Here is a 575,007-nt window from a genome sequence, read left to right as displayed (position 1 = left end):
TCAACAAAAGAAACATGACCCAACTTACCACCAACTCCATACAATCAAAGACTTTATTCTGGTTCTGTAATATTTTCTGGTAGTCAGGCTTTGTATTAAGGACTTCACTCTGGGAAGACCCAAGATATGCTGTAGGTTCCACTTCAACTTCAGTATTTTTGGTTTCAGTTGATCCTCTAAACACAAAACAAAAGAGCTTTCAAATAATTTTATAATCATTTTCTGGGGAAAACAGTAAAGATTACCTAGGGAAAAAACCTCCTAGAAGGCTTTATTAACCTGAATCAATATTCTTCCACCCCACTGAAAGTACAGGCTCTCTAACTAACAGGAGATTCTGAGATCATTATCCAATATTAATATTTTTATACCCCTGGACTCCAGGAAATGCTAGAAGGTTAGCTGACTCCACCTAACAGTAAGGTCCATTTACAAAAAGGACTACACTTGGGATAAAGCCAAAGCCTGCTATCCTGAAGTCAACGTCTATAATCTTTTACCAAAGAGATGCTGGCCCACTTCAATTATCTAAAATAACTGAATATAGGGAATTCCCTCGAGGTCCAGTGGTTAGGACTCCGTGCTTTCATGGCCGAGGGTGTGGGTTTGATCCCTGGTTGGGGAACTAAGATCTCGCAAGCTGCACGGCGTGTGGCCAAAAAACCCCAACAACAACCACAAACTGAATATAATGGACAGTTCATGAAAACTGATGATGACTCTTTAGTAACAGCTACTACAATTTACTGAGTGCTTACTGGGTGCCATACACAGCTAAGCACTTTCCATTTAAACTTATTTAACCCTCATAATAACCCAACGAGGTATGAACTAATATTATCCCCATTTTCAAATGAGGCACTTCAGATTGCCTAAGGTCACAGAAGTAAGGAGTAGTTAGGATTTGAATAGAGACAGTCTGCTTCCAGAAGCATTCCTCTTAACTATTAAGCTATGCCCCATCAAAAGTTTTTATTCTGAAACTGCCATCTTATACATTATCTATCTTCATAAATAGAACATTTAAAGGGTGAAGAAAATAACTAATAACCATCAATGCTTAGACTGGGGGAGTTTTTCAAACTGTGTTCCTCAAAGCACCTCTCTACTAAGAGGCCACTTTTGCAATTACTATTTTGGCTAATGTTTTATAGTTACATTTCTAGCTAAGATTCTGTTTGGGAAAAAAAGCTTAAAATCACTGGTTTGGATGGTAAAATGGAATCAAAATCTAGCACTTACCCATTTTCTTATGCCTTCAAGACCCAGACAAAGATCCTCTCTCTCCTACACATCATCTTCCATTACCCATTTCATGTCTGTATCTCCGTGAAGGCCCTGGCCAGGGTTCTCTCCCATACCTGCAGCTCAAAGGCCATGTGCTCACTGAAGTCCCTTGATACTGTTCTTGGCCCAGCCCCAGGTTGCCAGGTACAGGGCAGAAATGTGCCTGTCTCCCCCAGGATGTGGAATGGCAGCCAAGGACACAGAACAGAGGCAATTCTGTTCTTTGACTGAAAATAGTGACAACTCTTCCTTCCCTTCCCCCTCACTCTCCATTTACAAAGTGCTAATATACACGTTACAGGGATTTGATGAGTTGACTGGCCTCTAAGAATGGATTCATCGTTCAATTTGTGCTAACAGAACTGAAATCAATTCAAATCAAATTCCACAAGGTAAAAGCTTCCTATTTCCTGTCACAGATCTAACCTGGGTATGATCTCTTCAGCCTCCTCCTGGTAGTGCAGCAAGAGCTGATCCCAACTCTGACGTTCTAAAGAAAACCTATAGGAACAGAAAAAAATTCAGTTAATTTTTTATCATCTCACTCTGAATCACTCAGGGCAACAATAAGTGTATTAGGTGTCTACTCTGGTTCTAAGATATGAATAAAAAGGTCATAAAAGGATGAGAAAGCATGACCAATTCAGAGGCTATTAATTTAATCAAATCAAACATGAGTTCTTAATATCAAATCCACATCTTTAGTCTCTAGACTCCATTCTATGAAACTGGCCATCAGTACAGCCCATAAAATCCCAGTGTGCAGCTGTCTAACTTCCAGTGTGGATATACTAGTATTGACACACTGAACAGGATGTTTACTATTCCTTTTTCCCAGGTTTAGTTATTTTTCCCAGATGAATTTAGATTTTCCAACAAAGGTTCACTCATTTTCACTTACTTGGTTATATATTCCTTCATCTCAGCCACTGATGTTTCCAGAGACAAATCTGGTGCTCTTCTAGAATACAGACAGGATGATGAGATTAACACAAACCTTCCAAGAGCACTTGCTATGGACACCTTACATAATTTTAATGGCAATAAAACATGTTCAGAATTTATCTTTTTTTTTTTTTTAAACGTTTCTGAAGATTTAAATTTATTTATTTATTAAAAAAGTTTTCTTTAATTTATTTTTTTTGGCTGCGTTGGGTCTTCCTTGCTGTATGTAGGCTTTCTCTAGTAGCACTGAGCAGGGGCTTCGTTGTGGTGTGCGGGCTTCTCATTGCGGTGGCTTCTCTTGCTGCACAGCACGGGCTCTCGGCACACGGGCTCAGTAGTTGTGGCTCGCGGGCTCTAGAGCAGAGGCTCAGTAGTTGTGGTGCATGGGCTTAGCTGCTCTGTGCCCATGTGGGATCTTCCTGGACCAGGGCTCGAACCTGTGTCCCCTGCATTGGCAGGCGGATTCTTAACCACTGCGCCACTAGAGAAGTCCCAGAATTTATCTTTCAACAAATATTTATTCTTGGGCTCTATTTCACTTTTGCACCAGGTAACAGCTTTCTCAGTGGTCTCTTCATCATTTATTTCTCTCACCAATTCTAATTCACACACAGCCAGATTAACCTTTCTTAAAATGTTCCTTTAATTTTTTTCCTTGCTTAAAAATTCTGTGACCCTCTACTGCATTCAGAAGAAAAGCCATAACTCCTTAACCTGGCACTTAAGGTTCTGGCTCTGTCCAGCTCATTAACTTTGATTCCAAGTACCCTTTATCTATTGTCTCATATAATGCCATTCAGCATCAAACATCTGAGGGTTTCAATCTCCAAAGTTTTGTTCACGCCGTTTTTTAGCCTCTTCCCTTCCCACTAATCAAAACCTTAACATCTTTTAAGAACCAACAATACTTTTCCATATAACCATCTTGTATTCCCACTTAAACTGAAGCTACTGGTTGGATATATTTTACTTAAACCAATGCCTCGGCTCTGTAGGGCGATTAATCCTAAAGGAAAAGCAGGAGGCATTGAAAATGCCAAAATTTTGCAGATGTACTTGGTACTCTACCTGGCAAAAGCAAATCAGTGTGTCACTGTTCGTGTTTTTCTACCAAGGCCTGTGAAAAACAGCCTCTATCACCTCTGGCTGAGATGCAGCAGCCTGTGGCTTAAATATACTGCATTAAGTTATGGGAACATAAACCTTATTGCTGTTTCATTACCCTGCAGAGGCCAAATATGAGCAAAAGAATAGCATCCTATATTAATCTTCCAAAGATTGGTTATGGGTAACCCAAGTGATTGTATTATAGTTTAATTAATGGAATAAGAAGGGAATAAATAGCTTCAGTGCTGCCTGATAAATGTAATTCTCTCATGGTAAGATATGTACAGTGAAGAACAATAAAGGAGCACTGATGGAAAAAATATATATATATACTGTATTAAAAGAGAAGCTAAAAAAAAAAAAAAAAAGAGAAGCTACGTTGAACTAAAATATTTTTCATTTCCTGAATAGTAATGTTAATTCTAAGGCTCCACAGAAAGGTAGACCTTTGTGAAGTCAAAAGTGTAAGCCCAAGTTACATGATTTGTTACAGGCAGTGGGTAGAGGGTTGGGTGCTGCCCCTGAAGAGGAACGACCAGTTTGGGGGTGCGACTGCAAAATTTCTCCTAATATTCTTGCTTGCCAACAGCTAAAGAACATAAATTTATCTCCAACTTGCATGGCTAGCGAAGACCCGAAGAGCACTTTTCCTCTCAACTTTCCATGGCTGGTTCCTTCTCACCATCCAGGTCTTATAGGTCTCAGTGCAAAGGTCAAATCACCAGAGGACTTCTCTGAACACTCTAGCTAAAGTTGCCCACCCCTCAAGTCACTCTCATATTTACTGACTTCTTAGATTATCACTATCTGAAATCATTATTTTCTATGTATTTGTTTGACCGTCTCTCCTATTACAATGTATAAGAAGAGAGATCTTGTTTGATTATTTACCACTATTTATCTCCAACTTCTAGAAGAGCCTGGTACATAGGGGATGCTGGATAAACGTTTGTTGAGTGCATGTCTAACAACTGTCTAATTAAAATAAAAAGTTTTATTTCTCCAAAGAAGACATACAGATGGCCATCAGGCACATGAAAAGATGCTCAACATCGCTAATTATTAGAGAAATGCAAATCAAAACTACAATGAGGTATCACCTCATACCATCAGAATGGCCATCATTAAAAAGTCTACAGGGAGTTCCCTGGTCTCCTAGTGGTTAGGATTTCACTGCTGTGGCCTGGGTTCAATCCCTGGTTGGGGAACTGAGATCTCACAAGCCGCGTGGTGAGAAAAAAAAAGTCTACAAATAATAAATGCTGGAGAGGGTGTGGAAGAAGGGGAACCCTCCTAACACTGTTGGTGGGAATGTAAGTTGGTGCAGCTACTATGGAGAACAGTATGGAGGTTCCTTAGAAAACTAAAAATAGAATTACCATATGATCCAGCAACCCCACTCCTGGGCATATATCCAGAAAAGATGAAAACTCTAATTCAAAAAGATACATGCATCCCAATGTTCATAGCAGCACTATACAATAGCCAAGACATGGAACCAACCTAAGTGTCCATCGACAGATGAATAAACATGTGGCGTATGTGTATACAAACACACACACACACACACACACACACACAATGGAGTATTTACTCAGCCATAAAAAATAATGAAATAATGCTATTTGCAGCAACATGGATGGACCTAGAGATTATCATACTAAGTAAGTCAGACAAAGAAAGACAAATTCCATATGATATCACTTATATACGGAATCTAAAATACAACACAAATGACTTATTTACAAAACAGAAACAGACTCACAGACATAGAAAACAAACTTATGGGGGACTCCCCTGGTGGTCCATTGGTAAAGAATCCGCCTTACAATGCAGGGGACGCGGGTTTGATCCCTGTTAGGGAGCTAAGATTCCACATGCCGCAGAGCAATTAAGCCCACGCACCATAACTACTGAGCCTGTGCGCCCCGGAGCCTGTGCACGACAACTAGAGAAGAGAAAACCTGCACAGCTAGAGAGAAACCCGCGTGCCTCAATGAAAGATCCCGCGTGCCTCAATGAAGATCCTGCGTGCTGCAACTAAGACCCAACACAGCCAAAAATAAAAAAAAATAATAATAAATAATAAATGTAAAAATCTTTAAAAAAAAAAAAGAAAAAAGAAAACAAACTTATGGTTACCAAAGGGGAAAGGGGGTGGGGAGAGATAAATTAGGAGTTTGGGATTAGCAGATACAAACTAGTGTATATAAAATAGATAAACAACAAGGTCCTACTGTATAGCACAGGGAACTATATTCAATATCCTGTAATAAACCATAATGGAAAAGAATATATGTATATGTAACTGTATCACCTTGCTGTACATCAGAAACTAATACAACATTGTAAATCAACTATACTTTAATTAAAAATTTTTTTAGGGACTTCCCTGGTGGTCCAGTGGCTAAGACTCTGCAACCTCAATGAAGGGGGCCCGGGTTCGATCCTTGGCCAGGGAACTAGATCCCACATGCCGCAACGAAGATCCACACACGGCAACAAAGATCCCGCGTGCCGCAACTAAGACCCAGTGCGGCCAAATAAATAAATATTAAAAAAACAATTTTTTTAATAAATAAATAAAAAGTCCTAATTCAATTATAATTTTGGACAGAAGGGGAATTGCTCTTACCCTTCTGAATCTTCAAAACATTTTTGTAGAGTTCCATCACTTTCCAGTCTGTCTGCAAAATGTTTCAATTCTTCAGAAAGAGAAGATGCTAGACAGAATAGATAAAATTATATGTTATAAAATAAAGAGAATATAAATTTTCACCGTGAGCTGCTGACAAAGATATAACATACTTAATGTGGTCCCAGCTCTAGGGTCCCCTGTTACATTCGCACCCATTTAAAAAAGTGGTATAAATATGCAGGAAGATTTTATCTTTTTTCTTTGGATAGGTATAGATAAAATGAAAGACAACTCCTCTTTATAACATTTATAATAGTGTTTTTTACACTTGACTGGTGAAAAAGCGGTTAAAAAGATGTATCTGCACGGACATTTCATTCTTTTCAAGAGATTTGATCTGCTAGCACTGGGTGGAAGAACATATTACAGAAGTCAGGCAATGGGCAAGAGTGTAATGAGAAATGTTGGAGGCAAATAAAGAATTATGGGCATAAGATAAAAACAGGTCTCTGCTTAAATATGGAAGAGTTCACAATTAAATTCAGGTGAGGAATGCAGAGGGGAAAAGATATGTTAAACAGCTATCAAAATAACCTGGGCATATCTACTCTAATTATGGTGATAGTGCAGTTCTGAGATAAATAGCTTTAACTGACTATTTAAGTTAAGTCCGAGTTCATGTATTTTCTAGGTCTTTTAAGTGGGTAACACTGAGTATTTCTGACCTGGATGATTGTGTAATGACACTGTAAGGAGAATAGCTACTTTCTGGAAAGCTGAAAACTGATTCCTGGGAAAGAATATTTGTAACTTACATCACAGACAAACAGCTAATTTCCTTAATATATAAAGAGTTCCTACAAAATCAATATAAAAGAGCCAATATCCCAATTTTTATAAATGAACAAAGGATATGGACAGACAATACACAGAAAATAAAGCACAAATGGCTCTCCTCTAAAAATATGAAAAAATTATTATCCTCTTCAAAAGAAAAAGAAACACAGATTAGAAGTACAAAAAAATATCTTTTATCACCAATAGTAAAAAATCTAAACTTTTAGTTACAGTATAATTACACTAGTTAATTTCCAATCTAGAAATTTATCTTACTTTTACTTGAACATGTGCCAACAGGCTTGTATAAAAAGGTATTCATTATCCATTCATTGCAACAGTAGAAGACTGAAAACAACTCTAAAAGTCCATCAGTAAAAAACTGGTTAAATCAAATATGGTACATTTATAAAATGGTGTATCATGTAGCTACTAAAATGTCAAGACAGCTCTGTAAGTGTGATATAGAACTATCTGCAAGATAAATTAAGTTAAAAAAAAACACAAGGTAAAGAACAGTGTAGACTGGTTTACTCATTTGATTTCAATGGAGAAATGTTTAGAAATGCAATAAATCTCTCTGCAAGGATACACAAGAAGCTGGTGACTGCGGTTTCCTCTGGGAGGAAAGAACTGTAATTGGGGTCACAGTGGAAGAAAGGCTCACTTTTTTCACTTTTGGACCTTCTGAACTTCATAAACATATATTCTTATTTTTTTAATGCGACTCCCCAAAAAAGGAGGGGAGCTGGTTTTGTGAGGCAGCAGTTCCTGTAAATGGGGATCCTGAGAATGGGGCTTCAATTGACCTTCATAGAAGGTACAGACCAAGGTCAAAGCTCACTTGTCTAGTCTTAGTAACTTACCTTTGGCTCTAAAACTTTCAAGACTGAAGCCCTCAGTGCCCCTTAGGAAAGGTTCAAGTTTCTGAACAGAGAACTAAATAAAGAAAAGCATTTTCAGTACAACAACCAAGATTTCCCAGGCCAGTCCCGAGTTCATGTAATTTTATGATGTTTAATAAATGTGAGCAAACATGATTTAATTCTACACCTAAGATTTTTCATATAAACAAAACAAAATGAGAAAATCAAAAGGTAAGGGAAAAACTCTTTGTTGCCTAGACTATATGATTTGATTTTTGATTCAGGAAAAAAAAATGGTCATTTAATTCACACAAATTACTTGCTTATCTAAACTGATGTGATCACCAGTCAGCCATATAATACCAACTTAGAATGCAGTCAGACCTCAAATGACCGCTTAAACTTAGATTTGACCTCCACTCACTGTAAATTCCCATCGTTTGCTGCCAGTGAGCAAAATATACTAGATCGGGGAAATCTGACTGTTCAGTGCTCAGCGACAGCAGCACCGATGGGACTGGTAGAGCCTAGTCCAGAGACAGATCAGCTCCCGGGATTAAAGCTGGCTTTTAAATTAATCCCACTAGAGAGAAATATCTTTTACCCTTTACCGATAAATCACACAGTATTGATCTCTCTTTGGGGATGTCATAGTAACAGTTTAAAAAAAAAAAAAAAAGAAAAAAGAAAAAGAAAGCATTTCCCAATCCTGAGACTCTCACCTGGAAACTGGAAAGCAGGAGACAGCCCAGCCGTTTCCTTTCTGCTATGTTGACACTGATGGATCTGCAGAGCTCTAACATAAAATATCACCATATTGAAGGAGATGGATACTTACACAGTTAGCAAAGTAAAAAAAACTGAAAAATTCCCTCCCCCTTGATGCAGTCCAACTTAAGAAAACCCAAGCAGCCTTCTCTAATTAAAGGGAGAATTCATATATAGTCACATCTAATTTGTTCAAGATCACCAAAGAATGACATTTACCCATCTGTGCATCCTAACTTTGAAAAGTTATAAGAACCTTTTGTGTACTACATTAAAATCTTGTCTTGCTAAACAACGTAGATTAAAAAAAAAAATTTAACTCCTTTTATGTTTTATATTCACCATTTGAAGAAAGGAGGTGGGAATATTTCAGTATTTCTATGACAGGCACTGCAGTGTGCTTTAAATACACTGTCTTGGGACTTCCCTGGCAGTCCAGTGGTTAAAGACTCCGTGCTCCCAGTGAAGGGGGCGCGGGTTTGATCCCTGGTCGGGGAAGTAAGATCCCACATGCTGTGTGGTGCAGCCATGAATGAATGAATGAATGAATGAATGAATAAATACATACATACATACATACGCTGTCTTAAGAATCTTCTTATAAACTATGAGCTCCATTTTACGGATGGGGAAATTGAAGCTCAGAGGGGATATAACTTGTTTGAAGCCAGAGACTGGTGGAGCCAGAATTCAACCCCAAGTCCATCACCAAACCTGTTTTCCCACTAATACCATGCTGCCTCTCTATAATGACCTAATGATACATTAACAGTAATTTGTTGAACATTTGCTATCTAAAAGGCATTTTATTAAACGCTATACACACCTCATTAAAACTTGAGGCAAGTATCTTATCTGGGTGAATCTTTTTTTATTTTTTTCCCCACACCGCCCGGCATGTGGGATCTTCCAAGACCAGGGATCGAACCACTGCCCGCTGCAGTGGAAGCACGGAGTCTTAACCACTGGACCGCCAGGGAAGCCCCAAGTATCTTATCAACTCCATTTGACAAAGGTTAGGTAATAGGTAACTTGCCCAAGGTCACACAGTGAGTCAGCCAGAACTGAACGGGCATTTTACATAATTATGCCACTGAATCCTCAAACAACTAGAAGACATAGATACTGTTTTTTCAATTATGTTCATTTAAAAACATCAACCATTATACAGCAAAGGAAATTTGCTTTGAGAATTGGGAGAGATACATGTCTTTTTGCCCTCCAGCTTCAGCTGGCTGTGTTTTTAAAGTTCTTTTGTGCCTTCTCTTGATTACTTCTTCTTGCTTTTAGTCATGAAAAACAGGATACCTTCTGCCTATAACCAAAGAAACTTGGCAAGTGGCTGGTAGTGACCAGGAGATAACAAATCTTATTATGCATCAGTAATTTTCTATTGCACAGAATTTTAGGCCCACGTGCTCTGGAACAGAGATGCAGGTTAGGGCAATCTTAGGAAACTGAAGTTTCTTGGCACGTCCATGGAGTAAAGTGCATGAGCCTAATTGTGGTAGCAATTTTCTGATATGCTACATGGCTGTTTTTACCCAGAATTCCTTCTAAACATCAGACCATCTGGAAGTGAGGTGATATCTTTAAAATAATCACTACAGCTTAACACTTGAGCTATTTATTTACCGTGTGCCAAGTACTGTGCTATATATCAACTCATTTAATTCTCACACAACCCCGTAAAATAGGTATTATTTCATCCCATTTACTGATGAGGACCGTAAGGCAAAGGAGGTTAAGGGACCTGCTCAAGATCACACAGCTAGTAAGGTCTTCCTGAAATGTGTTACTTTCCATATTAAATCTTGTACATCAATGCTTACTGAGATGCTATTATTATAAATTCACACAAAATCACATTCAAATACAGCATGTCTAAAAAACTAGGTTTTTACCCTAGATATTTTTATGTGTCCTTCCCTCTGCGACATTTTCAGTTATAAAGCCTAAAATCAGGTAGCGACCCATCCACCTTCTGTTCTGCTTAAGGATATGAGGCCGAAAGCCACAGGAAGAAATCTTTACTTCTAGCAAAGGCGAATGTTGAACATTCACTTAGCAGAGGTGAGTGTTGAACAACCATAAATCAGATTTTCTGTTCATGGTATAGATTACAGTGGGTAGCTAATAACATGATATAAATAGCAATGATACTGAATACTTACTAGGTGTTTGACATCAGTACTTATAATAGGATACTCCTACAGATGAGGAAACTGAAGCTCAGAGAGATTTGCTCAGTCACATAGCTAGTAAGCAGCAAAGTCAAGTCTATCTGTCTGTCATACCTCACTGCCTCTTATCTGAGCTGGAACTCCATTGTTTTATGTACATGGCACCCCACCTGTGATGCCCTGATGAAAGGGAGGCAGTGACTTCCGCCGGTTCGTTTCTTTCATACTTGCTCGCCGCCAGGACTGCCTCCTGTCTTGATGACGGGCACACTGTTCTTGGGGGGACAAATGAAGGGACCTGGAATGAAGTCCTTCCTGGTGGCTGAGATCACAACTTTCCCCTTTTTTAGGGCTAGAGCCAAGGTGAATCTGTTCCTTTGAAACGCCTTCAGTCATCTCCAGGGAGGTGGACGAATTACCACACGCTTCCGCAGGGTTGGGATCTGATTCCAATTGACGATCATGAGTCTTAGATGCCACTGGTTCCTCTTCTAGCACTTGTTATAAAAAAGTCAAAATACAGAATCAAACCCATCACAACTAAGTATCTGTGCAAAAAAGTGGAAAAAGGAAATGTATGCCCCAGATCATGGAAACACTGAGGAAGCATCTCTGCAAATACGTGAATAAGTGCCTTCAGATCCACCAGGAGCCAGGAAAGTATTTAGGTAAAGCTCAAGAACCTGAACCCAAGAGGTACTGAATTTCACTACAGTACTCACCTTCTACAGTCTCTGATCTAGAAGTCATCCTGGGTGGAGAACCCTGAAAACAGGAAAATGAGGTGATCTGTTCTCCACATTTCAGTCCCAGTCTTGCTGGGGCTTTACTACCCCAGAATCGGCCTTGTGCTTTCTAGTCTCTTTGAACTGCCCCACTTTGCCCCATGAAATTCTACCTGCCTGACAAGGCCCAGTCCAACCCCACCTCACCCACCTCCTCCAGAGAACATCTGCACAGCTCACCACCTCCTGTTCTCAATTTCTACAGAATTCATCACTAGAAATACTCACCTTAACATGTACCCCATCTTATTTCCCAATTATTTTGTGTTTAACAAGTGCCTAAGTGCATAATTCAGTTGATGGCATTATGATCTACATGGTCTTCAAAACATGAAAAAAATCACATTATCCTTGATTAATTCTACAGATCCAAAGGCCTGTCCATTCTACTTCCAACAGTCTCTAAAACTCTTCCCTGTTTCCAGTTATCGATTTAGATCAGATCTCGTAATTTCTACCACTCTCCCCCACCTCCCCCAAGAATCTAACAGTCTCTCCACTGGATTTTCCTACATGCAGCATTGCTCCTCTCCAATCCATTCTTATTTATTTTACTTTTGGCCGCGCCGTTTGTGGGATCTTAGTTCCCCCACCAGGGACTGAACCCTGGCCCTCACAATGACAGCGCGGAGTCCTAACCATCGGACCGCTGGGGAATTCCCTCCAATCCATTCTTTAGACAGCAGCAGAGATTCCTCCAGTGTACTCAACACCTTCCAGAAGCTAGTCCTAACTAGTACCCATTCCTGCTTTCTCCTGCCACTCCCATTCCACGCACCACTTTTGACTCTTTGCACACATTGCCTGTAAAGCTTATTCATCCTTCCCAATCGAGCTCAAGTGTGAAGCTTTCACACCACTTCTCTTTGGCAGAGTTGGCTGCTCCACCCCTAGGTCTCCCTAGCACTGGCTGTAAAGTCTGTTTACATGTCTGCCTCCCCGGCCAGACTGTATTTCTAGAGCCTGTTACAGACAACTAACGGATTGGAAAAGGGCAGGGACATGACTGAGGCATCTCTACGTCGTCCATGCTTCCCCCGCCCCCATCCCCAACAGAAATCGGTACGTTGCGGGGTGCTTAGTAAAGAGAAATGAATATATGCGAAAGGACAACATGGCAAAGATAACAGAACAACGAGGGGGAGATCGAGGATCTACATCGCCTCAGTTACGACTGTATCACTCAGATGAAAGCCTGGATAATAGCAGCAATCACTGTCGCCCGTTAAGCGCTTATTACATTCCAGGACCTGGGTGTGTATGCAAACAATTTACTTGCATCACTATCCCGTTAATCCTTTCCACAGCTCTGTAAGTACCATCATCAATTCCACGTTGCAGATAGGAGAACTGAGGTTGAGAGGGGCAAAAGCCTGGCCCAAACTTGTTGTGCGGCCAGCCTGGAGCAGAGGCTAAATTCCAACCCCGGCCTGCGACCCACCCCCAGCCTTCAACGACTGTTCTGGAGTTTAGACCGTTGGCTCGGCAAACAGGCCCCGACCGAGAGGCGCCTCCCGGCCTCGGGTCTCCTCTTACCCGGAGGTGGCTGCAGAGCCCCCCTAGTCCCCGCTGTCGGGGGTGACGACGGGTTGGGTCTGGGCTGGGCCGAGGTGTCCGACCCCAAAGAGGATGGTGCGCGGGTGAGCGGGGCCGCGTCCAGGGAGACGTCTGCGACTTCCTGACCTCAGAGCGACGCCCGTCCAGCCCAAAGCCTCCGTCCCCGAAAAACAAGGTCGCAGGCCACTCTCCGCGGCCCCGGGTGACCCCCGCACGCCCTGCGCCAAAGCGGAGGCTCCTTCCTGGTCTGGGCCCGCTGGGCGATCCACCACCCGCGCCAGCCCCGCCTCCGGTAAAACTCCCGCCAGACGAGGGCGCATGCGCGGCCGGCGGCCGGCGGCCTCCAGGGCTCGCGCACGCGCACGCGCAGAACGCCGGCTTCCCTCAAGGTGCATGCGCAAACTGGTGTTCAAGACTTGTTGACCCGCCCGCTTTGTCCAAGTTCTTCCCACCCTAGACTTTGCCGTGTTACACCTCTTCAGCTACGCCACGCCCAGGGAGTCACTAACTGGGTCCCGTCACACCAGCGTATCCTTTGCGCCCAGTATGCTTAGAGCCTTTCTAAGATGGGGAACAGAGGTCCAGAGAGGTGCTTGCCAAAGGAATACAGTGCATTAGCGGGTGGGCAGTGATGCCTGCTCCGTCGCTAGGCCATGGTCACCCCTCCTTTTATCTTCTTAACGCTGAAAATGTGGACCATGACTCTCACACTTTTTCCAGTCCTGCTCTAGTACATGTTCTCCCCTTGTGGTCCCTTCTATACTTGGCGAAGTTCAAGAACTCTCCTTTGTAACCTCACTGCAGTCCAGCCCCTCCCCAAACTGCTTGCCTCTCCTCTCATCATCCCCCGTTGCTTCTACTCCTTTGCTCAAGCCATTCCCTCTGCTTGGGAAGCCCTTCAAGCCTTTTGTTTTTGGCAAAATTCTCCGATTTTAAGCCTCAGCTGAGGATTCATCTCTCTCAGAGCCTTCTCTGAGGCGCCAGGCTGAAAAGCAGATCCCCCTTCTGTGCTCCCAGGAGCCCAGCCTGTGCCTGGTCCACTATCCCTTGCTGGCTTGGGTGCTCCCAGATAGCAGACTGCTGCTTCAGCACCCAGCATGATGCCATCAGAATGTCCCCTTGCATGTGCAGTCCTTTGGGATCTGAAACCTCCAAGTGTTGAATTACAAGCAGTCCACAGAAACTGAAAGAAGGGTTGGTGAGCAGCAGCTGGAACGTGACTGTGGTCATCCTTCTATAGCAGCTGTGGTCCTTGGAAAAGTTTTCTGGTGGTAGGCAGAAATCTGCCTTCCTGAAATTTCCACCATGTGGTTCCAGCATGTTGGCTCCCAACAGACATCTGAAAGCAGAGATTTGCTCTTTATTCCCTGAATATCACTTTCTAGAGCCCAGTTCCTTCTCTGCTCACCCAGCTCCTTCAACTACTACTCGCTTGTCAATATCCCAAGAACAAAACACAGCCAGAACTGGCCGTCCTGGGGCACAGTGGGTATACTGCTTAATGGTATCCAGACCCAGTACATCCTCTATGTCCTTTACCTGCTTTCAGTTCTTATGTGGCTCCCTACTGTCCACAGGATGTGGACACTCCTTCCCTCATAAGGCCCTGCGTGATCTGACCCAGCCTCTTTCATCGCGCCAGTGACTTCTTTCAGTTCCCCAGTTCTGCTCTTCTTTCTACTAGGCTTTCACACATGCCGTTCCCTCCACCTGGAACATGTCCTTTCCGTCTCCTGCCTACAGCACGCCATCATCTCCTTCATCTGGTCGTCTCAACCTTAGGTATCAGTTCAGATGTCCCTCTGCAGCCTTTGCTGATTCTTCCTAGCTCCCTGAGCACCCTGGGCTCCCCCTGGCCATTGACATTTGCTTTCCTGTTTTTCAGGCCCATATATTGTTATCCTCAATGCCTAGCACAGGCCTGGCTATTGTTAGGCCCTCAAAAAAGAGATCTGTGTAATTTTCATGTGGTTGCTGGATTCCAAGATGGCCCCTAATGTTCCCCACTTCCTGGTCTTCATACCCTTTTATAATCCTCTCCCACAAGGAACAGGGCTAATCTGTATAACCAATAAGATACTGCAGAAATGACAGTGTATGATTTTCAAGGTTTAGTCATAAAAGACATTGTAACTTCTACCCTCCTTTCCCGTATATCACTTGCTCTGGGGGAAGCCAGCTGCCATGTTGTGAGGATGCTCAAGCAGCCCTATGGAGAGGGCCACCTGGGGAGGAACTGAGGCCTCTTGCCAACACTGACTTGCCAGGCATATGAGTGAGCCACCTTGTGGATCCTCCAGCCCCAATCACGCCTTCACATGATTGCAGCCTGACTGACACTTGACTGCACCCTCAGGAGACCCTGAGTCAGAACTACTCAGCTCCTGAATTCCTGACCCACAGCATCTGTGATATAATAAATGTTTGGGGATAATTAATTCTACTGTAATAGATAATTAATCCATGTCCTTTTCTATGATAAATTTTTGAAAGTCTTTTGTAGAAAGTTTCAATTCCTTTTTTTTTTGGCCACTCTGTGAGGTTTGCAGGATCCTAGTTCCCTGACCAGGGATTCAAACCTGTGCCCCCTGCAGTGGAAGCGTGGACTCCTAACCACTGGACCTCCAGGGAATTCCCTCAATTCCATTTTTGATGACTCTGCATTTGTTTCTCAGTGGCCATACCACCCTTCATGGGAGACTCTGAGGTGTCAGCAGTCAGTAGCCAGGAACTCCTGGTGGCTCCTCCCAAGTGACCCCAAACCAGCCAGCTGGCTGTGGCATTCCCAGGGCTCCTTCCTTCCCAGGCAACTGGGTGTGGGGTACAGTCAAGTTTCAAATCTGCTGAGCACCCCACCCACCCAAAATGAGAAATCAGAGAAGAGGCCAAGTCCATGGAAACTGTTCATATGACATACTTTATTTCCAATCTACAACCATTAAAAACGCTTTGTAAGTTTACACTGTACAGTTATTCTCATGTCTGAAATAAGACACGGGGGCAAGGAGAGCTGGCGGATTGGACCATGGTTGTCCTAGCACCCAATCCATCCTGGGAAAGAGCCTTTTGAAGACAGGAGTGGGGAGGAGAAACAGCGGACAGGAGAGGTGGACAGTTTGGCCCAAGGATGCCCTTAGTCCCTTCCCTCCCAAAGGCCTTTCCCTGGGGAACCCTGAGGGCCCACAGCTGCAGGGTCCACACCAGGAAACCAGGATGGTCAGGAAGGGGGCTTCACAGTATTGGCGGGGTTTGGGGAGGGGGGCCAGGATGAGGAGGAGGGACAGCTTCTGGCTCTCTTCCCCAGCTGCTGGGGGTTGGAGCTGTTTTTTGGCACTGTCTACAAGGTCTCCCTAGAGGTGAGAGAAGGAGGAGGAGGAGCTCACTGGGGATTTAGGAGTCTTTCTTTGAGGAGTTGTTTCTTTCCATTTGAAGAGAGGCCATAAGCCTATGGTGAGGTTCCCAAGGGATAAACGGTCAGGGTCTTTTGTCTCCCGCCCCCACCCCCACCAGGACGCCCACCTGCTGCCTGGCTGGCACAACCCTACACAATCTTTTGTAAAACCCAGACAAGTAGGAGAAGTGGGTAGAACTGGAAACAAGCCAGGGGCAGGGAAAGGAAAAATGTATGCCTTCTCCCAGCCCCCCAGTTTCCAGGAAGAGGAGAACTTAGTTTTGTTTTGCTTTGGGTAGGGGCAGGGAGGGTTCGCAATCTCTCAGGAGTCCAGATGAGATTGGTGTTTCCTGTTCCTGGTCAGGGCCAGCCTCAGTCCCTCACCAGGCCACACTATTTGCTGGTCCAGATCCGCAGGTGGCAAACTCCTGTGTACATCAGAATCACCTGGAGGGCTTGTTAAACCCCAGCTTGCTGGCCATCCCCCGCCCCGCAAGGTTCTGTTCCATAGGTCTTGAGTGGGCCCAATACTTTGCATGTCTATCAAGTGCCCAGGTGATGCTTCTGCTTCTTTGAGAACCTCCAGGCATCTCATCCTCAGCAACCTGGTGCCCCAAGACAGTGCCAGGGAGCTGGGCAACAGCTGGTAAGGCCCTGCCTTAGAGGCACCAAAATATCTGGGAAGCTGCTGGGAACAGACTTGTGGTGAGCCCCCCTGTGCGGAGAAGTAAACTAAGGCACAGAGATCAGTGGCGGAGCTGAGAGGAGCCAGGATACCAGGGCCCAGTGGACAGAGGATGGTGATGCAGGACTCCAAAACGTGAGGGGTGCTCTGGGGCCCTAAGGATCATCCTCGTGCTTATCATAAAATCATACAACCAGCCAAACACAGAGAAGTTAAGACACCTCCTGGGCCAGGTCTCCAGACTCCTGGCTGAGGTTCCTTTTCATGGGAGCAGTTTGAGTGGTATCAGAATGGAGAGTGACAAGGTGGCCAGGCCCTGACGACTTCGGCCCTTCAAGGATACTTAGGGGAAACCAAAGCTCCTTTCCTTAGACCCTGGGGTCCAGGGGGCTAGTGAAGGGCAGGAAGGGAGTGGAGTAGGGCTGATGGGATACACAAGGTAGGGTCCAAGAAGAGTGCAGGAGGGGTGGGGAAGAGCCCTGGGCAGGGGACTCGGGCCCAGCATCATGTCACCAGTCCCCTTCCGTTCTTGGGTCTGTGGACTTTGCAAACACTGTTGGGAGGGGTAAGGGGTAGTGCCAGGGTGGGCTACAGGTTTTGCCAGGGTGGGCTACAGGTTCTGCCAGGGCAACCTGTTCCAGAGGCCGTGAGGTCCAGGGGAGAGTGGAGAGTATGGGGGATGTCAAATGGACAGACAGATGGACGGATGGCCAGGGAGAGAAGAACCCAAGCCAGGCTGTATCTACTTTCCAAACAAGGCCATGTGGGACTGGGCAGGATAGAGGAGGCCAAAATGGGGGATCCAAGCTCCCCCCCAATTCCCAGTGGAAAGTGTTGGGGTCTTGCCGGGAGGCCGTGGACAGAAGAAAATGGGGCTCAAGGGTGGGATGGGGGGATGTCTTTCTGGGCTTGGGGGTGTGGTCACTGGGGCCAAGCCCAGCCTGAGGCACTGGGGAAAGGTTCCCCCTTCGGTGTGAGGAAACACAAAATAAAACAGAACCCAGGGAATACAACCAGATCTGCAAGCAAACATCTGGAGTTGGGAGACCACAGACACGGGAGGATGGGTATGTGAGGCTGAGGGGACAGGGAGGGGTTTGCTGAGGTTACAGGGAAATCCACGGGAGACGAGTGGAGCTGGGGAAGCCGTTCTGGGAGGGCTGAGGGATGGGTGCTACCAGGAAGCCTGGGGCTCAGAAGAGGAAAACCTGGCCATGGGTCAGGGCCACTCAGTCTGCTGGTGGGAATCAGCTGGAGAAGAGGAGGCAGGAGGAGGGGAAGCTTTGGAGGAAGATGATAAAAGAGAGGATGGGTGGGCAGTGGGGAGCGAACAGACTGAGCCCAGAGAGAGGAAGGGGTTCAACCAAGACCACGGAATGGTAGGTGGGGGGTGTCTCACTCACCACTCAGGATGCAGAACCTGATGGGAGTCAGGAAGCCTGGGTTCTGGTCCTGATTCTGCCTTTAACCTGCTGTCTGACCTTGGGTGAGTCACTCTCTCCCTTCTCTGGGCCTGATTCCTCATCCAAAAAAGTGAGGGGGTTCGACACAAAAGGACAAACACTGTATGTATGATTCCACTTATATGAGGTGCCTAGACTAGGCAAATTCATAGAGACAGAAAGTAGAACAGAGGTTACAGGGGCTGGGGGGGAGGGATGGGGAGTTATTGTTTAGTGGGTATAGAGTTTCAGTTTGGGGTGATAAAAAGTTCTGGAAGTGGAGAGTGTATCAATACAACATTGTGAACGTATTTAAAGCCACTTAAAAATGGCTATGTCTTATGTATGTTTTGCCACAATTTTTTAAAAAGTGAGGGGGTAGGTCCAGTTTATTTTTCTTTCTGTTCACTAAGACTAGTGAGGGGTGTATCACCCCTAGGGCCAGGGCACCAGGAGGCTGGTGTGGGAACAATGAGTGTGATCAGACCACTTTCCATGGGTGTAGAACCTTATGCTTTCCCAGGCGTATTCACAGGCACAGTACTGTATTTGGTCCTCAGCACAGCCATGCAAGGACATTCTCCCACTTTATAGCTGGAGGGACTGAGGTACAGACTAGCCACATGCTCCGGGGCCAAGGTCGTTCAAGTTGGTGGCCGTTTATTATTATCTTAAAAATAGTGACCTGGAAACCATCTTTGCATCTTAGGTTCACACTGCAACCGGCTTAGTGGACTTTGAAGGAAGGACACATGCTCGAAATTAGCAGCAGAAGAGTTTGTCTCCTGGGGCAACTATGGTTACATCCCATGACTGGATGATGACATGCTTCCCTTTTTACCGTGATGTGCTTCCCTTTTTACTGTGGCTGCCAGGAAACTCAAGAGTAAAATTTAATTGCAGGATTATGGGAATCACGTCAGATAGATTTGGGGAATGATAATTCCTCTTGCTTTTTGACTTTCTTTGTTTTTTTGTTTTTTTGGCTGTGCCGCGAGGCATTCGGGATCTTAGTTCCCCAACCAGGGATCGAACCTGTAACCCCTGCAGTGGAAGCACAGAGTCTTAACCACTGGACCGCCAAGAAAGTTTCTTTCTTTTTTTTCTGTTGTCTTACTGATCCTTATGACTAAGATTGTAAATTGCCTCCAGTGCTTTTTGGAAATTCTCAGCATAATTAACCCAAATCAGAGCTGGCTTGAGGACCAGGTCCCCTAATTACCAGCTCAGTGCTCTTTTTAAGATATAACATCATGGTTATCTGGTTAAAAATAGATGGCCTAACGGTCAGGGCTGTGAACCTCAATGGTGTGACCACTGGTACTCAGGATCTCCCTGGGAATTTGTTAGATACGCGGATTCCTGGCCCAGAGGCTGAGGCGGGTCCCAGGAAGCTGCATTTTGGACATGCCCTAAGAGGATTCTGATGCAGGGGGTCACCACACCACCCTCTGGGACACACGGGTCCAGTGATTCAGAGTGGACTGGTTTTATGTCTGGGTTGGGCAGTGGCATATTCTTGGTGTCCTATACCCACACAAAGCCCCCAGTGGGGCAGTGGGTTGACACAGCAAGCAGGACAGAATTGGGTTGGGGGATCCAGTAGACCCAGGCTCTAGTCTAAACTTGATGACTTCCCAGTTAGGTGACTCAGGGATGAGACCTGCACTTCAGTTTCCTCATCTGTAAAATGGGAGCACTAACCCCTATCCTGCCAAGGTTGCCTCCCAGAGTTGGCCCTTAGAAGTCTGAAGGAGATGTGGCATGGGGAAGCAATTTCTAAATAGCAACGTGCTCTAGGAGGGGTGTACAGGGTGGGTGGGGGGTGATGCTGGTGGGGCTGGAAGGCTGGCAAAGCTGGGGTGGGGAGGACATTCTAGATGGGAGAGGAGAGGGAGGAAGGGCCTGGAAGTTGGATGGGCAAGAGGAGAACAGGCCGGGTGACAAAACCATGAAAGGTGCATGGGGGCAGGCAAGAGGGAGCCATGTGGCAATTAGGGTGTAAGAGGGTCAAGTCTTGGGCCCTCAACTTTGTCACCTGGGAGAGCAGCTGGTAGAAGGGCGTCCCTGGGGAGACCAAGGGGCGGGGCCATTTTGAGCAAGACCTCTTGGAGGAGTTTTTAAAATTGGTCAGCCTTTGGTGGGGAAAGAATTAGCAGGGGGCGGGGAAGGGCTGCCAGGGTGACAGGGACTTGGATACTGATGCTTTGTGCATGCAGGACACTGATGCGCCAAAGCGGTTCGACTTTCATTTCAAATACAGACGTCATTGCCCCCAGGAGGGTTTAATTTGGCTCTGGGAAGAGGTCAGACATAGGAAACACAAGATCGTCCAGTTTGGGGTCAACCATGCCAACTGGTCTCCCATTTCCCCTCAACCAACTGGTGCCAACACAATGGATCCAAGCCTAGGGGTCTGTAGGGAATTAGGACCCCAGGGTTCCTTGGGACTTTGGCTGCAGAGAATAGAGATGGGGAAAGGAAAAAGAAGGCTAGAGGAGGAGGAGGAAGAGAAGGAAGAAGAAGCTGCTAGGAGTAAAAAGGTAAGGGGTAGCAGGAAGGGGAAGAAAGGGGGAAAGGGCAGTGTTCCTTCCTGGGACCCAATGCTCCAGGGGAGTCCCCACAGAGGGCCAGGCAGTTTTCTGCTTTGGGAATGTTACCAAGACTTAAAAAGGCATTTGAAGAAACAAACTTAGAAATTACATTCCAAAAGAGTAGAGAGTTTTTACAAACCAACCCCCCACCCTAAAAAAGAAAACACAACCGTTACTAATTAAAATGCTAAAAATCAAACCAAACCAATATTTACACGTAACATTTTCAACCCCATCAAGCCCCACGTCCAGAGGCTTCTGTAGGAACAGTGATGAGTGAGCTTGCACAGTGGCATGCAGGAAGCAGAAACTGGGACTTTATTGAAAACCAAGATCTGGGGTCTCTGACACTGGCTGAGGGCTGGGTGGCCAGGCTCTAAGACAATGAGAATGCAAGGACAATCTTGGGTGAGAAGACGGTAAGGCTGAGCGGTCCGCAGGGTTCAGGTCTCACGAGGATTTCTCCCCAAGGCTAGAAGCACAGCCTCCCTGGCCCTCTGCAGCTCTGGGAAGTGCCAGAGGCCTCTGGTGGCTTGTGGCCTTGTGTGAATCCCCTCACTTGGAGATAACCTTGGAGGGGACCCCTGACCTCTTGGGTGGGAGCAGTGGCATCCTAGAGGGGATTGGCCCATGGCTCCATCAGCCTGCCTGCTCTGCCCACACAGGTCACTATAGCATGAGGAAGTGGCTGCTTGCACTAACGTAACCCCAAGTTCTGCTGATAGGGAATGGCGATGAAGGAATTTGGGTAACTGGTCCAGGTGCCCCAGAAAGGGCAAGACCGGGAGCTGGTGGGTGGGAGCGCAGAGGCATCTCCTGAGTCCTGGGGGCAAATTAGCCAAGCTGCTGGCTTTTGGTCTTCCTGATGGCAAATTCACAGATAAGCCACTTTATCCTGGTGTTTCCACTCTGAGCCCCTAGCCTGTAACAGGCAGATGTGTGGGCATGTGTGTAAACAAAACGGGTTCACTGGCACCAAGGGGGAGGCCATCTGAGTACACCTCCCCCATCACCACACTGCAATGAGCCAAGGTGCAATCCATCCGATGGCTCAGGCAGCTCACATGGGACATGGGGAAGGGTGGGCAGTGGAGTTGGGGCTGGGAGGCGAGCCAGGAGAGCCCATAAGGCTAAGGAGAGAGGCTGGTGAAAAAGCTGGCAGGCTGGTGTGAACTGATGCAGGCTGGCAGACACTCTCAGATCCATGTGCAAAGCTGCAATAAACAACATTCTCGAAGTTCAGTCCTGTTTTCCTGCGAGTTCTCACTTGGGGAACTTGGAGAGATCTCCATGCTCTTGATAAAGCCTTAGTAATCCGTGTTTGACTCATTGAAACAAAAAAGGTGTCAGAGGGAGGGAGGAAAATGAGAAAAAAAACGGAGAATGTTTAGGAAGTGGTCCAGCCCTCCACCCTGTCTGTGAGCATTTACAGACTCACGGCTGGGGGTTGGGCAAGTACCGGGTATTGAGTGTAAAGTGGTGCTCTGAGGCCAAAGGGTCAGCAGTTTTGGGGGAGCAGGCTGCAGGGCTCCAGCTTTGCTGGGGGGCCCTCCAAAGCTGACCTGGAGACCAGAGCTCGGCTGCTGAGTTGCCTCATCCACACAGGGGACCCTGCGCCTGTCCATCGTCTTAAAGCCTTGCATTGTCCCAGTGGCGAGAGTACATGTATCAACCTCCAATAAATTACCTTAGGGGCTTTGGGGTAAGTTAAATTATTAAAATAAAGTAAAACCACCTTAAATATTTATAGTAAGAAAAATTCAAATAAACAACCTAGGCAAGAAATGTGTTTCCAGGCCCCAGTCTATTGCCATGTCCTGGGGCACTGGCCTCTCAGAATGCTCCTCGGCCTGACCTGGCCATCTGGGAGTCTCTTACTGGGAACGTCTTTGCCCTCCACCAGCTGCAGGATGTAAACACAGTGGAGATGTGGTGCCCCTCCAGGGTGCCAGGGAAAGAGACCCCAGCGATCAAGGCAGTGGGCAATTAGGCATGTATTTATCTGTGCACCAGGTCTTGAGATGGACTTTACCTATTTCTGTCCTCAAGGAGTCTCCTGGGAAGGTTGGGGCCCCCCACGTCACCTTGGCAAGAAAGGCAGTTCCAGTGGCTCCCCTACCCTGAGCCCCTCGTCTTCTAGTCCTTGCTGCATCCAAGCTACGGGCAGGGAGATCCAGGGCTCCAGGATTCCAAGCAGATACTTGACCCTGGTTACTGCCCTATCATATCCCCTAGAGCCACAGCAATCCAGAGCAGCAGGGCTGGGAGGAGGAGGCGGTGGAGGGAAAAAATGGACGGGGTGATGCCCATTTCAGCTCCACCAAGAACCCCAAGTTGAGCCCTAGAGCAAAGCCTGTTCTTCTCATTGGTGTTTCCTCCCCATGAAGAGGGATGTGGTTGGCAGGGAACGTCTCTGTGAGCCCTTTTCCCTGAGGGGCATGGCCGGAAGTGTATCCTTTCCTTGGCTCCTCTGAGAAGTGGGTGTGGCTAGAACCAGGCAAGGCTCTCCCTTATGACCCAGGGATCAGCTCCCACGGGATCTCTCTGGAGATGCTTCTGAAGCCCAGTTTTGGTCTTTCTCCCACTCGCTGCCTTCCCCTGGGAAGTCAGAGATCGCCACCCAGCAGTCAGCAGGAGGCCCCGCTTTACCTGGATGGGAAAGCTCTTCTGCGGCGGTGGTGCAGCTGCTGGCCCTCCTGGGCGAGAGATGCAGGGGGCGCGGGCCCCTCACCTCGTCTCCTCTCCGCGGGTTCCCTTTGGCTGTCCAGGGACTGGGCTGGTTGAAGTGGGGAGCTTGGCTGCTCTGTCACTCGCTGGGGGGGGCTGCCCTCTCCTCCCCACCCCAGGCGCACTCTGAAGGGTGCAGCCTGCACTTGGAAGGAGAGTGGCGGACGGCAGAGCGGGATGGCCGGGCGAAGCAGGAGGCGAGAGACTGGGCGCTACAGTCACACACGGCATCCTGGGAGGAGGGAGGAAGAAGTCGGGAGGAGCCAGGAGGCACTGCCCACCCAGGGACTGGGTGGCCAGGCAAGGAATCTGGACTCAGCTGTGCCCAGGGACCAGTTCCCAGGGGCTGTAGCCCATCTCTGGACCAATTTTTAAAAATTATTTTCTCCCATTAGAGCAGTAATGAATGCTTATAAACAACCTTCCAGAAGGTAATAAATTCTGGAATATACAGAGAAGAAAGTAGACATTGTCCATGAAAGATAAATTCTCAAAACATTGCACACACACGCATTTACCCAAATGATTTCAGTCCCTACAGCTTATTTTGTAATTGCAAAACATGAACACTTTTTTGTCATGTATGTCCAGATCTCCTTCTTTTTAATGGCCATATGCTATTCCACTGAATGGAAATAGCTTGATTTATTTATCCAATGCATTTTTTATGTGGATATTAGGTAGTTTCTAATTTTTTTTTACTATTACCAACACACAGGGATAATGGTTAAAAGTGCTGCAGTACATTATTTACAATTGCCAAAACCTAAGTGTCCATCAACAGATGAATGGATAAAGAAGATGTGGTATATATCTACAATAGAATACTACTCAGCTATAAAAAAAGAATGAGATTTTGCCATTTGCAGTAACATGGATAGACTTGGAGGGCATTATGCTAAGTGAAATAAGTTAGATACAGAAAGACAAATACTGTATGATATCATTTGTATGTGGAATCTAAAAATTACAACAAACTTGTGAATATAACAAAAAAGAAGCAGACCCATGTATATAGAGAACAAACTAGTGGTTACCAGTGGGGAGAGGGAAGGGGGGAGGGGCAAAATAGAAGTAGGGGATTAAGAGGTACAAACTATCAGGTATAAAATAAGCTATTGTACAAGGATATATTTTACAGCACAGGGAACATAGCCAATACTTTATAGTAACCATAAATGGACTATATCCTTTAAAAATTATGAATCACTATATTACACACATAACTTATATAATATTGTACAGCAACTATACTTTGAAAAAAAAAGTGCTGCTGTAAAACTCAATTGCTTAGTTCAAATCCCAGCCCAACTGTCTACCAGCTGTGTGAACTTGGATAAGTTATTTAACCTCTTTGAGCCTTGATTTTTCCTGCTCTAAGATGAGGGACGTGATACCTTTGTCAAAGTAGTTGTGAGGGTCACATCAGGTATATGTGAAGCATTTGATAGTGCCTATTAAGTATTCAATAAATCTTAGCAATTTTTATTAATAATGCAATACATTTCTTTACACACGTATCTACCTCTGTGAATATTTCCATAGGCTACATTCCTAGGAGAACTACTGGGTCAACAGGTAATAAGCACATTTTACATACTGAAAAACATTTGGATCAACTATGAAACCAACATTCAAAATACGGTCAGCTTTGTACCTCTGTTTCTTGATGTAGGTGTGGTTATGTGGGTGTGATGATTAATTTCATGTGTCAGCTTGACTGGGCCACAGGTCCAGATATTTGGTCAAATATTATCCTGGGTGCCTCTGCAAGGATGCTTTTGGAAGACAGTAACATTTAAACCAGTAGATTGAGTAAAGCAGATGGCTCTCTCTAATGTGGGTGGGCCTCATCCAATCAGTCAATGTACTGAACAGACCACAAAGGCTGACTCCCCCTGAGTAAGAAAGAATTCTTCCTTCCTGATGACCTTTAGATCGGAACTACATCAGCTACATATGCTGTACTGGAGCTATACTGTTGGCTCTTCTGGTTCTCAGACTTTTGGACACAGACAGGAACTAAACCATTGGCTTTCCTGGGTCTTCAGCTTACAATATAATAAAACTCTCTCTCTCTCCCTCTATATATACATATATATATATATATATATATATATATATATATATATATATATATATACATATACACACACATACACATACACACGCATAACCACAAAGCCTATTGGTTTTGTTTCTCTGGAGAACTCTAATACATGGGTGTGTTCAGTTTGTGAGAAGTCAATAAGTCATATTCTTACAATATGCTCAGTATGTATATTAACCTCAAAAAGGGTTTTCTTAAGTTAAAAAAAGAGGAATGAATATTTAAAAGGTTTTTTTTTTTTTTAAATGCAGCCAGAGAGTATAGGGAAGTAAGGCACTCACCATACACTCCTGGGGGTTCTAGAAATTAAACAAAGTCTTTGGAAAGACAATTTAGCAACACTTATCAAATACCTTTAACAATTTACAGTCTTTTATTCTGGAATCCCATTTCTGCAACTCAAATGTAAGGAAATAATCTGCAATATGGAAAAATGCTTTTGTGTCAAGACGTTCACCACAGCATTACGTATAAATAGGGAAAAACTAGAAACCAGCTAAACATACAATACGTACAAATCACATGGGTCAATCCCAGCCCATGCCACCTCTCTGTGCCCCCACCTACAACCCTCCTTCACTCCGTGCACTGCAGACCATGATACCACCCCTGACCACAGCTGACTGGACCAAGGGGTTACACTGGACTCAAGTTACACTAGTCAGTTTCTTCCTGAAATGTGGAATGGGGACACAGGGATTTGAGTCAGTCTCCCTCAGGTGCTGGAACTGGAAGATGTTATAAAAGTAGAGTAGGCAGAGCCCACCTGGACCATATTCAAATACAACAGAGACAGAGGGAGGAAGAGGACATCAGAGAAAATGAAGCTCAAGAGAGAGGAGAGGGAGACAGAGCAGCCACTGGGGCCTTTGGGTCCCTGCCCTTGGGTTCCATGAGATCCTCTGCAATTTCCCTTTCTGCAAAGCTAACTTACATGCGTTGTTTTACTAACATGCACATAATCCCTAACTAAATCTGAAATTGGTATCAGGAGTGGAGTGAGCAGCAAAAGAGTCTCAGAGGAAATGGAAGCACTTAGGGATAGAGTCTTGGTGGGGTGAGGGCAGTGGTGTGCTGGTACATGTTTAATGACTAGTTTCCCAGGAGTAAGAGGAGAAGCCCTGATCTGCAGCATTTCCAATTTTCACGGAGTAAATCCTCCCATGCAGCACTTCTAATTTTCACGGAGTAAATCCTCCCCTGGTGGCCGATCTCAAGGTACTAAGGTGACATCACTAAACACAGAGATGTACACGATGGGCTCTCATGAACCAAAGGAGGTGGCTCCCGCACACCACTGGGCAGCAGGAGGGCAGTGAGCATGCCTCTTCCCTGGAGGGGATGCTGGCAATCTCTGGGGTGTGGTGGCAAAGCAGGTGGGTATACCACCATGCTCACCAGTCTCTTGTATTCAGACTGTGTGTCCATCAGGTCTGCTGTTCCAGGTCTGGGGCCTTCCAACCCCCATCCCAGAGCAGCACAAGGACCTTTTGAAATACATAAACCACATGCCTGAGTTTGAAAACCAAGAGTGGGACCTTATAAGCCAATCTCACCTCCCAGGAAAAAGGGCAGACCCCACCCACCTACCTCATTGGGAAGGACCGTGGCTCCATCTCCATCACGAGGGACCCCATCCTTCCCCATCTGGGGGAGCATGGAAAGCCTGGCCTCCTCGCTGCCGCCTGACTTGGCTGCCTTCTTGTTCAGGATCCTGGCCATGCCCTCCGGCTGGTGGTAGCTGGCGGGGGAGATGGGCTCCAGCTTCTTGGCGCCCTCCTCCCCGGGTACGGACGTGGGGCTTGGCGCCCGGCCACACACGTTGCGGAAGAACTCCTGCACGATGCCATACTTGGGAGGCTCGGGCTTGGCCCGGGCCTCGGACACGCCCAGTTTCCAGACGGACTCGGTGCTCCCCGAGTGCTCCACCACGCTGAATAGGCTGGACAGCCCATCGTTGATGTTCCTCAGCACGGGGCTGTCCCGCGTGGTGGTGGAGCGGGCCCAGGCCGAGCCGTTCTGCTTGCCCTGATGCAGGTTCCACAGGCTGCGGTCCTTGGCCCCGTCCAGCTTGGACACGGACCGCCTCTGGAGCTTGGGCGAGCCGTACTTGGGCGAGCAGCACGGCCGCTCGACGCGCGAGTGCACCTTGTCCAGGGAGGAGGAGATCTGCTTGCTGCGCACGGACACCAGCGAGGAGCTGCGGGGCGACCAGCTCTTGCCATGCAGGCTGCTGCGGGGCGGGTCGGTCTGCAGGCCCACGCTGACCGTGCGGGTGGTCTGCGTGCCCACGCTGGCCAGGCCCACCGTCTGGCTGGACGTGCTCTTCACCTTCCGCTCCAGCGAGCCCGAGCGCATGGCCTGGCGCACGCAGTTGGTGATCTCCTTCATGTCGTCGCTCATGTTGCCCGACATCTCAAAGTCGTGCAGGGCCGCTGGGAAGCCGGGCCCGGCCGCCGAGGGGCCGCCCCCGGAGCCCCCGTCCAGGCGCTGCCGGGAGAAGTTGCAGAGCCAGCGGCTGTAGGAGCTTTCCGCCAGCCCATCCGCCTCGGCCGACTCTTTGGGCTTGGCTGTGGTGAAGAGGAAGCCGGGCTCGATGATGATCTTGCCCTCCCTGTCATGGACCACGGGGACGCCCAGGCGCCGGGCCACCGGGGGGCTGTAGTAGACGCGGATGCCCGTCTTGTCGGGAGCCGTGTAGCTGCGCTGCATCTGCCTCCCCGCCGGCTCCTGGCAGCCCAGGGCACCCAGGCGGTTGCAGTCACGTGGCGAGAGCCCTGGCTGTTCCGGGGCAGCCTTCTCCGGGTCCACTGGCTGGGGGCCCACAAAGGCAAAGGCAGGGCTGTTGGGCAGCTTCTTGCCCCGGGCGGCTTCCCCTGCGAGGTAGGGGGAACAGTCCAGCAAACTTTCAAACTCTGACATGGAGGAAACCGATTTGGTCCTGGGAAGAGCAGGGGAGAAAGGGCAGAGTTAGTGGAAGATGCCTCACGCGGAGCAGGTACTCTGGTCTTCCTCCCTGGTCCGTGCACTTCACGGGCAGGGGGCGGTGGGGCAGTGGGGAGACGGACCATGACGGTCCTGCTCACCTCTTGCGGAAGACGCTGTAGGTGCCCTGCCCCTCGTCCCCTCCACACTCACACCTACACACTCAACACTGCATCTCTGAGCACCTGCCATTCTCCACCGGAGGGCTTTTTTCTGTCTGCAGGAGCACACTTGGCCTCCACCCACAGGAAGCTAGAAATTCACATAGTTTATGGCCCTAGACACAGCCCTCAACAAACAATAAGCGGGGTTTGGTGGCTTGGTACCAGCCTCCCTGCCCGCAGGTGGGAGAACTCATGTTCTGCTCTGGCTCCCAGAGGTGCTGTGGAGCTGAGCTCCAGTTGCCCACGTGTATCCTGGTTGATAACACCTCCTTCATGGTGCCTTCCCTTCCCTGTCTCACTTCCAGGCTTTTCCTGGAATCCCCTCCCAAATATACCATTTGCACTCAAATCCTTGCCTCAAGGTTTACTTTTGAGGGAACCCAATCTAGGACGCCATTAATCTCCAGCCCAGACGTGGCACGTGTGCTGCCTGATGACTGTAAGTGCCGGGCATACGTGACGACATTGCACACGTCAGACCATTCAGTCCTCCGACAACTCTAGGGGGCAGTTCCTGTTATCCCAGTAGGTAGAAATGGGAAGTACAGCCGAAGGGCACAGAGCTAGAAATGACAGTGTTGGAATTCAAATCCCACACTATGACTCCAGAGCCACCCTCCTATCCCGGGGCCCACCTGGCTTCACGCTACTCGCACGGCCCCTGGGAGGTTCTGTTACCCTGAATCTTTTCATAATGGTTTCCTAATGGTGCAGACATGGTCCTGATAGCCCTAGGGGTCTTCCTGGCTATAGCACAGGGCTGGGCCCAGAGGACGCTGCTCACTAGTCCCAGGAATAGATGTCCAGCTGGACTCTCCCAACTCCAGGGACAGGAAGAACCCCAAGAGGAGCTGAACAGTTGCTTTCCCAGCTAGGATATTCTGGGGCCCCAGTTTTCCACGCCCAGAATCAAAAAAAGCACAGGCTACAATTGCCATCACCCAAACTTTCCCAGCTCCTAAGTGGCTTGGGTTCCATAAAAACCATATCCCAGGGGACTTCCCTGGCGGTCCAGTGGTTAAGACTTCACCTTCCAATGCAGGGGGTGCGGGTTCAATCCCTGGTGGAGGAGCTAAGATCCCACATGCCTCCGGGCCAAAAAACCAAAACATAAAACAGAAGCACTATTGTAACAAAAAGCACTATTGTAACAAATTCAGTAAAGATCAAAAAAATGGTCCACATCAAAAAAAAAAATCTTTAGAAACCATATCCCAGTGTTCTCCCAATTCAGCTGAGGTGCAGTGGCAGAGGAAGAGAAGAGAGGCAAAGGGGCAGGGCAGCCTGCAGGGTGGGGCTGGGGGGGGGGGGCAGAGCAGGGGGAGGGGCTGCAGAGTGGAGCATGGGGAGGGGCTGCTAGCACCTCTTTAAGCCGGTTCCCCCAAGCTCAGCTTCAGAAACAGCCTCCTTGTTGTGGATCTTCTCACTGTGTGTCTGCCATGGAAGAGAGACAGGAAAGGGTCAGTCTGGCCACTAGCACACAGAGGGAAGGTAACAGGGGGCCACTGTGGGAGCTGGCCCCGAGCCCCACGCATGAGTCTCCTCTTGTAGAGCAGGAGTGACGTCAGCACTGATCTAGAATGCTCAGTGGTCAGTTTCTGGCTACAGTGCACCTACCCCCTCTCCACACACACATAGGTATGTGATCCAGGCATGGCCAATCAGTGGTCCGAGAGAGGACCCAAGGAAAGAGACTCTATTTAGAACTTATTCTGAATGTAGTGGCAGCAACAAAGCACCCAGTGGTCGCTGCTCAGCTGAAGGTGAAAGCAGTGACCTGAGGTCCTGCTTGGGGTTTGCCCCACCCTGGTTCAGAGACCTACACCAGTTTTCTGACCCTGCATCACCAGCCCTCTTGAGCCCCTAATGAAATCCTCTCCTGCTTCACTTCCCCAGAATTGGCTTTTATTGCTTCCTCAGGCTGTCATGAGCAAGGGCCCATATGTTCACTGTTTGGTTACTCGGTGTGTGTCTATACAGACAGTGCACCTGAGGCTTAGAAGCAAACTTCACTGATTGATCTCCACAACCAGGGCTGGGCTAAGGCAGAGAACGTGATTCTCATTTTACCAGTGAGGCAACTGGGGCCCAGAGAGGGAGAGTGACTTGCCCAGGATCACACAGCTCTTTGGAGGCTCTGCTTTTGAGAAAGGCACAACTGAAACACAGAGAAACACCTAGCCTTTGTCCCAGGCATGGAAAGATGGAGCTAACAGGGGGCTCTTTACAGGTCTCAAGGCTGGAACCATGAAGTAGAGACCTCAGGATTGAGGAGCCCAAGGGGGTGAGGGTGTGTGACCTGTGGGACAGGATTAGCATCCTCCTTGTCACATTCCCCACAAGTGAGAGACTTTCCAGTGTAGCCAGGAGCACAGCACATGGGCAGCCTGTCACCCCACTCACCTCTTTCCAGCTGTTGTCCTGCTTCTCCAGATCTGAGTGCTTCAGGACCCAAGGGTCAGCAGCCTTCTGCAGCTGGGCAAGAGTAAAGAAGATGGTCATGTGCAGGCAGAGATGGTGAGCAGGGCCCTGTTCTGTGCAGGGCCATTCCCCAGGCTCCACTCTGCAGCCCAGATGACCCAGATCATGGACTCAGAGCCACCTTCCCAGTGGGCAGCAGCTCTGAACCAACGGAGTGGGTTTGACAAATGATCATGAAACCAACCACTTACAGGCATCCTTATAAGTGTCATTATATCAAGCGCGGTAATAGTTGTTATTACCATGTTAATTCACGCTACAACGCCTGCAACAGCTACATCAGCTAAGCGGCAGCTGAATGACATCAAAGTGGTATCTCCACCTAGGTATGCTAAGCAGCAATTAAACTGAATGAGAGTGGCCTCTGCATTCTGTCATGAACAGCTCTCTATGAAACAGGCAAAGTGTAAATAATATGTACATTAGCATTCAATTAGTGATTTTTTAAAATCTCTGAATGTAAATTTAAACAGCAAGAAAGGGAGGGAGTGGGTTGGAGTATGCTTTTGTAATATTTGAGTCTTATATAAAGATGAAGTCCTGACTTATACAATTGAAATAAAAAATAAACAAAGGAAAAAGTCACAGTGGAGCATAGCAGCTTGATAAGCTAGGTGCACGTTAACTGTAGTGGGGCTGTAATGGTCAATGATTGTTTTTCCTATTTCCCCCTTTTGGTCAGAGGACTCTAATTTTCATGGGAAGCCTCTTGGTTCCGAGGTTTTGGCAGGTTCTAGGTGTGGGCACGTGACTCATACCTGGCAGATCAGAGCCTTGTGGAAAAGGAAAACTCTCTTTCCACTGAAACTGCTAAGCTGTGAGGCTATGAATACAACACTAACAGAGGCCATCTTTGAGAACGGCTTGCTTCAGAATAGAACACAGAGGAAAGCAAGCCTGTGAGACTGGCAGAGAGGGAGACCTGGTCCCTATTGCAGTCTCTGAGCAGACAGATCCATCTCTACCTGAAGGAGTCTTCCCCCTGGTCTGTGCCTATAGCAACTTCCCCCTTGTGGCTTAAGCCGTCTTGGGCTGGGACAGACCTCACCTGGCTCAGGCGATTCTGCAGCTCCTTTACCTGCTGCTCCGCCTGCTGCTTCTCCCCCTGAAGCCGCTCCACCAGCTGCAGCTTCTCCTGGCCCCAGTTGTGCTCGCTGATCCGTAGCTGCCGCGTCAGCTCCATGACCGCACTGTAGGACTCAGCCAGGAGCTGCTGCTGCTCCTCCCGCTCCCTCTGCAGGGCTGCCTTCCAGTCGGGCCCCATCCGATCCCCAGCCCCCTTCCCAGCCTTCAGCTCCATCTGCGGAAAGAAGAGCAACCTGGGTGGCTGGCACCAGGAGGCCCCTCCTCTCTGCCCTCCCTCGTCCCTCCCCAGGCATCAGCAGGGGGCAGGGGGGAGGGTGCTCTCCCCACAGGACCCCTCACCCAGGAACCTTCACTGATCTCCTCAGTTAGAACTAAACTTTTCTCAAAGGCAAGGCTTGTGTAGCACAGCTTCTACACACCAAGCTCCGTGCTAAGGGCTTTTCAGGCATTACCTGTGCCCTCAAGAAAACTCAGCAAGATAACCAACATTTTCGATATTTTACAGCGGAGGAAGAGGTTCACAGAGGTTATCTGTCCCTGGTCACATAGCTACAGAATGGCAGAGGTTCCTAGTTATTGCTTCTCAGGATATTTCATCAACACTTACCCATGTTTACCAGGGTTTACGGTTAGTGGGGGACATGCACAGTCACATAAAGAACGTGGGCAGGACGGCTTCCCTGGTGGCGCAGTGGTTGAGAATCTGCCTGCTGATGCAGGGGGCACCGGTTCAAGCCCTGGTCTGGGAAGATCACACATGCCGTGGAGCAGCTGGGCCCGTGAGCCACAACTACTGAGCCTGCGTGACTGGAGCCTGTGCTCCGCAACAAGAGAGGCCGCGATAGTGAGAGGCCCGCGCACCGCGATGAAGAGTGGCCCCCGCTTGCCACAACTAGAGAAAGCCCTCGCACAGAAACGAAGACCCAACACAGCCAAAAATAAATAAATAAATAAATAAAAATTTAAAATAATACAGACATACACTTAAAAAAAAAAAAAAAAAAAAAGAATGTGGTCAGGAATCACCTGAGCGTGATGGCTGTCTTGGCCCAAATCTTGGGGGGCAGGAGGGAAACATTCAATCTATAGAATCAATGTACCCCACACCCCCAAGCTGTGGTCAGATTCCCATGGCGGGAGGGACACCTGGAATGCTTGGGGTTGGGGGGGCAGTGGGAGCAGGGGACGCTGTGGAAGGTGCAGGTGGGGCGGGAGCTGTGAGATCAGCAAGGGAGGGTTGGAAAGAGAGAACGGTGGCACCAGGAAGCCAGAAGTCTGAGAATTGGGAAGAAGGTGGGATCACGGTCATGAGGAGCCAGGAGGGCAGAGGTTTGGGGAGTGAGGGTCAGGTCTGCCACTGACTAGCTGGGTGACCTTGGGAAAGAAACTTAACTCCTCTGTGCCTGTTCTGTCACTTGCCCAACAAAGATAATCAGTGTACCCACCTCTGAGGGGCCTGTGATGCCTGGGAAGGCAGACTGCAGCAGGGGCAGCAGGGAGGAAGCTGGGCCCTGCAGAGTTCTGGCGTGGGGTAGGGGTTGGGGTGGTGAGAGCATTCTCTCTGAGTGGGAGGAAGCCCATCCTCTCACTTCTCAGGCCAGAGTGGGGGGCAGCACCTTGCCTCCAGGCACATAGCAGAGACCAAATATCCAGGACTCCTGGTTAAGGCTCCTTTGATCATCTGGGTTGTAAGGAGGGGAGTCCCCCAGTTTGGGTGGAGGGAGCAAAACAGAGTCAGGTAGCAGGGGCTTAAGGGGATCCTTATGAGGACAGCAGGCAGCAGAAGTGTGGGTGTGAGGATGAAGGATGTCACCAGGTGCAGACAGGCATTTAAGTGTTCCGGCCTCACCTGTGAGCTCATGGTGCGGCGGAGGCGCCTGTGATGTCCCCACGGCTCCTTTGCCAGTCCCTCACCTGCCTTCCCTAGCCCAGGGACCTTCAGCTCCCACTGTTTCTGGTACCCTTGCTGTGTGACTCTAGGCAAGTCTCTTGCCCTCTCTGGGCCACAAGGTAAGTGAAGGGGTTCCTATGCTTCTAGGAGCATGGCTTGGGCATCCTCCTCCCCAGTCTGACAGCTGAGGCCTTGGCAGAGAGGGGAACAAGGAGGGGGATGTCTCTGACAGGTGGGAGACTCACCAGGGCAGTATGGCTCTTGAGCTCTGCCCGCTCTGTCTCCCAGGTGGCCTTGGCCTTGGCAAACTGTTGCTGAAGCTCAGTCAGACCACGGCGTTCATCCCGAAGCAGCCAGCATAGCTCCTTCAGCGTCACCTTCATGTCGGCGAGTGTCTTGATGTACTCATTGGGCTGCAGATGGGGGCAAGGCCTGGGTCAGGAGCTTTCGGAGCGGCAAGGAGGAGAGGCTGGGCTGGGAACTCATCCAGAGTCCAGCCTGGGACTCTACCAGGCCTCAGGCAAGTCCCACGACCTCTTTGGGTCATCTCCCCATAAAACAGGCATAACAAGCCCAGCCCTGACCACCTCTTAGACTGACACATGCCCCAGTCTCACAAAAACACAAAATTCTGTAGTTACAGCAATTATTCAACCTAAATCTGAGCTGGGCCCTGGCTTCTCTGAGGCTCTGCAGCATCTAGGCCTCCGTCTTTCTCCTTGCCCAAGATCTGCCTTCTCTGACCCACCATAGGCCAGATGGGGGAGTCTGAACCACGGAAGCTCCCTGACTGCCCGACTTGGGCCCAGTCTTCTCTTCTGGGCCCATGACCTGTTTCCCACCTGTAACCCAGCTTACTGTGGGTGCCCCTGGGAGCCTGACCCTACTGCTCTATACTACCCCGTGGCTTGATTTGATGGTTCCTGCTCCTAGGCCACAAGGCCCTTCTTCATACAACTCACTCTAGCCTGATGTCCTTACCCCCACTACGCACATCCCAAGCTGCAGCCAGACTCAGAATACCTTGCCACATCTCTGTATATACAGTTCTCTTGGTACAGAATGGCCATTTCCCTATTCTCTATTAGGCAAGCTCCTATTCATCCTTCGAAACCCACCACCTATGACCCCTTCTCTGTAATACCATCCTCTATACTCCAAACAGAATTAACTGCCCTCTCACCTGAGACCCCACAGTCCATCATCTGACCCTCTGTCACTGCCCTGGGGTGACTTACATACCCCATAGCACTGAGCATCTGGGGCCAGTGACCAAGCAATAACCTTCTGCCGCTCCAGTGCCTGGTGTAGGACGGGGGTCAGAAAGCAGCAAGATGTGATCACTAAACAGACAAAGGAACAAATGGACAGGACAGGACTGGACATGGGCTGAGAACGCACCGTGTTTTGGGTCCAGCTGTCCCCTGTGCAGGTCTTGTTATCAGAATGCTGGGCGTTTAATTCCTCTTCCTCCATTAGCAGGTACAGCTCCTTCATGCTATTTACCTGTTTTTTCAAAACCACACTCAATAGCGGGTAGGAGGGCATCATGCCTGGGGTCTGACCCTCAGGGGGAGGGGATACAGGCTAGTGGCCCAGATAGAAAGTGGGCTGCACAGCCAGGCAGGAATAAAGAATGGGGGTTTATGGACCCAAAGTACCCCAGCTGGGCACTGATTTCCCAGATTTTAACTTTGAGCCCTGGGCACCGTCCAGGTCAAGGAGCACAGCTGGAGAGTCAGACCCTTCTGCCCCCCACACCATCTCTTCTGCCCCAAGGACCATGAGGCATCCCTGAGAGCTACTCAGAAATAGCTATGTTATCAAGGTAGGCACTGTGGTTGGAATAAAGGGCCACAAGGCACCCTCATAATTATAGATAAGGGCAACCAGAGGCTTGGGTGGGCAGAAGGGACCCTTCCTGGGAGCGGAGGGGTTTGCTGCTGATGGATTCTGGGCAGGAGTCCAGAGCCAGCCCAGGAGACCAGGGTCTAGTTCATGATGGGAGTGAAGCAGAAGAAGTGGGTGCTCATTCACTATTCATTTCATTCATTCATTCATTCATTTGACAAATATTTATTGAACACCTATCACGCACCAGGTCCTGTGTTCAGAGCTGGGAATACATCAGTGAGCAAGACAGACAGAAGCCCCGGTCCCCTTGAGCTTCCATTCCAGTAGCAGGAAAACAAAAAAATATGTGAAATATTGACACATGAAACATCATTAAATATATGGAATGTTCCATAATAATAAGTGCTATGGAGAAAAAGAGAGCTGGGAAAGGAGCCAGGATGTGCTGCACTGGGTGGTCAAGGACGGCCTTAGAGAGAAGGTGGTATTTGGGCAAAATCCCGAAGGAGGTAAAAGAATAAGCCATGTGAATACGTGCAGGTTGAGAATTCCAGGTTAAGGTCACAGCAAATGCAAAGACCCTGAGATGGGAACACATCTATTTGAGGAAGAGAAAGCAAGCCAGGGAGGAAGTGAGAGGTACGGGGACCAAGGCTGGCTGAACAGGCTTTGCAGGGACTTCGGCTTCTACTCTGGGTGCCATGGGAGCCGGGGAGGATTGTGCTGAGGAGTGACACTGGCCTGACTTTCAGTTGTACGAGATCACTCTAGCTGCTGTGTTGAGATACTTTACAGGGTAGCAACAGAGCTCCATACTGCACAACACCAGGGGGCACCATCCACGCGGAGTACACGCGGCCTGGTACCTCCCTGCTTTGAATAGAAGATGCTCGGTGGAAGGGTGCCAGGGCAGAGGCAGGGAGACCAGTTAGGAGGCTACGGTGATTATCCAGGCGAGAAGTGGTGATGGCTCAGATGGGGGTGGTGAGGGGGTAGGCAGTGCAGCTGGGTCAGATTCTGTAGATTCTAGATAGATTCGCAATGTGCAAGAAAGGCCATGTAAGCCAAGTGCCTGGACAAGCTCCCCAAGGAGGCAGGTGAAGGTCAAGGAGAGACGCGGCCTGAGGGCTGAGCCCTCGGGACTGTGACGTTAAGGGGTCAGTTCAGGGAGAAAAGGAGGGTCCAGCCAAGGAGACTGAGAAGGAGCAACCAGTGAGGTGGAAGGAAAACCAAGAGAGTGTGGTGAAATCAAATGAAGAAGGGTTTCTGGGGTTCAGGGCAGGCACTGAGGCTGGAAATATGTGGGGTGGAGCAGGGCCTGTGTGAATAAATACCCAGTTCCCTCCCTGGTCACCAGTATCTAAACATACTGACTTTTGATTATCTGTATATGTGCACAGTTCTTTCCCTGAAATTCTTTGGGCTGGGTGTGCTTGGAATTCAGAATTAATCGGGATTTAGAAAGATAATATGATACCTACACTGTATATTGTAAAACAGCCCCATCTGGTGAGATACCCTATGCTTGTGGACACCAATATTTCCCCTTCAAACATGTGAGTACTAACAGGAAATGGGGTAAATAAAGGTTTTGCTGCCAAATGAATGTCAGGTCAATTTTTTCCAACTGAGTTAGACCCAACAAACCACAGTTCTCAGAGCTTCTGGATTTCAGAATTGAGGACAAGGAATCAAAGATCTTTATCTGCAGTAGAATAGGGATAATAATTGTTTCCACATCATAGGGCATGTGTAAAAGTGAAATGCAATTATCCAAACAGAGCATTTATCACAGTGCCAGGACACTATAAATACTCAATATACGAGGGTTATCATTCATATATATAGCTTTAATTCTACATGTGTGGACACACATATTCTTTAAAAGTATGAATGTACATCAAGTTTGTTATTTATATGGTTATCTGTATTTTATTATGTACTTGTTTATATGTATTTTATACACATGGGCTTTATATCATTATATCTATGTATATATGTATTTTTTACAGTGTGGGTGGTTATGTTTCTTATCACGTCTATCTCAGTAAGTATGTATATTTCTATTTATTATAGGCATGTATATTATTTTATTTTCTATGGTTACACCTTATTTTTTTCCTAAAGTAAGTTTCTGTTTCTCTCTGTTATCCCAGTACGTTGAAATGTCTAGAAAGATTTTCACCAAATATGGAGAGCTTGCCTGAGACAACCTGATTTAAAATCAGGCTACGTGGCCTGAAGGCAATTCATTTTTTTTTTGGGGGGGGGACATCTTCCCTAGCAGCCAAAAGTGGGCTTCAGCTATGGAAAACAGTATAGAAGTTTCCCCCAAAATTAAAAATAGATCTCCCATACGATCTAGCAATCCCACTTGTGGGTATATATCCAAAGGAAATGAAATCTGGATCTCTCTATGTTCATTGTGGCATTATTCACAGTAGCCAAAATATGGAAACAACCTAAGTGTGTGTCTATGAATGAACGGGTAAAGAAAATGTGATATATACATACAAGGAAATATTATTCAGTCTTAAAAAAGGAAATCCTGCCATTTGCGACAACATGGACATGGATGAACCTGGAAGACATTATGCTAAGCAAAATAAGCCAGAGACAGAAAGAGAAATACTACAAGATCTCACTTACATGTGGAATCTAATGAAGTCAAACTCATATAAGCAGAGAGGAGAACAGTGGTTGCCAGGGCAGGCGGAGGGGGGAATAAGGAGTGAATGGGTAACAGTTTCAGTTTTACAAGATGAAGAGTTCTGGAGATGGACAGTGGTGATGGTTACACAACAATGTGAATGTACTTAATGCCAGTGAACTGTAAACTTAAAAATGGTTAAAATGGTAAAATTTATGTTATGAACAATATAGTTTACTATAATATAAAAAAATAAATTTTAAAAAAGTTGTTAAAAAACAAACAAACTGGGCTTCATCCATAGGCTTGTGTGGGACTTCCAAACAGGAGGGACAGTCCTAAAGCAGACAGCGGCTTCAAATAGAGTCCCCAGGTGTCACAAAGCGTGAAGCTCGAGGGGCAGCCATGTGGGGCTCTCCAGGTGCTTCTCATAGGGGTGCCTCCAGGTCAGACATTCCTGGGAGAGGGCAGCAGGGAATGTGTTCATCTAAAGATGGTCAGCAACTCTCTCTAGAGGCCCTTGGGGAGGAGGCGGGCGGCCTATGAGCCCCACTGGGGGTCGGGGAGGAAACTCCTGCTACAGATTCAGGTCTAACCACCATCCCCTGTTCCTGGGACATTCAGGCTACTCTGGGGGACCCCTGACAGGGCTACATGGGGACTGCCACTGGTCCCCACTGGCTCTGGAATGAGTAGCTTGAACCAGAGAAGGGCCAAGCCTGGGCTAGGGCAGAGGTACCTGTACCTAAAAGGCCAAGGCCAAGGTGAGCAGTGCCAACTCAGGTGGGTGTGACTGAGGTATGACGTCCTTACATGCCCCCTTCTCCTAGCAATGTCAGTGTGCTGATCGTGACAGGAGGAAGGAGATTTGAGGACAAAGGGTCCTGCACAGGCTGAGGGACAAATGGGCCACGTGAGTCCTTCCCAAGCTTCACACATTCCCAAAGCTCCACTCGTCATGTTTCCTGCCACACCCAAATACTACCTGTACTATCAGTAATGCTTTTAAGTCAACCTACCCTTTCTAGTTAAATAAACATATCTAAAAAAGGAAGTTGATATTACTAAAAATGGAAAGCCAGTGTCCATTATCATTGTCAAAGGTAACATTAAAAATAAAATAGGTATATTCATAAGTGAAAAATAAGCAGCAATAAAGAATCAACTACTTTTATAGGTAAAATGTGGATGAATCTCAAAGAATCATATTAAGCAAAAGCCAGACACAAAAGACTACATGCACTTGTATGAAGTTCTAGAATAGGCAAGATTAATCCATGGTGTAAGAAGTCAGAATAGTGCTGACTGCTGGGGTGGGCATATCACCTGTGGCACCCGGGAGCCTTCTGGAGCACTGCAAATGTGCTCATTGTGATCTGGGTGATGCTATACTATGTATCTGCAGGGTGTATACTATAAAACTTCATCAGCCGTACACTTAAGATGTGTGCACCTTACTGTATATAAATTGTACCTTAAAAGAGTAAAAACCATTAATATATACTATATTTGCAAATAATGCAAAAACAACAAAACCAGATCATTAAACGCATCTATATCCTATTGCCAGCTCAAGACTCAGGTTTGTTAAAAAGGGAAACCAACAAATACCGGAGAGGTGTTAAAGACCTACTGGCCCCCAAGCAGACTTCTTCTTGGCAAGGCCGGGACCGAGTCTGTCGTCTTCACCATGGTCTCCCCGGCATCTGCCACAGCACCCAGTAAAGAGCTGGTTCTCAACAAACCGATGCTGAAGGAATGAATGAATGAATGCAAGGATGGAAGCTGCAAGCTGATGCCTCGTATCTGAGCCCCAGGGCTATGTCAACTCAGGCCTATGTCCCTCCTGTCCTCTCTCCTCTACCCCACCCCACCCCAGTCCCAGTCCCAGGGGAACCATACCTCAAGGAAGTCATCCCCCTCGCTGGGCAAAACCTTGCCCTGCCGCCAGCGCTTGAGGAACCACCTGAGCTTCATGAACAGCAGGAGGAAGTTGTGCTTGAACTGCTGGGACTCCTGAACCAACATGTTCTTCTCCTGGCTCCAGAATTTCTGCTCCAGCCTCCGCTGCAGGCTCAGACTCTGCAGCTCAAACTCCCGCCGCAGGAGTGCCCTCTGCTGGTCCTCCTTCAGCTGCAAGGGGGACAAGAGCGTGAGCTACCCCAGCTGTCTAGGGGACCCTAACTCACCCCATTCCAGGCCTCACACAAGGGCCGAGAGGAAATTTCAGGCAGTGCCTGGTGGTGACCCCTGACAGGGATTCCGCCACTAGCAGTTCATTGTGTTGAAATAAACAGTGCCTTCTGCTACTCCAGGGGAGAGAGACTCATAAAAACAGCAGCAATCGCAGTAACAATCAGTGAAAGAGCTGGGATCTGAATCCGGCTCTGTCTGATTATAAAAACCATGACATCATCTAATGAGCCCATACCGGGAACCAATGTTTCACATGAACTCTCACATTCTTTGAGGCACCTGGGAGGGTGAGCAATGATGGCAGGGAGGGGTGACCCACATGCAGAGCAAAGGGCATGCTCGGGGTGAGGAAGGCTGACAGCATTAATACCTTAGTAAGCAACGCGGTGTAATGGCTCAGAGGGAGCCAATAACCTGGATTAGAATCCCAGCCCCAGGGACTTCCCTGGTGGTCCAGTGGGTAAGACTCCATGCTCCCAATGCAGGGGGCCCCAGGCAGGTTCGATCCCTGGTCGGGGAACTAGACCCCGCATGCATGCCACAACTAAGAGTTTGCATGCCGCAACTAAAGATCCTGCATGCCGCAGTGAAGATCTTGCGTGTTGCAACTAAGACCTGGGAAGATCTTGCGTGTTGCAACTAAGACCTGGCACAGCCAAATAAATAAAATAAATAACAAAAAAATATTAAAAACAAACAAACAAAAAGAATCCCAGCCCCACCTTGCCCTGCAAGTGCAACCCTGGGCAAAGCACTTCAGCACTCTGGGCATCAGTTTCCCCACCTGTAAAATGGGGACACACTTCACAGGGGAAAACATGAGGATTAAAGGACATGATGTGTGGCAAGTGCCCTGACATACAGTAAGGGCTTAATAAATGCTTTCTACTAGCAGAGCTACCATCTTGATTACCAGCCAGGCCTACGGCCTTTCTAATACAGATTTTCAACTCTGACGGGGCAATATTTCATAGATGGGAAACTGAAGCCCAGAGAGGAGACAGAATGGGCTTGAGGTCACACAGACAGTCAACGACAAGCCCAGGATTCCAGCCCAGCACAGCTAATGCATAAGCACCAGTGCAGCATGGGGCGAGAAGACACAGGTTTCCCCTGACATTCCTGCCTCTGAAGACCCATGGGCCGCTAAGGTTTGGTTCAGGGAAGACAGGTTGCAGTAGGTGCAGGAGAGCCCTGGGCACCACCCACCTGCACCATTTTCTGGTTGAAGTTTTCAGCCTCCTCCTTCCGCAGCTGCCGCTCTTGGGAGAGCTGCTCTTGCAGGCCCCGGAGGCTGTCATGTGCTTCGGCCAGCACCAGCTGCAGCTCCTTGATCTGGGGTCGAGATGAGGGACACAGATAAGGAGGAGGGAGAGAGCAGGAGGAGGACAGAAGCTGCAGTCAAAGGATGAGAGTCGTAGGAGAGCAATTGCAGTAAGTCAGGCCCAAGCTGTCCTTCCCGTATAAATCGGGCATGGCAGCTGTCCCTACCTCGGTGGGTTGTCATGACGATGAAATGAAACAGTGCACATCAAATCTAGCTATTGTTATAATTTTAGCTTGATAATTTCTTGCAGAAATTTATTTGTAGAAAATAAATACTATGAAAACTCAGTTTAATTCACAAAGATGTTCCTCTCGTTTATAATTGCAGTAATTTACAAACAACTAAGATAAGTTAGGGATCAACCATATGAGTTTCATGGGTCTATACTTATGTTAAAATCCATTCAACTGTACACTTAAGGATAGTGCCCTTGGGAATTCTCTGGTGGTCCAGTGGTTAGGACTCCACACTTTCACTGCCGAGGGTGAGGGTTCGATCCCTGGGTCGGGGAACTAAGATCCTGCAAGCCACGTGGCATGACCAAAAATAAAATTAAATTAAAAAAAAAAAGGATAGTGCCCTTTATTGTATGTATATTATTATGTTATACTTCAATAAAAAGTTAAAAATTTATATACTCAATAGAAAAACATGAAGGACATGGACACACACAAACTAAATGTTCACAGTGGTTAATTATGTGATAATCTTGTGATCTTGACTTTCTTCTTTATATCCTTATGCAATGCTGCTTAGGGACTTTATTATAGTTATTTGTTGTTTATAATGACTAATAAAACCTTACAAAAAAGACAATAAAACTCTACCTTTGGTGAGGGAGGGGCGGGGGGATTGGGTTTATAAGGATTTGTAGCTAAACAAGCAAAAAAAAATCTATTTTGTTAGAAGTCAGGATGGTGACTAGATGGGGAGGAGAAGGGAAGCTTCCAGGGCCAGGTCATGCTCTGTTCATTGATTTGCTTGCTGATTACACAGTAGTGTTCAGTTTATGAAAATTATTTGAGCTGTACACTTACAATATGAGTGCTTTACTGCATGTATGTTATACTTCACTTAAGATTTCTAGGAACCTAGAAAAATGGTACAGATGAACCAGGTTGCAGGGCAGAAGTTGAGACACAGACGTAGAGAACAAACGTATGGACACCAAGGGGGAAAACTGCGGTGGGGTGGGGATGGTGGTGTGCTGAATTGGGCGATTGGGATTGACATGTATAAAGTGATGTGTATAAAATTGATGACTGATTAAAAAAAAAAAAAGATTTCTAAACGTATTTCTACTAATAAAGGGAAATTTTTATGCTGTCATGTTAAGCAAGAAAACAAAAAAGAGAAATGTCAGCTCCAACACCTACATAAAAGGTTTCCAGGTATGGCAAGATGTCCCTCTGTGAAAAAACCAAACACTCATTATCTGGCCAATAATGTAAAAATTTGGCAATGGAAGGCACTCTGGCTTGAGGTATATCCTGTATGCCTGTTTTTGTTTTTTTGTTTTTAATATCTATTTGGCTGCATCGGGTCTTAGTTGTGGCACAAGGAATCTTTTGTTGTGGTGCATGCGCTTCTCTCTAGTTGTGGCGCATGGGCTACAGAGAGCATGGGCTCAACAGTTGCGGCACATGGGCTCTCTAGTTGTGGCGTGCGGGCTTAGTTGTCCCGAGGCATGTGGGATCTTAGTTCCCCGACCAGGGATCGAACCCGCGTTCCCTCCATTGGAAGGCAGATTCTCAACCACTGGACCACCAGGGAAGTCCTGTGTATGCCTGTTTTTTATTAAAAATCCTTAAAGGGCTCAATACTACCTATCTCTGGTGTTCTCCTTAAACTCAGTGCCCAACACGGTGCCTGGCAAATTGTGACTTCTCAGTAAAGAGTGGCTGAATGAAACAATAATTGAGGGCAGGTAGGAAATTATTTTCTCTGCAGGTGAGCTGGCCTATCTCTTTTTCTCAAAAAATAAGAACTAAGTATCTCATGCTTCCTGCCCCCTTCTCTCCTCTTTTGCCATGGCTGCTAGGACACTCAGGCCACTTCAAGAGTTTGATCCATCAGCTTCGAGGGAGCGTCTCCCCCTTCACAGTTGCAGACTGGTCTCCCTGGGACCAAAAGTTGCCTTCCTAGGGATGCTGAGAAGAAAAGGACGCTCAGGTTGGGGCACACATGAGACTCCCCATGGTTCAGGAGTCTCAGGGAGGCCCCATCCAGTCCATAGGAGCCTTTTCCTGCTTCAGGTTCATTATGAAGTGCTGGGGAGAGGCTCAGTAGGCTTGGGAGGGGCTCAGAACCATCCGGAATTCCTCAAGGACCAGGGAATCCTAGAAATTCTACAGCCACCACCCACTCTAATCCTCCCATATTACAGGTGAGGAAGCTGCAGCCAGAGAGTGGGAACATGCCTGAGGCCACACAGCCTGGCAGATCTCCTGAGGCCCAGTGATGTGTCATCCTCCTCCTCCTCATCCTCACCCAACAGGGACCAGGCCTTAAGCTAAGGCTTTTCATGTATTTAATCCTTTCAACAACCCTATGACACTTTACCTTTATTTTAAAGGTGAGAAAACTGAGGATCAGAGAAGTAAAGTGACACTTGTACAATTTTACAACTAGTATACATAGATCCACAATCTGAACCCAGTCAGCCTGACTGTAGAGATTGCTGCCTTCCTGCTAAAGAAATTACTGTTTCCATTAAATGACATAAATTATTAAATTCCCTGTGGAATTCAGCAGTATAGGAGAACAAGATCAATTTCCTCGGATAAGTTTATAAACTTCCTTTCATCAGGCCCCGAGAATGGCCCAAACTTCCTTGTTTCCCTCTCAGCCCTTGCTGTCAGGAAGCTTGGAACCAAAGGAAATACTCAAAACCCATATCATCATCACCAGCTAAGATTCTCCACAGGTCACTCTGCTCTTGAGCGGCCTCAGCCATTCTCCTCCTACCCTCCCTCCTGCCCGCTCAGGCCTATGCCCACCTCAGAGGCATAGGAATCATTGTCTTCAGCTCGGTAAGGCCTGAAGCTCCGGCTGGGGTCGGGCTTGGAGTCCAAGTCGCCGCTGCGGAAGGCCTCTCGTATCCTGGGCTCCCATTCCGGCAGGTCCCTGAGGTCAGGTGGCTGCACCTAGAGGCACAGGCAGAAGAGACTAAAGGTAACCATGGGGAGGAGGACACGGGGGTGCTAGAAACTGCACCCACCCCAGGCCTCTGGCTCTGTAAGAGGCCTCTGACCGCACACCTGAGGGCAGGGGCCTAGGTGGATTTGCCTCCGTAGCCCAGCCCCAGCCCTGGTTGGCACACTGCGACTACCCCATGAATGTCTGTTGAAAGGCTGAATGACTAGTGGTGAGTGAAAACACTGATTCTGTGAATGCCTGTCTTGTGCACAAACCTTCTGAGCCAGCTTCAACTGTCCTCCCACACATGCGGCCCCAGCTCATTCCTACCCCAAGGAGAACCAAGAGGGAGACCCAACATAGGGCAGTCTGCTTGCTTAAGAAAAGCAAGACCGAGCCAGATGCACAAGGTACTGATTAAAGAAATTAGTTGTCAGAAAGAAAGAGCTAAACCTCTCTGTACAGACATGGGAAGACGCCCCTCCCCCATTGCTCTCAGGATGAAGATCAAACCTCCCGACACTGGGTCCAGCCGCACTCTTTCCCTTAGTCCTTGGACACATCCTGCTCCTTCTGGCCATGATGCCTTTGCACAGGCTGTTCCCTCTGCTTAGAACACCCTTCCCCTGGTAATCCATCCTTCTGATCTCAGCTCAGATCAGAGGTCCTCCCTGACCCAGGGTCTAGGTCAAGCTTCTCGTTCACAGAAGCCAGCACCTTTCCTAGCGAGCCCTCATCTCAGTTTGTGATTTCCCATTCAATGGCATGATATTTTGATTAACATCTCTTTCCCCACTAGATGATATAGGCTGGGGGGCAGGAATCATAACTGTTTATTTGCTTACCATGGCACCTCCAGCACTAAGAACAAAAAGCATATGAACAATAAATACAGCATCGTAAATAAATGAACAAATAGATACATTACACAAGAAAAACAAGTTGTGTGGTAGCAGGAGGTATAACATAAAACAATTTGAGGCAAAAACAAATATATGAGAGTACGTGGAGAGAAAGAGTTAGAACGGCATGCTGTGATGATGAAATGTTCTAGATCTGCACCACTTGACACATGCAGCTACCGAGCCCTTGAAATGTGGCTGAACTGAAGAAGTGAATTGTCAATTATATGTACCGTACTTTTTATTAATTTAATTTTAAGCAGCCCACATGTGCCTATATGACAGCAGTGCTCCAAAACCAGTGTTAATAGCAAAACCTTGAAGGAGTAAGAAGCAGGGAGGAGGAGGCTTCATCTTTTTACCAGAGGCACTTCTGAAACTCTTTGCATGTTTATGGATTACTCTTGCAGTGATGCTTTTTGGGGGGACAAGTGCTTTTGCTATTTTAATTTTTCTAAGTAGTAGTTTATAGATATCAAGGCTGGAAGTTCATTACCTTTAGAAAGCCAAGTTTCTGGCCTTTGCACAGGATCTGACCAACGCTTTTTTTTTTTTTTTTTTAAATAATACTGGTTTTAAAATACAGCATTGCAAAAGAAACATGAAGAGAAGAAAGGGCGACCTGGCAAAAAGATAGGGCTTTGGAATGAATCCCTTTATCAACAGTAAATGACTAAGGGAACTGTGGTATATTCACCCCATGGGATCATATTCAGTCATGAGAACACACACATTATTGCCACCTGAGACAACAAACATAATGGTGAGTGAAAAGTCAGGCACAGGTGAGTGTGTTCTGTGTGATTCAATTTATGCAAAGTTCAAAGACAGGCAAAACCGAATCGAGAGGAGGTACCTTTGGGAGTGGGGATAGTGGCTAAAAGGGGACCTGAGGAGGGGCTTCTGGGGCGCTGGTCCCGTTCTAGTTCTTGTCCTGGGTGACGCTTACACAGGTGTGCTCACTTTGGGAAAAGTCATTAAGCTGTGTACTTGTGCTTTGCGTGCCTCTCTGTATGTATGGTTCAGTAAAAAAGCCCATACCTACATATATAAAAAAAGTAACAGGGCCTGTGACTGGGACATCTTACCTGGAAGTCTGAGCCAAGGTCTTTGGCAAGAAGAATCTCCTTGGAGGGTCCCTGGGAGCCCAAGGCGGGCAGCGTCGAGAAGGGCTCGGGCTGCTCCTTGCTGGGGCCCCCGAGGACCGAGTCCGCCTTCCGCGTGAAGGCGTGGAGCTCCTGCTGGAGCAAGCTCAGCCGCACCAGGAGGGCGTGGATCAGCTTGGTGTCCCTGGGGCCCTCGCTGTTGTTGTCGGGGGCCTCGTGCAGCCGGAAGTCGGCACACTCGTTGTCCAGATACGGGCGGAGGCCGGCCGTGAAGCCGTTGGCATCGGCCACCAGGACGTCAATGGCCTTGCTGACCAGGACGGCCTGCTCCCTCAGCCCCGGCAGCGCCTCGGCCTCCCGGGCCCTGCAGAGCCGGGCGGTGTGGGGTCCGTGGGCCTCGCCTAGGGCCGCGGGCACACACTGGGCCGAGTCCCCAGCCTCGGCGTCCGTCTCCAGCATCGGCCGCGTGCTCTGGCAGGAGGCGAGGTCACAGCGCTGGAGGTTGGAGAGGAGCACCCGGTTCTCGTACTGCAGCTTCTTGACCTTGCCGCTGAGCTCGCCGATCTGCAGCTTGGCGGCTGCCAGCTCCTCCTGCGAGGGCTCGCTGAGCACGGAGCAGCTGTCCTCCGACAGCGTCACGTCCAGCTCGTGCTCCGAGCGGTACTTGGCCAGCTCGCTCAGCAGCAGCTTGTTCTGGTCCTCCAGCTCGGCTGAGGAGCGCCGGAGCAGCTCGGCCTCCTCCTCCACGAACTGCAGGTGTCGCCGCAGCTCCGCCAAGCTCTCCCCGCACTCGCCGCCGCCGCCCAGAGCGGAGAAAGCCAGGCGGGCCTCGGGGCCCCCGCAGCCGCCGCCGTGATCCTTCATGTCGTCCATCTCGGCCCGCAGGCCGCGGTTTTCCACCTCCAGCTCCACGATGCGGCGGCTCAGCAGGTTGGCTTCCTCCTCCACCAGCTTCAGATGAACCTTGAGCTCCGTCTCCCGCGAGTGGGGTGCATCCGCCAGCTCCTCGGCCGACAGGGCGCCATCCAGGTCCCCGTAGAGCGAGCGGTACTTGAGCAGCTCCTCCTTCATGCTGTCATTCTCCTTGGCCAGCTTGGTGAGCTTCTTGCACATGAGGGCTGACTCCTCCTTTGCAAAGTGCAGCTGGCACTTCAGGTCAGCACTGTCCTCCTGGGGCCCGAGGGGGAACAGGGACAGGCACGACCCAGCAAGGTTAGTGTTGGGAGGCTCAACCACAGCATTTCAGGGAGCACTAAGTGCTGGGAACACAGCCCTGACCTTCAAGGAGCTCTGGATCCAGAGGGGAAGCAGAGAGGGGGACATACATATTGCAGCACAGATGGGGCACTGCATGTAGCCTGGGGAGTCCAGGAGGGCTTCCTGGAGTAGGCAACATTCTGCCAGGGTCAGTGTTGCTGCTACTACTACTACCATTACTACTGCAGTTTTCTCATCTGTAAAATGGGGCAATAACATTCCCTCCCTCACAGACCATGAAAAAAATTAAATGAGACAATATATAAAAAGTGCCTGATACCCTGACCATCCAGGACCACTAGAAACGAACTATATTCTATGCCTGACCTGTGCTACATATAGCACTTTCTCTAGCAGAGCATGTGAGAACCATGGGCTCAGGGTGTAGTTTGGGGAAGTAAAGTACACAGCGAAGCTAAGAAAGTGAACAAGGGGAGGATGGAGTAGAAACTGGGGCAGGGTGGGCACCTCTGGGGACTCCCCGAGCCACACGGAGTTAGGCCTGGGGACTTCAGACTGAAAGCTACTGCTGGGGGCTGCACAGAGGCTGTGGAGGCTGACGGGAGGTACCTGCATGGAAGGTTTCTTGTCCGTCTTCCCAAGGGAGCGGGTTCCTCTTTTCTTCAAGGAATGCTGGAGCGAGATTAAAAAAAACTGAACTGAAAGCTCACAAGGGTGATGCACATCCAAAGAGCAGTCACAGTGCCTAGGGTTCCGCTGAGGGCCCCTGCCCTCCCTGGCCAGCGCAGCCCAGCCACGTCCAGCCTTGACCAGCATCAACTGCTGAGCCAGAGGAGTCTCAAGACCACCCAATGGGCTGCAAATGGGGAACAGGCCAGAAGCACTTGAGACGATTCTGAACCCACCTGCCCAGGGTTCCTCCCCTCTCTCCCACCCCGAAATTGTGATCCAGTTGGGTTGAGCCCAAGACCCAGAAATCTGGGTTTCTGTTCTTGTTTGTCTTTCATTCATTCACCAAAGACTTCCTGAGCACCTATCATGTGCCAGGCATAGTTAGGCATGGAGAATACAGCAGGGACCATGACAGATAGGGTACTTGAGGGGGATGCTGGAGTGTTATGCCTAGATCCCCCCTTTAGGACTGGGGCACACATTCCCCTGGCTAAGACCTCAAAGTTGAGTCCCTCTCCCAGCGATGGCCATTGGCTGAGGGCAACCACCTCATCCAAGGTCATATGCCTTTCCTGGGTGGGGGTGCTGGGGGGGGCGGGGAACCCACATCCAGTGACTGGTCCATGCCCCCTTCCCACTCCAGCTCCAGAGCTCCCCATGGGATCAGCTGAGGCCATTGGTGTGAATGCTCTGCAGCTCAGTTTCTCCCTCTGCCTCGATCCCTGATGGTGTTATTCCAAGGGGACGTTTCCAGAAGCCTCTTGTATGCACATCTCCATCTCAGGGGGAGTCCTGAGCTCATGGAACTGACATTCTAGTGAGGACTTTAATTCAGCATGGATACTAATAAACAAAATGAATATGGTAAAACAGATCATAACTGTACAAGAGGCTTAGAAATGATGAGGAACTGATCAGTTTTTACAATTTAAATGGTAGGTTTTCATGCAGATTAAAGCAAAATAAGCCTATAATAATCATCATGATTCAAAACTACAGAAGCAATAGGGGAAGAAATTGATACATTTGATTAGATAAGCAAATTCTACACGGGAAAAAAATACCCTAAGGAAAGTAAAAATAGAAATGATTAACTGGGAAAAAATACTTGCAATGTATTACACTGACAAAGGGTTAATATCTTAAATATGTAAAGAGATTCACAAAATAGAGGAAAAAGTCCAACAAACCTATAGAAAAATGGGCTAGAGATATGAAAACCAGTTCACATGCAAAAAAAGATAGATGGCTCCAACCATAGGAAGATGCTCAACCCTATTCATGGTAGAGAAATGTGAATTAAAACTATACTGAGATACAATTTCTCACCTATCAGATTGGCAAAAATCCAAACACCTGACAACACATTCTACTGATGAAACTAAGAAGAAACAGGATCACTCATATTTCACTGGCAAGAATGCAAAATGGCACAAGCCCAATGGAGGGGAATTTGAGGAATTGTTATAAAAATCATTTCTGAACTTTCTCCATGTTTAAAAAAGTCACTCAGTTAGATGCATGAGTCCATTGAACACTTCTTCCCATGAGAGGGGTGCTTCATGTTAGTGGCATATAAAATCACCCTTGGGTTACATTTGACTTTTCAAGTCAGGCAGGTAATTTTCGAGCATGCTCCCAGGTAGTCTGAATACATGGGCTCCCGGTCCCCCACCTCTCACACCCAATCCCTGAAGGTGAGAACCACTGATCTAATCCAAGCCCCCAGTTTACTGAAGGCTAGAGAGAGGTCCCACAGCAAAACCAGAGCTGACCTGGAACCAGTTCTTTTTTTCTTTTTAAGTCTTTACTGAATTTGTTACTATGTTGCTTCTGTTTTATGTTTTGGTTTTTTGGCCATGAGGCATGTGGGATCTTAGCTCCCGGACCAGGGATCGAACCGGCACCTCCTGCATTGGAAGGTGAAGTCTTAACCACTGGACCGCCAGGGAAGTCCCTGGGACCAGTTCTTGACAGAGTTCTTGTTCTAGCTCCAAAGACCTGGAAGGAGAAAATGTGCCTTCCTGGACAAGGGACAGAGTGGAGCCAGCACAGTGGTTCTCAATCTGGGTGCACATCAGAATTACCTAGGGAAACTTAAAAAGAAAAAAAAAGATGCCCAAGGTCCCAACCCCAGAGATTCTCACATCATTGGTCTGGGTAGGTCCCAGGCATCAGTATTTTTAAATAGCTTCCAAGGTGATTCTAATGTGCAGCTAAGCTTGGAACCACAGAGCCAGGGAGACAGGCTCTTAAGTTCATCTTAGAGCCCAATCAATTCCTAAAGAGACCTTTTGAAATGCAAATGAGGCAAGAAGGCAGAGGCTGATATTTCAGACGCTGGGCGCCAAGAGCAGGGAGCCAGTATTTGAGAAGGACTGATGGGGGATCTTTCCAAGGCAAGGAGGAAAGAGTAGCGAAGGCGAGGGTGAGGGCCACAAAACAAGTCCTTCCCCAAAGACCCCCTCCTACAAAAGGGGCCTGGGAAGGGGGTGCTCAGAGACCCCTCCTGGAGTGGTGAGGTGGGGGCCCGGGAGTCAGGTGGTCAGGCTTGCAGATCTGCGCCCGCCCATCACAAGCTGATGGGAGGGCCTGTGAACTCAGCTGGGACCCCCTCAACACGGAGTTGATGATCCTGGGTGAAACCCTTCCTCTCTCTGAAACTCCATTTCATCATCTATCAATACAAAACTGAGCCACGGATTAGGTGACCACTGTAGACTTTCTGGAGGAGGGAAGTGGGGTGACAGTAAGGGGAACCAGGGGTCTCCAGGGGCACTGAGAGGTCCCAGCTATCACACATAAAGGAGTGAGATAACACAAAGCCTAAAGCCATGAAAAAGGACAGAGGGAGAGTGAGATTCACTGACATGGTAAAATCTCTGAGACAGCTTGGTAAGGGAAAGAAGGAAACTGCAAAACAAAACCTGCAACCCAAATGTCCACCAACTGATGAATGGATGAACAAAACGTGGCATAGCCACACAAGGCAATATTAGCCACAGAAAAGAATGAAGCCTTGCTCAGTGCTACAACATGCTTGAAAACATCATGCTGAGTGAAAGAAGCCTGTCACAAAAAGCCACATAGCGTATGAATCCATTTACATGAAGTGTTGAGAATAGGCAAATCCACAAAGGCAGAAAGTAGATTAGTGGTTGCCAGGGAGGAAGAGGAAGAGGGAGTGGGGAGTGACTTGGGGTTTTCTTTCTAGGGTGATGAAAATGTTCTGGAATTAGAGTGGTGACGGCTGTACAACTCTGAATATTCTAAAAACCACTGAACTGTATCCTTTAAAAAGCAAACTATATGGTATGTGAATTATATCTCAATAAAGCTGTTATTAAAAACAAAACTAGAACGTTACCATTTTTATAAAAATAAGACGTGTGTGTGTGTGTGTGTGTGTGTGCATACACATGTGTACATGTGTATGGTGGGGAAATATGGTCTAAAGAATATGCACCAGGCTGATAATGATGAGAGTACAGGGAACTTGCACTTTGCACTTTTCTTCCCCCACATTTTTTCAGGAGGGAAGACATAGTCCTCCAGCGTTTTCTCTTTAAATTTTTAAAAATTATACAATATTTTAAAAAATAAATTAATATATAAAGACACATTCTCACTGTAAATCTGTACTGTTCTGACAAAGCAGAAGCCCCCCTGTTTACACCCCCATCCCTTCTCCTCCTGAGGGTGACCACAGCTGAGGGTCAGCTGGAGCTCCTTCTAGATCTCTGGCTCTGTGTTTAAAATACTGAAATAGATGGTGTTCTTTTAGACTCTCCTTCCTATGTTTACTCGACTCTGTGATCTTTGACTTTTATAATAAGCACCTTAAGCAGAAGAAAACCCCAAAACATCCAGCATTTAAAAAGACAGTCTGTGGTCACGCTGTACTATTCTGTATGTTACAGAAACGGTGCATGTAACATAATCCCATCTTAATGAAAAAAAAATACATAGAGGAATATACAGCATATAAGCATAGAGAAAGGCCTGAAAAGACACAAACCAAACCAAATCACAGGTTAGGCTGAGTCAGGCGTCGAATTGAGGGAAGTGGTTAGGGGAGCCTTTCTTCTTTTATCTTACGTATCGTTATTATTATTTCTTACATTTTGGAGAACACACTCACATACTTCAAACTTCAAAAAACCCAAAAAGGAATACAGTGAACCCTGTAACCAGCTCTCTTGCCTGAGGCAACCAATGCAACCAGAGTCTGACGTGTCCACCCTTAGAGGTATGCTAGGCATGCATTTATATGTTTTTTGTAATGAAATTTTTGCTTCACTGAGCTTATATTACTTTTTTAGTAAAAAAAAATGCATATATACATTTCAATATGTGTGTGTGCATACGTAGAAAAACGTATGGGAAGTATAACATATTGGGAAGTACTCCCACCCAAATAGTAATTTGGTAATTACTCGGAGGAATTCCCTCTGAATATTGGATTACAGGTGAAACTTCTTCTCCTTATGGCTTACTTGTAGTTCCTAGTCTTTCTCTACTACGCATACATTACCTGCTGGGTGGGAGGAGAAAGTTATAGTAAACTGTTTTAAAAATGTACTTCCCCAAGAAAAGTCATGAACACCATTCCAACATATTTTCAGAGGGTGAGTTCTGAGTGCCCACCAGAAAGGGAGGGCAGTGGGCAGAGAAGAGGGGCTGAAGCAGCAAACCTTTTCAGGACCAAAGTGGTTCCAGCCTTTTCTGGATGGAACTGCCCCTGTCCCTGCCCCCCACCTCATCTAAGCCATTTGGGCTCCCACACTGCTCTGCGGCTCTGGAGGGAAAACAAGGCAGGCTCACAGAGCATAAAGTCCTTCCTCCTCTCTGTAGGGCAGCAGCTGGCCAGGCGGCCTGGGGGACTGCGGTGCCCCTCCAGGGAGCCAAGGCCCGTCAGAGCCCCTCTGTCGAGCCCCCAGGGGCAGATGTTCTGGCCCTGGGCCTCAGGTGGGCGGGCTGGGGCAGGGCAGGACAGCACCCGGGCACCAACAAGAATGCCAGTCACAAGTGCCGGACCCCGAGGGCACAATCCTTGGCCTGGCACGCAGCAGGGGCTTCCCCACCCACCAGCAACTCACAAGGCCGCTTTTGAGCAGCCAGGGTGGTGTCTCTAAGCTTCCTTGGTCTAACGGCTCCTAGTAGGAGCAGGAGCTCTGCCCTCCCTTGCCCTTCTCCAGGAGATTAGAAGAGGGTACCTCCGCCCCTCCAGCCCACACGGAGAGGCTGCCTGAGCACAGCTCTGGAGAGGCCCCCTGTCTTCTAACACCTTCCACGCTTCCATGCTACCAGGAAACAAAGACCAACCTTCAAGGAATAAAATGAGCCTTCTGCCAAAACAGTTGGGTAGATTTTCATCCAACTTAGAGGGGATGTTTGAAAAGGTCTCACTGAAAACACAGACTGTGCTGTGTGTACCAAATTTACTCCAGGGGGGGAGCCTGGGGTAGGGGTGCATCTCAAAGACTGAGGCATTCTTCCTCCAAAGCGGCTGAAGCAGCTAGAGAGGCGGTGTGGCTCCGGGCTGGGGGAGGCCGTTTGGGTGGAGGAAACAGAGTGGTTTGACATGGACCCCAAATCAAAGTACAGGGGCAGACGCTGCCAGCAGCAGGCGTTGATTTGCTACCTAACTGCTCCTTCCATGGGCAACTGGCAGTTTGATATGGAGAGCTCCTTGCTAGAGGCAGCAGAAGGATATTTATTGAACTAAGGTAAATGCTTCTCCAGGCCCACAGCCATTGTAGAGGTTGCGAGGGTGGTGATACTGATAATCAGTATTTACCGAGCTCTTATTCTCCACTAAGCATTTTACCTGCTTGTCTTGATTAATTCTCACAAACACCTTTGAGATCTAGGGATTCACGTTCCCATTTTTTAAAAATTTATTATTTATTTATCTTGGCTGTGCCGGGTCTTAGTTGCGGCATGCGGGATCTTTAGTTGCAGCATGCAGACTCTTAGTGGCGGTATGCATGCGGGATCCAGTTCCCCGACCAGGGATCAAACCCGGGTCCCTTGCATTGGGAGCGTGGAGTCTTACCCACAGACCACCAGGGAAGTCCCCATATTCCCATTTTATAAATGAACAAACTGAACACTGGAGTAGTAACATGATTTGCCCAATGCTACAGTTATTTGCAAATAAGTGGCAAAGCCAGGATTCAAACTCAGGCCCGTGTGACTCCAAGTTCGAGTTTGCCCTGCAGCACACAGGCCGCGGCTAGGCTGCATCAGATGACGCCGCCAGCAGAACTGAGATTTGAACCCAGGTGAACTGATGCTATGGTGAGTGCCCTTCCTACCCCATGAGAGTGGGAATCAGGCCAAGAAGCCTGGGCCAGAGAAGGAAGTACTCGTTGGAGTGAGTGGCCTCTTCAGAGCTTCCGAAACACAGCCGGGTTCTAGGAAGGCCCCTGGATGGGGCAAGGAGGGCACGGGCATCGCCGTAAGAGTTAGTGTGGCTTTGGGAGATGGAGAGTCCTGGGTTAGGATCCCATCCTTGTCTTTCCCCTGTCCCATCTATATACAGCAAGTCCACGCTTTCACTGCCAAGGGCCTGGGTTCAATCCCTCGTCCCGCAAGCTGTGTGGCGCAGCCAGAAAAATAAATAAACAAAATAAAATAAAATGGGGACAAAATCACTATGTACCTTGGGAGGCTGCTGGCTACACAACGTGAAGACACACACGAAACGCTTAGTGCAGTGCCTGGTACGGAGCAAGCACTCAGACACAGCAGCTATGTTATAATAAATCCCATCAACACTGATATTGGCTTTCTGCCTAAAATGCAAAGACGGGGAATGATACTGGACTGGGGGTGGCGGTGGCTCGTGTTACGATTTTTGAGCTGCAGCCCAGCTGGCAACGGTGCCACTGCAGAACACAACTGGGGCAGGCCACCCTCCCTCCTCTCTAGCAAAGAGCCATCTCCATAGCAACCACATCAGCTCAGGCCAGGGGCTCCTGTCCCCAGCCGGGTGACAGCATCGCCACAGCAACCTGTCAGGATGGCAAAGGCAGATCTCCATGATGGGACTGGAACAGCTCTGGCAGAAGAATTGCTAAGGGACCCTCGTCTCCATAGAAACCATATCAGGAAGGAGAGGGAGGAGAGAGGGCAATCAGCAAATAAACACAGCGCCACACCTCCTTCAGCCGGTCCTAAGACACCGAGGGGCACATCAGGGAGGGCTAGGCCAGCCTCACTGACATCGCCTTCAAGAGGAAGTGAACCAGTGTTTCCTGAGCACCAACTGTGTGCCAGGCACCACAAAGGGCTCTTTACATGCTTGACTTTATTTAAAATTTCACTAATAATAACCACGCCCCCCCCCAAAACCCCTAAATACAGCAATCATAGGATAAAAAGCAAAAGCCATTGCCTACCATACTCCCACCATTTCTAATACCTCAGTTCAGTGCGTTTTCCTCCAGACTTTCCTCCAGGCTATTCATTTGCACATATAGACACATGCTTCAAAATCAGTTCGTCCTGTATGGCTTTCCAAAATAATTAGTGGGATTGCACAATATGTATGGTTCTATAGCTTTCTCTTCCTGCTTAAAAATGTACCTTAGAGATCTTTCCACATCAGTACATATGTATCTGCCTTTTTTCTTAAATCGTGGGAAAGTACACCTAATATAAAATTTACTATTTTAACCATTTTTTTCTTTTTTATGGCAGTAAAATATACATAAGATCTGCTATTTTTAGCCATTTTCAAGTGTACAATCCAGTGGCATCATCACCATTCACCTCCAGAACTTTGTCATCATCCCAAACTGAAATGCTGTACCTATTAAACAATATCTCCCTATACCCTCCTCCCTCCAGGCTCTGGTAACCTCTAACCTACTTTCTGTCTCTATGAATTTGACTACTCTCCGTATCTCATCTGAGTGGAATCATATAATACTCGTCGTGTTGTGTCTGGCTTATTTTACTGAGCACAGTGTCCTCGAGGTTCACCCACGTTGTAGCCTGTTTCAGAATCACATTCCCTCTTAAGATTATACATACATTGTAAGTATATACTACATTTTTGTTCATCGATGGACATTTGGGTTGCTTACACCTTCTGGCTACCGTGAATAATGCTGCTATGAACATGAGGGTACAAATATCTGTTCGTGTCCCTGCTTTCAATTTTGGTATATACACAGAAGTGGAATTGGCTTATTTGGTAATTCTGTTTAATTTTCTCAGGAACCGCTATACTACCTTATTCTTTTTAACTTCTTCACAGTGTTCTATGGTTACCCAATCTTATGAATGACCATGAACAACCTCATAAACTGGGTACTGTTATTATCCTGATGTCACAGATGAAGAAACTGAAACTTAGGGGAGGTGGCTTCAGGGTCTCAGCCCCATCTCAGCCAAGGAAAGGCTGGGTGAACTCAGGCAGGCTCTCCCTCTCGGACCTCTGTTCCCTCTCCTTTACAATGGGAACAGGCTGACATCCGAGGCACCTTCTGAAACTGTCTCTCCTTTTCACTATCAAGGGTGGCAGCAATGAGATGTGTGAAGATGGTCCCCTGTTATCGGCCAGGCCACGGAGGGCAGGAGGCTGCCTGGGGGAGGGGGCCTCCCACGCAGCCCTGGGCAGCCCTGAGTAGCAAACACCTCCCATCTCCACACCGAGAAGCCTTTGGCACGTCACACCAACACACCCAGCGGGGAGGGCAGCAGAAGGATTGTTATGGCCTCAGGGCCGTGGTGTCTGTTCTGGAATGCTGGCACGCCTGCCCTTGGGAAGGTGAGAACTGTGCCCCAGAACAACGTTCGATCCTAGCATGCCTCATGAGCAGCCAGACAGCTGAGGCCCAGCTGTGCCTCTGGGGGCAGAAGGCACCCGGGCCGCCTGGGACACAGACCCCTGGATTCTGGAGGATTCCAGCCCTTAGGCATCACCTGGGCTGATGGTTTCCAATCTGTACAGCCCACTGGGCCCTACGTGACCTGGAGGACATCGCTCCCTCCCTCAGGGCTGTGTTTTCATCCATAAAACTGGTACAATCACAACCTCATCGGGCCTTTCTGAAAATCATGGGGAGTGTCTAGCATGGTGCTTAACATGCTGTACACCTAACACACAGCAGAAGGGAGAATGGGATGCCAGGTGGCGGGACTCTCATGACCAAAGACAGAGAGGCTGGTGCCTGGGGTCACACTGAAGAAGCATCTGTGTCCTGGAAATGTGTTAAGACACCAGCCAGAGGCCCAGACCCGGCAGTGACTTTATACCGAGTGGCAGTGCCGGGCAGTCTCTAAAGCATGTCCACAAAATCTATACCACTTGGTCCTTCCAATGACTCGAAGTATTACTATCCCATTTTATAGATGAGGAAACTGAGGCACAGAGGGCTGGGTCCCTTGCTCAGCACTGTTGCATGTTTTCTCAGGCAATCCTCTCCCAGCTGTGGTCCTTTGATGGCTGACTGTCTCCTTCGTCAGCCTGTGGGCTCCTCGAGGACAGGAACCAGATGTCTCTCACGCACCCCTGTGTCCTTAGTAACCAGCACACAGTGAACACAGGAGGTGCTCAGGGAGCGTGTGCTGGAGCAGTGAATGAATAGACAGCTCTGCCAGGGAGGCATAACTGTGCAGAGACAGAGGTTCAGAGACACTGGCTGGATGGGGCTGGCACATGCCTGCCCGGCCCAGGCCTGGCCCTGCCGGGGTGGACGGGGCCCTCACCTCTCTCGGCCGCTCCAGCTCCGTCTGCAGCACCTGCTTGGCCAGCTCGGTCTCAATGAGCCGCTGCCGAAGCTCCTCATTCTCCTCCTCCAGTCTCGCCCGTTTCTTCTCCACCGCCTCGAGCTCTTTATGCAGCCGCACGGAGATGTCCTTAGAGACCTGAGCAAAGGTGGGTGATGAGCAGGGCATGAGCAGGCCATCCCACCTCTACCACAGAGCAACCCCAGGGTAGGCAGGTACTCTCATCACCCCCACTTAGAGAAGAGGAAACTGAGGCACAGAGAGGTCAAGTAACTCACCAAGGGTCGCACAGCCAGGAAGTGGTAGAACCAAAACCCAAACCCAGGCACCCTGTGTTTCCTATGTCCACATCATAGTTCAGCTCCCAGAAAGCTATAGAGGCAGTGCCTGTTCTTAGCAATGCCTTTACTTTTATCTGGGCTTTTTAATGCTTCCAAAAGCCTCTCCTGTCTACCCTCTTGCCCAGTCCTCACCAGAGCTTATGACAGGACCAGAAGCTCATTTTATTTATTTTTTTTAAATTTAATTTTATTTATTTTTTTTAATACAGCAGGTTCTTATTAGTTATCCACTTTATACAAATTAGTGTATATATGTCAGTCCCTATCTCCCAATTTATCCCACCACCACTACCCCCCAAGAAGCTCATTTTAAAGGGAGGGGAAACCCAGAGCAAGATGGGCATCCCCAGAGCCACTTGAACCCCATCTCTGCCAGTGACCAGCATACGTTCCTGGGCAAATTATTTCCCTACTCTGGGTCTCAGTCTCCTTAACTACAAAATGGGTGCAATAATAACAGCACCAACCTCATGGGCCGACAGGAGGACTGAATCAGCGATTGCACAAAGGCTTGGCTGAGCGCCTGCACAGTGCGCACTGGGTAAGTGGTGGTTGCTGCTGGGAGGCGCTGAGCCCAGAGGGGGCATGACTTGTGGAGGGTCACAATGTGACACAGACCCTGAGGCCTATTTCCAGTTGTCTGGGATACAGAACATACCCCCAGTGACAAAGGCTGGGCAGATGTCCAAGTCATCCCTACAGAAGGAGCTAATGGAGCTGCAAACTCCAATCCCGGTTCCAGGACTCTGCTGCAACAGCACCCCGTTTCCTTGAGGACCCCTCTGTCCTGTCCCCTGCTGGCTGGGGTGAAAGGTAGGAAAGGGGGTCTCTTCTCTGGGGATGAGGAAGGCCCTTCTGAGCTGGTAAATCACAACTAGCCTCCATCCCCAAGTGGACTAAGTACTAGCATTTGTTGAATACCTGCTATGTGCCAGATTCATTCCTCTTCACCCCAACTCTGCCCCCATTTTACTGGCAAGGAAACTGAGGCTCAGAGGGCAAATGACTTGCTCAGAGTCAAACAGAGCTAGTGTGGGCCAAGCTGGAGAGAGCTCAGGGGCTTTGGCTGAAGGGCCAGCCCACAAGGGGTATGAGGGCTTTGCCAGCAAGAGGTATGTGTGGGGCAGACAGCCCAGTGCCTCGTGCCTGCCAGTCTCGGAAATGGCCATGGCACCTCCTCCCTGCCGGAAGGGAAGAGGGCCCTCCCTGGCTCTGCCTTCTGCCTGGGCCCAGGCCCAACTCGGCACGGACCCCTTGGCAGTGTGCAAGGCAGGCCAGGAAAAACAACGGCCAGAAAGGAAATCGAGCCCTGCCTCCCCCTCCTCCCTCTGTTGCTCACTGCCTCTCTCAGCCCCCTGAAGATCTCCTAGGACAGCTGGAAGCTGGCCCACGAGGCTCCTCCCACAGTCTCTCTAGGCCACCAAACCCTCCTCATCCACAAAGTGGGGGGAGCAATCCCTCACTAGCAGAACGAGGACTTTGCAGGTGGGAAGACTAGATTCAAGCCTGATTCCAGCCCTCACTGGGTGTGTGACCCAGGACAGGTTACTTAACCATTTGAAGTCTCGGTTTGGTCATCAGTAAAAGGGGGTTCATATAGCCTAGTCACGAGGCCTGCTGTGAGGAATAAAAGACATAGTGCTTGGAATCCCACTACTGTGCATATACCCAGAGAAAACCATAATTCAAAAAGACACAGGCACCCCAATGTTCACTGCAGCACTATTTACAATAGCCAGGTCATGGAAGCAACCTAAACGCCCATTGACAGACGAATGGATAAAGAAGATGTGGTACATATATTACAATGGAATATTACTCAGCCATAAAAAGGAATGAAATTGGGTCATTTGTAGAGACGTGGATGGATTTAGAGACTGTCATACAGAGTGAAGTAAGTCAGAAAGAGAAAAACAAATATCGTATATTAATGCATATATGTGGAACCTAGAAAAATGGCACAGATGAACCTGTTTGCAGGGCAGAAATAGAGACACAGATGTAGAGAACAAACGTATGGACACCGAGGGGGGAAGGCGGCAGTGGGTGGGGTGGTGGTGGGATGAATTGGGAGATTGGGATTGACATGTATACACTAATATGTGTAAAATAGATAACTAATAAGAACCTGCTGTAAAAAAAATAAATAAAATAAAATTCAAAAATTAAAAAAAAAAAAGACATAGTGCTTGGGCTGGTGGCTGGAACATAGCAGGTGCTCAAAAGTATGATTTTTAATGCATTGTCAAGATTACTGCTTCACCTCTGTGCACTGACTTTATCCAGGTTGGCCCAATACCCCACAACCTCACTCTTGAGTTTAGTGTCCGGGTATTCAGCCCCAGGTCCCAAGTTTTAGGCTATTAGGTTACCCAGTGAGTACCTGTCCTGATCAATACTCCATTCATTCATTCATTTATTCATTCATTCATCTGCTTAGCCCCTGGGGGCAGGAGTGGTGGAGCACAGAGGTCCAGGCCCCAGGCCATGCCGGGGCTCCTTCATATCTCTGTGTCCCAGTAGCAGCGCAGGGTCTGGCACACACTAAGTGCCTAATAAATGCTTGTTGGATGAACAAACAAATCCAAGACCCCAGCAAGCAAAAAGGGAGGGAAATGAAGGAGTGAATGACTGAAACATGGGGAGCTGCACATGCCCTAGCTTGGCTGGGGATGCTCCCCCCAACTGCCCACACCCCCAAGTGTCCAGAGAGGGCTGTGTTCTTGACCGGGATGGGGGATCAGCTGTTGGTTGGACTGGGGGCTCCTCTCCCAACTATGCTCCCACCTGGGCCAGCTCCTCTCCACCTGGGGTTCACTCCATCCCCACCATGGCCTTGACCTGGGCAGGTGACCCACTCCCCACCAAGAAGTCATGATTCATGTGGATTCCTGGATCCTCTTGGGTTCATAAGTGACTCTATGGATTTCATCCCTTCCTTGAGTCCCCATTTGCCTTCTGCCCCATTCTCCATGGAACCCCCTTCTCTATCTGCTCTCTACCCCCAGGAGTGCTTTGTTAAGAAGGCCTAGCCCCAGGCAGCTTACAGAATTCCAGTGTGGACAAAAGAGCCCTTAATCTCAGATCCCCACAGAGCCCTGTGCCCCTGACGGAGGCCCACAGGAGCAAAGAGCATGCCTGCCTGGGGGGCAGGAGGTTGCGCCTCTCCGGTTGCCTGGGCCTCTCCGTTTCTCTCTCTGAGCCTCAGTGGTCCTGGGCCCCCTGGCTCTCACAGGTAATCAGGCAGAATCAGCTGTTGCTCCCTGAGCACCCACCGCATGCCTTTCATCCCCTGGCAACGTGCTTTGAATATCATCCCCACTCTGAGGCTCAGAGAGAGAAGGTCATTTGCCCAAGGCCACACAGCTAGGAGGCTACAGAACCAAGATCTGAAAGCAGGTGGGTCAACTCTGGAGTCTTGCTCTCAATCTGAGCCGCTGTTGGCCTGAAGCTTGAAGACACATTATATTAATATCAATAATAGGAGTATTAAAAATAAGCGCAACAGTGGGCTCACTGCGTCAGGGGCTCACGGGGCCCCACCTGCCAGTCTCATTTGATCCTCTCATGATCCTTCCAACTATCCCCAAGGTTGGGGGGCTGAGATACTACAGGAGGTGAAGCAGCTGCAGCTTCTGGAAACCAGGGCAAATCCCCAAAGCACAAACAAATGCTCTCAGCCATGAGGTCACTGTTACAGCGCTGGGGCCTGGCTCCTGCCAAATGCAACCAGCAGCCTCCAGCCCACAGACACCTCGCTCATCGGCCCCTCAGCTCCTGGGCCTAAGGCTTTAAGGGGTCTCTGTCACTCTGAATCCCCAGGGTGTGGGATAGGAACCCTCACTAAGGAGCACCCCCTGTCCAGGCAGCATCTGGGTTCTGTGTGGCTAAATCCTCCCAGGAATCCCGGGAGGGTGGGAATGTCACCCCCATTGTACAGATGAGGAAACTGAGGATCAAAGAGAGAAAGTAACCTGCTCAGGTAACCCAGGGATTAAACCCAAAGCCAGAACTTTTTCTCCAGCAACATCTGTTTCTAAGAATTGTTTTACTGGTGTGTCCTCGGGCCTCCCACAAGAGTCCCTTCAGGTGGGAATTTTCACCCCTGATTCCCGGGACCTGATGCCCTCCTACAGGATCCCAAGCCCTGAGGGTGGGGCCTGGGAATCTCCATGGTGAACAAACCTCCAGGCTATACTTATCTACCCAGGGAGGCAGAGATTCTGGCCTCCTTCTCCACCCTGGTCCAGCCATTTGTCCCACTAGTGCCTTTTAAGTTCTTCTCCTGAACAGTAACACCCCAGGCAACATTTGCTCACTTGCTGAGGGAGCACCCCGAGCCAGACTTTATGCTCAGCACGCTCTTTACTTGAGCTATTTCATTTCATCCTCACAAATGTCTCTATAGGTAGAGACTTGTTGCATCTCCATTTTCCACATGGGAAAACTGAGGCTCAGGGCTGTCAAGGAGCTTTCCCAAAGCCACACAGCAAGCAAGTGGTAGAGCAGGTCTCCGCCCCCTCCACCCCTGCCCTCCTCATGCTGAACAATGTTCCTGCTGAGCTTCTGTGGGTCCTGCCAGCTGTGAGAACCAGCAGAGAGTGAGAGAGCCTGGGGGTGGGGGTGAGGGAGAGGGAGGGCCAAGGCCTGAGGTTTCTTTCATGGCACCCTCACCAATAATCTACCTGCTTGCTTAAACCACTGGGGCTGCAAAAGCCCTGAAGATTCAGCTGCTCTAAGCCCTCCTTTTAACAGAAGGGGAAACTGAGACTCCAAGAGGTGGCCTCACGCCAGTCTACTCTTGCTGGCAGAGCAAGTCAGAGGGCCCCCGGGGATACCCGCCCAAGCAGCATCCAGTTCCCTCCACACTTGGGTCTCTCAAGCCCTCCCAGGCGATGCCAGGGAAGTCAGCATTCTGAAACCCTCCAAAAAATGCCCCAGAACATCCCCAGCACCTGGGACACAGAGAGGCGGCCAAAGCTGTCCAGCCCTGGCCCGTGAGGATGAGCTCAGCGCTCCAGCTGCAGGCGTAGGGAGAGGAGGGAGGGAAGGGGCCAAGCCACTTGCTGATTGGCTAGTTCAAATCCCAACAGAAGGGGCCGCTCCCCTCCGCCCAGACTCCAGAGGGCCTCCCCCCCTCCCCATTCTACACACACACACCAGCTGCTCTCAGCTCCTCCCACAGAGGCAAGCCAGCCAGTCTGCTCCCAGCTCCAGCCTTCCTCCACCCCTTCCTCATCTAAGGCTGTCTTTTCGGTGTCTTCGCCCCAAAGCCCCAGCTACCTGGACCCAAACTCAGATTCCTCTAAGCTTCCAGGGCTCTCCCTCACCCCACACCCTCTCAATCTGGTACCTGGAATTTGAATATTTGTATAACAATTTATCCCAAGAGCTGCCTTCTCAGGTACAGGTGCACTTTGGCCTTGGAGATATAACCTTTCTGAGCTGTTTCCTCACTTGCACAGCAGACCTACAATCCCACTGTGCCCACGGCACATGCAAGACAATGGGAGACGCAAAGGCCGGTGTGGGTCTGTTGCTCACTCTTCACCTCCCCTTACAGGGGCCCTCTTCCTTCAACATCCCTTCTTCCACCTCAGGCCTCACCTCAGAGGTCACCCCTGCAGGAAGACTCCACAGGCGCCCAGGCTGTGCCAGAGGCCCCTACCCCCAGCTCCTACATCCCTGGATAACACTGGGCTGAGTTCTGAGAGCAGGGTGCTGGGCCAGGTCCCCTGGAGTTCTCAGCCCCCAGACCAGGGCTCATACAGACAGGCAGGGCAGACTTCTCTTCTGGAAGCCCCATCTGCCAGCCTCCAGGCCATCCCTTTCCTGCTCTCTGAGGCCAAGAGCAGCAAGGTCAGGCAGCAAGTATGGGAGGCTGATGAGTCTGAGCCCTGCCAGCTACACGGAGGGTCACATGGCCTTGGACAGGTACTTCCTTTCTCTGAGACTCACTTTCCTTATCCGAAAAATGAGAATAATAATAATAATTATTAGCTAACCTTTTCGAGGGCCTACAGTGACCTCTTACCTACCTGATCTCATTTGATCCTCATAGAACCCTGTGAGGCAGGGGCTGCCGTTACACGTGTTTTACAGATGAGGAAACTGAAACTTAGGTGACTTGCTCAAAATCATAAAATTAGGGCATATTGAAGCCAAGATTTAAATCAGCCTTATTCAACTCCAGACCTTCACTACTCTCCATCAGCGCAAGGAAGAAACCTCCATGGAACTATGCACTGATAATTTGGAGCCCAGCACCAGGTGTGTGGCTCATACTCACACAGCAGCTGCTGTTCATAGGTATCATCTTATGATACCACTTTGGGACAACCGTGGTAGATGGCCTATCAGTTCCTAGGGATCCCCATTTTACAGATGAGGATGTTGAGGCCCAAACAGATGATGGAACTTGCCCAAGGACACATGAGGAGTGAGCTGACCTGGGCACTCAGGCTCATGGTCCTACCCCCCCAGCAAGGGCACCTGTGAGGGTTGGGAGGGCCCTGGGCTTACCTTGACGTCCTGCTCCAGGCCACGGATGAGCTCGCCGTCCACCTGGCCAGTCTGGGCAGCGCGGAGGCTGCGGCGCTCAGCCTTGCGCAGCCGGTACTGCAGGATGCGACAGGTCTTGCTGGCCTGGTCCAGCTGCTGCCGCAGCTCCTGCAGCTGATACACGTCCTCCTCCATATAGACGTCCCGCATCTCCAGCATCTCTGCCCGCAGCTCCTCAATCTCGTCCTGCACAGGGAAGGAGAGGTCAGGTCGCTGGGCCCTATGGCAGTGGCCAGGGTACTTGAGTGCAGGGCACACTCGATGCTGTCCTAGGCACACCTCGGGGGGTCTGGGTGTGGCAGACTGCGTAATGGCCCCCCAAGATGCCCACGTCCTAATTCCCAGAATCTGTGAATATGTTACCTTACATGGCAAAGGGATTTTGCAAATGTGATTAAGTTAAGGATCTTGAGATTGGGAAATTTTGCTGGATTATCTGGGTGGGCCCAGTGTAATTACAAGCATCCGTATAAGAGGGAGGCAAGGGGCTCAGAGTGGGAGAAGGCGATGTGGCAGAGGTTGGGGTGATGTATGTTGAAGATGGAGAAAGGGCCATGAACCAGGGAATACAGGCAGCCTCTAGAAGCAGGAAAGGGAATGGATTCTCCCCAGAGCCTTTACTGGGATGGAGCCCTGACAACACCTTGGCTTTCAGACTTCTGACCTCCAGAATTATAAGATAATAATCTGGGATTGTTTTAAGTCAAATTTGCAGTAACTTATAGCAGCAATAGGAAAGTAATACACTGGGGAAGCAGAAGAGGCTCATTCAACAAGCATTTATGAGCACCAACTGTGTACCAGGCTCTGTGCAGGCACAGGGGGTGGGGAAGGAGAGTGGTGACCAAGACAAACGTGGCCCTTTCTGTATTGTCTGCATGGAGCCCCATGTCTCATTGGCAAGACACACAGTAAACTGAAAGATAAAAAAACCCCTCAGATACTATTAAGAGCTGTGAAGACAAAAAACCAAAAAACCAGAACCAAAACACCTGGGTAATATGAAAGAGTAATGGGGGAAGGTGCTATGTTAGAGGACAAGGTCGGGGAGGCCGCCTCTAAAGGGACGTTTGAGCTGAGGCAAGAAGGAACAGCCATGCAGAGAGAGAGGCAGGGAGCAGTGTGTGCAAAGGCCCAGAGGCAGGGAAGAGCTCAGTGTGTCAAGATACAGCAAGGCAGCCAGGGTAGCTACAGGGGTAAGGTGAGGCTGGGGAAACTGACAGGGGTCAGCCATCCAGGGCCTTGAAGGGTTGAGTAAAGAATCTGAGTCTGGGTTTTAGGTGGAGGGGGTTGAGGGGGATGACCTCACTTCCTCAGGGCAGCTCCTGACCACCTCTGTCATCAACTCCCAGATGTCCTTCACTTCCCCTTTGTCATCATGGGTATATCAGCAATTCTTCATTTAAGAGTTTGTCTCCCAGAGAGACCGTGAGTGCCTGGGGGGCTTCCCCACGTCTACCTCACTCCCCACTGTATGCCCCACACCCAGCACAGGGCCCAGCATCCTGCAGGCTCCCAACAAATACTGAGTGCATGGAGGCATGTCTCGTTAGGTAAACAATCACAAAAAGACATACCAACGTGAAACAATCATTAGACACAAAGTGTAGGGGGATGAGCGGGGAGACCCAGGAGAAGAAATGGATGATTACTATGTCTAACAGCAGATGTGAAAGCTGAGTCACAAATGGAAATAATAATATCTGCCCTTAGTGTGATTGAACGGATTAAATAAGATTGTACACTAAAAAGAGAAACCGAGTCACAGGAGATGAATGACCTGCAGGGGAAGTTCAGGGGATGCACAAGGCATCCCACAGGAGTCACAGAAAGCACCTAGAAATGGTGCTGATGGGAAAGCGGGGTGGGTCCAAGAAGCAAACAAACAAACAAACCACTGTGCAGGCCCTGCAGAGGGACCACAATCTGGAGAGCTGGGTTCACCAGCCCTCTGAGCCTCCCTTTCCCCAAAGAAAATGGGTGGTTCCCTACGGGGGAATGGCCTGGGGTTCCCAGCACCCCTGAGACTGGATGGGTTGGTTTAATTCAGGGTTAGGAAGTGGCACCTTCAGGCTGGTTCTTAGTATGAAAGTTCATGGAGGTTTTTATATCCATCTGTACCCAGCTACTCCTGGGACTGTTTCTCAAATGGTTCTGAACACAGGAAAGGAAGACAGAGGGGATGACAGGGTATCTGCTTCTCTCAACCCCAACAGATACTGTCCCATTCCCACCTGGCGCCACAGCCTCGCTCCTGCTTGGGGGAGTGGGTTCAGCAGCACCCCACAAAGTGAATGATTCTGCCTGCATCAAGCTGCAGAGGAATGGTCACTTCATCAGGACCCCCACCTCTACCCCAGTATATACACAGACTCAACCTACCCCCCATGCCAAGCAGACAGAACTAAAAGTGGAGAAGGAGGAAGTGGGACAGTCAATGATCACACCAGTTAAAGAAATGAGGAAGTGAGGGGTCCACACTCATTTCAGCTGGCAAGATTAAGGAAGCATAAAGGAAACAGCACTCAGGAAGTGTGGGCCAGTTGGCTAAATCCAAGCTAAACCAGCCTCCAGATGGGCCTGTGTTCAAATCCTCACCATACTATTTACAGAACATGTTGACAGGGAGCACCCCGAAAGTGCAGGGTGAGCCAAAGGGAAGTGCAGGGGATGCACAAGCTAATGATGCTGGGCTACATTAAAAGATGTATGACATTTAAATCATGGGAGGTGACATCCCACAACACAGGACCACACCCAGGGCACTGGAGTCATTTTTGGGGACCACTTACTTTTCTAACTTTTAAACAACTGATTTTTTCGGGACTTCCTGGTGGTCCAGTGGTTAAGAAGCCGCCTTCCAATGCAGGGGATGGGGGTTCGATCCCTGGTTGGGGAACTAAGATCTCACATGCCACGGGGCAATTAAGACCACGTGCCACAATTAGAGAGCCCGCACACCGCAACTACTGAGGCCGCGAACTCTAGAGCTCGAGTGCCACAACTAGAGGGAAGCCCACGTGCCGCAACGAGGATCCCGCGTGCCGCAACTAAGACCCGATGCAGCCAAATAAATAAATATTTTTTTTAAAAAACTGATTTTTCTGTTTATAAAAGTAAATAATGGGACTTCCCTGGTGGTGCAGTGGTTAAGAATCCGCCTGCCAATGCAGGGGACACGGGTTCAAGCCCTGGTCCGGGAAGATCCCACATGCCACGGAACAACTATGCCCGTGTGCCACAGCTACTGAGCCTGCTCTCTAGAGCCTGCGAGCCACAACTACTGAAGCCTGCGCGCCTGGAGCCCGTGCTCCGCAACAAGAGAAGCCACTGCAATGTGAAGCCCGTGCACTGCAACGAAGAGCAGCCCCCGCTCGCTGCAATCAGAGAAAGCCTGCATGCAGCAACGAAGACCCGACGCAGCCAAAAATAAATAAATAAATTTTTTAAAATGTTAATCATAAAAAAAATTATTAAAAAAAGTAAATGACGATCATAAAGACAGTTTTGAAAACAGAAAACATAAACCACTCATCATTCCTCCACCTGGTCTTGAATCACAGTGGTTCTCAAAGTGTGGTCCCTGGACCAGCAGCATTAGCAACACTGCGGGGGGAACTTGTCAGAAATCCTCATGCCCTAACTGAGAACTACTGAATCAGAAACCCTGGAAATGGGGGCCCCGAGTGACTCTAATGCAGGGTGTTTCCTTCCAGTCTTTTTTTTTTTTTTTTTTTTAATGGTGAAGGGCAGGCCTTTTTTGGCTGCATTGGGTCTTCGTTGCTATGCACGGGCTTTCTCTAGTTGCGGCGAGCGGGGGCTACTCTTCGTTGCAGTGCACGGGCTTCACATTGCAGTGGCTTCTCCTGTTTCGGAGCACGGGCTCTAAGCACACAGGCTTCGGTAGTTGTGGCTCACAGGCTCTAGAGCTCAGTCTCAGTAGTTGTGGCGCACGGGCTTAGTTGTTCCACGGCGTGTGGGATCTTCCCGGACCAGGGCTCGAACCCGTGTCCCTTGCATTGGCAGGTGGATTCTTAACCACTGTGCCACCAGGGAAGTCCTTTCCTTCCAGTCTCTTTCCTTAAATGCACAAGAGTCACGTGTCTCAGCACACAAGTCCTCAGCCCAGAGCCTGGCACAGAGCAGGGTCTCAATAAGCATCTATTGAAGAAGTGAATGAATGAATGACCTTTCTCACATGAGCAGCTGTCTCTCCAGGCCTGCCCTTCACCACAGTCCATTTCTGAAAATGCAGGATGTTGCATTCATGCCAGCTCCATCTCTCCGTGGTGGCCAAGGGGGGCCCAGGCCCCCCGGGGGCTTGTCCCAGCTGCAGGCAGAATGTGGTCAGCCCCTCCTGGCACCATCCACGTGAGAGGGTGAGTCCACAAAGGCTGAATTGTGGCCCACACGGCTGGGTCTGCTGGGATGTGTGCGGCAGAAGCTGAGCTTTCGGGGTCTGAGGTGGGGGCTGGGAAAGGGGCTGCTAGGACATGGGGAGGGGGTCGAGGGTAGGACTCTGCTTCCCTCCAGAGGTTCTTGGACCTCACCGAGCCTCCCAGTCTCCCGGGACTTCATCCAGGGACTGTCTGATCCAACCGAGGGAGCTGGTAGGGAATCGCCGGCGGGTGGGGGGTGGGGAGCTCAGGCTTCCCTTCAAAGACAGCTCAGTGCGGCTTCCCTGGTGGCGCAATGGCTAAGAATCTGCCTGTCAATGCAGGGAACATGGGTTCGAGCCCTGGTCCGGGAAGATCCCACATGCCGCAGAGCAGCTAAGCCCCTGCGCCACAGCTACTAAGCCTGCGCTCTAGAGCCTGCGAGCCACAGCTACTGAGCCCGTGTGCCACAACTACTGAAGCCCGTGCGCCTAGAGCCTGTGCTCCACAACAAGAGAAGCCACCGCAATGAGAAGCCCACGCATGGCAACAGAGTAGCCCTCGCTCACCGCAACTAGAGAAAAGCCCATGCTCAGCAACAAAGACCAAACGCAGCCAAAAATTAAAAAAAAAATAAATTAATTAAAAAAAAAAGTTTCCTCCTTAAAAAAAAAAAAAAAAAAAAGACATTTCAGTGTCCACTGAGCCTCTCACCCCAGCCGCGGGGAAATGCGGAGAGAGGGGGCCAACACCACTGAACTAAGCCAGCCCAGTGGCTATACAACAAGGTTGTTGGAGACCCCCCAACGTCGGTGGGGAAACCCAGACTTCATCCCCCACTGCAGACAGGAAGAGGCCACACTGCCCAGCAGTGCCCACCTCAGAGCCCAGGGGCCCCCGATTCTCAAACCGCCCCCCCACCCACCCCAGGTCTCCTCCCCACTTCTGTCTTGCCTCTGCCCTCCATGTCCAGGTACACCACAACCAGGAAATAGCCACCACTTATCGGGAAGCTCACTAATTACCAGGCCCAGTCCAAGCACAGTACATGCACAATAGTTTGACCCTTACCAGCTCTGTGAAGTAGGTAGGGAAAATGTTCCCACTTTGCAGATGAGGAAACTGAGGCTCAGAAGTTTCCCAGAGCTGCTCAAGCAAAGGAGCGGTGGAGTTGGAATCCAAACAAGCCCTGTAACCCTGGGCCAGTGCATCTTAACTGTGTGTTCTACTCCCAGGGTTGCTTGGGCTATTCCCTCTGCTTGAGAGCCTTTGCCAGGCTAACTGCTAACTTTCTCATCCTTCCAGAGTATTCCCTCCTCCCCCAATCTGATTCAAACCCTACACTCTGAACTCCATTCTTCTTGTGCTAACAACTTTAGGTTGCATTTGCTCGTCTTCAAGTCTATCTTCCCAAGAGCTGGCGGGGAGGGCAGGTGCTGGGTCTGACTCGTGTCTGGTCCCCAGCACAGCCCTGGACAGGACATGGGACGGAGCAGGCACCCATCACTGTCTATGGGTGGGTAGATGAATGAATGAAAGGAGTATGGCTTCTGCCCTGCCCAGCCTCTCTCACAGCCCAGAGAGGGCAGGCCCTCCTGATCCCAGCCCCAGGTCAGCTACAAAGGGTCAGGGAGAGCCTAGGCTGCTCCAGGGCTGGCCTCGGACCCCCATGCCACCTCAGGAGAATGGGCAGGGTCTCTCGAACCTCAGCTCACCCACCCACTCCCTGCCCACAAGTACACCTCTGTCCATCCTCCCTCACATGCCCTAATGACCCATGAGGTCAGCCTGCAGGAATCAGCCTCTCAGGGGCAGACCCGCTCCCCGAAACGGATTGGCTCCCAGGAATCCTGAGGGAATTGGCCAGGAAGAGTCTTTTGGTCCACACTGGGCCGGAGGGCCAAACATGAGCTCACACTACCGCTAATAATAGCGTGGCATCGCATGGCAGCACGGGGCTTCACAGTTTACAAAGACATTCCATGTGAATCATCTCACGGGTCCTCACAGAAGCCCCACGGACAGGCAGGACAGGAATCACCACCTCTGTTCTAGAGGCAAAGAGCGGCCGAGGAGCACAGGGGAGGTGGGCTGTGTCCAGGGTCACACAGAGACACGTCCAAGCGGGACTCGGGCTGCAGACTTCAGGCTCTTTCATCTGCACCAGAACGCAGGGAGTCCATGAACTTGGATGGGAAGGGGAAAAAAAAAATCATGTCTTTACTTTCACTAATGCTAACTAAAAATTAACATTTCCTTCTATTCTGGACAAGCCACAGTTGTATCAGCAGTACTTACAGCTTTGGCACCAAAAGAAACCACAGATATTTTCATATCCCATAACAGTTGTTGCAGAAATGTCAAAATATTGTATACACTCATCAGTACTTTGAAATTACAGTAGTTAACAGACCTGTTTCCAGATCTTATGAGTTAATAAACACACATATTACTATATCATAATTTTAAAAATATACTTTGATAACTATATTTCAATATGCTTGCTTTCCTTTATATTTTGTTTTAAACATTTAAAAACATTATTCTGAGAATTACTCTCAGCACATGGCACAAAATAAGATGGAGTCTGTGTTCCCCCTGGAGCCGCCTCATCTGTGGGGTCTGGGTCGCCACCCCAGACTCTCGCTCTCCACCATCAGGGCATAAAGCTGGAGAAGCAGAGCTCCGCTTTCACGCCACATTTAAAATGTTCCAGGAGGGGGACTTCCCTGATGGCACAGTGGTTGGGAGTCCACCTGCCAATGCAAGGGACACGGGTTTGAGCCCTGGTCCGGGAAGATCCCACATGCCGCGGAGCAGCTGAGCCCGTGCGTCACAGCTGCTGAGCCGGTGCTGTAGAGCCCGCGAGCCACAACTAGAGAAAGCCCGTGCGCAGCAACGGGGACCCAACACAGCCAAAAATACATAAATAAAATAAATAAATAAATTTATTAAAAAAAAAAAAAAAAAAGTTCCAGGAGGGACTTCCCTGGTGGCGCAGTGGTTAAGAATCCGCCTGCCAATGCAGGGGACACGGGTTCGATCCCTGGTCTGGGAAGATCCCACATGCCACGGGGCAACTAAGCCCGTGCGCCACAACCACTGAGCCTGCGCTCTAGAGCCCGTGAGCCACAACTACTGAGCCCCAGAGCCACAACTACTGAAGCCCACACACCTGGAGCCCATGCTCCGCAACAAGAGAAGCCCCCGCAATGAGAAGCCCGCGCACCGCAACAAAGAGTAGCCCCCGCTCACCACAGCTAGAGGAAAGCCCGCATGTGGCAACAAAGACCTAACGCAGCCAAAATAAATAAATAAAAATAAAATTTAAATAAATTAATTAATAAATAAAATGTTCCAGGGAATTCCCTGGCGGTCCAGTGGTTAGGACTCGGTGCTTCCACTGCTGTGGACCCAGGTTCGATCCCAGGTCGGGGAACTAAGTTCCTGCAGGCCGTTCGGTGCGGCCAAAGCAAAATAAAATGTTCCAGGAAAGAATGCTTTCTGCAGAAAACCTACAGGAATGTAAGATGATTAATCTCTGCACAATGAGGACAGAAGCGGGGGTGAGATGTGGGGCTACTGGAACACTCGCAGTGACTCCAGATGCCTGGGTCTGATGGAACTGGTCTGGAAAAGTAGATGGTGAGAAGGTCTCCCGACCCATGGGGCTGGAGGTGAAAGTGACCAAACACGAAGCCCCTCTGCAGAAACACAGCAAGCAGCAATGGGTGGGTGAGCCTCAGCAACAGCTCCCAGCTGGCCCACAGGGGACAGGGAAGGAACCAGGGAGACAGGAGGCTCCTGAAGGCGCGAGGAGGCAGCCTCTTACCAGCCACCAAGGAAGAGACTGTTCCAGCGCAGAGGTCCCCTGGCCAACTCCCACCCAAGAGAATCAGCCCCCACAGGGCTAGGGTGGACCCTGGGAGGGGCCTGTTCACCCAGCGTCCCCAGGGAACTCTGATCTGGGCCCTGCACAACACATTCTAGAAACCCTGGGATACTAAGGTTGGGTCGGGAGCAGGGAGCCGGGGTCTCAGCCCACCCAGCTCTGACAGGGACTCTGCACTGCCTGGGCCTCCTTCCATTCTGCATCTGTCTCCCACCTCCTCACTGCTCCACCTCAAATGCCACCTCCACCAAGAAGCCTCCCTGGCTACCTCAGAGCACAGCCGTTTTGTATGAACAATTAGTGAGTAACTATGGTGGGCCAGATTCATCACCAAATCACTGGATTTAGTCCCCATGATGGTCAGTCTGCTCCCCACTAATCTGTTCTTCACTTAGTACATGGAGTGATTTTTTGTAAACTGCTACTCTCCTGTTTAAGACCCTCCAATGATCGCCAAAATCTGGAAACAACCTAAATGTCCCTCAACTGGTGAATGGCTAAACAGTGGTACATCCATATAATGGAATACTACTCAGCAATAAAAAGGAAGGAAATGCCAATACCCACAACCACGTGGTTGGAGCCCAAATGCATTATACTAAGTGAAGGAAGTCAGACTCCGTTGGCTACGTACTGTATTAAGCCATTTCCATGGCACTCTGGAACAGGCAAGACTATAGGGACAGAAAACAGATCAGTGGTTGCAAGGGGCTGGGGGAGGAAGGAGGAACTGACTACAAAGGGACACGGGGGAATTTTGGGGGTCGATGGTTCTGTCTTGATTGTGGTGGTGGTTAACAGAGCTGTGTGCATTTGTCAAAACTCATTTCATGGTATGTAAACCACCGGACCTGAAAGCAAAACAGAAGCCTGATCCCGCCTACCTGTCCATCTTCATCTCTCCCCATTCCTCCTCTTGTTGGCTACACTCTAGCCACTCGGGTCTTCTCCCAGCATCCAGAAGACATCTTGCCTGTCCTACCTCTAAGCCTCTGCCTGGATTCCCCTCCCCTGCATCTCCCACTACCGGCTCCCCGTCCTACTTGAAGCCTCCAATTAAATGTCACCTCCTCAGAGAAGCCTTCCAGACCCTTCTAAGCCCATTGTGTCCATCTCAACCCTGTGTTTCTTTCAAGGAGCGTATCACAGGTCCCAGCCCAACTGTGTCCCTGCCCAATTTCAAACCTTACCCAAATTTATCACCTCCTGCCCAGGTTCTAGGGACCCAACCCACCAATGGGCAACAGACCCAGGAAGAATGACTGCTGAGCTAAGGGACCCAGAACCTTCACTCTGCGGGAGCCTCTGCCTGGCCCGCCTTCTCCCACACCACCCTGCCCCCCACGGTCCCTCCCTCAGGCCAAAGCCCAGGCTGCCTGCCCATCTGCCACCCTGGCTCTGGCCCGGGCCACTCACCCTAGCCCGGAAGGGCTGACCTGCAGTTTGGGCCAGCAGTGGCCACAAGGGCGGCATGCCAGCCCCCCGAGAGGCCAGCGCAGCCATCTGCTGGCCCTTCTGCCTGTCCTCCAGGGTCTGTCAAGGCTCCAGATGAGATCTTCACACTTGGACCCCAAGGAGGGCAGAAGGCTCTGCAGAGCTCCACTTCCCTCCCAGCTCAAAAGCCAAGACTGTGGGAGTAGCAGCAGGCGGAGGGGAACCCAGAGACTCCATCCCTTCATAAGCAGGGACACTGAGCCTAGAGAGGGACTGGGGACAACCCCATAGTCCCCCAGACTGAACAGAGTCAAGCAGGGAGGGACTCTGGGCTCCCGCCTCCCAGCTTAGCCTCCTTGCCTGGAGGCTCGGCTCTAGTTTTAGGGGAGTCAGGGTCAAAGGTCCTGGAAGAGGAGGGGCAGGATCCCAGACAGGCACAGCCATGCTACACAATGCCCCCTCCCACTGGCATGGAGGCTGCCTGGTCCCAGTGACCCACAGGGTCATGAGGGAAGACAGGTCCTGAACTTACCTCTCAGACAGCAATAAACAGTAACAGGCACTGAGCTCGCTGAGCACTCCCCCCGTGCCAGGCACGTGCCAGGTAGCACATACTATCTCACTGTATCCCCAGCCACCCCACTGACTGGTGAGGAACTGAGGTCAGAAAGGTCAACTCAAAGTCACAGTTCAATGGCACAGCCAGGATTTGACTCCAATTTGAGCTCTAGTAAACTAGACTAGACAGTCTCTATAATGGGACAATAGTGAGAATCATAATAGCTAACATTTACAAGGATTTACCATGTGCCAGACACCGGGCTGAGCTCTGAATGAATGTCTGTTATCTCAATGACAGTCCCTTTGAGGAAAGTGCTATTACTTTATGCCCATTTTACAGATAAGCAAACAGAGGCTCAGGAAGATGAAGGCTCCAAAGGCAATCAGGAGTGAGCCTCCCAGATGTGGCACAGCTCTGCGCATGAGACCACAGACACTCTCTCTGGTGGGGAGCTGTGTGTGTGTGTGCGTGCATGGAGGGGGTGGGCAGGGAGGAGATGCCCAGAGACCACTGCCCACCAAGGCCAGGCCTGGCTTGTCACTGCCCCATTCCAGGCCTCACGCGCCAGAGCAGGGAGACCTCCACAGTCCCTGATGCCTCTGGGGGGCACTCACAGCGGGGACACCTGACAGTGTCCCTCCTGTCCTTTCTCTGTTGACAGGAAGGAAGGCAGCTTTTGGATCTGGATGTGTTTAAAACATCCCCCAAAGGGCTTCTGGGCTACAGCCAAATCTCTGAGCAAAGAGCATCACGAGACCCCAGTCCTTCTGTCTCTTGCCACTTGTAGGCTGTGTGACCTTTGGCAAGCCCTTTAACCTCTCTGAGCCTCAGTTTACTTACACTTGTGTGAAAGGAAGGGGTTAAGTCCCACCCTGGTAAGATCCCTGCCCTCATGCAGAGCACACAGGGGGAGGGGCTGGAGTGAAACCTGTAATTATCCCATTAATAATCTAATTACTGTAGAGGTAAATGCCCCAAAGGAGCCTATAGGAAGCCCCTACGTGTCTAACACAGGAGCCTGGCCTGGAGCTGAACACATGAAGGTGGAGGAGGAAACCAAGGGAGGCGGGAGGGAACTACAGTACAAAGGCCCCCGCAGTGGGAAGAATTCAGGGATAGAGGCTTGGGGTGCATGGAGCACTCAGAACTTGGGTGAAGCAGGGGTGAGGTGAGGCTGAGAAAGGCAGGACCACACAGGCCACCCAGGCACTTGGGCAGGGCCCAGGATGGGTGTGGAGGGGAGAGGCTGATGCAACTGACCCAGAAGATCCCATGTGGATCTGGGGCAAAACCAGGCGAAAGATGTTTAACTGGTCCAGCCTAGCCACAGGACCCAAAACAGTTTTTCTATTGGAGCCCGAGCTTCTCTTTGCGGTGCAGGCAATGGGAGATTATTCACCCCAGTCTTAGAATGTGGGACCCCAAAGGCAACCCTCCATCAGCAAAGGAGGATCAGCATCCCCATTTTACAGATGAAGAGACTGAGGCTTATAAAGGCAAAGCTCATAGAGGAAAAGGCAGAACCAGGATTCAAGCCCAGGTGGGCTCGGCTCTAGACCACAGTGCTCTTCACCACCTTGGACCCCAGAGAAGGGAAAGGCTGGCCTGCTGCTCCCACCTTCTCTGACTCCCTGCCATTCCTCAGGGAGGCCAGTGCCATCTGCTGACCTGTGGGTCTCCAGTGAATGCCAGGGCCAGCCTGGCCCAGAACACCCTAGAGTCTCTAGCTCTTTCCTCACCCCAGCTCCAAGTTCCTTCTGGCACCAGAAGGAAGAGAATGTGACTGCAGATGAGGTCACGCCTATGGGGCACCCGGGGCAATGACCTTAGTAATAAGCTTGGCTGCTGGTCAGGCCTCTGCTTAGAACTTAGCCAAGCCCCTCCCCTGCGGAACTCTCTCTGCCCCAGAGGCTACACAGGACATGGGGCTCCCTCCCTTCCGCTGTGCCCAGGACAGTGCTGGATGTGCCATATACTTGAATACTAATCCTCCCAAGTGCTCTGCAAGAAAGGGATTAAGTTCCCATTTTACAGATAGGAAGACTGAGGCTTGATGAGGGGGCCTTGCACATGGGGTTCATGTACAGGGAGGCGGTGACAAAGCAAGGTTTGGTCCCAGACCTGATCCCAAAGGTGGAATTTGTCCACCTCCCTCCCGAGAGGCCCTGGGGCCTTGTGTCCGGTGCTACAGACATGGAAAGGAGGCAGCTCCTAGCTCTGCTATAGGTCAACACGGCCCCCTCCCAGCAAGGTGTTCACAATGCCTCAGCTCAGTTCGGCATTCAGTGCCCTTCCCCAGCAGGCCCAACTCCCCTTCCCAGCCTCTCCCTCACCACTGCCCCCTCCCACAACTCCCTCCAGCTCTTCTGTTTTAAGCCTGCAGCCGGCCTGCAGCCCACCTGCAGACCCTGATCACTGCCTTTCATTCAACCATGCAACAAATATTTATTGAGTCCCTACGATGTGCCAGGCACGGTCCCAGCAGCTGGACACAGAGGCAGTCATTCAAGGCTAACTCCTCAACTCTAATGCCTCCTCCTCCAGGAAGTCTTCCAGGTCCCTCCTCTGAGTGCTCACATGTCCTCCAACCTTCTCTATCCTGGCCTCCTTTTCCCAGGCAGAATCAGGCACCCTTTAGGGATGGCAATGGCATGGTCCTCCACAGTCCCCAGCAAAGGGGGAGGAGGGAGGAGGCGGGAGATGAGGGCAAGCAGGAAATTCCGAGGAAATTAGAAGGGAGTTGCCCCTGGGCGCTGGCAGGCCTGACAATTGCTCCATTTCACTCAGCTCATTGGGCCCAGGCCCAAGTGCTGGGTGTCCGGGGCCTGAGGGCCTTTGGTGCATCTTCTCCACCTTGGTGACCTGCCAGCCCCTTATCTGCCTACATACCACTCAGCCCCAGCCAGGCTCCTAGGACCCCCAGATCCAGAAGACTGCAAAATCAAGCCCCTGCCACACTCCTCACTGTTCCCAGCAGCCTAGTGGAAGGAAGCCTCGTGGAGGAGCTGAAAACAGTAGTTTGTACACATGAGCTCCAGGGAGACACGGGCCAGGATTTCCTGTGTTTCTGTGTAGCTGAAATGTCACAGCCAGTTTGTGTGTGTGTGTGTGTCTGGGTAACCTGGTCTGTGGGTCTTTGGCTCCTGTTAGCAAATGCTACAGGTCTGACATCTGAGTGCTCTGTGCTCGTGTCCTGCTTCTATGTACATAGCTACATGTCTTGCTCACGTGTGTCTCTTGGGTGTGTGTCTATGAGCCCCGGGCGTGCAAGGACCTCTGCTGCTTGCTCTCTTTGTGGAAGAGGCAGCGTGGGTGGCTGGGTGATGAGCTGTGTCTGAGCCCACTTGGCAGGGGCGTATCTGTGGATCTCCACGGATGCGAGCACCTGTGTGTAATGACTCTGGGTGGGTTTGTGTGTGCGCCCGCATACACACGTGTGCTTCTGATATGTCTGATGGTGTCTCCAGGGTGTGTCCATCTCTGGGACATGGCCAAGTGTGTCTGGGGGTGTGTAAGTGTGTGTTTCTGAGCCAGCAGTCTCCTAGATGGTGTGAGTCTCTGTTGTGTCTGTTTGATAACTGCGGGTGTGATGAGACAGGAGGTGGTGTATCTTGCATGGGTTTGTGTACTTCTCTGAGCCGGTCTCCTCCCTAATAAGTCTGGAGGTGTGCTTCTGCAAACAGACAGCACAAGCATGTCCCTGGATGTGTATGTGAGACATGTGTGAGTGGTCGCGGATCTCTGAGCACACGCTGTGAATATGTGTACATGTGTTTGTGTGTGCAAGAAAGAGTGTGCCCAGGGACACAGGCCAAACCCCTCTGTAAGGAATGCTGGGAGCCCTGGTAGCTTCGTGGTCCCCCTAAGGCCTCAGCAGCAGCCGTCTCACCTTCTGCAGCTCATTCTCCATCTCGCTGGAGCTGCCCCCCTACCCCCATGACAGGCGACCAGCTGAGGATCCTTAAAGACCCAGTTCTCAGAGCAGCTTCTTTCAGGCCACCTCTCAGCTGCCACAGGGAGGGCTGGGACTCATGGCAGGGACTAGCCAGGAGCTTTGCTGACCATGGTGACCACTCCTCTCCCCCCCACAGTGACAGATATACTGGAGTCCTCCCCCTACAGCTCCCAGGAACTGAGAGCTTCACAACTTGTGGGTTACTGCCCCAGACACCTGGCACAGGGCCTGGTACCTAGGAGGCACTTGGAAAATATGTGTTGAATGAATGAATGAATGAATGAATGAATGTCTGGAGAAGCAGGTATGGGAATGGTGACAACGAGGACAGGCACTAACATTTACTGTGCACTAGATCTATATCATCACTCAGAAAAGGGTCCCCATGACCCTGGGGCAGGCATGCTTATCGCCCATTTTTCAGAAGGAAAAACAGACTCTGAAAGACTGAGAATCTCACCCAGAGTCACACAGCTTATAACTGGCAAAACCAGACAAGACCCCTGCTCTGGGAAACTTGGAGGCAAAAGCTGCCTCCTGCATGGGAGAGGGTGGAAGAGAGACTGGGGAAGGGAGCTCCTTGGGGTTGTCTAGTGAGGTTCCCAAGTATATCAGCTGTGCAATCTTGGGCACATTACATAACCTCTCGGTTTCCTCATCTGTCAAATGGGTCTGATATCAGAACCCTCCACACAGGATTGCTGTGAGGAGTAAAGGACTTACTTAGCCCAGAGCCTGGCACACTGGAAATGATCTAATAGTTGATAGCATTTGTGAGCAAGAACCACAGAAGGCCGGAGATCAGTGGTCTGGGGGTCTCCTGGCCAGCTCTAACATTCCAGCACTCTGGATTCCAACCCAACCATTATCTAACCCTTAAGTCTTGATCCAAACCCCCACCACTTCCTCCAAGACCTCAGATCCCTGGTCCCAATCACACTTTCTACTGGTGCAGGGTACATATTCATGTACACACACGCAGGCACATGTCCCCCACACACCGCCTGCAGGCTCCAGGTTCTCGGCCCCAGCAGATGTCATTCTCTACTTGGTCCCAACAAGTCTTAGCCTGGAGCCCTGCACACAACAGAATTCCTCTCAACAACCTATGTCCCAGACTAGACACGCTGTTAGCAACCACAAGCTTATGCTCCAGTCGGACTGTAGAAAGAACAGGACCCAGAGTTAGACCAACCAGGTTTGGAATCCTGGCTGTGTGACCAGGAGCCTCCATTTACCCAACTGTATAATGGGAACTGGAGGGGAATTAGATGCTTCCTCTGGGCCCTTCTGGCTGACATCTAGATTGGCTACACTTCAAACACTCACATGTAGAACCTCCAAGGAGGTGGGGAGACCTCGCTTCATGAAGCCCACACAGCATGGAATGTGATCACTCCTTCCTGTCCTCCTCGGAGCAGTTCCTGATTTATCAACATCCTAAAGCTAGGGGGATCCCCCCTCCTGGCTTCTCCCAGCTCCCTCAAGAATGAAGGCTTTGACATCCTATCTGCTCATTGGCTAACAATAATAACAATTCCCTAAAAGATGAGGGATTTCACTGCTTGCAAAATGTCTTATCTATTCACACCTCCCTGATTCCTGAAAACAATCCTATGAAGTTGCCCAGGCAGGTTCCATCATCTTCATTTTATAGATGGAAAAAAAAAAAAAAAAAAGAGCTCAGAGAGGCCAAGTGACTTGCTCATGGCCACACAGTAAATGGCAGAGTCAGGTCTCTAGACCAGGTCTTTGGGCTCCAACGCTCAGATTCTTCCATCCACACCAGGTGGGTTCCCAGCATGTCCTCAAAAGATGCATGGGCAACAGTTAGTGGTGATGGGGAGATGGAAGACTTCAGACCACCAGGGTTTTGAAGGTCAAACAGTCCATGTGTCTGCCCTGCAGCCAAAGCTGTCTCTTAGAATCCTGGAACCTTAAAAGTTAATAACCTGCAGACTTCCTTGGCTGAGGTCAGGCAACTCAACTACAGCCTCCACATAAATATCCTCCTCAAGTAATCACAACCACCACATTTTGTGTCGTTTACCAGCTGCTTTCCACAAACCCCATGTCTTTATCCAACATGCAAGGTTGAATAACTCTGAATAACTCAATGGACAGCAAGCTCACTCCCTTCTCTGTAGCAGCTCCTTCTATCGTCTCACTGAGAGAGAGCTGCCCCATTTCCACTTTTTCCACTCGGGCCCCAGAGTAAGCCTCATGCCACAGGAGATCTGCCGTCACCCGCAAGGTCTTCCCCGGTTGATGGTTCCCAGTGCCGCCCACCAGCTGGGAGGTGAGCTCAAGCAGGGCCCCACTGGACTCAGTGGGACTCAACCCAAGGCAGCACGAGGCCTGCTGGGAACACACTGGGGATCTGAAGTCCTTCTCCTGGTAACTCAGATCCTGCATCTTAGAAGCAAAGTGGCCCAGAGGGGCAGGAAACACGTCAAGAGTACAAGGTACTCTTACTCCAAGCCTGGCTGCCTGGACAACTGGCTCTGGGACCTGGAACAAGTCCCCTCCCCGCTGTGGCCACAGTTTACCCATCTGTAGAATGAACAAAACAACACCTCCTGTAATAGCCTCTGCATCTATGGCCCACATCCATGGCCTCTAGATTTTCATCTTGCCTCTGAGAGGCTGGCAGCTGGAGAGAAGTTCAGGGACTGACCCATGTATACACAGTGGTAACCGCACAATCTGGTCCTGCTCACCTCTCCATCCAATCTCCTTCCTCTCTCCAGCCTTGGCACTGATCCTCGAAATCCACGAGCTTTTTCCTACTTCCCTTGGCCTGGAATGGTCTTACTCCAGCTTCTTATTCAGCTGGCTCCATCTCATCCTTCAGCCCCTGGCCTCCCTTAGCACCCCTAGCCCCAGCTTCATGTGCTCTCGGCACACTGTGTCCCTCCCCACCCTTATCACGATCTGTACTGTGACGTAGTGTATGACTATTGTTTAATCTCAGTCTCCCCCACTAGATGAACAGCTCCATGAAAACAGACACTTCATCCTCTCCCATGGCTGTATCCTCAGATCTGCGCTAGTGTCTGGTACACAGTAGGCCTTAAATAAGTAGTTGGTGAATGAATGAATGAGGGGCTGGGACTGCTTCAGGTGAGGAGGAGGATCTATTCTGCCCCCATGGAGTCCACAAGAGAACATGATAAGTGCCCACGGAAATGTGTCACATACCACTTGAGAATAGCAGTGATGGAAATTACCCTCATCTGAGGCTCGCTACATGCCAGGCGCTCTAGTGGTGTTTGCACACATAACTCATTTAACCCTTAAGGCTGGAAGATGTGTGATGTCCCTTTATACAACGAGGAAACTGAGGTCCAGAGACATTAAGTAACTGGCCCAAGATCACACAGCCAGGAAGGCACAGACCCCAGATCTAACAGTGGCCTAAGGCCTGCACGTGAAGCCAGAAACACTGCATGAATGGGGGAAATTGAGGCTGCACCCTGACCCAGGCAGTGGGAGGTCCCCAGCCTGGCCCTGGCTCCTGTGAGACCTTAGGCTCAATCCCCAACCTTCTGGAACTATTTTCCATCTTAACAGTCATGGGTGGCTCACAGGGACTCCAGAGCTCTGCCTGTTGACTTCCTGGAATGAACAGGAGCCCACAGGGGTGGGTGTGTGAGACCCTAAAGCAAAGCTCTATGGCCCATCTTCCCTTGCCAGGGGGAGCAGTTGGGGCCAGGAGGCAGGAGTGAGGAGCTCAGGGTCCGAGTTTAAAGCAGCTCAGGCAAGGAGTGCTGGAAGCAGCTCAGAGCACCAACTGGGCAGGGCCAGGCCTCCTTCTGGCTTGTCTCCCTCCTCTTACCCACCCTCCACTTGTCTTCTCCTCACCACTGGCTTTTGAATACTATAGGAGCTGACTGAACCCCTGATTGTCAACAGCGAATGGGGTCTTTAGGAAGGCTTACCCTCCCAATTAACAGATGAGAAAACTAAGCCCTGGCCTGAGGAAAGGTTAGAGGCTAAAGGGGTAGATTATTCTGATTCAGACAGACCCTGTCCTTCTATTCTACAACAGTTACTAAACGTACACTGGAGAGCAGATGCTGGGGAAAATAGGGAGGGGGAGACACAGTTAAGTAAGACCTTACAAACTCTAATGAGAGAGAAACCCTTTTGGCCAGAAGAGCTACAGTGCAAAGCTAAGTGTTGCTGGGCAGACATAAACTAGCCGAGTGCCGTGAACTCGGTGGCTCTTGGCCAAGGGTGCTCTGAGTATTGTGCCAGGACATCAACTAATAAAAGTAGGTACATTTCAGCCTCTTCCAAACCATGCCCAGCCAGTGGCGGCAGAACCCATGAAGCTTCCCAGGCCAATATCGACACACAGGGCTGGGCTGTCCCTAAAGCTGCCTCGGTGCCAGGCAGCGGGCAGACAGAGCCTGGCCTGCACCCAGCAGGTGCTTATGTCCACCGAAAGCGTGAAGGCCAAGCCTGCTCTCCCGGGGAAGCTCTCAGGTCCCCAGCACCCCCAGCCAAAGGAAAGGCCCCTTTCAGATGTCAGTTTCCCTCCTCTCACTGGGAACATGGGAAGGAGATGGGCACTGCCGTGGGGCACCAATGCAGCTGCTGTGTGTACAGGGCCTGTCCCAAACTGGGCAGAAGATAATACCCTGGGATTTAGGAAGCTGCCTCTGAACCGGTTCTCCCACGACATCATCCTCCCAGGCTGTGGGACCGTTAGGGCGGAAGTCGGACTCTAGCCAAGGGGATGTTCCCAGATGTCAATGCTTTCAAACCGGACCCGCCCTGAAAGGCAGGCAGGGACAGGCCTGAGCCAGGAAAGCCCTGGCTAAAGACTCAGGATGGTGTTCTGGCCTCTCCTTGGCAGGGGATGGCCACAGGTCTCCCTGGCAGCACGGCACACCAGTGCCTGTCCCAGAAAGGAGAGCCGCCAAAGGCCTGGCCTCTGGCTTGGGGGTGGAGGCTCTGAGCAGCTGAATCAGAGGTCCAGCCCCTCACTAAGTACCCACCCCCATCCCAAGTACCGCATCTAGGCATCCTCCAAAGTACTTTTCTCAAGACCCCCTTCCCAAATCAGGGTCCTTTGGGCAGTCTCCTCTTCCAGGTTCCTTCCTCAGGAGAAGGTGTCCCAGATACAATGGGAAGCGGGATGTGACGGAGCCCCTGAGGGTTTAGGCCCCTTTCCCAGCTCGTGCGGTGGGACAGCGGGCCGGCTGGTGCCTCAGGCCGGTGGGGCTGACACTCGCGCCTCCCCGCGGCCTCCCTTTCCCGCACCAGCGCCCTCACCTTGAGATAGTCGTTTTCTGAGCGCAGCTCCTCCAGCTCTCGCACGAAGCCGCCGGGCCCGCAGTCCAGCATCTCCTCGGTGAGGTCGGAGAAGGCGAGCGAGGCACTGAGTGGCAGGCGGCTGCTCCCCACCGACGACGCGGCCACCGACGGCTCCTCGGGGGAGGCGGGGGGCCGCGGAGGCTGTTGTGCGGACGGCGCGGGCTGGGACGGCTGCCCGGTGCGGGCGCCCCCCGGGCCCCCGGCCGCTGACTCGGCGTCGCTGCTCAGCGCCAGCTCCAGGCCCAGCAGGCGCGCCTCCTCCGACGCGCAGTCCGACACCTCCGAGCTGCTGTCGGTGAGGCTGGGCGGCGGTGGCGGCGGTCGCGGCCCGGTCCCCGGACGCGGACGGCCCTTGGCGCGGACCCCGGTGCGGACACCGGCCACCCGGGTCCCTGAGCCCCGCGCCCCGGACGCCACCGCACGCCCCTTCTTGTCGGGCCGCGCCGAGGACGCGGCGCTGCAGGCGGCGGCTGCGCCCGGGCCTGGGCCGCGGCGGCCCTTGGCCAGCGACCAGCCGGCCACGTCCTTGGGCCGGGCCGGCGACGGCGCGCGGTGGCTCTTCTTCCTCTCCGGAGCGGGAGCGGGCGGGGGGCCGCAGCCCCGAGCCGGGGACTCCCCCGCCGGCACCTCCATCGCGGCCTCCCTCGGCCTCAGCGAGCGGCGCGCATGGCCCGGGCCCGCCCGGCCTCCGCGCCCCGTGGGAGGCTCCTGGCGCCCCTCCGGCCGCTGGGGCCGCGGCTCCTCTCGGCCCACCTCAGCCCCCCGGCTGCGCTCTGGCCCCGACCCCCGCCGCACGGTCTCTCCGCTGCCCTGGGCTCGGAGAGAGCGGCCCGATCGCCTCCAGGCGCCCCGGCTCCGGCTCCGGCTCCGCCCGGCGCCCGCCCCTTCGGCCTCGCCGCGCCCCCGGAGCCCGCCCGGGCCCCGGCTGCCTGCACGCCGATCGCTCTCTCGGGCTCCGAGTCCGGCTGCGGCCCGGGCCCCGGCTCCGCCCGGCGCGGCCCGCCCCCCGCGCAGCCCCGCCAGCTCCCCGCCCCGCCGCCTCGGCTCGGGGGCGCGCGGCTCCGCGAACAAAAGGCGGACGCGGCGGGAGCGGCAGGGAGGGACACAGGCAGCGAGCGAGGGAGGGATCTGCGAAGCAACAGCGACCCCCTCGAGGGTCAGGCGGGCCGGGGCTGCCGTGGCCCGGGCTCCCTTCCCCTCCGCTCCGCCGCCGCCCCCTCCCCTGCTGGCCTGGGGAACGCACCCGGCGGAGGCGACCCTGCTCCCCTCGTCCACGCAGGGGTCGCGCGAGCGGCGAGAGGGGGGACTCCTAGGTAGAGGCCGGGTGGACCTCAGATCGCGGGAGCCAGCATCCATATACACGCCGAGCACCTCGCCCCTCGAGGCTGTGCAGAGCGTGCGCGAACTCCGCCCCCCTGAACCTCGCAGAGCAAGACCGATTATCCCAATGTACAGATGGGTAAACTGAAGCCTAGGGAAGACAGGCGATCAGCCCACGGTTAGCGGCAGAGCCGGGATGGAAGCCAGACCTCGCGCCTCCAGGGCGTGCTCCGCATCTTCTGGCTTGGCTTCCCTCTCACAGTCGTGGGGAGCGTCGGGCCCTGGGTGCATGCCCGGCTCTGCACGCCGGGACCGGCTTGTGATCCCAGGCATACTCCCTCCTCCCCTGACCCCGGTCTCAGGTTCTGCAGGGCTAAAATGGAGGCGACCCGTTCTCAGGAGTCAGACCAGCGGATACTTTGGGAATAGGTTTTGGCTCCCGTGGGGGCTGGTCCGAGCTGGACACGGTTGCCCTGATCCCCACACGTCCCCCACAGGAACAACTCCGGATAACCCCGGAGCCCCGGCTCTGGTGGGTGTCGTTTCTTTCCTTCCAGAACTGTGCTTCTGTGTTGTTGATTTTCCCTTGTGTCTGTCACGTCTTCCCCGCCCCCGCTCCTCGCTGCTACTCCCTGTCGCCACCGAGCCGCTGCTGGGCAGAGCCACTTGAAGTCCTTTGGCTGCCCGGCGGGCAGGCGCTCACTCTCAGGGTAGCACCCCCTGGCGGGCGTGGGGGGCAAGGCTGGTGTTTACCGGTCTGCAGCCTCTTCTTCCTCCCTCTATTCCCCTTCCTTTCCTTTTCCTCCTCCTTCTCCCCCTTTCCTCCTTTCTTTTCCATTTCTCTCTTTCCCTCCTCTTCCTCCTCCCCCAAACCTGTTGCTTCACCTCCTCCTGCCCTTGACACACAGCTGGCCCAGGTCCACTCTGTTTCTGTGCCACCTGCCCCGCAGCGGTGAATACACTCCCGGGGTATGCCCTCTCCCGGTGAGGCACGGCTTCATCCCCATCTAGGTGTGTCTAGGTGTGTAAGTGCCCCCTCTATCCTCGGATCCTTCCTCTGGGTGCCCCCCACGGAGCCAGGTAAGGAGCAGGGCCACTCAGCAGGTTCTCTGCAAACACTTCTTCAGGGGCATTTCCACCCCCGTCCTGGCAAGGCACCTGCTCCCCTGCCCCCACTGACTGTCCACTCACCCAGTCCACAGGCACCAGGTGGGACCCTGAGGGACACAGTGGTGGACTTGTCAATGGTGAGTTCCTGACCTCATGGAGCACACGGTAAAGGGAGGAGATGAGCCACAAAAGACTCACCACAAACAGGATGGCATGGCATTTCACAGGGGCAAGGGCCAGGGTAAGCCCTCCTGCTTCCCGGGCCTCAGAAGACCCCACTTGGTTTAGTCTGATGTAACAGATGACAGGGTCCTTCTAGCTCTGATGTCCCCGTTTCTTGTAGACTGGTTCTGGCCTGGCACAGAGAGATGCTGTGTGGCTCTCGGAAATTGTTTACCCTCTCTGAACTTCAGTTTCTCCATCTATGCAGAACGTGGGCTTGGAGATGTTGGATGGTGGGAATCCCGGCAGGGGACATGCTACATAGAGCAGGCTGCTCAGCCACTCCTGACACACCCAGGGCCACACCAGCGGTGGCCTGGATCTCCCCATGTGGGCCTGGGCCCGAGTCCTGGCTCTGCCACAAACCCTGTCTGGGTCCCAACACTCATGGCTGAGCAGGGGGGCTGATGGCCATTCCTGCTTTGAAGGTCTTTGGATTTGGGGAGCCATGAATCTACATTGCGGCCCCAGAAGAGCCCGGGGAGCAGCAAGGCCCTGGTGGGGAGGGGCCCAGGGCTTGGGTCAAGGTGGGGCTCTGGACTCAGGTCACACCAGGGAAACAGCGAAAGGAGTAAGACTAGCCAGGGGCCCAGAATTGGCTCCATGCAGGTGGGGAGGCCACCTGGGGTTTCCTGAGCCCTGGGCACTCATGCCAGGCTCTGTGCTCAACACTTCAGCAGAGGATCTCAGAAAGGTTAGGAACTTCTTGTGGCTGATTATATTTTCCAAAGACAGGCTCAGCAATATATAGCTCATCCCAATTATTCTTTTTTACAGTGTGGCAGTGACACTCTTCCAGTTGAGTGACGTGGTCTATGTTCCCTCTCCTTGAACCTGAGCAGACTTTTGTAACTGCCTCAACCAATAGAGAATGGCAAAAGCAACAGTGGGAAGCTAGGTCATAAAAGGCAATATGGCTCTTACAGCTCAATTTCTCTCTGCCTCTGTTTCTCTGTGTCTCTCAGTCTCTGTCTCTCTGTCTCTCTCTCTCTCAATCCACTCTCCCTTGGGACGCAGCCACCATGTTGGGAGGAAACCCAGGCCTCATGCAGAGGCCACGTGAAGGTGCTCCAGCCAACAACTCCAGCTCCAGTCCCCGCTAAGCCCCGGACATGTGAGAGAAGGAACTTTCAGATGATTCAGCCCCCAGCCTTGGAGCTGCCCCAGCTGATGCCAAGTGGAGCAGAAATGAGCTGTCCCAAACTGCAAAATATTGTTATTCTAAGCCACTAACTTAGGGGGTAGTTTGTTACGCAGCAATGGATAACTGGAATGCTTGTTCAAGGTCATACAGCTTGGAAGCGGCAGGGCTGGGGTTGATTGGAACCCAGGGCCATCCAGCTTCAGAGCCTGTTGTGCTGCACTGTTGGGTGGTGTCCAGCTCAGGCACACAGTGTGTGCCATATAAAGCTCTACTCCAGAAGGCATGAAGTGTTAAGTGATTCTAAGAATTATATATCAGATTGTACGAAATGAAGATGCTGATCACCCAGCGGAAAAACAGTTTATGTTCTCCCATTCAAGTGGCTAAATTGACCAACATGATGGAAACTGAATGGAGAGTAGGAAGGCTCCAAAAAGGAGGTGATTTTTTTTTAAAAAAAAATTAAGGTTCTGTTCCTTATACAAACCACTGGCTGAAGGAGAATTAGAAGAATTAGTAGGGAAACCTGCTTTTGTTGTTGTTGTTGCTGTTTTTGGCCGCACCACGTGGCATGCGGGAAGGATCTTAGTTCCCTGACCAGGGTTCGAACCCATGCCCTCTACAGTGGAAGCATGGATTCTTAACCACTGGGCCACCAGGGAAGTCCCAGAACCTGCTTTAAATAGGGTAGTCAGGGAGGCCTCTCTTAGGAGGTGACATTTAAACTGAGTTATTCAGTTTAAATGAGCCAGAATAAGAGAATGCCAGGCAGAGAGAACAGCAAGGGCAAAGGCTGAAGGAGGAACAAGCTTGATAGATGTTCAAGGAAGTAAGAAGGTCAGAGTGACCGGCACTTGATGGGTAATAGAAGAAGGACAAGACAGAGCAGGACTGGACAGTGGGAGCCACAGCAGCCCTGGGCAGGGCTTTATTGTTTGTTTTTAAAATATATATATATATATTTATTTATTTTTGGCTGCATTGAGGCTTCGTTGCTATGCGGCTTTCTCTAGTTGCGGTGAGCGGGGGCTACTCTTCGTTGCAGCACGCGGGCTTCTCATTGCGGTGGCTTCTCCTCTTGCAGAGCACGGGCTCTAAGTCCGTGGGCTTCAGTAGTTGTGGCACGCGGGCTCAGTAGTTGTGGCTCATGGGCTCTAGAGTGCAGGCTCAGTAGTTGGGGCACACGGGCTTAGTTGCTCTGCGGCATGTGGGATCTTCCTGGACCAGGGCTCAAACCCATGTACCCTGCATTGGCAGGCAGATTCTTAACCACTGCACCACCGGGGAAGCCCGGGGCTTTATTGTTGATGCAGTGACAAGCCACTGGGGACTTGGGAGTAAGCAGGGGTGAGATGTAATCTAATTTGTGCTTTAAATAGATCACTCTAGCTGATGGCAAGAAGATGCTAGAAGATGGGTAAAGGGCCTATTGAACCAGCCTCTGAGAGGTAACAGTGGCTTGGATGAGGGTGGAGGCAGTGGAGAGGGAAGAAGAGGGGTAGTTTTGAGATCTGTTCTGGAGCTTTGAAGAGTTAGACACGCTTGGTTGGAGGTGAGGGATCAGAGAAATGAAGTCAAGTTCAACTCCCAGGTTACTGGCTTTCGTTACAGGATGAGTGACAGTGCCATTTAACAAGACAGGGAAAACAGCTTAAATGTGGTCGGGGGTAGAGAGACCAGGTTTAGAGGGGGAAATGGAGAGTTCTTTCTGGACCCGATCAGTTTGAGGTGTCTGTGCAGACATCCAAGTCATATAGGTAAGAGGCCTATGAGTGTGGAGCCCAGGGGAGCAGTTGGTCCGGAGTCATGAAGAGTCATCTGCATTTAGACAATATTTAAATCCATGAGACCAGATAGGGTCACATAGAGAGAGGGTCTACAGAGAGAAGAAAAACCAGGAAGTTAAGAATTCCTGGTTCTATAAAACTGGGTCATTTGTAGAGACATGGATGGACCTAGAGCCTGTCATACAGAGTGAAGTAAGTCAGAAAGAGAAAAACAAATATCGTATATTAACACATGTATGTGGGATCTAGAAAAATGGTACAGATGAACCGGTTTGCAAGGCAGAAGTAGAGACACAAATGTAGAGAACAAATGTATGGACACCAAGGGGGGAAAGCGGGCGGGGGTGGTGGTGGTGGGATGAATTGGGAGATTGGGATTGACATATATACACTAAGATGTATAAAATAGATAACTAATAAGAACCTGCTGTATAAAAAAATAAAATAAAATAAAATATTGAAAATAAATAAAATAAAATAAAGAATTCCTGGTTCTATCACAGATACAGAGAACAAACTAGTGGTTACCAGTGGGGAGAGGGAAGGAGGGAGGGGCAACATAGGGGTAGGGGAGTATGAGGTACAAACTATTCTGTATAAAATAAGCTACAAGGACATATTGTACAATACAGGGAATATAGCCAATATTTTATAATAACTATAAATGGAGTATAACCTTTAAAAATTGTGAATCACTATTCTGTACACCTGTAACTTATATAATGTTGTAATCAAGTATACTTCAATTTAAAAAATAAAAAATAAAATAAAATTTAAAAATTAAAAAAAAAAAAAGATTGATAGCTGTTACCTCCAGGAGTGGATGAGATTGGGAGAGGACAGATGAAGAGGGCCTTCAATAATTGCTCCCAAAACATCTATCATGAATTGTTTGAATCTTATTAAATAAAACTGTATCCATATATTATTTCTTTCATAAGGTAGAAAATTGAAGAAAAAAAAAAAAAAGGAGAATTCCTTTTTCTAGAAAGGTTCTAGAAAGTGGTTAAGAGAGGAGAAGCCAGCCACAAAAGACAGAGAGGGAGTGGCTGACGAGGGAGGAGGGAAATGAAGACAGCGTGTCGTCAGGGAGAAGCAGCATAGGAGCTGGAGGAAGATGAGAGCAGCGTCCCCTTCCTAGGGCGACACGGAAGCTGCTGCTGGGGACCTTGCAAGAGCAGGCGTGGTAGGGACAGATGCCAAAGGCCGGGGGTTGAAGAGTGAAGAAGAGGTAGAGGTGGAGTGTAGGGAGAAGAGGAGGGAGCAGTCGTGGAGGGGACGGCTGTGTCGAGAGGGGCAAGCGAGAGATGGATGAGGCCGAGAGAAGCCGGGGAGGAGAAGCGGAGAGCGACAGAGCCAGGGAGGCCCAGGGGACCGGCTTTCGAAAGCAGCAGGGGCCCTTCCTCCGTTGTCCTGGAGGGAAGGTGGAAGAGATGGGTGAGATGCAGGTGGGTCTGTCGGGAAGCTGAGGGAGTGACTGATGGCTTCTGTTTTCTCAGTGAAGAATAAAGTTGCCGGCTGAGTGAGGAACCAAAGGCGTGGAGCTTGTGTGAGGAGGGCAAAGACCGTCTGTCACAGCGAGCAGAGAAGAAATCAGACCTCCCAGGATGTGTGAAGGGGTATGTCATGCACCCATCCGAGGGTCAGAGTGAAGCCAGTCGACTCAGCAAACCACAGAGCTGAAACTGTGCCGCATATCCAGTTTTATATCCGGCTTTTTTCACTTTACAGAGTAGCAGAAGCATTTCCCCGTGCATTTATGAACTCTTGGCAAACATCACTTTTAATACTTAGAAATAATCCACAGAGGGGATATTCCATGGGTCGCTTAAACTTTTCCCCTTCTACTGGACGTTGAAATTGTTTCCTGGCTGTGACTGATGCAGTTCTCAAAGAGGCGGCCTGTGGTCTGGTGGAGAAAGGACAAGACAGGCTGCAAGGCAGAGCTGGGACATTCAACACTCTGGTGCCTAGAATCTCATCGTGGAAGCTTTTTAGGGGCCAATTACATGGCAACTGGCTTTCCTGCCAGGTCACATTCCTAGAGTTGAGGATAAAGAATGGGACAGCAAGGCACATCTCACTGGCCTCCCAAAGTGCCCAAAGGTTCAGGAATCGAGCGTGGAAGAAATAGATTTGGGAGAGGGGCCCTGAGAGCAGGGAAGGCCAGACGTGTGACCCCCGAGCTGTTGACAGCTCAAACACATATAGCAACAACCATGTTTGAGGTGGCAACAGGGCTCCTCACTTGAATGTTTTCCCCATAATACAAGTCCTTTTGGTATCCCACCTTCCCGGAGCGGGCATTGCTCCAGGAGACCTGGTCATGGGGAGAGGATCTGGGGACCCGAGTCTTTTCCACCAAGGCCAGCAGGAGGGGGTCTCTTTCAGGTCTGTGAAGATGGAGTGAGCCACCCGAGAGAGTGGGCTTACCCACCCAACACGCTGGGGGACCCTTGGTGGGCATATTTTTTCAGGAGTTTCTGCCCTGGGTGGAGGCCGCTTGTTCTGGGACTGGCTGAAGCCCCTTCCAAATTTGAGGTTCTGTGTTTCAACAAAAGCATTCACTGAAGTCCCCCTCTGAGCCAGGGATAGAGAAGTACCCCCACTGGCAGTGTGCCTACTGTATGCCAGACGCTGGGCTTCCTGGACATGATCTCACCCCATGGCACGACAGGCCAATGAGGAAAGAATCAGCACCCCATGTGAGAGTGGGAAACCAGCAGGGCTGCATCCCCTCACCTCCCAGCCCCGGGCCTCCCCTGCAGCACAGGGTGATTGGTGGGGACCCCACGGAAGGACCCTTTCCTGGACATTTGCACCCCTTAAGGAAGCGCTTTATGTGATGGGCTTCAGGCACCACGTGGCACCTAGTAGCTGTGGGTGAGAGGCTCCAGGTTAGAGCCAAGGAGCTGAGTAAACCCCACCTCTTTGGGCTGGTGGTGGCAGAGCTGGGGGCCTGAGGTGACAAGGTCTTGTTTGTGGGATTTGAGTTTCTGATGGACGACAATGACTGCCAGGCCTTTCCAGCTGGAACCGGAGCAGGCTCGGGGCCAAGGCCTGTCACCCTCTGGGCAGGTATAAGAGCTGGGAGGAGGGCTGGAGCCCGACTGGGGCAGAGGTGCTAGCTGCCCGCTGGGGGACCAGGGTGCAGAGCTAAAGCTGCTTTGTACAGACCGCCAGGTGGACAGGGTCAGTTCTGGAAGTGGCCCCTTCTCTGTGGGAACCAGGAGATGCACTAGGGAAGCCATCCGGCTGGACAGGCTGGAGGAGGTCACCTGAGGCTGAGACTCGGCAGGGTGAGTACGTTCTTCCACGGTTCCTGCCTTTCCCTTCTCCACTGAGCTACTCACCCCTGCAAGTGACTGAGTGACTCTCTGTCCCAGAGGTGCCCAGGTGGAGACTGAGTGGCCATTTGTCAGGGACTTGAGCCCTGAATCTCTCAAAGGGGCAATGTGGGGGGGGTGGGTAGCCATAGCGCTGTCATTTGTCCAGTGCTCACCAAACACCAGGAACCGTGAACAGGAGGATGGAGGCCTGGCTCAGCGTCCTAGTTCTTCAGGCATTATCTTCATTTACTCTTACAACAGCCCTATCAGGTAGATAGGTATTAGTATTTTACAGATAGGGAGACGGAAACACAAGGATGTTAAGTAACTTGCCCAAGGTCACACAGCAAGGAAGTGGCAAAAACCAGGAATTAAACTCCCTGACTCCAGAGTCTGTGCTCTTAATGACTGTGTTATTCTATCACGTGGCTGTGGTTAGTCCCTTCTACTTTCTGAGTGGCAGTTTCCTTATCTGCAATTTAAGGGTGTAAAACATGATGATCAGAAATATATTGTCCTGAGATTCCTGAAAGATATCTGGACATGGATCAGCCTTAAGCACTGGGAAGCCGTGTTGGAACATTTATCAAGAATGTGTGAATGGGGACTGCCCTGGTGGTCCAGTGGTTAGAACTCTGTGCTTCCAGTACAGGGGGTGCAGGTTTGATCCCTGGTCTGGGAACTAAGATCCCACATGCTGCGTGGTGGGGGGGTGGGGTGGGGGGAGAAGAATATGTGGATGCCCTTTGATCCATTATTCAACTTTTGAAATTTATCATAAAGGATATCATCAGATTTATGAACAAGGAGGTTCATTACGGTTTTGCTAATAATCACAGAAAATTAGAAGCAAACAAAATGTCAGACATTTGAGAAATGATGTACATCCTGTGATGAAATAATATGCAGCCATTAAAAATCCTGTGTTCAGGGCTTCCCTGGTGGCGCAGTGGTTGAGAGTCTGCCTGCTGATGCAGGGGACACGGGTTCGTGCCCTGGTCTGGGAAGATCCCACATGCCGCGGAGCAACTGGGCCCGTGGGCCACAATTACTGAGCCTGCGCGTCTGGAGCCTGTGCTCCACAACAAGAGAGGCCGTGATGGTGACAGGCCCGCGCACCGCGATGAAGAGTGGCCCCCGCTCGCCTCAACTAGAGAAAGCCCTCGCACAGAAACGAAGACCCAACACAGCCATAAATAAATTAAAAAAAAAAAAATCCTGTGTTCAAAGGGTACCGAATGTAACTGGAAATTTTTCATTTGTTAAGCTTGAAAAAGCACTTTATAAAACGATACACAGTATGATCTATTTATAAATGTGTGTATATACTTATATATGAAATAAATATAAAAGATGGGAAAAAATACCCTTAGGGGTTGAGAGTTTATCTCTGAGAGGTGGAATTATGAATATTTTTGTATTTTCTTTATTCTTTTCTAAGTTCCTCAAATTTTCTATAGTAAACATGTATTGCTTTTTTAATTAGAAAAGTAACTTTTTTTGTTTTCAACATCTGTTCTTTTGGTCTAGCTTGGCCCCTTTCAAGCTTTGAGAGGAAACTGAATTGCAGGCTGTCAGTCTTGTAGGGCCTCTGAAATAATCTGGTCTCAGAGAAACCAGAGGGGAAACAGTGTAATATGTTACATGTGGGGAAACATGTAACAGTGCTACATGTTACATGTGGGGAAACCCAGTTACATGTGGGGAAACCCAGGGGTGCAAGGGACTTATGCAAGGTCATACAGGGAACCAGAGGCCCCAGACCCCTAGTCTGGGGGCTCAGGCATCTGCCCAAAGGCTACAGTCCATGGGCCAGGCTGCCAGAAGGGCAAGGAGGTAGAAGGGAATCACAGCTAGAATTTACGGCTAACGTGTTAATTGCTAACTACAAGTGCAGCCTTGAATGCCCAGCGTAGCTGACCTCACAGACCCACCCAGTGACATACTGGCCTGGGAATGACAGGTGAATGACAGGTGAGAGGGAGCAAAGGGTAGGCGGGTAGGCGGGTGGGCGTGGAGCCGGCCGGGTGTGCCCCAGGTTTCTCCCTCTCATCTTTAGGCCTCAACAAGCGGTGCTGCCTCCCCCAGCAAGGCTGAGGGCTTGCTTACTGCCCTCTGCTGGGCTCGGACAGAAGAATGAAAGGTCTCCGCTGGCGCTACACTCGGCTGGTAAGGGGCCAGCTTGGGCTGGGGGTTGGTCAGGAAAGGCGGGGGAGAGGGGGTCTGGGCCAGGATTGGATACAGGCCGGTGTCCCCCTTCCAAGCCCCTCCCCAGCTGGCCCAGGGTTCAGAGCAAGGACTCAGGAACCTGGGGCCTTAGCGCCCAGCCCCATGTTCCCAAGACCCTCAAGGAGCACAGACCACTGTCTCCATCCCTTCCTCCCCGGAGTGGGTCCCAGATGGAGCTCTATCCAGAAGCCCGCACAGCTAGGACCCCCTCCCTAGGCCTGAACCTGGGGAACAGGAAAGCAGTGTCCTGTCCTTCTCTCCTTCTCGAGGAAGTCTGTCTTTTTTTTTTTTTTTCCTTTAATGGAGTACCCCCTGCTGTTTTTTAAAATTAATTCATTCATTAATTAATTTTTGGCTGCATTGGGTCTTCGTTGCTGCGTGCGGGCTTTCTCTAGTTGGCAGCAAGCAGGGGCTACTCTTCGTTGCGGTGCGCAGGCTTCTCATTGCGGTGGCTTCTCCTGTTGCGGAGTGCGGGCTCTAGGCACGCAGGCTCAGTAGTTGTGGCACGTGGGCTTCAGTAGTTGTGGCTCGTGGGCTCTAGAGCGCAGGCTCAGTAGTTGTGGCGCACGGGCTTAGTTACTCCGTGACATGTGGGATCTTCCTGGACCAGGGCTCGAACCCATGTCCCCTGCATTGGCAGGTGGATTCTTAACCACTGCGCCAGCAGGGAAGTCCTTGAGGAAGTCTCTCCTGATGAAAAGCCCCGAAGTCATTGTGTGCAGGCGTGCATACACACACACACACACACACACACACACACACACATACATACACACTCTGGTACAGAGTGGGAGCTCAATGGAGTGAATGAATGAATGAATGAATGAAGACACCACCATACATGCCCACTGACACACACATATATTTACACAATCCCAACTCACACTCACAAACACATTGACAGGTAACACACGAAGTTGCACTCAACACCTTCTCACACTGATTTGCCTACACAACTCTATTTTAAGCCAACACACCACACACATTCACACAGACAATGTGCATTTTATACGAATCTGCGAACCTGCACGCTGTCTCACCTATGACTACATGCGTTGTTTCACTGGCTGAAAGGGCCTTCTTTCTTCCTTTGTAAAATGGGGGTAGTAAGAAGCACATTCTGGGGAGTTCCCTGGCAGTCCAGTGGCTAGGACTTGGCGCTATCACTGCCGTGGCCCGGGTTCAATCCCTGGTCGGGGAACTGAGATCCCACAAGCCACAGAGTGCGCGGCCAAAAGGAAAAAAAAAAAAAAAAAAAAGCAGCACATTCTTCTTAGAATTCTTGGGAAAATTCAGAGAGATCACGCACAGCAAGCATTTCACACAGGCCTAGTCAACTGTGTGCTGTATATTGTATATGTCGGCCACTACTGTTGTTGTTATTATTATTATCGTTATTTCACGTACAAAGGCACAGCTGCGGCTCCCAGAGCTGGGCTGTCATCTGCCCTTCTCTCCTGCCCACAAGCTTAGAACGCAAGCTCTGGCATCCACTCTGGATCCAGAGAAACCAGGCGGACAAACCGCAGGGCCCACAGCCACATCTGATGGGCATGGCTGGCAGGGGCCAGGGAGGGAGCTGGCTGGAGGCGGGGGCAGGGTCTGGTCTGTCGCTGATGCTTGCTTCCTCTGGCTGGGCTGGTGGCTGCAGGGGCCTGGGCAGGGGGGATGAGGTGGCCGAGGCCCTCAGGCTCCGGGTGTGTGGAAGCTGGTGTCTCCTTGCCCCTCCACTCACCAGGCCTCTTTGTGTCTTCACAGCCCAGCCAGGTGGAGGACGCTCTGTCTGGGGAGGAGGGTGAGGAAGAGGAAGAGGAACGGGAGGAGGAGACAGCCCCAGCCCCAGCTCCTGCTCCTGAAGAGCCAGTGGCGCCCCAGCTGGCAGAAGCCAGCCAGGTTCTGGGAGCCTCGGAGATGAGGCAGGTTCGGGCACAGTCCATAGTGCAAAGATTTCAGCCCTGAGCCTAAGGGTCCCACGCTCCTGCCCCACCCCAGCCAGGCCCAAGGACACCCAGGGTCACTCCTGCTCTGTCCTCTGCTCACTGTGTCACCTTGGGCAAATCACTTCTCCTCTCTGGGCTTTTCTTCCTTTCTTGTAAAATGATCCAGTAATCCTAGCACCGCCTTCTTCCCTGGGCCAGGAGGTTAAGGATATAGTGAACTAATCTAGTCCTTGGGAATTGACACCAAAGCTGGGGTGGGGGTGGGAGGATGAGGTGGGGGGATTAGGAGGAGGGGTTCAGCATCTCATCTATTCTCTGGCTGCTAGGGGCCAAGGTGACCCCTCTGACCTGGGTTCAAATCCTGGCTCTGCCACTTACTCCCCATGTGGGCTTCAGGCAGGTTGCTTCACCTCCCTGGGCCTCAGCTTCCTCATCTATAAAATGGGAATACTAATCCCTCTCTCTGAGGGTCCCTGCTAATTGGCGTGAAAGTCCCCTGGAAACAGTAAAGTACTCTGTAACCTGCAAAGCACCATGCTTGGGTGAGTGGTGGCTGTTCAACCTCAGTCCTCCTGAGACCCAAAGGATACGGGGCGAGGAGGGTGGGAGGACCGGGAACCCTCACTCACCTCCAGTCCTGTCCCCAGCTCAGCCTCCACCTCCCCCCGAGAGTCGCTGGACACCCCTGGAGTCTGGCCTTTTGCACGTCAAGGGACGGCTTCAGTCTGCGGAGCCTGTACAGGCAGATGGAGGGCCACAGTGGGCCGGTGCTGCTGGTGCTGAGGGACCAGGATGGCCAGGTGAGCCGTGGGCTGGGAGTGTTAGTGGAAGCGATGCATGTCGTTGGGCCCCCGAGGGCCTCTCCATCCCCCAGCTCTGCCCCAGGCTCCCCAGGAGCCTCTCTAGGACGGGCCTATGTTATGAAGCCTGAAGGGTGGTGCTGCCAGTGGACCTCCAGCTCCCTTCCAGCTACAAACTGCAAACTCTTCTTTCCAGATGTTTGGGGCCTTCTCCTCCTCGGCTATTCGACTCAGCAGAGGCTTCTACGGTACTGGCGAGACGTTCCTCTTCTCCTTCTCTCCACAGCTGAAGGTGATGTTCTTAACCTTCCAGGAGGGGAGTGGGATCTACGGCAGGACAAAGAACCTGGGGTCCCAGTGGCCCCCAGCTCCATCCCCCGTGCTGGGTGCCTGGTGTCCTTCCATCTTTCCACAGAGGGAGTACAGCAGGGCAGTGGCAGGCAGAGCATCCCCCTTCATTTAAAAAGTGCTCAGTTCCTGGCAACCACTGACTGGCTTGAGAGGAGGTTTGTCGCTCAGCAGATACAGGCCGGAAAGACAAAACTGGTCCAAGTGCAGGTAGCCCTGTGGGTGTGGGGTTATATTTTCTTAGGCAGTGTCGGGTAAGGCCATCAGATAAGGGTGGGGATGGAGAGGAGGGTGTGAAGGTTGAGGGGAGAGGAGGTATGGCAGGAGTAGAAAGGGAAGCTGCTGGAGAAAACTGGAGAAACAGAAGGGCAGCTAGGCAGGGCTGACTGGAGGTCCGAGACTGTGAATGTAAAGGCCACTTACTTCGGTGTGTGCTTTTCTCTAGCAAAATTCAGCTCCTCAGGTTCAAGCATGGAGAGCGCGATGGGAGGGTTCAACCACGACTGGGGTTTTCCGAGCTGCTGTACTAGAGGGAGACAGGGAAAAGGGAGTTGAATGGAGTGGAAACACAAAATAGATGAAGCACTAGTTGCAGGTGCACTGGTTTGCCGTTAGAAACCCCTGTCCCATGCACAGAGCAAGACACCTACAGACACATGCAACAACATAGGCATCTGGTTGCATGACAAGGAGGTCACAAGCTTGGACTGACTGCCTTGCTGGAGGCAAAACACACCATATCTGCTGCGTTGCCTCCATCGCCAGCCTGGAAATCTTATCAGGGAAGAGGAGAGGGGACAGTTGTTTACAATAAACCCATGCTGGATACTAGTCCTCACCGCTGGCCTTCCAGGGTTCACGTACTAGAATCCCCAAGTTGTACAAGGTTCCTCCTACTGCTCCGACAGCTCCTTGGCAGAATCCTTTGCTGGTTCCTCCTCATCTCCCCAACCTTTTAACGTCATGGGGTCCTCAAGCTCAGGTTTTGGTTGTCATCTCTTCTCTGACTACCCTCTTTTCCTTCGAGGTCTCGTCCATTCTCACAGCTTTCCATGCCATCCAGGTGCTGATGGCTTCTCCTCCGGACTCCACACTCACATACATCCAACCACTACCCAGTGTCTCCAGTTGGATCTAAATGGCATTTCAAGCCTCACATGTTCAAAGCTGAGCTCCTGACTTTCTCCCAGAAAACCGGTTCCCCCTGCCATCTTCCCTGACAAAGTTAACGGCACCTCTATCTTTTCTGCCATCAAGACCAAAAATTTTGGAGCCCTTCTTAACGCCTCTTTCACACCCTACATCTGAGCTGTCAACGAATCCTGATGGCTCTTCCTCCTCTTTCTATCGCTATCCAGAATCCACCACTTTTCACCATGTCCTTTGCTGTCACCCTGGTTCAAGCCACCATCATTACTTGCCTGTGTTCCTGCTATAGCCTCCTAATGCTTCCACCTTCAGTCATCACAGTACCTGGAGTGAGCCTTTTAAAATATAAGTCAGGGCACGTCACTCCTGGGCTCCAAGCTGCCGATGGCTTCCTTTCTCCCTCAGAGAAAAGCCAAAGTCTTTACAGTAACCTACAAGTCCCTACGTCTCTTGGCCTCTCTCTGATGTCATTTCTTGCTACTTTCCCTCTCCTTCACTCTGCTGTAGCCACACAGACCTGTCGGTTTGTTCTTAAACAGGCAGGCCTGTTCCTACCTCAGGGCCTTTGCACACACTGCTCTACCTAGTGTGCCCTCCACAGGATCTCCATGTGGGTCGGTTCTCACTTCCTTCAGGACCCTGCTCAGATGTTACCCTCTCGGCAAGGCCCTCCCTGGCCACCTGCTTTAAATTTGTAACACTCCAGCCCCTAGAAATTCTTATTGCCCTTCTCTACTTCTTTCTCCTTAGCTTTTGTCGCTACCTAATATACCATTTATTTTACTTATTTACCCGCCTCCTGCCGCTAGAGTGGGAATTCCAAGAGGCAGGAATTTTTGTCTGTTATGTTTGCTGTTCTCTCCAGTGACTAAACAGTACCTGGTGCTAAGTGCCAAAAAAATTCTTCAAAGGAACTTACGATTTTTTTCAGGGGATCACTACAGTCTTCCCAGGATACTGTAATGGAATCTCATCCTTCCAAAAATTGGCTAATTTTTGCCTGTCTTTGGTCTTCTGGCACCTCTTGTGTTCTTCATGAATTCCCAGCCGTTCCTTGACCGCTCTTCCAAGAAGCACCGTGAACATGGCCTTAATTTTTTCTGCAGCAATGTTTATCTTCCTCCTTCAAGTCTGAAGGTCATGTTCCTTGAGGAAAGTAGAGGAGGAGCTGAATGGTTCTGTCTTCTCGTGGCCACTTGTTAGTATTATCTCACCTCTTCTGAGCCCAGGGCTTATCTTTTATTAGTCCATTTTCTTGCTTAACACCCTTTGGTTGCTCAGAGCATTTTTGGCAACTAATTACAGGCAATAATATGCTATACTTTTGCAGCCTTTAAAAAATCTTATTAGCTAAATTGACCCTTGAATAATTTGTTTATTCAACAAACATCTATACCATGTCTCAGGAATACTGCCGGAATCAAGGCAGCTTTCACAGAGCTTACCTGTTAGCTGGGCAGGCAGTGGCATATTGCCACATGAACAGGGCCTGGGAGGAAGGGCTACTTTCAATTTCTCTGGGATGACATTTGGGCTGAAAGATGAGAAGTGGGCCATTTGAGGATCTGGGGGAAGAGCATCCTGGGCAGAGGGATCAGCAAGCGTGAAGATCCTAGAGCAGCAATAGCTTCAGGTGTCCCAGGGACAGAAGGGCCAGGGTAGATGAAGTGCAGTCGTCAAGGGGGAAAAGAGGTCGGAGAGAAAATCGGGGGCACAGCAGGCTGGGCTTTCGGCTGTTGTAAGCGGTTGGATTTTATTTCCAGGGCCATTGGAGGGCTTTAGCAGAGGAGGGCTAATACCTGATTGGATTTTGAATACGTCACTGACCGCAGTGCGGACATGGGCTCTGGGCAGGAGACAGTGGAAGCAGAGACCCATTAGGAGGCTGTGATCCAGGGAGGAGTGACTGGCGGGGACGGATGGGACAGAAATGGTGGTAGTCAGGGTGCCTCTTTGGGGTGGGGCCCACAACACTTGCTGAGCAACTGGGTGTGAGGCAGCACTGGGGAGTGTGCAGGCTTGGTGTTGCCTCCAGCGAGGGGAGGAAACAGTTAGTAATGGTAGAATCAGGGCCCCGCTCCTGACCTGGACTTTCCGCCTCCTCTCTCCAGCTTTGGAAGCAGGAAGCCTCAGAGGGCTCTGGTCTATTCCTAGAACAGAAGGGCTTTGGGGCTGTGGGAATTCAGACTGGGGGGCAAGAGGAGGTGAACTCCAGGGAGACTGGAGAGAAACTGCAAGAGTTAGGAGCCCAAAGTAGTTCCTGAGCCTTCGTTGGGGCCTGGAGGTTCTGTTTCCTCCACAACACTGCCGCCCAGTGGTGTAGAGTCAAAGTGCAAGGGCAGGACTCGCCCAGTAACCGCAGGTTTCTCCTATCATCACAGGTCTTCAAGTGGACAGGAAACAACTCTTTCTTTGTGAAAGGAGACTTGGATTCACTGATGATGGGCTGTGGCAGGTGCGTGTCTCAGTCCTCCCTGAGTCTCGAGTGTCGGGGTGGTCTGTGCTCGGATCCCTTCTCCCGTCCGGAAATGCTGAGCTAGGCTGCCCCAGACAAGATGGGGAGGCTGCTGGTTAACCTTCAAGCCTCTCCCTTCAGCAGCTCCTGGGGCCTGCTCAGTCCCCTAGCCAACCCCCTAAACCCTGCTCTAAGTCAATATTGAGAGGAGAGGGTGGCGTGGACTCTCCCCCAAAGTGTTTCGTTGGTGACAGCTTAGGCTGAATTTGTGTGTAACTTTGGGAACACCATTCCATATGCTTGGATGAGGCTAGATTCAAGGGATGGGCAAGCCTCAAATTTACCTGTCAGCTCCATGATCGTAGGAACATAACTCACTGGAGGAAGGCAGGCATCTGCCTGGAACCCGGCATGCGTGCGTGCGTGCGTGCGTGTATACGCACGCACGCGCCTGTTGGGGGTGGGAGATGGAGTGCGTTAGGAAGACAAGGTTAGTCTCGCCTCTGGTATGGCTTGAAAATTCAGGCAGAATAACTCTTATCCTGAGGGTACAGATGAAAGCATGGCTTGCTTAGTACCAGGCAAGTTCTTTGCTCTCCCAACTGCCTGAAAAGCCTCCACTGAGAGGCAGATTGACACAGAACGCACCAGCCATGGCTGATTTGCAGTAAGCCACTTGCCAGCTCCAGCCTAGGTTTTCTGTCAAACGAGGGGATTAGAATGGATGCCCTCTGACGTGTTTTGGGCTCAGAGTCCACGCTTGCGAGAGTCCCTCCTTTGGTTAAGCATTGCCGTCTTTAACGTTCTGAATGTTCTAAAACTGGATTGTGGTGATGGTTGCACCACTGTATATATTTATCAAAATCATTGAACTTTAAAAAAAAAAAATGCTCCTGTGGGGAACAACATGCGAGCCCCTAACAATCAGGATAAACTGGTTTAAGGGGAGATGAGACAAAGGCGAAGTGGGGCTGCGGTCGGTCGCAGTATGGCCAAGCACCGCTGGTGCAGGTCCGAAAGGTGTCAGCACCCAGGAGGGAGCGATGCCAAGACTCTCCTCTCTCTTTAGTGGCCACTTTGGGCTGTGGTTGGATGGAGACTTGTATCACGGGGGGAGCCACCCCTGTGCAACCTTCAACAACGAGGTGCTGGCCCGGCAGGAGCAGTTCTGCATCAAGGAGCTAGAGGCCTGGGTCCTGAGCTGATGCCCCGGTGGGCAGCTTCCTGAGGCAACAGGGGCTTGGATCTGCCCCCGGATGCCGACGAGGCCTCCCTCACCCCGGGCAGTCCATTCTGTCCGAAGCACAGATGGCGAAGTGTCCCAGTGTGGACTGTGGCCGTGAGCCAGCCTCCCGTCGCCCGAGGACCAAGACAGGCATGGGCGCAGGCCATGTTCTCCTGGAGAGGGGACTCTGAAGGAGTGAAAGCACTTATACCTCACCCAAGCAGCACAAAGTCCCTCAGGAAAATGATCTTTTTAGAGAGTATACAGTTAATACATGTTTATTGTAGAAAGACCAGAAGATATAAAAGAATTAAAGTTGCTTAAAATTCAACCACCCCCCAAAACACTAACATTTCATGTATATCCTTCCAGATAATTTCCCAAGGAGATATATATATATATATATATATATATATATATATATATATCTTACAAAATGGGATTCTACTCTATATGTTTTGGACATTATTTTAACTTAAAGAATATTGTCAAACCACAGACACCAGTACTCAACCAGTGAAATTAATAAAGACTCCAGTAGCATCCTTCTTTTCCCAGAACATTGAGGGCTTTCTGTCTGCCACCAGTGTGCCACCGGGTGCTTGCAAATCTCTTATTTAATTCCACGAGGAAAATATGAAAGCAGCAAATGAACAATATGCATACTTGGGTAAAGAATTTGAAATTCTGTAGATGGGAACCTCAGGGAGGTTAGAAAGGAGGAAGGGTATGTTTTCTGGCAAAACAGGAGCTCAGAAAAACTAAAAAAAAAGAAATCCACATCCCTCCCCATGCTAGTGCCTGTCTCCTGCCAGAAGATTCTTTATCAGGCCATTACTTGCCATTATTGAATGAGGAAAACCAAGTAACATAGGCCCTGTTAATACCATCCCCTCTCGAAGACCCAACACAGTGCTGAGGTATAAAGAAACATCTGGGCGCATTCCTAGACCAAACACAGTTCTTTTGCACAAAAGGGTCAAAAGTGGGCACACAAGTGTGAGAGAAAGTCGTCAAGGAAGACACGGCCGGTTTCAAGACAGAGATACAGTCATGAGGTTTTATTGCAGCTGTTTCCTTCACCCAGAGGAAATAACCAGTCACTTGAACTTGCAGTTCTATTTACATTCTCAATGTGACAATGCTCAGTAACTCTAGAGGCCAAGCTGTTCAAGTCTCCGTTTTTACACAAACAGTGAAGATGTTTCTTAAGAAAAATTTAACCTTGTCAGTGGCACATGGTTCCCATAATTAAAACAGTTGCAAAGAGCATAAAGTGCAGCTGCCTGGTACGTAACAAAAGATGCAAACAAAATAGATCCAAGTTGCTTCTCAGAGAGCACAATGATACAACACTGAGACCACAAAATTGCAGAGTAAAACAATGACTTAAAGGTAGGAGGTGCAAAAATAAAACAATCTTGGCAGAGAAACATTACATTCTTGACCTTGGGTCCGCGCACATGAAGTCTGGGACGGATGCTTCTCCCTACTGAACATTTCAGAGGCACCTTGGTTAAAATGGACATGACCCAGTACCACGGACCACTTTCCTTGTGCTTCTATGAGCCCATGTGTGACCACATCCCCACCACACAGCATCGTGGTGGGAGAGGAGAAGGGTTCTAACTACTCTATGAATTAGGGTCAACTCTTGATTATCTACTGAGGGATGGGGGAGGGGTGATAGTGCACAATGGCAGACATTCCAAACACCTGTCACCCTAGTGTCTACAGCAGAGAGCCTGGTTACACAGTGGAAGGTGCAGCACTCCTAAGGCCCTGTGGATAATCCACTGGCCTGCGGTCTGAGTTCCTCCCCACTCCCTCTTGCTCTTGCCCAGGGCCAGGGCTGGCTCCCCAGGCCCAGCCTGCCAGGGAATGTCAGGCTTTTGTAAGGGAGTGTCGAAGCACAAGATATTAGGGGCTCATGACTACACTCCCCACTGCCCTGCCTGTGGCAGCCACCAGCTTTGGCTCTAACTCCAGACTTTGCTCTTGGTGAATTTCTGTAGCACTGGGGATGTGCGTATGGGGGGAGAGCCCTCAGTTCAGGAGCGCTGCTCAACCACAGTGGTGTAGAGACACAGAGGGGAACCTGGAGTTCACTGGGCAATTACTTCATCTCTGCATGGGCAGCTACCAGCAAAAATGAAGTCCCAGCTCTGAGGAGCCCTGAGGATGGATGGTTCCTGTCATGACCTCTGATCAGCACCCAAGCAAGATGCAGAGAGCAAGTGGGAGGGAAGCGGCCTTCTCCAGGCTGGGCAATGGTAGAACCCTCAGGGCTTGGGCAGTGAGCACTCAGGAGAGAAAGAAACCAACATGGGCTAGAGCCACAGCTGACCCAGAGAACAGCCTGGTTTGGGGGATCCCTCTGCCACTGGGGCTAGGGGTCTCCTATAAGGTAGTTTTATGCCCCATTTCGGAGGAGGCCAGAGCCCTCAGATCTTTTCAGCAAATCAATCAGGCCTCTCATCAAAATGCTGGAGCCCCTCCTGGCCCTCATCTACTGTTGATCCCACATGGCAGCTTACAGGGGGATAAAAGGGTGAGGGTAGGTGCCTTTCACTAATGTTCCAGTCACTCAAGGAGAGCTCTCTTCAAATTTGGGGTGTTGGGCACCTCCTCAGGGGCGCAGGATTTTACGTTTTGCTTTTAACTGCGGCTGTTCGTGACAATCCCAAATGCAAATTCCAGTGTGCACCTTTGTCTAATTTCCAAATTTTTTAAAAAACAATCATATGTCCTAAGAGTTCAGAGTACATAAAAGAGTGGTTATTCTAAGAAAACAGGCTGCTAAAGAAGAAAGACTTTGATTAATATTAAAAATAGGCAAGGCAGTGCTTTCCATAGCTCATGTAATAAGGTTTGCCTAATACCTGTTCCTCTAAATAAAAATGACTTAGCATGTGCGTACATTCAAAATATAAAATAAAAAGCACTAGTTGTCAATACATTTGTAGAACTCTGTAATCAAATTCCCTAAATTAATTGTGTTGGGGGGAGGAGGGAGAGGCTTTTTGTAAACAACTGATTGCAGACATTCACACTGAGTCATCTGAAAAAAGATTGACTCTGAATTTGGATGCTTCTCGGGTGTGAGCTGGACTCTGGGCTGAATCTGTGTTCTTCCACTCCAATTTTCGAGGTGTTATAAGTGGGGCTACAATATCACCATCCTGTGAAAAAGAGAGAAACGAGAAATACAGAAAAGCCAGTTTTCATGGTTTTGAGCGAAAGCCTCAGGTACACATATCTTTGTCCTGCAGACAGATTGCTTCTGGACAGATTTACTCTTGGGAAACCCCAGATTGTATATATGCTCAGTGCGTGGGCTGAATTAGAAACACCACGGTCCTAGGAAGGGAAGAGCCCTCAGAGCAAAAGCCACCAGACCTATTCTTTTCACATGGCTAGGTTTTACAGCCCTCTCCCTTCACACACTTCCACAGAACACACTCTGTCCTGGTTTTCCAGGAGAAAGAGGGGCCGCACTGGACCCTTGCTCCTCTCTTTCCTAGTCTCCCCTGTAATAAATGTCCCAGGTCTGTAAGACGGCAAAGGGGGGAAGGACAGTGTGCGCCTGCAGAACTTGAGCTTTGCTCCACAATTAAGGCTATAACTTTGGCCCCATCAGCATTGACTCCAGCCAAAACAAGCAATGGTGTCAAAGTGAAGTGACACTACGACTTGAAAACAAAGAGTGTAAGAAGCTAGGCCCTCTAACACCTGACTCTATCCTGAATTGTTCTTGAACTTGTGGATGGATTCTCGAGGTTATATGAGGGTACAGGATCTGTGAGAGCCTTTATTGCACTAGGAAGAGAATGCTTGTGATAGAATATCGTGGCCTTCATTTGCCTACTTGCTCTCAGATCCACTCTTCGCCTCCCTCTGCTGTGCTCTGTGTCACAGGAGCTGCTCTTGTGAACTACGTTTCCCAGCTCCCGTGTCTACTGGCCTCCAGTCAGGTTTGGCCGATGGGAGGCACTGGTGGGAGGCTGGAAGAGAGGGGGGCAGAGAAGCCAGGGTGTCTCTCCCCTAACCCCTCTGGCTGGGTACGGTGGCTGTGATTCTGCTGTGGTTCTAGCTTCTGCAGGCGGCCCAGCACCTGGACTCCCACCTCCTTCCCTAGAGGTGGCAGCAGCTCCCTCCTGTTGTCTCACTGTCCTGTTTGCCCATTTAGCTCTTCTAAAGCTTTCGGATCTCATGGCCCGTATCACATTTCTTCTGCTGACCTACGCTGGATCTGACTTGATAGAGCTATTATTAAAAGCAGCCACACTATTGCCATGACACTCATATTTGGAAGACCCGTACCTCAAGTCAACATTATTTGTTTTCAAACTCGTCTCTATTTCTACCAAACATCCTTATTTCTACCCATTCTAATTTCAACTCTAGTGAATTTTATGAACGCCGACTTGACTATGTCACTTTCCTGCTTACACACCCCAATGGCTCCCACTGCTCTGGTGCTCTTGGCTTACAGGACTATGCACAGTGCCCCGCCCCCGTCCCTAAATGCACCCTGTTCTCTCCCACCTTCCGGCCTCCCCCCCACCCCCCTTTACCCAGCTGACTCCTCATCCATTCTTCAGGTCTCAGCTTCCAAGTCCCTCTTTAAATAAGCCTTCCCCAACAAACCAGACTTAAACTCGTCTCCTTTTTGCTCCTCTAAGACTGTCCACACTGCCCCTGACCCCAAAGCACTTACCACACCATTGTGATTGTTATTTACTCATGTGTCTGTTATCCCCAAATAGAGCGAAACCCGTGGGAACTGTCTCAGGTACCGTTCCATCCCTGGCCCCTCACATAGGGCCTGGTGAAAACACTCATTCCCTGACTGAATGTATCTGGATTTAAGGTCACTATCACCACATGGCTGAACTTGAATAGCCTCTTGTTTCTCTGCTTCCAGTCTCTCCACGTTCCAATCCATCTGCTGCTAGAGTTTTCCTTCTTCATCAGGGGTTTAGTCTCCTTAGGAGCTACAGTACATAAGACAGACATACTTCCTTATTTCCACTGGTCTCACTCTAGCTGGAGACAAAACCCAGAAGTAAATAATAATTACAGCAGCATGGTAAGTCTTGAATACTCTCGACAATTCCCTGCCCACTGTACGTAACAATAAATCCTTCTTAGCTGATTACCCACGCTTCTCCACAATCCAGCCGACTCTTCCGTTTCCCCTGTCACCGCAACAATAAGACTTTTCTCCTCCAGTCAGACGGGTCTCCTCATGGCCCCCAAACACACCCAACTTGTTCCAGTTTCATTTTTGTGTAGCTCCCATTTCTCTCTGCTACTCATCCAAACACAATCCAGCCTTCTGGATGTAGTAGAATCCTCCCTCCTGCCTAAGACTTTTTTTTTTAACATCTTTATTGGAGTATAATTGCTTTACAATGGCGTTAGTTTCTGCTTTAGAACAAAGTGAATTAGCTATACATATATCCCCATATCTCCTCACTCTTGCGTCTCCCTCCCACCCTCCCTACCCCATCCCTCTAGGTGGTCACAAAGCACCGAGCTGATCTCCCTGTGCTATGCGGCTGCTTCCCACTAGCTATCTGTTTTACATTTGGTAGTATATATAAGTCCATGCCACTCTCTCACTTCATCCCAGCTTACCCTTCCCCCTCCCCGTGTCCTCAAGTCCATTCTCTACATCTGAATCTTTATTCCTGTCCTGCCTCTACGTTCTTCAGAACCATTTTTTTTTTTTAAGATTCCATATATATGTGTTAGCATACGGTATTTGTTTTTCTCTTTCTTACTTCACTCTGTATGACAGACTCTAGGTCCATCCACCTCACTACAAATAACTCAATTTCGTTTCCTTTTATGGCTGAGTAATATTGCATTGTATATATGTGCCACATCTTCTTTATCCATTCATCTGTCAGTGGACACTTAGGTTGCTTCCATGTCCTGGCTATTGTAAATAGTGCTGCAGTGAACATTGTGGTACATGACTCTTTTTGCATTATGGTTTTCTCAGGGTATATGCCCAGTAGTGGGATTGCTGGGTCGTATGGTAGTTCTATTTTTAGTTTTTTAGGAACCTCCATACTGTTCTCCATAGTGGCTGTATCAATTTACAGTCCCACCAACAGTGCAAGAGGGTTCCCTTTTCTCCACACCCTCTCCAGCATTTATTGTTTGTAGATTTTTTGATGATGGCCATTCTGATCAGCGTGAGGTGATACCTCATTGTAGTTTTGATTTGCATTTCTCTAATGATTAGTGATGTTGAGCATCCTTTCATGTGTTTGTTGGCAATCTGTATATCTTCTCTGGAGAAATGTCTATTTAGGTCTTCTGCCCATTTTTGGATTGGGTTGTTTTGGTTTTTTTGATATTGAGCTGCGTGAGCTGCTTGTATATTTTGGAATTCAGCACCACCAAACCAGCTCTACAACAAATAATAAAGGAACTTCTCTAAGGCTTTTCTGACAGCTCTCCCAAAGCTCTGAGTCCTAACAGACTCACCTGTGTCCCTCCCTCTGGCATCTGACAAAGAGCCGATGTACTGGGCTACTCTTTCACGTCTAACCTTTGGTTTTTGTTTCCTTCAGCACCCAACACATGGGGGTGGGGGTGGGAAGCAGCTAAGGTGTTGTGAGAGACAGCACTAGGCCAGGAAGTAGAACTCTGTTTCCCACCTGCCTGCCAATCATATTCATTCAGTCAACAAATATCAACTGGTCACATTCTCTGTGCCAGGCACCCACCATGTGCAGGTCAATAAGGGACAATTTCAACAACATTCTCTATGGGATTGGCAACTAGAGAATTTAAATAGGTTACAGGTTTGGGAATGCTGAGTTTGGAATAAGTTAGAAAACTTATTATCAGTTATATGTGGCCTTAAATAAGTTAAAACTCAGCTTTGGTAACCTTCTCTTCAAGATGAGGACACATACCTTATGACAAAACTTCCAGTTATAAAATACATGCAGATAAGTCCTGGGGATGTAATGCACGGCATGGTGACTATGGTTAATAATACTGCATGGTATAATGGTATATTTGAAAGTTGTTAAGAGAGTAGGTCGTAAAAAAAAAAAAAAAAAAAAAAGATGAGGACACAATATCTCACTCTCACCCGCCAGGGTCACTGGGAGGACTGGGTGAGACAACTGGTGAGAACATTGTCAAGTACTATTCACATGTTCACCATCTTAAACTTTTATTATTAGGACAATATTGATAAACAGAGCACCCACTCACAATTGCTGTAGGAAGAAACTGCTGGTGGACACAGGTTCAGGCATTTTAAAAGGAAAGCTGAATGTGGAAAAATGTTTTTTCCCCAAACGAAAACCAAATGACATTTATTTATTTATTTATTTATTTACTTTAAACTTTTTATTTCATATTGGAGTATAATTGATTAACAATGTTGTGTTAGTTTCAGGTGTACAGCAAAGTGATTCAGTTATACATACACATGTATCTATTCTTATTCAAAATCTTTTCCCATTTAAGTTATTACATAATATTCAGCAGAGTTCCCTGTGCCATACAAGGTCCTTGTTGGTTATCCATTTTAAATACAGCAGTGTGTACATGTCATTCCCAAACTCCCCAACTATTCCTCCCCACTACCGTTCCCCCCAGTAACCGTAAGTTCGTTCTCTAAGTCTGTGAGTCTGTTTCTGTTTTGTAAATAAGTTCATCAAATGACTATATTTAAATGAGAACTTTTCAGAGGGATGTAAGGATTGCTTGTGTTTTTTACTTAAAAATTTGTGCAACGTATGTGAATAATGTCACCCACCTGTGGCTTGGTGAAGTCATTGATTAAACACCAGTGAACAAAATGCTGTTGTGCAGCATGCAGACTCCTTTTATCCGTCTTCTTACAATAAACTCGAATCAGCTGCTCAGCAAATACCTCTGGCAAAAACTGTGAAACCTTTTCAAAGAAGGAAAGATTTCACTGTCACCTTGAATTCACACACTGAAGAGAAATCAGTTGTTCCTAAGCTCCATGCTTGACGTTATATTAAATGCACCATGTTGTTTTGCTATTTTATCCCAATGATAATCCAGAGAAAAGAATTCTAGGCAGCTGTCATATTGCAAAATGTCCCGCAATTTTATGTCCATTAATAGAAGATGAAAGGTTTGTATGATATAATTACATGAAGACTACAGACTCTCACACAGAAGAGATGCAAATACGCACATTTAACTTAGATGACTTCAACCATATGACACTCCCTTCCCACCAGACTTACAAGCTAGCCTCTAAACCAAAAAACAGAGCTTTCTTCTATGTTTAGCAAACAGGAAAAACGGGCTGTTAAGATGGTCTAGGCTACACAAAATCAGGTATACTTGAATTTTAAAGATATGCTTCTGCTTCTTTTTTTTTTAACGGTACACATTGACTTTAGGACTCAACCTGAAAGTAAAATGCAATTTACTGTAAAGATCCAAATGCCACTGTAGTATATTTGTTTTACCTAAGTAGTTACCTGATTTTTAGTAATCATGATTGCCTGGCTGGGCTCACTCTTACAATAGAAGCGAACATGATCAATAGGATTCTTGTCTTCCATCCCATAATCCATGTTGATAACCTTAATACAAGCAATAAATAAGCGATCATGTACATAATAGCAATGAGAGTTCAATTCAGGGTTGTGGGGCATCACAGGAAACGAAGAAGAGCTCTCTGGAGGTTGAGAAGTAGGAGCCCTGGTAGGGTGGCTCATAGCGGAATAAAAGTAGCTCTGGTGCATGACCCATAGGGAATTGGTCTTTGAAATCTGGGTGGGGTGGGAGGGGTATTTGTGCTTTCAACATAAGTAGGGTATAACATCAATACCTACTATGTGATAGACACGTGGCAGGCACTGTTGTGTAGAGATACAAGGACCCTTGATAAAATCCCAGCCCCCACAGACCACATGGCCTAGACTGAGGTAGAACAAATAATTTAAAAAGTAACTATCAGGAATTCCCTGGTGGTCCAGTGGTTAGGACTTGGTGCTCTCACTGCCAGGGGCCCCAATTCCATCCCTGGTCAGGGAACTAAGATCCTGCAAGCTGTACAGCCTGGCCAAAAAAAAGTAATTATCTAACCCCATTTGTTATGAGAGCTGCCAAGGAAAAGCAAATGGTACTGTGAAACTTTGTAACCTGGGAACCTAGTAGTCTGGGGCACCTAGGCAATGACTGGAAATGTTTTCCTAGGAAAGTAACTTTACTAATAAGTGAGCAGGAATTAACCAGGCCTAGGTAGGAAAGAAAAGAATTCCAGGCAGAAGAAATAGCTCTGAAGCAGAGAGGACTGAAACTTGTCTGCTGGTTTTAGTAACACTGAAGTCATTGGTGATCTTAGTGAGAGTAGTTTTAATACAGGCAGACCTCAGAGATATTGCAATACATGCAAAGTGCAATAAAATGACTTGCAATAGAATGAAATGTAGCTGTATAGTGATGGTGACAGAGAAAAGGTTCAGAAGTAGATGAGAAGGGACTTCCCTGGCGGTCCGGTGGTTAAGACTCTGCGCAGGGGGCACGGATTCGACCCCTGTTCGGGGAACGAAGATCCCGAAAGCCACGTGGCGTGGCCAAAACAAAGAAACAAACAAAAAACAAAGCAAAACAAAAAAGAAGTAGACGAGAAATGAGAGAGAGGACAACTTTTGGAAGTTTGGCTGTTAAGAGAGGCAAGAGGGGAGAATATGAAGCGGACCGTGGTACCCAGGAAAGGTAAGGGGACACAACTTTTCAATGAGTTTAACCCTGAAGAAGAGAAGATGGGTAAAGAGGAGTGCAGGGTTTGTTATTTTCTTAAGATGAAAGTCTGTTTAACTGCTGATGGGAAAGTCAAAGAGAGAGAGGAGAGAATGCATACTGTGTGGTTCTGCAGACGTTCTGAGACAAACTGCTCTCTGGCTGCACTGCCCAATGGGGTAACCACTGGCTATGTGTGGCTTTTTACATGTCAAGTCATTAACATTAAATATAAGAATAAAATTAGTTCTTCAACTGCAGCAGCCACATTTCAGTGCTCAATAGACATGTGTGGCTAGTCACTACTGAAATGGACAGCACAGATACAGACCATTTCCATCACCACAGGAAGTTCTATTGGACAGCCCTGGCCTGGAACACAATTAGAAGGGTTACCCTTAGCCTTCTGATAGGAAGAGACATTTCCTCACTGTACCAGAGCGAAGTCTGAACACAGCTGCACATGGAGGCAGGCTTGCTTATTTGACGGTGTAGGTGGAGAGAGTTCCTATCTAATAACCTATATTTTATCTCTGAAATAAGACCTGAAGTGGGGTTAGTCACTGAGAGTGAATACAGTTGGGGTTGGGAAGCAGGGCTGGAGATTTGGGAGGAGTGAAGATGGTTTGAGATAGTCACTATGGAGACTAGGAGAATTGCACTAAGCTTGCCAGAAAGTCCAGAGGGCCCACCTAGGGTTGGTGACCATGAACTGTCATTCAGCGTTTTGCGAGGGAGTTGAGGGTAACTGCAGAAAATGACTGAATTAATGGAAACACGATCTAAGTTAGATTGGGAGAGAAATGAAGATAGAAGATCACTAACAAGCTGGAAGAAAGTCAGGAGACAGTAAACTGGAGCTCCCGATGAGCTAGGAACAAGCAAGTAAGGAAGAAAGGGGTTTATGGACAGAGATGGGATGCTTCAGTTAGTGATTTTTAGAGGGAGGGCATTTTCAAATGTTGATAAGGTTCAGAGTGTAATCTGCCGAGCACGTTGGCTGAGGTGGAGGGGACAAGGTCACTGAGGATGAAGGTAAGGAGATCAGAGCTGGCGCCATGTGGACTATGAAGCCACTAAAGATGATGGCAGGAGCTGGAGTAGAGTGGAAGGCTCTACACCATGCCAAAATCTTCAACCAAGAGGACAGGAGATGGTTTAAGGATGTCAGTCTCAGAGGAACAGGGATCTTGCATGGGGTCTTGAAGTGGTACTAGGGAACAAGAGGACTGATGAACAGGAAGGTCTCCTGACCCTGAGGAATGTGCTTTTCCTGAAAGAGCTGCAGGGGAATCAGGCTCTCAGGGGACAGCCAGGCTGCAACAAAGGCAAAAAGATAGTCAGCGAAGAGGCTAAAGATAGAGGGGAGTTAGTTAATTATGGAGTGGAAATTCCAAAGGGCTCCACGGACCGGTCTGGGACAAGGGAAGAGACTGGAAGTGAAGTAAGGGAAGAAATAGAGTAATGTGGTGATGACGGTACAGAAAAGAACAGATGATAAGAGGGGCTTATCCTGTGAGTGGTGACTGAAGAAAACCGGTATATGAGCTTTGCTGTCTATGCTGCCAGTGGCCTGTGAGACAAAGGTGGACATCTGAGATTCAGCCATGGTCCAGAAGTGAGACCAGGGGTCTGCAGTACACGGCCAGCCCTCCCACTCTGCATGGTCTACTGGCTTTGATAGCTGCATCCCTTTATCTGTGAGGGAGCATTGCTCAGTCCTCCCCACGATCCCAGTGCTGGTGCTGTCACAGGTCTCTCTCCTGGGTGTTGTTTCATAAGGGAGGGACCTGATGCAGCATTGACATTTTACCCATCGTGGTAAGGCATGAACACTAATCAAATTTTCAACAATTTAAGTGCCACTACCTCTTCGGTATTTATTTCCTTGGCTTTAGAATAGTAATAAAAGGCAATCCCTATTTTCTTCATAATGCATAACTGTAAATTCCTCCTTAAAGCAGATTGATAAAACAGTTACTTTCCAGAAGGGCAATGTTATACAGAGATCCCATTCTTAAGCAAGGACTCAAGAGTAAAAAAGTAGCTACAGACCAACAACAATGAATCTTTCATTCTAAATAGTAAATTATGTTTTATAGCCCATTACATAATCATAAAAGTTACTGCATACAGTCCCCAAAGGGGCCATGTATGGTAAGATGCACCACGTAAATATATTACACTGTCAAGCTAAAACTAGATGCTAATTCATGATAAGACATTTAATTAGCAATTTTACTTGCTTTCTCAGAATACAGATGGGCTTTACCCATCTTAAAATGGAAAGAGTTTCAGATTATGAAACTCTTGTACCATACTCACTGTAAAAAAAAAAAAAAAATCACCTGCAATTCCACCACTCAGGTAGAAACAATGTTAACATTTTACTATTAATATATCCAAAATTTTTTCAATATGTTCATTGCACACACACATTTAAATGTAATGTATATACATTTAAAGAAACAAAAAGAAAATCATTCTGTATGTACTTTTTTCACTTATTATAAACACCTTTCGATGTTAAAAACAACTTTTAATGTTTGCATTATTCCACTGAATTTCCTATTGAGAGACATATATAGGGACTTCCCTGGTGGTCCATTGCTTAAGACTCCATGCTTTCAATGCAAGGGGCGCGGGTTCGATCCCTGGTTGGGGAACTAAGATCCCACATGCCGTGTGGCATGGCCAAAAAAAGACATACACATTTTTCCCCTAATTTCACACTATAATAAAGCTACAATAAATATATTTGTGCTTTTTTTGAAAAACTGATCACCTCCTTTGGACAAATCCCCAGAATGAAACTGCTGGGTCAGTTAAAATTGACCCTAGTTTGGTCTCTTGTATCAATTTACACTCCCATTTTCACATACCTTTATTATCACAAAATCTTATGAAAATGTTCTTATCTTATACGTCTGATAATCAAAAAACTCGTTGCATCAATTTGCCTATAGGTTAACAAGAAAGTTAAACTTCTTTCATGTCTACTGGCCATGTGTATGTCATCTTCTCCTATGCATGGCAGCCACTTGAAGTACCTCTGATCCTCTATCCATTGGGAGATGGGGAGGTGGGGGACTGACTAGGAGTAATGCCTGCACTGAGGGCAAGGGCAGACACGTGGGAGCCCAGGGATAACATTCTGGAGAGTGAAGCCTTTCAGAGCCTCAGGAAGTCAGGATGTGAGATCCCTTTATTCTGGTGGAACCTCATCTAATGAAACAGGAAACTGCAGCCTGATCTGCAGATCTGAGGCACTTCAACACACAGTCAAGCGAATAGAGAGAGGGTCCAAGGGCAGTTCACTCACTGTGTCCCTCGGCAAAGAATGGTTATGGAGAGATTGCCTTTTGCTCAAAGATGCGTCAGCAAGAGAACAGCAAATGAGAGGCTTACGGAAAAAATACACAGAGAACACTGTCCTGAGATTTCAGAGGAGTAGAACTCTGAAAAGAATTTCTTAGAGGAAACAGAAGAAAATGTGAGAAAGCCATTTGGCATTCTCATTAGGATACAAGAAGACACTACATCCTCTATGAAAATAGGAGTCAAAAAGTCTTAACTTTTTCCTTTGTGTGTATGTGTGCAATTAAAATATTGGTATGTATTACTTTTTTGATCAAGAAAACATTCAAAAATCACTATATACAACGTTCTATTCATGACATGACCACAATTACATAAAAATATTTACAATATTGACATAAAAATGTCAAAGAAGATTTTAAAACTGCTTAATGTTAGTTTTTTTCTGTGATATCACAGGTGATTCTCTTTCTTCCATCTTTCTGTATTTTCCAAATTTTCTATAATGAACATGTTCTACTGTTATAATGGGGGTGGTAGTGGTGCTTTATTTTAAATAAATTCTTTGCTTAGTATGTTATTGGACTAACTACTTACATCCACTATGAAATCTTCAGCCTTCAGTTCAGGTTCTAGCACCATGTCACTGGGTTTAGCACTGGCGACCCCTTTCGGAAGGCTTTCGTAGTTTTCCTAGAAAAGACAAGGCTCCTCATGTTAGAACTCCAGTCCTTCATTCTACAGTGTTTGTATCACGAAGAGGTTCCCTCTCTAAAAACGGCACTTTACCAAAAAAAGTGGGTAGAGATTTCCCTAACAAATATATGGCTTCTGCCTATGCCATCTTTTAATCAAATCACAATAGTGCAATTTTCATAACAAAATTTCACATTGAAAAAAATGTGGCATTAACGTATTGGTAAAACAAGAAGAAGTAAAGTGTGACCCAAGGAAGTATCATGAGGCAGGGTGTGGTTATCCGTGTGGCTTTTGTTATGGGCTTTCTGGCAAAGAGAAAACCCTTCAACAAGCAGGAGAGATAACTGATAACTGAACTAAAGAAGGCAGGCAAGCACCATCTGCGAGAACCTGATAATCTGTGAAAGAAGGAAGTAGTTAAAGCAGGTCCTTAGAGTGTCAAAGAAGCTCATGCAGATACCTCATTTTGAGGCCCCTTTTTTCTTACATTCATTTTCTTGCCTTTGGATCTAGACAAAATTTGAGGCCCCCCTCTCACTTCTGAAATGAGAGAGTAAAGGTTTTGGAGTAAATGAGACTTGGCTTTGAATCCTGGCTCACTAACTGTGCTTCCATAGGCAAATTATTTAATCTCTCCCAAGCCTCAGTTTCTTCATCTGCAGGGCAGGCCTCAGAAGACTGATGTGAAGATTAAATGAGAACGTGTAAAGGGCTTAGAATACAGTCATGGTATTGTGATGGGCTAATGCTTTCCTCTTGGGGGTCAGAGGACCTTTCAACTTACCCTTTTAATCTTTATTTGTCCAATAGGCTGAGTCTCACCCACAAACTTGTAGAGGTTACGGCATTCAATTTTCTTTAAAATCGCTCGTGCAGCATCCAATTTGGGATCAGCAGAGTATAAAATCTCCAGAAAAATGTTATCTGCCAATTTGATGAAATTTCAGTTACATTAAAATGAAAAAACAAGATTTTAAAAGACTCATACATTGCTGTATGACTCATACATCGTCTGAAATGATTTCAAGCAGTTTACAAACGTAGGTACACAATGATTATAACAATGTGAAAAAAAATTTCTAAGCCTGAAGTGAAAAAACCTTTGTAAAAGTGTTGCAGTCAATGTCTCAGATTTGCTTCAAGGTAATCTAATGAGTGGGAAAGGGGAGAGCTGAGACAAGACTGCACTGGAGTTGATGACTTGAGACTGGGTTTTAGGTACAAAGGTGTATTAATTTAGGTGTATTAATTTATTGTTATGTTGGTTTTTTAAAAATATTTATTTATTTATTTTTATTTATTTGGCTGTGCCAGGTCTTAGTTGCAGCATGCAGGATCTAGTTCCCTGACCAGGGATGGAACCCAGGCCCCTGGCACTGGGAGCTCGGAGTCTTAACCACTGGACCACCAGGGAAGTCCCTATATTATGTTTTTTTAAAGAGAATGATACTTAAGGATTACAAAATTATGTCTGAGATCTGCTTCAAAATGGCCCAGGGTCTGATGGGGTGAAGGGATGAAGCAAAGTTGTCATGCGTTGATAATTGCTGCAGCTAAGTGATGAGGCTAAGTGATGTAAATTTCCTTAATAAAAAGTTTTTAAGGGAATTCCCTGGCAGTCCAGTGGTTAGGACTCCGTGCTTTCACGGCCAGGGCCTGGGGTCGATCCCTGGTCGGGGAACTAAGATCCCGCAAGCCTCGTGGTACGGCCAAAAAAAAGAAAAAAAAAGTTTTTAAAAGTTTCATTCCCTGATGATAGAAGGTAGTTTATTTTCCTTCTTTCTTTTTCTTCCAACTTTTTATTTTGGAAATTTCAAAATAAAATACGCTTCACTGAAATTTATCCACTGTTAACATTTTCCCACATATGCAAACACTCTCTCCATGTGTGTGCACACATAAATTTTTGAGGAAACATTTGAAAATTACAGACATCAATACCTTTCACTCCTAAATACTTCAGCATGTACCTCCCAAGAACAAGAACGTCCCCCAACATAACCACAATCATGCCAAGAAACTTAATACTGATATAAAAATATCTGACACACAATCTATATTTGAATTTGCTTAATTGTTCCAATAATGCAATTTACGAATTTTTGTTGCTGTCTAGAGAAACCAATCAAGTATTATGGATGACATTAGTTGTTGTGTTTTATAGTCTCCTCCCATCTAGAACTAGGATAATTCCCCTGACTTCTTTCATTAAGTTGACATTTTAGAAAAGTTCAGGCAGTCATTATGTAAAATGTCCCAGACTTTGAACTTGTTCGACTGCTTCTTCACCATTAGATTCAAGGAAAACACTGTTGTCGAGAACACTGTATAAGTGTTACAACATCTAAGAACACTACATAAGAGCTTGGCTCAGTGCATCACATCACAAGTCACATAACGAGCTTTGTTATATTTACGGGTTATGTTAAGTTCCAACAGTCGGTTAAAGCAATAACCACCACCCCGCCCCGAATTTCTGTTATAAATGTATCTTTCCCTTTGTAATTAACAATCTGCAGGGTAATATTTTGAGAGAGACTGACTATCCCAATAAGTTGTCAACCAATGGTTTAGCATTCATTGATAATCCTTGATTGAAGCAATCACCACATTTTGCAAAGTGAGTTTTATTAAAATGCCTTTTCTTGGCAAAATAAAATATTAGTAGTCTATGTCATTCACGTCACCCACATGTATATGTACCAATCCATGGTTAACACATTCCTCACCCTCTCAGTGATGCTGTCTACAAACCCATCTCTCCATCTTTAGTTTTCATTATCTCTTTACACATTATGCGCACAGTTTGAAAAACAGAACAATTTTATTTTAACATAAACAAGACCAGGGGTGGGATGAACTGGGAGATTGGGATTGACGTATATACACTAATACGTATAAAACAGATAACTAATGAGAACCTGCTGTACAGCACAGGGAATTCCACTTCGTTGTACAGTAGAAACTAACAACATTGTAAAACAACTCTACCCCAATAAAAAACAACAGCAACGACAACAACAACAAAAACAAGACCACGCTTTTCTTATCCATGCTTTTACCTACCCTATTCCCAGGTGAATTAAAGAAATGCTTTTCCCCATGACAGAATCTCACTTCCTGAAGGCCTGTCTAATCCCTGAGGTTCATCTCAAAAGGCACCTGATTGTGAAACCTTCCCTAATTCTTCCAAACCAGAGATGTAATTCCTCTTTGAACCCCATGGAACTCAACTGATACTCTTCTTATGCCTTTCATCTTATTCTACCAGGTACAGGTTTTGGGGTGGACTTATATTTTCATTTCTGTTGGCTAAATGGGTAAAAGAAGGATTACTGGATCACAGGATACATATATGTTTAAAAGAAAATGCTCAACTTTTCCCAAGTGGCTGTACCACCTGCATTCCCACCAGCCATGTATGAGAGTTCTATTTGTTCTATGTACATATTTTCAGAAGAGTCATCTACAAAAGTAAACTGCTTGTCTATTAAATTTAATGACTAAAATATCACTAAAATAGTGTAAACAACATTCAACTTGGGAGTCAGAAGACTTGGTTTGAGTTCAGCTTTGCCATCTTTTAGGATAAGCTACTTTCCCTCATTTGGCCTGTTTCCTCATTTGAGGGGTTTTAAGCGGATGATCTCTAAGGTTCTTTTGAATTTAACATTCTAAGACCTCAATTTAATTAAGGGATTTGGGGGTAGGGTCTTGCAGGGGAAGGGAGGGAAGGGGTAAGGTCCACCGATTGCTTAGGAATATTGCGGGATAAAGACCAAGGTTTAGCATTGGTATTTACTAAATGTATTAGGATTTAGAAAATGGTTACCTAAGACAGTGGTCATAACATTTGCAATGCTTAAGATAGCTACATCCAGATAAGCTGAAACATCCATCAGAAATAGAAATTTAGGAAGCAGAGAGAACAGATAAAGAAACAGCATATTCATACGATACACTACTACTCAGCAATAAAAAGGAATGAACTACCAGTACATGCAATCTGGATAAATCTGAAATACATAATGCTGAGTGAAAGAAACCTTATACAGAAGAATACATACGGTATGATTCCATTGCTATAAAAGTCTAGCACAGGCAAATAGTGGTTGCTTCTCAGGGTGAGGGAGGGACCGGAATTGACTGGGACGGGGCATGAGGGAATTTTCTAAGGAGAAGATAAGGTTCTGTGTCCTGCATTTGTTTAGCAAATGTTACACTTAAAATTTTTGCATTTATACAAATTGCATGTAACTTTTACATCAAAAGAAAAAAATCTATAAACAATTAGTGAACTTTAGTTAATCTGTATGCTGAAGGAGTTAGGGTAAAGTATACTGATGTCTGAAATTTATTTTAAAATGTATCAAACTTTAGATAGATTAATAAATGGATAGAGGGATGGTAGGTAATAAATATGTGATACAGCAAGTCCAGTAAATGCTAGAATTTAGGTGGTGAGTATACAGGTTTTAACTGTAAAATTCTTTCAACACTGCTGTATATTTTCAACACTTACCCCCAAAATGTGAAAAAACATTCTAAAAAATTTGAAAATAAGAAGTGGAGATTTGCGACTGCCCTGGTGGCACAGTGGATAAGACTCCGAGCTCCCAGTGAAGGGGTCCCGGGTTCGATCCCTGGTCAGGGAACTAGATCCCACATGCATGCCGCAAATAAGGAGCCCGCCTGCCACAACTAAGACCTGGTGCAACCAAATAAATAAATAAATAACTAAAAGCAAATTGATTTAAAAAAAGAAGTGGAGATTTTTAAAATAAAGATAAGGTGAGTTGCTTTTGGAAATGCAGCAAAAGTAAGGAAGGCTCTCACATGGTCCTATTCCTTCAAGGTCATGTAGTTAAGGAGAATAAGGATTATATGACTGCTCAGAATCATATGCAAGAAAAGTACAATGATCCCTGTCTCAAATGATGAAAGCTGGAAAGGCTATATGCTTGTTCTCCAATACACTGGCAGATAAAGCACAAAAATGTAACTTAATTTCTTGTCTGCGATTTTTGACATTGTTATAACATCCAAGTATGTGATCAGTGAACTCATCTCACCGAATGGGGTAAAAACCAGTTTGGGTGTTGTAGAACTTTCATGGTGAGCAAGAGCTATGTATAGTCATGAGCACTTAAGACCTCATTAAAATGTATGATATTTTAATGGTTTGTCAGTTAACTCCAAAGTGTATAAAATGCAGAATTCATTTCTTTTCACCAAAAGATAATTTAAATGTAATATAATGTTACAGGATGAATGGTTGGGACTGGTCTGTGAGGAAAACTGAAGATGATTTTTTTAAAACACAGCATCATTTGCTTCATTATGAGCAAAAGTTAAAGATAAATATCCAGGGAGGTGCCTTCAAGATGGCGGAGGAATAAGATGTGGAGATCACCTTCCTCCCCACAAATACAACAAAACTACATCTACATGTGGAACAACTCCTACAGAACACCTACTGAACACTGGCAGAGGACTTCAGATTTCCCAAAAGGCAAGAAACTCCCCACATACCTGGCTGTGTGGCTGACAGGGTCTGGTGCTCTGGCTGGGTGTCAGGCCTGAGCCTCTGAGGTGGGAGAGCCAAGTTCAGGACAGTGGTCCAGCAGAGACCTCCTGGCCCCACGTAATATCAAATGGCAAAACCTCTCCCAGAGATCTCCATCTCAGCGGTAAGACCCAGCTCCACCCAACGACCAGCAAGCTACAGTGATGGATACCCTATGCCAAACAACTAGCAAGACAGGAACACAACCCCACCCATTAGCAGAGAGGCTGCCTAAAATCATAATAAGGTCACAGACACACCAAAACACACCATCGGATGTGGTCCTGCCCACCAGAAAGACAAGATCCAGCCTCATCCACTAGAACACTGGCACCAGTCCACTTCACCAGGAAGCCTACACAACCCACTGAACCAACCTTACTCACTGGGAGCAGACAGCAAAAACAACGGGAACTACGAACCTGCAGCCTGTGAAAAAGAGACCGCAAACACAGTAACTTAAGCAAAATGAGATGACAGAGAAATACACAGCAGATGAAGAAGCAAGGTAAAAACCCACCAGACCAAACAAATGAAGAGGAAATGCGCAGTCTACCTGAAAAAGAATTCAGAGTAATGATAGCACAGATGATCCAAAATCTTGGGAACAGAATGGAGAAAATACAAGAAACTTTTAACAAGGACCTAAAAGAACTAAAGAGCAAACAAACAATGATGAACAACACAATAAATGAAATTAAAAATTCTCTAGAAGGAATCAATAGCAGAATAACTGAGGCAGAAGAACGGATGAGTGACCTGGAAGATAAAATAGTTGAAATAACTACCACAGAGCAGAATAAAGAAAAAGGAATGAAAAGAATTAAGGACAATCTCAGAGACCTCTGGGACAACATTAAATGCACCAACATTCAAATTATAGGGGTCCCAGAAGAAGAAGAGAAAAAGAAAGGGACTGAGAAAATATTTGAAGAGATTATAGTTGAAAACTTCCCTAATATGGGTAAGCAAATAGTCAATCAAGTCCAGGAAGCACAGAGAGTCCCATACAGGATAAATCCAAGGAGAAACACTCCAAGACACATATTAATCAAACGATCAAAAATTAAATACAAAGAAAAATATTAAAAGCAGCAAGGGAAAAGCAACAAATAACATACAAGGGAATCCCCATAAGGTTAACAGCTGATCTTTCAGCAGAAACTCTGCAAGTCGGAAGGGAGGCAGGACATATTTAAAGTGATGAAAGGGAAAAACCTACAACCAAGATTACTCTACCCAGCAAGGTTCTCATTCAGATTCGATGGAGAAGTTAAAACCTTTACAGACAAGCAAGAGCTAAGAGAATTCAGCACCACCAAACCAGCTTTACAACAAATGCTAAAGGAACTTCCCTAAGCAGGAAACACAAGAGAAGGAAAAGACCTACAATAACAAACCCAAAACAATTAAGAAAATGGTCATAGGAACATACATATCAATAGCTACTTTAAATGTAAATGGATTAAATGCTCCAACCACAAGACACAGACTGGCTGAATGGATACAAAAACATAACCCATATATATGCTGTCTACAAGAGACCCACTTCAGACCTACAGACACATACAGACTGAAAGTGAGGGGATGGAAAAAGATATTCCGTGCAAATGGAAATCAAAAGAAAGCTGGAGTAGCAATTCTCCCATCAGATAAAATAGACTTTAAAATAAAGATTATCACAAGAGACAAAGAAGAACACTACATAATGATCAAGGGATCAATCCAAGAAGAAGATATAACAATTGTAAATATTTATGCACTCAACACAGGAGCACCTCAATACATAAGGCAAATGCTAACAGCCATAAAAGGGGAAATTGACAGCAACACAATAATAGTAGGGGACTTTAACACCCCACTTTCACCAATAGACAGATCATCCAAAATGAAAATAAATAAGGAAACACAAGCTTTAAATGATACATTAAAAAAGATGGACTTAATTGAAATTTATAGGACATCCCACTCCAAAACAACAGAATACACTTTCTTCTCAAGTGCTCATGGAACATTCTCCAGGATAGATCATATCTTGGGTCACAAATCAAGCCTTGCTAAATTTAAGAAAATTGAAATTGTCTCAAGTATCTTTTCCGACCACAACGCTATGAGACTAGATATCAATTACAGGAAAAAATCTGTAAAAAATACAAACACATGGAGGCTAAACAATATACTGCTAAATAACCAAGAGATCACTGAAGAAATCAAAGAGGTAATCAAAAAATACCTAGAAGCAAATGACAATGAAAACACGATGACCCAAAACCTATGGGATGCAGCAAAAGCAGTTCTAAGAGGAAAGTTTATAGCAATACAATCCTACCTCAAGAAACAAGAAACACCTCAAATAAACAACCTAACCTTACACCTAAAGTAAGTAGAGAAAGAAGAACAAACAAAACCCAAAGTTAGCAGAAGGAAAGAAATCATAAAGATCAGATCAGAAATAAAGGAAATAGAAATGAAGGAAACGATAGCAAAGATCAATAAAACTAAAAGCTGGTTCTTTCAGAAGATAAACAAAATTGATAAACCATTAGCCAGACTCATCAAGAAAAAAAGGGAGAAGACTCAAATCAATAGAATTAGAAATGAAAAAGGAGAAGTAACAACCGACACTGCAGAAATACAAAGGATCATGAGAGATTATTACAAGCAACTATATGCCAATAAAATGGACAACCTGGAAGAAATGGACAAACTCTTAGAAAAGCACAACCTTCTGAGACTGAACCAGGAAAAAACAGAAAATATAAACAGACCAATCACAAGCACTGAAATTGAAACTGTGATTAAAAATCTTCCAACAAACAAAAGCCCAGGACCAGATGGCTTCACAGGCAAATTCTATCAAACGTTTAGAGAAGAGCTAACACCCATACTTCTCAAACTCTTCCAAAATATAGCAAAGGGAGGAACACTCCCAAACTCATTCTACAAGGCCACTGTCACCCTGATACCAAAACCAGACAAAGATGTCACAAAAAAAGAAAACTACAGGCCAATATCACTGATGAACATAGATGAAAAAATTCTCAACAAAATACTAGCAAACAGAATCCAACAGCACATTAAAAGGATCATACACCATGATCAAGTGGGGTTTATCCCAGGAATGCAAGGATTCTTCAATATATGCAAATCAATCAATGTGATAAACCATATTAACAAATTGAAGGAGAAAAACCATATGATCATCTCAATAGATGCAGAAAAAGCTTTAGACAAAATTCAACACTTATGATAAAAACCCTCCAGAGAGTAGGCATAAAGGGAACTTACCTCAACATAATAAAGGTCATATATGACAAACCCACAGCCAACATCATTCTCAATGGTGAAAAACTGAAACCATTTTCACTAAGATCAGGAACAAGACAAGGTTGCCCACTCTCACCATTATTCAACATAGTTTTGGAAGTTTTAGCCACGGCAATCAGAGAAGAAAAAGAAATAAAAGGAATCCAAATTGGAAAAGAAGAACTAAAACTGTCACTCTTTGCAGATGACATGACATACATAGAGAATCCTAAAGATGCTACCAGAAAACTACTAGAGCTAATCAATGAATTTGGTAAAGTAGCAGGATACAAAATTAATGCACAGAAATCTCTTGCATTCCTATACACGAATGATGAAAAATCTGAAAGAGAAATTAAGGAAACGCTCCCATTTACCACTGCAACAAAAAGAATAAAATACCTAGGAATAAACCTACCTAAGGAGACAAAAGACCTGTATGCAGAAAACTATAAGACACTGATGAAAGAAATTAAAGATGATACAAACTGATGGAGAGATATATCATGTTCGTGAATTGGAAGAATCAATATTGTGAAAATGACTATACTACCCAAAGCAATCTACAGATTCAATGCAATCCCTATCAAACTACCAATGGCACTTTTCACAGAACTAGAACAAAAAATTTCACAATTCATATGGAAACACAAAAGACCCCGAATAGCCAAAGCACTCTTGAGAACAAAAAACGGAGCTGGAGGAATCAGGCTCCCTGACTTCAGACTATACTACAAAGCTACAGTAATGAAGACAGTATGGTACTGGCACAAAAACAGAAATATAGATCAGTGTAACAGGATAGAAAGCCCAGAGATAAACCCACGCACATATGGTCACCTTATCTTTGATAAAGGAGGCAAGAATATACAATGGAGAAAAGACAGCCTCTTCAATAAGTGGTGCTGGGAAAACTGGACAGCTACATGTAAAAGAATGAAATTAGAACACTCCCTAACACCATACACAAAAATAAACTCAAAATGGATTAAAGACCTAAATGTAAGGCCAGACACTATAAAACTCTTAGAGGAAAACATAGGCAGAACACTCCATGATATAAATGACAGCAAGATCCTTTCTGACCCACCTCCCAGAGTAATGGAAATAAAAACAAAAATAAACAAATGGGACCTAATGAAACTTAAAAGCTTTTGCATAGCAAAGGAAACTATAAACAAGACGAAAAGACAACCCTCAGAATGGGAGAAGATATTTGCAAACGAATCAATGGACAAAGGATTAATCTCCAAAATATATAAACAGCTCATGCAGCTGAATATTAAAAAAACAAACAACCCAATCCAAAAATGGGCAGAAGACCTAAATAGACATTTCTCCAAAGAAGACATACAGATTGTCAACAAACACATGAAATGACACTCAACATCACTAATCATTAGAGACATGTAAATCAAAACTACAATGAGGTATCACCTCACACCAGTCAGAATGGCCATCATCAAAAAATCTACAAACAATAAATGCTGGAGAGGGTGTGGAGAAAAGGGAACCCTCTTGCACTGTTGGTGGGAATGTAAATTGATACAGCCGCTATGGAGAACAGTATGGAGGTTCCTAAAAAACTGAAAATAGAACTACCATATGACCCAGCAATCCCACTGCTGGGCATATACCCTGAGAAAACCATAATTCAAAAAGAGTCATGTACCACAATGTTCACTGCAGCCCTATTTACCATAGCCAGGACACGGAAGCAAACTAAGTGTCCATTGACAGATGAATGGATAAAGAAGATATGGCACATATATACAATGGAATATTACTCAGCCGTCAAAGAAACAAAATTGAGTTATTTGTAGTAAGGTGGATGGACCGAGAGTCTGTCATACAGAGTGAAGTAAGTCAGAAAGAGAAAAACAAATACTGTATGCTAACACATATATATGGGATCTTAAAAAAAAAAAAAAAAAAAGGTTCTGAAGAACCTAGGGGCAGGACAGGAATAAAGACGCAGACATAGAGAATGGACTTGAGGACACAGGGAGGGGGAAGGGTAAGCTGGGACAAAGTGAGAGAGTGGCATGGACTTATATACACTACCAAATGTAAAATAGATAGCTAGTGGGAAGCAGCCACATAGCACAGGGAGATCAGCTCGGTGCTTTGTGACCACCTAGAGGGGTGGGATAGGGAGGGTGGGAGGGAGATGCAAGAGGGAGGAGATATGGGGACATATGTATATGTATAGCTGATTCACTTTGTTATACAGAAGAAACTAACACACCATTGTAAAGCAATTATACTCCAATAAAGATGTTCAAATAAATAAATAAATAAATAAATATCCACAGCTTGCTCACATTGTCTTATAATCTCTTCCTCCATTCCTATCCACACAACAATGGGAGACTAGTACACCTGCTATGATGTTATTAAAACAAAACACAGAAACAATTTAGATACATTATCCCCTATAAGTAACTTTGTCATCAATCCAACCCAGATTAATTAACAAGCAAAAAGCAAACTCACTTGTCACATTATAAACTGTAAGTACTGATGTACAGTGTTCTCAGTGTACACAGACATTTGATACCGGGAATCACCATTTCACTTCTAATCTTTGGTTTAGCTATGATTGGAAAATGACTAAAAATTTACAAGTGTAATGGGGACTCTCTATGTTATATGTATATGTTGTTTTTAGTTAAGCAGAGACAGTTTTAGGATTTGCAACTAAGAACTCTGACTGGTACACGCTTTTTGGTTTACCTCTTTTGCTTTACTGATCTTTATTTCTCAGTCTACACTCTCCCACATTAAAGAATCAGCTGCAACCCCTCACCTCTCTTCCTTCACACCCTAAGCCGCAGAGTTTGTTTCTGCTGACGTGAGGGGAAATGTTTCTCACATCCTGTGTTTTGCAACAAAGATCATGTTAAAAGGGCAAGTCAAAAAAAAAAAAAAAAAAGGCAAGTCAGCTTTTTGATACTGGTATGGTATTAGTCCAGCTGTATTATAAGTTAAATAATAATTAATATTGAGTACTTATGTGCCAAGTACTATTCTAGGTGCTATATGCCTCATTGAAGCATCACAACAAAACTATATGCTAGGTGTCATTACTCCCATTTTAGATGAGGAAACTAAGGTTCAGAGAGGTTAAATAACTTTATGAAGGTTACCCTGTTAGTACAAAGCAGAGATAAAACTCAAATCCAAGAGTATACAATCACTTTAGAAGCTAAATACATTGGAATGTTTGGAAAATAACTCATCTGCAATCCAGGGAAAGCTTATACTTTATCTGAGATGGACCACCTATGTTACCTTCTAGTCCTTACCTGTCAGCTTAGTGAAGGCTTCCATGTCATCAATTGCTGTAGAAATGTGATACTTTTTTCCTTCAGAACCTGTTATCTCTATGTAAGGGTCTGCTTTGAGGAAGGCATCTGTAATCCTAAAGATCATTTTATAAACATTTATGTTTATGAGAAAATTTGAATATTTGCTTTATGCCTTGCTTAAAGTTAAGGAAATCTTTCTACTCTAGGGAAATAAAATCTTGAGACACAATGTTCTAAAGACAACTGCTTCTCAGACTTACAGATATAGAGAACAAACTAGTGGTTATCAGTGGGGAGAGGGAAGTGGGGAGGGGCAATATAGGGGTAGGGGATTAAGAGGTATAAACTATTAGGTATAAAATAAGCTACAAGGATATATTGTACAATGAGGAATACAACTAATATTTTATAATAGCTATAAATGGAATACAACCTTTAAAAGTTGTGAATCACTATATTGTACACCTGCAACTTATAATTTTTTAAAAAGCCAGAAGAAAAACACAACTGCTTCTCAATCATGCTAAATAAATCCATGGTGATTTGTGAACTACTACATTTACTGTGTTCCAGGCATTATAACAGAGCTTTAAATACATCATCTTATTTAATCTTTCCAACTATAAGATAGGTGTAATCAGCCTCAATTTTACAGATGTAGAAATTAAGGAATTTTCATTTAATCAAGTTAGGAAGAAGCGGTACCAGGCTTTGTACCTACATCTCTCTGATTCTCCACATTAAAAACAAAGAAACCAACAAAATCTCTTACCAAAGTGACAACCATACAAATAGGAGAAAGAATTCTAACTAGTGTGCTCATGAGAAAAGATGAGGAAAAAAGTAGAAAAGAAGGTAAATTTTCTCAACACAAATGTTAAACATGAACATGAAAGGCTTAAAATAAATCAATTTAAAACTATTTTAGAGACATGGAATTAACTTGACTCACACCCAACTTTTGGTAATTCCTCATGGGGTCTTTGAGTCACACAGAGACCTGGCTGTACTTTTCTGCTTTGGTTCTGACTGGATCGGGGAGAAGTGGTGAAATTCCTGTAGGTTTTACTATTTGCTACTAATTTTGATAATTGACAGGGTAAGGAGAGACAGTAATCTTAATCTTTAAAATTCATTTTTATCATTAATTTCAGAATATCAATTATCCATGTCCCACCTCTCACCTCCATGACTAATATCTGGTACCTAAGCGACTACCTGTGCAGAGGTCTAAGCCATCCCAGTGTGGCCTCCTTCCTGCCTAGCCTAAACCCCATCTTCTGCTTGAATCTATCCTCTTTACCCACTTTCCTCCTCACCTCTAACGAAGTTCACTTTATGCTAGTTTTTGTTTTATTTGTTGAAGGGAACCATTTTAGGTTTGTTCACTTAAAATTCACTTGAATTTACCTAGAAATCTCAACTTGACCCAAGTATGATACTCTAGCAAAGCATCATGGAAAATTTTATAGGGAAATAACAATCGAATTTCTTACATTGTATCAATGATGTTGCCAACTTTGTGTTGATAAGCTCTGCGATGCAAGGAGTTGCGTGTGTGGAACATGTCATACAGGTTTCCAACCTCCTGCAGAAGAATGTGGAACAATGTAGGATCAGATTAGGTTCCCTTGTTAGCAGACAAGTATATAAGTCAAGGAAAAGGGATGGTGGCATAAAAGAAGACTAGGCACAGGGGCTACTTCATTAAAACCCCTGAGCCCACTAAGAAAGAGCAAGGCAGATTCATAAAACTACTAATGTGCAACTTTTGTTCTTAGTAAACCAAAATCTACTGAGTGTTTTAACTCAGTGACACATTCTGTTTTAGGCATCTTAAATATATTCTTTAAATTTCCCAATACCTCTAGAAATTAGGTATTATTATTCTTATAGTCTTCATTCTCAAAAGAAAGACCTTCTATAGTATAATACTGTAATATTCTTTAGTTACATGATTCTAACCTAGCAGGGGACCTAATGATTTTAGGATTTTAACTACCATGAAACACATAATATAGTGATTAAGGATAATACTCAAGCCAAACTTCCTGGATTGAAATTCCAGTTCTGCCATTAATTGTATGTCTTCTCTGTGCTTCAACTTGCTCATCTGTTAAATGGGATAATAACAGTATCTATTCCATAGGGTGGATGAGGATTGAGTTAATCCCTCTAAAGCACTTACAACAGTGCCTAGAACAACATTCAAAAAATGTCTATCGTAATTTTATTATTATTTAACAATGCAGTAGAAGTGAAAAGAGCCTTAAGATACTTCCAAATGCTAAGCATGAAGTAAAGAGATTGATAATTTACCAGGTAGTGATTTTTCCAAATTAGTTAAAGGTTATTTCTAGATTTCACACTAGGAACTATACCTTCCTCGTTGTTCTCTGACATAGCTTACCTTTTCTCTAGTACAAATGTGCTTCCTATCATCTACCTCACAGACACGGGCAAACTTAATAAAGCGCTTGTAATCAAAATTATTTTGAATTCCAAGATGATGGCAGTCCCTAGAAAGATTCCAAAGCAGAGAAATGAAATATTTCAACAAAGGAAACTGTACCTTAAATATCAACACTAAATTTATACAAGAATTTTATTTTGTTTATTTAAATAAAAATTGTATATATTTAAAGTATATAAGGATTTTAACCAACTTTTCTGAAGTGTTCAATGCATACCTGGCAAAATAATCCCATTTGTCCACATCAATGCCATTTCTTTTATTGGCCACTATCTCATAAAGGAAGCTTTTTTCTTTAGGACGTCCTTTATACAGCCACTGCAAGACAAGAAAACCCACTGAAAGTTTTAGGATAGGAGCCAAATCTATTTGTAAGCAAAGCAAAGCAACTGTATTACTCTGAAAAGTATAAACAGATATTTGAACGGGAAGGTTAGGTAAGTGAGAAGGTTCTACTCATTCCTTCTTCCATTTAATTCCTAAATTAGTAGAAAAGGGAAAAGAAATGCTAAAGTGTGATACCCTGTTAATACTAAACCTTGTGCCTTCGGAAGGATCCTAACTCTGTTACACTTCCCATAACCAACAAGTTTTCTTGTTTTCTTCGTTTAAAATTTTTTTAAAAATATAAGATCTAATTATGAACTAGTAAGAATGTTCCTTATATTCTAATGCTTAAATTCAGGCATGAAAATAGTATTGTCTTTCAAAGTAGCCACACATCTAGTCTAAATGATATGCACCATTCAACGAATTTTTGGAACTCTGTTTTTTGTTTGTTTGGGTTTTTTTTGGCGGCGCTGTGTGGCACTGTGTGGCCCGTGGGATCCTAGTTCCCCAACCAGGGACAGAACCCGGGCCCTCAGCAGTGAAAGCGTCACAGTCCTAACCACTGGACTGCCAGGGAATTCCCAGGAGCTCTGTTTTTTGGAAATAGGATATTTGCTATAAAATCCACCTCTTTATCTTATGCCTTACAAGTAGCTTTGTATATTTTAAGGAAAAAAACTTTAAAAACCACAAAGGGAAATTCTTTTTTCTAAGCAAAATAAAAAGAAAAAAGATCAAAAAGGAAACAAAACATATTTCCCTCTGAACTAATTCAACTTTTTTCTAGGTCTTCACATATCTAAATATTTCAAATATGCTAATTTTAATGAATAAACAAGACACATACTTTTACATTTTCCAAACTAAGTTACTTTAGGCTTCTATATAAAATACTGCATACATATTCATTTTAATTTGGGGGATAACTTCTGAAGAACTCAGTTAAGAGCTGGAAGAACTATATAAGTCTTTTATTTTTTGCATTAAACAGTAGAAATGTATCACATATTTTATCATTTAGTCTCTCTAAGATAGCCAAATGTCACCTCTTCAAATAGATCTGAAGGAATCAAGCAGAGAGACTAGATGAAAGGAACCAGTCAGTTCAAATTAAGTTGTACACAAACTTACCTTCGAAGAATCTTTGACAGGTGATTCAGGTGGTCCTGTAATTTGTTCCTTGATAAACCAAATATCTTCTTCAGGGATGAGACCATAGTGTTCCATGACATCTCTGAGTCCGTTAGAATTAACTAGGTGCTCAAACATCATAACTGAGCCCTGTTCATGCTGGGAAAAGTCAGCACAGTATGGTCTGTTGTAGACTCTAGTCCATCAGAGACCCCTGATTATTTAAATTACTCTTGGCTCCAAGTAATTCAGAGATAAGGTTCTAATGCATGTTAATTATCAAGTTTTCAACTACAATCTTACAGATATTTTAAAAAATCTGTCAAATTTGTCTATATTGGGACTCCCCTGGTGGTCCAGTGGTTAAGAATCCTCCTTCCAGTGCAGGGGATGCAGGTTCTATCTGCGGTCAGGGAACTAAGATCCCACATGCTGTGGGGCAACTAAGCCTGTGCGCTCTAGAGCCTGCGTGCCACAACTGGAGAGCCCGCGAGCTGCAATGAAGAGCCCGTGCACTGCAATGAAAGATCCCACATGCTGCAACGAAGACCCAATGCAGCCAAATAAATAAATAAATACCAGATGGGACTGGAAAAAAAAAACTGTCTGTATTTTACCAGTCTATAAACCTTTACAAACCAGGTTCATCATTATTACATAAATATATTTAATGAGATATAATCATTTATAATACATAAGTATTGTACAGTACAACTGAATATTACCAGATCATAAAGATAGAAATAGCTTTTTTTTTTTTTTCTGAGATGTACCACGTGCAGAATCTTAGTTCCCGGACCAGGGATTGAACCCAGGCCCCAGCAGTGAAAGAGCTGAGTCCTAACCACTGGACCGCCAGGGAATTCCCAATAGAATACCATTTTAATGAATATCACTATAAAATTTAGTTGTATTGTTTCCATCTACTGATAAAAAGGGGTAATTCCAAACTTGCCAGTAAAAACAAAAATGTCTCAGAGCCCTGAAGTCAAGATCTGGGCTGGAATCTCAAATTAGACTCATTTTACTCATCTGTCTCTGCTTGCTCATTTATAATCATTATAAAGATCAAATGGCTCCCTGGAGGGAGACATCTGCCCTATCACAGGTCTTAGCAAAAACAAACTCAAGAAACATGAAAACAAAACCCTGAATGGTCCTATATCTATTTTTTAATTGAATCAAGATACATATTAATTACATAGAGGAAAAACAGTAAGTTTATGAAATTTGGCAGCCATTGCCTTAATCAGGTGATTGAAGTTAATATTACCAGTAATGGCTTAAAAAGACCTTATGTGACTCTGATGGGATACGCTAAGGTCACAACGTGGCATTCTGCCAAAAACAGATAGTCTGACAGTATGAGGAAACCGAAAACCGAAACTCAAAGTGAGGGGCAATCCACAAAATAATCTACCTGTATACTTCAAAAAATGACAAGGTCATGAGAGATAAAGACGGAAGAATTGTTGCAGATCAAAAGAAACTAAAGAGGGGCTTCCCTGGTGGCGCAGTGGTTGAGAATCTGCCTACCAATGCAGGGGACACGGGTTTGAGCCCTGGTCTGGGAAGATCCCACATGTCGCGGAGCAACTAGGCCCATGAGCCACAACTACTGAGCCTGCGCTCCGCAACAAGAGAGGCCGCAATAGTGAGAGGCCCGCGCACCGCGATGAAGAGTGGCCCCCGCTTGCCACAACTAGAGAAGGCCCTTGCACAGAAACGAAGACCCAACACAGCCATAAATAAATAACTTAAAAAAAAAAAAAAAAAAGAAACTAAAGAGAAATGGCAACTAAGGGTAATGTATGATGAATCAGGACCAAAAATGGTTTTCTTTCCCCTTTTCTATATGGACAGTTGTTGAAATTTGATAGAAGGTCTGTAAATTAGATAATAGTACTGTATCAATAATAATTTCCTGATTTTAATAAATGTACTGAGGCTATGTAAGAGAATGTTCTTGATTTTAGGAAATACCCACTGAAGCTTTAGGAATAAAGGGGCATGCCTACAACATACTTTCAAATGGTTCAGAAAAAAACTTATACATACAGAAAAATTCAAGTTCCACAAAGATAGCACAGACAATAATAACTAAAATTATAAGCAACTTAGAAGTAAATATAATAAAAGATGTATAAAACCTTTATGGAGAAAATTACAACATTTATAATAGAAGAGCAAAAGGCCAAAGATACCTAATAAAAGAAACAGCTGTCCTACCAGCTATCAAGACTTATTATAAAGAAGTAACAATTATGAAAAGTGTGGAATGGAACAGAATCCAGAAAGATTCATCATTACGGAAAGTTAAAAAAATGTTGGGGTTGGTATCACAGACTCAGTGGGGACAGTGGTAGAGCGTTTGACTGCAGATCATTGGTGAAATTCAATAAACAATTATCCATATTAAAAAAGAAATCAGATTTCTACCACACATATGCAGAGAAATAAATTCCCATGAGGTAAGGACTTACACGTTAAAGGCAAAATATTTAAAGAAAAAGACTTGGGAATGGCTGAGTAGATCCTATTTAAATCGACCTTGTTGAAAACAACTATTAACTCTGGACAACTTCCTGAAGGTATTGGATTACGACCAAAAGCAGGCAGATGTTAGAGGGAAATAAACACTTGGAAGAGGAAGGCAATGGGCAGTATTCCAGTTCTTTTATGGCTTTTAGCCTGAGGGAGGCCCTAAGGCTGCAGAACTGGAGAGAAACTATCCATCTTATCAGGTTGAAGAACCAGAATACTTCATCAAAATTTAAAATTTTTGTTTCTCAAAAGCCACCTTCATTAAAGAAATGAATTGGTAAGTCAGAGACTGGGGTGGGGACGGGGACTATATTCACAATACATGTATCTGACTATATATATAATTACTCAAATGGATAACTAAAAGGCAATCATTCAAATTTTTTAATGGGTAAATGGAAAAACTCTTCACAAAAGATGATTTACCAATGACAAAGTACAGGAAATGGTACTCAACATACCACAGAGGATACCAAAAAAAAAAAAAAATCCTATAAGAAACCATTTCACACTCATTAGAAAGAATAATTTAAAAAACTAAATGTTGGTGAGGCTATGGAACAACAGGCACTCTCATACTGCTGGCAGAGTGTAAAATGGGAAATGTCTGGTAGTTGCTTTATAAAGTTAAGTATCCATCTACTTGATGACCCAGCAATTCTACTCCTAGGTAAGGAGAAATGAACCTAAGACAAATGAAAACATTTTCCATAAAAATCGTGTACAGTAACATGCATAGCATCCTTATTCGTAACAGCCAAAACACTGAAAACAACCCAAATTCTACAAAAGGAGAAAAAATAAACAAATCGTAACTTATTCTTACAATGGAATACTACCTCAGCAATGAGCAGGGACCGACAACTGATGCATGACACACCAACGAATCTCAAAATCATTACGTTGAGTGAATAAGAGCAAGATACAAAAGAGTACCTATTATAGGATTCTACTCTTATCAATTCTAAGACAGGCAAAACTAATCTGTTTATAAAAATCAGAAGGTGATGGTGGGAGGGAGATGTAGGAACTGACTGAAAAGGGTCACAAAGGAATTTTCCAGGAAGATGAAAACATTCTTTATCTCAACTTGGGTAGTGGCTACATGGATGTATACATTTGTCAAAACTCACTGAACTGTACACTTAAGATCTGTACAACATATTGTATATGAATTACCTTTAAAGAGAGAGAGAAAAAATAGTGGTTGACGTGTAAGAAGTGTTCAATATGTATTAATACCTTTTTCTACTCCAAATATATAGTGTGGCCAAAAATAGGAGTTGACCTAACTTTACTTCTCAAACATTGATTCCAAAAATACGGCTCAGTCACCTGCAAATCTGTAAGTATAAAATGAACTTAGCTGGTATTAGTTACTTCATGGTCATACAAAATGAGTCAAAGCCAGAGTCAGCCTTTTATTTTTTATTTTATACTAGTATGATAGAGTAGAAAGAGCATTAAATTAGCAGCTAGGAAACCTGGTTTTCTAGTGCTGGCTTTATCATTTAACAACTTTGTGATTTTTGGTGCATCAATACACCTCTATGAGTTTCAAGTTTCTTTATACTTACAAAAATGGAGATAATGATTTCCTCCTTAGAGATTACTGTGAGGATCAAATGAAAGCATTATATATAAACACTCTGAAAAACTGTAAAAGGAAGAATACTTTAACACAGCAGTCACTGCTTAGTCTTTATTTTATTGACTATTAAATATGTGAATACATACCGTCCATTTCACATCTGGGCGAGCAAGTGGAATAAATCTTCCATCGAACATATGAGAAAATGGCCCATGACCTTAAAAACAAAAGCAGCCTTAGAACAAGAAAAATGTTTGTAAATTGGTAAAAAGTAAATCTTTTTAGTTAAAACTTGAATATCAATAGAAATTAATAATCTATAAATACATCACAAAAAGGAACAAATCCTTCCTTCCTATTTTCCAAAACAAGAGAACAGGAAGCAGAACAATACAGGAAAGTAAGCTCTCCATTGAGGGGTCTCTGAGTCACCAGAGTTTACATAAATCTGATGAAAGGACAGTTTTGTGTAACTAAAGGAATGTTAATGACAAAAACTTTTGGCTTCTTCAGATTATATATTGTTAGTGTTAGAACAGTAGTTTTAAGAAAATCCACTAGGGTTAGGAAGAAAATATTAGAACTTTATTACTCTCAACCTTTAAAAACATCTATTTTTATGTAAATTTTATAATGTACGTAATTTACTTTATAATAAATATACACATATCAGGGTTTATCTTGGGTTTTTACTGATGATATGGGCAATCAAAAGTGGAGATCACTACTTTATCTTATTCATAAGTGATCTTAACATTCCACAACATCTAGTAATATGAAACTTTGCTGAGGCACAACTCTGGAATTATCAGAATTTCTGAAGGAGTTACAGTTGGCCCTCTGCATCCGCAGATTCAATCAACCTCGGACAAAAAAATATTCAGAAAAATAAATTCCAGAAAGTTCCAAAAAGCAAAACTTGAATTTGCCAAGCTTGCTGGCAACTATTTACATATAGTTTACATTGTATTGGTATTATAAGTAATCTAGAATTGATTTAAAGTACATGGGAGGATGTGTGTGGGTTATATGCAAATTTTATATAAGGGGCTTGAGCATTCAGGATTTTGGGGTTTTTTTTTTTTTGTACCCGCAGGGGGTCCTGGAACAAATCCCCTACCCTCTTCCCTGACAGATGGGAGAGGGAGCCTACCTGGACCAGCCCTGGGCCTTTTTGCATGTTGCAGTCTGTACACAAAGGCTTGTTACTACAGAGCTCAGACTCCTAGGAACTGGCAGAAGTTTCCCAATGATTCCCTCTCAAAATACCAAAAATCTGTTAAATTTGTGATCTAGGGCTGATACTGGTCCTACTGAAATCTCCAAGGGGACATGCTGAAGAGAGTGCCCTATGCCTTTAAGTATCTGGCTACTGAAACCTCCCTTTCCCTGCACTGAGGGCACACGCAAACTCTTAGGATCCTCCAACAGGTAGGAATAAATTACAAGGATAGGGGAAAAAACTCCTGTGATAAAAGAGAACAGTCCTTTTTCTCTTTCTTTGACCATGGAAAGGGATGATATTCTTCTACTTGGATTTAAGTGGCCCAAGACCTCACATGAGCCAGGGAAGAAAAGGAGTTCTCTAAATCTGTTGTTAATCTGTTAGAGCAGATTATGTATTCTAGGTGTGAGAAGAACAGATTTGACAAATTATCTAAAGGAAGATGGCAATTTTATTTCGACCAAGATAAAGGAAAAGTCAAATTCACATCATCCAACACACAGTAGTCAGAAAAAAATCACTATCAGAAAGTCCTTTCATATAACCTGCAACAAAGATGTTTAACATGGGAAATTCACTGAAAGACTACAAAAAAAAAATAGCAATGCTTTGGGCTTATGAACCATTCTAGAAAGAAGCAATGGCACATTTAATGTTAACTGAAGAATTAAAACACAACTTTCATATTCTCCTAGTTAGTTGGATTTTTTAATTTCAAAGAGAGGTACCATGTGGTTTTACATTAGAACTCTGGCTCTTTGAACTGCTTACCGAGATCATGACAAAGACCAGCGATCTGAACACAGAGCATATCTCGTTCACTTATCTGCAGCTCTGGTTGTTTTTCACTCAGTTCACGAACTAGACGTCCTGCTAGATACCCTACGCTGCAGAGCGGAAAAAACAAAACAAAAATGAAAGAGTTACTCTTCTGTTTGAAAGATGAGCGACTGTTAAGATTTGTATTTGTCCTTGATAAATCCTTAAGGAGGCTGTGAATTAGACTTTGGGTGAAGGAGCCTTCCCAGCAGTTTGAGTGTAAAAAGCCCTCTTTTTCCCTTTTTGTTTCAGAGTCTACCTGATTGAGCTAGCTAATTAGGCTCAGTCTCAGGTCATTGTAGGCTGTATTACATTTCTGATTTGTAGAGATTTGCAAGACAAAGACAGTTGCTTTTAATTCCCCAAAGAACTGCTCTGCTGCCTAAATGATTTTAAAAGATTGATTTGCCCAACTACATTTTCTTTAATTTGATTATTATTAGCTTCTGAATATTAGCCCCTAGTTTTACATTATATTGTGTGGGTTCAGGTAACCTTACTGGGTTTTTTGTTTTTTGTATATTTAAATTAATATTTTCTGAGGGGCAGATTTACATACCCTGTCTTATAATACCAGGCAGGGGAAGCATTCCTCAGTGAGACATAATGACTACACACAATATAGTGAGGCAAAAGAGATATAAACATCTTATATTAAGCCCACTTAAATATACCTACTTTTATAAACTGTCATCTCAATTCAATCAACTCTTACACCTTTAACTTTAGCCTCCATTAGGACCCCATCAACAAGCTGTGGTCTTACAAGGAGTCCTAGAAAGTTTCCTTTTTATTCTCTGGCTATTTTATCTATTTTTGTATAAAGGCTCTGGGGTCTCCAGGGAGGGGTTGAGCCAAGGGACACAGGCCTTTTAAAAAAATCTTTAACTTGATTAATTGGCCTGTTGCCCCAAACAATTGTTCAACTGTTGATCACGTATCTCAGTGTAATTTTCTTCCAGCCTTTTAAATATGTGTGTGTGTTTGTGTGTGTGTGCATGTGTGTGTGTATTAAACTGGGGTAAATAGAATGGACTTCCTTGGGGCCCTTAATGTTGGGGACCAATAAGATGTCCCCTTGGCCCATCCAACCTTACATAGTGTTGTATAAAAACCTTTGTTTTAATCTCATTACCATCCATTTTATTTATCCAATTTCTTAATAACCATCTAAAGATTTTTATCCTGCTGGGACAAGTCCCTTTAAAATTTCCACCTTCTTGGGAAGCAGTCTCTTAACTTTCCCCTCAGCTTTTTTTCCCTATTAACCAACCCAATTAACATTAATTAACCTAATGTTTTTATTAGCATCTGTAAGGCCCATTGAGGGTAACCCTAGAGACTACAAATAAGGCTTCCCAAACTGGTTTATTTTTGTCTTTTTTAAAGTAAGGGAGTTCTGAAATTGGGTCATTTGTAGAGACGGGGATGGATCTAGAGACTGTCATACAGAGTGAAGTAAGTCAGAAAGAGAAAAACAAATATCGTATGCTAACACATATATGTGGAACCTAGAAAAATGGTACAGATGAACCGGTTTGCAGGGCAGAAATTGAGACACAGATGTAGAGAACAAACTTACGGTCACCAAGGGGGGAAAGAGGCGGGGGTGGGGTGGGGGTGGTGGTGTGATGAATTGGGCATTTGGGGTTGACATGTATACACTGAAGTGTATAAAATTGATGACTAATAAGGACCTGCTGTATAAAAAAATAAATAAAATAAAATTCAAAAAAAAAAATTGGCTAAAGTCAGTGTCAAGATAAATTCAACACCTATGTTAAGTTCACAAAATCAAGAAGAGATAAAAAAACAAAAAACAAAATACTGAGTATAGTTCCCTGTGCTATACAGTAGGTCCTTGTTGGGTATCTATTTTATATATAGCATTGTTGAACTAGATAATATGGTTTCTATTCTTAATGGAATATGTGGTGAATTTACAACAAAAGGTAACATTTAAATTTATGCAATTAAATCCACAACTTATGACAAAAAAAAAAGTATCAAATCATGTTGTACACCTTAAACATACACAATGTTATGTGTCAATTATATAACGATAAAGCTGGGGGAAAATAAAATATTCAAATTTTTTAAAAGTTAAGAAAAAAAGCTAAAAATGCTAAAAAATGATAAATAAATAAACTAAGGGAGTTCTTAGGTTAGCCGTTTTATATATACTACCATCTAATTTGTTTTTTTATAGGTAAAAATAAAACAGCTGTTTGTAATGAGAGCTCTCTAAAAAATTTACCAATTTACCAAGTTTCTCCAATTTTAAGGATTCACTGTCTGGTCATTGATGAATAGTATCTTAATAGTGACTCAAACCAAGAAAATGCAAGAGGCGTCCCCACAAGAGAGTGCAAAGGATGCAGCCTTCATAAGATCTAGAAATTCCTCCCCCAAACAGCCCAAGAGAGTAAAGTCCTTCATTGTACAGGTGGTTGCAATGAAGGTTGAGATGACAAAGGCCCCTTATGGGCTGGGACCCCTTATGACAAATTTTCCTGAGAGTTGACACAGCCAGACAAAAAGATTGCTCAGAATTCCAGTCTATTGACTGGTTGCCAAATGTACACCATATGTGTACCTCCTGGGTAGCAGAGACCAAGCTCTCAGAACACAGGAGAAAAGAAAAAAAAGCCTAAGAAGATCAGGTAGAACATTTACATCTCTAAGACACAGGTAGAGAAATGCAAGTTCTCCCAGAAGGGCTTTTGTTTCTTTAAGTTCAGAATTTTGAAAAGATGTTTTATTAAGTTGGGTTTTTCTAGCTGCCTATGAAAAAACAATTAATTTTGGAATGTCAAAAGAACCGCAGTTTGGCCATTTTTAGGATGAGCTTTAATTCCCAATTAAGCAAGTACTTGCAAGTACAAATTCTGTATGTACATAATAAAAATTTCCCAGTGTCTGTCAATTGGGGCAACCCATCAGCGTTTTTTAACTGAGCAAAATCTTCCCAGTGTCTTTCAAGTGAGGATAACCCACTCTGTCATTCAACTGACCAAAATCTTCCTAATGTCTTTCAACTGAAGATAACCCAGGTACCACCTCTTTTTGAAACTAAGTTCAAGGAAAACCTACTCCTCCAGTGAGAAGTTTAATACCACCAAATAAAACTTAGGATCATAAGCGAATAACATGAGATCCAAGATCCAGGAGACACTCATCCAAATTCATCTGGACTCACTGAGGAGACAGACGGGCACAAGAGGCCTCTGCTAGTACCAAGGCTCCAGATCCTTGTAAAGTTCAGGCAAAGGAGAAAAGTTTGCTCTGGATCCCTTCGTGGTCACTGAAACTGTCAACTGAAGAAAAACACTACCTAAAAGTTGCAAGTTATGTTTTATTCAGAGATCTTACTGAGGACTCTAGCCCGGGAAACAGTCTCAGGCAGCACTGAGGCATTGTTCCAAAGAGGTAAGGGAGGAACCAGGGTATGTAGGAGTTTCTGGTGGAAAAAAAAAAAACAAAAAAAACATTTAGTCCAACATCAAAAGACTACTGCTAATGACAAAAACCAGTCACCTCAAGTTAATAATTTTTAGCATTTTCCTATGTATGGGAAGATGCAAGAGTCTGGGGTCATTGAAATTATTCCTTAGATATTCATCTGATCTATCTAGGGCCAGGATGCTGTTTTTCTCCACCCTGAATTCCCCTCTGGGTGCAGCATTGGGGGTCAGCTGCAGTGGCTTGATGGCTTGACCGCAGGCAATATTTGTTGTTTACTAGAATGACAGGTAACATTTTTTTTGTCCACATTTGTGATTAGCAGTAATCTTTTTACACTTGACCACATGTTTTTCCCAGCAAAAAAGTTCACATATATACTGGCTCCTCCCTTACCTCTCTGGAGCAGTTCCTCAGAGCTATCTGAGAACTCCCGGGCTATAGTACTCAGTAAGGTCCCCAAATAAAACTTAATTCCTAACTTTCACATCATGCATTTTTCTTTCAGTTAACACTCAAGAACTTCAATATGTTTTTCAAATGTTCTAATATACCTCGAGGGCAACGTAACAGAATAGTCTGTTTCAGAACTAGGCAGAAACACACAGATTCCCCAAAGCAGGACCTCTTGACTCAGAATCACTTATCATTAGGGAAATGCAAAATCAAATCACAGTGAGACACCACCTCACACCCATTAGGAGGAGTTTTTTTGGGTTTTTTTGGGCTGCTCCACACAGCATGCAGGATCTTAGTTCCCCAAACAGGGATTGAACCCGTTCTCCCTGCAGTGGAAGCGCAGAGTCTTAACCACTGGACCGCCAGGGAAGTCCCTAGGATGTCTATTATAAAACAAAACAAAAACTAAAAAGTTTTGACCAGAATGTGGAGAAATTAGAACCCTTGTACACTGTTGGTGGGAATGTAAAATGGTGCAGCCACTATAGAAAACAGTAGAGCAGTTCCTCAAAATATTAAAAATAGAATTACCATATGATCCAGAAATTCCACTTCTGGGTATATACCCAAAAGAAGTGAAAGCAGGGTCTCGAAGAGATATTTGCACATCCACGTTCATAGCAGTCACAATTGCCAAAGAGGTGGAAGCAACCCAAGAGTCCAAAGATGAATGAAGGGATAAACGAAATGTAACATATACATACAATGGAATATTATTCAGCCTTAAAAAGTAAGGATATTCTGACACATGCTCCAACATGAGTGACTCTTGGGGAAATTATGCTAAATGAAATAAGCCAATCACAAAAAAGACAAATACTCTATGAAATCACTTATATGAGGTACCTAGAACAGTCAAATTCATTAGAACAGAAAGTAGAATGGTGGTTACCAGGGACTGGGGAGAAGAGGAATGGGGAATTGTTATTCAATGGGTACAGTTTCAGTTTTGCAAGATGAAAAAGTTCCGGAGCTTGGTTGCACAATAATGTGGATATATTTAACACTATTGAACTGTAAACTTAAAAATGGTTAGGATGGTAAATTTTATATTCTGTGTATTTTACCACAATTTGTTTTAAAAGCATAACTTCTGGTGTTGTAATGTTTACAACATAGATTGTAGATAAGGTGCTCAACAAATGTTAAATACACTTTTAGCATTTCCACCTGAAAGTACTTCCTGAATGAATATCTTTCTTGCCCCCTAAACTCTGAGCTTCACAAGAATAGAAACAGTTGATATCTTGTTGGTTTGGTAGGCACTAATAAGTTTTCAATAAATATTTGTTGATGAATAAATAAACATTTGAGTAGATGCATGTGTTCTGGCTAATTAAAGATGCTTCTAAACAAACAAACAAAACCAAAGTAACACAGCAGTTTCCCCTTATTATTGGTTTCACTTTCCTCATTTCAGTTACCAGCAGTTAACCATGGTCTGAAAATATTAAATGGAAACTTCCAGAAATACACAATTCATAAGTTTTAAATTACACTCCATTCTGAGTAGCATGATGAAATATCACACTGTTCTGCTCCATCACGACTGGGTCGTGAATCATTCTTTTGTCCAGCGTGTCCCACACATTAATCACTTAGTAGCCGACACAATTATCAGATTGACTGCCGAGGTTTCACAGTGCTTGTGTTCAAGTGACCCTTATTTTACTTCATAATGGCCCCGAAGTGCAAGAGTAGTAAAGCTGGCAATTCAGATATGCCAAAGAGAAGTCGAGAAGTGCTTCCGGTAAGTGAGTGAAAAGGTCAAAATTCTCAACTCAATAAAGATAGAACAAAATTGTATGCTGAGGTTGCTAAGATCTATCATAAGAACAAATCTTCTACCTGTGAAATTGTGAAGAAGGAAAAAGAAATTTGTGCTAGTTTTGCTGTTGCATCTCAAACTGTCAAAGTTACAGCCACGGTGTGTGGTAAGTGCTTAGTTAAGATGGCAAAGGCAGTAAATTTGTACAATAAGATATTCTGAGACAGAGAGGGAGAAACCACATGCACATAACTTTTATTGCACTGTATTGTTATAATTGTTCCATTTTATTATTAGTTGTTGTTAATCTCTTATTGTGCTTAATTTATAAATTAAACTTTATCATAGGTATGTATTTTTAAGGAAAAAACATAGTATAAACAGGGTTTGGTAGTATCTGTGGTTTCAGGCATCCACTGGGGGTCTAGGAGCATATAACCCGTGGATAAGGGGGGGACCACTTACACTGTGAGTACTTCATGAAAATCTAGATAACTGTCCGATTCTTCTGGGCTTACGTCCACCTGGCTCTACATTTTATAATGAATAAGCAGCCCAGGGACTTCCCTTGTGGCGCAGTGGTTACCGCCTGCCAATGCAAGGGACATGGGTTCGAGCCCTGGTCTGGGAAGGTCCCACATGCCACGGAGCAATTAAGCCATGAGCCACAACTACTGCGCATGCGCTCTAGAACCCACAAGCCGCAACTACTGAGCCTGCGTGCCGCAACTACTGAAGCCTGCACGCCTAGAGCCTGTGCTCCGCAACAAGAGAAGCCACCGCACTGAGAAGCCCGTGCACTGCAACGAAGAGTAGCTCCCACTCGCAACTAGAGAAAGCCCATGTGCGGCAAAGAAGTCCAAACGCAGGCAAAAAAAAAAAAAAAAAAAAAAAGCAGAGCAAAGTCTCAACTATGTTGTATGTAACAGAGGTGCCATCTTCTCTACGCTTGTGAATGCTTTTCTGATTTACACGTTTCCTGATAGGTAAGAAAACAATGTGGTTTTTTTGTTTTTCGTTTTTTTAAATTTATTTTTGGCTGCATTAGGTCTTTGATGCTGCATGTGGGCTTCCTCTAGTCGCGGCGAGCGGGGGATAATCTTCGTTGTGGTGCACGGGCTTCTCATTGCGGTGGCTTCTCTTGTTGAGGAGCGCAGGCTTCAGTAGTTGTGGCACACGGGCTCAGTAGTTGTGGCGCACAGGCTTAGTTGCCCTGCGGCATGTGGGATCTTCCCGGGCCAGGGCTCAAACCCATGTCCCCTGCATTGGCAGGCGGATTCTTAACCACTGCGCCACCAGGGAAGCCCAATGATGTGGTTTTAAAGGGCAATTATGTATAAGACTAAATAGGGAATGTAGGAAAATTAAATAATCAAACTTACAGAGTTAGTTATATCAGTAACCAACCCTATTAACTTTTAAATAATATTTAAACACAAATATTTCATCTAAAAGGCCTGCCAGGCACTTTCATTATCTTTCCAGGAAGGATTTGAGGTGGCTTCTAAGAATACATAAAATAAGTAAAGTAGAGCAAGGTAAATCAAACCCTCAGCTTTCTCATCAATAAAATAAGGATATTATTGGGAATTCCCTGGCAGTCCAATGGTTAGGACTCCACGCTTCCACCGCACGGGGCACGTGTTCGATCCCTGGTTGGGGAACTAAGATCCCGCATGCCACGTGGCTCGGCCAAAGGAAAAAAAAAAATCAAATATTGATTGTCTCAGTCAAACAAGGCTCTTAAAAAAAATAAGGCTATTATTACCATTTTATAAAACTATTTGTTTTCTAAAAGATACGATGTGACCGAGAACGGACTTAATAACTATAAGTTCCCCACCCCAATACCCTTCTTACCCTAGACTATGCTCAAATCGATTGTGTGAAGCTCCTGGAAAAACATAGTAACCGCCTCCCAACTGCTTAATATATCGCAGGCGCTGAAATTGAGGTGTGTCGATGATTCGGATGAGAAGAGGGTGAAATTCAATGTGACCATGGATAGGATCATTAATCACCTAGAAAATTATAAATTAATGTGAATAACAATACATAACACCATCTAAAATTTTTGTCCAGTCATTCCTATCTACAGTGCAAAGTCAAAGCTATTCATTTTTAAGTAAGAATAATACTAAGGGAAATGACAAGTTATGAATATCTTTACCTTATTTAGGTATCACTACCAGACAGAGCAAGTATATTGGACCTGATGGATTCTAATAATGGATTAATGGATTCTAACAACAGAAGGGTAAAGATTTCAATCTTTCTTTTATGTATATGAGTTCATTAGCCTTTAGTAAGTTAGTCTGGTATTCAAGTTAAACATACTCATTTAACACACTCATTCAGATCACATACACTATTTTACCACAGGCACTGTGTCTAATTTTTTTGTAAATGTATCTACCCATCACTATAATCCTTAATAAAAAAAAACCCCTCCTACCATGTAGTAAACAATCATAGGCAGGAAGTACTATAAAATTCTACAGCACTTAATGTCTCTTAGAAGTACTTATTTATACTTAGTAAACATACATTTCACAATTATTCATTACTCTAAGCTTAAACAGGGGCTTTAAATATGGGTGAAGATTTAATGCTCCTCTATGTTTCTTTAAATAAAGATAACATCTTTCTTAATTGTCCATAACTGTCTTTTAAAAAGAATGTTTCAGAATAAAAAAAGGAACATGATAAATGATCTAATCCATGATTTTCAAACTGCTTCAAATGGTTCCATGAAGTTCCTAAAAAATGTATGGAATTCTGGGAGGTGAAGGGCCTTGTCTGCCTCATTTACTGCCATATTCTCAGAACCCATCAAACAGCACAGTGCCTGGCACAGAGTAGGAACTCAGACATGTTTTGAATGACTGTTGAAACATTATTGCAAAGTAATACATGTTAACAAGCTATTATAGTTACAGTGTACCAAGTATATCTTTAATAATACGCCAAGAATGATGTCAAAGTATCTCAGGAATAGAAGGATGTTGTAATTCAACCCTGTGAATGTCCTTATCAGAGAAGAAAAAGTTGCACAATTTTTAAATATATGAAAATCATATACTGGTCTATTCTTTCTCCCTTATACAAGATCAATGTAACCACGAAACGAATGAGAATCTATTTTTTAAATTAATTAATTAATTAATTAATTAATTTATTTATTTTTGGCTGTGTTGGGTTTTAGTTGCTGCACGTGGGCTTTCTCTAGTTGTGCCGAGTGTGGGCTACTCTTTGTTGCAGTGCACGGGCTTCTCATTGCGGTGGCTTCTCTTGCTGTGAAGCACGGGCTCTAGGCATGTGGGCTTCAGTAGTTGTGGCAAGCAGGCTCAGTAGTTGTGGCTCGTGGGCTCTAGAGCCCAGGCTCAGTAGTTGTGGTGCACGGGCTTAGCTGCTCGGCAGCATGTGGGATCTTCCCGGACCAGGGCTTGAACCCGTGTTCCCTGTATTGGCAGGCAGATTCTTAACCACTGTGCCACCAGGAAAGTCCCAAGAATCTATTTTATTTTGAAAAATTATCAAAGAAAAATCCTATAATCTACTTTTAATCCATTTAAAGATCTAAAAGTCTTCACTGTCAATTTTTCAGTGGTTAATAACTGTTTTTAAAAGAACTCAATGAAAATTATTTTTAACTTAATACCATAACACACACTCTCCTTTCATGTCAAAATGCATCATGAACAGTTTCTCATGTTTTTACAAATCTTAATAATTATCACTGTAATGGCTCTGTTTCATTGATGAACCAACATTTTTAAACCATTCCCCTAACATCGGGCTTTGTGATACTGGAAATTCTATTTAGTCAATTTCATATTCCCTTCGCAACCCTTAGTGTGTATATGTGATATTAACGTGTTTTGATCACTTTTTTAAATTAATTTTTATTGGGGTATAGTTGCTTTACAACATTGTGTTCATTTCTGCTGTATAGCAAAGTGAATCAGTTATACATATACATATATCCACTCTTTTTTAGATTCTATTCCCATATAAGTCATTACAGAGTACTGAGTAGAGCTCTGATCATTGTATATAATGTTATTTTTGTTCTTGCAGTATTTTTTTGAGGTATAGTTGACTTACAATATTATATTAGTTTCAGGTTACAACATAGTGATTCAAATTTTTTATAGAATATACTCCACTTACAGTTTTATAATATACTGGCTATATTCCCTGTGCCATACAGTATATCCTTGTAGCTTATTTTATACATAGTAGTTTGTACCTCTCAATCCCCTACTTCTATTTTGCCCCTCCCTCTTCCCTCTCCTAATTGCTAACCCCTAGTTTGTTCTCTATTATTCTTGAGTTTTTTTCTGTTTTGCTATATTCATTTGTTTCATTTTTTAGATTCCACACATAAGTGATAACACAGTATTTGTCTTTCTCTGACTTATTTCACTAGGAGTAATACCCTCCAAGTCCATCCATGTTGTTGCAAATAGCAGAATTTCACTCTTTCTTTATGGCTAAGTACTATTCTATAGCTTATATATAATATATCTTCTTTATCCATTCATCTGTTGATGGACACTTAGACTTCTTCAATATCTTGGCAATTGTAAATAATGCTGTTATGAATATTGCGATGCATGTATCTTTTCAAATAAGCATTTGTGTTTTCTTCAGATATATGCCTAGGAGTGGAACTGCTGGATCACATCGTAGTTCTATTTCCAGTTTTTCTGAGGAATCTCCATACTGTTTTACACAGTGGCTGTACCAATTTCCATTCCTACCAAGAGTGTACAAGGGTTCCCTTTTCTCTATACCCTCGCCAACATTTGTTATTTGTGGGCTTTTTGATGATAGCCATTATGACAGGTGTGAGATGATATCTCACTGTGGTTTTGATTTGCATTTCTCTGATAATTAGTGATGTTGAGCATCTTTTCATCTGCCAATTGGCCATACGTATGTCTTCTTTGGAAAAACTTCTATTCAGGTCTTCTGTCCATTTTCCTTCTACTAATTTTGGGTTCTGTTTGTTCTTCTTTTTCTAGTTCCTTTAGATGTAAGGTTAGGTTATTTGAGATTTTTCTTTTTCCTGAGGTAGGTTTTTATTGCTGTAAAGGTCCCTCTTAGAATTGCTTTTGCTGCATCCCTTAGATTTTGGATTGCTGTGTTTTCATTTTCACTTGTCTCCAAGTATTTTTTGATATTTTCCTTGATTTTTTTCAGTGATCCATTCGTTATTTAGTAGCATAATGTCTAGCCTCCACAGGTTTGTGTTTTTTGCAGTTTTTTTCTTGTAGTTGATTTCTAGTCTCATAGCATTGTGGTCGGAAAAGACACTTGACATGATTTCAATTTTCTTAAATTTACTGAGACTTGTTTTGTGGCCTAGAACATGATCTATCCTGGAGAGTGTTTCATGTGTGCTTGAAAAGAATGTGTATTCTGGGACCTCCCTGGAGGCCCAGTGGTTAAGACTCTGAGCTTCTACTGCAGGGGGTGCGGGTTCAATCCCTGGCCAGGGAAATAAGAACCCACATGCTGCATGGCACAGCCAAAAAAAAAAAAAAAAGTGTATTCTGCTGCTTTTGGATGGAATATTCTCCATATATGTTACATTCATTTGGTCTAATATGTCATTTAACGCCTGTGTTTCCTAATTGATTTTCTGTCTGGATGATCTGTCCATTGGTGTAAGTGGGGTGTTAAAGTTCCTTACTATTATTGTGTTACTGTCAATTTCTCCCTTTATGTGTGTCAATATTTCCTTTATGTATTTAGGTGCTCCTATGTTGGGTACATATATATTTACAATTGTTATAACTTCTACTTGGAGTGATCCCTTGATCATTATGTAGTGTCCTTCTTTGTCTCTTGTAACACTCTTTGTTTTAAAGTTTATTTTGTCTAAGTTTTTGTTACCCCGGCTTTCTTTTGCTTTTGCTTTTTTAATATTTATTTATTTGGCTGCACTGGGTCTTTTTTCTTTTTTTTTTTTTTAATTTATTTTTATTTATTTTTGGCTGTGTTGGGTCTTCGTTTCTGTGCGAGGGCTTTCTCCAGTTGCGGCAAGCGGGGGTCACTCCTCATCGTGGTGCGCGGGCCTCTCACTATCGCGGCCTCTCCCGTTACGGAGCACAGGCTCCAGACGCGCAGGCTCAGTAGTTGTGGCTCACGGGGCCCAGCCGCTCCGCGGCATGTGGGATCTTCCCAGACCAGTGCTCGAACCCATGTCCCCTGCATTGGCAGGCAGACCCCCAACCACTGCGCCACCAGGGAAGCCCTGCACTGGGTCTTAGTTGCAGCACACGGGATCTTCGTCATGGCATGCAGGATCTTTAGTTGTGACGTGCGTACCCCAGCTTTCTTTCGATTTCTATTTGCATGGAATACCTTTTTCCATTCTCTCACTTTGTCTGTGTTTCTTTAGGTCTGAAGTGAGTCTCTTGTAGGCAGTCTATATAAGGGTCTTGTTTTTGTACCCATTCATCCACTCCATGTCTTTTGATTGGAGCATTTGGTCCATTTACATTTAAAGTAATTATTGATAGGTATGTACTTATTGCCATTTTGTTAATTGTTTGGGGCTTGTTTTTGTAGTTCTTTTTTGTTCCTTTCTTCTTCCTTTGTTCTCCTCCCTTGTGATTTGGTAACTATCTTTAGCATTATGTTTGCATTCCTTTCTCTTTTTTGTGTATGTATCTATTATAGGTTTTTAGTTTGTGCTTAGTTTTTAGTATGTATCTATTATAGGTTTATATATAGCAATCTATATATATAAATGATTATTTTAAGTTGCTGATCTCTTAATTTCAAATGCATTTTAACAACCTTACATTTTTACTCCCCTCCTGCCATGAGTACTGTTTTCAGTGTCATATTTTACATCTTTTTGTTTTGTGTATCCCTTAACTGCTTACTGCAGATATAGATGATTTTACTTTTGCCTTTTAACCTTCCTACTAGTTCTGTACGTGGTTGATTGAATACCTTCACTGTATATTTGCCTTTACTAATGAGTTTTTTCCTTTCATAATTTTCATGTTTCTAGTTGTGGCCTTTTCTTTTTTGCTTAGAGAATTGCCTTTAGCATTTCTTGTAAAGCTGGTTGTGGTGATGAACTTATTTAGGTTTTGCTTATCTGTAAAACTTGATTTCTCTATCAAATCTTACTGAGAAACTTGCCAGGTAGGTTCTTGGTTCTTGATATTCTACCACTCCCTTCTGGCCTGCAGAGTTTCTGCTAATAAGTCAGCTAATAGTCTATAGGAGTTCCTGCATACATAACTTGTTGCTTGTCCCTTGCTGCTTTTAATATTCTCTCTTAGTCTACTGTTGATGCCTTCTAGTGTATTTTTCATTTCAGTTATGGTATTCCTCATCTCTGCTTGGTTCTTCTCCATATTTTCTAACTCTTTGTTAAAAATTTCTAACATCTCACTCTGTGAATCCATTCTTCTCCTGAGTTCTTTGATCATATTTACTATCACTACCTTGAACTCTTTATCAGCTAGATTGTCTATCTCCACTTCACTTAGTTCTTTTGAGGTTTTATTTTGTTCAAATAAAATAAACATATTTTATTTAGTTTGGAACATATTCCTCTATTGTCTTGTTTAGTTTGGAACATATTCCTCTATTGTCTCATTTTGCCTAAACTGCTGTTTTTATTTCTATGTATCTGATATGTTGGTTATGTTTCCTGACCTTGGAGAAGTGACCTTTTATGGGAGACGTCCTATGTGTCCCAGCAGTGCACTCCCCTCTGGTCACTAGGGTTATATGTTCTAGGGGTGCCCCCAGTGCGAGCTGCATGGGTCCTTCTGTTATGGTGGGCTGACTACTGTGCGTGGTCTGGTAGGCACGGATGGCCCCCCAATTTGCTTGGTTGCCAGGCCCTACCTTGTGTGGAGGCTGCTAGCCACTGGTTGGCAGGGCTGGGCCACAAGGTGGCTGGCTGCAGAATCCCAGGGGATCCTGGGGCTAATGCTGGCTCACTAGTGGGCAGAGCCAGGTTCTGAGATGAGTGGTTGTGAGGCTGAGGTTCCTGAATCTGGTGTTGGCCTGTTGGTGGGTGGGGCCAGTTCTTAACACTACTGGCTGTGAGTTCTAGGGTGTCCCAAAGCTGATGCTAGCCTGCTGGTGAGTGGGGATGAATTCTGGGGTGGCTGGCTGAGGAGTCCAAAGTACCTCAGAGCTGGTATTGGCTTGCTGATGGGTAGGTCCAGGGCCTGGGGTGTCACAGGGCTGTTGTCAGCCTGCTGGTGGGCAGGTGCAGGGCCCAGGGTGGGTCCCAGGCTAGTGCCAGCTCACTGGTGGGTGGAGCTGGTCCTGAGGTCTCTGGATGCAGGGCCCTGGGGGTCCCGAAGCTGACAGTCTGCTGATGGGTGGGCCTGGATCCCAGGGTTGCTGACGGACGCACCCAAGGTGCCCCAGAGCTGGAGCTGGCCTACTGGTGGGCAGGGTTAGGAGGTAGGGCCCCAGGACTGCTGCTGTACTGCTGATGTGTTGGCTGGGTCCTGACAGGGCAGGCTGTGGGGCTGCAGTGGTGCTGGGGCCTGTGTCTGCCCTCTGGTGGGCAGGATCGGGGTCTAGGAGCTCCTGGGACTGATGCCCACCCACTGGTGGGTAAAACTGGGTCCTGGGGCTAGTACTGGCCCAATGGCAGGGGCACAGCTGGGTTCTGGGGTCTCTGGCTGCAGGACCCAGGGGTACCAGAGCTGGTGTCAGACCACTGGGGGGGTGGTGGGGCTGGTTCCTGACACAGCTGGCTGTAGGGTCAGGGCTGTCCTGAAGCTTGTGTCAGCCCACTGGTGAGTGGGGCCAGATCCTTGGGTGGCTGGCTAAGGTGCCCAAGGTGTCTCAGAGCTGGTGTCTCCCAGTATTATTTAATATAATCTACTCCTTCTATAGTCACATGGTCCACTTACTTATCACTTTTAAAGGTATATGATATTCTATTGTGTTACTAGCCAAGCAGGATAAAACAATTCTATTGCCTTCTGTATATGCCAAGCACTGGGGATGAGGGATGAGTAAGTTACCATTCCTGCCCCCAGGAAAAATAATAGAATCTATTTGTAGAGTAGTGGGGAAAGAGAATGGGGAAAAAGAAACAAAAGAAGGAGTGGTCAGTTCTACCCTGAAGAAAGGGGAACAGGAGCCCTCAGAAAAAGATTCAGAGGTGGTGATTCTATAATTTCACACATATTAGGCAGACATTTCACTGTTTTAAAATTCACCAGGGACTTCCCTGGTCATCCAGTGGTTAGGACTCTGTGCTTCCACTGTGGGGAGGGCACGGGTTAGATCCCTGATCAGGGAACTAGGATCCCCAAAGCCACAGAGCATGGCCAAAAAAAAAAATCACCAATACATTTGACAAATTAGTGCCTACTATGTCAAACACTGCACTTCATCCTCACTATTATGCAATTCCTGGCTTCAGAGGCCAATTGAACTAAATTTAGCGTGAAGAAAACTAAGCCAAGAATAAGAGGTTATAGTCTTGGGTTAGGCAATGGTTTCTTAGATATGACACCAAATGCATAAGAGACAAAAGCAAAAATAGATACACTGGACTATATCAAAATTTAAAACTTTTGTGCTCCAAAGAACACCATCAAGAAGCTAAAAAGAGGGTGCTTCCCTGGTGGCATGGTGGTTGAGAATCCGCCTGCCAATGCAGGGGACACGGGTTTGATCCCTGGTCTGGGAGGATCCCACATGCTGCGGAGCAACTAAGCCTGTGCGCCACAACTACTGAGCCTGCGCTCTAGAGCCTGTGCTCGGCAATGAGGAGTGGCCCCTGCTCACCGAAACTAGAGAAAGCCTGCGCACAGCAACGAAGACCCAACGCAGCCAAAAATAAATAAATAAATAAATTTACAAAGAGGCAATACTGATTAAAAAAACAAAACAAAACTAAACTAAAAAGATAGGGAATTCCCTGGTGGTCCAGTGGTTAGGACTCTGCGCTTCCACTGCTGGGAGCCCAGGTTCAATCCCTGGTCAGGGAACTAAGAGCCCGCAAGCCACATGATGTGGTCTAAATATATAAATAAAAAGACAGTAAAAAGATAATCCAGAGGATGGGAGAAAATATTTGCATATTATATATTTAATAAGGGAATTGTATCCTGAATATATAAAGAACTGTTACAATTTAAATTAGATTGTGGTGATGACTGAACAATCTTGTGAACTTTCTAAAAAACACTGACTTGTATATTTAAAATGAGTGAATAAAAGAATATATCTGTGTGTAACTGAGTCACTTTGCTGTACAGCAGAGATTGGCACAACATTGTAAATCAACTACACTTCAATAAAAAATAAAATAAAATAAAATAAAATGAATGAATTGCAAGGTATGTGAATTATATCTCACTAAAGCTGTTTTTATTTAAAAAAAAAACGTTAAAAAGTAACTAACACACCATTGTAAAGCAATTATACTCCAATAAAAATGTTAAAAAAAAAAAAAGGTAGATGCCAAATTAGGGTAGGAATCAATTCTTTGTTCAACTGTACTGCTGATGAAGCTAAGGTCAAAAAAGGTATCAATTTCATTACTAGACAGTGACTCACCGACTCAAGTACTTAGTAGCATTAAGATCTATTTTCAATGACTATAGTTTATATATGAGGTTAAACAATTTTGTTTTTAATGAAAAATAGAAAAAATAAATACAAGGGGCAAATGAAAGTACTGACTGCCTTGAAAATTACTTCAAAAAGTTTTTTTTGGCTTCCCTTGTGGCAAAGTGGTTGAGAATCTGCCTGCCGATGCAGGGGACATGGGGTGGAGCCCTGGTCTGGGAAGATCCCACATGCCGCGGAGCAACTAGGCCCATGAGCCACAACTACTGAGCCTGCGCGTCTGGAGCCTGTGCTCTGCAACAAGAGAGGCCGTGATAGTGAGAGGCCCACGCACCGCGATGAAGAGTGGCCCCCGCTTGCCACAACTGGAGAAAGCCCTTGCACAGAAACGAAGACCCAACACAGCCAAAAATAAATAAATAAGTAAATAATAATTAAAAAGCTCTTTAAAAAAAAAAAAGATTTTTTGTTGCAAACTGTGAAAATGTGACCTCAGAGATTATCTGAGATGATCTCAACTAATGAAGAAAACTCATCTTATCTCTGCCCTGCCTGATGAGAACACCCATGCTGCTGCTATTGAGAAAGGACAAAAAAGAATGCATGACAGCAACTGTCTCCCAACTGCAGGACAAAATATTTAGATATCATCCTTGGTAAGTGATTCTTCTATTTACTTCTTCATGAAAATGAAGTTTTTTAATATTAGGTAACTTTTTCAAAAAGGGCTGGGATTTGATCATTCCTCAAATAACAGATTTGCTCTAAGAACAACTACTTTGTCTGTAAAAGAAGATTCTTGTGGAATTGAACCAAACACATTTATTAAATATCTTCAAACATGATTTTCAATGAAAAATAAGCAGACTAACTTGTAACAGTAAAATTGAAATTCATGCGCTCATAGGATCTGAGATAACTCAATACATAAAGCACCTCTGATGAAAAGTGCAAAAGATGACTGTGTAAAAGGGGAATGAGACCCCCATCCCCTCTTCCAGGTCTGAAACTAAGTTTTCTTACCCTATAGATGTCAAAAGCGTAAACAATGTGGTACATTTCCTGTCACCAACCAATCAAGAAACATTTCTTTAATTACGGTATTAGAACCATACTGAAGAGCTTGTGAAAAATGCACATTTCTGGGTCTCTACTGTAAGTTCCCAGAATCAGAATTTCTGAGATGGGAGCTAGGCAGTTGACTGCTTGTTAAAATGATTCTTGGGACACTGAGTGTGAAAAACAGGGCTTTTGAAATGTCTGGAAGGGGGTGGGGGATGAGAAATAAACAATTATTGATAGATCAAATTTTAGGCATATATCTATTCTTTGGTCTACTGTTTGACAAAAAAGTTTACCAAAACTGATAAGTAATTTTAATTTAAAAGTTATTCTATGACTAAGGGGTAACTAGGGCTATATGTGTCGATATGGATATTTCTCAAAAATATAACATTATATGAAAGTTTAGAAGGTTACTTACTGTGAATGAAATTCCATTTATAAATGTTTAAAAAATATGTAAAACAATACTATACACTGTTTGTGGCTATACATACATATGTAGTAAAAATCTAAAAAAACATTCAAGAAAATGATTAAACACTTGGGGAAGAAAGGATGGAAACAGAATTCAAGAGGGGTACAAAGGAGGCCTTCTATTGTTTCTAATATTTTGTTCTAAAAATAATAGATCTGAAGCAAATTAGGCAAAACGGTAAGATTTGACAAGCTGGGCTTTTCTGTGTGCTTTTCTGCTTTTCTGTGTGCTTAAAATATTTTAGTTTTTCTCGTGGTTATTTTAGAAAATGCAGAAAATTTAGAAAAGTAAAAACCCATTACTCACAATCCTGTTACTGTAAAGAGATTTCTTTCCATTCTTTTAAAAATGAATTCTACATAACTCAGTTATATCACTTTATATTAAAAAAATAATAAACTCAGATTCCTCTTACCTTCATTGTATAAACATGAGCTTGATCCAGTTGTTGGATATTATTAAGCAGCTTTATTCTCTTCCCGTAGGAACTAAAATTATAACAGGATAAGCAAATCTATCATTATTTGCTAAATAATAATCCCTGGAGTATATAATAGTATATAATCAACTTTAGGTTGTTAGAATAGAAGTCAGATTAAAAGGAACAGTTAATAATTCAAACATACTCCTACTAGAAACCCTCTCCTTCCTTTGCTTCTAAGACATGAGACTCTTCTGCCCTCAATCCTCTTCTCTCTTGGTAAATTCAGACTTCAACACTTCTCATACCTACATCACTGAATGCTCAATTTACACTTCAAACTTACTTTAACCTAATTGAGGCCAACATCTACCCTCATGATCCTAAATCTGCATGGCTCACGTAAGTGAAATCTCAAGATAGGTAAGTCTCTTTGAAGTAGAGCACAGTGATAATGAAAAAGGTCTTTGGAATCAGGCAGAACTGGCTCACATCTGCACGTGGAATCTCTATGACCTTGGAAAAGTCACTTAACCTTTATTGGTACACTTATGTTCTCATCTATAGCACAGATGTAATACTATCTCCCTCACAGAGCTGGAGAGGGATTAAACAGTGTGTTCGGCACTGGGGATACAAAAGACTCAGTTCCTGCCCTCAAGAACTATAGGAGGATTTTAACTATGATTACAGGTGTTATAGAAATTATTATTGATGTTAAATTCAATATTTATCCCATCAGCAGCGTTTTAAGTACAAGAATCTAGGAGTTTATTAGTGTAACCAAGTGGTGAGTATGCGAACAAAGTTATCTAACTAAACTGGCCAAAGATGTTACATATAGGAAGACTACATTTGTTTGACAAACTGAGCCTTTGTCAAATCAAAATAACTTTCAAAGAGAAATAATTATTGCTTACATCAACTAAGAAATAGTCACATCAAATGCAAATGTCTAGGATACAATGAAAGGAAACACAGGACAATGAAAGGAAACGGAGGACAATGTAAGACTTCTTGGCAGGGGCGGTTGTCAGTCACGTGATCAGTCCATGCATGGATTTTAAAAACTCTTTATAGTGATGAGTTGCAAAGGTCCAAGTTTGACTTATGAGCATCAGGTATGAATTATGCATGAATCAAATATATATGGTTTTAGCTTCATTTATACCTATCGTCCTCTATCAGTAATTACTCATAATGCTCCAGTCTTGAGAAAGAATTTAATAGGAATTAAACAACTCAAAATCCTATAATTCACATTCTTGCTCCATTAACACTTACTAATTGGTCTAGGCATGTTAGCCTGATACCTGGCTGAAGCAGGAGGCAAGGGGTTAGCCTTTATCAATCCTTTAGCTCATTAGACTGAAATGTAAATCTTTTGCTAAAAGTCCTAGATAGACTTGGAGCCAGAAGTACTACAATTGACCTCTATGTTGTCCCCCGAGACCCACAGTAACTACAGAATCTAAGAATGATTTTTTTGGAATGTAAAGAAGCATCATTAGAGCTGATAAACCATTAAAGCAGCATAGCTTGTGTTTTACTATTCCCCTACCCTCATCAGTTTGAAATATCAAGCACAGGGAAAGGCCAGGCTCCAAGAAGTACTTTAAGGCAGAGCTGTAACTGACACAGGTTAAGTATAGTTGCACAGTGGAGCATAACCAGGAATCACAGCATAAAATAATACCAAACCTAAACCAACCTCACAGCCCAGTCTTTTCCTCAACGGATACTCAGTATTCATCACTTAATTAGGAATCAAAAAGAAACTACTGTATTCATAAAGAAATCACATGGGGGGGGGGCAAAATGGGTGAAGGGGCTTCAAGAGGTACAAACTTCCAGTTTTAAAATAAATAAGTCATGGGAATGTAATGTACTGCATGATGACTATAGTCAATAATGTTGTAGTGCATGTTTAAAAGTTGCCAAGTGATGGTATACAATTTATGTTTTAAGCAGGGCAAGAAAATTTAAGCATAACATGTTCCCTGCTTGTACTGGGCCCTCCCTAATGTGCAATGTGCATTATACATTAACCAGACCTCCTCAAAGGTGGGAATGCCTGCTCAACTGTAAAAAACAATGCTTTTTTCCTTCTTCTGACGCCAACAATGTAACTCCTTAGAAGATTAATTTTTCCTTTCCTAATCCTGTAAGGGATCATGGTGATATACTGCTCCTATGTGCAGATCTGGACTATGTATCTTTGGTGAACTTTACATAAAATGTCAGTGTGTCACTTTGATGTACAATCTGTTATCTCGAAAATGTATATGACTGTTCCTTTGACTTCTAACAGGCAGAAGAGTCCTCAGAGTTTTCTAAAAGACTGTCTCTTGGGTTATAATCCTCAGGTTGGCTTGAATAAAACTCTCTATTTCTCCTTTAGATCGAATATTGATTAATTTTTTGTTGACCCAAGAGAGTAAATCTTTTTTTGGTTGTTTTTTGTTTTGTTTTGTTTTTTTGCGCAGCTTGCAGGGTCTTAGTTTCCTGATCAGGGATCGAACCCTCACCCTCGGCAGTGAAAGCACAGACTCCTAACCACTGGACTGCCAGGGAATTCCAAAGAGAGTAAATCTTAAAGTTCTCATCACAAGAAAAAAAATTTCTTTGTAATTTTGTATGGTGACAGAGGGTACTAGACTTATTGTGGTAATCACTTCGCAATATATACGAACATTGAATAATTACATTGTACACCTGAAACTAATGTAATATTATATGTCAATTATACCTCAATAAAAATATTTAATTTTTTTAAAAAAATCACTGATTAAAGTATATTTAAAAAGCCACCCAAAACCTGGAGGTGTGTTTGTTTTGGCAAAGGCTATGGCAAATTAAATACTTTAAACAAAGATTTGAGCCAGAATAGTTGGACTAAAATAAGATTTTGTTTCCATATTTCATCATTTCTGAAATCTAATGTTTCTTACAACTGATGTGTACATTTAATGTGACAATATTTCTCATTTTTTTTAAGAAAAATCTTTTACCATCATCAGTTAATCATAAAACTGAGGAAATACAGGAGTACTTGTCTAAACTGGATTCCCCCTAGAAAGCAGAGTCTAGGACAAGAGCTTGCATACAGTTAATTTATTTTGGATGTGAATCCTGGGATATGGAGTGGAGGACTAGAAAAGGTGAAACAGGAAATGAGGGGAAAATAATGCAAGGGTACATTAATAAGTTGGTTGCATTGGACCACTGTGAACAACTTCAACGGATCCCACTGAAATCCTCAAAGGCAGCTCTGTCTAGGAGAACTTAGTCATGATGGAAATATTCTATATCTGCCCTGTTCAGCATGGTAGCCACCAGCCATAAGTGGCTACTGAGCACCTGAATTATGGATAGTATAACTGAGAAATTAAAATTTTCACTTCATTTAATTTTAATTAATTTTAACACATAGGTAGTGGCTGCTGTATAGGAAAACACAGCTCTAAGGAGTACTGCAGAATCCACCTCAGACTTAAGAGGTGGGCACAAAAAGACATGACATACAGTGTTCCTTTTGGAATTTTTACTATTTTGTTAACTCATGTGTCCCAAGTTCCTGGAAGAATGCCTAACACATAGTGAGCCCTCCATAAATATTTGTTGAATAAATCAACAGCATTTGGGTCCACAAAGTATATGGTTCCCTTTAAAAGCAAAACTCTATTAGAAAAAATTCCATTCAGTTCAAACAATAAGCTACTATTATACATAAGAAATAGATAGTAAGGGGGCTTTGGGGGGACAGAGGGGGCTGATACATAATTATGAAAGAGGCAAGATTAGGTTCCCAAGGATTCTGACCCAAAGGAGGCTTATTAAAAGTCAGTAAAATGTTCTAAAGTGATCTTTTCCCTCAATCTACTTGCATTATCAATTACCAAACAACAGTGCATGAAGTAATTCAGTATAATCTTTTGTTCTGATTCTTTGGTTACTGTTTCCACAAACAACACTTAGCTAAGTGGAATTCCAGAAGAAAAGACCATATTTTACCACTGTTGCCAATTCCCTAATAGAAACAGAGTCTCTACTTTAAGGAAGGTTTAAATATTGATTGGATCTTCAACTGAGATATTTAAAGTGGACTTACATAAATCTAGACCCTAGAATCTCCAGTCATATATAGGGATCTCAACCTACATATATAATTTATGAAGGGCTTAACATGTGCTAATCACTCTACATACATTGTCTCATTATTATTATCCATTTCACAGGTGCAGAAACTGAAGGGTTAAATAAATTGTCCCAAATCATACAACTGAAAAGTGCCAAACTACTTTGGATAGTGTCTTTAAATCTAATACCAGGGAAGCATTCCAGCCTTAAGTAGCTTTAGAAAGACCTAGAAATATACTCAAGATAGGGTTGTAGCCTTGATTTTTCTTGCCAACATTTTTTTCCTATCAATTCTTCTACATTTTCTGGAGTGTGTAATTCAATTATTCTGAACTTGAGAGTAAAAAGTTGGTCACTACAAACTTCATGAAGGCTTGTTAGCAAAATTTTTAAAAACAGGAATCATTAGTAATATTTAACATAGGATTTGCACAGCAAAAACAAACAGAAACAACTCTTAGACAGCAGGTGTGGTATTCTGTTTTAAAACCTGTGCAGATTTAAAATGAGGACACAATATCGGCAATCTTGGGCTTTGTCTGTTCAGTGTGAATAAAAAGGTCTTAAGTGTGCTTGGCTACAATGTGAATTTTATCATTCTTACCTTATTCCAAGGTCTTCAAGAAGAGAGTCATCAAGAAAGGGCAGTATGGAACCTGTGATTTTCTTCTCTGTGGAAGAAAAGGGAGAAAAAAAATGAATGATTTCAATATTCACAGCACATGCTTTTTGATTTCTTTCAATTTGGGTCCACCAGAATTTACTCAGATCAACATTTTTTTTTTTTTTAAAAGATATTCGCCACGTATTTCTTCTTTAGGTCTTTTTTTCTTTTTTTTTTTTTTTTTGGCTGTGTTGGGTCTTCGTTTCTGTGCGAGGGCTTCCTCTAGTTGTGGCAAGCGGGGGCCACTCTTCATCGCGGTGCGCGGGCGTCTCACTATCGCGGCCTCTCTTGTTGCGTAGCACAGGCTCCAGACGCGCAGGCTCAGTAGTTGTGGCTCATGGGCCTAGTTGCTCCACGGCATGTGGGATCTTCCCAGACCAGGGCTCGAACCCGTGTCCCCTGCATTGGCAGGCAGATTCTCAACCACTGCACCACCAGGGAAGCCCCCAGATCAACATTTTTTTGAGCACCCAGTACTGGCAACAAACTGTGCCAAGTACCACATTTTTGATTGCTACTTGGAAAGTCTTAATTTTATTTATTTTTTATTTTATTTTTTTAAAAATAAATTTATTTTTGGCTGCGTTGGGTCTTCGTTGCTGCGCATGGGCTTCCTCTAGTTGCGGCAAGTGTTGGCCACTCTTCGTTGTGGTGCGAGGGCTTCTCATTGGGGTGGTTTCTCTTGTTGCAGAGCACGGGCTCTAGGCGCATGGGCTTCAGTAGTTGTGGCACACGGGCTCAGTAGTTATGGCTCGCAGGCTCTAGAGCGCAGGCTCAGTAGTTGTGGCATACGGGCTTAGCTGCTCCGTGGCACGTGGGATCTTCCAAGACCAGGGTTCAAACCTGTGTCCCCTGCATTGGCAGGAGGATTCTTAACTACTGTACCACCAGGGAAGCCTGGAAAGTCTTAATTTTAATTTGATAACTATACCAAGAGGATTTTTTTGATAAACCAGGTAAAATTTTAAAAATTATTTGAGTAAATTATTTGCAAGGAAGTCCAGCTGCAAAACTGGCAGCTTCCTCCTGAAACAGGTGAGGTTTGGGGTGGGAGCAGGGAAAGAAATGTCAGTCTATTGTTAGAATAGTCAGGTCAAAACCATAGCCTGAGGGATGCTCCACGTGTTGACTTAGTTCTAAAACCTCCAAAGAAAGCAAACAATCTGTTTAGTAAAGCTTATATACATTTTTTAAAAAATTTTTTATTTATTTATTTATTTATTTTGGCTGCGTTGGGTCTTCGTTGCTGCACGTGGGCTTTCTCTAGTTGCGGCAAGCGGGGGCTACTCTTCGTAGTGGTGCGCGGGCTTCTCATTGCGGTGTCTTCCCTTGTTGCAGGGCACGGGCTGTAGGCACACGGGCTCAGTAGTTGTGGCTCGCAGGCTCTAGAGCACAGGCTCAGTAGCTGTGGTTCACGGGCTTAGTTGCTCCACAGATGTGGGATCTTCCCGGACCAGGGCTCAAATCCACGTCCCCTGCATTGGCAGGCGGATTCTTAACCACTGTGCCACCAGGGAAGTCCCACATGGTTTATTTTTCTTTATCTTTCTATATAATTAATTCCAGACCTTCCTGACCTCAGATTCCAGAACACTGGGTTATTTTCAAACAAACAAAAGTCCTTCTAAAGGTAACAAGAGAAAATGAGGATGTAATTTTCCAGAAAGAAAAAAACATTTAAATGAAAATGGCATTTTTGGGGGTGTTTTTCAAGCATAAAAAATATTCAATATAAAAAATCCAAACAATATAAAGTATAAAATATCAACTTACTCATATTCTCCCAATAATCATTAATATTTTAGATAACAACATTCAAGACATTTATCTATGCAATTATGTAATTTTACACAAATGAAATTATGTTGTTTATAATCTATTTTTCCCAACTAATAGGTCATAAAGATCTTTCTTGTCAATTATTAACAATTATTAATGATGTAGTTTCATCATTTTTAATGGTTGTCTTTTATTCCACAATACAGATGTACCATAATACATTTAACCAATTTCTTCTGAACCTTATGCTCCTCACCACTAAAATGAGTATAACTGAACCTATGTCACAGAGTTATTGTAAAGATTTTATAAGATGAAACATGAAGTGCAGAGAATAGTACTTCACCCAAAGTAAATGCTCCATAAATTGTTAATCATCAATATTATTTACTACTGTTATCAATGGATATTTAGATCATTTCTACTTTTTTGCTATTTATAACTAGTGGTTAGAAGAATAATCTTGAATATATTTATTTGGACAGTGTACAAATGTTTCTGTAAATTCCTACAAGTGAAATTTTCTATAAGTAAAAAGGTATTCCCAAACTGTCCAGGGTTAAGCAAATTGATACTTCTATCAACTTTATTGGATTACCCATTTCTCCTATTACCAATTTTTAAATATTTTTCTATCTAAATTTTAAAATCAGTGTTTTTAAAATTACTGTTAAGACTGAATGTTTTTTTCTGTTTTTATTGGCTGGTTGTCAATTGTCCTTGTGTTTTGCTCATTTTCCTACTGAGGTGTTTTTTTCCTTGTTCTTAGTTGACTTTATAACTTTGGTTATGTTCTCCATTTTTTTTCTTTTCTTATTGGTTTGTTTATTCCCTTATTGTTGAGGGAAATCCAATGTATTTTGATGAGAACACTTGTTAAGGTATAAGTGGCATGAATTCTGGAGTCCAAAGACCTAACTTTAACATCCAGCTCTGCTTTTTTCTAGTTGTGTGGCCTTTGAACCTCAAACACATCATCTACGAAAAAATACAGATTACAGTCTCTAAATTCCTGTGAAACTGTATTCCAAAATGAGGAAAGGGACCCAGCACCTGTGCTTAGTTTTGTCAAATAAAAACAAATTTGGACTTGCAAGCTGCTGTGTATAAAACAGATAAAAAACAAGGTCCTACTGTATAGCACAGGGAACTACATTCAACATCTTGTAATAATCTATAACGGAAAAGAATCTGAAAAAGACTACATATATATATATATATATATACACACACACACACACACACACACACACACACACATATATATCACTTTTCTGTATACCAGAAACTAATACAACATTGTAAATTAACTATACTTCAATTTAAAAAATCTGGACTTAGATAGGGACAGACTCTAATTAGGGAGAAAATTATTACAATAGGGAGAACGTTCTGATCTCAGAAATCTGCAAGTGGCTCAAAATCAGAAAGGTGTTTTTTGGTTGGTTGGTTGGTTTTTTAATAGGATAAAGTAGGGGCAAGCAGAGATAAGCAGAATCTTTGGAGGGGAAGTGACCCCAGTCTGACAGGACATTGTCCGGCTGTGGTCAGCCAGTTCTTAGGAGAAGCTGATCAAGGAGCATATTCCACTTTTTTAGTGCTTGCTCAAGTTTGGGGGCAAGTAGGAGTTCAGAGGCCAGTAGAAGAGAGAGAAGACTGACTAAAGTTTGGTCAAAACAAAGCAGACAGCAAGAAATGAGCAACTGTGAACACTTGGTCAGTTTTTACCAATTAAAAGCATGTAATGTCTTCTAGTATTAGACTGTGGGTCAAGAGAACAGATCATTCTGAAGACTGATGAATTAATCTACAGGACACCACTGAAACAGGCAGCCAACAATATAGCCAATCACGTTTTGAAGACATAAAACTACTTCATCCCCACCTACTGCTACTCAAAAGAAAAATCCCACCCCAGAAGGGGAGGAAAACCAAGGCCGGGGGTGGGGGGGTGGGGGGGTGGTGGTAGGGAAAAAGAGAAGTGCAATTTCCTTCACCCATCAAGCTATCTTTAAGTCTTGAACACTTCTTTAGTTCCTCCCACCCAGCCTAAGCAAAGAGGGCTCCACCCCGCAATTGCAAAAGTTTACTGAATTTGCAAATCACACCACTTTCCTATTGAACACTTCAGAGGGTAAAGCAGAGGTTAAACTTCAACCCCCTTACGGGAAGTTGAGTAGATTTCAAGTGGATGGATGCTTGAACTTAAGCCAGTAAAGTCGCTTAAAACTCACAACCTACAGGCCAAGTTGTGGGCACCTGGGAGTTCAGTGGTCAACTGAACCACCCCAGGGTTCAGATTTAGCGAGGGAAACTTCTGGGGAACAAAACATGATCTTTACTAAGCTCTGCAAGTACAGTCATCAAGCATGTATTGAGTCCTACCGGGATGCTACGGATTCAGAGATTAACAGAAAAGTTCTTTCCCGGTTAGACAAACCCCGAGTTGGGAGGGGAGCGGAGGAAACAAACTTTAAAGCACCCAAATATACTCTAACGTGGCAAGTGTTCAGGGAGCTGCATCAGCAGAGGGGGGTCTCCCGAGCCTGGTGAGCCTCAATGACAGCAACCCTCCCACCATGGGTCTTCTAACTGAAAAAGGGACCTGAGTCCCGCCTGTCCGGCGCTGGGGTGCCAAGTTCCTGAAGAAGCCCACCAGAGTTAGACCAGCTGCCCCCTCCCCGACCCAGGTTCACAACCCCCAAAGTCCGCTCCCTTCCTACGGGTCCGCAACGCCAGACGCCCCATTTCTCCTTCCTCCATCTCAGGGTATCCCTCCTGGGCGCCGCCCCTCAGGTCCACCCCTGCGGGTGCCCCCCGCGTCAAGTTTCCCTCCCCCGCCTCAGGCAATCTTCTCCGAGGGCTCGCCGCCTCAGGTTTCCGTTCTCCGCCTCAGGTCATCCCTCCTGGGCGTCCCCGCCTCAGGTCCACCCCTTCGGGTGCCTCCCGCGTCCGGTCTCCCTCGGCCGCTCTGGCTCCTCTTTGAGGCCCCCCGCTCACGGCCTCAGGGGGCCGTCTCTCAGGCCCGGCTGTCGCGACCTCGGGTCGCCGGCCCCCGGCCCCTCACCCCTACAGCCCTGCTACCTCGGCAGCGTTCCAGCAGTCCAGAATCGCTGAAGCCACAGTCCCTTAGGAAGGAGCACACCTGCTCCGGGCCCCAGGTCCGGTGGTCGGGGTGAAGGTCGGGGCTCGGGGACCTCTCTGCGTCTGCGGGAGGGGTGTCTGGCGGGGTTCTCGGGCTCCCATCGCGCCGTGGCCGCTTGGGGGGCTTCTGGGAGTCGGCACTCTGCATGGCTACACCCAGCGCCCCGCGCGGCACAGTCAAGAACCCCGGCGCCCGACCCGCGCGCAGGCGCACTCTCAGCTCAGTGGCGGCGGCGGCGAGTCAGCTTAGCACTGCCAGCCTACTGGCCGGCCGCGCAGGCGCACTGACAGCTCAGACCTTGGGGCCAGGCAGGCCACCCACTTCAGACCCCCAACCCCCGGTCCCGGCGCAGGCGCAGTGACCGCCCAATGACCCTTAGCCCCACCCGTGCGTTTACGCTAAAGCGGGTGAGTAGAAGCAGAACTGAGGGTGGTGTTGATAAGGGCGGGGGCCGGGAAAGAGTGTGCCCAGGACATCCCGCTACAGTCCAGAGCAGGGGCTCTTCTGGTGAACTGAACTTCACGTGAGTACCCCAGGCTTACCCTTGGCCGTGTTGGTAAAAGGACTACTACTACTACCACTACTAAAGCCAGTACACTTTCCCATCAGCACAGCCATAGACCCATCCAGGAGATACAGGGTGAGTGAGGCAGATTATCATCAAGCAGCGTGAACTAGTTAGTGGTCTAGGGTTGAGCAAAATATTTTCAGCAAACACTTAGAGCTTTACTGTGTGCCAGGCGCTCTTCTAAGGGCTTACAAATATTAATTAAGTATCCCAATAACCTTAAGACGTAAGGAACTGAGGTACAGAGAAATGAGTAAGTGTTTTGCCCAAGGTCACCCAGCTAGGGAGTGATGAAGCCTGAATTCACACCCAAGCAATCTAGCCTGGCTCTAAAGCCCATGCTCCTACTCACTTGCCAACAATTGCTCACTAATGGGAGTTTTGATATAAAATTATTTTATATTAGTTAATCCAAATTTTTCAGTTGCTCCCTTATCCCATAGACCCGTGGGGGAAAGTATGGAGAGGTGACCTTGCCCTCCTCTGCACAGAAGTGCCAGGCCCAGAAAAACAAACCTTTAAACCACAGAATATTTTGAGAAAAAACAGTTTTCAAGACTTGTGAAACCAAAACAAGGGGAGAGGGGTCAAAGAGACAACAAAGAGCATAAATGTGAAAGACATATTTAAACTTGGAAATGGCTGTTTGAAAATTTGTGTTTATAAGTCTTGTGGGAAAATCTGCCCTGAAAGCAAGGTTTCTTGGGCAGTAGAAGGTGATAATAAGCAGGGTTTTAAGTTTAATCAGTTGGGTTTGTTCAAAGCAATTGGTTTTGAGAATTTAATTTTTATTTGTTTTTGCTTGTTAAAGGGTATAATTTAATGCCATATTTATGATGTTTCCCCTAATCTCCTACTTTGTAGGGGCCCTAGATCTTGCACAAGGTGGTTTCTTGAGCAAGGTCACATGGCTTGCTGACCAAGTGACAGAATCAACATTCAAAGCTGACTCCAAAACTTGGGTGGTTCCTAGTTTGCCACTTCACTTCCACTTGGTCCTGGTGATCCTATTCCATTCAGTCATTCCACAACGTGGAAACAAATGCCTGCTAGACACAGGCCCTCTGCTCTGGTTGTACTGAGAGAAATGACTATTCAGGCTGTCCTCTGATGTCAGTCTCACCATAGTTAGGACTAGAAAAAACTCTAAGTTCAATTAATTTAAGGCCCATTGCTTAATGACGTTGAATACCCCCAGCAGTTCTTCCTTGCCCTTCCTTGCTTCCACACACCCAGCTGAGTTGGGCAATTTTATTTCTGGCAGTATTAACCTTGTGGTTTTACATCTCTCCACAACTTCCTCTTAAACCAGTGCTGCTAGTTCTCAGTGCCACCTACCACCAACCCCTGGTTCTTTCTTTGAATATAACCTCCTCAAGACATTCTTTTTTCCATCTGTCAAAAATCCCAAAGCAAGCCAAAATTCTTTTTTAAAAAAGTATTGGTTTTCTTGTCTGATAAAAATAATGCTCAAGAAAGAAAAGTTGGAAAACAAAATGTGTATACACACACATACAGATCCAAAGATCACCTCCTGGAGTGTGCCCCATAAGTCTTTTTCTTTTTTTTTTTCTTCATAAGTCTTTTTCTGTTCGTAATGTAGAAACTTATCTCCAGATCTGTCAAGGAATTCATTGGAAAAAAAAAAAAGAGACCTTGCAAAATGATAATAGCTACCATATTTGAGTACCTACTATTGATCTTAGGTGGCCACAGCCTACAGCGGCTTGAAGCAGGGTTTCGGTTCCTGGCCAGAGACTGAGGTTGGGCAGTGGCAGTGAGAACGCTGAATCCTAGCCACTAGACCAGTGGCCAGTGACAAGGACCTGGCCCTTCGGCTTTGCAGAAATGAATTCCCACCATACATGGAAAGTAGTGAAACGAAGTGTTTAGTAGGAGGAAAAAGAGTAAGTGTGGATGGACACACGGGCGGGCTCAGAGAGAGAGTCGCACCCTCGTGGTAGTTTGAATCACTTTTATGGGGCATTTCTTCCGGGTTTCCTTTGGCCAATCATCTTGCTTTTCCTGGTTCTGTGTCTGTATTTGGTATATCTCAGGGTTTTTCCATGTGTGCACACGCATCTCTTAGCCAAGATGGATTCTAGCGAAGAGGCCTATGGGTAGGTTGACATCACTTACTATGAGGTGACGCCCCCCCCTCCCTTTTGACCTCCGAGGAACCTTTCTGCGAATGTATAGTTGGGAAGGTCTCCTTGACCTCGAGAATAAGAAATATGTGGTCTCTATCTTTTATCTGGGCAGGGCTCAGCTCTTCTCTCGCTTCTATTTTGGAGTTTCTGTCCACAGGGGATGAGCTCCAGCTGTTCAACCTGGGGCCCATCTATCTCCTGCTTCACTATGAGTCAGATTTGTGCTTTACTTTATATCTATAATTTCTAATCCTCATAACAATGTCATTAGGTGGTATTCTACTAGCTGGGCTTATTTAGTTATAAATACATTCATTCATTCAACAAATATTAATGTTTACTGGGTACTTAACTAATTTGCCTGGCACCTGAGACATATCGATGAGCAAAAGAAACAAAAATCCCTGCCCTAGTGAAACATATTCTAGTGGGAGGAGACTGGCAGTGAATAACAATATAATTAACAGTAATAAACTTAGAAGATAGTACTTTGGAAAAAAAACTTATTTTAAAGAGGAGTAGAGGAGGATAGAGTCACAGTTTTGAATAGGGTGGTCATACATAATATGGCCATAAAAGGTGATCATAGGCCTTTTGAGAAAGTGACATTTAAGCAGACTGGAAGGAGATGAAGGAGTCAGCCATGCAGGTGTCTGGAGGAAAAGCATTCCAGACAAAAACCATTCCAGACGTGCAAGTGCCTGGAGGAACAGCAAGTGCAAAGGCTTTTGAAGCAGGAGCATGCCTGGTGTTGAGAAATAGCAGAGAGGCCAGTTTGGATGGGCAAAGTGAGTAAAGGGGAAGTCTTAAGAGATAAAGTCAAGGAGGGTGCAAACCATGTGGGAACATGAGGGCTACCCGCTGCAAGCAGCTTTGAGGTCCCATCTTTACGGCTTCACATCTAGAGATGAAAGAAAGCCTCTGCTCCTCCAGTTCCAACGTAAGTGAATGACTTCAACAAGTCTGATTGCATTCATTCCTGGACCAATTGCTGTGTTATAAAATGATCGACCCAAACAGGTCACATGTTACCCTTGGGTTAGAGGGTAAGGTCTAGTATCAGGAAGAAGAGAATTGGTTTTGGATAAAGACCCCAGGTGTTATTTAAAAGATTTGTAAATGAAGCCCAGGGAGGTGAAATGACTTGCCAAAGGTCACACACATGTGTTAAGTGCTTTGGGATTTTAACCTAGGTCAGCCTTGAAAACCATTGTTCTTTTCTGTAACTTGAGCTGGGTACAAATTCTGTTGCTTTTAGGCAGTCACAGAGAGAGGCCATCCCATCCTATAGAGTTTTGCTTGCGGTGACTTCCCGGGAGTGCCTCAATGTTTGGGGTGGGGTGACCATGTATTTGGGGGTTGGGATGCTCAAACACATGAGGGAGTGGCCAGACTTCAGTGGGGTACTCCTGAGTAAACATAGTTGATGAATCCTTTTAAACTCATTGCTAACAGCCAATCTCAACACGTATTTCAACTCATATTTTAGGAGCATTGGCTCCTAAATTCAAATGGTAGTTGCATCAGCCAGCCTGATTCCAACATAGATTTGCTTGGGAGCCCCTAAGATATGACAAAAGGTGAATTTGCCATTGCTATGGTTAGCTCTCCTGAAATCATTAGGAGGAAAGCTTTTGATAGAAGCCAAAACTGTGGAACAGACTTTGGGTTTTGATGAGACTATTCAGCCACTTGATCAACCAACCCAAAAATGCACCCTATCTCTGCACTTTGTGAAAGGAAAATCAAAATGCAGTCAGTATTACTAGGAGAGCTCTCTAAAATGGAGCTGAGAGGCCACTGAGGAAGTGGGATTTTTGCATGTCTCAGCCCGGATGAAATCTGAACTTTGGCCACTTATTGTTTTAAAACAGTGATCCAGAACATCTGCGCAATGTTCTAGAAACTCAAGATACTTATGAGACCCTTACCCTAAATAACCTGTCACAGTCTATGATACTTACCAGACCATTACCCTAAGTAATTCATGAAAGCTGTCCCTTAAGGATGAATATTTCCTTTTTGCTTGAGAGCCAAACATAATTCTTACAACTTTAAAAACCTTGTAGCTTTTGCCCTGATTCTGTCTGTTCCCTGGAACACTCTTTCGGTTTTACCTGAATCTTAGGCATTGCAATTTTCTACCAAATTGCAATGCCTAAGACCCCAAATAACACTCTTTGTACTTTGCAGCCTTGAAACTGATTATTGTTGGACATTTCATGGTGTCAGAAGTGGGAGCTGACGTGCTCGCTATATGAGGTTGGGGAGCGGCAGAGTCGGCCTTTTCCGCCCACTCCCCCCTCCCCCCGAGCGCCGCTCCGGCAGCACCGCGCTCGCTCTGAGCTCCGTGCTCCTAAGCTAGTGCCACCGTTGTCTCCCTCCAGTCGCCATCATGATCATCTACTGGGACCTCATCAGCCATGATGAGATGTTCTCCGACATCTACAAGATCCGGGAGGTCGCGGACGGGCTGTGTCTGGAGGTGGAGGGGAAGATGGTCAGTAGGACAGAGGGTAACATTGATGACTCGCTCATTGGTGGAAATGCCTCCGCTGAAGGCCCCGAGGGTGAAGGTACCGAAGGCACAGTAGTCACTGGTGTGGATATTGTCATGAACCATCACTTGCAGGAAACCAGCTTCACAAAAGAAGCCTACAAGAAGTACATCAAAGATTACATGAAGTCAATCAAAGGGAAGCTTGAAGAACAGAGACCAGAAAGAGTAAAACCTTTTATGACAGGGGCTGCAGAACAAATCAAGCATATCCTTGCTAATTTCAAAAACTATCAGTTCTTTATTGGTGAAAACATGAATCCAGATGGCATGGTTGCTCTGCTGGACTACCGCGAGGATGGTGTGACCCCGTATATGATTTTCTTTAAGGATGGTTTAGAAATGGAAAAATGTTAACATATTTGGCTGTTTGGATCTGTCACCTGCTCGTCATAACTGGCTGGCTGCTGCTGTTCATCCACACGACACCAGGACTTAGACAAATGGGACTGATGGCATCTTGAGCTCTTCGTTTTGATGTTGATTTGTTTGGAGCGGAGGCATTGATTTGAGGAAAAAAAAAACATGTCATGTAGGTTGTCTAAAAATAACATGCATTTAAACTCAAAAAAAAAAAAAAAAAAGAAGTGGGAGCCAAAGTGGGAGCCAAAGTGACTACCCCTGGAGCTGCTGCAGGCACAAGTAAGGCACCTACAGGAGTCCTTTGTACTCAGTCATTTCCTCAGTGGTCTTGGGTCTTAGGGGTAAGTCTTCTTGGTTCTGAACCTCCCAATATGGTTGAGGTTCTGAGCCTTTATTTGGGTGTCCTCTGTTGCTGGCTTTATCTGGGAAGGGAATGGTTCATCTTGGTGAGTACTCAGTTATGGGGAGTTGGGTTTCTACAGGCACTGCCACCGTCCAGAACTCCAGATCAATTTATGTTTAAAACTTATGGGCCTTCCTCTTGTAAATTTCTTTCGCATTGGACTAAAATCACCCACAACAACTTGAAACTCTGTTGGTCCACTTGTGGCTCATTCAAAATTTCTAAATTAGTTTGTGTGCTCAATTGGAGAAAAGCTATAGAACAAGACAAAGAGAATGGGAAGCATATTTCAATTGGTATTTTGAGGCCTCCAATTGTAATAATGAATCCACTACTATTGCTTCCCCCAGAGAAACTAACTCTCAAAAAATTTCCAAACTAGAAAAATCCTCTGAGGGTTCTGAGAACTCTCTCTCTCCAAATCTGCTTTTTTCTGTCCCTCTGAATGTCCGCCATAAGGCTCTCCTTCTTTCTATCCATCTCTCTCTGAACTTCCTTTTTTATAACACTGAGGTTGATCCCCTGCAGAAGACCATCCATACTGCCCATCCTGTAATGGCAGCCCCTTTTAAAGCCAGGTCCAATGAGGATGGCACCAACACCATCACATATACCCCCTGGACTAAGGCATGTAAATCCGCCCTTCAAGCACTATTAATTGGACGTGCTAAAGGGAACCAACAACATTGCCTGGGCAAAACATAAACATTTTTTGACTTATATCTCAGTTAGAAATCTCCCTAATATAAAGAAGCAAATTGAGGATAAAGTAGTTGGATGGGTGGATCAGCCTATGATGTCATTTAAATTATACCTTATGAATCTTTGTGAAACTGGAAATGCAGTTCTAGAGACAGTTCACCCATTTCTTTTCATCATTCCTCACACCTCCCTTATTTATCTCAAAAGGCTTGTAACCTCTCTGGGAACTCTTATCTAGACCATCTCCAATTCCTAAAACCGGAAGGAAAAAAAAAAAAAGAGCATGAAAAGGGCTTTTAAAAATACAAGGTGCTGGGTTTCCCTGGTGGCGCAGTGGTTGAGAATCTGCCTGCCAGTGCAGGGCACATGGGTTCGAGCCCTGGTCTGGGAAGATCCCACATGCCACGAAGCAACTAGGCCCGTGAGCCACAACTACTGAGCCTGCGCGTCTGGAGCCTGTGCTCCGCAACGAGAGGCCGCGATAGTGAGAGGCCCACGCACCGCGATGAAGAGTGGCCCCCACTCACTTGCCGCAACTAGAGAAAGCCCTCGCGCAGAAACGAAGACCCAACACAGCCATAAATTTAAAAAAAAAAAAAAAAAAAAATACAAGGTGCTATAGAAGCACTTTTGCCCAGAAATCTAGTTCAAGGAAAATTTTAAAACAAAAACTGTAAGGCCTCTGTTTGCATCTGTCTGTATGTTCATGTGTGTCTATATATAAATATGTTGTGGCTACATGGTATTTTTTCTTTGGATGGTATTGCTAAAATTAATTTGTAAAAGAGTTCTATGTAATTGGCTTAAAACAAACAAGCACTATATAAATTAAGTATACTTGCAAAAATATAATAGAAACTAACTGAAATGTTCCTCAAGTTCACATGATCTGGGATGAATCTTTAGTAAATAAAAGCTAGTTTAAGTTTGTTGGTTAAATTAATACAGACATATCTTTAGCATTAGCAACATTAAGTATAACACTTTTATTCTACTTAGGTTTACTGAAAGTCAAATAAGCTCATGTTATCTCTGTTACAAAATTTGTCAGTCAGGAAAAAAAAAAAAAATTTGTCAGTCAGAAAAATAACTTAGGATGATGACTGATGTTGTCTAATGCCAGGCTGAGAAGTTTTCTATGAGAAAGCACATGTTTCTAGAAATTATAAAAAGTATGTGTGCCAATCTATACAATGCTTATGTAAAAGACAGTTCATAATTGCTTACTTTTTAGTTCTCATTCATTTTCAAAGTAAAGGTTTCTAAGGATTTTTAAAAAAAATTCTAATATATGTGATTAAAGCTAAATAAATAGATAGACAAATAGATAAATAGAAACATCTCCGTATGTGAGGAAAGTAGAATGTGTGTTTTCCATAAAAGAAAGTTTATGAAAAAAGAATCTTTGGAAAGGACTTTTATGCAAGGTCAGTACTGGAAAAGATTGAAATGAATTTAATTAAGTGAATGAGTTTTAATATCAAAAATAAACTGGTACAAAATTCGAATTTGTTTTTCTCCCTCTGTTAAAAGGACAAAGTATATTTTTCTATTGGTCTGCTCTTCAAATAAGAGATTATGAAAGGTTTTTCTTTACCTTTAAGTAATCTGGTTTTCTCCCTCTGTTAAAAGGACAAATTTTTTTTGTTTTTTTTTCCCTATCTGTCTGCTCTTGATAATAAGAGATAAGGAAGGTTTTTCTTTACCTTTAAGTAATGTGCCTAGGAAGAAAACAAAGATATTGTGTCTTGTCAGAATAATCATCTGTCTTTATCAGATGATTACTTAAGTAATCCTAGTCCTCTCGATATTAAGTTTTGCTCAGAACTATATAACCTTCTATATTTGCCTATGAAGTCTTTAAGTGTTACTTTGGTTAAATGGATAACTAAGCATTGTTTCCCAGTGACCTGTGATCCTATTTGACTAACTGTTTTAGCACCTTTTGGATATTTTTGACAAACTTCCCCAAATTAAATTCTAAATGAATTCTTTTTGACTTAGAACTAACTTAGAGATATATTTCAAAGGGTCTCTGAAATATCTCAAAGGTTTGTTCTTTCTCCTTGTAAAGAAAGAGATATTAAACTAATTAGGTGTATTTGATATTTTTAAATTATAGGGGAAGCATTGTCAAATAAGAAGTAATGTTAAGACTTCTTTATGTTGTGTCTGTATAGGTATGTGTTATAAGTGTTCCAGAAATTGTGTGAAATTCCTGGAAGTCGGATATGTCCTGACGTAAAATGTTGTCTGTCATCAAACTGAGGCTAACACTAAAAGGACTGAGTACAAGGGAAATGCCCTAGCTGACTTTCGTGCAAAGGCAGCAACAGAATCTGTAAATATTGTGACATATGTAGATGAAGTCCATTCTGCTTCTACAGAAGAATTGACCCCTTACCCTTATTGCCAGACTTTCGCCATCCTGATAACTTGTAACATGGCAACAGACTGCTTCTGAATCAGATAAATTAAGATGGGTAAACAATGGCTGTAAATTAAATTGACAGTGGGGGCTATGGGAAACCCAAGACAACTGCGGCTCCCTGGCAAACTCATTTTTTTAGTCTTTGCACTCCTTCACCTACCATAGCGCATTTACAATGACTAATCATTTAAGCTGCTGTGGCCCAAAGCACTGCCTTTGGTTTTGCTTAATCTCAGGTCCACTCCCTCAGGAAAAAAGAGACTGGTGACTATGTCTATTGGAAACGACACCTTCACAAAAATGTCCTCCAATCTTGTTGGAGGGGACCTTTCCAGGTATTGTTAACTAAACTTGTGCTGCTAAACTTAAGGGCATTGACTCATGGATTCATGTTTCTCATTTAAAGGAGGCACCATGTCCTGCTTGGACTTCACAACAGTCTAGAGACCTGAAACTGAAATTAACCAGACAAAGGCCAGGATAATGAAGCAGATGACATCTGTTGTAGACAGCTTTCCCAAGATTCAGGACCAGATGAATCATCTAATGTCATCCACTTAATAAGTCATATGAAAAAGCAAATAACTGCTATGAATGACCTAATACCAAGTCTTGGAGAAATACTAAAAGGAAAAATGATAGCTAGACATTTGGAGATGATTGACCACTCCTATAAGATTCTAACTAATGAAGATTTATGAACTTCTCTTATTTTGAATGCCACTGAGGACCTGCTTCCTAGATGACTCCTTGTTGCTCATATATGGCCATAAACTTGCTAAAAGCGTACGTTTCACACAGCCACCTCTTTCCCTCCTCTGTGGGACATGACTCTCTGGGAATGAGCCTTCCCAGCACAGAGGAAGTTGAAGCCAATGACAGATAACCAAATGGTTGATCATTGATGCCTCCCAAAGAAAGATCTTGATCAAAAGGGGGAAACATGAAAGAAAAATAAATATGGAGTAGGTATTGCTAAGAGAGGTCTCTAAAATGGACCTGGGAGGACATTGAGGAAATAGGACTTATGCCTGTCTCAACCTGGATGGAATCTGAACTTCTGACCACTTATTAATCTTAACACAGGCATCCAGAACATTTGCCAGAAACTCAAGATACTTATTGACGTTACCCTAAACAAACTAGTGACAGCCTATTCCTTAAGAACAAATGTTTCCTTATTTGTGTCAGTCAATCACAATTCTCACCAGACAACTCTAACAACCTTGTGGCTTTTGTCTTTATAAGCCTCTGACTCATGTCTTCTCCTGAGCGCTCTTTTGGTTTTTACCCAAATCTGTGTCTCCTGAATTGCAATTCTTTTTTTTTTAAATTTTTATTTATTTATTTATTTATTTTTGGCTGCTTTGGGTCTTCATTGCTGCACGTGGGCTTTCTCTAGTTGCAGTGAGCGGGGGCTACTCTTCGTTGTGGTGCACGGGCTTCTCATTGCAGCGGCTTCTCTTGTTGTGGAGCGCGGGCTCTAGGCGCGCAGGCTTCAGTAGTTGTGGCTCATGGGCTCTAGAGCGCAGGCTCAGTTGTGGCGCACGGGCTTAGTTGCTCCATGGCATGTGGGATCTTCCCAGACTGGGACTCGAACCCATGTCTCCTGCATTGGGAGGCTGATTCTTAACCACTGTACCACCAGAGAAATCCCTGAATTGCAGTTCTTAACACCCCAAATAAAGGTCTTTATTCTTTGCAGCCATGATACTGATTGTGGTTTGACAACTTCCAACTACGTGAGCCAAGAAACTTTCTTAGTTCTTAAGCCAGGTTGAGTTGGATTTTCTCTTTTGTGTGTGCGTTTTGTTTTTTTTCTATTTTTGTTTTTATAAATTTATTTATTTATTTATTTTTGGCTGTGTTGGGTCTTCGTTGCTGCACGTGAGCTTTCTCTAGTTGTGGCGAGTGGGGGCTACTCTTCGTTGCAGTGCGTGGGCTTCTCATTGCAGTGGCTTCTCTTATTGTGGAGCGTGGCTTCAGTAGATGCAGCACGCGAGCTCAGTAGTTGTGGCTCATGGGCTCTAGAGTGCAGGCTCAGTAGTTGTGGTGCACAGGCTTAGTCGCTGCGCGGCATGTGGGATCTTCCCAGACCAGGGTTCGAACCCGTGTCCCCTGCATCGGCAGGCAGATTCTTAACCACTACACCACCAGGGAAGTCCCATGTGTGTGTGTTTTGAATTTTTGGATTTTTCTCTCAGTTATAGCCGAAAGCATCACTGATACACAACTTCAGCATCCAACAGGACTCTGTTTCAGATATTCAGTGTTATCTGGCTGATTTTTAGCTTGTAGTGACACTTGTATCTAGTCCAGTCTAGTCAAGTCCTCAACACTCATGCCCTGCAGTCCCTAGTGAATACCACTGCCTGTCAGCCAAGTTCACAAAGATCATTTTCTCTGAGAAAGTCACCGTGCCACTCACTGAGTGGATCCATGGTATTACGGACTGAATTGTGTCACCCCAAAATCACATGTTGAAGTCCTAGCCCCCAATGTGACTATATTTGGAGACAGGGCCTTTAAGGAGGTAGTTAAGATTAAATAAGGTCATACAAGTGGGGCCCTAATCCAATAGATAGGACTAGTGTCCTTATAAGAAAGGAGGAGATAGCAGAGATCTCTTTCCCTTTGTGCACACAGAGGAAAGGCCATGTGAGGACACAGCAAAAAGACAGCTGTCTGGAAGCCAGGAAGAGAGATCTTACCAGAAACTAATAAAACCATGCCCCATGGAGTTAACAGAAGCTGATAACTAATAGAAATTTTTGAACTTATTTTACAGAACAACAGATAAGGGAACAGCTTGTTAAAACTGCCTTCATTGATTAATTTCACTTTCATTTTCTTTCTTTCTTTTTTCCTCTCTTTAATTGCACACCTTCCAAGCTTCACAAAGCCCAGTTGTTTTACAGGAAGTTGGAGTCAGCTCCTGCCCAGTATGAGCCAGCTGGGGGTTAGTTGGGACCACCAGCCCTAAAACTGGGCCTGCACAGCTGTCCAGTGAAGGGCCTTTTGATGTTAGAGGGCTGGAAAACTCCACCCTCAGATCATGCTAAGCACCTCCATTTTGAATATGCAGAAGCATGTAACCCAGAAGCACCTGTGCAGAACACTGATTACCTCACCTTTTTCCCTACTTCAAGTCACCTTTCCCCATACCTAAGATTGTTACCAAAATGAACTTTGGTCCACTCATTTGCCACACAGCAAAACCAATTTACTGACATCTGGTTGTTGTGAAGGAAAGTACAGCTTTTATTGCAGGTGCCAAACAAGGAGCATGGGAGGCTCGTGCTCAAAAGGCCCAAACTCTCCACTGATGGGTTTCAGAGAAGAGTTTTTAAAGGCAACTTTTGGGGCGAGGGCTGCAGGATGCATAGCTTTCTTCTGATGGGTGGATGGTGAGGTAACGTGTGGTGTTCCAGGAATCTTGTGCTCTGCATGAAGTCACCATCCTCCACCTGAGTGGGGGGCCTTAGTTCCTATAAAACAATTCAAGATATGTATCAGATTGTTATGAATATCTCTTGAGGAGGAACTAGGACTCTGTTTTATTGCTGCCTGTTGTCATTACTTTTCTTGCTTAACTGCTTTTCCTTTGTTTTTGCATTACCTCATTTCTCTAGTTAGTACCTGCTTGAATCTGCCCTTTGGAACTCAGAGAAGGTCTAGGAGGCTGAAGCCTTTTTCCTACATATGAAAAGTGGGGGACATGGAAGGGCTTTTGTACCCAGGAGGGCCCTGCAGTGTCCTGCTCAGTTTCAAGACCACCCTGCTTATCCAATAAATACTTCAATCCTCTTGCCTACAGGGAGGTGGATCTGAGACTTGTTCTCCCATCTCCTTGCTTGGCTGCCTTGTGAATAAACTCCTTCTTGGCTGTAAACCTTGGCATCTCAGTGTTTGGCTTGCTGCACATTGGGCAAATGGACCTGGTTCAGTAATGCTAACTGTGCTAGCACCTTGATCTTGGGCTCCTAGCCTCCAGAACTATGAGAAAATAAGTTTCTGTTGTTTAAGCCACCCAGCCCATGGTGTATTGTTATGGCAGCCCTAGCAGACTGATACACACAGCCAACATGTTTGTACTATGTGACATCTACTCCTGAGTTGATGGCCTAAGTTTGGGCATTTTGACTTAGTGGTTCCCAGTCTTTGGGCCCCAGGCTTCTGCTTCTGATGACTATGGAGCTGGTTACAACCAGGAACCCCTGTGCTATTGGATATCATGCAAAATAAAGTCTCATATATACTTGTCTATATCTCCACTATGAGTGTGCTATCATTAACAAAGTAGATATTAATTCAAATGTTAAGGAAGGCTTTGATTTTTTTTTTTTTGAATATTTTGACCGTACCACACAGCATGTGCGATCTTATTTTCCTGACCAGGGATCTAACCTGCGCCCCCTGCAGTGGAAGTGTGGAGTCTTAACCACTGGACTGCCAGGTAAGTCCCCTGATCTTTTAAAAAATATTCTTTCCTCAAAGTTAAATATCTTGTTACATAGTAATCCTTCTCATCTAAAAACGTGACCCTGGGGCTTCCCTGGTGGCGCAGTGGTTGAGAATCTGCCTGCCAATGCAGGGGACACGGGTTCGAGCCCTGGTCTGGGAAGATCCCACATGCCGCGGAGCAACTAGGCCCGTGAGCCACAACTACTGAGTCTGCGCGTCTGGAGCCTGTGCTACGCAACAAGAGAGGCCGCGACAGTGAGAGGCCCACGCACCGTGATGAAGAGTGGCCCCCACTTGCCACAACTAGAGAAAGCCCTCGCACAGAAACGAAGACCCAACACAGCCATAAATAAATAAATAAATAAATAAAAAGACTTTCTGTTTCACTCTTTAAAAAAAAAAAAGTGACCCTTATCTCAAGGAGAAGGTCTGAAGGCATTCTAGTGTTTGGGACTTGTTAATCACTGTGATTAACAAGGAAAATAGTTTCAGAATTTTTATAAAGGTGGGGTTTAAAGCCAGTAACCTGGGTGGGACTGGAGGGTTGTCTTTGGAGTTGCATTTGCATAATAAATATATTGTAGTTCCCTATATCGTGAGTTAGAGTACACCAATACACATAGTAGTGTTTAAGATGCTCTTATTTACATTGTTTATAAGACTGAGAAAACCTCAATTATCCCTACTAATGAGAAGTATAATTTACATGTGAGGTGGCTTCAAGGGAATTGAACTTTCCCCTATCTACTGTGCTCTGAGTATCTGGGAATAAGCTGGCAGTAGATTCTGAGAAGGAGAGCAGTGTTCCTTGGAGAAAAAGACCCTTTTCAGTGCCACCTTGACTCAATCTTCAGGACGTTGGTGAAAGCTGGTGCTAAGGCTTCTAAGGTGGAAAGTTTAGGGAAGATGTATTAAAGGCAAGTAATCTAGGGCTCCCAGGAGGCAACTGGGAGAGAGGGTTTGGAAGAGAAGGATTGAGTGAAGGGAGAAGATTGTTATTGGACCACATTAATAACCCCTCCCCCCCCAAATATTTGTTGTAAGCAACTTTTTGAAAGGAAATCTTTCAACAAGCTGAGTTTCCTCTGTGTGTGATGCAGGTGAGAAGATCTGCTCCAAAACAAACAGAAACAAGAAATGAGAATGTTTCACGTGGCAAAGGAAGAGAGAAGCTTAAGGAAGACAGCCCAGGACTTCCCAGAATACGGCAGATATAAATCTGTCACCTCAAGATTAATATCAAAAGACACAGTATAGTTTACAGATTAAAACTGAGCTGTAGTCCATCCAAGGGTGAATGGATAAACAAAACGTGGTCTATACACACAATAGAATATTACTCATCCTTAAAAAGAAGGAAATTCTGACACATGCTACAACATGCATGAACCTTGAGGATATTATGCTAAGTGAAATAAGCCAGGCACAAAAGCAAAAATACTGTATGATTTCACTTAGATGAAGTATCTAAAGTAGTCAAAATAATAGAAACAGAACGTAGAATGGTGGTTGGCAGGGGCAGGGAGGGAGGGGAAAAAGGGAGTTGTTGTTTAATGGGTATAGAGTTTCAGTTTTGCAAGATTTTTGAAAAAGTTCTGGAGATTGGTTGCACAACAATGTGAATGTTAATGCCACTAAACTGTATACTTAAAATGATTAAATGGTAAGTTTTATGTTATACATATTTTACCACACAAAACCCCCCTAATTTCATTGAATTAAAAAAAAAAATTTGGGAACCAGAGTGCTTGGGTTTGACTCTTGAGACCTTGGGCAAGTTACTTAAAATCTATGAGCTCTAATTTCCTCCTCTGTAAAGTTTCGTTACAGGGCTTTATGAGAATTGAGTCTGGCACATAGAAAATGCTTAATACATGTGAGATATAATTATTATAAAAAGCAACCCTGGGACTTCCCTGGTGGTCCAGTGGTTAGGACTCTGCGCTTCCACTGCAGGGGGCGAGGGTTTGACCCTTGGTCGGGGAATTAAGATCCTGCATGCCACGCAGTGTGGCAAAAAAAAACCCCCAAAATCAAGACAAACCACCCCCCAAAATAAAAACAAAAAATGTCCCTAAGCCTCTTTCTTCAATTCACGAATTTGACAAATGTCAAGCCCATACTTCCTTCAATGCATCATTCTACACTCTGGGAAAACTACAGAAAAAATGTTCCACCTACATGGAGCTTAATTACTAGTGGTGGATTCAGATAATACATGAGTAGATTATAAATTCTGGGAAGAAAAATAAAACATGTTAAGAGTATAGGAAAGGCTGGGAAGTGCTGTGACCTGACACTTGAGCAGAACCCAAATGAAGTAAGGAGCCTGTGGGGTACTCCACTGTGTAATGAATATCTACTATTTTAGCAACCTTGTATCATAATGTTATAGATTAAATACCGCCTAATTCTTAACTTTGCGAACATTAGACTCACTAAACAAAATTTATTCCAAATGCCAGTATCTGAAACAAATTCAGCAAAGAAATAAAAAAAATCCAAAACCTTTTAATCTTTCCTGTATTTTTTTTCTTGAAAATACTAGATTTAAAAGAAAATGTCACATTGTAAACAAGTCCAGTGATCCATTCGCTTAAAACAGAATGACAGCACAATCACATTATAAAACCTAAAAATGAAACGCTGGTACCAAACACAGCAGTTAAAGAGAGGCCTGAGCCAGGCTCTGAAAGATCTTTCCCAGAAATAGAGGCAGCAGCAGCTTCAAAGAGGCACAAAAATTGGGAGAAGGAGGAGGCAGCATTCAAACCATCAAGGCATAAGAGTACAAAAAAAAACAGAGCAATAGACTCATCTTGTGAACAAGGGGGATGAAGGATAAAAGGGTAAAAGCGTACTTCCTGATGTTCTGGGAACATCAGACCATGCCACATGAACACAGGTGGGTTAGAAGGGCAGTTTTTTAAGTGGGGAAAGGATATTAGTCAACTTTAGAAGCACTTGGTCTGTTTCTTGGCACTCAACTCTCAGGGACACAGGAAACACGTCACTCTAGTGTTGTTTCTAAACTCATAATTGAGCTGCTTGCCCTGACCCCATCACCTTGGCTGAACATAACATTGAATCTTGGCTGTGTCTGTTGCTCCCGTGGACGTCCTACTTATGAATGAGTATGTATAAGAGAGGCGCCACAGTGAGACCTTGGAAGAAAACACAGGGCTCTCTTGGGAAAAGGGTTTCTGCCTTCCTCCTGGTGCTGGAGGGTCCCTGAGAGATAAGAGTTTGATGTGGCTGGGCCCCTTGAGGCTCTGAGTTCATCAGCAAAACTTTCCCTTTAGCCCCACCCACCCAAATCCTTCCCCAAGGAGGCTCTGAGTTCATGGAAAGGCCAACTGAGAGAGCAGAAAAAAACAGCTGCGGAAAGAAAGTAAGGGATAGTTTTCTTCCTGTGGCACTTGTTACTGACCAGAGTGACTACTTCCTTATAGTGACTTTAGACATTGAGAGAGTTTGTTCCTTAATCTGGAACACTGATTCTCAAATAAGGGGAAGGCCTTCCCAAGAGGGGCTCTTAAGACTCTCCAAAGAGGTTTTGTCCAATATACATAAGCCCCAAACTCCCTCTCAATTGAGATCAGTGCATGTAATGACAGAAATTCCTGATGGGAGTATATTGTACATCTGAACAGTGTTAGAGGCACAACAAAAAGCTAAAAACCCCTAATTTGTGGGGCAGACGTCAAAATTATATAGTGATTTTTTTTCTCATTAAGTTACAAATAAGTAGCTAAATTCCATGACTAGACTCCACACTGAACAGCCAGGAACAACAAGTTCACCCATTCAACTAGTAACCACACTAGATTAAAGCAATACAATTCTGTCCTCCTGAAGACAATTTCCAGAAAGACCCGCCTGTCCCAGTGAGGTAGTTGACACTAGGATTAGCACAGGCTAATCACTGTATGTTTCTTAGAAGACTGGCTTTTCTCTGTTTCTTTCTCTTTCATAGTGCACAAGGGGTCCACCAACTTGTTATGAACAAGCATTAAACCTCTGCAATACTTGACAGTCTTCACTTTCAACTCTAGGGTGGCATCCTCGTCGCACATAAACACTGTGTGGGGATGCTACTGGAAGGCAGACATATGGCTCACTCCCTCCTCCATGGCCTTATACAGAGCAAACGCCTTGTGAGCACCTGAGATGAAGATTATCATCTCTCTAGCACCCATCACAGTGCCCACGCCCACCATCAGGGCCATGGTGGGCACCTTGGTGAGATTTCCATCAAAGAACCTAGCATTGGCCAGGATGGTGTCCATGGCCAGTGTCTTCACACGGGTCCTACATAATAGACTGGAGCCCAACTTGTAAAAAGCAATGTGTCCACCAAGGCCGGTGGACCCAACACAGCCAAAAATAAATAAATAAATAAATTAAATTAAATAATGGTACAAATGAACATATTTACAAAACAGGAACAGAGTCACAGATGTAGAAAACAAACTTATTGTTACCAAAGGGGAAAAGGGTGGGGCAGAGGGATAAATTGGGAGATTGGGATTGATGTATACACACTACTATATATAAAATAAACAACAAGGATTTACTGTACAGCATAGGGAACTATATTCAATATCTTGTAATAAACTATAATTGATAAGACTCTGAAAAAATATATGACCGAATCACTTTACTGTACACCTGGAACTAACACAGTATTCTAAGTTAACTATACTTTAATTTTAAAAAAGGGGGGGCTGTAATGTGGAGCAAATGGACCTCTTAGACAGTGCTGGTGGGAATGCAAAATGATCCACTTTGAAAAAAGACATGGATATCCTACGAAGTTAAACACGTACTTACCATTTGGCCCAGCAGTGCAACTCGTAAAGGAATAAAAGAGAAATAAAATTATATGTTCAAAGACTTGCATACATATGTTCATAATTATTAATAGCCTCAAACTGGAAACAACCCAAGTGTCCATCAACTGGTAATGACATAAAACAAATTGAGTATAACCAAGGTATGGAAAATTGCTCAGCAGTAAAAAGAAATATTTATACATACCACATGAATGAATTTCAGAAACATTATACTAAGTGACAGAACTCAAATACAAAAGATTACATGCTGTGCATACATGTATTTATATTAAATTCTAGAAAAGGCAAACCTATGGTAACAAAAAGCAGACCAACAATTGCCTGGGTAAGTGGTGGGGAGGATATGGGGAGGGCGGGGAATATTAGAGGGAAAAAGAAAACTTTTTAAAGTGATGGAAATGTTCTATATACGCATACCTCAGAGATATTGCAGGTTCAGTTGTAGACCACTGTAATAAAGCATATATTGCAAAAAAGTGAGGCACACAAATTTTTTTGGCTTCCCAGTACATACAAAAGTCAGTTGTTTTTACACTATGCAGTAGTCTATTAAGTGTGCAATAGCATTGTCTAAAACAACAGTGTACATACTTTAATTAAAAAATACTTTATTGCCAAAAAATGCTAGCCATCATCTAAGCCTTCAGTGAGTTGTAATCTTTTGCTGGTGGAGGGTCCTGCCTCGATGTTCATGGCTGCGGACTGAGCAGGGTGGTGGTTGCTGAAGGTTAGGGTGGCTGTGGCGATGTCTTTAAGACAACAATAAAGTTTGCCACATCGATTGACTCCTCCTTTCACTTGAACACTTAGAGGCCATTTAGACTTATTACTTGGCCTATTTCAATATTGTTGCATCTCAGGGAATAGGGAGGACTAACGAGAGGGAGAGAGACTGGGGAATGGCAGGTCAGTGGAGCAGTGAGAACACACACAACATTGCCATCTTACATGGGTGTGGCTCATGGCACCCCAAAACAATGATAATATCATACGTCAAAGATCACTGATCACAGATTACCATAAATACAATAATAATGAAAAATTTGCAGTGTTGTGAGAATTACCACAATGTGACAGAGACATGAAGTGAGCAAATACTGTTGGAAAAATGGCGCCAATAGACTTGCTTGATGCAGAGTTGCCACAAACCTTCAATTTGGTAAAAAGAACGCAGTATCTGTGAATCACAATAAGGCAAAGCACAATAAAACGAGGATTGTAGTGGTAGTTATACAATCATATATAATTATGATTATACAAACTATACACTTAGAGTGGGTACATTTTATTCTATGTAAATTATACCTCAGTGAAGCTGGAAAAAATTCATCATAAAACTTAAGATTTACACAATTTTCTTCATGTGAAAAAATAATAAAAATTTTAAAAACTTTGAACAGGTGACCTCTGGTTGGTGGGAATATAGTTTTTATTTTTTGCTTACATATATTGAATGTTATACAATGAATGTTATTTTCCATAATTAATCAATTATTTCTTGAAGTGATGATGACCTAACTGAAGTAAGTAAATAAGCCCAACTTGGTTTGGTGAGACAGCGTCAGGGTGGATGTTTGAACCTGGATCTCTATACTCTTGGCCATTATACAGGTACATTCCAAGTTTCCAGGATAAGAATAATAGCCTGGGATGCTTAACAAAACTGTTTGTGTACTACACTTTTAAATCTGCATAGTTAATAAGCCCTCAAAGGTGATTCTTACCACGGGGAAATTTGATGGAACCATTGCCTACATGCAGAATCTGAAACCTCAGGAACATTTTCTTTTATATTAAGGGTCTGTCATCGATGCCAAATAATCCCACATGTGTATTAGTTACCCCACCTGGAATCTATTACCATTAATCTTTCCTGGAAAGACATCTTCCTTATGAAGCTATCCCTAACTGGGACCCCATACCTGCCCAGAGTTGGGTGACCCTTGGTGGTTTCCTTTTCTATCCCCATTACCAGTACAGTAAAGCATATAGCTCTTCTTGCCCAGGTGTTTACTTAATTGGCACGACTGACACTGGGGCTGGATAAATTCTTTGCTGTGGGGGCTGTCCAGTGCACTGTAGGATGTTTAGCAGCATCTCTGGCTTCTACCCTTAGATACCAGTAGCACCAACCTCCCATGCCCAGTTGTGACAACCAAAAATGCAAAAATGTCTCCAGTCATTGTCAAATGTCCCTGAAGGTGGCAAAATTAACCAAGTTAAGAACCATTAACTTGTCTCCCGTGTCAGTCTAAACATCTTCTAATCAATCCTCTGCATAGATTCCAGATTTCTAAAACTTGCAGTTCAAAGCATAGTCCTTAGCCCAGCAGCACTGGTGTTAGGTATAAGAGCTTGTTAGAAAAACAACATCTCAGGCCCAACTCCAGGCTCTGCATTTTTAACAAGATTAACAATCCCTGGTGATTCCTATGCTCTTAAAGTTTGAGAAGAACTGCCAGAAAGTCTCTAACTTGCCTGAGGGTTAATATCACTTGGAACAGAGGTTAACAAAATTCCTAAGTCCTTCTCCTGGAGATTTCATTCCATTGGTCAAGGGTGGGGCCTAGGAGCCTGCATTGTTAATATGTGTCTCAGGTAATCCTTATCTTTGGGCAAGTTAAGGAACTGCCAAAATAAACATTAAGGAATTCCCCGGTGGTCCAGTGGTTAGGACTCGGCGCTTTCTCTGCTGGGCCTGGGTTCAATCCCTGGTTGGGGAACTAAGATTCCGCACGCCGTGCAGCTTGGCCACCAAAAAAAAAAAAAAAAAAAATTCAGATTTTGTCATTATCCACATAAAATTAAAACCTCTTTTGTGGCTCCCCATGACCTGGAGCAGTGGTTCTCAACCTTAGGTACTCACCTAGGGAGTACTTAAAAATCCTAATACTAGGTTGTTCCCCAAACCAATTAAATCAGAAATCTCTGGGGGAGAAACCCATTCACTGATGTGTGTTTTAAAACTCCCCAGTTGCAGCCAATGTTGAGAACCACTGGAAATTACCAAGCCTGAGCTCCTCAGCCTGGCTTAAAGCCCAACTAGAAAGGTCCCTTTCTAGCTCTGCTTTGCACTGCACTTTTACATATGTACACTTTACTCCCGCCTCACTAAACTATCTGAAATTCTTACACCTATAGTACTTTCAAGTCGCTGGGCCTTTCTACTGGTTATGCTGTCTTCTACTGCCCTGGCGAACAGTTATTCATCCCTAACGACTAAATTACCACTTAGCCCCCACTTTAGAGTTAATTAATTAATTAATTAAGGCTGTGCTGCGCAGCACACCGGATCTTAGTTCCCCGACCAGGGATCGAACCCGTGCCCCCTGTGGTGGAAGTGTGGAGTCCGAACCACTGGACCGCCAGGGAATTCCCTAGGGTGATTTTAGATTTCCCTGACAAACTCGTTCAGGCAAAGTGAATCATTCCCTTCTCTGTGCTAACACCATCCGTCTTTGTGTAGACTTGTATTACTGTATTTATTCCAGTATATTAATAGGCTACAAATATTATATTTTGAGGACAGGAACTATGCCTAGTTCACCTTTATATCCCTAGCACCTAGCAAAGGGCCAGGCATACAGTAAACAGCCAATAATGTCTGTTGACTTAGTGAAAATATTGTAAGGAACAAAATAAAAACAAGCGGGAATATTACCTTCTTTAAAAAAATTTTTTTTTTGATTTGACATAACCTAACCACATAAAAATCTTAATTAGAAAAGAACTTTTGTTGGGAGGGAGACGCAAGAGGGAGGAGATATGGGGATATATGTATAGGTATAGCTGATCACTTTGTTATACAGCAGAAACTAACACACCATTGTAAAGCAATTATACTCCAATAAAGATGTTAAAAAAAAACCAAAAAACTTTTAAGCTGTGATCCTCAAATGAAGAAATACACCTGAAAGCACTCCTAAGCGAGAAGCCTTTTCCTTGATTCAGAATCATAATTTAGTCCATTCCAAGGCTTTGAAATAATTGTTTTTTTATATGTGTCTAAGGCATTTTTTCAATTGAGGTGAAATTCACCTAACATAAAATTAACTATTTTAAAGTGTAAAATTTAGTGTCATTTAATAAATTTACAATGTTATGCAATCACCACCTATATCAAGTTCCAAAATTATTTTCATCACCTCAAAAGAAAACCCTATACTCATCAAGCAGTCATTCACTCCCCATCTTCCTAGCTCCTAGAAAGCACCAGGAACATTAACTTTTAAGTTACACTAAGATATTTTAAAGATATAAAGCAGATAGTTAAAGAGATACAGATTCTAGATGGTTGCACAATTGCATCTAGTCACACAGAAGAGCTCAAGTGTAGTTTTTTCAATAATCTCAAAAAACTCCATTATTTTGTTAACCATTTTATGTACATTGATATTCAGTCTTGAAAACTGATAAAAACACGTCCAGAGTTTCTTATAAAGACAACGTACAAATGCTCATTTACATTCTGCACATTAATAACGATGATGAAAATGACACAATAGTTATAGCTACATAAAAATATATACAAGGATTCAAACAGATGATGTTATTTGGCTTATAACATGTGTAGATACTACACAAAAAATGAGGATGTAATTTTCAGAAAAGTAAAATGTGACCAAAATCACTTTTCATCTTAAAATTTAAAAATAAAATTCCTAACAATTGTAATTACTAGTTCATACTCAAATCTCAGACTAATTCGAATTAGCCAGGGTTAGACATAGGTTAAGTTAAATATTTGTTAAATATTTTGCATTTAAAAAAATAAGGTTTGTGGTTTAAAAAACATACATTTGATAACATTTTCTCAAAATTAATTAAGAATGGCTTATCCATGTCCTTCCAGATTCTGGAAACATACTAGAAAAAGTGAATACCGAACAGCCGACTCTTTGGAAAGTTGCACCCCAAGTCCCGGAAAACACCCTTAAGCGGGTGCAGTGATCAAACCCTAATGGGAAACTCATAATGCACCGATGATACTGAGAACAAAGAGGGGGAAGTAATATGGCATGAGGTGACATTAATGTGGTTTTGAAAAAGGTTTCAACTATTCTTAGGGAATCAATTAGACATTGAGAATGACCAATCTCGATGACCTCAAAAACAGTATCTCACATATTATCATGGTGCTACCTTACTAGTAGGAATATGGTTTCTAACAACTCTTTTCTGTATTTTACTCTACTGGCTTGAGAAGCAGCTTCCTATTTTGAGAATTATATGACATAATATAATCATATATAACTAAGTTAATGGTTTGGAAAACAAAATGATAGTAGTTTTAAAAAGGAGCAAGTATCTCTTTTATCAGGTTGTGACACCAGGCTAAGAGGGCTTAGGGCTGGAAAGCAAGGAGTGGGGGTAGTGCAGGGGTTCAGGTACAAATCTGCTTCCGCTCAAGGAGAGGAAGGGCACGAGAAGTGTCTGGACAACCCAGAATGGTCTTGGCACCTGGATGTGGAGCTACCACACTGGGTCAGAGACAGGCTGGGCGTCATCCTCTGGCCCAGATGCCATGGAACCCAACCCCTACTCAGTACTAAATTAGGAACACAAACCTCTCAAATGACACTTACCAAAACCAGATTATTCACCCTCATATTACAAAGCCCAGAAGAAGAAGACATTTAATTATTTTAAAAAGTGAGCTGAAAAATTATGAGGTTTCTTCTTACTTCACCTGAAAAACCCAGGGAACAAATATTTTAACAATTCTATGACTATTAATATGTTTAAAAGGCACTTAAAACATTCCTTTACAATCCAACTCAAAATACATCTGTCAACTACATTTTGGATAAATGTAAAAAAAAACCCAACTTTGGTGTAACTTTTCTTGTAACTCAGTGATATTTACTACCTACAGGGCTGAATGTTTTGAAAGATAGAGCCCCAACTTTTCTGGAAAACAACCGAAAGTGCTTTTATCATAGAAATGGGAAGGGCACTAATGATTTGCTCTTTCACTGACAACATCCTGTAGTCGTTTAAGTAAAACGTCATCATTTTCTTGACAGAGGCGTTTGGCAGCTGATTCTGCGTCACCATCGATGGCTATTGCTCGCTTCTTGGTTCTCTGCTCACCTTGCCTTATCATGTTGTTGATATCTTTCAAACTCTGTGCAAAAATAGAGGACATGTGTGAGTAAAAGGGGAAAAGGGAGAAACAGCAGCCAAGAACTAAGCTAACTGTTTTTTCCTGCCCTTTATCCTCTACCCAAAGCTAAACACTGGGGTAGAGATTATTTTTTGAATCTAGGCCAACCTAATAAGGGTGATTAGAACTAATCTTTTCAGGTGATTTTAAAAATTGGATTTACCTTATAGCAGTAGTTTTCAAAATGTGGACATAAGACCAGAAGCAGCAGAAGCATTTGGAAACTTATCAGGAATGCAAATTCTCAAGCCTCGCCCTACACCTACTGAATCAGACATTCTGGGGGTTGGGCCCAGCAATCTATATTTTATCAAGCCTTCCAGGTGATTCTGATATTCCCTAAAGTTTGAGATCCTCCTCCTGAAGCAATGCATTTCAACCTTTAATGTGCTTACTAATCATCTGGGGAATCTTGTTACTATGCAGATTCAAATTCAGTCGGGCTGGTGTGAGGCCTGAGAGTCTGCGTTTCTAACAGGCTCCCGGGTGATGCTGAATGTTGCTGGTCTGTAAGGCAGCCTTAGAGAAGTTGTTCCTGAAAGCTGTGCATCACAACAGTCTAGGGGACCTGCCTGCCAGAGCTCTGTGATACAGGAAGTCTATGGGACAGGTATCTGTGTTCAACAAGCTCCCCAGATTCTGACCTATGACTGTGAAATCATTGCCTTACAATTCAATTGGTCCCATTTCTGATTTTATGCAAGAATTTCTTCTAAAAGTCTTCATATGAAATCAACTTCTATAAAGAAGAAATGCAAGCCTGTGCAGTATATCTCAGTCAACTTTGTTTGCTAAGCATAGCAGGAACTTAATAGATATCTGTGGAACTAAATGAGAAACTAATGAGTTAAGGAGCTGCCATGTATTTGGACTGAGTTACAATCTGTCCCACTACAATTTCTTCCAGTTAGTAGTGATTCTGGCTTCTGGAGACATACTGAGCGTATCTACTTGATAGCCCTTGAATTATCTGAAAACAGCAATCATGTCCCTATCACATCTTCATCATTGTATGGGAATAAAGATGGAGATGACCACAGAGCTGTCTGTGTAAGTAAGAAGAGGTCTGTTTTCAGACCTTTCACTATCCTGGTTGCCATCCACCAAATGAACTTTCACTTCCAAGGCCTTTCTTTACGCATAGTGTTCCCCATGTCTGACCACTTGCAGGTGTTGCCTTACTAGTCCTTCTCAAGATCGTGCTTGAGCAGGGACACACTGGGCTCTTGGAGTGAACTCCCCCGATACCACATCAATCGTAAAGGATTAAACTACCTCAACTGAATACACTGCTCTTGATCACAGGAAACTTGCCATAGTAACAGTTCATATTTATTAGCGGTAACTTTGCAAACAAAGGGGTAAGATTAAAGATTACTAATTGGAAATCTGAAATCCAGTATTTAACACATGTACATCATTGTTTTGGAGTAAAGTTTGTGTGCAACTTACCTTAGAAGGGCTGCCGTTGAACTTATAGAGCAGAGCACTCCTTGGTGTAAGGCCTGACCCATTCTTGTGTGGGGACACATAAATGGAGTGCTGCTGGGAAATGCGGCGCGGGGAGCCTGGCTGTTGCTTAATATGTGGAAAAGGAGACAGTGGTGGAGCTTCCATCTGAAATAATACAAAAGAAAAGTTTTTATAAGATAAAAGGTTTTCTTTCTTTTTTTGAATCCCACCATTTTTATTCTGCACTATCCACCCTGTCCCACCCTAGCCCCAAGCCAGGTGAAGGGTCAACATGGAACTTTTTCTTTGCCATGTTTTTATTCTTTTTTAAAAATTATTTATTTATTTATTTATTTATTTTTGGTTGCATTGGGTCTTCACACGGGCTTTTCTCTAGTTGTGGTGAGCAGGGGCTACTCTTCGTTGTGGTGCGTGGGCTTCTCATTGCAGTGGCTTCTCTTGTTGTGGAGCATGGGCTCTAGGCACATGGGCTTCAGTAGTTGTGGCTTGCGGGCTCTAGAGCGCAGGCTTAGTAGTTGTGGCACGCGGGCTTAGTTGCTCTGCGGCATGTGGGATCTTCCCGGACCAGGGCTCGAACTTGTGTCTCCTACATTGGCAGGCGGATTCTTAACCACTGCACCACCAGGGAAGCCCTGTTTTTATTCTTATTGCTATCTCCTAGTTAGGAGTCAGTTATACTGTAAGAGGTTATTTATGGCTGAAGAAAATCAAAAAATGGTTCATTAACCCTTGTTTGTCAACAATTACTAATAGATAAACTAAGATTTATTTTCCTGGATCTTTCAGGGAATTCTGAAGAATTCTGAGCAAGACACCAGAAGCAGTAAGCCAGGAGCATAGGAACCTTATGTCAATGCTCAGAAAGTGGAGCAAAGAGTAATCTATGTCCTAACACTTGCAGTAAGAATCTCTCTCCACACGCACATACCCACAACCAAATTAGTAGCACAGAGAATAAAAGAGAGGCAGAGCATTCTGTGGGCCAGCAGGATGAGTCCAATATGGAACAAATCTCTTAATGAAATGGTTAAGACTTTATACTGAAATGCAAAAAATTTAGAGATAAAGTGAGAAGGGACTGTACTTTTAATAATCTATACAATGTTTCTATTCCAAGAATAAATGGAGATGACTCCTTAATTAATATTTCATTCATCATCTCCACCTGAAGCTAGGAAAACTAGTTTTTTTTTTTAATTGGCTGATAATAGAGATATTCACAGTATAGCACATGGTGGGGGTGGTGGAACTGAGGGAACAGAATGAGTAGTCATGGCTTCTGAGGATAATCATAGACTATATTCCTTGAAAGGGACAAAGACAGAAATATAGAGCGATACATAGACACATATATGGCTACTGCCTGGATGTAGCTTCTACTAGGTCCCTCTTTCTTATAACTGAAGTCTGGTCTCCTGTGAACCAACTTCAGCTTATACACTGATAATACTTTCAAAGGCCTGCTGGTACTGTCAAATCTAGAGTCTGCATAAAAATTTCTTAGTGTTGCTTCTATTATTGATTCAAGCCTATTTATTTCCTTTTCTTTTTATCTTGAGAAAAACACTTATCTCAGAGATATAACAATGGGAATCAAAAACAAAGGAAAAAACCACCAGAATTGTTTTCATTTTTCCATGTTCCCCTCTAGTCCTTGCCCATATGCATCCATAATTTCTAACAACATAATCACAGTGTGGATAAAATTTCCATGATTTCCTCTGGTCTCTGTTGTATCACAGCCTTAATCACTCTAATTACCAGTATGTTTTCTCCTATAAAATGTATCAGTAAGGCTTTAGCTTTGAAACACTTATCTAGCAAAATAAACTCATAGTAATCCAATTATGAGTACAGATATTAATAAAGTAGTAAAATATAAAACATACCACATGGTCCTGATTTGACAAGTCGTATTTCAATGCAAATGACTTCACTCTTCCTACATATATTGTATTGTAAAATTTGATAAGATCACCTCTTTCCTCTTTCACTGGTCCACTGGAACAGTCAGGTGTTTTTGTAGCATCTTCCAAGTCTGTTAAAAGAATTCAGTGTTGTACAATGGAAAATTACTCAGCCATAAAAAGGAATGAAACCGAGTCATTTGTAGTGAAGTGGATGGACCTAGAGTCTGTCACACAGAATGAATAAGTCAGAAAGAGAAAAACAAATACTGTATATTAACGCATATATATGGAATCTAGAAAAATGGTACTGATGAACCTCGTGGCAGGGCAGGAATAAAGATGCAGATGTAGAGAACAGACTTGAGGACACAGTGGGGGAAGGGGAGACTGGGACGAAGTGAGGGTAGCATTGACATATATACACTACTAAGTGTAAATTAGATAGCTGCATATAGCACAGGGAGATCAGCTCGGTGCTTTGTGATGACCTAGAGGGGTGAGGTGGGGAGGGTGGGAGGGAGGCTCAAGAGGGAGGGGATATGTGTATACATACAGCTGATTCACTTTGTTGTACAGGAGAAACTAACGCAACATTGTAAAGCAATTATAATCTAAGAAAGATGTAAAAAAAAAAAAAAAAAAAAGAATTCAGTGTTGTGATAGGTGTACCTTAATCTATAAGTTGGCGATTTGAATCACAACTCGCTCTAAAATATAAAAGGAAAAAAAATCAAATAAACCCAAATCTTTATGTAAGACAATTAATGTTTTTAGAAAAGGTTCAGAAATCCATCTATATTATGGATAAATTAAATTGGAATCTTAGAAATGCAACCACGTAAACTTAAGCTGGTACTCTATTCTCTAGATATCACTTCAGCAAGAATGTTTTCACAACCCTACCTTTTGAGCTCACTGTCACCGGTGGCTCTTAGAGGGGCACCAGCCCTGGGTTGAAGTTTACCTAAACTGAGCTTCAGAGTATGGGTAGCAGTGGCAAACCCTGAGTTTCAGATAACAAAAGGGCCTGCAGATATTCATATTGACTCTTTGAAAAAGGTGGAAAGACTCTAAAAGGTAAAGTGTATCCTCATAGTTTAAGGAAGAAGCAAGGTGAATTGCTTAAGTTTATTTTTCTGCAAATACATGGCAGATGACAGGTGTTCAAAAAGTCTTATTTTCCCACGCACAACAGGAACCTTAGTGCTGTCTATAACCGGCGTCCTCAGTTGTAAAATGACAGCTTGCCCCAAGGTACTTTCCTGTTTATTACTGTGATTCTGGAGTAGCTTGTGACACCAGGCAGAACTTTATCCTATTCTTTTTTGGGAAAGAGTATTACAAACCATCTTCTCCTTGTACCTACAAGAATCATCTATGCACAGGAGCTGAGAAAACTACCAGTGATTAAAAAGAATTCAACATGTGAAAAAACTTTCTCATTCTCAATACTGCAAATATGGGTAGAAACATGCTTCCACCTTTGGAAAACCAGAAAACTCAAACATGGTCCAAGGGCCAGGCAGCCACAGGGAACCTCCATAGGGATCTCCATTTGGATGTCCTTTTTATTCTTGCTATTTTTGCAGCATCCTAATAGGGCAGAAAAAAGCTATGTGATCAAATAAGTTGAAAAAATGCTGCATAGTAGTATATCCTCCTCTTAGGAATTCAGAATACATGTTAGTATATTAAAGGTTCTGAGAACTTTTGCAATTAGAAAAAAACACATGTTCACTTTAATTCCATACTTCTCAAATTTTCTACGCACAGTCGCTCTTCCCCATAACAGTTACTACCATCCTGGCGGACACTGTCCCAAGGCAGTAAACAATGGCTTAATAACAGCTGTTGTAGGTTATTCTTGTTATACAGATGAATTAAAATTATTATATGTCCTCCTTGGATTAGAAATTTCTGGAGGCAGTTACTTCTTCATGTTTCTGTGTTATTCCAATTCCAGTTGTTAATAGTTACATAAGGTAAGGAGCTATATTTAATTTGAAGGAACCAAACATTTAAAACTCTCTGGGACCTTGGATTCTAACTAAACATGATTTTATTTAGCTATTTTTATTTAGCTGTTTAGTATTTTTTCATTTCAAAACAGAAAAAAAGATGTCAGTTGTCCTTTAAGCAGGAAAAAGATCTCTACCTTCCCACCTCTTTAAGGACTTTAGCACTCAGAAATCAAAGCCTCAGTAGGCCTGGTGACCATCTTACCACATATACATTAGGAGATGGAACTTATGAAAGACTGGGAAAGAGAATGAGATCTCCCTGCCTGGTGCTATAATTCTTTCAAATCTGTTTCCCCTCAGAGGGCAGGAGGGACCTCTGCCTAACATAATTTGAGGCACATGGTATACATTTGATATACATTCATGAAACGAACAAATGAACTATTATGGTTTCATAATTTTCCCTACTGTTCCCATGAATAAGAGGAATGTCTTTTTTGGATTATCGTACAACACTGTCAAGCAATTAAAATGTGGTTTTATATAAACTACCAGTGAATGAGACTAGCCCTTAGAAAAAAGGAGATATTATCTGCAGAGCTCCAGAGAGACATGCTGAAATTTTTAGCCTGGATCTCTGGCTTCAGAATTTTCCAAGGATCTGAAGTGAAAGTGGGAAGGGAGAAGGCAAATTACCCCAGGGCTGCAGGTGGCCAACAACTGCAACCATAATACATGCTTAATTTTATATCCCAGGACAATATAAATGCATTCAGGGGAAAAGACATTGAGGGCACAGTAGATACCCATTTCTCAGGGGAACTGGTTTCAGAGGATGGGTACACCCAAATTGTTTGGGATGCATAAATTAATGAAACCCCCATCCATCACCCCCAGAGGAGCTGCTCAAGTGACTGACGCTGGCTTCTTTGTATATTGTCATTAGTCTTCAGTCTGAGAAGAGGTATAAATAGTGATTCTTACCACTTAAAAATGGAGAAAGTAAAGAAGCAAAATTATTTTAAGATGAAAGTAAGAAAGAAGATCACAATTTATTTATAAATCCAAGGGTCAGGCTGAGATATGATGGGCTTGATCAGCACAGCAGTACTTCCCTGGAGTAAGCATTTACTATTTGTTTTATATTTCTCCTACCACGTCCTTCCTTACCGTTTTTGCTCCTCACCATTAACAGTGTGCAGTAAATATTTCAGACTGGCTTTCTGATTGAGAGGGCAGTGCCATTTAGCTCGAGTTATGCAAAAGCCACTGAACACAGACCAATTTAAAACTACTACAGTGGTTTTAGACTGTTTTGGCAGTTTCTCATGAGCTCTAAAGGGCATCATTATAATCTAAAACCAAGTAAATCTTGTTTAGATTAAACAGTCTAGGAAGAAAATGTGCTCCATCCACATCTTGGTTGTCTATCTGGTAACTATAAAATAGTTTTAATGTGAATAAAGTCACTTAATTATCAATTTGCAGTTATCAATTTTATACATCTCACATGGAGACAGAATTTTTGTCTCTTGAGAGGATTTGCTTTTAACTGTTTTTGTGTGTGTGACCTAGTTTTCAACATTTAAAGGATTTTATGTAAGGAATATGGCCTTAGAAAAATTAGCTTAAAAAAAAAGACATTTAAAGAGCCATATACTCATGAATAAAATACAATAAATTTTATATTGCTTATAAACAAAATAATAAATAATAACTACTACTTACTGAGGCCTTACTATGAGCAGGCCTTGTATTAAACACCACACACGCATCAGTTTTTGTTTAATTCTCAAAACAAGCCTCTGAGGAAGTACTGTAAAGTTTTCAATTTACTATCATACACTTGGGCATTATGTTTGTGTTACTTAGATTAAGCTATAATCTGCGTCTCTCAAATGTTCTAATCAAGAGTGCCAGTCTGGGGACTTCCCTGGTGGTCCAGTGGTTAAGACTCCGTGCTCCCGATGCAGGGGGCCTGGGTTTGATCCCTGGTCAGGGAACTAGATTCCCCATACCGCAACTAAAAAAGATCCCACATGCTGCAACAAAGATCCTGCGTGCCGAAACTAAGACCCGGCGCGGCCAAGTAAATAAATAAATATTAAAAAAAAAAAAAAAAAGAATGCCAGTCTGGGGTGCTCTGCTAATATGATAATGAATGCACAGTCCATGAGTATCCAGCTGGTGTTTTAATCAGGAAGCTCATTCTCCACAGGTGGCTACTATAAGGGTTTCGGTTAGGCATATCTCCATCAATGACCAATGCTCAACATCACTAATTATTAGAGAAATGCAAATCAAAACTACAATGAGGTATCACCTCACATGGGTCAGAATGGCCATCATCAAAAAATCTACAAACAGGGTTTCCCTGGTGGCGCAGTGGTTAAGAATCTGCCTGCCAATGCAGGGAACAAGGGTTCGAGCCCTAGTCCAGGAAGATCCCACATGCCGTGGAGCAACTAAGCCCGTGTGCCACAACTACTGAGCCTGCGCTCTAGAGCCTGTGAGCCACAACTACTGAGCCCACGCACCTAGAGCCCGTGCTACGCAACAAGAGAAGCCACTGCAATGAGAAGCCTGCGCACCGCAACGAAGAGTAGCCTCTGCTCACCTCAACTAGGGAAAGCCCGTGCACAGCAACAAAGACCCAACGCAGCCAAAAATAAAATAAAAAAAACAAAAAACAAAAAAACCCACCATTCACTTAAAAAAAAAAAATCTACAAACAATAAATGCTGGAGAGGGTGTGGAGAAAAGGGAACCCTCTTGCACTGCTGGTGGGAATGTAAATTTATACACCCACTATGGAGAACAGTATGGAGGTTCCTTAGAAAACTAAAAATAGAACTATCATATGACCCAGCAACCCCACTACTGGGCATATACCCAGAGAAAACCATAATTCAAAAAGACACGTGCACCCCAATGTTCACTGCAGCACTATTTACAATAGCCAGGACATGGAAGTAACCTAAATGTCCATCAACAGAGGAATGGATAAAGAAGATGTGGTACATATATCCAGTAGTATATGACTCAGCCATAAAAAGGAATGAAAGTGGGTCTTATGTAGAGACGTGGATGGACCTAGAGACTGTCATACAGAGTGAAGTAAGTCAGAAAGAGAAAAATAAATATCGTATTTTAATGTATGTATGTGGGATCTAGAAAAATGGTATAGATAATCTTATTTGTAAAGCAGAAATAGAGACACAGATGTACATAACAAGTGTATGGATACCAAAGGGGAAAGGGGGGTGGGTAAGATGAATTGGGAGATTGGGATTGACATATATAAACTATTGCTACTATGTATAAAATAGATAACTAATGAGAATCTACTGTATAGCTCAGGGAACTCTACTCAGTGCTCTGTGGTGACCTAAATGGGAAGGAAATCCAAAAAAGAGGGGATATATGTATACGCATAGCTGATTCACTTTGCTGTACAGTAGAAACTAACACAACACTGTAAAGGAACTATACTCCAATAAAAATTAATTTAAAAAAATAAAATTGCATAAAAAAAAAACTTAGGAATAAACCTCACCAAGGAGGTGAAAGACTTACATGCTGAGAACTACAAAACATTCATGAAGGGAATTGAAGATGATTCAAAGAAATGAAAAGATATCCCATGCTCTTGGATTGGAAGATTTAATATTGTTAAAATGGCATGGTACCCAAAGCAAATATTACATCTATAGATGTAATACGATTCCTATCAAATAACCCATGACATTTTCCACAGAACTAGAACAAATAATCCTAAAATTTATATGGAACCATAAAAGACCCAGAATTGTCAAAGAAATCCTGAGGAAAAAGAACAAAGCAGGAGGCATAACCCTCCCAGACTTCAGACAATACTACAAAGCTGCAGTAATCAAAACAGCATAGTACTGGCACAAAAACAGACATATGGATCAATGGAACAGAACAGAGAGCCCAGAAGTAAACCCACACACCTATGATCAATTAATCTTCGACAAAGGAGGCAAGAATATACAATGGGGAAAAGAAAGTCTCTTCAGCAAGTGGTACTGGGAAAGCTGGACAGCCGCATGCAAACCAATGAGGTTAGAACACACCCTCACAGGATACACAGAAAAACCCCTCAAAATGGTTAAACACTTAAATGTAGGACATGACACCATAAAGCTCCTAGAGGAGAACATAGGCAAAACATTGTCTGACATAAATCATACCAATGTTTTTTTAGGTCAGTCTCCCAAGGCAATAGAAATAAAAGCAAAAATAAACAAAGGGGACCTAATTAAACTTATAAGCTTTTCCACAGCAAGGGAAACCATAAACAAAAAGACAACGTATGGGGAATTCCCTGGCAGTCCAGTGGTTAGGACTCTGCGCTTCCACTGCAGGGGGCACGGGTTCGATCCCTGGTTGGGGAACTAAGACCCTGCAAGCTGTGCAGCGCAGCCAAAAAAAAAAAAAAGTCTACAAATAACAAATGCTGGAGGGGTTATGAAGAAAAGGGAACCTTCCTACACTACTTGTGGGAATGTAAATTGCTGCAGCCACTATGGAAAACAGTATGGCGGTTCCACAAAAAACTAAAAATAGAGTTGCCATATGATCCAGCAATCCCACTCCTGGGCATATATCCAGACAAAACTATAATTTGAAAAGATACATGCACTCATATGTTCATTTACAATAGCCAAGACATGGAAACAACCTAAATGTCCATCGACAGATGAATGGATAAAGAAGATGTGGTATATAGACACAATGGATTATTACTCAGTCACAAAAAAGAATGAAATAATGCCATTTGCAGCAACATGGATGGACCTAGAGATTATCATACTAAGCAAAGTAAGTCAGAAAGAGAAAGACAAATACCATATGATATCACTTATATGTGGAATCTAAAATATGACAGAAATGAACATATCTGCAAAACAGAAACAGACTCACAGATGTATAGAACAGATTTGTGGTTGCCAAGGGGGAGTGGGGGAGGGAAGGATCAGGAGTGGAATTAGCAGATGCAAACTATTATATGTAGGATGGATAAATAACAAAGTCAGATACAAACTACTGTATGTAGGATGGATAAATAACAAAGTCCTACTGTGTAGCACAGGGAAGTATATTCAATATCCTATGATAAACCATAATGGAAAAAATATGAAAAAGAATATATATGTATTAAAAAAAAAAAAAGCAGATTGATTAACATATTTGAGACACTACCCACAACAGCATGATAGACATGAGAGATCCAGTGAGGTCTGTGGGGCTTTACTATTATGAATGATGCCCAGGCCTGAACTCTGATGCATGTTGTCTGCTTGATCCTGGCTTTAAGTTTAACAGAATCCTGCTCTGGAATCTTGGCATCTACTTTGAGTGAACCTTTTATGTGAGGAGGTGGTTGGTCAGGTGGCACAGGATGCATAAACTGTGTGTTTTTTAAAATAGTAATTATTTTATTCCTAATTATGAATTTGTTTATAGAACCAGAACTGTTCTTCCCAAGGTGGTGTTCTTTGGTGTGTCCAAGTCTAGGTCATAGCATCTAGCCACAGCTCCAGGAACTGGAACTTGTCTTATCTGAACATAGACTTGCGAGACTGTATGCTCCTCAATAACTTTGTCCCTTTTTTGGTGCCAGAATTCCTCAGTCTACTATCACTGGATACTCTCCCTGCTCTGTGCCATCACCACTGGACAGGATCTTAAGAATGGTTTTTTGTTTGCCTGCTAATAAGTATCTAGTTAATAAATGTATACAAAACAGAACTAGACCTGAAACCTTTATGTTGTAGAGAAGGTAGCTAACCTTCAGTTACCTCAAACTTTATCATCAAACTTATCAAATTCTGTCTTGAACTTCACTGCTCCTTGTATCCCAAATACTCTCGCCAGCAGTTACTTTGTTTCTCATAGAACACACAGTTTCACAGCTAACCTGATGCCTGGTTTTGCAAGGACAGAAAAACCACCCAGGACAGGTGAGCAACATGTATAACAAAAATAGGAAGGTGTTTTTTTTTTGTATTTTGTCAGGTTTACTTCCTAATGTACTTCTTCTCATTGCCTTGAAAAGGCTCAGGGACAATTTATCTATGTAAAAAGAACTGAGTTTGGCCTGTGTAACCTTAGATGGGATCAGATTCTAGGACATTATTATTAAATAATTTTTTTTGTTAAGATCTTAAAAGTTCAGATCCCAGTAGATACCATAATGATCATGGATATTTGGGTAATTAAAAAAAAATGTCTTTGACCCAGTCAATTTTCTCTAAGAATTTACCCTAAGGATGTGGACCAAAGATCAACCTACAATGATGTTCCTCACAAAGCTGTGTATAATTGGAAACAACCTAAAAGTCCCACACGGTGAAATTAAATAAATTACAGTACTTATATACACATGTACACATATATATACATTAAGTAATGGAAAGTGAGACAAGGAAAAGAAGACAGATGAGACAAGGAAAAGAGATGGGCTGAAAAGGCATTTTTACAACTTATCAACATATGAATACTGAACATTTGATTCTTCTTTCTTTAAAAAAAATTACTAGTGCCTGAAGTCTTAGCATGATGGTAGTAACAAGGTGGCGACCTTGCTTTTGCTGATGGTGGCAGAATACCTATACACTTATTAATGAACAGGACATTTCCTTAATGTTCTCCACAGGCAGATCACTGACAGCTATCTTACTTTCCCTGTCATTCAGATTTATTTTTGAATTCTATTGTCTTTTATGAGTTTTTATTAATGTGTATAAGTATACTAGAAAACTTCTAAAACACAATTAACATGGGATAAATTAATGGTTTCAATACACAACCTCTGTGGAGGGAGGTACCTGACCCATACTTATCTCAAAGTCATTTGCTTCTTCCTAACACATATGCATTATCCACCCCACCTACACAATTAACTCCAGGACATCCACCGTATTATATACAATGTAACCAATAGTGTACTACATATAGAATCTTAAATTGGGCAACTTACCACAATCTGTCATTTCAAAATCACCATTCAGGTTTTTACTGTATGTCACTACTTCTCTTGGAATACTTTTCAACAGTACACTTCTGTAAACCTATATAGATCAGAGGGGACAAAAAGGACTGCTGAGTCACAAAGAGGCACAGGTTAAGCAAAACCAAAATAAGGACAAGATATCAAGCCAATTAAAAAGTATTTGTCTGTATGGGTGATAATCAAGGGCAAGATGTTAGTAGCCTTTGGGAAATGCAGATTATGGCAAACATCTTAGAAGAGGGGATACTGAAGCAGAGCTTACCACCTGAAATATAGCCACTGCAGAAGGTTACAAAATAGAAGAATCAAGTAAGGAGCAACTAAACACTGATGAGCAGATTTTGCCAAATAAAAGCAACTTAAAAGATATGAACCTATTCCTTCTTCTTTTTAATTTCTTACATGAGACTCATTTGATCTCACTGGGGCTTGTTTTCCTGCTCCCATCCCATGCCCATCTCCTTTCAGATGGCCACATGAAAATCTGTTCCCCTCCCTGCCCCTAAACTGTTTTTAACCTCCAAGGTAGCTGAAAGGAATGATCCATTCCTCCTCATCCTATGGATATTGGTATTGAGAGAATATTTAGGAAGCTGTGGCTTAAACCATTTTTGACCCATATTAACTTCACCTTAATGATCTTAAGGGATACTCTGAACCTCTCTAAGCTCTGTTCCTAAGGGATTTTTCTGAAGAGGCCTGGAAACCAGGCCTCTTCCACCCTGTCACAGGATGTAAGAAATGCCTATACTTGGCTCTTCTAATATCTCTATATTGCTAGCAGTGTATTTGGGGCTTAAGTAAAGAAGTGAAACTATCTGTGGGGCTCTCATAGAAGGGGGTATGGCTACTAGTACTGGGACCAGGGATATCTGAGCTACCACGTCTCTCTTTTTGTCTAAGGTGGCAGATCACTGGGCCAGAGAAGAGGCCATTATGCTCCTTTAGAGCAGAGCAATCAGGTTCTTGAATGACCAAGGCCTTAAGGTAACCTAATCCTGTGTTCTTCAGCTACAATAATAACAATAATACAGAGCTAACAGTTATTAAATGCTTACTATGTGCCAGGTCACTATGCTAACATTTTATATTTCCATGACTGAAAGGTTGTACAGAATTCTCACCAGGGCTATTATATCAGAAATGCCTGATATCTATTCAAAGATGCAAACATTAAGATTCTTATCAGATGGAAAAAGAAGCTAGACTTAAGTTAATATATCCTCAAATTTCACTGGATTTAAACATCATCAGAGAATCAAGTCTTATACAATTAAGGAATATTATTATTATAAATATTTTTCATTAGTGAAAAATGTCCCCACTCAAATAAATGAACAAGTGGAATAAGAGAACGTGTGAGAAGTATATGCATATATAATATATAGGGACTTCCTTGGTGGCACAGTGGTTAAGAATCCGCCTGCCAATGCAGGGGAAATGGGTTTGATCCTTGGTCCGGGAAGATCCCACATGCCGTGGAGCAACTAAGCCTGTGCGCCACAACTACTAAGCCTGTGCGCTAGAGCCCGTGAGCCAACTACTGAGCCTGTGTGCCACAACTACTGAAGCCCATGTGCCTAGAGCCTGTGCTCCGCAACAAGAGAAGCCACCGCAATGAGAAGCCTGCGCACCACAACGAAGAGTAGCCCTCACTCGCCGCAACTAGAGAAAGCCCGTGTGTAGCAATGATGACCTAATGCAGCCATAAATAAATAATAAATAAATAAATAAACAAATAAATAATATAGATTAGTCAGAAACAGCAAGATTTTTGGCTTCCACTGAAACTGTTTTTTAATTAAAGCTGTCTCGAGTTTAACGGTGTCCATTAAACCAAAAAATCTATAGTAAAACTAGAAAAGAAGTTTACCTTTTACATGACTTGTCAGCAGAGAAATAGTACAAATCTATTTTGGGACAGGAGGAAAAATAATGTAACTCACATGACTATTAGCTTGAGGCTGATTCCTATAACTTTTCATTATTTCTTGAAAAGTTCTTTCTTCTTTTGTTACCTAAGGAAAATAAGAACTGCATTTATCAATTGTTTTTGAAAGAAAAATGGCTCTGAACAAAAACCTCAATTACAGGTTGGCATTGAGAGCAGTCTTGCAGAAAGCCATTAACCCCAGGCCACTCAATAACTAAAATCCACTACCATTTATGACTTTTACTACCTTAAAAGTTCAGGCTTTGTGGCCTGTGGGGACTCAGCTAATAGTTTCATTAATCAAAAGCACTAAGATTGCTATGGTATAACTACCAAAAATGCATTTCTTTATAAAAAAGAATGATATAAGAAAACTCAGATCTGCTGAATCCCCTGCAGTCTCCAGTTGTATTAGTTTTTAAGTACTTATTTAAAATTAACCACATACTAAAGGATAGAAAATGTCTTGTGATTCACAATAAGACAGAGGTTATTATAGGATTGGCTTTTAATAGTTCAGAACAGACTGTAGGGTTTTAACACTTAGAAAAGTCACAGTGGTGGCCAAAAGAAAGAAAATAAATTAGTGATCCATAAAGGAATCCCTTCTAGTCTATTTATTATCACAGAGTTTACTTAAATTACTCTTTTTTTCTCCTTCACTGTCCATTAGCACTAAACCTGTTCTCCATAATGATGTTCTCCACAGAAATGGCAAAGCCTGAGCTATGGTAGTTTTCAAAAAAACACAAATGATTAGTTAAAACGGCAGACAGCAGAAGCAAGAAGAACTACAATCCTGCAGCCTGCAGAATGGAAACCGCAATCACAGGAACTTAGACAAAGTGAAACGGCAGAGGAATATGTCCCAGATAAAGGAACAAGATAAAACCCCAGAAGAACAGCTATAAGTGAAGTGGAGACAGGCAACCTTCCGGAAAAAGAATTCAGAAAAATGATAGTGAAGATGATCCAGGATCTCAGAAAAAGAACAGAGGCAAGGATAGAGAAGATGCAAGAAATGTTTAACAAAGACCTAGAAGAATTAAAGAACAAAGAAACAGAGATGAACAATACAATATCTGAAATGAAAAATACACTAGAAGGAATCAATAGCAGAATAACTGAGGCAGAAGATCGGATAAGTGACCTGGAAGACCGAATGGTATAAATCACTGCCGTGGAACAGAATAAAGAAAAAAGAATGAAGAGAAATGAAGACAGTCAAAGAGACCTCTGGGAAAACATTAAATGCATCAACATTAACATTATAGGGGTCCCGGAAGGAGAAGAGAGACAGAAAGGACCTGAGAAAATATTTGAAGAGATAACAGCTGAAAACCTCCCTAACATGGGAAAGGAAACAGTCACCCAAGTCCAGGAAGGGCAGAGAGTCCCAGGCAGGATAAACCCAAGGAAGAACACACCAAGACACAGAGTAATCAAACTGACAAAAATTAAAGAAAAAATACTAAAAGCAACAAGAGAAAAACGACAAATAACATACAAGGGAACTTCCATAAGGTTATCAGTTGACTTCTCAGCAGAAACTCTGCAGGCCAGAAGGCAGTGGCATGATGTATTTAAAGTGATGAAAGGGAAGAAACTACAACCAAGAATACTCTAACCAGCAAGGCTCTTGTTCAGATTTGATGGAGAAATCAAAAGCTTTACAGATAAGCAAAAGCTAAGAGAATTCAGCACCACCCGACCAGCTTTGCAACAAATGCTGAAGGAACTTCTCTAAGCAGAAAAGAAAAGGCTACAACTAGAAACAAGAAACTTACGAATGGAAAAGCTCACCAGGAAAGGCAAACATACAGTAAAGGTAGGAAATCATCCACACGCTAATATGATATCAAAACCAGCAATTACGAGAAGGGGAGAACACAAATGCAGGATATTGGAAATGCATTTGAAATTAAGAGGCCAGCAACTTAAAACAATCTTGTTTATATATAGATTGCTATATCAAATCCTCATGGTAACCCCAAATCGAAAATCTACAATAAATACACATACAAAAAAGAAAAAGGAATTGAAACACAACACTAAAGTTAGTCATCAAATCACAAGAGAAGAGAACAAAAGAGGAAGGGAACAAGAAAAAATGTTTCGTAACTTTATGTCTCTTGATTTTTTGTATTTTCCAGCTGTTTTTTCGTTTCCTCAGCTCTATATTCTAACCCATTGAGTTTTTTGGGTTGGACTTTGGTTTCCATTACAAGTTTCATTCAGTTCTTTTTGACATCTTTTGGGTCCTTTTTAAAGTGACTTGGCCTTTGTTCATAAAAAGAATTTTCCTTTATACATTGAATCATTTTAAACATATAATTGCATAATTTGAGATCAATAATTCCATTACCTGAAATTTTTGAATATCTAACCTGCTCTAAATTTTATCTGTTGACATACTCACATTGGCTTATTTCCTTGATTGTTTTATAATTTTGGATTTTTTAGTTCTGTTTTAATAAGGATTTAATTTGTGTGAATACTGAATGGCTTCAGGGTTGAGTGTTTCATACCTCAAAGTAGTTTTCTTCTGCTGGGAACCCCAGTGATATTATTAGCTCTGGGACAACTTTTGGTTTTGTTGTTGCTGTTATTGTTACTGTTTTGACTTTGGAGATTTTTTTTTGGCCGTGCCGCGTGTCTCGTGGGATCTTGGTTCCCTGACCGGGGATTGAACCTGCGCCCTCGGCAGTGAAAGCGCAGAGTCCTAACCCTAGAGATTCTTGGAATGGTAAAATAAATGGTGTGGTTTTAAAAGTGGAAAGAGTGATACCAATATAAAGGATTATTAGTATGGATGCCAATGTAGAATGTGACTATAAAAGGGGAGTAACTACGTGGTCATTTTTGTGCTGTATGTTATTTAGTTGTTGTGGAATAAATGTATAAAAATCGTAACCACAGAAGGAAATATTTTTAACTCTCTGTAAGTTATAAACCCAAGGCTGCTTTTTAGGGTTTTGGTATCCTTAAGAGAAATAATAAAAATAGTAACAGCTTAAAAAAAAGATTAGTTAATAACATTTATTAATACCTGTTTTGTATAGAGATTTTAAAGAGGTAATGTGAGAAGGAAGTCACAAAGGAGTTTGAAAACATGTCCTCTGCCTCAAAAAGCTGAAAAATTAGGTTGTAACATGTACATCTGCTAGGACTGGTAGTGTGGCCAATATGATCAAGACCAAAGTTACAGATGATTGTTTCAGACATATTAGAATTTTTAAAAACAAGTAAGATATGCCATTTTATGACTTAAAACATATTGTAGCAACTAGAAAGTAGAATGCTCTTCTGAGGCAACAGAATAAATCACTGGAAAGCAATATAGTATAGAAGCTACTTTATACCAGATTCTGAATCAGGAGAACATAGGTTGTCACTTATTGTGTAACTTTGGCCAAGTTACTTTCAGCCCTGGGCCTCAGTTACTCACCTAAAATGTAACGATCATTTTACTTTAAAGTGCAAGATTAGAGGTATCACGGGGTGACGGTGGAAATGGTTCTCCATTAATAGTGTGGAGAACCATTTTACTACAAATGGTCTCTAAGATCTTTTCCAATTTTTTTTACAACCAGTGAATTCTTACGAAGCGAGAAGGCTGATTATTATGAAAGTAAATGAAGGACTTCCCTGGTGGCACAGTGGTTAAGAATCCGCCTCCCAATGCAGGGAACACGGGTTTGATCCCTGGTCCAGGAAGATCCCACATACCACGGAGCAATTAAGCCATGAGCCACAACTACTGCGCATGCGCTCTAGAGCCCACAAGCCGCAACTACTGAGCCCGCGTGCCGCAACTACTGAAGCCTGCACGCCTAGAGCCTGTGCTCCGCAACAAGAGAAGTCACCGCAATGAGAAGGCTGTGCACCGCAAGGAAGAGTAGCCCCCGCTCTCTGCAACTAGAGAAAGCCCGCACACAGCGACGAAGACCCAACACAGCCAAAAATAATAAATAAATAAAATAAATAAATTTATAAAATAAAAAAAAAAAGAAAGTAATGAAGAGTCTATAGAAATAGATACAGTAGCTGGAATTTACCACTGTTGGCTTATAGCACTTAAGGCAAACTAACAATCAAGCGCAACAGATTTTCACCTCAGGCTTCAAATACAGGTAACTACGGCAAAGCGCTTCCCCCAACTTATACATTACCTTTGCCATGATGTAAAAGGCACAAAGGAGGAGCTGATCCAAATGTCTGTCTTTCATCAGATCAGGGCAGTGAACTAAAGTGAATTCAAAACATGTCCATATCTTCCTTCTTAACTCATTTGAAACATCCAGTTTTAAACATAAATCACGTAAGCGTACACTTGCCAAATGATAGACCTAAGATGAAAGATAGCACATTGATGCAAAAAAACAAGTAAATAATTTCTCAAATTTATGTCTTACCAGGAACATGGGCTTTTAGGCCAAGATTAATAAACACCTAAGGCTGCTGATACATTAAATTACATAAAATTTTTATTTTATAGTACTAATTCACTGCTATGGCAAAAGAAAATATATTAAAACAAAATTCTCTTTGGAAAACTACCTTAAACATTTTTTTGGTAAAGATGTTATATGCTATTATTCTATGCTGTCAACTATGTAAAGTGAGAAATACTAAAATTAAATGGTTTGATTTACCAGCATCATGATCATTATGAATACATAATTTTTCAAGTGTTCAGAAGTCGCTCTCTTTTTTTGGTTCAGGTAAAATGACCAGAAAGCCTAAAATGTCACATAATACACTAAAATGTTTGACTCCAAAAATGAGTCAGAAAGCAAAATCATTTAAAAATTTCCCCAATAGTCTACATTGTTTTTATGAGCACATGAAAGGAATGTTAAGTAAATGAGATACCAGATTTTGTTGTTGTTGTTGTTTATTGAGGTATAACTGACATACAACATTATATTAGTTTCAGGTGTACAACATGATTCGACGTTTGTATATGTTGTGAAAAGATCACCACAATAAGTCTAGTTAATATCCACACAGTTAACAGAATTTTTTTTTTCTGTGATGAGAACTTTTAAGATCTAGTCTCTTAGCAACTGTAATATGGAATACAGCATTACTAACTATAGTCACCATGCTATACATTATATCCCCATGATTTATTTATTTTATAACTTGAAGTCTGTACCTTTTGACTCCCTTCATCCATTTCACCCACCTCCTCGCCCCCTGGAAACCACTAACCTGTTCTCTGTATTTATGAGCTTGTTTTTGATTTTTAGATTCCACATATAAATATCATATAGTATTGTCCTTCTCAGTCAAGTTGTTGTTTTTAAGTATGTCAGAGTAAATTCAGTTCAATGCCTTCAACCTTTCATATATAGAGTTTTTATATGAACTGATACTAATGCAAATGCCCCAAAGGTCCTGATATATTCTAAAATGATTTCTGATCATCCAAAAAGCATTATGTTTTATCATCTTAAGAACTGGTAATCCTACTGTGATATTCCTAAACTAGACTATTCTGTGTGAACTAAGTCTTTAAATCTAAATGTTCAGGGTAAAAAAAATGAAAAAGAGTAAGGCATTCTTTATAGCAAAGTATCTTTTGAGAGGGAAAAAAATCCACAAACTAAAGCTGAAAGATGAACTTTAGCCATCCAATACACTAATCTGATAGAAAGAGAGATAAGGGTTGACTCCAAAGCCACCAGTGATTCATTTTATAACAAACTCATTTTCTGCATCCCAACCCTTTGTTTCTGGTCTTGTTGGCCAAGAGATAAACAGGAACCACTGGGGTCAGAGCAGTGGGAAAGATGCTGGAACTTTACATTCATGATAGGAGAAGATAACAGATGCAGTCCTATGTAGAAGGATTAAGAAATATGTCATTAAGTAATACTTGTGGGGCTTCCCTCGTGGCGCACTGGTTGGGAGTCCGCCTGCCAATGCAGGTGACATCGGTTTGGGCCCTGGTCCGGGAGGATCCCACGTGCCACGGAGCAGCAAAGCCCGTGTGCCCAACTGCTGAGCCTGCACTCTGGAGCCCGCGAGCCACAACTACTGAGCTCGTGCTCTGCAGCAGGCCAGGCCACCGCAATGAGAGGCCCACGCACTGTGGCGAGGAGTCGCCCCCACTCGCTGCAACTGGAGAAAAGCCCACGTGCAACAATGAGGGCCCAACGCAGCCAAAAATAAATAAATAAATTTTTTAAAAAAAGTAATACTTGTTAAGTATCTTTTACAAAGCTAATCCAATGCCTTAAAGGTACACATACTCTGGAAGGCTTCTAACAAAAAATTCACAGTAAATTCTACTCAGGCATAGGATATCAGCATCACACTGAGTTCAGCATGGATAACATCTGCAATTTACTCAAGAAATGGTTATTTTGAACTCATTATAGATATGGACGTTTCAATTCCCTTTTAGGGTAAAATTTTTCTAGCTTCTAAGTAGGCTATAATTAAAAAGAAAAGGACAAGCTAGATTCTGAAATAAATTCAGAACTAAAAATTCATAAATAAAGCCTTATTTTTGTCAATCTTAGATTCATTATCAAAGGCAGCAATTTGTCATTTTGAAAATTAAAAATAGGGAATGAATGGGGAAAATACTACATTTGGAGCTCTGTTTTTAAAACAGGCCTTAGGCACAAGATGTAGGCAGGAGTGGAGATGGTGGGACAGAGTAGAGAAGGCAGTGGGAGGTGGAAAAAAGGGCAAGTGTCTCAAGAATTATTCTAAGAAAGACTAGATAGAGGAAATAAATTTGCATGAAGAGATAATTTGAAAAAACAAACATGAATTTCTTAAAAATTTTAAGCCTTAAACCCTAATCATAATGCTAGAAAGAAACAAAAAACAGTGCCTTTTTTTTCATTTACAGTTTTTCAGAGTGGGCTAGATAGCCACTAGTTATAGGGTAGACTGGAGAGGTATCTTCCAATTCTGGGATTTATTTTAGAGAAGCGGCATGTTTGGTCACAAATATCTGATTAACATGTCTATCTTATCAGAAGCTTTATGGTGCTTATAAAAGCTAGGCAGGATAAGCTGAAATTATTTCTATGTTAAATCTTTGTATTAATACTAAAATAATTTAGGCATTATAATGAGAACTGGTCAATTCGTAAAAGGTAAAAAACTAGATTTATGATAAAAATTAGGTAGACTCCCAGCAGTATCCCACCAATCTTAATAATGAATCTTCAGTAACTTAAACTTATCCATAAGATCCAATGTACCTGTCCCACAATAAACTCCATTCTAAAGCAATATAACACAATGGAGTTCCTGTAAATTCCACAGGATGGCCAACTGCTTAATCAAAGTTATGTAAAACAAGCTGGCAGGAAATGGAATTAAAACTCTATGAGCCTGAGTCCAAACATAGCTCATCAAGATCATAATGTTCTTTTAGAATGTCAAATATGTTTTTAAAAAAGGCTAAAGGTACATTACCTGATACTAAAGCTAAACAGAGACACTCTAAGAAGAGAAAACTACAGACCAATATCTATTATATTGATGTGAAAATCCTCCACAAAACCCTAGCAACTGAATGGAACATAATACACTAAAAGGGTTATACACCATGACCAAGTAGGAGTTATTCATGGAATGAAAGGATAGTTTAACATATGAAAATCTATCAGTGTAATACACTACATTAACAGAATGAAGGGAAAAATGATATAATCATCTCAAAATTTGATGCAGAAAAAAAGCATTTGACAAAATTCAATACCCTTTTGTTACAAACTAGGAATAGACAGAAACTACTTCAACATAATAAATACCATATATGAAAAATCCATAGCTAAGATCACACTCAAAGTAAAACAATGACAGCTTTTCCTCTAAGATCAGGAACAAGACAAAGATGCCCAATTTCAGTACTTCTATTCAACACCATACTAGAAGTTCTAGCCAGAGCAATTAGGCAAGAAAAAGAAATAAAAGGCATTCAAATTAGAAAAGTAGTAAAACCATCTCTGTTTGCAGACGACATGACTTTATGTGTAGGAAACCCAAAAACCCTGGAGTCCATAAAAAATGTTAGAACTAATAAATGAATACAGCAAAGTTGCAGGATACAAAATCAACACACAAAAATCACTTTTATTCCTATACCATTAACAATGCACAATCCAAAAATGAAATTAAGAAAATGATTCCATTTACAATAGCATGAAAAAGAATAAAATACTTGGGAATAAACTCAACCAAGGAGGCAAAAATTTGTACACTGAAAACTGCAAAGCATTGCTCAAAGAAATTAAAGAAAACATAAATAAATGGAAAGACATACTATGTTCATGGACTGGAAGACTTACTATTGTTAAGATGTCAACACTACTCCAAGCAATCTACAGATTCAATATAATCCATATTAAAATCCCAAAGTTTTTTTTTTTTTTTGCAGAAATAGAAAAAAGTCCATCCTAAAACTCATATGGAATGTCAAGGGACTCTGAATAGTCAAAATAATCTTGAAAAAGAAGAACAAAGTTGGACGTCTCACATTTTCTGATTTCAAACCTTACTACAAAGTTACACTAATCAAAACTGTGGTACTGGCATGAAGAGACCAATGAACAGAATACAGAGCCCAGAAATAAACCCTCACATATATAGTGATGAGTAACCTGACAAGGGTGTCAAGACCATTCAATGGAGAAAGGCAGTCTTGTCAACAAGACTTACTGAGAAAACTGGATATCCACATGCAAAAGAATGAAACTGGGTCCTTACCTTATACCATATATAAAAATTAACTCAAAATGGATCAAAGACCTAAATGTAATTGCTAAAACTATAAAAATCCTACAAGAAAACATAGGGGAAAAGCTTCATGACACTGGAATGTGCAATGATTTCTCGGATATGACACCAAAAAGAACAAGACAACAAAACAAAACATAGATAAATTAGACTTCATCAAATTAAAAAACTTCTGTGTGTCAAAAGACACTAATATATAACATAGTGAAAAGGCAACCCATGGAATGGGAGAAGATATTTGCAAATCATGTATCTGATAAGGAATTAATATCCCGACAATATAAAGAACTTCTACAACTCACCAATAAAAAACTCAAAAAATGGGCAAAGGACTTGAATAGACATTTCTCTGAGGAAGGTAGAAGGATTGCCAATAAGCCCATGAAAAGATGCTCAATATCACTAATCATCAGGGAAACGTGAATCAAAACTACAGTAAGGAGATAGCTTCAAGATGGTGGAGGAGTAAGACATGGAGATCACCTTCCTCCCCACAGATACATCAGAAATACATCTACATGAGGAACAGCTCCTACAGAACACCTACTGAACGCTGGCAGAAGACCTCAGACTTCCCAAAAGGCAAGAAACTCCCCACGTACCTGGGTAGGGCAAAAGAAAAAAGAAAAAACAGAGACAAAAGAATAGGGATGGGACCTGCACCTCTGGGAGGGAGCTGTGAAGGAGGAAAAGTTTCCACACACTAGGAAGCCCCTTCACTGGCAGAGATGGCAGGTGGGAAGCTTTGGAGCCACAGAGGAGAGCGCAGCCACAGGGGTGCAAAGGGCAAAGCGGAGAGATTCCCGCATAGAGGATCAGTGCCGACCAGCACTCACCAGCCTGAGAGGCCTGTCTGCTCACCTGCCGGGGCGGGTGGGGGCGGGGAGCTGAGGCTCGGGCTTTGGAGGTCAGATCCCAGGGAGAGGACTGGGGTTAGCTGCGTGAACACAGCCTGAAGGCAGCTAGTCAGCCACAGCTACCCGGGAGGGAGTCCAGGAAAAAGTTTGGAACTGCCTAAGAGGCAAGAGACCATTGTTTCAGGGTGTGCGAGGAGAGGGGATTCAGAGCACTGTCTAAACGAGCTCCAGAGATGAGCACGGGCCGCGGCTATCAGCGTGGACCCCAGAGACGGGCATGAAACGCTAAGGTTGCTGCTGCAGCCACCAAGAAGCCTGTGTGCAAGCACAGGTCACTATTCACACCTCCTCTCCCGGGAGCCTGTGCAGCCCGCCACTGCCAGGGTCCCGTGATCCAGGAACAACTTCCCCAGGAGAACACACATTGTGCCCAGGCTGTTGCAACATTATGCTGGCCTCTGCCACCCCAGGCTTACCCCGCATTCCATACCGCTCCCTCCCCCTGGCCTGAGGGTGCCAGAGCCCCCTAATCAGCTGTTACTTTAACCCCGTTCTGTCTGGGAGGGAAATAGATGCCCTCAGGCGACCTACACGCAGAAGTGGGGCCAAATCCAAAGCTGAACCCCAGAAGCTGTGCGAACAAAGAAGAGAAAGGGAAATCTCTCCCAGCAGCCTCAGGAGCAGTGGATTAAATCTCCACAATCAAACTGATGTACCCTGCATCTGTGGAATACCTGAATAGACAATGAATCATCCCAAAATTGAGGCAGTGGACTTTGGGAGCAACTATAGACTTGGGGTTTGCTTTCAGCATCTAATTTGTTTCTGGTTTTATGTTTATCTTAGTTTAGTATTTAGAACTTATTATCACTGGTAGATTTGTTTATTGATTTGGTTGCTCTCTTCCTTTTTTTATATATATATATTTTTCCTTTTTCTCCTTTTGCGAGTGTGTATGTGCATGCTTCTTTATGTGATTTTTGTCTGTATAGCTTTGCTTTTACCATTTGTCCTAGGGTTCTGTCTGTCTTTTTTTTTTTTTTTTTACTATAATTTTTAGCACTTGTTATCATTGTGGATTTGTTTTTTGGTTTGGTGGCTCGCTTCTTTCTTTCTCTTTTCTTTTTTTACTTTCTAATTTTTTTATTTATAATAATATATTTTTTATTTTTCATTTTTATAACTTTATTTTATTTCTCTTTCTTTCTTTCTTTTTTTCTCCCTTTTCTTCTGAGCCATTTGGCTGACAGGGCCTTGGTGCTCCAGCTGGGTGTCCTGCCTGAGCCTCTGAGGTGGGAGAGCCAAGTTCAGGACAGTGGTCCACCAGAGACCTCCCAGTCCCACATAATATCAAATGGCGAAAGCTCTCTCAGAGATCTCCATCTCAATGTGAAGACCCAGCTCCACTCAATGACCAGCAAGCTACAGTGATGGATACCCTATGCCAAACAACTAGCAAGACAGGAACACAACCCCATCCATTAGCAGAGAGGCTGCCTAAAATCATAATAAGGTCACAGACACCCCAAAGTACACCACTGGATGTGGTCCAGCTCACCAGAAAGACAAGATCCAGCCTCATCCACCAGAACACAGGCACCGGTCCCCTCCACTAGAAAGCCTACACAACCCACTGAAGCAACCTTACCCACTGGGGAGCAGACACCAAAAACAACGAGGACTATGAACCTGCAGCCTGCGAAAAGGAGACCCCAAACACAGTAAGTTAAGCAAAATGAGAAGACAGAGAAATACACAGCAGATGAAGGAACAAGGTAAAAACCCACCAGACCAAACAAATGAAGAGGAAACAGGCAGTCCACCGCAAAAAAAATTCAGAGTAATGATAGTACAGATGATCCAAAATCTTGGAAACAGAATGGAGAAAATACAAGAAAGGTTTAACAAGGACCTAAAAGAACTAAAGAGCAAACAAACAATGATGAACAACACAATAAATGAAATTAAAAATTCTCTAGAAGGAATCAATAGCAGAATAACTGAGGTAGAAGAACAGATAAGTGACCTGGAAGATAAAATAGTGGAAATAACTACCACAGAGCAGAATAAAGAAAAAAGAATGAAAAAAATTAAGGACAATCTCAGAGACCTCTGGGACAACACTAAATGCACCAACATTCAAATTATAGGGGTCCCAGAAGAAGAAGAGAAAAGAAAAGGGACTGAGAAAATATTTGAAGAGATTATAGTTGAAAACTTCCCTAATATGGGTAAGCAAATAGTCAATCAAGTCCAGGAAGCACAGACAGTCCCACACAGGATAAATCCAAGGAGAAACACGCCAAGACACACATTAATCAAACTATCAAAAATTAAATACAAAGAAAAAATATTAAAAGCAGCAAGGGAAAAGCAACAAATAACATACAAGGGAATCCCCATAATGTTAACAGCTGATTTCTCAGCAGAAACTCTGCAAGCCAGACGGGAGTGGCAGGACATATTTAAAGTGATGAAAGAGAAAAACCTACAACCAAGATTACTCTACCCATCGAGGATCTCATTCAGATTTGACGGAGCAATTAAAACCTTTACAGACAAGCAAAAGCTAAGAGAATTCAGCACCACCAAACCAGCTTTACAACAAATGCTAAAGGAACTTCCCTAGGCAGGAAACACAAGAGAAGGAAAAGACCTACAATAACAAACCCAAAACAATTAAGAAAATGGTAACAGGAAAACACATATTGATAACTACCTTAAATGTAAATGGATTAAATGCTTCAACCAAAAGACATAGACTGGCTGAATGGATACAAAAACATGACCTGTATATATGCTGTCTACAAGAGACCCACTTCAGACCTAGGGACACATACAGACTGAAAGTGAGGGGATGGAAAAAGATATTCCATGCAAATGGAAATCAAAAGAAAGCTGGAGTAGCAATTCTCATATCAGATAAAATAGACTTTAAAATAAAGAATGCTACAAGAGACAAGGAAGGACACTACATAATGATCAAGGGATCAATCCAAGAAGATATAACAATTGTAAATATTTATGCACCCAACACAGGAGCACCTCAATACATAAGTCAAATGCTAATAGCCATAAAAGGGGAAATCGACAGCAACACAATAATAGTAGGAGACTTTAACACCCCACTTTCACCAATGGACAGATCATCCAAAATGAAAATAAATAAGGGAACACAAGCTTTAAATGATACATTTAATGCTCATAGAACATTTTCCAGGATAGATCATATCTTGGGTCACAAATCAAGCCTTGCTAAATTTAAGAAAATTGAAACTGTATCAAGTATCTTTTCCGACCCAATGATATGAGACTAGACACCAATAACAGGAAAAAATGTGTGAAAAATACACACACATGGAGGCTAAACAATACACTACTAAATAACCAAGAGATCACTGAAGAAATCAAAGAGGTAATCAAAAAATACCTAGAAACAAATGACAATGAAAACACGACAACCCAAAATCTATGGGATGCAGCAAAAGCAGTTCTAAGAGGAAAGTTTATAGCAATCAATACAATCCTACCTCAAGAAACAAGAAACATCTCAAATAAACAACCTAACCTTACACCTAAAGCAATTAGAGAAAGAAGAACAAAAAAACCTCAAAGTTAGCAGAAGGAAAGAAATAATAAAGATGAGATCAGAAATAATGAAAAAGAAATGAAGGAAAAAATAGTTAAGATCAATAAAACTAAAAGATGGTTCTTTGAGAAGATAAACAAAAATGATAAACCACTAGCCAGACTCATCAGGAAAAAAAGGGAGAAGACTCACATCAATAGAATTAGAAATGAAAAAGGAGAAGTAACAACCGACACTGCAGAAATACAAAGGATCATGAGAGATTACTAAAAGCAACTATACGCCAAAAAAATGGACAACCTGCAAGAAATGGACAAATTCTTAGAAAGGTATAACCTTCCAAGACTGAACCAGGAAGAAACAGAAAACATGAATAGACCAATCACAAGCACTGAAATTGAAACTGTGATTAAAAATCTTCCAACAAAGAAAAGCCCAGGACCAAATGGACTCACAGGAGAATTCTAGCAAACATTTAGAGAAGAGCTAACACATATCCTTCTCAAACTCTTCCAAAATATAGCAGAGGGAGGAACACTCCCAGACTCATTCTATGAGGCCACTATCACCCTGATACCAAAACCAGACAAAGATGTCACAAAAAAAGAAAACGATAGGCCAATATCACTGATGAATATAGATGCAAAAATCCTCAACAAAATACTAGCAAACAGAATCCAACAGCACATTAAAAGGAACATACACCATGATCAAGTGGGGTTTATCCCAGGAATGCAAGGATTCTTCAACATACACAAATCAATCAATGTGATAAACCATATTAACAAATTGAAGAATAAAAACCATATGATCATCTCAATAGATACAAAAAAAGCTTTTGACAAAATTCAACAGCCATTTATGATAAAAACTCTCCAGAAAGTAGGCACAGAGGGAACTTAACTCAACATAATAAAGCCATATATGACAAACCCACAGCCAACATCGTTCTCAATTGTGAAAAACGGAAACCATTTCCACTAAGATCAGGAACAAGACAAGGCTGCCCACTCTCACCACTATTATTCAACATAGTTTTGGAAGTGTTAGCCACAGCAATCAGAGAAGAAAAAGAAATAAAAGGAATCCAGCTTGGAAAAAAAGAAGTAAAACAGTCACTGTTTGCAGATGACATGATACTATACATAGTGAATCCTAAAGATGCTACCAAAAAACTACTAGAGCTAATCAATGAATTTGGTAAAGCAGCAGGATATAAAATTAATGCACAGAAATCTCTTGCATTCTTATACACTAATGATGAAAAATCTGAAAGAGAAATTAAGGAAACACTCCCATTTACCACTGCAACAAAAAGAATAAAATACCTAGGAATAAACCTACCTAAGGAGACATAAGACCTGTATGCAGAAAACTATAAGACACTGATGAAAGAAATCAAAGAGGATACAAACGGATGAAGAAACATACCATGTTCTTGGACTGGAAGAATCAACACTGTGAAAATGACTATACTACCCAAAGCAATCTAGAGATTCAGAGCAATCCCTATCAAACTACCACTGGCATTTTTCACAGAACTAGAACAAAAAATTTCACAATTTGCATGGAAACACAAAAGACCCCAAATAGCCAAAGCAATCTTGAGAAAGAAAAACAGAGCTGGAGGAATCAGGCTCCTTGACTTCAGACTATACTAAGAAGCTACAGTAATCAAGACAATATGGTACTGGCACAAAAACAGAAATATAGATGAATGGAACAGGATAGAAAGCCCAGAGATAAACCCACGCACGTATGGTCACCTTATCTTTAATAAAGGAGGCACGAATATACAATGGAGAAAAGACAACCTCTTCAATAAGTGGTGCTGGGAAAACTGGACAGCTACATGTAAAGGAATGAAATTAGAACACTCCCAAACACCATACACAAAAATAAACTCAAGATGGATTAAAGACCTAAACTTAAGGCCAGACACTATAAAACTCTTAGAGGAAAACATAGGCAGAACACTCCATGACATACATCACAGCAAGATCCTTTTTGACCCACCTCCTAGAGGAATGGAAATAAAAACAAAAATAAACAAATGGGACCTAATGAAACTTAAATGCTTTTGCACAGCAAAGGAAACCATAAACAAGACGAAAAGACAACCCTCAGAACAGGAGAAAATATTTGCAAATGAAGCAACTGACAAAGGATTAATCTCCAAAATATACAAGCAGCTCATGCAGCTCAATATCAAGAAAACAAACAACCCAATCCAAAAATAGGCAGAAGACCTAAATAGACATTTCTCCAAAGAAGATATACAGATTGTCAACAAACACATGAAAGGATGCTCAAAATCACTAATCATTAGAGAAATGCAAATCAAAACTACAATGAGGTTATCACCTCACACCCTTCAGAACGGCCATCATCAAAATATCTACAAACAATAAATGCTGGAGAGGGTGTGGAGAAAAGGGAACCCTCTTGCACTGCTGGTGGGAATGTAAATTGATACAACCACTATGGAGAACAGTATGGTGGTTCCTTAAAAAAGTAAAAATAGAAGTACCATATGACCCAGCGATCCCACTATTGGGCATATACCGAGAAAACCATAATTCAAAAAGAGTCACGTACCACAATATTCACTGCAGTTCTACTTACAACACCAGGACATGGAAGCAACCTAAGTGTCCATTGACAGATGAACGGATAAAGAAGATGTAGCACATATATACAACGGAATGTTACGCAGCCATAAAAAGAAATGAAATTGAGTTATTTGTAGTGAGGTGGATGGATCTAGAGACTGTCATAAAGAGTGAAGTAAGTCAGAAAGAGAAAAACACTCGTATTTCACAATATTGTGAAAAACCCTTGTATGTTGCTGGCAGGAATATAAATGGTGCAGCCACTGTGGGAAACTGTATAGCATTTTCTCAAAAATTAAATTTAAAATTACTATTCCACTTCTGTATATACCCAAAAGAATTGAAAGCAGACTTGGATACCTGTACACCAATGTTCATAGCAACACTATTCACTCACAATAACCAAAAGGTAGAAACAACCCAAATGTCCATCTATAGATGAATGGATAAACAAAATATGGTATATACATACGATGGAATATTAGTCAGCCTTAAAAAGGAAGGAAATTATGACCATGCTACAATATTGAAGAACCTTGAAAACATTATGCTAAGTGAAATAAGCCTGTCAAAAAAGGACAAACGTTATATAATTCCACTTATATGAGGTACCTAGAGTAGTCAAATTCATAGAGACAGAAAGTAGAATAATGGCTACCAGGGGCTGGGGGTGGGGGGAAGAAATGAGCAGTTACTATTTAATGGGTACAGAGTTTCAGTTTAGGAAGATGAAAAAGTCTGGAGATGGATGGTGGTGGAAGCTGCACAACAACGTGAATGTACTAATGACATTTAGCTGTACACTTAAAAATGGTTAAAATAGTAAATTTCATGTATATTTTACCACACACAAAAAAAGAAGGCTAAAGCTGCCCTCTGTTACTCAATCTTTCTTGCATTGATTAAAGGAGACCTTTTTAGATGCTATAAAAACACGTACCTTTCTATAAAACAGTGCTAAGGACCCAGTTCTCTTTGGTTTGCTTATTCCAACTGAATGTACCTCTTGTGCTTTAGTCAAATGGGTCTGTTTTGGAGAAGCACCAATTAATGACTGAGCCGTAAGTGATACAGGACTCTCGACTTTGGACTCCTGAGTTGTATTCATGGAAATTGGTATCAGTGTGATCTCTCCAGCATCATTTGCAATACCTGAATGTACAAGCAAGAGTTCTTAGTTTTAGAAATGTGCCCCAGAAAAGTTGTCAGTTCTTCCTTCCTTGCTTCCTTCCTCCCTCTCTCCCTCCCTTCCTTTCTTTACTATCTATCTATCTATCTATTTATCTATCTATCTATGCATAGGAATATGTTAGAAGAAAGCCACAAAAATAGTAATTCTAGGTTATGATACTCTTATTTTCTATTTCTGCTCTGAAACAATAAAATTATTTTCTTTTGAGCTCTAAAGGAGATGTTTTTAATCAATAAACAAAATTCTTGCTCAATGCACTTATTTGTAAAACTCAGATAAGAAAATAAAATAAGTCCTAACAAAGAGGGTTGTAAATTTATAGAATGTGAAAATTCAAAAAACAGTGCAGGCATCCCTCAGAGACATTGCGAGTTTGGTTCCAGACCACTACAATAAATTGAGTATCATAATAAAGTGAGTCACATGAATTTTTTGGTTTCCTAGTGCACATAAAAATTATGTTTATGCTATATTGCAATCTATTAAGTGTGCAATAGCATTATGTCTAAAAAACAATGTACATACCGCAATTAAAAAATACTTTGTTGCTAAAAAATGCTAATCATCATTTGACAACACAGGGTTGCCAGAAACCTTCAATTTGTAAAAAAAAAAATAGTATCTGTAAAGTGCAACAAAGCAAAGTGCAATAATACTAGGAATGCCTCTATAGGTTCAAAACAAAACAAAAGGGTGGAGCACAGAGGATCTTTAGGGCAGTGAAACTATTCTGTATAATAGTATAATGGTAGATATGTGTCATTAGACATTTGTCAAAATTCATAGAATGTACAACACCAAAGAGTGAACCCTAATGCAAACTATGGACTTGGGGTGATAATGATGTGTCCATGAAAGTTCATCAATTGTAACACATGTGTCTCTCTGGTGCAGGATGTCGATGGCAAGGAAGGCTCAATTTTGCCATGAACCTAAAACTGCTCTTAGAGAAAAAAAAGTATGGGTTCAGGGACTTCCCTGGTGGCGAAGTGGTTAAGAATCTGCCTGCCAATGCAGGAGACACAGGTTCGATCCCTGGTCTGGGAAAATCCCACATGCCACGGAGCAACTAAGCCTGTGCGCCACAACTACTGAGCCTTCACTCTAGAGCCCGCAAGCCACAACTACTGAAGCCCACGTGCCCTCGAGCCCACGAGCCGCAACTACCGAGCCCTCACGCCGCAACTACTGAAGCCCGTGTGCTGCAACTACTGAAGCCCGCATGCCTAGAGCCCATGTTCCGCAACAGGAGAAGCCACCGCAATGAGAAGCCCGTGCACTGCAATGAAGAGTAGCCCCTGCTCCCTGTAACTAGAGAAAGCCCGTGCACAGCAACGAAGACCAAACGCAGCCAAAGAAAAAAAAAAGTATACAGGTTCAAGAAAAAATACTGGAATAATAAGACCATGTGATCAATCCAATAAGACATTTCTTAAATTTTCATCCAACTCAGAAAAAATATAAAATAAATGCATCAAAATGTTACCATGCAATGGGATTGTAACTTTATGTCCTGTTGTCCCTGTTACTATGGCTGTGGCCATTGTTAGAAGACTTTGCCCAGGTGAAATTGATATATTTTCAGCAGTAATGCTTGAAGAAGGAGCAATTTTCAATTTTGTTCCTTCTGTTATGATCCTGTCCATAAGCATTTCCTTTGGGGGGTCTTCCCCAAAAAGTCTTCTCTTAGCACTCCCAGCGGTAGGAGAACTGTAGCGTTCATGGACAGAAATTGGAGACAATGGTTGCGTATCTAATAAAGAGAAAAATTTATAACAGTTTGACATGTATTCCAAAATAATAAGTCAGCTTTACTCACTCATTCAACAAATAGAGATTGAGTTACTATGCTAATAACATGGCCTCTGTCCTCATGGAATAATCGAGTCTAGTGGGAGAGAGGAGAATGAAGTAAATCTTAAAATAAAATTATGAGAGCTCATCTTCCTGGTTTCTTGAACCTCTGCCTATATTAAAGAAGCAAAATATTAAGGGTAAAGTAAAAGGTGAGAGGTAGAATGTGGTGACTGCTAAATTTCAAAAGTAGTCCAACTAGCTTCTGTCTCCCAATCTTATCTAGTAAATAACTCCTGATTAGAAGGAAAAATCAGTGATTTGGTTCACAATTTTGCCTTCGCCACATACCCACACTTCAAACAGTTTAAGGCAGTAGCTGTGACTTTCTGATTTAGTAGAGGCAGAATCATCTTTTATAAGTCCACTAGAAGATAAAGATGAGTAGAAGTGTTATGACTCTGCTTAACTTGCCTTAATCTGAGGCATTAGTGTGTTGATCAAAAAGAAAGTAAGGTATGGATTAAACCTCTTTTCCAGTGCTATCCTTCTGCAGAAACTGCTCTCCTTTCCATCTCCACTAGGTGCAAAGCCTCTCCTAGCCAATCCTACATCTTTTCTCACCATTTTCCCCCTACTTCCCTCAACCCACTGTTTCTTTACAGGTATATAACATGTTTTTAAAGTAAAAACATTTCACTAATTATTTTTACAATTACTAGATAATTAGATAGCCATGTCATCTATTTTCAAAACATGTTTAAAAGGTATAAAAATTACCTCTGGCAATAATTTGACAGCTCTCTGTATTACTGAGATAAGTGGGGAATAGTCATGGTTTAATAAAAATCTCTCCATAATTCTGGAGGTTAAAAAAGCAGCTCTGACTTCCAGTCTTAGTAAAAAAAGTGGAAAGTTCTATTGTAGCTCCCATTACCCCTTAACAGAAGTCTACCTGGATACCTTATATCTAAGAAAACCAATGCAGCCCTTGAATCTGACTTGGAATGTTCAGAGCTGACATTTCAAGGGAAAACTCATGTTATAGCCATGAACTTAGCTGCAAGACCCTTGAAATGATTCTCTGCCTAGCACAGTACTGGAAAAGCTGCAGTAGACAATAAAAATTTAACAAATATATAAGTTAATAAATTGTCTTTTTTCTCCCAGAGTCAAGGCTCAATATTATTGTTTTCTAAGGATTTTCCATTATTTGATTCTCTTGCCTGAACCCCTATAAGAAAATACCTTTTTCTTCTAATTATAAAAATAATATATCACCTGAATGTTCACAGCAGCGTTATTCATAAAAGACAACAAGTGGAAATAATCCAAATGTCCATTAACAAACGAATGAACAAACAATATACAGTATATCCATACAATGAAAAATTATTCAGCGTAATGAAGTGTTGACACATGCGACAACATATATATACCTTGAAAACATGATAAGTAAAAGAAGCCAATCACAAAGGTCACATATTATATAATTCCATTTATATGAAATGTCCAGAACAGGAAGATCCATAGAGACAAAGAATAGATTAGTAGTTCCAGGGTCTTGGTAGAGGAGGAAATAGAGAGTGATTACTATTGGATACAGGTTTTTTTCGGGGGGTGATAAAAATGTTCTGGAATTAGATAATGGTGATAGTTGTATAGTCTTGTGAATATACTGAATTGTATATTTTAAAAGGGTGAATTTTATGGGATGTGAATTATATCTCAATTTTTAAAAGCTCACTGAAAAAACTCAAATGATACCAAAAAACTGTAATGAAAAAGGTAACACTCAAAATTCCACCACCAGGACAGAATTACATTTTAGTGACCATTTCTTCATGATCTTAGTTCTGAGATATCTAGCTAGGCTGCAAACACACACACACACACACACACACACACACACACACACACACACACACACACACACACATATAACATATATTATATATATAATATATATTATATACACATACACATTATAGTCAGATACACACACACGCATACGCACAGAGTTCATGCTTTGTACAGTTAAAGTATGCATGAGTTTCAGTTACCATAGCATAAATTAACGACAGCCTTAACAAAAAGGTTCAGATTTCAGTTGCCATGGTATATTAACTGTGAGTAATTGCATAAACTACAAACTTTTCCCATGAGGATTTACATAAATCATTGTGTGAAAAATAGATGTGCATCATGATCAGTGACCAATCCTGTTACTTCTTTCAAAGTCTGTTGGTGATTGGTCAGGGCAAATTTGCTGGTTCAATTCATGCAGGCAGCAAAGCATATGGTTATGTTGTCTCCTTATTTCCCAGTGATAAACCCGCATTTTACAAAATAGACAAATGAAAATAGACAAATGAAAGAGGGAATGGCCCCCCCATAAAAGTGAAAGTCCAACAAAGAAATGAAAAGTGATAATGCTGAAAGTGAAATTAAAATTGTTACTGAAGTTATAGAAGAAATAGCTGACCCTAGGAATGTTGACACTGCTGCTATTCAAGAGATTAGATATACAGCCAGAAGAACTGTGTGAAGATGAGACTTATTGATATAAATGCGAAAAGTTGTTAAGATGAATAGGATGAAGACATCCAACAGGAAGTTATGATGGCAAAAAACTTCACTTTAAAGGAACTCTCAGAAATATTTCACAACACTGAAAGCACAAAGGATAAAATGTTAAGATCTGGTCCAAACTTAGAAAGAAACATGATAGTTCACCAAGGCACAGGAAAGAAGCTCACTCAGTATTGTAAGTTATATAAGAAAGTGGCAAGCACCATGTAAACGATTCTTTATGACTTTTTTAAAAACAAAACATTTTCATTCTCAATGTTTCCAATGTTTTAAATTGTAGTGTACTAAGTAAATATTTTTACTATTTTTAAATTTGTTTAAATATTAATAATTGACAGTAAGAGAGTTTTTAGGTTTGACAAGATTTTTAAAGGTCATAAAACAATCCTAATTATTCCCCTTGCTTAATGAAGATTGTTTTGCATGCACAGCGTGCACATTTTTATGACCTTATACTACATGTAAAGCAAGACACACACACACAATTACAGTCCAAAAGTGGGTCTTGAGCTACCTTACTATGTAACCTGAATACTTGTACATCTGAGGTTTATTCAGGGATATTGTCATCAGAAGATTTTAAGTGATTTTTAAAAATCCAAGAGTTAAATAATCCAGAAGATGCACACATCAGTTTGCTACATCACATGAGAAAATAAAGAATAATGCACTAAAATCTTCCTATTAGTAAGGCTCAAATGAACTATTTTGAGAGAGTATAGATAAGTAATTTATTAGATGAATTTAAGTATCCCATAGAGTTCTTTGTTCTGCTTTAAACGTTTCTTTTTCTTTAAAGACATAGAGATAAAGAATATAACTTTTGTCACATTTGGAAAAGTAGGTATTTAGCTTAAATAGTTTTCCATTAGCATTGAGGAAAAGCTGTGTATATTTATGAAAAAGCCAAAATACTATTTCCACAATAATAGACATTGCAATTTAAAAAATAGATTAGATTCAAAATCAGAGTGGACATCTTATTACTTTAATATAAAAAGTATACAATGAGCCACACGGGGTGTTGGCATAAACATTCATCCCCTTTCAAATCTTGATAAAAAAATTGTATTTCTTAATAATATGTTAGGCAAGACTTGAAATTTTCTCTAAAAAAAGATCTTTGTTATTTTTTCATTGTTTTACCAATATTGAACCTACCCTTTCGAAGACTCCCACTGTCAGTCCGAACTTCTTTGACCCTTGGATGCATTAGAGGAGACATTGGCATCATGGGAAGATGTCCCTGTACATTTCCCCCATTTCCTGTTTCAAAATTATTTGGGAATATAACCTGTAGAAAACAAAAACCCTCTGCTTTACACACAGATAAACCCACTGATCAAAACATAACAGAAAAAATGAGGAAGTCTTAACTTTTTACTGTTTTATTTCCCTGTCCTTCACAAAATATACCAACTTGCATAAAGTGCTCAATAGTTAACGTTGTTAAAGATATGTAAAGAGTTCATCTCACTTAATCTTATAATATATCTAGTAAAGTTTACTGACCACTAGAAGTAAACCTATGAGGTAGGCACTGCTATTCTTCACTTATGGATGAGAAAATTGAGGCTCAAAAATGTGAAATCTGCCCAAGGACACACTACTACTAAATATTAGAGCGAGGGCTTCAACCCAAATCCTTCTCTTTTAAGTTCATAGCTTTTTTTTCCATTCCCAATGAATTCCATAATGGAAATATTGATGAATACTGAAGATTGCCCAATTAATCACAGTCTGCTGCAAAAGACCAAAGAAGCATGGAAGAGAGGCTTTAAGAAATCATCTTTTCAGTTCTTCCTAGTCTTAAATAGTTCTTTCAGTTGTTTGAGATTAGGGGAAAACTCAAGAAGATTAATGAAGTATAAGGAGACACAGAAAAGCAAAGAAGGATGTATAGACAAGAGTTAAAAAAGAATAACACAGAGGTGAAGGGAAAAAACTCAATTTCTCATGATACTAAACTGTTAAATGTGCAATTTGTGTGCATTAGGCAGAAGCTTTTGATCTTTTTATTGTAAACACTACTAATTAAAAGTGTTTAATTCTTTATATGGATATTTAAAAAATTAAAAATGATGGGATTAATGGTTTCTTAGATCTGATACTGAAAGCACAAGCAACAAAAGAATAGATAAACTGGATATCATCAAAATTTAAAACTTTTGTGTTTCAAAGGTCATCATCAGGAAAGTAAAAAGACAACCCATGGAATGGGAGAAAAGTTTTACCAATCATATATCAGATAAAGGAGTGTATCTAAAATATATAAAGAAACCTATAACTCAATAATAAAAAGACAACCCAAATAAAAAATGGGCAAAGGATCTGAATAGACATTTCTCCAAAGATGATAAAGAAATGGCCAATAAGCACATGAAATGATGTTGAACATCATTAGCCATCAGGGAAATGCAAAAAAAAACCCACAGTGAGATAATACTTCATGCCTACTAGGATGGCTAGAATCAGGAAGACAGATAATAAGCACTGGAGAGGATGTGGAGATATTAGAATCTTTATACACTGATGGTGGGAACGTTAAATGGTGCAGCCACTTTGGAAAACAGTCTGACAGTTCCTCAAAAGCTTAAAGAGAGTTACTATATGGCCCAGCAATTCCACTGCTAGCCATATACTCAAGAAAAATGAAAACATATGTCCACACAAAAACTTGTTCATGAATGTTCATAGCAGCATTATTCATAATAGTCAAAAGGTGGAAACAACCCAAGTTTATCCATTGATAAATGAATAAACAAACTGGTATATCCATACAATGGGATATTAGTAAGCCGTAAAAAGGAATGAAGTGCTGATACATACAACAACATGGATGAACCTAAAATCATTATGCTAATAAAAGAAGTCAGTTATACTCAGCCATAAAAGGAAATGAAATTGAGTTATTTGCAGTGAGGCGGATGGACCTAGAGTCTGTCACACAGAGTGAACTAAGTCAGAAAGAGAAAAACAAAATACCATATGCTAACACGTATATATGGAATCTAAAAAAAAAAAAAGGTTCTGAAGAACCTTGAGGCAGGACAGGAATAAAGACGCAGATGTAGAGAATGGACTTGAGGACACGGGGAGGGGGAAGGGTAAGCTGGGACGAAGTGAGAGAGTGGCATGGACATATATACACTACCAAATGTAAAATAGATAGCTAGTGGGAAGCAGCCGCATAACACAGGGAGATCAGCTCAGTGCTTTGTGACCACCTAGAGGGGTGGGATAAGGAGGGTGGGAGGGAGACACAAGAGGGAGGAGATATGGGGATATATGTATAGCTGATTCACTTTGTTATAAAGTAGAAACTAACACACCATTGTAAAGCAATTATACTCCAATAAAGATGTTTAAAAAAAAAAAAAAAAGTCAGTTAAAAAGGACCACATATTGTATGATTCCATTTACATGAAATGTCCAGAATAGGGAAATCAATAGAGATGGAAAGTAGGTTACTTGGTTGCTTAGGGGCTAGGTCAAGAAGATGGAGGTTAGGGAAGTGATACGTAAAGTTTCTTGTTGAGGTGGTGTGTTCCAAAAGTGACTGTGGTGATGACTGCACGTACCTATGAATATACTAAAAACCACTGAATCGTATACTTATGGGTGAATTGTATGGTATGGGAATCACGTCTCAATAAAGCTGCTTTCATAAAATGATGGGATTATTAGCCTTGCCCTAACTCACTTCTTCACAGGTAGGAACTCTGTTTGCAGAAGCCTGGAGAGCCTCCCACAGCGCAGAATCATGACTCCATGCTAAACTCTCCAAAATCTGTTCTTCAATGCTGTTCAGGTGTTTCACCATGTCCCTGGAGAGCCCCTCCTCTGAGCGGATCACCACCTCAATGACCTGGAGAAGAGAAAACTGAGAAAGTCATGTGGTCTCAAGTAGTCAGTTCTAGACTAGGCTTACATGTATGGCTAGCTCTGCTGTTATTAATGACACAGAACCAAGAATACCTTTGAACCATAATTCTATGGCTTATTAATATATTTTTAATTTATAAAGAAGTTTTTAAGATCTTCAAAATACTTTCACATACATTTCTGGTTTTCATGTTTTATTTTATACACGGAAAACAGAGGCAATGATAGGTGAAAGTGGTCAACAGCCCAATAGTGGTAGAAGTCAGGTCTTGGGTTCCCAGTCCAGTGCTATTTTGAATTCACTGCCCCTTCTCAGACTATTCCTCCCAACAGCTCAAAAGAAAGAATGAATAACATATTTAAAAGGAACTTTGCTTATATACACTATAGTTCCATTTTAATAAGAGTAAAAATCTAGAGCAAAGTCTGTAAGCATATATATAAAAATATTAATCGTGATTATTATTTGTAATTAGGATTATAATGTATGACTTTAATATCTACATTTGTGTGTATTTTCTGTTTTTCTTCAAGGAGTATATATTATTTATGTGGTTAAAAAACAACGGCATTTAACTTCTTGAATGAAAAAAGGATGTTACAAATAAAAATGAATTGTTATTAGGTGAGGGCAAAAACTAAACTTTTTCCTCAGATAAAACTACAGATATTTCCTAATGGAAAATTGGAAACACATACATAAACATTAAAGTAAATATAGAGAAGCAATTTTCCTTACAAAACTAAAAAGAATTTAAATTCCATTCAGTCAACAATTAAAATGGATAGGGTTTTCAGTGATCTGCATTTCTGTAACTTTAGGTATATTTAGGTATAAAAATTTAACTCATCAAACTAACTTTTCTATAATCAATAATTTGCAAGTAACACAGATGACAAAATATTAACTAAATTATGCCAACCAGTATAGTAATAGCATCAGTCTTAAATTCAGACATCAGGTAACATTAAATGTTACTGCAGCTGTGACCTCTGTGTTTTGTAAGAAAAAGGTTCTAGCAGGTACAAAAGGGTAAGTAAGTAAGATTCATCCACAACGAATTAGCTCAAATTTGGGGAAGGAGCACCATCTGTTATTACAGCCTCATTAGCTAGACCATGACCACAATTAATTTTAGACCTTTTCTTTCTCCTGAGAGAAAGAGTTTTTGTTCTTCATCATACATCTATTTAACAGGATTATGATTTTCATTCATAATATGGAAATTCAAACTTAACTACTTAGTTCCTGGCCACATTTGCAAGTCAGTGATGGAAAAACTGAAGCTGTGTGATTGGCTTAATTTACTGATTCCCTCTCTTCGTCTCCCTTTTGTCCTTGATTCCACCCTAAAAGGAATGCTTTCACAATACCTCTGGAAATATTTTCCAGACATCACTACAGCTCACTTCTTCAGCATTAAGACAAACAGAATGTTTACCTGAGGCACACCATAACAGAACTTTGCTCTCATCTCACCTTATAAAAATAAAATGGTCGCAGATTAAGAACTTGAATAATCCAGGGAAAAGTACGAGGTGAGCTATAGGCAAAGAGCACAATTTCCAAACAACAGGCCATCAAGGAATGATGAAATATATCCTGCTCTAAAAGAACCTTGGGGAAGAGAAAGACCACAGTTTAATGAATTTCTCAGCAATTTTAGCCTCTGCCATTATATAAAGAAGACTATAGAAACAAGAAAAAAACTTATATCTTATATAAGTTATAAACCATAACTTATATAAGTGCACATTATATCATACTAGATTACCAGAGATAAAAATCTGAGTTCTTAAACTGATAATTTTCTTATAAGATACAATCTTGCTCAGTGATAGATGTTAAATTCAAATGAGGCATAAACAACAATCTACTTTGAAACTGGAGTAAATAATAAAATAATTAATATTCCTGCCAAGAGAAAAGCATAAGAATTGGGCTCCTTTATTTAAATGACAGTTTTATGTCAACTGTTTTGTCAATATGAGGGCAGTGTTTATTAATCAAAACACAAAAATTAAAGGTGTAGTATATCACAGTTAAGATTTTTAAAAGTTCAGAGAAAGAAATATTTTACTAAGATAAAGTCCTGGGACTTCCCTGGCAGTCCAGTGGTTAAGACTCCATGCTTCCACTGCAGGGGGCATGGATTCGATCCCTGGTCAGGGAACTAAGATCCCGATGCCACGTGGCGTGGCAAAAAAAAAAAAAAAGAAAAAGAAAAAGATAAAGTTCTATTTTGCCACTGAGTTTAAAATTTAACATAAGTTTTCAGTTCTATAAATGGTGTTTGTTGCCATCCTTCTTTCAAATACCATTCCAAATCAACAAAGAGAATAAGCAATAGAAAATATCTTGGATAGAACAAGGAGTTAACTGTAACCGCAAAACATATATGAAAACTGAAACTGGATGAAAGGATGACAAATTACTCAGCAGAAAGTAGGATGGTCAAACATAAGGGCCTGAAGAGAGACACTTAAAACAAATGAATCTGCTCCACTCAACTTGGGAAAAACACAGCAACTGAAGGCACAGGCAGAATGGAAAGTAGAGGTTAGGCAGGGGCTGACATGGATGGGTGATTTTTAAGTTTATGGTAGTTAGAAGTCCTCAGGTCCCCACCCAACAACCACTCTAAGGAGTCAGATGATAGGTCTCTAGTCTATCCCAACAAGGATCTAGAGAATTATTCTCTACAGAAACTGAACTAGAGAGAATCAGAGCTTGAGAACACCAGGTATAGAAGAGACCGTGGTTTAAGGTGAAAGTCTGCAGACTGAATTGTGAGACCAAGTTTCCCTTCCTTGCTCTGCTCTGTAACACCAACAGCCAGGCAGATACTTTTCTAAAGAAACTGAAATATTCCAGAGAAGTCTGAAAGACACCAACAGTTGAGGGTCCCTATACTACATGATCACTTGAGGCTACTGGACTTTTATTCTCACTCTTGCACACAGAGCTTTGAGCCAAACTGTTTTGTCAACATAAGGGTTTACTAATGTCTCATTTTAGTGACTCATTCAAAAAGTAGACATTTGAGGAAAGCCTCCAACTGAAAGACAAAGCTGTAATCCAATATTTGAGGAATAATCCAACATTTGAGGAAAGCCTCCAACTGAAAAACAAAGATCAAAACAAATGGAAAAGAAACTCAGAGGAAACAGAGACAATGCAGGCATCAGAAGAAAACCTCAAAGAAATCTAAATTAACCTCAAAGAATAAGTCTTAGAAATGAAAATATAGCTAAAATAAAAAATTCTTTAGAATTGGATGGTGAAAAATTGAGTAAATATCCTTAGAAGTAGAACAAAAAGACAAAGAAATAGAAAATAAGAGGATTAATCCAGAAGGTTCTTTATCTGAATCATAAAAGCTCCAGAAAGATAAAATTGTGGGCAATACATTATCTAAGAAATAATGCAATAAAATGACCCAGAACTGCAGGACGTAAATTTCTGGGCTAAAAGAGCAACTCTGTAGGAATGCCCAACACATGAATGAAAAGACCCACGATTAAGGCACTCTATTATAAATTTCAGAACATTAGTGATAAAAGAATGATAACTAAGATTCCAGAAAGTAAAAACATGTCACATACCAATACAAAGAATTAGAATGCCACTGGATTTCTAATTAGCAATACTGGAATCTAGAAGATAATGGAGCAATGCCTTTTAAATCATAAAATTATACACAGACAACTATTAACCAAGTGTGAGTCTAAAATAAAGACATTCTGGACTTCCCTGGCAGTCCAGTGGTTAAGACTCCATGCTTCCAATGCAGGAGGTGTGGGTTCGATCCCTGGTCAGGGAACTAAGATCCCACATGTCGCGTGGTGTGGCCAAAAAATAAAAAAATAAAAAAATAAAAAAAAATAAAGACATTCATGCAGTTTTAAAAAAGACACTTAAGGCAAAGTAAGGTTTCCACGCTTTACTTGAGCCGATAAAATGTCTATACCACTGGATTGTGAAATTATGTATGTATAAGTAATACCTAGAGCAACCAATAAAGAAAAAATCTATACAAAGATATACAGTCTAAAAATGTTCAAAGTGACCCACAGGAAGGTAGGAAAAAGAAAACAGAAAAACAAAACAGAAAACAAAGTATAAAATGGCAGACTTATGCCCTAACAAATCAATAATTTAACTTAATAGGTAAATTAAATTTACCTATTAAAACAAAAAGCCTGAAGAGTAGATTAAAAAAAACATGACTCAACTATATGCTGCCTACAAGAAACTAATTTCAAAGGATGTTACAGGTAGATTGAAAGTAAAAGAATGGAAAAAGATATACAGGCATACCAGGTTCCAGACCACTGCAATAAAATGAATATGCAATAAAGCAAATATCGCAATAAAGTGAGTCACACAAAATTTTTTGGTTTCCCAATGCATATAAAAGTTATGCTTACACTATATTATAATCTATTACGTGTGCAATAGCATTATGTCTAAAAAAATAACTTAATTAAAAAGTACTTTATTACTAAAAAATGCTGACCATCACCTGAGGCTTCAGTGGGTCGTAATCTTTTTGCAATAGTAAAGATCACTAATCACAGATCACTATAACAAATACAATAGTAGTGAAAAAGTTTGCAATATTGCTACAATTAGCAAAATGTGACACAGAGAAATGAAGTGAGAAAATGCTGTTAGAAATATGGCACCAACAGACTTGATGCAGGGTTGCTGCAAACCTTTAATTTATTAAAAAGTCACTATTTGTGAAGCGCAAAAAAGTGAAGCACAATAAAACTAGGTATGCCTGTATAAACATCAGTCAGATGACTTCAGAACAAAGACAGTTACCAGACTCAGAGAGGGATGTTCTGTCATGATAAAATGATTAATTCACCAAGAAGACACAGTAATCCTCAATGTCTATGCATCAAACAGCAGAGCTTCAAACTATATGAATTAAAAAAAAATCTGATAGAACTGAAAGGAGAAAGAGACAAATCCACAATTTTATTTGGAGACTTCAATACCTTTCTCTCCTCTCAATAACTGATAGAACTAAACAAAAAATTAGCAAGGACACAGAAGAATTCAACACCATTAACCAACAAGATAGAACTGACATTTACAGAACACTCCACCCAAACAACAGCACACATTCTTTTCAAGTGCCCAGAACATTTACCAAGAAAAACCATATCCTGGGTCATAAAATAAACCTCAACAAATATAAACAAAAAGAACTCATAAGAGTGTATTATAAAAGTTTAGATATGGAAAACAAATTAGTGGCTAAAGAGACTGAGTGTCACTTAAAAAGGGGTAGTATGAGGGAGATCTTTGTGGCGACAGAACAGTTCTGTATCTTGATTTTGGTGGTGGTTACCTAATCTATACATGTGATATAAGGGTAAAGAGCAAGACACATACATTGTTCTAATGTCAATTTCCTAGTTTTGATATACTATGTAAAATGTAACCACTGGGGGCAAATGGATATATGGGATCCCTCTGTACTACTTTTGCAACTTTCTGTAAATCTATAGTTATTTCAAAATAAAAAGTTGAAAATTTACTTCTTTCTCCGGAAGCTATGGGAGCATATGCTCTATCAAGTATTAGTAAATCATGAAAAAGAAAGACGTGGCATACAGGAAAAATGGGGAACCAACACAGAAGAAAACTTCCAGGGTGCAAACACAGAGAAATTTTATTACACTAGTTAAGCAGCACCTCCAAACATCAACTTTTCTTACTGGAATTGAAGGCCAGAAGGCTCCAAGAGTGACAAGAGAGAGGAGGAGGAGGAAACAAAGATCATATGATAAGTCTGACTTCTTAGAAAAATTCCTTTACATAGCTATTGGAGAGAGTGATCAGACTTGATCAAATGTCCAAAGAAAATGAAGCAATAAAAAAAAAAAAGCCATCAACATTTTATTCCTCAAAACTCCCTGAGCGGTATGGCTAGATATCTTAATTATCAGTTGGTTTAATAGTTGAGGGACTTCATTATTAGCTAGCTAGGAATGAAGGACAAAAAAACCGACCAAAGGGAAAGGATAATGATGGTGCATCAAAGAAAAATTTTACAAATTTCACATTTCTGCCTAGAGGTGGCTAGCACTGGGTGTGCCAAAGACAACTAAGGCCAATTAACATGTCATCATGGGTAAGTTTGCCATTAACTGCTGAGCCCCACAATGAACTACAGAGGCTCTCAACACATTGCTTCCAGGCTTAGGTTCTGTAGACCTTGCCAGTGGCTGGGAGAGTGAATTTACTTACTGACATGTCCATTCCATGAAGTCTTCGTGTCTCCTGAACCATTACAGTCTCTAATATTTTATAATACAAAATTTCTGCAAGCTTTAGTCTGTTTACAGCAAAATCTACGGGGGGAAACAAGGGGAAAACATGTGCTAAATAAATGTAGCTGTTAAGAACTAAAGAGCAAAACTTACATAAGCTACAATCAGATATATTAAAAATTGCAGGGAAAGAAAAAACTTGAGTTTCTATTTTTCCTGGAACAATCTATCTACTTTCAATGCTTTATCAGTTTCAGTTTTGTCTTCTTACCTATGTGAGATCCTGGCTGTTCATCTGTTGATTGGGTATAGTGTTGGCAGAAAGTCTCTCCTATTACTTTCACTGTTTTCATAATGTTTTCCATAGGATTACGCATACAAGATCTAAAAAATACAAAAGGAACCTAATTAACAGAAAAAAAATTCCAGAGTACCAACATTTCTTCAGTCAAGAATTAGTCTAGTTTTTAGTGACCAAAGTCCTGTTCTCAGGTGTAAACCTAGATATGTAAACACAGCATATTTCAAACCAGTCTACAGCCTTTAAATATAATCATTTGGCATATTGTTTTGGAATTTCAACATTAGGGGAGTCAATATTATCTCTATTATGCTTCCATTTATATGAAATTCTAGAAAGGCAAAATTCTAAGGACAGAAAACATATCAGTGGTTTCCAGAGGCTGGGGATGGCATAGGGATTGACTACAAAGGGGCATAAATTTGGGGGGACTGTTCTATGTTTTGATCATGGTGGTGATGGTTATACAACTGTATACATTTGTCAAATCTCATACAACTGTACAGTAAAAAGGATGACTCTTGTATATAAATTATACTTCAATAAACCTAATTTAAGAAAGATTTCTTCATCTGATTTAAGAAAAATGATAGACAGTGTTTATGTATATATTGTGCTGGAACAATAAACTGCATTTAGTTCTTATCAAAGCCAAAAGAATAACAAGTAAAAAAAATGTAGCATTAAAAAGCAAGATGGACTTCCCTGGTGGCACAGTGGTTAAGAATCTGCCTGCCAATGCAAGGGACACGGGTTCGATCCCTGGTCTGGGAAGATCCCACATGCTGCAGAGCAACTAAGCCCGTGTGCCACAACTACTGAGCCTGCGCTCTAGAGCCCGCACGCCGCAACTACTGAGCCCATGCACCGCAACTACTGAAGCACTAGCGCTCTAGGGTGCACGTGCTGCAACTACTGAGCCCAAGTGCTGCAACTACTGAAGACCGCGCACCTAGAGCCTGTGCTCTGCAACAAGAGAAGCCACCGCAATGAGAAGCCCGCATACCATGACAAAGAGTAGCCCCCGCTTGCAGCAGTGAAGACCGAACGCAGCCAAAAATTAAAAAAAAAAAAAAAAGGACTTCCCTGGTGGCACAGTGGTTAAGAATCCGCCTGCCAATGCAGGGGACATGGGTTTGAGCCCTGGTCCAGGAAGATCCCACATGCCGCGGATCAACTAAGCCTGTGCGCCACAACTACTGAGCCTGCACTGTAGAGCCTGCAAGCCGCAACTACTGAAGCCCACGCGCGTAGAGCCCGTGCTCCACAGCAAGAGAAGCCACCGCAATGAGGAGCCCATGCACTGCAACGAAGAGTAGCCCCTAATCACCGGAACCGGAGAAAGCCCACACGCAGCAATGAAGACCCAACGCAGCCAAAAATAAATAAATTAAAAAAAAAAAAAAAGAAAGAAAGACATTTGGCAAGAAGCAATTAATCCTGTTATATTATTAACTCTGTTAACTTTCTATCAATAAAACACAGAATACAGGTCTTAATTCAGAAATGACACAAATCCAAGACTGTGAGAAACAATGTGATTTGCCCAAAGCCAAATAACTAGTGCAGGGTTCAGAATTCCCAGTCCCATGTTCAAAAAGACCAGCATTATGTGCCATGTAGCATACATGGCAAAAACATTTTATGTTCTTATCAAGTTCTTCTAATGCAAAGCTGTGCCTCTTGAGTTACATTTTCTTCCAACTAGGTTGTCTTTTTAAAATTTTATTATGTGGTAAAAACACATAACAAATTTACCCTCTTAATTTTTAAGTGTACATTATTGTCAGCTATGTGCATGTTATTGTATAGTGATCTCTAGAACTTTCTCATCTTGCATAAATGAAACTCTATACCCATCGAACAACAACTCCCTGTTTCCCCCCTCCCCCATCCCCTGGCAACCACCATGCTACTTTCTGTTTCTATCAGTCTTATTACTTTAGATACCTCATATAAGTGGAATCATGCAGTATTTGTCTTTTTGTGATTGGCTTATTTCACTCAGTATAATGTCTTCAAGATTCATCCATATTGTAGCATATGATAAGATTTCCTTCTTTTTAAGGCTGAGTAATATTCTGTTGTACATACCACATTTTCTTTATTCATTCATTCATCAGTGGACATTTAGGTTGGTTCTATATCTTGGCTCTTACGGGTAATGCTTCAATAAACTTGGGTGTGCAGATATCTCTGTGAGATCCTGTTTTCAACTCTTTGGGATATATACCCAGAAGTGGGATTGCTAGGTCATAAAAATTCTATTTTTAATTATTTGAGAAATCTCCATACTGTTTTCCATATCAGCTACACCATTTATAATCCCACCAGTGGAGTGCCAATTCTGATACTCACCAACACATTTGTTATTTTCTGTTTTTTTGATAGTGGCCATCCGAACGGGTGATATCTCATTGTGGTTTTAATTTGCATTTACCTGATGATTAGTAATGTTGAGAATTTTTTCACATGCTTGTTGGCTATTTGTATGTCTTCTTTGGAGAAATGTCTATTTAAGTCTTTTGCCCCTTTTTCAAATCAGGTGTTTGTTGTTTTTTTGTTTTGTTTTGTTTTTTGTTGTTTGAGTTGTAGGAGTTCTTTATATACTCTGGCTATTAACCCCTTATCTGATATATGGTTTGCAATTACTTTCTTCTATTCTAGTAGGTTGCCTTTTCATCTTATTATTTTCGATGCTGTACAGAAGTATTTAAGTGGGATATAGTCCCATTTTTCTATTTTTGCTTTTGTTACCTATACTTTTGATGTCACATCCAAGAAATCACTGCCCATTTCAATGTCATAAAGCTTTTCACCTATGTTTTCTTCTAGTTGTACAGTTTCAGGTCTCATGTTTATTAGGTTTTTAACAAATTTTGAGTTAACTTTTGTACATGGTGTAAGATAAAAGTCCATCTTCATTCTTTCACATGTGGATATCTCAAAGAGATATTTGCATACCCAAGTTCACTGCAGCATTACTCACAACAGCCAAGATGTGGAAGCAACCTATATGTCCACTGATGAATGAATGGATAAAGGAAGTGTGGTATGTATATATATACAATGGAATATTATTCAGGCTTAAAAAGAAGGAAATCCTGTCATATGCTACAGCATGGATGAACCTTGAAGATATGATACTAAGTGAATTAAGCCAAACACAAACAAATACTGCATGATTCCACCTATAACAGGTATCTAAAGTATCTTTTGTATATGGTGTAAGATAAGAGTCCATCTTCATGCTTTTGCCTGTGGATATCTGGCTTTCCCCATAATGTAGTCTTGGCACCCTTGTCAAAGATCATTTAATGATATACGTGAACATTTATTTTGGGACTCTAGTCTATTCCATGTCTAGTCTACATGTCTGTCTTTATGCCAATACCATACGGTTTTGCTTACTGTAGCTTTGGAGTGTGTTTTGAAATCAGAAATGTGAGGCCTCCAGCTTTTTACTTCTTTCTCAAGATTATTTTGGCTATTAAAAGTCCTTCAAAATTCCTTATGAATTTTAGATTTTTTTTTTTCTATTTCTGTAAAAATGCCATTGGGATTTTGATAGGGACTGCTATCTTGGTGGTATACAGGGACATTCACTTGGGGAGGTTTCTATGACTTTTTACTCATCTGCCTACTCACTCCATTTGTTTCTCTCCATATCTGGGGTATTAATGAGTATTTTCAAGATCCTATTAATAGGACTTCCCTGGTGGCGCAGTGGTTAAGAATCTGCCTGCCAATGCAGGGGACATGGGTTCGAGCCCTGGTCTGGGAAGATCCCACATGCCACGGAGCAACTAAGCCCGTGCATCACAACTACTGAGCCCGCGTGCCACAACTACTGAAGCCTGCGCACCTAGAGCCCACACTCTGCAACAAAAGAAGCCACTGCAATGAGAAGCCTGTGCACCGCAATGAAGAGTAGCCCCCACTTGCCACAATTAGAGAAAGCCCACGTGCAGCAACAAAGACCCAACGCAGCCAAAAATAATAAATAAATAAATAAAAAAGTCCCATCAACATACCCTTTTCCCCCAGTAACGCTTCTTGGGGATGGGCATACCAGAAGCATCCATTTCCTTTCCTGACCACCACTTTGGAAAATTATAGCATGAAATCATATCCCTCTCTTCATTTGGTTTCTGCTGATAGGTAGTTTGCTGATTTTTACTATTCTGTTATTTCATTAGGTATTAGGAAATAAGGTTCTCTAATCTGGCCTGACTTTATCATCTTTACTACGAAATATGCTTCTTTTTCTTAGACAATTGCATAAAATTCCATTTTACAGCTGTACCATCAATATGTAACCAGTCTCCCATTTGATGGACATTTATATTGAACCCATTTAAAATCAATGTAAAAAGAAAAACAGTAATGCATAAATTAGGGGTGTTACCAGAATGGAATGTTGGAGCTAAATAACCTTTAAGATGCATTTAACCTTGAAAGTCTATAGTAATATGAAATAAAATTTATATACAATTTTTAATAGGTACTTCTATCTGATTTTAGGTCAACATACTTTGTGATTGAAATGGTACAGTAAAACTTGCCAGATGTATATCCACTCTCTCCAGAATTCGGAAGTACTGAAAACAGAATGGAATACAGAATCTAATTTAAAAGAGACATTTGGAAAAATACTAGTATTGTACTCACTCAAAAATGTTTACAAGTTGTTCACTTGGTGCATTTTTCAGTCCGGCCACAATACTCTGTAACCTGCTCACACTTTGGGTGGCTGAAGCAACAGGAGTAATGACTGCTTCTTTTTCTCTTAAATATCGTCGTCCTGTCAGTGGTGTAGAAGGTGCAAATGATGTTTTCTGTCAGAAAAGACAATTATGTGAGATTAAAAAGCTACCTTCTTCCCCATTATGTGCTTAATTCAGTACATATACCATCTTCTCTGAATAGAGAATAATTCATGTTTAGTAGGTTACTTTTTCCCCCTCTTCTGGTTACCCACCAAATTTTTAGCAATATTATGCTAATAACATCCTACCTTTAAATAACACTTTCCCAAAGTGCTTTCTATCCATAATCTCATTTTATCTTCATAACATTCATTTGAAATATAACAGGCACATTTTCATTTTACACATGAGGAAATAGGCACAGAGAAGTTAAAAAACTTGTTTAAGCTGACAAAGGTAATGGCAGAGCTGGGACTAAAACTTAGGTTTCTATCTTCCGGACCAGTGAATTTTCCATTAGACCTCATCCTCCAACCCACCTAACACATAAATACAGAATTAAGCCTTGGCTATTAACAATCAAATCCAGAGTTATATGGCTAAAGTTTGGGAAGAGCACATAGTTCGTCATGGGTAGGAAAGCAAACTAAATTTTAAGGCAAGAGAAGAGTGGCTAAAGTGATGCAAAGAAAAAATAGGAAGAAAGCATAAATCCTTCTTCATATCCAAAGACACATACTCTACTGAAAACCCAGGCATTCTGGGAAAATATCCAAATATGAAAAATTGCAAGAAATGAGGTATAAATACTAAATGCCATAGTTTTGAAAAATACCTTTTAAGGCTTTCATGGGAAATATGAATTAGTAGAAGAAACTCAAGATTTAACTTGAAAGATGCTTCTGCTGTTAGTAGAATCACACACACAGAGAAAAAGATCATTCAAGACTGAGGCCAGGCTAGGTTAATTACTTTTTCAAAGTGTTGTTGAAGGTTACACTCCACATTAGCCTGTGCTGTCAGTTTCCCTAATGGGGCATCACCAGTGAACTTTCGAGGAGTTCCAATTTCCTCTTCTGCATCTGCTCCCAAAAAGATCCTCTCATCAAAGTCACCAACAGTTAAAACATATTCTTCATACTCCTTGTTCACTGCTTTGCTGAAAAGAGAATTATTTTAAGCTGCTAGAATAAAACTAAGTTACACAATGGATTTATCTTGACTTGATAGATTTTGACTCCACAGACTAGAAAAGCTCATGACTTTCTAGTTTTTATTAACTTTGCCCATCTAACAATATCAGAGGTTTCTATCCGATCACAGACATTCTTCACATTCACATACATGGCAATAAATTACTTTGAAAGGTGAGTGAAAAGAATATACACTTAATCTGGAAACTAGTTGAACCTAATTAAGACCTGATCATTGAGGAAACAACTGTGTGTGGCCTTGAAATATAAGCACATTCTGAATTTGCCAATATTTGATTAATGAAAGAATGTAAAGTCAAATACAGAAGTCACTGGGTCTGTTTATGAGTTTCTCAGGAGAGCAGCTGTTTTAAGAGCCAATGGGATCTTAAAATAAATGTACTTAAAGACAGCAAGGCTTAGTGATAACACCCACTCAATGCCACCAAAACAGAAGGAACTTGAATTTGGAGCAGTTACCTTCATACAACATTTCACTTAACAAAGTGCAACAAATCAGATTGTCAGCTTATGATATGCCAGATACCATCAGTGCTAGACACTTACCTATTATCAGTAAAACTAGAAAGGTCCAGAAGGCATTCTCCCTTTAAAATCTGGGGGAAAAAAGCCATTTTGTGACTTCATGTAAGTAAGCATATTAACATACACACAAAAATACGACATTTATCTAAATTTTCACATTGGTAGTTATTATAAATAACACACACACACAAAATAGAATTACTAAATCTTTCTTTCAGACCTGTAAATCCTATTTAGTATGCAAATAAAATATTGAAAAACATTTAAAGTCAAGTTTTGAAAATACTTTGTAGTCTATAGCAGTGGTTTCCAAATTTTAGTGACATAACAATCATGTAGGGGAACTTGTTAAAAATGCAGACTGACAGACCTCAAGGTCTGAACTAAGGCAGCAGTTTTAACAAATCCCTCAAGTGATTCTCATGAAAGCTGTCCAATTTTAAACATTGGTCTATGGAAAATGGAAACTAACAGTTACTGAATGATAATGTATGTCAGGCAAGCAAAAGATTTGAAAGGAATATAGGTACTGTTACTGGTGACAGAGGAAAACTACACTGTTAGCAATACTTTCTGTGTATCCACACTATACTTAGATTACTACATAACAAGGGTTGCAAACTCAAATGATTTCAGGGGTCAGGGATCAACATACATAAATGAAGAGGGCAGAAAGCACACTTCCCATCCTAAAAGAGGTGGCCAAAAGAAGTGGCCATCATTTAGCTTGACAACAGTTACCATGTAGAAATTGCAAACCAGTATTGCCATAGCTTCTGATTTTTAAAAAATTTTCATACAAAAGATCTTTATGTGTAAGTTAAAAATTGAACAAAATAAAAATGAAATAAAAAATTAAAACACCCTAAACAGGCCAAATAAAGCATCTGGCCCATGGGCAGGAGAACCACTGTCCAAACCAGGATACTTTTGGAGTGAAATAAGACATTATAATAATTATGCCAAGACAACAGCCAAAACCCAGATAATTCAGGCAAACCAAGATGAATGGTCATCATAGCCAGGGGCCACTAGTGCCTTGCTTCAGCAAAGCACAATAGACATAAACCTTGAGTTCCTTTAAAAGTTTATTTTGCTGGAGATTAAAGTTCTACAAAGAGATATTTTACACAGATATACACACAAAAATATATACTGTGTATATATACACATAAATAAATACTTGTTTGTTTGCTGAAAGATAAGACTAAATACAAAAGGATGTCCAAGAGGGACTTCCCTGGCAGTCCAGTGGTTAAGAATCCCCCTTCCAATGCAGGGGATTCGATCCCTGGTCGGGGAACTAAGATCCCACATGCCGTGGGGCAACTAAGCCTGTGCGCCACAACTACTGAGCACACGGGCCACAACTACAGAGCCGACGCACTCTGGAGCCCATGCACCACAACTGGAGAGAAGCCCACGCGCCGCAGTGGAGGATCCCTCATGCCGCAACTGAGACCCAAGGCTGGAGATTGGTTCAAGATGGCAGAGTAGAAGGACGTGCTCTCACTCCCTCTTGCGAGAGCAGTGGAATGACAACTAAATGCTGAACAATCATCAACAGGAAGACACTGGAACTCACCAAAAAAGATACCTCACATCCAAAGACAAAGGAGAAGCCACAGTGAAACGGTAGGAGGGGTACAATCACAATAAAATCAAATCCCATAACTGCTGGGTGGGTGACTCACAAACTGGAGAACACTTATACCACAGAAGTCCACCCACTGGAGTGAAGGTTTTGAGCGCAACGTCAGGCTTCCCAACCTGGGGGTCCAGCAACAGGAAGAATTCCTAGAGAATCAGACTTTGAAGGCTAGCGGGATTTGACTGCAGGACTTTGACAGGACTGTGGGAAACAGAGACTCCACTCTTGGAGGGCACACACAAAGTAGTGTGCGTATCGGGACCCAGGGGAAGGAGCAGTGACCCCATAGGAGACTGAACCAGACCTACCTGCTAGTGTTGGAGGTACTCCTGCAGAGAAGGGGAGCAGCTGTGGCTCACTGAGGGACAGGGACACTGGCAGCAGAAGTTCTGGGAAGTACTCCTTGGCGTGAGCCCTCCCAGAGTCTGTCATTAGCCCCACCAAAGAGCCCGGGTAGGCTCCAGTGTTGGGTCGCCTAGGCCAAACAACCAAGGAGGGAACCCAGCCCCACCCATCAGCAGACAAGTGGATTAAAGTTTTACTGAGTTCTGCCCACCAGAGCAACAGCCAGCTCTACCCACCACCAGTCCCTCCTATCAGAAAACTTCCACAAGCCTCTTAGATAGTCTCATCCACCAGAGGGCAGACAGCAGAAGCAAGAAGAACTACAATCCTGCAGCCTGTGGAACAAAAACCACATTCACAGAAAGACAGACAGATTGAAAAGCCAGAGGGCTATGTACCAGATGAAGGAACAAGATAAAACCCCAGGAAAAACAACTAAATGAAATGGAGATAGGCAGTCTTCCAGAAAAAGAATTCAGAATAATAATAGTGAAGATGATCCAGGACCTCGGAAAAAGAATGGAGGCAAAGATCGAGAAGGTGCAAGAAATGCTAAACAAAGACCTAGAAGAATTAAAGAACAAACAAACAGAGGTGAACAATACAATAACTGAAATGAAAAATACACGAGAAGGAATCAATAGCAGCATAACTGAGGCAGAAGAACGGATAAGTGACCTGGAAGACAGAATGGTGGAATTCACTGTTGTGGAACAGAATAAAGAAAAAAGAATGAAAAGAAATGAAGACAGCCTAAGAGACCTCTGGGACAACATTAAATGCAACAACATTCGCATTATAGGGATCCCAAAAGGAGAAGAGAGAGAGAAAGGACTCGAGAAAATATTTGAAGAGATTATAGTCAAAAACTTCCCTAACATGGGAAAGGAAACAGCCACCCAATTCCAGGAAGTGCAGAGAGTCCGTTACAGGATAAACCCAAGGAGAAACACGCCGAGACACATAGTAATCAAATTGGCAAAAATTAAAGACAAAGAAAAATTATTGAAAGCAGCAAGGGAAAAATGACAAATAACATACAAGGGAACTCCCATAAGTTTAACGGCTGAGTTCTCAGCAGAAACTCTACAAGCCAGAAGGGAGTGGCATGATATACTTCAAGTGATGAAAGGGAAGAACCTACAACCAAGATTACTCTACCCGGCAAGGATCTCATTCACATTCGATGGAGAAATCAAAAGCTTTACAGACAAGCAAAAGCTAAGAGAATTCAGCACCACCAAACCAGCTCTACAACAAATGCTAAAGGAACTTCTCTAAGTGGGAAACACAAGAGAAGAAAAGGACCTACAAAAACAAACCCAAAACAATTAAGAAAATCATAATAGGAACATACATATCAATAATTACCTTAAACGTGAATGGATTAAATGCTCCAACCAAAAGACACAGGCTCGCTGAATGGATACAAAAACAAGACCCATTTATATGCTGTCTACAAGAGACCCACTTCAGACCTAGGGACACGTACAGACTGAAAGTGAGGGGATGGAAAAAGATATTCCATGCAAATGGAAATCAAAAGAAAGATGGAGTAGCAATACTGATATGAGATAAAATAGACTTTAAAATAAATAATGTTACAGGAGACAAGGAAGGACACTACATAATGATCAAGGCATCAATCCATGAAGAAGATATAACAACTATAAATTTTTATGCACTCAACATAGGAGCACCTCAATACATAAAGCAACTGCTAACAGCTATAAAAGAGGAAATCGACAGTAACACAATAATAGTGGGGGACTTTAACACCTCACTTACACCAATGGACAGACCATACAGACAGAAAATTAATAAAGAAACACAAGCTTTAAATGATACAAGAGACCAGATAGATTTAATTGATATTTATAGGACACTCCATCCAAAAACAGCAGATTATACTTTCTTCTCAAGTGCACACAGAACATTCTCCAAGATAGATCACATCTTGGGTCACAAATCAAGCCTCAGTAAATTTAAGAAAATTGAAATCATATCAAGCATCTTTTCTGACCACAACGCTATGAGATTAGAAATAAATTACAGGGGAAAAGACGTAAAAAACACAAACACATGGAGGCTAAACAATCCATTACTAAATAACCAAGAGATCACTGAAGAAATCAAAGAGGAAAGCAAAAAATACCTAGAGACAAATGACAATGAAAACACGACGATCCAAAACCTATGGGATGCAGCAAAAGCAGTTCTAAGAGGGAAGTCTATAGCAATACAAGTCTACCTCAAGAAACAAGAAAAATTTCAAATAAACAATCTAACCTTACACCTAAAGGAACTAGAGAAAGAAGAACAAACAAAACCCAAAGTTAGCAGAAGGAAAGAAATCATAAAGATCAGAGCAGAAATAAATGAAATAGAAACAAAGAAAACAATAGCAAAGATCAATAAAACTAAAAGCTGGTTCTTTGAGAAGATAAACAAAATTGATAAACCATTAGCCAGACTCATCAAGAAAAAGAGGGAGAGGACTCAAATCAATAAAATTAGAAATGAAAAAGGAGAAGTTACAACAGACAACACAGAAACACAAAGCATCCTAAGAGACTACTACAAGCAACTCTATGCCAATAAAATGGACAACCTGGAAGAAATGGACAAATTCTTAGAAAGGTATAACCTTCCAAGACTGAACCAGAAGAAATAGAAAATATGAACAGACCAATCACAAGTAATGAAATTGAAACTGTGATAAAAATCTTCCAACATACAAAGTCCAGGACTAGATGGCTTCACAGGTGAATTCTATCAAACATTTAGAGAAGAGATAACACCCATCCTTCTCCAACTCTTCTAAAAAATTGCAGAGGAAGAAACACTCCCAAACTCATTCTATGAGGCCACCATCACCCTGATACCAAAACCAGACAAAGATACTACAAAAAAAGAAAATTACAGACCAATATCACTGATGAATATAGATGCAAAAATCCTTAACAAAATACTAGCAAACAGAATCCAACAGCACATTAAAAGGATCATACACCATGATCAAGTGGGATTTATCCCATGGATGCAGGATTCTTCAATATATGGAAATCAATCAATGTGATACACCATATTAACAAACTGAAGAATAAAAACCATATGATCATCTCAATAGATGCAGAAAAAGCTTTTGACAAAATTCAACACCCATTTATAATAAAAACTCTCCAGAAAGTGGGCATAGAGGGAACCTACCTCAACATAATAAAGGCCATATACGACAAACCCACAGCAAGCATCATTCTTAATGGTGAAACACTAAAAGCATTTCCTCTAAGATCAGGAACAAGACAAGGATGTCCACTCTCCCCACTATTATTCAACATAGTTTTGGAAGTCCTAGCCACGGCAATCAGAGAAGAAAAAGAAATAAAAGGAATACAAATTGGAAAAGAAGAAGTAAAACTGTCACTGTTTGCAGATGACATGATATTATACATAGGGAATCCTAAAGATGCCACCAGAAAACTACTAGAGCTCATCAATGAATTTGGTAAAGTTGCAGGATACAAAATTAATGCACAGAAATCTCTTGCATTCCTATACATTAACAACAAAAAATCTAAAAGAGAAATTAAGGAAACACTCCCATTTACCACTGCAACAAAAAGAATAAAATACCTAGGAACAAACCTACCTAGGGAGACAAAAGACCTGTATGCAGAAAACTATAAGACACTGATGAAAGAAATTAAAAATGATACAAACAGATAGAGAGATATACCATGTTCTTGGGTTGGAAGAATCAATATTGTGAAAATGACTATACTACCCAAAGCAATCTACAGATTCAATGCAATCTCTATCAAGTTACCAGTGGCATTTTTTACAGAACTAGAACAAAAAATCTTAAAATTTGTATGGAGACAGAAAAGACCCCGAATAGCCAACAGTCTTGAGGGGAAAAAACGGAGCTGGAGGAATCAGACTCCCTGACTTCAGACTATACTACAAAGTTATAGTAATCAAGACAATATGGTACTGGCACAAAAACAGAAATATAGATCAATGGAACAGGATAGAAAGCCCAGAGATAAACCCAGGCACCTATGGTCAACTAACCTATGACAAAGGAGGCAAGGATATACAATGGAGAAAACACAGACTCTTCACTAAATGGTGCTGGTAAAACTGGACAGCTACATGTAAAAGAATGAAATTAGAACACTCCCTAACACCATACACAAAAATAAACTCAAAATGGATTAAAGACCTAAATGTAAGACCAGACACTATAAAACTCTTAGAGGAAAACATAGGAAGAACACTCTTTGACATAAATCACAGCAAGATCTTTTTTGATCCACCTCCTAGAGTAATGGAAATAAAAAACAAAAATAAACAAATGGGACCTAATGAAACTTAAAAGCTTTTGCAAAGCAAAGGAAACTACAAACAAGACAAAAAGACAACCCTCAGAATGGGAGAAAATATTGGCAAACAAATCAACGGACAAAGGATTAATCTCCAAAATATATAAACAGCTCATGCAGCTCAATATTAAAGAAACAAACAACCCAATCCAAAAATGGGCAGAACACCTAAATAGACATTTCTCCAAAGAAGACATACAGATGGCCAAGAAGCACATGAAAAGCTGCTCAACATCACTAATTATTAGAGAAATGCAAATCAAAACTCCAATGAGGTATCACCTCACACCAGTTAGAATGGGCATCATCAGAAAATCTACAAACAACAAATGCTGGAGAGGGTGTGGAGAAAAGGGAACCCTCTTGCACTGTTGGTGGGAATGTAAATTGATACCGCCACTATGGAGAACAGTATGGAGGTTCCTCAAAAAACTAAAAATAGAATTACCATATGACCCAGCAATCCCACTACTGGGCATATACCCAGAGAAAACCATAATTCAAAAAGACACATGCACCCCAATGTTCACTGCAGCACTATTTACAGTAGCCAGGACTTGGAAGCAACCTAAATGCCCATCGACAGATGAATGGATAAAGAAGATGTGGTATATATATACAATAGAATATTACTCAGCCATAAAAAAGGAACGAAATTGGGTCATTTGTAGAGACGTGGATGAATCTAGAGACTGTCATACAGAGTGAAATAAGTCAGAAAGAGAAAAACAAATATTGTATATTAATGCATACATGTGGAACCTAGAAAAATGGTATAGATGAACGGGTTTGCAGGGCAGAAATTGAGACACAGTTGTAGAGAACAAACGTATGGACACCAAGGGGGGAAAGCGGTGGGGGGCAGGGTGTGTGGTGGTGTGATGAATTGGGAGATTGGGATTGACATATATACACTAATATGTGTAAAAAATAAAATTCTAATATTAAAAAAAAAAAAGACCCAATGCTACCAAAAAATAAAATTAAATAAATAAATAAATATTAAAAAAAAAAAAAAAGAAGTATGTGCAAGAGAAGAAACCAGTTAGGGAAGACTTTATGCTCAGAGGAAAATCTCATAATAGTATTTGCAAAGAGGGGAACTATAATAATGACCTAATTAATCCATATTCCTATTTTTTTTTTTTTCCAACCAAAGAGAAAACTCAAGTCGTAGCTGGATTAAATGGCTCAGCGTTGGGGAAATAAATTGAGACCCAAAGGAAAAAGCCAACTCAAACATATAGAAATAGCAAGGTAAATTATTGAGAAAAAAAATCCAGAATGCATGTAGGTAGCCCACAACTGTAAGGGATTTTCTGCTCTACTCATATTGAATTAAAGCTACAGTTGTTATATTGATACATCATCCTACTTTCAGTAAACAGTCAGCAGTTATTCAAATTGTGGCAGTAAACTAGCTTACTCTGACCTCCTGCTTTTCATAATTCTTTATCAGGCTTACTCTGATGTTCTGTTCTTTATAATTCTCTATCAGAACCTCCTATAGTTGCCTCTGACAGTGCATTTACTTGACAGTACATACAGATGGTCACATTCTTCAACAGCTCAGTTTTGCACATCACAGAAAATCACAGGACAACTCCACATCACATCAGAGACTGAAACCTGGGAATCCTGACCCTGAGTCCTATAATGTTAAGAACTTGCTTAAAATATTGCTTTTCCCCTTGAGGCTGCTGCTGCTGACTCCCCAAAATCTGAGTCATTTAATTGTAAGTATAGTACCTTCCTGTCAAAGAGCTTTGAAATATATGGCTTAAAGTAGTGCTCCTTTATTCCTTTGGCTTCTACCAGAAGTCCGTCATGTAGTTCACACAGTACAGGAATGATGCAGGGAGGCTCTTCAGAAGCCCTAAAGTCAGCAGTATGGAAATCAGACGGTAAACCTAATTTGACAGGGTATAAAGAGCAATGGAGGGAAAAGAGAATATGGTCAATTTTTGAAACTCTTTTTCTAAAAATTGATAATCAGTTTTCAAAAATAAATAAGGTCTTACCTTTAAATGACGGATTTAGCAAGTCTCGTCTGTTTGGGCACATAATGGCATTGGCAAAAATCAGATCCAAGCAGCACAGAAGTAAATGATAAGAGTTTACTAAATCATCTCCAATCATACGAAAATTACCTTTAGAAGAAAAGAGACACAAAACCCAGAAACCTTTCAGGTCAAATAGCACCAAGTTCCCACAGTAGAAATGTAAAACACCTGAAAGTGTCACCTTACCCTTAGTATAAACAAAGAGTGTCCAACAGAAATTAAAGAGCTCCTTAACACTGCAAGGAATCCTCCTAAAAAGGGGGAAAAATGTACTTTTTATCTGACTAACTTACTAAATATCATTCCACATTTGTCACTTAAATTGAAACAGCAAATATAACGAATAGTAAAGTCAAATTACATATAAAATCTCATTCACAAAGGACAGACAACTATGTTTTATTAAATGGAATTAAAAAGTAGACTTTTAAAAATGCAAATTCCCTTAGTAAGTTTGTATCATAATTTCTATGTCAATTATATGAGGATTAAGTGTCTCACCTCTGCTTCCTGCTTCGTGGTAAGTTTGGTGGCTCTTCATATGGATTTTGAAATATATCTAAAAAAATTGGCTCAAATTTTTTGAAAATTACAGTAGACACCTCAAAATTTCTTTCTAGCCTTTCTATACGTTCACGAAATTCTTGTGGCAAGTTTGACATGTCCATCCACTTCTTCATTTTACTAAAAAACTGTATTAAACTAAAAAAACAGAAAACAAGCAACTTTAAAATGAGTCCGTATAAGGGAAGGAAAAGAAGACACTCTACTTATGCCTAAAAATCTTTATTAAATGCCTGATTTTATTTAAAAAAAGAAAAAGAGAGAGAGAGAGAAAAAAAACAAAAACCTCACTCCAAGTGCTATGAAATTACTTTGGTTCCCAGAATCACTGTGGGAATGTAGATTTTGAATTAGTAGTCAATACATAAAATACCTTCTACTATGCAGGGAGTACCTATCTACTTCTTTTATTCCCTGCAGCACCTATACAATACTCTGCATATAAATTACAAAGTAAATGTTAGGCATCAGACTGATGAGTTCACAAAACTAGTTTGAGGAAAGACAGAATCTCCCAATACTGGATTCTGAAATTTGATCACAAAGCACCAGACTGTTACAGGGCAGGAATAAAATTCAAATGTTTGTGTTCCAACGTGTGGTTCTACCACCAAATATAAACTAAGAAGGTAGTACATACCCAGAATATCACTTAATGGATAATGGCTCTACCTTTCTGGCTTATTTAATTATGAGTGCATTTTTTTTATGTCCTCATGTTAGTATGGTCTTAGACTGAAATTTTGTAGTGTTAAAGCTCATTTAAGTGTCTAGCGCTATATACAGAACGATACTTGTAATTTTTTTTTTTTAAAAAGGTGGTGGAAGAAATCATCAGCTAGTTGTCCATAGGTGTTCAAACTCCAGACATGCTGATTGAAATCTAAGAATCTGAGTTTTTTTAAAAGATCTTTATCAGGGCTTCCCTGGTGGCACAGTGGATAAGAATCTGCCTGCCAATTCAGGGGACATGGGTTCAATCCCTGGTCCGGGAAGATCCCACATGCCACAGAACAACTAAGCCCGTGCACCACAACTACTGAGCCTGCGCTGTGGAGCCCGCGAGCCACAACTACTGAAGCCCATGCGTCTAGAGCCCATGCTCCGCAACAAGAGAAGCCACCGCACTGCAACGAAGAGTAGCCCCCCACTCGCTGCAACTAGAGAAAGCCTGCACGCAGCAATGAAGACCCAACACAGCCAAAAAAAAAAAAAGTATATCATGATACCCTGTGTGTGAGAATTCTCCTTTCTGGTTTTCTTTTTTTAACGGGTAATATGCATAATTACAAAATTTAAAAGGTACTAAAGGATATATGATGTCCGCTATCACCGCCCTCCCAGTTTTTTTCCACTAAAGCAATCAACTTTGCCTTAGTGACTAATTACATTGTTACTAGTTACTTATTTATCCTTGCAAAGCTTTTTAAGGCATTTATAAACATATACCTACTTAAACTTTTTTCCCACTCAAATGATACCATACTACCTACAATACTCTGCACTTCATTTTTTTCCCTGTAATTTATTTTGGAGATCTTTTTATATCAGTTCATGTTACACTCCTTCCATAATTTTAAGAGCTGCATTTTATTCCACTATATGAATGTACCATAAATGTATTTAAACATTCCCTTTTATCCCTTAATCTTTTTATTTTGAAATAGCATCAAACTTACAAAAAAGTTGCGAAATAGTATACAAGAACTCCTATATTCACCAATAATTAACATTTTGTGTATTTGCTTTGTCATCCATCTCTCTCTCTGTGTATATATGTGCATACAAGTGTTCCTTGATTTATCATGGGGTTACATCCCGACAAACCCACTGTAAGCTGAAAATATTATAAGCTGAAAATGCATTTAATATACCTAACTTACCAAACATCATAGCTTAGCCTAGCCCACCTTAAATGTGCTCAGAACACTTCCATTAGCCTACAGATGGGTAAAATCATCTAACACAAAGCCTATTTGATAAAAAAAAGTGTTGACTGTCTCATGTAGTTTAATGAATACTCTATTGAAAGTGAAAACCGGAATGGTTGTATGGGTACAGAGTGGTTGTAAGTGTATTGGTTGTTTACCCTCCTGACTGCATGGCTGACTGGGAGCTATGGCTCACTGCTGCTGCCCAGCATCATGAGACAGTATCACACCATCAAGTCACAAATCTTAAGTCGAATCATCATCTGTATATGTATCCACATGTGATGGTTAATTTTAGGTGTCAATTGGACTGAGCCACGGTGCCCAGATAGTTGGTCAAACATTATTCTGGATGTTTCTGTGAAGATGTTTTTTGATGAGATTAAAATTTTTTAGAAAAGTTATGTACGGGCTCATGGATTTCCACTGCCAATCTGGACCAAAGCCAATCTGCCTACAGTCACTGCTGAGTGCCCAATCAGCCAGCGGCAGAGCAAGGTTCTTTAGGAGGCTGTATATGCTCTGAATCAGCAAACAATATAGTGCTGTTTCTTCCATAGCCAGGATTCACAGGTCCAGGAATCAAGAGGTGGGGGGAGAGTGGCACCACTCACTATTACCCCTATTGACCCACCAGCAAAATTTTTGCTTCCTGTCCCTGTCACATTATACTCTGTTGGCCTAGAGGTCTTAGTTCCAGAGAGAGTAATGCTTCCACCAAGAGATACAACAATAATCCATTGAACTAGAAGTTAAGACTGCCATCCAACCACTTTGGGCTCCTCATGCCTCTAAAGCAACAGGCAAAGAAGGGAGTTACTATGCTGGCTGGAGTCACTGATCCTGATGACCAAGGAGAAATTGGATTGCTACTCCAGAATGGAGGTAAAGAATAGAATACAAGAATCCCTTAGGGTAGCTCTTACTATTACCATGCCCTGTAACTGAAGTCAATGGAAAACTACAACAATCTAATCCAGGCAGGACTACTAATGGCCCAGACTCTTCAGGAATGAAGGTTTCGGGTCACCTCACCAGGTAAAAAACCACGACCAGCTGAGGTGCTTGGTGAAGGCAAAGGAAATATGGAGCGGGCAGTGGAAGAAGGTTATTAATACCAACTACAACCACGTGACCAGCTACGAAACGAGGACTCTAATTGTAATGAGTATTTCTTATTTTGCTACAAGTGTTTGTGTGCGTGTATTAAATCTTTGTATTCCTTCCTCTCTTACCCACTTGTTACGTAACATAGCATGTACTGACTTTATACCACAGTATTGTTAACTTTACTTCCGAGTATTTAAGTTACAGGATATCAAGAAGAAGAGTAAACATCACCCAAGGATTTTGCATCCTCTTTTGGGGAAAGGGTTAAGGCATTTTTGGTTGTACAAAGGATACTTATGTCATGTTAGGCTAATGTATGATCTTGTTATGGCTTTTACTTGCAGATTAAGTATGGTGTAAGGAGATGTGTATGGGCGCCCAGATACTCAGTCAAACATTATTCCAATGTTTCCATTAAGGTATTTTTTGGAATGAAATAAACATTTGGATTGGTGGATTCTGGGTAAAGCAGATTACTCTCCATAATGTAGGTGGGCCTCATCAAATCAGTTTGAAGGTCTTAACAGAAAAAGACTGACCTCCTCCCAAGTAAGAAGGAATTCTGCCAGCAGACTGCCTTTGGATTCAAACTGCGACTCTTTCCTGGGTTGCCAGCCTGCTGGCCTACCCCATATTTTAGACTCTCCAAGTCTCCACAACCATGTGAGCCAATTCCTTAAAATCCCTCTCCCTCTCCTCTTCCCAACCTGTGCATGTGTGTGTACATGCTCTTTTGCGTGCGTGCGCGCTCTCTCTCTCTACATATATATATATATATATATATATATATACACACACATATTAACACATTCTATTGGTTTTGTTCCTCTGGTGAACCCTAATATAACATACATATAATTTTTTTCTGAAGCATTTGAGAGTAAGGTGTAGATATCGTGCCCTCTCTTCTATTTTCATAAAGAGAAAATGTATTTACTCAAAAATATAGTTTCTATTTCCTGAGAAAGAGGTCTTACATGATTAAGTGCAATTATCAAAATCAGAAAATTTTATATTGATAAAATACTATTAGTCCATATTTAAATTTAAAATTCACCAACTGTCTCAAGAATGTTCTTCACAGCAATCTTAAATTTCCCAATCTAGGGTGTAATCTAGTAGCATGAACTGCATTTATGTGTTATTTCCTTTTAGTTTCCTTCAGTCTACATCAGTTCGTTAGACTGTCTCTTGTGACACCAACATTTTGGAAGAGGACAGGTCAGTTATTTTATAGTATGTCACTACATGCTTCCCTCATTATTAGATTTAGGCTATGTATTTTTGACAGAGTACTACATAAGTGATGTTATATCCTTCTCAGTGGGTCATAACCATTTGTCCCATCATTGATAATAACTCTGTACTTGATTTAGGTGGTATCTGCCAGGTTTTCCACTTCAAAGTTACTATTTTCCCTTTGTAATTGATAAGTGACTTGTCAGGAGATACTCTACAATTATGTAAATATTTAGTTGGCATTCTAATATAAGGAAGAGATTTCCCTTCTCCCCTATTTATCATCAGTATAGATTTTATTCAGTGAGTTATAATCCATTACTGTCCCTATTCATTCTGATGCGCAAGTTATCCCAGGTATGGTTACAAATGGGAGCCTTTTCAAACTAGCTCCTTTGTCCCCTGGACATGTCCCCAACATTTTTTTGAGCACTTCCTTACTTTCTGGCATAAGTTGTTCCAGGTTCGTTAGAAAAATAGGTCTGCCCCAGCTTCTGAATCAGCCATTTCTTTGAAGACATTATGCTAAGTATTCATTTGTTGTGTCCTTCCTTGGTGATATTATGCTGTTATTTGAAGACATTAGGCTAAGTGAAATAAACCAGTCACAAAAAGACAAATACTGTATGATTCCACTTATGTGAGGTACCTAGAACAGTCAAACTTAGAGAGACAGAAAGTAGAATGGTGGTTGTCGAGGGCTAGGATGAGGAGGAAGAGGGAAGTTATTGTTTAACTGGTATGGAGTTTAAGTTTGGGAAGACGAAAAAGTTCTGGAGACGGATGGTGGTGAGGGTTGAACAACAATGTGAATGTATTCAATGACACTGAACTGTACAATTAAAATTAGTTAAAATGGTAAATTTAATGTAATGCAAATCTTATCACATACACATACACTTCCCCCAAACCGTGCCACCAAAAGCAAAGTATAGAGTAGGGATGGTAACATGGAACATACGTTCCAATAGTGGCACACTACCTAATTTTAACGGCAAAAGATAAAAGAGAAAATTACTCTGGGGGCTTCCCTGGAGGCGCGGTGGTTGAGAATCCGCCTGCCAATGCAGGAGACACGGGTTCGTGCCCCGGTCCGGGAAGATCCCACATGCCGCGGAGCGACTGGGCCCGTGAGCCACAGCTGCTGAGCTTGCGCGTCTGGAGCCTGTGCTCCGCAACGGGAGAGGCCGCGACAGTGAGGCCCGCGCACCGCGATGAAGAGTGGCCCCCGCTTGCCGCAACTGGAGAAAGCCCTCGCTCAGAAACGAAGACTCAACACAGCCAAGAATAAATAAATAAATTAATTAATTAAAAAAAAAAAAAGGAAAATTACTCTGTAAAAATTAGTATCATCAATGTTCCAATCAAAATTATGAAAACTCATTTTTCATTCAGGTTCTATTATTATACTACAAAATAATGAATGAATGAAAGTTGTCTTGATTTAAGTTACTGAAAAACTTGTAAAAAATATGGAAAAATTAGTTCTCAATACTTAAAACAATAAGATGTAGACAACTAACTGCTTTATTAAAATGAATTTAAAATTCAAATTATAAAATAGATATAATTTTTTAATACCCTTAATAGCAGAACAAATTTTTACATGAAACTTTCTTTTTAAGTTGGAAGTTGCTTTGGTTAAATTTTTTTTGTTTTGTAGACTGAAGCTGAATATAGATACAGTTCAAAAGGAGACATACTAATGTATATTTGTATATAGATACATATGTAACACAGCATGACTTGGGAGGCTTGCCACTTTCTTAGGTATATAACCTCTGGGAAGTAATTTAATCTCTTGGTGACTTGGTTTCCTCATCTTTAAAATGAGATTTATTTAATACAATTACTGTGAGGATTAAATGAATAAAGATATGCAAACTATTAGCACATATTGTCTGTCACACAGGTAAATATTCAATAAAAATTTGCTAGTTTTACATGTGTATGTATAAATCTATACTTAAACAGTATTTTGCAGTATAATTTATTAACAATATTTGATGGATATTCTCCCATATCTATAAAGATCTAGTCATTTAAAATTACATTTAAAGTTGAAATTTTGAAAATAGTCCAAATTATTATAAATCAATGTAAATAATAATGATCACTTGAAATTCTTTTTTATTTGTCTGAATGAACATATTGATGTTGGTCAACTGCTCTTTTAGCAATTAGGAATGTGACACTTAAACAATTTTTTTAAAACCAATCCACATTTTAAAAGTATCTTTTGACTCATCACTACACTTTTAGGAATTTTTCTGAAATACACACTTACAATAATGTTCACTTGTCTGTAATCACAAGGGACTGGATATAATCTAAATGCTCATCAATAAGGGGGCTGGCTAAATATATAAAACATCCTTATAACTTAAAATATCCCACAGTCATTAAAAAAAATTAATGAGGTAGAGCTATACATGGTGATATAGAAGGATTTCCAGAATATAAAGTAAGAAAACCAACAGAAAAATACATATAGCAATGATCTCATTTATGCTTACAAATAAAACGCAAAAAACTGAAAAACAGATTTTTTCCTGCTTAACAATTTAATAACAGTAAATTGCTAATAGTGGTAAATCTGGGGGATGGAAAAAGAAAGAGATATCTTTCTATTTTCAACCCTTCTGTATTATTTGAAAATTTTTAAACCTTTTTTCTTTTATTGTAGTAAAAGTATATACAATATAAAATTTACCATTTTAACCATTTTTAAGTGTACAGGTCAGTGGCATTAACCATTACCACTATCTACCTCCAGAACTCTTTTCATTATTTGAAATTTTTATCATGAGCTTGTACTGTTCAGTTTCCGCAACAACTTATTATTACAAAGATTTAAAAGTTTAATATGGTCAGTGATGAGAAACATCACTTCCCTGGCTTCCCTGGTGGTGCAGTGGTTGAGAGTCTGCCTGCCAATGCAGGGAACACGGGTTCGAGGCATGGTCTCGGAGGATCCCACATGCCGCGGAGCAACTAGGCCCGTGAGCCACAACTACTGAGCCTGCGCGTCTGGAGCCTGTGCTCCGCAACAAGAGAGGCCGCGATAGTGAGAGGCCCGCGCTTGCCGCAACTAGAGAAAGCCCTCGCGCAGAAACGAAGACCCAACACAGACAAAAATAAATAAATAAATAAATAAATAAATAAATTTAAAAGAGAAACATCAATAGAAAAAGATCATATGACAATGGACAAGGTTTTGCTCAATTTTTAAAAATTACCTTAACTCCTTTTATCTTATATTTTCATTTTGTTTTTATCATGAATGACAAAAATTATATTTACTAAAGTTTTTTTTTTTTTTTTTTTTAATTAATTATTTATTTATTTATTTTTGGCTGTGTTGGGTCTTCGTTTCTGTGCGAGGGCCTTCTCCAGTTGCGGCAAGCGGGGGCCACTCCTCATCACGGTGCGCGGGCCTCTCACCATCGCGGCCTCTCCCGTTGCGGAGCACAGGCTCCAGACGCGCAGGCTCAGCAGTTGTGGCTCACGGGCCCAGCTGCTCCGCGGCATGCGGGATCCTCCCAGACCAGGGCTCGAACCCGTGTGCCCTGCATTGGCAGGCAGACTCTCAACCACTGCGCCACCAGGGAAGCCCTTTACTAAAGTTTTAAAAATTGTCTTGACTTAATTCTTTTTCCATTTATAGAAACCAAAATTGTTCTGAGGATTTTTTTTTTTTTTTTTTTAATTTAGCATGAAGTGAAACTTAACCCTCTCTGGATAGGGCTTTACACTTTCGCCTCTGTCCTGGAAACCCAGGATAGCAAATAGACAATGACCTCAAATAGTCATTATGAACATAAGCAACTATCCAAATCTGAATCACTCCATTTCTGTTGTTTGGTATTCAGGCAAATAGTTCCATACAGTTGATACCAGAGAGAGTAAAAGCTATAGCTAAGACCCACCAATTGCTTAGTATTTGCAAGGGACAAAATATTAACCATACAGTAGAGAAACAAGAGAACATCGTTAGCAGATGATCAAAATTAACATCACCAATGAGAGGCAGAAGGATATCATGTGCCTCTAGATGTGATATACTGAGGACACAAAATCACTTATGTAGTTTTCCATCTAGGAATGTAAAACCTGCACCTAATCATAAGGAAACATGAAACAAATCCAAAACGAGGAACAATCTATTAAAAAGGGGGGCAGGGTGATTGTGAACTATACTCTTCAAAAATGTCAATGTCATAAAAGACAAAGGCTGTGGAAATGTTCTTGTTTAAAGGAGACTAAAAAGACATGGTAAGTGAATGCAATACCTGATCCTAGATTGGATTTTTTTTTTTTTAAGATTGGATCTTGAAGGAAAAAAATGCTATCAAGAATGCTACTGGATCAACCAATAAAACTAGAATACAGATGCTAGATTATATAAAATTACTGTATCAATGTTAACTTTGTTGAAGTTGATAACTGTACTGCAGTTATTTAAGGAAATACACACGAAGTATTTAGGGGTAAAGGGCTATAATGGACACCACTTAAATTGAAATAGCTGAGGAAAAAAAATACTATTCAAGAGAAAAAGATCAAATGATAAAGCAAATGGAGTAAAATATCAATAAAAGGTGAGTCTAGGTCAAGGGTACATGGATGTTCTTTGTAGTTTTCTTATTTCTGCAACTTTTCTGAAAGCTTGAAATTATTCTCAAATTTAAAATATTAATGAAAAAGTTACAGAGAAAAAAGATTTAGAACCTCTAAATCTAAAAAGATTTAGAGGCCTCTGGTTGAAGTTAGAATTTAATGAAGAAAGGCAGAGAAAGAATGTGAGAATTGGGAAAGGATACCTATATGGATAACAAACTTCGAATGGGATGAAGCTAAATGATTTAAAATAAAGAGAAATTAAATCCTAAAATTAAATTTAGGACTTATAAAATAATGTTTGAAAAATCAAAGTGCTTTACCTTAATTTAGCTGAACGTAGTATTCTGGTAAGTGAAACACAATTTCCTTCCATGATACCCTTTCCAACTGTGGGAATAATGCTTTTGCGGCAAGCAACATATAATGAACATGCCAACCAGTGTATAACTTCTCCCTGGCAGGCAAAAGATAAAACAGCAAAATGGATATACTACGTTAAAATGCTTGAATTCTAGAATCAAAAGAGATCTTAGAATTATCTGGTCTAATTTTCATCCTGTATTAATTAACAGGCCAGAGAAATGAAGATATTTGCCCAAGGTCACAAAACTTAGTTGGTTGCAGTAATGGGTATAAAACTCCTTACTCTTAGTCCTGTGTAACACGCTAAATCCGTTTTAATCTAAAGATAGATCTCTCACCTATACCCCAAATCTAATATTATTGAAGAGTTTTCAATTTCTCAGCATTAGCTTTCTCGATATTATAACACCAGTCATGGCCTTGATGATGCTGAAGTTCCTACCATTTTAGTTTTAGGTTTCTTTTTTAACCAGTTTGGCAGAGAAAGGAAAGAACAGAGTAGAAGATGGCAAGAGAATTACATATATAAAAATTAAGACCCATCACAACACAAAGGAGACTGTCAGTTTTGTGAGGTAAAAATTTGGGGAATTATTTACCCTAATCTTTAAAATAGTAAGTATGGCTCTCTATCTTAGCAGACACTTCAATTTACAATGCTACAAAAAAGGTGACATTTGGGAATTCAACACTTAATTCTCTGCTTTAGGCTTGAGATATCCAAGCTAGATTCACTTTATGACTTCACTGCTGAGTTTTACATAAAATTAAGAACTAGACTCAAATCTCATAGCACAACACAATACAGTTGTGCAGATCCTCTTTAAGATCAGACTCTAAAAGAATAAAATGATTGATAAAGATTTCTCGCAATAATCCGAAAGGGGTGGGTAGAGATGGGTAGCCACCAATAAAGCCACCTAATGTTCCTACCCTAAAGTACTATAGTGAAAAGTCTCATTTGCTCAAGGCATTAAAGGAGGCAGGTAAGCTTAAGGTTGAATACTTTTAGAAGCCTTGATTAACTAACTGTTTGGGTATAGCATCCAAGTACTCTACAGCTTTTGGATACAGGCTACTAGATGAAAACACTATTAAGACAGAGAAAATTTAAGAACCAAAATTACTGCTTTGATTTTTTTTCCTTTAAAAAAAAAAAAAGCACCTATAGTATTTAATTTAGTTCCTTTATGCTAGGCCTTAGAAATACAAAAACAGTTTCTAACCTCAGGGTACTCCAAGTGTAGAGCTAAGAGGAACAGATATTATACTATTATCTATAATTGGTGAGATATATGTTTTAAAAAGAATTGAAGAGAAAGTGTTATGGGAGAATATAGTGTAGTTACTGATTTTGACTGGGGGTCAGGGAAGGGTTCACAGAGGGAGACAAAAGTGGTAAGTGGTGAAAAATCACCAAAATGTACGGGGGAAGTGGGGTGGGTAAGCAGGAGCTTGTCAGGTAGACTAGAGGGGACAGGGGCTGGGCAGAGGGGTTCTTAGGAAGTAGCAGATATATAAAAATGCCCTCCACCAAAAACAAAGCATAAAAGAAGAGGAAAATAAAACACTCTAGATAGAATAAACACTCACAAAATCTTAATTCACACAGCTGTGAATTAGGTCAAACATTTAAGATATCCTGATCAACTCAGCCTAACTGGAGATTCAGCTCTTCAACTTTCGCTGGAGTCGGGAGTGAGGGAAAAGTTTCCAGGCAGAGGGACTGGCATGGAGAAAGCACACAAGTAGGAACAAGCTGGGCATATTCAAGAATCTGAAAAGAGGTGCCCAGTTTAATACCTTGACCACCGTCTGCACTCAGCAGTGCTTTTCAGTGACAGACCAAATGAGGACTCGATGTCAGAAATGCTTTCTCAGACTTTTAAAAAGTTTGTTTCCAATCTAGAGGACATAATTTATAACCTCCCTTAGTTTCTTATTCTTTCCTCAGCTTTCCACTCGTGTCACCCAGAGACGCACATCACTGTCCTTCATCCTGTCTATCCAGTCCTACCCTGGAGACATGCAAGAGTCTCTCTTCTTCTCCCTCATACACACACACACACACACACACACACACCTCCAAATTTCCAAATCTATGCCTTAGAGCCCACCGATTAATTATTTCACCAGGTGATGAGTCAGGAGAGCCCTCTGGGTGAGTCCAGCCCTCTTGGATCACGAAAATCTTTGACCATAAGGCTGCTGGAGCAATTGCAAATACATTCCACCACCATTCTACCTCTATACTGGGCTTATGCTTGTCTGGGTTCCTAGGACAATTAGCAGAACGACCCTGGGCAAGACAATCCTCTGGGCCTTGATAATATTGCCTGCAAAGCAGGTTTAATACTCGCTGCCCTGCCATGTTCACAGGGCTGTTGTGAGGACTTAATGCAAGAACGGTTGGGGAAAATCTAATGATAGCCTACATTTATTTTGTTTAGAGACAGACACTGTGCTTAGCATCAGGATAACCTAATTATCCCTATCTGAGAGAGGAGGAAGCTGGGGCCGAGAGAAAAGCATCGTGTGCACACTGGCTCTGATCAAACTGCTGTACAGCGGCAATACTGCCAAAAGAGCAACCCACACCTCGAGGCGGAAGGGTGGAGAGTTTATGGCTCAGACTCCTTACTCCGGCTCCACCTCTAACGGTGCGACCTTGAGCTTAACCTCTTCCGGGCTCAGCTTCCCCATCTGTGTAACGGGGATCACAACATGTTCGAAGAGGTGTGGCGGCGAGAACCAAGTGAGATGACATATTTAAAGCGCTGGGCAGTGGCGTCTGGGCACACAATTCACGTAAGCTTCTGCCATTAGAGTAACTGTTTGTTTAAGCAGACTTAAGGGCAGTCCCATGACGTTTGTGGCACTGGTCTGAAGACTAGGGGACCCCTGAGTGGCGTGTGACCTTGGACAAGCCACTCCTTTTCCGGATTTCGGTTTCCCGCCTCAAAATAAATGGAGAGATTGATCTACACTCGCCCTTCCAGCTCCGCACTCCTCGGCGCGAGGCTGGGCAGAGACCCTTCCCGGTGGGGAAACTCCCACCGCCCCATAGGGTGGGGTAGGGGCGGGGCGGGGGTGGGGTCTGGCGAGCTCGGTCCCGCTGCCCCACCTGCCGCCGCTCACCTCTAGGCTGTAGTTGCCCCGGATGGCGGTGAAGTCGTCCAGGGCTTCGGCCGCGCTCCCCTCATCCAGGTTCAGCTCCTGGCACAGGGCCTGCAGCGCCTCCCCGGCCGCGGCGACCACCGCCGCCCCCTCAGCGTGGGGATCGTCCTCGTCCATCCCCTCAGGCCCGGCGGGCGGCGCGATCACAGGCCCCCCATCTCCTTTCTCCCTCCTCGGCGCGCTACCCACAACCCCCCGCGCCAAAAGCGCGCGAAAATCGGGAACCGCAGCACGACGTCTCCTCGATGGTCTGCATCCGCGTTTCTCCTCAAAAAGGTCCGTTTCTCCTCCAGGGCTCCCAGCCGTCCCTCTCAGGAAATGTGATAAGAAGACGGACTTCGGGGCCTAGAAAACCTGGACTTGGCCCTTGGCGGACAGCGGTGGAACCGCCGGCAGGGCAAATTGGGAGCGGAGGGATCGGCGGTCCACGCGCAGGATCTGCTGGGAGTTGTAGTCCGTATCCTGCCTTGGAGCCGGCTGCGCCGCCCTTTCTTGGTGGCTCTTTGGTTTGGGCCCCGCTGGGCTGCCAGTTGCGAGGCGGCCCCGTTCATCTTAGGGAGAAGCCTCTTCTGCCCGGCCAATCCACGGGCCTGGGTTTGTCCCTGCCCCGGGACGCCAAACACAGTCTGATCGAGAATTGCCCCTTGAGTTAGGAGATGGAGGAGGGACCTGAAAAAAGTGGTCTCTCGACAGCGAGGGCGGGGGAGGGCCTCGTCGGACTCTCCTCAGTGTCTCCAGCGCCTAGTGAGTGGTCTTTTGAATGACTGAAGGGTTGGTGAGGCAAGGTTTATTGGGGGATACCTGTCCATCTCTTCTTGATCGCTAAACGAGGCTTGACCTGGGCTGAAAGAAATGCAGTAAGGGGCCACTTTCTCAGCTTCCTGGGAGCTGGGACCCTGGAACCCAGTGAAGACTGTTATTCCAGACTTAGGAATGGCCTGAGCACAAGCCTGAAGGCATGGAGCTAGTCTCGAGGCTTACCCTTCCGCTTCACCAAAAACACCTTCTCCGAGAAGAACCAGAGTGATCATTTGAGAAGGTAAATCAGAGCACGTCAGTACTTCACTCAAGATCCTTCAGTAGATTCCTTTTGCCCTTAAAATAATATCCAGACTTCTTGACTTGGCCTATAAGACCCCATGTGACCTGGCCTCACCTCATCTAGGGCATTGTCCCCCTCCTCAGGTATATAACAAGATCCAACCTCACTGCTTTGTTTTGGAACCTCGGAAATGCCAAGCTGCCAAACTAGTTCTTGCCTCAGAGCCTTTTGCACGTGCTGCTCAAACAGCCCCACATACTCTCTGCCAGATCTTTGCTTGTCTGGCTCCTCCTCATCCTTCAAGTTCAGCTAAAAGTCGTCTTGTCAGGCCACCCCTGAGCACTGTATTTAAAATAGCTGACCCGCATCTCCCCCCATCCACCCCATTTCATTGTCTTCATAGCATCTTATCACTATCTGAAATTATCCTATTTGTTTATTCGCTGGCTCTTCCTACTAAAATGTGAGTTGCATGAGAGCAGGGGCCTTCCTTTCATGTTCACTGTATTCCAAAGTTTATAGATGAGTGGCCAACTTGTAGTTGGCACTCAGTACTTAGCATGGTGTGTTTGAAAAATTACAAAGAAAACCTTTGTTGCTTAGATGAGGGAAGGAGTCACCAGAGATGAAAATGGAAGACAGGTCAAGTTAGGTTGCAAAGGATCTCATAAAGGTAAAAGCGTGCACATTATCAGTGGGGGTTTTAATGAAAGGAGGTGAATGATCGGTATGTGTTTTGGACAGGTTCCTCTGGCTGCAGTGTCACACGTGGATTGGATGGGGTAGAGAGTAGAGGGATGAAGATGGTGGGAGGTTGGTCCAGCGTAGAAAGGAGCCAGTCTGGAGAGACAACTGTGTCCTAGAACTGAAGGGGGCACTACTGAAGAGGAGAAGTCTCCAATAACAGGTTTCCATCTGGGCCAAGAGGGTGAAAGGTGATACTGTCAACTAGAATGGGAGTACAGCCAGAGGGATAGGATCAGTTCTGGAACTGTTGTGTATGGGATGCTTGCAGGCAGTTTAAAAGGAGGCTGTTGGATCCTGGAGCGTAGCCCCTCTCTCCTGGGCAATTTCCCAGTCTTCTACATTCTCCACACGTGGGGAGGGGTGGGACTTGGGAACCAGTGGCAGGCTGGGTCTCAAATGAGTAAAAACTCAAACTCCCCCTAAAAACTCAAACGCAAACTGAACCACCCATGTGGTACTTGCAACTCTGCTTTCTTCTAGCTGACTTCAGGGCCATCTCATTATCATTTTCTGCAAGGGATGTTGGCACATAGTGTCTGTACAGAGACTTACCTCCCATGAGATTTTACTTAGAGGTTATGGGCTGTTAAGGGGAGGTCTATTGCCAGTGCCAAGGGTTCTGTAACAGGGCTTATCGTCCCTCCTCCTAACTTCCTTTCCTGTCAGCAAAGAAATGTCAGGATTAGTGGAGGTGAAATGGATGAAGGTCTTCCTGTACTGGCTCATTTGTTTTCTAATTAACCTACTGTGCTTCTTTAGGAGAGAGCTCCAGGAGTGGAGACAGCCTAGACATGAAGATTTGGGAATTTTCAGGCAGTACCTGAAGCTAAGGGAGCAGGTTCATATCACTCAGGGAATGTGTTGGCATGAGAAGAGACTCAGGGGTAGAACCTTTAGGAACACCAACATTTCAGGGATGGGTAAAATTTTAGGAGTGAATGAAAAAAAAAACGAACTGTCCAGAGAGGTATAAAAACAAGGACCAATATTTCAGAGGCCAGGAAAGAAGTACTCCGTAGAGTACTACCAACACTACAGAGAATTCAAATAGGATGAGGAATTCAAAGAAGACCTCATGTATTATCTTTCATATGTTTTCAGTGACCTTTGCCAGAAGCAGCTGCCTTTTGCACAGTGGGAGTGGAAGCCAGATTACTGTGATTGAGGGGCTAATGGGAGGAAGGTCAGAAAGTTGAAGTAGGAAGTAAAAACTTCTCTTTAAGTAGTCTGGTGGAGGAGAGCCAAATGGAAGGGTATTTTCTAGGACTGGGAAACGCAAGCATGCGAGTAATCAGAGACAGGCAGCAGGCAGAGATTGAAAATAAAAAAAGATCATCAATATAGTCAGGCTCCAGAGAAAGTGGCCAAGCCGGGGATCCAGAGCCTGCCCTTCCTCTTCATAGCTCTTGTCTGGAAGGGGGTCACCTCACATCTAGATTAAGCAGAACTGCTAGGTGCTCTGATGAGAGCAAAATAGCAACATGCAGTTGGGAGTTGGGAGTGGGAAAGGTTTGGAACAACTTGAGAAATATCACTGGCTCTGTCAAATGCAGACATCATGGTTGGAATTTTTTGAGGAAAAATGCAGTAAAAGTAAGTCTACCCCATGAGATCCTGGGTTTCGTAGCTAGTCCTGGACAAGATCACAAGAGCTGAGAAGCCTCAAGATTTTTGCCTTTGCCATAACTAATCAATCTCCTTTTTATCCATATCTGAACTTCAGAGAGTCATTCTGGCCTTGAAAAGAAACCAAGATAAAAGGAAACAGCTCTCAGGAATTATAAATCAAATAGAACCTGAGACTCATTGCCCCATTTTTCATCCCTTTAGTAAGTAGTTGGGTTTTCAGTGAGTTGCAGTACGTACTATAGCCCATTTCTTCTTTGCAGCTGGATTTGATTCTCCTGATTCTTGTCCCACTGCATGCATACTAAGTCCTGAAAACCCTTCATTTCTTCATTCCAAAAATGTTTACTGAATGCCTGCTATGTGCAAGATACTGATTCTTCCTTTGCTGTGACTTTCAGATCATCCAGACTTGAACTGAGGGGCATTGCTGGCTTGAAAATGATCCAAGAACAGAAGAAACACCTCTCAAAGGTCATCCACCAAACAAACAAAAACTGAGAAACACTATCTGTTGTTGTTGTTTTCTCCTCAGGAGTGAATCTGGGCTCTAACTTTGGATTTTCAGTAAGTCATATCCTATATGTAAAGCCTTCCATTTTCCCCTCCTATGTTTTGATTCATCTGATCTGTAACCCTTTACATCCAATTAACCACTCACATCTGTGACTTTTCCTTTTGCCATGTTGTAATTCTCAGACTGTCCTGAATTGAATTATTAGGAAGTGCAGGCCTTGGAAATGAGGCCACGATAAAAGGAAAAAAATCTTGAGTTCCCTTATTTCCCTTATGAAATAAAGCAGATTTAAGCAGTACTCTTTTTTTTTTTTTTTTTTTCCTCTTTTGGACTGTAACTAAACTATATCATTGTTTTGTTTTGTTTTTTTACATATTCATTGTAGCATAATTGCTTTACAATGTTTTGTTAGCTTCTGCTGTATAACAAAATGAACCAGCTATATGTATACATATATCCCCATATCCCCTCCCTTTTGCGTCTCCCTCCCACCCTCCCTACCCCACCCCTCTAGGTGATCACAAAGCACGGAGCTGATCTCCCTGTGCTATGCAGCTGCTTCCCACTAGCTATCTGTTTTACATTTGGTAGTGTATATATGTCCATGCTACTCTCTCACTCCGTCCCAGCTTCCCCTTCCCCCGCCCCCACTGTGTCCTCAAGTCCATTCTCTACATCTGCATCTTTCTTCCTGTCCTGCCCCTAGGTTCATCAGAACCATTTTTTTTTTTTTTTTAGATTCCATATATATATGTGTTAGCACACGGTATTTGTTTTTCTCTTTCTGACTTACTTCACTCTGTATGACAGACTCTAGGTCCATCCACCTCACTACAAATAACTCAATTTCATTTCTTTTTATGGCTGAGAAATATTCCATTGTATATATGTGCCACATCTTCTTTATCCATTTATCTGTCGATGGACACTTAGGTTGCTTCCAAGTCCTGGCTACTGTAAATAGTGCTGCAGTGAACATTGTGATACATGTCTCTTTTTGAATTATGGTTTTCTCAGGATATATGCCCAGTAGTGGGATTGCTGGGTCATACGGTAGTTCTATTGTTAGTTTTTTAAGAAGCCTCCATACTGTTTTCCATAGTGGCTCTATCAATTTACATTCCCACCAACAGTGCAAGAGGGTTCCTTTTTCTCCATACCCTCTCCAGCATTTATTGTTTGTAGATTTTTTGATGATGGCCATTCTGACCTGTGTGAGGTGATACCTCATTGTAGTTTTGATTTGCATTTCTCTAATGATTAGTGATGTTGAGCATCCTTTCATGTGTTTGTTGGCAATCTGTATAACTTCTTTGGAGAAATGTCTGTTAAGGTCTTCTGCCCATTTTTGGATTGGGTTGTTTGTTTTTTTTTATTGAGCTGCATAAGCTGCTTGTATATTTTGGAGATTAATCCTTTGTCAGTTGCTTCATTTGCAAATATTTTCTCCCATTCTGAGGGTTGTCTTTTCGTCTTGTTTATGGTTTCCTTTGCTGTGCAAAAGCTTTGAAGTTTCATTAGGTCCCATTTGTTTATTTTTGTTTTTATTTCCATTTCTTTAGGAGGTGGGTCAAATAGGATCTTGCTGTGATGTATGTCATGGAGTGTTCTGCCTATGTTTTCCTCTAAGAGTTTTATAGTGTCTGGCCTTACATTTAGGTCTTTACTCCATTTTGAGCTTATTTTTGTGTATAGTGTTAGGAAGTGTTTTAATACCATTCTTTTACATGTAGCTGTCCAGTTTTCCCAGCACCACTTATTGAAGAGGCTGTCTTTTCTCCATTGTATATCCTTGCCTCCTTTGTCATAGATTAGTTGACCATAGGTTGGGGGGTTTATCTCTGGGCTTTCTATCTTGTTCCATTGATCTATATTTCTGTTTTTGTGCCAGTACCATACCGTCTTGATTACTGTAGCTTTGTAGTATAGTCTGAAGTCAGGGAGCCTGATTCCTCCAGCTCCATTTTTCTTTCTCAAGATTGCTTTGGCTAGTCGGGGTCTTTTGTGTTTCCATATGAATTGTAAAACTTTTTGTTCTAGTTCTGTGAGAAATGCCATTGGTAGTTTGATAGGGATTGTTCTGAATCTGTAGATTGCTTTGGGTAGTATAGTCATTTTCACAGTATTGATTCTTCCAATCCAAGAACATGGTATATCTCTCCATCTGTTTCTATCGTCTTTGATTTCTTTCATCAGTGTCTTATAGTTTTCTGCATACAGGTCTCCTTAGGTAGGTTTTTCTCCTTAGGTAGGTCTATTCCTAGGTATTTTATTCTTTTTGTTGCATTGGTAAATGGGAGTGTTTCCTTAATTTCTCTTTCAGATTTTTCGTTGTTAGTGTATAGGAATGCAAGAGATTTCTGTGCATTAATTTTGTATACTGCTACTTTACCAAATTCATTGATTAGCTCTAGTAGTTTTCTGGTAGCATCTTTAGGATTCTCTATGTATAGTATCATGTCATCTGCAAACAGTGACAGTTTTACTCCTTTTCCGATTTGGATTCCTTTTATTTCTTTTTGTTCTCTGATTGCCGGGACTAAAACTTCCAAAACTATGTTGAATAATAGTGGTGAGAGTGGGCACCTTTGTCTTGTTCCTGATCTTAGAGGAAATGGTTTCAGTTTTTCACCATTGAGAATGATGTTGGTTTGGGTTCGTCACATATGGCCCTTATTATGTTGAGGTAGCTTCCCTCTATGCCCACTTTCTGGAGAGTTTTTATTATAAATGGTGTTGAATTTTGTCAAAAGCTTTTTCTGCATCTATTGAGATGATCATATGGTTTTTATCCTTCAGTTTGTTAATATGGTGTATCACATTGATTGATTTGCATATATTGAAGAATCCTTGCATTCCTGGGATAAACCCCACTTGATCATGGTGTATGATCCTTTTAATGTGCTGTTGGATTCTGTTTGCTAGTATTTTGTCGAGGATTTTTGCATCTATGTTCATCAGTGATATTGGCCTATAGTTTTCTTTTTTTGTGACATCTTTGATTTTGGTATCAGGGTGATGGTGGCCTCATAGAATGAGTTTGGGAGTGTTCCTCCCTCTGCTATTATATCATTGGTTTTTAGTAAACAGTACTGCCAAACTCACCAAAAAAAAAACCCAGCCCATGCTGTCCTCTTTGTTATCACTGACTCCCCTGCTCCTTCATCCTCTATACCTAATTACTAAATCTTGTGGATTCCTCCTCCACCAGATTTCTAGCTGTCTTTCAACATGTTATATTTTCTCTTACAGTCCATCTTATGTTTACTTCCTAGTCTAGTCTTTCTCAAGCAGCATTTGTAACGTGTCTCTTTCTCAAGACTCTTCAGGGCTTCACTATTACCAGTTGAATCAAATTTAGGCAGCTAAGCATTGAAGCACATCTGTCAGGTCCAGCCTCACCTGCATGCTTTTTTTTCTTTTCTTTTGTCAATATGCTCTCCCTACTTTTTCTCAGGGTACATGTTGGGTTTTATTTTTCGTTATTATCCAATGGCCTGCCGTGTTAACACTCAACTGAGCTTTTTTGAATAGAAAATGAAGTATGGGTGGTGAGATAGATTTACTCTGCCCTTAATTTCTGATCCAGATACATCATGAAGGTTGTTTCTATTTTGATCCCATTGTGCCTCTATGATTAGCCTCCCAGTTGTGGTTTAGTATTTCATAGTTCCCCAGAGCATGTGTCGAGAGCCTGATGAAGACCTTTAGAGGCTCCAAGACTAAAAAGATGATAGTATACACCCTTCCAAATGTAATTCAAAATATAAACAATTCCAAACCCCAAAATAAGGGTAAGAAAGTACAACAAAGTTCTGATTATTTTTCCCAACATGACTATTTCATTTTGAAATTCTTTACAAAAAAAAAAAAAAATTTTTTTTTTTCCCCCAACTTTGTTCTGCCCTAAGCAACTACTTAGTCTGCACATGCCCCTCTTAGGAAAAACTACTACAGCTAACCTTCTATCTGTCAAAAAAAAGCAGTTAATAGTTGTCAGGGAGGGGCAAGACCAGCCCTCATCATTCTTATGGTTCTTGTTCCTCAAAGGAAAAACTAACGTGGTGGCCCTTAAGCTGAGTCCCTACAGAGAAGGTAATGCCAGCCCTACTCAAAAGGATAATTAATGATTTTTCTACCTCGCTTAGACTTTAGATAAAGAAATTAAAAACCGAAAAGCCCAATTTAACTTAATGTTAATTCTAAGGCATTTATCCATCAAAATCTATGTCCAGGGCACTCGATTTAGTCACAAGAAGATATTTCAGAATAGCATTTTCTTTTAAGTTTTCCTCTAAGAGACTGTCCTGACACAGACTTCATTCTACCTAGAACCAAAACTTAGGATCACTTTTGTTTCCTGAATGTATACATACTTATGTTAATCCTGCTCCCCTGTATTCTCAGAGAAGTTGGAAAAGTGAACACTGGTTTAACCTACCCCCTACCACCCCCCAGAGAATAGCCTTTTAATCAGAAGGTCTTGGTGGAAAAGTCATTCATATGAGAGGGATATATGTAACACCCAAAGATAGCAACAGCAGGAACAGTCTTCGCGAGATTATCCCTGTTGCTTTTTTCCTCATTTCGATTTCCTCATTCAGTTTAGAGAAATTGGTATTTTCCTTTTCTTCTTTGAAACAGCTAAGGCTATTACCTAGGGAGCTACTGAAGAAGGTACAGAAGATTGGAATCAAGAGATTTGAGTATAAGAAGTCCTAGCACTGCTGCCTACTGATTTTGTGCTCTCTGGAAAGTTATTTAACCTCTCTGAGCCTGTTTCCTCATCTGTAAAATTGTGATAATAATAACTAAATTACATAATTAATGCAAGGTAGAAAAATAACATGAAAGTTCTATACGAAGAACAATTATAACTGTTTCCTCTACTGTTTTTCTACTGCACCAGAAACAAGTGGCTGCTTTACAACCAACTCTAACCTACTTTGTTTCCACATCTTGAAGTGTGTCATCTCAATCAATATAACTGATTCCTAAATGCAGATTAACTGAGATTAGGAATGGGTTCCCTTAGAGCAAACAGACGAAGATTATATATACATAGGTATCTGTATAAAATACCTGGAAGGATACATGAGAAAGTGGGAACAGTAGTTGCGTAAGGGAAGAGGAATTCAATAGTGGTGAGATAAAAATAAAGTTACTTTTACTGTGTATCTTTTTTTATCTTTTGAACTTTGTAGTTACACCAAAAACTAACTTAATAAATAAAATGAATGCTATAAAATAAAGGGAAGAAACCATCACATATATATGCTATGATACTTAAGATACTTTTTTTACTACCTGTTTTTACTGATAAGCTCAGTTAATTAAAAACTGCACCTAGGAACTTCTTAGCATTTTGTCATTTAAGAAACGATTTTTCTCTGTATATTTGATTTGACACAGGGGTGGAGAATCATGAATTAATTTCCATTTACAATCGCAGTGCCATTGCTAGGGTCCTAAAGTTTGAAATGCAACACATAAAAGCAAAACCCATGTGGTCAGACCATTTCAGGTGTTAAATGAATTTGTAACTAAAGTAACAGACCAAAGGCTAATTTCCTGAATATGAAAAGCTCCTATGAATCAACATGAAAAAGACTAACAAATCGCCTCAAAATGGGGAAAGGATTTGAATACAGTCTAGGAAAAGGAAATATAGATGGCATGTAGACACGAAAAGGTGCTCAACCTTTCTAATAAAAAATGCAAACTTAAACCACTGAAAAGCCATTTTTTTAAACTTTCAATTGGCAAAAATCCAAAAGTTTGAAAATGCTTCAGTGACTCCCCATTTCTTTCAGAGTTAAGGTGAACTCTTTGTCATGGTCTACAGGTCACTAAGGATCTGGACCCTGGTCCCTTATATAACTTCACTTCCCTCTGCCTTCATTTGCTACTCTCTCCTTTCTTACCCCACCCTAGTCATACTGGCCTTCTTGTGGTTCCTTGACTACCCTAGGCAACCCTAGTGCCTTAGGACTTTTGAGATGGCCATTTCCTCTGCCCAGAATGTTCTTTCCCTAGATCTGCATAGCCACCTCCCTCACTTCCTTCAAGTCTTTGCTCAAATATCACCTTCTCAATGAAGCCTACTGTTAACCATCCTATTTAAAATTCCAGCCCCTCCTCCCCACAACCACCACACTCCTGATTCTACATACTCTGCTCTTTTTTCCAGAGCATATTCCAGCTTCTAACATACTGTAAGATGTTATGTTTGGTTTGTATTGTATATTATTATACATTATTTCTCTCCTCCTGCTAGAATATAAACCCCACTAGGGCAGGGATTTCGTTCTCTTTTATTCCTTGATGTTTCCTAATTACCCAGGACAGTGCCTGGCCCATAGCCAGAGTCCAATAAATCTCTGCAGAGTGAATGAATATCACATTGTGCTGGCCAGAATGTGGGGAGAAAAGCACGCTCTTACATCCCTGGGGTGTAACTCTAACTACCTCCATGGAAGTCATTAGGCAATATTTTAATTTGAAAATACAAATGACATATCCTAACTTGGTAATTTCACTTTTAGGATTTTATCCCGAAGATACACTTGGCCATGTATGACATACATATGTCTGTAGTTACTATAGTATAGTTTGTGCCAAAGATTGGAAGTTACCTAAATGTCCAGTAATATAATAAAGGCAACGTACTGGGCAGGAAATAAGAACGAAAACTCTTTTTGGACTAACATGGACAAATTTCAGATATTAAGGAGAAAAGGTGCAAGGTACAGAACAGTATATATAGAATACTATAATCTGTGAAAACAAAGTAGGGAAGAGAATGTACATATTTGCTCATAAATGCATAATTATGTCTTTTTTTAAATCTTTATTGGAGTATAATTGCTTCAGGAAGATGAAGTAGATGGCTGGGAATATTTTATAACTTTTGCATTTTGAACATATATACGCATTACCACTTTAATAAATCTGTAATAAGAAAAACAAAAGTGTTTTCTGAACTTCTCTCTTTTTCACTTTTTAAGTACTGTATTTTCATTTTAAATAACCCTAACTGACTTAATATTCTGATTTCAAAACAGTATGTTGAGGTCAGGGCTTTCATACAAGGAATCAGATGCAGAGATGACTACTTGAGATTATTTTCAGATTCAGTCATTTACTGATTTTGTTTCAACACAAGACCACTTAACTAATGTCTATTTCATGCTTTTATTTCACTTTTGGCAGTGATGAGGCCTGGGTGGTATAATATTTCAAACATCTTAAAAGGTTCTTTTAGCAATCAGGATGCTGTAGCAATTTCATTTCTTGTTAAATAGTAAAAACTTTGAAGGTCTGAATTAGAAAATCCTTTTATAACTTTTTAAATTTTCAATTTTTTAAATAATTTCAATTATTTTAATAATGCAGTGGATAGAAATGGTTTTGCAAGGAACTTTTGGCTTAGAAATCTTAACAACAACAACCTGATAAGACTATTTATTTTTTAAAAAAATATCTATTTATTTATTTACTTGCCTGGGCCAGGTCTTAGTTGCGGCACGCAGGATTTTTTTTTTTTTTAGTTGCAGCATGTGGGATCTTTTGGTTGCTACATGCAGGCTCTTAGTTGCCGCGTGCAGGATCTTTAGTTGCGGCAGGTGGGATCTAGTTCCCTGACCAGGGATTGAACCCAGGTCCCTTGCATTGGGAGTGTGCAGTCTTAGCCACTGGACTACCAGGTAAGTCCCTGACAAGACTATTTGAAGCTCTAAATCAGATTACCACAAAGGAAGTTACAGAAATGTGTTTGGCTTAAAACCTATTTGCAAAAAATTTTTTCATATAAAATTACTAAAATGCAGTGGGATTGGTTGGCCAGACTTTATAATTCTAAGGGGTCTTGAGCTGAAATCATAATCTGGGCAATAATACAACACAAAGACTCTTTAGAAATCACCAAGGCTATCGCAGGGGAAAGCTTTGAGGTCTTTCTTGGAAAAATCAACTTCTTTAATTTTAAGGTCACAACACTTTAACTGCCTATAAATTCTTTTCCTTTTTAGTGTCATGCCCTTCTGGCCACAAAAATGATTTCCTGAGATCAAGTAATACACAATCAGAACTTAAATTCAGCAGGATTTAGTGGGTTTGGTTTGGTTGGTTGAAAGACTTGCTCAGGAGATGCACCCTTAAATGGCATGTGTAGGACTGTGACCTAATCTTTTAAACCCATGCCATATAAGCAGTCTTTACTCACCCTTCTGACGTGGTCTGGGGTAAGATTTTACTGAAAACCAGTCCTAGGGACCAAAAAGGCTAGACTCCATTTTGATGTCTCTTCTATAGTATCAAAACTTTATACCTTTTAATCTCATTCACAGGTGGACATCCTTTCTAGATTCCCAGCTCCATCTTCCTCAGACCTCTTCCCATATTCCTGCTCTCTTTTAAAATTTCCCTTTCTGGGACTTCCCTGGTGGTGCAGTTGTTAAGAATCTGCCTGCCAATGCAGGGGACACGGGTTCGAACCCTGGTCCGGGAAGATCCCACATGCCGCGGAGCAACTAAGCTCCCGTGCGCCACAACTACTGAGCCTGCGCTCTAGAGCCCACGAGCCGCAACTACTGAAGCCCGCAGGCCTAGAGCCCATGCTCCGCAACAAGAGAAGCCACCGCAGTGAGAAGCCTGCGCACCGGCACGAAGAGCAGCCCCCACTTGACGCAACTAGAGAAAGCCCGCACACGACGAAGACACAACACAGCCAAAAATAAATAAAATAAATAAATTTATTAAAAAAATAATAAAATAAAATAAATTTTCCCGTTCTATATTCACGCCACCATTTCTATTAAAGTGTGTGTGTGTGTGTGTGTGTGTGTGTGTGTGTGTGACATTTCCCTCATAAAGATTCTCTGGTATTGTCAAGTGACAAAAATAACACAATTTAGCAACAAGTTTGATGTCCTTTATTCAAGGGAAAACAGCTCATGGATTGGAGGAGTACAGTGCCTCACAGTAGTAGAGCACCGTTCCTGAGGGATTTGGGGCAAGAGCAAGTTTTATAGAATTAGCAGAGGCAACGTGGAAACAGCATGATTAACTAGGAGGTTGGGGATTTCCTTATAAGGCTAGCAGGTCCTATTTTCTAGGATAAGGTTAAGCTAGCTAAAGCTGAGTTGGAAGATCGTAATTGGTACATCTTAGGATTCCTTGACAGGTATCAAGGTTGTGATGTGGGTCAGGCCACTGGGGTGGCCTCCATTTTGTGGGTCCTTATATATAAATTAACTTTATCAGTATCCATAAGAACCATTTTAAATCAGTGCTGTCTTCCTTGTACATCAAATGATAAACTACAGAGTGAGAAGTGAAGTGAAGAAGACATAATGGAATCATTTGGCAATTGGCACTTGGTGTTTAAGAAGGGGAAGTCATCACCGTTTTTCAGGAACGATAGACTCCAGCATTTCCCTTTGTATTTTGCATATTCTTAATTATTCTTTCTACCCTTTCCTCTGCCGTGTTCTGAGGACGGTTTGGGAAGAAGTAGGGAAAGCAGCTGCTTATGTGATATGGTTTCAGGGATGACAGGAAAAATCTCTATTCCCCACCATCACCTCCAACCTCATCTCCAAATACCTCCCCTCTCCATCCTGCTCAGTAATGCCTAAACTTTCTCAATTAGAGGTTCATGCCCTTAGCTTAAGAACTCTGCTTTGTTAAAAAGCAAAAGTCTCTGGAAGAGTTAACCTCATTAAGTCTCACATTATTAATCACTTACACTAACAGTGAGTTCATCAGATTATTTCCTGAGAGGGAGAGAGAGAAAAAAAGAGCATGGAGCACAGAACCTGGGAGAAGGGAGAAGGGAAAGCTGGAAGGCGCAGAGATTTGACCTGTTTTACAACTTTATCTACTACAGTTTTACTTGCCAGAGCTGATGCCTGTAAGATTCTCCCCTTCCGCAATCCCATCTTTTACTTAGATGATAGTTTAATCTTTCAATAAGAGAAGAAAAATTTATAAAATAGGTATCTCAGTATAAGGAGGAAAAGCTATATTCAAAGTTTTAAAAAAGGGAAAATATAAAATAATAAAGACACTGTTGGGCGAGTAATAGATGAACAATACATTTTAATAGTATATGATGAAAATAAAGCCAAAATGATATTTAATTATATGAACTTTTATATCAACATATTACAACAAAATTAAATGTCCAGAAATATTTGTTTTGTATGTTTAAAAAATTCCATAAAGGGCTTCCCTGGTGGCGCAGTGGTTGAGAGTCCGCCTGCCAATGCAGGGGACACAGGTTCGAGCCCTGGTCTGGGAAGATCCCACATGCCACGGAGCAGCTGGGCCCGTGAGCCACAATTACTGAGCCTGCGCGTCTGGAGCCTGTGCTCCGCAACAAGAGAGGCCGCGATAGTGAGAGGCCTGCGCACCGCGATGAAGAGTGGCCCCCGCTTGCCGCAACTAGAGAAAGCCCTCGCACAGAAACGAAGACCCAACACAGCCATAAAAAAAAAAAAAAAAAAAAAGAACTACTATCCCCATTTAAAGAAAAAAAAAAATTCCATAAAAACATAAACCTATCTCTGAGGAGAGCCTTATATAAAAGTAATGGAGATATTTAGAATAGACTTGCTAACACAATCACTATTAAGTGCTTCTTCAGCCCTCCCCAAACTGCTGAGGTAGTTCTGTAAAGAGCAGTCCTCTGTCTCTTAATGGATGCTTCTCTCTGTGAATTTTAACACAATAAAGCATAAATAAAATAGAATAAGCATTGGTGTGCTTGCTACTCCCTGTTAGTGGTATTACTCAGAAAATAACGTACCGCCTGGAGGGAAAGGGACACCAGTGTAAATATGAGTAAAGAGAAAGGATTCACTGAACCTCTTACATGCCACTGGAGGTTTAAGCTGCATCCTAAACCTAAAGGTCTGTTTCCTGCAGTGAGACACAGATATTTCATGAAATCAAACCAAGGACTCAAAAATATTCCTCAAGAATAACCACCACTTTTTGCTCTAACTCCACTCTTTACAGTGTAGCATGTGCACTCTATCCCATTAAAAAATAAAATGAGGTGCACTAACTTTTAGGTAAGAAGTGTTCAAACTTTATAATTTGAGGCTCAATAACATTTTATAACATTTGTTTGATTACATGAGTTTGGGGCATGAATTCAGCAACTGAGATGAAATGTAGAGGAAACCTTTATTCACACTAAAGGGAAAGCAGACTGGAGAGGAACAGAGCAGACCAGCCAAGGATGTGGGCTTTGGAGCCAGACTACTTGAGTTTGGCATTTACTAGTTGTGTGACCTTGGGCAAGTCACCTTCACGTTCTGTCCCTCAGCTTCCCCACCTGCAAAATGGAAATAATAATACATAATACACACTCCAATAATGGAGTGGTTGGAGTATTAAAAGAGTTAACCATATAATGTACTTAGAGTCTGGCTCACTGTAAGCACTCAATAAACGTTAGTCATTTTTATTGCATGATCCACAAAATGGATAGTTCAAAAGTGGAGAGTGGAGTTGGCTGCATGCAGCGAGACCAAAGAGAAAGCAGTGAGGGATGCATGTAGCTCAAATGTGCTCGTTGCACTGAAGTTTAGCATCAATGGCCACCCTCAAGGTGTACTCTTAGCTCTGCTCAAGGGTGGAGAGTTAGTCCATAGGCAGCCGGGCACGGCCTGCATTTTAGCTCAAAACTCCTGCTAGTCCCAAATATGAAGACCTCTCTTGGGCAGGAATCCTCCTGAAGCCACCCTTGGCATTCTTTCACATCCCTCAAAACATATCCAACTTATCATGAATCACGGAGAAATTTGTTTCTAAAGATGTCTTAGCAGAGGGACGGGGTGAAAGGTGGGGGGATAGGGGTAAGGATTCATACTGTTTACTTTACAACAAAAACTTTATGTAATTCACCATTGGATGTGTCTCTTCTACATATGCCAGTTGCCTCATTTCCTTTCTCTTTTCCCATACCACCTCCAAGAGGCCTCTCCCTTGCCTTAAATAATTCAGCTCTGATTCTCCACTTATGTTCCTCAACCAAACAAAAGTCTGGGAATTAGACCACTACAGACCATTTCTAATTAATCCAGCATACCTCTCAGGGAGTTTCCACCCTTCTACCTGCAGCTTATCAAAGTATTCACACAGTAAAAATTAATCTCTTCCTCAGAAAATTTCTACTTGTAAGAAAGTTTTCTCTAACTATGGTTAAAGGTTCAAGCAGACAGTGGGTACTCAACAAATAATAGTTCCCATCCTAGAGCCATTTGAGGATCTGATGACAGCAGTTGTAGGAGAGGAATCAGGAAAATAAAAAAGGGAAAGTAAGGAGTGGAAACCTCACATATATTGGAATAGATTTAGTATTACACCCTTCAGAAAATTTTTCTTGCTTGAATGTTTTTAAGGGAAAGAGAAAGGAAGGAGAAAGGCCATAAGGAATTTTATAAAAATCATCATTAGTATCATATTATAAGAGCTGGTTGTTACTTTATTCTTAAGATTATTGACAAGTAGACTGGGCCTTGATAAAAGAGCCAACAATACAAACACTGCAACGTTAACATTGATTTAGAATCTCTTGAAGTTGTCCTAGACATGTTTATGAAGACTAGAACTTTACGGATGTTCTGGCATGCCTCATAAACTCAGTGCATTTTGCAAATGTAAACCAAGAGCTGCTCTCTCTTATATATTGTAATTCCTTAAAGGTTTTGACAGCAAAAAATATGTTCTGAGGTAATTAAATTGCTGGAGGAAGCTTCTTGCTAATGGAGAACGAGTTGCTTCCGTGGCTTCTGAAAGGATTAGTTTTTACCTGTTGTTGCTTGCCTTGCACTTCTAGGTAGGAACACAACCTATGAGCTTCCTCAACCTGCAAACTGTCTGCCTGGGATCTGGTTCAGCCCCCACCTTCTGGACTCGGAACAGAGCCTGGGAGGCGATGATGCGTAGAGAGGGCTCAGGGTCATGTAGTAGCTTTCTCAGATCTAAAGTGGCAAGAAAACCCAGGCTGGAGGTGAAGATCTATGGAAATGATCACTGGTCCAGACACAACAGCCAATATGCCTAGAGCAGCTGAGATGAAGGCCTAACTTTTTCCAAGCCTCTGTGTGAAAGTTTGTACATTTGTAGATCAATTCCAATTTTTGACCTACAAAACTTACTTGTTTCCGAGTTGCCAAATATTTTACTCCTTTACAATAATCACACTGCCAAGTAGTCTAGAGTCAAATAATATGGACCTGCCAAGCTATGTGTAACAATGTTAATTTCTGAGTTCCTTTGTTGGTCCTAGAGGTTACTCTTAAATCATTATTCCCTTTTAATTTTTCTTTAAAAAATTTTGTATATGTTTTCATATTGCAAAAGAAATACACGTTCATTGTGTAGAAAATTTAGACAATACATACATGTAGCACTAGAAGAAAATCAAAGTCACTGATATTCCTACCACCAGAGAAAACCACTGTTACTTTTTTGGTATTTTCTCTATTCATTCGTTTACACGGGTATGCTTTTATTTTTTGTCCAAATGGAACCATATTATACATATTATCTAATCACTGCTTATTTTATTTAATAATATTGCATCATCTTTTATCCAAGTCATTTAAACATTTTTCTACAATATTTTTCATGGTTACACATGATTCTACAACATGGATATACTCTAATTTATTTAACTAATTTCCTATTTTTTCTAATCTTGGATGTTTCCTATTTTTGCTATTTTAAATAGCACTTAAATGAACATTCCTATAACAATTTTTGCTTATTTTCATAGTTTAAATTCCTGGACGTGGGATTGATAAGTCATAGTATATATATATATTTTTATAAAATTTATTTATTTATTTTTGGCTGCGTTGGGTCTTTGCTGCTGCGTGGGGGTTTTCTCTTACTGCGGCGAGCGGAGGCTACTCTTCGTTGTGGTGCATGGGCTACTCATTGCAGTGGCTTCTTTTGTTGCGGAGCACGGGCTCTAGGCACACGGGCTTCAGTAGTTGTGGCACGTGGACTCAGTAGTTGTGGCTCACAGGCTCTAGAGCACAGGCTCAGTAGTTGTGGCACACGGGCTTAGTTGCTCCGGCATGTGGGATCTTCCCGGACCAGGGCTCGAACCCATGTCCCCTGCATTGGCAGGTGGATTCTTAACCACTGCACCACCAGGGAAGTCCAGTATATGTTTATTTAAAGGGTTTTGATACATATTTGCCAAACTTCCCTGTAAAAAAGTTGTATCAAATTATGCTCATACTAGCACAGTGTATGATAATGTCAGTTTTCCCTTAACACACCAATGTTGAGTATTAACTAGTAATCTTTGCCATTTTGAAAGAAAAACAAAAACTATTATCTCATCATCGTTTCGTTTTGCAAACTTGATTACTAGTAATACTGAATATTTTTCATATACTTATTGGCTATTTGTCTTCTATGAACTACTTATTCATACTGTTTGCCACTTTTCTTTTGAGGAAGTACTGATTTGTTTGAAGGATATTAACCCTTTATTATAATGCAAATATATCCCCCCATATTATTAATAATTTTTCAATTTTATGTTTCTTTTTTTTTTCAAAATTGTTTTTTAAAATTTTTACATAGACAAATTTATCATTCCTTCACCTTATGCATCTGTGTTTGTATCATACTAGAAAAAGCTCTCTTTTTAATTTCTAATTTTCCAAGATTTCAAAAGTGCTCAGGACCTCTTCATAGATGGAGTTTTTAATTTAAGTAGTAGCTTAGTCTTTACATTCATCACGTTTATTTCCAAAATGGAATATCTGACTAGTCTTTAGTTTCTTTCAGTTCTTGCATTAATATCTGTCTCCATGTTCCGCAGAACACAAGAGAGCAGACGTCAATTTTTGAATCCAAAGGAACTGAAACCTATTTTGTCATGAAATTGGTTTAAAGTCATATTTAAATTTTTGTTATTTTTGTTTAAATTTAACTTAAAATTACCTGTGATAAATGACATAAACTTTTTCAAAATAGAGTGCTAGGATGTTCTACCCTATTTCTAAGACAGATAAACCACTGTTAGGGAATAAAGAGGGTGGGATTATTCCATTAGGTTTAACCATGTGAGATTGCTGATACTTGACTGTTCTTGCTTTACAAAATGGCAATTTTCTGTGGTTCATATCCTAAATATACATATTCTAAATCTTCTATATAGATAACTTTAGAATGGAAAAGGAACTTTGGTTCCCCGGTGTTTTAGATTAGAAAATAATTTCCTTTTAATTGACCAGAATCAACCACGTGGAATACTACCTCATAGAATAAGATAATCTACTGACTTTTCCTATTTTATTTTATTGTATTTTACTTTATTTTTTGCTTCTGATATCTGTGAGGAAGTAGGAGACCTTAGAGAAAAGTGGCATGATCTTTCTTAAATAAGTTTTAGCTTCTGCCTCTTTTACCAGTTACATATTTTTATTTTAAAAGAAGTGAATTGCTCAGGACTTTAATTTGGTTCTCAAAGTACATGCTTTTGGAGAGTGAGACTTAGCATTTCATGGCACTTTCTAATTGTAGGACTAATTATTCAATGGAAATAGATAATTCTTTGAGTGTTAAATCCTCAAGGCTGTACAATTATAGAAAATCATTTGCATGATGATTGCCTCACACGACTACAAAACTTCTCTCTTAGCAAGTCCCCCCACCTTACAGGACAACTGCCACTTATAGACAATAGTGCTGCAGTCAATTTCTGTGGTACTTATAGGGTGTCATCATAATTTACTAAGATAGTATTTCTACATAGTTTCTTATTTTCTGACAGACAAAGTTCAGGAATTGTATTGGCATTCAGTTAAATTCTTCAAGGGCTTTTTTACCACAAAAGTCAGGTTTTCTGGTTCCCAGAGGCTCAGCTCTGCCACAGAGCCTGCCCACAGTCACTGCCTCAGATACCTTCCAAAGTATGGGGCACCCCAAACCCAAGTGTTCATCACTTACCATCCTCTATCCAGTCAGTCTTCATCCTGAGCTCACTGTGATCCACGTACCTTGATAAGAGCCCTAAATGCAGGATAAAGTCAGTGAGTCTGTGATCTGGATGTGGCTTTAAGCAGCTGGTAGAACTGGCCTTTTGATAATTAGATTCTAAAAACTGAACTCCTCCAAGTGCCTGATAGTTACCTATAGATAACATAGCCCCTTTCTCCAAAGAAGTATTTTCAAGGTCATCTTCATAAAGAATGGGGATAATCAGAAACACCATTTGGGAAAGTACAGGATAAAAGTGACTGTAAAAATGAAAGGATTTTCTTTGTACCTACAAACAAGACTGCTGCTCTTCTGATAGGAAGTTTTGCATTCTTGAGAACGTCAAAGTTTGGGCTAAGATGTTAACCTTCCCCTTGCATTTTTTTCCCTAAGTGGGGAAAAAAGTCAGAGTATAAAGGAGTGAAGTAGCAGCACTATTATTATCAGCCTCACTACAGTTTCCAGAGTCAGGGACAACATCAGATACACATACAGAGTATGCTCGTTGAAATAACTACAGTTGCTCAGCGTGTATCATGCCACAATACCAAGGCCCTCGGCAATGTTAAATCCTCTGAATACACCTTACTCACACCCACTCACTCTGCATATTGTGCCTGTACTGCCTCTAATCTGCCTTCACTTCTCTATCTAAGTCTTCTCGGGCCTCTAAGCTCAGCCTTGAGCTCTGCCTCCCTATGAGCTCTTCCCCGCCAGCTCTTGCTGTCCTGACCTAACCCTGCTCTGAGCGTTTTGCAGGTCCTCCTCTCTTGGCACATACCAATTTTCCACATTGAGTTTCCATTCAGTGTTTCACAGAGGTTTGATCTCCCTCACTAGCTTGTAAGCTCCGCTTAAGAAGATTTAATCCTTGGCACATTTCTGGGTTCTCCACGGCCTGTTGCACATTGGATGTGTTATGCTTATTGGATGAATGAATTCACCCCTCAGTGGATCTCTTACAAGGATAGGCACCTCAGGGACAGAAGGAGGAGGACAGGAATTCGTTCTCATAGAACTTACAATTTAACATGGACAAGCTGTAGTCTCATCCATTGAGAGCACTGAATTTCTTGCTGCAAATGCTGTCATCAGTATATCAGCTATAGGTTTGGTTGCAGGTCAGAGAGATAATCCCCAGTGGAGAGCCTGACATGACGGCACTGTGGGGCTTCCTAGCCCAGCAAGTCTGGTCAGAGGAGCCCATACTGGGTCCTAAATGGCTACACATATGGAAGATCCCTGGGAATAGTCAGTCCTAGGGACTTCATAATAGGATCCCAGTGGTTCTAGACTCAGTTGTCTAGAAAACCAAGGATGGCCTCCTTGGGCTGCCCTGGCTCAAACCTGCCCCTAAGATCAGCCACAGTAGCCTCTGTCAAGTTTGTGAAGAGAAAGGATGCCATCTGGGTCCTGGCAGAGCCAGTGGCATGCTGCTGTCGTGCTGCATGGCGTACAACAGCACGGCATCCCTTGCTCAGGGCTCATGCTCTGATGGGGGGTAAACAATCCGCTATATCCAAGGAAAGGATTAGAGATCATTGCAAAGGCAATACATAACCTCATTTCCATTCACTCCATAAGTAGTTTTTTGAGCATATACTATCACCCTGACTCTGTAGCCTCTGACCCAGGTTAGTGGAGTTCCTAAGAGTTCACCAGTCTTTTTTGTGAGGAAGGGTGATAATAGAAAGTGAATTTTGATTCATTTGGGAGGAAGCTATGGAAAAATGGATTCACAGAGCAAGACAGTTCATAGATATCAACTGTTGATGTGAGAAGGGATGGGAAGTGTTTCCTTTATGTCATATTCCTCCATTAAAAACTATGTCTGAAAAAAATAAGCATGTCAGCATATTAAGGAGTTAGCAAAGCCATATTATTCACATACAAAGAACCTGCAGATTGTTCCAGCTTCACTAGGGTTGATGTACCAGGGATCTCTGCAGTACACTTCTTGGGGCAGCTTCCACTTCAGGAACTGGGCACATACAGTTAGGACTTGCCTGCTCTCCTATGAAAAGGATTATCAGAGATCAGCATTTTTCAGCTGAGGTTACCTTTCTTCAAATAAAACTGACACTAAAGTCCAATATGATAAGCTAATAAACTCAGAATTATCCTGGTTCAAGTGAGGGGGGAGATGGAAAGGAACCAGAGTTCTGCCCTCCTTCAACTTTCCCAAACAGTCCCTAAAGAGAACCCATAAAATCTGCAGGGTTCTGGGGAAGATGTAGAAACCACTGGTCTAGGGCAAAAGTGAGAGCTATCAAGTGTATTACCCAGACCAGAGATTTGGGCAGGAGTTCCCACTACCCCATGCTCTAGAGATAGGGCTCCTATGCCCACTCGCTGCTCCTATGTCATTTTCCTCTCACTCTACACAGGGGAGGGTAGCTCCCATTCTCACAGTCCTTGTGAAATCTCTAGCTTGGAAGAAACTTTGGAGAGTACCGATCCTTTCTTGATCGCCATACTTGAGCAAAATTTAGCAAGTGGGCTTCTCCTCTACTCACTGCTCTCAGCAGAATGGCTCCCATGTACCGTATGACATCCCTGGTGAGGCTCCAAATAAGTATTTTGTCCCAGATCCACTAGATATTTGGGCCATTAAAATTCCTCTGGGGACTGATGGGAATACAAATTAGTTCAGTTACTTAGTTAGGAATTTGTAAATGTCTAGTAAAGTTAAAGATACCCAGATATTCCACTACTGGGTTGATGCCCTCAAGAAACTCTCACACATGTACACAGAGAAATATGTACAGAAATGCTCATTGCAGCATTGTAATAAGGAAAAAAATGAAAATTATCTAAATGTCCAGGAATAGAAGAATGGGATAAGTTGTAGGATATTTACATGATGGAATTCTATATAGCAGTGAATAAATGAACTAGAGCTATATAACATGGATAAATCTTATAAATATGTTAAACAAAGAAAAGCAAGTTGCTGAAAGATTTATAAATGATATAAAGTTTTTTAATATATAAAGTTTCTTTTTTTTCACAGAAAGTTTTAAAACATGAAAAATAATACCTCAGAAATAATAAAAACAAAATTTAGGATGGTACTTCTTGGGGTAATTCAACTGGGGATAGGTGTGTGATTTTTTTCCTGTTTTATTTCTCAGAGTAGGTGGTAGATGTATGGGTCTTTATCACGTTGCCAGTGCCAGTGATTCCTAACCTGTTTAATGTTAGATCCCTCCCCTCTGCTTAGGCTACCCTCTGAGAAGACTTGAAGAGCTGGCTAGAGGTTGTTCAAGGTTTGAAGGAAAATAAACCCAGAGCCTTGGCTGCTCTATGCTTTGCCTGATTGCCAGAGGCTGGCACGGGCGGATGGGGCGGGGGGGGGGGGCGGTGGGTATCAATACTGCCACATATCCGTAACCTCCACGGGGCATACTTTCCCAGCACTTGTTTGGGCAGCTCTGCTCTGTACTTCATTGGGATCTGAAATATTTTATGTTTATGGCCACAAGGCCATAAAACTTCCCGCATAACAAGGTACCAAGGTCCACCGTAATTTTAAGTCCCGTTTCTGAATCTTTCTGTAAGGAGCATAGGTAGGTGAGAGCTCCAGCATTTTTCCAGAATCCTTGCAGCCTAAACCTACCTCTCTGGTTTGCTGTTAACTGGTGGTCATAGCACCTTGGAAAGGACAGGCTTCTGAGGTATGGGACAGTACTAAAGATGATGACATCCCTCCCATAATTCTTATGGCAGAAAGATTAAGGTGAGGTAAAGCCGTCTCCAGATTGTCAGAGAAGCTACTGTTTCTGACTTAGCCTCAACACAAGTCTATTTGTCTCAAGGCCACAAGACAGTACTTGAACAAAAGAGGAAAGACAATAGAATATTATCATCATTAACAGAAAGAGTTTGTTGAATTGGGCAGTGTGTTTAGGGCTCTGTGCTAGGTTGAATATTGGGGAGGGGCTACAAAAAGGTATAATACATGATTCTTACTCACAAAGGGCCATGATTTGCTATACAGAAATAAGGAGTAAGATTTTTCGCACTGTTCACTTAGGTAAAATAGTTGAAAGGAAGCCTGTGCCAGAGGAAATGGGAGATAAAGATGGTACCACAAAGTCCCTGCCCTCAAAGACACGAATACCTGCTTGCACATTTGGCTCTGGATTTGAACTTCTTCAGGGTCGAAAGAAGTTGACAGTAGACATTACCTCAGCTACTGCATCATTTTCATCCTGAGAATACAGAAGAAGTGGGACCAAGCTGTCCAGGACTTGGCTCTCTACACGCTTCTTATCTGTGTATTTCACAGACTTTATGGAGGCTCCAAAGAGGGTCATGGAGAAATGACGAACATCAGCTCTTACCTACGAAGGGAGTGTTCAAAGGGAAGCAACTCACTGAAAGTGTTCATGCTTAACTTGTAAGAGCTTTAGGTCAGCTGAAATGTCAGTCCCAACATAAGGATATTTAGCTGTCGGTAGCTGAGGATAAGAAACCAAATATATGTGGAGATAGCCATACTTGCTGCTTCGCACGACTTGATCTCTCACTCTACAAATGAGAAACAGGTCACTCCTACCTGTAGTCATCACAGCTTGTACCTGCTCCTGATATTAACCATTCATGCAAGCTGTTTTGCTGAAATTCAAAATCCCAGCCTTGGCATATTTGACTCTTCAGAATGTGGTTCACTGTGCCCCATGTGTTTCTTTTTTTTTTTTTTTTGGCCGCACCTTGCAGCAGGCAGGATCTTAGTTCCCCGACTAGGGATCGAACCCGCGCCCTCTGCAGTGCAAGCGCAGAGTCTTAACCACTGGACCGCCAGAGAAGTCTCCCCATGTATTTCTTTTTGAGAAGTCTTTGGGATTTGGGATGGAGACATACATATAGTCCACCATCTTGATGCAGTTCTGATTGTTCCTTGAAAGGAAAGACGATGTCTTTTCTTATATAAACTCCTTCCTCATCCCATGAAGCAGGGGAGTACCTTGGGAAGTCTCTATGTCTCAGTTTTTTAAATCTGAAAAACGGTAACACCAGCCCTAACAACATCATGGGTTACCTGGAAGGGTCTTAAGAGAGGAGATTTGAAAGTGCTCTGAACATAAAAGTACTATCTAAAATAGAGAATATTTATTACCAACTTCTATTTGCTGTTATGCCAATTACCTTCCCCCTAGGAAAGTCTCTCCTCTCCCCTTGTCTTACATCAACAAATAAGGAGAAGAGGGTCCTCATCATGGCAGTTGGGGTGGTGAAATCCATCGTCCTGACGAACTGCAGGAGTATCTGAATGGCCAACAAACAATCTTCTCGTCGGATTCATATAAGAAGTCTAAGACGCACGGCAACAAACTCTTGATGTCTTCCCTCTGTGTGCCCAAAGGGAGCATATCACCACCCCTCCTGATAGCACTTCATCTGGTACCAAAGTAGGGCTTCCCGCCTGTACCCTGTACCTGGTGCTTGTTGAGTTTTTGGTAGTGCTGGCCAGTCAAGAACAGAGAAGGAGTAAAGAGGGCCTGATGCCCTCTCTCAGTATTGGCAGGGCTGATATGTAGAGAAGGGAGCAGAGCTGTTGTGAGTTGCCTCACAGGACAGAAGTGGGACTAGGTGGAGATGGTCCAGCAACATGGACTTGGGCTTAATATAAGGAATTGCTCTCCAAACAGTGAGAGAAAGTGGAATGGCTAGCTCAGGTCATAGCAATTCCTGAACATGGAAGGTGTATCCAAACAGAGGCTAAAAGACTCCTTGTAGGAATTCAAGCAGAAATTAACTGAATTTTAATTCATTCTTAATTAAATTCTGAATTGGGATTCTGCTCTTCTGAAACCCCCAAAAGGAGGCAGTCTCAGCATTTTAAAGTTTAAATCATACATGTTAAAAAGTAAATAGAATAAGGCAACAAACATTCAAGTATCTAATCAACCAGAATTAACTTATGTTAACATTTGCCATTTTTGTTTCAGATCTGTCTATCTTTTACATAAAAGGAAGAGAACTCAAGTGATAAAATTGAAGGCTCAGGGATTAATCTTCTCTTCTGACCTAGTTTTATCAATAGTTTCTAGCTAGGCTTGTGGAAAACTTCCAACATGAATGTGGGTGATCTTTGTCTTGGATGATAAGCATCTTGGGAACTGATACAATGGCCTACCAAATTTACACCACAGGGCAACATGGTACAAAGCATAAAAGGACACCTGAATGTTGCCCAGGTTGTGAAGATAAAGAGGATACCTCCTATACAAACTGCAGGTTTCAAAAATTATAAATATATGTGACTTGGACTTCTACTTTCTTTTAATTTCATTAAATGTTTAATTGTCGGTACTTCCATATTTCCTAGGCATAAAATTCAATTGTACTCCCAATTCAATGTACAGAGGATGGACTCCCACCCACTCCTGTTCCCAGGCTACCGAATTTTCCTTTTCGGCTGTTACCAGTTTCCTGGGTATATTTCTGGGGTATGTTTTATTTGTGACTGAAGAATCAGGGGTCCTACCATCTCCAGGTGTCTGATAAGATAGTGCAGTCCCCTCAGGGCAAGAATTTTAAAGAGATTATTTCCATGAAGTAGCCAGTCTTTCAAGCGGGCAACAGAGTATATGCTGGGCAGTCTCCTAGCCACTGGACTCTGGAAAAGCTGAAAGAACCCAGAAATCAGCCAAAGAAGTTACCTTTAAGCCCTTTTCATGAGGGGAGCCACCTTCCCACCAACTCCAAAATACATACTTTTCTTTGAATCCTCTGCTATACAGCACATGCATTACAGGGTGATGCTTACACTGTAGGTATATAAGGAACACTGAATACGTGGGCAGAAGAATTTCAATAGGATTAAATCTGAAACTATTTCTATCCCATGTCTGAATAGGATCCCAGCCTGCCACTAAGTTGGATAAGGCCTAGGAAGGCAGGTGCTGCTGCTTTATAGGCTTCCTGAATCCAGCTTCTAAAGAATGAGTCTTACCTCCACAAAAAAGCCTGCAGATGTGGGTTTATGTTTATCATTCCCTCGGTTAAGAAGAGGGACTAGCAGGTACATGACCTTATGTGCAAGCAGGTGATTGCTCTCCGGCAATGCACTGCAAAACAGAACACCGACAGAACAACTCTTAGAAATGCTCCTGTTCAGAGAACATTGTTCCCAGGGTCGGGGGGCACCCTCTGAAGTTTCTGCTCAGCTTCAGGTGCACAGGAGGATATGGCAGGGCCAGCGCCTCTGAACAATTTGGCGGGCATTATGGGCATTTGCCCACCCTGTGATGAGAAGGTTATTCAACCTTGGTGGCTGTGATAACTAAAAGGGGAAAAAAAATACCTTAAAACACCGGTGATTTAGAGCAGGTATGCATGGCAAGGGAGCCTTACTTGGCAAGAAGGGATATTCCCTGAAGACAGCAATCTTTTCCTTCCAGGAGAGTCCATCCTTTATTCTTTTCCATGATGTTAAATTCCTGCCAGCAGAATGTTCTGAGGAAGAGAGTCTTTGTAGCCTGTATGGCGAAGCTAATCAAACAAAAAGTACAAGTGAATACAGTGCAGGTCCCTCTAACTTACGAGCATAAAATCACCCTGCTCTTGGGACTTCCCTGGTGGTCCAGCAGTTAAGACTCCGTGCTCCCAATGCAGGGGGCCCGGGTTCAATCCCTGGTCAGGGAACTAGATCTCGCATGCTGCAACTAGAGATTCTGCATGCCGCAACTAAAAAGATCCCACGTGTGGCAACTGAGACCCAGCACAGCCACATAAATAAATATTAAAAAAAAAAAAAATCACCCTGCTCTCATTGAGGAGGGCCATGCATTGATAGCTGCTGGACTGTAATTCTCTTCTTTCTAGATTTCCCAAAAGACTCAATGCTCTAATAACCTGAAAGGCCCTTCACACAAATTCTAAGCATAAAGAAATCTAACTAAATTTTGTTTCCCTGGGAGTATGGAAAGAAATCTATGATAAAACAAATGATATAGGATGCTAAACTGATATTCACTGCTTTTCTTTTTAAGCTTTATTTAGATAGAATTTACACCCTATGAAATTTACCCCCACTGCTTTTTAAAATTACTTACTGAACTAGTATCCTGGACATAACATCAGAGAATCTTAAAGCTGGAAGGGTCCTTGGAGAACACCTAGCCTGATCTCACTTACAGATAAGGAAACTGAGGCACGGAACAACAGAAAGATTTGCCCAGGGTACGTAGTTATTTAAATGAATGAGAATTAGAACTCAGTTCTCCTGCCTCTTAGTCAGGTGTTCATTATAGCATTTCCTCTGAAAGAAATCCATGTGCCACAGCAACACTGAGAAATTTCTACTGAAACCCTAATGGGGAACTAAAAATACCTCTCCACGCAATGAAGCAGAAATGAGAAAATGTTCAACTGTGGATCAGTATGGTCTTGGAGGTAGGTTTAAGGCTGTTTTGCTTGTCTCTGTCTCTACCTGATTTATCAAGAAAGGGCTGGCATACTATCACACATTATTTTGCGAGGCATCTGGACCCAGCTAGCCAAATTTGCCTTAGTACCAGTAAGACCAAAGACAACCAATGAGAGCCCAGAATGATTCCCGAGCATTTCATCTTGATGTCTCATGAAGGTAGCAGATGGGAGCTCTCCCACAGCTGGGGCCACATCTTGGCTATCTTTGCAGCCACCACAGTGCCCAGTGCTTAGTAAGAATCGAGGTCAGTGAAATCGCAATGGGCAGTACCACAAGGGGTGACCTCTGAAGACACTTCCTGTTCTGTGTACAGGCCACTTGGGATGGTGACATGAGACATGGTGAGGCCGATGCTGCGGTGAATCTTGATGAGAAGTGTCATGAGAAGCTGAGGGAAGAGTCGGAACATAGTTGCTCGGAGACTGTTTCCCACAAACACCTCATAAAGGGCATCTGTTGCTTGTGGGAGAAAAGGCACACAGCAGAATTGAACACCCGCTAGCCCTAATCCTTACTTTTGTTTTACTTCTGCTTGTGCCAGAACATGCTTTCTGGTTCTACTATCCCACAGGCAGAAGGGGAGCGGTAATCAATGCAGGGACATGAAAGTGAGGGGGAAAAGGAATAGGAGTGAAGTTGTCACTAAAAGTTGCCAGAGTGAGGGGCATCCTGAAATCCAGAAGTACACTATAAGGAAACTATTAACATATTTGACCACATACAAATTTAAAGCCAGGGCAAAATTTTTCATAAACAAAGCTGGACAACAAATAATTTGCATCAAAGTGATATTCTTTTTTTTTTTAAATAGTAATCTTTTATTTATTTATTTTTATATTTATTTTTGGCTGTGTTGGGTCTTCGTTTCTGTGCGAGGGCTTTCTCTAGTTGCGGCAAGCGGAGGCCACTCTTCATCGCCGTGCGTGGGCCTCTTCACTATCGCGGTCTCTCTTGTTGCGGAGCACAGGCTCCAGACGCGCAGGCTGAGTAGTTGTGGCTCACGGGTCTAGCCGCTCCGCGGCATGTGGGATCTTCCCAGACCAGGGCTCGAACCCGTGTCCCCTGCATTAGCAGGCATATTCTCAACCACTGCGCCACCAGGGAAGCCCAACGTGATATTCTTAATATATAAAATGCCCTTACATATCAGGAAGAAAAAATGAAAAGGCTTGTTACTCAAAGTGTGGGCCACATACCAGTAGCACTGACATCGCCTAGAGCTGGTAGAAATGGAGAACCGCAAGCCCCACTCCAAACCTTCCGCATCAGAATGTGTATTTCAGTTAGATCCTCAGATGACTGTGGTTTGTGTGTATGTGAAAATTGAGAAGCAGTGGTGTATAGGACATGAAGAAAAAGAAACATAAATGACCAACTGAAAAACATATATAAATGTTCAACTTCACCAATGATGAAATTATAATTAAAACATGTTCCTTTTTCACCTATCGGCTAGACAACAATGCTCAGTGTGGTGAGGGTATACGGGCATGCTCACACACAACGGTAGAAGGGCAGTGTTCTAGAAGGCCATTGGGAACATTATCAAAAGTTTGAATAAGCCCACCCTTTGGCCCAGAAATTCCCCTTCAGTGGACTTTAGCCTAAGAAAATAATTGGGTATGTATAACAAAATTTATGCATCCATGATTAAGTTTGCTACAGCACTGTTTTAATGGCAAAAGTTTGAAAATTGTCAAAATGTTCACTAATAAGAAACTTAATAATGAAATAAATAGTTCTGTATCACGTATTACCTATTTTTTAAAAGGTAATTAAAACTAAACAAATTACTATGCAGCCACGAAAAGGATAACTGAGAGCGCTATATATTGATAGGGAAAGTAGTTCATATATCATTAAATGAAAAACAGCAGGTCATCAAACTATATGTACTATGATCTTATTAATACATGTATATAATTTTATAGACTAATGTGATTAAATATATAGCTTTATCTGCCCTAACCCCTGCACTAAAAAGACATTACAGGGATTTTTAAAAAGGCATAAACTCACAAGAACAGAGAGAATAAGAGAGGAGACAATAGCAGAATAGAGACAAAGTAATTTTGAAAGCTAAAAAAAAAAGTATGATAATAACTTAGGCCAGAGAAAGACGAACCATAAACTGGTAGGGAAGAAAATAAAGTAAAAAGTAGTCGTGAAGGGGATGGGGAAGGGGTGGATTGGGAGTTTGGGATTAGCACATACAAACTATTATATACAGAATGGATAAACAACAAGGTCCTACTGTATAGCACAGGGAACTATATTCAGTATCCTGTGATAAACCATAATGGAAAAGAATATGAGAAAGAATGCATATACATGTATAACTGAGTCAACTTGCTGTACAGTAGAAATTAACACAACACTGTAAATCCACTCTACTCCAATAAGATAAATAAACGTGGGTATGGGGAAGGCTGTGCATGTAGCGGGGCAGGGGATGTATAGGGACTCTGTGCTTTCTGCTCAATTCTGCCATGAGCCTAAAACTGCTCTAAAAAAGTTTATTTAAAAGGAAAAATATGGAGGGAAAAAGTATGCCAAGTGCACACAAAACAAGTTTATATATTATAAACACTTCTAGAAAGTTCATTTTCAGGGAGATGGTATAGCCATGAGCTAAGAATAGTTTTTAGATTTTTAAAGGATTATTTAAAAATATATCCAAAGAATATGCGGTGGAGACTATAGGTGACCTGAAAAACCTAAAATATTTACCATCTGGTCCTTTACAGGAGAAGTTTGCCAAACTTTGCTCAAGGAGGACCTTTGGTTTCTATTTTATATTCTTCTGTATTATTTGAAATTTTTTTTACGAGTTTGCATCCTCTTAACTATGATGATATACATTTTTTAAAGGATGAGGAAAGGAATGTTTAAAACATATTAAACCATACTGATTCCTTCACTCATCCCAGCCCCCTCCACATCAATCCCTTGGTGGAGACACTTGGTAGAGTTATAAATGGATGACAGAAGCAAACTTCGAGAGGAACCAAAAGGAACACTCTTGAGATGGGGTGCTGGGTCAGTCACCCAGGAGGGGCCATGGTGGGCTAACGCTGGAGGGGCAGGGCCCAGTGGCTTACAGTGACAGCCACATAGGCCATCTTCTCCTGGGGGGGGCACATCAGGGCATTTCTGCAGCTTCCTCACGAGCCCCCGGAGAATCCACGTTGTGCTGGGCAGCTCCACCTCCAGAGTTCTCCACACTCAGCCAGATGCCTAGAAATCCCACAGTAAGAGGGTTCAGGGGAATGGCTTATCCTAGGCCAACCACGACCACAAGCTTCCTAGAATCTGTCTGGAATCTACTCTATAAGAGGTTTTGCTCTCTGATGCTTGGTTCTTCAGGGTATCAAGACTTACTATCTGATGTCATAACAGTAACTCCCAAGGTTTCATAAATGCAAGTTCCCATGGCCTCAGCATGGACTTCAAGACCATTTGCAAACTGGTCCTAACTTACCTTTCCAGTCTCGCAACTTCCCTATCACATACTCTGTGTTCTAGCTACCCTAGACCATTCACCTTTACCAAACGAACAATGGACTTTGGAAACCCTATATCTTTGCTTATGTCATTTCTTTAAACTAGAAGGCCCTTTCCAAAACTCTTCTCTGCCCATCAAAATCCTTCAAGGTCGAGCTCCAGTGTCATGTCTTCTGTGAAGTCTTTGCTGCTTCTTTACCATGTCACTCACGAGAGTTCCTCTAACACTTTAAAAATTTCTTCTTTATAGAGGTTGCCTCAATCTTACACGTCCTACTGTCGGTTCTCCATGTGTGTGTCTATCTCTTCCCTCTGAAGGCAGGGATTGTGTCCAGCTTTTCTCCTATGGATCTCTTAGGGGCTAGCACCATGCCAGGCTCACAGAAGACATTCAAAGAAGTATTTATTCAATCTACTCTATGGTCCTCAAATTTTGGCTAAGGTCAAGCCCTGAAATAAAGCTTTGATCCTCCTTAGAAGAGATCTCTTCTTAAAGAAAGGTAGCATGTAATAACTTCTCTTCTATCATTGACCTAAAGGTAGGGCCTGAGAGTTATGTAAACATTGTGGAGGAGCATTACAGGGGGAAGACTGGGAGTTACTCATGCTTTTAATCAGTTGTCTTATTTTTGGAATCTACCTAGATGTCTCTGCATGCGAGAGTCAGTGTTTTTTACTTTAGTTTGTGTCTTCCAATTACCTGCATCAGAATCACTACAAAAATTGAGAGGCTTAAAGGCTATTCCAACATTTCACTCCCTACTCTGGTATTTCCACTCTGTGAATAAAACAAAGTAGATGATCCTAAAGGACTCCTAAAGGGAAGGACAGAAAGGCAACGTGGGATGCTGTAAAGGCTCATAGCTGGGGAAATAGATTGTAGAATATGAACAGTCACTCCTGGGATAAAATTAGGAAATTCCTATATCTACCTACCCTTGTTTTTTTTCTCTGAATTCCTGAAGAGTAAATGAAATACTTTGAGAAGCTCTTCATTGTGAAAGAAGTGTTTCAAAAATGCTTTTGGACTGCTGCAAATTTTTTTTTTTAATTAATTAATTTATTTATGGCTGTGTTGGGTCTTCGTTTCTGTGCGAGGGCTTCCTCTAGTTGTGGCAAGCGGTGGCCACTCTTCATCGCGGTGCGCGGGCCTCTCAGTATCGCGGCCTCTCTTGTTGCGGAGCACAGGCTCCAGACGCGCAGGCTCAGTAATTGTGGCTCACGGGCCCAGTTGCTCCGTGGCATGTGGGATCTTCCCAGACCAGGGCTCGAACCCGTGTGCCCTGCATTGGCAGGCAGATTCTCAACCACTGTGCCACCAGGGAAGCCCTGCAAATTTTTAAGTGTGCTAGGAATTAGGAAAACACACACATTGGCCTATAAGCCAATGGTTCACAAATTTTAGTGTGAAAAATGTCAACTGGAGGGGCTTCCCTGGTGGCGCAGTGGTTGAGAATCTGCCTGCCAATGCAGGGGACACGGGTTCGGGCCCTGGTCTGGGAGGATCCCACATGCCGCGGAGCGACTGGGCCCGTGAGCCACAACTACTGAGCCTGAGCGTCTGGAGCCTCTGCTCCGCAGCAGGAGAGGCCGCGATGGTGAGAGGCCCGCGCACCGCGATGAAGAGTGGCCCCTGCTCGCCGCAACTGGAGAGGGCCCTCGCACAGAGACGAAGACCCAACACAGCCAAAAATAAACATAATAAATAAATAATAAATAAAAATTAAAAAAAAATCAACTGGAGAGTTTGTAAAAAATATGGAACAGGTCTCACCTCCAGTGATACTGATTCTGTGATGTGACATGGTTTTTGTTTGACCATCATCCCTTTGAGAATGAACATTCACCAAGCTGCTTCATACCTTCCTTGCATTTATTTTTGCTATTCCTTCTGTCTAGAATGCCTTTTACACTCCCCCATCCCACTGTCTACTTGGCCAATTTACACTAGAAACTCAGCTTGGGACAGCCCGTCTTTCAGAAATCCTTCCCCCATCCTTCATCAAATTGAGTCCCGTCCCCTCATAGGGGCTTCCACAGAAGTCTTTTATATTGCTTTGGAATCCTGTTATTTGTCTATGTCTGCTACCAGACTCTGTGCTGCTTAAGGGCAGGGTCCATGTCCTGTCCATCATTTCCCCATCTACATGTACATAGTAGATGATCTGAACAGACTCCTAAGAGCAATCACCCAATCTGCATGTAAATCAACTAACGTCTTCAGGTAAATAACCAAAAATATAATCAGAATGAAGTTTCCTAAGTCCTTTCCATTTCTAACAGATTCCACACTTCTCATATGATCTAAAGCTGTAGTTTTCAAAGTTCTCCAAGAGCTAGAACAAACCCCAAAAATAAAATAATGCTAAAATTACATTTAAAACAACTGGATATATTTAATATTTTGTACCAAATCATATATTTTACATAACACTCTAGTGTAGGTAAGCTGAGGTAAGTAGTAAAGATGTAAAAACAATGTATCAGAGAAATACACAAAAGTAAGAACATTTTAAAAAAAATCTATATTAACTCATTTTTCCCCTGGATGGGTAAAAGTCCTCCTTTATTTGATTTAGTGGTTAAAATGTCTAAGTTCAGCTTACAGAAAACATCAGCGCTACACCAAGACGTTATATGAGAACCATTCATTGAAACCAGTTTCAAACAGTTTTCAAACAGTTTAAAGCTGAGAATCTTTAGCAAGTGGTGTTGGGAAAGCTGGACAGCTGCATGTAAATCAATGAATTTAGAACACTCCCTCATACCATACAAAAAAATAAACTCAAAATGGCTTAAAACTTAAATACGATAGGACACCATAAAACTCCTAGAAGAGGACATAAGTAAAACATTCTTTGACATAAATCATAGCAATATTCCCTTACAGCAGTAACCCAAGGCAAAAGTAAAAGCAAAAATAAACAAATGGGACCTAATCAAACTTAAAAGCTGTAGCACAGCAAAGGAAACCATAAACAAAACAAAAAGAAAACCTACAGACTGGGAGAAAATATTTGCAAATGATGCAACCAACAAGGGCTTAATTTCCAGAATATACAAATAGCTCATACAGCTCAGTACCAAAAATCAAACAACCCAATCAAAAGATGGGCAGAAGACCTAAATAGACATTTATCCAAAGAAGACATACAGATGGCCAACAGGCACATCAACAGATGCTCAACATTTCTAATTATTAGAGAAATGCAAATCAAAACTATAATGAGGTATCACCTCACACCTACTGGTCAGAATAGCCATCATCAAAAAGTCTACAAATAATAAATGCTGGAGAGAGTGTGGAGAAAAGGGAACCCTCCTTCACTGTTGGTAGGAATGTAAACTGGTGCAGTCACTATGGGAAACCATATGGAGGTTCCTTAAAAACTAAAAATAGAGTTACCATATGATCCAGTGATCCCACTCCTGAGCATATATCTGGAAAAGACAAAAACTCTAATTTAGAAAGATACATGCACCCCAATGTTCATAGCAGCACTATTTACAATAGCCAAGACATGGAAGCAACCTAAGTGTCTATCAACAGATGAATGAATAAAGAAGATGTGGTATTTATATACAATGGAATATTAGTCAGCCATAACAAGAATGAGGGTTTCCCTGGTGGTGCTGTGGTTAAGAATCCACCTGCCAATGCAGGGGACACGGGTTCAAGCCCTGGTCATGAAGATCTCACATGTCGTGGAGCTACTAAGTCCGTGTGCCACAACTACTGAGCCCACGAGCCACAACTACTGAGCCTGCGAGCCACAACTACTGAAGCCCATGCACCTAGAGCCTGTGCTCTGCAACAAGAGAAGCCACCACAATGAGAAGCCTGCGCACCGCAACAAAGAGTAGCCCCCGCTTGCTGCCACTAGAGAAAGCCTGCGTGCAGCAATGAAGAACCAATGCAGCCAAAAATAAATAAATTAAAAAAAAAAAGAATGAAATATTGCCATTTTCAGCAACATGGGTGGACCTAAAAATTATCATACTATGTGAAGTAAGTCAGACAGAGAAAGACAAATATTATATGATATCACTTATATATTGAATCTAAAAAAAAGATACAAATGAACTTATTTACAAAATAGAAATAGACTCACAGACACTGAAAACAAACTTATGGTTACCAAAGGGGAAAGTGAGGGGGGAGGGATAAATTAGGAGTTTGGGATTAACAGATACACACTACTATATATAAAATAGATAAATAACAGGGACTGACTATATAGCACAGGGAATTCTATTCAATATTTTGGAATAACCTATTATGGAAAAGAATCTGAAAATGAATATGTGTGTGTGTGTGTGTATGTGTAAACTGAATCACTTTACTGTATACCTGAAACTAACACAATGTTGTAAATCAACTATACTTTAAAAAAAAAAAAAAAAGCTGAGAAATCTTTCCTTCAATACGATAATTACCCAGAATCACAGTGCTATATAAAGCAGGTAAATAGAAGGGCTTGATGCCTCACTGCCTTCCCCATAAGGCATTTCCTGGAACTTCCAAGGTGGCTCCAATTCAAAACCACTAATCTAAAAGAAGCTTCTTGTTTGTTCCTCTCTATGATTCTGTTCCTATTTATGTATATATTTATACTTTCTTTTTTATGTATACAGTTATTTTTTGGCTAAATCTTTCTCAAGTGCTTTGTAGATATCATGACATTCACCTCTAAATCTCTATCTCTTAAATTATCTGTCTCCTAAGAATAAAGACACTTTTCTATATATCTATATTATCATTTCACAACTAAGAAAATTATGTTAATTTAGTAATCTAGTATAGAGTCTATATTTAAATCTCCTCAGAATTTTCTTTTACAGCTTTTGTTTTTCTTCCAGGATCCAATCAAAGTCATGTATTGTATTTGGTTATGTCTCTTTAGTGTCTTTTTACCTAGAACGGTGCCCTCAGCACAATTTTTTCTTTCATGACATTAACGTTTTTGAAGAGTTCAGTCCAACTATCTTGTAAAATGTTCTTCATTCTGGATTTTCTAGATTGTTTCCTTATTTTATGCATTATATTCTGATTTATATTGAAGGCATCTGTCTGTATCTTATAAGAACATTATTAGATTTTTGAGGGCAACCACGTTCCACAATATTCAGAGCTGTATCACACACCCCAATTTAAGCCAGAGGCTGTATCAGATTCTGTTACTTGTCATATGGTACTGGGTGACACAGAAGGTGGCTGATCACTATATCTGTATACTTGGGCCTGGAGATAAACATACTCACAGTATTTATGATTTGCTGGCAGACTCTAGGCTGGCTGATTATGGATAGCGGGGCACAGATAACTCCCATAATTTCTGGCACCTGAAGAAAGGAAAGAAATCACTAAGACCTTAATGCTGTAGGACACTGATAGTTACTGAGGATACTGTGGTTATTTTTAAAAGATCCTCAGGGAGACTTTTAAAACAGAATGTTTATTATTTTTAAAAAGTGTATTATTATCAAAACTACTTAAAATATACCTGTATGAATGTATATGCATATAAAAGGATTTGGAAGAACATACATATATATATATACATATATACAAAGATATTAATGTCTTTGAGTGATGGGATATTTATTTTTTGGCTTATATATTTTTTCTAATTTTTCCTTAAAGATTATGTATTGTTTTTTTTCTTAATATTTATTTATTTATTTGGCTGCTCTGGGTCTTAGTTGCGGCACGTGGGATCTTCGTTTTGGCATGTGGGATCTTTAGTTGTGGCACTTGGGATCTAGTTCCCTGACCAGGGATCCAACCCGGGCCCCCAGCATTGGGAGCCTGGAGTCTTAACCACTGGACCACCAGGGAAGTCCCTGTATTCGTTTTATAATAAGACAAACTAATGAAAGTGTTGGAAGGAAGCTGGGTTTTTTCCACTCTGACTCTGAGAATGGCAGAGGAGTCATACACGCCTTCCTCCTGGAGATGTTTATCATGTTCAGGTAAAGTCAGCAGGAGCCACAGGGCTTTGGTCCATTTCTCTGCTTGGACTGCTCTTCCTGCTCATAGACTCGTGGCTTCAGGTCTCTGTGGAAATGTCACCTTCTCAGAGAGGCGGTTCTTAGCAGCCTCATATAAAATGGCCATCATTACCACCAGCTGCCAGAAACAGGTTTGAGTATGGGCAGGTGATGCAATTTTGGCCAGTGAATCATGAGGGAAAATCTACCAGGGCTTCTGGGAAAGATTTTTCTCTCTGATTAAAGGAAGGCAACCTCTCTCTTCTTTGCTCGGTAGTCTTGTCTTATCTGCTCATAAAGTTTGAAATTGTGGTGACTATCTTATGACTATATGAACAGGTAAAGCTGGAATGACGGAAAACCCCTTGGCTCTCTGATAACATTGTTGAGTTGCTGAACCAATCCTAGAAAATATACTCTACTTCCAGACTTCTTAATGTATGAGATGATAAACCCTTTGTTTAAGCGTCTCATAATTGATTTTTTTTTTTACAACTGAAAGCACCCAAATGATACAAGTGCCCATTTCACCACAGTACTCATCTTTTTGCATCTTTGCTATTTTAATAGGTTAAAAAATGGGTTTTCATCATTTTAAAATTATTTTTTATTTTTATCAAAGTGCAACATGCACACAATTTAAAAAGTCCAGTGGTATTTCAAGGCTCTCTCCTGCCTATTCCCCAGGTCCACTCTCCAGAGACAACTACTTTCATCCATTTACCTCTTCCAGTATGTCCTTCCATATTTTTAGATGATATAACCATATTGTTATTTCTTCATGTATCAATTTTAGATACATTTAAATAAATTCTCCTGATTTTAAGTTTACAAAGTTGGCTTCCTTCTAGGATCACTGATGGCTCGATTTTTTAAAGATTATATACCTCTAACCTGAATGAGGATCTAAATTGGAGTTACCATTCTCATATGTGTTTCCTCCCAGAAAAACTATATTCTTTTGGAAAATATGGACCACACCTTAGATTTTTAAAAATTGCCCTCCCTAGTTGCATACACAGTGGTTGTTAATTATATGCTTGGTTTATGAATGATTGTTCAACATTGACCAAACACACTAAGGCTTTGACCCTGGTCCCCTTCAGTAGTTGTTCTCAGCTGCATAGGAGCAGCAGGAGAGACCTCAGCATCTGTAGGAGGGGAGAGTTCTTGCCAGCATTTTAAACCCAGGAAATGATCACTGAGCTGTTTACCTTCTCAAACCAGGACTCCGCATTCTTCACCAATGTTATCAGCAATTCCCCCGCTGACTGCTGGGTGCAGGGATGTTTCAGGTTTTTCAGGCCATCCAATGTAGTCATTACAAACTGGCAGAGCTCATTTGAATTGAGAAAAACTTCAAAGACCTGAGATGATTTAGGGAAAATGAACTTTAAAGACACACGGTATGACAGAAAGAGTCCTGAACAAGGAATAGATTCTAAGTCAACAATCAGAGAAGCATACAAACCTGTACAGGGCTATTTACTTCTATACTGTTTACAAAAGTGAAAAACTCAAAGCAACCCAAATGTCCCATGCTAGGGACTATGCATGGTCTCTTACAGCTCTGACTTTTAGAAAGAAGCTTGAGGCACTTCCCTGGCAGTGGTTAGGACTCTGTGCTTCCACTGCAGGGGGCACGGGTTCAATCCCTGGTTGGGGAACTAAGATCCCACAAGGTGAGCGGTGAGGCCAAAAAAAAAAAAAAAAGCTTGATTACTGAGATCCTCAGAAAGAGTGACATGTGACACTTTTATAGGAATAGGAATTAAGGAAAGGCCCTAATGCTAGACGGCTGACAGGGACCCACGCCTAGCTAAAATAATTTGCCTGGAGATAATATATTAAAAGAATGTGTCATTCTGCTTTTCACTGTACTTGGCAGTGTATAAAGTCTTTCACATAATTATAATAGGTATAATCTACTGGGCACTTACTATGTGACAGGCACTAAGCAAAGCATTTTCTATACTGTATCTCATTTAACTCATAACAATTGAATTATCCCAATTTTTACGGATCCTCATCATACAGTTAAGGAAACTGATGTAAAGACAATTTAAATTACCTGAAACCTTTGACCCTACATGAGTAAGATCTGTAAGTTTTTTTCTGTATCACCTAACATAGTGCCTGGTCCCTAATAGATGCTTAATATTTGTGGGATATTGAATAAATATCTTAATTAATTAAAAAGTGTAAGGCTTGTTGGATCAACTACACCCTCTTTAAATTCCTTTTTGTGACAAGGGTTTAAATTTGCAAGAGGCTGGCTAGGGTTAGGACAGCAATCAGTGAGAGCAGAGCTTGACTGAAGAGATATCCAAACAGTGATACTGGCCTCACTGACAGGCTGACATAAACCACTAAACTCACAGGGCAAGGTGTGTAAGAGTCATAGCCATGGTGCCTCGTCTCCAAACTATGAAATATTCAGAGAGCAAATTCTCTGGGCAATCGTGTATGTTTAGTTTTATAAGAAGTTAACGGAACTCTTCCCAGCGTGGTTTTACCATTTCACTTTCCCATGAACAAATGTATGAGACTTCTGGTTGTCTCCCGTCCTCTCCAACATTTCAAGCTGTCTGTCTTTATAATTTTAGCCATTCTGATTACCTGGGCAATTTTGAAAGGACAACTGTAGAACCGTTTAATACTGTAGAGTTCTAGGAGTTCTCGACATTTTTTCATTGTTCTTTTCAAGCTTTGGTGCTTTTTCTTGTCATGAGTGATATCTGAGAAAAAACATAAAATATTATACTTTCTGGCTTATTTCTTTTTTCTTGATTTTGCAAGTCTGGTTGATCTCCAGGTTGAAGTGAATCCCTAGTCTCACTCTTGTCTTTTTCACTTGAATAAAAATGCCTGGGGGAAGGAGTGTGTGTTTATCTGATATGTTTCCCCTCTGTGGTACAGCAATATATAAAAAGAGCTGAAAAAAAAGAAAAGAGCTTTTTGTAAGAGCAGAACTTCTGAGTGATTTGGGAGTATAATAAACAAGGCAAGCTAAACCATTCATTTCCCCATTGGTGATGACTTTTGAGCAGTCTCCCTATGAAGCTTGGATCCCCATAAAAAATTACATGATTTTGTACTGTCTGATAATTCTGCTATCAGAAATCTCCATGTGTCTAGTTTTGCTGGTTACTGAGTCTGCCCAGACTCCCTCACAGTGCCTTGTTTTCCTCATGTTTTACTGTGACTCATGTTCACTGGAAATTTATCTATAGGAAGTATTTGAGCCCTTGGTTAAGGATACCATCTCTCCAACTATAAGCTCTTTGGGGGAAGGGACCTTGCCTGTCTTGCTCACCAGTGCATCCTTCGAACGAGAAGTGCTTCATAAATATTTGTTGAATGAACAACCAGTCGTATTTCCATGGCTATATGTCTTGGTAGACAAAGCTCATACTCAGAGCTGCCCAGAGATGATACTGCTGCTTTGGGAAGAACAGAGCTTTCTTATCCTTGGTATGAGTGAGCCCAGGCAGGGCAACTCCTTGGTGGGGATAGAGGAGACTAAGACTCAAACACGGGGGGGATGCTGGGTTAGATATCTTCTGAAGTCTCTTCCAATTGCGGGGGGTCAGTGATTCACTCCTGGACCACAGTGGCCCTTGCTCTGTTTTTCAAACTCCCCAAGCTCATACCTGCTGAGCGCCCTTGTTCATGCTGTTCCTTCGGCCTAGTATGCTCTTCTTATCACTTCACTTGGCTAAATGTCCCTTATTTTTTAAGTTTAAGTTATCTTCAGAAAAGCCTTTTCTGAACCCCACAACTAGATTTGACTCTTACTCATGGCCTCTGTAATTTCCCTTCATAGCAGCCATCTTTGTTTATAAGAAGAGTTATCTGTTGATACTTTGATTGTCTGACTCCCGCACTAGACTATGTGTTACGTAAGGACCGGACCACTTATTTTCTGGTTACTATTAGATCTGAGTAAGTACTCAGTAAACATTTATGGGATAAACAAATAAATTCAGGCCCAAATGATGGCAAGAACTTCTACTTCCGACCAAACTAATCATTCCAGCTTGTCCACAGGGCCACGTGTTTACTACTCCAACTCCATGGCCGCGCAGGTGGCTGACACTGCTGGGTCTGATCCAGTGTTATGCTTCGAATTATTAAGTCAGTGTTGCTCTATCTTTGCCTATGGAGTATGTACCTTTCTCTTTATGTACTACTGTAAAAGTCTTTCTAGAATGTGGGAAGTGAGTGCACAAGGAGGGCTGGTGCTCGTGTTGTGCTGGAGAATTAACTCAGGGCCTCGCTGCCTTCAGCATGCCTTACACTTCAGTCTCAGTATAATATGCAGCAGGTAGTGCGTGCCCTCTGCAGCCTCCTCGGCCACCTCTTTCACTGGGTCCCCACACAGTAGGGCCGTCAGAGCCACTAGGTGCCCAAGTCTTTGGAATCGCAGTGGAAGCTAGTAAGGAAGCAAAAGAAAAATGCCATTAGAATACAGGTGCATTTGGTGCCTTAGATTTAAGTTGTTGAGAAGTAATTCCACTTGCACCCCCTACTCAAGAGAAGTGCAAGGGTCACGACCAGCCCTTGGATCTCCCAGGTTAACAGTTAACATGTGTAGATACAATATATCCAGCAGATGGTATTAAATAGGACAAATTCCAACTTAAGTAAGCAATCTGAAAAATGAAAAAGCTTTGTATATAAAGATGTTCATACTAGCACTGTTTTTAAAGACCACATATTCAAAATAATTGCCAATAGTAACAAGAACTATGAATACAATCATTATGAATCAAGTATCCCAAGAATTTATGATAAGTTAGGAAAATGTGCTAGTTTGCTAAGTGAAAAAGTTAGATGCAAAGTTAAGATATACCATTTAACAATATTTTAAAATTTTATTTATTAATATTTTACACTATTATGGAAAAAAAACTAAGGTAGCTGGCAAAAACCCACCAGAAAAAGAAATATAATTTAAAATAGGGCTTCCCTGGTGGCACAATGGTTAAGAATCCGCCTGTCAATGCAAGGCACATGGGTTCGAGCCCTGGTCCGGGAAGATCCCACATGCCGCGGAGCAACTAAGCCCGTGTGCCACAACTACTGAGCCTGCGATCTAGAGCCCGCGAGCCACAATATGAAGCCCGCGTGCCATAACAACTGAAGCTCACATGCCTAGAGCCTGTGCTCCGCAACAAGAGAAGCCACCGCAATGAGAAGCCTGTGCACCACAACAAAGAGTAGACCCCTCTTGCCGCAACTAGAGAAAGCCCGTGCACAGCAACAAAGACCCAACGCAGCCAAAAATAAAATAATTAATTAATTTTAAAAAAAGTAAAATAGTGAAAAAGTGGGACAAATAAAAAAATGAAGGCAGAAAAGATAAATGAAGTTAAGGATTTTGTTAGCGTGCAGAATGCATAATCACTATTTGCTGGAGCTAGGCCACAGAGCTAGGCTCTGAACTTCCTCAGGGCTCATGCAGAGGTACACACATATGATTCGCATTGCCCATAAAGTAAGAAGCAAATAGCCATGCAGAGGAGGCGCAACTGTTCCTAGGACTGAAGCAGAAATTTCTTCTGTGGCTTTTCAGAAAAATATATTGAGATACTGTGAACAACAGCTTCTACAACCTATTTACAGTAAACACAGCAACACATACACAAAGCTGTGTAACATCTTTCATTCTCTGATAATACGTTCATTCATTCAGTCAATCAACAAACACTGAGTGTCAATTATGAGCCAGGTACTGGTTATGACTATGGCCCTTATGCATAAGGCACTTCGACTGGCACTGGGGATACAAGCAGTGAACAAAAGCTAACATCTCTTTTCATGAAGGTGACATTCTAGTTGGAGGAACAGAAAATAAAAAAATTAAGAAGTAAAATTCATTATGCATCAAATGGTGATAAACGTTATGATGCAGAAAAATGCAGGGGACAAGGATAGGAACTGCTATTTTATTTTATTTTTTTTATTTAAAAAAAATATTTATTTATTTATTTTGGCTGCGCCAGGTCTTAGTTGCAGCATGCGGGATCTTTAGTTGCAGCAAGTGGACCTCTTAGTTGTGGCACGCAGACTCTTAGTTGCAACATGCATGCGGGATCTAGTTCCCCGACCAGGGATTGAGCCCCCTGCACTGGAAGTGCAGAGTCTTACCCACTGGACCACCAGGGAAGTCCCCAGAAATTGCTATTTTAGAATGTCAGGGAAGACCTCCCTAATGTTGAAAGGAGGGATTGAGCCACACAGATAGACATCTGGGAGAAAAGCATTCCAGGCAGAGAGAATAACAAGCGCAAAGAGAAGGGAGTGTGTCTGGTGCTTCTGAGGAACAAGAAGGCTTGGTTGGCTGGAGTAAAGTAATTGAGAGTGAAAGAAATAGGAGGCAGATGAGGATGAGGCCAGATGGCTTAGTAACTTACAAAACGTTGTAAGGATTTTGGATTTTATTCTGTGTGAGGTAGGAAGCCATTGGAGGGTTTTGAGCAGACAAAGGACACAAGTGACTTACATTTATTCAATAAATATTAAATTGAACATCTACTGAGTGGCAGATTCTGTGCTGGAATAAGTCAGGGGTGTAGACAGGCAGGAAGAGCTAGATCACACAAGACCTTGTATTCTAAGAACAGATGGAAATCATTGGATCAAAAGAGTGACATGGAGATAGTCTCAACCACCAGAGGGCAGACAGCAGAAGCAAGAAAAACTATAATCCTGCAGCCTGTGGAACAAAAACCACATTCACAGAAAGACAGACAAGATGAAAAGGCAGAGGGCTATATACCAGATGAAGGAACAAGATAAAACCCCAGAAAAACAACTAAATGAAGTGGAGATAGGCAACCTTCCAGAAAAAGAATTCAGAATAATGATAGTGAAGATGATCCAGGACCTCGGAATAAGAATGGAGGCAAAGATTGAGAAGATGCAAGAAATGTTTAACAGACCTAGAAGAATTAAAAAACAAAACAAACAGAGGTGAACAATACAATAACTGAAATGAAAACTACACTAGAAGGAATCAATAGCAGAATAACTGAGGCAGAAGAATGGATAAGCGACCTGGAAGACAGAATGGTGGAATTCACTGGTGCGGAACAGACTAAAGAAAAAAGAATGAAAAGAAATGAAGACAGCCTAAGAGACCTCTGGGACAACATTAAACGCAACAACATTCGCATTATATGGGTCCCAGAAGGAGAAGAGAGAGAGAAAGGACCAGAGAAAATACTTGAAGAGATTATAGTCGAAAACTTCCCTAACATGGGAAAGGAAATAGCCACCCAAGTCCAGGAAGCACAGTGAGTCCCATACAGGATAAACCCAAGGAGAAACAAGCCGAGACACATAGTAATCAAATTGGCAAAAATTAAAGACAAAGAAAAATTATTGAAAGCAGCAAGGGAAAAACGACAAATAACATACAAGGGAACTCCCATAAGGGTAACAGCTGATTTCTCAGCAGAAACTCTACAAGCCAGAAGGGAGTGGCATGATATACTTCAAGTGATGAAAGGGAAGAACCTACAACCAAGAGTACTCTACCCAGCAAGGATCTCATTCACATTCGATGGAGAAATCAAAAGCTTTACAGACAAGCAAAAGCTAAGAGAATTCAGCACCACCAAACCAGCTCGACAACAAATGCTAAAGGAACTTCTCTAAGTGGGAGACACACGAGAAGAAAAGGACCTACAAAAACAAACCCAAAACAATTAAGAAAATGGTCATAGGAACATACATATCGATAATTACCTTAAACGTGAATGGATTAAATGCTCCAACCAAAAGACACAGGCTTGCTGAATGGATACAAAAACAAGACCCATCTATATGCTGTCTACAAGAGACCCACTTCAGACCTAGGGACACGTACAGACTGAAAGTGAGGGGATGGAAAAAGATATTCCATGCAAATGGAAATCAAAAGAAAGCCGGAGTAGCTATACTCATATCAGATAAAATAGACTTTAAAATAAAGAATGTTACATGAGACAAGGAAGGACACTACATAATGATCAAGGGATCAATCCAAGAAGAATATATAACAATTATAAATATATATGCACCCAACATAGGAGCACCTTGATACATAAGGCAACTGCTAACAGCTATAAAAGAGGAAATTGACAGTAACACAATCATAGTGGGGGACTTTAACACCTCACTTACACCAATGGACAGATCATCCAAAATGAAAATAAATAAGGAAACAGAAGCTTTAAATGACACAATAGACCAGATAGATTTAATTGATATTTATAGGATATTCCATCCAAAAACAGCAGATTACACTTTCTTCTCAAGTGCGCACGGAACATTCTCCAGGATAGATCACATCTTGGGTCACAAATCAAGCCTCAGTAAAATTAAGAAAATTGAAATCACATCAAGCATCTTTTCTGACCACAACGCTATGAGATTAGAAATAAATTACAGGGGAAAAGACATAAAAAACACAAACACATGGAGGCTAAACAATACATTACTAAATAACCAAGAGATCACTGAAGAAATCAAAGAGGAAATCAAAAAATACCTAGAGACAAATGACAATGAAAACACGACGATCCAAAACCTATGGGATGCAGCAAAAGCAGTTCTAAGAGGGAAGTTTATAGCTATACAAGCCTACCTCAAGAAACAAGAAAAATCTCAAGTAAACAATCTAACCTTACACCTAAAGGAACTAGAGAAAGAAGAACAAACAAAACCCAAAGTTAGCAGAAGGAAAGAAATCATAAAGATCAGAGCAGAAATAAATGAAATAGAAACAAAGAAAACAATAGCAAAGATCAATAAAACTAAAAGCTGGTTCTTTGAGAAGATAAACAAAATTGATAAGCCATTAGCCAGACTCATCAAGAAAAAGAGGGAGAGGACTCAAATCAATAAAATCAGAAATGAAAAAGGAGAAGTTACAACAGACACTGCAGAAACACAAAGCATCCTAAGAGACTACTACGAGCAACTCTATGCCAATAAAATGGACAATCTGGAAGAAATGGACAAATTCTTAGAAAGGTATAACCTTCCAAGACTGAACCAGGAAGAAACAGAAAATATGAACAGACCAATCACAAGTAATGAAATTGAAACTGTGATTAAAAATCTTCCAACAAACAAAAGTCCAGGACCAGATGGCTTCACAGGTGAATTCTATCAAACATTTAGAGAAGAGCTAACACCCATCCTTCTCAAACTCTTCCAAAAAATTGCAGAGGAAGGAACACTCCCAAACTCATTCTATGAGGCCACCATCACCCTGATACCAAAACCAGACAAAGATACTACAAAAAAAGAAAATTACAGACCAATATCACTGATGAATATAGATGCAAAAATCCTCAACAAAATACTAGCAAACAGAATCCAACAGCACATTAAAAGGATCATACCCCATGATCAAGTGGGATTTATCCCAAGGATGCAAGGATTCTTCAATATACGCAAATCAATCAATGTGATACACCATATTAACAAACTGAAGGATAAAAACCATATGATCATCTCAATAGATGCAGAAAAAGCTTTTGACAAAATTCAACACCCATTTATGATAAAAACTCTCCAGAAAGTGGGCATAGAGGGAACCTACCTCAACATAATAAAGGCCATATACGACAAACCCACAGCAAACATCATTCTCAATGGTGAAACACTGAAAGCATTTCCTCTAAGATCAGGAACGAGACAAGGATGTCCACTCTCACCACTATTATTCAACATAGTTTTGGAAGTCCTAGCCACGGCAATCAGAGAAGAAAAAGAAATAAAAGGAATACAAATTGGAAAAGAAGAAGTAAAACTGTCACTGTTTGCAGATGACATGCTACTATACATAGAGAATCCTAAAGATGCCACCAGAAAACTACTAGAGCTCATCAATGAATTTGGTAAAGTTGCAGGATACAAAATTAATGCACAGAAATCTCTTGCATTCCTATACACTAATGATGAAAAATCTGAAAGAGAAATTATGGAAACACCCCCATTTACCACTGCAACAAAAAGAATAAAATACCTCAGAATAAACCTACCTAGGGAGACAAAAGACCTGTATGCAGAAAACTATAAGACACTGATGAAAGAAATTAAAGATGATACCAACAGGTGGAGAGATATATCATGTTCTTGGATTGGAAGAATTAATATTGTGAAAATGACTATACTACCCAAAACAATCTACAGATACAATGCAATCCCTATCAAATTACCAATGACATTTTTTACGGAACTAGAACAAATCAGCTTAAAATTTGTAAGGAGACACAAAAGACCCCGAATAGCCAAAGCAGTCTTGAGGGAAGAAAACGGAGCTGGAGGAATCAGACTCCCTGACTTCAGACTCTACTACAAAGCTACAGTAATCAAGACAATATGGTACTGGCACAAAAACAAAAACATAGATCAATGGAACAAGACAGAAAGCCCAGAGATAAACCCACTCACCTATGGTCAACCAATCTATGACAAAGGAGGCAAAGATATACAATGGAGAAAAGATAGTCTCTTCAATAAGTGGTGCTGGGAAAACTGGACAGCTACATGTAAAAGAATGAAATTAGAACACTCCCTAACACCATACACAAAAATAAACTCAAAATGGATTCGAGACCTAAATGTAAGACCGGACACTATAAAACTCTTAGAGGAAAACATAGGAAGAACACTCTTTGACATAAATCACAGCAAGTTCTTTCTTGATCCACCTCCTAGATTAATGGAGATAAAACCAAAAATAAACAAATGGGACCTAATGAAACTTAAAAGCTTTTGCAGAGCAAAGGAAACCATAAACAAGACTAAAAGACAACCCTCAGAATGGGAGAAAATATTTGCAAACGAATCAACGGACAAAGGATTAATCTCCAAAATATATGAACAGCTCATTCAGCTCAATATTAAAGAAACAAACAACCCAATCCAAAAATGGGCAGAACACCTAAATAGACATTTCTCCAAAGAAGACATACAGATGGCCAAGAAGCACATGAAAAGATGCTCAACATCACTAATTATTAGAGAAATGCAAATCAAAACTCCAATGAGGTATCACCTCACACCAGTTAGAATGGGCATCATCAGAAAATCTACAAACAACAAATGCTGGAGAGGGTGTGGAGAAAAGGGAACCCTCTTGCACTGTTGGTGGGAATGTAAATTGATACAGCCACTATGGAGAACAGTATGGAGGTTCCTTAAAAAACTAAAAATAGATTTACCATATGATCCAGCAATCCCACTACTGGGCGTATACCCAGAGTAAACCATAATTCAAAAAGACACATGCACCCCAATGTTCATTGTAGCACTATTTACAATAGCCAGGACATGGAAGCAACCTAAATGCCCATCGACAGACGAATGGATAAAGAAGATGTGGTACATATACACAATGGAATATTACTCAGCCATAAAAAGGAACGAAATTGAATCATTTGTAGAGACGTGGATGGATCTAGAGACTGTCATACAGAGTGAAGTAAGTCAGAAAGAGAAAAACAAATATCGTATATTATTGCATGTATGTGGAACCTAGAAAAATGGTACAGATGAGCCGGTTTGCAGGGCAGAAGTTGAGACACAGATGTAGAGAACAGACATATGGACACCAAGGGGGGAAAACTGCGGTGGAGTGGGGATGGTGGTGTGCTGAATTGGGCGATTGGGATTGACATGTATACACTGATGTGTATAAACTTGATGACTAACAAGAACCTGCAGTATAAAAAAACAAAAAACAACAACAAAAAAGAGTGACATGGGTTTTAAGAAGATAACTCTTATGGCTACATGTAGAGAAAAAATTGGAAGGAACTGAGTGGAAGACCCCATCCCAACACATTCATGCAGAAAAAAGTACTCAGAAGGAATAAATAAAAATGTTAACAGGGGCTATCTCCAGATGACAAGATAGTTTCTCTTCCTTCTAGTTTTAAAATTTTTAATTTTCTCTAATGAGCCTATTTATATTCATAATATTAAAAAATCTCAAACCTTATTAAGACAGAAAAGGTTATTGGAGAATTATGTTCTTAGTCTGACCACTAAGTAGTTCTTTAATGTTCTCTTTCTCAATTCTTTATCTTTTTAGGCTTATTTGAGAATATAAAAAGAGTAGGTGACCCAGAGAATATACATTTGTCAAAACTATACACTTACATTAGGTGGATTTCATTGTATATAAATTTTAATATATAAATTATAACTCAATAAAGTTGATTTAAGAAAAACTATGGACCTTCCTCGGACTGCACCACACAAAATTCTGCATACAACGTTCTAGATGTTCACAGACCCCAATGGCACCTAAGTTAAGCACCCTTACATTAGCAATTCTCCCCAGGAAGAAAATGTTAAGGAAGATCTGCAGGGCCTAGAGAGAGATTATGTATAGGAAGGAGTCTTTTGAAACTCTTGTCTTTAATCTGCAGCCAAAATTAGAGGTTGAGGAAGAAGGAGGCATTGTTGATAACAATAGGGTAGTCAGTGAGGACAGAATAAGGTAGTCAGTGATGGCCACAAGTCACTTGCTAACACTGACTAAACAGAGAAAAAGGGAAGTAGCATAGTTTGAGGGACTGAGCTTCAATAAGGAGGTGGAAAGTTTGGATATGCTTTCAATGGGAGAAATAAGAAAGTTAGTGGAATGCTGTCCTTTTAAACATGACTGTTAGAATATTTATATCAAGGGCAAATTCTCTAAGGAATTCTGGCATAAAGACCTAGTATTCCTACCCCCCAACTTCTCTTCCAATTCCTGGGCCTTATTATGCAGATTGGAGAAATGATGGATAGAGAACAGAAGAGGCTCCAGTGCCTAGAAGATCTACTGGGGAAAGAAGAACGAGATTTGCGGATGAAAACAGAAACAGATCAGGAGGGAGGATCCTAGTTTTGGGGAATTCTTTTTAGGAGTTATGGGAGAAGATGCAGAACAAGTGAGAAGTGAGAGAGTGAAAGAGGGAAATGAGGGGATTTAAAGAGAGGTACAATAGAACTATTTTCTTTGAGATGCTGGGAGATATATATTTATTTATTTTAACATCTTTATTGGAGTATAATTGCTTTACAATGGTGTGTTAGTTTCTGCTTTATAACAAAGTGACTCAGCTATACGTATACATATACCTGCATATCTCCTCCCTCTTGTGGCTCCCTCCCACGCTCCCTATCCCACCCCTCCAGGCGGTCACAAAGCACTGAGCTGATCTGATGCTGGGAGATTTTTAAATTGATTCACACACTTATATTTGCCTGCTGGACTTTACTACTTCAAATATAACAATGCACAGAGGGCTTCCCTGGTGGCACAGTGGTTAAGAATCCACCTGCCAATGCAGGGGACACGGGTTCAAGCCCTGGTCCGGAAAGATCCCATGTGCCGGGGAGGAACTAAGCCCGTGTGCCACAACTACTGAGCCTGCACTCTACAGCCCGCGAGCCACAACTACTGAGCCCACGTGCCACAACTCCTGAAGCCCACGTGCCTAGAGCCCATGCTCCGCAACAAGAGAAGCCACCGCAGTGAGAAGCCTGCACACCTCAACGAAGAGTAGCCCCCGTTCGCTGCAACTAGAGAAAGCCCGTGTGCAGCAACGAGGACCCAACACAGCCAAAAATAAATAAATAAAATAGATACATTTGAAAAAAAAAAAAAAAAGCAATGCACAGAGACTAGGCCACTGAAGGCCCTCAGATATTTTCAGGTTACATTTATTTACTCATTCATTTGAAAACATATACTCTATTGTTATGCACCAGCTCTTGTGCATCCCCATGAGGACGCAAGATTAATAAACACAGTACCTGGCCTCAAGCTGTTCAGTTATGGGAGAGGAGCAGATATGTGAATAATGCTAAGGGCTATTATGTAAGCACCAAGAAATCATCAGTTTGGGGAGTCATAGACAGGATGGGAAATAGGCAGTAAAAGGATGGCTCTGGATCCTTCATCTTCAACTAAAGGGCTGCTTACCTTCAGGCTGAGATTTCTGGATAAACACTTCAGAACTTGAGCCATGCTGGCTGTGGCCTGTTCCCACTCATGGTCTTTGACTGACTGTAACCAGGGGTCCATGTGCTGCGAAAAATAAAGGGAGCCTGAATGGTTTATCAGGAAGATCTGGGATAACACCTATATTCTTTTGGAAGAAAGTGTGGAGGGAGAAGTCCCACATGTCACTACTGCGTCTGAAAATATCTTCCTAAATGATAAACCAGTTTTGGTTGCAAATGAAAGTAGTGGGATGACAAACAAGGCACAAAGATCTAGGGCATCAGGTGGTCAGGCTTCTACAGGGGCTTATTGTCTAGACTTATTTTCCCTTCATCCACCTTTCTTCAATTATTTATTCTATTCTTCTGTATGTTTTTAGCCTTCTGAAATCTACTTTGGAAAGAAAGAAAATTAATGATGTGCTATAAAGGAACTCTGAGGATGGGAAATTGCATCTGCCTGAAACAGGGAAGGATTCATGGAGAAAATAATATTCATGAGCGGGAGCTTCATAAAGAGGGTGGCATTTCAGGTAGAAGAAACGGCTTGCATTAAGCTGCCAAGACAGGAAAGTACAAGGCACAACCAGATAAAGGAGAGAAACCCAATCTGGCTGGAGTGTTGATATATAAATAGAAGAGGAATGAGAAATAACGTTAAGGTCGGTGTGGCAAAGACAAATGTCCATCTGTATAAAGGCACACATTATTAATAATAGTTTAAAGGGTTATCCCTTTCTGGAATATTTGCATCTTAAAAAGGGCAAAGTGAGCAAGATGCTTGAACTGCAGTGAATGCACTCCAATGAATAAATCCCTATTGGTGGAATGGCAGCTACTGGAACGGGTACAGGTCAGGGCAGGTGGTTATTAACGACCTTTGAATCTCGCATGGTAGGCAGCTGCCTATTTACTCACTCACACGAGGCTGACTCTGTTCTCCTGGTCACTGATTGAAACCCTTCTATAATAATAAGCAGTGATAATTTAAGGAATAATTATAGCAACCACTTAAACCATTTATTGAAGGCCATTTATTCAACACTCAGTAATTGTTATCTCCATTTAAAGGTGAAAAGACTGAGAGATTAAATTCCTTGCGAATGTATAGCCGATGAATGGCAGGGAGTCAGAATTTGAACCCAAGTCTGACTCAAAATGGACAACTGATACTCAACTATTATGCTGTCTCCTAAAACTGAATCCTTCCATATTTTCTTCTTCCACTTTCACCAGTTAATAGGAGTAGTTTCCTATTCTCTCCTGATATCCTGTTTACCTTAAAAATGATGTCAAGATTTTTCAAATGTGGGTCTTTTATCACCAAACTCTGGAGCCATCTCAGAGAAGGCCTGAAACGTCTGCCTGTAGAGACACTGCAAAGGCACAGGGTTAGTGAGGACCGCCCCCTGCCGTGAAGTTCCCCAACACTGTACACTTGTAAGGCTCTCCTTGTTATCTTAGACCTTACTCAAAGGTGAAGGACTTCTGAGTGTAGTACTAGCAGGCAGTGTGTGACCTGAGGTGAAACAATAAATCTTCATTTCAAATGGATACCTCAGCCTTACTGGGAACACAGTTAACTGACTCTAACTACATTTGAGAAATTACTTATGGGTCATCAAAATACTTTTAAAGTTTGACTTGTGAGTCTTTCTGACACCTTGAAACCTAGGGGAACAAAGTCTCCTTGGGCAGTTGCTTCACCTTCCAGTTTACCAGCTGCAGAAGGAAATCCAGGCCTTTGCACTTCTTTCCTCTTCTCTCTGCCTAAAAGCTTCTCTTCCAGAGATATTCACGCCCTCTCTCTGCAACTGTCATCTCATCAGGAAGGCTTTCTCTGGCCATCTTATGTAAAAAAAAAAAGCCCCTGTGCCTCCCAAACACAGTACTAGGTATCCTCCTCTTTCCCTGTTTTATTTTTTCATAGCACTTATTACCACCTAATATTATATTTATTTATTAGTAGTTTGTATCTCTGCACTAGGAGGTAAGCTCCCTGATGAGAATGTGTACTGCTGTCTTTCTGCTGCCTGTCATGATGCTTGGTATCAATACATGATAACCCTAAATATCTGCTAAGCATATGAACACTCCCACCTTATTTTAAATACTTATTTATTTATTTGGCTGCACCAGGTCTTAGTTGCGGCATGTGGGATCTTTTAGTTGCGGCATGCGGGATCTTTAGTTGCGGCATGCGGGATCTTTAGTTGCGGCATGCAAACTCTTAGTTGTGGCATGTGGGATCTAGTTCCCTGAACAGGGGTCGAACCCGGGCCCCCTGCGTTGGGAGTGCGGAATCTTAGCCACTGAACCACCTTATTATAAGTCCTTCCTACCTTATTTTAAAGCCAAAAGCAGGAAAAGAAGGAATGAAGGGAAGAAGAAAGAAGAATAAAATAAAATGGAATAAAAAAGCTATTTAATTTAACCACTTATTTTATTCACCAGACTTGGCTTCAATGGTTTTTTGGCTAGTTCCAAAAAATCAAATGCACTTTCAAAAGGTCAGCATCAGCTGACCCTGTGGATGGCAAGTTACTAAAGCAAGGTGTGAGCTACCTCAGAGTTGTAGGATCCACCTGGCATGATTTCCTGCAGCTGGGTAAGAGTCTTTACAGAGGGCAGAGCAATTACACTTTTGGTGACAAGACTGAACAGGTCAGCTCGCTCTTCAGAGCCAAACAGCAAATAGACATCTTGGTAACTAAGGAAAGACATTTTGGGAATAGCAAGCTGGAAGAGTTTGATTTGAAGTTGATAAGCAGGAATCCAAGTAACCCAAAAGGGAAGGAGAGACTGACTGGTGTATCATTCTGATGGAGGAGATAAATGGCACGTTTGTCATTCTGTCTAAACCAATCTTGCAAAAGGTTAGAGGAAGAGTTTCAGGCTCAGAGCCTCCATCCTTGTCCCCTTTCCCTCCACATCCACAAGACGTCACCAGAGTGACATCTTTCAGGCTTTCCTCCAATTCAAGCACATAGGGAAGCTGCTACAGTCTGGTATAGTCAACCATGATTTTCCAAAGTGTGTTCTGCTGAATGCTTGTTAGTTTGGGTGGGCTGACCCAAGTTTCAAAACCTTTTAACTACAGGACTTCTTGGGACCTTTAGTCAGTTAATGTGCAGTACTAATCTCTAAGAGAGGTAAACAGCAGGCAGCCCTTCCAAATTTCTCAGGCCATGGGCCTCTACTGTTAGGACGCATATATGCGAATAACTTTCCACTGAATATACTCTGGACAAAACTGAACTCCACAGAGGTTCCAGTGGGTCTTTGAGATATAGATGGTAGAACAAATGAAGTCCAAGTTCTTACATAAAAACATGGATTTGGCTTCCCCTTCCTTATCTAAATAGTTTTCAGAAGTTAAAAATATGAAACACATCTGTTGGCTCTGGTATTGACCTTGAACGAGGAACCAGGATGCACGTGTAGGGGGCATATGGGCATCACCTGAAGTCAGTGATGGTGACAAAGACCTCCTAGCGCACAGGGCTGAAGAGAGAATGCAGGGGCTCCTCCTCCACCAGCGTCTGCAATGAGAGGGAAAGAACTTTAGAGAGTCGGAAATGGGCCAAGCCATTAGGCCAGATGACGGGAGACGTGGACGGCCTGCAAGAACAATGGCAGGTCCTTCGGCAGGCCCTGCTCCTGGGCTTCACAGGACTGGCAGCAGGACCGTGGCCGGGCTAGTTTAGTCCCTGGGGCCTGGCTCTGCCTCTTACTAGCTGTTTGAGCTGATACAAGTTATGTAACCTCCTTGTACCTCGGTTTCCTTATCTGTAAAACAAGATAACAGTACTACTTACCTTCATGGGTTGGTTGTGAGAACTAAATGAGCTAATTCATAATACCCAGTGGCCCACAGTAACTGTGATAGTGTCTGTTAGTCATTATTTTCATTACTAGTAATTATTTCCAGTTTAGGAATCCTAACTCCTCTTTCTACTACACCAGCCATTTCTTCTCTAGTGTCTAATATTATTCTAAGTTAGTTGTCCTAGAAAAGGAACAACGTTCCAAATTCCAAACTGGCAGAGGGAAAGCAGCTTTGCACTGCTGAATAAACCTGCAGAGTGATAGGAAAAACAGAGGCTTTGGAGCTGGATACACCTGGGTTTGAGCACTGGCTCTGCCTCTCACTCTGTGTGACCCTGTGTGTAGTATTTAACTTCTCTGTGCCTGAGTTTCCTTATCTGTACGGAGGAGATGAGCTACATCTCAGGAGTTGATGTGAAGAGCAAATGTAAATGGTTGTAGTGGCCGCCTTACTGGATTGTCTACCCAGCCTCTCTGGAAACTGCCTTCGGCCATCAGGAATGGGCATCTCACAGCCACATTTCTGCTAAGTCATTCTGTCCCACTAACCACAACTCACCTGTCTAGGAGTACACACCAAGGTCAACTAGATTCTCTCAGGAATCTGGAACTGCGACAAGGAGCCTCAATCTCAGTTTGGCTGATCTATTAAAAGGAGACAACTTAAAATTTGGGAGCACTGCCCTATGGACAGGGGAACTGAGAGAACAAATTTTGGCAACAGAGAGAGAGAGAGAGAGAGAGAGAGGGAGGGAGGGAGAGGAAAGGAGAGAGGGAAAGGGGAGAAAGAGAGGAAAGGGGAGAAGGAGGGAGAAGGAGGGAAAGGGAGAGAGGGAGAGGGAGGGAGATGGAAATGCATGCAAAGGAGCAAAGATAAGAGATGGAAAGTTCTCAATGAGCATTTGGAAATTTTTTTTTCTGGTTTCATTCCCTTCCTGGAGCAGGCTGCTCTTCCTATCACAGGATTCTAGGGAATACTCAGTTATCCTAAGAACAAATCTCCCCTTTTGTGTTTCAGCTGCCTCTAGTAGATTTCTCTTACCTGCCACCAAAAAGACCTCATTTGGAACTTAGGATGGTGCCCAGGAGGCAGTGCTCAGCAAACATTACTGGGTTTTCTTTTGAGCCCCTTTCTGAGTTTTCTCTTTCTCTCCTCACTTTCCAACTCTGGTCAGATCTTGCAGGTGGCCTGCTTGCTCTTCTTCCTTATTTCCTCATGGAGCTTACTTATTTTTATGGTTTTATAGTCTGGAAGGGACAAAGCATAAGACTCTGCCTTCAGCCTGAGAGGCCTCTACTCACCCACATTTAGTCATCTCAAGGGCATCACCACTAAGATCCCAGCTACAACCTGGCATTTTGGTGTTAAAAGGTGAGCTCATCACTGTCCCAGTCCAAAGGACATACATTCTCTGCCTTCAATTGTTGCTGATGGAGCCCTTTCCCAGGGCTCATAAGATAGATGATTTATGACTCCTTTATTTATTCCCCACATCCAGTCAATCACAGTGATAGTTCCTCCCTGCTCTGCACAGATTCTGATTCTCCATTCCTGTAGCCATACTCCTCACATGTGGATGAAGGCGGTACATCTTAGCTAAACCACCAGGCCTGCAATTCTTTCTGACTTCAATCTACTTGACCACTTCTGTCAGAATAATCTTCCGTTTTCTTTTTTTTTTAATTTTTATTGGAGTGTAGTTGATTTACAATGTTGTGTTAGTTTCAGGTGTACAGCAAAATGAATCAGTTATACATGTACATATATCCCCTCTTTTTTAGATTCTCTTCCCATATAGGTCATTACAGAGTATTGAGTAGAGTTCCCTGTGCTATACAGTAGGTCCTTAGTAGTTACCTATTTTATATATAGTAGTGTGTATATGTCAATCCCAATCTCCCAGTTTATCCCTGCCCCCCACCCCCTGGTAACCATAAGTTTGTTTTTTACAACTGTGACTCTACTTCTGTTTTGTAAATAAGTTCATTTGTACCCTTTTTTTAGATTCCATATATAAGCGATATCATATGATATTTGTCTTTCTCTGACTTACTTCACTCAGTATGTCTTTTGCTTTCTTTTTTTAATCAGTTAGGTATGAATGGCTTATTATATATTCACAATTATGCTAACTACTATGGGTAATCAGAAGTTGAGAGGCTATTTTTTGATTGTAAAGTATTTGTGTGGCAGGGACCTCCTGGGAGGTGACTATCCAGATCATAGCAATCACCCTTTCTCTGGGAACTGCCTCTAATACACAGGGAGGGACGCCCAGAAGTCATGTCATCACTATACAGTGCTGCCCTCAGACACGATTGATGCAGGAGTGGAGAAGAGACCCAGTCTGGGCCAATCAGACTCTCTCTCCCAGAATTTGGAATTACAGAGTGACAGACACAGACTGGGAGTTGCTAGAGGTTAGAGTCATAGTGATGGCAGAGCAGGCCCTGCCTTTGAAATTCCTGGAGGTGTCCTGGAACAGACTCCTTTAGAGGCCTGATTGTTAAACATCTTCCTTAGACTCTAAGGGAGATATCCCAGCATCCTTTGGTTTCTAACTCAAGTGAGCCAGAGTTGATTTTTGTTGCTTGCCTCAAGAAGAATCTTAACCAATCTTAACAAAATGAGACATTTGTCTCAAAGTTCTTAATGAAAGCCATACAGATATTACTATCTCCATTTTCTGGGTGGAGCGAGAGGTTCAGAGAAGCAAAGTGATTTGTCTAAGATCACACAGGTTGTGCTTGACAGAACTAGAACTAGAAATTGTGTCTTTTGATTCCTATAGCTCCCTTTCTTCTCCATCCTTCTGCTTCAGGGAGCTCAAACTCCTTCTGCTTTAGGCCAACTGGACAGATTATTTTCATATCAGTTCAGTCCATTGTAAATTGTCTGTCCTCTGAACTCCTTCAGCATTTATTATTCGTATCACTGAAGAGTCTTCCTGAAACATCATTCTCATCCATTTCCTGCCTCAGTGCTCAAGTAACACAGTGACTCTTCAATGCTGAGTACACCATTTAACTATTTACCAAAGAACAACATAGTGGTAGGGTTTGGTGAAGGACCTCAATGCAGAATTAGGGTGGAGCCCCAAGCTGGCAGAGGAGAATTAAGAGGCACTAAGGACAAGTCTGGCTACATTAAAATTCTATAACAGTAGTACTGGTGCCTGTGTCTGCTGTTGGCTAACAACAGCACCTAAAAACCACACCCCTGGCCATTCTGCCATATTTCAGGATGTACAACCCTGGCCTTGCATAACCAGGTATTAATTTACTAATCAAAGCCCCTACTCACTGGTTCCTTCTCTCAACCCTATTCATCACATCATTTGAGGCTTAGATCAGAAGATCTATCTGGATTAATTTCACTTAAATCTTGTCATTACTTTATATCTCAGTTGTCATTGTAGTTCTTCTCTTTTCTATTAAAGTTCTCAACATACTGTTTGCATCTCTTCTGATTTTGAGGTAACAGACATACAATAAACTGTACATATTTAAAGTGTATAGTTTGATGATTTTGGACATATGTATGCACGCATGAAATCATCACCACAATCAAGATATGGATCACTCCCCAAAGTTCTCTTGTGTTACCTTGTAAATTCTCCCTCCTGCCTGAACCACTCTACTCCTACCTTCAGAAAACCATTGATGTGATGTCACTATAAGTCTAAATTTTCTAGAATTTTATATAAATGGAATCACAAAGTATATCCTCTTTTATCTGGCTTCTTTCACTCAGTATAATTATTTTGAGATTCATCCAAGTTGTACAATGTTAATAGTTCATTCCTTTTCATTGCTGAGTAGTATTCCATTATATGGATATACCAAAATTTGTTTATCTTCTCGTCTGTTGATGGGCCTTTGGGCTGTTTCCAGTGTTTAGTTATTACAAATAGAATGGCTATGAAACACTGGTATACAAGTCTTTGCATGGACATATGCTTCATTTTACCTAGGAATGGAATTGCTGGGTCATATGGTAAGTATATATTTAACTTTGTAAGAAACTGCCAAATTATTTTCCAAAATGGTTGTGCCATTTAAATTCTCATCAGCAGTGTATGGGAGTTTTAGTTGTGCCATATCCTCCTCACCAACATTTGCCTTTCTTTTTATTTTAGCCATTCTAGTGGGTGTATAGTTGAATCTCATTGTGGTTTTAATTTGCTTTTCCCTAATCATGATGATGGAGCATGTTTTCATGTGCTTATTTATTTATTTATTTATTTAGGCTGCTCCAGGTCTTAGTTGAGGCATGTGGGATCTTTGTTGAGGCATGAGGGATCTTTAGCTGTGGCATGCAAACTCTTAGTTGCGGCATGCAGACTCTTAGTTGCGGCATGCATGCGGGATCTAGTTCCCCGACCAGGGATTGAACCCCGGGCCCCCTGCATTGGGAGCGTGGAGTCTTTCCCACTGGACCGCCAGGGAAGTTCCTTCATGCGTGTATTTATAAATCTCCTTTGGTGAAGTGCTGTAACAGATTTTTCCACCTTCCTTTCCACATTCTGTTCTCAGCTCTTTTAATGTGGATACTGAAGAGCCATGCACTGGGATGGGTCATGAGAAGACTGGAAAATGCCTTAAAATTCTTCTCTCTTTATGATGGCCCTGGCTGTCTCCTCAGCACAACTGCCTCTCCTCTTGGTTGTTGGGAGCAGCACTCATTTAGCCCCTGCACATGGTCTTGCAGGGACGCTATAGACTTGAACAATCATGCACTGATCCATGCAATTTTCTCATGGACACCAACTATCTTTAATCCTTCTAGGCTGAACCCCTTGCCAGACCAAACTTTGGTTGATACCTGACAGTGGGTATTTTACTACTGGCTGGAGAGATCCAGGTGCACAGCATGGGGAAATTCAGTGTGCTTTCGTTGTCTGAGACTTCCTTGTGGATCTTCTGAGCTGGTTGGTTGCACCATGTGGCAACCCACTGCTGCCAATTCTTGTGGAAGTGGGACTTTGGAATCATGCCATTTTGGCTGAGTCATATGGCTGTGTAGAACCCTCTTTCCATGGAGTAGAGCCAAGCAGAAAGCTACACTCATTCTCTAATCTGCATTATATTGTTCTGTTCTTCTTGATGTATTACTTGGAATCATTCTCAACCTATTTATCAGGTGTAGTCACTTCCAAACTAATTGTAAACTCTTGGAGGGCAAGGAATAACACTTCCAGGAAATTTGTATCCTTTTCAAAGCACCACAATGTTCTGTGTACAGAAGATCTTTGATACAGTCTATTGCTTAACAAACCTGTTAGCTGGTTAGCCTTCAATTCTGAAAACTAATCATCAGTCTAATCAGCCTTACAGATCTGTGGGTTGAAAGTGAGCTGCTCATTTTTCTGAAGTAGATAAGAAATCTCAGATTCAGAATTTTACAGCTCTAGAGAAACTGAAGGGAACATTACACAGATGAGAAAACCAAAGCATCAAAAAGTTAAGTGCGGGGGCTTCCCTGGTGGCGCAGTGGTTGAGAGTCCCCCTGCCAGTGCAGGGGACATGGGTTCGAGTCCTGGTCCGGGAAGATCCCACATGCTGTGGAGCACCTAAGCCTGTGCGCCACAAATACTGAGCCTGCGCTCTAGAGCCTGCGAGCCACAACTACTGAGCCCGCGTGCCACAACTACTGAAGCTCGTGCGCCTAGAGCCCGTGCTCTGCAACAAGAGAAGCCACCGCAATGAGAAGCCCGTGCACTGCAACAAAGAGTAGCCCCCGCTCGCCGCAACTAGAGAAAGCCCGCGTGCAGCAACAAAGACCCAACACAGCCAAAAATAAATAAATTAATTAAAAAAAAAAAAAAAGTTAAGTGCGGGACTTCCCCGGTGGTCCAGTGATAAAGAATCCGCCTTCCAATGCAGGGGACGCAGGTCCAATCCCTGTTCGGGGAACTAAGATCCCACATGCTGCGGGGCAACTAAGCCAGCGTGCCACAACTACTGAGCCCGCGCGCCTCAACTACAGAGCCCACGCACTCTGGAGCCCACGCACCACAAGTAGAGAGAGAAAACCCACACGCCACAATTAGAGAAGCCCGTGTGTCTCAGCGAATGATCCCACATGCCTCAATGAAGATCCCACGTGCTGCAAGTAAGACCTGACACAGCCAATAAATAAATAAACAAATAAATAAATAATTTTTAAAAAAGATTAAAATAAAAAAAGTTAAGTGCTTGCCTAAGTGCATCACCTCCTTTCTAAAGGCCTTCTGGATCCTTTGACATGGAAGTGACCACTCACACACCTATTCCTCTGTGCCCTTATTATACCTTTTTAAACTTTTGTTACAGTCCCTGTAACAATTGATTGGCTGCAGGAACAGGGATTATGTCTTTGTCTTTGTCGCCCCAATTCCCAGGACACTGCCTGGAACTGTCAAGTGCTTAATAAGGCAATGAATGAATGAGTTAGTGGCACAGTGTGGCTGGAGTTAAGTGCACATAGGACAAAATACAATAATAAAAAGGATACAATCATGTTACTCAAATGCAAAATATGTGTTAGGTACCGTGTTATGTGGCTTACATTTATTTATATAATGCTCTCAACAGCTCTGTGAAGTAGATACGGCTATTCTCATTTTATAGTTGAGGAAACTGAGGCACTGAGGAGTTAAGTAATTTCCCAAATTCACACAGCTAGAAAGAGGCAGAACTGCACTTGAACCTAGGCATTTGATTAGAGTCTGCCTCAAAACTACTGCTTGATTATGCAGCATTGTCCTTACTGAGAAATTTAAATGCTGTTGCCCGCCTTTCTGCTCCTCTTTCAATTGTTTTTCAAGGGTGACTATATTTGTGGAATACCCTGAGTATTTCTCCTCCATGCAGAGATACTGATACGAGAAGAGGTTGAGGGAATTGAGAATATAGGTAAAGCCACTAAAATTTGTTAGCCAAGTCACTGAATGTGCATGGTCCCGATAATTTGTGATAAGGTCACAATACTTACATTTAACATATGCACAATGTCTACTACGTGGCTGAGAATGAATGACTCTGTGGTTTCATCATAAGGTGAAGTTCGGCTGAGAGAAGACAAAGATCTTAGGAATGTCAGCTTCTCAAGTTCACTCTGAGTTTGTAGAAAAATGATAAAAACACAATTATGCATTATAATCTCATTTTATAATTGTAAAGGCTTTTGAAAAGTTTCTTGGAATGTTTTAAACAACTGACATCTCATTCAATCCAAGATTAGTTTTTTATTATAAGGAATGAATAAGTTACAGAGGATAAAATTCCTTGTCCACTGGTTCTGCCTGGGTTTGGGACCTCATTTTCCCTCCCAGCTAGATTTTACCAAGCGCTCCATGATGGCTCTCACCATCTTTAGTCTTTGATTCCCCACCTACCCACCCTGTGTACTGCTGTCTGATTAAGGTCCTAAAGGTGACCTCTGATGCTATTACTTCCAGCTCTCCTGATGTCATTAAAGTCATTATTTTGAGTCTCTGTTTCCTATTAAAATGCAAGTCCAGACTTGAACAATAAAATCTTTTGTATTATTCTCTTTTTCTGATTATAAACACAGTTTCTGTCATAGAAACTTTGAAAAAATAAAGTATAAAGAAGAAAATAAAAGACACCTATAATTCTACATATCTTGAGAAAATTTCTTCCAGTCTTTTCTCCCCTGCATGTAGATGGTATAAACTGATAAGCTCTCTGGACAGTAAGCAGCAAATATAGCAAGAAGCTGACTTCAACGGCCTGACTCTCACCTGGATTAGTATAGCAAGCCAACATTGGGTCACACCGCTCCAGTTCTGCCCCCTTCCAATCTATTCGTCCAGCTATCACCAGTTTCATCTTTATAAAATGCAAATTTGATCAGGTAACTCCCTACTGAAACTCTTTTCAATAGCACTCATGGAGGTCAAGGCCCATCTCAATGTGACGGCAGCTAACCTCTTCAAATTCATCTTTTGCCTTGCCCGCTAGCATTCTGAGCTTTAGCCCAGTTAAGTTTCATGCTGCCCTTTCTTGCTTCTGGGCCTTTTCACTTTCTGAATTCTCTACACTTTTTGTTTACTGACTGAAATCTATATATGCTTAAAGACTTGGATCATGCATTTTCTCCTGAAGCTGGGTCAGGTAACCTTCTAAGTATATCCATAAACCACATGTGCATATTGCTAACATGGTATTTGTGATACTCTGATAAAATTACTTTCTTATTCATCTATTTCCCTGACTGGCTGTGGATTTAGGTCAAGGCACAGAATAGACTTTTTTTTTTTTTAATTCACTGCAGCAATCCATCCCCTTTATTAATTACAAAGAAATCCTTTATAAAGCCCTGCTGACATGAAGTATAAAGAATAGTCCAAGTCAAAAGTGAAGACAAACATTCTGGCTTAAAGTCTTTTTAAAAAAATTTTATTGGCATTACACATAGAGAAAATGTAAAGCATGTTGCATTTTCACAAACCAAAAACATCTGTGTATATACACTCAAGGGAAATGAAATCTGGATAAAGAGGTATCTGTACTCCCATGTTCACTGCAGCATTATTTGCAGTAAATATGGAAACAACCTAAGTATCTGTTGACAAATGACAGACACCTTTGACACTGTGATTAAGATGTACCAGGCTTCTCTGAGTTCATCAGGCATGCTCTACTCCTTTCTGCCACAAGGTTGTTAAACATTTCATTTCCTATTTCTGGAACACTCCCTCCAATTCTAACTTCCCCTAGTTTCTCCTATTCATTCCTTAGATTTGAGCTCCTCAAGGGTTACTTCCTCAGAAATGCATTCCCTTGTCCCCAGGTCAAGATAAATTCTTCTGTTATGTGCTCCCATAGAATGAATGAATGTTTTACCTAAACAAGAAATACTGTATTAAGTAGGATAATACAGATCTATAGTTACTGACCTAGAAAAATTTTTTTCTCCCACCATCTCTGATGTGTGTTTTTCTATAATTACATGAATTTGTATGCACAGAAAAAAGTCTGAAAATATATATACCAAAATGTTAACAGGAGTTATCTTAGGAGAGGGGGATTAGGGAAGATTAACCTGTAACTTTTATTACAGTTTTGTTTTTATAGGAAATTTATAATTTTTATAAACATAAGTATAAACATAAATATAATTTATAAGAATATGTAAATATATTTACTATAAATATAAAAATAAATATAAAAGTACTGTGGACAAAGAATGTCACCTGCCATTTCAGTAAACAAAGGATGCTGAAGCCATCAGCTGCCCCACGTCTTCCCCTATGTAGAAAAGCACTAAAATCATTAACTTGAGATGTCTGTTTTTGAGATTAGCAGTCATCTTTTGATGTTTCACTACATGTTTGTTTGTTTTTTCCAGCAAAAACTCCTTCTTATCCTGGCTCCTCCCTTACTTCTTTGGAAGAGTCCCTCAGAGCTGTCGGAGACACTGTCATCCCAGGCTCTGGTCCTCAGTAAGGTCTCCGAAAAAACCTAACTCTTAACTTGTAGGCTGTGCATTTTTTTTTTTTTCAGTTGACAGTATAAATGTAAATAAATTTTACAAATTTTTTTATAAATAACTTCTACACTATAAATTATTTATATAATAAATGTTTAAAATATGTGCTGGAAAGGAAGAATAATTTGGATGACTCAGAGGATTGCTGTGCATACCTTTTAGTTCACCATTAAAAAACTCCAGGATGGATTGAATCAGCCTCTCAACAGTGACCTCACCGAGGGGGCCCTGGTGGGTCAGGTGTCTGAAGGTGTTTGTGAGGGATTCCCGAGGGAGTCCAGGGATATCTGGGATGTCCAAGTCTGTAACACCGGAAGAAAGACATTGGATGACCCCTCTGTACTGTGTGAAGTCATATGGCTTAGTGGGGAGAACCACTGTACATCAGGATAGACAGGTCCTGTTCTCACCTTTACTATTTCCTCTGCAACCTTGGACAAGTCCCTTCCCCTCTTGAGTCTCAGTTTTCTCAATTACAAATTCAATGTACTCTAAGGGCCTCCTAAGCTACAAAAACCTTTAAGACTGAGCAGTAGCAGGCTGGTTAAGAGCATGGACTTCTCTCAGTTTGAGACTAGTCTGAATCCTGTCTCTACCACTTACTAGTTATATGACATTTATTAAATTAGTTTGCCTCTTGAAACCTTAGATTCCTCACCAATAAAACAGTTATTGGAAGGATTAAGTGAGATAATTAAGTGAGATAATACATACCAATAAAACGGGGTTATTGGAAGGATTAAGTGAGATAAGTGGGAAAAGACTTATCCCAATCTGTGGTCCATAGTAAGCACTTAAATGGTAGATATTATTATTCAAATTCAAGTCTTTGACCCTGTAGTGACTAGAGCTTAAACTATAGCAGCCCTTGGTGCTGATCTCTTCCCACTAGAGCAGGCTGCAGAGTAAGTGCTTGAGGTATCTCCTTCCCAACCTGGGATATACTTTGGGCACAAGCTCCAGAGTCTGCCTCGGCTCGGATCCGTGTTCTGCCTCCTTCTAGCACTCTGACCTTGTGCGACCTTACTTTCTCTCGGCCTATTTCTACATTTCCAAAATGGGGATGATAACAAAACTTTCTTCATTTGGCTGATACAGAGCCGGCTCCAGTGAAGTGTTGGCAGATATTATTCTTTTGCTCACTGAGTGACAGTGATTATGGTGGCGTCATCGTCCTCTTCATGTAACTTTACATCCTTGCCTCCTCCATTTTCTAATACCAAATTCCTTATTCCTATTGGGCCCACAGTCTTCCTAGTTTCTTCCTAACATATCTATTGTCTGAGGGTTTCTACCATTCTACTTTTGTACTCTTCTTGGTTTCCTGAACAGCCTCTTCTGCAAATTCCTCCTACTCCCTGCCACGTGCCTGTCGTCCACTAGAAGCCATGTTCTCGTTCACCTCTGATCTTTGCACAGGCTTTCCTTCTGACTGCATGTTTCTTCTTCTTCTCCCCCACCTTCCCTTACCTCTCTTTGCCTAGCTAACCCCTACTCATCCATCAGAGCTCAGCTCCAGGATGGCTTTCCTGAATCCCCTCTTTGCCCCTGTTAGCTAAGTATCCTTCTAGCTGCTAATAAATCTTTCTCTGTCTGCTCCCTACTCCCTCCCCAACCCTTAATCATGCACATTATATTGAGCTCCAATCATTTGTTTATAAGTACACTGTGTCTGTTCTACAGCTACATCAGTGTTAAGATCACAGTAGGGCTTCAATAAATATTTGTTGAATGAATGTACAAGTGAATGAATGTAGTTCCTTAGACACTGTAGTCTTTGCTGTCTCATGCACATGCTGTTCTACCCACCTGAAATGCTCTTCCCTCTACTTCTCACCTGGGTTGGTCTTTCATGGCCTTGAGGCCTCCTTTAGCTTTAAACGGCACCGTCTCAGACAGGTGTTCTCTGACAACCATTGTTTAAATTAGGTTCCCATCGTCTTTATTTTTTGTCTCAGCCCCTTGTTCAATTTTTTCATAGTATTTACTGTAAACTTGTAATTACTTTATTTACTGTCTGTTTACTTTTTTTGGTCCTTTTCAGCACTATAATGTAAATTCTATGAGGGTGGAGACCATGTCGGTCTTGTTCACTGTTGTATGCCCAGCAACTGGTTCTCAGTAAACGTTTGTAGAAAAAATGAAAGATAGTTATTCTGTAGTCTCATCCAGCTTCCATCCACACCTACTTTTCCCTTCTCAGAATCCTTCTAGCACTTAGACTCTGTCCAAGTCTTCAGTATCATCTGTCTTAGGACCAAGTTTAGATTACTATATGTCTAGAATAATGCACCTTATCTCATTTTGCCAATCATATTCCAAGGTCTTAAAAGTCAGGGACCAAATTCATTGTCAAAGTATAGTCAAGAGCTAGACTTGACTTGAAAAGATGCCCTTTGCCCTGTCCCCTCCCCCTTTCTAATATTTCCCCTTTTCACCTGTAAGTTCAAGGCTACTTGGGCCTTTTTTAATATCCTCTAAGTTGCTCAGCTGCAAATCCACACTTCCTGAATCATTGTCAGAAGCACAAGGGATGACTACTTCTTCCCGACTACAGATCCTAGGGATGAAGAGGGGATTAGAAAAATTAGTTTTTCAGGACTGTTTCTGTCTCATCACTCAAGTGCAAGCTTAAATGTCCCCTTCTCAGAGAGGCATTTATTGATCACCAATTTAGATTAAGTAAGCTTCTTCCCACCCTAGCCCCACATTTATTTTTTTCATAGTATTTAACAGTTACCGACAATCACCAAGTTCATTTGTGTTTGTTTACTGACTGTCTCCCATCAGACTATAAGCTCCATGAGGGAAGAAACTTTGCTGATGTGGTCACAGTTTTATCCCTGATAGGGACAAAGTGAAGGGTGATGAAAATAGTTAATCCCACTAAGGGATCATAAGTAAAGGAAAAAGTATTGGGAGACCCCTGTAAATTAATGATCACCTAAGAAGCAGGTTTGCATAACCACAAAACCAAGCAGGCTTGCTTAGCAACAAAACCGTGCAACAGAAGCATGAGACATGCCCTAAAACAGTAAAACAATGGTGGAATGAGACCCACATCCTGCTCAGTGAGCTCAGTAAGTTAATGATTCCTAGAATATGCTCCTCCGGGCACACTAGAAACAAAAATATAAGGAAAAGGTGACATTATATTGAAACCTGAGATGACTTACCATTTTTAGTATATATTACCACCTTTTTGCTCATTTTCATTGTACCATGACAGTCCCAGTTTGACCATGTAGGGACAAGAAAACTCCCCCACCCGACGTGGAGGAGGTGGAGGAGCTGATGATGGAAGCTTGATGTCTACTCAAGAATGAGGAAGAAGGGGGTCTTCTCCTCCTCCCCACTTTTCCTTTGATTATAAAACTGTAGCCCACTAAGTTCTCAGCATGGCACCCTCTTGCCCGCCCACTTGTAAACCTCACGAGTGCTCTATTCTAATAAATCACTTCTTATCATGTTGTCTCTCACTGAATTCTTTCTGCGTTGAGACATAAAGAACCAGAGCTCCTTGGAGCCCCCCGAAACGCATTGCTGTGGTTTCATCCCCAGTACCTAGCATACTGTCAGCCTCATGAGGAGTGAATGGATAGGTAAGAGATACTATGCCACTGTTAAAGAGACTGAGGTAGAACACCATCCTCACCTCCCTCAGTCCCCTTTACTCTTTCTTATTCTTTTTTCTATAGCACACAACACCTTCTAATATATCATTCACTTGTTAATGATATTATTTATCATCTCTTTCCTCCTGCTAAAATGTAAGCTCCATGAGGGCAAGGATCTTTGGCTATTTTTAAAATTTTTTAGTTTTTCTTTTCCTTGTTGTTGTTTTTTAATGTATTTTTTCTTATTCTTTTTTAAAAATTTATTTCATTTTCTTGTTTGTATGTTTGGCTGTTTTGTTCATGAATGTACTCTAAGAGACTAGAATAGTGCCTGGCACATGGCAATGCTCAATAAATATTGATTCAGTGAATGACTGGATAGATCTATATTTGCTGAATGTTTAGCCTATATTAGTGAATGAAAAAGCAAGTTGCCAATCTGTTTTCCAAAATGCCTGTTGCATTTATTTATTTTATTTGTTTATTTTTGGCTGCGTTGGGTCTTCATTGCTGCATGTAGGCTTTCTCTAGTTTCGGCGAGCGGGGGCTACTCTTCATTGCGGTGCACGGGCTTCTCACTGCGGTGGCTTCTCTTGTTGCGGAGCATGGGCTCTAGGCGTGTGGGCTTCAGTAGTTATGGCTCTCGGGCTCTAGAGCACAGGCTCAGTAGTTGTGGCGCACGGGCTTAGTTGCTCTGCGGCATGTGGGATCTTCCCAGACCAGGCCTCGAACCCGTGTCCCCTGCCTTGGCAGGTGGATTCTTAACCACTGCGCCACCAGGGAAGCCCGCACTTTACATTTCTATCAGCAGTATATGAGAGTTTCAGTTGCTCCACATAATTGCCAATATTTGGTATTGTTGATCTTTTTATTATTAACCGCTCCAGTGGATGTGTCGCAATATTTCACTGTGGTTTAATATGCAGTGCTGTTGGTCATCTTTTCATGTGCTTATTTGCTATTTGTGTATCTTTGATGAAGTGTCTACTCAAATCTTTTGCCCATGTTTTTTATTGGATTGCTTGCAAAAGTATGTTGGTAAATGTTTAAAAAAGACTCTCTAAGTGTAGTTCTGAAGTTTGATATTTTCATTTATATTAACAAGTAAGATGTAACTGAAACTTTAGAATTGACTTCTTTTCTGAATGGGATAATAGTTTCAAACAGGAGAAGAATATTTCCTCAAGTTTTTGTGCTATTGACAATGTGAAATTGATCAATGCGATATACTTTTAAGTTTAATCTCTATTAACATTTTCTCCAACATTAAGTTTACACAGTAGCAAAGCAATAAGTCAAGCTCTGGTCTGTAGCATGTGCTGATTGCATTGGGTAAATATTCCCATTGTAGCCAAAATTCAGCTATCAATGTTACTGGGAAGAGATCTGTAGTAGCACACCATGATATAAGATTTTCACTATTTAGATACTATAAATATAAACTACCACAAAAACACAGATGATGGTAAAATACAGCAAAATAATTAGGAAATGATGACTTTGGTTTTCAATATACTTTATTTCATTGTACGTGCGTATCGTTTAATTTTTCTAAATAGCTGTATTTAACAACCAATTTGCAAAATTCCTTTTATTTATATATATGTTTATTGAAGTATAGTTAATTTACAATGTTGTGTTAGTTTCTGCTGTACAGCAAACTGATTCAGTTATACATATATACTCTTTTTCATATTCCTTTCCATTTTGTTTTATTACAGGATATTGAATACTGTTCCCTGTGCTATACAATAGGACCTTGTTGTTTATCAAAATTCCTGATAAATTTAACAGTTGACTCTCCCAAGCCAGTATGAGGCTTCAGCATATTGGTTGTCTTATTACTGAGTTGGAAGAGTTCTTTATATATTCTAGATCAGTGCTGTCCAATAGAATTTTCTGTGGTAATGGAAATGTTCTATAATTCTGCACGGTCCAACATGATCTCCACCAGCCACATGTGGCTACTGAGTGCTTGAGATGTGGTAAGTATAACTGACAAACTGAATTTTTAATTTTAATTAATTTAAATTCAAATTAAAATATCCACATATTTAATGGCTAGTATACCATACCCAACAGCACAGTACCAGACATAGAAAGAACTGACTATCCCTTATTTGGGATAGTAATTTCCGGGACACTAATTATAGTAAGAGTTATCGCATAGTGAATACTTTATATGGTCATAATAGTTAAAAGCACAGATTATGGAGTCAGACTGTCCGGGTTCAAATATTTTAGTTTCCTTCTCTATAAAATGGGAATACAAATAGTGCATATTGCACAGAATGGTGATGAGGAGTAAATGAAATAGTGTACGTGGAGTGCTCAGTACACTGTCGGGCTATCCCGTAAACGCCCAATAATCGGATAATATTCTCCTCATACAAATGCTGTGCAAATCAGTAAAAAATCACTCGTAGGTCAGTTATTAAGAACCGAAACAATCTTTGGAGAAAGTTGCCATAATTTTCTAATGAAAAGTTGCCAGAATTTTTAATTTTCTAACAAAACCCAAAACCCCTCGAACGTTGCTGGCCCTTCCCCACCGGACCCTTCCTATTCCTTTAAAATCGGCCGGGCTGCAGAGAGACGACTGAGTGACAGTGCAATTGGCCAATCACAGGAGGCCACGTATGAAGCCCGCCCCAAGGCCTCGTCCAACCGCGTGCCGGCAGCGCCCGGAATGGGACTGTTGCGAGGCGGTCGGTTCCAAGTGGGCCAGGGCGCGGGGGGAAAGCGGGCCTGTACTCGAGGATTGCAGCGCACTGTGCGCGCGAGGACTGGAATTCCGGCCGCAGCTGCTGGGAGCGGCCCGGCCCAGCGGGACGGCGGAGACTGACCTGTGCCTAGAGCCCATCCCAGCACGCTGGGTCTGCCGCGAATCCCTGGCGTCCCCTCCGGCGCACTCTTGGAGCCACTTTCCCGAGCGGAAGTCCGCCTGTGTCTCGGGCCCTGGTGGGACCTGCTAGGAGGAATGGCGCCGCCGGGTGAGGCGTTGCGCATGGCTTAGCAACGGGGTCCCGCGGCCCGCAGGTCTTGGCGAATGGGCCCTCGCCCGCGGGAGACTGGTGCTCGCCACGCAGGAGCCGGCTAGGCGGGAACCCCTTCCCCTGCGGGGCAGGGGCATGGGCATGGGCATGGGCTCGGGCATGGGCATGGGCTCGGGCTCGGGCTCTTGGGGTGGAGGGTCAGACGAAGGGTTGGCCAGCGGGTGGGACTGCCGCGGAGGAGGGGTTGGGTAGGGGTGCGGCGCGGAGCTACGGGTCCCCCCGAGGCCCAGCCAGGGACCGCGGCCGCGGATAACGTTCGGGCTGGCATAACTCATTCATTTGACTTGCGCGGGCTTCCGGGCCGGGAGGCGTAAGCGTGAGCTTTTGGCCAAATCGTCCTTTTTTTGGACCATGGTTTCCTCTTTAATGAAAGGGGCAAGACAATCAGTCAACTCTCTTTGGGAGCTTAGAGCATGAGTCCTGAAGTTAGAGTCTCCGGTACAGACTTGCAGTCTGCCACGTATTCGTTAATGTGACCCTGTGCAAGTTGCTTAACTTCTCTGCCCCTCAGTTTCTCATTTGTAAAATAGGTTAGTCAAGTTACCTACCTCATGAATTACGGTGAGTGTTAAATCAGATAATCTCCTTGCATAGCGTAGAGCAGTGCGGCACTAAGTAAGCACTCAGTAAGCTTAAGTATATTGCTAGGTATTTAGTGGGCACTGTGCAGGATGGAACCTCATGTAGTCTCACAACAACTTGGGAAATGTGTATTGTTATTATTTCCATCTGACAGACGGAATATCAGAGAAGGGAAGTAACTTGCCCCCGGTAACAGTGAATAAGTCAGTGAGCTCGCTGCTCCATTATTTGAGAGGTTGAGGATAATAGAGTTCCTACAGTTTGGTTCTCAGCTAGTTGTGTGTCTTAGGGCAGGTAACTATTTCTGAGACTCAATTTCATGGTCTGTAAACCGCACTCATTTGGATGTTGTGAGGATATAATGACTAAATGGATGCAAGCTACTTAGCATAGTGTGGGCATACCGTACACATGTTAAGTGCTCAAATTTTAGACCCCGCAGTTATGATTAATATGAGGTGGGAATATCAGGATTCTGGCACAGATGCTGTGTTAGGGGAACTTACAGTCGAGCTGGCAAAAGCTAGTCATAGTTACTAGATCTTAAGGTATTGAGTGCGTGCATATATTCAAGGCACTGGGGATTCAGCATAAGTATCTTGATTCCTCTTTTACATCTTTCGACCCATTATCAATTCTGGCTTTAACTTTGAATTCTAGCCAGACTTCAACCACTTCTCAGTACCTCCATTGCTGTCACCCTGGCTTAGACCACCAACATCTTTTTTCCTGGGTTATGGCAGTAGTCTTCTATCCTTACTTCTCTATAATCTCAACACAGTATTGTTTATTCTCAACACAAAGTTCCTTTTAAAATGTAAGTCGAGTCACTCCTCTGCTCAAGATTTTCCTGTGGCTCCCATCTCACTTTATAAAAGCCAAAGTCCCTATAATGCCCTCTGGATTTGGCCTCTGCTACGTCTGTTACCTCTCCCTACATCTCACCCCTTGCTTAATTCTCTCCAGCCATATTGTTCTCTTTGCTAATGCAGAAAACACCATCTGCACTCCTGATTCAGGGTATTTGCCCTTGCTTGTCTTGGGATAGTTTCCCTCCAAATATCTTTATGACTTCCTCCTTCTTTTCCTTCAGGTTTACACACAATATCTTTATTTCTTAGGGCTTCACAGGCTACCATATTTAAAATTACAGCTCTTCCCGGATATTCCTTCTGTGCTTTATTTTTCTCCATAGCACTTTTCACCTTCTAAGATGATAAATAATGTTTCATAATTATTTTGTGTAATGTCTTTCTTTTCCAACTAGAATGTAAGCTCCATGAGTTTAGGGGTTTTTGTTCTGTTTCCTGTTGTGTTTTTTTTTTTATTTTAAAAATTTTTTTAAATTTTATGGCTGTGTTGGGTCTTCGTTTCTGTGCGAGAGCTTCCTCTAGTTGGGGCAAGCGGGGGCCGCTCTTCATCGAGGTGCACGGGCCTCTCACTATCACGGCCTTTCTTGTTGCGGAGCACAGGCTCCAGACGCGCAGGCTCAGTAATTGTGGCTCAGGGGCCCAGTTGCTCCGCGGCATGTGGGATCTTCCCAGACCAGGGCTCGAACCCGTGTCCCCTGCATTGGCAGACAGATTCTCAACCACTGCGCCACCAGGGAAGCCCTCCTGTTGTGTTTTTAACACCAAAAATAGTGCTTGGTACATAGTAGGTTTTTAATAAATATTTGATGAATGATGATCCACATTATAGATCTCTTTCTAGTTTTTTTCAAGAGCTTTTGCATTCTTTAGGTTATTTAACACACACGAGGACTTAAATAGCACTAACACTCATGCCCCTAGTGTAGGCATCCCTTCTACAACATTCTGTAAAAAATAGTGGAGTGCGAACTCCATAGATAGACCTGGGTTTGAGTCCAAGATTGGCTATCTCCAAGCTGTTCTGGTCCTCAGTTTTTTTTTATTTATAAAATACCTTTTTTAAGGGGTTCTAGTTGAAACTAAATTTGACGCTACGGGCAAAGGAACATTAATCATTAATGTTAACCTTGTGATTACTGTTACTTGGAAGGCAGACTGTTCATGAAGCTGCCCATTTGAAAGTGTTTTTTCCAAATGAAAAGTAGAAATGTTCCACTCCTATGATTTCTCTCTGTCCCCTGGGGCATAATGGATGAGGATTGATTTTTCTTTCCATTTATTCAGCAAATATTAATTCAGTACTGCTATGTGCCAAGCAATGTGCAAGACCTGGAATTACTGGGATGAATAAAAGCAACGGTCTCTATCCTCATGAAGCTTACAGTTTAGCAGAGGAATCAGACATTACTAATTTTAGTTGTGAAAAAGTCTACATAGAAGTGCAGGTTGCTGTGAGCGGATATAGGAACAACAACAACAATAATGTAATAGAAGGAGTAGCTAACATTTATATAGCACTTATCTGTATATGTGCCAGTCACTAACATTTTCTGTATTAACGCATGTAATCCTAACAACCCTGAGGTAGATACTGTTATTATCCCACTTTACACTTGAGAAAACTGAGGCACAGCTGGTCACATTGTAACTGCCATGGCCACCTTGCTAAGAAGTGACAGAGCTAGGATTTAAACCTGGCCCCAGAAACCTCGTTCTTTGCTACTTTATAGTACTGGGACCTCATCCAAAGGAGGGCTGTTGGGAGGCTTCTTAAGGAAGAGATACTCGAAATCTGAAAGTCGAAATTAAGCGGGAGAAGGCATGCAAAAGAGCTGGGTGGGAAAGAACACGACTACTTAGAGGAACAGAGAGGAGGGCAGAGAGCAACAGATGAAAGAGTGGGGGAGGAGATCTGGTTGGGAGACGGGCAAGGCCACGGGGAGGATTCAGGATTGGGTTTGTCCTAAGAGGCATACAGAGTTACAAATGTACTTGAGACGGGAATGCCATGATGAGTCCCTTGCTTTAGAGACACAGAGGCTGCTGGGAGGACTGTCGTTCAGAGAGCTGAAGACCATGCCCACCACTTCCCCAAGGCGTGTCTCCAGGTTGAACCTCCCAGTTCCCTCGCCCTTCCTCACATAATTTGGTTCCCAGACCTTGGTGTGCCTCATCATTGGAACTTTGTATAGAACTTTGGAATACTGTGGAGTGTATTTATTTAATAGTCGTTTCCCCCCAAGGTTCAAGCACTGTCTTCCTGTTGGCCCTGACAATCATAGCCAGCGCCCATGCTCTGACGCCCACTCACCACCTCACTAGGCATGATGTGGAGAGACTGAAAGCCTCGCTGGATCGCCCTTTCACAAGTTTGGAATCTGCTTTCTACTCCATCGTGGGACTCAGCAGCCTTGGTGCCCAGGTGCCAGATGTAAAGGTAAAGACCACTTTTGTCTTGGTGGTCTCATCCCTTCACTGGATTTCTTTTGTGTACTTCAAAACTAACTCTTGCTCATTTGAGGATAACCAAGGCTGACCCAATATAATTAATATTTATATCAATCTGACAGATCCCTTTTTTTTTGTTTTTTGAATGCCTAATATATGTTAGGACCGTGCCAGGTGTTTTAGTAGACTATAAAGGAGAGCAAGTCATAGATTCTTTAGAAACTTTTACTGTAGCTTTTACTGAAACGTTTACAGTGAGACTGTACTTGTTAAGTGTCCTATGTGTGTCCCTAATAAATAATAAAGGAGTTCAAGATGGGGAGCATTCACCTTTATTGAACACTGACAGTCACAGCATCAGGCATTTCGATATACTTTTTGGACCTTTGAGGAGGAAAATGCATCATAACTGAAACCTTTCTTGGATTTAGGAACAATCTTAAACTGTGAATTTACATTTTATTCATTACAGCAGCACAGACAGCTAGGGTAAGGAATTAGCGCCAGGTTTCTCACATAAACCTTGTGTATTAGTTTTCTAAGGTTGTGTAACAAATTACTATAAACTTAGTGATTTAAAACAACATTCATTTATGACCGCATAGTTCCGTAGGTCAGAAGTCCAGGCAGGCTTGGCCAGGCTCTCTGCTTAGTGTCTCATGGGTCGAAATGAAGGTGTTGGCCAGGCTGGGCTCTTACCTGGAGGCTCTGGGGAAGAATCTACTTCAAGCTCCTTCAGGTGGTTGGCAGAATCCACTTCCTTGTGGTTGTAGGTCTCAGGTCCCCGTTTTCTTGCTGGCTGTGAAGCCAAGGACTGCTCTCTGCTCCTCAAGGCACCGAATTTCTTCTCATCTTCCCCCTCCCCATTTAAGTCAGTAATGGCATGTTGAGTCCTTCTTACTCTTCAAGTCTCTCTGACCTCCTGCTCCCAATCGGAGAAAACTCTGCTGTTAAAGGACTTACCTGCTTGGGTCAGGCCTACCTGGATAATCTCTAAATTTTAAGGTCAACTGATTTGGGGCTTTAATTACACCTGCAAAATCCCATCATGGCAGTTGTCTATTAGTTTAAATAAATAATCAGTAGATGGATATCTAAAGATGGCATCTTTAGAATTCTGCCTCTCCTTTCTTGTATTAGTGTAGAAATGACCCCAAATCTGAATGACTTATGACTAAAGTTTATTTTTTGCTCTTACTGTATGGCCATCAAGGGTCAGCTGGGGCTTTGCTCCATGTTTCTTCAGTCTAAGATTTAGCCTGGGGACTTCGCTGGCGGTCCAGTGGTTAAGACGCCACACTCCCAATGCAGGGGGCGCGGGTTTGATCCCTGGTCAGAGAACTAAGATTCCGCATGCCACAGGGCGTGGGCACCACCCCCACCAAAGGAAAAATAAAAGGGATTTAGCCTGATGGAGGAGTCTCTTTCTGGACTGTGTACAAATGAAAGCATGGCTTTTAAAACTTCTGCTCAGAAGAGATACTTGCCACTTCTTTTATCTTTATTTCTTTGCCTAAAGCAAGTCCCTTGGCCATGCCTGGGTTCAACAGTTTAGGGAAATGTAATCTTCTGCAGAGGACAGTGCATTTTAGTGAGCAGTAACTTGTCTAATTAGCCGCTTAGTCCCTTTGCCTCAGGCCTGTCCTGGGATCCTCCCTGGCTCTCAAAGCTCCCTCCCTTTGCTTCCTTCAAGATCAGTAGTTCTTCTTGTGAGGAGGGTGGTGAGTACCTGACCCACTGGATTGACAGTTTAGCCCACTTTTGTATGAACTACTATTGCTAGGTTGTTTACTGCCCTGGGCTAGGCCCTGGGCATGCAGTGATGGATCAACCAGTCAAAATCACTGCCTTCAGAGAGCTTACAGTCTAGTTCGACTTAAAAGAACAACAGCTCTTTTTGTTTCAATCTTTTATTATGGAAGTTTGCAAACATTCACAAAAGTGGTGGGAACATATAATGAGCTCTTCTCATACCATTTGCCAGTTTGAACAAGTGTTCACATTTTGCCATTTTTATTACATTTACTCTCCCTCTGCTTATTTATTTTATTTTTTTGCTGGTGTGTTTTATAGCAAATACCAGACATATTTGACTTACATCTATACTTTTTTTAACATGACAGTCCTTTTATTTCACCTAGCAAGATTAATAATAATTCTTTAATGTCATTTAATTCCCAGTCTGTGTTTCGTCATCTTGAGCTAACAAAAAATGTTGGTTTGAATCAGGGTCTAAACAAGGTCCACACATTGCATTTGTTGATGTTTCTCAAGACCCTTTTCATCTACAACAATTCCCGCCCCCATCTTTTATTTATGGAACAAGCCAGGTCACTTGTCCTGGAGAATTTTCCACATTCTGCTTTTGATTGATTGCATCCGCATGCTGTTTTTGAACATATTTCCTTATCTCTTTAATTCCTATAAACTGATAGTTAGCTCTTGAGGCTTAATTATAATCAGGGTCAGTTTTCTTGGCAGAAATAGTTCATAGGCAGTGCTGTGTGCTTCCTATCAGTGGATGCATAATATCTGATTGTTTCATTTTTAGTTATGATAAAGTTGAATCAGTGGATTCAGGTGTTGTCACACTAATCTATCTCTTGTACACAGTGTATAGTAGGGACTTGTTTTTTATCCATTCTGGCAATCTCTGTCTTTTAATTGGGGATTTAGTTCATTTATATTTTTTTGTAACTATACTGTTGGGTTTAAGTTTACCATCTTGTTTTCTATTTGTTTATCCATTTTTTTCCTCCTCCTTTCCCGTCTTAGATTGAATCTTTTTTTTTTTTTAATATTCCAGTTTATCTCTTCTATTGGCTTTTTAGCATACTTATTTTTTTAGAGGTTGCTCTAGAGATTGTAATATGCATCTTAACTTATCACAGTATACTTTGAATTATTATTTTGCCACATCACGAATAAGGAAGGGACCTTATAACAATATATTTCTCTTTAGACTCCCATCATTTGTACTATTGTCATACTTTTTACATTCTTTCAAGGGTCACGGCCTTGTCCTGTCTGTTGTCCAGCATCTCAGCTTCGTCTATTTTGTTCAGTTTTACAGTTATTTATGACAGGCTGGTAAATTCAGTACATTTATTTCTGTCCTGGTCAGGACTGGTAGTCCCTGTTGATGTCTTGCAATCCATTGCAATTGTTATTGTTATTGATGCTCAAAATGTCCCATTTTTGCCAGTGGGCCAGAATGTCTCTGTGTGTGTGTTTTGTTTGTTTCTATGTAATCCAGTAGTCTTTGACGGTTTCTGATGTCCTTGGCTTAAATATTTTCTGGCCGAGACTAGAATCAGTAATTGTTACTATTTATTGAATGTCTCATATGTGCCAGGTACCCTGGGTATGTTATCTTGAGTTGTCTTCATTCTATATGGTCAGAAATATCATCCTGTAATAGAGGAGGAAATGCAAGCTCAGAAAGGTTAAGAAAATTGTCCAGTGTCTGCCAACCATCATCTGAATAATGGCCCCCAGGGTCAAATCCAGCTTGAAGCCTGTTTTTGTAAATAAAAGTTTACTGGAACACAGCCACGCCCATCACTCACATATTACTATGGCTGCTTTTGCACTTTAACAGTAGAGTTGAGTAATTACTGAAGAGACTTACCTGGCCCCAAAAGCCTAATATTTACTCTCTGGCCCTTTACAGAAAGTTTGCTAATCCCTGCTATATGAGAGCTGTGCTTATTCAGATTTCTTCCTGACAGCTATCTCTTGTTGCTGCCCAATATTTCCTTCCTGTGTGTGACTGTTAATGAAACAGACTTCCCGCATGTTGTTGTTGTTGTTTTTTTAACACTTGATTTTTATTATTTTTTAATTTATTTTATTTATTTTTGGCTGTGTTGGGTCTTCGTTTCTGTGCGAGGGCTTTCTCTAGTTGCGGCAAGTGGGGGCCACTCTTCATCGCGGTGTGCGGGCCTCTCACTATCGCGGCCTCCCTTGTTGCGGAGCACAGGCTCCAGACGCGCAGGCTCAGTAGTTGTGGCTCACGGGCCCAGTTGCTCTGCGGCATGTGGGATCTTCCCGGACCAGGGCTCGAACCCGTGTCCCCTGCATTGGCAGGCAGACTCTCAACCACTGTGCCCCCAGGGAAGCCCCCCTCATGTTGTTTTAAACCCTCCAGGTCAATGTACCTCCTAATAAAATTAGTTTTGTTCAAGAGAAAAGAGTACAGGCAGCAGAGTCGCTAGCCCAAGTTTTTAATTCTGGCTCCATCTCTCTGTAAAATGGGAGTTGTGATGCCTTCCTCATGGGATCATTGTAAAGATAAAGTGAAATCACATTATGCCTAGTAAGTGACTGGCCCACGAAAGGCCCTTTGAATGGTAGCTATTATTATAATTAATATTTTAAAAGTTTTGCTTCTATTTATAATTTATTCAGGTGAGTTCAGACAATGCTGGTGCAGATACTGTATGGAAGGCCCACAGTGTCTGTAAAGGGCTTGGGAAAGAGAGAGAACAGACAATTGGAAGACATAGGGTGGAGCAGTCTTGACCCGTAGAGGTTTTGTATCGTAAGGTGTAGGAGATAAAATTGGAATATTAGGCTAATGTTAAATTTTGGCAGATCTGAATGCAGGATGAGAGTTTTCTGCTGGTCTGTTTCAAAATTCTGTGGGACCATAGGATTCCGTCCAGGGGCCTCCTGAAGGAGTGAGGAGTGAGGCGCTCTCACTCTAACTGAAATGATACTTTTTAAAATTAATCAATCAATCAATCAGTTAATTAATTTTTGGCTACGCTGGGTCTTCGTTGCTACACGTGGGCTTTCTCTAGTTGCAGTGAGCGGGGGCTGCTCTTTGTTGCGGTGCATGGGCTTCTCATTGCAGTGGCTTCTCTTGTTGCAGAGCATGGGCTCTAGGCGCGCGGGCTTCGGTAGTTGTGGTACGCGGGCTCAGTAGTTGTGGCTCGCTGGCTCTAGAGCACAGGCTCAGTAGTTGTGGTGCATGGGCTTAGTTGCTTCGCGATGTGTGGGATCTTCCCGGACCAGGGCTTGAACCCGCGTCCCCTGCATTGGCAGGCCGATTCTTAATCACTGTGCCACCAGGGAAGCCTCAAATGATGCCTTTTTATCTGTCTCATGATTTAGAGCTGCACATGGATTTAGGTTGAACTCATGCCCCTATAGGTATTCTCTGCTGATGTAATGAGTTTGAGGGCACGTTGGTCAGGGCTGAAGACGTAGGCTGAAGCCATCCAGACAGCTGCAGTGCAGTGTGATTTGGTGGTAATTGCGTGATTAGCTGTGGGCTTTTTGTTCATAATACAGGCTCTAAAGTCACATTGGTTGGCTTCAAGATCTTGACTTCACAACTACACCACTGAGTAGCCTGTGCAGCTTACCGAACCTTTCAGAATCTTGGTTTTCTCTTCTGTAAGATGGAGATAGTTATAGTACTCAGCTCACAAGTGATGGATGTAGGTTGGTTGGCATGGTGATGGCATGTAGTAATGGGTGTAATCAGTATTAGCTCCTAGTAGTACTATTACATGGTAGTAGCGGTAAATGTATGTTGATTGACATTTTATTTTTTCTCCTACTGTCATCCCCATTGCTTAATGCCTAATGAAGAGGGTGTTCCACAAATATTTGTTGAATGAATGAATTGTAAACTTTAGCTTAATAGAAATGAAAGCTCTCTAAATGTGCCTCTTAATCGGAAAATAAATGGGTTAATCATGTACTTCATTCTAATCACTTATGAAATGTGCTGTGGTGATGGTGTGATGTGTACATTGTAAGCAGTGGAAGGAAGGGAGTTGTATGGACATTTTGGAGCTGGTAAATTTCCTTATTAGAGGTGCACCCTAAAGAAATCCATCGAAGGACTCAGAGGCAAAGAATATACAAATCAATTTTCACTGCAAAGTAAAGGAGCTGTTACAGTGGAGGATTACTGGACTGAATGTCAATATTATGACATAGTATGAGTGTGTTTCATGTTTGGTAATTGCAATCATTGTTGCTTTTGTTGTGGTCATCCATGTACAATGCTTGGTGTCAGTCTATTTATCTCTTGTAAAAATAAAATACAGTGTGTGTATGTGAAAAAAAAAAAAAAAATCCATTGAGAGAGAGTCTCTGTTACTGTCGCTTCCATGTAGTGGGACGTGTCCTGCTCAGCTGTTGTTGCTTTCAGCTGAGTAGAGAGAACTCCCTCAGTTCTGCTAGATGCACTGAGTTGGTTGTTCTCACAGATAGATCATTAGGGGAGATTTTGGTTATTTTGTCAAAAGAGACTCAGCAGCAGAACTGAGAGGAATGGGGTCTAATAAGAATATGAGAGTAGAGCGCAGCTCTGGGAAGAGTGGAGTGTGGAATGAGAGTTGATTTTAGGTGTTATGAAGACTGAACATCTTTCATTTTGGTATCAAGTACTGTGTATGTATATTTTAAAAACATAAGCACATGAGAACGGCGATTTTATAGATTTTTTAAAAAATAAATTTATTTTATTTATTTATTTTTTGGCTGTGTTGGGTCTTCGCTGCTGCACGCGGGCCCTCTCTAGCTGCTGTGAGCGGGGGCCACTCTTCGTTGCGGTGTGCTGGCCTCTCATTGCGGCGGCCTCCCCTGTTGTGGAGCATGGGCTCCAGGCACGCAGCTTCAGCAGCTGTGGCACATGGGCCCAGCAGTTGTGGCTCACGGGCTCTAGAGCGCAGGCTCAGTAGGTGTGGTGCACGGGCTTAGTTGCTCCGTGGCATGTGGGATCTTCCCAGACCAGGGATCAGACCTATGTTACCTTGTGGGGTTAAGAATCCCCACAGGCGGATTCTTAACCACTGTGCCACCAGGGAAGTCCCTATAGATATTATTGCCTAGCTTTTTATAAGACTTAGGAACATTGAGGGTTATTTTGTATTCGTTTTAATGAAAGTATTAAGTAAATGGGAGACATACTATGCAAAAATTGTGATGGTAGATTAGATTCTAATGACTGAAATCAGGAGACATTAGACAGTGTTCACAGGTTGTCAGTCAATCAGGCACTTTCCTGATCTGTGAAAGGGGATTAAGAATATCTACCTTATAGAGTTGTTGTGAGAATTAAATGTGATAATAAGTGTAAAGTGCTTAGCTCAGTATCTGGCACATGGTGAGTCCAAGGTAAGCATATCTGTATCCATTCAACAAGTACTGAGTGCTTGTTGAGGGCCAGGCACTCAGCCAGTTACTGGGAATAGCAGAGAAGCAGGCACTCCTTCAGGCAGTAATCATTTTATGGAGCATCTGCTATGTGCAAGGTATTATGCTAAGTGCAGAGGAGCTCATTATCTAGTGAGAGACAGGAACCATAACAGAGAGACCAGGTGTGAGTACAGAGACACATGTAACGTGTAGTGCGTGGAAAGTGCCAGGGGAGTCCAGAAGAGAGAGCTGCTCACTCACCCGGTCTGCTGAGAACACTTACTCTTAGTCCCAAGCTTGTACAGGGGGAATTACCGTCTGTGCTGCTGCTACACGATTCCTTTAGTCATTCATCAGATGTCTCGTGAGTTCCTGCTGTGTGCTGAGCGTGATGCTAGGCACCGGGGACTCAGTATTGAACAACAAAGAGAGCGTCTGCCTTTTGGAATGTATCCTCTAATAGTGGAGACAAGCATTAGTCGTGTAATAAATACATACATGAATATTTATAACAATGGTAAGTTTTATGAAGGTGAGACGTGTGGTGTTATAGGTGTGAAATAGGGGACTTTGACCTGGTCAGGGAAGGCACTTCTAAAGAAATCTCTGAACTTAAATCTCACTCTATATACCCCTAAATTACAACTCCTTGAGGGCAGGAACTTTGTTGATTTCATTTGTTGTGTATTTCCAGTACCTAGAGAGCACCTGGCAGGTGGTAGTACTCAATAGCTGTTTATTAAATGAAGGAAGGTATGATGGATCTGAATTCTAAAGGGAAAGTAGGACTTAACCAGGAGACGGGGAGGGAAGGGACTTTAGCCAGAGGAAATAGCATGTACAAAGGACCTGTGCAGTTAGGGAGCAGATTACATTTGAGAGACTGAGAGGAGGTTGTGTAAGAACAGAGAATGCGAGAAAGCTAGAGAGGAAGGCTGGGGCTAAGCCTCCGTGCCTTGGTAGTCAGAGGGAAGATTTTGCTTTTTCTCTAAAGCGAAGTTGATTTTAAGCAGCAAGTATCAGGATCTAGTTTTCATTTTGGAAAGGTTTCTCTCCTGCCTTGTGGAGGACAGACTTTCGCAGGGGAATATGGGGCAAGATTGAATGCTGGCGGGGTACAAAAGATAACACCTGGACTTCTGGCTTTTGCCACATGGATGGATGGTTGGGCCATTCCTTAGGATAGGAACACAGGAGGAGAATTAGGTTTGCGCAGGAAAGATCATAAATTCGATCTTAAAGATGCTGAGCTTAAAATGCCTTTGAATCATGTAAGTGGCCTTTGAGAGAAGTCTGGGCTGGGGGTACAAACCTGAGAATTATCTGCATAGCGGTTCTGGATGAAGCCATGGGCATGATTGAGATCGCCTAGGAAGAGAGGGGATGGATGAGAAGTTGGCCTAGGAGTTGAAAAACTCCAGTGTTAAATGGTCAGGCAGAAGAGGATGAAACTTGAGGAGCAGCTGAGAAGGAGGAAGAGAGCCGGGGGAGGGCAGGGGAATCCCGGAAGCGAAGGGAAGGGAATGTTTTAGAACAGGGAAGGCTCTATCCAGTGTTAAGGGCATGAGCATTGGAAAATGTCCTTTGGCTTCCATAATTTGGAGGTCACTGGTGGGAAGAGGGAGAAGGTAGCAGCTGGAGGGGAGAGAAGGATCAAGGTAAGTTTTGCTTTCAAATCAGTCTTGAGTTTTGTTGATACGTTAGGAGTTACCAGTCGAGAGGGAGAAGCTGAACTGACGAGATGGATGGGCTTCCTGATGGAGAGAACAGCCCGTACTAAGCCTAGAGGCTTAGAAGTGCTTGTTGTGTTGTGGGGGCCATGAGTTGGCTGGAGCAGAGGGGTGGTCAGAGCGCACGTGGAAAAAGCCGGCCCAGCTACCAAGACCTGGTGTGGACGGAGGCTGTCGCCAGCGTGTGCCGCAGTAGCCTGACACAGTCTGGCGAGATTACAAAGCCTAGGCTGAGAGGAGACGGGAGTTGGGGGCTGCTACTGGAGAGGAAAGGGCAGATGAGAGAGAGATTTACTGTCTTCTTGGTTGCTGATTCGGGCTGGGGAGTTGTAGGGAAGAATGGACTGAGAAAAGCACTGATGTCCTTCACTCAGGATATTTAGATAGTTGGGCACAGAAAGTTGGAGGGGAACAGATAGGGGATGGACGTTTAGGAGGCGATTTTCAGCCTTCACTTGCGAGGGTGAGTGTGGAACTAGGGCAGCAGGAGTTGGAGTTACAGATCCCCTGCAAGCGGCCAGCTGAAGCCTCAGATCTGGGTGGGCTTCCTGAGGGTCCAGAATATGTTTTGTGAGGTCCCTCATTTTTGCCACTATTAAAACTAAGCTGTCGACATTTTGAGCTTTGAAGCCACAGACCCTTGGTACTGTTTACCTAGATCTGTCTGTGCAAACGAGTAGGCATGATGCTGGTTTTATTCAGGAACAGGTCGTTTTTGTTTTTGTTTTTGTTTTTTTAATTAATTAATTTATTTATTTTTGGCTGTGTTGGGTCTTCGTTTCTGTGCGAGGGCTTTCTCCAACTGTGGCGAGCGGGGGCCACTCTTCATCGCGGTGCGCGGGCCTGTCACCGTCGCGGCCTCTCCCATTGCGGAGTGCAGGCTCCAGACGCGCAGGCTCAGTAGTTGTGGCTCACGGGCCTAGTCGCTCCGCAGCATGTGGGATCTTCCCAGACCAGGGCTCGAACCCGTGTCCCCTGCATTGGCAGGCGGATTCTTAACCACTGCGCCACCAGGGAAGCCCCAGGTCGTTTTTAATAGTCCCTTGAGAGAGAGAGAGACAGGCTGTATAGCTCAGACTCTGGAGCCAGGCTGCCTGGGTCTGAATTCCAGCTCCTCCATTAAGAGCTGAGTGACCTTGGACAAGTCAGTTTCCTCTCTAATGCCCCAGTTTTCTTGTCTGTAAACTTAAGGTAATAGGAGGACCTAATGCATAGATCCCTTTATTAAATGAGAAATGCGTATACAGAACTTGTCAACAGTGCTTGGCACATTTTAAGTGCTCAAAAATTGGTAACAATGACCATAATCATTGTTTGGGGCCTTGGGTGTTGTTCTATTGCTAAAGCACCAGATGGCGACAAAGCACACGTCTTAAGCTTGCCCACATTCTGCTGAAAGGATTCCTTGAATAGGTTGTTTTCTTCAGATCCCTAATTTGTGCAGTATGAAGTATTTTGTTTCTTTTCTTTTTCTCTTTGGATTCTTTCAGACTTCTGGTTGAAACTCATTTGTTTGAGACTCTTATTTAAGTGTTATTCATAAAATTAAAAACAAAAGTTTTTTGGTTGAAGTAGCACATGCATACAGTAAAATACCAGATAATACAGAACAGCTATTAGTGAAAAGCAACCATCCATCCCGTGGCCCACCTTGTCCTACTCCTGGGAAGCACCCACTTTTAACTGTTTTTATTACCATTTAATTTTGAATAGCTGAATTTTATGTTACCTCAACCAAAGTATTTAGTGCTATAACTAGCTATTAAAATGTTATTTCTTGATATAGTAGGAATAGCATGGGTTTTCTTATGTGCCCACTCTGTGCCAGGCACTGTGGTGGGAGTTCCTCAAAGTCTCTGCTCTCAAGTAACTAGTCCCTGGGGGGGAGGTAGTTAGTACAGTGTGGTAAGTGCTTTGGGGGAGTGCTCGGGAGGGAAGGCACCTGTCCTGTCCTGGATGAATGTCAGTGAAGGTTCTCTGGAAAAGGTGACATCTGAGCAGAGATGAAGATGGGACCTGGTTTGGCAGGCAAGAAGGACAAGGGAGAGGTGCTCCTGGCACGGGGTGGGGGCTAGCAGGGTCAGGAATATAAATGGTGAGAGCATGTTATGTCTGGGGAGCTGCAGTGGGGTGGAGGGTAAGATTTTGGAGTTGGAGGTGGGGCTGTGGTGAGGAAGCTGGCACAGAGAGTGAGGGTCAGTCATGAGGGCAATTTTTTTTTTTATATATATATAAATTTATTTATTTATTTATTTTTGGCTCTGTTAGGTCTTCGTTGCTGCACGCGGGCTTTCTCTAGTTGCGGCGAGCAGGGGCTGCTCTTCGTTGTGGTGCACAGGTTTCTCATTGCGGTGGCTTCTCTTGTTGCAGAGCATGGGCTCTAGGCGCGCGGACTTCAGCATTTGTGGTGTGCAGGCTCAGTAATTGTGGCTCACGGGCTCTAGAGCGCAGGCTCAGTAGTTGTGGCGCACGGGCTTAGTTGCTCCGTGGCATGTGGGATCTTCCCGGACCAGGGCTCGAACCCGTGTCCCCTGCATTGGCAGGCGGATTCTCAACCACTGTGCCACCAGGGAAGTCCCAGTCATGAGGGCATTTTATGTCAGATCAGAAACTTTGAGTCTTGTTCTGAGAAGGATAAGGAACCACCCAAGGGTTTTAATAGCAGAGTAAGGTGGATACACTTGTTACCAAGACGAAGCTTGTGCTGCTGGCTGCATGACAGGCCAATAATCAAGAGATGAGGTGTTGGGGCAAGGAATAACGACTTTGTTCAGAAAGCCGGCAGACCGAGAAGATGGTGGGCTCATGCCCCAAAGATCTATCTTGCCTGAGTTAGGATTCAGGTTCCTTTTATAGTAAAAGGGGTGGGAGTAAAGTCAAACACTTCCCGGTTCCCATCAGCCTCCAGAGGGGTTGTGTTAATTTCTTCCTCCCTGCAGTCATTCACAGGTGGGCCTGGTCAGGATGTTTCCTGTGAGCTAAACAGAGATTTTAGCTTAATGCTCATTACCTGGGAGGTCATTCCCAGAGTTGGGTCATCATGTATAATTTAAGCTTACAGTCAGCATCCCTTTAGTGATTAACTTGTAATAGGACACAAAAGGTTCTTCCCTATTACACTTTTGCACCTTGTAATGATCACTCTTGAAGCAGTATGCAGAATGGATTGCATGACTTGAGACCAGTTAGGAGATGAGTGTAACAGTCTCCATGAGAAATGGCAGGGGCCTGACATAAGGCAAGGAGGGAAGCCAGAGAGTGGGGATCGGGTTTGAGAGACTCGACAGACTTGGAGGGTGAGGGAAAAGTCGAGAATGAGTCCTAGGTTTCTGATTTAGGTAGTAGGTGCATGGTGATGCCTGTACATGAGCCAGAAGGTCCAGATGAAGAAATAGAAGGTTTCTAGCTTATGTTAGATGTGTTGAACCTGACTTAGCTTTGGAGACATCGAAGTGGAGACACTGCCATTTATTAGCTTCGTCACCTTCATTACATTACTTACCAACTCCAAGCATCAGTTTCTTATTCTGTTAAATGGGGATGATAGTATCTACCACAGGGTCCTTATGTTCATTAAAAGGAAGAGCATCATAAACACCCCACACAGGTTATGGCCAGAGCAGGTGATCAGTGGAAGTGGTTCCTTTCCTTCCTTTTCTAGGTTCAGAAGGACGCGAGTGCCTTCAGGTTTGTTGCTCTTTCTATGAAGTTAGCATTTTGGGATAATACAGTGTTCTGTTGAAAATATCTGCTTGAAAATTGAAATCTTGTGTAGCTCTCATACTTTAAGCCATCATGGATTGCTGAGAATTTTATTTGTCATCCAAAAAACACGTACAGTTTTCCTAATCACTGTGTATTTCACCACTTATCATTGACTTTCTCCCCTGTTTAGCAAGCATGCACCTTCATTAAATCAAACCTTGATCCGAGCAACGTGGATTCCCTTTTCTATGCTGCCCAGTCCAGCCAGGCCCTCTCAGGGTGTGAGGTGAGTCCAGCTTCTTACATTTACATTTACTTTAAACTGTAAAGTGTATTTTTAAAAAGGGAAAGTCATGTCAGAATATTTTTTCTTTAGCAGTGAGACCCCCAGTAAGTGTGGGTGGGAATTCCATTCTTGTGATTTTTTTTTTTTCTTAAAGAAATAGACTTTTTATTTTTCCCAAGTTTTCACTTTTCATGAATTTTAAATAACTTTTTCCTATAGTTGCCTCTCTTCTGGGAAGTCTTATTTTTTTCTTTCAGTCTCCCTTTAACATTTAAAAGTATTTAAAGCAAAAGAAGAATGCCCCCACGCCAGATTTCTGGAAATCCATTTTTTTGAACACAGGAGAACCATATCAGTAGACAAGTGACTTGCCAGAATCTTTTCAAAAGTGTTATGCTGAGGTTTTACAGATATTTAATTCTGACATCTGAGATGTCGAAGAGGGGTGATCACAGCCCAGGCGGGTGGTGTGACCTTGGCAGTTGCTCTGCCTGCCATCTTTGGTGTGCCTACCGCAGGCTGGCAGCACATGTTCTAAACTCTGTGTCTATCCATCCTTTCTTAGATCTCTATTTCAAATGAGACCAAAGATCTGCTTCTGGCAGCTGTCAGTGAAGACTCCTCCGTGGCCCAGATCTACCACGCAGTTGCAGCCCTAAGTGGCTTTGGCCTTCCTCTGGCTTCCCAAGAAGTGCTCGGTGCCCTTACCTCTCGCCTCAGCAAAGAGGAGACCGTGCTCGCGTAAGTCACAATCTTGAGCGCTTCTCAGGCTACTATCCTGAGAGGCTTCATCCACTGGTTCCACAGGTATTGTCTGGGCACCTGCTCTGTGCCAGGTGCTCTGCTGGCACTGCAGACGTCGTATTGTGCTAAGGCAGGTAAGGTCCGTGTCCTCGTGCAGCTCACCAAGACACGGGCTCCCTCAAGCTGCTCCAGCAGAGGCAAATACTGAGTCCGAGCATAAACACACTGCCACAGAGACACGACTGCCTTTGAGGTTAGGGCTGAAGCAAGGGTAGGGGTGACCGAGGGAGAGTGAGGCCAGAGAGCCACGTGCGTTTCTTACTGCGGCTTGGCCAGGCCATGGTGAGATGTTGGCATTGGAGGCTCCACACTGGAGGAGAGCTCACGGGGTCCCTTGGAGGAGTGGGAGACAGCACCTGGTGGGGGAAGTAGGGCCTCAGAGGGGAGAGTATTCTAGGGATCAGCCCCTGCTCCTCTGCAAAAGGCTCAGGTGAAGGAGAAGCACCTTATAGGAAGGAACTATACATTTAAATGTTGCAGCTGACTTAAGGATGTTTACTAAAGTTAAAAGTAATAGTATACGTAGTTTGTTTTTTTTTTTCCTTTGACACTGAAACTCCTCATTTAACACAGTATATGTATTTTTTGTTTTCTATGTGTCCCCCATTTAACTGCAACCCTGAGACAGATTGGAGCACCTGGACTCCTGTTCATTGTTCAGCAAGATGTTAGTGACACCAGTTCCCTACTGCAGAATAGTTCAGTTGTTTCCCAGGGTTTTTTCTTGTTTTTGCTAAGAACCAAAATGTTTCTAAACTTGAAGCTTTGTTAAGGGCAGGGCTCACAGTCAGTTGACTTTCTCCCTGTCACTCTCATGCCCTACTCATATTCACGTGGTCAGTAATCAGTGACTTTGGGGCTGGTACGTTTCTCAGGAATGACATTTTGCGCACCCTTTGCCCAGTGCTTGGCCCTTGTGGTCCTCCTGTTTCAGGTTACATTACTTTGATCTCGTCCCATAATCCCTTGTGGAATGCCTCTGCAACCACTACCATATCCCATATCTCCTGTCATGAGACCACTGTCAGTGCCTTACTCTGATGCCACCTTCTACAGAAAAATCTTTCCCTTTCTCTCTGAGCAAAAAGGAATATCTCCCTCCTCTAAACCCCAGAACAGAAAGAAGTACAAAGAAAGTACATCCATTTTGGAGTCAGTTAGACTTGGGTTTGAACACCAGCTCTGTTTCTTCCCTGCTGTGTGACTTTCGGCAAGTTAGTAACCTCTCTGAGCCTCACCTGTAAAACATTACCACCAACAGGGGGCTTCCCTGGTGGCGCAGTGGTTGAGAATCTGCCTGCTAATGCAGGGGACACGGGTTCGAGCCCTGGTCTGGGAAGATCCCACATGCCACGGAGCAGCTGGGCCCGTGAGCCACAACTACTGAGCCTGCGCGTCTGGAGCCTGTGCCCCGCAACGGGAGGGGCCGCGATAGTGAAAGGCCCGCGCACCGCGATGAAGAGCGGCCCCCACTTGCCGCAACTAGAGAAAGCCCTCGCACGAACTGAAGACCCAGCACAGCCAAAAATAAATAAATAAATAAAAATAAAAGTAGCTATAAAAAAAAAAAAACATTACCAACAATCCTTACATCATAGAACAAATGTCAAGATTAAGTAAGATAATACATGTGATGAGCCTCGTGCAGTGCCTGGTCTTAGTGGGCATGGGACAAATGGAGTTTGTGCTCTCTACAGCATTTCCTTCTGAGGTCCCTTTCTTAGGGAGCTGGTTACTTCCTTGGTTGTATTGTAGTTTTTTCTGTATTCGATTTTAAGCTTCTTTACTTATAGTGCTCAGAGAGCCTGGCACATGGTAGATGCCCAAGAAGGAGTTAATAAAGGCTGAAACTATACTTTTGTGTTTCTATTCTATCCTCTTGTAAAAAGCTTCAGGTAGAAAGACCACATGCTTGGGGTGAGAGAACTGTGTCCAGACTCTTCCACTTAATACCTCTGTGGCCATGAGCAGGGTGTTTAACCTCCCTAAACCTCAGTGTTTCCATATGTAAAACAGGGAGAATGATATCTGTCTCATAGGGTTATTGTGAAGATCAAATAGGCAGGATGCCTTATATAATATTACTACTAATTTGCCCTATTTAAGCAAATCTGATATAGATTAGGACTCTTCTAAATGGGCCTTCTACATTTAACTGGACTTATTCTGGGAAACAAATGTTCATAAACTTGTCTAGAATGGTAAAAAACATTAGTAGCTTTGAATGAACAGTTTGAAAAGATGCTTTTGTGGTCTCTCATAACCCAATTTCTTTGAATCATCTGCTGTTTATTAGCAAGACAGGATCTGCTTTCTTAGGGTTTGAATATAGTGCTCCAGAGGGAGAGAAATTGCTGACTGGAGTATAAGTAATTAAAGCCAATGACAAAACTTTTCAAAAGCTAAGTGGATTAATTTCATTCTAAAAACTTCTGAGGTTGTTACCAGCATGACGCTCACTCCTTCCAAAGAAGAGAAAAATGATATCTTAATTGAAAAGTTCTTTCTAGGCTATCCTAGCAGCCTTTTCTGGGCTCAGCATTTATCACGGGCAGATGTGGGATTTTTATCTTGTTTGGGAATTCAGGTTTCATTTTCTCAAGTCTGTTCTAACAACAAGCATCCCAGAGGGGTCATTGAACACTCTGGGGCTTCCCTCTCTGTGAATTGTGACTCCTCTGTTTACCAGCTTACCATCTTAATGGAATTCGTTTTCCATGGAGGGAATCTAAATTGCTCTGATTGTGACGAAAGCAGACAAATTCTCGCTCTACATTCCCCAACACACTGACTTGATAAATGGTGGTTTTACACAAAGGCCCGGTCATCTCTTGGGAATTAGGGAACCTTTCTGGGGTTGACCGGCAGTCGGCTTAACCACCAGGGGTCCTCAGCTTTCTCCTTTCCACCCTGAGAAGCACCATTTCTATTTTTCAAGTTATCCACATTAGGAGAATAGAACCTAATAAAAAACCTTATGTGGACGTACTTACTACATTCCGCCTTAAAAAGTTTATCTTACAGAAATACACTCATAAGTGGATAAAAATATATGAATAAACCATAAAAAAGAATGAGGTATTGATACATGTTACAGAATGGATGAGGCTTGAAAATGTTATGCTAAGTGAAAGAAGCTAGACACAAAGGGTCACATTTGTATGATTCCATTTATATGAAATATCCAGAATAGGTAAATCCATAGAGACAGAACACAGGTTGCCAGGGGCTATTGGGGAGGGGAGAGGGCAGGGGATGGGAAATGGAATGAAGCTGTTTTAAGGGGTATGGGGTTTTATTTTGGACTGATGGAAATGTTTTAGAACTAGATAGAGGTGGTGATTGCGCAACATTGTGAAATATACTAAATGCCACTGAATTGTTCACTTTCAAATGGCTAACTTTATGTGAATTCACTTCAGTAAATTAAAATGTATATATACATATACAGCCATGAATAAGGGTTAACAGTTACAGCATTGTATGACCTAGTAAAACATAATGTTCATCAATTGGAGATTAAGTGAGTAAATTATGGTTCATCTAAGAAGTACAATATTATGTCGTTGTTAATAAGGATGAAATATATTTATATGTCCTCACGGAAAGATCTGTACAATCTAAATAAATTGCAGGACAGTTATCTTTTAGGGGTAGGCATTACAGGAATTTTAACTTTCTCCTTTAGTAATGTATTTGAATTTTTGACAAATATGTACTTTTATAATCAGGAGTAAATAGTAGGAAAAGAGAAAAAGAATAGATGCTGGTTTGAGAACCAGATCTTCTATTCCTTTCATCTTATTTAATGCCTAAAGGACGGGTGGCTTTCAGGTCTCCGAGCAGGATGGTGACAGCACAAGCGTTAGCTGAGTGTTTACCTAATGCTTCCTGTTTATAGTGCATTAATCTGGTTTCAGAAAAGTTGCTCCAAATTCTACCCAACAACCTACATATGTAGATTCCACAGTGCTTCTTTGGTTTTGGAGTAAGAAAAGTAGAAAAGAGGCAGCCAACCTCTGCCCAGCACAGTGCCTCTTACAACATGGGGATGCCAAATAAGCCTTCATTCGATGAATTGACTCCTCTTCTCCCTCAAAGTATATCTCTTCTAAATCTAATTAAGTCTTAGTCTGGTGTTCAATATGTGGTGCCATTAGGAACCAAACAGGTTTTCAGAGGGGGGTGACCTGGTGCACCCTCTCTTCTCTCCGCCCTCAGTACTTACGTGGATCCTGCTGCCCCGATTGCCTTCTCTCTAGCTGTAGTGAACTTTGTGATGTAATGGTCTTTTTTTTGGGGGGGGGGGCGCTGCGTCACACGGCTTATAAAATGTTAGTTACCTGACCAGGGATCGAACCTGGGGCCCTGGCAATGAGAGTGCAGATTCCTAACCACTGGACCACCAGGGAATTCCCTGTAATGTAATGGCCTCTGTTACATCTTTCCCTAGATTGTAAACAAGCTCCTTCGGGGCCGAGGCTGTCTTATAGTTCTAAAGAACAAGAGCGGGATATTTGTGTAGGTATCCCAATACAGGAAGGGGAAATGGAGACTTGCCATTCATTGGGGGTCTATTCTCTACCTTTCAGAACAGTCCAGGCTCTACAGACGGCATCCTACCTGTCCCAGCAGGCTGACCTGAGAAGCATCGTGGAGGAGATTGAGGTACAAATTTATTTTGGCAAGTGAATTTCCCAGCTTCTGTCTTTGAAACCCTTTAGAAGAGTCTTGCAGATAGACATGAATGATTTGTTATGGCCAGTTACCTTTCTTTTCATATCCGTGGCACACTTTTGTTCTTTGTATCCGAGCAGTATTTCCTAGGGAATATTTGTTAGGCTCGTATAGTTACACCATCAGTTAGGCAACAAACCACTTCAGTCTTTTGTAGGTACAGTCTCATAGTCTACAGATTTTAGAGCCTAACAAACCTGAAATTCAAATTTTTTTCTACTTCTTACTACTTTGTAATCTCAGGCAAATTATTAATGTCTGAGCCTCAGTTTCCTTACGTGCTGGTGGTTAGGAACAAGCGAAGTTCTAAAGTGCCTAGTACAAAATTAGTGCTCAGCAAGTGGTCACTGTGGTTTTTGCTATTCCACTACCCTTTCCACTGCCCACGACCTCCTGCTGCTCCGAGACTGCTTCCATGGACCGCAGAGCCGGGGATGACAGGCACTCTGACAGTGTCATCGCTGGATGCCCCACAGGCACATTAGCTGCCTCGTCACGTTGCGCAGAGGAGCAGTATGTCTCTCTCCATCCTTTAGAGCATTGAATAAGAAAGAGAAATGCTCTGCTCTGGAGGTTGTATCCAAATGGATGGCCGTCGAATCCATCTGTGTCACGATGCTTCCAGGGTGAACTGTGGCTGGGCCCACTGGCCTTCTGCCCAGAGCAGTTGGTGCCTTCAGTGCCATGACTCCTGGGCTTGGGCTTGAGTCGAAGGGGTCAGGGAAGGAGCACTCCCAGAGCTGCAGAAGATACTGTTCTCTTCAAATGCCTATATGATATACTTTACTCTCTGCCTAAGCACCTTTTTTGAGAAAGCACTAAGTGACTGAGGTGGTCTGCGGACTTAGAGTGAGATTTCTCAAAACTGTGTCCGCACCGGGGTGACAGTGGTTTGTACATCTCATCTCTGTTATCACTTGACTTCCAATCTGCCTCTGTTTTGTTGTGACAGGACCTTGTTGCTCGCCTGGATGAACTGGGAGGTGTGTATCTTCAGTTTGAAGAGGGACTGGAGACAACGGCATTGTTTGTGGCTGCCACCTACAAGCTCATGGACCACGTGGGCACCGAGCCATCCATTAAGGAGGTGCCTGTCTATATAGCAGTTCTCGGGCGTGAAAACCAAAGGCATTGTTGGCTTTATCTGCTAAGGGTAGCTTTCTTCAGAGAGGGCAATTCAGTTAGCTTTGGGGTGTCTTAGGTTAGGCATTGAGAATGAGAAACAGAAAAATGTAAAGCCTGTTCTTGAGAAACTGGTTGTCAGTGGGATAGACATGTAAAGAAATTGTTATACTTGCTTTAAATGGGGTATGGACACGTCATGAGGTAGTGGCAAGAAGGCCAAGTGTATTACTCTCGATCCACCCCCCATTCCTTCCTGATGCTCCTTACTGCTTGTTTCATGAATGCTTTCCATGCTGGTGGCCTGTGCAAATCCTCTTTCTCTTGAGAAGTGCCCTGTACTTCAAAATTGCCTGTTCTCCTCTCTCCCCACTGACCCTCAGCAGTGCCTAAGTCTGAGCTAATCTGTGCTGATTGACGTAGTTCACTCAGAGGCATGTGTGTCTACCAGACGTCCACCAAGAGTTAATTCTTTTCTTTCTTTCTTTCAAGAGGAGTTTGTTAACCTGAAAGAACCTTTAGTTGGAATGTGTGTGGGAAGTCTTGTGAGTAGGACCCTCTTTGTACCACTTGTTTGTAAGGTTACCATCCCTTGATCTAAAGGACTTAAAATACAAGCTGCTGCTGTTTTAATTTTAGGAGGAAAGATTTGGGTTCCAAGTCAGAACTTTCACTTCTTTTGTGAATTATGAATGCATTGTGAGTTCTGTGCCGAGTTTCAAGTAAACAGTAAATAATTACCTGTCTTGAGTAATTTGAATTAATTTCGTATTTTCTCTGGAGGATATGATCTAATAATTTATTCATGTATTGGCATTTTTCTGTTGTCTTTTCCTTCATCCTAAGTTTAGGAGACCTAGAGATACCACGCTCTATTTAAATTTCTGTTATGGGTGAAAGTGCAAGAATGTGGGTCTTATGGTACAAATCATTTTGGGATTCTCCTATACACAGTACAGTACATGAATTGGCGATATTCTACATAAAACAACTTAAACTTTTTTTGGCTTTATTCCCAAGCTGCTACTAACCAGGTATTTGGCTGGGATAATTTTGCTGTCACTGCTTTTGACATAACGATTCTGGTGAACAGTCCCCCATTTTAACATGTCAACAGCTTGCTGATGGAAAATGTAATTGGTACAATTAAAGAAAATTATTTCATGTCGACTGTGAATAACACTGTCGGGAACAGGGAACTCTTTTGTTAGATGGTAGATTTTAAAAAACAAAACTGATTGAAGTGGAAAATGTTTCCTCTTAAGCAAACAACCTCTAGAATTTTGATAATGCCTTTTAGGTTCTACTTTTTTAAAAAATTGCTTTCAGTTTTCCCCTCTAAGCAGCCCATTAGTTCTTAATGGAGAGTTATTTTAGTTTCTTTCTAATGTACACGTTGGCTGTGAAGCTTGGTCTTGTAAACACCAACTTAGCCCCAGCATACTGCTTAGAGGTGGGTTGGCAAGGAAGGGCGCTTGGGTGGGAGGGTGAGGGGAATCAAGAAAGGACATATTTTATTGTGGAAGGACTTTGGAGACAAACAGACCTACATGTGAATTTTGGTCCTGCTTCTTTTTTTCTTTCCATCGTAACTTGTAGGAGTTACTTAACTTCCTTTAGCCTCAGTTTCCTTATTTGGAAAGGATTGATACCAGTCTTTTCAGGATTTTTGTCAAGATTTGAGTTAGTGCTTGTAAAGCACCTGTCACAGTGCCTGGCACATATAGGTATGGAACAAATGGGTACTGCTATAGGTGTTTTATAATATAGTTTCGTATCTCAGTAGTTATCTAGAAGTACCTTGCGTTTGTATAGTAAGCATCCATAAATGGTTGACAAATAAATGCATTAATTTCAGTTTGTACTAGAAGATGGAAAAAACCAACCAAATTCAAGTCTTACGCTTAAATGCAGAATATGTGCTTCCCCCACCCCTACAAGTTTGGGTTAATGGCTAAAAGACCTTCCAAGTGAACGCCTAGAAACAGATAAGGAATGACTTGAGCCAGGTGGGGAGGGAGGGGTGGTTGTCCCACCTGCCTGACTGCTGCATTTCCCTTTTCTTTCAGGATCAGGTCATCCAGCTAATGAATGCCATCTTCAGCAAGAAGAACTTTGAGTCACTCCCAGAAGCCTTCAGTGTGGCCTCTGCTGCCGCTGCACTCTCCCAGAATCGCTACCATGTGCCCGTTGTGGTTGTGCCTGAGGGCTCTCCTTCCTACACTCAGGAACAGGCTGTCCTACGGGTATGACTTCCGTGCCCCACATGCGCTGCTTCGGTTGCCATTTCCAGTGTAAGGCTTCCAGAAATCCAAAGACTGGTACACAGCTGACTGTAACCCCCGTGAGGACAGACCCCTTAAATGAAGAGCAAATGGGGATGGCCACTGGGTGAACTAGTCACAGAATCCTTCAAGCAAAAGTGTGGAGTCCTAACCACTGGATGGCCAGGGAATTACCATCAGAGTATTTTAAATAATATAGCTCTCACTAAATTAAGTGCTAGAAAATTGCATTTCTGGATTTGTAAGTCCAGATGTATAGAGAAGTCTTACTTCTAAAATGTATTTTCCAGTACCCAGACTTTCAAAATATGTTATTTTAAGACAGCGTTTTAAATTCCCAGGTAATTCTGGTACTTACAGTTGTTAAAATCAATATCAGGTCTCTTCCTTGGAGCCGACAGTGTATCTTTCTGCCTCTTCAGAGCATAGCCATCCCTCTCACTGAGCAATAAGCACGGACCGTTTTGGTGTGTTAACTCTCTGAACAGAGCAAAAGGCACACGTTTAGAGTTTTCCATTCGTCATAATGAGGCATTTGTTGCCATTGTTTGGAAACCAGGTATAAGCTAAAATCTTTATAAAAAATTAGCATTTTATTTATGTCTAAACACACGGGTTCCACATAGGACAGTTCCATGTGTCCCCTAAGTTCTTCTGCTTCAGAGGACCCTACAGATACTCTCCTGAAGAAGTGCCCCGTATTCCAAAGTTGCCTCTTCTCTCCCTACCTACAAGTCACATCCCCTCATCAAAGACTGGGGTGAGAACTAACCTAATTAACATAGTTCACCATGAGTTAGGGGGAGCTAAGAGAACAAAGTAGAAAAAAATACTGGCTTTTGAAGCTAGGTAGGCTGGGGTTTGAGTCCTTAGCCATGTGGCCTTTGGCAGTCTCGTAACCTCTTCGTGGCCTCAGTTTCTTCATCTGTAAAATAGAGATAGATTATGCTATGTCTCAGACGATCGGTGGGAGGATATATAAAAAGGCCTAGCCTGGTATCTGGCAAATAGTCGACTTTCAACAAATGAGTGTTATTACTGTTATCCATATTACTTCAGTTTTCCCATTGCCCATACCGTCCTAAAGTATTTTTCTTGCTAATAATTTTTTTTTTAAAGATAACCGTAGTAGTGAAGTAGAGTGGGTAGATCAGGGGATCAGAGAGAAGGAAACATTAACTGTGTGATCTGGAGCCAGTCATTTTCTTTCTCTGGGCTCTGGTTTCCTCATCTGAAAAATGAGATCATTGGGTAAGATCATCTTTAAGATCTTCCCCACCTCTAACATTCTGTAATCTGTCCCATTCCCAAACTAATTGTGTTTTCCTGTATTTGATTTCCCATAGATAGTAGACCAAAGGTCAGTGATGTTTTCCTAAAACAAGATGGTTCTTTCCTGGCAGAGCTTGCTCCCTATGGGTAAAGCACCCACCCTAGAAGGAAAATCTGTACTCCCTCAGCTTTTGTTGCTACAGATAATTTTAAAATTTATTTCCAGTTGCAGGTCACCAGTGTTCTGTCCCAGCCTCTGACTCAGGCCACTGTTAAACTAGAACACGCTAAATCTGTTGCCTCCAGAGCCACAGTCCTCCAGAAGACATCGTTCACCCTTGTGGGGTAAGAACTGAGCACATCTCTGTAGGGTGCCAATATACTTGTTTTGGAAAGTTAGCCTGCAGCCAATATAACCCAGATTTATGTGGTTATTACCACGATCATAAAACCAAATTTACCTAAATTTAGGATTATGCTTTATTTATAATAATATGAACAGTTCCCCCATAGGATTAATATTCTTCTGTAGTCTTATCTTCAGTGGCTGTGTTATTGTTATGTAAATTTAAAAAAAAATTAAGGATCAATTTTTATATGAAACTTTGTTAAGTATTAAATTAGTAAGTTAATGAGATTGGGAACTGTGAGTTTTAGAGAGAAAATGCATTTCTTACACAGTCGTAAAGATACATAGGCAATATGTGAAATTAAAAAGCAAAATCATTTTTACGAATGATCAGTAAAATGGTAAATGACATTGGGGGTTTTGCGATGTAGTTAGAGTTAAGAATTCTCTACCTTTTTTTTTCCCCTTTAAAATAAAAATTATTAATATTTTAAAATTAAAAGTAAGATGTGCCCTTTTTAGGAAATTCACAAAGCACAGGAAAGTAGAAATAATGCAGAAAATTACCTACAATTATACTACCCTACACCAACCTCTTTGAACATTTCTACTCTTTTTTTTTTTTTTTTTTAACGTAATTGGTATCCTACTGTAGACTTAGCTGTTTTGCATTTAATTGTGGAAGACTTACCCGAAGGAGGTGGGATTTTTAGGAGCTGAGAGGGGGAAAAAATGAAAAGAAGACTTTCGAGACTTGAAAAAGGAGGTCATTTTAGATCGTTTTGAAGTTTGCCCCTCATTATAATCTGTAACTGAGCAGGAGGTGGCCCAAGGCGGGTGGGAAGTTGAAAAGTGAAGAAGTGGTGCAACCCTGGACCATCTCAAGGAATGCCTCACTTCGTAGGCCGTTTGTTATATTTGTGACTTTCCTATGTGAGTTCTTGCTAACCCCACTGTCATTCTTAACAGGGATGTTTTTGAGCTAAACTTTGTGAATGTCAAATTTTCCAGTGGCTATTATGACTTCTCTGTCAAAGTTGAAGGTGATAACCGTTATATTGCAAATACTGTAGAGGTAAGTGCTTTTCTTGTCATCCCCATCGCCATGTTAATATACACAAGGAAATGACCAAACAGGCACATAGCATTAACCATCTGGTATATTGACTTCACTTATGACCAAGTTAACGTGAATATGTTGAGAGGGATAGGTTTGAACTATGCTGTTTGACAGACTTAGCCAAGAACTTGATCATAGCAAGTTTTCTTTTATTTGTACATTGTTCATTTTCCATTATAATTTAGCATTATTATCTTACATAAAATTTAGGAAGTAGAAAAAATTAAAATCACCCATAGGGGCTTCCCTGGTGGCGCAGTGGTTGGGAGTCTGCCTGCCAATGCAGGGGACACAGGTTCGAGCCCTGGTCTGGGAGGATCCCACATGCCGCGGAGCTACTGGGCCCGTGAGCCACAATTACTGAGCCTGCGCGTCTGGAGCCTGTGCTCCGCAACAAGAGAGGCCGCGATAATGAGGCCCGCGCACCGTGATGAAGAGTGGCCCCCGCTTGCCACAACTAGAGAAAGCCCTCACACAGAAACGAAGACCCAACACAGCCATAAATAAATAAATAAAAATTAAAAAAAAAAAAAATCACCCATAATTCCACTGAGACATAAATATTCTTGAGATGTTTTCTGTGGTTGGCCTTGATAGATTTATTTATTTATTTATTTTTAATTAAAAAAAATTTTTTTGTTTTATTATTCCCCATGATAGATTTAGAAAAGTGCTTGATGCTAATTAGGGGACCAAAAGCATCAAGTGACCTGTAGCACCATAGTGAGTCTGTCTGGGTAAAGTACAAAAGAAAATTGGTAATCCTTCCTAATGAACTATGTTTCAGATGTTTAGCTGACTCTAGTTTTGTTGAAGATCCACGTGGTTTTAAGGATGGAAGGCTATGCCTCATTTATCTGATGCTTTGTGGGAATGTGGTATTTCACATTAGTGGTTTTTCTAGCTAATTGAAGTTTGCCCCTTCAGGCACTGTGGCTTTCATTTTAACCTTTTTGGGTAGAAGTTTATTTAAGATGAATTACATATTTTCCTACTTTTTTAAACTATGGGATATGGTTTAACCTCTTATTCTGGCTTAGGATCATAAGTGTGAACCCTTTATTGAAAGCCTGTGACATGAACAGTACAGTTCTATGTGCTTTTGCTTATTTTATTCTTACAACAATCCTAGCAGATGCGTGGAGTCCTCTTCGTTTCACAGATGAGACCCAGAGGGGTAGAGTAACTTGTCCAAAACCTCCAGCCTGTCTGTGCTTGGGTGGATCCCCTGCACAGTACTGGTTTAGTCACTGTGCCTTAGTGAATACTGAGCTAGCTTAGAGGCTGCAGAGCTGTGTGCAGCTCCAGCCACTGGCCTATTTATAATATTACTTTGTCCTTACTGCTGTCATTTCTCAGTGTCTCTGCCACGGTGTCTTTGTTGCACCTACTTGACCACATTGTCACGCATTCTGTTGGGTCAGGGGAACTTGCAGTAGTACAGTGCCTTTCCCGAATAATTAAATATATGCTGTTTGTGACAGCTATTTTCTTCGCTATTCAAATGTCATTTTCCACTCACTTCTCTTTTTTAATGAAACTTTTTCATCTTGAAATAATTTCAATCTTAAGTTGTAAAAATAGTATGAAGAATTCCTGTATACCCTTTACACAGCTTCCCCAAATGTTAACATCTTATGTAACTGTAATATTATTGTCAATACAAGGAAATTAACAATGATACAATACTATTAATTAATCTATATAACCTTAATTCAAATTCCACTAGGTATCTTACAAATGTCCCTTTTCTGGTCCCAGATTCAACCTGGGATCACATGTTGCTTTAGTTGTCATGCCCTTTTACTCTCCTCCAATTTAGGATAGTTTGTCTTTTGTGACCTTGACACTTTTGAAGAGTACTGGCCAGTTAGTTTGTAGAATGTCCCTCACTTTGGGTTTGTCTGATGTTTCCTCATAATTAAATTCAGGTCGTGCATTTTTGGCGAGAATACACCAAAAGTGATGCCCCTTCTCAGTGTATCCTATTAAGAAGTATATGCTGTTGATATGTCTCATTGCTGGTGATGTTAACCTTGATCACTTGTTAAGGTGGTGTCTGCTAGGTTTCTCCATTGTAAAGTTGCTGTTTATCTGCTTTATAATTAAGTGTCTGGTGGAGTGATATTTTGAGACTCTGCAAATATCCTGATGATCTTGCCTGTAAGAGTTATTAATGTGGTGTTTGCCAAGAGGTGATTTTCTCTTTCATTCTTTCTACATTTATTAATTGGAATTCTACTGTTAAGAAAAAGCTGTCCCCCTTCCCCTGCATTTAGTTATTCAGTTACTTATAATACTTTGGATTCATGGATACTTATTTTACTCTGTAGGTTATAATCCATTACTGTCATCATTTATTTTTTTTGCTCATATTATCCCAAATTTGGCCTTTGGAGAGCTCCTCAGGTTGGCCCCTGTGTCACTTCCTTTTACTGAAAGGACAAGGCAGCTAGAAAGTTTGACCTTTTCAAAAGTGGGGCATTACTTAACATAGTTAGATCAAACATTTATATTAAAAGTTTGGCAGAAAGGAGGATATTTTCTGGAACTCTAGTCTCTCTGCCTTTTCTCTACCTCATGTCTGACCTTTTTGGGCAGGAGACATCTGATCCTAGTCCATTCACTAACACAAGATTTGGACAGAAATTATTGAACCTTGAAAATCCAGATTCTTTCAATTTTAGTTTCCTGCATTAAGGGGCCTTATTTGCAACTGAACACATTGAAAGGCAAACTTTTTTTTTTTTTGGCCTGAAACCTCCTTCCTTCTACCTATACAATCTTGATAACAACATATCCAGTATAAGTGCCATACCCATACATCACAGCTGTTCTTAACCCTTCCTTTCTTTCCACTTCTGACTTCTGGTCAGTCACCATGCCCTGTTGATTCCACCTTTAAGTGTCTTTTGCATGATTCCTTTGTTTTTCAGCCTCAGTTTTCCTACTTGGGTAGATCCCAAGTAGGTAGATAGGTAGTTTCCAGCCAGTTTCACTGTCTTTAGTCTCTGCCCCTTCCATTTAATAAGCACCGTAAACACCACTAGAATGATAAAATCACAGTGTTCCCCTAGTTAAACATTTCTTTGGTTCTCTATTGCCTGTGAATAAGGTCTAGACTCCTCATTGTGGCTTTAGAAGGTCCTCCACAGAGCACATGCGCATCCTTCATTGTGGCTGCGTCCCCATCCCCTCAGCCCTAGCTGCTCTTGACCACATACTCGTCCTCATATACATTTTACGTGCCCAGTACATGTAAAGCCTTTGGACTTCTCTTGTTTCTTCCATGGGGAATGTTCTTCCCCTCCCTTGCTGAACTACTCATTCTGTAAGGTCTGGTTCAAATATTCCTCCTTCATCTGTGCTCCCATAGGATTTTAATTTAATTTAATTTAATTTTTTATTTTGGACTATTTAAAAGATACAGAAAAGAACAAAGAATAATATAATGATTGTCATATACCTACCGGCCACTCATCTCCCTCAAGCCCTAACATTTTGCTATATTTTTCTCCTTTGTTTTATTTTGGTAAGAAATAAAGCCCTATAGATTGAATTTAAGCTCTCTGTGTATTCCTCACTTTTTCTTCCTCTTTCCCCAGATTTGAGGTGTATGTTCCAATGCCAGTTTTTATATTTCTGCTACATATGTATTTTTAAGCAATTTATTGCATTGATTTGCATCTTACCAAAATTTATATGCTTCATTATACTATATGTATCCTCTTGCAATTTGCTTGATTTCACTCAATATTAAAGACAACTAGCCATATTTATGCACGTAGAACTAGAGCTATACGCATAAATATGAATAATTTTCATAAAATTGTCTTCCTTTTATGAATGTATCAGATTTATTAATTCATTTTCTGTTGTTGGACATTAAGACTTTCACTGTTACAGACAATGCTGCTGTGAATATCCTAGTACGTTTGCTCATGCACATTTTGTTTATCTAGAATGAAGTTGTGGGATCGTAGGGTATGTTCATCTTCCAGCTTTATTAGGTTTTGCCAAATTGCTCTTTTCTTCATATTTGTACCAGTATTTGCTATTATGAGTTTGGATAATCTGATGGATAGGAAATGGTATCTTGTTGTTTCAGTGTTTTTCTTTGGTTTCTAGTGAGATTGAGCATCTTTTCTTGTGTCTATGGGCCATTTAGGTTTCTTCTTCTGTGAATTGTGTATCTTTTGTCTTTTTCTTTTGGTTTGTTAGTCTTTTAATTATTGATTTTTAGGAGCTACATATATTCTGGAGCTATCTATATTAGTAAATCCCTAGTTATAAGCATCAGATATTGTCCCTCAGTGTTGCTTTATGGCATCTTTCAATGCACTGAAGTTCATTTCAATGAAGCCAAATTTAAAAGTCTTTTTTTCCCTAGATTGTACTTTTTGTGTCTTCAAAAAATTCTACGCTGCTCCAAGATCAAAAAGATATTCTCTAATATTGTCTTCTAACAGTTTTAAAGTTTTTTTCCCCCATATATTTAGGGCTTGTCTACTTGGTTTATTTTTGTTACTGTAGTATTTTACACCCTGTCCATAATTATTCTTACTGCATTGTATTACCATTGTTTGCTTATAAGTGTTGCTCTTTCATTGGGCTGGGTGCTCCCTATGGGCAGAGACCAAATCTTATTTTTTCAGTGCTTAGCTTCCATCTCAGACCACTTAAGAAAAGGATGGAGTGGTCTAAACATTAAAGATGTTTCCCCACATTCCAAGGCCCTTAGAACTATGGTAATTCATCTTCTAGGGGTGAGCCTTTTACCCTACACAAAGTAGCTTTCTTTTTTCTTTCAAATAACAGCTTTACTGAGGATATATGTAATTCACATACCGTAAAATTACCCAGTAAAAGTATATAATTCAGCATATTTAGTATATTTAGATGAGAGTTGTGCAACCACTACCACCATCTAATTCCAGAGCATTTTTACCACCGCCAAAAAGCAACCCTGTGTCTATTTGTAGACACTCCTTATGCTGTAGGAATATATCCTCCTCCCAGTCCTGGCAACTACTAACCTACTTTTTGTCTCCATGGTTTGCCTATTTGGGACATTTCATGTAACTGGAATAATAAAATATGTAGCCGTTTGTGTTTTTAACTTAGCGTAATATTTTTAAGGTTCATTCATGCTGTAGCATGTATCAGTACTTTATTCCTTTTTATGGCTAAATAATTTAGTATTCCATCGTGTGGATATACCTCATTTTTGTTTATCCATTCATCACTTGATGGACATTTGGGGTATTTCCATGTTTTGGATATTATAAATAACGCTGCTCTTTACATTCATGTACAGGTTTTTGTTTGAACACCTGTTTTCAGTTCTTTCAGGTTTATGCCTAGGAATGGAATTGCTGAGTCATATGATAACTCCATGTTTAACTTTTTGAGGAACTGGCAAACTCTTTCTCAAAGAAGCTGCACCATTTTACATCCCCACCAGCAATGTGTGAGGGTTCCAGTTTCTCTATATCCTTACCAACTCTTGTTATTTATTATCTGTTTCATTTTGGCCATCCTAGATGGGTGTGAAATAGTATCTCCTTGTGATTTGATTTGCATTTCTCTGATGGCTAATGATATTGAGCATCTTTTTATGTGCTATTTGGTCATTTATATATCTTTTTTGGAGAAATGTCTATTTAGGTCTTTTCCCCATTAAAAATATTTTATTTTGTCTCTATTTCTTCCTTCCTAATCTATATACTTCTTTTTTCCTTTTCTTATTACATTGTTTGTCTTTTTATGTTCTTGAGTTATGAGTTCTGTATATATTCTTAATACAAGTTCTTTATCAGATATATGATTCACAGATATTTTCTCACAGTCTGTAGGTTGTCTTTTCCCTTTCTTGATGTTGTCTTCTGAAGCACAAAAGGTTTTAATTTTGATGAAGTCCAATATCTTTATTTTTCTTTCATTGATTGTGATTTAAGTGCCGTATCTAATAAACCGTTGCCTAATCTGAGAGCATGAAGATTTACTCTTATGTTTTCTTATAAGAATTTTATAATTTTAGCTCTTACATTTAGGTTTCTGATCAATTTTGAGTTAATTTTTGTATGTGCTGTGAGGTAGGGGTTCAGCTTCCTCCTTTTACATGTGGATGTGCAGTTGTCCCAGCACCATTTGTCAAAAAGACTGTTCTTTCCCTATTGACTTGTCTTGGCACCCCAGGTTCTGTTTGACAGCTCCCCATTTGCTCTAGTTCCTGAAGAGAATAGGGCAGAGTCCCCTCATTCTAGCCCTTTCCCCCCGATCCCTTTCCCTTTCCGGGACTCCCCCAATAAACTATTTTCGTGCCAGCTGCAAAAAAAAAAAAAAAAAAATCAGTGTGACCATAAATGGTTGCAGTTATATTCCATTAATCTATATTTTTATCCTTACACCAATACTATGCTGTCTTGATTGTTGTAACAGCTTGGCTTTTTGTTACATCAAATTTGGTGTCTGCACAAGTGTTTCTATGGTCGTTGGAAAAATTAAATAAGTACAAAATAACAGAAATGGCTAATAGCTGTTACTCATGCAATGATAATAAGCTCCCGTCGAGGCCATTGCTGTCCTTTTCCTTCCCAGTGATGGAGTAAGCGTTAAAAATCTCCTCTCTTCATTATGTTAAGCTTTATGCGTGTGTGTGCGTGTGTGTGTGTGTATGCCTGCCTATGTGCACGTGCATGCTCTGACCTCTGTCACATATGCAACTTTACTTTGTAATTTCAGTAATAGTCATGCTTAGAGCCTCAGAGCGGGTCAGCAGGTCCTGTTTACTCTCCTGAGAGATGCTTGACATTGGTCAGAGTGCATTAATGGTGGTTTGGTGTGGAGGGCCTGTAATAGCACTCATTGACATTGGACTTGCTGTCAGGGGAAGCATGGGTTTTAGAAGCTGTCATTAGCATTAATTGCCCCTAATGCACCATCATTTTTGACAGTAATGAGCTAAACAGGGAGGTTATTACTCTCAGCAGAAAGACTGCATTTCCTGGCGTTAAAACATTTTTTGAGGTGTATGTGGCGTGCAGTACAGGCAAAAGAAGGACTAGTTGATTCACTGTAAAGCAGGCTTAGCTGCATTTAAAGTGGCTAAACAAGTCCCTTTCTTATTATAAAAACTAATCCTGCAGTGTTAGTTTGAAGAAGCAGCTAACCAACAGGGATCCTACTCTGAACTCTTTACAACAGGGTTTTGAAAAAACCTCAATTTGCTTTAAGAGAGTAGCATAAAAATGCTTTTCTTTTCAGTGTTTCCAGAGACCCATTTGTAGTAAGGTTTTAGGAGCGGAAGGACTTGTTTTAAATGGTTCCTTATTTAAGAACAGCCCTGCAGTGTTTCTGTGCAACACAGAAAGCTGTAACTTAGGAGGCCTTTTAAAATTAGGGCTGAGAGCAAACCCAAAATGACTTGAGTTCACTGCAGTTTGCCCTTTCATTATTCCATGTGTCTGTATTGTGAACGCTTATAATGTCTTCAGAACAAACATACAGTTGAATCTTGATTAGCAGGCTTTAGTGACCGTGTTATTATTGAAAGTTTATAGTCAGGATTCTAAGTAAAAACCTGCAAGTTGATGGCTTCCTTATCACTATAAGTAGGATACACTGAGGAGCCTTACATAAGTCTTTAAACATGTTTGTGTTTATCCATCTGTTGAAAGGGAGAGTGATTGTCTTTTAAATCATATTTATTGGATGGTACTTTTTTTTTGGCTGTACTGCATGGCATGTGGGATCTTAGTTCCCTCACCAGGGATCCAACCTGCGTCCCCAGCATTGGAAGCGTAGAGTCTCAACCGCTGGCCACAAGGGAAGTCCCTGAGTGGTACTTTTTGATACAAAATCGTTTATAAAGAAGAAAGTATTTGTCACACAATGCCATTGCTCAGATAATCCCTATTTTATTTTTATTTATTTATTTATTATTATTTTTTGGCTGCGTTGGGTCTTCACTGCTGAGTGCGGGCTTTCTCTAGTTGTGGTGAGCAGGGGCTACTCTTTGTTGCAGTGTGCGGGCTTCTCATTGCAGTGGCTTCTTTTGTGGAGCACGGGCTCTAAGGTGCGCTGGCTTCAGTAGTTGTGGCTCGTGGGCTCTAGAGCACAGGCTCAGTAGTTGTGGCACGTGGGCTCAGTAGTTGTGGCTCATGGGCTTAGTTTGCTCCGCAGTGTGTGGGATCTTCCTGGACCAGGGCTTGAACCTGTGTCCCCTGCATGGGCAGGCAGATTCTTAACCACTGCGCCACCCGGGAAGTCCCAATCCCTATTTTTTAAAAAAAAGGAGTAAAATATGCATGTAGTTAAAAAAATTCAAACTGCAAAAAGGTATATAATGAAACATTAGAGCCTTCTCTCATCCCTTCAGTCCAGTCCCTCTCCTTAGAGCAGGGGTTCCCCACCGCCAGTACCACTCCGCGGCCTGTTAGGAGCCAGGCCGCATAGCAGGAGGTGAGCGGCTGAGCGAGCAAGCGAGGCTTCATCTGCCGCTCCCCATCGTTCGCATTACCGCCTGAGCCACGCCATCCACCCGCCCACTCCCCCACCCCACCCCCACCCCCACCCCCGTTCATGGAAAAATTGTCTTCCATGAAACTGGTCCCTGGTGCCAAATGGTTGGGGACCGCTGCCTTAGAGGAATCCATTAGTAACAGTTAACTGTGTATACTTTGAAAAAGAAGGATGCCCATATCATTGAATGTATGCATATCCTCTCTTATTTACACAAAAGTGATCATTCTATGAACAGTTGTATTCTTTACTTTTGTTACAAAGTAGAGGCTCCCAGCTTTCCCCTTGGGGTCTATTCAACTTGATGGCCTCCCCCCACCCCTCATCCCCCCACTCCCCTGCCATAATTCACCCAGTTGCCTGGACTCAGTGACAGGCGATGTTAAATATAATTCTGCCAATAGATTGCTGTGTATTCAAAAGTAGGTGGTGGTATCTCCATATCAGTCCATAGACACCTAGGTTGTTCTTTTTAATTGCTCCGTAGTAGTTCAGAGTGTATGTGTATATATCATTATTTCTCTAACTAGTCTCCTCTTTATGGACATTTAGGTGGGATGATGATTTTAAAATCACATTTACAAATTAAATGAGTGAGTCCTTAAGAGAATGAGTCGCAGAAGTGAAGAGGGAATTATCTAGTTAATGTTGATGAAGATTGCAGAGTAATTACCCATGAAAACAGATTATTTTTATAGCATGGAGTATTGCTAAACTCCTGCTTCTCCTGAAACCGGAGGACTGCCTAAGCCCTCCTGCTACACATTTCCCACTCCCCAAACAAGGGCTGCCCGAGGCTGACTTGGGTCACAGTTCCTTCTGCTGTGCTTCCATAGCCCTTTGTCCATCCCTGCATTAAAGCAGCAGCCTGGTCTGTTATAATTTAGCTTTGCCTTTATGCTTCCCTTTAGGACAGGAAGTGCATCTTGCCATCTCTGTCTGTCCCTGCACCTAGGTGTTCCAGATGCTCTAGGGGGATATAGGGAAGTGGTCTCAGTGGGGTGTCTTGCTTAAAAATCAAAGCTCTTTGGCTACTTCTTTGCCTGAGCCTTCCACTCCAGTTTTTCTTCAAATGAAAGTGCTGTCAGTGCCTCTGTGGGTTGAGCTTTATAATAGCAAAGCTGGCTCTGGTTCCCAGCCCTGAAAGAGTTGTGAAGCTGTTTGCTCAGCAGAGTGCCCAGGAGCCAAAGTGGAGGGTACCGGCTCTCTCCTTGGTGGGTTATGCAACTTGAAGGCCATTTGTTCCCCACCCTCCCCCACCCCCCACCGTAGTTCACCCAGTTGCCTAGATTCAGTGACAAGCTATGATGCTAAATATAATCCTGCCATAGGCGGCTGTGTATTCAAAAGTAGGAGGTAATAATATGCTTATAGCCTTCGGTAATCTTTTACATTTAGGGTTTTTTTTTTTTTAAAGCAAAACAGAACACCCCTATTCAACCTGATAATTGAGGTTGTTGTCACAAAATAGTTATTATGGAGGCTGTTAAAAGGAATTACTTGATAACTATCTTTATCCCTTTTAAATTTTTCTTCTTTGCCCTTGGTTTGAGGTTCTCACACCTTGATAGTGCATTTTAGAAAAATGCTGAAGCTATCCTTCAATTATTTGCCCAGGCTTCTATCTCTATTCCTTGATCCTAACTTAGACCGTAAACCAGTGTATTTGGCAAGGATTTCTTTAAGCATTACATTCAAGCTTATCAAATATTTGGAAGTCTCACAGATATGTTTACACATTAAAAGTGCCTTGGGATTGCATAATTTGCACATTCAAACTTAGATTTTAAATAAAAAATTTAAATAAAAAAAATAAAAAATTTCCCGAGTAGACTTTTAGCATGTTTTCTGTCTCTTTTGGAATTTTACTTTTATTTTAATCTAATTTTAAAAAATTTCTTGTTTACTAGCATTGGCTGGCCCCTCTTTGTGAAAATGTTTATAGGGAACGTATAGAATTTAAGCAACATAAGAGTTAAGATGGACTGGTTTGTGCTTGTAACAAACTCCAAATTTCAGTGGCTTAAAACAACAAGTTTCTTTTTTGCCCATGCAAGGTATCTTTAATGTGTCAGCTGGAGACTCTGCTTCCCGTTGCCCTTACTCCAGGACCCAGGCTGAAGTAGCAAGCCCCTCTGTAGGTCGTCTATGTCCATGTCAGAGGAGAAGAGAATCACAAACCGACTCTTAAGCTTCCACTTGGAAGTGACACGCTTCTGGCCACAGCCAGTCACATGACCATACCTGACTCCAGGAGGGCAGGGAAGTCCATTTCTGCCACATGCTCAGAAGGAGAAGCAGAAGTACTTGGTGGATGGCACAGATGACTGCCATAGCTTCTTAAATGTTCCTGGGCAGACCTATAGTCTGCTTGGGACAAACTTAAGTGTTGGCTGGGAAGTTGGACAGGAAGGTGCCTAAGAACATGGACTCTAAGTCAGGATGCCTGAGCCTGAACCCTGGCTCTGCCTTACTAGCTATCTGAACGTGAGTGAACGGCTTCATCACTCTAATCTTTAATTTCCTCGTCTGAAATAGCACTACCTTAGAGTTGTGGTGAGGATTAAATGAGATCATCTTTAGAAGGCCAGTGTCTTTCACATAGTAAATGCTCAATAAACATTAGCTGTCATTAGAATTGAGTACTTGTTGATTTAAATTATTTGAAGGTTACTACTTAAGGAGTTTCTCCCTTATTTATTTTAAAGTACACATGAAGATACCTACTTTTTTTCTTTTTGTTTCTTTTTTAATATATACCATTCATTCAAAGCCAAAGAAAGGAAGAAGGGATAAGAATCAAGGAGTTACTTTTAGGCCTAAAGATGGAAGAGGTAGAAATACTACCTGGATGGGTCAGTTTTACTAAAATCATTGAAGACTCCTGTCCTAGGATTTTTTTCATGCCTTTACTCACAAGTAAGAGAAAAATTTGGATATGTATATTAATTCCTGGTATACTCACCAGCTGACTTGGCGATTTTCTTCTGTGTTTCACCCTAGCTCAGAGTCAAGATTTCCACTGAAGTTGGCATCACAAATGTCGATCTCTCCACTGTGGATAAGGATCAGAGCATTGCACCCAAAACCACGCGGTAGGTGGGATGCCTCCTGGGCACAGGGAGGATCCAGGCTTGAGCTGGGCGGAGCATGCCTAGGCACCGAGCCCCTCCAGACGTCATTTCTGTGTCCGCAGTGGCCCGGCTTGTACTCCAAATTTAAGAGGCTGCCATTCCTCCGGCACCGCGTCCGGGGTGCTGCTTGGCATCCAGACAGATTTGGGGGTTGTCTGTATCAGTGATCAGTCCCTGAGCAAACTGTTTATTAACAGTCCACAGCGAGGGAAGGAGCTTACCTCAGAATGTAAGTCTACGTCAGTCAGCTGTGTTACCAAGCACATTATTTAGTTCAGATGACAATTCTTTTTAAAACAAGACTTTCTTTGGGTTTTTTGTTTTGGCCGCACTGCATGGCTTTTGGCATCTTAGGTCCCCAACCAGGGATCTAACCCTTACCTTTGACAATGAAAGTGCAGAGTCTTAACCACTGGACCACCGGGGAGTTCCCTAAAACAAGACTTTCTTAATGGAGGAAGCAGTGTATTAACTTATTTTCTGATGTCATCTCTTTATCTTCACAGTCTTGAACTTGCTTTTAGGGGCCTCATGGCAACTCTCTTTGGCCCACAGTGAGCCACTGTGAGTGAGTGACGCTCACAGTGAGTGAGTGAGTATGCGTCTCACAGGTCGTTAGAAGTGAGATGGCAGATACCCAGCACTAGGGCTGCACGTCCCTTTCTCAAGTCCATGGAGGGCATCACTGATCAGTCACAGCATTTGTCCCTGCTGAACTCAGAATCTTTTTTTTTTTTTTTTGGCCACGCATGTGGCATGTGGGATCTTAGTTCCCCGACCAGGGATCGAACCCGTGCCCCTTGCATTGGGAGTACAGAGTCTTAACCACTGGACTGCCAGGGAAGTCCCTCAGAATCTTTTTTAACACAAACTTCTAGGTAACCATTAGTAATTGATCAGAGTTGGGCCAGAACATTGTATGAAGCCATTTCTCAGCCCTCTCCCAGATCCTCACTGGGTGCGGGGGGAGGGGGCATCTAGACATCTGGGTGTAGTTCAGACCCCAAATTTATTCAACTGGGGTGGCTATAGATGCCAAAGAAAGTAGGGGAACCTTCGAGGCTGTTTTGAAGATGGGATATTAGCCAGAGACTAGAAGCCAAGCATTCATTCCTTTTAAGTCACGTGGAAGGGCTAGGCTTTCTGCCTCTGGCTTGGATATTTTTATAGTGACATTGGAAATGAGAGCACTGTTGAGAATCCACTGAAATAATGTCTGTAAGAGTGCTTTGCAAAGTTTAATACTCTCCATAGATAAAGAGTTGGTATTACTCATAAGTAAATATAAAGCCTAAGCGTGAAACATGGCCCATTGTGAGCTCTATAATCATTTGGCTTGTTTTTTATCCCCTGGCCATCTTAACCTAAAATCCCAGGAGATAGCTGTGAAAAGAACAGTTTTCTCATCAAGCCTGCCTTTTGAGAGAATGACTTTTTAAAGCTCAATTTCAGGCAGAAAAATAAATTGAAACAGTGTCCAGGAAAAAGAATGCAGCATTAAAAAAAGAAAAAACTGTAAATACCCTTCTGTCCTTTGCGTCTCCTACCTCCTAGTCTCCCGACCCTGCTCACATATGCTGCTAACGTCGATCCTGTGATTTTTTTTCTCCTTGTGGTTTTGCCAGCACAGCCCTCCAGTCCGCTTGTGAGCTTGCATGGGGACACGTGAGCCCCACTGCTGCCTGACTTGGTTGAGTTGATATCCTTAGGTCCTTGAAGTGAAAGCCTGGAGCATCTGCACATAGCATTTTCCCCAGACGCTGATGAAAGTTTTCTCTGTGCTTTTCTCAGTCCTGGCTTTATCAGTCCAATTTGCCCTCAGGCCACAGACAATTCTCCACTCTGTCCACAACAGAAAAGTGTTACAATTGGGAGAGGGAGGATTAGGCAATGAAGTGAAGTTTGTATTCTTCCCTCTTGTCTCAGAGATCTGCAGATCCTCCTCTCTGAAAACTTACCGTATAAATGTCTCTTTCAGGGTGACCTACCCAGCCAAGGCCAAGGGCACATTCATCGCAGACAGCCACCAGAACTTTGCTTTATTCTTCCAGCTGGTAGATGTGAACACTGGTGCTGAACTCACCCCTCACCAGGTCAGGAAAAAGCGCAGACGGTTCTCTTGGCCTGAAACATTGATGTACATGATAGTTGTTGATGTGGTATATAACACTGAGTCGAGAAAATTCCGAATTCCTGCTTTCAGATCTTCACTCTGAACCCTGACAATCCATCAGGTTCTCCCACATGACACTCTGCCCCTCTTGTACTGGTTGTAACCCTGAACCTGGAATGCACTCTTCTTTTAAAGAGATTAGCTGGCATAGAAAAGATATATTTAAGGCAGATTAACACTTAATTGAGGCTTTTTTCTTTCTGACTAAAAAACATATATTAAAATAATTTTGAAAAAAGGAAAACCTAGGAAGTGAGCCCAAAGTATGCTTTTGTTCTGGCCAAAGCAGATTTTGTAGGAATCTGAAAACTAGCACTTTTTAACTTGTGCCTGCTTTGTGTTATGAAAGCAATAGGCTTCATTTTTGTTTTCCATATATAACATAATGATAATTATTATTTAAAAGATTTTCAAACCATATCTTTTCCCCAGAGAGTCTGATATGGCCCTTGTCCTCTCAGACACCTCCTTTCCTGCCTCTGTCATCCCACTTGATTGAGAATAATTGCTCTGAGCCCTGCCACATCCACGGTTCTATTGTAAAGGGAAATTCAGAGAAGTACTTTGAATGTGGAAAGATAGGAAAGAACGTGGGACCTAGTGGCCTTGGTTTAGGTGCTTTGTAGCAGTACTTTAGCAAGAGCTAGCGGACTTGTGTCCATGCTGAGGGGCAGCTTCAGAACAGACCATGGAGGTGAGTGGACTTAACTTGGAAACCTTTTTGCTTTCTGTTTCTTGTAGCTGCAGCTACTGTGCTTGTGCCCAGGCCCGGAGTGGCTGCCGCCAGCACCGCCGTCCTGGCCCTTCTCTGCTTCTCCTCCCTCCACACCCAAGCTCCAGAGAGCTCGGTCAGGCCACTTAGCCACGACTGACTTTTCAGCCCCTTAGCACTTCCCAGCTCCTTCTCAGAATGGCATTTGCCAATGAAACAGCAGAAGGGAAGACAGAATATGAAGAGAAGTAATTACAAGACAAAATTGGTGGAATTAAGGTTAGGGCAGGAAGAGTTAGTGAGGAAGTGTAACTTTAACTGAATACTCGTCTCATCCAAGATTCAGTTTTGGAAAGCCTGGCTTACAGACCTCCTAAGTAGAGACGACATTCTGTAGATGAGCCTGGCTGCTGCCTGCGCTTGGCGGTGACAGGAGGAAGATCAGGCGTCCAGGCTTCTGAATCCCATTCTTGGCCAAGACTGCTGGGGTCAGGAGGCTTCACAGCTCTGGGCCTCTTTCCCTAAACACTTTGATGGTTGTTCTTTGTTGCCCAGGTGTAGAGTAACAAATGAGATTTATGTTTTTTCTGTGGATCCAGCACTAGCTCTGTGACCATGGCAACTCATTTAAACTCCGTGCCTTATGATCTGTGAAATGGAACCAATCTACCTGCTTTGTTGAATTCTTTATTTTGAAACACTTGAAAGAAAAGCTGAGTGGATATTAAGTTTTGCTGCAGTTCTAATTTGCAGAAACCTTAGTTTCTTAGGCCATTGGGGGGATAAGGTGATTAGACTCATACCATCATTGATAAATGTTTGTTGACTAGCTAGTATATAGTGGGTCCTACGCTAAATGCTTTGCCTATGTTATTGTGACTCTTCACACAGATATACCACATGTAGAAGTTAATCTTTCTATCTTCAAGATGCAGAAATCAAGGCTCAAGGAGGTTAAGTAACCTGCTCAGCCAATAAGTAGTGTAACCAAATCTGTTTGTCTTCAATGCTCTCTCTGACACTGGGCTGCTCTGCTCCATTGGAACTCTGCCTTGCTATCAATCCCCAAGCCTTCTCTCCTAAGTCTTTAGCTGAAGGCACTAGGAAATTGAAAATGAGCTTCTTAAAGTTCCACCTCATTTCCCTTCTTCTCACCCTCTGGTGAAGAAGTTAATTGGGCAGCAAAGTGGCCAAAAGGCTGGCAGAAAGAAGAAATTACAGCAACAGCAAAGGGCTTAAATCATCCACAAACTGGGCATTCGGCCTACAAGTCGTTGAGAATTGGCTGGACCCCTAAGTTAAATTTCTTATACTAGCAAAAAGTTATCTCTGATCTCTGAGCTAGTAAGCAGGGTGGGACGGCCACTCCTCCTGCTTTCTCGGGCAGGCCTGGCAGATCCCAGAGCTCCCACTGCGATGAAAGAGCTGACAGCCTGCTGCCTTGTTGATTTGATGTTGGGCCCGGAGGGAGTTTTGAAATTATCAGATGAAGGGTTGCGTTACTGTTCTATCCAGACATTTGTCCGACTCCATAACCAGAAGACTGGCCAGGAGGTGGTATTTGTTGCAGAGCCGGACAGCAAGAACGTGTACAAGTTTGAACTGGATACCTCTGAGAGAAAGCTCGAATTTGACTCTGCATCCGGCACCTACACTCTCTACTTGATCATCGGAGATGCTACTTTGAAGAACCCAGTCCTGTGGAATGTGGTATGTGCCTCCATGTATCTTGACCCAGGCAAGAGCGGCTGTGCTGCAGTCAGCCACAGACAGCTCCTCTCCAGGGCATGGGCTCCCTACCCTGGCCCGCCCTGCCACCCAGGGCGCACGCACTGTGAGGTGAGGGGCTGTGTGCTGTCCCCATTAGTAGTCTTAGGGGCATGCACATGGCCTGGCACGTCTTAGGGGTTTAATATATAGTGATTGAGGGAATGAATGATGTATAGATTTGCCCTCATGGGTTCTAGCAAATTTCTATAAAAGTAGTACTAGAAGAAGGTTTTCATAATACAGCAAAGCACTATGGGGGGCTACATAGATATGAGATAAAGGCTTTGGCCTTTGAGATATGGCGTGGCCTCACAGCGTGGGCCAGGGAGGGGCCGAAGATTTGAAATCCAATTCCAATTCAGGATGGTGTGGGACAGTGAATTGTGGGATATGCAAAATGCTAATTAACTAATAACCAACATCTGCAAGGTGTATTAATAGTTTACATAGTGTGTTTCACTTACATAACTCACTTTTGACTGGTGTGTTGAGAGAAAGCTTGAAAGACATGGCATTTGAACTAGGGAAGAATTGCAGGGGTTTATCAGAATAGTATCTGGGGCACTATAGATTGATTGCTGGGGTAACAGCCTCCAGAAAAGCTTGAGGTGCTTTCAGTGAGATATGAGTTGGGTCCATTTTGCTGGAGCACCTGAATCTGGTCAAGAGCAGTAGGCGGTGAGGTTGGAAAGGTAGCAGAGGCCAAATTGCAGGCCTTGAGTGGTGGTTGACTCCCTTTGCAAGACAAAGGGGCAGCTGCATTTTCTTATGTTGTATTCAAAGCTCCTTTTCTTCTCTTGGACTTTGGGCTGCTTTTTGTATGAGAGCACATTTTCATTTCTTTTTTTTTTTTTTTTTTTTTTTTTGGTCTGAGACTAAATTACACTTCTCAGGGACATGGAGCAGTTTCTGATTGCAACTGTAACAGCCTGAGTACCAGCTGGGATTTTTGTATTAGGCAGCTCTGTGGGGCTCACCAGACCAGTAGAAAATTGGAACTCTTGCTCTAAAAAGCATTTTCAACAAATACTTATTTTGTTCTTGAAATTTTTACTGCCTCAGTTTGTCGGCTAATGGATCAGAAGGGATTGGACTGCTTGGAGCTTTTTTCAGTTATGGTCCTGGACGTGAGTTAGGAGATACTGTCCTGCTGATGAGTTTCACCTCCTTCTCTGCCCCTGTGCCTTTAATGGCTGCATTTATTTTTTTAGGCTGATGTGGTCATCAGGTTCCCTGAAGAAGATGCTCCGTCGACTGTCCTGTCCAAGAACCTTTTCACCCCCAAACAGGAAATTCAGGTAGATCCCAGAGGGGTTCTTCACTAAACATTGAAGAGAAATGTGAAATGGACACAGTGAGAGAGGGCAGCAGACCCCTGGACACTGGCTCTGGTCCCTTCTTTAACCTGTTTATATGATATTTTATAGTTTGGTCTTTGCCACCCTGTGGATCAGGCAGGGCAAATATCAGCCCCCTCCTAGTGCTGAAAAAACAGGCTCAAGCTGCCCACTGACCAGCTCCCAGAAAACAGATATTTGGAGACAAAATCAGAACCCGAATCTGTTTTTCCTAAACATGCAGGAGGTTTAGCCCTCAGATCACTGCTTGATACTACAGCACAGATGGGTTTGGCTTTGTTCCTCTCTGCTGCTGCATAGACCAGGGCTGATGGAGCCCACAGGTGGACAACTCAACTGGAGAACAGGGCTTTCCTCCCCTAGGCAAGCCCTTCCTCTCTCCCGGAACTCACTTTCCTTGCATACAAATATTAGCAATCCCTGCCCAGCCCAGCCCATAGGACTGTTGTGAGGATCAAAATAGTTCACAGATAAGGAAAGAAAAGCTTTGAAAAGTTTCTAAAGCAGTTTACAAAATAAACAATAATTATTAAACAGTTTGAGCACTGGTTAAAGAAACTGAGGTAGAGCCACTCGGTGGACTGTTTTGCAATCATGAGAAATGATCATACTGCAGTCACGGGGAAATCCCCATTTGAATTAATGTTGAAGTGTTCCAAGCAGACTACTTACTCTGATTTCACTGTTAGAAAAAGGACAAGGGCCCAAAAGCTAGAGTAGTAGGATTTCTTTTTTAAAATCCTCCTAATGTTGCTATAGCATCGTTTAAGAATGTCAAATGCAGTTAAATAGTGGAAAGTATAAGCATGATGACAGAGGGTGCTGACTGATTTATAGGGTGGAGTAGGCAGCAGTGACTGCCACAGGCAATGTTAGAAGTCCCTTCATGACAGTGGCAGCAAAGAGGAGCTGAGGTTAAAATGTTGGGAACAGGAGTCTCAGGTGGAGGAGCTGCCTTGTTATGGAGCTGGGTTGGCTGGACATTGGCAAGGAAGAAAATTTTAAAATTTTAAATTATTATACACCAGTTAGCTAATTTAAGTTGGTTAGCAAAATATGATAACGCTTACCCTAGGAACCCAGAAGCATTATGAAATCCAGAGTCCTGCCTTGGATGCGTCACCCCAGCCATCCAAATACCCGGGCACCATCTTTGATACTAGGCAAATGCTGCTTGATAGGTTGCATTCTCCAACCTCTGAATGGCAATATGTCTTGGAGGGAAAAAGAGGGTTGGTCAGGAGTAGTGAACTGGTGTCGTGTCTTTGGAAGCAGACCTCTGGAAGCAGAAGCCCGTGTTGAGAAGAGGCAAAAGGCCAAGTGGCCACTCACGGCCAGGAGGTTTCAGCCTCTGGGAGGCATTTCCTCTTCTTGACTGTCATTGGCGTTTGGTTCCTAGTACATATACATGGCAGCCCCTGCTGGGAAGAGCACATTTTGAAATACTCCTGGCCTGTCTTCTTTTGGCAGCACCTGTTCCGCGAGCCGGAGAAGAGGCCCCCCACGGTCGTGTCCAATACGTTCACTGCCCTGATCCTCTCGCCCTTGCTCCTGCTCTTCGCTCTGGTGAGTAGCTGTAATTAGCATGGGCAGCGTGTGTCTGGCGCCAGACTCAGCAGATGTAGCTGTTCCAAAGGAGGCTTTGTGCTCTGGCCTCAGCACAGCTCCAGAGGGGTCCAGCAGCTGTGACCCAAACCGATGGTCAAAAAATTTTAGAATAACTAAAATTCCCCATTATGGGGGAGCAACGAGAAAAACTGATCCATTATCAAGGGGCCTGAGAAAGTACCCAATAACCATTAAAAATGGTAAAAGTGTATAGACGGGGATGCTCTGTAGGAACGTTCAGATGAGGTCAAGTGTGAAAAAAGCAAGACCGGATGCTAATAGCTATAGAAAAAGTGTGTACAGGGGCTGTGTATTTCAGCACTGTTTGGAGCATAAAACTATAAACAACCTAAAGTCCTCATAAAAGCAAGTGTTAAATAAATTATGTACATCCATACAATGGAATAATATGCAACTCATTAAAAGAATGGATAGATTTATGTACTTGTCAAGCGATATGACAAGGTTGCCAAGATGTCCTATTGAGTGAAGAAGGCAAGGGGTAGGATAGTATGTTTAGTACAATGCTCTTTGTTTAAAAACCTTAAAAAGGCATCATCTATTAGTGTTGGTCACCTCTATGGAGGGGGCCTTTTAGGGAGTATAGAAGAAGGTCATTTTTACGTTTTATACTTTAATGTACTGTTTGAATTCTTTTTTTAACCAACTTTTTTTTCCCTTGTCTCTTTTTAAAAAATTATAAGCATAGATGCACATCCTCAAAGTTCAGAGAATTTTGAGAACTGTATGGAAAACTCATTCGATCTTACTTTTGGAAAGTTGCTTGTGTTCCTAATTCATTCATTGATTTTAATAAAAGAATTATTGGTCAATCTAAATCTGGAAGGCATGCTACAAGCTTTCAGGAACCAGACCTAGGGTATGGGCACCTGTTCCTTTGAGTGATCAGAATTTCAAAAAGCATGGAACCCACAGCCAGAGCATGTGCATCCTCCCAACTGCCGGTGGGTTTATCTCACCAGTACTTAGAGAAATTAGCAGCGGTGCCAGTTACTTCATCACAAATACAGTTTCTGACCTTTCAGCCTCATGGTTTCACCTGTTTTAAAATAGAAAAGTTTGCTGTCATTAAAAATGATGTTCAGGTTTGAATTACCCAAGCGCATTTGAGAGCAGGTGTTGGAATGCCTTTCTGAAGAAAAAAGGGAACAGTTTTTCCTGAGGACTTATAATAGGGTGGTCGTCACTTGGAAAAATACCCTGTTCTTCAGGTATGCATGAACTTTTAAGCCCTTAGGGCTGTTTATTGGATTAGCATTGGCATGGCATGTGTTGCCTCCCTTTCAAGTTCTAATGTCTTTTTAATTTATTTCTCCCCATCGTTCAGTGGATCCGGATTGGTGCCAATGTCTCCAACTTCACTTTTGCTCCTAGCACGATTATCTTTCACCTGGGACATGCTGGTAAGCGCCCCAGGCTGCTAATTCCATTTAACCTCCTTTGACATTTTGCCTGCCTACGCAAAAGCCCTGTTAAGTAGACCCACAACCTATTAACTATAATGACTTAATAGCATAACATTTCCCTCTTCCTCCTGGCCTTTTACGACAGTTAATATGATGATAAACCTGTTTGGCCCATCAGCTTAGAACAGCTGTCATTATATTGGGTTTCATTGTACTAGGCTGCCGTTGGCAGGTCGTTTTACCCTTATTTAATAGCTCTGTTCATTTCCAGAGATTACTCACTTATTGTATCTTTACATTGAGCCATCTTCCTGAGTGAACAGCATTAATGCAGTTTCCAAAGGTTATCTTCCCCCAACGTATCCATCTTCACATTTGCTAGCGGCTGTGTCTGGACAGTAGTAGAAAACAGTCCCTTCCACAGTCAGACATGCTGTCCTGCATTGTTCTCTTGAGAACTTAGAACCTAAATGTTACAAGACAGTAAATTCACAAATCAGTTAGGCATTTCAGAAACTTTTGATACTATTGAATTGGTGACCCTTGCATTTCACTGAGACTTTAATACTCTTTTCTGATTTCTTTGACTCTTTCAGGAGTCACCCTCTCCGTGTCCATAGTGTGCTGATTCTATAGGGGTCCACAGACGAATCCCTTGAAACTCTAGGCAAATGTGTATCTCTGTTTTCCTGGGGAAAGAGAGAGTCTGTAACTTTGATCAAAATTTTAACAGTGGTCCATGACCTCAGAAAGGGCTAAGAACCCCTGCTGTAGTTCATCTGTCATCCTTCTGGACAGAATTGACAGGATGACCTTTCTCTCCAGCCCAGTTAACTGAATTTGAGTGATAGCCCTCCCGGGTCAGGCTGAGAACAAAACCTGAATATAAATTTATTTAGAGCCATGACTTTTTTTGGCCAGAGTGCTTTTTGTGTACATTCCCTCATTTGATTCTCATCACAACCCTGACGGGGGTGACCAGGGTAGGAATTATGATCCTTGTTTGATGGGTGAGAGAACTTAGGCTCAGAGAAATTAAGTGGCTGCGAAGGGCAGAGCCTGGGCCAGAACCCAGGGTTCTCAGTGCCCAGACCTGAGCCCCTTTGACTAAACCTTCCTCCTCTGTCCTCCTTGCTTCCTTCCTAGTCACAGTGGCAAATTAGCCCTAAAAATTTTTTTAATGAAAAGAAAAATGATTCATTTCTTTAATCCTCTGGGCTTTCATTCAGAATTTAAAAAATCAACTGAATCCCAAATATAACATGACATAACTTAAAAAACAAACAACAGCAAAACCTGCGTTAAAGAACAAAGATGCAAGCTGGAACGTGGAACCAAGTTGCTGAGATCTGGTTTTTACCTCTGGATTTCTTGGTAGCCAAGGCTGAGAAGCAAGTATATTGAGCTGTTTACTTTCTGGCATCAGATAAAAGGAATAAAACAAGCTGGTCTATAAATACAGACCTCTTAGGATCTGCAGTTTCTGGCTTCTAACTGTCCTCTGCTCAGGGCAATGTCACTGTTTTACTTAATTGGCTATCATGACGCCTGTCCTTGTAGCTATGCTGGGGCTCATGTATGTCTACTGGACGCAACTCAACATGTTCCAGACCCTGAAGTACCTGGCCATCTTGGGCAGCTTGACGTTTTTGGCTGGCAATCGCATGCTGGCCCAGCAGGCAATCAAGAGGTAAGGTTGGGGACGGGCTAGGGACCCAGAGTGGGATTAGAAATATTGTTGTCAGCTCTGTCCACCCAGCTCTTTGAACAACGGTATGTGGCAAAATGATTCATGTCCTTAGGGGCCAGTGTGACACCTTAATCCAGCCCAATACAGAAGCCTTTTTAAATCAGAAAAGAGCCTTGGTGATAAGTTTTAAATATGTTAAAACCACAACAATTTATGCCCCGGCACATTAAAACAAGAGAAGAAAATAATTGCTTTATGAAGATTAAAATGGGTTAGGACAGGTGGCAGAAGGTTGTTGTTAGTGTGCTGGCTGTGTAACAGTTTTCTCCTCTGCTACCGCAAAAAACCCTTTTCTGCCCTCCTCCCGCACCCCCGAGAAGGACCCTTCTGCAACCACAGCAGCCTCCCGGAGCTCTTCCTCCTAAGTATGAGGTCCATGCTCTTCCCCCCAGAAACCGCGTCGGGCTTTACAGAGGCCCCCAGCAGGGAGCACTGCTCAGTGGCCCGCATCACATCCCCAAGAACCAGACAAACTTAGGTTCACACAAATGGTCAGGTCCCCCCGCAATGGCAGCTCGCTGGCAGCTTGACTTTCGAACCTGGATTAGAAGCAAATTTAAATGTCACGTAGGTGTTTCTCATTGATTTGACTTTATTAGAACTTGGGTGATTTCAGCCACGTAAAGGTCAATAAGAAAAGGTCAGAATTGCTTTCACTTTTGGAAGTTCACCGTTTCAGACGTGCCCTACTTTCTCGTCTCCAGGACTTTTGCCGGAAGAATGTGACACGATAGTGTTAGCCCCCCAGTGTGGCTGCCAGTTAAGTTGGTCACATCAGAGAGAGGCTTGCTCAGAGACTGTTGTGGGCGGGAGAGCCCCACGTCTCCTCCCTGCCTGAGCCTCCATGGAGCTCTCCGAGTGCCTCACCATGGATACCGGCCCCAGCGTGCTCCCTGCCCCGCCTGTGGTTGTCCAGATTCTGCTAGAGCTTCCCTTAGCACCAGCAGTGGCCACTGGCTCACTTCTCTGCCCCTCCAGCAGCCTGAACTTGGCGGCTCTGCACTGCGTCTGAGAAAGAGCCAGGACTCAGCTGTTTTCTCTGAGCAGAGCCCTGTTCCCTCAGAGTAGCCCGTCCAGGCCCCAGGGAGCCAAAAGGCTGTCCTCTGCTGAGTTCACTCTTTTCTGGAAGTTGCCCACACAAGACGAACAAGATTAAGGAGAGATGGGAGTGGGAACCATTTGATTTAGATCCTGCTCAGCGGGAGTTCCTAGTCTGGAAGGCTAACATTGTGTACACTTTCTGGGGAGGAAGACCATGGTTCTCATCCCACCCTCCATCCTATATAGAAAGTCACAGCCCACTCTGTTGCCGTCTTCCTGAGTCCTAGAGCAAGCTCTGCCCCTGGGGAAAACGGTGACTCTAACAGAAGCTCTGGTCGGGTGTTTGCCATTTCTTTCCTCAGCTTATTTCTCTTCTTACTGTCCTTTCTTGACTCTCAAACCCTCTTTCCTTTGGCAGGATCGCTGCAGAGCAGAGCAGTAGATTGGCAAAATATAGGACACTACGGTAAAGATGAAGGGCGACTCATCCCAGGAGCAGGGCCCCTTTCCATCTTGCCCACCTCATGCATGTCAGTTATTTATCTGATTTTCAGCACACTTGTTCCTCCCCATCCCTCCCTAAGCCGAAGCTGAGTTCTGAGGCCATTTCGCCACTTGCTGGACCAAGCTGTAACTGGACCAGGGCAAAAGCCAAAGCCCCCTGAGTTAGCCTAGCTGATGGTAACTTTGCAGCAGAGCAGCTCTGACCTGACTTTGACTGTAAGGCTCCATCCTCCCTTGTGTCCCACGGGGTACTTTATAGACACAGCCCCTCTCTGTGTTCATAGGAGAACAGAGTTGAGGATAGACAGATTCAACCTTGGACTTCTTAAAAGGGGACACACATTCCCCCCCCCCCAATTCAGGACATCTAAATTCATTAAATGATGGTCCCATGGCAAATCCTGGCACACCTTGTCACTGTTCTAGGCCTTTTTGTAATATTAACCTCTGATTGGGCCAAACAGTGTGGTTTGGTGAGACACTAAATTATGAAGACTGATGGCCACAGATCAAAGCCAGCATCATCAAAACCCAGGTTCCTACAGCTCAGGATATATGGTTCAGGGCAGCTCCCTGTGTGACTAAAATGTCAAGTGAAATATCACCCGTTCTCCATTGTGTCAGTCCTAGGATGAGGATGGGAGTGGAGGAAGGTGAAGGGAGGGAAGGAGAAGAGAGTGTCTGATGCTTCACTGATCAGCTCCTTTCGACCAAGGATTGGCAAAAGTTTTCTAGAAAGAGCCAGATGATAGTGCTTTAGACTTTGCAGGCCATATGGTCTCTGTTACAACTACTCAACTCTGCCACTATAATGTGAGAGCAGCCATAGCCCACGTAAACAAACCCGCATGGCCATGTTCCAACGAAACTTTGTTTACAAAAACAGGTGGTGGGCTGCATCTGGCCCGTGGGGCACAGTTTGTTGACCCCTGTACTAGACCAACAAAGAGGAGGGAGGTATTTGAGTTTTCAAGTCATGTTCCCTCTCGTCCTTTGCCATGGAAATGGCTTTCCCTGCCAAAGCAACAAAGCCATCTAATTTTCACTCCTCTGAAAATAGGAGTAATCAACAAAAGCATAGAATGTAGAGCCTTTTTCACTGATGTGTGAACGTAAGCTGGAACATCTAGTTCTCAACACAGAAAGCGACTACATTTGTTTTGGTTTTGTTTTTTCAGGATTAATTCATATACAGTAAAATTCACCCTTGTTAGTGTACAATTCTGTGAATCTTGGAAGACGTAGTAGACAGTCTTGTAAACACTACCTCAGCCAAGGTACAAACTTATTTCCACACTCCAACGAGCTCCCGTGTCTCTTTGTGGTCTGTCCCTTCTCCCCACCCGCCATTCCTTAGCCTTATCTATTTGGTTTTGTCCTGAATTATAGTTGCTCTCGCTGAGATTTGCTTTCAGAACTAGTCCTTTCTGCTAAGTATTGAGCTCTTTAATTCTTTAAAACTAACTGGATTGGTTTTGTTTTTCTTGATTTTTAGATAGTCTGCCCCCACCCTGCTACCCCCAAACCATACTGCTTGAGAAAGAGGAAAGTCACTTGATCATTTGGACATTTGGGACTTCCTGAGGTTGGGACCTTGTCTTTTAGAGGAAAGTCCCTAGTAGCCAAGTGTTTTTGATCTGAGGACAGGTATCGATTTGATCAGGCGTAACAGAGGGCTAATTTCTTAGCTAAGATGGAGGCTTGTGGGTCACTACCCTTTCTGCTGTTCTTATTTCATAACTAACGCTGTCCTCTCTGCATGAACGTTTCGGAACACACACTCTTTCTTTTTTGGCCGCACCACGTGGCTTGTGGGATCTTAGTTCCCCGACCAGGGATCGAACCCGTGTCCCCTGCAGGGAAGCTCGGAGTCCTAACTACTGGACCGCCACGGAATTCCTGGAACACACACCTGGGAACCTCTGAATGCTGGCAGAGAATTAGGGGCACTCACTTTGGTCCTCAGGATGAGTTCCATGCCTGTGCATGCGTGCCGATTGGAACTATTGATTAATTGGTTTGGAGCCTGCCATTCTGCAAGACCGCCTTGTCATCACATCAGCTCTCACCACTGGGGACAGCTGCCTGCTGAAGACGGCATGTGTGTGAGCACCTTGCTTCTGCTCACCAGAACCGTCTGAATCACTTACTTGGTGCTGTCACCCTCTGGTTGCACAGTGTCTGTCCAGATTGTCATTTCCCTTCTTGTGTTTCCCCGTCACTTACTGGAGTCTAGCGGGGGGCAGCCGTGGAGAAAGAAGGAATAAAGAGAGTTAGTGTTTTTATCCCCTCTTAAACTTTTTCTGTGAGCTGAGTCCAGTTTTTGAGAAACATTCTTTCTTAAGTTTAGACATCGAGTCTGATCACTGACAAGAACATGACCACATGGTAGGAATGTGGTGCAGATTTCTGTACCAAAAGGTCAGAATGTCATCTTCCAAGCTACGTGAGGGCATGTGTTGTTTGGCAGACCTGGAGTCTGGGAAATTGAAGACGAGCATTCTTCTATTCATCTAGTTGAAATGTACAGTGTCTTTTTGGCCTTGTACCGTGAGAGGTGTGCCTGGAATTACCTCATCTTGTGTTTTCACATACCACACTTAGGTATCATCAGGTGTGTTTCATTGTTTATTTAAGATGTTGTCAGCTTTAGTTCGAGCTATCTGTCTTATATTCTTTTGTGAAATGAGATGGGGCATGAACAGAATTAATAGATGAATGATTGTTCCCTTATAAATGGGATCTCCTAGTACCTTGGTCTCTCTGTTGTCACCAGTTAGGAGCTGCAACACTGAATTGAAATCGTCAATAATTTTGTGTTTGTCTCCATTTTCTTTCAGAACAGCACATTAGTTCCAGAAAAAGGAAGGAAATTCTGAAAGCTGAAGTGAATATCAAGAAAAGGAGTCAAGAATAATTCATAGTTTGAGAAGAGGAATGAAAAAAAACCTTTATTTAAAAAGAAAAAAGTCAAAATCGTTTTGCTTGTTTTTCTGTTTGCCCAACACAGAGCAGGTACCTGTGAGCCCAGATACTCTGTTTCTTTGGCATGGTGCCCTAGCACGATGCTGTGAATATTCCAACTTACTCACATGTTGCATTGAAAAGTTGAAATCTGTAATTAATCTGTTATGGAATAAAGAGAATAACAGGAATGAAGACCTGAGAGTTTCTTCCGGTACTTTGGGGCTGATTGGATCCCCGGGGCATGTAACATGAGGCCTTCGTTGGGAAGTGTGCTTGACACAGTGGCCGGGGTGTTTCTCCAGGACGTTTTACGTTGGTCCTTCTCACCTCTTTCTATTTTTTTTTTTTCTTTTGGCCGCGCCGCGTGCCATGTGGGAGCTTAGTTCCCCGACCAGGGATCGGACTCGTGCCCCCTGTCACCTCTTTCTTAGCAGAGCTGAGGATTACCTGGAAAAGCCAGCATCCTTTCTTCTTCTCCAGCACTGGATACCAACTATGTCCTGTCGATATCTGAAGACCCCTCTGCCTTTGCCTTGAAAGTTTGGTCTTGGCGTGCAGTGGGGAAGGGAAGGGATTATCTTAAAAGAAGGCTGAGCCCATGAGCTATCTTAGGTTCTTAGAGGGACACATGCATCTCAAGAATGCCCCTTTGGAAGTTGTGCCCGGGACGACCATTACATGGAGGTTATACGATATCACTTAGAGAAGTAATATTGAGCAGTGTTTATGTGTGCAGACTTCAGTGTTGGGCAAGCCTACTGTTACCACTTACACGCTGAAGGACTTTGGGCAAGTGGCTTAATGTCTCTAAGCCTCCTTTTTTTTCTTCCGTAAAAGATAATAACAGTACCTCCTCATATGGCTGAAAGAGTTTCATGCATCTGAAGTGCTTGGCTCAGTGCTTGGCATCTGTCCTAATTGGCCCATAGTTATGTACTTTGGCTCATTGCCTCTACTATTAATTGAAACATAATAGTAGATAACTTTTGAAATGCAGGTAATCCTAGGAGTATTTATTGAGTTTGGGGGGTAGAAATTATTTTAATCAGAGTGCTTTCTAACATAGCTGGACTTGCCCCTTCAAAATGGGGATTTTAATTGGGGAAGGAGGAAAGGAGATTCTGGAACTTTGGCTAGTTCTGAATGGGACTCTGCAGGGGAGAGACCAATATGGGCAATAACAGGGGTGCCTCTAAGATAGGAAGGAGACCTCACCTTTCCCAGAGGTTGCAAACCGGTGGCCCATGTTTTATTTGATCCATGGTGTTTTTTGGGCTTTTAAAATTGAGTTAGTTGCTAACATTTACAAATTGAGAAAATTCATATAAAAATCCTATTTGGGGACTTCCCTGGTGGCACAGTGGTTAAGAATCCGCCTGCCAGTGCAGGGGACACGGGTTCAAGCCCTGGTCCGGGAGGATCCCGCATGCCACGGAGCAACTAAGCCCGTGAGCCACAACTACTGAGCCCGCGTGCCACAACTACTGAAGCCCGCACGCTTAGAGCCCGTGCTCCGCAACAAGAGAAGCCACCGCAATGAGAAGCCCGCGCACCGCAACGAAGAGCTGCCCCCGCTCGCCGCAACTAGAGAAAGCCTGTATGCAGCCACGAAGACCCAGCGCAGCCAAAGATAAATAAATTTATAAAAATAAGTAAAATAAATAAATTTATTTAAAAAAAATCCAATTGGGGGTTTGGGATTCTCTGGAAAAAGAAAATCAGAGCCGGCAACATTGGGCCTGATTCCTGTATGACAACAATCAGCTGAAGCTGAAGAGCATCTGCTGCCTTTGGGTTGGGCCTGCACTCTCCAGTCTGCCACAGTCCTGCCCCCAAGGGTTCCACCTACTCTGGCGTCGGTCCTCCCACCAACTTCGCGCGATTGGTACCTGCCTGGCTCCTGTAGACGTATGACTTTGAAAGCCTTGCTTTTACATTTTAGCTTCTTATCCCACCCTGATGGGAAAAGGTGATGTTGGTCTCCCACTGCTGTTGGGTGGCTCCTAGTGTCCCTGCTTATGGCTGCTGCGACCTCAGCAGCTCAGAGTGGTGGGGAAGGGAGGAGAGCAGGAGACCCACCCACCTGGTACTGTCGCACCTGTAACCAGACCTGTATAGTTCTGGAAGGCAGACTGGTTGAGGCCTGCTGGACAGAGGTGTAGAGAAGAGACAGTAGAGCCTGAGCATAGAAGTGCAGTGGCTGAAGGGCAGGAGATCAGGAAACGGCTTCCTGGAGAAGGGGCTGGCAGGGCTCAGGGGCGCCATGGCTGGTTCCGGGCTGGCCTGCAGACCTAGAGGAGCTGGGGAATAAAGCACAGCAGACATTTGCTACATGCCAGGCTCTGTGCTTGGTCCAGCTGTGGCAGTGAGCAAGACAGACTGTTCCCTGCCCTTGGTCCACTTATATCCCGGAGGGGACAAGGGAAAGGGAGCAGAGTAATCACAAATCTGAAAAGGAATATTTATCTAGAGGGGTTGGGAAGGCTCAAGCTGACAATCGAAGGAAAAGAGACAGTCTTTGCAGAGCTGGGGAAGAACATTCTAGGCAGAGAAGCAACATACGCAAAGGTTCTGAGGCAAGAGCTTGGCGTATCTGAACTGAAAGCAGGCCAGGGTAACTAGGGCGGAGCTAGCAAGGAAGAGAGTATCCTTGGAAGCCATAACAAATATGGATTTTAAGGGCCGTGGTAAAGGGGATAGATTTTATTTTAAGACTGACAGCAAATTAAGGGAACTTGAATTTTATGCTGAGATACAGCAGAGGCAGAAACAGCTCGTATGCTGTCTTTCTGGCCCTACCCACTGGGAGAAGCCTCTTGAAGGCTGCAGGAGAGAGTCTGCTTGCTTCTAGCCTTGTGGTAGATCTGGGGAGGCTGCAGTTGAGAACAGGCCTAATGAAATCCACTGGATTTGTTGCTCAAATTATTTGCTACTAGCAAAGATCCTTTGCTTGACCAAACTTTAGTCAGGATCCTGAAATTTCTCCTACGCCCATCTGTACTCTTTCTTTTAAAATCTAGTTTTAGCAAGAACCCTGCTAAGCAGTTTAACCAGACCCTCCCACCTCCATGTCTGATCACCCTGATATGTGGTCAGATTCCTCACCCTCCACCATCTCCCAGGTGATGTCTGATCTTCCTGGCCTATCTCCAGCCAGAATCCTGTTAGGTCGGCTTAGCTAGAATCCCCTTACCCCTGATGTATCTTCTTGGTAAGTTTCCATCCACTGATTCCACCCTGCTCCTTGGCTATCAGTTCCCACTAGACCATGCTGTATTCAGAATTGAGCCCACTTCTATATGAGGTCTCTTTCCCCCTATTGCAGTAGTCCTGAATAAAATCTGTTTTTACCTCTTTAACTGCTGTGCAGCTCTGGTTTTCATTTGACACCACAGTACTGCCTGGGCCTTGCCTTCTCTATAAAGAGTACTCAGCACAACAGGTCAGAGTCCAACCGACCTTTCTTCAACCCCCTGGGCCTTAAGTTTCTTATCAGTAAAAATGGGATAATACCTCTGAGGGCTTTATAAGGATTAAATGAGGTCACATCCAAAACACAGACTACAGTGTGTGGCACTGATATTGACTCAGAGTTTTCTTGGATTAGTATAGATATTACCATTGTTATGTCCTGTGTGTCGTTGGCAGGAGCCCAGTAAGCAGTTTGTACCAGGTCCACGTTTCTTTGTTGGTTGGTTGAATTCACTTGCTTCCCCAGCTGTCATTTCCTGAAGGGCCTGGAGGCTCGAAACAACACAGGAGCACTGTCCTGGACTCAGGAGTCTGTTCCAAGCTTTGCCCCTCCGAGCTGTAGGACCCGACCTCTTACCTCTGCTCTGCCCTCCCCCAAGTGCTGTGGTAGGGAGCACATGAAGCAATGGATGGAAAACCCCTTTGTGAACTTTAATATAAACATAAGGGATTATCATAAGCAACAAGTCCCCCATTGATTAGAGCATTTCTTTAGGGAAAAAAATAATAATAATAGCACTCCATCTTAAGTGGGACCCCAAAGGAACGGGAAGCTCCCAGTCCCTCTGTGGGGAGGGTTTAAGTCCTGTAAGCTGCCATTAGTGTCGTAGTTAATGGAGATAAAGCACCGGAATTGTTGCCATCACGGTCTTTTCCTTTATAACGGCATTCACCTCGAAAACCACAAGTGGCAGCGGGGCCCAGTGGTCGTTATTTCATTTGAAAAACTCATTGGAAGTTGAGAGAGCCCTCAGTCTTTGCTTTTGTTGGGCCAGGCGGAGGAAAGAGCTGAGCAGGTGGGTCTGGGGGAAGGAAGGGGGGGCTCGGGCTGGCCTGGCGAAACCACCATTCAGCAGCCTCCTCCTTTGTTCTCCGTCCTTGGCAGGTTCTCGGCCAGCCCGCTCAGCTTGGTTGAAGTGGACCGCGGCCCTCAAAGGCCAGCCTTCTCTTCTGAAGGGGGCTTTTGTTCCCCATTGTTGGTTTTGTCTCCTCCACAGAGCCATGGTGGCCCCCCGCAGAGCCTTTCCCACGCTTCACATTATTTCTTGGAGGGCAAACTGGGGGCTCCCAGAGAGAGCAGGTGGTCTGAACCCGGTGAAGCCCCGAGCTGGCTTTACAGCCCTGGTGTGGGAGACGGGCCCACGGGGATGCGGGTCCAGCACTGTGTGTGCCAGGTCGGAAAAGGCCAGAGATGGGACTGCTCACCTCTGAGTCCTCATCAACTCTGAGATGCTACAAATCTTCTCGTACTTTTAATCCAAACACACATCCCATCATCCAGACGTTTCACTTTTTTTTTTTTTAGATTTAATTTACTTATAGTAAGATGCACAAATCTTAAGTGTATAGCTCAATGAATTTTTACATCTAACTACGCTAGTGTAACCATTACCCAAGTCAAAATATAGAACGTTTTGATCCCGTCTCGGAAAGTTCAGAGTCTAAGAAGAGGCTATGTGTGGGGTGCTGTGTGGTGGTGTAGGTGATGTGTGTGGGTATCTGGCCCAGGTGAAACTGTTCATGAATAGAAAAAGTTGGGTAATCACCGACATAGGTACATCTGGTCAGTGGCTTCAGCTCTCTGCTTCCCTTTATAGCAAAACTTCTTCAAAGAATTGTCTCTACCAGTGCTGTCCAATAGAAATGTAATGCAAGCCCCATAGGTGATTTGAAATTTTCTAGTAACCATAACCAATAAGTAAGAAACAGGTGAAATTCAATTTTAATATATTTTATTTAACCCAATCTATTCAAAATATTATTTGAACATGTAATCAATACAAAAAACATTACTGAGATATTTTGTATTCTTTTTTCATACTGTCTTTGAAATCCACTTAAAGCACATCTCAGTTGATATTAGCCACCTTTCAGCAGCCATATGTGTTCAGTGACCACCATATTGGGCAGCCAGGTCTATACTCACCAGCTCTGACTCCTCTCCTGCCATTTTCTCTCTTTTTTTTTTTTTTAAGATTTTTTTTGATGTGGACCATTTTTTAAAAGTCTTTATTGAATTTGTTACAATATTGCTTCTGTTTTATGTTTTGTTTTTTTTGGCCATGAGGCATATGTGGGATCTTAGCTCTCTGACCAGGGATCAAACCTGCACCCACTGCATTGGAAGGCAAAGTCTTAACCACTGGACCGCCAGGGAATTCCCCTACCATTTGCTCTTGAACCCACTCGAGTCAGACTTTTGCCTCCACCATCGACCCAATTTGTTCTTGCCAAGGTCATCAGTGGTTTCCACGGTCATTTTCACGTTCAATTCTCAGCTGACTTGACCCATCAGCAGCATTTGGTACAGTAGATCATTCCCTTCTCAAAACGCTTTCTTCAGTTGGCTTCTGGAATTTCTCTCTTGTAGTTTTCCTGTTATCTCACTGCCTGTTCCTTCTCAGTCTCCTTTGCTGGTTCCTCATCTTTCCTCCAAGCTTTAAATGTGGGGTGCCCCTGGGTAGTCCTTGGACATCTGCTCTTTCTGTTCCTCTTAGTGATCTAACCCACTCTCCTCACTTTAATGACCATCTAAAGGGTGACGGCTACCAAACCAAACCGGCTGACCAGACCTCTCTCCTGGCTCCAGACTTGTACGCCCAGGTGCCTACTCAACATCCTCACTGGAGCCTTTAAGGGGCATCTCAGACTCAGTATGTCTACACCCAAACTCCTAATACTCCCCCCACCGCCAAAGCTCCTAAATGGCAACTCCATCCTTCCAGTTGCTCAGGCCAAAAGCTTTGGAGTCATTCTTGACTCCTCTCCAATCCCCACACCGTATCCGTCAGCAAATGAGTTCTACCCTAAGAATGTATCCAGAATCTGACCCTTTCTCAGAGTGACATTAAATACAAGTCAGATCACGTCATTGTGCTTAAACTCTGCGATGGCGCCCATCTCACCAAGGGTGAGATTTTTAAGTCCTTACCATGGCCTCCAAGGGTCCGATGAGCTGGCTTCCTGCTCCCTCTTGGCCTCCTTTCCTTCACCCGCAGCCTCGCTGTGCTCTAGCTAGACACACTGACCTTCTGCTCCTCCTCCCTCCACGCTCTTGCCTCAGGACCTTCGTGTTGGAATGTTCTTCACCGAGATATTCTCAAGGCCAACTCTTGAGGGACTTTACTCAAATGTCCCTCATCAGAGAGGCCTTCCCTAACCACCCTAACCACCACACCACATACATATTCACTAGAGAGAAAATAATCCCCTCCAGCACTCCCATCCCCTTAATTTTTTTCCCTTTGCAATCGCCACCATCTTACATATTCTATACAGTAAGTCCCCTACACATGAACCTTCAAGTTGTGAGCTTTCAAAGATGCGAACATGCGTTTGCATGTCCAGTCACGTAAGCTAGTTCACGTGTCTGGCGTACATTGTCACGTGCGTGCATCCTCTGTAAGTGGTTGTGCTTTTGTGTACTTTGTTGTGCAGTACTATATAGAGTACAGTAGTTCAGTATCTTTATTTCAAACGCAGGATGTCCGGAAGCAAGCGTAAAAGCAGCGGTGATGTAGCTGGTACAGCTAAGAAGCGCCAGCTGTTGTACTGTACTACTGTACTTTTCAAGGTACTGTACTGTAAAATTAAAAATGTTTTCTTTATTTTTTTGTGTTTGTTCTTTACGTATTATTTGTGTGAAAAGTATTATAAACCTATTACAGTACAGTACTCTATAGCCGATTGTGTTAGTTGGGTACCTAGGCTAACTTTGTTGGACATAAACGAACAAATTGAGCTTACGAATGCGCTCTCAGACAGAACTCTTTCGTATGCAGGGGACTTACTGTATTTACTTGTTTTTATTATTCTTTCCCGTTTTTTTTTTTTAACATCTTTATTGGAGTATAATTGCTTTACAGTGTTGTTAGTTTCTGCTTTATAACAAAGTGAATCAGCTATACATATACGTATATCCCCATATCCCCTCCCTCTTGCGTCTCTTTCCCACCCTCCCTATCCCACCCCTCTAGGTGGTCACAAAGCACCGAGCTGATCTCCCTGCGCTATGCGGCTGCTTCCCACTAGCTGTCTATTTTACATTTGGTAGTGTATATATGTCAGTGCTACTCTCTCACTTCGTCCCAGCTTACCCTTCCCCCTCCCTGTGTCCTAGAATATAAGCTCTATGAGGTCAGGGACTTTGTTTGCTCACAACTGTATTCCCAGTGCCTAGGACAGCACTTGGCACATAGTGGGAGCTCTAGAAATATTTGTTGAATGAATAAATGGTATTGCTCATAGGTGAACAAGTCACCAGTGGATGAAGGATGACTTTCACCCAGAGTAGACAAATATGGCTAAGAGCCCGGTTCTGGGCTGGACCCCCTGGGTTTGAATCCCAGCTCTCTCCTTGCCAGCAGTGACCGTGGCAATTCAGTTCACCCTTCTGTGCCTCAGTTCCTTGTCTGTGAAATGAGAAGGATGCCAATACCTCCCATTAGGCTGTGTGAGGAGCGCATGAGATTCTACACGTGAAGCTGCCCGGCTGACACTGAGTGTTTGGTAAATATTAGCTTTTTTAAAAAAAATATCTTGTAATACCACTTCGGGAAATGTAACTATGTAAAACATGAAAAAATTAGGTTGAAGATAAAAGAAAAATCGAAATGCAGACCAGTACAGGGGAATTTTATTGTATTTATAAAGGAAAAGGTAGGTCAGAAATTAAATAGGATTAACCGGATGCAGTTGTGTCTCAGCTGCAGGGAGCAGGAAATATATGCAGAATCTTCATCCTTGGGAATTCCTGTCGCAGAAAGAAAGGTAAATCTCAGTCTGGGGGCACTGGAGTAAAGGCAAGACGGGACAGGACACCTGGAATTAGGGTGATGGAGATTCCAGTGTTAAGACTGACTATCTGCGTCCCAAAAGGACCTCAGTCTTAGCCCCAGTTCTCCCAACCTACTCCCAGTGAGATCCTGGGCAGTCACTTGCCCGTGAAGAAGCCGCTTCTAATCCCCAGACGGGGTTAGATTAGGTTATTCTTTCCAGCACACACATTCACCACACCCTTTACATCTCTTACCATTTATCACACATTAAATAATCCACCGTACAAGTACTTGATTAATTTCTGTCTGCCTCAGTGTGTTATGAATTCCACGTGAGCAGAGACCACGGCTGTCTCATCCACCGCTGTCCCCCCAGCCCAGAGCCTGGCCATCTTTGGATGATTTTTAAGGGATGGGAAGATGGATAAATCTGAACTTGTTACCTTATAGGACTGTTATGTGGACACAAAGTGTGGTGAGTGCAAAAGGATGCCATCTGCCAAATCATTCTACTCTGCACTCTTAAGGTGTAAGAACTCATTCTGCTGTTATGTTTTCTCAGGCCCACCGTGATGTCCTGGTATTTGCAGCAGTTGAGCTGGAGGGGGAACAATGGCTGGAGCAGCCTCCAGGCCCCTTCCTGCTGCTCTATGACTTCGAGCTCTGTGAAGCCTCTGGCTTTTAACCTGCAGGAACAAAGCCTGCATTCTTAGGACTTGGCCCTCCTTAGGGCCACTCTGCCCCACTGGGGCCTGGTGGGAGCCATAAAGCAGGTGAATGATGACCTAATCCCAGCGTGATAGGCACAGGGGAGGCATTATTCTTAGGGGCATTTTTAAAAAGAATTCTAGCCTTTGGGACCTTGGCGGTGATTGGAGCGAACCCACTCCCTTCACAGAGGAGGGCACTGGGAAGCTGACTTGCTCTGTGCCGAGAGTTGGCTGCAGAACCAGACCTGGGCCTCAGGTGTCCATCCTGCCTCCCAGGCTGGTTCTTGCCCCTCCTGCACTCTTTCTGTCACCCTGCTGCTGCTTGCATCTCCCCAGGACTGTACTTGGTGAGATCTCTGAACTCTTGGTGTTTAATTAGCCTGGGAAGAAGGTGAGGCGGCACACGGAGAGCTCTGCTGGGAACTGAATTTGCTTAATAGTTTGGTCCAGAAGTGCCTGGCAGAGTCGTGCTGGGGCACGTTTGTGCTCACAGTTCAAAGTCAGGCTCTAAAATATAGCAGAGTTTCTCCAAACAGTCGTGTCATTTTGGGGAAACTTTGTCTGCGAAGTAGAGTTCATGTGAAGCGCTCCAGGGAAGCAAGGCAGGTCTTGGGCCTGCCTGGTCCCTGACTTGGGGCCAGATGCTGCCCCTTCTTTGCCTCAGTTTTCCTCCTCTGTAAAATGGGAAAACTCATTGCTGATCTCCGCTGACTCCTACTGGGATTGTGAGGGTCAGGGAGAGGGGAACTGACTGTCACTCCCATCTCTCCCTCCCACGAGTGCAGCTCACACTTGTCCACCCGAGGGTGTTGGGAGGGGCTGGTCTTCCTTTGGCTTTACAGTTTTATGAACTTGGTAAGGGATCCAGGGCACGCCTCCTACTACATCAGCATCAGAGTCCCCTGGGACCCTTGTTAAGATGATTTAGATTCCTGGATCCTATCCCAGAACTGTTGAGTAACATTTCTGGACACAGACACTGAGCCTGGCCTCTGGCTACACGCTGGAGATACAGCAGTGGACAAGACCAGTCTCTGTCGCACGTTTTCTCCCCTTCTTCCGGTTCTTGATGTGTGGAAGGAGGGACCCCATTCCCAGTTTGCTTGGTAGAGCCCCACACCTTTGGAGATGAGGAGTTTCTTTCCTTTTCCTGCCCACCCTCTGGGAAAGAAACCTCTGAGGTCCCTAAACACACACACATGCACACGTGCACATGCACACATACACACATACATACACACGTATTCCCACCTGTGCTCCTGCAGCAGGGTCACCAGGATGTTCTCCAATGCCACCTGCTTTTGGTCTGTCCACATGCTATCCACCTGACGGCCAAGCCGTACCTTTGCTCCTTGCTCCTGGTTTCTTTCTCTATTCGATTGGAAAAAGAGAAACAACTGAGGTTGCTACTTGAATAGGACGCAGAGAGGCCTGCGAAAGGCCAGGGCAAAGTTAGCAGAGCAGGGTGTGTCCCTCTGCCTATTCCAATATCTGGCATAGACTCTTGCACCCAACTGAATTAGACTCAGCAACATTTAAGAAGACAGTATCTATAGGAGTGAAGACAATAGACTGTGAAACACATATCTCCCTACAGATGACTTATTAATTACAAAGGAGAAAATGTTAACTTTACAGAGGAGAAACCTGGCAGACATCATGCTAACCAAGTGATCAAAGTTACCATCACCAATGGGACAAATTGACGTCATGTGCCTCCCGATAGGATGCACTGAGAAGGAGGCAACATCACTTCTGTTGCATAATATGAATGTAATCATGAGAAAGCACCAGGCAAGTCCAATATGAGGGACATTCTATAAAGAACTGGCCTTTACTAATCAAAAATGTCAATGTCACAAAAGACTGAAGAACTGGTCCAGATTAAAAGAAACTAAAGAGACATGACAACTATGATGCCACCTGTGATGCTGGATTGGGTCCTGGATGAGGAAGATCAATAATTGTTATAAAGGACATCTGGGGACAACTGGTGAAATTTGAATATGGGCTCTAAGTGATAATTATACTGTGATTATGTAAGAGAGTGTCCTTTGATTAGATACTAGGAGACACACAGAAGTACTTAAGGATAAAGGGTCATGATGACTGCAATCCACTCCCAAATGGCTCAGCAAAATAATAATAATAATAATACATACCTGGGTTTGTGTGTATGTCTAGATATAGATACAAAGTAAGCAAATATAATAAAAATATTAGGAACTGTTGACTACAGGGAAAGGTATGTGAAAGCCCTTTGTACTATTGCTGCAACTTCTCTGTAAGTTTGGAATTTTTTCAAAATAAAAACTAAAAAGTGGGTCTTCCCTGGTGGCGCAGTGGTTAAGAATCCGCCTGCCAATGCAGGGGACATGGGTTCGAGCCCTGGTCTGGGAAGGTCTCACATGCCACGGAGCAACTAAGCCCGTGCGCCACAACTACTGAACCTGCACTCTAGAGCCTGCAAGACACAACTACTGAAGCCTGCGCGCCTAGAGCCCGTGCTCTGCAACAAGAGAAGCCACCGCAATGAGAAGCCCGCGCACCACAACGAAGAGTAGCCCCCACTCGCCACAGCTAGAGGAAGCCCATGCGCAGCAACGAAGACCCAACGCAGCCAAAAATAAATAAATTAATAAATTAAAAAAAAACAAACAAAAAACTAAAAAGTGTTCAGGCTGTAGAGTCAGGCTGTTTGAATGCTAACTCTGCCGCTCTTTGGTGTGTGTCCTTTAGAAGCTATTAATGTAGCTTCTGTACGATGGGGGTAAGAGGAACTGCTTTGTAGAGTTGTTGGAAAGAGCACATAAGAAACTAAGAATAGGGACTTCCCTGGCGGTCCAGTGGTTAAGACTTCGCGCTCCTAACGCAGGGGGGCCCTGAGTTCGATCCCTGGTCAGGGAACTAGATCCCGCATGCTGCAACTAAAAGATCCCACATGCTGCAACTAAAAGATTCCCACATGCCGCAACTAAGAGTTTTCTTGCCACAGCTAAAGATCTTGTGTGCTGCAACTGAGACCCGGCACAGCCAAATAAATAAATAAATACTAAAAAAAAAAAAAGAAGAAGAAGAAGAAAAGAAACTAAGAATAATGGCTAACACTACCGAGGGCTTACTCTGTGCCCAGCACTGTGCTGGGTGTGTGTAAATGTCCCAGGGCAAAGTCTTTGTTTCTGGCAGAGTCACAGTCAAGTGGTGACTACCACTGGTGTTGTCACTGTTGGAGCCCATCACGGGGACAAGCACATAGTGGGTGCTCAGTGATCATGTATTAGTTAAGTGTAAGCTGAGGTTTGACATTGGAGCCCTTCTGCTATGGCGAGTCCAGAAATGACAGATGCTGTGCAAGGGGAGAGACCAAACTTGGTCCCTCCAAACCGCGATGCACTTGGGGTGCGGGAAGAAGTCACGAGAACGTCAGCTCACCCCTGCTGCCTGCTCATGATGTCCTGGAGAAGCTTGCGGGCAGAGAGCTGGCCCAGCACCTTCCGGTAGCTGTTGGTGAAGATGGCGTCTGCGTACCTCGGCATCCTAGTGGAAGGAGTCAGAGGTCAAAAGGCAGGGTGGGAGGCCCAGGGGGGCTGTGCTCAGGGGGTCTCTATAAGGTCCTTCTGTGGCCTGTCCCCAGAGAGAGCTGGAGCCTGGGCTGAGTGACCTCTCTGGGGCTCAGAGTCTGCCTCCCTCCCAGAGATGAAAGGTGGAGGCTGCCCGAGGAGATAGCTGGGGACCAGCTGGTGGCTTGATTCTGCATCCCCTAAGTAGCAACCCTGGCAGGGCTGGCTTTGGGGTGGCAGGAATCCAGCAGGCCCTGTTGTCAGGACTGCTTACCTGAGGGGCTGGGAGGGTGGGGAGCCGTGGGAGCCGCTGCTGAGGGTGAGGGTCACGAGGAAGAACACCCAGAGCAGCATCCTTCACCCCTGTGCTGGCACCTGGGATTGACAAACAGGAAGAAAAGGTCAGGTGAAGCCATAGCCACTGGGATGCCTTTTGCTGGGTGGGCCCAGCCCTGGGCTTGGCTCCATGCAAGTTTGGTCCTTGTCTTATGGAAGCTGTCGGTTAGGAAAAAGAACCCAGACACACCTGGATTCAAGTTCTGCCTCTGCCAGTCACAAGCTCTGACCTCATTTTCTCCATCTGTAAAATGGGCATGATAAGGCTACTCTGCTGACCTCACAGGGTTGAACATAAAATGAATGATAATGGTGAAACTGCCCCTCCTTGTAAGGCCTTATACATGGGATTCAGGCCTCAGCAAGGAATAGGGGAGGAGCAAGCACCTTCCCTTAGTCACCTAAGTCACCCACCAGCCCAGTGTGGCACTGACGGTATTGAACAGGGCTAACAGCTCAGGCTCTGAGTCAGACAAATCTGAGTTCACATCTGGGCTCTGCCATCACTAGCTGTGCATCCCAGGACTAGTGGCTTCTCCTTTCTGGACCTCAGTTTCTCTATCCATAAAATGGAGTCAATAACTACACCTACTGCATAGGGTCCTTGTGAGCATGAGGTGAGATGAGGCACCTGAAGTGAGCGCTTGGCACGTGGGCAATTCTCCACACACCTCTGCTCCGATGACCTAATGCTCAGGGAGCAGGCTGTCCTGATTTTGTGAGGAGTTGGAGGAAAGGGAGGAAGGCTATACATCTTGCTCCAGATGCTTAGATTTTGCCCTGGAAGAGACCAGGGAACCTGGGGAGCCCGTGAGGCAGAATCATCTCGTAGATCACGTAATTATCCTTCACTGGGGCCTGCTGACACCGTGCTCGGCAATTAGGGGAAGAACAGTCTACAGGGAGAGAGCCACCTCGGCTGGGGCGGTGCCACTGCTGTCAGACCACGGTGTGGAAACGGCTGGCCTCGGGGTGACTCAGCCACCTCAGAGTTGGGTCTTCTCATCTCCCAGGGGCACCCCCTCTCAGCAGGATGTGCACTCCATGGGGATACAGACCCCTCTAGAGGCTCAGCCAGCCCCTGAGGGCAGGACCCCTCATGTCCCACCATCTCCCCGCATCGCTCCATTTCCAGCTGGTCCTGCTGAGGAGGGATTTCCGGCAGGCAGGGCCAGCTCTGAGGGGATCCACTTCCTTTCCTGGGCTCACTTGCCCTCTCAGGGCATCACCCCTCTTCTCCCAGACACTGGGGTCTCGACTAACCCAGGGATGACCTGAGACTCCAGGAAGCACCCCGGGGGCTGCTCAATGCTGCCCGAGACCCCGGCACCTCCAGGGCTGGAGGGAGCAGCCATCCAGGCCTCAATCATCAGCCCCTCTTTGATGTGCACCCCTTCATCCTCCCCGCCCAAAGACAATGCTCCAGTTTCAGCTCAAACACTTGCTGCCAGTGAGTGACAGGGAGCTCACTAACTCCAAGCCAGTCTGTCCTATTTCTCCTGTTAGGAAGTTTTTCTCATTGCACCAAGTCCAAGTCCCCTTATCCTGCAAATACTTGTTAAGCTTTTACTATTCTGGTAAGGATTGGGGCTAGAGAAAAGATGAGACCGTGGTGTCGGCCCCACGGGCTGCCCCTTTGACATCCACCTGCCGTGCCTCCCAGACCTGCTGCGCCTTCATCCACACGACAAGCCCTTTAGATGCGTTTTGTACCTGACTTAGAACTTGGCCCCCCAGACCAAGGATCTTCAGTCTTCTGTCCTCATCACACACTATCACACCTGGCCCCCCTTTCCCGACCTGGTCCACAGCTGGAGTTTCCTAAGTAAGGAGAATTTTGGAGGCAAAGGGGTCTCCTTGACATGACCACAGCTTTTTCTGTCTCCCAGCTGTATCCTGGGCATTCTCGCCTTCTTTCCTGCTGATCTTTTAATGACCTGAGCACATCCAGGCCTCCAGTCACCTCACTCACCTCTCAGAAGCCCTTGACACCTCACCCCCTCCAGAGCGAAGCCCTAACCCCTGTTTTTGGCCTAAGCTCCACCTCAGCCTCCCCACCCCCTGCCCCTTCTCCCAGGGCTGGCACAAGTGATTCCCAACCCCTGTGCCCACCCGGCCAGCACAGCCCACCCTCACACTCGCCCTCGGGAGCAGGTATCACGACCTCCAATTTTACAGCCAAGGAAATGAGCCCAGAGAGGAGAAGGGCCTTTTTCCATGGTCCTCCATCAAATTAGTTTTGGAGTGGGCACTACAGAACGGGCCTCCTGATCCGCACGGCGGCCTCTCGGAAACAAGCCCTTAATCACAAGACTCCCTATTCATGGGGTGAATTCATCACCTGCACATGGGAAACGGTTCTGAGAAGACTGAAAGCCTTTGCTCTTTGTTACTGGGTCTCTGGGGAAGAAACAAGGGGGACGAACAGGAACACCTGCTTGGTTGGCGTGTCCCTGTGCACATCCGATGGTTTTAGGGAGTTGAAAATAACCTGATATTGGCAGACTTTGGGGGGCAAGTCATAGTAAATCCAGTAACCCGTGGTCATGCAGAAGGAGGCTGGGCAACCTCATAATCTGGTCAACCAAGAGGCACAAGATTTGCCATAAACCGCTTGCCCCAGGGATGGGTCAAGCCACCACTGTAACCTCTGGGGTATGAGAACCTAATCCATGGGGTGGCAAAATCCCATTGGACAAAGAGGGAAAACAACAAGACTTATCCAGTTTCTGGAATGATGAGAATAGAGGTTGTGTCACTAGGACTAAAATAGCTGTTGGCAGACATCTTCCACCTGGCCAGTCTAAGGAGCTAGAATTCACTGAATTAAATCGAGCATGAGTCCAAGAGCCCCACTGACACCTCCTTGATGGCTCCGAAGGCATCTATCATTATGAGTATCAGTTAGCTCTCCGCAGTGCTTACAAACTAATTCTGTGATTAAATATATTTGAGGTCGTCTGGATTCAGGATAAATGGGCGTTTGATTTACATCAGCTGGCACTTTTTGCCAGACTTCATGCCAGGAATGCTACAGGAATTCTGCAGATGAACCTTCAGCTAACAGCAGAGGTCAGGTCTCAAGTGCCAAACTAGCAAGGCCATTTTTGAGCTCCTGGAAAAAAATCTTTTACCTTTCTTAAATATTCTGCTGTGTAATTTAAGAACCCCAAAACATTGACATCCTGATTCAGAGTATAAACTGTTTCACCGATAGTGTTCCAAGTCAAAGGAGATCTAAGTTTTTCACGAGGAAGCATCTTGAACGGTCATTCAAAAGAGTGACACCCCACCTCCTTCCAGAAAGGGTTTGAGACGGTTTATGGTAAAAGATACAGATACTTCAGGACCATTAAAGCCCGGGTCGAGAGACGAGCGTGGGGGTAATGGAGTGCTCCAAGGGCAGATAATTGTGTCTAAAACCTAGAGTAAGGAGCGCAGCTGCAATTGAGCAAGAAAGCAAAAGGTTATCTATTTCCAGGCAATTAAGCTGAATCGGTTCTGAGCGATCGGTGCATGGTATTGATTTGCACAACCACTTGGTTCCTTTCTGGTCCATGGCAGAATCCCGTGCTTGACAGGAGAATCTAGCCAGGTGATGTCTTGCTCCAGAAGCCCACCTGCACACCCTCGAAGGAGCACTGAGACCTCATCTGCCCCAGACACCTGGCATGTGTCTGCTGCCACCCCTCCAGGGATTGAGGTCCATGCATTCGAGATAACCTCAAAATGGCACCCACCGTCAAAAGCATATTCCAGAGCCCCTAACGAGGGGCCTAAAATGTACTCACCAGTCCACGGGCAAAGAGGATGGCAGTGGCCTCTTGGACGTGGTGTCTCTGAGTTGGTCTCAACTTTCTCACCCCCATCCAGCCCAGCCCCCAGGGCCGCCCCCGTCTCACCTCCGAGGTGGTGGGTCTCCCTCTGCTCTGAGACGCTGCTCCAGCTCCACGGGCCCCGCGCTCGGCGTTTGCTCCAGCGGCTGCGTGGCGCTCCCATCATTTATACCTTCATTTTCCCGAGCGTTGTCAGCGTCAGAGAATCAATTACTCACAAGTCCACCAAAGGATCATTTTTAGCATCACACTGACAAACCCTAATAGGGGAAAGAGGTTTTGCCCCTTGCAAATTAAGGCTCGTAATGAACTTTCCCTTTATCTTTGCGAGAACAGACAGAGCAGAAAGTTATCATATTATTCCAAGAGGAATAGAGAGTCTAATACTGCTCCTCTAATAATTGGAGTACTCCGTACAGTGAAACACCAAGGGTGCATTTACTCTCTGAGACAAATGAGCCTTTTTAAAAGTTCATATAATCTTGTTTTGTCCGTGTGCAACTTTATTTCACTTCAGGGCAGTCAACTTTACAGACTAAGTGTTTTGTGTTCTTCTCCCCTTAGTGAGGAGAGTTGTTTGCGATTTCCCTTATCCAATTATCAAGATTTTCCTCTATTTGACTTAACCCGCTGTGGTCACAGACTGGTGTAGGCAGCTAGCCCCGGGGGGCATCCACAGTCGCATGTTGGAGCAGCCAAACGTCGACAGTTGCCTCAGAGGTGTGTGAAATGAGAGGAAAGAGATGGAAATCTTGGGAGAGTGGTGTTTCCAGATTTCTCTAGCCTATAGCTAAAGAATCTTCAAGAATGGCGTGATATACGGAATCTAAGGAAAAAAAAAAAAATGGCCATGAAGAACCTAGTGGCAAGACGGGAATAAAGACACAGACCTACTAGAGAATGGACTTGAGGATATGGGGAGGGGGTGGGGTGAGATGTGACAGGGTAAGAGAGTGTCATGGACATATACACACTACCAAATGTAAAATAGATAGCTAGTGGGAAGCAGCCACATAGCACAGGGAGATCAGCTCCGTGCTTTGTGACCACCTAGAGGGGTGGGATGGGGAGGGAGGGAGGGAGGGAGATGCAAGAGGGAAGAGATATGGGAACATATTGTATGTGTATAACTGATTCACTTTGTTATACAGCAGAAGCTAACACACCATTGTAAGGCAATTATACTTCAATAAAGATGTTTAAAAAAAAAAAAAAAAAAAGAATGGTGTGAAAGTGTGCGAGGCAGAAGCTCTGGTTTCCCATACGGCTGTTGTCGAGGAGTGGAAATAGCCCTAAGCTAAGAGTCCGGACACCTGCTGTCCCTCCTGTGTCTGTCCATCACGACCTCGGTGACCCTCAGCAAGCTACTTCTACCCTCCGAGCCTCAGCTTCTATACCATCAATTCCCACTCGCACCCCCAGCAAAACAGCAGAGAACAGTAGCTTTCAAACTTTTAAAAGAGTTTGGAATGTGGATTTTCTTCGGAAATCTTCTATGAAAGTGCAGTATATAAAACAGATTTTTTTAAACGGGGCTGCTCTGGTTGAAGAATGGAGACTGGAGACTGTCTTTGCCTGCCCCTGGGACAACTCTACGGTTCACATTTAGAACCAGTAATGTCTGAAGGAACCTCCTAGCAGTGACATTTGTGATCCTGTTTCTTAGCTTGCACTGAGCCATGTTTTTGGCAAACGTATGTTGTTCCCCAGGGAAGCAGGGACTGAGTGGCATGTCGCCCTGAAGGCCTGGACACGAAGTGGTCAGGTCAGGCCAGATCCCCAGGGACTAAGCGTAGGCTGACAGGTCACAGCAGCAGGTGGCAGATGGAGGAGTTGGGAGCCCCCAGGGCGATGGGCTCTCATACAGTCAGGAGGTGTGGGGTTATCTCAGCAAACACAAGGTGGGGACCACAGAGAGCTGGGCGCCCAGAATGGACACAAGGCCAGGGGACAGATATAGGACACACAGAATTGGCTGAAGAAACCATGGGACTCAGAATTCAACCCCAGCTGAAGCTCTGTGCCAGGGATTGAGCTAAAGACTTCATGCTTGATCTCAGTTTCCTAATCTGTAAAGTGGGAGTGAGGCTCATGGGGCTGTTGGGTGAGGATTAAATGTGACAGTGGATAAGGTACAAGCCTGGAATAGAGTAAGTCTCATAAATCAGCTCTTACCACTGCTATCATTGTTGTTGTTATAAATGAGGAAACAGGCACAAAGAGGCTGCCCACTTTCCCACAGTCACACAGCTGGGCAGTGGTAGAGCCAGGACTCAAAGATTTCTGACTTGCAAATTCAGTGCTCCACAACAAGCTAATGTCCCATGGTCCACCAATTCTTATTTTCCTACTGTTTTTTTTTTAAAGAACTTTAATGGTTTTATTGAAGTACAATTCACACACCATAAAAGTCATCTGTTTGAAGTCTACGGTTCAATGAGTTTTCATAAGTTTATCCAGTTGTGCCACCATCACCTCAGGCAGGTAGACCTAGAGAGGGACACACTAAGTGTTTAATTGCTCTGAGCCTCAGTTACCACATCTGTACAATGGGCACCATAATACCTGCCTCCCCAGGTTGTTGCAAGGATCAGAAATATGCTTGTAAAGTGTCTGGTACACTTGGCCAGTGTCAGCTGTTACTGTAGTTCTTATGATCAGAGCTGAGCTCTGAAAGCCGGGCAGGGAGAGCTGGGAGCCATCCCGGGTGATGAGCTTAACTTGCTGTAAATTCTTAAACCCATCAAGGAAGAGGATGGAGGGAGGAAGCCAGGAAGAGCCTTGAGACTGAGAGTCCAGCCCCCTCCACCAGTTCCGTCCTCATCCTCCGAGAAGGGTGGGAACAGCTCGCTCACCACCCGGCTCTCTTCCCAGGACGGGTTTTCATCCAGCGTTAATTAGTGAGATCGGGCCTGTGTGTAAGGGTTGGGGGCTTGAGCTGTGGAAAGAAAGCGCCCCAGAGAAAGGCTGGCTTTAAAAGGCTCCAAAAAGCTGGGGCAGTGCGGCTCCTCCGAGAGACAAGCCATGCATTTGTGTTGCAAATTTGCAGTGTGCTGGAGCCAGCCATTCAAAGAGGGTGATGCTGAAGGCAAGGGGCTTGGGGGTGGGGAGGACAGAGGAAGTCGACAAAGGGGGCCTGTCCGAGGGCCTCAGACCCCGCTTTGTAAAAGCTGCTTTCATTGCCCTCCCTGGATGATGGCAGCATTCCCAGCCCGAGGCCACCGTGCAGGGATGGAAGGCCTGGACCCCAGACTCCCAGATTCCCTTGACACCCCCTCCCCCCACTCCGTGTCTTCTGGGACTGTTTTTATGGAGTCAGCGGCAGCAGATGGCACAGGAGTGCTCATGAGTGCTATGTCAGAGTGAGGGGCTAGTGGTTGGCCTTGCTAGGTGGCCTCAGGCAAAGTGATGTGACTTCCCTGAGCCTCAGTTTCCTCTTCTGTGAAACAGGGCCAGGGGGGTCCTTTCTCCTACTTCACGTTCTACCCAAGCAGAAGAGCCTGTGATTGGAGGGTGATCCAATCACCGTTAGAGGTTCATCTCTTTCTGGAAAAGTCTGCATTTGGGAAGGTCATTAGAAGAGTTCTTTTTAAGAGGTGAAGTCGATTATACTTAGCAAATCAGTTAAGTGACTCTGGGTTGCTCAGAAATGTTACTCGCATGAGCATTTTAAACAGTCGCCTTGCTTGGAATCTTTGGGCCTGCCCCAAGTCAGCTATTATGGCTGTTGGTCAGGTTGGTTTTCTGGGTTGGTAGACACAGTGCAGGTGCCAGGCATGAGGCACAGGAAGGCTGTTCCCAGCTGATCCTTCAGGCAAGCTCTCCTTGGTGAAGATCTATGTGACCACCCTTCAAAGCACCCTTTTGATCCCACCTCTCCAAGAAGCATTCCCTACAGGTCTTGCCTTGTGATTCATAGATTTTATATGTGGTAAAGCAACTCCTTCTCTGAGACCCTTGGGATGTCTGAGACCAGATCTGATTCATATCTGAACCCCCAAAGCTTTTAATTTCTTCCAGCTTTATTGAGATATAATTGACATATATAAAACTTTCTAATCAAGGTGCTGTCCCTAGACCAGTGGTATCAGCAGCTTGTTAGAAATGCAGAATCTTAGGCTCCACCCTAGACGACTGAATCAGAGGCCAAACTCCCTTTTGTTCCAGGATTCTAAAGGCATCAGGCACCTAAGATGGTCTCGGAACGCCCTGGGGTTCTCCAGCCAGGGAGGAGGGCCGTGGCCGCAGGCAGCCAGGAGATGTCGCTCTTCCCCAGTCATTGGCTATGTCGGGTTTTACGAAGAAAGCCAGAGGCCCCAAAGCCAGGGCTTTGTCTGTTTTGAAAGCCTGGGAGCACCGAGGGGTCCAGGTCAATTACATCCACCAGGCCATCCTCTCCTCAGCCACCCAGGCTCCCCATCTTTCTCTGCCCAGTTCCTGCCCTGGGTTCTCACCTGTGTTTCCAGTTAGGAGAGGCTGTGTGATCCCCAAGCCCAGCCCCTGCCCCAGGATCCCCAGGAGGAAGCCCAAAGGAGAAAACCCAGCCCTTGGAGCCTCCCTAGGGCCTGGCTCATCAGGCAAGAACATGGCCCGGTGAGGAGGAAGACATCTTTTGGGAGGCCCCTTCTCACTTGGAGTCTGAGTTGTTGCACCTCAGTGACAACAGGACTTGCAGACACAGAGAGAGAAAGTCGAGTGTCTGTAGGAAAAACCCAAGGCCCGCCTGGCACTCTAGTTTCCAGTTTCCCATCTGAAATCGGTGCCCAGTGCCAGGGGCGGGGTTATGGCTTCACTTCCCCTCTGCGGTTACCGTGCAGTTAAGGGAGCTCCATTAGCCGTGGATGCAGCAAACCTGGCCAAAGAGCACTTACTCCAGACTGGAAGCAGAATTGCTGGGGTTTCCCTCTGGGGCCAAAGCTCCCCATCTGGCCATATCCTCCTGGTCTTCCCTCACCCTGCATCATTTTTTCTCTGAACATCCAGGCTACAGAGCAGAATGAAGATCAGTTTCCATGCTCAGCATCACCCTTGGAGCTGGAATTCTCCTCTAACCTGGGAATCCATCCCTAATGGATGGCGGAGACCTGGCTTCCTAACTCCTGTCATTCCAGCCTCTGGGTCAGTCCCGCTCACCACCACCCAATCGTTTACAGGAATCTAGTTGTCCTGGGTCACAGCAGTGTAGGAGTATCATCTCTTGATGCTTACTATGTGCTAGTCATGTAACACACATGATCTTCAATAACCTTAAGGGTTAGGAGCATAAAGTGATCTCATTTTATGGTGGAAGAAGCCATTGGGCTTGGAGCCATTGGGTAACTTGTCCAACCTCACGCAGACAGTAAATGGGGAAGCCAGGGCTAGAAGCGGCACCCGTCTCCCTCCAGACAAGCCTTACTGCCCTCGCTCCAGCAGTGCTACCCGCTACCCCAGCCTTTGGTGATTTCACCCCAACTTTGGTGATTTCAGCAGTGAACCTGGAACCAAAAGTCCTGGGCTCACATCGGACCCGATTCACACGTCCTTTAGGTTAGAGATGGTCTCAGGCACACACAGGCTTTCCAGAAAACTAATCAATGATGAAAATTCATCATTAGTTTATTTACATATTTCATCATTCATTTCAGGCTCTCATCTTTCCTTTGATAATTCATCCGTCAGACATCATTGTAATAAAACCTTGCCGGGAGCTAAGCATTATGTTTAAGATCCAGGAGCCAAGAAATAGTAAGATACAATTTAAATTAATTAATATTTATTAAGTGCCTGCTGGGTGCCATTCACTGTGTTGGGGGCTCCAGGCATTCTGTGGACTTGCTCTGGTGGAGATTTCATTCTAGCTGGGAAGGCAGGCAGGCAACAAACAGATAATTACATACAGTGTGATACACACGGTCTACAATAGAGGTGTGTGCCTGGTGCTATAGGAGCAGAGTGGGTGGGGAATTCACTCCGCTGGGGAGCAGGAGAGGCTTTGCAGAGGAGACGACATTTAGGCTAGGCCTTGAAGAGACGGGAAACATTAATACAGCATGAACAGAGGCCTGGAGGCATGATCCAGGCAAGCAGTTTGCTGTGGCTGGAGTGAGGATGCTCAGCTTTTGCGTGCATCGGGCCTAGACCCCCCGATGCCGTTGTCTGGGGTAGGGCCCAGGGTTCTGCATTTTTCACCAAGGCCCCAGAGGATTATGGTGCAGATGTGAGAGATGGCAGTCTGAGAAACCCAAGCCTAGTGCTTCCTCTGCAGGGAATGCAGAGGACGATTCTGGAACAATAAGTGGAGGCCCGAGCTGTGCAGGGTGTCAAATACCTTGCTAAGGAATTTGGGCCTTTTTTCTTCTCAGCGGAGAGAGCCCATGGGAGGCCTTCAAGCCCAAGAGTGACGGTTTTGGAAGGAGAGCTTTGCCAGCAGCCTGGATGGGGGACTGAAAGCAGAGAGGCCCCAGGGAAGGAGCCCCGGTAGGAAGCTTTTACAGCTGGCCAGGCCTGCGGGCCTGAGGGCCTGAGCCAAGGCCCACCGAGGAGGTGGGTGGGGCACCTGAGGTGGATTTGAGGGGGCTCTCTGGAAGTTGGGATCACGGGCCTGAGGTAGACGGGATGAGGGAGGTGGAGGAGGGGGAGGGGCTGGGGGCCTTGATGGGTGATCGGACGCTTTGGGGGGCAGATTGGGAGGAAGAGCAATGAGTTCCAATTTACAAATGTTGAGTTTTTTCGGACTCAAGGCATCTCCAGGAGGAAGTGGGTAACAGGCTCTTGGATCCAGTCTGGAGCTCCATCTGGGCTGGGGGTGCGGGGAGCCGGCACAGAGGAGGCAGTGGAGGTGGTGGGAGGAGCTGCTAAGAGCCAAGGGGGGTTCCTGGAGAGAAGACACATTTTCAGGGCAGGTGGAGGCAGAATTGGAAAAAGTGGAGGAAAAGAACAAATTAGAAAAGTAGGCTCTTTGTTGCAATGTATTATCTCCACTTTGCAGATGGGAAAACTAGAACTAAGACAGACACTTAAATGCCTTGTCCTTGGTCCCCATGCTCATCAGGGTGGGGCTGGGATTTGAATCTAAGCCTCTTTGGCTCCGGCACCTATATATTCTCTTCTCTGCTGCGACCCCAGGAGGCAAATCCCATCCCCAGATATGAAATAAACAGATTCATAGATTGGGAGAGGGGCAGATGAAGCAAAAAACAAACTTGCGAGAGAAAGGCAGTGGAGAACAGTGTATTAAGGGAGCGTGTTTTTCTTGACCTCTCCCCACAAGAGTATTTGGAAGCAAATCCCAGACTTCATATCACGTCATCCATAAATATTTCAGTCTGTATCTCAACAAGATAAGGGCTCTTTCTTTAACAGCGTCACAATACCATTATCACACTTAAAGAAAAATCTGACGGTAATTCCTATTAAGTGAACCTATTGAGGGCAATTTGACAAGACCTCAGAATGTGCTTATCCTGAGCCAGTATTGTCACAAAGCCACGATAAGGAATTTAAATTTTCCCAAGATAATTACAGTGAGGGCTGAACAGGGGATTGGAAATGCAGGAGATTTGAGAAGCTTTGGGGGCCCTGGAAAGGAAATGTTATAAAGGAAAAAAAAAAAAAAAAAGTCTGGAAAGGTTTGCGGAGTACAAACGAAAAGAATCTTCTTCCTGACTTCCTTTTCCTCACCCAAGGGCCTGTAGTCATAAATGTGAAATAGGAACCAGGTCTAAAGTTAAACCAAACGGATAAAAATAACACAACAAGTAGCTGTTAAACGCAACAAGACAGATTCATTGGGCCGGTTTCCCACCAAACCTCTCCAGACCGCTCACTTCTTAGATAAGGACTGTCGTGCTGCTGCTGTGAGAACGTTAGCTTCCTGGGAGGTCATGTATATTGTTTATTACCTGGTGCATTAACTGGACTCTGCCTTTCCACTGAGCTTCAGGAAACCTGGTTTATAGGCCCAGCTCCTCTACAAACTTGCTCTGTAACCTTGGCCAAGTTACTTCACCTCTCTGAGCTGATCTGCATCATGAGAGCGTTAGACCTCAGGATCTCAAAGTTGCCTTTTAAGTTCTTAATTCTGTGATTCAATGAACACCTAATGAAATGGCGCTCATCCCCTGGAGTTTAGAAAGTGTTACCAGGGTTTGGTTCCATGTTACCTCATGTCTGCAAAATGCTTGGCTAACCTAGATGAAGGATGCCATGGATACACCACACTTTTATCATACTGGTTCATGCTCCAGAATCACCTGGGGTTGCACTTGGCTGAGCCCCTGGAAGAAATCCAAAAGGCAGCTCCATACGAGTTCTCAGGAAACCAGCGGTGGATGGAGACCAGATGGAAACTGCACAGAGCCATCCACAGATGGGGCTGGTTGCCTGAGGCCCAGGAAGCAAATTGTAGAAATAAGTTTAAATGACAGCCCAGTGGGTTTTTTTATGGCAGGTAAAGGGGTTGATGGATGGCAACCAGGGATTTGGGGCTGAGATGGAGCTAAAGGGAAGGGGTCAGTGAGAAGCTGTCAGCTCACGTTGCCATATGTTGCTGGGATTCTGGACCTTGGCCTGGGGAGCTGCATTCGAGCAGAATCTTAAGACCTGGGGTCGGAGGGGAGCCAGAGGAAGATACATGAGAACGTGAGCCAGAAAGGGTAGGGGAGAAACAAAACAGACCTCATCCTGGGCCAGAATAGCAGCCCTTTCCAGAAACCCTGCCCCCGACCCAGCTCCTTGCCATTCTGCTGGGAAGGAGAGGAGGTGTAGCGCTCAGCTCCAGCTGCCCTGATTTCTTTCCTTTGGTTCCTCCAGTGTGCTCTGCTCTTTTCCATGAAGACCTTCTGCCGGAGCTGTGTCCTCTACCTGGAAGGCAACTCTCCTCCTCTGGTCAACTTTCACTTAGACCTCAGCTCAAACCTGCCGCCTCCAGGAAGCCCTCCTTGACCTCCCTATCTAAGACAAACCACTCTGTCTTTAGGTCCTTACACCACTACATACTTAAAAAAAAAAAAAATAGCACTCTTCACTGTTTATCATTTGTCATGTATTTATGTGAGCCTTTAAAAATTTTTTTTGAATATTTATTCACTTATTTATAATGAAATTATGGTCTAAATATTTACAACATATAGGAAAACAGAGGATACGTTTATACAAAGCCAGCCTGCAAAGTATTCAAAGGTGCAAAAATGACAGTTCAGTATCTCAAACTACTCCTGGTTCCGCAGACCAGCTCCTTCACTTCCACACATCAATATTTGACACAAAAAAGTTCTTTTGGCAAAATCTGTAATGCTAAGAGAAAGGACAAGTTGCAATTTCAGAATGTGATCCTTTTTTAATTTCTAATTTTGAAATAATTTCAAGCTTTCAGAAAAATAAGAATGATACAAAGAACTCCCTCCCGTATACTTTTTGGCCCAGATTCAACAATTAACATTTTGTCACATTTGCTGTATCATTTTCTGTGTGTGTGTGTGTGTGTGTGTGTGTGTGTGTGTGTGTGTGTTAAATATAATCATACATGTATAGATAATATATTGATTGTTATTTTTTTCTGAGCTTCTTGAGAATGAGTTGCAGACATCTTGCCCCTTTACCCTTAAATACTTAAGCATTATTTCCTAAGTACAAAATCATTCACTTATGTAACCACAGCACAATTAAACCGTCTGATTCTCTGAATGTCTGTTTCCTTTTACTTAAATGTAGGCTCCATGAGGGCAGGGGCCACTTTTGCCCACCGCCCATGTGTGCAGCACCCAGCAGAGTGTCTGGCACACCACTGGTGCTCTAAAAATATTTGTTGAATGTACAAGAAATCCTGAATTTGAAGGGACTTGTCACAAATATTGCATCCTGCCCCAGCCATGAACTTTCTCACTTGGGATGCTGTGTGCGTTGGATGGGGTTGGGTGTTTGGATTTGTCTGCTTGCCTCCATTTCTGTGGGGAATCAGAATCCCACTGCGGTAAATTTTAGTGCCTGAAGAATTTGGCTTCTGTCATTTTCAAATCCTCTCCCACCAGCTCTGGCCCTTGCTCAGCCACAGTCTTGACTGGCAGACGCCTTTCCTCTGGCCCAGTGGCACCTTTTGGCCATCACACCCAGTTAATTGGCCCCATGAGAAAGTTCTGGCAAAGACAGCTGGAATACTGGCCAATCTTCCCAAGCAATTGCTCGTATGAGATACTGGCCTCGGCTTCGGAAACTGCCCTCTAAGCCCTTGGCCCACCAGGTGCTTTGGGCTACCTTACAACCCACATGGGTCCTCTGTCAGGACGTTGTAACTACTTAGTTAACAGAGGAGCTGATAGAGGGGCTGCGTGTGCTTTACCCCTAAATACTTAAGCAGTATCTATTTCAGGGTGAGCGGGAGGTAGAGCCCACAGCTCATGGAATCTTGAGTTGGAGAGGCCTTTAGAGATCATTAGGATGGTGGTCCCCAAACGTCGGTTTCCATACCTCCTGGGAACGTGTGAGAAATGCCCCAGCCCAGACCTATTGAATCTGAATCTCCGGGGATGGGTGCAGCAATCTGTGTTTTAACCGGCCTTCCAGATGATTTGGCTACATGCTCAGGTTTGCAACCGCTGCTCTAGGCTGACCCCAACAGTTTTCAAGGGGGGACCTCAAGCTCCAGGAAGGTCACCTTGATGCCTCCTCTCATGCAGTTACCTTCTCTGCTCATTGCTGCCTATCTGCAGCTTGCTGGTGGGTTTTTTTTTTTTATGTTTTCAGAATCATAAATAAGCTTACCACTGGCTATTACATTACCATGGCAACCTGGCAGCTGGCTAGAAAGAAGCAGGTAGCACAGCTGCCTTGGGGTCTCAGCGGCACTAAAGTAATTGTGGATTTTCTTCTCTGTCGGCCTCTGCCTGGCCTCTTTGTTTTTCTCCTCATTTCCTCCTCCTTTCTTCTCTGTTTGGCCCTTATTCCTCCCTCATCTCATTAGGAGCAACGTGTGTTCTAATTGTTTTAGATTTTCCAAGGGCTGCCAAATCTAACCTCTCCTTTGAAACTAACAATAATACCACCAATGGGCCAATGTGAGCCTGGCTATTTGACTGCTTTTTTATCCCCCTCAAAATGTTGTATTAAAATGTCCTTGAATTTATGTTTTGATAAGGTACATGCACAGAGTGCAAAATTCTAAAGGTACAAAATGGCACACATTAAGAGTAAGTTGGACTTCCCTGGTGGTCCAGTGGTTAAGACTCCGTGCTTCCAATGCAGGGGCCACGGGTTCGATCCCTGGTCAGGGAACTAAGAACCCACATGTGGCGCAACCAAAAAAAAAAAAGAAAAAAAAAGTAAGTCACCCCATGACTCCCTGGGGTCCAGGTCTTAGCGATCCTTCTCCAGCATTTAGGGTTGCCTCATGCTTTTTAATAGCTGCATATTCCAGGGTGTAGATGTACCACCACTTCTTTAAGTGGTCCCCTGTTGATGGATATTTGGGTTACTGCCAGTCTTTTGCTATTTTCACCCCCATTTTACAGCTGGGAAAGCCGTGATTCAGAGAGGGATGTGGTTTCTGGAAACTCCCAAAGCAATTGTGGGCCTCTGTAGGCATTGCTTAGCTACAGAATCTAAGAAAAAAGGAAGAGTTGACTGACTCCTGAATTGCAGACAAGTAAGAGCCATCCAGAGACCCGATTTCTTTTCTTGCCCTGCTAATGTCTTACCTAGTTCAGTTAAATTCCGCCAACATTGCCTGATGCCTGATATGTAATTAAATGATTGTTTGTGGAAGTGTTTAACCTCTGTCTTCCCTGCTAGATGATAATCTTTGTTAGGGCAAGGATCATGTTTCCTTCCCTACTGCATCCCTAGCAAGTACTGTACTCCTGGCAAGCACTGGGTGTACCATAGGTGCTCAGTTAATACTTGTTGAGTGAATGAATGAATGTGCCAGGACTGTGTGTGGTTAAGACAATGGGCTTAGAGGCCTGGGTTTGAATCCTGACTTATTAGTTGTGTAATCCAAGACCCATCACTCAGCTTCTCTGTGCCTGAGTTTCCTCAGCTGTGAAATGGGGAACACACCCTCAGTGTTGCTGGATCAAGTGAGTGGATGCTGTCAATTATCCATCACAGAGCTCTGAACACAGTGAGGGTGCAGCCATTTCTCTCAGCTTCTTCCAGGGTCATGTATGGCAGGGAAATTCTGATGGGGGAACCAAAAGATCTTTTAAGATGAGGTAATTTGAGCTGGGCCCCGAGGGAGGAGTAAGATTCCAGTTTATGCGGCTGGGGCCAGATCTCTTTACTGAGTCCATACAACTATAAAATGGAGATGACGACACCCAGTTTCTGGCTCCCTCTGGGAAGATGGTCCCACCTAAAGTCCCCCAGGAGGAAGACAGCACGCAATTAAAAGGCACCATCATTATTCAGCTGGAAAAGCACCTTCACAGGACAAGTGAACTGAACCCCACCAAATATGATTCGCTTGTGCTGTGTGTAACTGAATATTTAGCGTGGATTTAACCCAGGGAGCCAACTACGCTGTTGGTTTGAGTCAAGTTTAATGAGGCACTTCATAAACGTGGAGGTAATTAATACCATCCAGATGCTGGTTGCATGTGAAGCTTTTGCTGCTTCCATGGCTGAAGCAGGGAGATGAAGTTTTGTACTCTTTCCTCAGGGGGATTTGGAAGTTTGCTTCCAAACTTAGCTTCCAAACTTTGCTTCAGTTTGCTTCAGTTTACAACTTTGCTTCAGCTGTAACCTCCTCCTAGAGATTGAATGTCACCTACTCTGGGAAGCCTTCCATGATTGCCAAAGGCAGAGTCTGATGCTTCTCCCGGGTTCTTATGTCATTCTGCACACACTTCCTTTGTAGAACTCAAAATATCCTACTGCGTTAGTGTCTATGTCTGTCTCTCCCACCAGAGCCCAAGATCTTGTCTCTAGTGTTTCCCTGACATACAGTTGGCACTTAATGGATATCTGCTGGATAAAGCTTTTCAGATTTCAAAACTGTGGGAAACCTTGGGTCTCAAGAACAAGTTATAGCATTTGGATTTTCCTGGGAAGGGCAAACCCTCTGTGGTGTTGATGTGTAATCTACCTTCTGATGGAAATTCTGTCTGATGACCTCTCTAATGAGCCCAGCATTGAAATGTGAACCGCACCTCCTTTGTAGCAGACCTGCTCCTGGAAGATCGTACAGCACAGGAATAGGACCTGGGTACCATGGGTTTATAGACCCCCAAGTGTGGAATCCAGCCCTTAGTTCACACCTTGTAGAAAGCAAGAGGACAGACCTTGAACTATCAAAGTTGGTTATCTGCTAGAAGGCTCCTGGAGGCCCAGAGAAAGAGTCCAGAATACGGTGAGCCTCCACTGTTGTTTGGGCTCTGCTGGTTCTGAGCTGAATGTATTGCTGGCCTTTCTGGCACGTAGAAGATGTCCTCACCATTTGGAGGAAAGTGGCCCCTCGTTTGGGTCCTGCATTCTGGATTCATCAGGATGTACCATGCTCAGCATTCCTGGTTTCTCCCTGGAGCTGAACCTAAGGGCAGAGAAGAATTTTTTTTTTTTTCTAGTTTTGAACAGGTGTTTTTATTCTGCTAATACAGATAAAGCAGGCTTGGATATTTAAGTCCCATGTGATGTACTCAGTGTTTTAGACAATTGTTGTTGTTTTTTTTTTTAACATCTTTATTGGAGTATAATTGCTTTACAATGGTGTGTTAGTTTCTGCTTTATAACAAAGTGAATCAGTTATACATATACATATGTTCCCATATCTCTTCCCTCTTGCGTCTCCCTCCCTCCCACCCTCCCTATCCCACCCCTCTAGGTGTTCACAAAGCACCGAGCTGATCTCCCTGTGCTATGCGGCTGCTTCCCACTAGCTCTCTACTTTACATTTGGTAGTGTATATATGTCCATGCCACTCTCTCACCCTGTCACATCTTACCCCTCCCCCTCCCCATATCCTTAAGTCCATTCTCTAGTAGGTCTGTGTCTTTATTCCTGTCTTGCCACTAGGTTCTTCATGACCTTATTTTTTTTCCCTTAGATTCCATATATATGTGTTAGCATACTGTATTTGTTTTTCTCTTTCTGACTTACTTCACTCTGTATGACAGACTCTAACTCCATCCACCTCACTACAAATACCTCCATTTCATTTCTTTTTATGGCTGAGTAATATTCCATTGTATATATGGGGTAGAGAAGAATTTGATGGAACACTGCAGAACTGGGCTCAGGCAGGAACCCCACCCAAGGCCAGGTGTGGCCAAGATCCCTGCTCTGAACAAGGTCCTGGACTCGGAACTCACCACAGTCTCTGGCTGACCCTTGCAGCTGGCATTGCTGCCTGGGGTGGGGGCTTCTGATGGGTCGTGGTTAAGTTCAGCATCTTTGCTCCAGCAGGGACTGAGGAGAGGGTGTGTGCATCCCATCCATCTGCCTCTTCCTACCTCTTGGGATTCCCACAAATGTGGGTTCAGATTTGGGGCAGCCCAAGTGACAAATACCAGCTTTCCCCCTATTCTGTGAATTCCATGTTGTCTTCTAGTACTCTTCAGAAAGGCTCCATCTCCTGGTCCCAGTTAGTCACTCAACAAACATTCATTTGAGCCTACATGTACCAGGCAGTGTGCTAGGTGCTGAGAAGCAGGAGTGAACAAAGGAAATAGAGTTTACATTCTAGAGGGGGAGAAACTGATGATAAATAGGCAAATAAGACAATTACAGATTGTGATAATGTTATAAAAGAAACAGGCAGGAAGCTGTGATAGAAAGTAAGGAAGGTCTACTTAGAAAGAGAATTTCTGTAATCTATACCCCAAAACTTAGTGGCTTAAAATGCCCATTTATTTAGATCATGATTTTGTGGGTCAGGTATTTGGGAAAGACTGGGCTGGGAGGTTCATCTCTGCTCCACGTGGTATCAGCTGAGGTGTCTGGGGCTGGGGAGTCCACTTCCAAGATGGTTTCTTTTTTGCCCACAACTTTGTAGTGAAAAATTTCAAACATACAAAAAAAGTTGAAAGAATTATACAGCACACGCTATACCTACCACCTAGATTCTACACTTAACATTCTACCGTCTTGGCTTTATCACACACCTGTCCATCTTTCCACTTCTCCAAGATGGCTTCTTCACTCCCGGGTCTGGTATCTGATGCTCCTCTGATTCCCTTCCTCCCCACGTGGCTTGGGCTCCTCCCAGCTCAGTGGTCTCAGGCTGGTCGCACTTCTTACATGGTGACTGACTTCCAGGCCAGTTAAGTGCCATGCCTGAAACGGACGCAACATCTCTTCCACTGTACGCTGTGGGTCCAAGCAGTCATGGGGCAGAAGAGCCCCTGTGGGATGGGCAATACTGCTGGAGCCATTTCTAGAAAAAACAATTAGCTAGAAAGGGCGATCACGGAAGCCCTTTCTGAAAAGTAGTATTTGGGCCGAGCCCTGAGGGATGAGAACGAGCCTGTCTTGTAAAGAGCTGGGAGAAGAGAGCATTCCAGGCAAAGACACCAACAAAGGCAAAGGCTAGGAGGTGAAAAAGCAAGTCTTGCCCCTCTACTTTCCTTTGCCCATATCCAAATCCAGCCCATCATCCAGGACCCACATCGAGCCACCTCCCTCATGAAGCCTTCCCAGATACCTCATTCTCTGCTGATGCTTCCCTTCATCCTAGAGCACTCATGCCTGGAGTGCTCATCTGGCTTGAGCAGCTTAGTTGGGTAGTGCAGTGGTTATGCATGCAGTCTCTGTGGGGACTTGGGGAAGTTGCTTAACTTCTGCAGCCCTAGGTTTCTTCATCTGTAGATGGGAATAATACCTGCCTTACAGGTTTGCTGGGGGGAGAATATTGATATATGTAAAGTGCTGTGCACCTGGTGAATACTCAATAGATGGCAGCTATAAGTAATCATTTCAAACTGGTTCACCCCGTCGTGTTAATCTAGTTTAGAAAATTTTCTCAGAGCAGACACCATGCCTTTTTCAACTTTTTCTCTTTCATCGTGCAAGCAGTGTGCTTCGCATAGATATTATGGATAGGAACAAGCACGCCACAGAGCTCTCCACCATGCTGTGGTGCTAATGAAGCCATGCAGGGCACAGAGATGAGTAAGACTCAGCTGGATCCCTCCAGAAGCTTCCAGAGAGTAAGAAAGTAGCTGTGCTTGCAGCAGCCATGCTGGGGATCTTTCACATTTGGATACAGATAGTAACAGGTTTCAAAGCACCTGCACATCTGTATTAGTTCGCTACCGCTGCCATAACGCAGTCCCACAAACTGGGTGGCTTAAATAACAGATAATTATTTTCCCACAGTTCTGGAGGCTAGGAGTCAGAAATCAAGGCCGAGGACTGTGGGGAGGAATCTGCTCCATGTCTCTCCCGTAGCTTCCAGTGGTTTGCTGGCAATTTTTGGCATTCCCTGGCTTGTAAAAGCATCTCCCTGATCTCTGCTTTCATTTTCACATGGCATTCTCCCTTATGTGTGCATCGTGTCCAAATTTCCCTGTTTAATAAAGACACCAGTCATATTGGATTAGGGCCCATCCTAATAACTTCATTTTAATTTGACTACCTCTGCAAAGACCCTGTCTCCATATATGATCACATTCTGAGGTACTGGGGTTAGTTCTCCAACAAATCTTTTTGGGGGGACACAATTCAACATATAAGACATCTCTGTCTCCTATGACCCTCCTCATCCACACCCCACAGTAAGCCCCTCCAGGACAAGTACCAAGTCTTGTCCTAAATATCTGTATCTTTCCTTCCTTCTTTCTTTCTCTCTCTCTCTTTCTCCCTCCCTCCCTTTCTTCCTTCCTTGCTTTCTTTCTCTCTCTCTTCCTTTCTTTCTTTCCCTCTCTCTTCCTTTTTTTCTTTCCTTCCTTTTCTTTCTTTCCTTTCTTTCTCTCTCTCCCTCCCTCCCTTCCTTCCTTGCTTCCTTTCTTTCTTTCTCTGTCTCTCTCTCCCTTCCTTTCTTTTTCTTTCCTTCCTTCCTTTCCTTCCTTCCTTCCTTCCTTCCTTCCTTCCTTCCTTCCTTCCTTCCTCCCTTCCTTTCCTTCCTTCCTCCCTCCCTCCCTTCCTTCCTCTCTCTCTCTCTCTTTCCTCCCTCTCTCCCTCCTTCCTTTTTTTTTTGACTGTGGCAAGCACAGCTTGTGGGATCTCAGTTCCCGAACCAGGGATGGAACCTGGGCCCGGGCCTATGGTAGTGAAAGCACCGAGTCCTAACCACTGGACTGCCAGGGAAGTTCCCTAAATATCTGTACCTCTCAGGCCTCAGCTTCTCCCCACTGTCTTATGCGCCAAGCCTTTCCAACAGCCTTTCCACCTCCCACCATGCTTATTCCTTTTGTGCCTGGCAAATTGCTATTCATTCTTTGTTTCTTAGTTTAAATGTTACCTCCACAGAGAGGCCTTCCCCGATCACCCTTTCTTGATTGTATCTCCCATGTTATTTATTCTCTCATGGTTTCCTCTTATTTCCTCCCTACACACCTCATGGTTCATAAACATACATTTCTTTGTGATTGATTAATGCGGGTGTCAGATAACCCCTGGTCTGTAAACACAGTGAGGGTAGGGACCCACTTACTCACTATTGCCTTCCTGATTCCATAGTGTATGATCCAGAATAGAAACTCCATAAATATTTGTTGAATGAACGAATAAATAATACATCTTTGGTTCCTCCATATCATCTCACATAGTATGGGATTAGTGGATGTTGAGTGAATTATAATTATTTCTGTCTGTGTCCTCCAGGAGAGAGTGAGCTCCTTGAGGCTAAGATTAGGTCTCATTCTTTTTTGAATCTTTAGCATCCAACACCTCTTCCTTGATCTTCTCTGTACTAGTTATCTATGCTGAAAAAAAATTACCTTGAAATTTAGGAGCTTAAAGTAGTAATATTTATTATTTCACAACTTCTATGGGTCAGGAATTCAAGAGTGATTTTGTTGACTGTTTCTGGCTCAAGGTCTCTCATGAGATTATATTCAAGATTTTGGCCAGGGCTGCAGTTACCTGAAGGTTTGACTGAGGCTGGAGGATCCACTCCCAAGATGGCTCACACACATGGCTGGCAAGTTGGAGGTGGTTGTTGGCAAGAGGCTTGGTTATTATTCATGCAAGCCCCTCCCCAGGGCTGCTTCAGTGTCCTCACAACATGGATCCCTGATGAATGATCAGGAGAGAGCAATGAGGAAGAACAATGTCTTTTATGTCTTCATCTTGGAACTCATACTCCATGATTTCCACAATACCCTATTGGCTGTATCTGTCAGCCCTATTCAATGTGGGAAGGGGCTATACAAAGGCATGGATACCAGCAGTCAAGAATCACTCAGGTTCATAGTGGAGGCTGATTACCAAGTCCTACTAGATCTCCTTTCTCCCCATTACTTGCCCCACCAATACTCAGTCAGGAACTCTGTACTGCCATCCAAACACTTATCACATTATATGATAATATGTTCAAACTTAAGCTCCACGAGGGCAGAGACTCCATCTATCTGGTTCAACAACCAGCACAAGCCATAGAGTAGGTACTCGGTGAATGTTTTGAATGAATGTTAATAATTTGCTTCTGTCTGAATTACAAAACTGTGCTTGTTTGTCTCCTCTCTGCATTTCATTGTAGGCTCTTAGCTCAGGGCTTGGCATAGAATTAAGTCTTCTATACAGTGTAAATCAAAACTACAATGAGGCATCACCTCACCTCATGGTCAGAATGGCCATCATCAAAAAGTCTACAAATAATAAATGCTGGAGAGGGTGTGGAGAAAAGGGAACCCTCCTGCACTGTTGGTGGGAATGTAAATTGATACAGCCACTATGGAGAACAGTATGGAGGTTCCTTAAAAAACCAGTTACCATATGATCCAACAATCTCACTCCTGGGCATATGTCCAGAAAAGATGAAAACTCTAATTCAAAAAGACACATGCACCCCAATGTTCACAACAGCACTGTTTACAATAACCAAGACATGAAGGCAGCCTAAATGTCCACTGACAGATGAATGGATAAAGAAGATGTGGTACATATATACCATCTACTCAGCCATAAAAAAGAACAAAATAATGCCATTTGCAGCAACATGGATGGACCTACAGATTATTATACTAAGTGAAGTAAGTCAGAGAAAGACAAATATCATATGATATCGCCTCTTTGTTGAATTTAAAAAAGTGATACAAATGAACTTACTTACAAAACAGAAATAGACTCACAGATGTAGAAAACAAACTTATGGTTACCAAAGGGGAAGGGGGGAAGGGATAAATTAGGAATTTGGGATTAACTGATACACACTACTATATATAAAATAAAACAACAAGGACCTACTGTATAGCATAGGGAACTATATTCAATATCTTATAACAACCTATAATGGAAAATAATCTGAAAAAGAATATATATATATACACATATATATGTATATATGTATATAACAGAATCTCTGCCGTACACCTGAAATTTACACAACATTGTAGATCTACTTCAAAAAAAAAAAAAAAGGCTTCTATAAATGTGTATAAACATTTGCTGAAATGGGCTGTGATACAGGGGCTTGAAGAATCGACGGTGTCTGGATCTCACTTCCGTAGTCCTCTCCGTTCAGCTCAACCCCACTGGCTTGGGACAAACATCTGACAAAGCCCAGCGGCCCGGATCCACCAACCCTAGCAACGAGGGCGGTCGGAGCTGAGCCCGCTGGTTGCTCAGGAGCGTCACTTCCGGGACCGAGGTCGCCAGGAACCACTTCCGGGGGCGCGGTGCGGCGGCGCTGGAGGTGAGTGCGGCGATGCTGTGGCCGGTCCCGGGCTTCGGGGCGGGGTGGAGTCGCAGATGCTGAGGTACGGAGAGGGGCTTAAGCTCGGGCGCCGCGGGCGGCGCTGTTCTGCCGGCCCGGGGGCCACTGCGTGCGCGGCGTAAATAACTTCCTGGGTCGCTCTTTCGGAAGTTACTTGGGAGGGGAGTTTGAGTCCCAAGGGGGCGGAGAGCCTGTCTTGCTGTCCCTCAGCGCTTTAGTTCTGAGCAGGGCAGAACCCGGTGCTCCTCACAGTTGTGACCTGGCCTTTCTTCCCACTGACGGAGCTTTAGGAGGAGCCAGAGCCCTGGAGTCAGCCTGGCTGGGGTTTGACCCCTGAGTGTTCCCCTATTGCTGTGTAACCGTGGGCGAGCTCTGGTTGCCTCTCTGGTTCTCAGTTTCCTCCTCTGTAAAATGGGCGCATAGGGTTAATCTGAGGATTAAATGAGTTGGTGAATGCAAGGTGCTTAGTAAATGCACAGTGCGTGTTCGCTGATTTATTTCTTTTTAAGGGAAGTGGGAAATGAGTATGTGAAACCTCACTTTTTAAGTGGTGGCAACAAATTCGGATTTAATAATTACATTTTGTAGGACATCTGCCCACCAGCTTCAGCCTACTGGCTGCCAGTTTTGACTGCTTTAGGAGATGGCTTACCTTTCCATAGGACAAAATTCTAACCCAGTTTTGAGCACTTCTTGGGAATTTGTTGTAATGGGACGGGTCTGGGTATACAGCCCATGGCTAAGGCAGTAATTCCTGACACTGATTTTCTGTTCTCCAGTCTCAGGACAGAATTTTTAAATCACTTCATTAGAAGCCAAGGATCCCCTACCAGCATCCTTAGAATCTGTTTCTTTGAGTCTAAGAGAAGACTTAGTTTCTGTTTGCTAAGTCTGGACAGCTATACATGTCTCAGGGGTTATTTATTTATTTTGAAATAGTGACTTTTTTTTTCCAATAAATTTTTTATTTGAGAACTATTTTATTTATTTATTTATTATTAATTTATTTTATTTATTTTTATTTTTTAGGGGGCTGTGTTGAGTCTTCGTTGCTGCGTGCGGGCTTTCTCTCGTTGTGGCGAGTGGGGGCTACTCTTTGTGGTGCGCGGGCTTCTCATTGCGGTGGCTTCTTTTGTTGTGGAGCACGGGCTCTAGGCGCGCGGGCTTCAGTAGTTGTGGCACAGGGGCTCTAGAGTGCAGGCTCAGTAGTTGTGGCTTGCGGGCTCTAGAGCGCAGGCTCAGTAGTTGTGGTGCACGGGCTTAGTTGCTCCACGGCATGTGGGATCTTCCCGGACCAGGGCTCAAACCCATGTTCCCTGCGTTGGTAGGCGGATTCTTAAGCTCTGGGCCACCAGGGAAGTCCCGAGAACAATTTTAGATTTACAACATTATTGTGAAGATGCTGCAGTGAGTTCCCATATATCTCCCACACAGTTTTCCCTATTATTAACATTTTACATTAGTATAATACTTTTGTCACAGTTAATGAACTGATATCAGTAAATTATTATTAACTAAAGTCCATGGTCTCTTCCGATTTGCTCAGTTTTCTCCTAATGTCCTTTTTCTGTTCCAGGATCCCATACTACATTATTCGTGTCTCCTTAGGCTTCTAGGACTGTGATAGTTCCTCAGACTTTCCTCGTTTAGATAAACTTGACAGTTTTGAGTATTACTGGTCAGATATCTTGTAAAATGACCCTCAGCTGGGATTTGTCTGGTGTTTTTCTTATGATGAGATTGGAGTTATAGGTCTGGGGGAGGAAGACCACAGAGGTAAAGTGCCATTCTCATCATATCACATCAAGGGTATATACTTTCAATATAAGTTATCACAGATGATGTTAACCCAGATCACTAGCTTGAGGTAGTCAAGTTCTTCCACTGTAAAGTTACTCCCCTTCCCCCACTTTTCCATATTGTACTCTTGGAAGGAAGTCATTATGCACAGCCCATGCTTAAGGAGTGTGGAATTACACGTCACACTTTAAGACAGATTATCTACATAAATTATTTGAAATTCTCCATGGGAAATTTGTGTATTTATTAAATCATTTATATCAGTATAGTCTTGGATATTTCTTTTCATACTTTGGGTTATAATCCAGTACTACTTAATTTATTTTTTTGTACAAATTGTTCTGGCTTTGGCGATTGGGAGCTCTTTGAAGTGGCTTCTATATCCCTTTGACATACCCCGATCAATGTGTTTTGGGTTTTTTTGAACACTTTCTTTCTGTTACAGGTTCATCTTGTGTATTTCCTGCATCAGTCCTAGAGTTAACCATTTCTCCCAGGAGCCCTGGTTCCTTTTATTGGAGAATGGTATCAGAAACCAAGATCTGGGTGCTAGGTGTGCTCATTGCTGCTGGTATGCCCAGAGCAAAAGAGCAAGAGATGTATGTGTGTAGACTAATCTCCCTCTCCCTCTCCTCTCCCTCTCTACATATATATATATATACACACACACACCCATATGTATATATATAAATATGTAGCCTTCTGTATCTATATTAATCTAAATATGAGTTTATACTGATGTCTGCAACACTCATCCATTCCACATGGATCATTCTAGCCTCCTCTGGCTTAACTGTAACCTTCTACTCCAACTGTAACAAACCTAGCTCCCACCATCTACCATCCATTTACTTAATTGTTCAATTCCAGTGTATATGTATAGTTGTTTCAGAATTGGTAACCTATATCCCATGTGGGAAACAACTTTATTAACTAGAGTACAGTGACATATACAGTTCCTTTTGCCTTTAGTCTTACAAACTCCATCCATTTCCAAAGTTACTGAGGTCAGCACCTGATTCCCCCTACCCCTTCAGTGAAATCGCTTCATCCATTTCTAATACATTTAGATTCAGAATGTCACATTCTGCATTCCATCCTGGATACCTAAATGATTTTTTTTTTTTAATTCATGTACATTAAAGTTTACTCTTTGTGCTGTAAAGTTTGCTGAGTCTTAGTTGCAGCACGCAGGCTCTTCGTTGTGGTGTACAGGCTTCTCTAGTTGCAGGGCGCAGGCTTCTCTAGTTGTGGCACGCGGGCTTAGTTGCCCTGCGGCATGTGGGATCTTAGTTCCCCGACCAGGGATCGAACCCATGTCCCCTGCATTGGAAGGCAGATTCTTAACCACTGGACCCCAGGGAAGTCCAGTTCTATGGGTTTTGACAAATGCTTAATGTCTTGTATTCACCATTACAGTATCATACAGAATAGTTTCACCTTCAGGTCTTATTTTTAATTTCTCTCTTTCAGATTTCATCTCAGAAATCTTGTTGGCCCTCTCTTCAAAATATATCTACAACCTGAGAATTTACCGCCTCTACTGCTACCTGGTGCAAGTGTGTCTTTTTGACTATTATGTAGTAGCCTCTTAACTGGTTTCCCTATTACCACTCTTGCCCCTCTACATTCTGTTCTCAACACAGCAGCCACAGGGACCATTTAAAAATGAGTCAGATCATGTCGTTTCTTTGCTAAGAACTTTCCAGTGGCTCCCCTTTGACCCAGAGTTCTGCTGGTCCTACACAGCTGCTCACTCTACTCTCTTCTCCTTGGTCATAAAGTTCATTCCTGCCTCAGGACCTTATCCTTTGCTGTTTCTCCACCTTGGGGTACCTAACAGGAATTGAAATGACTTGTTCTTTCACTTTTTTCTTGCCTTTGCTGAAATGACACCTTCTCAGAGAGGCCTTTGCCTGACTACCTCATACAAAATAGCACCCCTTGTCTCCCTATTTATATTTCTGATAATACTGCTGCCATTACATATCTATATGTGTGTGTTTGAGTGCCTCCAATTGGATGAAAACTCCATGGCAGGAACTAGAATGATGCTCAGTAAATATGTGTCCAGTGAATGAAAGCTTCAGACCACTGGTATCTGGCATTCACAGATGAGCCTCAAGGGGTCGGATAACCTTATGAAATTATTTGCCATGTCTGATAATAAATGGCTCTGTACTTTTTATGAAATTCTGATGGGGGTATGAGTTTCCCCCCATGTGTACAAACCTTTGCTCTTAAGCAAGTCTGGAGCATCACAGGGTTAGAGACCTAGCGGGATGTTCAGCGTTGCCCTGACTCACTGGTAGAGCCTAAGCAAGCACCGTGCCTCTCCGCTCCCCCTCCTCCTTGTTAAATGAGGCTGTTGGTTGGGGCATCTGCTCTTACTTTAAAGGTGGGAAACAACCATAGGTTTCATCAGTTACCAAATATCTGAGTCAGGCCCTGGAAGAAACTCAAGATGGACCCTGGGTCCCTGCTGTCCAGGAGCTTATAGTGGAGCAAGTAAAAACATTAGACTGTGTAGTATTTCTCAAACAATAAGAAATACATTTTGAATTTTGACCCAGAACATCCTTGCTTGGATGTAGATGGATATAACTGGTTAAAAAAAAAAAGCTTCAGGACACAATACTCACCCTTACTGATATGATATTTTCTATTGTCATTTACTTAATTAACTAAAGTACTGGTTAATAAAATTAAAGAGGAAAAAAATGTCAGCTGCAGCCCGCTTAATGGTTTCCATGGCTCAAAAATTGGCCACAGCCTGCAGTTTGAAAACCATTGACCACCAGCTAAGTTTCAGTCATACCCACCAGCCAGTTTGAATCCTAACTTTGCCACTTCTCAGCCAAGTAATCCCAGGGTAGGCCACGTAACCTCTCCCAAGCCTCGGTTTCCTCATCCTCGTTAGTAATACCCGCCTCCCAGAGTGGTTGTGAAATGAATGAGGTGCTGACTGTAAAGTGCTGTGCACATCTGGCAAATGATTCGCTTACTGCTACTGCTGTGACAGTGTCGGGGGTGGGGTGGGGGGAGCAAAGCCTTTCAAGGAGTCTGAGGGATAAGAGCCTCCTTTTTGGGAGCTGAAGGATGAGTAGGACTCTTGAGACTTCTGTATTCAGGAAAGGAAAACCCAGAAATCCTGGCAGGCAGACTGGGAAGTAAAGTGTAGGGGTACAGAGAAAATTAGACAGGAGTTCTAAAGCAGACACAAGATGTACAGAGCATTTTATGTTTTCCAGAACTTTATTACAACCACCCTCTGGTTGTACCTGCGCTGTCCAATGTGGGAGTCCTCTAGCCACATGCAACTATTTATAAATAAAGTAAAAGTAAAATGAAAAATTCAGTTCCTTAAGCCTCATTTAAGTGCTTAATAGCACATGGGGCTGGTGGCCACCATATTGGAGAACAGAAGTATAGAACATTTCCATAATTGCAGAAAGTTCTCTTGGGCAGCGTTTCATTAGACCCTATAAAAGCCTTGTGAGAGGAGTAGATAGGCATGGATTTTTCTTTTAGATTGTATTCAGTTTTTTCAATGATATTCCCCCTACAATTAAAACTTATGAGCCCTTCACTTTAACAGCAACTATTTACATTTTCTTATGGCCTCTTTTGATCTTTAGCCAGTGAAATCATAGTTTATACATGGCTACAGTCAGTGTTTATGTAATTATTTTCTTTTTTCATTTAATATAATTTTGCAAAGACTTTCTGCTGACCTGATACACCGCATACGTACTTGCCATTTTAGCCAACGGGGAATATCCCATGATGTACCATAATTGGGTTAACTGCTTCTTTATTGTTGGACACTTTAGTTGCTTCCTGCTTTTCAGTATTATGAATAGCACTGCCATGAACTTTTTTGTACCTGAAGCCTTTTTCTTCTTTTGAATTGTTTCCTTACTGTAGATTCTAGGAAGTGAGTTATTCAGTCAAAGGATATAACCACTTTTATGGCTCTTGTTATATTGCCTAATTGCCATTAAAAAAAAAAAAAGCCTAAATGCATTATAGCTTTGAATAGATATTATTGTTGTTGTTTGGCTTCTGAGAACATCAAGTCTGTAGGAGGTCAAGAGATTGGCCCAAAGTGTAGCTAATTGCTGATAGAAGCAGGGTTTGTGCCCCCGCCTGACTCTTGGCCCCATGTTTTTATTGTACTACAAATATTCTTAACAATGTTGCTGTGAGTAACACTAATAAATCTAAGTATTGATAAGCCCACTAGGCTTGTTACAGCCTTAAATGTAAAGTTTAGGGCCAAGGGCATTTTAAAAAAGTGTATATTTATGAGGTGCAACTGTGAAGAAATGAGAGAACATTTTTATACCTTGCTATTCACATGGTGTAAGGATATAGTGTCCTGTCTGGGCTGTACGTTTCCTCCAGTAAAGCTGTTCTTGCAGCAGCCTTGGAATTCACTTCAGGGCCAGTTTCTGAGCCACCCCAAACAATCTGCCTAGGGTCTGAGCGTCATAACCTTGTATTTGACCAAAAATGGTATTCCTGGGCTTGAGGCTCCACCTGATTCACCACACTTGGATCCAGATGATGTTGGGTTCCTTCCAGAAGTCAAATCCTTCCTGGGAGGATGAAGATCTGCCAGCTCTGAGGATTTTGGGGGGGGGGGGCGGAAAATGAGCCTCAGGCTTTGAAAGCCATTCCCAAAGGAGACCGAAGTGGTGGGAAACAGTGGCCACCTTGTCGGCTCGGGCACATCACCTTCCTAAGTGACTAGGTTGAAAGGTAGACAATGCGCATTTGCATAAACCCCAGTCTGTTCACTTGGAAGGTTGTTTTTGTCATCCTTTAGTCACTACTCCTTCATGTTGGAAAAATGTTGCAAAGCAGTGAAGCCGCAGAGCCAAAGTGGAGGAAGGTTTTAGGATAGTCTCTTAACCCAGAGCCATCCATAGGAATATAATGCAGGCCATGTGTGTAATTTAAAATTTTCTAGTAGCCACATTTAGAAAGTAGAAAGAAACAGGTACAGTTTGTGTGTGTGTGTGGTAAAATATCCATAACATAAAATTTACCATTTTAACCATTTTTAAGTGTACAGTGTGTGTAACCATCACCACTATTTCCAGAACTTTTTCATCATTCCAGACTGAAACTCTGTACTCATTAAACAATGACTCCCTATTGCCCCTCCTCCAGCCCCTGTAACCTATATTCTGTCTCTATGAATTTGCCAATTCTAGGTACCTAATGAGTGGGATCATACAATACTTGTCCTTTTCTGTCAGGTTTATTTCATTTAGCATGTTTTCAAGGTTCATCCATGTAGCATGTATCAGAATTTCATTCATTTTAGTAGCTGAGTGAATGTCCTTTGTCCTTTGTCTATACCACATTTTGTTTATCTATTCATCTGTTGATAGACTCTTGGTTGTTTCCATCTTCTGGGTATTGTGAATAGTGTAGCTGTGAACATTGGTGTACAAGTATCTGAGTCCATGCTTTCAGTTCTGTTGGGTATATACCTAGGGGTGGAATTGCTGGATCATGTGGTAATTCTACGTTTAACTTTTTTAGAAATTGCCAAACTGTTTTCCAGTATGTCTTTTCACTCTCTTGATAGTGCCCTCTGATGCACAAAAGTTTTTGATTCTGATGAAGTCCAATTTATTTTTTCTTTTGTTGCCTGTGGTTTGGTGTCACATCTAAGAAGTCATTGCCAAATCCAATGTCGTGAAGACTCCTCCTATGTTTTCTTCTATAGGTTTAATAGTTTTAGCTCTTAAGTTTAGTTCTTTGATCCATTTTGAGTTAATTTTTGTATACGGTGTAAGATAAGGGTCCAGTTCATTCTTTTGCATGTGTATATCCAATTTTCCCAGCACTATTTCTTGACAAGACTATCCTTCCCCATTGGATTGTCTTGGCACCCTTGTTCAGAAATCAGTTGACTATATATGTGAGGATTTACTTCTGGGCTCTTTATTCCGTTCCATTGGCCTAGATCCTTATGCCAGTATCACACTGTTTTGATTATTGTAGCTCTATACTAAGTTTTGAAATCAGAAAGTGAATCAGAAAGTTTTGAAATCAGAAAGTGAATCCTCCAACTTAGTTCTTTTTGAAATTAATAATTTATTTAACCCAGTATATTATTTCAACATGCAGTCAGTATAAAACACTGTTAACGAGATATTTTATTGATACGCTCTTTTTTTTTAAATTAATTTTTTAAAATTTTTATTTATTTTTGGCTGCGTTGGGTCTTTGTTGCCACGCACGGGCTTTCTGTATTTGCAGCGAGTAGGGGCTACTCTTTTTTGTTTGTTTGTTTGTTTTTTTTTTTTTTTTTTTTTTTTTTTTGTTGTTGTTTTGTTTTTTTGATTTTTAGAAATTTCATGTAATGTCTGAAACATTTATATTAACATATTTCCATACATATTTCCATACAAATACAAATATAAGATTTTTAGAAGTTTCATGTAATGTCTGAAACATTTATATTAACATATTTCCATACAAATAACCCAATGAAAGTTTAGTATTAGTTGTTTTGTTTGTTTTTTTATACTGCAGGTTCTTCTTAGGCATCAGTTTTATACACATCAGTGTATACATGTCAATCCCAATCGCCCAATTCAGCACACCACCATCCCCGCCCCACCGCAGTTTTCCCCCCTTGGTGTCCATATGTCCATTCTCTACATCTGTGTCTCAACTTCTGCCCTGCAAACTGGCTCATCTGTACCCTTTTTCTAGGTTCCGCATACATGCATTAATATACGATATTTGTTTTTCTCTTTCTGACTTACTTCACTCTGTATGACAGTCTCTAGATCCATCCACGTCTCAACAAATGACTCAATTTCGTTCCTTTTTATGGCTGAAGGGGCTACTCTTCATTGCGGTGCACAGGCTTCCCATTGCGGTGGCTTCTCTTGTTGCGGAGCATGGGCTCTAGGCGTGTGGGCTTCAGTAGCTGTGGCATGCGGGCTCTAGAGTGCAGGCTCAGTAGTTGTGGCACACGGGCTTAGTTGCTCCGTGGCATGTGGGATCTTCCCGGTCCAGGGCTCAAACCCGTTCCCCTGCATTGGCAGGCAGGTTCTTAACCACTGCGCCACCAGGGAAGCCCTACTGATACAGTCTTATGTTCACACTATCTTCTAAATTGAGTGTGGACCTAACTGAACAGCCATCTCAGTTTGGACTAGCTGTTTTTCAACTCTCCATAGCCACATGTGGCTCAGGGCCACCATATTGGACAGCTCAGATTTAGTGGAAAGTTGCCTTGTGGCACAGATCCCTGAAAACACAAAGGGCTTTGGAGTCAGGTGGGCCTGGTTCCCAAGTAAGTTTTCCCCTTTCTCATTGGGGTGGGCCAAAGGAAGCCACTCGTGGGTGCTGTGGTAGAGGGGGAGCAGTTCAGTCCTACCAGGGTAGGAGGAGGGCAGTAAGAAAGGCATGCTGGGGGGGGGGCACGAGCTCAGCCTTGGAGGTAGAGTAGGGGCTTCGCCAAGCAGTCGTAATGGGAAAGGGCATTCTTGGCAGAGTGTGCCACTTGGGTAGAGGCCCAGGATTTGAAAGAGCTCAGTGCTCTTGGAGAATTACAGGCAGGTCTTTCAGCTCGACCAGTGTATTAGGAGTGGGGGACTCTGGTGAAGTGAGAGGCTAGAGAGGTGGGTTGAGGCCGGACCTGCCACCACTGGGCACCACTGCCTCTGTCGTCCATGTCCCCAGCATCTCTTATTTGGGTTACTGGTAGTAGCTCCCTCACTGGTCTCCCTATGTCCACTCTGCACCCCCCCACCCCGTTTAAAATGTAAATCAGGGAATTCCCCTGCGGTCCAGTGGTTAGGGCTCTGTGCTTCCACTCCCAGGGGCCCGGGTTCGATCCCTGCTTGGGGAACTAAGATCCCACAAGCCATGTGGCGTGGCCAAAAAAAAGTGTAAATCAGATTATGTCACTTTTCTGCCCAAAACCCTTCTGTGGCTTTACATTTTACTCAATCAAATCAGAAGTGTTAGGGTCCTACAAGGTCAGTCGCCATTCCTTCTGATCTTACCTTCTTCTACTCTCCCTCCTGTATGCCTCTCTGGCCATTTTGGACTCATATCCCTGCCCTGAGGCCTCTACACTTGCTTTTCTCTCTGCCTGGAATATGCTTCCCTGAGATGCTTCACTGGCTCAGTCTCATACTTCTATCTCTGTCACTTCATTCCTGTCTCTTCTTCAGAGAGGCCCTTCCTGCCACCCTATACAAAATAAAATGATGCCCTTCTGAAGCTTTTTTCAAAACAGTTATCACTAGATGGCATGTCCCATCTGGATGTGTTCTTTGTCCGCCTCTGTCCCTCTGTCCTGAGAGGTAGGCCCCGAGAGAGCAGGGATTTGTCTGTTTTACTCACTCTTCAGTGCTTGGTGTTCAATAAGTATTTGTTGAATGAGTGACTGGATGTATAAATGAACAAATAAAACCTGAAACAGAGCAGGCCTTCAGCAAACGTATGTTGATTTGAGATTTTTGTTGAAATGTTTGCATTTATTTATTTATCTCCTGTAACTTCATTTTTGGAAAAATTTCAAACATACAAAAAAGTTGAAAGAATGGGGCAATGACTCTCCATATATCCTCCACTTAGGTTCAAGAATTGTTAACATTTCATCGCAGTTGCTTTATATATTCTTGCATGTATGTGGGTGTGTTTGTGGAAGTGGAACCATTTAAACGTCAGTTGTATAAACATGACATTAACTCTTTGCATTTAGAAGTTGGCTCTGGAGAGTGGTGAATCGGAGGGGACCTCAGGCAGCAAGCTGGGGCCATGGCCTCCGATCTGGACTTCTCCCCTCCCGAGGTGCCCGAACCCACATTCCTGGAGAACCTGCTGCGATATGGACTCTTCCTGGGTGCCATCTTCCAGCTCATCTGTGTACTGGCCATCATTGTACCCATTCCCAAGTCCCACGAGGCGGTGAGTCCTTCCCTGTGAGCCTCCGCTCCTTAGACCGGGTTCTAGGTACTGAAAATAGATATCACAGCAATGAAGACTAGCAGGGATTACGCGGGGCTTTATTGATTTAGAGTGTCCCTAAATTCCCACCTGGTGGCATTGGGCCATATCGTTCATACCTTATTTGTTCACATGTGCGTTAAGCAGATTTTTATTTAGCACATACTTACTGTGTGTCAGACTCTGCTGAAAGATGTGGTGTGTGCCCTCAAGGAACTTCTAGTCTTTGGGAGAAGGGCAGATATATAACAAATACACATGTTTCCCTGAGAAGTACAGGGTACTGTGAGGGTGTATAACAAGGGGGAAGGACCTAATCTTACACTGGGGCAGGGGCTGGGTTGTTCCCCCTCCCCCAAGGAGAGGGAACTGCATGTGTAAGGACCCGAGGAATGAAGGAATGGTTTAGGAACTGAATGCAGGTGACTGTGGCCAGAGCACAGAAAGGACACGATGAGAACAGCCAGAGGAGTGGCGGGTCCCCAGGGGTTTTAAGGAAGAGAGTGACATGATCAGGTTGGCTTTCTTGTTGTTTTGACTCTCGTTCTATAGGTCTCTGTATTCTGTAGCTCTGTACCCTCCTTCCACCACCCGACTCCCAATTTTCTCACGACCTTGCTTTGCTGGAGAAAGCAGGTCATTGTCATCTGCCACATCCACATCCAGGATTTGGCTGATTGCTTCTCTGTGGTGTCATTTGGCATGTTGCCTTGTTCCCCATATCTCCTGTCAACAAGAAATTCAGTTTAGAGGCTTGATTCGATTCAGATCAAGTTATTTAGTGAGAACACCTCATAGCTAGTGCTGTGTACTTCTTATTACATGTCATCAATCAGCACTTGGTGTCTGGTTGTCACACAGAGATTCTAAGATATCTGTGGGTTCAGGTGGTAATAGCTGATCCCTCTGTTATTAAATCTTCATTTTATAACTCTTTCACCTGAATGTTTTTAGCATCCACTGATCATTGCTTAGATCCATTATTTCCTTTGGCCTTTATTAGCTGGAATTCTTCAATGAAGAAGACCTTTTCCTCATCCCTATATGGTTACTCTGAAATGCTGTTCATAGTAAAAGGCAGGATAAATGCTTGGTTCTTTCCCTTTATTAGTGTTCAGAACAGTGAGTTTGGGCTCTAGCAACCTCCAATCTTGACCAATAAAGCTTTGATTTTCAGTGGGAACCCCATGAAGTTGTATGAAATATTGTCTACCAAGGAAACCCATTAGAGACTCATTGCCTAGGGTTTTATTGGGGACAGGTGACATAAGCACCCTCTGCCTAGCACAAACCAAAATTCCAGACTTCCAGCAAGAAGGCAGGTATTCAGCGTAAACCATATTGTTTCCACAAACAGGTTAGTCATAGTGAGCCATTCTTTTTTTTTAGATTTTTTTTTGTTTGTTTTGATGTGGACCATTTTTAAAGTCTTTATTGAATTTGTTACAATATTGCTTCTGTTTTATGTTTTGGTTTTTTGGCCACAAGGCATGTGGGATCTTAGCTCCCTGACCAGGGATCGAACCCACACCCCCTGCATTGGAAGGCGAAGTCTTAACCACTGGACTGCCAGGGAAGTCCCATAGTGAACCATTCTTATCAGTTCTGGGAATTGTGGGAACCACCCAAAATCCAGTTTCCCAGATGCCAGCCAAAGGCCAACCTTGCAAGCTGGCTTTTCTAAGGATAGCCGTTTTCTTGTCTTTCTTTCTTTTTTTTTTTAATGTAAACTCTATTCTGCACATCTACAACATACTTTTTACAGTTTTCAAATAATTATGTGCTTTTTTCTCTACTAACAATAAGACTCAGAGTGAAATTTATGATTTCTTTGTGGTTCTTTTTGGGCCCCAAAATATGTCCCATAGTTCAGAGTACTATGTTTAGTAAAGTCTTTTCTTCACATAAGTATACTCCCACCCAGACATACATTAATTTGCTTCAATTTGTTTTTAATTTTTAGAGGTATTTCCTTTTGATTTAATTTAAAAATTATATAAAACTTTTATATACAACATTTCCCAAAGTTAAAACTACGTAACAGGATAGAGTCACAGAAGTTTCCTTTAATCTCAATATCTTCCATCCTTTTCCCTTTCTCCCTTGATAGGCAACCATTTTTATTTTGATTTATCCCTCCTTTGTTTCTTTTTGAAGAAGTATGCAAATGGATATGTGTGTGTGTGATACTTATTTTCTCCCTTTGATGCACAAAAGATAGCATCCTACTAAACACAGTTTTACATGTTTCTTTTTTTACTTAACGATATACAATATATTCTGAAGATACCTATCTTGGAGATGACTGTGTCCCAGAGATCCTGCTGGTGTAACTGGGAGGAACCCTGGCAAAGGGGCAGGCTTGGGGTGGGGATGGGGAAGGAGCATTCTGGGTTCAGTTTTAAACAGGTGTCTTTAAGATGTCCAGGTGATTCTGTCAAGTAGGTAGTTGCATCTGCCGGTCTGTATCAGGAGGAGGGTCTGTGCTGAGTGTTGATCAACATTTGAGAGTCAATAAGATGTAATTAAAGCCATGAGAGAGGATGAGATCTCTTAAAAGGGAATATGGAATAAGATGGGGAGAGCCTTGAGGAGCTCCAGCATTCAGGGAACCAGCAGGGAGGAACAGCCAGCAAAGGTGGGGAAAACCTTGGTGAACATAGATAGGCATGTGGGCTCTGGATTGTTCTGTTCATCTACATTTCTTATTTTGGGGTTTTGAGAAGGAAGTCGTGATTGGAGTTTTTCTGCCCACAGTTGTATCACACTCTAAAGACATAATCCTTGTGCTCTGTGGCTCTGTCCTCACAGATGCAGCATGCTACTGGGCATTATAAATAACAAACATTTTTATCGTCATTGGCCACTGATGAAGCCTGCCAAGAGTCATGAGGGAGGGAGGTGGTGAATGTTCTTGTTTTACAGGCAGAGATGTAGTCAGAGGTGTGTGGCCTTACGGAGAGCCACAGCTCACCTCCTGTTGTATTCTTAACCCTTTGAGGCTAGCCATAGAGGCCCAGGTCCATTTATCAAACTTTCAGAAAAAGGGGTGCCCTTTACTGATCTCTGAGGATTTTAGTGACATCTTAGGTTGAGGTCTTTCAAGGCAGGGGGTTGACAAAGGGCTCCACAGTATGCCTCCCCACCTCCGCGCCGCCCCCCCCAGCCAAACCTGCTGTTTAGACATTTAGAGGTTAATTTTGGACAACAACCTCATCTTTTATTATTTTTTTATTATTACTTTTTTATTGAAGTATAGTTGATGTACAATATTATATAAGTTACAGGGGTACAACATAGTGATTCACAGTGTTTAGAGGTTATACTCCATTTATAGTTATTATAACATATTGGCTATATTCCCTGTGTTGTACAATATATCCTTGTAGCTTATTTATTTTATACATAATAGTTTGTACTTCTTAATCCCCTACCCCTAACTTGCCCCTCCCTTCTTCCCTCTTCCCACTGGTAACTGCTAGTTTGTTCTCTATATCTGTGGGTCTGCTTCTTTTCTGTTATATTCACTAGTTTGTTTTATTTTTTAGATTCCACATATAAGTGATATCATATAGTATTTGTCTTTCTCTGTCTGACGTATTTCATTTAGCGAAATACCCTCCAGGTCTGTGCATGTTGTTGCGAATGGCAAAATTTCATTCTTTCTCATGGCTGAGTAGTATTCCATCATATATATTTTATATACCACATCTTTATCCATTCATCTATTGATGGACAGTTAGGTTGCTTCCATATGTTGGCAATTGTAAATAATACTGCTATGAACACTGGGGTGCATGTATCTTTTCAAATTAATGTGTTTTTTTTGGATATATACCCAGGAGTGGCATTGCTGGGTTGTACGGTAGTTCTATTTTCTTTTTTTTGAGAAAACCTCCATACTGTTTTCCACAGTGGCCAATTTACATTTCCACAAAGAGTGTACAAGTGTTCCCATTTCTCCACATCCTTGATGACATTTGTCATTTGTGTCCTTTTTTTTTCTTCTTTGTGTGTGTGTTTATTTTTTTTAATTTTATTTATTTATTTATTTATTTTTGGCTGTGTTGAGTCTTCGTTGCTGCACATGGACTTTCTCTAGTTGCGGCGAGCGGGGGCTACTCTTCGTTGTGGTGCACGGGCTTCTCATTGCAGTGGCTTCTCTCATTGTGGAGCATGGGTTCTAGGCACGCGGGCTTCAGTAGTTGTGGCACACAGGCTCAGTAGTTGTGGCTCACGGGCTCTAGAGCACAGGCTCAGTAGTTGTGGCACACGAGCTTAGTTGCTTCACGGCATGTGGGATCTTCCCGGACCAGGGCTCGAACCCGTGTCCCCTGCATTGGCAGGCGGATTCTCAACCACTGCGCCACCAGGGAAGCCCTGTGTGTTCTTTTTGATGATAGCCATTCTGACAGGTGTGAGGTGATATCTCATTGCAGTTTTGATTTGCATTTCTGTGATGATTAGCGATGTTGATCATCTTTTCATGTGTCTGTTAGCCATCTGCATGTCCTCTTTGGAAAAAACGTGCCCATTTTTTAATCAGGTTGTTTATTTTTTTGATGTTGAGTTGTATGAGCTGTTTATATATTTTGGATATTAACCCCTTATTGGTTATATCATTTGCAAATATTTTCTCCCATTCAGTAGGCTGTCTTTTCATTTTGTTGATGGTTTCCTTTGCTGTGCAAAAGCTTTTACGTTTAATTAGGTCTCATTTGTTTATTTTTGCTTTTATTTCCTTTGCTTTAGGAGACAGATGTAAAAAAATATTGCTACAATTTATGTCAAAGAATGTTCTGCCTGTGTTTTCCTCTAGAAGTTTTACGATTTCCAATGTTACATTTAGGTCTTTCAGCCATTTTTAGTTTATTTTTGTATATGGAGTCAGAGAATGCTTTAATTTCATTCTTTTACATGTAGCTGTCCAGTTTTCCCAGCAGCATTTATTGAAGAAATTGTCTTATCTCCTGTATATATTCTTGCCTCCTTTGTCGTAAATTAATTGACCATAAGAGTGTGGGTTTATTTCTAGGCTGTCTGTTCTGTTCCATTGATCTATGTGGCTCTTTTTGTGCCATTACCATACTGTTTTGATTACTGAAGTTTTGTAGTATAGTCTGAAGTGAGGGAGTGTGATTCCTCCAGCTCTGTTCTTTTTTCTCAAGATTGTTTTGGCTATTCGGGGTCTTTTGTGTTGCCATGCAAGTTTTAAAATTATTTGTTCTAGTTCTGTGAAAAATGCCCTTGGTATTTTGATTTCATTGATTCTGTAGATTGCCTTGGGTAATACAATCATTTTAACAATATTAATTCTTCCAATCCAAGAGCATGGGATATCTTTCCATCAGTTTGTGTCATCTTCCATCTCTTTTATCAGTGTCTTATAGTTTTCCAAGTACAGGTCTTTTACCTCCTTAGGTAGGTTTATTCTTAGATACTTTATTCTTCTTGATTTGATGGGAAATGGGATAACAATCCTTAATGTCTCTTTTTGATAGTTCATTGTTAGTGTATAGAAATACAACACATTTCTGTATATTAATTTTGTATCCTACAACTTTATCAGATTCAGTGATGAGCTCTAGCAGTTTTCTGGTGGTGTCTTCAGGATTTTCTATCTATAGTATCATGTCATCTGCAAACAGTGACAGTTTTACTTCTTCTTTTCCAATGTGGATTCCTTTTATTTCTTTTTCTAGTCTGATTGCTGTGACTAGGACTTCCAATACTATGTTGGATAGAAGTGGCAAGAGTGGGCATCCTTGTCTTGTTCCTGATCTTAGAGGAAATGCTTTCAGTGTTTCACCATTGTGTATGACATTAGCTGTGGGTTTGTCATATATGGCCTTTATGAGGTTGAGGTATGTTCCCTCTGTGCCCACTTTCTGGAGAGTTTTTTATCATATATGGATGTTGAATTTTGTCAAAAGCTTTTTCTGCATCTATTGAGATGATCATATGGTTTTTATTCTTCAGTTTGTTAATGTGGTGTATCACATTGATTGATTTGCAGATATTGAAAAATCCTTGCATCCCTGGGATAAATCTCACTTGATCATGGTGTATGATGCTTTTAATGTATTGTTAGATTCGGTCTGCTAATATTTTGTTGAGGATTTTTGCATCTATGTTCATCAGTGATATTGGCCTGTAATTTTCTTTATTTGTGATATCTTTGTCTGGTTTTGGTATCAACAGCCTCATCTTTTAAAATATAAGTGTGGTACAGAATATCTCATTTTCATTTATCTTGAAGTTTAGAGGAGTAAGGCTCACACAAGTGAATTGTCTTTGTAACTGAAGGTTACTGTATTACATTTTTTTGTTTTTTGTTTCTGTTTTTGTTTGTTAGTTTTTCAATGGAGCAGTAGCAAAAAATACAGTACCATTAATTTAACTTTTTATTGATGCACCACCCCAGCAAATGGTCCTCAATTATGCAGGGATTCTACTGCCAGCTTTCCTCTGCATGCCCCCATAAGGCAGCCTTTTCTCACTCCCCGAACTATTAAATAAATGGAAAGGAAAAACAGTATTCTGTGTGTCTAAACAGTCTTACAAAGAGAGGATGAGTGCTAAGACTGTGCTTAGAGGTTGTGCTTAGTAGCAAGCTGGGATTTGGAATTTGGATGGGGAGGGGAAAAGAAAGGGATTTTAACTTGGGGCTGGGGAGCTCTTATGGCAGAGGGGGACAGCTGTGGGGACTCTAGGCAGCCTAAAGGCAGGTGGGAGGTCCCTGAAAGTGGAACGTGGCAAGGAGGTGGGAGAAGGTGGAGCCAGAGAACAATCTTGCTCTCTCTGTCACTTCACTTAGGGCAAAATCACCCCTCTTGCTTAGCCTATAGAAGCAAGGTTTATTAGTGGCTTTTTGGGTCAGAAGATAATATTTTTGGCTCCAGATGATGGGAAAGGCTTTGAAAAGCAAAAGAATGTCTTTCCTGTTGTTCTAGTGAGCTGATTTTTTGCAACTAGTTTATGACTTCAGTATTTCAATACTTAGCAGATTATTTGAAAGCTCTTTTGGGGGTAATCAGGGAGGAAAAAAAGGAACACATAGAAATGCTTCCCACCCCACCCCCTTTCTTCTCCATAGTAGGAGCAAGAACTACTTCGTAAAATTAAAACTAAAGTCCCTAGAATCCTAAGCCAAATGAGAACATTTTCTCATTGACACCTCATTAAACTAAGACCTGAGAAAAACATTTGTTTGAGCCTGATTGAGGCCTGGGTCACACTTAATCCAAGCATTTTCTTTTAGGCTAGGTTCTAAAATATAAGAAGGTAGATCCTTGTACCGTTTCTGTCTATTCCAGGATGCAGCTGTGTTTCATCTCTCATGCCCAGTCTGATTGTTCGTATGGTGGCCATGGTGGAAAGGATTCGGGGGGTGCTTCTAGGCTCCAGAGTAAGGAAATTATTCAATGATGTCTGCCTTGAGCAAGGGACTGGGGAGTGGTAGCATGAATTGCCTGTCCTTGGGCTGGTGCATGATTCTCTATCTGGCTGCACCCACCTGAGGAATTTTCAAAGGCCTGGGCTGTACCTATAGAGATTCTGATTCAGTTGTTCTCTGAAGCCTTGGATCAGTGTTTTCTTAAAGTGCCCAGGTGATTCTGTTATGTAGCCACTGGTCTGGTCCTTAGACCATTTTCCTGAAGCACAAACCAATTTGGGGAGGACAGAAGGTGTTCAGTTCTACGTGTGTTAAGTTTGTAATAATAGCATGACATCCAAATGGGAAAGAAAGAGCCAGTGAGAATTTGGGGATGGAGACCTGGGAATTATTTTAACCAACTTAACATTATTTCTTGAAACCCTAAGAGTGAGTTGCTAAGCTTTTCAGGGGAAATGAAGATTCAGGGAAGGCCTGAACTTGGGGCACGGCCGACTTTGAGGTAGTTTCTGTGCAATGTAGAGGTACTGAAAAGATGCGGGTGCTCTCCCAGAGCAGGGATGCAACTGGGCCTCTGGAAGGAGTGGGCACCAGGGCCCCATCACTCACCGTCTGCATCCCTTCTGCCTCCCCTTCTGTTCATCTCCTGTCTCTCACTTCTCTTGTCCTGCTTCCTCTGCTCGCTGCCCCTGGGGTAAGATGGAACATGGCCACTAACAGCTCCCAAAGTTTACATCTTTCAGCTGCAGCATCTGGAGGCTGCCTTTCTGCTTGGTCCCAGTTCCAAATTCCCTAGAGAAGGAACTGTAGCTGACCCAGCTTGGGACTGCTATGGCCAGCGTGGGGGAGGGGAGCATCCTGTGGTGTGACCTCTAGGGGTGGAGGGGAAGGTCATTTCCCAAAGGAACAGGAGTGCTGTGCAGACAAAACTGGGGGTCTCCATTCCTTTCGCTCTCTTGGAGATGGGCAGACTAGTGGGCAGAGGGCTAGGAGACTGTGGTCACCCTGAAAACCCCCGAGTGGTTCAAGGAGGGCACAGAGATTGGGCAGCAACGGCTGAGTGATGGAGGAGAGGCTGCTCAGTGTGACAGTGATGCCGTGTTCAGGCTGCTCTTCTTCATAGTTTGGTTTCAGGAGAACTGAGTTCTTACTAGGGAGTCCCAGATCCCTAGGGCATCCCTAGATAAAGACTGCAGAAGTCTGTGAGCTCCCTGCAGTTGTGTGCAAACATGTGATGTTTTCATGCTTAGGCACATTTTCTGGGAAGATAAGTCTATTGCTTTTCTCAAAGTGGAGAGCAGCAATTTTAATGAGGTGGGAGCCAAATTCCAGGAGTGAAGGAGTAGGTAGTGAGGAAGTAAAGGTCGGGAACCCTTCTACCCCTTCCCCACAGCCTTCCTGAGCTTCCTCCCAAGCCTCTTTTGTATCTTTTTCTGCCCAGAATGTTGATCCAGTCAACACTAAGCAAGCGGGTGTTGACTTTTAGTTCAGCGACTCACGTAGCAGGTAGTATTAGTTCATCGGGCAATTAGTCATTCCTAGTAGTTTAAATGCTGACTATTCTCATGTCTTCATATGTTTATGTCACATCTGCCCAGCCAGCTGCCAGCCCCTGGGTAGGTACCTTCACTTCCACCCCGCCGTCTTTGCGTGATTGCCTCAGTCTCTTCTGTTGAAAGCTCAGAAACTTGGTTCCATCAGTTTCCTTAGAAAGAGACTGTTTTGGCTCTTAGAACTGGGAATTTCAAGGCACACCTGGGTTCGGAAGCTCGCAAGGTCTTCAGGGCTCTGTCTCTCCATCTCCTGGCTCTCTAGGAGTGTTGGCTTCATTCTGAGGCCCTTGCCACGTGTCAGGAGGATACAGCAGCCCCAGTCTGTGTCCTTATCGCTCATGATTTACAAGCAAGAGAAGCCATTTCTCTGCCTTTGCTCACTTTCCAGATCTCATGGAAGGCCTCTGCTTGGCTCTGGCTTGACCACATGTCCGTACTTTGCCCCATAGGTGGGAAGGGGCATTGGGTCCATTTCTGGCCAGGCCACATTTAACTGGCCACTCCTGTGGTCACAGTGACTCAGAGTCCCCCAGAACCACATGGGACAGGGAAAGGGCATGGCCCCGACAGAGAGTGGGTGCTGGGCAGACAAAGACAGCTGATGCCCAGCACTGTGATCCGGCAGAGGAGAGCTCACCAGAGTTGATGGCAGGAGTGGTGGCTTTCTATGTGATGCCCACATAGACTTCACTGTCAACCAGAAAGTCCTGCAGTGTTTGGAGCCCTGAAAGGGATGGAGCCTTCCCGGGGGCAGCGGGGCAGTGGCCTAGATGTTCAGGGGGTCTTGATTTTTTTTTTTTTTTTTTTAAATTTTTATTTATTTATTTATTTATTTATTTATTTATTTATTTATGGCTGTGTTGGGTCTTCGTTTCTGTGCGAGGGCTTCCTCTAGTTGTGGCAAGCGGGGGCCACTCTTCATCGCGGTGCGCGGGCCTCTCATTATCGCGGCCTCTCTTGTTGCGGAGCACAGGCTCCAGACGCGTAGGCTCAGTAATTGTGGCTCACGGGCCTAGTTGCTCCGCGGCATGTGGGATCTTCCCAGACCAGGGCTCGAACCCGTGTCCCCTGCATTGGCAGGCAGATTCTCAACCACTGCACCACCAGGGAAGCCCCAGGGGGTCTTGATTTTAAACTAGACCCCCGATTGCCAGCGAAGGCTGCCGTAGTAAATAATTAACTTGGGCAGGTGTACACCCATTCTCAACACCTCAGGAGACAGTCTCGCAGAACCAACTTTGCAGTTCTGCCCTGTGTTTTTTTTTTTAAGCTTGGGAGGCATTTGCAGTTGAATTGGGCGGCAGGGTGTTTTTTGCTTAACAAGCAGTTCTTGAGAGACTGCTGTGCGGTGGGCAGGGCGAAGGTCTAAACATGGTCTCAAGATGTGTACCGGCTCAAGGGAGAGACGGCGGAATACACACGGAGCCGCAGACCAGCCGGTGGGCAGGGCCTGCGGTGGTGCTGAATCGTGTCTGGAATGAGCTCCCCGGGCTGTTCTCTCTAATCACAGTTCTCCTCGCCTGCCAAGCGCATCCTGGACTCTGTCTCCGTTCGCCTTGTGGAGCCCACATGGATGGCCTCCCCCGCTTGGTTTCAGCTAGTCCTGTCCTCCTCTCAAGGCCAGTGCTAGTCCCAGCCCCGCAAGGTCTCCCAGCTCCCACCCTGCCCAGGGCCTCGGGCAAGAGCGTGCAGCAGGACAAGCCAGAGCTTCAGCACTGGGTGCCTTCCCCTGCCTGAGCCCGTGTCCCAAGCTAGAATAGGAGGGCATTCATGCCCGACCCACGCCATTCTTGAGGATCAAGTGAGGCAAGGTGCTTGAGGCTACCTGAGCATAGCACAGTGGTCTTCTTTCCCTGGACCATTTTAGAGGAGAGAAGAGTTTCAGTCTGTGTAGAATGACATTTTGTCCTGATTTATTGGACTAAATACACACTGAACTGTATAGCGGAAATCATAAAATTCTGTGTGCTTTCCCTGCTGGAAGAGATTTGATGCATTGTGGCACAGATTCGATTATTTGAATCTGATGAATAGCAGCAATTTTCTGGCCTTGTAAGTGGCTGTGGAGCTGCTTCATTATTGATGAGGCCTGTGTCACAGAGGACACCTCCGCAGACCCAGGAACCACCTGGTGTGGGGAGTGGGGGGTGGTTTCTTTTACTCCCCAAAGTGAGATTGCTGAGGGAACTGAAAATTTGCTTGAGAGGAAGCGTGATTGAAAGGTGGGGCCGTAGTGTTCAGGGTCTGCCGTCTGCCTGGCTTGTACCAGCAGCGTGCATTTGAAGAGAAATTAAGTCAGCCATTTATTGAGTCATTCTTACCAGCTAAGAATTAGGAGCTACAGCTCTGTGTGGCTAGGACCCCAGCATCTGAATCACGTGTGTAACAGCTGCCTTTGCTTCCCTGTCCCTTGTGGGGAAGGCGGATGTGCCCCACTGGGTTAGTTGGTATGTCTTGGTGAACCTCAGTTTCCTTGCCTGTAAAATGGGGCTCACGGAGATGGGCTTATCAGGTTGATGGGAGGCTGAGCAGCTGATGTTTGTGAAGCACCCACGTGGTGCACATCATGAAGTGTGCGTCCTTTTCATTACCCTGTACTGCCCGGCACAGAGGCTGCATGCGCTGGGCACAAATAGATTGGTGACAGGTGCTGAGCACCTGTGCAGAGCATGAAAGAGAACAGAGCATCTGGGAGATACTGGCTGGCCAGTAGCCCAGAAGTGACAGGGTGGGCTGCATGAGAGGGCATGCCCGGGGACAGGGCCAAGGCTGCAGTGGAATAGCTCTGGAGGCCACTCAGGGGTTCTTGGAATCTGATTTATACAAATAGGGACACCTGGAGGCTCTTGGAATCTGTCTTATACCAAGAGGGAACCAGCAACACGTTTAAAGCAGAAAACAGACTGGTCAGGACGGTCGTTTTAGGAGAATAGGCTCTGAAAGCAGTGTGGTGGGTGGTGAGGAAAACCTTGGGAGGGGCAAGCAGGAGACTGGGGGCTCTGAACCGGCTCAGTAGCGTGTGTCCAGAGGGCAACTGGGCGGAGTTGAGAGCCGCATGGAAAGCAGAGTGGACCCGCCACGGGGACAGATCGGATGTGGAGGCACACAGGGAATGGCGAGAACTCAGAGATGGCTCGGCAGTGTCTAGCTTGGGTAACTGGGTGGGTGACGATGCCAGAAACTGAGCTGGGGGAGAGGGGAGGAGGTCTGGGGTGAGGAGGAGACAGATAATGCGCTCAGATGACTCAGTGACTGTACTCTGTCCATGCGCCCACAGAGAGCTGCTCTCAACTGTAGGAGCAAAGCCTGACTCGAGGAGTGCTAACCCACTTCCCTGACTCCTGCCACAAGCAAGGGGGTTCTGAACGACCCATCGGCAGGATCCGGAACAAACTGTTATTGTCATTCCACAGTCACCTGTGCTTCCAGGCGCTGCTAACTAGGGAAAAAGTAGATGTCACAGTTAACTCTAATTCTTGGTTGCCATCAGCGCCGAGGTCCCTAGGAAACCCGGGAGAGGCTATACCATACAGCCACTGAGAGCTTAGGATTATCCTGGCCCTGCCGCTCGCCAGCTGAGACCTTAGGCAGGTCACATAACCTGAGTGTCTCTTCTTTCCTCTATCTAATGGGGCTCCTTATGGCACTTTGTGAGGCAAAAATAAGATATATCCAGGCCTCAGAACACAGGGCCTGGCGTGTTGTAAATAATATTAGCAGCTGTTGTGGCTGTTATTATTAGTATTCTTATTGGTGGCTATATCTAGCCATGCTTTAGAGTATGAATATTGAGTTTAAAATCTGCTTGTGTCCTCTCTACTTATGGGAAAAGTGAGGCTTAGTCTAAAGTGTTACATCTTCATGATGATAAACAGCAGTGAAGTTCCCATGCTTATGGGAGATCTTGTGTTTTCTTTCATTTCATTCATTCATTCATTCATTCAGGAACAATTGAAGTTGTCCAAGGACTAGTAGGGGAGACCATCATGAGCACATGTAGCTTTGGTAAAATGAGTGGCATTGTAAGGTTCCTGGGTGCCTGGGGCGTAGGGGTGGAGGAGGGGATGCACCTGCTGGAGGAAGAGGAGCGGAGAAGGAAGGCTAGACAGTGAGTAGCAGCCCTTGGGCTGGGCCAAACCATGGGGAAAGGTTTACTGGGTGGCCAAGGAAAGAAGGGTGCTCCTCTTGTTTAGGGGTGAGCACCAGAAGCCCTGGGGCCTGTCCCAGTGTGGGGGGTGGAGGAGAGCCCAGGGGAGGCTGGAGAGGTGGTCTCCTTAAGCTACCATCCCAGGAGCAGGACATGAGACTGTGGGTGATGGAAGCCACTGGAAGGTGTAAGGTGGGGGGATCTGCATTTTAGAAAAATTCTTTTGGCAGGTGCACAAGGCATGGCATAGAGAGAGCAGGGAGGCTGGTTGGCAGTGGGGAAACTGAAGTAGGGCCTTTGATGCTCAAGAGAGTGGCCAGGTCAAGGTGGAGGAGGTCTAATCAGCAGGACTTGGTGACTGATTGGACGGAGGGGAGGAGGGGGAGGGTGGGGTTGCCAGGACTCTGGTTGCTATGACCATGGGTGGGGAGGAGGGCCAGGCCAGATGGAGATGGGGCCATGCTCTGTCTGGGCCAGTTGAGTTGGAGGTGCCTGGGAGGTGCCAGTTCCAGTCATCTGACAGACAGCTGGGTCAGGAGAGAGGTCTGGGAGGTGACAGAAAGGATGAGGTGAATGAGAGAAGGTCTGTGGCGTAAGGGAAGTAAGGGAAGCACTGGGGACACAGCTGGGCGTCCTCATCTCTGGATTCTGAACTGGCCCCACTGAAACCACAGGAGGCGCCCAGCTTGAGCTCAGAGGGGGGCTCCATCCCTGGAGATCCTGGTGGGCCTCGGCAAGTTCCCTGTGCATAAACCCTTTGTCTAATCAGGCCCTGTTTGTCCAGGGCGTGCAGGGACTGACTGGTTTCCACTGGCCGCACAGGTACTGCGCTGGGAATGGTTTCCAGCTCCCAAAGTCTCCAAAGGCATTGTGCCCTGTGGGGTTTGCCTTAAACAGTAGCCTTCCTGCTGGGCTCTGCAGCCATCAGCCTGTGCACTTGACACACTGGCTCCTCTGAGGTTTTGTTTTGTCTGTTCGTTTTTCTAATGGGCTAACCTTTTACTTTTCTTTCTTTCTTTTTTTTTTTTTTTTTGCCAAGTTACAAAAACAGTATCAGCACAAGGGGACAGGCTGGGGAAGTCCAGAGCGCAATCAGAGACCTGGCCAGGGGAGGGGCCGGTACCCTGGTTATCTTGGGAAGATCCCCCATGGGTGCCTGGGACTGAGCTGGGCCTTTACACCTGGTGTCTCAGCTGGCAGGCGGGCAGGGTGGAGAGCAGACAATGATGGCCGATAAGAGGGAGCTGACAGACCTTTGGACTGGGCCTTAGGTGGGGACCGCCCCTCCACAGCCATGGTCCTGCCTCTTCTGTCTGACGGAGACTCGAGGCTGGGGCCAGGGGCTGACGGTGAGCAGGGAAGGACAGAGAGTAAAGCAAGCTGGCAGCTCGGGGCTGGCCAATTAAACACAAAGAAATACTTTTCTAGAAACAGCGTGCTCCCTCCTCGTATTCTTAGTCTGCTATTTGTTTTCCCATTTTTAATAAAAGAACACAAGTACCGAAAACATTTCCTTACTATTAGTGCTGGGGACAGCGGGGGCAGGGGGCAGGGCACCTGAATAAAGGGGCAGCCACTGCTCAGCCCGTTTCTTCCATGAGGGGGTTCGGGGCCAGTGTCACTGGATGTTTAAAGTTTTCAAGGAAAGCAAGGACTCCAGATCGAATGGGAAATCTCCCAGTTGGCTCAAATTCTTAAAAGTAAACACTGCAGGCCAAGTGAAGTCTGCCTGTGGGCCGGGCGAGGCCTGTGGACTGCGGTTCGTGTTCTCTGGGCTAGATGGGACTCTGTTAACATCCTGCCTGGCTGTGGCACAGTGTGATTTATCACCCAGGGAGGAGGGGACACCCGACGGGACTGAGGCCACTCCAGAGTCTCCTCTGACATGAGCCTGTGAGGCTGTGACAGGCTGAGTCCCTTCCCCAGAGTCCACTGTCTTTATCAGCTCAGTGAAGGCCAGGGCTTGCTCTGTGGTTTTGAACCTTTTTTCATCAGCAGAACCTTTGTTTAAACCAAATCTTACAGGGAACAAATCACAATGTACATGACAGATAAAAACCAGAGCTGCCCCAGATGTAGGGAGAGTCTGGAGTTCTGCCCTGAGGCTGCCCCTCTGCCCTTTCCCACAGGGCACCTCTGCCAGGCGCCACAGAACTCTTTGTGGTGGCCGCCCGGCTGCGCTTTCCACCCTTCCCTGCCCCGGCATCTGTGCTTGAATGGGTGGAGGAGAGTAGCAGGGCCGGCAGGAGAGCAAGCCACAGTAGGTCTGCCCAGAGCCGGCTCCCCGCCCGCATTCTGCCCAGTCCCTGCACACAGTGGCCAGCCGGCCGTTGGGTGCACTTGCACTTACTGGGGGCTTTCCATGCATTTTTGCCTCCTCACATTAGCCCTCCAAGTTGTGCACCACTGTTTCCATATCACAGGTGGATAAGCCAAGACTCAGAAAGGGGAAGGGAGTTGCCCACAAGGTCACTTGACTGGAACTGGGGGAGCCTCGATTCCCCCAGGACTGTGAGACTCCAAAGGCTGCCTCCTCCCCTCGGGCCTCCTCCCTTATCCTTCACCTGCCTCCCGGGGACAGTCCCAAAACATGTGGATCCTGGGGCCTGGCAGTGATGGTTTCCATCCCTTGTGTCTTTGCGGCACGCTTCCGTTTGCAAAGTCCCCTCAGACATGATCTCATTTTGCTGGTGTCAGGCTTGATTTGTCTAAGCAGGACTCTCCTTTCTGTCACCACACAGGAGGCAGAACCGTCTGAGCCCCGAAGTGCGGAGGTGACGAGGAAGCCCAAGGCCACTGCTCCTTCTGCAAACAAGAGACCCAAGAAGGAGGCCAAGAAGAAGCGGTAGAAGAGGCGGCCTGTGGAGCCCGGTGGGCGGGCAAGGGCCTTGGGGGCTGCCGTCCCGGGGCTCAACCTTCTGTTCCCTCACTTTGTCCCGGGCTCAGGGTCTGAGGTGGCTGGGACACCCTCTGACCACAGAGATCTGGACAGTCGTGATAGTTCCCAGGCCCCAGTGGGCAGACCACCACTTCCTCTACCTTCTGCTTCCATGATGGTTTAGGGCCAAGGGGACTAAAACACCCTTTGAGCAGAGACTGTCTTGGAAGTCTCTTCAGAAGTTGGGTCAGCTCACAGAGTTGCATTTTCTTACTGAATCCTCGTGTCCTGCCTTTAGTCACCCACCTTATAGATTTACACTACATTTTCGAGTCATTATCTAATGCTGACAAGCCCACCTTGTAGATTTACACTACATTTTCGAGTCATTATCTACTGCTGACAAGCCCCGCCCATCTCCCATTATCTGTGCCCTGCAGATCAGATCTGCTAATCAGTCCCCTTTGTCTCTGCTTGTGCAGATGGAGCCGGGCCAGGCCTCCCCTGTTTGTTTAGGTCAAGGTGCCAAAGCCACTGCAGTGCTAGTGGTCCCACTAGTGAAACAGCCAGGCCTGAAAGATGCCTGGAGTGAGAGCCAGTGGAAGACCCAGCCAGGGTGATGCCCCATCCTCCTCCAGCACATGGAAGGGATTTGGCTGAGTGAGTGTGTTTTCTTGGGCCCAGACTTCCTGAGCATCTGAAATGGGGGAGGGCTTGTCAATCTCAGGCCAACCTCTTTTCAGCCCATCACAGCACACTCAAGGTGTACCTTTTGGCTTCTGTCTATGCCCCCTCTCACACCCCCCAGTTCTTTCAGGCCCTGACCGGTGAGGAAAAGTCATTTGGGGAAGGAAACGTTAATAAACGGCCCCACACGCTGAGCCGCCTGTGTGTCGCCTGTGCTGAGGGGGAGCGCTGGTCCCTCCCCTGTGGGGTGCGGGAAGGGCGCACCCCCAGAGAAGTGGGACAGTGGGGCCGGGGTTGGCCGGAGCGGGGGCCGTCTGGTCAGAGCAGCTCCGGGACGAATTTTAGGAAGGGTCCAGCCAACTGCTTCGTGTGGCCCTTAGTCACTGGAAATGCGGTGAACGTCCGTGCGTGTGTCAGAGTTTCCACCGGGGCCGGGCCCCTCTCAGTCCCTGGTTCCTGCTGCCTGAGGAAGACGCTGCTTGTCTTCACAGCAGCTTGAGGAAAACTGAGTTGGAGGCCTTACGTGGCATGGGGTGGGTCACATGGGTCCTGTCACGTGCCCTGAATCAGCCACCAAGGAGAAGCCTCGATCTGTGGTACCTCTGAAAGCCTGGCTGGTTTACAGTTTGCCGAACACTTTCCCAAATGTTGTCACAACTGATGAGGTGGAGCTTAAGGGATGAGTGTGTGTCGTCTCCCTTTCAGAGACGGGAGACTGAGGTCCTGACGACCTGAGGATGCCAAAACTCGGACTGGGGCCCAGTCCTTGGCCCTTTTTCTGACATTTAACAAATATTCAGTGAGTGTCAGCAGGCTGGTGCTGGTGAGGGGCAGTCTGCCACGGAGGGCCTGGCGGGATCCCAGCACCCCAGGTTTCAGGAGGAGCCCGGGGACTGGAGTGCCTGCACAGCAAAGGGCCAGGCACAACCAGATCCTAGCGGAAGGGGCTTCTGCTGAGTGTTTCTGTTCACAGACGTTTACTCAGAGTCTCTTAGATGCCTTATGCCACACTAGGGCAGGGGATGCAGAAATAAGGAGGCCTCCCAGAAGCCCAAAGTGAGCCTGGCCCAGTGGGAGACTGAGATGTGTACACAGCCTGGGTGTGGAGAGCTGTCCAGCGAGGGAGCAGTGGGTGCTGTGGGAGCCGGGTGGGGGCCCCCGGCTTGGCCTTGAGGAGGCAGCACAGCCGCCTGGCAGAGGAGAGTAACTGAGCTGAGTCTTAAGGGCCCAGCTGGAGTTGAGACCGGAAGGGAATTATGCTGGGAGAGTAGGGGCCAGACCTCTAGAGCAGACCCGTCCAGCTTCCGGGAGGGGAGACAGCTCTGGAATCACAGGAGCAGGGCCGCCTCGGTAGGTCTGACTCCCTTAAATTGTCTCCTGTAGAGGCTGTTTGCCAGAGAACAGCCCTAGGAAAGTAAAGGTGGTCACCCTCTGCTCCACCAACCCCTCACTCCACACTTGCTTTGGACAGAGTTTGCAGCATTTGGCGCTCCTGGCTTCCAGGACCCCACCCTCGCCTGGTTTTCCTCCTACATCACTGGTTCCTCGTCATCAAAGGGGGCCCAGGTCTCAGTCCTTGATCTCTCTGCCCGCACTCCCTGAGAGATCTCGTCCAGGCTCATGGCATTAAATACCACCAACATGCCTATGTCTCCCAAAGAAATCCCACCAGACCCCTCTCCTAAAGTCCAGACTCATAAATATCTGACTTCCTACTCGGTATCTCCATTTGGATACGCAACAGGCATCTCAAAGTGAAGTCCTGACATCAGCAGCCCCAAGTCTGATTTTTGTGGTCTTCCCCTTCTTTTCTTAAAAATTTATTTTATTTATTTATTTTTGGCTGCATTGGGTCTTCGTTGCTGCACGTGAGCTTTTCTCTAGTTGCGGCGAATGGAGGCTACTCTTCGTTGTGGTGCGTGGTCTTCTCATTGCGGTGGCTTCTCTTGTTGCGGAGCACGGGCTCTAGGCGTGCGAGCTTCAGTAGTTGTGGCACGTGGACTCTAGAGTGCAGGCTCAGTAGTTGTTGTGCATGGGCTTAATTGCTCCGCGGCATGTGGGCTCTTCCCAGACCAGGGGTTGAACTCGTGTCCTCTGCATTGGCAGGCGGATTCTTAACCACTGCGCCACCAGGGACGTCCCAGGTCTTCCCCTTCTTAAAGGGCATCTTAATCCTTTCAGTTGTTCAGGCCAAAAGCCTTGGAGTCATCCTTGACTCCCCTCTTTCTGTGACACTCCACTTTTGATCCTTAAGTGGTTCCTTGCAACTTGACCTTCAAAATCCAGAATGAAACCCATCTTACCACTTCTCTCTGCTACCATGGTCCAGCCACCATCATCTCATGGATATTGCAGCAACCTGCTCATGGTTAGTCTGTTCTAGACACAGCAGCCAGGGGCATCCTTAAAACCCATAAGATCACATCCCTCACCTGATCCCATCTCACTCAGGTAAAGGTCAAAGTCTTCACTGGGACCCATAAGGGCCTGTAAGAGCCATTTTACCTTCTTCACCTGTCTGATCTTGTGAGAGACCACTCCCCCCTTGCCCACTCTCCTGCATCCTCATTGATCTCCATCTTCCTCAGGCAAGTCTGGCAAGCCCTGCCTCAGGGCCTTTGAACTTGCTGTCCTTTAGATACTGTGCCTCATGTGGTGGACAGAATAATGGTTTCCTTAAAGATGTCCGCATCCTAATCCCCAGGACCTGTGACTGTGTCACCTTACATGGCAAAAGGGACTTTGCAGGTGTGAATAAGGATTTTGAGATGGGGAGATTATTTGGATTATCCAGGTGGGCCCAGCATAATCACAAGGGTCTTTATAAGGAAAAGAGGGAGGGAGGAAAGTCAAAGAGAAGATGTGATAAGGGAGGCGGAGGTTGGAATGATGTGGGTCCATGAGCCGAGGAATGTGGGCAGCCTCTAGAAGCGGCAAAGGCAAGGCATGAGCTCTCCCCTGGAGCCTCCAGAAGAATGCAGCTCCGCCAACACCTGATTTCAGCCCAGTGAGACCCATTTTGGACTCCTGACCTCAAGAAACGTGAAATACTACATTTGTGTTGTTTTAAGCCTCCAAGTTTGCGGTAATTCGCTACAGCAGCAAGAGGAAATGAAAACACCGCACCGCCCGCAGAACATCACTCAGGGAAACCTTCTCTGGCCACCCAATTTGACATTCTAAGCTTTCGGGACTTCCCTGGTGGTCTGGTGGTCCGCTCCCAGTGCAGGGGGCCCGGGTTCGATCCCTGGTCAGGGGACTAGATCCCACATGCGGCAACTAAGAGTTCGCATGCGGCAACTAAAAAAATCCCGCATGCCGCAACTAAGACCCGGCACGGCCAAATAAATAAATCTTTAAAAAAATAACTAAATGAAATTCTAAACTTTCCCCAAAACTTCTTACCCCTCACCCTTTATTTTTTCTCCTTAGTATTTACCACCATTTAACATATGTATTTTACTTTATTTATTGTCTTATACCCCAATTGGAATGTTAGCTCTAAGAAGAAAGGAATTTTATTGCTGTTCTTGCTTATAGATGAATCCCCAAGGCTAGAAAATTGCCTGGCACACAGCAGGTGCTCAGTAAATATTTGCAGCACAGGTGATGGTAGGAGAAGCTGGCCTGCCCTGACAGTACAGCTTAGAGAATAAACATTATGTGTGCCCAGACACTTTACACGTCTGATATCGGTACATCCTCAAAACAACTCCACAAGGTTGTAGCATTAGCACCCACATTTTAAGATGAGGACATGGAGGTGCCTGGAATTGAACTCAGGCAGGCTGACTCCAGGGCCCACTCTCTGGGTGGTGCTGCTCTTTTCTCCCTGGAATTCTCAAGTGGGGAGGGGGTTCTCTGGGAAAGAAGAGCTTGGGCCCAGGTGCTGGGGACTTTACTAACCAGAGGACTAAATCGTTAATGGTAAAATTATGCTCATTAATGAGGAAGAGACTGCAGGGGGGTGAAGTGTTTGCTTTTTTAATCTTATTGAGGTGAAATTCACATAAAATTAACCATGTTAAAGTATACAATTCAGTGGCATTTAAAACATTTATTAATGTTGTGCAACCACCATCTCCATCTAGTTCCAAACCATTTTTGTCACCCCAAGAGAAAACCCCATGCCCATTAAGCAGTTTCTCCTCATTCCCCTCTCCCCACAGACCCAGGCAACCACCAATTCACTACCTGTCTCTAGGGAGATTTACGTGTTCTGGATATTTGGTATAAATGGAATCACACAGTACATGACCTTTTACGTCTGACTTTCACTCAGCGTGATGCTTCTCAGGTTCATCCGTGTTGTAGCATGTATCAGCACTTCACTCCTTTTTATAGCTGAATAAAAGGCAACTTGAAGGAAATTTTGGATCCAGACAGTCTCATTTTGAATCTGGATCTCAAGGAGATGTAGCTGTGTGGTGTTAGGCAAGAGAATTCACATCTTTGATGTTCAGAGTCCACCAAATAGAGAGAGTACAACAACCTTGCAGGGCTATTGTAAAGCTATATATACTGTGTGTATATAACGTACCTGGAGCATAGCAGGCAGTTTATGTAAATGGCATCAGTGAAAATGATTATTCAATCAGGGACAAGTTTATCATTAAAACATTCTGACCTCATGTCAGCCATGATCTTGCCCCCCAACTCGTTCGCTGGAAGACAAAACGAGTCCTTAGCCCCCCAGTCCTGGGAAACCCAAGTCAACGGGAGGGTTCCAGGGCTGAGCTCAAGTTTGATTTTGTATTTGTAGAGTTCTTTACATTTCTAGTAGATTCTGTCATCAGTTTTTCCCTTCCTTATATGTTCAACAGTCCTTCAAATCATGGAAGTTGAAAGCTCCATGGCAACGAAGGGGAGAGGAACTACCTTTAAAAACTTCTAAGTAAGCACATGACAGGAGTTCATTAGTCATGGGGCAATGCAAGTTAATACCACAGAGTGATACCAGAATGACTAAAATTGAAAAGACTGACCACACCAAATGTTGGGCAGGGTATGGAGTGACTGGAACGCTCATACGTCGCTGGTGGAGGTGTAAAATGGTACCACCACTTTAGAAGACCATTTGGGAGTTTCTTTAAAAAGTGCAATATATATCTACCCTATGACCCAGCATTCCACTCCTAGGTATTTACCCAAGAGAAAAGAAAATATTTGTCCTTGAAAGTCTTGACTAAATTCTAGCTAGAAGGTTCACAGCAGCTTTCCTCACAATAGGCAAAAACTGGACATAGCCCAGATGCTCATCAACAGTAGAGTGGATAAGCTGTAGTGCGTTTATACGATGAAATACTGCACACCATAAAGGACGCATCCTACTTATACACACGATAATATGAATGAATCTCAAAACTGTTATGTTGAGGGAAAGAGGCCAGACATACCCACAAACATACAGATACAATATATACTGTCTGGTTCTATTCATATAGAATTCTAAAACAGACAAAACTAACCTGTGGAGATAGAGATCAGATCAGTGGTTGTTTCTGGGAGAGGGATTGCCTAGGAAGGGGCATGAGAAAACTTTCTGGGGTGATTGAAATGTTCTGTATCTTGATATGCAATCATCAAAATTGAATGCTTAAGATCTGAGCATTTCACTATGTGTAAATCACACCTTAATAAAAAATTTTCTTGTGGGCCTAGCACTAAGCTGTGTGTACACGTTATTTAACTTGTCAGCAATTCCCATAGGTAGATGTTATTGTCTCTGCTTTACAGATGAGAAAATTGAGGCTCAGGAAGTTTAAGTAACTTGCCTCAGAACACACAGCTAGAAAAATGAGATTAGAACACAGGTAGTATGACCCCAAAGCCCATGCCTCCGGGGTCTCCTCTTCTCCCTCTACCCATTCTCTGCCCTCTGATTTTACAGATGGGGAAACTGAGTCCCAGAGAGGAGACTTAGCTCTTTGGCATCAGAATCAAACGAGAACCCAAATTTCTGGAACTTTCTTAGTGCGTCACGCATCCTCACTTGGGCAAAGTGGTCAAGTTCACTCCCACTTCTGCCCAGCGGGGGCTTGGGAGCGAAAAGTACAATTTTTAAAGAGTTGAGTATAACATTCATATTGTAAGAGACCCACACTCAGGGCATAGAGATCCTGTGACTTCAAAATGGGAGATCGAGTTCTCCATCTGTCTTTGCACTGCTGGAGTAGTTCCCGTGGTTTTCTGTGAGTGGTGGAAGCTCACCATTCACTCTCCCTGCAGTTAAACCTTGCTCCCCCCTAGGTCCCCTTACCAGACTCACCTGCTACCTCCCTCCATGTCTTCTTGGGTTGCAAGATGTCCAAACTCTCCAACACATGCAGCAAGCTCCCCTCTGCTTAACTTAAGAGCAGCAAGCATGAGTTTCTCATCTTCCCCTTGACAGTCAGGGTTCTGGAATGGATTAGCACCAAGAACAACAAAAACAGCCAATCTGATTTGGTTTTAACCCACAACCAATCAGTCAACCCTAAGAGCGGCTGTTGTCAGGTTCAGTCCATCACGCTGTTTATGAAGCAGCGTTGTCCTTGGTGTTATTTAAGGATACCACCTTGCATTTTGGGAGAATTTGGCTCAAACCATGATAGTTTGCTCCCCCAAAAACTTGAATCTCTGGGAGGAAAAATATATATGTCCCAGCTTGGTTTCTGTCCACTAAAGAGAAACTTCATCTTGAAATTTCTTTGTCTCCTCTTTAAAAGTTGCAGAATGTATTTCATGGTCTGCCTTTTCTCTGGAGCTGGCAAATGGTGCCGTGAATGAATCACCCTGCTTCTTGGGAATGTTTTGCTCCAAGAGCTCAAGGGGGTACAACAAGATGATAAACAGCCTCTTAAGTGATCCCTCCTCCCCCCACCGTGGCGCCTGGGGCCTGTGAGTTCATAGAACTGGACCGTGGCTGAGCTTTCAGAGACTGCTGCGTCCAGCCTGGTTTTGCAGATGAGGAAACCTAAGCTTTAGCATTTCCGGGAGGGGAGCCGCGGAACAGGGCCAAGGCCATCTGAGTGTGATTCATCCGCTCTGATCGCCAGCCCATGGATTGTGCCTTCATTGCTCTGAGCTTCAGCTTCCTCCTCTGGAAAATGAGGACGGGAAGCCTGATGTCCCTTTTGGTTTCCTATCATTCAGGGGCACTGTGCATCTATCTACACAGCCGCTTGGTAGAGATGCTTGACCTGAAATGTAGTTCTCTGCCCGGGAGCCAGAGAAGGATCAAGCCCTGTCCAACAATCAGTTCAGTTCAGTTCAGATGAGATCCATTCAACAAACACACCCACACCTTCGCTCTGTCCAGACCCTGAGCTGGGCACTGGGGACACCATGATGGATCAGATGTGGCCTCTGCCTTCAATCTGTGGGGCCAGATGGACACACAGACAATCCGATAGACTGTGGCAAACCTGGTGATGTTATGCCTGAGGGGCTTTGGGGATGGAGGAGAGTCAAGGAAGGCTTCCAGGGGGAGGTGACAATGCCAGAGGATTAACATCTGGTGGCACTGATGAAGGAGGAGATGACCAACGGAATGAGGCATTAGGCAAGCCCCTTCCCCACTGTGGGCCTAAGTCTCCCCAGAGCACACTTGCGGGGGATGGCTAACTCAGCTGAGGGTCGTGGTCACCCCACTCTGGACTTCTGAGGTGGGGAAAGTGTTGATGTTAGTTTCTGAGCGTGGAGGGCACCTGGTCCAGCAGCCAGGAGAGAATTCTTGTTCTGGCATTTGAGGCCTTGGCCCTCCTGGTCTCCTACAGGCCCACAGCCCCCGGGGAGCATCAGGGCACCACGCCCTACAGACCTCTCGGCTCTGACCAAGTCCCGGTTTGTGTGGGAATGGCCGGGGTTGCGAGAGGTGAAAGTGAGTCACTCTTGCCTCCCCTGACCCCATGCCCTGTCCTCAGTCCACTGGAGAATTGCTGCAGGCGGGAGAGAGCTCTTCGTGCTAACACAGGACTGAGGCACACCGCTGGCTGGACGATATCAAAAAGGAAGGTATTCTGAGGTCTCCATCTCTCTGGCAAATGGCTGGAGTCCCTGAACCCAGATGACCAGGGCAGCATCCCAGGACCCTCAGATCCCTGTTAGCTGCTCCCGTCTCTCTCTGTCCTTCCCAGCCAGGCTTAGGTGCTGGAAAGTGTGGGGACACTTGCTCTGTCCATCTCCTCCCCTCCCATTCCTTCCTGACCTCTTGTGATCCTGCCATCCCCCACCCGACTCCTCGGCCACCGTGCTGCCCAGGGGCAGCCCTAGCCGCTCTGTGGCTCAATACCCTGGAGACTTTTTGTTGTCCCTGCTTTCTCTTATGTGACCCCTGGTGACATCAGGCTGACCCAGGAAAACCCCCTTCCAGGAAGCCCAGGGCTCCCTTCGGTGGCCTCCTCCTGCAGTCTTTTAGATGTGAGCACTCCTTGGGGCTCTGCCTGGCTTTCTTCTCATCCTATATACAACATCCTACTCCAAGCCTCAGTTTCCTCATCAGTGAAATGGGCATAATAATGGCACCTGTTCTGAGGGGTTGATGAAGGGATTAAATGTGTCTGATGCAGACTGTGTTCAATAAGTATTGGCTGAAGTATTAATTTTTTCAACATTACCATGGATACCTAAAAGGTTTCTCCAACATAATTCAGCCAAAACTGAACTCGTGACTTTTTGCCCTCAGCGGGCTCCTACCCATCTCAGCAAATCGCAACTCCCTCCACTCAAACCAAAAGCCTGGGAATTAATCTTGATTCCACCCTCTGTGTGCGCCTACGCTCCCGATCCAAGCAAGGATGGTGGGTGCTTCCTTCAAATGCACTTGAATCCTGCTCTCCCCGCCACCTCCCCTGCCCGGGCTAAGCCTCCTTCACCCCCTCCTGGAGGTGTCCCAGCCTCCTTGCTGACCTCCCTGCTTCTACCTGACCCCCTTTAATCCCTCTCCAGGCAGCTGCCAGAGGGATATTTCAAAAACATACATCAAATCTTGTCGCCCCTCTTGCTTAACATCTACAGGCTTCCCAGTGCATTTAAGTAAAGTTCAAGGCTCTCACCACAGCCCAGGAGGCTCCAGGCCCTGCTCCAGGCTCCAGCTTCACCTCCCACTATTCTCTCCCGCCACTGCCCCCACCACACCACCGTTCCACCCAGACAAGCCCGTTCTCACCTCAGGGCCTTTGCCTGAAAACTCTTCCCCCCAGATCCTTGTATGGCCACTCTTTTTATCCTTCAAACTTCAGCTAAAATTCATCTCCTCCGAGAAGCCCTCCCTGACCTCCTGTCCTCAGTGGTCCCCACTCTTCCCCATCACATCCCGGGCTTCCTCCCATCCTAGCAGGTAGCACTGTCTGCCTTTCTGAATCAACAGGTTTGTTCTCTGGTTTATCCACCACCCCTCACACCAACCTGTGAACTTCACGAAGGTGGGAGCTGTGTGTATTTTATCAGCCAGTGTGTACCCACAAGATGGTAAATATTTCATCAACTCCCAAGACCTTAACCAGGTCTCCACCCCTGGGCTCTGTGACCTTGGGGAAGTTTCTCACCCTCTCTGGGCCTTGAGTTTCCTGCGCCTGGCAGGTAGAGGGGCCTGGCTGGTGATGGACTCCTACCCCTCGCCCTGGCCTGGCCCAAGGTGCAGGCGGGAGGGAGGCTGGCCCTGTCACCTGCTGCAGACAGCGCTCCACAGTGTTTGCTGAGTTGAACTGAGTCAAATGGCCCTGCACCAAGGTCTTGGAAACACAGATGCCAGAACCTCCAGGAATGAGAAGATGGCAGGGGAGCTAGCTCAAGGCCCAGGGAGCTCGTTTACCTATTGGATGATTAAATATGTTTAATTATTGGGAGGTGGCTGTGGTGGAAGTCGAGGATAGACCACAAATCGCAAGAGGCAGCAAGAGGCCTGGTTCAAATTGGGGTTGGGGGGAGGTGACTTCCCCAGATCCAACCATCTGGATGGGAGAAGTCTCAGCCAGGGACCATGGTCCCAGGGGGCGCTGAGGCCTGGACCAGCACAGGGGCTGGCTTCCTTCCTGGCTCCTGCTAGGATCCCAAACCCCCTGAGTCCCTCCCTGAGCCAGCAGGGGTGTGGGGGGAAGGTGAGGCCAGACGCAGGCTGTGTCCTGGGGCAGGCTGGCTGGCTCAGTTCTTGTTCTGGAAGACTGAGTGAATGTGCTAGCCTCAGGCAGGGGCTGGGACAGGCCTTGCACTGTTCTAGTGGACCTGGGGAATCCAGGCCTGAGATTCCTGTCCCAACAAGCATGGGGCCTATTCAGCGTCAAGCCCTGGTGGGGGCAGTGCTGTGGCACAAGGATGACCCAGGTCCAAACTATACCGCCTTGAAGTTCTTGGCCTGTGGTGGGGGAAATGGATGGGTAAAATTGACATTCCTTATGAGAAGTGCAGAGGGGGTCCATGAAGCTTTGACCCAGACTGGGCGGGGGGGGGTGGGGGAGAGAGGAGCAGGGGAGGGGCCAAAGAATGTACAGGATTAACCAGGGAGGACAGGTGGGGAGAGGTACATCCCAAGTGGAGCAAAGAGCAAAGGTGAGACAGTGCTGCTGGTGGGGAGTGACCAGGAATTCAGCCCTGGGGGAAGATGCAGACAGCAGTGGAGAGGCTGTCCCGCCCTCTGTGGCCTTCTTTACGGGCTTTGGCCTGAGGCCACAGGGGAGCCCCTGAAGGACCAGAACTGTGTCCTGGAAAGAGGAACATGAAGGCTGTTAGCGGATGAGTCAGGGATGGGGAGACCAGAGGCCGGGAGATCAGGAGGAGGCCAGGCTGGTGTCTGGACGCACCAGGCCCCAGCTGAGCATGGCGGAGGGACCCACGGAGGGGGCGGTTAAGGAGGGAGTAGTAGAGGCAGTCGGTCTTGGGTGTGTGGGTATCTGGGGAGGCTGAGGGTGCTGCGTTTCTGAGAAGGTGGAAGAGCTATTCCTAAGCTGGGGACCCAGGATGGGGGCCGACCTCAGGGAACAGAGGGCGTGCTCTGCTTAGGGTAAGTAGAGTATCCAGGATGCCAGAATGGGGGTTGGGAGAGTGTCCTGGGGAAAGGCCTGGAGGATGACGGACAGATGGACCCAGAGCTCTAGAGAGAGGCCAGGCCTTGGGAGGGGGACTGGGGTGAGGCTGGGTGGGTGGTCCCTTCTCAGATCGTCTCCCTCTGGCTCTCTGGGGGCAGGGAGCAGGCTTGGTTATGGAATGTGAGGGAGTCAACAGCCCTGCGGGCATCCCGAAGCCAAAGAGGGTCAGGAGTGGGGGACAAAGGCCCCGTAGGATGGGCATTTGTGGGAGGCATGTTGAAACTCATTTGAGGTCCTGGAGGAATGGAGCTCCCGTTGCCTCTGGCAGTGACCTGGATAAGCCTCCTTTATTGGCCTCTCTCCTTCCCTGTCTCTTCCTGACCCCTCACTGCAGCTTCTGGGATCACTACCCTAATGAGTACTGGTCTCAGGCTCTACTTTGGGAGAACCCGACTAAGATAAAGTCGAGTGGGAGCCACCAGACTGTGGGCTCCTCCTGGGCTACTATTGGCTGTGTCTTTGGCCCCAAACCCAGGCCCCGGGCAGAGGACCCCCCCCTCCTCATTACCTGCCTCTGCCCCATCCTGGAAGAGTGTGCGGACGTAAACAGGGTGAGCCAAGGTTGAGGGAAAGGGGAAGAGCAGAGCCCCAGGATGTCATGGAAGAGAAGTGGGCACTTCCCCTGGGAGTCTCTCTCTTTCTCATCAGGCAGGGCCAGGATCCCAGGCAGAGGCACCTGGGGCAGGGGGTGGGGTGAGAGTTGGTGGCCAAGTGCATGGCCAGCTCACCCTCGTGGACTTTGGCCCCCCAGGAGCCCTGAGCTGTGGAGTCTATGACCAGGCCTTGCATTGGGCCTCCAGAGCAGTTAGGGAGCAGATCAGAGTCACAAATAATCTCTATCCCTTTCTATTGCCCCTGTATCATGACCTTATTTTCAAAAACTTAAAAAATAAAGACAAGCACAAAAGAAAAAACTATTAAGCTCATCTGTGGGTCTCCCCCTCCCCCCATCCCCGTGACAACTGCTAGAAACATGGTAGTGTTTATTCCTTTTGTTTTCCCTACTCCCACATTTTTTTAAAAACAGAAATGGGATTACATTGTTAATACTATAACATTTAAATTTACTAGTATAGTATGAACTCTTTCCAGGGCAAAACATATAGATGTACATTGTTAATTTTAAGACTGTCACAGTTTTCCGCTTTTCTAATGGAACCTTAGGTTGGCTACACCAGAAATAATAATAATAATAACAACAACAACAATATCCATTTACTGAGCGTCTAGCATGTGTGTGTCACGCTAATCACTGACCAACCAAAGGAGATGTGTACAGTTATCCCCAGTTTACAAATAGACCAGTGAGGGTGAGAGGGGTCAAGTGCCTTGCCAAAGGCCACAGAGCTATCCAGGCAGGATTCAAAGCCCTGTCTCTATAGTTGCTCTTAACCATGATGTTTGGCCACCTGGTAAGTCCCCTCTCCCGGGCCCCCATGTTCGTTTCCACCCAGATATTCTGATGAATTGAAGTCCTGTGTATGCTTTTACCTGTTCCACTTAGAGGGAAGCTTTGTATTGGAGTTGGCAGCGTGGGTGGGGGCGATCCTTTCCATCTCTCCTGCCTGTCCCTTAAGGCTCCCTGGACATGACATTGAACCTCTTCCCTCAGCAGCTATGGAAACAACGCTGGCCAGAGAGGGGAAGGGACTTGCCCAAGACCATACAGTGTAGAGGCTGCACCAGACTTCCGATTCCCCACCCAGGGGGTGGACAAAGCATGCAGGATGCACAGGACATAGAGGGTAGAGGCCCCAGCTCCAAAGGACAGGGTCCGTTTCAGTCTTGCTCACTGCTACATCCGTCCCCGACCCTGGCACAGGGGCTGGCATGCAGGAGGCATGAATGAGTAGAGAGGATACAAGGACCAAGAGGGGTCTCTGCGGAAGGTTTCCAGGAGGAGTGGCGGATGGGCCGAGGAGGGCAAGCGGGGTTTGCACAAGCTGAGGGGAGATGGTGGGCGATACTACAAGGGCAGATGTATGGAGCGGGGAAGAAGAAAGTGTACGTTGGAGGGCAGGAATGGGACACGAGACCAAGTGTCTATGAGTCTTTGAGAGACCAGAGCAGACCCCAGGAGGCTCCAGGCCCAGCATCTGGGGCAGTCCCCCAACCAGCACGGAGCCCTGCCCGGGGTAATTCCTGAACAGGAACAGAAGGAGGAAGTTGTATAAGCGACACTCAGCTGGTGAGTGGGAGGCAGGGCTGGGTTTCATTTCCAGACAGTCCCGGAGTTTTTCGGCTCCGGTGGCCGCCCCCGCCCTTGCCCATCCCCTGCTGCCTCTGTCCTTGACTCAGGCAATGGTGAACCCCAAAGCCCACTGAGGCTGGGAAGGAGGCATCAAGGCTAAGAAATGGGGAAGTCCCCTGGAGTGGGAATGCCCTGGGAGAGCGGCCCGATGCTTCTCCTTCTCTGCCAGACCAGCTGGTGAACTCTGGAGGCCGGGGCTGCAGCTTCCACATCCTCTCTGCCTGGCAAACGCCTTTCCATCCTTCAAGACCCAACCCAAATGTCCTTCATCTAGGAAGCCCCCCAAGAAATCCCCACCAAAGCAGATTGACAAATCACTCCCTCTCTGAGCTCTCCAGCACTCAGACTGCCCTTAAAAATAAAAAAAAGAATCATTGTTTATTGAGTGCTTCCGGTGCCCAAGGCGCTGTGCTGGGTGCCTCACAGCCCTGACGCCTTATTGGATTCTCTCAGCATCACTGAGAGAAGGTTCCATCACCAGCTCCTTTTCATCCAGCGGCACAGTGAGGCTTAGCAAGATCACATGGGCTGCAGATGGTGGGGCTGAATCTTCTGGACATGGAAGTTCATGGCTCTCTGGCTCTCCTGCTCAGGGTGTTTCAGCATCTGTTTCCCCTTCTGGTTTGAGAGCCCCCAGTGGGCAGGGTCTGTGTCCCTGGACACCTGGCTCAGGGGAGGTACTGACCCATGGACAAATCTTTGAACCTCTCAACCTGCCTTCATCATGAGGAGGACCTAGACTGGTGTCTTGTATACAGCAGGCATTTGATAAATACTTGTGACACTGAGAACCCTTGATCCTAGTTCAGGCTGTCATAAACTTGCGTATGACCTTGGGCGAATCTCTTCATTCCCCAGTCCTCAGTTTCCCAAGCTTTAAAAGGAAATGTTTAGGGAGTTTCCTGGTGGCCCAGTGGTTAAGAATCAGCTTTCCAATGCAGGGGACGCGGGTTCAATCCCTGGTCGGGGAACTAAGATCCCACATGCCGTGGGGCAACTAAGCCCACGCGCCACAACTACTGAGCCCTCGCACCTCAAATAGAGAGCCAGCGTGCTGCAAACTATAGAGCCCATTCACTCTGGATCGCTCATGCCACAACTAGAGAAGAAAAAATCCGCATGCCACAAGTAGAGAGAATCCTGAGCACCACAACTAGAGAGAAGCCCACACACCACAACAAAAGATCCCACGTGCTGCAACTAAGACCCAACGCAGCCAAAAATAAAATAAAATAAATCAATTCATTAATTTTTAGAAAAAGGAAATGTTTAGCAACAGTTCTGTTGGCTTCCTGTCTGTCCTAAAATTCTGTCCTTTGCTCTAGAACATGATATGGCATATACCCCCCAACCAATTTCCCCTATAACTAACATCTTACATCAATATGTAAGACTGTATTATTACTAACTATCGATGTATTATTATTAACTAATGTCCATACTTTATTCAGAGTTCCTTAGTTTTCCCCTAATGTCTTTCTTCTGTTCCAGGATCCCACCCAGGATGCCACATTACATTTAATCATCGTGTATCCTTAGGCTTCTCTTGGTTATGACGATTTCTCAGACTTTCCTTGTTTTCGATGACCTTGACAGTTTTGAGGAGAACTGGTCAGCTATTCTGTAGAGTATCTTTCTACTGGAATGTGTCTGATGTTTTTCTCGTGATTACACTGGGATTATGGGTTCTGGGGAGGAAAACAACAGAGGTGAAGTGTTATGCTCACCACATCATATCAAGGGTACATATTATCACAGTGACTTATCCCTGTTGATGTCGACCTTGACCACCTGGTGGAGGCAGTGTTTGTCAGGTCTCTCCAAGGTAAAGTTACCCCTCCACCCACCCATGCTGTCCTCTTGGGAAGGAAGAAAGTCGCTGTGAGCAGCCCACACCCAAGGAGCCAGGAGTTATGCATCCCTCCTTGAGAGTGGAGTATAGTATTAGCATTTTTTCTTCTTTAGTATCTACTTTTCAAGCACTCCCACAAAACATTGCTACATTCCATCTTCCCAACAGGCCTGGGAAATGTGGGAGATAGAGACATTCCATGAGGTGGAAGCAGAGGCTCAGGGCGGGAGGGATCAGAGGTTGGGTCAGACTCTGGGGGTCTTGCCTCTCCCTGTTGGATGTGAAAGACGTCCAAGGTCTGGGCAGGACAGGACTGCAGAGCCTGAGCTCCAGACTCAGGAAGGCTTGAAATTGAGGTCCTGCCCTCCCTTGCCATGGCACATAGTCTTGCTGAGCCTCAGTTTTCTCCATCTGTACAATGGGGATAACAATAGCTCCTACATTGCAGTGCTGTGAAGAACAAACACCTTGCTACACATGGACCCCAGAACAGGGCCCTGCCCAGGAAGCTCCGCACACGGTGACTGTGGGCTGTTGCGACGATGATTATTTTTACAAGCATGCTTTGAAGACCTCCTGTTGCAGACTTGTCTCCTCTCTGCTCAGCAGGTTTCTAACCCCCTCTGATCTGTAGGGTCACAGCTCTGGCTGCAGATTTCCGCCCTGCCCTCTGCCCTCCTGCCAGGCCTGGCAGATCAAGGGCTCTGGCTCCTTTTATCCTTTCTCACAAACATTCTGAGATATGGCGGAAGGAGGCCTGGGCTGGAGGGGGGCTGGCTCTGCTTGCCAGTGACTCTCTGTGTGACCTTGGGAGAGTGTCGGTCCCTCTCTGGGCCTCTACTGTGGCCTGAGGGGAGTGATGTGATGAATGGCTGAGCTTCTTGGGGGGGCAGCCAGGTGTCTCCCCCATTTTCACGTGGACAGGGCTTTTCCTCCTGTGACACACCCCTGTTTTGTCTCCAGACTCCCAGCTGAGAAAAATGTTTGAACAGCACGTTTCCCATCTGTAAATTGGCCGTACAGCCCCAGAAGGTGAGTGTGTGTGGCGGCACTCAGAGGTCAACACAGTCATTTGTTTGTCATCACTTGGGCTCCACCTGCTCAGGTGCCCACTGTCTCCATCCTTTCCCTGGAGGTGGAAGGATGCTGGAGGAAACTGCTGGCGGCTGAGCACCCCTGCCAGAGGCCGGCCTCTGAGGAAGCACATGCTCATTTGCTCCCAGCTCCTTTCGACTCTCATGGGGCTGGGCATGCTTCCCTAGTGTCCTGTGTCTTAGGCCTTCGGGCCAGTTTGGCCTCGCTCCTTGGATCATAGGTAGGTGCCCATGCACACACACCGATGTAAGCCGGGGGCTTCACCTCTGCTGGTCCTCAGCTGTGGTTGCCATCAGCCAGAGGCCTCCAGACTGCCCCTCCCTGCCCCTCAATCTGCCCCCAACTCAGTGACAGCACCTCTCCCCAGGCCCTTCTCTGTTCTCAACCCTCCATGGCTCCCCACTGCCTCCAGGACAGAAGCCAAGCCTGGCATTCAAGGATCTTCAGAGCTCCCCCCAGCCTCCCTTCCCGCCTCCCTTCCCTCACCCCAGCCCACCCATCACGTTGTGCCCAGTTAGTACTTCCTGGTCGTGGTTCCAAACACAGCAGTGTTTTTGGCCTCTGTGTCTTTGCTCATGCTGTTCCCCCACCCAGAACACCTTCTCTTTTGTGCCATTTTCACCTGTAACTGCTTCCTCCGGCTCCTATACTCTCCATAGATGACCTCCTTCTTTCACCAGCCCCCCTACGCCAACACACGTGCTGAGTTAGAACCCCTTCCTCAGGGCCCCACCAGCCCCTGATGCTTGTGCCTAGCACACTGTCACTCTTCCCTGCTCCTCCAGGCTGTGAGCAACTCCAAGGCAGACACCAGATCTGGTTTGTTCACTGCTGTATCCCTAGCATATAGCACAGACCCTAGCACATAGTAGATGCTCAGTAAATATTGACTGACCAGAGGAAGGAAGAGTAAGGCTTAGCCAGGGGCTGCTGGGTGGAGAGCATTCCAGGCAGGGGGACCAGTGCAGAGGCCTCAGGGCGGAATAAGCTTCTGTGATGGAGTGACAGCAGGGAAGCAGGCTTGACTAGGAGGGAAGGGGACCAGGGCTCGCAAGCGAAGCCTGAGCAGTTGGCAAGGGCCAGATCAGGCTGATGCACTGACGCACTGAGGCACTGGGCATCTCTGTGTAAACTGTAAAGTGCAGTGCCATGAGAGGTGCCAAGCCCTTTCCACAGCCTCAAGCCAGAGCCTGCCCACTTTTCCACCTTATCCTGTAGCCCTGAGCCCAGTTCTTCAAATAGACAACTCACAGCAAACCATCTGGGGAATGACAGGGCTGGTCTGGAATTTCCCACCGAGTGCCTGTGATGGGTCAGCTTTCCAGTTGCTTTCCAAGGATGAGCTAGGCTCAGGGTGGGTGGGAGCCAGAGCCACCAGGGCCTTGGGTGAGGCGCAGGCGGTGCCCCTGATCCCGTGGCATGGGAAAGCTCTCGCCACAGGTTTGCTGCCAGTTGTGGTGGGCCAGGCCTCAACCCCCATGCTCCATCCTGCCCTCAGTTGTGGCTTTGACCCAGGTGGGGGGAAGGAGGGGAGAGGAGGTTTCCAGAGACAGAGAACTGTATACAGCTGGTGCTCACCGTCTCCACAATGTTGACATCAATAACATCTGTCATCTGCTGGGTGTTTTGGGTTGGGAAATTATCCCTCCTGGCGTTCCAGACCCGGCTCAAACTGTGTATACCATCGGTGGTCAATAAGTGCTTGCTGTCCATTAATGATGATGAATGATTTACAGGTATTAAGCAATGAGTTTCTGTTTTACTAACTATCTTTTAAGCAAAATAATGCACCAAGAGTCACTTACTGATCCACCAGGCCAGACTGTCAACTCTTGCATCTGCATAATCCTGGAAGGTGGTAGGATCGTTGCTCCCACTTTACTGATGAGTAAACTGAGGCTCAGAGAGGGTGGGGTCACAGAGTCGATGAATGGAAGAGTCGGAACTCTTGTATGTGGATCCCTAGGCCAAGTGCTCTCTCTGGCCAACTGGGCAGTGCCTGCCCTGTGCCAGGCACGGGCCAGGCCATAGTCCCTGCCCTCTGGGTGGGGACAGATGCACCCTGAATTTCTTGGGGTGTGTCTCCATCAGAGGTTTGTCAGGAAGCATGTCCTGGAGGAGGTGGCACTTACTTAGGTCCCTGATGGACAGGGAGGGCTGGGCAGCTAGAGATGTGGGGTAAGCATTCCTGGTAGGGGCTTACAGCCTGAGTGAAGGCCCAGAGGGGTGGTTGAAAATAACGAACTCTTCCAATGCTCAATCATGAAACCACTGTGCTGGCCACATCCTCCTGAACGACCTCCTGAGAACCTCAGCCGCTGAGCCGAGCCAGTGGCGGCTCCAGGTGGAAGGCTGCATCTGTGCTCATAGAGCCAAGATGTGTCCCAGCTGCCCCCACTCCTCCAAGAGAGCGGGTAGGGTATGAAAAAGGCTCAGACGTACTGGGCGTACATTGCTTCATTTCATCCTCACGTGAGCCTTCTGAGAGGAGCACTGTCTTTAGCCCATTTTGCAGGTTGGCATAGTGAGGCTCAGAGAAGTGGCCTACTCAAGGTCACATATCCACAAAGGGGCAGAGATGGGACTTGAACCCAGGTCTGTAGGTCCCAAGTCTGTGCTTTTAAGCCCTCTGTCATCCCAGCTCTAGAAGAAGCTCAGAACTTTTAGTTGAACTCCTGGGGATGAATCTAGTGATATGCCAGTAAATATTTAACAACTAGCTTTCTGGAAGGAAAAAAGCCTTGATTTGTAGTGTTTGCTGATTTCCAAGGTGTTAATACTTCCACCATGGCTGATGTCAAGGTACCAACATGACATCATTGAACTTGGAGTTGGGAAGAGATGAACACAATCTGTCGGAAGAGCCAGCTCCAGCACACCACTGGATGAACATCCCACCCCTAGCCCAGGCCTCCAATAAAGGCCTTCAGGCCTGTCTGAGGAGTGAATGAGGGCTGAGAAACCTGCTCCTCCAGCTAGGGGAAGCTGCAGTTAATCTTTAAGCCAGCCTTGCAAATATGTGCAGCCATTTCACCAGCCCAGGCTGGCTTCTGGTGCTGGCTCTGCTGCTGACTTGCTGTGGGGCTTCAAGCAGCCCTTTCCCCCTCTGGCCTCAGTTTACCAACCGTAAGAGCTACGCTTCGTTGAGCACAACCTCAGTCACCCTCACCCTTGTCAGTTTTAACTTTCCCAGGAGCCCTCTGTGGCCATGTTCACTCCTGTATCATAGGTGAGGGGACCTGGGCTGGGGAAGTTGATGGACTTGTACAGGTTACAGTGGGTAGGCAACTAGTCTAGATTTGAACTCAGATCAGTCTGGCTTAAGGCCTTGCTCATTCCTGGTCTCCTGGATACTATATTGTACCCTGAGGTCTTTGCCTCCCATACTCTAGGGTTCCCCTCCCAGCTCCTTTCCGGAGAAGCCCAGGCTGGTACCATTTGGCCCGGCTGGGCCTTACTTTCCCATCTGTGAAATGGAAGAACTTTCAGAGAAGGAAAGTAGAGGCAGATGGTGGCATTTAAAGCTGGATTCAGGCTCACCTTCCCCTGTGCAGTAATTCCAGGAGGACATGTGAAGAGCCAAGGGTGGGGCACCCACCCCCAATAGGGCAGTCCTGAAGCCTGGGTCGGGAGATGGTGGGAGTGGGAGGAGGGGTCAGATAGTGGTGCCTGGAGGTTTTGTGGCTAAACCAGCATTTCCTCAATGTCCCCTCCTTTCTCTGCTGCACTCCCTGCCTCCTGTGTCCAGATGTACTCAGTCTCTTTATCTACTTGGAAGTGTAATTTCCACTAAATACCTGCTTCAGCCCCCTCCTAAGCAGGAGTATCTGGAACTTGCTGACTTCGGATGGGCTGCCTTAGTTACTTTTCTTTTTTCTGATGCACATTAAAATGAATGCATATCTATTTAGATAAATGTTGCTCCTTACCACGCCGTCCTTCCTGCTTCAGTCCCCACTTTGGGAAACTCAGGTCAAGGCCAGGGTCCAAGGCCTGGTTCTTGTCAGGTGACTCCCTTCTCTGTGCCTCAGTTTCTTCATCTGTAAAATGGGGATAATCGATGGCCCGCCCAGCCCAGTTGGTTGGTAGGAATAGATCCTAAAATTGACCTGAACCGCTTAGCCTGGCCCCTGGCAAGAAGTGAGCGCTCCATCAGTGCTGCTGTTGATTATTACTAATAATTTTGGGAGAGGTAGATTTGGGGTAAATAGGGTGGGTGGGCTGTGGGGGAGTTAGGGAGGGCATTTTGGCTTGAGGGCTGATGGGTGCCCCAAGGGTAGGGAGCGCTCTCAGGGCGGGGTGGGGGCGGGGTTTCTGTGCCCGGTGCCTCCGCCCCCCATTCCCCGGCCCGCCGGGACCCTTGGCGTGGGGAGGCCGCGCACGGGTCTCTACCAGGTCACCGGCGGGGAACTGTCCCGGCGCGCTTCCTCCTTCCTCCTCCTCCCCAGGCCGCTTGCCGGGCCCCTCCTCCCTGCTCGCGCGCTCCCTCCCTCCTCTTCCCCTCCCCAGGCCGCCGCCGCCTCCTCCTCCTCCTCCCTTTCTCTCTCGATCTGTCTCTCCCGGCCCGGAATCCATTCCGGCCTGGGAGCCGGAGCGGCCAGGCCGCCGTGTGCCCGAAGCCCTGGCAATCCGGCGGTCGGTCCTCCGGTGCGTCTGTCTGCCGGTGCGTCCGCCTGCCCGCCGGCCCAGGTGAGCGCCCCCCCGGCCCTCCGCCGGCCCCCAGTCCCGGCCCGCGTGAGGGAGCCCCCGCCCGGGGACCACCCTGGCGTCGGATCGCCAGGCCGCGGGGGCTCCTGGGCCCCCCTCCAACCCCCACACCCCCGGGCCGAGCAGCGATCCCGGAGCGCAGGGCGGGCGCACCGGGACTTGTCTGGCGCGGCCTTTTGTTGTGATGCCGCGGGGGGAGGGGGCTGGGTGGGGGGGCTTAGGGGTCCAGTCTGCGCGGGGACCCCCTCCGGCTCACCGTCCCTCTACGGGCCCCCTGAGAGCAAGCAGCGAGCCGGGCCTGAGCCCCCGGGCCAGGTCTAGGCCAAATCTGAAATCTGAGCCAGTCGGCGCCGCCTCTGGCCGCGGCTGCCCGGCCTGGCGCCCCCAGCCCTGGATGGGAGGTGGAGAGGGGGCGGGCAGGGTGGGCCTGGGGGCGCCGGGTTGGGGGTGCCGGGCCGGGGCACCAGGATCTCCCTGTCCTCGTGGGGCCTCGGGTAGGGCCTGGTGCTGCCGGCCTGGAAGGGACTGGCCAAACTGTGCTTGGTCCCTGCTGCCCACAGCCCCCAGCCTCGCCTCTGGACAGGCCCAGCCGCCTGTCTGCTCAGAAGTTGGCAAAAGTTTTGGGATTTCGCCACCAGGCTGGGTCCATTTGTCCGTCTGGGCTGGGGTTGGTGGTGGGTTTGAGTCCCGACAGGGGCCACCACTTACTTGCCCTGCTGTGTGTCCTCAAAGAACTGCCTGCCCTCTCTGAGCTAGGGGTCCTCATCAGGCCCCGCTGTGGGCCTGGCTGGGCTTACTGGGCTGGTGGAAGGATGGGCTGACAGAAGGGTTTCACCTGTGGGGTAGCAGTTCAGCCTCTGGGGCCTTCAGGCAGACTTGAGCGTGGACGGAGCCCTTGCGTGGCCCTGGGTGAAGCTTCCCGGGCTTCAGGGACTCTGTCCAATTGGGACAGTGCTCTCTGGGTCACCTGGGGTGAGTCCAGGCCCAGCCATAGTGCAGCTGAGACCAGACGATTTCAAGAATGGGCCAGGCTGGTCCTGTTGCTGACCCTCATCTTGGCCTCCTGGCTGGGGAGACAAGACCTAGGCTTCTCGTCTCACTGGGTGACCTGGGCCAAGGGACCACCCCTCTGAGTCCACATGTGTGCAGTGGGGATCCTCAGGGGAAGACTGTAGGCACTTCTGCAGGGAGGGGCTTAGCATGTGGTAGGTGTTCAATAAATGAGCACTTCACTGGATGAATTGCCTAAAAAAGATGGGTGGGAGGTGAGGTGGCTGGTCCTAGTGGGGTGGATTGGTGCCCCAAAAGCCACCTCCTAACCCCTTGAGAAAGAAACAGCCCCAGCACAGTCTTGCCACCCAGCAGCTGTGTGACCTGAGACAACTCACTACTCCCTCTGGCCTCATTTTTGTTAAGTATAAAATGGGCCCATGATAATGATAGCTGCTAACATCTACTGAGCACCTCCTATGAGGTAGGGACTCTTGTGTGTCTCCATTTTGCTGGTGAAGAAACTGAGGCTCAGAGAGGGGAAGTGACTTGACCAAGCCACACAGTTTGAAGCTGCAATGAGAGCCTAGACCTCAGAGTCCCTGGTCTGGCTGCCCTTGCACCCTTCCAGTGATGGGGGAACTGGGGTTTCCCAGTATGGGACCAGGCACGAGACAGTGTTGGAAAAGACTCTACTGATGAGTGAGTGATTGGGTGGAAGCCACGAGGCCCTTTTGGTGATGTGGTGATGTGGTCTTTCCACCCAGGGAAATGATTTACAGTGTGTCACCTCTTTCAGCTGACTGCCTGCCTAGGCCCTCCTGTGTGGCCCCTGGGCCTTTGCTCCTGAAGGTGTCCCCGCTGGGAGTGCCCTTTCCTCTAAGAGCTGCTGGTCTGCTCTTGCTCTTTAAGGCTTAGCTTAAGGCCCACCTCTCCCAGGAAGGCCCCCCAGCTCTCTCCTCTTCTCCCCTAGCTCCTTCCCAGAGCATGAAGTATCCCCAGCTCATAGCTAGTTCCTGCTTTGGCTTCTTCCATGATTGTGACCGGGGGTTGGTGGGGTGGGGAGGGGGGCTTGTCTAGCTCCCCCAAGCCCCAGGAGCCAGGGAGGAGATGGCTCAGTGGCCTGTTGACAGACCGCCCATCCCCTGGTCCTCAACCTCGTTTCCCCAAACCTGCCGAGATACAAGCATCCATGGCCCTGTACTGAGCGCCTACAATGTTCTAGGAGCTTTGAACTTGGGCTGAGCAGTGTGGTGACGGGTTAGCAGTGGGAGCGGTAGGAGGCCTCAGGAGGCTTCCAGGAGGTGGTGACAGGAGGGAACAGCGGTTCCCTCAGCGAAGAAGGGGCAGAGTGCTCGTTCTTCCCTTCAGCTCAGACACGTCCCAGGGCCCCTGGGGTTGTGGGGAGTGGTCAGCCTGGGTGGGTCCTTGCTGGGGAATTGTGAACAGGTTCCTGGCTGCCCAGAAATTTAAGTCTAGAGGGTGAGCCAAGTAGCAAACAGGTTGCCAAATAAATTAATATATAATCACAGATGTGATAAGGGCTCAGAGGGAGAGGCGTGGGGTGCAGAGGAATCTCGAAGGAAGCGTGGAGGAGTTGGCCAGGCATGGAGCTAGGGGTAGGGCTTAGCAGGCAGAGGGAACTCCACATGCAAATGTCCTGAGGTGGGGGAGCGTGTGCTCTTATGGAGAAACAATGAGAAAGCCTGTGAGTCTGGAGCGTAGAAAATTAAGGGGAGTGGGTGAGAGGTGAATGAGGGGGTGTTGTCAGCAGGACGGGGCCATGTGGGGCCATATGGGCCTTGAGGAGGAGCTTGGCCTTCATCTTCACACAGCGGGCTGATTGGTGTCCCCGGTGTTAACAGCCCCATGTTGGAGACCAGGGGTGCAGAGGTGACCAAGACACCTGGTAGAAAAAGATCTGTGGGCTGGACTCCAGATATTCTGTGAGGGCCTAGATCAGATATCAAGAGGAGGAGGCATTTGAGGCTGGGCTTTGAAAGTAGAGTAGGAGTTCGGTAGCAGGAAGGCAGGAGAGGGTGAGAGCCAGGGGTTGGGGCAGTGCCACGCAGGGTGGCTGGAGGCTGGGAGTGAGGTGGGGAGCAGGGAGGGGTTGGCTGGGGAGATGGAGACAAAGGTAGGGTAAGGGCTCAGGACTCAGACAGGCTTGCGTTTAAGTTTTGACCGTGTCTGCCTGCTGTGTGTCTTTGGGTCATTCATTCTATCTTTCTGAGACTTAGCTTCCTTGTCTTGAAAATGGGAACAGTAAATATCTTCCTATCAGGTGAGGGTTAAAGGAGGGCCATATGCCCAGTGCCTGGAGCCAGCAGGTGCTCAGGAAATGGGACCTGCCTTGTATGGTGTGACACTGGGCGGGTCAGTTGGTCCAATAGGTCTGGCCTCCCCAGCTGTCTGGTGAAGGTTTTGAGTGGATGATTCCCACTGATTCTGAAGGTGCTTGTCTAGGAAAGGATGCTGGCGGCCAAGGCCACCCGTATATTGGGTGACTTGAGTCCTGCCTTGCCCTCTGTGTGTGAGGAGGCTGAGCTGGGAGAGTTCTGTTGGTGTAGCCTGTCCCAACTTCTTGAAAGCTTGCCTTTGGTGAGATTAGCCCCATTTTCCACATGTAAATACTAAGACCCAGAGGGGGAAGACACTTGTTAGGGTCTCCCAGTTGCCAAGTGACAGGGCCGCACCTAGGCTGTGGGGCTCTGGGCTCCTAGTCCAGGTCTGGGCCTCCCGTGTCTCTGCAGGCCTTACAGCCCCTTCAAAGGCCTCCACCCCCCTGCCCTGGGCTTTTTGCCCAGAGCCTCATTTCCTGCCTGAGTTGTGTGGCCCCCAAGCCTCTATCTCCCTTTGGGTTCCCCCAGCCCTTTACTTCCCCTCCATTGCTCCTACCACCTTATCTCCATGGTAAACCACTCTGGTTTCCACTCGAGTCCCTAGAGGGGTGGGGGCCCCTTCCTTTGGGGGCATCTCAGTTTCCTCATCTATGAAATGGGATAGTATGAGTCATGGCTCCCAGGATGTCCCAAGGGGACTGAAGTAAAGCGTTTAGCACACATTAGCTCAATAGATAGGGGTGGGGAACAGCCAGACACCTGCTCGAGTCCATTGTTTTCTGGCAACTGACACCCCCTTCCTGTGACTCATTTTCTGAAGCTGTAAAATGGGCATGGAGGTTGCACTTAGTACGGCCAAAAGGAGGATGGGGTGAAGCTGTACCTTAGGCTCTCACCTGGTAGCTGGCCCTGCATCACTGTTCCTGGGGTGGGTGACCCAGTAGGTACCTCCCCTGTGTTCAAGGCCCTGTTCCCAGCTGTCTGTCCAAAGGCAAATCACTCAGCCTCTCTGAACCTCAGCTTCTGCACACCTCCCTTGTGAGGATTAAATCAGAGAATGTCTCCCAGCAGCTTGAAACTATTGGATGCCCAGTAAATGTTATGTCTTTCTTTTCCCCTTCCCCTCCCTTGCGGGGACTCAGATATTAGCCAGTCTAGGGATGGCCCAGGGTTAGGGTTAGGGTTAGGGTTAGGCCTAACCCAGACCTAGATTACTGTGTTGAGAAACCTTCTAAGATCCAGTCTTGGCTTCATGGGAAAGAGTGCTGTGATAGATTAGTAATGTCTGCCCCAGGCAGAGGATTAGGCATCACTGTATGTATGCCATGAGTTTGTCATTCCTGATCTATTCTGACCTTCTCTTTTCACAGATGGGGGAATTGAGGCCAGAAAGACCCAGGACATATTGTCCAAGCAGGGAGAAAAATGCACATCTCCTATCTTTTCATCCAGGGCTCTCCCCACCCAGCCAGCCTGTTCCTTCCCACAATACAATGCAAGGGGTGGGGCGCTGAGTCAAGGAGTAGATGATTGGGGAAGATCCCAGAGGTGGAAGCCAGAACCCTGATTTCCCCACCCCTTTCTGTGGGACCTTGAGCAAGTGACTTCTCCTCCAACCTGAACCCCAGTACCTCCCCTCCTCTTGAAACTACCCAGAGAAGTTCCAGAATAAAATGAAAAGCAAGAGAGGAGAAGAAGCCAGGTGATCTTGCCCAAGTCCTTTCCTGCTCTGGTCCTCAGTTTCTTCATCTGTCCGGCATGGGATCTTCCCTCCTGAGGCTCTGCGTTAGGGATCCTAGCCAGGGTTCTCCAGGGGCTGGCCCGGCTGGGTCCTCTTTGATGCCGTGTGAGCCTGGCGATGTCAGCGGGGCTGTGGGGGGCTGTTGAGAGACTGTGGGGATGGGTCCTTGGAGTCCTCAGACCTGCTGGGCTGTGACTCCCGGCTGGGGGATGGAAGTTGGGGTTAGGGTGGTGTCGGGAAGCTCAGCCTCCCTGTCAAGGTCTGATTATCTTTTCTCCCGCTGCTTTATCCAAATTTGTGACCTTGACTTTTACTCTGTCTGATGACGATGTCCTCACGTTGTGCCCTCTCCGGCCAGGTCATAGCAAGGTGACGTATTTATTCCATTCTTTGTCCCATCCCTGGGGTGGGTGGAATTTTTGTTTCTATTACACAGAAGAGGGAAATGAGGCTCAGAGAGGCCAAGGGCTGGGGCCACAGTCACCCAGCGGAGTGAGATGTGAGCCCAGACTTCTGGCCTCTGGTTGATGTGAGGCATCTGAGTCCCAGTGAGTGTGCGCTCAGCTTGGCTGAGCTCTTTCCCTGGGTGGAGGGTGGATGTGTTGCTGCGCGGGCAGGTGATCCTGACTTTCTGGGCTTCCACCTCTGGCTGGTGGATCTCCACTCAGATCTGGAGGACTGGGTTCTTGCAGGGGTCCCCCAGCTTCCAGGATTGGCACATAATGGGTGCTCCATGGATGCTCATGGACTAAAGGGGGTGGAAGTAGCCAGACCTTTGGAGCGAATTGGTTCTGGTTTGAGTCCTGGCTCTGCCACTTGTTTGCTATGTGTGATTGCGGGAAAATGGTTGCTCTGAGCCTGAGTCTCCCCATCTCTGAAGTGGGGATGACAATGCCAGTACAGCTTTGACAAGGTGGCGTGAGGGTCAGGTGAGCGAATTTGTGTCTGCTCTGGCGCAGGGCCCCCGCACAGTAAGTGTTTACGATTTCTGAGTGTCTGTGGTTATGAAGGTAATTCCCTGACGAGGCGGGAATTCTGGGTCTCTGCCGGTCAACTGATCCAGGAACACTAGGGCTGAGACTGGACGCCTGTGTCCAGGCTAGTCCTATGGGGTGGGGCTGGGGGGGGAGGTTAACTAGAGACAGACAAGTTTGGTGGCTGGACCTACTGGAAGCCGCCAGCTCCAGCCAGCCTCCCTGAGCCCACCTCCCGCCTCAGCCCTTGCCCTCCTGTGGCTTGTCAAGGCCTCCCAGTGCCCTGAGCCCTGGCATTCAAGGCCCCCTCACTGAATGGGTCCATCTCTCTGAAGGTGGCTGCCGTTTGAGCCCTGGGTGCTTTGCGTCTTTGCCCATGTGGCCTGGAGGCAGGGGCTGTTTCTGCTCTTGTGTTTTGGGGAAGGTCCCCAGCACGGGCCCCTGGAGATGCTGGTGGTCTGGGCCGAGCTCTTCCCCCTGCTTCACCCTGTCACCTCCCACACTTCCCTTTCACTCAGGTGTCCCGTTAGCCTTTCTGAACCATCAGCTGCCTTCCTGCTGGCCCTGGGTTTTCCAGCGTCCATGCTTTACCCTGTGGGTCCTGCTGCCTGATGTGCCCTCCCTCTCCACACCCAGCATGGCTAAGATGCCTCTGCCTCCGGAAAGCCTTTGCTGACCATCCTCTCTGCCCCAACTCAAGTCCATACTTTCCACGCTCCCCTCCTCTGCACCTGCCTTGCCCATTCTCTGCCCTCCCTCATGGCTCTAGCACATTCTGCCTTAGATGGCAAGTCATAGGATTCTTTTTGCCTCTAAGGGAGTACGGTGATAGTCATCACTCTCAAGGGTGCCGCACTTTACAGTTTACAAAGCACTTTCCTCAATCACCTCTGGCCATCCCCAGCTGGGAGGGAGACAGACCATCATAAAAAATCTTCATTTGGGGAATTCCCTGGCGGTCCAGTGGTTAGGACTCTGCGCTTCCATTGTAGGGGGTGCGGGTTCGATCCCTGGTCGGGGAACTAAGATCCCGTAAGCCACGCAGCATGGCAAAAAACAAACAAACAACAAAAACCTTCATTTGGCAGATGAAGAAACTGAGGCCTCAAGGCAGGGTCATGCCAGACACTACTCTCTCTGCTTGGGCAGGTGGAACTGAACAACCCTCCCCACATAAGCCCTTAGTCCTTCCAGTGAGGACCTCCTCTTTCAGAGCCCTGTGGAAGCCTCGACTTATTATCAAAAGGAAGATCCGGAAGTTCAGAGAGGTAAAGTGATTTGTCTGAGGTCACACAGCCTGGAAAGCTGGCAGAGCTGGGAGGGTTCCGTCTAGGAATTAGAGAAGAGGCAGGTTGTGCCCCACTTCCCACCCCTTTGGAGTGGAGAGTCAGATACCAGCCGGGTCCTAAAGGAACAGTGAGCCCAGTGGCCCAGCCCTGAGGATTCCTTCCATTGTCACCCGTTCCTTGAGCACATAGTTGAGCCCTTGCCCAGTGCCAGGCGAATGGCTGTGTCTGGTCCCCACAGCATCCCTGCGAGGCAGCAGTTCTGGCCCCATTTTACCAAAGAGGAAACTGAGGCTCAGAGGAGCAAAAAGGCTTGCCCAAGCCACCCAGTGCATGGATTTGGACCCAGGGCCTCCTCAGCACCGCAGGCCTGCCCTGCCTCCTCTGGGCTGAGCCCCACTCTGCCTCCTGCCTGACCCCTGACCCCTCCTCCAGCCCCTCCCCACCGCTCCTCTCTGGGCAGCGTGAAGGCCAGGAGCCTCCTCTGGGAAGCCACCCCGCCCCTAGCCCCACGGGTTTCTCCTCTACCTCCATATTATCTGTGTGACTTTGGTGAGTCAGCTCACCTCTCTCTGCCTCAGTTTCCCCATTTGAAAAACAGGCCTGATGGCAGTATCCACATCACAGACTTGTTCTAAGGATCGAGTGTGGCACTATGTGTGATGCTCTGAGCAATGCCAGCACGTAGTAAACGCTCAATAAATGTTAGCTGTTTTATAATTTGTTTCAACCTGGGGAGGAAGGGAATCACAGCCCCATTCTCCAGATAGGAAAACTGAGACCCAGAGAAAGGAAATAGCATCCACCAGGCCACAGGGGGATGTCACAGCCAGAAGGTTCCTGTGGCACATCTCACTTTCCAGATGGGGAAACTGTTCCCTTCCAGGACTCAGTTTTCTCATCTGTGCAGTGGGTCTGTGCATATTTGGGGGGAGATAGTTACATCACATTGTACCAATGTGGCTCTTCAGTCCTCAGCCACCCTAGGGTGGGGGTCAGAAGGATGTAGGGGCTCTTTTTCTGTCTCCTGTGCCCTGTGGGGCTGTGCCCTGTGTTCTCTGGCCCTGAGTTATGCCAAGTCCCCAAGGCTGGGCCTGCCTAGGAAGCTGAACCGGGCCCTGCCAGGCCTTCTGGGTGCCCTCTGGCTGCCACCACCCAGGTCCCACCACATCACCTGGTCACCTGCCTCCTCTGCTCTGTGCCCTGGGCAAATGGCTTCTCTTTTTGAGCCTCAGTTTCCTTATCTGTGAGATGGGGGCAGGAGTCTTTTCCTCACAGGACTGTTGGGAAGATGTGATAAGCTCATTCCCCCCACATGCCTGCCCATGTCGGGCTTATAGAAAGTGCCCAGTCCGTGGCTACGGTCGCAAGGATTGGCAGGGTTCTGACTAGCAGCAAGGGGAGCAGCATTCCAGGCAGAGGACCCGGCTGAGCAAAGGCTGGGAGGTGGGATGGTTTAGGGAGCACCCCATGGGTGGGTGGGGGAAAGTGGGAGAGGACCCCCCCACCTTCCAGGATTTGGACCAGCCCTGAGGGAGGTGGGCAGGGTGTCAGTGCCGACTGGGGTGGTGTCGACCTCCCCACCCTCCAAACTTTAGATTTCCTTTCTCAGCCTCGGGAGCAGCCACCTGCCCTCCCCACCCCCACCCCTGCCAGGTGTTCCCGGAGGCCCTGGAACCAGATGAGCCACAGTTCTATTTGGGGACAATTCTGCTGTTCCCGTTTCTCTCCTGTGCCCTAGTTTCAGAAACGACGTGGGTTTGGTTACCAGTTGGCCGTTGGTGGAAAGCCCTCTCCCCCACTCCGCCCCTACCTTAGATCTGTGGGCAGTGTGGGCAAAATCGGACTCAGTACTGCCTTTGGGAGCTGCTCCTGGCTTCTGCCCCTGGGCTCTCCAGGCAGGGAGTTGGCAGCTGGACTTTTGATTACCTGCTGGTGAGGTCTGGGCCTTGTGCTGGGTGCCGGGGACCCCAAAGATTCACTCTGGGAGTAGCCTACAACCTGGGGGAGCCAGACACAGACCCTGATCATTGCCCTACCATGAGGTAGGCGCCATATAAACTGGGGCAGCTATTGTGGTGCCAGAAGGGCTTTGCAGAGGAAGTGATACCTGGCCTGAAGCTTAAAGGGTGAGCAGGAGCTCATGAGAGGAAAAGAAGGATGAGGGCCTACCAGGAAGAAGAGACAGCATGAGCAAAGATCTGGAGGTGGGAAAGAGCCTGACGTGTGTCCACGTAGCTTGGGGAGGTGGGGAGCGGCAGGTCAAGTACAAGGTATTTAGACGATGACTCAGTTGAACAGGCAAGGCTTTGGCCTGGGGCTGCTGGGAGCAGGGCAGGCCTCCTGCTGAAGGTGTAAAGAGAGGACAGAGAGAAGGATCAGGCTGGGCTCAGGTGCTCAGTTACTGTTGCCAAGTGAAGGTAGCCCACAGAGGCTGGGGTTCAAGATAAGGATCAAGAGCCCCTACCTGGGACAGAAGGTAGGGGCTGGTCTGGGGTCTTGGAGGGAGTGGGTCAGGGAAGACTTCCTGGAGGAAGCGGTACATATGACATACCTGGAAGAATGGAATGGTTCTCTGGGAGCCGGTGGAGCTTCAGAAAGGCCTGAAGATGCAATGTGAATAGTTGCTCTTATTGGAGCTCAGAGGAGCGGTAGAGTTTGGCCCTGAGAGGTGGCTGGTGCCAATCAATGGAGGGCTGGGAGTACCTGCCTGGGGAGACTACACACTGCCCTTGGGCAGCGAGGAGAGGCACAGAGGAGGGGGGGTGCAGAACTGATTTGTCTGGTGCTGTGGGTAGTGCCCAGCTGAGGGTAGGTGCCCCGTCAGCAGTGTGGCTTTGGTGAAGTGGCTCTGGTGACTGCCCTGAGGGCAGATGGGCCTGGAGAGAAGGTGGGTGGCGGCCAGGCAGGTGGCAGGTCTGGGACCGACAGGGGAGCGGCAGGTGAGGGGCGGGGGATGTCTGCCCCCTGGTCTGCCTGCCCGCACAGCCTTTCCCTGTGGACGCCTGCCTGGCAGGAAGTGGTGGAGACGTGTTGGGGCCGGCAGACTCCAAAGGCACCTGGTGCACCGGCTGGGCGTGGGGCGAGGCCTCCGGGGTTCAGGGCCCGACCTCCTTCCCTTGTTGGGCAAACTTCGCCAGGGTGGTAGTCTCCTGGTAGCGTGAAGGGTCAGGCATGGTTGCCCACTTGAACCTCCAAAAGGCCCCTCCACCCTGCTGAACCCAGAGGATCTATACTCCAGACTTGGTGAGTTGAGAGCTGTGGCTGAAGACTCTGGTGCCAGGTGGGCCTGGGTTTGAATCCCAGCTTTGCTCTTTGCTGGCCAAATAACTTTGCCTCAGTTTCTATATCTGTAAAAATTCGGCTCGTCCTAGAACCTCCCTCCTAGGGCTCCTAGGGAGGATTAATGAGATTTTAGAAGGCTGTGCCCAATACTGTGTCAGTCCCTGGGATCTGGCTTTGGAGCTGTTGGCCCAGCTGACCGGGGGTGCCGGGACCTGTTGGGAGGCTGAGGGGCAGTTTCCGGTCTGCCTCGGGCTCTCAGCACCGAGGACAAAGCTCCTTTGTAGTGGGACAGATGGAGTCTGGGAGCCCCCCCTCTTTGGGACCAGGGGGCCATCTGCCCCGCCTTCTCACCCAGTTCCCCTGGGGGAAGGAGCTTCCTCAGACCGAGAGGATGGGAAATGAAAGTGGGGTTGTGCAGGAGGAGAGGCTGCAGCTGCAGAGCCTGGCTGGTGAGCTTGGATGCACCCTTCCCTTCTCCAGGCCACCTTTTCAGAGCCCCGGGCATCCCTGGTAAGTCCCAGGCCCACTGTGTGTGCCCTGTTCACTTATCCATCCATCCATCTATCCATCTATCATCCATCCATCCATTCCTCCATTCATCCTTTTGTTCATTTGTTCATTCATTCAGTAATTACCAAGGACCCACTCCATGCTAGGCCCTGTACTTTGGGCCAGTGTCTATTCTGACCAGATGGTGCCCAAGCATCCCAGCTGTTAACTCTTTTGAATATTATGCCCACTGCAGAGTATTCAGCTGTGAGTGAGACAGAAGTGGCCCCTGTCCTCATCAGACATGTAGTCCATACAGTATGTTATGTTATCAGAGCCATGGTCCATGCTGGGAAGGAGAAGTTGAAGGCTCTCACTTGGGCTGGGGGAGGTCAGAGAGGCCTCCTGTGAGGAGGTAGCTTTTGAAATGAGACTCAAAAGAGAGCAGAATTGGCTGGGCGTGTTGCTATTTAAAACGGTGGTCAGGAAAGGCCTCTCTGAGCAGGAGACATTTGAGTAAAGCACCTGAAGGAAGTGAGGGAGTCAGGCAGGCGTTTGTCTGGAGGAAGTATGCTCTGGGTGGAGGGAACAGCAAGTGCAAAGGCTCTGAGGCAGATGTGTATTGGGTTCTCAGGGAAAGGGGAAGTGGCCCGTGTGGGTGGAGCAGGAGTGAAGGGGGTGGGCCTGGTAGTGTCCACTGTAGGACCTTGGAGGCCCCCCGCGAGGACCTTGTCTTTTGTCTTGGAGTGTGGGCTGTGAGGGGTGTTAAGCAGGAGTGATGGGTTCAGATGGACATTTCAGAAAGGCTCTCTGCCTACAATTGGCCAGCCTGGAGGGCTGGATGAGGGGGTGACCGTGGTGGGAGGGAAGGAGGTGGATTCAGGATGTGTTTGGAGGTGAGACTGACAGGGCTTGGAACTGGATTGCATGGGGCACAGGAAGAATCATCCTTCCTCTCTTGGGCTGCTGGTGATGAGGGGCTGAGTCTCTGCCACAGACCACTGGGCTTCTGGTTCATGTTCACTCCCCCTCCCCCTAATCCATCTGGAGGCACGTAGGCCCAGCAGCTTCTCCACCTTTTCCTGAGGGTTGGACTGAGTCTTCCAGTTCCCGCGGCTTTAAACAGCGGTATCCCTTAGGCAAACCTGGCAGGATCCTACCCATTTTACAGATGAGAGAACTGAGGCTCTGAGTCGTACACCCATGGCCTGGGTTACACAGTGGGGGCAGGGTTGGGGCTTGGCCTCTAAGGACTCAGGAGGATCAATGGATTTGGGGAATATGGACCCTGCCATTTCAGGGGGTACCTGAGATTTCTTTCCTACCCTGAACTGTCTTGGGGAGATAGAGGCTGCCCAGGGGTGGGGTGGGGGGCCTGAACTCCAACTTGCCTCAACTAGGCCTCAGTTTCCTCTGCTGGGAAATGGGCACAGTAACAGTTCCTACCTCACAGTGTTGTTGGGAGGACCGGATGAAACAGTGCACGTAAAGCTGGATGCCAGGCATAGAGTTAAGTGTTCAGTGATCAGCACGTATTTTTTTTTTAATTTATTTATTTTATTTATTTTTGGCTGTGTTGGGTCTTCATTGCTGCGCACGGGCTTTCTCTAGTTGTGGAGAGCGGGGGCTACTCTTCGTTGCAGTGTGTGGGCTTCTCATTGCGGTGGCTTCTCTTGCTGCGGAGCACGGGCTCTATGTGCTCGGGCTTCAGTAGTTGCAGCACGCAGGCTCAGTAGTTGTGGCTCACAGGCTCTAGAGCACAGGCTCAGAAGTTGTGGTGCACGGGCTTAGTTGCTCTGCGGCATGTGGGATCTTCCCAGACCAGGGCTTGAACCCGTGTCGCCTGCATTGGCAGGCGGATTCTCAACCACTGCGCCACCAGGGAAGCCCTCAGCAGGTGTTTTTATTATTGTTGTTTCTGTGGGGAGTAAGGACATGTGTGAGTCTGGGCTCTGGCCATGTCTATCCTCAGAGGTGGGCTTTGGGGGCAGGGCTGGAGTCGCCGAGGTGGCCTCTTCTAGATAAATCGGCACCTTGGGATGGAGGGTCCCTGGAATCCATGCCCAGCACTGCTTTCCACCTGGGGAAACGGTCCTGAAAGGGCCACGATTGGCTCAGAGCTGTGCAGCACCGTGGGGCAGAGCCAGGCTTTACACCAGGTTCCCTGCTGCCTTGTCCTGCTCTGGCGCCGACCACTTCCCGGCCTTGCCCTTCTGTCTCGGGCTTCTAGGCTGTGGACGGGTCCTAGCGGGAAGGGATCCTGCCCTTCACAGAGCAGGTCAGGGCCTGGGGTCTGGAAAGGGATCCCCTTACTGCCCAGGAAGAAACCCAAGAGCTGCTTGGGCTGGAACAGTTCCGTCTCCACGGGGCTGGGATTAGTGGGAGCAGCACCGTCCGCTTGCTTAGCTTTCTCCCTCCCTGAGCTGCGGGTTCCGGCTCCGGCAGCACCCCTCCATCTGCCTGCCGTGCCAGCCTGAGCCTGCAGCGCCCGCCCCGCCCTGGCCGCACTGGCAGAGCCGGTTTGAGACCTGCCAGCCCTGAGTGTGTTCGCACCGGGAACACGGGACCAGACACGTTCTGGATGCCCTGGCCCACGGACGGCCCCTGGCTCACGCTTCACTCACTCCTGGCTCATGCAGCAGGCATCCCCGGTACCCATGCCGTGCCTGAGGCCGTGCCGGGTGAGGCTCGGGGTCTACAGCTCTCTCAGACTTGCACAGTGTCCCATATAACCAGGGTGGTCAGAGGCTCTGTCACGGGGACATGCCAGGCAGTGGCAGGAGAGTGCAGTGGTCGGGGCATAGGCTGTGGGGCTGGGCAGACCTGGGGCTGAGGCCTGTATCTCTTTATCTCCTGGGGCCCTGGGTAGGACCCATTCATCCCTCCCTCCCTCCTTTCATCCCTCCCTCTACTCCTCCCTCCCTCCCTCTATCCATCCCACCATCCTTTTCTCCCTCCCTCTCTCCTTCCATCCCTCCATCCCTCCCTTCATCCCTCCCTCCATCTACCCCTCCCTCCCACAAATATTTACTGAACACTACTATGTGCCAGACAATGTTCTAGAGGCTGGAGATACAGCAAAGAACCAACCAAACAAAAATCTGTGCTCTCACAGAGCTGACATTCTAGTGGGGGAGACAAAAACACAACAAATAAGGAAAATATGCATGTGGTCTGTTAGAACGTGGTAAGTGTCATGGGTCAAATGTAAAGCTGGGAAGGCTGGCTGGGTTGTACAGAATGGCTGTGATTAGATAGGATGGCGGGCCTGGGGGTGGGGGGGTTTGGGGGTGGGAGGGAGGCCTCTCCCAGAAGCTCACCTCCCAGGAGGGGAGGGGAGGAGCCACGTAGCTCCCTGGGGCAAGAGAACCCAGGTAGAGGGCACAGCCAGTGCAAAGATCGGAAGGTAGTGGCAGGCTGGAGTGTTGGAGGAACAGCAAGGAGGCCAGGGGAACAGAGCAAGCGCGGGGAGAATGACAGGAGGAAAGGGCCGAAAGATGCAGAGGTGTCCAGGGAGGGCTTCTGGACCCTTCTGATGTTGGCTCTTACCTCCCAGTGAGGCGGGGCCTGCAGGAGGCTTTCTGAGAGCATCTGGCTGCTGTGTGGAAAGCAGACTGGGGGCTGAGGGTGGAGACAGGCGGACCAGAGGGACGACTGCATTGGTCCAGCGAGGGGAAGGGGTGACAGTGGTTGGCCCAGGCTGGGGCAGTTGGTGGGGCGGCAGAGGGTCAAACGTTGTTTTGCATTATTTTATTTCATCTTCCTTTTAAAACTCTTTGTTATAGAAGCATATTAGTATAACAAACCCCATGAACCTGTCACTGAGCCCCAAGCACCACCCATGGCCTGGCCTGTCCCCTCCACACCTGTTCCATCCCACCCCCTTCCTGTGTCATTTTAAAGCAAATCCTGCACGCATGTCTTCCTTCACGTGTAAATCTTTCAGTATGTATCTCTAAAAGATAAGACTCATGTTAAGAAAGTAGCCACAAAACCATAATCTACCTGAAAGAAATGCACAATAGTTCCTTAATATCAGCAAAATCCCCTTCTTCCCCAGATATATTTTGAGGTGAAGCTGATGCCTCCGGGCTTCCCTGTCTTTGCCGTTTTAAAGCGAGGTTCATAACGGCCCCTCCTCCCAGGCTGTTGTGAGATAATCCAGGTAAAATACTGAGCACCGGGCCTGGCATACAGTAGGTGCTCAACAGGTATCAGCCGCTACTCTTATTGGTTAATGGCAAATACTTACGGCACATTTGCTAGGGTCTGGGCTCTGTTCTAAGCCCTTTACAAATATGACTTCGTTTAATCCTCACAACAATCCTTGGAGGTAATTATTATTTTTATCCCTATTTTATAAGTGAGGAAATGGAGGCACAGAGAGGTAGAGTAACTTTTCCAAGGTCACACAGCTAGGAAGGGTCAGAGCTGGGTTTTGAACCCAGACAGTACAACTCTTTTTTTTTGTTTTTTGGCTGCACCGCACAGCTTTCGGGTCACAGTTCCCCGACCAGGGATTGAACCCAGGCTATCACAGTGAAAGCGCCGAGTCCTAACCACTGGACCGCCAGGGAAGTCCCCAAGCAGTACAACTCTTAGTCCCCATGTGATGGAGGCTATGTGAGCCCAGAAAAAGAGAGGTACCTCTCTCTGTTGGAGGGTAGGCAAGGTCAAGTATGACCTGTGGTCAGGCCCATAGGGTGCACTGGAGTTCATGGGGGGCACGGGGAGGTGGGTGGTGAAGCCTCAAGAGAGGAAACAGCATGTGCAAAGGGCTGGAGGCTACAGGGTAATTACGAGTCCAGGGAGGGTTAAGTGGTGGGGAGGAGGGAGCGTGCAGCTGACTCCCCTCCACCCTTGGCCTTGATCCCATGAACAGCCCGTAGGCGCGTTAAGGGTTTCGGCTCTCTTGCTGACCACTGTCCTCAGCCTCAGGCTCGGATGCCTTCTCCCTCAGAGACCTGCCAGAGCCCCCATTTCATGGATGAATAAAGGAAGGCCTGGACCTTCCCGAGGTCACATGTCCAGGGTGGCACCTGCGAGCTTTGAGTGTGGGGGGTTGAGCACAGGGCCGACAGCGTGGAGGGGCCTGGCCGCCAGGTGCTTCTGCCCACCCGTGTCCCTGGACGGAGCTCCTGTGTGGGTGTGGGTGGGGGCGGGGACGAGGGGGCACAGTGTGTTCCCAGAGCAGGGAAGCAGCCAGAGCTGCTGGCAGGAATAGCGGGCACCGTGGGCAGGGGCCGGCTGGCATCTGTCCCCCCAAGGCCTGTCAGCCATCAGCCAGCGGGGGTGGAACCACGGGGGCGGGGCCTGGGAGACATGACCTTGGAGAGGCTGGGAGAGAGCAAAACGTGTCACCTCAGTGTTCCCTGTGGTCACCACTGATGCTGGGGGTCTGTTAAGGAATCCTTGGCATGCCAGGGCCTTTGTCCAGGTGCAGATGCTGAGGCCCAGGAGGGGGCGTGGCTTGCCGAGGTCACATGGAGATTCTGATGGAGGCCTTCCACTTAGCCACATGGTGGCCAGCCCTCATCTGGCCGGGCCAGGTGGTACCTGGCTGGGTCCCTGGGACTTGCCTGGTCTGTGGTCCTTTGGGGCCAGCATCTCCTCTTCTAGCTCCTCCTCAGCCCAGTGCTCCTGGGCCTGGTGCCCCAAGAATCTTATCTTCAGTCCGGGTCCCAGTCCCACACCCTCATTCAAGAGCTGGCCTCCACCTTGCTGTGTGACCTGAGGCTGAGTGCTCCCTCTCTGAATCTCCAATTCCACATCTGTGAAGGGGGAGATCTCACAAAGCTCTCTAAGATCAGGGCTGTGGCCTCCTGGCCTGTGAGCTGCCCTCCCCAACCACCTGCCAGGCTGCCTGGCCTGGATTCTGGGGTAGAGGGTGTCGGGGGGGGGGCGGTCAGTGAAACCTCCCAACCCTGCCAACCTCACCAGCCCCAAAGATGCTCCATGGCAGGAGGACCCAGCAGCCAACTTCCCAGTGCCCTTCCTCTTGGGTGGGGGCCTTGGAGAAGGGAGATAGTGGGTGTGGGGGAGATGGAGGCACCCACAGTGTGCCTGTCTTTCCCCCCATTTTGCTGCTGGAGAAACTGAGGCTACATGACTTAAACTGACCTGGCTCTTTGCCTTTCTCTAAATGGTCCCACCTCTGGGCCTTTGGCCAAGTAATCCCTTCTGCCTGGATCATGCTTCCCCTTCCTCTTTTCACAAACTGCTCAGCCTTTGGACCGCAGCTGAGATGTCCCCTCCTCTGGGAAGTCCACCATGGTTTAGGTGTCTCCTCTGAAGCTGATCACTGTGCTCTGACTGGATCACTGTGGGATGAAGCCTCAGTAACCTCCCCCCGTCCCTCCCAGCACACTCAGGGGCCTGAGAAAATCTTCATGGGCTTCTCTCTCAAATTTTCAGGTCTTTCTGACCTAAATTGCTGGACAGGTCCCTCTCGGGGCCTCCCTCCGACCTCCTCGTGCCTGGGCCAAAAGCCTGCAGCGACCCAGTTAAGCTGGAACCCACTCAGTCCAGACCTGCACATCTGACCTTCCTGCCTCAGGGCCTTTGCACTCCACTTCCTGGCTGGGGCAGCTTCCTGGAGCCGTGTGTGCTCATGTGTAAAATGACTGTGGCCATAGCTTGTTCCAGGGCTGTTGGGAGCATGGAAGGGGTAGTGTGAACCCCAGGTGGGAGGGCATGAGGGGGAAAGGTGTAGGTCTCCACACCGCCATCAGCACGCCCCATTCCACCCCACCAACCTGCACTGGAGCAGCCGATGGTGTTGAGTTCTGGGGAGGGGGCTGAGCTGGCCCTGGCCCTGGCTTCTTCCTTGGGTCCATCCCAGTGGCCCAAGGGGTGGCAGCCCCCCTTCAGGGAGAAGCTCAGAGAGGGAGGAACTTGGCACTTAGCTGCTAAGAGGCGGGATTTTAATCACATCATTTAACCTGTCTGTGCTTCCGTTTCCTCTTCTGTAAAATGGGGTGATAAGAATGGCACATAGGGACTTCCCTGGCGGTCCAGTGGTTAAGACTCTGTGCTTCCCTTGCAGGGGATGTGGGTTTGATCCTTGGTCGGGAAACTAAGATCCTGCATGCCACACGGTGCGGCCAAAAAAAAAAAAAAAAGTGCTAAATGAATATTAGCTGTTGCTACTGCCGTTATTCTTATTACTGTCATTATTCATATTCCCCTGCTCTGAAGCAGGACTCTCTTCTATATTCCGAAACCACTTGTAGAAAAACACCTCAGTTGAGCACGTCATTCTTTTGAGAGTCTGAAGGAAGAAAGGGAATCAGAAGATTCCTGCCTAGTGTGGGAGGCTCCAGGGGAGGCAGGGAAGGGTCACAGCCCCCGCTTTTGGGGTGGGCGTGATGGGCCGGCACCCTCTCCTGCGCTCCTCCAGCCTCAGCTTCCTCCCCTGTGGACACGGGCCAGTGCTGGTGGTACCTGCGCCCTACGGCTGTTGCGAGGAGGGCGGGGCATCAGCTGGGGACCCAGCCTTGGAGGTTCAGAAGGGTGACAGGTTCATTCCGTAAGTGGTCCTTCTTGGGCTGTGTGGCCTTGGGCCAGCCACTACCCCCTATCTTGGCCTCCATTCCCCTAGTAGAAAATGGACTGGCTGAGGGCCCTGCTTAGTCCCTGGTGTAATAACTCCCTGCGAGAGCCCAGCTGGGACTGGTGCTCTTGGGGAGAGGGGCCAAAGTGGCCTGGGGCCAGGAGAGCCAGGATCCCCAGCTGGTCCTCTGCTGTCTTGGATGGTGGCCTGGGCACCTGACTTGGCTTTTCTGAGCCTCTCTCTGTTGCCTTCTCTGGGAGATGGGGCCTAATCGTCCCTGTGAAGCAGGGTCCTGGTGGGAACTAGAGAGCTAAACAATAACAATGGAAATAATAAGGTAGCAGTGGTGGTCGCACCCCCCTTTATCCAGCATGGCCTGCATGCCCAGGGCACACGTGGTTAGCTCATTTGCTTTTGCAACTGTCTGGGGTGATTATGGGTGTCTCCATGGTACTGAAGGAGGCTTTGGTTGACTTGCCCAGAGTTCTCCCATGGGCCACAGCAGGAGCCCCCTTAACCAGGATGCTGCAACCCGCCTGACTGATGGGTGCCTGATGGGGCCTTTTTGCTTCCTCCTCTCCAGAGGCAGGACAGATGGACTCAAATGGGCTGTGTCCCTCCTGCCGCCCAGCAACCCCCCCCCCCCCCCCCCCCCCCCGCCTTCCTCACACAACAACCACCACCCACTCCTCCCACCCCGGGTTGGGCCGCTGTTATCAGGAAACATTCCTGGACTGGCTGAGAACAGCTTCCACCTTGGGTGCTTTTTGAGAAGGGATGTGACTGCTGATACAGGCCCTGGCAGTGGCTCCCTGGGGGGATGGGCCCTGGGACCTGAGGCTACGGAGCCCAGGCAATCCGAGTCTGCCTGCCGATGCTGTCTCTTATGAGCCGTGTGACCTTAGGCAAGTAACTTGACCTCTCTGGGCCTCAGTTCCCTCATCTGCAAAATGGGGCTGACTACACAGGGCTGCAGAGGGTTCACCTGGGCTCAGAGATGTAGTGCACTTCTCAGCATGGTGCCTGGCACACAGGAGTCTCTCTACCCATCAACCAGGTGCTGTTATCATCTGAGAACCAGTTGTCCCTCCTCTTTGTTGGGGCCCCCAGTTTAGACGGCATCTTTCTGCACCTTCTGATGAGTGCACATTGGGACGGCCCTTGTGGGCTTTCTCTTCTCCAGGCTCGTGGGACATGGGAAGGGTGGAGCTGGGAGTGGACCTTCCCATAAGTTGAGAAGGTGCTGTGTGACCTTAGGCAGCCTCTCTCCCTCTCTGAGCCTCCTTTTCCTGGTCTGCTCTATGAACAGTTGGACCTGGGTGAGGCTCTGCCCCAGCCCCTTGTTGTCTTCACACTCTCTGTAATTCCTCCCTTCGATGGTCCAGCTACTTGGCTTTGTCTGTCTTTCCTATGACAGTGTCTGGCGCATAGTCGGTGCTCAGCTGAGCTTTGTTGAAGGAGCCAGGGAATGCACGACTGAGCGAATACCCAGGGCTTTCCTACCTCCAGGCCTTTGCCTGCACAGCTCCCTCTGCCAGAGGCACAGCCCCCAGTTATCTCTATTTGTGGACCTCCTTCTCGACCTTGAAGCCCTTCTCAAATGCTGCCTCCCCCAGGAATCCTTTCCCAGTTCCTCCCAGTTGGAGGGATTGCTGATGCTCTGAACACTTGGTCCAGGGCTCTCTGGTGGCACTTGTTACAATGCACATTGGTGTACGTAGTAACGTATTAATAACCAGCATGAGCCAGGCACCTACCACATGGAGTAGGACCACGCACCTACCACTTGGAGCCAGACACAGACACCGTGGGGAGCCCTGTGTGTGTGTGCGTGCGGGGCCTTGTCTTATTTAATCCTTCACAACAACTTTGCAAAGCAGATACTATTATTATCCCTCCCTTTGCAGAGCACAGAGGCTCAGAGAAGTGAAGTGACTTCCCAGCTATGAGAGAGAGCGCCAGGATCTGATACCAGGTAAACCTGTCTTTTTTCTTTCTTTCTTTTTTTTTTAAATTAGTTTTTATTGGAGTATAGTTGATTTACAATGTTGTTTTAGTTTCTGCTGTACAGCAAAGTGAATCAGTTATACATACATATATATATATATATATATATATATATATATATATATATATGCACTCTTTTTTAGATTCTTTTCCCATATAGGTCATTACAGAGTTTGAGTAGAGTTCCCTGTTCTATACAGTAGATTCTTATTAGTTATCTATTTTATATATAGTAGTGTGTATATGTCAACTTTTTTCTTAAAAAGGAAAGAAAAAGCATTAACACACACAGTAAAAAGTAATTCAAACAGTACAAAAGAAGGCAGGGAAAAGTAAACCTCTCTGGCACCCAGGTCTCCTTGCTAGAGGCAGCCATGGGGAGGAGTTTCTGGTGTGTTCTTCCAGGGAGTCCAGGCATATGTAAGCATGGATGTTAGAAAAAATAATTTAAAAACCTCAAGTGATCATGCATGGTATACTCAGCTCTACATGTGACTGTTTGCTCTTGACAGTGTGCCTTGGAGATCATTTTGTGCTGCTTCTTTCTTTTTCCTGATCGCATAGTATTCATTGTGTGGATGGAGACCATGCTTTATTTGATTAGAGAAGACTCCTTTTGGTTGTTTCCAGCCTTTTGCTTATTGCAGACCATTCTGCAATGCATATCTTCCATCGTATGCTTAGTGTTCATGTGTGAGGATACCTCTAGGTTTAATCCCAAATTGCAGGGTCCCAGAATGTGTGCAGTTGTAATTTTGTTAGATATGGCCAGATGGTCCTTCGGAGGACCATGGAGGTGGCACTGATGTACCTTCACACCACATCCTTTTCTTCCCTTCGCTCTCACCAACACAGGTTGCTCTAGAATTTGGGGATCTGCCAATCTAATAGATGAACAGTGGCCTCTGGTGTAGTGTTTCTGTTTTTGTTTTTTTTAAACACAGCTTTATTGAGATAGAATTCACATACCAGACAATTCACCCATTTAAAGTGTACAGTTTATTTATTTTGTATGTATTTATGTATGTATTTATTTATTTATTTGAATTTTTATTGGAGTACAGTTGATTAACAATGTTGTTTTAGTTTCTGCTGTACAGCAAAATGAATTAGTTATACATATGTAAACTTTTTTTTAGCTTCTTTTCCCATATAGGTCATTACAGAGTATTGAATAGAGTTCCCTGTGCTATACAGTAGGTCCTTATTAGTTATCTATTTTATATATAGTAGTGTGTATATGTCAACTTTTTTCTTAAAAAGGAAAGAAAAAGTATATGTCAATCCCAACCTCCCAATTTATCCCTCCCCCAAAGGGTACAATTTAATGGTTTTTAGTATAGTCACAGAGTTGTACAACCATCACCACAATCAATTTTAGAACAATTTCATCACCCTCAGAAAGAAACTGTGTAACCCATTTAGTCAGTCTCCACTGCCCCTCAGACCTTCCTCCCTCAGCCCCAGGTGATAACTAGTTTACTTTATGTTTCTGTAGATTTGCTTATTCTGGAACTTTCATGTAAATGGAATCATACAATACGTAGTCTTTTGTGTCTAGCTTCTTTCACTTAGCATGTTTTCAAGGTTCATCCATGTTGTAGCATGTATCAGTACTCCATTCCTTTTTCTTGCCAAATAATATTCTGTTATATGGATATACCACATTTATTTACCCATTCATCAATTGATGGACATATGGTTGTTTCCACTTTTTGGCTATTATGAATAATGCTTCTATGAACACTCATGTTCAAGTTTTTATGTGGATATGTTTTCTTTTCTCTTGGGTCTATATCTAGGAGTGGGACTTCTGGGTCATATGGTAACTCTATATTTAACCTTTTGAGGGACTGCCAGACTGTTTTTTCAAAACAGCTGCACCATTTCACATTCCCACCAGTATTGTATGAAGTTTCCAATTTCCCTACATCCTTGCCAACAACTTGTTGTTTTCTGTCTTTTTAATTACAGCCATCCTAGTGGGTGTGATGTGGTATCACACTGTGGTTTTGATTTGCATTTTCCTGATGACTAATAATGTAGAACATCTTTTCATGCAGTTACTAGCCATATATTTTCTTTGGAGAAATGTCTATTCAGATCTTTTGCCCATTTTTAAGTTGGGTCATTTCTCTTTTTGTTTGTTGAGTTGTAAAAGATCTTTATATATTCTAGATACAAGTCCCTTATCAGATATATGGTTTGCAAATATTTTCTCCCATTTGGTGGATTCTTTTTACCTTCTTGATGGTGTCCTTTGACACACAAACGTTTTTAATTTTTTTTAATAAATTTATTTATTTTATTTATTTATTTTTGGCTGCGTTGAGTCTTCGTTGCTGTGCATGGGCTTTCTCTAGTTGTGGCGAGCGGCGGCTACTCTTCATTGCAGTGTGCGGGCTTCTCATTGCGGTGGCTTCTCTTGTTGCAGAGCATGGGCTCCAGGCGTGTGGGATTCAGTAGTTGTGGAACACGGGCTCAGTAGTTGTGGTGCACGGGCTTAGTTGCTCCGTGGCATGTGGGATCTTCCTGGACCAGGGCTCAAACTTGTGTCCTCTGCATTGGCAGGCGGATTCTTAACCACTGCACCACCAGGCAAGTCCAAACGTTTTTAATTTTGATGAAGTCCAGTTTATCTATTTTTTCTTTTGTTGCTTGTGTCATGACTAAGAAACTATTGTGATCCAAAGTGGGGAAATTTATGCCTGTATTTTCTTATAAGATTTTTAAAGTTTTACCTTGTACATTTAGATTTGTGATCCACTGTGAGTTAATTTTTGTGTAGGGTTTGAGGAAGGTGCCCAGCTTCCTTCTTTTGCCTGAGTGTATCCAGTTATTCCTGCAGTATTCATTGAAAAGATTCTTCTTTCTCCATTTAATTATATTGGCACCCTTGTCAAAAATCAATTGACCATAAATGTGAGTGTTTATTGCTGGACTCTCAATTCTCTCCCATTGATTTATAAGTCTATCTTCATACCAGTACCACACTGTCTTGATTTCCAGAGCTTTGCAGCAAGTTTTGAAATTGAGAAGTGTGAGCCCTCAGGCTTTGTTTCTCTTTTTCAAGATTGTTTTTTCTATTCTGGGTCCCTTGACTGTCCATATGAATTTTAGGATCAGTTTGTCAATTTTTGCAAAGAAGTAGGCTGGGATTTTGTTTGGAATTGTGTTGACTCTATAGATTAGTTTGGGGACTATTGCCACCTTAATAATGCATAGTCTTCCAATCCATGGACATGGGATATCTTTCCATTTATTTAGTTCTTTAATTTCTTTCAACAATTTTTGTTGTTTTCAGAGTATATGTTTTGCACTTCTTTTGTTAACCTTATTTCTAAGTCTTCTTTTGATATTGTAATTTATTTTCTTAATTTTATTTTTGGATTGTTTATTGCTAGTGTATAGAAATACAATTTATTTTTATATACTAATCTTGTACCTTGCAAGTTGCTGAACTTGTTTATTCTCATAATTTTTTTAGTGGAATCCTTAGGAATTTTTATATACAAGATTATGTCATCTACAGATAAAGAAAATTTTACTTCTTCCTTTCCAATCTGGATGTCTTTTATTTCATCTTCTTCCTTTATTGCCCTGGTTGGAACCTCCAGTACAATGTTGAATAGAACTGGTGAGAGCAGACATCCTTGTCTTGTTTCTGAGGGGGAAAGCATTCAGTCTTTCCCCATTAAGTATGTTGTTAGATATGGCTTTTTCATAGATGCCCTTTGTCAGGTTGAAGAAATTCCCTTCTATTCCTAGTTTGGTGGGTGTTTTTATCATGAAAGGGTGTTGGATTTTGCCAAATACTTTTTCTGTATCTACTGAGATTATTGTATAGTTCTTGTCCTTTATTTTATTGGTATGGTATATTACATTGATTGATTTTCAGAAGTTAAACCAACCTTGTATGCTTGGGGTAAATCTCACTTGGTCATGATGTATAATTCTTTTTATATGTTGCTGGATCCAGTTTGCTAGTATTTTGTTGAAGATGTTTACATCTTATATTCATAAGAGATAATGGTCTGTAGTTTTCTTTTCTTATGATGTCTTTGTTTGGCTTTGGTGTTAGGGTAATACTGGCTTCATAGAATGAGTTGGGAAGTGTTCCCAAGTGAAGAATTGGTATTAATTCTTATTTATATGTTTGGTAGAATTCACCAGTGAAGCCACCTGGGCCTGAGTTTTTCTTTGTGACATGTTTTAAAATTGCTAATTCAATCTCTTTACTTGTTTTAGCTTTATTTAAATTTTCTATTTCTTATTAGTTTCAGTAGTTTGTGTTTTCTTATGTATTTGTCCATTTTATCCAAGATATCTAATTTGTTGACATGGCATGGCGTTGTTCATAGCATTTCCTTAAAATCTTCTTTATTTCTGTAAGATTTGTAGTTGTCCTCTCTTTCATTCCTGGTCTTAGTAATTTGAGTCTTCTCCCTTTTTTTCTTGTTCAGAACAATTTTCTTGTTTGTCAATTTTGTTAATCTTTTCAAAGAACAAACTTTTGGTTTTGTTGATTTTTCTCTATTGTTTTTTATCTTCTATTTCATTAATTTCTGCTGTAATCTTTATTTCCTTCCTTTCACTTGCTTTAGGATTAGTTTGCTCTTCTTCTTTTTCTTCTTCTTCTTTTTTTTTTTTTTGCTAGTGTCTTAAGGTGGAAGTTTAGGTTATTGATTCAAGATCTTTCTTCTTTTTTAATATAGGCATTTACAGCTATACATTTCCCTTTAGGTTCTACTTTACTGCATCCCATACATTTTGATAAGTTGTGTCTTCATTTTCATTCATCTCAAAGTATTTTCTACTTTTTTGGGTGGTTTCTTCTTTGACTCATTGGTTATTAGGTGCATTAATTTTCACATATTTGTAATTTCCCAAATTTATTTCTGTTACTGATTTCTAATTCATTTCATTGTTATCAGAAACATACTTTGTATGATTTCACTCCTTTTAAATTTATTGAGGCTTGTTTTATGGCTTAGCATATGGTCTATCCTGGAGAATATTCCATGTGCACTTGAGAAGAATGTGTATTCTGCTGTTGCTGGGTGGCTTGTGTAGTTTTAATGTGATTTATCTTCTAAGTGAGATTGAGCATCTTCTCATATGTTTAAGTACCATTTCATTTGCTGTAAACTATCTGTGGTTATTTTTCTTATTTTATGGGAGCTCATTATATATTAAGGGAAAAAAACCTTTGTCTATCTACAAGTTACAAATATTTTTCCTAGCTTTTGGTTTGTCTTGTGAACTTATGATGTTTATCAAGCCATGCAGACGTTTTAGATTTTTATGTAGATTGATTTATTATTTTAAAAAAGATTTTTAGGTTTTTTGGTCATGTTTAGAAATGCTTTTCCCATTCTGAGATTAGAAAACTTATTCTCCCACCTTATTTTAGAGCTTTATGGTTTTATTTTTGTGTGGTTTAAATATGATTGATCTGGAATTTATAGGCATGTGGAGTGAGATCGAGATCCAACTTTGTTTCCTGATGGCAGATCATTGGTCCCAACTCTGTCTTAAAAATAGTCTAAAAAAAAAAATAGTCTACCTTTTTCTCACTGTTATGAAATGCTACTTTCATAATATATTAAATTTCCATATGTTTTGGGACAATTTTTGGACCCTCTTTTCTGCTCCTTTAATTTATATATATTTTGTACTGATATCACACAGTTTTAATTGTGACTTTATAGTAAGTTTTACTACCTGGTTGGACTATTTTCTCTTCGTTGCTCTTCTTTTTAAGGTTTTCCTGGCTATTCTTTCTTTTTTTTTTCCTAGTTAATTAATTATTTTTTTTGCCACGTTGGGTCTTCATTGCTGTGCGCGGGCTTTCTCTAGTTGCGGTGAGTGGGGTCTACTCTTTGTTGCGGTGCACCAGCTTCTCATTGCAGTGGCTTCTCTTGTTGCGGAGCACAGGCTCTAGGCACGTGGGCTTCAGTAGTTGTGGCACACGGGCTCTAGAGAGCAGACTCAGTAGTTGTGGCGCATGGGCTTAGTTGCTCTGCAGCATGTGGGATCTTCCCGGGCCAGGGCTTGAAGCCGTGTCCCCTGCATTGACAGGCAGATTCAACCACTGTGCCATCGGGGAAGTCCCATTCCTGGCTATTCTTATAATTTACTCATAAACTTGAAAGTTGACCTGCTTAGTTAGAAAAAAAATCCTGTTGGGGTTTTATTGGGATCACATTCAATTTGTAGATTTACTTAGGAAGAATCTATATTTTTGCAATGCTTAGCTTTCGTTTTTTTTTTTTCCGGCCACGCTGCACGGCTTGCAGGACCCCAATTCCCCGAACAGGGAGCAAACCCGGGACCTCGGCAGTGAGAGCTCAGAGTCCCAACCACTCGAATGCCAGGAAATTCCCATGCTAAGCTTTCTTTCATTTTATTTCCTGATTGCTGTTGGTATATAGCTACATTATTGATTTTTGGATATTACATTTAATTTCCTTCTGCTTTACTTAATTCACTTTTTGTTCAATAGTTTTATGGAAAATTCTCTTGGATTTCTCAGATCTATATTGATAACAGCTGCAAGTGATGATACTCATCATCTGTTTTCCAATTCCATTTTATTCCATCCATTTCTTTTTCTTAGCTCATCGCACTGGCAAGCACCTTAGAGCAAGGTTAACTAGTGGACATGCTTGTCTTTTCTGGACTCTTTCCCTGTGAAGTGGCTTTTGTAGGCCTTGGTTGCAATCAACTCTACCAGACAATCTCTCCAGGGCCATGCACAGGGCTTTACACACAGTTGGAATTTTGGACGCCTTTGCTTAATTGTAAGAGTGGTTAGAAAATACAACAAGGATCTGAAGAGACGTCTTCCACAGTGATGATAATAATAGCTATTATTTATTGAGCACTTCCTATGTTCCAGGTACTTTATCAGTATTACCTCATGTTTTCCCCTCAAGCCCAATCATATAGGAGCAATTACACAGATTCCCATTTTTGATAAGGGGTAAACTGAGGCCCCCTGGAGGCTGCATGACCAGGAAATGGCAAGTTGGTATCTGAACCTGGCATTCTGGCTCCAGGCTTTCCATGATGCTTCTTCTTCCTTGGAGGGTCCAGAGATATGGATGGTGATGTCAGAGGTTGACCTCTGACCTGTCTTGCCTCTGTGTTAGGGAGGTGGAGATGGTGGAATGGTGGGGGTGCCTGGGGCAGGGAGGGTATCAGCACAGTGGGGGGGGGGGCACCAGAGGTGCCTTCTGACTGCAGTCTCCTGATCCCCGAGCATCCCAACTCTGCTGCACTCACTTGCTGTATGGCCTTAGGCAAGGTTCTGGCTTCTCTGAACTTTGGTCCCATCTGTAAAGTGGATGAGTTGTAGTCCCTACTTCACTGTGCTGTGGGGACAATTGAGTATCGACTGCATGCAACATGCTCAGTTCTGTGCTTGGCATTCAAGGCCCTGCCACTAACTCTTGCTTCCTCTTGCGTTGCTCCTCTCGTCGCCTGTACTGGTAATAACAGCAAACGACAGTGAGCGCTGTTTATCAAGCACTTATTCTCTGCCTGGCACGTGGACTCTCTCACTTAATTCTCAGATGTTAAGTTTATTATTACCCCCATTTTATTTTTTATTTTTTTATCTGTTTATTATTTGTCATTTTTTTTATACATCTTTATTGGAGTATAATTGCTTTACAATGTTGTATTAGTTTCTGCTGTACAACAAAGTGAATCAGCTATACACATACATATATCCCCATATCCCCTCCCTCTTGAGCCTCCCTCCCACCCTCTCTATCCCACCTCTCTAGGTCATCACAAAGCACCGAGCTGATCTCCCTGTGCTTTGTAGCAGCTTCCCACTAGCTATCTCTTTTACATTTGGTAGTGTATATATGTCAATGCTTCTCTCTCACTACGTCCCAGCCTCCCATTCCCCCACTGTGTCCTCAAGTCCATTCTCTACGTCTGCGTCTTTATTCCTGTCCTGCCCCTAGGTTCATCAGAATCATTTTTTTTTTTTAGATTCCATATGTATGCGTTAGCATACGATATTTGTTTTTCTCTTTCTGACTTACTTCACTCTGTATGACAGACTCTAGGTCCATCCACCTCACTACAAATAACTCAATTTCATTCCTTTTTATTACGCCCATTTTAAAGATAAGGCAACTGAGAGGTGAAGTGACTTGCCCAAGAAGATTTAGCTAGTGAGTAGTGGAGCCAGGATTTAAACCCAGATCTGACTGGAGTCCTCACTCTCAACTCCTAAGCTCCTGGCCTCCCCTCCACTCTTAGAAGAGGTGGAGGTGACCTTCTTCAGAGTCAGGAAGGAAGGAGCGGGTATGACCTGACTGAACTACAGTTTTTTCTGGACTCTTCTGGATGTTGTAAGTATCTGTGCCTAGGGGCACAGCCTAGGCAAAGGCCAGGAGGTGAGAGAGTGTGGTGCCCTCCTGTAGGGGGCCCATGGGAGGAGGCCACAGCCCCAGCTCCACAGGGCCACGTGGACCCAGCTGAAGGGTTTAGGCCTCATCCAGAGGGGGATGATGGGAAGCTCTTGAATGTTTGTTTAAGTCTCATTGAAAAAAAAATCATGACAAAGTAATTTCTAAATGTCAAGTGACACAACGTGTAAAGTAAAGAAGGGATTTTCCTTTCCCTCTTTCACACCTTTTGGATTAAATATTGTGAAGAATTTGGACTCCTTCCAGAATTTTCTCTAAACCTTACGGCACATGTGTGTGCACGTCTGCACACACACACACATACACATTCACATGCTAATTTCCTTTACAGAAATAATTGTAGTTCATGTGTACTACGTGCCAGGCACCCCACTAAGGCCTTGTCTGCATTCCCTTTAATCCTCCCACCAACACTTTGACATAGGTAGCACTATTGCCCCCATTTTCTAGATGAGGAAACTGTGGCCCCGAGTGGCCCAGAGGACATTCTACAGTGCCATCTTCCTCTTCACTAAATAGTGTGTCGTGAGCATCTTCCCAGGCCACCCCGAGCTCTCATTCTGTTTGGTTACCTGCACCGCTGTCCACTTGATGAACAGACCATCATTTATTTGTCCAGTCCCCCCCTGATAAACACTTAGGTCTTTTCCAGTTTTCCGTGGACCGTGTTGAGCAGGGGCCCTATTTGTTTGTGTGCGTTACAAAGATGCCTCTGGCTGCTGGACGAGGGCGCCCTGGAGGGGGGGCCCCCACTGCTGTCCCAGGTCAGGACGACAGGGGCCTGGCCTGAGGCAGTGGAGATGGGGTGGGGGGAGGGATGCATTTGAGGAAGATTGGCGGGGAGGACGGGCGAACCAGCCCTGAGATGGAGACGTGGGGTGAGGGGAAGTCGTAGAGGGAGATACCAAGTTAGTTTGGGACCCGCTGAGCACGAAGTGCTGGGGGCACCGATGGGGAGGCGCTATAGGGCATCCCAATACCTCTCACGGTAGCGATAGCGCAGGCCTTCTGTCCGGAGCCTGTGGTCAGGAGCAGCTCCCCAGAGGAAAGGGGCTACCTTCCTCTGGGAGCCTCAGACACACCGAGTATGGAGCCCCCCCCAACTTCCTCTTGGACCCCAAGGATCTATCTCTGCCTTGGAGTGAGCAAGTGGCGGAAAAGATGTGGGGAGTTGTCCCTTCTCAAATGGGCAGCTCATGGTGACTTAGCGTTTGGGCTCTGAGACAGGGTCCTGCCTCAAGAAAGGAGACCACGGTCCGGAAGGGCGGTCTCTCTCAAGGTCACACAGCACTGCGGCAGCCCTGCAGGGACTAGACCCCATCCTAATGTGCTGTCCCTCCTCTAGCACACTCTGCTATGGCAAAGCTTGAAATCTTGGGCTTTCTCTAGGAATGGGGCTAGGCTGCCTTATCCACTCACACCCCATCTTGCTGTTCACGTGAAAGGGAGGTCGGAGGGCAGGAGGTGGACCCTGTGAGCAGCCCCTGATTCCTGCCGCCCAGTGTGGTTTCATGTCCCCACTTTCCTTCATTCTCACCCTCGCTGTGTTATCTCAGGCAGGTGCCTCAACCTTTCTGTGCCTCTGCTTCCTCATCAGTAAAATAGGGACACTATTAGTATCTACTTCCTAGATTATCATGGGGATTTGATGAGTCAATATTTGCAAAGTGCTTAGAGCAGGGCCCAGTACAAGGTCCAGGCTCTGGGAGTGTTTGAATATTGCAGAATGATACTTGGTCTCTACAACATGGCATTGCAGGAACAAAGCAGGATGCAAATCATATCTGTGCTCATTTAGTCTTTTGTCTATTCTGCAAATATTTCAGAGCACCTAGTAGGGATATGGAGATGGGTCCGACCCGGTCCTTCCCGCAGGGAGCTTAGAGTCTAGGGCACTAGATGGATCCCAATATACAGTCCTATATTCATATGACGCCAGAAGGAAACGCACCGCCGTGCCCAGGGGCTTGTCCTCTGGAGGCAGGTTGCCGGCGTGCCACAGCATCCCAAGCCTGTTCCGTGTACTTCCTCATGGATTCTCCCAGCAGCCCTATGACATGGGTACTGTTGTTATCCTCAGTTGACAGAGAAGGAAACTGAGGCACAGGGTCCCACGCTGGGCTTGTAGGGCTGGGATTCACACACAGGTAGTCTGCTTCGGTACTCTGGCCCTTAACCTCGACCCGCCCACCTCTCCACAAACAGGTGGTACTTGTATAATCAGAATCAACCACAGGGACAAAAAACACCCAAAAAACCCAAAACAAAATCCCAAACCGCACAAACCAACAAACGTTGCAAGCAGAGGCCCTGGGCTACCTTAGTCTGGTCTTGAAGGACCTCTTATGTTTTTTCTGAGTGTCTCAGTGGGGGGTGGTCTTCTTGGTTAGTGTAAGAGCTTAGGGGTCGAGAGCTTTTTTCTTTGCCCCCTCCCAAGTGGGCACATGCATCCTCTTGGTGCTGGAAGGGCCTTCAAGTTCCAGCCCTGGCTTTCCCTCCCCCTCCATGGCACATCAGCCAAGTATACTTTCTCCTGTCCTTGATTACCTCCAGTGACAGGGGGCTCACTCTTCATCATTTAGTTCATTCTAAAGAAAGTTTCGGCTCTTCGAAAGTTCTTCATTAAAATTTAAAAAATATTTTTAATGTGTTTTTATAACTTTTATTTCCTCTCAAAGTCCCACAAACAAGTCCCCTGTTGGAGCATGCACCCTCTGAGGCAGGACCTGGCCAGTTCATCTCTGTGTCCCCCTGTGGTGACTGGCAGAGGGCTTGCTGTACAGTTGGTGCTGTGAATACTATACCAGGGAGCAGGTGGGTGGGGATGTGGTGGTTGGGGCTCAGCCTCCATCGAGCCTGGGGCTGTGGGTAACCGGGTTAGTAGATCCCATAGGACACCAACTGTATGAGCACTGATGGGCATCGTGACCTCAACGGATTGGGTTGCCGTAGAAATTGGCCTTCCCAGGCCCGTTGGCATATCCCTTGAGCAGGTCTCCCCAGGGCCTCCCCAGCCCCACATTCTCTGAGCTGGATGGCCCCCAGGGAGCATGCAGGCCACGCCCCCATTGTGCAGATGGGCAGCCTGAGGCCCAGAGGGTTACAGGGACTGGCTAAGGTTCACATAGGGAGGGGTGTCACAGAGCTGGGCTTGGCGCTCAGGGCAAACAGTCTTGCCTGAGGCCCCAGCCAGTCAAGGGGACTTTTCCACATTCACGGGTTCCCAGAGGAAGTTCTGGACTGATTTCAGGGCCTGCAGCATCCCCTGGAGAATAATTCGGAGCTTATATGGCCAGTGTGTCCAGGATCACAGTATCAGTAATAGCTGATGTGGCAGGGTGACCTACTGTGTTCCCAGCACTCTGCCTTGCCCCCTTCAGTTGTCACGGTCATTTCCAGATGAAGAAGTGGGGCACAGAGGGAAGTTAAGTCACTTGCCTGAAGTCACACAGCCGATTAGGAGCAGAGCCAAGATCTGAGTCTGGGGAGTCTGGCTTCAGAGCCCACCTTTAACTGCCATGCCATACACGGCCTCACTATCACTCTTGCTTTTGGGGGAGTAAAGGATATTTCAGGTCTGGGAAGCTCTTAGTATTGGGCCTGCCAGAGTCAGAGCCTGATAAATCATGACCCAAGAGACAGAACCTTGATGATTTCTCTTTCTAGTCATATCCTCCCAACAGTTCTGAGAAATCTGTTTTCTCCCTACTTTGCAGATGAGGATGCTGAGGCCCAGAGAGGGGAAGTGACTTGCCTAGGGTCACACAGCGGGGAGAGGTAGATCAGGGCCTCTAGTCCGAGACCGCCGACTCTACACCTGGTGTTCGTGCTGAGACCTCAGGCTGCTTCCCAGGTCCTCTGGGATAGCCCCTGCCTTGCACCAGGTGAGGTGATGACCCATCAGGGCTGCCAAGATGAGGGAGCTGGGAGGGGCGGCCATGGTGTGTGGGGAGACCCTGGCTAGGCTGCATGAGGACCTGCGGATGGCAACGTGGGGAGCAAAGGGGGGTGGCAGGGCTATGGGCGTCACTGGGGAGTTTGCAACTTGGGTTTCTCTGTGTTTCCCGATCTCTAGCCCTCCCAGATTTCTGGCTCAGAACTCTCTTAACTAGTGAATAGTCACACATTCACACTCATTCATTCAGCTGTTTAGTGAGCACCTACTGTGTGCCATACCCTGTGCTGGGTACTGGGAGCACAGCAGTGAACTAGACAGACAAAAGCCCATGACGATAATCATGTAATCACACACACACACACACACACACACAAAACTGGGCCACATGTTATCAAGGAGAGGCACAAAAGGCAAGGGGACTTAAACCAATGAAAGAAGTTGGGGAACACTTCCCAGGGAGATGATTTTGATTTTTTTTTTTCCTTAAGAGCTTTATTGAGGTATAATTGACATACCATAAACTGCACATGTGTAAGGTGTGCAGTTTGATAAGTTTTGACACATGGATGCACTCATGAAACCATCAGCACAGTCAAGATAATCCATCACCCCTAAACATTTCTCTCCCACCCCCCACATGCTGTCTCCAAGGAGGCAACGTTTGGGCTGAGAACTGAAGGAGGCATGAGTTACTCTGCTCAAGTGGTCAGGGAAAAGCATTCAGGCAGAGGAAACAGCATGTGCAAAGGCCCTGGGCCTGGAGTGAGCTCCCAGCCATCTCTCCTTTCAGCTGCCTGCTGTATCCCTGCCCTAGTTGTAACTTTTAGCACCTTTCCCACTGGTGTTAGACAATTTCAGTCAGTCATGTATTCACTCAACAAACCCTCGGCCTTCTCCTATATGCCTGGGACATAGGCATGACTCAAGATACTATCCCTGCCCACGAGGGGCAGAAACAGTGACTCAGAGGAAGGTGGGGAAGGTTAGAGCTTCTGATTATGAGGTGTTTCTTCTGTGCTTGGCCCTGTACCCAGGAAGCCCTTTATGGTTGCCATCACTATTCCCATTTTACAGATGGAGAAACTGAGGTTCTGAAAGGTAACTTACCCAAAGAGGCCTCTTTGGGCCTCAGTTTCCCCATCTGTAGAATGGATGGGAGTGCAGGCTAAGGGGCCTAGGCAACCCTGCCGGCTCCCAGAGCCCTTCACCCAGGGTCCTCTCTCGTCTCCAGCAGGACCATGGGCAGCAACAAGAGCAAGCCCAAGGATGCCAGCCAGCGGCGCCGCAGCCTGGAACCTGCTGATAACACCCATGGCGGCGGCGGCGGCGGCGGCGGCGGCGGCGGGGGTGTCTTCCCCACCTCACAGACCCCCAGCAAGCCGGCCTCCGCTGATGGCCACCGGGGCCCCAGCACGGCCTTTGCCCCTGCAGCCGCCGAGCCCAAGCTGTTCGGCGGTTTCAACTCCTCCGACACAGTCACCTCCCCGCAGAGGGCGGGGCCCCTGGCTGGTCAGTGCACCTGGGAGTGTGGGAGCCGGGTGGCCCTGGCCCCTCCCCCAGGAGGGCTGTGTGCCCTGGGGGAGTGACGTCCCCTCTCTGGGCTGCTGTTTCTTTCGCTCAGTGACCAGGAGGAGTCTGGGGGTTACTTGGCTTTAGGGAATATTGGGGGTTTCCTGGAGTCTTTATAAACTGGAAAGTGTGGTGCACACTCCATTGCCTTTAGGGGTGAATCCGATGTAGCGTATAAAGGGCCCTAGAGATACAGGACTATAGGCGGAAACAGGCCCAGAGAGCCGGGGGGTTTCTCGGAAGCACGGGGACGGGTCTGAGGCATTGCTTTTTGCTCTGGTCAGCCCAGAGATGGATCAGGACAGGAGGCGGTGAGTGGCCAAGGGGGCGGGGCGGGTTAGAAGGGAGAAAGAGAACTGGGGTCTTCAGAGGCCCGGCCCAATGCCGAGATGCGCCCCTGCACCCTCTGCTGGCGCTTTGTGGGTATAGCAGCGCCAGGTGAAGGATGCTTAGAGATGCAGATGTGGTCCTGGAGACACACAGACATAAGACCCTCACACAAACACGTGCATTCTTACCCGGACACCCTCACACAGAGCCCCCCCCCACATACACACACACACACACACACACACACACACACACACACACACAGTCAGCAACTCATTCAGAGACACCCATACAGGACATTTACACGTGCTAAGCTAGAGACGCTTTCGTAAACAGACACGCCATGCACATAGAGACACACGCAGGGACACATGGATGTGCACCCTCCAGGCACAGACACACACCCAACGCAAATGTATACAAATACAAACACACATATGCAAAAAACCTCATACTCCCAGATGGAGACATACACATGTGGTCAGAAGCCCTTCAAAAGCACACACGTGCCCAGCTAGAAATGCCATCCCGGAGACCCACAGACTCACAGATGCACAGATGCACATATGTGCAGTGAGAACACACAGGCACAGACACACACCCAAGTGAGACAGACCCACAAACATACCCATTCGTTTGTTCAAGAGATAGTTGTGGCGCCCCTCCTGTGTGCCAGGTCTCTTCTGGTGCTGGGGTCACAGCAACGTGTAAAACAGACAGAACCCCTGTGGGGGAGAGAAGCAAAGAGCAAGGTGTGTAAACCGTGCAGGGTGTTAGTGGGTGGTAACTGCTGTGAAAGAGCAAAACGGGCAGGGAGTAGTGTTGGTGGATGTGTGGCTGGAGGTTGTAACTTCAAATGGGGGGACAGAGAGGGCTTCGGAGGGGACAGTTACCTGCAGCCAAGATCTTCCCTGACACACAGAAGCATCCAGAGTCACATCTCCCCAGAAAAGAGCTGCGTCCCCAGGTGCAGTTTCCTTCATTCACTGCTTCATTCATCTAGTGGTTGTTTCTTGAGCACGTACTATACACCAGGCTCTAGGAACAAAACAAAGATGTCTGTTATTGGGGACTTCTGGTGCTGTGGGGAAGACAGATAGCAAACAGAGAAGCCAACACCCAGCATCCCCTCAAGCCCAGTGGGCACACTCAGAGGTGGAGAGACGCACGTGCTTCCTACACGCCCTCACAAGCGTGCGGGACACACAGACACAGGGGGACATGCGTAGAGGCCCACCCCCAGTGAATGGGACCAGGCCTCTGGGCTGGAGGTGGGAGACCAACCCCAGCCCCGCCCAGGGTGCAAGGCTCTCTTGTCCACCTCTCCCCCCAGCCATGGCTCTGGCCGTTCTGACACTCCCCACCTTCTGTGCAGGTGGAGTGACCACCTTTGTGGCCCTCTATGACTATGAGTCGCGGACAGAGACTGACCTGTCTTTCAAGAAAGGGGAGCGGCTCCAGATTGTCAACAACACGTGAGTGCCCCCCTACCCCACTGCCCCTCAGGACCCCAGCCCTGGGCCTGGTCTTGGGACAGAGCCACTTCTGAGCGTCCCAGGGCCAGCTTGATGGGCAGCAGGCAGAGCTGGGTGTCCAGGCAGCTGAGGTGCAGGGAACCGTCCTGGGGCCTCTGGGGGTGATGAGGCAGGCGCCGGCGGTCGGGGGTCTGGGACGGCTCCACGGACAGGGATCTGGGTGCAGTAACTGGACGGCAGAGCACAGCACTCCAGATCCCAGAACCTGCACGGGGGCGTGTGATCAGCGCAGGACTGGGCCGGCGACCCAGGACTACAAAAAGCAGGGCCTGTGGAGCTGGAGGCTGTGCCCACAGAGGTGCTGGAGAGCCTGGGCAACCAGTAGAGTCTCCAGCTGTAGAGGGAAGGCCCTCATTGGGAGGGTTGGGGGACCCATCCTGGGGACCCAGTGTGAGAGGGGTCAGGATAGGGCATGGGGATGAGATGGTGGGATAGGGGTGGAGGGCGGGGCACCGTGGTGGGCATCTCTACTTCACCTCCAGGGACTCCAGCCTTGGGGTGGGGCATCCTAGGGCCAAGTTGGCATATGGGGGAATGGGGGCCCCTGTGAGCAGGGATAGTGAACTGGCGAGGGGTGGGTGAGGCTCCGGCCATGGGGTGGCGTCCTTCCCCTCCTCCCCACTCCCCTCCTTTCCTTGCCTAGAGTGCAGTGAGGTGGGGTGCAACACCTGTCATGGCGGGTAGGGGGGTGCAGGCTTTGGGTCATGCACCCAAGGGTGGTCACAGCTGGGGTGATCCCACTGGGGGCGGAGCTGCCGACCGAGGGGTACAGCTCCATGCCTGCTGCATTCCTGCCTTCTGAGGGCCTGCGTCCCCTCTCCGCCACCTCCCATCCCCCCAACAGCCTCGGGGAACCCCCTCCCCATTCCTGGCCCGTGCTTGCTCCCTCCAGCTCTCTCTCAGCTTCTCCCTCTCTGCTTGTCTCTCGCTGGCCCTAGGAGGAAGGTGGATGTCAGGTGTGTACACACTCCGTGGGCGGCGGGCTGGGTAGGGGCGCTTCACTGGTGGGGGTGGGCTGCCGCCGGCATGTGCTTCATATGGTCTCTGGCTCCCTTGGTTGCACCCCTTCCGGCTTCCCCAGCTTCTGTCCTCACCCCTAATAGTTTGACCAGATCCCTACCTTCATCCCAGGCTGAGAATGGGGAGGGTCCTCCCGTCACGCCTGTCACTCCCCATCTCACCTCTTCCCCATCCACCTCATGCTAACTCATCCCCTTCCTGTTCAGCCCACACTGAGTGCCAGCTGCATGCAGGGTCCAGTGCTGGGCCCAGTGAGGCCTCGGTGGAGAAAGCCATGCCCTCCTGGAGCCAGAGTGTGGCCGGGATGCAGCCCCAGTCCAGGCCAAGTGGCAGGCAGAGGGCGGGGCCGGGGTCAGCTCAGGCCTTAGGGCCCCTGCTGTGTGCCCCCCCTCTGATGGTGACCACAGGGGCTGGGAGTTTCAAGCAGGACCTTGAAGGAAGCACAGTGAAGTCGAGGGGATGGAGGGAGTGGTAGAAGGCAGTCCCCCTCACAGAAAGGCAGCTCGTGGGAGGGTGCAGGGCTGGAGGGGGCTGGTTGCCTTCAGGGCTGTGGAAGGGCGAGAAGGTTCTAGAGGGTAGAGTAGAATCGATCCATGAGCATCCTCGAAGGCCTGGCTAAGGAGGTTGGACGTCTCCACCGTCTCCAAGCATTTCTTGCTTCTTCATGCCTCCCTGCCCTTTGTGCATGTTGTTCTCTCTGCCTAAAGCGCCCTTTCTCCCATCTCTGCCTGGCAAACTCCTATTCATCCCTCAAGATCCAGTTTAGAACTGCCCCCTTTGTGAGGCAAAGGGGAAAAGAGGTAGCAGGCATTTTTACCCATGTCCTTGTATTTGCTCTGCTGCCATCCCACCAGGGCTGTAGTGATGGGGGAGGGGCCATCTCCATTTTGCAAATGAGGAAACTGAGGCTCAGAGATGTGAAGGCCTTTGTCTAAGGTCACACAGCTACCAAGTAGCAAAGCCAGGATTGGAACTTGGGCAGCAGATCTCTCCCTTCCTTACGCTGCTCTCCCGGGGGGAGGGGGCTTTCCCTGCTCCCCCCACGCCCTTCTGTCTGAGTCCCAATTCAGAGTCCCGCTCCAGTTCTCTTATGGTTCCAGCTGTTTGTATCTCCCTCCCCCCAAACTGGGAACTCCTTGAGGGCTTTTCTTGGGCCTGCCACATTTCTGGGTCCCCCGTCACCTGTTGCTCAGCACACTGTGGGTGCCCGAGTGGTGCTTTTGCACGAGATGAGTGAACAGTCATAAAATAGCCACCGTCTCTTGTGCCTCGAGTGTGGGCCTCTTCTCGTGTGGAGCAGTTGCATTGTTTTATTTATACAGCACCACAGCCCTGGGAAGTGGAAATGCTTACTTGCTCCATTTTACAGATGAGGAAACTGAGGCCCAGAGAGGTGAAGTGACTTGCTCAAGGTCACACAGCTAGTAGTGGCAGAGCTGGGAGGGGTAGGCATGACCCCGAGCCCTTGGAAGAGGAGCTCCGTGGAGGTGCAGAGGAGCCAGGAGGAGGGAAGGGCCCGAGCTGGGGAGGATGCCTCAGGTTAGAGGCTTTGAAGTACTGGAGGCTCTCAACCAGCAACGATGGGAAGAGTGTCTCAGGGGGTCACAGCTTGAGGAAAGCTCTCAAAACTTTGATTCTGCCTCTTTCACTCAGAGTCAGAGGGCAGCCCTCACTTCTTCCTTTGTCCAGCCCCTTCCCTTCCTTCTTCCTGCCTTCCATGATGGGCTGGGGGCTGCCAGGAAGTGATGGAGTCCCATCTGTGGGAAGCCCTTGGGTGGCAGTGAGGCACGCCGATTGGAGGGTGGGGGAGGGTGGGAGTGGATGAGGAGCCCTTCCTCACATCACAAAGCTCAGCTGCTCCTCTGGGAGAGTTGGGGGCTGGCATTAGAGGAAGAGGAGGGATAATGGGATGGGGGGGAGAGGCTTAGTGGAAGATGGGCCACCCACATTTGAGGTGCTCATGTCTCATACCTCACCCAGGGACCACCCTGCATGTCCTTCCACTGTTATTGCTTAAGGTCTATTATTGTGAACCCCCTGCTCCAACTCCCCTCCCTGTAGGAATGAGGGACTTTCTGAGTCTAGCCTGTGACTGGGCTGGGAGTCGGGGAGGGAGAGCTTAAGGCTGAGCCTGCCTGTTGGGGTTTGGCCAGGGCTGGCTGGGTTGGGGTCCTCACAGTAGCAGCCTGGAGCTCCCACTCCCTGGATCTCCATGCCAAACGGTTCTGCTCCTAGAATCCTGGGTGCTGTGTGGCCTTGGGTCCGGGGAAGCCACTGGGGTCTGAGGTGTGACTGCCCTGAGCCCCTGCCCCGGTGTCTGAGTCTCCAGGAGTCAGAGCCCCTCTGGGTCTGACTCTGGGATGCTTCCTAAATTGCCCTTTCCTCCTACCCAGATTATTCCAGCAGCTTCTCTGGGGGAGAGCTCCAGCAGGCACTGACTTCTGCCCCCTTGCCCTGGGCACTCCAGTTCTACTCCCCACCGTGGGGCGAGGGACCCCTTCCTGCCCTCCTCACATGACTTGCCTTGGCCTCACCCTGCTCTCTCCCTACCAACCACGGGTCCAGGCCTCAGGGCTCGGAAACTTGACTGCCTGGGCCGTACCCAGCTGCCCTGGCTTGCCTGTAATCCCCAAACGGCTTCTCTGGCCAGTCCCAACAGCCCAAATGAGTTAAATAGAAGGACCCAAACTGGCATAACGTCCCAGGTTCCAAAGCTGCCACACTCCCCATCCACACGCCAGCCTGAATTAGCCACAAGGATTAGGCTCCAAAAAGAGGATCCTGAGGCTCAGAGAGGTGAGGTCAGTAGCGTGAAGTCACACAGCTAGTGACAGCAGTTAGGATGTAAAATTGTAGCTCGGGGACTCCTGGTCCAGTGCTTTCTCCTCTTGCCACATGTGGGAAGGTGAGGGGTCAGGCAGGGAATGTGTGATTCCCTTCCTTCCCTCTTCCTGCCTATCTGATAGGATCCAGGCCCCAGGGAAGGTGCCAGATGCAGTACATCTGCTCAACCTGTTAGGTTTACACCACTGTTACTTCTGAGCCGGGCTCAGATCGGTATCCCCACCAGACTGGACTGATCTGGGAAGCTATGGGGCCCCTCATTGTGAGGGCAGTCGCCGATCCTTGGCTGAGACAGCTCACAGCCACCTGAGGCAGGTTTGAGCCTCCCAGACCATTGGCTTGGGAAGATGGGGCTTGATATCTCCATTTCACAGGTGGGCAAACTGAGGCTCAGATGATAATCACAGTAGTCAGCTTACCCAAAGCCTGGCTTGATGCTGACTGATTTACACACTTTGCCTGCACGGGAGATTTTGTGAATATTATCTCCTTTTTACAGATGAGGAAACTAAGACCCAGAGAGGACAGGGTACTTGCCCAAGGTCACACAGCAAATCCTTATCGGAGACTGGAACTGAGCTGCTTTGGTTTTTTAAAACATTTTGGAGAGTGGGGAGGAGTACCATAGAGTTGCAGATTTAATTGTTTTTCTTTTTTTAGCCAAATCAAGATACTAACAGCTCATGCACGCTGAGCACCTACTATGTGCCAGGCCCTGTGCCGGTATTTTACATCCTCAGAGGGAGGCATGAGTATCCCCTTCGTGCAGATGAGGACCAAGGTCCTGCAGGGCCAAAGTAATGCAGCCTGCAAGTGGTGAGCTGGGCTGGCGCCAGGATGCTCTGATTCTGGCGCTCAGGCTCGGAGGTACCTCTCAAGCTGGGGCCAGGCTGAAGGTGGACCTTGGATCCTTAGTGAGACTGCAGTGCACCTCCATCCCTGCCCTTGAAATAAACCCCCCAAACTGGACTGCGAGCCCAGACTCACACATGGGCTGATGTTAGGCAGGTGGAGGCTCTGCTGGCAGAAGTCTGGGTAGTGTCAGCAGAGCTGAACCCTCACCCTTGCTTCTGGGGCCCTGCTTGGTTGGCCCCTGGGCACATGCTCCTGCCGGCCTTCCACTGTGAGTGGGTGGCTGGGGGCTTCCCAGAGGCCAGCCAGCTTGCACACTCTTGCTTTGTCAATTTGCCTCATTTTGTAGTCTCTGACCTAGACCTTGGCCCAGTCCTGCTGCCTCCTCCTCCATCTTCCCCTGGTTTTCCTGAGGGTGTCTGAGCCTCTGAGAGGCCTGGGGAGGGTGCAGGGGTCCAGGAGGCCTGCTGTGTCTGGCTGTGGGCACACAGGGGCCCTGGTTCTCACCCTTGCTCTGCTGTTGATTCGCTGTGTGGCTTTGGGCAAATCACCGCCCTTCTCTATGCCTTATTTTCCCCCTTGGTGAAATGAAGACTTGGGACTGGAAGATCTCAGCTCTTCCCTGTGATTTGAGTCCTTGCTGTGTAGCCTTGGGAAGTCTCTGCCCCACTCTGTGCCTCAGTTTCCCCAACTCTACAAAGAAAGTGCTGGGTTACTTCAGCCTGGGTGCTGTGTGTCCTTGGGCTGGTCCCTAGACATCTCTGAGCCATAGTTTCATCATCTGGGGGGCTGAGGCCTGCCTTCCTGCTTAGCAGGGTGGCCTTGAGGGTCAAATGGGACAGACAAGTGTGGATCCCCCACCCCATATGGGTGCACACAGAGAGGTAGATGGAGGGCCTGGGCATCTTCAGGCTCTTTCCTTGAGGTGGGCCTCACCCTCTTACTCCAGGGCCTTCCCTCTCCCGCAGAGATCCCCATGTGAGCTCGTGCCCCTGCCTGAGCATGCGTGCGGTGATCTCACAGCCAAGTCAGACCGCACAGCCCCAATCTCTCTCTCTTCGCCTCACTCCATCCAGAAGGGACCCACACTCTCTGGTTGAGCCTCAGCCCACCTGGCTGGGCCCCTGGCTCTGCGATGCTCACCTGTACTCACCTGTTCTCAAAGAGCTCCCCCAGCCCCACTCTCTCCCGGCCTCAACTTCTCCATCTTCAAAATGGGCTGAAGAATATGGATCAGAGGCAGCTCAGAAAAACCAGGAGCCAGGGATCCAGGTTCAAGTCCAGACTGTGGCTGTGGGCAAGGGCCTTTCTCTCTTTGTGTCCCGGTGATGGGGAATGGGGGAGCACATCCTGCTTGCTGTGTGTCTTCTCAGGGTTGTGATGAGGTCAAAGGCAGCCTTGGATGGAGAAGCTCAGCAAGGTATCAAGCCCCACTGCACCCTGTAGGGAAGGCTTCCTTCTCATCTGGGAGTTAGGAACCTGGGCCTGGCTGCGTGACGTGACCTTGAGCAGAGGCCTTTGCTTCTCTAGCCTCAGTCTTCCCATCTGCACAGTGGGAATGGGAGGGGGCTGGACCCTATTTCCCAGGCAGCCCTTCCCATTGGCCTCTCCTCCCTCCCCATCGACCCTCTCCCTGTCCCCTTTGATTGCTTTGGATGCGAGGCCCTAGTGGCTGTCCCGCCTTGTCCCCCCTCCCCCGTCCCCAGCACCGCCTGGCGCTCCGCTCTCTCCCTCGCTCTTTCTGCCTCTCTCTCTCTCACCACCCCCATTTCTGCCTCTTCTTTCCTGTTGGGCTCTCGCTTTCTCCTCCCTCCTCTGTGTCTCTGGACCCCCGCTCCAGCCAGACCTGGTTCACATTCAGATGGCTGCAAAGGTACTTCTGCCCCCTCCCCACTCCCACCCAGACCCAGGGGACCCGCCCTGCCGGGGGCTTTTCCTGCCCATCACCCTGTCCCCATCACCTTCTCCTCCTCCTCCTCCTCCTCCTCCTCCTCATGGGGCAATTAGTGTAGAAGGGCCCTGGGTACTGGGGCTCTGCCACCTCAGCTCCCTCTGACACGACTCGCTGTGTGACTTTGGGCAAGTCCCAGCCCCCTCTGGCCTCAGTTTCCCCCATAGATGGGTAGGCTGCAGGAGGAGGCCTGTAGTTTTCAGTCAAGGAGCCCTGTGGGTGTGACCCATGATTTGTGACAAAGGCAAGCATTGCTCTAGTTTGCAGGGTTGGCGCCTGGATTGTCACCAAGCCCCCAAAGAGCCACCCCTTGCCTCCACTCAGGTCTCACCAGCTCCCAGGCTTGGGCTTCCAAATCTCAGGACTTGGGGAGACTTTGAAGGTCTGATTTGACATCCATCTCAGGAGGAATCTTCTCCTGTTACAACTTGCTTGCTCCCCAGAGACAGGGAGTTCCCTCTCTCAATCCCAAGGCGGCTCTTGGCATCTTGAGACTGCTTGGTCTATCTGAAGGAAAGCAGATCACTTCCTGTCCCAGGACTCTGCCCCATGAATTCGGGCGTCGTCGTCTGAGTCAGCTTTGGCCAAGAGGCATCTGGGGTAGGGAGGGGAAGAGTCCCAGGTCACCTCGGCCTGGCAGCTGTGAGAGGCCTGATCTCACTGTTCCCTGCACCTCACTCAGCCTCAAGAGCCCCCAGCACGGCACCTATGAAGATTGCAGGCATCGGGGTCCATTGCTGATGGTTCCCTTCTCCTTTGCTCCCTCCCTCTCCCCCTGCTCAGAGAGGGAGACTGGTGGCTGGCCCACTCACTCAGCACAGGACAGACGGGCTACATCCCCAGCAATTACGTGGCGCCCTCCGACTCCATCCAGGCCGAGGAGTGAGTATCGACTCTGGCCTCCTGCTTGCTTACCATCGCTGCCAGTTCAGAGCTTCTCTCCTGGGCTAGAGTGGGAGGTCTGGCTGCCCAGGGCCCCAGCCACATCCCAGGAAGAGGCACTGTGGGTGGGCGGAAGCCTGGACCACCAGCACCATCCTCCTCCCTCCCACCCCAGGTGGTACTTTGGCAAGATCACCAGACGGGAGTCAGAGCGGTTACTGCTCAATGTGGAGAACCCAAGAGGGACTTTCCTAGTGCGAGAAAGCGAGACCACAAAAGGTATGAGTGCTTCTGCTGACCAGTGGGAACTGAGCCTTTTGTGGGTTATTTGAGCTGGGTATTGTGGAATGAATAGGAGTTTGGTATATGGAGTGGGGTGGGAAGAGCCCTCCAGCTAGAGAAAAAGACAGGATCAAAGGCAGGGAGGTCCATTTGAGGAACACTGAGTCACTCTGGGGTGACCAGAGATGCAGCAAAAGATGATGCAACAGGTGCAGCAAAAGAGGCCAGCCTCTCTGGCCTCAGGTTCCTCAGGTGAGGAATGGGCACAGGTTGTCAGGGGGTCTGAGGGTCACAGAGCAAAAGGCTGTTCCCAGGGAGGGTGCTGATGCAATGGGCCCCTCTCCTTCCCCTTCTCCAGGGGCCTCAGGGGCTGGACTGGGTGCTGGGACCTGGCTTTGCCCTTCCCCCAACAGTCCTGGCCTCTCTTCCTCTCCTGTCCCTTCCCCCCACCAGAGAATGATCACCCCCTTTCTCTCCAGCCCCTCCGCACGTGGGTTGCAGACTCTCCATCACCATAGCTATGAAGCTCCTGCTTCCTGTGGGCCTGGGGCTCAGTGGGAGATGGGAAAGCAGAGCATCCGTGTCATGTGTGTGCATTTATGAGAGGTCATGTGGCTGTGCATGCCGTGTGTGGGTCCAGGCATGTGTGTGCACACGTTGGGGTGGAGTTGTCTGTGGGTTGCTGTGTGGGAGTGAATTGTTATGGGTTTGTTCTTGTGCCCAGGGGCCTAGGGAGTGTGGACCTGTGTGATCATGCAGCCACTGGACACAGGCATGCCTGCGTGTGTGCACATGTGGTCAGGGCTTGGCCTTAGACTCAGGCCTGTGGCTTCTATACGCACATGGCCTGGCCATCTGTAGAAAGTCATGGTTGTCCAATGCAGGCTTTAGAGACCCAGGTACAGGTTCAAGTCCCAGCTCTGTGCCTGACTTGCTGGGTGACCTGAGGCTAGCTGCTTTCCCTCTCTGGGCCTCATTTTCCCTTCTTTACACTGGAGATTGTAACCCCCACCTGAGGATTGTCCAGAGGTTTTGTGGGCTGTGGGGACTGGGCTTCTAGTATGATGCCTGTGTGCTGCTTCCCGAGAAAGGCTTTCTCTGGCCGCTGGAGCCTCCTCCCCTACCCCTGGGGCTCAGCCTTGTCCCTTGATGCCACCCCAGGTATCTCTTAGGCTCAGGTTAACAGGCCTAGCCAGTCCTGTTGGGCAGAAGGAAACTTTTCCAGCCCAGAGCTCTTCCAGGCTCAAGGGAAACAGGGAGGGGGCCATTGGGATTGGCCCAGCTTAGCTTTGGCAGCCTTCAGGCCACACCCAGTACGTGGTCTTCTGCCCAGGATCGCCCCAGCCTCAGCCAATCACTGGCTCCTGCCTGAGCCTGGAGTCTTCAGGAAGGGGCAGGGCCCGGACAGTGTGCCCGTGGGCAGACCCACAGAGGGGAGGCAGTTAGGCCAGGGACACACAGCCACTTGGGACCATTCCTGTTAGGCTCCCTGCCAACATTTATCGAGCACCTACTGTGTGCCAGGCCCTCTTATATGTAGTCTCACTGAATCTCCCCAGCAGCCAGGGAAGTAGCCCCACTGTGCAGCGCAGGAAACCGAGGCCCAGAGAGGGCTAGCCACTTGCTCGGGTCACACAGTTGGGATGCACCCCTGGGCTTCAGAGGTCTTGCTAGGGCCAAGGGTTCATGGGAAGGCTCTCCGGTCAGGTGCCCCTTTGTCATTTGGCTCTGCCCCAGTGGCCGCCCCAGAACTGGGTGCTCAGAGACAGGCTGGACCAGACCTGGCTCTGCCTGTGCCTCCCTTCCGTCCCGTGTTGGGTAGGTGTGCTCAGTGCCGAGGCCCGTGGGTGGGCCGGCATGGTGGTCACGGCTCCTCTTTGGGCTGCCCTGCAGGCGCCTACTGCCTCTCAGTGTCTGACTTCGACAACGCCAAGGGCCTCAACGTGAAGCACTACAAGATCCGCAAGCTGGACAGCGGCGGCTTCTACATCACCTCCCGCACCCAGTTCAACAGCCTGCAGCAGCTCGTGGCCTACTACTCCAGTGAGTGCCGGTCAGGCCTCCCGGGCGGCCAGCTGGGCGCAGGGGAGAGTAGGCCCTCGGAGAGCATGGGGGGGTCTCCGCCTACCCTATGAGCTGCAGACCCTGAGGAGGGGGGCTTTGGGGCCAAGAAGGGCCAGGACTTCTGTCACCCTGAGGATGCGGGCTCCCGTTCCCCTCCCCCCTTCTTCCTTTCCCCTTTCTCCCTCCTCCCACTCCCCTCCTCCCACCCCCTCTTTTTTCCTTCTCTCCTCCCTGTGCCCTCTCTTCCCTGTTTCCCCTCTTCCCTCCCCCCCACCCCAGCCTGCCCCTCTATCCTCTCTCCTCCTCCGCAGCTGCCTGGTGAGGAGGGAGCTGCCTGGAGGAGTGAGCCAGGAAGGAGGGGGCATAGGCCGGTGTCATTTGTCCCTGCAGCCTTAGGACCGGTTAGAACTGGTTACCGGGAGACAAGGAGGGGGCGGCTCTATCGACTGGATTGTAGCAGAGAGAGGGAGAGTGGCAGGCGGGGAGCTCACATGCGCAGGTCGTGAGCGCGGGCCAGGCCGAGTGTGCAGGAGTGTGGCCGATCCATCTGGATGTTCAGGGCTGCCCGGGTGGACTGACGCGTCATGGCCTGGGTGCTCCCACGTGGACAGCTCTCTGTGGGTGTCTGGGCCTGTGCCATGTGGCTGTGGCCTGGGCGTGCAGGCGTGGCCTTTCCTGAGAGCGCCCGCTACTCCTCCTCTGTTGGCTAGGCCTCCCGACTCCCTCTAGGATCTGCCACCCCGCTCCGTCCCCTTGGCCACCACTGTAGGGTTCATTCTGAACCCCGTTCCCCCAGATCAAAACCATCCAGGGGTTACCTTGGAATTTTAGGATAAAGACCCCCATGTGGCCTCCGAGGCCTTGGGTAGTCTAAACCTGGCTGGCCTCCCTGCCTTACCTGGGGCCCTCCTTCCCCCAGTCACTCTCCAGTAGCCCCCTGGCCTCCTTTCAGTTCCTCCAACCCAGGGGCTTATTTCTCCCTCAGGGCCTTTGCACATGCATGAGGCAGTGTGCCCTCTGCTTGGAGGGCTATTTTCCCGAGTCAACCACTCACCCTCCTGTGGATCCAAGCTCAGGTGCTACTTCCTCTGGGAAGCCTTCCAGGATGCCACCCAGCCCACCTGCTATTGCATGCACAGCTCTCCTCTGTCACACTCGTGGTCCTGGGAGGTGATTAAGGGAAGTTGGGTGTCATCCTGGACTGTGCACTCCCTGAGGGCAGGGTTCCACTGGGTCCCTGGCACCTGCCTAGGTAGCCCCCGCTTAAAGTCTGATGAATGAATGACTCAGGGAGCAGATGCATGAGGCAGTGTGGGCCTGTGTCGGGGACGGTTGTGTACACACAGGTATGGACGCCTGGCCTTGGGGGTGTCCTGTGCCTCCCCAAAGCCTGTGCGCATACAGTGTGTAAGTCTGCGCACACACACACACCGCGGGACACGGAGACCCCAGCACGGACGCCGGGCCTGAACTCCACCTCCCTGCCTCTGTCTTCAGAACATGCTGATGGCCTGTGCCACCGCCTCACCACTGTGTGCCCCACGTCCAAGCCACAGACTCAGGGCCTGGCCAAGGACGCCTGGGAGATCCCCCGGGAGTCGTTGCGGCTGGAGGTCAAGCTGGGCCAGGGCTGCTTCGGAGAGGTGTGGATGGGTAAGGCCTTGCCCCGGCCCCGCACACCCCACCATGTGCCCACCTGCGAACCAGGCAGATGTCTGTCCAAAGTGGCAGCTCAAGGCCCCATGAGTCCCCCAGCCTTCACCTCCACGAGTCCCATCACCTCTGCTGAACAGTGGGCCCTACTTTCAACATGGAGCTCCCCCAGCGGTGGCTGACAGCAGGCTGGGGTGTAGACCGCCACACCTCCGCACACCATGGTACCTGTTTACCCAGAACCACTCAGGGCTGGGCATCGCGACTCCCCAGTCACGTGCCGTGTGGCCTGGGCTGGGTGGCTTCACTCTGGAGGGCTATTTTCCCGAGTCAACCACTCACCCTCCTGCGGATCCAAGCTTAGGTGCCACTTCCTCTGGGAAGCCTTCCAGGATGCCACCCAGCCCACCTGCTATTGCATGAACAGCTCTCCTCTGTCACACTCGTGGACAGAGCCTCGATCTTCCTAACTGTAAAATGGGGCTGGTGATAATAGGACCCCCTAGTGGGGTTGAGAGAACGCTGGCCCCGTGTGGGTCCACACGTTAGCTTCAGCTGTGGGAAGAGAAGCCCCCGCTCACAGAAGGAGTACAGGGTCTGGCGTGTTCCAGGCCTGTTAACAATCTCCTGTCTAACTCTGGAGAGACAGCCAAACTGTCCTTGAAAACAAATGCCACGCAGCCCTGACAAAACCCAGGCCCCCTTCTGCTGATTGGTTTCTGCTGACACAGGAGTTGCGGAGGCAGCGGTGAGGCAGGCCTGGCTGTCGTGAGCCTGCGCGTCCAGCGGGGCTTGGGGGGAGGATGGCCGTGTGCTGTTTTCAAGGTGGTTTCATCTGAGCTGCAGTATTCACTTGGCGTCACCGCCACCACTTCCCTCCCTTCAGAGGAAGAGATGATGGAGGAGAGCAGAGGGGGTTCCTGGGTGGCAGCACTGCAGGGACAGAGGCCTGCAGGCTGGAGGTCAGGCCAAGTCAGGAAAGGGGAGGCTTTGAGCTGGGGAGAGGGGAGGGGGATGAGAAGCCAGCTTGCAGGCACAGGCACAAAAAGAGGACATGAGCAAAACCTGAAAAATCCATGGCGTCAGCCATTCCTGTGGCTGCAAAACTCATTCCTGGCTTGGGCGTGTGGTGAACAGTCAGTGCGGGAGGCTCCCGTTCCTCCCTGGATGATCCAGGTAGACTCACGAAGTGCCTGGTACGCATGCGCAGAGGGCCTGTGCCGGGAAGGCCACAGACGGGGGCCCGAGCCCCAACTCGCACCTGGAGGCCCAGAGATGGGCAGGAATGGGCCCAAGGCGCCTCAGGCCCGGCTGGGACAAAACTCAGATTAAACACACTGGTTTAGAACACAGCTTCCCCCGAGGCCTCACAATTTAAAAACCAGATAATAATAAGATGACAGCTGCAGCTATTATTAACTGTGTCCTTACAGTGGGCTTGGCCCAGTGGCTAAAATCTCATTTAATCCTCAAACAGCCCACAGGTGGATACTATAGCCTCCCCATTTTCCGGATGAGAAAATCGAGGCTCAGAGAGGGGAACTGACTCACCTATGGTCTCACTGCTGGGAGGAGGCAGAGGTGGGAGCCAAACTCCTGCCAGACTGACCTCCGAGCCCTTCTACTTAGTGTGATGCCTTACTGTTTGGGGAGTGTGGCTTGAGACAAGCTCTTGTTCTGGTGGCCTTGTTCTGAGGCCGGCTCTGCCTCACCCCCCGCCCCCACGAGTACACGCTCCATCTGCTAACACCTGGGCTACCCAGAAGGAACATGACTATCCAGGAAAGGGCAGTTGAGTTGGAACCATGGTCCCCCAACTCTCAGATGAGTGTGCTGCTTTGGGGGACATTTCTAATAATCAGCGTCCGAACAACAGCTCTTGTTTCTTGAGCGTGCCCTGTGTGAGGAGCGTCCTGCCCATTTGCAGATGGGGACACTGAGGTCCAGAAAGGGGCTGGGCCTTGGCTGGGCTTGTCACGTGGCCTGGGAGGCCAGAGCTGAAACTGGTACCCGGGCAGGCAGATCCTGGTCCCTGTGGGGTGGGAATGGGGGTCCTCCACTGAGGCAGCCTGCACCCCTTTCCACGCAGGGACCTGGAATGGCACCACCAGGGTGGCCATCAAAACTCTGAAGCCTGGCACGATGTCTCCGGAGGCCTTCCTTCAGGAGGCCCAGGTCATGAAGAAACTGAGGCATGAGAAGCTGGTGCAGCTGTACGCAGTGGTGTCTGAGGAGCCCATCTACATCGTCACGGAGTACATGAGCAAGGGTGAGGCCTGCGTGATGGCGCGGACACACGGGTGGCCCCTGGCTGGGGTCCTCACAAAAGGGCAGGTGGGATGTGCTTCACCTACCCACCACATCTAGAGCATACGCCTTTAAAGGTGGAATGAATGGAAAGAATCAACTTCCCATGTCAATGGAAAGTTAAACCAAAGGTTGCCTTTCTCCGTTCGTTTTGTTTTTAATGATTTCCCACAATGCATCTATGTCCCCCCGTTTGCTGGTTTTGTAAAGCCGTTTGCCATTCTGGGGCTGGAAGGAGAACTCCCTGAATCCTCCAAGCTGAGCCACATCTGGGTCAAGTTCCTGGCTTGACTTTTTCTTAGTTTTGAAATTAATTATTTTTCAAAATTCCACTTTTGGGAGGTATAATTTACATGTGATAAAATACACCCATTTTAAGTGTCCAGTTCGGTGAGTTTTAACAAATGGGTATGCTGTGTATCTCTTATCACAATCGAGTTATAGATCGCCGTCACCCCAGAAAGCACCCTTGTACCCCTTTGCATATAGTACTCTCCAGCCCCAAACCCACACAGCCACTGATGTGCTTTCTGTCTTCATAGAGTTGTTTCTTCTAGAATTTCGTGTAGGTAAATCTTTTATGTCCGAGGGTTTTCCTTCTTGTTGTGTGTATCAGTAGTTTGTCCCTTTTTGTTGCTGAGTAGTATTCCGTAGTATAGCTGTACCACAGTTCTGTTTGCCTAGAGGCGGACATTTGGTTGTTTCCCATCCTGCTTGCCTTCTGAGTGACAAACACAGACTTTATTCAGAGACGGGTTTGCACAAAATCTGCTGTGTGGTTAAAGTGAGGCTGGCCTGCCCCGGTGGACAAGATCTGGGAATCACTGCTTCCTGGCTCAGGGAGGACAGGGTGGGGGCTAGAGCTGCTTTCTCTCTTTCCAGGGAGTTTGCTGGACTTTCTCAAGGGGGAGACAGGCAAGTACCTGCGGCTGCCTCAGCTGGTGGACATGGCTGCTCAGGTGAGTCAGCCCCTCCCCGCTCCCACACCTGGCCTTGAGTTCTCTGACCCACCTGGCTCAGCCATGTCTGGCTTCTTGAGTGCCCCCTCCAAGGAACTTGTCTTGATTGCCCCACACTCACTGATCTCATCCCATGTATTACTGGGACCACTTACAGGTGCTGTGAGTGGTGGTTCGGGCAGAGGAAAGAGCCCTTACCTGGGCATCAGGAGTCACTGACTTGCTATGGGACGTCAGACCTCAGTTTTCTTCTCTGTCAATGTCAGTCACTCATCAAACATGTATTAATACTTGCTTGCTGTAGGCGGTGCTCAACAACTACTTTTTAATTTAATCCTTAATACAATCAGGCGGTAGAGATGGCTAATATTCCATTTGACAGATGAGAAAACTGAGGCTCAGGGAGGGGACTTGGGACAACAGGCAGGACCTGACACTCATCTGTGTCTCTGGGAGCATCTGGGGCCTCTTTTGCGTGGTCACCCCACTTCCCTGGCTGCGTCTTGTCTTGTGCCTCCCCTTTGCCCTTTGCCCTATTCTACCTCCTCCTGCTGGGCACTGGTCCTGCTTTTTGTGCCAACAGTATTTATTGTAAATTGACTTCATTGCCTGAAGAACTGGGAAGGGTGGGGCATTTGGTTGGCTATCCACTCCTGGGGATAACACCACCCCTGGGCATGTGCCCTGTGATCTGGGAAGGGCAAGGGGTGGCCCCTGAACCAGGCTCCTGGGTTCTGCCTGCAGATCGCTTCAGGCATGGCGTACGTGGAGCGGATGAACTATGTCCACCGAGACCTCCGTGCTGCCAACATCCTGGTTGGAGAGAGCCTCGTGTGCAAAGTGGCTGACTTTGGGCTGGCTCGGCTCATCGAAGACAATGAGTACACAGCCCGGCAAGGTGGGCAAGCTCCCGGCAGATGCCGTGTGGCCGTGGGGAGTCACACCCCTTCTCTGAGCCTCGGTTTCCTCCTCTGTCAAGTGGGGATAAGAATGGTGCCTATCTGGTAGAGTGGTCATGATGTTCTCCTGAGCTCCCCCGACCCTTCTTGGTCCTGCAGGTGCCAAATTCCCCATCAAGTGGACGGCTCCAGAAGCTGCCCTCTATGGCCGGTTCACCATCAAGTCAGATGTGTGGTCCTTTGGGATCCTGCTGACAGAGCTCACGACAAAGGGACGGGTGCCCTACCCCGGTAAGAGGGCTCCCCACAGCCCATTTTTGGTCCTTCTGCCCCTACCCTGGTGACCCCTCTGCTCAGGTGACCTTGGGCAAGTCAAACCCCATCCAGGGCCTCAGTTTCCCTATCTGTATAACAAAGAGGTTGACCATCTGATCTTAGGCTCTGTCTTTGGTCAGGGCTCCCAGCCTTGCGGAGGGCCTTACCCACGGTCACAGCCACCCTCTCCTAGGCAGGAAGCCCTCTTCGTTATCCCCATCAACTTCCCTCTGCCCCACTTTCCTCAGCGGAGCCAGCCGCCTCATGCTTCCCTCTGCCCACAGGGATGGTGAACCGCGAGGTGCTGGACCAGGTGGAGAGGGGCTACCGGATGCCCTGCCCTCCCGAGTGTCCCGAGTCTCTGCATGACCTCATGTGCCAGTGCTGGCGGAAGGACCCAGAGGAACGGCCCACCTTCGAGTACCTGCAGGCCTTCCTGGAGGACTACTTCACATCCACCGAGCCCCAGTACCAGCCCGGAGAGAACCTATAGGGCGTGGGCTACAGGGCCAGACTGCCTTCTTGGCTTGGATCCTGAGCTGGGTGGCCCCTGACGTGGGGTCTTGCCTGCCTCTGCCTGCCCGCCCCCCCCCCCCCCCGCCCCGTTGATCCTCTCTGTGGGGCTGAATTGCCAGTGACGAGGCCCCTCCCTCTTTTGTGGCATGGAAGGGCTTGGGGCCTGGGGCCGCCCTGGGGGCGGGGTCCAAGGCTGGCGCAGTGACTGTGCCCCGGCCCCTGGCCAGCCGCACGCCTCCTCCCTGCGTTCCCTCCTGGAGCTCTGCGCGTCTCAGCAGGAGGAACTGGGAAGAAGGGCTGGGCTGAGGGCACCCTTTTCTTAGCCTCAACCTGCTGCACGCACTGGCCCTTTCCCACTTCCACGCCACCCCAGGTCTGTCTGCGGAGCTAGCCAAAGAGCCTTTCCAAAGAGGAGTGATGGGCCACTGGCCCTCGGCCTGCCTGCCACCCTGCCCCTTGCCATCCATTTCTGAAACGCCTGTTGGTGGAGGCTGCTGGGTCCAGCCCCCTCTGCTGTGGCTCCCAGGCTGGTGAGGCCTAGCTTGACTTGATGCTGGTGGGTGGGGTGGACACCCCCCTCAAACCCTGCCCTTCTTACACCTGAGGGATCCTTAGAGATCTTCAGTTTCTTGTCCCCATACTACCCATGGGGAAACTGAGTCCAGAGAGGGGATGTGACTTGCCCAAGGCCACAGAGCAGTTCAGGGTTGAGACGGGATTGGAACGTGGTGCTCCCTCTGTCTTCCTCAGGAACCAACAAGATTGTCCTCGGAGGCATTGTGGACAGACCGGGGCAGCCCAGGGGACAAGGGGCCTAAGGATGGGTTAGAGATAGCAGAGAGAGTCCTGCTGCCACTGCTTGCTCAGTGGGCTATTGTGGGGGAGAGAGTGGAGGTAGATGTGGGGCTGAGCTAGAAATGAAAGATACAAGGGTAGGGAGGCAGGTTTCAATCAGAAGGTGGGTGGTTTTTGACCTTTGGAGCTAGCCAATCATGAAAGGGAGTGAGCTCACAGGCTCTGGAGGCAATCAAGCAGAAATAGAAGATCCAAGTGATTGGGAGGCCCTGGCCTCAGGAAGGAACCCCAGGTCCTCCTTCCCCCAGTTTTTCCTGTGTCATTTCAATGCCCGGCCCCTCCTCTTCTCCCCAAGTTGGCACCCTTAACTCACAAGTACGGAAAGGAGTGCCTAGGCTGGGGTGAGGTGAGAGGACTGGGGTGTCTATTGCCACACACCAGGACTGTCTGTGTGCCCTCGGGCAGCCCCTGCTTCCTTCTCTGGGCTGCAGTGTCTGCCTCCATATGTGGCCATGGCCTCTGCAACTGCTCCACTACTGTCCAGACCCTGTGGCCTGGCATCACGTGGTGAGCTCAGCCCATGGCATCAGGAGACCGTGTTTTGGCCCTTGGGCTATGTGGTGGCTTCTCCCTGGACCTCAGTGTGTCCTTCTTAAATGGGGCAGCCAACAGTTTGTAGGCATCTTGCCAAGGGCCCCTGTGTGCGTGTATGTGTGTGTGTATGTGTGCGTGTGCACGTGTATGTTCCTCCATGTGTGTCCATATTTAACATGTAAAAACACCCCCTGCTCTGTCCCCCAGACCTGTTGTACATCTCACCCACAGCCCCCCATCATAGCAATAACGTTCCCGCTGCCAGGGGTTCTCGAGCCAGCCAGGCCCTGCCAGTGGGGAGGGAGGCCAAGTGGTGCCTGCCTATGAAATTTCAACTTTTCCTTTCATACATGTTTATTACCCAAGTCTTCTCCTGTCCTGTCTCCGTCCCAGTCGAATCTGGACTCACTTACCCCAGCGCGCTCCCAAATCCCCTTCTGACTGCCCAGTGTCCTTTGTATAAGGTGTCCTAATACTGTCTTTTTTTTTTTTTTTTTTTTAAACAAACAGTGTTTTGTAGATTTCAGACGACTATGCAGAGGCCTAGGGGACCCCCGGCTCTGGGCAGGGCCTGGGGTTCCTGCGTTCCATGGCCGAGGCCTGGGGGGGGGAGGGGGGATTTGGAATTGGTTGTAAATACTTTGCATATTGTCTGATTAAACACAAACAGACCTCAGAGTTTGGTCAGCGGTTTCTTGAGTATCTATTGTGTGCTGGAGAGTGAGAGGGGGTGGGATGTGAGGACAGACTGTGTCAGAGGGGCCTTTGTGCAGGCAGCATTGGTGGCTGGAGGGCTTGAGGCCAGGGAGGGACGTAATCAGATTGGAGATCTCTGGAATGCGGCTGTGTGTGCACATCCATCCCTGAGTTTGGGGAGTGACTGTGCCTGGCCGTAACCTTGCTTGTGTCTGAGATGCACCAGGCGAAGCCCAGGGCTTGTGAGCAGGAAGTGTGAGCAGTTGAAGACTCTTTGCCCTGGGTGGATGGTGGCAGTTGACACTCTGGGGGCCCCGCAGGGCTGTCAGGCCCTTGTGGAGTTGTGGACATCCTCACAGGGAGATGTGGCTGTGTGCCTGCTGTGTGTTTCCCAGGAGTGCTGGGCTGGGTGGGTGGGGTGGTGGTGAGACTGGGTTAGCAAAAGCCCTGGGCACTCTGGAGAAAAATCCAAAGACCCTTCCTCTCCTCCCTTCTCCCCTCCACCAAGGCACACAATCTGGGAAGTTCATTTGCAGCAGTCTATAGGAAGAAATTTATTTTATATCAGATCACACACCGATCCATGTAAGTTACCTCTGGTCGTAATAACACTGTTTAATCTGTATAATTAAAAACAGATTTCAAAATCGGGATGTTTCTCTGTTCACTGTTATTTTCACAAGCCAAATACCACAGTGTCCGGTCAGAATGGACACCTGGAGACCCCATGGGTGTACATGTGTCTTGGGAGCAGAGGTATGAGCATGGGTGTGAGTTTGCCCTCGTGGGTGTGTGCCTTTGTGCTCACTGGGGTATGCGTGTGGCCCTGTTTGCTCATGGGTGTCTGTGTTGGTGTGTGGACACGTGTCCAGGTGGCCTGTGAGTCTGGATGCCCAGATGTGTGAACCTGTTTTTTCTGGCCCTGTGTGCAGAGATTTGTGTGTACTGCGGGGACACCACTCTAGGTGGTTCTGCCTGAATCTGTGGGCTCCCAGGGGGCACGGGCCCGGATGTGTGTGGCGGGGCTCTGCTTGTCTGCGCGGGGCAGTGTGTGTGTCCGCGTGGATGCTTGTGGGCTCAGGGCGTGCACCGGGCACCGGCCGCTCCGCCAGGGCCCACATGCACCCGGGGGCGCAAAGACACGTGCGAGCAGCCCAGCCCGGGGACGCGCCCCAGCCCCGGCGGGGACAAAGCGCTCGTCCGCGCTACCGCGGCGCGTCGGGAGTGCGCCTGCGCGGCGCTAAGCGGCGGGTCGAGCCGGGGAAGAAGCCCCGGGACCCCTTAATCTCCATCTCTCGCCGGTCTCACCAAGTGGTTCAATGCGTGTGTCTCTCTCTGCCTCCTCCGTCTTTGTCTCTCTTTGTCTGTGCCTCTTCAGCTCTCTCTCTGGCTCTCTGGCCCTGGCCCTCTTGTCTTCACAATTTTTTGTGTTTCTTTCCTCTTCCCTAAACCCCCTCCCCCCGCACTAATTGGTCTTTCTCTGTGTGCTTCTGATTTTCTGTCTCCGTTTCTGTATGTGTCTGTTTCTCACTGTTGCTAGTTTCTCTTTTTCCCTGTGCCTCGTGGCCGTCTCTATTTCTCTAGTCTCTCTCTCTCTCTGTGTCTCTGTCTCAGATTTTTTCCCCTTATCAATCTCTGTACACCTCTGGTTCTCCTCCAGACCCTCTCACACCTCTGTGCCTTTGCCCAGGCTGTTTCCACGACTGAGAGTGCCCTTTCTTTCCTCTCTGCAACCTGGCAAACTCCTCTTCATCCTTCAAAACATCTCAAAGGCCACAGATCACCTCTGGGCGCTTTCCCTGACCCCCTGGAACTTGCAAGGGTGGTCACGGCGGTTCACACAGCTCCCCCCCTAGAATGAGAGCTTGAGGGGCTGGGGAAATTCTGGCTGATGCACCCAGATCTGGCCCACCGGGGTGCTGTCTGATGAGAGAAGGGAGGCAGGAGTTTGCTCTGTCTCTCCCACCTATTGTCTCTGGCTCCACTAGTTTTGACTTCCTCACTCTGGGTCTCTGTTCAGTTTGCTTTTGCTCGACTCTTCGAGAGAAAGAGCGAAAAGGCGAGTGACGTCTACTCTGCTGGGACCACCATCTCACTGCCCCTCTGCCTGCTCCTCCTGCTGCCCTGTTCAGTTTCCAGCCTGCTTCAGGCGATTGGAGACCCTGGGACCCCCTCGTCCCCTCCGCCTTCCCTTCCTGGTTTCAGTGGTTTTTCTCATTCTACGTGCATTTTTTTTGTTCTTTTTGAGAAAAGTCAGATGATATTTGCCCCCATGGGAAAAAATATTCTTTATAGTAGGGTAGGAAAGATACAGAAAAGCACATACAAGAAGACGGTAATTTGTGCTCTCTACCCCCTCCCTCCCACCTAGAAAGGATGGGGCATGTTTCTGGGTGGGTGTCCATCTGGGCCTGTCGCCTGTCCTCTGCCCACTGGCTTCAGTGTCTCCTGTCTCTCTGTCTCTCTCTGAGTGTGTCTCTCTGTCTCTCCATCCTCTGGCCCATAGTTACTGGCTGTCACTCTGGGTTGCTGGCCTATCGATTCTTTCAGATATTCATATGTAAAACTTATATTAAAGGTGAACCTTGGGCCCCATCCTGCTGCAGCCTTCTCGCCCGTGTGAGTGCACGCACTCGCCTGTGGATCTGTGTCAGGCGCCCTGTGCCGGCTCTTTCTCAACCCCCTCCCTGCCTTCCTTTCTCCATGGTTTCATTGACCTCCCTTCCACCAGTGGCACTTCTAGTGTGTGCAGTGTGTGTGTGACGTGTGCAGTGTTCGGGGCACGTGTGTGTTCCTCATCCTTCCAGGCTGCGGCTCCGTGCTGCTGTTGGTCTCTTTGCTCATCCTCTGCTCCTTTCATCTCCTCCCTCCCTCCTAAAATTCCAACTAGACCTTGTGCTGGACACACACACACACACACACACATGCACGCACGCACACACATGGTCCCTCGTCTTTTTCTCTCATCTCTGTCTTCTTTTCCCATTTTTCTCTTGGGGGCTCCAAAAAGCTGTGGTTTGCAGAGAGAAAAAGAGAGACTGACAGAGACAGAAACACGGAGATAGAGATGGAGATGGGGGGGTGGCATGGGGGTGGGGGAATCAGGCCGGGAGATGGAGCTCTGTCCATCTATCTGTCCATCCCAGTCTCCCCAGCCCTCCCCCGCTGGGGCTTTTCCCACCCAGTGCTGGGCTGTGCTTCCCTCAGAGTATGTCCCGTGGGATCCAGCGCTCTGCCTTCTGTCCATCTGTCCAAGCGTCTGTGTGTCTGCCTCTGCCGCCACGCCTCCCCCTTGCTGTGGTCTCATTAAATGCCCTTCTCTTTCTCTGATTGTCCTGCGTGTGTGTGTGTGCGTGGGTACGTGTGTCTGCGGCTGGATCTCTGTGCCAGTGGGTCTGTCTCTACCTCCCACCTCCAACTTCCTGCAATTTTATTAAATATCCTTCTCTTTCTTCTTCCCTTTCTTGCCGCCCTCTCGGTGTGTGTGCATCTGTGTACATGCATGTCTGCGAATGAACCTCTCGGCCACCCCCGTTCCCCTTCCCCGGGATTCCTGGGACTTGGCTTCTGGGGTCACTTTCTGCTCACTCCCCATCCTGGCCCCAGACTCAGCCCCATGCTCCCTCCAGCCTCTGCCTCAAGGCTTCCCTCCTGGACAGTTTCCCTGGCGACTATCCCCTGGACACCTCACCTTTGACCCTCCAAACTCAACTCACCTCCTGTCCGCTCCTGCCCCCACTGGGGAGGGCCCCACCATTCAGCCTCCAGCCCTGGGCCGCACTCACCATCACTCACCCTCACTCTGCCGTGGCCTTCCTTTTTTTCTTCCCACCTCTGGCCCTGCTCAGAATCCTTTGTCTCTGGTGGAGGAAGCCCCATCTCCCTCACCTGCCATTCCAGGCCTTGCCAGGCTGGCTACAGTTGCCCGTGGCACCCTGACTGCCTGACACGTCTTTCCTTCCTTCAGCCTGGACATCCACCTCCTCTGGGAAGGCCTCCTGATTGCCCCTTCCCTGGCTTCCCTTGGCTTCAGCACTCCCTGCAGTAGGGTCCTTCCTAACCTTGGCCTCATGTTATGCAGTCCCAGGCTGGGCACCCAACCAGGGCCCCATTATGACTTTCATGGGCCCTAGTCAGCTTTGCCTTCATGGACCCCTTTCTCCATAAAAAATATTTTAAAAAATTCTACTTTACGACAACATTGATATAAAGTTGAATATATTAACATTATATATGAAAACATTTTCTTTGAGTTAAAGTTCATTTTTCGTCCGATTTTAAAAGAAAACATTTTTCATGGGCACCTAAAGGTATGGTGGGCTGTAGATTTACTGAGTGCCTTCTCTGTGCTGCCCATGGGCAATGGCTGTTGGGGGCAGGCTGTGTGTCCTCTGCACATTCCACCCTCTCTGAATCTCTCTTCCTCTCGACTCTGCCCCCTGCGGACTGCCCTTGACTTCTGTGTGAGTGCATCAAAGCCACATGATGTGTGTATCACCTGGCCTCCTGAGTCTCTGTCCCTCTCTGTCCATTTCTCTCACCCTAACAGGTCTGTCCCTTGCTCTGGGGTCCCCTGTTCATTCATTCATTCCCCCAACAAACATGTGTGGCCCTGGTGTCTGCGTGTCTGCCGGGGAGCAGGGATCTGGCTCCCTGTCTCTCTCTCAGGCCTTCTCCCTCCCAGATCTTCGGGCTTGTTGAATTTCCAATGTGGGCTCTCTCCCTGTAGCCCCCTCCCCTTGCCATGAGCTGGGGGTGGGTGTTTCGTTTCATTCCCTGGGCTCTTCAGGCTCTTCATAAAGCACTCGTCATGGAGCAGCTGCCCCTGCCCGGCCGTGTGTACGTGTGCGTGTGCGTGTGTGTTTGCCTGTATCCACGAAGTGCATCACCACCCCACCCCCCTGCCCCCCGACTACCCACCAGCTCCCAGGGCTCTGCCCCACCCCCATACCTCCATCTAGATTATTCCAGCTGTGACTGCCCCATCTTTCCGTCCCCCTCCAGGGCTCTCCCTCCCTCCGCCCTCCTCAGCCTTTTCCTTCCACATTCATCCTAAATGCCTTCCAGCTTTGCTCTCACTCAGGTGTGTAAGCATTCATTGAACATGTTTCCGGCGGGCACCTACTGTATGCCTGACCCCGGTTGGGGGTTAGGGGGTCAAGGGGGAGAAAAATCTGCTGGGGAGCAGCCGTGGACAAGGCACTTAGTGTCCAGAAGGACAGATGAGCAGAACAGGTGCAGAAAGGCCCACGGTCCCAGTAGAGTAGAGATGGGGTCCTGAGCTTGAACAGAGCGTCCGGGAGGGCTCCCCTGAGGAGAGGGCTGAGTGAGGCCCGAGGGCAGCAGGTGGAGAAGCGGGGCGGGGAGGGAGGGTTGTGGCCGGGCAGGAAGCACTCCAGGCAGCAGGACAGCCATGCGAAGGCCAGGAGGTGGGAGCCAGCGGGCTGGGGTGGGACAGCCACCGAGTCATCACATCCCCTCATTTCTCTGCCCAGCCCCCATTCTCCCCTTTTCTAGGGTGTGTGATTGTGTGCAGGGGAGTGAGCGAGAGGGAGACAGACAGACTTACAGACCGACACCGGGAGAGGGCGAGAGAGGTGCACGGAATTCCGCTCTCCCTGCTTCTCTCCAGCTTGCTCCTTCCCCCTTCTCTCTGGGGCTTCTGAAACCTTGTCTTTTCTCTGGGCTTCCTGCAATTGCTTATGTATGCACACACCTGTGTGGTGTGTGTATGGCGTGCAGGGGCCATGTATATGTTGTTCATGTAGTATAGTGTGTGTGGTGTGTGTATGTGGTGTATGTATGGTGTGTATGGTGTGTGTGTGTGTGGTGTGGTGTGTGTGTGGTATGCGTGTTGTGTGTGGTGTGTGTGGTGTGCGTGTTGTGTGTGGTGTGCGTGATGTGAGTGGTATGTGTGTGTGGTGTGTGTGGTTTGTGTGGCGTGTGTGTAGTGTGTGTGTGGTGTGTGTGTGTGGTGCGTGTGGTGTGTGTAGTGTGTGTGGTGTGTGTGGTGTGTGTGTGGTGTGTGTGTGTAGTGTGTGTGGTGTGGTGTGTGTGTAGTGTGTGTGGTGTGTGGTGTGGTGTGTGTGTGTGGTGTGTGTGGTATGTGTGGTGTGTGTGGTGTGTGTGTGGTGTGCATGGTGTGTGTGGTGTGTGGTGTGTGGTGTGGTGTGTGTGGTGTGTGTGTGTGTGGAGTGTGTGTGGTGTGTGTGTGGCGTGTGTGTGGTGTGGTGTGTGTGTGTAGTGTGTGTGGTGTGTGGTGTGGTGTGGTGTGTGTGGTGTGTGTGGGGTGTGTGGGGTGTGTGTGGTGTGTGTGTGGTGCATGGGGTGTGGGGTTTATGGCATGTGGTCCCTTGCTGACCCCCTGGCTGCTCCCTGAATCCAGCACGGGCGGTGCTGAGGGTCCCTCCTGTCCATTCAGGCATCTTTCTTTCTTTCCTTCATTCCTTTGCTTGCTGTGTCTGAAAACCCCAATCTAGCCGGTCCTCAGAGGCAGCCCTGGGTGGCCTGGGTGCCTCTCTCTCTTCCTCTGCTCATCTTTCTCTCCCTCTGTTATTTGGCCTCCATCTCTGTTTTCTCCTTCCAAACTCCCTTCTCATGGTCGCTCCTTTGGTTGTAGACGTCTGTGTCCTTCTTGCATTCGTGTCTGTTGGTCATCTCTCCATCACTCCCTCCGCTGCGTTTCTGCTTTTCTCTCTCTTTGTTTTCCTGTCTTTCTTTGTCTCTGTGTCTGTGTCTCTGGCTTTCTTTTTGTTCTGTTCTTTCTTTGTCTCTTTCCGTCTCTGCCTCTCAGTTTTAGCTTGACTCTACGTGTTACCTGCATTAATTCTTTTTTTCCGCCAAGATGTGACCTGTGTGCGTGTGTGTCTGTGTCCCAAAACATGTCCCCCCATTCGCTTACCCACCCCCCCAACACTTGTGCAGGGTCCTCAGGCTTGTGCGTGTGTCCGTGTGGCCAAGCCGGGGTCTGGCTCATCTGACCTCTGAGGCTCTGGCTCTCCTGTCCCTGTGGCTTGTCGATTTCCCAGTGTGGGCAGCGGCCGCCTCCCTCTCTCCAGTCTCGGGGGTGCCTGCCATTGGCTGGGGGCTTTGTTTCCTTTCACGCCCCCGGCTCTTCCTAGATCACTCATCGTGAAGCAGCTGCTCCTTCCCCGGCTGGTGTGTGTGTGTGTGTGTGTGTGTGTGTGTGTGACACAGAGTGACTAACAGGGACACAGTTGCCCCCTGCCCGGACCGCCTCTCTTTGGGGTCCTCGGCTGTTGTGCTCATTCTGAGTCGTTTGCATTTGTCCCTATGCTCAGTCAACTCCCTGAGCCTCTCCTGTGCTGGGGGTGATTGTGTGTGGCCACCCTGTCTCTAAGGCAGTTCTGAAAGCTGCCCTGGCCCTGCGTGCCTGGATTCACAGAGAAAGGCTGTGTGTGTGCGTGTGTGTGTATCTGTGTGTGACAAGCTGTCTGTCACTGTGTCAACTCGACCACTTTACCTAAATCCTCTGCTCGCACTCTGGGGGGCAGTTCCTTTGTATTTTCTTTCAGTCAGCACACATTGAGCACCCCCTGTGAGTGTGTCTATGTGTGAGTGTGTGTGTGTGACAGATCTCCTCTCACCCCTTGCTCTTTGCTCGCCCTCCTTTTCTCCGGCTCCATTTTAATTTTTCCACACACACTGGAGTCTGTCTCTCTCCCCACCTCCCCCTAAGGCTCTCTTTATCCTCCCACATCCATCTCCAAGGCTCTGTCCAGCGTTTGCTTTCGCTCTGCAGATGAGCATCCTTCCATCCATCTAGCCATCCGCCTGTCTGTCCGAGAGTTATTTCTGGGCCCTTTTCCTACCCCCCTTCCTGGGCCCACTGTCATCCTTGCCCTCTGGGCCGTCTCGGTGCCCACGCCCGCCTCTCTTGCCCCCTGCCCCTGGGTTATGAGCTCCAGACCAGAGCACGCGGCTGCTCCCGGGCCCCTCACCAAGCCCGGCCCCTGCGCCTCTGAAGTCCACCCCAGACTCAGCACCTTCCCAGCCCCCTTCTCCCCTTCTGCTTTACCCCCACCTCCAATGGGTCACCCTGGCCAGGCCGTTCCACGGCTGGTGGTGGACGCCTGCCCCAGGAGCCCCCATCCTTGGTGCCTCCGGCTCAAGGGGCCAATGTTGGCGATTTCCTTCCTGCCCTGTGGATCCCCCTCCCAATTCAGGTCTCTCTGGGGTCTCTCTCTCTTTCCATGTGAGGGTCTAGGCATCAGGCTTTCTCTCTTGGTCGCATTAGCTTTTTACTTCTTTTCTTTTCAGACTTTGTCGGGGTTTGTTCTTACCTGGACACTGTTACGTCATTTGTGTGTGTGTGTGCATGTGTATATGTGTGTGTATGCATCTGTTCCTCTCTCACCACCTGACATTCATCTTTCCTTCCCTTTCTTATCCTCTTTCTCTCATTAAAAAAAAATGAGGTATAACTTACATACCATAACATGCACACATCTTAAGTGAAAAACCTCGATGAATTTTATCCATGTCTACACCTGTGGATCCACATCCCGGAGCAAGAAACAGACCATCCCAGCCCTCAGCAGCCTCCTTCTCGCTCAGGACTACCCCCACCCCTCAAGGGAACAGTTATTCTGACTCTAGTACTGTTTATTATCATTGTTTTAAATCCAAAAGTTGATCGGGATTTTTTTTTTCTCACTGTATATATGTGTGACATTCTGTCTATCCGTCTTGGAACTTCCTTAGGCGTAGCTTCCCTTCTGAGAGTCTCTCATCTTTGTTCCTTCATTCGATCAACAATTATTGAATACCTCCTGAGACGGGGCTGTGTGTGTCTGACTTGCTCCCTCCGCCCCCCTCCCGCCCCCCGCTGCTCCACTCAGCTCTGCGCCCGTCTCCCAGTCATTATTGAATTCTGCTTCTATTCTGTGCGTCACTGCAGGGGTGTATGTGTGCGTGAGAGTGTGTTTGTGTGTGTCCTGCTCGCCCACTACCTCCCCCTCGCTCCTACTTCCCCCACCTCTGCCTCTCTCTCCTCCTCTCCCGCTCCTGGGGGCTCCATCTAGAATTTTCCAGGTGAGCCTGGCTCTATTTCTCTCTCTCTCTCTCCTCCTTTCTTCCCTCGCTGTCTCTGAGGGTGGGTGAGCGCTGGCTGGCAGTGTGTGTGTGTGTGTGTGTGTGTGTGTGTGTGTGTGTGTGCCGGCCTGGCCCTCCCCCTCCTGCCCCTCGCAGCTCCCCAGCCCCCTTTGCAAACTATTTGGTCCACAGGCAACCCGCTGCCATCGGGGTCTAGCCAAGCTGAGCCCCAGACCTGTCCACCCACTGTGGTCTGTCTCCCCACCTGCAGAGGCCCCCCTCCAGACCCCCACCTGTCTTCCCATCCCATCCTAGGGCTGTCTTCATGTCGGCCCCTCCCTCTCACTCCCTGTCCGGTGGCATTTTGTTCCTGACCCCCTGAAATGGCTCTCACTGTGGCCTCTCCCACCTTCCAGCAAACCAGGGTCTGACGCTGCACCTCGGGGCCACCATCCCCTTGACACTCCCCCTACTTCCCTGCCGGCTCCTTCTCCATGTCTTGCCCCGCACCGGCTTCCCTGTCATCTGTCACCTGTTGCAGTGCTCCGGCCTCCACTTGGCCCCCCAGAGTGACCCTCTGACATCAGGCAAATTTGGTCGTGCATTCAGTCAACAAACATAGTTGCTGCCCCACAGCAGGGTGGGAAGCCATGAGGGGGACAAACATCCCCTGCTGTGTGGCAGGCCTTAGAGTCAAAAGCATATCGGTGACTGGGCACCCTGGTGTGGAGGGGAGACCCCGAGCCTGGTGGGCGGGCACCTGGCCTCACATCGTCTTCTCATCTTCATCTTCTCACTTCTGTCAACTTCCCTGTCCTTCCGTCTTGCCCTTGTGGGTGTCCTGCCCATCTCTCCCCCCATGTCAGTGTGTGTGTTTCTGTCTGACTCCGGGTGAGGGGCTATGTGTCTCTGTCCATGTGAGGTCTGTCTGTCTGTCTGTCCCTGTGCACCAGTGCGTGTGAGTATCTGGTCCTAGTCTGTGTGTCCGTGATGCGTTTGTGTGTGTGTTTGTCTGTTGTCTGTATTTGTATGTATGTATCTGTTTCTCTGTGTTGATATGTTTGTGTGTTTATCCGACGGTCTGTGTGTCCTGACCTGGGTTTCTGATTGTTTCTGCCCGTGTGAATGGGAGCGTCTGCTGGTCTCTACGTGTGTTCTGCTGTGTGGCAGCTGTCTGTCTATGTGTCTGTGTGTGCGTGTGTCTCTGTCTCCTGTCTGTGCACAGTGTTGAGTGTATGCGGGGTGTCTGTCTGTGTATCTCAGGGAAGGCCCCTCCTGGCCGTGTCTCCACGTGTTGCGAGGCTCACTGTGTCTCTGGCTGTGTCTCTCTGAGTGGAGGGATCTGTCTGGGTGATTTTGTCTGTGTGTCCTTCCCTCTCTCTCTGGGGGCTCCTTGTCTGTCTGGCCACAGATCCCCCCACCGCCTGCCCATCTGGCTCACGTGTCTCCCTCCCCCTCCTCTTCCTTCTCTGCATCCCCCTCCTGGGGGCTTTGTCGGGGTCGCACGTCACCGTCTGCGCCTGGCAGCCTCGCCAGCCTGAGAGCCGGTGGTGTGTCACACCCCGCGAGCCCCGCGTGGGCCGGGTGTGTGCGTCATCCCCAGCCCCTGGCGGCATAGGGGTCTCGCCTCGCCGCTCCCGCTCTCCCCTTGCCCCTCCCACTCTCCCTCGGAGGCTTTCTCAAGCTTTCTTCTCCTTTCTTCATGCGTCAGGCCTGCCTTTGTGTAAGTCTGTCCAAAGCTCCTCACTCTCGCCCCTCCTGTTGCTTTTCAGTTGCTGAGTGAGTTTGTTGGGGAAACTTTCAGGGTTTAATCAAATCTCCATCAGCCAACCCTGCGGGGGGCAGAGCGGGCAGCGCTTGGGCCTGACAGGTCCTACTTGTCCTTCTGTTAGTCCCCCGTCCTTATTAGGGTCCATCTCCCTGAGGGGCGCCCCCTGCAGAACCCAGGCACTCACCATCACCCATACGGAAGGCCTTGGCTCCAGGCAGGGCTCTGCTGCTCCCTCCTCACCCCCAGCCCCCGCCTGCCACCCCTTCTGCTCCAGCCACCCCGCCCTTGCCTCTCCTTGAATGAGACGTGCTGCTCCCACCCCAGGGCCTTTGCACGTGCGGTCCCCTCTGCCTGGAGCTCTCTCCTGAGATCTGTGTGCCTGCCCACCTCCTCAGGTCTCCGCTCCACAGTCCCCTCTTCAGAGAGGCCTCTCTGGTGACTTAGTCTAACACAGCATCCTCCGTTTTAGCTCTCCTTACCCCTATCCTGCTCCTGCTGTCTTTGTCTTCAAAGCACTTTTCCCTGCCAGCTGTCATCTTATTTTTTTTAATAAATTTATTACTTATTTTATTTATGGCTGCATTGGGTCTTCGTTGCTGTGCACGGGCTTTCCCTAGTTGCGGTGAGCAGGGGCTACTCTTCGTTGAAGTGTGCAGGCTTCTCATTGCGGTGGCTTCTCTTGTTGCGGAGCACGGGCTCTAGGCACGCGGGCTTCAGTAGTTGTGGCACACGGGTTTCAGTAGTTGTGGCTTGCGAGCTCTAGAGCACAGCCTCAGTAGTTGTGGTGCATGGGCCCAGGTGCCCCGCGGCATGTGGGATCTTCCCGGACCAGGGCTCGAACCCGTGTCCCCTGCATTGGCAGGCGGATTCTTAACCACTGCGCCACCAGGGAAGTCCCCCAGCTATCATCTTATTTGTGGATTTCTTGGGTTATTTTCCATCTCTCACACTATCCTCTCTGCCACTGTGCTCTAGCCCCAGGAGGGCACGGAGTGTCTATTCAGTGCTGTGTCTCCAGCTCCAAGGACACTGCCCGGCCCGTGGAAGGCACTCAGTACATGTTCTCTGACTGACTGAACAACCTAATTTCTAAACCCTGCCTGGCCAGGACGCAGGGAAGTGCCTCTTCTTGCCCACCGAGTCCCCAGGGAGGCAATCCCTAGTTCCCGCCTCACTACCCAATCTGCTCTCACCTGTGCCTAACTGGTTCCGAAGTCCCGGGGCCTTGGCTGAATCACCCCTCAACCCCAGCGACCGCTGCTCACACCTCACCAGCCCCCAGTTGAGTGGCTGATACCTGCCTCCTCTCTGGTCTCCGGTCTCTGATCTCACCCTATGGACCCCTTCACCACTTGGGGACCAGTCACAGCTCTCCCACCTCATAGGTCCCCGAGGCTCCCACCTCCAAGAAGTATTCGAGCACACCCCCCTCCCATCTCCTCTCCTCATGCTTCCAAGCCCCTCTCCCTGCCACACCCCTCCCACCCGCCCACGTGCCTGCATGCCGCTACCCCCTCTGCAGGTGCTGGTCCCTCCACCTGGAAATCCCTTTCCTCACGTGCCTGCTTGGTGAACTAGTTTTTATTTTTTAATAAAACAAAAATTTTTTATTGAGGTGAAATTCATATAAAATTAACCATTTCAATGTGAACAATTTAGTGGCATTTAGTACATTCACAATGTTGTACGACCTCTAGTTCCAAGACTTTATTTTATCACTCCAAATAAAACCCCCTACCCATTAAGCAGTTATTCCCCATTTCCCCTCCCCCCTTCCTGTCCCTGGCAACCACCAATCTGCTTTCTGTCTCCGTGGATTTGTCTATTCCAGATATTTCAGATAAACAGAGTCCTGCCATATGTGACCTTTTGAGTCTGATTTCTTGCACTTAGCGTAATGTTTTTGAGGTTTATCCACGTAGTCACGTGTGTCAGGACTTTGTTCCTTTTTATGGCTGAATAATATTCAGTTGTAAGGAGAGACCACACTTTGTCCACTTTGCCTCTTTTTGAGTCTCAAAAGCCCTCCTGTCTTGGGACACTGGGCCCTCCCTTTCCTGGCCCTCCCGTTCCTGGGATGATCTGGGCCACCCCTGGCTAGCTGCACACCCTGGACTCCCACGGCTGCGTCTCCCTCCTTCCTGAGCCACCTTCCATGACCACCTCTTCAATCTCACTGCCATTCCCCTTTGCCAGCCTGCTTCCTGCTGCCCCTTGGCTGGCCGGCCATCCCCGCTTCCCCCAAATCAAACTCCCCAGACACCAGCACCTTCTCAAACATGCCTCTGACCACGTCTGTCTACCCACTGCATCACTCCCTGGCTCCCCACCCCTACCCCAAACGAAGTCCAGGCCTCAGCCCCCACTGCCTGCCTCTCAAGCCTCCTCCCTCCTCCATCACCCCCAAGCCAGCCGCCCAGACCTGTCCCCTGGCATTCTCACCCCTCTGCCCCTAGTGTCCCTTCCTGACCTGCCTCAGAGTCACCCTCCCGGACTCCCTCTCCCCCAAGCAGAGTGAGTATCTTTCCCCTGTGGCCTCTGGAGGGAAGGGGTTTCCAGAATAGCTCCTGCCCCACTGTGTGCTGATAGCATCCCTTTGTCAGTTCAGGCTCTAGGTCACCCGTGCCCAGGATGGTGCCTCCCCCAGGCAGGTCTAGAGGGGGCCTACCCCACACCTCCTCTGAGAGCCTCCTGCCCCGTGTTCTCTCCCACCTTCCTCTCTGGAGCATTAGGTGGCTTTGTGCTCCTTTTAAGCATCAAATGATCTGTGTGTGTGTGTGTGCGCGTACGTGTGTGCACGCACGCACACGCGTGTGTGTGCGTGTGTGTCTGTGTGTCTGTGTGTACTGGTCTGTCTGTCCACCACACTGGACTCCTTGCTTTCTCTCTGCTCCAGCCTTGGGGGTCATTGTCATTCTTTGAACGTGTTCTACACACACAAACACACACACACACACACGCACACACACACACAATGAGAGAGGGAGAGGGAGACAGACAGAGGAGCCCCCTCCTTGGCCCCCTCTCTGCGGGGTTCTTGCTTTTGTGCTCACCCTGTGAGTCTCCTGTGCGCTGGGCTGTGAGTGTGTGTGTATGTGTGTGTGTGTGTGTGTGTGTGTGTGTGACTCTCTGCTCTTCCCCTCCCTCCAGCCCCTTCCCTCTCCGTCTCTAAGGCGTTGCTGAAGTCTGCCCTTGCTCTGGGAGAGGGAGGAGGGAGGAGAGGAGAGGGGCGCCCCCTCCCCACTTCCCTTCCCTCTCTGGGCTTTCTGTCAGACTCTCCACCTCTCAGCCTCCGTGTGTGTGTGTGTGTGTGTGTGTGTGTGTGTGTGTGTCTCCAGCTCTGTCTCTGACTCTGGGTCTCTCCTTCTCTCTCCCCGTCACGGGCTCTTTATCCCTCTCTCCCTCTCTGCCCGGCACCGTCTCCATCTCTGTCTCTCCGCTCCTGCCACGCTCGCCCTTTTTCTCTGTCTCTTGGCCTCCCTATCCTTCCTCCTCGATTTTTCCAGATGTGTCCATGTCTGACTCTGTCTCATGCCACGTATTTCCCTCAGTCCCTCCTCCTCTCTCGGGCTCCCCTTCCTCCCGGCCTCTGTGTCTCTGAGTGTGTCCGTGAGTGTGTCTGTGTGTGTCTGTGAGTGTATCTTCACATCCGGGTCTCCTTCCACTCCCTTCACCTGCCCCTAACCTGCTGGAACTCCCAGGGGCGCCCTGCCTGGGGAGGCTTGTCTTCCCAATGGCACGCCCCAGCTGTGACTTCATCCTCTTTTGGGGCATCAGGCTTGAGGGGTCCTCACACCCCCGCCACACATCTGGCAGGAGCCGCAGATCTAACCCCACCCTCTCTTCCTGAGACCCCGCTGAGCTGAGGGTCGCTGTCCTTCCTCTAGTTGCTCAGGTCAGCCTGACCCTCCCCCCACCCCCACGGTAACCTGCCCTGCAGATGCTGTTCCCTAAGCACCCACCCACCTCTCCCCCGACCCTGGTCAGGGCACCCCATCTCTCCCCGGAAGGCTCCACTGGTTTCCTCTCAGGTCTTCCTGCTTCTCCTCCCTCCTCCCAGGGATCAGAAACAACACCCAACCCCCAGGCCCTAAATCCCTTAACTCTCTTTGTACAGAGAACAAAGCCAACTTCTGAGCTCTTCCAGGCCCTCAGGCTCTGGCTGCGGGGGCCCTGCAGCCTCCTTCGCTTGTCTCTGCCTCTGTCTCGGCCTCTGTCTCTCTCACCACGCCCTCTGCTACTCCAAGCCTTTGTCCTGTGCTCAAACTTTCCCCCTTTGCCCCGTGCCTTCTTCCCCATCTGTTTGACAAACTCCTCTTCCTTCCCCATCTGCCCCCACCGGGCCCTGCTTTGAGTTTTTGGGTTCTGGGACCCTTCTCTGGGAGACTGTCCCCTGCCCGGGCCTCTGGGTCAGCCCAGACTTGCCACCCAAGATTGCAGTAGGCAACCTAACCCTAGGCTCCCGTACACACTAGGTGATCAACAAATGCACCCCCAGTCTCCTCCAGGAGCTTGTCCTCTCTGTGTGAGTGCGGGTATGTTTGGAAGTCTGGGGCTCGGAGCCTCAGTTTGCCTACTTCCTCTGCCCCCCGCTGCTCCCTGCTCCCCCTCCTCAGGTCTGCCCTCAGTCCCGGAGGGTGTGCGCACGTGGACGTGTCTGATCACTCCCTGCTTGTTCTCTGTAGCGTCATCTCCATTCAATCTCTGTACCATTTTTCTTTCTTTTCTTTCAAGGCACATGTTTTCTCCTGATCCGAAAAGTAATGCATCCATCTTCATGATAAATCGTTTAGAAAATACAGAGAAGCACAGAGAAAACAATAGAAGTCCCCTATTGATCCCATTTCCTGGAGGAGGGGCCCCTGGGAGCGTGCTGGGGAGCGGACCCTGGGCTGGACTGTGGCCAGGGCCCCACCTCGCAGTGCCCCTCGTGCCCGCCCCCCCCACCGCCCCTCCTCCTGTCTCGCACTCTCTGCCCCTCTCAGTCTCTGTCACTGTCTCCGGTCTGACTCGGAGCCCCTCTCTGCGTCTCTCTCAGCCTGTGCCTCTGTCTCTGGGGACCTGTCTCTGTTTGCATGGGCTCTGCTCTCCCCCTGGGGGGTCTCACCGACATCCACATTCATTCATTCTTAAAGCCCGTCCTGAGGATGCCCAGACCAGGAGTGTGTGTCTGTGGGATGGCGGGTCTCCCTCCCGCCACTCAGGCCTCCCTGAATTTTGCCCCCGACTCTGTGTGAGCTTCGACGGGTGCATGTTGGGCTTGTGTCCATGTGTCTGGCTCCCTGGACACCCATCTGCTTGGTTGTCTGCTTGCCACCTCCCTCTCTGCAGCCTTTCAAAATTGCCATCTTGCTCTTGCCCCATTGTGTGCGCCTGTGTGCATGTGTGCGTGCGTGCGTGTGTGTGTGTCCCTCCACTGGCTCTCGCCTCTCTCACTTCCTCTCTGTGGTTTCCTCACAGTTTGCTCTCCCTCTGTCTCCGTCGGTCACTCCCATTCATAAGTTCTTTTGCTCATTCAAAAACAGAGCATCATTTTTTAAAAATTGTCTGCCAGGAACACAAGTTGCATTATTACCTTTGTAATAAGAAAAACCCATGAAAGTGATAACCACGTCCACTATCAGAATAACGAGGGCATTAGGGGCCCGTTGTCAGCCGCTGTGCTGAGTCACGCCCTGGGCTAGAGGGTCGTGTGTGTGTCTGTCCATCCATCTCCAGGCTTCCCTGTCTGCCTCTCCTTCCTCCTCCTCTCCATCCTTTTCCTTCCTTGGAGATTTCTGGAATTTCACTCTGGCTGTTCATGCTGTGCGCCTAAGGAATGGGCCTGTGTGTGTGCGTGTGGGCGGGAGTACTGTGATCGTGGAGGAGTGTGTGAACGTGTGAGCCCGTGAGTGTGCAAGCGTGTGTGTGTGCATGTGCTCTACGCTCTCGCTGCTTCTTTGCAGCTTTGGCAGGCTTTGTCCCCCACCCTGCCGCGGATGTTTTCTTTCTCTCAGAAATGACATTTATTGTTTTCCTTTGGTTTCAGGGGTAATATGTGTTCACCACAGAGAAGGTGGAAAATACCAGAAAGAACGTGCAGAAGAATATGAAATAAAAATCCCCTGTAATCCCACTTCCCAGAGAGAAAGGAACCACTATTAATATTTGGAGATCTTTTTGCAATGTTCTTTGTATCTGTGAACCTTTTCTCTCGGCGTGAGTTTTTCTCTGCAAATTTGATTTCACTGTTTTTACTTATCTGTTCCTTCAGGAGCATTTGGGCGTCTCCACTCGGGACACCCCTATGTGTCTTCCTCAGCCTGTCTGAATGGTCTGAATGTCTTTGTCTGGGAAGTTCTGTCTGACAGTCTCCTCCGTCCCTCCCTTCCTCCTTCTGGGGCTTTATCTGACGTGTGTGTGTGTGTGTGTGTGTGTGTGTGTGTGTGTGTGTGTGTGTGTGTGTGTGTGTGTGGAGAGAGAGAGAGAGAGAGAGAGGAGAGGAAGCTAGACAGAGAAATCCAGAGAAAAAAATAGCGGAGGGGGGTTGGTTAGAGAGAGAGAGAGAGACAGAGACCCCATCCTCCCTCCCCTCCCTTCCCTCTCTCTCTTCGGCTGCTTCCCTCAGGATGCTGGGTGCCTTCCGTGTCCCACCATCCCTTTTTCTGCCCTTGTCACTTTGTTCTTGGGTGGCTTAAGAATGAAGAAGGGCTGGTGGGTGCGGGTGGGGCTTTCGTGGGTAACGCATTGGAGCCAGGACATGGGACAGAGGTTCTGGGAAGTTTCCTTGTGCAGCCCGGGAGATGAGGGTGGCAGAGGACCAGGTGCCGGTGCATGGAGGGGCTTCACCCTTGTTTCAGTCTCATAAGGGCTGGGGGCCGGGAAGTGGGACGTGGTTCATGGGCAGCAGGAGTAGGGGTGGTCTGAACCCTCCCAGCCTCTCCCCATGGCCCAGGTGGCCTCCTGCTCAGAGAACTCAGCCGTCTCCTCTCCATTTGGTTCTGCCTGTGCCTCCTGCCTCTCACGGAGACACAGTAGATAAACAAGCCTCTGGACTTTGGTGCCCAACACCTGTTCACATCTTATGCTGGTCCTCAGAGCAAAATGAGGATAATAAGCGTTCTGAGGCTCCGCGGGACGGCTCACGTTAAGGATGCTCAGCACGGTGCGGGCATGCAGCAGTGCCCAGTGCGCGCTGCTTAGTGCTGCTGCCACCGTGTTGGCACCTTCTCTTCCCTCTGGCTCAATCACAGCTCACCCTGCCCCACAGGTCCCTTCCTTCCTCCCTCCCACCCAGGTGTGGCTTCTCTGAGGTGTCCAATAGATACTCAAGGAATTAGGGAGCGAGGGAAATCAGGGAGGCCTGTGGGCAGTGGGGATGGGGGAGGGAAGCCTGGCTGGGAAGCTTGGGGACACGAGTGACCTTCACAACACAGAGTGCCCACCTTGAAGGCTTTGGCTATGGCCGTGCCTGGCCTGGGATGCGATTCTCTTTCCTTTGTCATTCTCTCCCTCCTCTGCTTCTTTTTGGTGCCCCTCCTGTCACCCCCAAGAGGGCATCCTGCCTTGAAGCTCCCATAACTTCCTGGGCATATCCCTGTTGCTGCTGTTACCATGTTCTCCTATAACAATCTCTTTCTCCCATGTCTGTCTCCCCCACGAGACTGGGGGTGACACAAGGAGGAATCAGTCTGGTGCTCAGTTCCTCTCTGGAGCTTTGGCCTCCCCCACCCAGCACAGGGCCAGGCATGAGCGAGGCACTCGTGGGATGCTGGAGAGTGGCTGGAAGAATGAATGAACCTTTCTCCTCCACTTGCTGACTCGTATGCATCCTTCAAGGTCCAGCTCAAATGACCCTTCCTCACTAACGTCTTTCCTGACCCCGTATTAGTAAATGGCTTCCTCCTGGGCTCTCTCATAAATGTGGCTGTTCAAACAAATCTCAGGTCACATCACTGTTCTCTTTTTGTATATCTGCCTTCCTAAAGGCTGTGGGTATTCAGGGGCAGAGTGAGACAGAACATAACCACAGCAGCAAGAACAACAGCTAATCTCATATAGGCTTACTACACATCTGAAACTGTCCTAAGTGCCTTGCCTGTATTTTTCATTTAATCCTTACAATATGATTCTTGATACTATTATTATCCCCATTTTACAGATGGGAAACCAAGGCTCAGAGAGGTTAAGTGACTTGTCCCAGCTCACACAACAAGTAAGTAGTGGAGGTGAGTTTTGAACCAGGATGTCTGGCTCTAGAGTCACCCTCTAAGTGATATAAGGTGATATGTATTAAGCATTTTTCTCTCAAAGTGTCAAGGGCCCTGAAGTCTTTCTCTTTTCGGCATCTCCTGTCCTACCCTGAGCCTGCTGTCTCCTCACTCTGCCCCTTCTCCCCGGGCAGTGCATCCCCTGCTCCTGTACTCCACAAGGATAAAGACATGATGCCAGCACGTGTCTCCAGCTGGGCCTCTCCACAGATGCCTGAAACCCACCACCTTGTCTCTGTAGCCCCCAAACATGTTTTTCTCCTGTTCTCATTAGCGCCCACTGGGGGCAGCAGCCAGGAGCCCAGAGTCATCTCTGATTCCTCAGCTCCCGCAGCCCACAGCCATCTGTCTGGCTTCCTGCTGACTCTCCCTCCGGGAGCCCCTCAGCAGCCCCTGTGCAGCCCCTCCTGCAGTGTAGCCCCCTCCCGGCCCCCCACCTCTGCACTCATCCCTCCACTTCTTGCTCCAACACCTGTCACCTTCCCAAGTCCCCTCGTCTGTAAATGAAGCCACAGACAGCACGTTCCTCATGGGGTATCACAAGGATTAGATGAATTTTGAAAAGCTGTTATGGAAGGGCCAGCCTCACCATCCGCAGCTGTTATTAAGGATTAAATGGATAGCTGTTATTAGAGATTTTCTGAATGAATGAATGAATGACCCAGTGGGTGCGCCTTTCTTCTCTTCCTCGTTCTCCTCTCAGTACCCGCTTCCATCTCCTTGTCTCACAGGCTGTACTTTTGGAAGGATGGCTACCCTCTGAAAAAAATTTTGGATCCCTCCAGCCAGCGTGCAAATCTCTCCCATCCTAGAAAAAGATTCTCCCCTTGACCCCATCTCTCCCCTAACTACAGCTCCATCTCTCTCCTCCCTTCTCAGAAAAGCTTGGGGGAAGAGTTGCCCTCCACCCCAAATAGCCCTACCTACCCACGCTGTGATCAGCAACCCCCCCCCATCAAGGTCATTGGTGTGGCCTCCATGCTGCCGATTTAATGGACATTTTAATTTTAGTCTTTGCAGCATTTCAACGCTGTTCTCAGTTTCCAGGACATTCATCCCCATCTCTCTCCTGTCTTTCTTGACTGGCCACTGAAGAAAAGCTGGAGAACCCCTTGTAAGAGCTGATGAACTATTGGTGAGCCAATGGCTCAGTCTTTGGGTATCTTCTCTCTCTGTCCCTCTGGTCTCTCTCTCCTTACTTCCTTGGGAATCTTGATTCATCCAGTCCTATGACTTGAAAACCCAGCCAGCCTTATGCTGATGACTCCCAGCCTGAACCCAAGACTCTTACGCCCACATCTCCACGTGGGAGTCTACAGGCAACTCAACTCTAACATGCTCCAATTGAGCCCTTGACGTCCACTCCCCAAGCCTGACCCCTACCTCGCCTCCCTCACTTAAGTACCTGGTACAACCACCATCGGAACCTAAAACAATGAAGCGTTGCCCTCCCTCATCCCTAGACTGTGTCCCCAGCCCTTCTCATTTCTCTTCCCACCTGTTTCCCTGCCCCCTGTCTCAATAACCACTCAAATACCATGACTCCTGAGTTTTTATTTCCTGCCTAGTCATTATTTTGAGCCTCAGATCTGTATGATCAGCCATTTCCTAGATGCTTCCACCTGGCTGTCCCTCCAGGCACCTGCCACTCCACGTGTCCCAAAGTGGACTCAGCATCTTCCCTACAGGTACTCCTCATGCTGAGGTCCCTGGGTCGGTAAACAAGACCACGATGTGCCCTATCATGAGGGTGGTACCTCCGCATCACTCTTGACTCTGCTTTGTTCACTCCACCAGCACTGCTTGTTGGGATCGTCATTTTCCAGTCTCCCATTGTGTCCCCTCAATCACTGAAGATTGTATTTCCTGGTTCTTCTTTCTGTTCCTAGTCCTGTGGCCATCCTTGATGACTTCACCACCCACATGGATGGTATAGCCAACACCATGATCTTGACCTCCCAAGTGCTAACAATCTTGTTCTCTACTCGACCTCAACCATGATCGTATCTTTGACCTTGCAACAACAGCTCCAATTCCAAAGTCCCAACTTCCAGCCATCCTACTCCCAAGCCATCGCTTGTTGTCATTCCACCTCATTTACTAGAGCATGTCTTGGATCTCAGCAAGACCTTGGAAGTCAGCCCCCACCATTCTTTCTCTAACCCCTCTAATTAGCCTTTCACCCTGACCTCACTATTGACACTACTCTTGGCAAGGTCACCAGTGACCTCCGTCTTGTCAGATCCAACGCTCAGTTCTCAGTCCTCAACTTCCTTGTCCCATCAGTAATGTTGGATGTGGTTGAACACTTCCTCAGTCTTGAAACATTCACTTTTCTTGGCTCTCAGACATTTCTCTGATTTTACCTCTTGGTCTATTTCTTTTGCTGGATCCTCCCACTTCCCCCAATCTCTAAATGGCCCCCTTCTCTTCTTCATTTACACAATCTCTCCAATTCAACAGTTTGGCGTACTCTCTATTTTCTGACCACTCCCAAACTCTACCTTTCCCTGAACTCCAGACTCTACTGCTCATTCAACTTCTCTGCAGGGATACCCAACACGCATTTTAAACTCACTACACCGAAAGCTGAAATCATCCCATCTTCCTCGAAAACCTGTTCCTTCCTCATTCTTCCCCAGATCAATAAATGACACCACGCTGAAACCCTGGAAGTTATCCAGGAGTCCCTTTTAACCCTCATCGTTTCATACATACTCGGGGTCAATTCATTGGCCAGTCTCACCGACTGAACTTCCAAATCATTCTGTTTTCTTCACGTCATTTGCTCCATCCTAACTCAAGCCCCCCTCATTTCTCTGGAACAATAACCCAGCCTCCTCCCTGGGCTCCCTGCTTCTATTCCTGTGTCCAGAACCAGAGGGATCTTATAAATCAGATCGGGCCACTGCCTGCTTAAACCCCTCCAATGGTTTCCCACTGCATTGACTGTAAAACCCAAACTTTGTGCCAAAGTCTAACATGATCTGGCCCTGACCATGTTGCCAGCTTCATCTCTTGCATTCTCCTCCTCTCACTCACTCAGTCCGGCTCTGCCCACCTCCTTGCTACTCTTCAAACATGGCAAGCTCATTCTTATCTTAGGGCTCTAGCCATTTTAATTCTTTCAGCCTGAGAAGACTCTTCTCCCAGAAATTCACAAGACTGCCTCCTCCCTTTCTGTCACTCAGTTCTCAGCTCAGATGCCACCTCCTCAGGGAAACCTTCCTTGATCATGCCTCCCCTCCCCCTGGGCTCTGTCTCACCACCCTGCACTAACCTCCTTTTAATTCTTATCAATATCAGAAATTATCTTACTAACTTATTTGACCTTTTTCTGTCTTCTGTACTAGAAGATCAGTTCTGGGAGAGGAGGAGCTGAATCTCCTACAACAGAAGCTCCCTGTTGTAATCTGCTCATTCAACAGTGTCTGGCACATAGTAGGTGCTCTGTAAATGCTCATGGATTACGTGCATGAATCTGAATGGTGACCACATCCTATCAAGTCTGTTCCTTCATAGCTCTCCTCCTGTACCCTCCACTCCAGCTCACCCCTCTGCCTCCCTACCTTGTTCTGCTGTGTTCGTCATTCTCTCCTAGTTTCTGAGTTCTCTCTCTGAGCCCTCACAGATTTGGCCCTCCCTTTGTGAGTGGATCATCCTGTGTGTGTGTGTGAACTCACACCCATGCCTGGGTGTGTGCATCTGTGTCTGTCTCACTGTGGGTTATACTTCTGTCCCTCTCATTTATTGGGTTTTGACCTAATTTCTAGTTTGCTTCATTCATTCATTCCTTTGTTAATTTATTAGTTTATTCAGTTATTCCATCTTTAAATATCTTGTGGTGGATGCTATGCTAGACAGTGTATGTGTGTGATGTGTGTACGTGGACATATGTGAATCACTCTTATTCTGGGCCCTTTATCAAATTTTATTCTCATCTCTGGATTACCCTTCCAACCATCCATCCATCCATCCGTCCGTCCATCCATCCATCCATCCATCCATCCATCCATCCATCCATCCATTTACCTATCCATCCACCTATTGATCCCATCCATCTATCCATCCATCCAGCCAGCCAGCCAGCCAGCCATCATCTAACAAGTGCCAGATTCTGTGCCAGTCAGTGAGACTGTGAGTGTGTGTGTGTGTACAGTGTGCCTATATCTGTGTCCTGCTGTCTGAGGGCCCCTTCCCCCTCCCTCACTGCCTCTCTTTTTATCTCACTCCAAAGCCACATTCCCTTTCTCTCTACAGAAGAGCTTTGTTGAATTTTTGCTCTGAGTCTGTGAGCCATTTGTGGTGTGTGTTTGTGTTTGTGTGTGTCTGTGTGTCTGTGTGTGTGTGTGTGTGTGAACATCTGTCAGTCTCTCACATCATTCCCTCTAGGGCTTGGGCTGAGGTAGTTCCCAGTCTCTGGGTCACTGTCATTCACGCTTTGTCCAGCTATTTGTTAATTCATCCACAAGAAGTTTATTAAACACCTGCTTCCTGCCAGGACTTGGGTTGGTCCGGGCTGTGTGGGTGTGTGGTGTGAGCTCACGGCTGTCTGCTGTCCACCATCCTGCCTCCCCCTCTCCTGTCCCTGCACTTGCCTGCACAGCCCGGGCCCACAGTGTGTGTACTGGGCCCTACCCCCTCCTCTGTGCGTGCTCCTCCTGCAGCCTGCAGGCCAGACTCCCATTTCGCTCACAAGTTGAGAACTCAAAGCCAATTCGCAGCTGACTCTGGTACCTCAAACCCAGCACACGACAAGCTCACCGCATCATTTCCGCACCTCTGATGGGTTTCTCTCCCTGTTCTCATTAGCGCAGAGTGTCATTGCCTGCCTGGGTCCGCAGCCAGGAGCCCCGAGTCATCTCTGAGTCCCCACTCTCCTGCCACCCACAGCCCATCTGTTCTCTTTCCTGTAGAATCTTCCTCCAAAAGCTGCTCCGCACCCAGCCCCCACTGTCTTATCAGCCCCTCCCGCAGCCGGCCCAGAAAATTGAAGCCTGGACCACTGCATCCATCCATTCATCCATCCAAGCAGCAAACTTGCCCCAAGCACCCACTGGATCTCTGCTGAGGACACAGGCCCCAAAGCCCTAGCCCACGTCGTGCAGGAGCTCATCAGAGTTCAGGGGAAAGACAGACCAGTCGTCACTGCTCTACAAGACGTGTGATGGAGCTTCCCAAGATTTTCTGTCACTTTGGTCACTGCACTGTGTGTGTTTTGGGAGGTGACATCTGTCTTATTTGCCTTGGCCACTTTTTCAGACCTTCTTCCTCCTTCCAACCCTCCAGAATCGGTGCTCCCCAAGGCTGCGTCCTCCTGCTTCTCTTCTCTCCTTCCACGAGCTGTCTGTGCCCAGGGTTTCAGAGATCTTTCTCCGTGCAGAAACTCGCTTGTGCACATCCCCTGTCCCTTCCTCAGCCCCATTCGGATGCCCCAGCAACGTCACAGACTTACCAAGATAGGATCAAACTCCCCATCATCCCCACCCTCCTCCCAGATGGGAGGTTCCTACCTCCCATCTCCAAGACCAGAAACCCAGACATCACCTTCTCGTCTCCTTTGCCCTCCATTTCCAATTCAGTTCCAATTTTTTACCGATTCTTCCTCCAACATCTCTCTCCAGTCTTCCCCCTTGTTCCTGCCCATCCTCATGGCCAATATGGTTGCCCTGGCAACGGCCACGCTCTCCCTTCTCTCCAGGCTCCTCTCAGCAGGGGAACGTGCTCGCTTTCCTCTAACTTGTAGAGAAGCACGCCATCTTGTCCTGTCTCACTCCTGTCCACTCTCTCCATCCATCTGCAGAAGCCTTGGCTTTAGCAGAGCCGCCCCCAGTTCCTCTGGGCCCGCCATGATGCTCGGCAAATCCCTCTACCGACTTCCTGTTCACCAGATCAGCAGTCTCTATCCCATCGTGAAAAGAAAATCCATCTGCCCACTGGAGAGGCCCCTGGGGATGTCCCCTCCTCTCTGTCAGCAAGGCTGCAAAGGCCTCTTTCCCTTCCCCTTCCAAACCCATCTTTCAAGAATAAGGCACCATATCTTCTTTGATGAAGCCCCTGACAGCCTCTCTCCCAATATCCCATTATATCCCCATCATATCCCAGGAACATCCAGGCATGCCTTGGTTTGGGTGCCTTTCTGCCCACCAGACTGAACCTTGTGTCTGATTTCTTCTCCGATGTCAGCACAGAAGAGGGGCTAGGGGATATTTGGGTCTGGTGCAGGAGGAGGGATGGACAGACAGATGGAATTTGTACCTGTGGGTTTCCTCTTTCTCCTTGTTCTTTGTCAGTTTCCTTCTCCCCTCTCTGCCACCCTAAACTCTCTTTTTTAATAAAGATTACTTTTTGGTCTCACCTGTGATATACAAATATATTATCTTAAAATATTAAAACATCACATATGAGACTAAAGTCCCTTCCCCTGTACCCCTCAGCCTACATCCTGTTCCTCAATTCCTTTCCCAAGAAGAAACTAGCATTATCAAATTAGTGCAAAAAAATTCATCTCACACACACACACACACACACACACACACCACACACACACCTAAATAGCAGCTAAAATAATACCCAGTGGTGAAAGACTACTAAGACTCCCTCTAAGATCGGAACAAGGCAAGGATATCCACTTTCATCCCTCTTATTCAACATCACATTGGAGGTCCTAGCCAGTGCAATATAGCAAGAAAAAGAAGTAAAAGAACATACAGACGGGAAAGGAAGAAATAAAAACTTCTCTCTTAGCAGATGACGTTATTGTCTACATAGGAACTTCTAAAGAATCTACAAAAAAGACTAGAACTATTAAGTGAGTTTAGCAAGGTCACAAGATACAAAGTCAATCTACAAAAATCAATGAGCAATTGGAAATGGAAGCATATATATTCCCCCAGAAAATGCAGAATGTGGTTTGGTAAACAGTATTCAAAATACTGTTGTTGTTCTTGTTTTTAAAAGAAATCGCCTCATACTATGTATATTATTCTCTCGTGAGCTTTTACACTCAACAGTTCTCTGAGGGCTCCTTTTCCTTATTAGAACGTATATTGCAGTCAATTCTTTTCCTCTGCTCACAGGATTCCAGAGAAGGGCTGAACTGGAGTTTATTTAGCTCTTCCCCTCCAAGGATGGACATTTTGGTTGTTTTTACTTTCTCATCGTTACAGATAAGGCTGTACCAAACACATGCTGTCTCCTTCTGGCTCCCTCTTCTTCGGGTCCTAGGGGCACTCCAAACCTTGCCTGTGCATTCAACCGTCTCCTGGCTCCCTGAGAGCTCTGTGTATCTCCTTCCCTGCCTCATTCTCTCTTAGTTTGTCCCTCATCTTTCCCAGTTCTTTTTGGACTTGGCCCTAGTTATTGAGTGTGTGTGTGTGTGTGTGTGTGTGTGTGTGTGTGTTTCTGTGTTGCCTGTTCCCCACCCTGTATGTGGATCAGTAAAGGTCCCATCAGGAAATCGATGTCACAATCACATTAGGATAATCTGAGGAGGTTTCCTGTCTCTGGGGACTTTCTCAGGTTTTATTCTCACCCCCGGGCTACTCCATCCTCTCACCTACCAACAAAGACATATGGAGCCTGTTCCAGGAGAAGAGCTTAGAGTGTGTGTGTGTGTGTTAGGGGGTGTGTGCCTGTGCATGTGCCCATGTCTCTACCTGCCTGCCTGTGGGTCCCCTGAAGGCCCCACCTCCCTTCTTTTTTTTCTTTTCTAACTTTTTAATCTACACCACATCTTGCTCCTCTTGCTTCTGCCTTGATCTCTCTCGCTCAGCCATGTTCTTTCCCACTTTCCTGAGAAAGTGTTATGCATTTTGCTCTGTGTTTGTGCGTCATTCCTGCCGCGAGTGTTATGTGTGTTCATGCGCGTGTGTGCGCGCACAGCTCGCCCCCTCAGCTCTGTCTCTTTTTTTCTCAAGCTTGTAGCTTTTTACTTTCTCCATGTCTTACTGTGGGTGTGCAACACGCACAAGTGTACACGTGTCTGGATAATGCTTCTCTCTCTGAGGCAGGGTCACGATCGGGTCCCACCCTCTCTGTCATCCTTCATGACTCTATGTCCATATGCCTTTCTGTCTATCCACAACACTGTTGCTGATCTGCGTACTAGGGTCTGTCTGTCCTGACCATCATTCCTCCCCGAGTCCTCCTGCTTCATGCATCCTCACATCGCGGGGCCCCTAGTTCTTTGTCCTGGATCTTTCCCTCTCCTGCTTTTCACCTGCTTCCTGGATGAGTTCACAGAGTACTTCTTGGCACTGACACCCCAGTGTCCTCCTTCAGCCCTCCTTCAGCTCGCGCGCAAACCCAGTGCATCATCTCTCAGGTCTCCAAATGTGTTCCTCTCCCAGCTCTCATTAGCGCTGAGCATCAACACCACCTGGGGCTTCGCAGCCGGGAGTCAGTCATCTCTGACTCCGCTCACTCCTGCCGTCCACCCCCAGCTGTCCCTTCTTCCTGTCAAGACTCCCTCTGAGGGGCTGCTTGGCACTTCCCTCCCCATCCCAATCCCTTCAGCCTCTCAGAGCTTGGTCATCAGCTCTTTGATGCCTGGACCATCCATCCATCCATCCAATAAACTTGCCCCAAGCACCCACTGGGTCTCTGCTGAGGACCCAGGCCCACATCCTGCAGGAGCGCAGAGACCAGTTATCACTGCACTACAAGATGGGCGATAGGGGCTTCTCACAACTCTGTGTCACTCTGAGCATCAGTGTGTGTGTGTCTGTCTGTCTTGGTCACTTTTACAGATGCTTCTCCTCTTCCTGGTGTTGGTCCAGCAATGATGCTTCTCGAAGCTGCACCTTCCTCCTTCTCTCCCTCCTAGACTTCCTTGTTGTTCACTTCTGGGGGTTCAAGGGCCCCCTCCACAAGATGCCGCCCCACCTCATGTCCCCCCCTTACTCCCAACCCAGGCCCTTTGTTCAGCGTAAGCTCCAGAGCCCAAATATCCACAGTTCCCTCCTTGGCTCCACTTGATGGTCCCACCAGCATCACAGATTCCCCAAACCAGGATCAAATTCTTCATCTCCTGACCAGAGCCATCCCCCATTTCCAGAGCCAGAAATCTGACCACCCTTCCCCTCTTCCTGCCCCCACCTTTAATCAGCCCCCAGTTCTTCACAATTCTTTCCCCAAAGGCTTTCTCCCACCTCCTCCTTGTTCTTCCCCATCCTCACGGACAGTGTCGTTGCCCCGGCAACGGCTGTCCTTTCTCCCTCCTCCCGGGTCCTCTTGGTTGGTGGGTTTGCTCTCCTCCCTCGCACCTGAAGAGAGATGTTCCCGTCTCCCTCCTGTCTTCCCTCTCCTTCCGTCCACAGATGAACTGGGGTGGGGGGACATTAGGTACTGGTCATTTCTCTCCTGTCCTCTGCAGTGAGGTCCCCTGCCTCAGCCCCCATAGCTCTCCAGCAAGGCCTCTTCCACCTGCTTGGTGATGACCAGCCGGCCCATTTCACTCCTCACTCCCTCTGCCCCTCAGTGGACCCTGATGCTGGGGGCCAGCACTGCGCACACCGAGGATGCCTGGTTTCCCCCCAGCTCTCAGGCCGTGCCTCCTCTGTTTCCTTTGGAGGGTACCCCCCTACCCCGCCAGTCTCCGTGGGGTCTCAGGGTTCCTCAGAGCCCTGTCCTGGCTCCCACCTCTCCCCAGCCATGCTGAGCTCCACTCGGCTCAGGCTCAGGCCACTCTGCCCAGCCTGCACCCCAAGTGTTGGCATGAGGGAGGCTCCCTTTGGACTGGGTGCCACAGGCCCCTCTCCTTCTCCAGACCCCCACCTCGGGCAGAGAAAAAGTCCTTGGGTCCGGGGTCCTCCCTGGAGGAGCCCCTGCTGACCCCTTCCTTGGGGCCCTGTGGGACCCAGCAAGCACTCCCCAGGCAGCACCAAGCACCGCGCTGGTGGTCATCTTTCTCCCACTGGGCTGGCTTTCTCTTGGGGTCTGCCCTGGAGGGAGGCTGGGCAAGTAGGTGTCTGTGGGTCTCTTCTCTTGCACTCTCTTGGTCTTTCTCCCCTCTGGCTTCATCTCTCCTTTTGGAAAATAATTTTTAAATTCCACAGAAGATATAAGAACCAATTATATTTGTAAAAAAAAAAAAAAAATTAAGGCTTTCTATATAAGACTGAGGTCTCCGTTGACCCCTGTTCCCATCCTAGCCTCAGTCAGGCCCCAACAGGACTCTCCACAATGCAGGGACTTTGAGGAGGGTCTGTTGACATAGGTACCGAGGTGTGGGTTAGGGGACCACCGAAAGCCATGGATGGTGGCCCTGAATTGTTACCACCACTGGGAGAAGTTTCCAGAATCGTTTAGAGAGGGCCGCCTCGAGAGGAGGAGGACACAGCAGCCTGAGGTCCAGGGGACCAAACATACTGACCTCCCCCATCCCTCCCTCCCTCTGATCATCCCACTGGCCAAGCTCGGCGGGAAGCTGGGGGGCTCAGGCTGGGGGTCCGCACAGCCCAGCCTCTTGAGGGTTGAGAGCTGGGAGGAGGCAGAGGGTGGAGCGTGGAGCTGTGGGGAGTTTTCTGCACACTGGGGCACCCCAGGATCTATCTGTCTCTGGGGCCCTCCTCGGGCTTAGTTCTTGGCCCTTTGGTCGCATCTATCCACCTGCAAATGCACGTGAGTGTCTCCTCGGAGCCCTGGCCCGGGGCCGGGTCGTGTCTGTGCTGAACTGTGTATGCACCACACCTCCACCCCCTTGCCTCCCTTGGGGTTCTGCTCCCCTTCTTCGAATTTTGAAACTTTGACGTGCTGCTCCCTCGCTTGCTGCCTCTAACTTCATCTCCTTCAGCTCTCCAGAGGAGCCTGATTGAATTTTGCTCTGTTTGTGCGTCATTTCTGCTCTGTGTGTCTGTGTGTTTGTGTGTGTGTAGCTGCTGCTTCCCCCGCAGCTTTCTCTGTCTCGTTTCTGAGGCTTGTGGAGTTTTTCTTTCTCTGTATCTCACTGTGTGTGTGTGTGTGTGTGTGTGTGTGTGTGTGTGTGTGTGTGTGTGTACAGGTGTGTTCATGGTCAAAGTTGATTCCCACCTTTTCTATCCTGCTTCACCTGTCTCCCTGTCTGTCCATCGTCCTTCCATCCATCCATCCATTCATCTATTCACCCACCCACTCATTTATGGGGTTCTTGGAGAGCTCTGGGCCAGGATCTATGTGTCTGTCCTGTGTCTCTGCATGTTCTTCCCTAACTACTGCCCCTCCTCCACTCTCACACCTGGGGGCGCCTGGGATCCCCTCCTGTGCCCACTCTCTCTACTCCGTACATATTCCGTGGACCGTCTTGCCCATGCCCTCCACGTGTGTGTCCCCCACTATGCTCCTGGAGATGTGACCCTCTCTGAGCCAAGACTGGCTGGGACCGCCCTCAGGTGTCTTAAATCCAGAGCGTCACGTCACCCCCACCGCCTCTCCACACCCCTGGTGGGCATCGCTTTCTGTTCTTAACAGCGCTGAGTATCACTCTGCTGCTTGGAGCCCTGAGTCACTTCTGTCTCTCTCCCCTACCACTCATGGCCCACACGGCCCCCCTTCCTGCCAAGTGACCCTCGAAGAGACTGCTCAAGACCCTTGCCTGATTCTTCAGCCCTGCCTCAGCAAGGACCCAGAAATTTGTACCTGGACGACATTCATCCACCCACTTACCCATCCACTCACCCACCCGTCCACTTGCTCACCCATCCACCTATACACCCACCCATCCAGGAGACATTCAACAAATGCCGTGGAACACCTACCACGTGCTCTGCTGAGGGTCAAGAGCCCAAAGTCCCAAGCTGTGTCCTGAGGAAACTCAGAGTCCAGGGGAAGACAGACCATTTATTACGTCATGAGAAGATGAGGAGAGGCATAAAAGCTCCCTAGGTTGTGGTCTCTGAGTCTCACACTCAGGGTGTGCGTGGGGTCTTTCTGTACGTCCACTTCTGCAGGCGGTCTCCCTCCTCACCCTTCCAGCATCAGTGTCTGTCAGGCTGTGTTCTCCCCTTTCTACTCATCTCCCCTCACCAATTCTCCCTGGGCCATGCCATCCACACTGGGGGTTACTGACACCGCCCTCATTCTTGCCTGTGTTTACCCAGGCCCATGTATCTAAACATCTTTCCATCCCCACTTAGGTGTCCCCAGCATCGCAAACTCACCAAGTCTGGGAGGAAATCCTTGACTTTCCATACCTCGTCCCTGTTTCCCCATCTCCAGGAACAGAAATCGAGGCCCCCTGCTCCTATCCTCCCTTTCACCTTTGAGTTTGGCTGATTCTTCCTCTGAACCCCCATCCCCATCTTCCCCTTCACTTCTCTCCATCACCCTTGGTCAGTGTGGTTGCCTTGGCAACGCCATGTTTCCCCTCTCCTGGGTTTTTCCGAGACAAACATGCTCACCTCCCTCCATTGACCTTTTGTTCCCAGTACCTCCTGTCTGCTCTCTCCTTCAGTCTACAGAAGAGCTTGGGAGAAAACAGTAGGCTCAGACTTTCTCCCCATCATCCCCAACCCCCCTGCAACCACCTGCAGCTGAACTGAGCCCATCGTGGTGCTTGACTGAGGCCTCCACTGGCCTTTAAACAGAATCAGGTCTTTACTCTTCCCCTCTCCCCTGGTCCATAGGGACCCTGCCTCTGGAGACTGGTTCTGCCATTTGGACCCCTGCTCCTCCCTTAGCTCCGGGGACGCTGAGGGTCCTGGTTTTCCTCCCACCTCTTGAGCTGTCTCTCCTCTGTTTCCTTTGGAGGCTTCTCTTCCTCCCGGGGCTGCGGCATCTCTGCTCTCCACAACCTTTCCCTACCTCCCTCACCTGCCCTGCCTGCTTCCTCCAGGTCAGTTCCACCCCTCCCAGGGCCTGGGGATTATTCGCACTTTGGCCACGTCTGACTGTGTCTGTGGTCCAGCCTCTTCCTGCTGAGCCGGGACCTCCACATCCATTGGCCGGAAGGGGTGCCTCTCCTTGGCATGGCCATCACGGGCCTCCCCCTCCCCCTCTCATTGTCTATCCAGAAGAAGGCCCGTGTCCTCCTAAGAAATGCCGGCTGACCCTTCCCGGAGGGAAGCACCCCCAGGGGTGTCTGGAGCACCCAGACACGTGTGGGTTTGTATGTCTTGGGACAGGGTCTTCGTGTCTCAGCACAGAGGAGGGGCTGACCAATAGCCGTGGCTGGAGGGGAGGATGGGCGGATAGATGGATGGAGCTGTGTCTGTCTAGAGGATCTCTTATTTCAACTTTCTTGTTCTCTTTCTCCACTGTTGCCTCCCCTCCTGTTAAAATCAGTATTTAATTACCTAAGTGACACACGAACACATCATCTTTGTATGAAAAAGAAAGTATCACAGATAAGACTAAGGGGTCCCTCACCAAGGGGGGAAAGTGGCGGGGGTGGTGGTGGTGGGATGAATTGGGAGACTGGGATTGACATATACACACTAATATGTATAAAATTGATAACTAATAAGAACCTGCTGTATAAAAAAATAAATAGAATAAAATTCCAAAAAAAAAAAAAGACTAAGGGGTCCCTTTGACCTTCCTTGCATCCTGTTTTCCAGCCACTTCCTCTGGGGAAACCACAGTCATTACTTTAGCAGGAATCATTCCATACTAGACACATATACACACACACATTCATAGATCCTTACAAATACATATATACACATATACGTACATGTATGCTTTTTTCCTATGGAAATAGAAAATATTTTTGGTAGGTTTTGGTTTAGGGTGTTTTTCTCCATAGAAATTCTATTGAGCTGTGACTATTGTTCAGCAAGATTCTTTTTTTTTGGCCACACCATGCGGCTTGTCGGATCTCAGTTCCCCAACCAGGGATCCAACCCGGGCCCACGGCAGTGGAAGCGCTGAGTCCTGACCACTGGGCTGCCAGGGAATTCCCAGCGAGATATTTGACTGAACAATTTTTGGGGGTCTCTTTTCCTCTCAGCACGTAAGGGTGTACACCAGCCTTTTTATCAGCTGAATGGTATTCCAGAGAACAGACACACCATGATTTATTTAGCCTTTCTTCTGGTAATGGACATTTAGATGATTTCTACTTTTTTGCCGTTAAAACAAGATTGCCATGGACATTCGTGTCCCCGATTCCCTACTCTGCCTTTGCACTCTCGTGCCGCCTTCCGGGTCTCTGAGTCACTCTGTCTCTCCTTGCTTTCCTCATTCGCTCAGCTTCTCCAATGTCCCTGTTCTTTCTGGACATGGTCGTTACTCTGTGTCCCCGTGTGTGCGTGTGTGTGTTCATGCAGGCACAAGTATGTGTTGTCTGTTCTTCTCACTGTGGGTTTGTGTTAGTCAGGATCCCAACAGGAAAGAGATGGAACATTCGAATTTAGGAACATTTGAGGAGTTTATTTACAAAGGCACGGTGCTGTAAAGTGCGGTAATAGAAGAACCCTGAGGGATTTTGCAGAAACCTGGGGATGATAGCGGTAAAGCTGTGACCACCTCTGCTACATAGGGGATGAGGGGTGGGTGTAATGACCAGAACTTGGAGGCAATAGTCGTGGAGGAGGGCTGCCCCGAGAGGAGCAGTGACCTTCAGTCAAGGGACCAGCCAGCCGGAGGTGACCCACGGAATCTCTCTCCTCCCCCACCTGTCTCCTGCTAGGGCATCCCATGGGCCAAACCCAACTGGAAGCCAGAGGGCAGGGAGCCCACTGATGGTAGTCAGTGCAGTCAGTCTCCTGGAGCAGGGGAGAAGCGTGGAGGTGGGAACTGGAGGAGCCAGTAATAGACATCTAGAACTTTCTCTGTCTGGGCCCTTTATCAGGTTTTTTTCCAGTCTCTGGGTTGCTTCATCCATCCATCCATCGATCCATCCATCCATCGATCCATCCATCCCCCTCCATTCATCTGCCCATCCCTCTCCACTCATCCATCCAGCCCCCTCCACACATCCATCCGTCCACTCATCCATCCAGCATTTCACCCGGAGCCGCTCCCTGTGCCCTGAGCGGGGTGGGGTGTCTCGTGAGGTGCGTGTGAGCACACATGGGCCTGTGCCTCAGTGTCTGCCCGCCCCCCATCTATCTGCCCGCGTGTCTTGCCGCCCCCGCTTCTTTTCAACTTTCTTATTGACGTCTAATCCCCCTTCTCTTCCTGTATCTGACTGTGTCTTGCTCATCTCTGCTCTTTCCCTCTCTCCAGAGGAGAATTATTGAATTTTGCTCTGAGGCTGTGCGTCATTCCTGCTGCGTATATGTGTGTGCGTGCTTGGGCTGACTGCCCTTCCCCTGCAGCTCTCTTTCTTTTCTGGGGGCTTGTGGAGTTTTGTTCTAAAGCCTTGAAATTCTCTTTGATTCCCTTGATCCTGGTTACCACCCCCTTCCCTCACAGGAAACCTGTTATCAGGAAGGTGACCAGCAGAGTGGTCACACATGAGTCTTTCTCTTTCGGGTCCCATTATCTGATTTTATTATTACTCCCTGAATTTCTCCATCCATCCATCCACCCATCATCCACAAACACACAGCAGCAGGTGCCAGGACCCATGTCCTTTCTTTGCTCCATCTCTCCACGTGTGAACACGTGTGTGTCTCGTCTTTTCTGCTGAGACGTGATTAGAGCTGGCTCCTACCCTCTCTCTTGCTCTCCTTGCCTGTTTATCTGCCGGCTCCTCTACATGTTCGTAAACAGCTTGATTAGTTCAGTGTCTGTCTGTCCTGTCTGTCCTGTCCTTCCCCAACTCCTCCTCCTCCTGCTCTCACACCTCCCAGGTCTTCTGCTCACTACACATACATTCCTGGACACGCTTGTCCCCTGTCCTCTGTGCTGATCTCCCCACCGTGCCTCCGCAGCTCAGACCTCTTTCTCTTTCCCTCCAGCCACAGACTTGAACTTGAGGAAGCCCTTACCCAGCTCCTTAACTCCACTGCACTGTTTCTACACCCACTCGATGTCTTTCTGTCTCCATTCTCATTAGCACTGGGCATCACCACCACCCAGGTCTCCACAACCAGGAGCCCCAAGTCATCTCTGACTGTTCCTATTCTTATCTCCATGGCCCACCTGTTCCTCCCTTCCTGCTTCTCCCTCCAAAGCACAGGTTAAGACTCCCTCTCTATCCCCTGAGCCCCTGCCTCAGCGCAGATATAAGAATTTTATGCTTGGACCATATCCATCCATCCATCCATCCATCCATCCATCTATCCATCCATCCACCATTCCATCCTTCTAACCTAATTGAGCATCCACTGGGCTCTTTGCTGAGGACTTCAGAGCCCCAGGGGAGACAGGTAAGTTAACATGCCATGAGAAGACAGTGATAGAGCAGTCCCAAACCTTTCTGTCACTCTGAGCTGCATGCTGTGTGTGTGTGTGTGTGTGGCGTGCGCGTGCACGTGCACATGGGGAGAGAGAAAAGGAGAGAAAATGGGGACTCTGCCTATCTCTTTCCTCTCTTGGTCCCCTCTTCGCTGGATCCTTCCCCATCTTCCCATTACACTGGCATCAGTGCTCCCCAGGGCTGTGCCCTCTTCCCTCCTCTCTCTCCGGGGCCATGTCATCCATCCCCAGGGCTTCAGAGGCCCCCTCCTGTAGACGGCTGCCTCATTTCTGCATCTACCCCAGCCCCTGCTGAGGAAGCACTAGACCCACACATCCACGGTGCCTTCCTCAGCCCCAGCAGTGCAAACCAGTTCAGGGTCAGCCTCCTCACCTTCCCATCCCCCATTTAGGTTCCCCGTGGCCCCATATCTGGGGTAAGAAACCCAGAGACCTCCCTCTCCCTACACCTTGACCTCCCACCTCCAATCTTCCTACCAATTCCTCCTGATTCCTCCCTCAGCTGTTGCTCCCAGAGTCCTTTTTCTCCTCTCCTTCCTCAAGGCAACATCCAGCATCCAGATGAACAGTCACCCACCCAGAGAAACAAAATTTTCTCCCCGGACCCTTTGCTCCCACCCAGCACCTGTCCTCCTCTTCCCCTAGTCCCAGAAGAGCTGGGGAGGAATGGGATATCGCATGCATCCACCCCTCAGCCTTCCCACTGCGCCCGGCGCACCCAGTCAGTCCTGAGCCCACCCCAGTGAGGGAGGAGGCCCCCACTGGCCTCTTGTTTCCCAGATCCCACGGCCTTGTTTCCCTATTCATCTCCCAGCCCACTGGGGGCCCCTCACCTCACTTCAAGACGCCCCCTCCTTTCTTGCCTCCTACTCTCCTCATGGGCCACCCTCTACTCAGGATTTTCCTCCCACCTTTCAAGCACCCCCTCTTTTTGTTTTTTAAACAATTTTATTGAGATATAATTCATATACCCATTGAAGGCCTACAGTTCAATGGCTTTTTGTACGTTCACATACTTGTGTATCCATTACCATGATCAAATTTAGGACAGTCTCATTACCCAAAAAAGACCCCCCCACCCCTCAGCCATCACCTCCCTTCCTTCCCCATCCCCTCCAGCCCTAGGCAACCATTAATCTGCTTTCTGTCTATGAATTTGCCTATTCTGGACATTTCATAGAAATGGAATCATACAATATGTGGTACTTTGTGACCGGCTTCTTTCACTCAGCTTAGTGTTTTCAAAGTTCATCTGTGTTGTAGCATGTACCAGTATTCCATTCCTTTTCTTGCCAAATGCTATTCCATTGCATGGACAGACCACATTTTATTTATCCATCATCAGCTGAAAGACATTTCAGTTGTTTCCTCTTCTTGGCGATGATGCATAATGCTGCTATGAACATCCATGTACAAGTTTTTGTGTAGGCATGTATTTCATTTCTCTTGGGTATAGACCAGGAATTGAATTGCTGGGCCAGATGATAACTGTATGTTTGATCTTTTGAGAAACTACCAGATTGTTTTCCAAAGCAGCACTCCTTCTAGTGCTGAGGATTCCAGCACCCTCACTGATACCTGTCATTTCTCCTCAGCCTCACCAACACTTGCTTATTATATATCTTTCTGATTATAGCTCTTCTAGCAGGTATGAAGCGATATCTCATTGTGGTTTTGATTTGCATTTTCTTGATGACTAATGATGTTGAGCATCCTTTCATGTCCTTATTGGCCATTTGTATATCTTCTCTGGAGAAATGTCTATTCAAATCCTCTGCTCATTTCTTAAATTGGGCGATTTGTCTTTTTATTATTGAGTTGTAATAGTTTTTTATATATTCTAGATGCAAGTCCTTTATGAGATATATAATTTGCAAAAATATTATTCCATTCTGTTGGTTGTTTTTTCACTTTTTGGTGGTGTCTTTTAAAGCACGAAAGTTTTTAATTTTGATGACGTCCAGTTTATCTATGTTTTCTTCCATTGCTTGTGCTTTTGGTGTCATATCTAAGAAATCATTGTGGTCCAAGGTCACGAAGATTTATGCCTATGTTTCCTTCTGAAAGTTTTGTAGTTTTAGCTCTCACATGAGCTATGGTCTATGATCCATTTTGAGTGAATTTTTGTATATGGTATGAGATAGGGGTCCAAGTTCCTTCCATTGCCTGTGGAGGTCAAGTTGTTCCAGCACCATTTACTGAAGAGCCTATTCTTTCCCTGATTAATTGTCTTGGCACCTGTACTGACAACGTATTGACCATATTTGGGCAGTCCCTCCTAAGTTTCCTTTGCTTCCACTTTTGCCTCCATCCACCCCTCATAGGTGTTGCTCTCCAGGGCTTGGTCCTTTCTTTCTCAGATTTTTGAGTTGCCTGATCCCCTGGAGGAGATTCCCGCCCCCTAGGTGGCACTACCTGTCCACACGCTAACCTCCCAGCGCTCCTTCTCTCTTGGACCCAGATGCTCTGCTGAGCCACAGTGGCACATTGAAGGATGCCGTGGACATCCACGGGCACCTTCTCACACTTGGTGTGATCACCACAGGCCTCATCCTTTCTTCTTCCCAAATCCGTGCCCTCCTGCTCCCTCCCACCTGCCCACCTGCCCAGGTCAGAACCTGTGTTAGTCTCCTAGGGCTGCTATAACAGAGTACCACAAACTGGGTGACTTCAAACAATAAAGATTTATCCTCTTACCATTCTGGAGATTAGAAGTCCAAGATCAAGGTGTGGGCAGGGTTGGTTTTTTTCCTGGGGGCTCAGAGGGAGAATCTCTTCCATGCCCCTCTCCTAGTTTCTGGTGGTTGCAGCTACCAAACTCCAATCTCTGCCTCTGTCTTCACATGGCCACCTGCCCTCTGGGTGATAAGGTCATATTCTGAGGTTCTGGGAAGGATATGGATTTGGGGGAACACTATCCAGCTCAGTACAGAATCCCAGGCTACCCCTCCGCTCACACCATCCATCCCACTGCAGCTCAGCCCCTCTGCCTCCTTAGTGACTAACTCCAAGCTCTCCCACTTTGCCCGGCCTCTGCCCCCAGGCAGGCCACCTGGCTGATCCCTGAACACAAGCTCTGGCTTCCTCTTGCCATGCCCACCTAGCTGCCTGAGCACCCTTCCTAGAAAACTTTTTTTATTATTGAAGTATAGTTGATTTACAATGTTGTGTTAGTTTCTGGTGTACAATTAAGTGATTCAGTTATATATATATATATATATGTATATATACTTTTCCATTATGGTTTATCATAGGATAATGAATATAATTCCCTGTGCTATACAGTAGGACCTTGTTGTTTATCCATCCTATATATAATAGTTTGCATCTGCCAATACCCAACTCCAATTCCATCCCTCCCCCAACTCCCTCCCCTTTGGCAACCACGAGTCTGTTCTCTATGTCCGTGAGTCTGTTTCTGTTTCGTAGATAAGTTCATTTGTGTCATATTTTAGATTCCACGTACAAGTGATATCATATGGTATTTGTCTTTCTCTTTCTGATTTACTTCACTTAGTATTATAATCTCTAGTTGCAGCCGTGAAGCTGCGAATGGCATTGTTTTGTTCTTTCTTACGGCTGAGTAGTATTCCATTGTATATATGTACCACATCTTCTTTATCCATTCCTCTGTTGATGGACATTTAGCTTGTTTCCATGTCTTGGCTATTGTGAATACTGAGTACCATGCCTGGCCAGCTTGCTCCTCCCCAGCCTGGCTGTTACCTGGTGGCCTTCTATTGCACCCAGGCCCTTGGTCCAACTTCAAGGTCTTTCTGCACCGGCTGCTGCCAACTCCCCCAGCCGTCTCTCTCTTGGTGGCACTCCTCCCGTAGCCCAGCCCCCCGAACCACCTGAGGTTCTTAGAAAGTCTGTTTCCTACCTCCAGGCCTTTCCTTGTGCTGGATCTTGGCCAGGAATGCCTTTCCCTCTGGTCTGACACACAGCTGGGCTTCTCTCGGGACCCAGCACTCTGTCCTCCCTGAAGGAGCCTTGCTGACCCTTTTCCTCTGGGGACACCCACCAGCCCACATGATCACCCCCTAGGGGAGACCAGACACCAGTGTGGGGAGGTCTTTCCCCCACTGGATTGTAAGCTTTTGAGAGCAGGGTGCATGATTCTTTCAACAGGCTGTGGGATGTTTGGGCAGAAGGATAAACGGATGGACACACAGATGTTGTATCTGTCTGTGGCTCTCCATCTTTCTATGTTAGTTTCTCCCTCCTTCTTCTGCCTTCTCTCTCTTTTTCTAAAAAAAAATAACTTTTCATTACAGAAATAACACAGGAACAGTTTTTGTTTACATACTAACATGTTACAGACAAGACTAAGTTTTCTTTGGACAACCCCCGATTCCTTCCAGGAGGGAACTCAGGGGATCAGCGTGGGGGGGGGTGAGTCCTCTGCACCCCCTTTCCTAGGTACTCATAGAAATGCAGTGTTTTTAGTTCTTTTTTTCCTCCTAAATCTAAATGCTACTGTAGGGACTTCCCTGGCGGTCCAATGGTTATGACTCCGTGCTTCCGCGGCAGGGGGCCCGGGTTCTATCCCTGGTCAGGAACTGAGATCCCACATGCTGCATGGTGTGGCTAAGAAAAAAAAGCTACTGTAAGTGTGTGTTGTTCTGTAATGGGTTTTCACTCGATGATCCAGCTTGGATTACTTTCCCTGGCAGCTCACGGGGAAGCTCTGCCATTCTTTGATCCGAGGCG

General features: G+C 45.2%; 11 protein-coding genes and 2 long non-coding RNA genes across 40 annotated transcripts in view; 7 read left to right on the top strand and 6 right to left on the bottom strand.

Moving 5' to 3' along the window:
• DSN1 (DSN1 component of MIS12 kinetochore complex) overlaps positions 1-13,237 on the bottom strand; it is a 15,515-nt gene extending 2,278 nt beyond the window's left edge. Inside the window, exons 1-9 of one of the 3 annotated variants that reach the window (XM_082362008.1) lie at positions 12,953-13,237; positions 11,354-11,396; positions 10,802-11,128; positions 8,403-8,476; positions 7,681-7,753; positions 5,975-6,062; positions 2,189-2,248; positions 1,714-1,788; positions 29-176 (exon numbers count right to left, since the gene is read on the bottom strand). In XM_082362008.1, the coding sequence (XP_082218134.1) occupies positions 29-176; positions 1,714-1,788; positions 2,189-2,248; positions 5,975-6,062; positions 7,681-7,753; positions 8,403-8,476; positions 10,802-11,128; positions 11,354-11,381 (873 nt within the window). In that variant the 5' untranslated portion in view covers positions 11,382-11,396; positions 12,953-13,237. The remainder of the gene's footprint in view (positions 1-28; positions 177-1,713; positions 1,789-2,188; positions 2,249-5,974; positions 6,063-7,680; positions 7,754-8,402; positions 8,477-10,801; positions 11,129-11,353; positions 11,397-12,952) is intronic. The other 2 variants (XM_082362010.1, XM_082362009.1) reach the window with 2 other exon arrangements.
• A 957-nt stretch (positions 13,238-14,194) lies between these two features.
• On the bottom strand, positions 14,195-87,195 carry MTCL2 (microtubule crosslinking factor 2). Of its 5 annotated transcripts, XR_014236020.1 has the most exons (16): positions 85,741-87,192; positions 66,200-66,424; positions 59,316-59,474; positions 49,530-49,592; positions 47,685-48,872; positions 45,556-45,702; positions 42,439-42,564; positions 40,936-41,166; positions 35,931-36,035; positions 34,775-34,942; positions 32,601-32,852; positions 31,475-31,546; positions 30,435-30,505; positions 27,513-28,863; positions 23,735-24,044; positions 14,195-14,312 (listed from the first exon to the last, which is right to left on the bottom strand). XR_014236020.1 is itself a non-coding variant. In XM_082361875.1 (15 exons), exons 1-15 carry the CDS (start codon positions 87,136-87,138, stop codon positions 23,892-23,894), a joined length of 5,709 nt encoding a protein of 1,902 aa, XP_082218001.1. In that variant the 5' UTR covers positions 87,139-87,192; the 3' UTR covers positions 15,872-23,891. The 5 variants fall into 5 exon arrangements, 4 of the variants coding, with proteins under 4 accessions (XP_082218001.1, XP_082218002.1, XP_082218004.1 ...); XM_082361875.1 differs by lacking the exon at positions 14,195-14,312 and having other exon boundaries at positions 15,872-24,044; XM_082361876.1 differs by lacking the exon at positions 14,195-14,312 and having other exon boundaries at positions 15,872-24,044; positions 32,631-32,852.
• Positions 87,196-90,541: 3,346 nt separating this feature from the next.
• TLDC2 (TBC/LysM-associated domain containing 2) lies at positions 90,542-104,974 on the top strand. Of its 4 annotated transcripts, XM_082362028.1 has the most exons (8): positions 90,542-92,551; positions 92,865-94,664; positions 96,754-96,863; positions 98,682-98,843; positions 99,511-99,663; positions 99,860-99,955; positions 103,542-103,615; positions 104,685-104,974. In XM_082362028.1, exons 3-8 carry the CDS (start codon positions 96,831-96,833, stop codon positions 104,818-104,820), a joined length of 654 nt encoding a protein of 217 aa, XP_082218154.1. In that variant the 5' UTR covers positions 90,542-92,551; positions 92,865-94,664; positions 96,754-96,830; the 3' UTR covers positions 104,821-104,974. The 4 variants fall into 4 exon arrangements, with proteins under 4 accessions (XP_082218154.1, XP_082218153.1, XP_082218152.1 ...); XM_082362027.1 differs by having other exon boundaries at positions 90,542-94,664; XM_082362026.1 differs by lacking the exons at positions 90,542-92,551; positions 92,865-94,664; positions 96,754-96,863 and having other exon boundaries at positions 98,467-98,816.
• Positions 104,975-105,104: 130 nt separating this feature from the next.
• Positions 105,105-169,156, bottom strand: SAMHD1 (SAM and HD domain containing deoxynucleoside triphosphate triphosphohydrolase 1). 3 transcript variants are annotated; one of them, XM_082361968.1, is made up of 16 exons: positions 168,820-169,156; positions 163,897-163,963; positions 159,147-159,219; positions 148,468-148,628; positions 140,871-140,986; positions 139,021-139,091; positions 134,740-134,898; positions 133,496-133,596; positions 133,216-133,324; positions 132,302-132,393; positions 130,803-130,918; positions 119,407-119,546; positions 118,521-118,616; positions 113,339-113,443; positions 112,636-112,773; positions 105,105-108,022 (listed from the first exon to the last, which is right to left on the bottom strand). In XM_082361968.1, the coding sequence occupies exons 1-16, from the start codon at positions 169,025-169,027 to the stop codon at positions 107,888-107,890; spliced, it is 1,887 nt and encodes a 628-aa protein (XP_082218094.1). In that variant the 5' UTR covers positions 169,028-169,156; the 3' UTR covers positions 105,105-107,887. The 3 variants fall into 3 exon arrangements, with proteins under 3 accessions (XP_082218094.1, XP_082218096.1, XP_082218095.1); XM_082361969.1 differs by lacking the exon at positions 105,105-108,022 and adding an exon at positions 108,029-109,837; XM_082361970.1 differs by lacking the exon at positions 134,740-134,898.
• Positions 169,157-169,163: 7 nt separating this feature from the next.
• LOC309614139 lies at positions 169,164-182,890 on the top strand. The gene is made up of 4 exons (XR_014236035.1): positions 169,164-169,403; positions 178,461-179,830; positions 182,453-182,510; positions 182,649-182,890. It is a non-coding gene; the product is annotated as an uncharacterized lncRNA (long non-coding RNA).
• On the top strand, positions 173,872-174,742 carry LOC309614132 (translationally-controlled tumor protein). The gene has a single exon (XM_082362034.1). It carries the CDS (start codon positions 173,994-173,996, stop codon positions 174,510-174,512), a length of 519 nt encoding a protein of 172 aa, XP_082218160.1. The 5' UTR covers positions 173,872-173,993; the 3' UTR covers positions 174,513-174,742.
• A 4,020-nt stretch (positions 182,891-186,910) lies between the features above and the next one.
• On the bottom strand, positions 186,911-267,895 carry RBL1 (RB transcriptional corepressor like 1). Of its 3 annotated transcripts, none has more exons than XM_082361928.1 (22): positions 267,602-267,895; positions 264,421-264,554; positions 255,135-255,335; positions 254,820-254,884; positions 254,592-254,720; positions 254,320-254,480; positions 246,208-246,257; positions 245,420-245,606; positions 244,410-244,576; positions 239,709-239,821; positions 239,415-239,518; positions 234,627-234,764; positions 232,965-233,144; positions 230,423-230,555; positions 226,362-226,628; positions 224,624-224,835; positions 212,029-212,205; positions 207,870-207,941; positions 205,891-205,981; positions 196,903-197,051; positions 194,993-195,157; positions 186,911-193,501 (listed from the first exon to the last, which is right to left on the bottom strand). In XM_082361928.1, the coding sequence occupies exons 1-22, from the start codon at positions 267,755-267,757 to the stop codon at positions 193,331-193,333; spliced, it is 3,222 nt and encodes a 1,073-aa protein (XP_082218054.1). In that variant the 5' UTR covers positions 267,758-267,895; the 3' UTR covers positions 186,911-193,330. The 3 variants fall into 3 exon arrangements, with proteins under 3 accessions (XP_082218054.1, XP_082218055.1, XP_082218056.1); XM_082361929.1 differs by having other exon boundaries at positions 232,965-233,129; XM_082361930.1 differs by lacking the exon at positions 264,421-264,554 and having other exon boundaries at positions 267,602-267,741.
• Positions 264,997-280,373, top strand: LOC309614138. The gene is made up of 4 exons (XR_014236034.1): positions 264,997-267,271; positions 267,934-268,679; positions 271,457-271,622; positions 279,921-280,373. It is a non-coding gene; the product is annotated as an uncharacterized lncRNA (long non-coding RNA).
• A 115-nt stretch (positions 280,374-280,488) lies between these two features.
• On the bottom strand, positions 280,489-339,913 carry MROH8 (maestro heat like repeat family member 8). The gene is given in 32 exon segments (XM_082362037.1): positions 280,489-284,567; positions 287,560-287,622; positions 287,879-287,926; positions 287,929-287,977; positions 289,481-289,603; positions 291,780-291,935; positions 292,780-292,871; positions 292,874-292,943; positions 294,083-294,223; positions 294,551-294,665; positions 294,952-295,089; positions 296,300-296,303; positions 296,306-296,489; positions 299,131-299,166; positions 299,168-299,253; positions 299,256-299,266; positions 304,716-304,876; positions 306,739-306,891; positions 308,144-308,262; positions 309,824-309,959; positions 319,506-319,610; positions 320,805-320,861; positions 320,863-320,901; positions 322,091-322,235; positions 322,988-323,016; positions 323,020-323,067; positions 330,330-330,452; positions 333,008-333,010; positions 333,012-333,154; positions 335,291-335,412; positions 339,316-339,440; positions 339,444-339,913. Coding segments are annotated over 32 exon segments (3,330 nt in total). The 5' UTR covers positions 339,801-339,913; the 3' UTR covers positions 280,489-284,418.
• RPN2 (ribophorin II) lies at positions 339,330-395,154 on the top strand. 3 transcript variants are annotated; one of them, XM_082361954.1, is made up of 18 exons: positions 339,330-339,462; positions 343,223-343,416; positions 356,211-356,306; positions 356,872-357,047; positions 361,703-361,778; positions 362,800-362,934; positions 365,039-365,215; positions 366,753-366,871; positions 367,845-367,950; positions 379,522-379,613; positions 381,631-381,745; positions 384,053-384,247; positions 385,519-385,605; positions 387,136-387,231; positions 388,622-388,697; positions 390,261-390,390; positions 391,910-391,957; positions 394,836-395,154. In XM_082361954.1, the coding sequence occupies exons 1-18, from the start codon at positions 339,450-339,452 to the stop codon at positions 394,846-394,848; spliced, it is 1,944 nt and encodes a 647-aa protein (XP_082218080.1). In that variant the 5' UTR covers positions 339,330-339,449; the 3' UTR covers positions 394,849-395,154. The 3 variants fall into 3 exon arrangements, with proteins under 3 accessions (XP_082218080.1, XP_082218082.1, XP_082218081.1); XM_082361955.1 differs by lacking the exon at positions 339,330-339,462 and adding an exon at positions 340,062-340,086; XM_082361956.1 differs by lacking the exon at positions 391,910-391,957.
• A 7,812-nt stretch (positions 395,155-402,966) lies between these two features.
• Positions 402,967-412,463, bottom strand: GHRH (growth hormone releasing hormone). 3 transcript variants are annotated; one of them, XM_082362031.1, is made up of 5 exons: positions 411,720-412,463; positions 407,756-407,856; positions 407,354-407,458; positions 405,173-405,292; positions 402,967-403,186 (listed from the first exon to the last, which is right to left on the bottom strand). In XM_082362031.1, exons 2-5 carry the CDS (start codon positions 407,833-407,835, stop codon positions 403,171-403,173), a joined length of 321 nt encoding a protein of 106 aa, XP_082218157.1. In that variant the 5' UTR covers positions 407,836-407,856; positions 411,720-412,463; the 3' UTR covers positions 402,967-403,170. The 3 variants fall into 3 exon arrangements, with proteins under 3 accessions (XP_082218157.1, XP_082218155.1, XP_082218156.1); XM_082362029.1 differs by having other exon boundaries at positions 402,967-405,292; XM_082362030.1 differs by having other exon boundaries at positions 402,967-405,292; positions 407,756-412,463.
• An 18,889-nt stretch (positions 412,464-431,352) lies between these two features.
• MANBAL (mannosidase beta like) lies at positions 431,353-459,085 on the top strand. Of its 6 annotated transcripts, none has more exons than XM_082360533.1 (4): positions 431,360-431,482; positions 434,713-434,798; positions 441,989-442,191; positions 458,068-459,085. In XM_082360533.1, the coding sequence occupies exons 3-4, from the start codon at positions 442,042-442,044 to the stop codon at positions 458,173-458,175; spliced, it is 258 nt and encodes an 85-aa protein (XP_082216659.1). In that variant the 5' UTR covers positions 431,360-431,482; positions 434,713-434,798; positions 441,989-442,041; the 3' UTR covers positions 458,176-459,085. The 6 variants fall into 6 exon arrangements, with proteins under 6 accessions (XP_082216660.1, XP_082216658.1, XP_082216659.1 ...); XM_082360531.1 differs by having other exon boundaries at positions 441,986-442,191; XM_082360534.1 differs by lacking the exon at positions 434,713-434,798 and having other exon boundaries at positions 431,353-431,418; positions 441,986-442,191.
• Positions 459,086-479,499: 20,414 nt separating this feature from the next.
• Positions 479,500-535,587, top strand: SRC (SRC proto-oncogene, non-receptor tyrosine kinase). Of its 6 annotated transcripts, XM_082361980.1 has the most exons (16): positions 479,500-479,841; positions 500,426-500,493; positions 512,692-512,859; positions 514,105-514,382; positions 516,148-516,247; positions 517,246-517,263; positions 522,864-522,896; positions 523,758-523,856; positions 524,032-524,135; positions 526,032-526,181; positions 527,700-527,855; positions 529,945-530,124; positions 531,045-531,121; positions 531,866-532,019; positions 532,180-532,311; positions 532,620-535,587. In XM_082361980.1, exons 4-16 carry the CDS (start codon positions 514,112-514,114, stop codon positions 532,826-532,828), a joined length of 1,683 nt encoding a protein of 560 aa, XP_082218106.1. In that variant the 5' UTR covers positions 479,500-479,841; positions 500,426-500,493; positions 512,692-512,859; positions 514,105-514,111; the 3' UTR covers positions 532,829-535,587. The 6 variants fall into 6 exon arrangements, with proteins under 6 accessions (XP_082218106.1, XP_082218104.1, XP_082218101.1 ...); XM_082361978.1 differs by lacking the exons at positions 517,246-517,263; positions 522,864-522,896 and having other exon boundaries at positions 514,108-514,382; XM_082361975.1 differs by lacking the exons at positions 517,246-517,263; positions 522,864-522,896.
• Positions 535,588-575,007: the final 39,420 nt, after the last annotated feature.

Source organism: Balaenoptera borealis, assembly GCF_965194805.1.
Source record: "Balaenoptera borealis genome assembly, chromosome: 16".
NCBI lineage: Eukaryota > Metazoa > Chordata > Mammalia > Artiodactyla > Balaenopteridae > Balaenoptera > Balaenoptera borealis.
The sequence above is the reverse complement of the archived record's forward strand: the minus strand, read 5'-3'. Positions and strand labels throughout refer to the sequence as shown.

What these genes read in the sequence shown, in the direction of transcription:
- MTCL2 (XM_082361875.1), bottom strand. Translation starts at nt 87,138, where the DNA reads ATGGATGCTGGCTCCCGCGATCTGAGGTCCACCCGGCCTCTACCTAGG. An exon ending in AGGGGGATGACTTCCTTGAG is followed by an intron (nt 36,036 to 40,935) that starts GTATGGTTCCCC and finishes TTGAAAAAACAG; the next exon opens with GTAAATAGCATGAAGGAGCT. An exon ending in TCAAGAGCCATACTGCCCTG is followed by an intron (nt 32,853 to 34,774) that starts GTGAGTCTCCCA and finishes TTCTTTCCGCAG; the next exon opens with ATGGAGCTGAAGGCTGGGAA.
- TLDC2 (XM_082362025.1), top strand. Translation starts at nt 98,592, where the DNA reads ATGAGGTGGCCGAGGCCCTCAGGCTCCGGGTGTGTGGAAGCTGGTGTC. An exon ending in GAGCCTCGGAGATGAGGCAG is followed by an intron (nt 98,844 to 99,510) that starts GTTCGGGCACAG and finishes TCCTGTCCCCAG; the next exon opens with CTCAGCCTCCACCTCCCCCC. An exon ending in TGAGGGACCAGGATGGCCAG is followed by an intron (nt 99,664 to 99,859) that starts GTGAGCCGTGGG and finishes TCTTCTTTCCAG; the next exon opens with ATGTTTGGGGCCTTCTCCTC.
- SAMHD1 (XM_082361968.1), bottom strand. Translation starts at nt 169,027, where the DNA reads ATGCAGAGTGCCGACTCCCAGAAGCCCCCCAAGCGGCCACGGCGCGAT. An exon ending in AAATGGGATTATTTTGCCAG is followed by an intron (nt 133,325 to 133,495) that starts GTATGCATTGAA and finishes GAATCTTTCTAG; the next exon opens with GGACTGCCATCATCTTGGAA. An exon ending in ACATTTGTACTAGAGAAAAG is followed by an intron (nt 132,394 to 133,215) that starts GTAAGCTATGTC and finishes ATTCTTCTGCAG; the next exon opens with GAGGTTGGAAACCTGTATGA.
- LOC309614132 (XM_082362034.1), top strand. Translation starts at nt 173,994, where the DNA reads ATGATCATCTACTGGGACCTCATCAGCCATGATGAGATGTTCTCCGAC.
- RBL1 (XM_082361928.1), bottom strand. Translation starts at nt 267,757, where the DNA reads ATGGACGAGGACGATCCCCACGCTGAGGGGGCGGCGGTGGTCGCCGCG. An exon ending in TGTCAAATCAGGACCATGTG is followed by an intron (nt 195,158 to 196,902) that starts GTATGTTTTATA and finishes GTATTATTTCAG; the next exon opens with ATGGAAGCTCCACCACTGTC. An exon ending in TCAACGGCAGCCCTTCTAAG is followed by an intron (nt 193,502 to 194,992) that starts GTAAGTTGCACA and finishes ATTTTTGCACAG; the next exon opens with AGTTTGAAAGATATCAACAA.
- RPN2 (XM_082361954.1), top strand. An exon ending in CTTTCACCTGGGACATGCTG is followed by an intron (nt 388,698 to 390,260) that starts GTAAGCGCCCCA and finishes CTGTCCTTGTAG; the next exon opens with CTATGCTGGGGCTCATGTAT. An exon ending in GCCCAGCAGGCAATCAAGAG is followed by an intron (nt 390,391 to 391,909) that starts GTAAGGTTGGGG and finishes TTCCTTTGGCAG; the next exon opens with GATCGCTGCAGAGCAGAGCA.
- GHRH (XM_082362030.1), bottom strand. Translation starts at nt 407,835, where the DNA reads ATGCTGCTCTGGGTGTTCTTCCTCGTGACCCTCACCCTCAGCAGCGGC. An exon ending in CCACCCTCCCAGCCCCTCAG is followed by an intron (nt 407,459 to 407,755) that starts GTAAGCAGTCCT and finishes TCCTTCCACTAG; the next exon opens with GATGCCGAGGTACGCAGACG. An exon ending in ATCATGAGCAGGCAGCAGGG is followed by an intron (nt 405,293 to 407,353) that starts GTGAGCTGACGT and finishes CCAATCGAATAG; the next exon opens with AGAAAGAAACCAGGAGCAAG.
- MANBAL (XM_082360534.1), top strand. Translation starts at nt 442,042, where the DNA reads ATGGCCTCCGATCTGGACTTCTCCCCTCCCGAGGTGCCCGAACCCACA. An exon ending in TTCCCAAGTCCCACGAGGCG is followed by an intron (nt 442,192 to 458,067) that starts GTGAGTCCTTCC and finishes GTCACCACACAG; the next exon opens with GAGGCAGAACCGTCTGAGCC.
- SRC (XM_082361980.1), top strand. Translation starts at nt 514,112, where the DNA reads ATGGGCAGCAACAAGAGCAAGCCCAAGGATGCCAGCCAGCGGCGCCGC. An exon ending in ACATTCAGATGGCTGCAAAG is followed by an intron (nt 522,897 to 523,757) that starts GTACTTCTGCCC and finishes CCCCCTGCTCAG; the next exon opens with AGAGGGAGACTGGTGGCTGG. An exon ending in AGAAAGCGAGACCACAAAAG is followed by an intron (nt 524,136 to 526,031) that starts GTATGAGTGCTT and finishes GCTGCCCTGCAG; the next exon opens with GCGCCTACTGCCTCTCAGTG.